This window comes from Lepidochelys olivacea, assembly GCF_965140295.1.
Source record: "Lepidochelys olivacea isolate rLepOli2 genome assembly, chromosome: 8".
Lineage (NCBI taxonomy): Eukaryota > Metazoa > Chordata > Testudines > Cheloniidae > Lepidochelys > Lepidochelys olivacea.
In genome coordinates this window covers 18,396,223-18,972,938 of record NC_140418.1, presented here as the reverse complement: position 1 = coordinate 18,972,938, position 576,716 = coordinate 18,396,223, and the positions used below count along the sequence as shown (strand labels likewise).

The 576,716-nt window shown below is 43.2% G+C and overlaps 5 protein-coding genes across 16 annotated transcripts; 2 read left to right on the top strand and 3 right to left on the bottom strand.

Moving 5' to 3' along the window:
• The first annotated feature begins 27,180 nt into the window (after window positions 1–27,180).
• Window positions 27,181–99,396, top strand: DPYSL3 (dihydropyrimidinase like 3). 2 transcript variants are annotated; one of them, XM_084637533.1, is made up of 14 exons: window positions 27,181–27,569; window positions 74,346–74,434; window positions 76,285–76,469; window positions 78,907–79,071; window positions 80,095–80,156; window positions 80,777–80,857; window positions 85,274–85,342; window positions 89,853–89,973; window positions 92,160–92,316; window positions 94,861–95,002; window positions 96,297–96,467; window positions 96,997–97,176; window positions 97,974–98,136; window positions 98,696–99,396. In XM_084637533.1, the coding sequence occupies exons 1-14, from the start codon at window positions 27,249–27,251 to the stop codon at window positions 98,782–98,784; spliced, it is 1,995 nt and encodes a 664-aa protein (XP_084493659.1). In that variant the 5' UTR covers window positions 27,181–27,248; the 3' UTR covers window positions 98,785–99,396. The 2 variants fall into 2 exon arrangements, with proteins under 2 accessions (XP_084493659.1, XP_084493660.1); XM_084637534.1 differs by lacking the exon at window positions 27,181–27,569 and adding an exon at window positions 56,917–57,079.
• Window positions 99,397–101,978: 2,582 nt separating this feature from the next.
• On the bottom strand, window positions 101,979–194,315 carry STK32A (serine/threonine kinase 32A). 9 transcript variants are annotated; one of them, XM_084637279.1, is made up of 16 exons: window positions 193,813–194,149; window positions 193,556–193,624; window positions 189,426–189,513; window positions 188,279–188,453; window positions 165,313–165,368; window positions 164,171–164,322; window positions 156,489–156,662; window positions 139,943–139,980; window positions 125,000–125,089; window positions 119,115–119,212; window positions 116,790–116,906; window positions 112,947–113,072; window positions 111,912–112,040; window positions 107,446–107,510; window positions 106,113–106,227; window positions 101,979–102,931 (listed from the first exon to the last, which is right to left on the bottom strand). In XM_084637279.1, exons 4-15 carry the CDS (start codon window positions 188,328–188,330, stop codon window positions 106,134–106,136), a joined length of 1,191 nt encoding a protein of 396 aa, XP_084493405.1. In that variant the 5' UTR covers window positions 188,331–188,453; window positions 189,426–189,513; window positions 193,556–193,624; window positions 193,813–194,149; the 3' UTR covers window positions 101,979–102,931; window positions 106,113–106,133. The 9 variants fall into 9 exon arrangements, with proteins under 9 accessions (XP_084493405.1, XP_084493401.1, XP_084493398.1 ...); XM_084637275.1 differs by lacking the exons at window positions 101,979–102,931; window positions 193,813–194,149 and adding an exon at window positions 194,239–194,315 and having other exon boundaries at window positions 104,349–106,227; XM_084637272.1 differs by lacking the exon at window positions 101,979–102,931 and having other exon boundaries at window positions 104,349–106,227; window positions 193,813–194,148.
• A 10,412-nt stretch (window positions 194,316–204,727) lies between these two features.
• On the bottom strand, window positions 204,728–249,799 carry LOC311525659 (uncharacterized protein; the record flags this gene model as incomplete). Its single annotated transcript, XM_084637960.1, has 26 exons — window positions 204,728–205,007; window positions 205,861–205,970; window positions 207,292–207,401; window positions 208,769–208,926; window positions 209,254–209,397; window positions 209,765–209,974; window positions 213,336–213,451; window positions 214,855–214,955; window positions 216,641–216,804; window positions 219,370–219,510; window positions 220,756–220,980; window positions 221,713–221,837; window positions 223,513–223,628; window positions 227,296–227,462; window positions 228,298–228,441; window positions 229,355–229,570; window positions 230,503–230,624; window positions 230,891–231,000; window positions 237,406–237,569; window positions 238,993–239,136; window positions 239,455–239,673; window positions 240,824–240,945; window positions 241,795–241,907; window positions 242,273–242,436; window positions 245,478–245,621; window positions 249,775–249,799. 26 exons carry the CDS (start codon window positions 249,797–249,799, stop codon window positions 204,778–204,780), a joined length of 3,804 nt encoding a protein of 1,267 aa, XP_084494086.1. The 3' UTR covers window positions 204,728–204,777.
• Window positions 247,698–268,602, bottom strand: LOC311525631 (uncharacterized protein). Its single transcript, XM_084637934.1, has 8 exons — window positions 268,492–268,602; window positions 264,255–264,398; window positions 263,561–263,676; window positions 261,040–261,155; window positions 259,264–259,488; window positions 252,496–252,639; window positions 249,775–249,884; window positions 247,698–247,915 (listed from the first exon to the last, which is right to left on the bottom strand). Exons 2-7 carry the CDS (start codon window positions 264,336–264,338, stop codon window positions 249,805–249,807), a joined length of 765 nt encoding a protein of 254 aa, XP_084494060.1. The 5' UTR covers window positions 264,339–264,398; window positions 268,492–268,602; the 3' UTR covers window positions 247,698–247,915; window positions 249,775–249,804.
• Window positions 268,603–294,554: 25,952 nt separating this feature from the next.
• PPP2R2B (protein phosphatase 2 regulatory subunit Bbeta) lies at window positions 294,555–552,614 on the top strand. Of its 3 annotated transcripts, XM_084637730.1 has the most exons (10): window positions 294,555–294,660; window positions 294,783–294,860; window positions 479,910–480,007; window positions 482,623–482,788; window positions 486,449–486,561; window positions 517,235–517,412; window positions 525,747–525,911; window positions 545,405–545,574; window positions 546,554–546,645; window positions 548,029–552,614. In XM_084637730.1, exons 1-10 carry the CDS (start codon window positions 294,651–294,653, stop codon window positions 548,306–548,308), a joined length of 1,350 nt encoding a protein of 449 aa, XP_084493856.1. In that variant the 5' UTR covers window positions 294,555–294,650; the 3' UTR covers window positions 548,309–552,614. The 3 variants fall into 3 exon arrangements, with proteins under 3 accessions (XP_084493856.1, XP_084493857.1, XP_084493858.1); XM_084637731.1 differs by lacking the exons at window positions 294,555–294,660; window positions 294,783–294,860 and adding an exon at window positions 309,109–309,541; XM_084637732.1 differs by lacking the exons at window positions 294,555–294,660; window positions 294,783–294,860 and adding an exon at window positions 383,371–384,256.
• Window positions 552,615–576,716: the final 24,102 nt, after the last annotated feature.

Here is a 576,716-nt window from a genome sequence, read left to right as displayed (position 1 = left end):
AAACAGCTTTCATCCGCTGCTATAATCAGAAGCCAGTGAATGTTACCATAGCTTCCCATAAAACATAGAGGGGCTGATTGTGAGTTCATGTACACCAATTTTACGCTGGTGTAATTCCAGTGGGACAGATTCTGATCTCACTTTCACTGGTATAAATCTGGAGTGACTCCTTGGAAAGGAATGAGCTCAATGAATGGGGATTTCAAGGGGTTATTCCTGATTTACCCCAGTGAAATCAGAATCTTCCCCAAACTCTTACTTCATTCCAGTAGGTAAATAAGATCAGAATTCCCCCTCCTCAGGTCAGCGAACTACAAGACTGTCACTCTCCTACCCAGGCTGCATTCTGATTATGTATTCTTTTGACAGTAAATCATTAAGCTGCAAAATGGAAGTAAAACATTGGCTGGTAAGTCTTACAACTCAGCATGAATTTTAAAAGTCAGCTCCTTCAGAGATAGCAGCATCCTCTTCCAACTTGGTCCTGCCACAAGAGAAACAGGCGGCTGGTTGTTGAGGGACTTCATTAAGAAGCCATTAGGAAATGGTGGCAGTGGGCGTAAAAAACCGCCACTATCCAATCAGAATAAATCCAACACTTCTTCTTTGGTTCTTTGTGTCCTGCTAACGAAATTAGAGCCATTGTTTTTTGTCAGACTACAGAACTGTCACCTCTCTCAGGTAGAGATCACACCTACTAACCAAGACAAATTGTTGTCCTGGTGCCTCAAAAGGAGACTGTCATTTCATTCTGGGAATCACTGTCATTAGCTTCTACAGGAGGGAGGCCCTTATCCTGTGATGTAATCTGCACAGCTGGACTCCTACCCCGGCACACATCCCATTGCAGGATTGGGACCTGAGACTGTAAACTCCCCAGGGCAGAGACCAGTCTTTTGTATGGTTTCCCTGGAGCACCAAGTACATTTGTGAGTTTTCAAAAAACAAAAACAGGATATGATTTGGTTAAAGTGTCAAAGTCCACTTACATTTCCCAGTATTTTCCTTTCTCTTAATCAAAGGCTTTTTAAAATTTCAAAGTGCGGTTTTAAGTGAATTTAGTTTGGGGTGAAAAGTGTCAAAGGGCCAGGATTTGAGAACGAGGTCTTGTATTTAATCAAGAAGCAAGTATAACATGGGCAGAGGCAGTGACAGCTACCTGAGCACTGCACTCCTACAGCGTTGTACCTCTGACTTGATGTGAAGGGACCATCCCTTAGAGCAGAGGTGGGCAAACTATGGTCCACGGGACCTTCCTGCCGGCCCCTGAGCTCCTGGCCCGGGAGGTTAGCCCCCAGCCCCTCCCCTGCTGTTCCCCCTCCCTCGCAGCTTCAGCTCACTGCGCCGCCGGCACCATGCTCTGGGTGGCGGGGCTGCGAGTTCCTGGAGCAGCGCATTGCAGAGCCCGGCCTGACCCGGTGCTCTGTGCGGCGCGGTGGCATGGCTGGCTCCGGCCAGGCGGCACGGCTGTAGTGCCACCAGCCACTGGTGCTCCAGGCAGCGAGGTAAGGGGGCAGGGGAGCAGGGGCAGTTGAATAGAGGGCAGGGGAGTTTGTGGTGGTTGTCAGGGAGTGGGGGTGTGGATAGGGGTCAGGATGGTTAGAGGGCAGGGAACAGGGGGTTGAATGGGGGTAGGGGTTTTGGGGGGGCAGTCAGGAAGGGAGGGTTGGATGGGGCAGTGGGGGGCAGTCAGGAGCAGGGGTTCTGGGAGCAGTCAGGGGACAGGGAGAAGGGAGGGTTGAATGGGGGCAGGAGTCCCGGGGGGGCAGTCAGGAATGAGAGGAGGGGTTGGATGGGGCAGCAGGGGGTAGTCAGGGGTGGGGATTCCAGGGGCGGTCAGGGGACAGTGAGCGGGGGTGTGTGGATGGGGCGGGGTCCTGGGGAGGGGCCCATCAGGGGGCAAGAAGAAGGGGGGGATAAGTGGCGGAGGGCCAGGCCACCGCCCCGCTGTTTGGGGAGGCACAGCATTCCCTAACGGGCCCTCCATACAAGTTCCGAAACCCGATGCGGCCCTCTGGCCAAAACGTTTGCCCGCCCCGCCTTAGAGCAAGTCTAAGGCAGGCAGGGCTGATGTAACACTAGGTGAATTCGGCGGCCACCTAGGAAGTTTCGCTTAGGGCGCAAAATATCTTTGCACCAGCCCTGCCTCCAGGGTTCATTAAATAATTGGCCATTTTGGTCAGATTGACAAGAAAGGTGCCAAATGCAATGGTGGGCTCTCTGATATGAACACTTGCCCCCTAAGAACTGGACTAAGACCTATGAGCTCATTCCACACATTCCACCTACCAGCCATCAGCATCAACAGATGTTGTTTAGGGTTTGTCGACACTGAAAACTCACGTTGGCATAGCAATGTCTCTCAGGGTATGAAAAATCCACACTGCTCAGAGACATAGCTATGTTGACCTAACCCCCAGTGTAGACAGTGCTAGGTTGACGGAAGAATTCTTCCATTCACCCATAGGCGCCGACTTCCCCTCTGCCCAGTGGGTGCTCGACCCCCACCCCACCCTAGCCCCACCCCTGCCCTGCCCTCGCCCCACCTCCATTCCACCCCTTTCCCAAAGTCCCCACCCTGCCTTTTCCCACCCCAGCCTCACCCCCATTCCACCCCCTTCCCCCAAGTCCCTGTCCCTGCCCCTTCTCCGCCTGCTCCCCTGAGCGCACCACGTCCCCACTCCTCCCCCGCCCTCCAGAAAAATCCTAAGTGCCACCAAACAGCTGTTATACAGCGGGGGGGGGGGAGGGCAGGAAGCGCTGGGAGAGAGGGGGAGAAGCGGGGATGCAGCACATTTGGGGGGGAGAAAGGAGGTGTGGAAGGGGAAGCTTGGCTGCCGGTGGGTGCAGAGTGCCCACTAATTTTTTCCCATGGGTGCTCCAGCCCCGGAGTACCCACGGAATCAGCGCCTATGCATTCACCTCGCTACCACCTCTTGGGGAGGTGGATAAACTACAATGACAGGAGAGCCCCTCCCATCGCTGTTGAGTGAGTCTACACTGAAGCCCTACAGAGGTGCAGCTGCAGCACTTTGACTGTGCTATGTAGCGTTTTAGGTGGAGCTATGCCCTCAGTGACCAAAGTTGGAGGCAGCATGTGAGGGCTCCTGGGTCCTTTTCTCAGCTCTGCCAGTGACTCATCATGTGACCTTGGACAAATCACTTAGAGTATATCTACACTGCCATTAAACACCCGCAACTGGCCCAGACTGACTCAGGCTTGCAAGACTTGGGCTCAGGGACTGTTTAATTGCCACATAGACCAGCTGCAAACAGAGCTCTGGGACCTTCCCACCTCGCAGGGTCCTAGAGCCCGACCTCCAGCCTGAGCCTGAACGTCTACAAAGCAATTAAACAGCCCCTTAGCCCGAGCCTTGCAAGCCCCAGTCAGCTGGCATGGGCCAACCGCAAGTTTTTAATTGCAGTGTAGACATAGTTTTAGCCACACTGACCCACTTCCTCAGAGCTATGTAGGCAACTAATTCCCATCTACAACAATGAGAATTAGGTACCTAAATACCTTTGAGGAACTGGGCCAGTGTGTCCACGTTTCCACATCCATAAAAAAGGCAATAATAAGACTTACCTGCCACACATGGGTCTCATGAAGCTTAACAAACAACATATGCAAAAGACTTCAGATCTTCAGATGAGAGATGCTCAGTAAATGAGTGCAAAATATTTTTATAGGGTCTTGTGATCATTACGGAGCTGGTTAGATTTGAACCAGTGATTTAAAGGTGAAAGCATCTGTATGTTATTACTAAGTTCCCTCAGCCAGCTAGCTACATGAAACAAAACACTATGGAAAAATTCTATAGCACTTCCCACTGATCAGAGATTAACATTTCTGAGACTTAAGGTTCGGGAGGATCACTTCTGTTTTTTTCTCTTTTTCTTCTGCTTTCCTTAATACATAAATCTCCCAAAGACTCTGCTTTCCTTTAAAATAACAACACCAAAAGGTTTTCTTTTCATGTGTGATGACTCTGTCCTGCAGTTTTATCTCAGCAAACAGCAATTTCAGCCAGTATTTAGGTTCATTCTCTGGCCAAGCAAGTATAAACATCTCTTGTGTTTGCTTTTCTTTTTGCTTTCATATGGCTAGAAGACAAAACCAGAGTGCTAAGTATATGATTCCCTTGCAGGGTTTGGAAAGAGACTGAAGTACCTTAATTCTTGCCAGTTTGGATCCAGTAGCAAGTTTTAAAGCTGGGACAGGCTTTGCTTTTATTACCTCTGGTTGTATTGAATCCTCTACATCCCAGTCCTAAGGGCCTCATATTGCACGTCACATAGGGTTTTATTTTGGTAATAATGCTTGTTGGCAAAATATTCCTCACATTCCACCTACCACCACCAGATAGGTGGAAGTAAACTCCACAAATCCTAAGAAAATCTTAGGTTTCTTTTAAAAACCAACTACCCCCAAAATCAAAGAGACTTTTGCGTATGCCCCTATGCCAATTCCTGTCATGTCCTTGTTGCAGGGACCATTCCCAAAGGAAAAGTGGTGTAGCGGGGCATTCCTATGCCAAGGCAATTCTTTGCAGCTAGGACACCCCTTGAAATAGTGGGCAACTAGTAAGAGCAGTCTGAATGCTGCTCTATCTTCACCAGGGAGAGGTCCAGCTCCAGGATCAGGAGCCATGACGATCCTTAAAGCCACCTTTGCTCCACTGTCTTCCATTCCTAGTAATACCAAGCATAGCTTGGACACCGCTCAGGACCTAACCTTAAGTCATTAGTAAAAGCACATAACCCATAAAGAATATGTTGACCCTCATATACATAGTCAGAGTGATGCAGGCATTGTTTTACCCCCTTACAGTTGCTGCCTCAAGGAATGCACACATATTATTGGTGCATCAGCTAACGTGATGTGACAGGGCCCATATTTCTCATTTCCTATCAATCTTCTTTCCCCCTGCCCTGTAGTTTGTTCCACTAAGACAGAGAGAGCCTTATGGCCTGAGAACTGGTGACTAGAGACGTAACAGGCAATTGCCATAAGTGGCCTGCCATAGGGAATACTGCAGCTTGCTGTTATCATTTAATTTAAAAAAGCAAATTAAAATAGAGAGCTGGGTATTTTGTTCATTCCTGATACACTGCACAATACTTGTGAGCAGTTGTCATTGGAAATCATGGCCTTAACATTGCTATGTAGTGTTCCAGAGGGGTTGACTGAGCTCCTCAGCTGAGTTATCCCAGAGTTGAGACACAAGCTTAGACAGCAGTATGGCAAATCAATATGTCACAACACAGTACATGATGGGGCAAGATTGGTTGTCCAGAGACAGCATAATATGTGTCATATGGATAAATTCCAGTCTTGGGATTGGACGCTCACTGGCTGGGCCAGCGTGTAGCTGGCCCGTTTAGGAGGGAGTGATTCATACTTGAGCCATCCTTTATGTTGGCTTTTGAAACAGCTGTCACTGACCCTCCTGAGCAGGAAAGGGGTTTGATTATAATATGAAGCCTAAGAGAAAGAATGGAAGAAAGAAAGAGAGAATCCTGGAGGAACCTTCCCTTCAAAAAAGTTAATAATTTTCATAAGTTAGTAATAAATTAATAGTTCAAGTTAATAATAACTCATCTCTACAAATAATTATTTATTGCTTAAACCTCTCTTGCAAGGAAGGTCATTATAATTAATCCCATTTTAGAGATTTGGAAACTGAGGCACAGAGTGATTGAAAGAATTGTACAAATTCAAACAGTGGGTCAGCAGCAGAGCTAAAAATGCAGCCCAGTGATGAATTCCTGGCCCCACTAAAATATGGGAGTTTTTCCATAGACTCAAAAGAGTCAGGATTTCACCTGAGAAATCCTGACTCCAGTCCTGTGCTTTAACCATTAAACAGCACTCCCATACCCCACTCTTTATAAGTGATTGAAATTCACCAGCATGTTTTCTATGGAATGCACTATACAGTCTGTTATGGCTTCGTCCTATATCAAACCCAGATTGTGAGGAACATTGCTTCCTCCTGCTACAAGAGTTTCCCTGATAACATGAACTCCTTTTAAGGCATAGGACATTAACTGAAAGGAAGTGATATTGTATTGACATTCAAGAAGTCTTCTGAGTCACTCTATTCAGTAAAGAACTGGCTCTAATCTGCTGATTGTTCTGAAGAGAGTTGTTACTATGACAAGCCTGCTTGCTGCATGTGCTATGCCAACCGCTAGCCATTCATTTATGTTTTCAATTAAAGTTAATCATAACAAATGCTCAGCACCGGGGAACAGTAGTGTGGACTGTTGCTCCTCTCAAATGGATTGGCTTTTCTCAGCTGTTCTCAGTGACTTCACATGTCGTGAACACTGAGCCAGGCTTGAAGACTCCCGGGCAGGCAGACTGTTCTTATTCCACCTTGAAATTTATACCACTGCAATGCAGACGGACAGTGGATTAATCTCTGTTGGCACAATGGGTACTGTGTTGTTAAGTAAGTGTAGTCTGGCTTTGGATGTTATCAGATAACATCCCTTTATTTATTTCCCATTCCAGTAATTTCTCATTTGAATTACTGGCTAATTAATAAGGAATCTTGTTCCTTGCAGACACAGAGTCTAACCCCATTGTGACATGTATCCTTCTATTTTATAGAAAATGGTTTTCCTCTAAACTATTTGGAAGTGAATTTAATGCAGGATTTACAGCCTGATCCTACATTCCTTACACACCCAATATACCTGTTGAATTTAGTGGTAGTTTTCAGTGCCTGAGGAATGCAAGGCTGGGCCAAAAATGTATACCAAAGGGAGTGGCATTGCAACCATCAACATGCTGCCCTGCATTGGTGAAAGGGTCCATGAGTTCATCCCTTGGCCACTCTGTTGAGACTGCAAAAGGGTGCCATTTGGGATTTTATTATGTAGATTGCCCATTGATTCTACGTAGACCAGCAATTGGTAATGCCTTCTGGATCAAACTTGACATTAAGGCTCCATTTATAAACAATTTATAAAGGGTTAATACATAATTAGCTGATGTGTTAAAAATGGATAATTGCTATAGATTATAGAAGTCAACAGGTTGCCTATAACCATGTAAAGCACCCTATATTGATGTGCATATAGGTACCTATAACATGTGCTGCTTGTATCTGTAGCATGTTTATAATACCTATTAATAATTTTTTATCCTTGATAAACTATTTGCTAGTGAAACCTTAATATAAAGTCAGTCACACTTTTGATTGCTACAGACTTGGGATAAATTCAAACCAAAAATCCAGGGTGAAAGGTTCTGTAATCCATTACTAATCTTGAGTCATCTGGACCTTCTAGTTAGTGTGACATAAAATGTAATTATTATAGGTGGTGAATAACACTAATGAAAAAAGTATCAAAACTAGCAAAATGATAATTTAAAATAATTTTAGCTGGGTTGAATGAAATCGGTGTGACCCTAGGTTTAGTATAAACTGGTTTTAGCAGAGAACAAGGAGCATGAGTTTATCCTGCAAAATTTAAGGCGTATAGTGGATGGAATGTTCCTAGATTAAAACAAGGCCATTTGCACCTTTCCCACAGGAAATAAGACCTTATCAGTATTGAATAACTCAGTGTTTCATGGGGAAGTGGAAAAGAGCAAAGAGCTAGTTCTGAGAGGACTGAAACAGAAGCTCTTCTTCTGTAGCTCAAAAGCTTGTCTCTTTCACCAACAGAAGCTGGTCCAATAAAAAATATTACCTCACCCTCCTTGTCTCTAGTTTCAGAGTAGCAGCCGTGTTAGTCTGTATCCGCAAAAAGAACAGGAGTACTTGTGGCACCTTGGCAAATTTATCTGAGCATCTGAGGGTGTCCAATAGTTCTTACTGAGTCCAGGACTAAATCCAGAGGGGGAAAGCTGTACACTTAGTTCCTGAGACTAGCTGGGGGAGGAAAGTTTAGTCTAGCCAAATTTAAGACACAGAGGATCTAGTCTGACATCTTCAGCCACTTGCCTCACCTTGTACCTGGGACTACACCTGGACACAGACTAAATATTAAAAGCCTACCTGAAGTAACAGCTAAGATCTTCCAGCTAATAATCCTTTAAAACATATAGAGCTGAAATCTGAAAGCCATTGCAGCCTGCATGAGAAATTTAAAAAATAAACAACTTTTAAGTCTCATTTGAGTAATACAGTAAGGAACTTTTACATAAGTGGAACTTGTTATTTCTGTACCTACAATGAATGCTGTAAATGAATGAAATGTGAAATGCTCCCTAAAATGAATTTTGGAGGCCTGGCAGGGCAATGTATGAAGCATAAAAGTGCACTGTGTTGTAATATAATCTGCTTTTTGATTTCTTGCTTTCTTAAAGTAGAATTTAGTTAACTACATGGGCAGAGTCTTGAGTCCTTTATCTTAGGCTATACAGAATGTCAAATAACTTGGGCTTTTTTTATAGGAAAAATCAGCCTTCTGATTAAGCTTTACAAAAGTTTCTTCAATTTGAGTTTCAAGTGACTAATTCCACTACATTATGACCCCTTAGCTTTATAAATTACTATTTAGCATTTAGAGTTAGTCCAGAATTTCCTGTTGCAAAGATTTTCTGACATAAAATGCAGTTTCCACAGATTAAAATTTTCCAAAATTTTGATTTTGCTGAAATTTTTTTATTTTCTATTGGGAAAATTGAAATTAAATATTTCATTTTTGGTAGGTTTGATCTGAAACAGGTTATTTCATTTGTTTTTAACTGACCCAGAGAGTTTTGTTTTGCATGAGCTCCAAAAAACCATTAAACTGCATTTCCTTGCACACATTACCTTATAGGAGTTGTAGTTGAGGTCCATATTATCTCTTATGGGCTGGGCTCCCTGGAGGCCAACAGCTCAAAGTAATGTGCTGATTTCCATCTGACTGAGCTCTGAGGAGTTACATGACTCTCAGTGCATTATGGGAGATTTAGTCTAACCAGGAAGCCTGGCTTATAAGAGAGAATGGGGGCCACAATACAAGTTCCACAAGGCAATGCACCAGAGACTGGATGTTTTTCAAAAACATGCTCTAGGAATTATTTTGAAGAAGTTTTATGGCCTGTATTATACAGGAGGTCAGACTAGATGCTCACAATGTCCATTTTGGCCTCAAATCTATATCTATTAAACGTTTCATAGATTCATAGATTCATAGATATTTAGTCCAGAAGGGACCATTATGATCATCTAGTCTGACCTCCTGCACAATGCAGGCCACAGAATTTCACCCACCACTCCTAAAAAAGACCTCACACCTATATCTGTGCTATTGAAGTCCTCAAATTGTAGTTTGAAGACCTCAAGGAGCAGAGAACATTTCAACATTTCTTCAAATTTCTTCAAATAGAAAATTCTTCAAAATTTCCATTCCACAGAAAATTTCAACATTTCATCCAGTTTGGGAACAAATGTTAAAATGACAGAATTTCCCATTGGAAAGAAGAAGAGTCATTGCTCCATTTCTGAAACACCAATAGAGTTTTCTTGGACCAACCTGTCACAGATCTAACTTACTGCCCATCAAGTCTGTATAATCTATGCAAATGTGTCAGTATTAAATACTCAAAGAGTACAATGTGATAAAATAGAATTGAAGAGAAAAAATGTTTGATGTGGCTAGCCCAGCAACATTTTGCTACATAAGCCAACATGCTAACAACGCACATTCCCCTGTGGTTTTGACACTAGATGCTGAATAAAGCATTTGACACAGTTGAATGGGAGTTCTTACGATTCTCCAGCGTAAATCTGGAATAACTCCAAAAAGCTTCCTCCAATGTAAAAAATTGTGATTTTTTTTTTGAACTGTTGAATGGCTGGCAGTAGAAAACTGAAATTTGGCATGGAAATACTCCTCACTGAGACATGCCTTTGAGCATTCCAATGGTTTTGATTTGAATGAATCATATGTATTTTAAACTCATGTGCTATACACATGCAATAGATTTGAGGTACATTTTCTACACAGATGTTGAATCAAATTCATCACAGTCATGAGATAGCTCAATCCAGCAATCCTCAATTATGCAAATTGTTCTAACTCATGGGAATAATCCCACTGCAGGATTGGGGCCTCTGAACTGGAATCTGGAAAGCCAGGCAGATGCCTCTACTTTTGTCTCAAATCTAGTGTTCTAGCCCCAAGACAAGTCTTTGTAATACCATATGGACTCTTTTAAAGTATTTTCAAGCAAAACTTTAAAATGACATAAAATTGGCATATACCAATGCATGTGTTATCTGACTACAATAACGTACATAATATATTGACTCAATTATTGAACTCTGTTAAGAAAGTAATAAATACTGACTCAGATTGAGGCAACCATCCTGTAGCCTAGAGGTCCTTAATTTTCTTTCCCACCTAGCAATCAGACACTGTTTACACCCCTAACAACTGTGTTAATCCTAGTGAATTTGTTTCAATTATGTGTCCTAATGCTATAAAATAGCCTGAATGGCATCTGCTGTACTATCAAATGACTCTGGCCATAATTTGAAGAAACTGACAGATACAAGAGTGACAGCTAGCAAAAGAGTTGTTCCAAAGGCCCATTTGATTTTCCATTAAAATTTTTGAGGAATTTGATGAAAACACCAAAACCGTTTTTGTTTTTTTCAGTTTTGAAAACGGGAACATTTGCAGGTATTGGAAGTTGAAATTTCAGTTTGACGAAAAATTCCAAAGTTGATTTTTCCCCCCACAAATTTCCATTTAATTTAAAAAAGCCACTTTTTGCTTAAAAAAGGTTAGATGAGACACTTTGACCGCCTTTAGTTGGCAATCTCATCCAGAGGGCAGAAGGTTGTATCGACTATGGAGAATGAACTTCTCTTGTCATCTCAAAAAGAGATTCCTTCAAGTCAGAAGTGAAGTCTGGAGCATGCTGGAGAAAACTTACACCGCTGCTTTTTCATGGATAAAGAGAAGGTTACAGTTTCTGGGGTTATTAGTCCATTGCCTTTTGTGAGCATGACATTTCTTAAGCAAGTTTCAGAGTAACAGCCGTGTTAGTCTGTATTCGCAAAAAGAAAAGGAGTACTTGTGGCACCTTAGAGACTAACCAATTTATTTGAGCATGAGCTTTCGTGAGCTACAGCTCACTTCATCGGATGCAAGTAAACCTAATAATGAAGTTAAGCCAAAGGTCAGCACACACTGGAAATGAAGCCCCCCACATCCTTTAGTATTTGAGTTGAAGAGTTATTATTGGAAGAAAACTGGTATGCATATAGCAAAGATGGTAGAATCTCCTCTTGGAGTCAAACTTCTGTACTCCTCCCCGGCGAGGGGAGTAGCGCGGAAATCAACCTTGCTGGATCAAATTTGGGGTAGTGCAGACACAATTTGATGGTATTGGCCTCCGGGAGCTATCCCAGAGCGCTCCAATGTGACCACTCTGGACAGCACTTTGAACTCCGATGCACTAGCCAGGTACACAGGAAAAGCCCTGGGAAACTTTGAATTTCATTTCCTGTTTGGTCAACGTGGCGAGCTCAGCAGCACAGGTGACCATGTAGTCCCCCCAGAATCGCAAATGAGCTCCAGCATGGACAGAAAGGGAGACACTGGATCCGATTGCTGTATGGGGAGAAGAATCTGTGCAGGCCGATCAAAAAGAAGAAATGCTAATATATATGCCAAAATCGCACAGGGCATGGTGGCGAGAGGCTACAACAGGGACACACAGCAGTGCCGCATAAAAGTCAAGGAGCTCAAGCAAGCCTACAAAAAGACAAAGGAGGCAAATGGTCGCTCTGGTTCAGAGCCCTATACATGCCACTTCTATGATCAGCTGCATGGCATTCTACGGAGGGACCCTACCACTACTCCACCACTGTCCATGGACACCTGCAAGGGGGGAGTCTCACACAACAGGGAGGAGGATTTTGTGGATGAGGAAGAGGAGGAGGAGGAGGAGGAGGAGGAGAATACGCAGCAGGCAAGCGGTGAATCCGCTCTCCCTGGCAGCCAGGACCTTTTCTTCAACCTGGAGCCAATATCCTCCCAAGGCGGGATCCCCGACCCTGAAGCCAGAGAAGGCAGCTCTGGTGAGTGCACATTTGTAACTACAATACAGGGTTTAACAGCAACAGTGTTTAATGTTTGATTTGCCCTGAAGAATTGGGATGCGTTCGCGGCCAGGATAGCTACTGGAAAATTCTGTTAACGTGTCTGGGATGGAGCAGGAATCCTCCAGGGACATCTCCATGACACTCTCCTGGAGGTACTCTGAAAGCCTTTGCAGAAGGTACCTGGGGAGGGCTGCCTTATTTCATCCTCCATGGTAGGACACTTTACCACGCCAAGCCAGTAGCAAGTAGTCTGGAATCATTGCAGCACAAAGCATGGCAGCAAATGGTCCTGGATTTTGGTTGCAGTCAAGCAACATTCAGTCTTTATCTTTCTGTGTTAGCCTCAGGAGAGTGATATCATTCATGGTCACCTGGTTGAAATAGGGGAATTTTTGTAAGGGAACAGTAAAAGGACCCCATTCATGCTTGGCTGTTTGTGCTTGGCTAAAAGGGATCATCCCAGAGAATAGCCACGCGGCGGGGTGGGGGGAGGTGTGTGCTGCACATCCACCTGAAAACCGCAGCCCCTTCTTTTAAATGTGAAACTCAACCGGCATTGCTTGCTATGGGAAAGGATGGCACTGCAGTTTGAAACCATTCCCACATGTTATGAAGGCATAAGAAGCCAACCACATGTACCAAAAGGCTTACCATGGCTGCCTGGAAACCAAATTCTGTTGCCTACCATTTGTGATGTGTCACCATACCGGCAGGCACTCAATATAAAAGGAAAAATGCAACCTTGTACCTAAAGCACATGTGCTGTCTGCTGTGAATTGCTTGATTCACTGTGAAAGAGTCTCCCTTTTGTTCTCAAAAATGTATCATCTTAAATTTTAATCTCCCTTTTTATCTCCCCCCAGGTGCAAATGTTTCTATGCTCCCCCTATCATCTCCGTCCCTGAGGTTATCACAGATTAGAAGGCGAAAAAAAACGCACTCGTGATGACATGATTTCTGAGCTCATGCAGTCCTCCTGCACTGATAGGACACAGCTTAATGCATGGAGGCATTCAGTGGCAGAGGCCAGGAAAGCATTAAGTGAACGTGAAGAGCAGAGGCAGGAGGCAATGCTGAGACTAATGGGGGAGCAAACGGACATGATGAAGCATCTGTTGGAGCTGCAGGAAAGCCAACAAGAGCACAGAACCCCGCTGCATCCATTGTATAACCGCCTGCCCTCCTCCCAAGTTCCATATCCTCCTCAGCCAGATGCCCAAGAACGCGGCGGGCGGGGGAGGAGGATCCGGGCACACAGCCACTCCACTCCAGAGGATGGCCCAAGCAACAGAAGGCTGTCATTCAAACAGTTTTGATTTGTAGTGTGGCTACAATAAGCAATGTGGCCTTGTCCTTCCCTCCTCCCACACCCCACCCCACCCAGGCTACCTTGTCAGTTATCTCACTTTTTTTTTAATTAATAAAGAAAGAGTGCATGGTTTCAAAACAATAGTTACTTTCTTTCCTTTGCCAGCTGTGGTCGAAGGGGGAAGGGTGGTTGGCTTACAGGGAATTAAAATCGACAAAGGGGGCGGGTTTGCAGCAAGGAGAAACACACACAACTGTCACACCGTAGCCTGGCCAGCCATGAAACTGGTTTTCAAAGCCTCTCTGATGCGCAGCATGCCTAGCTGCGCTCTTCTAATCGCCCTGGTGTCTGGCTGCTCAAAATCAGCCACCAGGCGATTTGCCTCAACCTCCCATCCCGCCATAAACGTCTCCCCCTTACTCTCACAGATATTGTTGAGCACACAGCAAGCAACAATAACCATGGGAATATTGGTTGCACTGAGGTCTAACCTAGTCAGCAAACAGCACCAGCGAGCTTTTAAAAGTCCAAAGGCACATTCTACCACCATTCTGCACTTGCTCAGCCTATAGTTGAACTGCTCCTTACTACTGTCCAGGCTGCCTGTGTACGGCTTCATGAGCCATGGGACCAAGAAGTAGGCTGGGTCCCCACAGATAACTATTGGCATTTCAACATCCCGTATGGTAATTTTCTGGTCTGGGAAGTAAGTCCCTTCTTGCAACTGCTCGAACAGTTCCTAAAGATGCGAGTGTCATGCACCTTTCCCAGCCATCCCACGTTGATGTCGGTGAAACATCCCTTGTGATCCAACAGTGCTTGCAGCACCATTGAGAAGTACCCCTTGCGGTTTACATACTGGTTGGCAAGGTGGTCCAGTGCCAAGATAGGGATATGTGTTCTGTATATCGCCCCACCACAGATAGGGAACCCCATTGCAGCAAAGCCATCCACTATGACCTGCACATTTCCCAGAGTCAGTACCCTTGATAGCAGAACATCAGTGATTGCATTGGCTACTTGGATCACAGCAGTCCCCACAGTAGACTTGCCCACTCCAAATTGATTCCCGACTGACCGGTAGCAGTCAGGCATTGCAAGCTTCCACAGGGCTATCGCCACTCGCTTCTCAACTGCCAGGGCAGCTCTCATCTTGGTATTCCTGCACTTCAGGGCGGGGGAAAGCAACTAACAAAGTTCATGGAAAGTGGCCTTACACATGCAAAAGTTTCGCAGCCACTGTGAATCATCCCATACCTGTAACACTATGAGGTCCTACTAGTTTGTGCTTGTTTGCCGGGCCCAGAATTGGAGTTCCACTGTATCAACCAGCCCCACTGCCGCCATGATGTCCCAATTGCCACAGCCCATGCTTTCAGGAATGTCTGTGTCCATGTCCTCATCACAATTGTTCTTGTGCTCTTAGCCCGATTTTGCACATACTCTAGGATAATGTGCGAGGTGTTTAAAATGCTCACAACAGCAGTGGTGAGCTGAGCAGGCTCCATGCTTGCCATGGTATGGCATCCACACAGGTAACCCAGGAAAAAAGGCGTGAAACAATTGTCTGCCGTTGCTTTCATGGAGGGAGGGAGCGGTGACTGATGACATGTACCCAAAACCACCCTCGACAATGTTTTTGCCCAGAATTCCAAATGGCAGTGGAGACTGCGGGAACTGTGTGATAGCTACCCACAGTGCACCTCTCCATAAGTCGATGCTACCTACAGTATTGAGAACACACTCCGCCGACTTAATGCGCTTAGTGAGGACATACACAATCAACTGTATAAAAATCGATTTCTAAAAATCAACTTCTATAAAATAGACCTAATTTCGTAGTGTAGACATACCCTTAGCTACAAAGAGTAGCCCCATTGAAGGCAGTGAAGTGATGCTGATTTACACTTGTTAAGGATCTGGCAAGAGGCCTTTAAGTAAGTGGCATTCCCACCCTGCTCCTAACACAGGACAGATGGACTCACACTTAGCCTGGATAGGGTCAAAATTTACCCCTTTCCAGGGATTTGCTTTACTTTTAACTTAAATAACAGCAAACAGACTTCCTAGCTGCTTGTTGGTTTGTTTGTTTGGGGTTTTTTTTAGAGTTGCTCCCTAGAGGACTCCTGTCTCTCTCCCTAGTTCTGACTTCTAAGACACACAAAACCCAGTGCTGAAGGGCCTTCTGTCTGGCTGCTAGAGTGAATCAGCAGAACAGTTCTGTTTATCTAAGCAGTTTCCTAGAACCTGATACCCAGTTGCACAAAATAATATGGTGAGGGATGCATCACTGCAAAGAAGGTTCCAAATTAGAATTGGATGAAATAACTCTCTTTTTTATTACGGTTAATAGTGACACTGACAGGTAGGGTGCAGTTATTCATAGCATTTTTATAAATAGTCCCATACTAGTTATGGAAGAGGAGATGGTTCTTCCTCCTACCTACCCCAATTTCTTTTTATTGCATTTTCAAATAAACTGCTGCAGCAAATGATCTATGAAGCCAGATGTATAACAACCATGCTAACAAGGTTATGTCATCATTATGTTCCTTCCATGCACAATTACAAAGGTCTGCTGTCTCCAGGCCTACAGGAAAACCAGGGTAAAACCATTTTAAATTGATTTGGCATCAAGGAAAACATCCTCACTCAGGACTTGACTTTCAGGAGCTCAGGCTTGGGGGACTGGGTGAGGGAGGGGTCAAATCTCAACTAATGTCAACAGCCTATTTCCCTTAAATAATACAAGATTCTTTGAGTCAAATGATCATTGTGAAAAAACAGTTATGGTGCCTGTAAAGTGTATTCATGTAACTTTCTAACTCAGTGGTGGGCAACCTGCGGCTACCATTGGCCGGGAACGGTGAACCGCAGCCACTGGGAGCTGCAGGGGGCCATGCCTGCAGACAGGCAACGTCCGCAAAACATCTTGCGGCCCGCAGTCAGCTAACCCTGATGGGCCACGTGCAGCCCGCGGGCCGCAGGTTGCCTACCACTGTCCTAAACCCTCTAAAGAAGGGAGTAACTGCAGAAAGACACTTAAAACTCAAAAATAAAGAGTTACATGTCATAGGCATGACTTGCTACCTGCCAGAACCTTTATTTTTCTCATTTTGATGTAAAGGACAAGCTCAGCCGATATTCTGTGATAACAGGGAGCTAGGAAATGCTAGGGTGGATCCAAATATTGCAAGCCAGCATGAAGCAACTTAGAAATAGCTAAAGCCATGGATATGAAAAGCACGGGATCTCTGTAAAAAAGACTCATATGACAGCTGTGAGAAAAAGTCAGGACTTAGTCACACAGCAGCTACTATTAGTAAGCCAAAGTTATTGCGTGTTGTCCATTGTAGCCACTGAAGTCAAAGGCAAAACTGTCATTGACTTCAGCTGCAGGTAAAAGAGGCTCTTAGAGTATAAGATCTTTGGGGCAGGGAAGGTCTACTAATTTCTGTTTTGTATAGCCTGAGGACATTTTTGCCTCAGCATAAGTGTTCAGTATTAGAAGTAGTAATAGTAAATGCATCCGATGAAGTGAGCTGTAGCTCATGAAAGCTTATGCTCAAATAAATTGGTTCGTCTCTAAGGTGCCACAAGTACTCTTTTTCTTTTTGCGAATACAGACTAACACGGCTGCTACTCTGAAACCAGTAAAAGGAATGACAATTATGAAACCTGTATCAAGTGCCCTGGACTTTGAGGGAGTTTGGCTTGATGTACAGTTCCAACCAGTATAACAAGCCTGAACTGGAAGTCTGAATTCAAACTTCCCCAAACTCTGGTTCAGGGCATCTCAGACCTTTCTGTAATAACAATATAATGAACACAACAACACTAGCAGGGTCTGCTGCTGAAATTCATAGCATTAACTAACCTAATTTACAAATCAAGGGCCAGATCCTGCAGACTCGTAACCTCATGGGTAATACTTTCACAGGAATAATTCATACTCATGCAAGAACTCCCTTTAACATCAAAGTCTTGCAGGATTGAACCTTAATAACTGAGCAAGACATTACCTTATTTGAGAAAAAAAAAAAAGCATACCCAGCACACTGTTCTACAGTAATGAACCAAAGCCCTGTAGTAACATCGTTGGGCAACAGAGTTTGGGTCATTGCTTTCAAATACTATAGCATTATTAACATCAAAGAACATTCATGCAGAAAATAATCTAGAGGATGATTGAGTCAGAACAGATGCTAATATGATTCAGTACAATAGTTACCAGCTGGTGGATTCCTCTACAGTGCTTTGCCCAGGTGTTGAATGAAACAACAAAGATAAGCAGACTTAACTCTACACTAGCAAGCTGCTTCTGGCAGCGCTTCCCTAGCACTGAAGGGAAGAGACCTCTAATGGTGGAACATGTTCTGAGCCCCACTTTGACCAGCTCTGAGAGTATCAGACATAGCAGCAGGGCCGGCTCTACAGTTTTGGCCACCCCAAGCAGTGAAAAAAACTGCCGCCGTGGACGGCAAAAGGAAGAACCTGCCACCAATTTGCCACTGTGGCCGCAAAGGGGAGAAGCTGCCGCCGATTTGCCACCGCAGTGGGCGGCACAGAGAAGCTGCCGCCGAATTGCCACCATGGCCGGAGGAACTGCCACCCCTTTCAAACTGCCACCCCAAGCACCTGCTTGGAACGCTGGTGCCAGGAGCCGGCCCTGCATAGCAGGGATGGTAAAAAGAAATGAGACATTCCTGATATAAACACAGGAACCAGATGAAAGCTCCTTGGGGCAGGGACCATTTTTCCATTCTATGTGTGTACTATATATCTAGCCATATTTGGCACGTCTACAACAATACAACTAAACAATAACGGGCCTGCTCCTTCTCCCACTGAATTCAATACAGATTTTGGAGCCTGCAGTGAACATGACCAGTGCAGCGTCTTTTTAGATGTCAAATCATCATGGGAATCATTACAGTGGGGAAGTATTTCCTCCTCACACATGCCTCTACAGCACAGCTGGAGAAGCAGCCTTTCCCATAGTCTAGTAGCTTCTTCAATGCATATTTTCATGCATTTCCAGAACTGGAACCAAGGTGCTTCAAGTTCCTCTTAGAAAACCATGCCACTTTCTTGTGGGAGAGTTACTTCATGGCCCAGCTGCCTCATTTCCTTCTCCTCCCCAGAACAATTAAAAAATTACCATGAAAATAAATGTAACCTTATAGATGCTTAAATGGTGTCTTTGGGAGATGTGCACCTGCGAAGTGTCATACACATACAATTACGTAGTTTGTGGTATGTAATCGTGATATGCACCTTATGCTCAGCATGGTGAGCCACTGCTTGTACCCACATTCCTTCCCCCATGGGTATACACAGCCCAAGGAAGAGTTTGTTGTGGGGAGAAGCAGGGGACAAAGTCTGCAACTGGCTGAAGCAATGATGCTGTGGAAGGGAGCAATTTAGTAGACATTTTATCAAAAACCACTCTTCTTGTTAGAAGCAGAAATATAGCACTCTGAGCCACAAGATACGTAGTTGATACAGGACTCGATTAATAATGAATTAAGGAGGGTAATATAATTGATGCCAATCGACATGGGGGGAAACTTCATTTTGTCAAACTAACTTTTTTTTTAAATAAGATTACAAGTTTGGTGGCTAAAGATAATAATGTTAATGTAATATACCTAAGACTTCATAAGATATTTGACTTGATACCCACATTTGATTAAGAAACTAGAATGATACAAAATCAACATGACACATACTAAAATGGATTAAAAACTGGCTAATTAATAGGTCTCTAAAGGTAGCTGTAAACAGGGAATTATCATCAAGTAAGTGTATTTTTAATTTATTTGAGCATGAGCTTTCGTGAGCTACAGCTCACTTCATCGGATGCAGTTGATAGATTTCCACTCCATATGGCTAAATGCAGTGCCTTGCATAATGACAGGTTTCAGAGTAACAGCCGTGTTAGTCTGTATTCGCAAAAAGAAAAGGAGTACTTGTGGCACCTTAGAGACTAACCAATTTATTTGAGCATGAGCTTTCGTGAGCCACAGCGCTGTAGCTCACGAAAGCTCATGCTCAAATAAATTGGTTAGTCTCTAAGGTGCCACAAGTACTCCTTTTCTTTTTGCAAAGACAGACTAACACGGCTGTTACTCTGAAACCTGTATTTTTAATGGGAACCCACAAGGTTAGGTTCTTGGTCCTACGTTATTTAATATTTTTATCAATGACCTTTATCAATTATTTAAAAAAAACTACAACATAAAATCATTACTGATGAAGTTTGTAAGTGACACAGATTGGAGAAGTAGTAAATAATGAAGAAGACAGCAACTGTGACTCATCTTTGTCCCCTCCCTCCAGCAGCTGTGACCCCACCAGCTGTGACTCATCTTTAATTGGACTTGGCCCACCCTCCAGGTGCAACAAGGTGCCCTAATTGAGCTCTCCAGATCTAGTTAATTCTTTCAGTGCCAGCATGGCACAGTGATGCTGTGGCTAAAAGGGCTTAATAGGAGTGTATCAAGTAGAAGTAGGAAACTTATATTACCGCTATACTTGTTGGTGCAATTGCCACTGGAATATTGTGTCCAGTTCTGGTATCCACACTTTAAGAAGGATGTTGATAAACTGGAGAGAGTTCAAAACAGAACTGTGAGAATGAGTATAGGACCGAAAAACATGTTTTGTAGTGAGAAACTCCAGGAGCACAATCTATTTAGCTTATTAAAGAGAAATGTAAGGGGTGACTTGATCACGGTATAACAGAGAAAATCATCTCATTAAAGAACTACCGATGTTCTCATAGGTCATAAAATGACCCCTCCCTTTATAAAATCTGGCTATAGTGCTCAGCACTATAGTTTAATGAAGTGCTTTTGTTTCTCAGTACAGAAATGTGCTTGTACCTTAAAACAAGAACAAGGGCTGACATGTATTTCATTTTGTTAATGAGACAATGGAAAAGAAAATCAGATCCTAACCTCCAGGTGCATTTAGCAATTTCCAATAGACAAGAGACCATGGTAATGGAAAGAGGAAGCTAATGATTTGAAAATGTCTTTTGTTAAAGTGCCATTCCACTTTTATTATAGATGATTTCATTTCAATAGAGCATTTGGGAAAAAGGGCTACCAAAAAAAAAAAGTTTGTTGATTGATAGTGCATAGTTTAATGAATCAGCTAATCATCCAACAGCGTGAAACATTGAAAAATGGATTAGACAAAACACTAGAAAATATACAGCAGGGTCAGGGAACGAATCTGTCTTGGCAGGCAGATGGACTAGATGACCTAATAAAACTTCTTAGTTCTTAGTTAACTTCTCAGTTTGTATGATTCACTAAGCAGCTGTATCCCCCCTTCAAATAGTTATTTAAAAGATTGCACTCTACAAACAGGTTAGTGCAAATGAAAAATACACATGAGTTGCACTGTGTTTTGTGGATCACAGTGACCTTTTCAGCATATTGGTTAGTAATCATTATGACTCAGAGATTTCCCTAACTCGGTACTAACTGCTGCTCTGACAGCAGAGGACAAGAACAACAAAGGAAACAAACAAAGGGGCCCAGTATGCAAAATTAGAAAATATTCACACCAGGCAGGGTGATTATGTCCTATCTCATTAACTAATCCTGCATCTGAAAGGGATTTACCTAAAGGGCATTTCTAAGAAGGCTGCACCTCATCCCTCATTCATAATTATCGCGTTAGCCCTGTAACACAACTGGTGACTAGTTTCCTTCTTTGAGTGTCTGGCTTAATGAAAATATTATTCTTACCCAGTTAAAAGGGCTACTTATTATCAATTATAAAATCAGATATATGCATGTCAATACAGGGGATCATTTCCCATAAAATAATGTTGTTCCCTGCATTTATTTGTTTCAATGGATGACCAAAATGGCCCAACTAGCATGCTGAGACCTAGACTCCTGTCCACTAGGACAAAGGCACTATTGTTCTAGGACCAAGGAATTGTTCATTTATTGGACTAAGAAACTATACTCTAGGACTAAGGTGCCTAGACTGTGCGACCTTATGAACTCAAAGACAACTGAGATCACCTGAGTAGTCCTTCCTTGCCATGTCAAGATTCATTTGGCTTCAAGTTGGAAACAAGGCTTTTTCAGAGGAATTCTCTCCCCATAGAAACTGGTAAGTATCCCCCCATGACTGTTGTCAAAACATGTTGGGACTGGTCATTTATATCCATGATCATTTCACTTCCCTTGTTTCCAACTATCCTGTGCAGATGACACAGGGGAGATAGGGTTGGTGATAGGGCTTTGTAGCCTGGCCACTGTGCCTGGCCCATGATTTTAACTATCTGTTTCTGGCAGTAAGCATGCAATACATTATTTAAATAAAATTAAATCCATTTAATTAATTAATATGGTAATTTTACAATTGTGTAATTAAAAGCCTTTAACCAGGTCTGGAGTATACATATACAGCACTTTAGACAGCACTCTCTGCTGGGCTCAATAAAAAGTACCCTGATGTACATATAATACTAAATATTAATCATAATAAACTTTAATTTCCATGGCATCTTCTAATTAAAAGCCTCAGGGCACCTATTATCAATGTTACAAAAATACATCTTAAAAGTGAATGGCAACTTGAACTAATACTAAATAAGGTATAGAAACAAAACCAAGAATTGTCCCCCACACGGTATTGAGCAATATACAAGAGATGTTTTGATGCCCTTTCTCTGACTGAATAGCACCTTATTCCATGGATGTCCCAGTGACTTCAATGAGCCCATTCATGGAGTAAGGAACTACTCAACATATGTAAGAACATTAGAATCTGGACTAGATAGTTTTTAATTAATGTATATACAATACTGAAAATGTGTCTGGTTCTGTTAAGACTCATAACAACATGGCTCTCTTGCTCTGAAGAACTTACATTCTAGGGCTAGGTGATGCTACACACCCAGCCCAAATTTAGAGGCAAATCTTGACTTTACTGTCAACAGCAGAACTGCCTGGAGGTGTGTGGCTGTGGATCAGTTTCTATCCTGAGAAAGGTTCCCCTCCCCAGACGCTGCTATATGATGACTGCATGGCAATGCGTCCAGCCCACTGCCAGGGAGCCAGAGTATGCGCGGTGGAGTGGGGCCAGGGGTGGGGTGGGGGGGTCGGATGGCAGGGGGGTAGTATCCACTGCCATTACCCCCCTGCCATCCGACCCCCCCACCCCACTCCTGGCCTTTGGGGGCTGATGCCAAAGATGCTCTGCATATGCTCAAAGCTGCTCCAATTCCACAGAGGTGGAGGCTGGTCTCCCCAGCTGGCTGGCTGAGATGGCTTACTCTTACCAGTAAGCAGATCCAGAATGGAGCACGGAGTAGATGAGCTTATTGGGGCTGAAGAGCTCCCCAACCCTGAGCAATCAGGAGGTGAAAAGAACAGCACGACTCTGTAATCACCTCCAACCACCCCATCTCTCACGGGGGAACGTTCTGTGCCCACATCCTTGATCCCAACTATTAGGCTGCAGCAGAGCTGCTCTTCAGCCCCTTCTGTGCTAGCCAAGCCAATACAGCATCGCATATGCAAGAGTAAAGGGTTCCTACATCCATCCCTGATTCCTGTGAAAGGCCAGGTCAGATCTCAGCTGACAGAATATAAAACAATCCCAAAGCAAATAAATCTGAAACGGAACCTAAATCCTCTTTAGTCTCTCATGCTTGGCCTGTGTGCTGGGAAGAGCACCCCAAAGTCACAGCCCTTCAACAGAAAAGGCCCTGTCTCCCATCTTCTCATGACCATGCCTGGGACGATCAGTATTTCCAATTATACTGGTCTGAACTATTGCGATGAGATGCACACTGGGACTCAGAAGTCTCTGCACACTGGGACTCAGAGGTCCCTCTGTCAGACTGATCATAAGCACATATTATTTAAGGGTTAGTAAGACCTCAAAGTGCATTGGCTGCATGGTAGCCACAGATGGGCTATGACATTACTGAAAACTTTTTTGAGGAACAGGAGTAAAATAGTAATAACAACACTTTAAGTATCATAGTAATAACAACGGTTTAGTGGCCTTCATAGTGCCTTGCAGATGAGTATCTCAAAGCACATTGTAAATGTTAGTGGGTTAAGTCTCACAACACTGTAAGTATTGTAGTAAGTAAGTAAGTATTGTAGCCCCATTATTACAGATGAGGAAACAGAGACAGGTGAAATGATGCACCCAAGGGCACACAGAAAATCAGTAGCAGAGACAGAAATAAAATCCAGCTCTCCTGGTTCCTAGTCCTGTGGACCAGTAGTTCTCAACCAGGGGTCAGGGCCCATTAGGGTCCTGAAGCAGGGCCAGGATTACACTCGCTGGGGCCCAGGGCAGAAGCCCCACTGCATGGGGCTGAAGCCCAGGGCCCTGAGCCTCACCACCCAGGGCTGAAGCTGAAACCTAAGCAATGTAGCTACATAGGGGCCCTTCTGGCATGGGTCCCCAGGCAATTGCCCTGCTTGCTAACCCCTAACGCTGGCCCTGGCTTTTATATGCAGAAAACCAGCTGTTGTGGCACAGATGGGCCATGGAGTTTTTATAGCATGTTGGGGGGCCTCAGAAAAAGGTTGAGAACCCCTTATGTGGACCACAGTGCCTTCCAAGGTCATGTGCTTGTTATGGATATTAGCTATAAAGCAAAAACCTGAAGTTCTTCATGCTGCTTCCCAGAACCAATCCTTCATTCTCAGTCACTTGCAGACTTTTAGGCACTGTTGCTGTCACCTTATCTATAATGTGATGGATAGCACAATATGTGCAAAAGCACCACAGAATGCTTTTCCCAGGGAGCTGTTCCTGCCATCAAAAGAGCATGTATATGTTTAACCAAGCTGCACAGATGAAAGAGACATGGATAACCTTCCACAGAGTTACAAAGCTAGATGTAGCTTGATTTCAAAGGTAGCTATGATCAGGAAACAAATAAGACCAAATTCAACCTTCTGCAGGGCTGCACTAGTGTAACTGAGGGTAGAATTGTGCCAATAGTGCATACTACTGAGTGAGAAATGTGAACCGGAGAGCATAGCTCACCTAAGCTCACCAAAACCCTTTGGCTTCATATTTGTTTTTAGCATCTCTTTGATCCTGTAGTATTTTGGATTGTCCCTAGCGATTTCACCCTCGGCTCTTGCATTACTGATCACACGGACACTATGGCTTTGCCGAGTTTTCCAGTAGCCTGTTCAACACCAGGAACTAAAAACATTTCCCCATTCTCCCCGCCCCCATTCTCCTAAGCAGCATTTGTTGGAGCTGCAGACATCTCCATAAGGAAATGGCTCTGCATTCAGTGGGCTCCTGTCACCCCTGCTGGCACACAAGCCAGAGGGCGGTGTTATAAATTGCACTTCCATTAATGGGTACTGCTGCACCTTAAGATGTGTTCATCCTCAAGGGAGGACAAGCCCTGTCTGTCCAGGGGAAGGTGTTATCCTGGAGGAAGGTGGATAGCACAGGGAAGGATGCACAGGGGACGTGTTGAATCAACATTCCTCCACTTTTAGGGCTGTGTCATCAGACTTGGGTCCTACAACCAAGTGGGGTTTGCAGGTGCTTTGCATCACAGCACTCCCCCTCGAGGTGGATGTTTTGCTACTAAGGACCCTACATCCTGGTCCTTGAGACCTGGGGCTCAGTCAAGCACTGAATTTAGAGAGATAAAACTACTGGGTTTTGTGGTGAAAAATTGGAGAAATGATAACTGGCAACACATATAGGTGTATTCTCAGTATGTCTGAAGTCAGCTGATCTGATGTAAAGCCCTGGTACTGTGTATAGACATTAACATACCTGATAGAGTGATCACTGATCAGAAAAAGAATGAAAAAAAACAAGTTTGACCACAATTGCTAGAGTCTGACAGACTTGGCAGATTATTGCTTTACTCTGTTAAAATACTCTCCTGAAATATGTAAACCCCAGACCTGGCCATACAACTGTCCTTAAGTTCTATGCTTTTAAACAAAAGCCTCAGTGTGATCATCAAAATGCAATGTAAACAAGCACGTATGTGCCCGTGCACGAGTGAGATGGTATGAATGGGGCTGAAGGTGTGTTTATGAGCTTGTGCCTATGTGCAATTGTAGCGTGAATACAGGTCTATTGTAAGTCTCTATGTAGCTGACGAGTGTGAAAGTGTTTTTATGTGCATGACTACGCCTGTGTGTGTGACTATGCAATAGTGTGACGAAGTGACTTATGAGTGCACAGGTATGATCCTTGTGTGGGTGAGTGCTTGTGAGTGTGTACAAGTGCACAAGACCACTTCCTGAGTGTGCAAACAAGTGCTTATGCACAGCCCACTCAGTATAAAAACAGTGGATTGCCCCAATCAAGGCTAGATTCTGCCACTTTAGCAGATAGAACACTGGATTGGGACTGAGATCTGCCATTGGCCTTGCTGGGTGATCTTTGGCAAGTCGCTTCACCTCATTGTGCCTCAGCTTCTCAATCTGTAAAATGAGGATAAGGATACTGACCTCCTTTGTAAAGTGCTTTGAGATCTATGGATGAAAAGTTCAGTGTAAGAGCTAAGTATTATTCCGCTCAGTGAGTATAGTCTGTGAGTAGTTCCAGTATTCATTCCAGAGTGAGGACTGCACATTAGCATTTCCTAGAGAGTAGGGCTGGGCACTACTAATATTCCTCAGCAGAGGTCTACTGGAACCTAATTTTAAAGCCCAACCTGGATCTGGACCTGACCTGAGACTGCTGAGTCATTTTCATGACTGACCAGACCCAAACCCAATACTTCCCCCGACTTCCTTGGAGCTCGGCCTAGTGGGACCTTCCATTCCCCATGCCTGAAATCCACCTCAAGCTGCCTCCTACCAGTGGGATCAGCATGGCGGTGACCACCACCTGGCAGTGCTGAGTGTGCTTGGAGTGGGAGATGCTGCAACTCATCAGGACACTCACTCTGCTGCACACACAGAGTGCAGCAAGGTGGCAGTGACCAGCATGAGCTGGGCCCACAGCCACCGCCCGGCGGACCCTGGCCCGCGGGCAGGAGGAGGTGAGCAGAAACCATACCGGTAGTCGGGTTCGGATCAGCTCTCTACTCACCCGTGTGAACACTCAGGAAGGGGAAATCTGCTCTAGCAATGTGTCACAGGCTGCAGAGCTGGGCACTCGCATTCCCACTCGCAGTGGTGGGGCAGTCCTCGAGCACTCCCCAGCAGTCACGCTGAGAAAGGGGGCTGTGCACGAGCACAGCCAGGGAACACAGCTGCCCACGAGCCCCCAAACTCAGTGAGGTGGGGCTGTCACCAGTGCAGCCTAGGGGCACGAGCATTCACACCGAGAACCAGAGAACTCTAGTCTCAGTGAAATCGCAGGATCCAGCCCCATTCCCCGCGTGCATCCATGCGTCTTGATACGTGTGCTGTGTGCACAGAGGGCGGGTGCCCGGGGAGATCCGAGGGAGCGTGCAGCCCCTTGCTCCGTGCGAGGGAGTGTGTGCACAGAGCTGCTCTTTGCCAGAGCGAGCGTGGGGGGAGTGCAAGCGCACAGCCCTCCGCCCTGAGGGGCAGCACTTGTGAGCACTAGTGCCCGGCCGGCCTGCCGAGCGGGAGCCCCGGCCAGTGCTAGTGCCCAGAGCGCGCCAGGGGCCCGGCCCCTTTCTCGTGTGAGTGTCCGGCCCCGTGCCCAGCCCGCCGCGAGCGGCTCCGAATCCCCGCGCCCTGCCCAGCCCCCTGCTGAGCCCGCGTGTCCCGCTCCCAGCCGGGGCGGAGGCGCCGCAGCAGCAGAGCCCCCCCCCCGCGCCTCAGACCCCCCCTCCCCCCCAGCTCCGCGCGCGGCGCTCGCTGCTGCCCCTGCCTCAGGACGCGGCGCTCGGCTCCCCGCTCCGGATCCCGGCCATGGCCTCGGGCGGCGGCGGCGGCCGGCGGGGCCGGGAGGAGGACGAGCTGCCCGTGTACCTGGCGCGGCCGGGCACCACGGCCCAGGTCCCCCGGCAGAAGTACGGCGGCATGTTCTGCAGCGTGGAGGGCGCCTTCGAGAGCAAGACGCTGGACTTCGGGGCCCTGAGCGTGGGGCAGCGCGGAGCCCGGGGCAGCCGGCAGCCGCAGCCGGCGGCGCCCGAGCCCCCGCGGGAGCCCCCCGCCGCCGCCCCCGGGGTGGAGATCCGGAGCGGCTCGGACAAGGAGCGGCTGCAGAACCTCGGCCACCAGCCGGACAAGGTAAGGGGGGGGGGTCCGCGCCCCCCCCCGGCTACTCTGCACAGGGGATGGGGTGGGGCCCCCTCAGAGCCAGCCTGGAGGGGCCATCCTGGGCGATGTGAAATGCTGAGTGTGAGGTGAGCTCCCTGGGCTGGGTCCGCCCCTCTCCGCCGTGAAGGTGCCAGCAGCCAGCGGGCATCCGAAAAGCTGGGCACCGGGAGTGCTGCAGGCATCCCGCGGCTGGGGCTGAGCCATCCCTCCTGTCCCACAGCCGTGTCTCTGCCTGGAGCCTCTGAAACTGACATGCTGGGCTGCAGGCATCACGGGGATGCAGGGAAGAGAGGCAGGACTCCACCATCCTCGTTACAGAAACGCTTATATAAACACCCGAATGACCCTTTGCTAATTGCTACCTAGAGGCACTTTAGGGCTTTCATGTGATCTTAAATAAAGAGTGTGTGTTACATAGCTGCAATTATCCTGCCCTAATGAACTGTTGCCTAGAGTTGCTGCAAAGTGTTAAACTTTTTACTTTTACTGAAAGGCGTACTCTCGTACTTGGCCCAAACCTTTACAGCTTACTCTAGAGTTACTGCAGGACTTGGGTTCTTTGCTGGAATTACTGTAGTATTTTAAAAATAATAAATACTGGAAAAAAAACATAGTCTACTTTTTAGCACAAGCTAAGCAGATCAGTTCTGTATTTGCTCTTTTCTGAAATTTCTGGCTTTTAGAAGACTGACAGAAGTTAAACACTGTTTTGTTTTGTGTTTCTGATGGTGCCTTTGTAGTTCTTGGAAGTCGGAGGGTTCAGAGTTCAAAAAAGATGCTCAGACTGGGAGCCAAGAAGAGCAGTAGATAAATACTGTCACTCCTCAGACATTTGTTCCTCTCCAGGTCTTGACTGCAGAGACCAAATGGATACAGTATAATTATTATGCACCAATATGATGGATAATAATTTGCAATGGAAATCTCTTACTCAGAGGAACTGCAGACAGTGCATACTGTAACTTTAATCTTTTTCATGGAATCTGTGGTTAACCAAGAGGAGGATCTACAGCATTCTCCTGTGTTTCTTTAGAAAAAGAGGGAGAGAAAGAAAAGCCTTTTGCTGTCAGTTTGTACAGTACAAAGCCCCTGTCTAAGAAACAGGATGTCAGCATTTCTTGGAGTTATTGACTTAAAAGGTCCACTAAGTTACCAAGGATGGTAAAGTTGCACATCAGAAGAAAAGCTGCCAACTTTTACCAGGGCTGGTCATGAAAGGAAATCTCTTGCTTTTTCAAAAGGGATTAAATTCAAATCTAAGTCTGAGTGTTATCTAAAGCAAAAGAGCTTCATTCTTCTCACTTATACTGGTGTAATGAGGAGTAATTCCACTCAAACTAGTGATGTAACACTGGTGTAAAAGAGCTGTCAATGAGATTGGCATTGGGCCCAAAGTTTCCAGACTAGGTCTAAACTCAAATATTGCCCTATATAGTATTAAATAGAATTTCCTCTAGGCTCAGCAACATAGAGATTTTGTCAGAGGTTGAAAAATGTTCACTTCCTTGGCTTTGATCCTATGTAAATTGGCAGTAAGATCACTGAACACCCGTTCACCTTCATTAACTTCGATGGGCTTACTGCTAATTTACACTTGATGCAAATGTTATCATAATCAGGCTCCTCTTTTGTAAAGTGATTTGATCATGAGACTGACTATTATTATTCCTGTAGGTCAGTGACAACACTTGGGGTTGAATCTTATAATAAATTATTATAATAGTCAGAAGTGTTTACCTTTTTATACTCTGGGCTGGGCCAGTCAGTAACGATTCTTTGCAACATGGGCAGAAAAAGTAAAGTGTGCTTTTAAAGAAAATGGGGAAAATTCATTTTGCTGCACAATAAATCTTTAAGAATTAAGAAGTACAATTGGTATTTGGGAAGTTTACATATGCTCAAGTTGGAACATAGAATGCCAGGCTTGATGTATTCAACATATATTTAAGAACCAGAGAACTTAAAGTGACCGAAGGCTGACTAGGTTGAGAGGCTCCCCAGCAAAATGAAAGGAGGAGCCCTGGTGAGAAGCCCAGCCCTCCCCACAGCCCTAGCTGTTGGGAAGGTGCTGGGCATTCTTTCAGGGGCACTAGCCTTAGTCTCTGCTGATTGACTCCATTGTTCATATCAGTCTCTTCCTAGCAGGTATCCAATACATTTGAACCACCTCTTCCTTTTTGCTGGAAAGGAGCGTTTGCTCTCTTCTTCCTTCCCTGCAGAGAGAATGTTCTGAGATATCTCCACTACTCTATCCCAAGTCCTTTAGCCTTTGTTTCTTGGTTCCTCTGTCTCTTCCCAAGTGTCTGCTGCAGCTGCTGCTCATAGCTTTATCAAGGCAGGAATAAAATTAACATTATTCTTGTCAGTTTCACAGTTGCCCATAAGATTCTGAATAGTGACAGTGAAACTGGCCAGTGTATTGTTAATTTCAAGCTGCCCCTGCTCTGGGAAACTCTGAGCAGCAGTCGAGATGCTGGAGCAGCCTGTCTGCAGACTTTCCTCAATTCTTTTCTTTATTAATATAGAAACAAAGATTCAAAAGAGCCTCACTATCCCTCAGGGTCTTGTCTAGGTCCTTGTCCCAGGGCTTCCCCACCCTCTCCAGCTGGCTCCTGCTCACGGCAGGTTTCTTCTTCTCAGGCATTCCACCTGGCAGGCACACACAGTTGAGTCTGTTCCCTAAGCCTGGGTCTCTCCTATCTGCATCTCTGCCTAAGGAGGCAGGAAGACTTATATACAGTTTCCTGTGGAGCACATGACTAGGAGCCAGCATGCGACCTACAACTACATCTCCCACTATTAGAGGGCACAAGGTCGCAACATGGCCCCAGTCCTGTCTTTGGAGCCACAAGGGGTTGCTTGTGTAGAGCTCATTTCAGGATCAGCACCTAAAATGGTTATTTCTCAGTACAAATTGATTTTTTTCTAATAATGATTTTACATGTAAGAAATCAGACAGACATTAAGTGACTTGCCCAAGGCCATATAGGCAATCACAAACAGAACTGGATTACAGAAGTTCCCAGTTCATAGTCCTGGTCACAAGACCCTAGGCCAAATTGCTTCTCCTAATCAGGGCCAGATAAAGAATTTTGGGGCCCTCTGCATTATGGAAATTGGGGGCCCCTGAACAGAATTGCAACCTGTCAGTTTTGTTTTCTTTTCTTTTTCCTGGTGGTCAGAGGGGGTGGGGGCAAAGATGGAGACTCTGTGCAAGTGCACTGCTTTTAATGCTCTCACTTACATTTAGTTGTTGTGAACAGATTCTTGGACGCACAATGTCAACAAATGGCTGCTTTTTTTAACAACACACCATGAGAGTTGCTGTGCTAAGCGTTAGTGAAATAACTGCATTAGAACTGCATCATGAAATTACATCTTACTGCATATCACCTGGCTGTTACAGTTCTGGCTCCCAGATAAAGGTTTAACAAGAGGAACTCCTCTTCCTTCCCCATCACGTTTTAATAAAGTGTAGTCGAACTACAGGGCCTGAGAAATCTGCCACATTAAATTGCTGCTGTTACACTGTTGTCCTACTGCATGAGCAATCCAAGCCAGAGAGGTGTGTTTAAGGCGTATTATAAATACGGTGACCACACTCCCTGATGCAAGGACATGCCATCATGGTCCAGCATGCAGAGCCCTCGTAGAACATCTATAGAATTTAATGTGATTTGGGGGAGCCCAGATCAGGTCCATGGTTCCCCTCTTGGCTGAGAATTTTCACGTGTACACACAACCCGAAGCCTGCCATTGGCTTTTTGTTTTCGATTGACAATAAATTTGAGCACACATCTTGCTCAACACTGGTCCTTATAAATAATGTCCCTTGAGATCAGAGCCTCCATCAATTGTTCCAAGTTCAGCCCTGCTTTTCAGCTAATGGAATTGTAATAAGCCATTTAATTTACCATAACAAAGTGAAATAGCATCTCTTTCTAACCCCTGACTTTTCTGACAACGTCCTCTGAAATTATGTCCTGGTGATGCTCGCTGAGATTATTACCTTGTAAACTGGACTCTGCTTTAGCCAAAGGAAATAACAGTGGTGCATCGTATCCAGCTCTCACATGGTACACTACTTCACTGTTGACTTTCAGTTTTGCCTCTGCAGAGGCAGAGTTGCATTGGGGAGGGCAGGAAGGAGGGAAGAAGAAATGGAGAGGTGCAATTGGAAGTGATGTTCCATTTGTACGGCAGTGTGCTTCCCCTCTCAGCTCATGGGTTTGTAGGAGAGTCACCTCTTTCATGTATCTCTTCCTTACCCAACACTGCGGCTCCACTAATTTCTGCTCCCTGCTGTTAGAGGAAGAAGAGAAGAAACATTTGGCCCAATTATATTTATTCCAGGATTCTCATCCCATCCTGTTACACGGTTCTGCCGTGAAGTCATGATTTCCTTGGCGACTGGTTGTAATGTCCATAAATGGAGGATAACAACAACTTCACTGAAGGCTCAGGCAGGAAGATCACTGGGGCTGCAAGGGAGAAGGCTACAACTCTTTAGTAGGGGCTGACAAAGACTACCAACAAAGTAAAGTCTTGCTGTAATTATTCCTTTTAGAGAACCCAATTGTGTGCCACCACACATGTTTAATATGTGATAAAATCCCAAACTCAACTATCAGATAGACCCGAAGAAAGGAGGTAGCTTGAAAGAAAATGAGGCTATTTTTTTTGTCACAAGTATTTTATAACTTCAGTTTCAAGTTTTTGTATTTCCATTGTCAATAATTTACAAGAAGACTCACTGAGACCACAGCAGATTTTTACCTGTGGGTTTACCATGATAATCATGACATTTTTGCACTTACACATGGAGCTGGACAAAATTTTTAAACCAAAACTTTTTTCTGCTGAAAAATGCAGATTTGCATACACTGAAACAGTTTGTGAATTCATGTCGGTTTGGATGACTTGTTCATGTAGAAAAAACAAAGAAAATTCTGCAAAAAGTTGAAATATTTTGTTTCAACATTTTCTAGATGAAACTTTTCTGTTCAAAATGACTTTTCATTTTGAGATTGAAACCAAACCAAAACATTGTTTTATTTGACCCAAAACACATTTTTTTCTGACTTTTCAATTCATTGAAAATTTCAAAAAAAATTAATTTTTGGTTTGACCTGAAATTAATTATTGTCCACAATTTTTCATAATTGCCAGTGAACTGGAAAATCTGTTATTTGCACATCTCTACTAATATAGGGCCTTTCATTGGGGGTCTCAAAGCACTTTAATACCATTAATTATTTATTTAATTAAGTAAGTAAGTAAGTAAATCCTGGCAACACCCCATACAGTAGGGAGTATTATTTTCCTCATTTTACAGAGGGGGATTGGGTTGGCCCAGCTTTACCTATTCTACAGTATTCTGAGAAATTGGTAGTGCTTCAGAGAAACCAGTTAGGGTCTTCTCAGCCTGAAGACAATGAGAGCAGAATCAGGCCCTTTCTCCTGCAGGTGTGACAGAAAAATCTGTCTTGTTAAATCATAGATTTTGATTGTAAAACAAAAGTTAATTTTCTGATTTTGCTGCATACAGCCTGTGTTTGCCTCAGAGAATCCTGCAATCACATTCTAAAGAGAGCTAAAACCTGAAGCATAGTTATCAGAAGTCAGTGCCCGAGCTATCCATGCCAGGGTGCAAGTTCTTTCCAACAGTCCTGTGTCCAGGATGAATACGAAGGCTGGTAAATATCACTCACTGGGCATTTGGATACCATAATGATGAGCATGGTATAAATACTAGGGCTGATAGGAAAGTTTTCATCTAAAATGTATTGGTGGAAACTTGGATTTTAACTAAACAAAGTTTTTCTCAAGTGTCTGCTTTGCATAGACAAATTTTCTTTTCTCATCAAAAAATCGAGATGTCCCAAAACTAAAATAGTTCAGCAGAAAACTGAAATATTTTGATTTCAATATGCTGCTGTGACACCTCATGAGAGTTGTAGTTCAGCTTCCTCATGTCGCCATTCTTCTTTATGGACTCAGCTTTATGGGCCAGGAACTCCCATGATGTGACCACCTCTACCCACCCAAGTGGGAGGAGGTTGTTGTGCATCGTAGGAGACATAGTACAATGTGGGAGCCCGGCACCTAAACTATAACTCGCTTGGACGGTTTCTTGTACACAGTCCCTCACATATTCTCACTTTTTCTACCACTCAGATCTTTTCTTTGTCCTGTGAACAGCTCTCATCTCAATCTTATACATATCACATAGCAACTTTGGGGAGAATAATCCCATAGAGAGAGTCTGAGGACAGAGAAAGAAATGGCCTTTTCCAATAACACCAGCTCCAGCGAGGAGTTAAAAGAATAGGAATAGTAAATGAGGTGACATTTATTTTAAAACAACAAGTCCAATTGTAACAACATTTTTGTAGGTTATTATAAAGTGCACTAATGTGCGCACACATTATATGTGTGGCTGCTGCTTGAAGAAAGTTCTCTATGTTCTGCCAACAGTTTACACACCAACCTGTGATTGTTCCTCTCTTGGCCTTGGAGCAGGTGTAATCTGAATCAGTAGTTGGATGAAAGTTATCAGAAACCCAGCTACATCAGGAAGTGGCTTCAGTGAATCAATAGGTCTGAAATAGGTCTGCTGTTTCCTCTGAGTCAGTACTGAATCAATATCCCAGTATGGTGTTAGGGTGTGCTGTGCTGCTGCCAAGATGCTGGGTATTGGGTGAGATGATAAACCAGGACTGGCTCCTAATCATTTGTGGTTATTCAAGATCTCATGGTACATTTCAATGAGAAGAATAATGGACACCTAGCTCTAGAGTGACCAGATAGCAGGTGTGAAAAATCAGGACAGGGAACGGGGGGGTAATAGGCACCTATATAAGTAAAAGTCCTGAGGTCTCTTGAGTCCTAGTCCAGTGCTCTTTCCACTAGGAATTAGTCTTGGTGTCTGATGTCTGGGCTAAGTCCAACTCAGATTAATGCACTCTTCCCACCTAAATTCTCACTTGTTGTCTGAACTGGATAAATCATCATTCAGTTCCTGATCTAAACCATTGTGTTGTGTTGACACTGCAGAGACAGCTGCATCTCCGAAAGAGCCCATCAGCCCTCAATATATTGGTGTACATTACACAGTCTGTAAAGTATCTTGAAGTGCAGTCCTTAGAGCTGAAAGATCAAATCCATGTAATCTAGGAACTTGGTGATTCATGATTCAGAACTTCACAGCAGCAGTAGAGAGAAACTAAAATTCTCCTGCTCCAAAATTGCAGGCCCTAGCCACTTGAGCTAGAGGTGAGTCATTGTTAACAGTGTAGGGTTATGACACATAGTTGAGCAATTCTGATTGCATCCAGTAGAGGACAATGTTGCACATACATTTTGTTACTGAAAAATAACTGAACAAAGTCAAAGTATTTGCAAATGCTTGTTAAAGATAGGCTTTGAACTAAAACCCAGAATACTCTGAATACCCCAGAACTTTGTGGGTATTTGAAATCCAAACCCATTTATACATTCTGCCATCTCCCATACTTGTATCTTCCTTGATAAACAAATTTCTTGCTGTTTGTACTGATTTCCCCAGCTATAAAAAACCTGCAACTGACTATGTCCTTGCCCTGCAGTTACAAAGAAAGAGTGTCTGCAATTGTTGACTTAGAGATTAGAATCAAGTGCAAACTATGGAGCTGGATTTCAAGCATCACAACGTTTTGGCTATATGTACATCAGTGTCTGAATATAAGGCTTTATTTTGGGTCCTGCTGTGATTTTATTGTATTCCCCTAGTTGTACTAGAACAGCACAAGTATGAAGGCTCTTTATTTCTTCCAAAGAAGAGGTAGAAATACATGTTCTTTCAATTACATTTCCCCAGAAAAACAATGGTTTTAATTAAGTAGGAGAAGGCAGCAAGGGAAATATTCTGTGGAACAGTAAAAAGTTCCATGAAAGCCAAAACGTGCCCAAAAAATTCAACACCCAGGGAGGTGATCACTTTACAGAGGGCAGGAAAGGCATGGGTGCAAAGGGATGGTCTACCAATGGATGGATTTCCAGTTGCTAGATGTGTCCCTTGTGTACATTAGGTTAAACATGAAGCAAATGGTTTAGGATGGGCAAATGGTGCTTCTTGACCTATGGCCTGGGAAAGCGAAGAAACCTTACAGAAATCTGCAAAGCTGTTTCAGGAGCCAGCTACCACCCAGTTCAAGATTCCTTGTCTGTGGGATGGGGATGAGATCATCTTTCAGAAAGGCAGATGCATCCAACGTTGGCCTTCGTTTTCGCTAAACATCCACTGAGGCAACCAGTCAATCTCTAAGCAAAACCACTCCAATATTTCAGTTTCATTGTGCCCAGATGGTTGAGGAATGCACAGAAGAGTCCCTTCCTAAGACTGACTCCCTCCACATCTGCATTTGGGACTCCCAATCCTGGATGCTTTTAATTAGAAATTGGAGAAATCCCACACATCTCACAGTTTCTCACTGAGCCCATTAATCGGACCCTCCCAGGGTCCAATGATCTATCACACAACACCAGGGAGCATTAGAAACAGCAAGAGGCAAGTGGGAGGAGAGCTGTCAGCAGGAGAGAGCTGGATGGGTTCTGAAGTACCAGCTGTCTGCGCCCGCTGTCATTTTGCTTTACTAGAGGAAGATGGGATGTGTTAGGAAGCTGCAGTGCAAATCCCACGATGGAACCTTTCCCATGCACAAGGGGCAGTTCCTTAGGCCCATCCCTGGCCTCTCTCTTGCTGGGCTTACTGCTTGCAGTTGAAGTTACTGCAAGTGCCCAGGTGAGATTGGGCAGCATGTGCAGTACCATTCAGACAGACACCAGGATTGTCAAACTGCATGGAGAATCAGGGATAGCACTTACGGCCCAGAGGGGGATACCTACTGAGCTTTCTGAGCAGCTCTCCTGATGCAGCTAGTAGATGGAACTCCCCTGTTTGTGGATAGCTGATACAGTCTGGCAGTGCTGATCAGGGCTTGGGGAGGGCTTAAGTTCCCTCTGCACACTTGGTCTTGCCGGCAGGCAAGCATCTGTCAAGAGCCAGGCCTTGTGACAAGATACAGAGGAGCCCTAGTTAGTTGCTCAGGATCTTCCTTGCCCCACTGACTAACAACACTTCTCTCCTCTTGCAGAGCCAGTCCTATAATGGCTGCCTTCCTACCTGTCCCATGCCAGCTCCACTCAGTCTGTCTCTTCCTGCAAGGCAATGTCTGGAGTGGTGTTCTGGCCTGTTTTCTGGGACAGTAAGAGTATGCTCCCTGCCCCAAAATGTCCATGTTCCTGTACAGCTGCCTGCATTGAGGCAATGCAGCTCCCACAACTGCAGGGCCTCTGATCAACACTATTCCACTCTCCTCTTTGCACTGATTCATGTACTGCAGGCACGGCACAGATTAGATGTGTCACAGGGGCAGACCCAGCCTTGTAGAAGCAGAACTGAGCGGTTCCTGGCCTTGCACTGAGGATTCACAGATTGGGGCATTGATTGGAGGATCACATGCAGCTTAGGTGAGCTGAGAGGAGAGTAGGAAGAGCAAGACAGAAGGGAGGGAACAAGCCCTCCATTAACTGTAAAGTCAGCTCCAGTCTGCCTCCTGTAGAGGTCAGTGTTGCACACAGAGACACCACCAAGTTGATTATCTGGGGTGGGGGTTTGGTTTCCTGGAGAACTGGCCTTGGGGTTTGGCTTCTGTGTTTTTCCCATTAGTGGAGTTTCCCCTTTACTGTTTGGTTTCAGTCCCACACCACCAAGGGAATCATCTTGAATATACCCAAACCTCTTGGGAACCCACAGAGCGTTCTTGTGGCAGTTGCTATCCCCCTGTGCAATCATATCAGATCTAAAATTGGTGATGCTGGGGTTTCTACTCACATACCCTGTTCAGAAATACAACAGAGTTGGAAGGGGTTTAATTTAGGGGAAGAGGAGAACGCAAAAGGGGCATGGAGTGAGAAAACATGTTAGCACCTATAATTTCTAGATCTCAGAACACTGTACAAAGGTGCCATTATTGCCCATTTTACAGAAGGCTAAACTGAGGCATGGCTGGCTAAGCAAATTCCCCAAAATCACAGGAAGTAAGTGGCAGAGTCAGAATGGAACCCAATCTCCTGATGTCTAGTTCCGTGCATTACCCACTGTACAATGCTGCCATGACATTTTCCTTTGACTGGGACAAACCCAAAACATTAAAAGGGAACGACCCCAGCATTGCCTAGACTTGAATGGGGTGTCCTAGCTCCTGGGAGAAACTCCTGGCCCTTTGCTCCAACCCCACTGCCATCCTAAATTTCCATTGTCCATTGTCTTTCACATAATTGTAGTGTGGTTTGATTTACCTCAAGCGAAGGTCAGGAGAGGTGTGTGCAGTGCCTCAGGAAATCTTACTGGAAAAGTTGGATCATATTGGCTTGAATACTAGCACGGTGACATTGGCTTGGATACGTGGCTCAGTGAGAACTGGCTGAAAAGAATAACAACATGACGAAGTAATGAGCTAGGGGAGGTGTCCAGTGGAAAACTGCAGGCATCAGTGCTAGAGGCAGTTTTGTTTTAAACTGTTATTAATGAGCTGGAAGAGAGATAAATAGTACATTAATTACATTTGCAGATGACAGTAAACTGGGATGTGTTATGAACACCAAGGAAGGAGGGTAATGATACAGAGGGATATAGAGAGGTAAGAAATATGGGCAAGAAACAGCAAAATGAGATTCAACTTGGAAAAATGCAAGGACAACAGGGGAAAATAATCCAAAATACAGATGTTGTGTATGTAGAAGACACTAATGCCAAGGAAATCTTATGGATGATGGTGGAGAGCAAACTGCTTACAACCTTCCGCAGTGATATGGTGTGCAAAAAGTCCAGTGAGATTTTGGGCTTCAAGCCAAAGTGGGGATATGGTTTTCCTTTTGGTATGGCATTCAGTTGTGAGTGCCTCAGTACTAGAGAGATCTTGACAAATTGCAGAGAATTCCAAGAAGAGCAGCAAATGTGATTAAAGGGTTAGAGATATTGATCTGAGGAAAGATTAAAAGAATTTAATGGGACAAATTTATCCCTGATGTCACTCCATACGTTTCAGAGGCGTGATAACAGGCATGAATTCAGCTCATTAGGTGGAGTGAAGCTAATTGACCCATAAAAAGGAATAATTATCAGCGTGATGGAAAAGATTTGTTTAGGCGTGGCAGATACAAGAAGATATAACAGAGTAGCAGAGTGAAACAGAGTACATGAAAATGTGGTCTGAGCTGGGAGCCTGTTTTTCTCCTTCTGTTCCTTGTTATAAATCAGGAATGACTCCACTGAAGTCAGTGGAGTTGCAATGTATAAGTGGTTGAAGAATCAAGCCCTGAATATGAGGGTTAATATCTTAAAAATGAAGTTGAGCTGTGGAATCATCTCCTAAAGAAAGAGGAGCAAACCTGATTGCCTGGGACAGACTAGACAAAGCACTTGAGAATACAGTGAAGGGAACAATCCTTCTCTAGCTGGAGAATGGGCTAGTGACCCAATTGGTCTTGCCCACGTCTAATTTCAGAGAGACTACAAAACATAAAAACAATACAAAATAGGTAGCTATAATCCAATTGTACCATTTCAGTGAGGGTATTCAGCACACACTATGGATTTAATCCCACAACAAACAGAAGCTATGAGTGACTCTCCTCAAAGTCTGGTCACATTTGAAGGAAACAAAAGGTGATTTTTCTCCAAGGTCTCCAAGTTCTTGCAGTTCTGTGTGTCGTCTCTTGGCCTTTACATCATCATGGTAACAGAATTCCCTATTTATAGTATCATCCTTTCTGCAGTTGCCATTGCTTTTCAAATACTTTTTTTCTGCACTCCTAAGAGCTTTGGACTTTATCCTCAGATGCACCCACCTCACCCACCATGACCACACTGTAAAAGCTTTCCCATTGGTGTTTCCATCAAATCATGCCTGGGGGGGCGGGGGGTGTCACTATGTATTTTGAATGTCTGAAGATAAAATGGTTTCAGAGTAACAGCCGTGTTAGTCTGTATTCGCAAAAAGAAAAGGAGTACTTTTGACACCTTAGAGACTAACCAATTTATTTGAGCATAAGCTTTGTGAGCTATAGCTCACTTCATCGGATGCATAAAGTGGAAAATACAGTGAGGATGTTTTTATACACACAGACCATGAAAAAAAAAAGTGAGGATGTTTTTATACACACACACCATGAAAAAATGGGTGTTTAACACTACAAAAGTTTTTCTCTCCTGCCCCCCCCCCCCCACTCTCCTGCTGGTAATAGCTTATCTAAAGCGATCACTCTCCTTACAATGTGTATGATAATCAAGGTGGGCCATTTCCAGCACAAATCCAGGGTTTAACAAGAACGTCTGGGGGGTGGGGGGGTGGAATAAACAAGGGGAAATAGGTTACTTTTTATAATGACTCAACCACTCCCAGTCTCTATTCAAGCTTAAGTTAAAATGTTGTCCTGTCTGCCCTCCATTGCAGTTGGTTTATAAGAGAAGAGATTCCCCAACCAGTGACAAGAGACCCCAGTGCACGTATCACAGGGCTAAAGGGAGACCTTACAGGTGTGAAATATTGAAGGAGACTGGCAAATTTCCCTTTAGGGTCTTATCATGTGCCCGTCAGCATGGCAAAGGGCTGCATATCTGAGCAGTCAATGCACTAATGGATAGTATCAGCTGAGAGAATCTGAAATTAAACTGGTTTCAGAGTAGCAGCTGAGTTAATCTGTATCTGCAAAAAGATTTCTTTTTTAAATTAAACTGTGCTTCATCTGCTCTGTAAAGGGTGATGCCGAGTAGCATTGACTGATTCCTTTTTTAATTTTATGGGTGGGTTTGGTGTTTTTGTGGCAAGCTAAAAATGCCGGTTAGAGCCAGAAATGCTGCAAGGAGGTGCACTGCAAGCTTCCCACGTATAGTTCTGCCAATGCATCTCAATCCTGACCAGCAGCATTGCTCCTATTCTTATCCAGGGCCCACAAAAGAACTTTGTCATCGCCACTCAGGCCTGACAACCCAACTGCTCTGCTAATGCACACCTCTGCTGTTTCACCCTGGGCTCTGCTTGAGCAGAAATATCTGATCATTACGAATTGTATCAAAGCACAAAAGGGTTTTGTGATGCACACAAACACACAATAGGAATGGTGTAAGACATGGCAAACTCATTTCACTTATGGCCTAGCCAAGGTTTTGCAGCTAAGTTTCCAGAAGTGAAAAGTCTAAGGCATGAATCTATCTGACAAGGAAGGCTTAGTTCTTAACAGAGTGCCATGTTCCCGTTCTGCAGCCTCAGAAACACACTGACCGTCTGACTTCTCAGCCTGCATCTCCTGAGTGTGCTTTGCTAAGGGTGATGACCTATTGTGGAATCTGGACAGAGTTCCTCCGCTGTTACCCCTGCTTAAGAGATGGGAGATGGAGCTTGTTAAACTTCCTCAGCTAAAGAGCAGTTGCTGTGGATGGATGGAGGAAATGGGAGGAAGAAACAAAAACCAAACATCCAGGCTCCCTTCCTGGAGACGGGACTGAGAGGCTGGAAAATATAACTGGAGCGCTTGGCTCTTAAGGCCAGGCTGCCTTGCTGCTGTGAGTCAGTGTCCAGCAGTGACTTTCCTATCCTTCAGTTGGGAAATAGCCATGATTCTTTTACACAGATAGATTTGCATCCAATAACATGTGTTTCCATTCAGCGGAAGGGGGAAAAGACATGACGCTGAGCAGAAAACTCAGCCTCTCTTTACATTCTCCATTGTGCATGTAATTAAGGGGGAATTGACAGATGCCTTATCAGTTTGGCGTCACCCTTTAGCTCTGTGAGGGAGTTGAGCTATTGTAGTGGAAATCCAGAAGCACCCATATTAGCCGACTGAAGTCCCATGTTTAGTCTGTTTAGTCACAGCAGCTGGCAGGACACCAGTCAGAAGTGAGCTGAGGTCTGACAGGCCCCTTATTGCACCACTTGCCTTACCAGAACATTAAGGTATTTTGCAACCTGTCCATCTAGGTTGATATTGTGCCTCTAATTTTGCCCATGGCTAAAGGCTGCAGAGAGAGGTGTAAAAGCTCCAGAATGCACCTGGATGTGCTGAAAGATATCATAGTGGGGGAATGTGGTGGTCGGCTTATGCCCTGGAACATTGGGAACCCAGTACTGCCAATTCCAAGCATTCAAAGAGCATGTGTCAGGCCCTAAAATCATGAGATTGGAATAAAAATAATGAGATTTTAAAAAATAATAAATATTGGGTTCTTTTTATTTGCCTTCTGGTTTCTGAACTTTTAAGGTTCATGTTTTCCAGTTTTTATTCATAATCGTGAACACTAGAAATGTACTTGTTTGTTACTTTCTTAAATGAATGCTGAGGAGGTCCTCATGCAGTCACATGACTCCAAGAGCTGGGGCTTTAAGAAAAAATATGGTGAGACCCTGATGAAATCACAAAAGTTGACAATACTAGGAACTGCCATCCCAGCTGAGAAAGGCTTTTTCATACTCTGGATTAGCAGAGCTGTGCTTACCAATCTTCTCAGTGCAAGAAATACCTAAGGGGTGCCACTTTCTGGGCAGAATCAATCATTGAAATACCTCCTTCCAGCACCATCCCTGACATACATCCCTCTCCCGCCCCCCGACTATAATGCCAGTTTGTAAATCTCTAGAGTCCACAAGCACACTTGCGTGTGCGCACACATACGCACACACACACGAGTCCCTTAGGACATGTACTATCCTGGTCCTCCCACACCCACCTTCTGCTGTCCCATTGTACCAGCCCTGCTACATCCATCAACCCAACTCCTTCACTTTCAGCTGTGCTCCTGCTCCCCTACTACAACCCACGTCTTGCATCTGTGGAATCTTTCTCCTTACCATCCCCCCAAGATCCTTGTCCCCTACACTCAACTCCTGATCCTCTGTATCACCAGCCCAGCTCCTGCTGCCCTAGCTTCTGATCCCATGTAACCTTCCCACAGCTCTTATTATCACTACTGCCATCCCTCCCACCTCTGGCATCTGTCTCCTCTCCCACCCCCCGAATGGTTGGAGGAAGCAAGCATCCATTGAAACACTGGTCCCCGCACATCTTGTGCTGATGGCTCAGATAAAACAGGATTATCAGGACCGGGGGCTGTTGTACTCTACAGTAGAAAACTACAGTAGAAGTTAGAGGAATAGAAAGCTTCCTCTAACTTGAGAAGGAAGACAGGTAGCATTACTGGCCAAAAATATAATGAAACGGCAAGCAAGTGAAGAATCAGCGCTGACTTCAGGGACGTCCCCGGAGAGCTATCCCAAATTGGAGAGCCTCTGGCAAGGTGCACGTAGTCAGAGTCTGCACCAAACAGAAAGAAGCCATCAGCAGCATTGAGTTGACGCAGAGAACACAGAGAGTGCTTGGAGTGATATTTGTTAGAAACAAGACAAACAAACTCAGTGCTAGTGACATACATGGAAAGCTTGGAATGGGATGGGGGTGAAAGGAGTATGAACAGGCCCAGAAAGAACTAAAAGCAGCACATGCCAATACAGGGGAAGTGTTTGGAGGTCATGTTAATGGATTGGGCTTAGCATATAGGCCAGTGTTGCCATCATTCATGCTCTTTGGTACTTTTCATAAAGCCCCAGCTAATGGAGTCACATGATTACCTGAGAATTTCAGCTTAAAGAGTAATTCTCTAGTCCTTGGGTTTTTAGAGAAAAGCTTGAAAATAGGACATGAGTGTTTCCTAAAGGCTCAGAAACCGGAAGGCAAAGAAGAATCCCAAAGGTTTTTACACCAGTCTTATGGTTTTTGGGGCCTGACTCCTAGCATGCTGCGTGTGTGAGGCATGGGGAGTCCGAGCAGTGCAACAACCCTTCAGAAATGATCCAAAACAGAATGGAGAATTTTTAGTGGATGCGAATGAGAAATCTATGTAAACCATAATCTTCCTCAGAGTGCTGAGCTAGTGAAAAGCCTGGCTCTGAACATAAGCACTAAGGAAGCAATGGATGAACTGAATTTGGCATTGAATTTCCTAGTCGTGTGGCAGAATTTTGGTCTACTGATGATTTAACATGCAAGGAACTCTAGTTTTTAAATGGTGTTTTTGTGAATCGAAGCAGTCCTTTGGCTAGAAGACTTTACAACCAAATGTTCACAAGTGCCTCACTAATTTGGGGTGCCCACTGCGAAGCACCTTCACAGCAAACCTGTGAGATTTGCAAAGGCACAAATAGCAGTTAGGTACCTGATCCCATTGATGGAGACCCGTGGACCAAAAATCTGCCCCCTAAGGACCTAATTTACAGCAGCCTGGAGCACCTACAGCTCCAGCTGAAATAGATGGTAGCTACGGATGTTCAGCACCTTTGAAAATCAGGTCCTTGAATATCTTGGGTCGAGCACCCAAAATTAATGAGGCATTATGAAAACTTTGGCTCAGGACATATTTACTGCCCAAGTTGTTACATACAACTTGTTGCATTCAAAGGAGACGTGCAAGGAAAAGAATACGGGCTTGTGCCCTGCTTTGTGATAGGTGGGGACTTATTTTCCCAGAAGCAATTTTTTATTTTGCCTGGGATTTGTTTTTTTTATTGAAAAGTCTTGTCTTGTCTGCCTTGGGGTAACACTAGTGTTTGGAGAATTGGTAGGGGAGTGGGATCACAGTAGAGTGGGGCCAGGAGGATGAAACTGGAATATATTTTTCTGGGGTAGAAAGCAAGCAGAAGAAAGTTGTCAGGAGGGTTTTGCAACATCCTTTTCAGCTGCCATTGTATGTTGTGGAGAGGCCAGCAAGGTGGCACAAGACCAATTTTTTGGAAATCCTTTGGGATACAAGAAGAAGCACTGGTATCATTTAATCTGTATCTTAGTGTCACTTCTGATTCTGTTCTTATTCCTTACTTTGGGTCTTTTGTAAGCTATTTGCTATGATTGTATATTATCCTGGAGCAGTGAGTTCCATGTGTTAACGATGTGTTGTATCTTTTTTTAAGTGTTTCTTTTGATCTGTTTTAAAGAAATTATCTTTCAGTTTAGCTAAGGCTCCTTGTTTTCTAGTATTATGGGGAAAATCCTTGTTGTGTCCAGTATAAGTCAGTTTGGCAGAATTCATTTTTTTATTTTTTGATAATTGGCAGATACAATGTTTATTTAAGAATTTTTTTTTGTTTTTATTTATTTAAATTTTCACATTTGCATAACATTGGGAGGTTGAGAATTTCTTAATGACAGTAGATGTTGCAATTCAAAAACTTAAAGCTTTATAAAACATTAAAACACAAATTGTCAACATCACCTGTCAAAATATACAAAATAGATCTCCTTAAATCAAAAAATCATGCCTGTTTTTACTATTCATTTGCTAGTCCATTCATAACAAACCTAATTCATAAGTCTAAGTCATGGGACTTAGACTCTAATAAGTTATCAAGGGGCATGTTTCTTACTTTGCCTATTTGTAAATTTCGACTATCATGGTGACAGTCAGTTTGTGAGTCTGGTGACATCATTGATGTTTACCAACATTTACTGATAAAAATCTAATCCTTCCAAGCCTAGGTATAAGTGAGTCCTGTCTCCTCTTTACTATGAAGAGTACTACAGAGGAGAGGGGAACTGAGAGACAGTTGGGGTTTCTGGTGGGACCTGGGGACTGAGCCTGGGGAAACTGCTAGTTATTGACTAAAATAGAACAAGGGGCATGGGGAGGGAGAATTGTGGTGATGTCTTTACTCATTCACGAGCGCAGTGGTTTCATTGAGGGATCATATGATAGCAACTTTATATTTTGATTGGACAAGAGTCATCCTGGGTAGTCTAATTTTAAAGGTATAGGGATAGTGTGCATGCTCAAGCCCAGCTATCTAAAATGTAGGGCCTGATCCTGAGGGCCTGTGATCCCACAACTATTAGTGGGAACTGTGAGTTCAGCTCCTTTCTGATTCAGGTCCAGTCACTGCTGATAGGAATATTCCAGAAATAAGCCTGTAGTAAGAGTGAGCCTGGGCTGTCTAACAGCACCACTGTGTGGGGGTCCTGAGATCAAATCCCATGGCAGTGGGGGACAAGGGTTGGCAGCATTCTCAGCATACTCAACCTCTGGGGGAACGGGTGATAGGAGTTCTCTCACTCTGCTCTCTAGTGACAGCCGCCGGCAGATGCATCAACATCTCCAGCTGAATGCTGGTGGTGCTTTGACATGGGGTGGGGTGGCTATTAAGGGTGTGAGAACTGAGTGATCCTAGAGGACTCTCAGGAAGGGGAGGGAACAGCAGGTCCCCTCAAACTAAAGGAAATGTCAATATACGATCTTAGTTTTTTCCATTTTTTGCCTGACGTGCTGACTGCGTCCTCCAGCTTCCTGCCCTCCCCTGAATCCCTGTGCTGGCTCTGGAGCCACTTCCGCATCACATTCAAACTCCTGTATGCCATGCCACCTCTCCAATCCCTCCTCAACACCCTCCTGCAGGAAGGGTGTCTTTGCAGGAGGAACTCAGTGTTCTTCAATGGAATTCACCCCACAGGGCCAACCTGCTGCAGGGAGGCTGGGATTTGAATGCTGTGACACTACAGAAATAATGACTAGTACTAATTAGTAGGATGCATTAGTGATCGTTGTTCTCTTGTACCAGTCTTGGGTTGTGCTCATGCTCCACCTGCACAGCCAAGCCCTTTCCAACAGGGGTTTAGTGCAGCTCCCCACAACTGCAGGTTAATGTCAGCCTCCCGCTGTGATTAGAAGCTGTGTCAAGTCTGATGAGCTGGCCACCTGCTCTGGGAGAGGAGGGGGAATTCTGCTTCCTCTGAGCATCTGCTGTGTCTCGCCATAAGCTGCTCCCCTGGGAATTTTGATGGATGTCCTCAGCTAGGTTTTAATCTTTAAACTGGATTGCCTTCTCTGAGGCTTGCCAGGCAAACAGCATATAGAAAAAAGAATTGGGGGAGGAGGGAGGGAAAGGAAGCCAGGGAGCTTGACGGGGAGAGGGAAAGGCAGGAATCATTAATATACATAGTCACTAATAAAATCAAGGCATATGTTCAGATCTACTGCACTCTCCTTGTTGCAAACTTGTTTTTAAAGGGAGGGGCTGGAGAGAGAGATGATGATTATTATCCAAAGCCAGCAGGGGTGAAATTTCTCGTCCAGACGCTACTGAAATTCACAGTATCACTGAACAGTGAGAATGGCTTTTCGCAGCCCTAATGCGGACTTGTGTAAGTTGCTGCACCGGCAGGTGCCAGCTACCGCTGCCTGCAAGAGCCCCTGAGGTGACAGAGCCCCAATCCTGAGAGAGATGATGAACATTTCCCAACTGCCGGGGAAGTCAATAGGAGACAAGGGTACTTGGCACCTTGTAGGATTGAGCCCTACGTGAATTAAGCCTTTAAGCAGCATTAGCTCATTCACACACAAGCTTGTTCCATTTGTCACGTTCAGTTTCACTCTCATTTGTTTCTGGTGCAGGGAAAAGATATTCACACTCAGAGCTGACAAGAGGGGGGGAAAGGGTGACAATTGTACTGGGGCCCCACTATCAGGGGCCTCCCCCAAAACATCTGTAGAATCTGCATAAATAAAGTGAATTGGACAGGGGTGGGGCCCCGGCAAACATGATGTACCAGAGCCCCAAATTTCTCTTGATGGGTCTGTTCACGCCCATGTCCCTCTGTCCTCCCTGACAGTTACCCCAAATCAGCTGTGGATAAGCCCTTGCTTTTAGCAATTATCAAGTCTGTTATTTACTCCTGGGGGAATTCTGTGCCACTGCACATACACAGAATTTATATCCCCCTCCCCCCTCCCCGCCCGCAGATTTCTTTGCTTTCCTGCAGAAAAATGACTTTCTGATGGGGAAGCCAAGGGAAACCACAAGAGCGGTCATGCAACCCTCCCCAGCAGTATGTTTTGGGTGCCCAGGGCAGCCGGCAGAGAGGTAAATCACTATGGGACAGGAGGCAGGACTGGGGAAGACCTGGCTGGTGGCTCCTACCCTGCTCTGGGCTCAGCTGCTAGTCTGGGCTGGGGAGGACAGGACTTCCTCTTCCCCTGCATGGCACAGATTTCTCCCCCAGCTGCAGGAAGTTCTGCAAACTCCCCGCCCCTGCTTCCTGCACCCATTACTCCTCAGCTGCAGGGGGAGGAATCCAACCCCCGTTCATCCAGACCCCCTCATACCCAGACCCTCCCCTCCCCAGAGCCTCACCCACCCATACTCAGAACCCCGCCTCATGAACCCCACCCCTCTGCACCTGGACCACCCTGATGAGCCAGTCGCACCCAGATCCCCACCCCACTGAGCCCCAGCCAGTTGCACCTCGGTCCCCAACCCACTGAGCCCCACTCCCCCAGCATCTGAATGCCCCACTGAGTCCCCCACACCCAGAACCCCCTGCTGAACTCTATCCCCCCCACACCCAGATGCCCCCCCTCCTGCTGAGCCCCAACCACCTTCATCTGGAGCCCCCTGCAGAGTCCCATTACCATTGCACCCAACCCCCCCAAACAAACCCCTGTGCATCCAGATCCCCTCCACACCCGAATCCCCCACTGAGTCTCCACACCCAGATTGCCCCACACAGAACCCTCTCAACCCACACCTGGATCCACCCACACTAAGCCCCTCCACACTTGGATCCTGCCTTGCTGAGCCTGCCTGCCCACACCTGATGCACCTGGCATGGAGGGGCAGGCCTGGTCCTTGCACTGTGTCAGGTTTGGGTGCAGCCTCACCGCTGAGTCTGTGTCCTGGTGGGGGGGAAGGCTGCACAGTGATCTCTCACCTCTGTGCAGCTAGTGGCCAGTGTCCCCCAATGCCATGCTGGAGGCTCCACATTTATTTGATAAATAAAATTTGCAGAATTTTAAAATAGTGTGCGCATAATTTTAATTTTTTGGGGCAGAATTTTAATTTTTTTGGCGCAGAATGCCCTCAGGAGTAGTTATTGCAGAGCAATGAATTGGGCAGTCAGGCAAAATCTACATGTATCTCCTGGCCTGAAAAATATATTAACCGAGTTGGAGTTTAGCAGTGGTAAAGCCCTAGTGCTTTTAAATGGGTGATATTTCCTTTAAAACAGTAAGTCCGACATACGAGGAGAGTTTGCTCAAAGTATTACATTGGTTGCTCTTTCTCCTTGTTTTCACTGCCAAAGCAAATACAAGTGTTTTCCAGTCAGGAGAGAACTGTGCAGAGCCTGTCCACCGAGGAAAACATGGGTCATTTCTCCCCCTTCCTGTCCCCCCTTCCTTCTTTTGTCGGAGTTCACGTGCATCGAGCATGAATGGCTGCATCTCAAGTTCCTCCCCATTCGCATTTGCTCTGGAGTCTGATTTGTAAAGGTTGTGATGCCTGTGCATACTCTATGTTGCCTCTGGGAGATGGCCTGTACTATGGAGATGGTGTGGAAGCCAGCCTGATCATTAGGCAGTTGTGTTATGAAGGTGGGACACAATAGCCTCACTCCCCCCTCACACACTTAGTCTGGATCAGGCCCTACATTTCAAAATGGCAGCAGAGAGATCTGAGGTTAGCTGCTGACTTCAATGGGCCCTAAATGATCAAAAACATTGGTGGGAAGTGCTAATCATTTAGGGCTGGCTTGTCCCCTCTGCTTCCACAAGCAATTCCACAGAAATTCCTGACCCTGTGGATTCCTGTTGGAGGCTGCAAAAGAAGGGGCCTCATAGTTCTTTGGCATCAACCCTCTTCTCCAAGGGACCCCGCAGAAGCTCTTCTGTGGGAGCTTTATGGATATTGGGGCTCCTGGAGGTGCTGGGAGCTGGGCACCAGTGGTTCCCCAGGGACCACCTCTAGTGACCCCATGAATATCTCAGCAGAGATCCAATCGGGAACACATGCTTCTTGAAGCAGCATTTACCCTTGCTGTGCTCTCCTTCCAAGGACTGCATGGCATTGAGGGGGCTCTGCCAATGGGAGCATATCTCCTGGAGGAGAGGGGGAAATGATTTTAAAGAATATGCATACAGCAAAAAAGGAATGATGGGGAGTATGCTCCTGTGTTTAGAGCAGTTGGCTGAGAGTTAGGTCTGACTTCTGGGTTCTGTTTGTGGCTGTCCCACTGACTTGCTCTATGACTGCTTAAGTTCCCTGTGCCTTAGCGTTTGTAAGGATTCAAGGATGCGGGTCTATAGCCCGCGACTGTGGAGGTCCTGGATCTCTGATGCTCCCTTGTCACCACCAAGATGTGGGCAAAGCAGCATCTCAAGTCACTAAACCTGGAAGCTCTGGCCCCACAGGAAGTTCTCTTGGAGCACCCAAGACCTGTAACACCCACTCGTTAAGCCAGGAAGTGAGCTGGCTGGGCTCTCTCAGCAACTGTGCAGACTATCTACTGTGGCCTCATTGGACCCTGCTCTTGCCTGCTTCCTGCAATCCTGATTCCACTGAGTTCCTGATTCCTGTTGTGCTCCTGATGTGCTCTTCATTCCTAACTCCTGTCTGGTTCCTGCTCGTGCCTGATCCTGGCCTCTCTCTGGTTCCTGCCCTTTCACTTTGCTTCTGAACCATCAGCTACCAATCCTGACTCTGAAAATGTCTGACTCTGGCTCAATCCTTGGCTCTGGCATTTGAACTGAACCAGACTCTGATCCTCAGCTTCAGTTCCTGTTCCTGACTCTGGCTCAATCCCAGCTGACTCTGGCTCTGTCCCCTGCTTCCGTTCTCTGACCTGGACATTGGCTCTGACCACTAGACCTGACACCTGCTCTGACCATTAGGCAAGACCACCTGTGACCTTGCTTCTAATAGGGCTGGCAAGAAAACAGAAATTCCATTTCACAAAACATTTAGAGGTTTTGCAATGCGCTTTCATTCTGATCTGAAATGACACGGAAAGCTTTACAATATTTTTTGTGAAAAAACACGAGAGAAAGAGATAGACACCCCCAGGGCATTTGCCTAGGACAGCCGCTTGTTCAGGGAAACATTGGCGAACTGCGGCCAGTGGGAGCCGCGATCGGCCGAACCTGCAGACGCAGCAGGTAAACAAACCGGCCCGGCCCGCCAGGGGCTTTCCCTGAACAAGCGGCGTCCCAAGTTTGGGAAACACTGCCCTAGGATGTCGGAGATCCAGGTTCAGATCCCTGCTCTTGGGTCTCCTGCATCTCAGGTGAGAGCCTTCACCAGGCTATTGGCTAATCTGGGGTGGAGGTGGGGGGTTTCTCTCCCCTGTCCCTGCTGCCCAGAAATTGCATGCTGGACTGAAGGAAAGTTTAATTAAAACCAGTATGTTTCAGCAAAGAAAAAAAAATCAGTTTCAGTGAATCGGTATTTTCCAACCAAAAAAAGTTTAATCAAAAAATTCCCATCTCTACTCAGTGTACCTAGCTATCTAATACCTGCAGTCACTGGAATGGGTCGTGACTCGCTTCTGAGCATAAAGAATGCTCGGTCAGAGTTGGGGTTTGTTTAGATTTTCAACTCTTTGGGACAGAGGCTGTCTTTTGCTGTGTACTGAATTAGCCCTTTGGGCATTGCCATGCTATTAACAATAGCAAAGGTTGTCCTCTGAGTGTCTAATGTGAATTAGATTTTTAAAAAGAAATTTTGAACTATAAAGATCTCGTAGTATTTATTGAAATCCCTTTAGAGGGACACAGTTGACTTAAAATTACACTTCTGCCTGAATATTTATTAAATTGTATAAGTAACAGCAAAGATGACAAAAAGAATAAATGGACACAAATCAGATTTCAAGAATTATAACATTCATAAGCCAGTCGGAGAACACTTCAATCTCTCTGGTCACGCAGTTACAGACTTGAAGGTCGCTATCTTACAACAAAAAAACTTCAAATCCAGACTCCAGCGAGAAACTGCTGAATTGGAATTCATTTGCAAATTGGATACTATTAATTTAGGCTTAAACAGAGACTGGGAGTGGCTAAGTCATTATGCAAGGTAGCCTATTTCCCCTTGTTTTTTCCTACCTCCCCCCCCCCGCCCCCAGACGTTCTGGTTAAACTTGGATTTATGCTGGAAATGGCCCACCTTGATTATCAGACACATTGTAAGGAGAGTGGTCAGTTTGGATGAGCTATTGCCAGCAGGAGAGTGAGTTTGTGTGGCGGGGGGAGAGAAAACCTGGATTTGTGCTGGAAATGGCCCACCTTGATTTTCATACACATTGTAAGGAGAGTGGTCACTTTGGATAAGCTATTGCCAGCAGGAGAGTGAGTTTGTGTGTGTGACAGGTTTTAGAGTAACAGCAGTGTTAGTCTGTATTCGCAGAAAGAAAAGGAGTACTTGTGGCACCTTAGAGACTAACCAATTTATTTGAGCATAAGCTTTCGTGAGCTACAGCTGACTTCATCGGATGCATACTGTGGAAACTGCAGAAGACATTATATACACAGAGACCATGAAACAATACCTCCTCCCACCCCACTCTCCTGCTGGTAATAGCTTATCTAAAGTGATCACTCTCCTTACAATGTGCATGATAATCAAGTTGGGTCATTTCCAGCACAAATCCAGGTTTTCTCACCCTCCGCCCCCTCCCCCCCCCCCAAACTCACTCTCCTGCTGGTAATAGCCCATCCAAAGTGACCACTCTCCTTACAATGTGTATGAAAATCAAGGTGGGCCATTTCCAGCACAAATCCAGGTTTTCTCACCCCCCCCAAAACACACACACACACAAACTCACTCACTCAGGAGAGTGAGTTTGGGGGGGGGGGGGCGGAGGGTGAGAAAACCTGGATTTGTGCTGGAAATGGCCCAACCTTGATTATCATACACATTGTAAGGAGAGTGATCACTTTAGATAAGCTATTACCAGCAGGAGAGTGGGGTGGGAGGAGGTATTGTTTCATGGTCTCTGTGTATATAATGTCTTCTGCAGTTTCCACAGTATGCATCCGATGAAGTGAGCTGTAGCTCACGAAAGCTTATGCTCAAATAAATTGGTTAGTCTCTAAGGTGCCACAAGTCCTCCTTTTCTTTTTGCGAATACAGACTAACAGCTGTTACTCTGAAACCAGCAAAGATGACAGTAACTGAAAGAGATGACAGGGAAAAAAACTCTTCATTCTTTTCATATTGTTTACTCTGTGCACCATATTACAGCACTTTGTGCTTGTTGTTTGTGTGGGTGTCACATAGTAACAGGGAGAGAAAAAATATTGAAAATATGAAAACTTGCTTGTACAACCACAATATTTGGCAAGGAGACACAGGGTACCCCATGCTATTTTTGTTTTTGTTTTAACTGTCGACAGCGTTCAGATCATCAGTTTCCATCTAAGCAATTGTTTACATTTTTGAATACTTCTTTATTGACTGATTAACTGCAACTTTCTTGGACTGCAGATCTTGTAATAGTTTTGTCATCTGTTGACCTTTATTCTAAGTCATTGAAGGATGTTTTGACTTGTCATTAATTAATGTGTGTAGTAAAACATTCTGCGAGCATCAGACAAAAGGCCCCATAGAAGAACAAAATATGATTAAAATATTTGGGTTAGACCCTAGCTTCTTGACGCCCACACAGATTACAGTGAGAATGGGGCTAGGAGGCTGATCGGTCTGGTTAAAAACCCAGGTATCTGAGACTCGAGCAAGAAGCTCTAAAAACAGAATTTAAGTAAAAAGAACCCACATTTATTATTTTTTAAAATCTTGGGATTTTTAAGCCAATCTCATGATTTGTAGGGGTCTGACTCATGATTTTTGAATGTTTACAGTTGACAATACCTGTCGTGTGCATGTATGTTTATAGTATACCTAGGAGGAGATGCTCTTAGCAGTGGGTTTTGAAATGCCTAAACTCCTTAGAACACTGAGTTTAAACCCTGGAGGGCTGGTTGATCTCTTTGTACTCATTGGTCATGGTGTATGTAGATCTTTTGGAGGAAGCCTGGTTTGCCTTTAGTGTGCTTGGTTGGAAATTCTCTTTATACCCTATGTCAAGGTTCCTCCCCCACTCTGAACTCTAGGGTACAGATGTGGGGACCTGCATGAAAAACCTCCTAAGCTTATCTTTACCAGCTTAGGTCAAAAACTCCCCAAGGTACAAAATATTACACCCGTTATCCTTGGACTGGCCGCTACCACCACCAAACTAATACTGGTTACTGGGGAAGAGCTGTTTGGACGCGTCTTTCCCCCCAAAATACTTCCCAAACCCTTGCACCCCACTTCCTGGACAAGGTTTGGTAAAAAGCCTCACCAATTTGCCTAGGTGACTACAGACCCAGACCCTTGGATCTTAAGAACAATGAACAATCCTCCCAACACTTGCACCCCCCCTTTCCTGGGAAATGTTGGATAAAAAGCCTCACCAATTTGCATAGGTGACCACAGACCCAAACCCTTGGATCTGAGAACAATGAAAAAGCATTCAGTGTTTTACAAGAAGACTTTTAATAAAAAATAGAAGTAAATAGAAATAAAGAAATCCCCCCTGTAAAATCAGGATGGTAGATATCTTACAGGGTAATTAGATTCAAAAACATAGAGAACCCCTCTAGGCAAAACCTTAAGTTACAAAAAAGATACACAGACAGAAATAGTTATTCTATTCAGCACAATTCTTTTCTCAGCCATTTAAAGAAATCATAATCTAACACATACCTAGCTAGATTACTTACTAAAAGTTCTAAGACTCCATTCCTGTTCTGTCCCTGGCCAAGAGGACTACAGACAGACACAGACCCTTTGTTTCTCTCCCTCCTCCCAGCTTTTGAAAGTATCTTGTCTCCTCATTGGTCATTTTGGTCAGGTGCCAGCGAGGTTACCTTTAGCTTCTTAACCCTTTACAGGTGAGAGGAGCTTTCCCCTGGCCAGGAGGGATTTCAAAGGGGTTTACCCTTTCCTTTATATTTATGACACCCTACAATATGTGTGTCCATTGCCATTCTTCTATCTCAGGATTAGCTGCATTTATGTGGTCTCTGTATTTATACAGGACGCTGACCCCTTGAATACTTCTGTGCATGATTAGTCCTAACTCTCACAAATAGAAATTCTCTTTTGAGTAATGCCTCATCATGTAAATAGGGTTAGGCAAGTTGTTCACTGTCTCTGTTTTCTTAGAAACTGCATATAGAATCTTTATTTGTTTTTACTTGCCCATCCCCTAGGGTTACCACCTGGCTGGTATTTGACGAGCATGGCTGGTTTTTTCATGGATTTGCCAGAAAAATAATTTAATATGCCAGGTTTTTTACGTAGGTCTAAAGATTTGCATTGTTATCAGAAGACACTGGGATATCTAATGTTAAAGTTTCTGTGTCCAGCTAAAGATGCTGCAGTGTTCCCACTTCCACACTTTAAGCAATAACAGATCAAAACTGTTGAAAAACCAATACTCAAGCACACCATGGGTGTGTGTGAGAGAGGGTTTGAGTCACATGAGAGTGAGGACCTGCGATGTTATCAATCTTATCTCTATGTGTTATCTTTCTAGATACTACAAGTGGCTTTTGAAGAGAGCGGGTAGTTGCCTTGTGGTTGGGGTTGCAGTGGGCTTGTCTTGTGCTGGGGGTGGGTGCCCTTTTTTTTTTTTTTTTTGCATTTTAAAGGTGGTAACCCTACCATCCCCATGGTGGCTGGGCACGTGAGGGAAAAATGAAGAGCAACAAAGTTTTTAAAGGTCTGATCCTCGAAGCCTTTGCCATTGCAGTCAGTAGAGTTCATCCCACAGAGAGCTTGCCAATATGGAACTGTCTGCAGTAGCTAACACAAACAGCCCCACAGCCTTTCCCTGTGCTGATCCAACCAATCACAACAAGCATCCCAGTGACTGGCTAGGGCAGGGGTTCTCAAACTTCATTGCACCATGACCCCCTTCTGACAAACAAAAATTACTACATGACCACAGAAGGGGGGACCAAAGCCTGAGCCCACCCAAGCCCCACTGCCCTGGGTGGGTCGGGGGCCAAAGCCCGAGACCCACCGCTCTGGGCAGGGGGGCAAAAGCTGAAGCTCAAGGGCTTCAGGCCCAGGTAGGGGGCCTGCAACCTGAGTACTGCCACCCAGGGCTTAAGCCCTAGAGCTTTGGCTTCAGCCATTGGCAGTGGGGCTTGGGCTTCAGCCTCAGGCCCCAGCAAGTCTAAACCAGCCCTGGTGACCTCAAAGGGGTCAGGACCCAGTTTGAGAACCGCTGGGCTAGGGCATGATAAGCTGTACAGGTGGAACCTAAATTCTACAGGTGGAACCCTCCACAGGAAATGCCCTGCCTTGGGCAGCCCTCAGAGCACAGAGCTAGGGACTGTCAGCAGAGGGGAAAAATTTCAGGCCTGTTCCAAAGCCTATTGAAGTCTACACTACAGCTGGGAGTGAGCATTGCTCCACAGATTTGTGCTAAGGGGGCTTGCACTAAAAATAGATGTGTAGAATTTGCTGCTCAGGCTGGAGATCCGGAGCTGCAATGTCTACACAGCTATTTGTAGCCAGCTAGCATGCGAGCCCCATAGGGTGAGATCACAGAACTAGGCTGTGAGGCTCGCTTTCAGATTCCGTGTAGACATGCCCTAATGTTCAGTTAATAAATATATATTTGGGAAGGCGCCTAAACAACAGGATTAAATGCTCAAGGGACAGAGGTACTGGGAAGGGAGAAAGAAAGCTATCCCCACACAGTGTATAGATGTACAGAATTCTTAACAAATTGGAGCAAAACAATCCCTGCTGCATTAATATCAAGGACATATGACCCCCCTCCCCCCACATACTTTATTTTAGCATTGCAAACGGATTCAAATCCTGTGCATGGAGAGTCAAGGACCAGCAGAGAGGGTGCAGCCAGCCGTCTGCTAATGGGAACACGAGGGATTTTGCTAGGTCTAGGTGAGAGGGAAAGATGCATCTTCCCCTGCAAAGGGAGGGGTGAGCATAACGGATGAGAATCCAGCCGCTACTGCTGCTCTCTGATCTGTCTTTAATACTCCATGCGTTGCTGTTAGGGATCAGAGAGCTAGTTCTCTTTCTTCCGGCGCCTGCGCGCCCTCTGCAGCTACATCCCTGGGGATTTTGTGTGACTGCCCCCGCCCTCCTTTGCAGCTCAGGGCTCATGCCTCTCGCTGCTCCCCCTGGCGGCCGCCGCGCCCCACCGCAGCAGCCGCGCAAAGTGGGTGAGGCAAGTGAAACAAGCAGAGAGGGAAAAAATCAATAGAGGGAGAGACTCAGGGAGGGAGGAGCCGCCTGATCAGCCATTCGTCTCTCACAGGGTCCCAGCTGGCACGGGGGGAAAGGGGTGTGTGTGAGGATTGACTATTGTGTAAAACAGGAGGGAGGGGGGAAAGACAGAAGGAGAAAGGAAAGGGGGAGAGAGGGGAAGGGGGGGGGCACGAAGCATCATTTGTTCCACCTGATCTTGGGTAAAGCACCAGTCTAGACAGACGCCAGCTTGCAAAAGGGGCTCAGGTTGGAGGGTAGGAGCCGGCTCTGTCCCTGCAGCAGATCATCACCATGTCCTACCAAGGCAAGAAGAACATCCCCAGGATAACAGTGAGTGCCTTACCCCTCTCCACCCTACGCCTCCCTTATTCCTCCTCTTGTACGTTTTGTATCAGCTCTCCACTGTCTTCCTCCCTGTCCCCGTATTGCTCGAAAGAACCCAGTGTAAAATGTGATCTTTACTTGTTGGGTTTTCCTGGGGGCAGTAAATCTTGCAGCTTGCAAAGGGTTGGGGAGAGAATTTAAAATCCTGCAGTTTCTTTTCGGGGGCAACCGATTTTCCTTGGAGTGAAACCCATTTGTGGTGCGCGGTGCCCACCACCTCCCGTTGGTTGGACTGAATGCTGTTGTCAGGCATGGCATAAACCGATGGTCGCTTTGCAAACTGTGTTGCAGTCGACTCCCCTGTGATTAGCAAAAGGGATTGTGTGTTTGTGCCTGGTTGTGCATCTGTGTGCGGTGGATTAACTGACGTTCAGTTTAATGGAACATGTGTATGTCCCCCTCCTCACCCACCCACTGCATAACAGCAAGAGGCTTTTGCAGTGTTTTCCTTCCTCTTTGGACAGCCGCTGTCTTTTTGGACGAGGGGAAAAGAAGGGGGGGGAGGGGGAATTGACCTTTCACTTCAGAGATCGGGCTGGATTTTTAAGTGAGGAAACAACTTGATCGCTATTTTGTGATTATGTCACTCCTTATCTTGAGCAGAGACAGGATTTTCTATCTTGCTCTTTTGCAGTTTCTTTTCATTACTGCATATATGGGTGCGTCATGTGCTTTGCTGGTGCAAATGAGGTGAAAATAGGAACTGATTCATCTGCAGAAGCGAAAGTCATGATTTAAAAATAAGGAACATCGCCAAACTGATCAAGAATAAAAGCAGCAATTTCCCCCCTCCTTTGCAACTAAACAGATGCACTACAAATCTTTTGTGTTGGGGGAGATGGGGTAGGTGTCAGATGGGCAGGGTGGGAGGAAAAATGCAATGAAATGTAATCATCAGACCCAGTAGCTGCATCCCTCTTGCTGTGCCCTGCCAGTGCCTTTCCAGTGGTTAAATATCCTACCCTGATTTATTGTCTATGCAATGAAATGCATTGTGGTAAGGGTACTCTCTTGGTCTCTAGTAGGCCTTGGCTGGGGTTTATTGTTGCTGGTTTAAATGCATGCAAGGAGTGCAGCTGTGCTTTGTCTCCAGTGAATTTAATTAAACCTTTGTGGTATGGGGGGTGTATTGGGGAAATGGGAGGTTACTCCATCTTTGTAAGGCAGACAAAGGAAGCATAAGCAGATGAAAAAAAGTCTTTGCAGATGCCTGGCCTTTAAATATACTTGTTTAAATGATAATTAATTCTTAAACTACCTTTTTATTTGTTCATAAATTACACTGTTTCAGAACATTTTATTGATCAGAGCCTTTTGTTTTGTTAGCCTACCTGAGAGATCCTTGGATTTAGAACATCTTCTTTATCTATTTTTGTGTCCGTATATAAATTTTAATGACATCTATGGTGTGTGAGCAAGCACATTTTAGTACCTTTGAGCCTCTCAAAGGAGCAAGCTTGTAAATTTCACTGGGAGAAACCCAACAATTTCACTAAGGTGTTATAGTCTCCAAAGCAGTTTCACTGAAGGGTGCAGTTCTAAACACAGGGACAGACTCTCATCACATTAAGCCTTTCTATAATTTTAAATGTCGTCTATTATGAAATCTGTCTAGGGCTGCAGGAGATAATGATATGGAGACTTAATATAAAGATGGTGTCTGTTTGATACTCGTAGTCTATACTGCTATGATTCCTGAGTGTTACAGAATAATTTAGATTATTTAATGTATTAAAACACTTTTGGTGTGTGTGTGTAAATGTCTTTGTACGTAATCCAATTCTTATTGTCTTCAAATGGTTTTAAAGATCAATGCAGTTAAGGGTTCTGTATATTAGACGGGCAAGGTTTAAACAACAGAGTGTGTTTTACAGTCACAGTGGCTTTTCTTCATCCATAGACTACAAGGTATTATCTAAATGTAAAACATTATCAACTAAATTACTCGCTATACTGCTCCTTTATCTGCTGCATCAGGTGCAGCACTTTCACTGTCTGAAGCGCTGTGCAGTAGCACAGGGTGACCACACCTACTCTCAGAGTGCCTTCATCATGCCACTTCTCAGGAAAGAGAAAGAGGCTTGGACCGACATGTTTTCTCAGAAGCCACAGGAAGCCTGCTGCAGGGGAGTCCTGTCAACACTTCCAGATGCCGGGCTTTCTATGGGATTTTTCATGTTCTGATCTGTCCTGCTACTTCCTTTTTGGGACACAGCCTCTATCTCTGTTGTGGGTTCATTTGTTTCTGGACTACAGGAAAATGAGAGGCTGTGTGGATGTTCTTCCTGTGAAGGTGATCCTGGGCTCCACAGCTGGCTACCTAGTTGATGTTTTGTTTTCCTCCTGAATTGTGTATAACTCTGCTTTCCTCCTGGGAGTGATTCTGGCTGTAAGATGAAAGAGGAGAATTCCATTTGAGAGCTAAAATATTTTCTTCAACATCCAAATGCAAACAAAATCCTGACTGAATGAGATTAAAAAAAGTGGCACAAAGGGAATTTGTCTTTATTTTAAAACAACCCTTTGCTCTTTTCTGCAACCTTTTATATGAGGATCTCAAAGTACTTTACAAATGATGGGCCTGCTCCTCCTGAATTCAATAGGAATTTTTGCTACTGAGAGCAGGGTCTCACTCATTATTAATAAATCTCACAGTGCTACATTTTTCCCTCCACTAAATCCTGACATCAAACTACTGAAGCTTTAAAGGCTATGGTCAATTGTGAGTGCACCATTTGACTTTCTTTTCCTAGTAACCCTCTTGGCCACTTTTAAAGCTCTATAATTACTGCAGTATTTTTGCTCTCCAGGACTCTGCTTTTTTGCCCGCTCTTGAAAGCCAGCCCCAGCTTTAATTGGGGTGGAGGGGAGTGAGGCACTATTTCTGAAGTTCTTGATTTCAGATGGCCCTTGTACCAAGGAAAATTCCTTGAGCTCCAGAGGAAGCAATGAAGGAATGAATGTAGGCATATTTTGTATCTCTGGTTGGTAGTTCCACTTTCAACTGCTTCTGTTCCCAGGGAGAAATGAGCCTGTTCAGTCATTCTGTTAGCTGTTGAGGGCTGTGGCCCTGCATATCATCTTTCAATCACTTTACAAGTTCCTTTTTTTTTTTTTTAAGAGTCCAAATTTGTCTCATCCCAGCATCTGTTTTGTCCCCACCAGGGCGCATAGCAGCATCTATGGGTAAGTGGTCACCAGTGGAGCTATACATCTTATCAGAATAGAATTTGGAGGTGTATAACACCATTTGGAAATGAAGTATCTCAAAGTACCTTCTTGCATCACAGTTAAGATCACATGAATGCTGTGGCTGTGAAGGCAAAGGCAGCTCTTGGTCAGTGCTCCAAGGTAGCTCACTTGAAGTCTTGCGCATGAGAAATGTGGTCTGTTGAGAGAGAGAATAATGGGCATAACACTGTATCTCTCACTCTCAAGAGAGCAGTGGCTTCAGCTGTTCCCTCATGAGCCACTAGCAATTGGCAGGAGGAAATTTGGTTTAGTGGGTTTTTTCCAGAAGGATGTGTTGGGATTTAGAGGATATACAGTGCTTCGGAATTACAAGCATTTGGAAATCAAAGGGATCTAGTTGTGGGACTCCGTGTTCTTCCTCAGCCCTTTGGTTCCTCCCCCATGTCAAACAGCAAAATTGCAGCATAAACTGTCTCTTGGATTGACCATCTTGTTATTGTTAGCGACTGTTTCTAGGAGGCCCAGAGTTTTCCTCGTGAATCTATTTCCAAGGGCTACTGGTGATAGGCAAGGAATCCAGTGCAATGGAGGAGCCAAGCATTTGAGTGGTAGATGGTTAGTGAAGTGTGTGTGTATACAGTACATGTCAGCATGGGCTGGAAGGACAGCATAGTAAAGGATTGTAGAGAGGTTAGAGATGGCTAAAGTGTGATGAACTCTGAAGGGGGACCAGAGGGAGACCTGGGGCAGTTGATTTGGTTGTGCCCAGAGAGTCTGTTTTATAGGATGTGGGGACAAACATTGAGCAGCTGGAGAGGTTCATCAGATAATTCTTGGCTCATCCAGAAATATTACTTCCTTCTTCAGGACTGTAAGTGCTGCTGCTTATACAATGCCATAGAAGTTGAGGGCACTTTAGAAATCAATAAATGACATGATCCCTGCCATGAGGAACTAATAGTTCACGTCAGTAATAATTCTTGGACCCCAGGTCAGGAGAAAGTCATTTCAGCCCCTCAATTTCTATGAGCAGAGATGCTCCTGGTCACCTCCTTCCCCCAAATTTATCTTTAGATATAAGAAAGATAATTCACTCCTCTTCCCATTAGGAGGTAGATAAGCATGATTATCCCCATTTTGCATAATGAGAAACTGAGGCCCAGAGAAGTGAAGTGACTCGCCTGAAATCATGCAGTAAGTATTTGGCAGAGCAATGGATAGAATCCAGATGTTATGATTCTCAGTCTTGTGCTTTGACGGCTAGATCCATCCTCCTCTCCAGATAGCATAGATTGGGGTTCTCAAACTTTTTCATACTATGGACCATGTTGTACTAGATAGCTTGTCTTGTGGCCAGTCCTGTTCCATTCACAACTGCAGGTACCACTCATCCTCCGCCCCCCACTCATGATTGCGTTAACACCTTTTATGGCAACTACAGCAATTGCTTATGTGGAAAACCTGTGTTTAGCCTCTTTACTGTGATTTAGCAGGTGGAAACAAGCAGAAGGGCCACCACCATGTGACCAGCCAGCTCTCTGCAGACCCCCAGCTGCTACGATGAAGTGAGCTGTAGCTCATGAAAGCTTATGCTCAAATAAATTTGTTAGTCTCTAAGGTGCCACAAGTCCTCCTTTTCTTTTTGCGGATACAGACTAACATGGCTGCTACTCTGAAACCTACACCACCCATGACCCATAGAAAATAGGTAGATAGAGGTAGATAGATATTTACCACCCCTACAATTCCAAATCATGGCACCCACTGGGCTCTTGTATAGGTAGGAGGGGACAAAATTGGGACTTACGCCTATGAGAGGGGGACATCAAACCACTGGTGCAAGACCATTTGTTCCTTTAATGAGAGGAGAATTTAAAGCCACACATCTGCTTCCATGGAATGCTTACCTATGCTTTTGTGTCTTGTAAACAGGGTGAGCGCCGCTGCCCCTGCCTAGAGGTTGCGTGCCTTTCTGGAATTGCTGCCTCTGGTCATGCTGTGAAGCATCATGCTGTGAAGCATTACGATCATACCCAATATTTTGGGATGTGAGCTGAGTATGGACATGATAGAATGTAACTATTTAAAAAAAATGTATTCCCTCAATCAAAAATGCTAATGTCAAGAATGCAGGAAAAGGATAAAGGAGTTGAGGAGTGAGATGTCTGCTGTCTCACCAAGGATTTTGGCAAAGTTGCACTAGGAGGAAACTTTGAGCCAAGCTTAGATTCAACTAGGGTTTCGGCACATAGTCTGTGCCTGCAAAAGAAATGCACTTGGAACTGATTGCGCAAAGCTTGTTATAGGATTGGTTTTCAGAGATTCTGTCGCTGACTTTCTTTGGGATGTATGAGTGTGCAGCAACTCCTGAAAATTAGGCCACATACTTGTGCCCGCAATGAGGTAGCGAGATGTGCAACAGCTAAGAGTTGTATCTGTGACGAGAGGGCTGACAACATGACCTGCAGAGCCCGTACCGTCTGAGGATCTAATGGTGCCTTACAAATAGCAAGTCTCTCAACACCTCTCCACAGATCTAGCCATATCCCCATTTCACAGGGTACTAAACTGAGGTTACAGAGCAGAGAAGTGCATTTTTGTCCCAGGTTACGTGGCAAGTCTAGCAGAGCCTGAAAGAGAGCCCAGGAATCCAGACTCTTGGTCTCCTCCATGTAACCCTATGACCATACTCTCTCCACAGTTCTCTGCACGTTGCAGATAAATGTCCCTTGGCCAACAATGGCTAATGTAGCAGCCTGACGCTGGCTGGCAAGGAGACTCGGTGGGTGTGGAAAAGCACAAATGAGCTTTGGCAGGGTGAACAGTGTCTTTATTGTAATCTGAGGCTGCTCTGAGTGAACATGCTTTAGAAGCCCGGCCATTACTCAGGCCCATTTCCTCAAAAGTGTTTCAGTCCGTTCCCCCCAAGTCCCCTTACATCTGGACACCTCCTAAACAGATTCCAGAGCCCATAGACATGAGGTCATTTTTTTCTTGAAACTAATGGATAGGAGCTAATGCAGATCTTCCTCTTTCTCATTCATATGGGGAGCGTGTCTGGCACCAATGCCCAGGATGAACCCCAGATAAAGCTATATCCTTTTAATTGAGGCTTCATTCATCCTCTAGCTTATAATATAATAAGCTATACAAATATAATATACAAATTTCTATAATATACAAATAAAGTCATTAGGGTCATTAGCAGTTATTAGCAATGAGCAGCCCTTCACAGCTGCAACAAAATGGCCATTTAAATAAAAAAATATGTAGAGTTCCCCAGATTATGTCATCATTTTATCCAGTAATTGTAATAAAATCCTCCCTTAATGGTTTAAGTGTTTTCGTCTCCTTATTTGAGTAACAGTCATTTGTCTCTCTTTATATTTTCAAGTCAGTGGAGTAAGGCATGTAGAATCATTTTTCTTCCACCTCAGCTGCCTTGTCTTCAGCTGTCACTGATTGACTGTCCCTCCCCTTTCTAGAAGGAATGAATCCCAGGGGCCTGCTGAGAAAACAAGTCAGATTAAATTTATAAGGATGTGGTTAAGATAAAAATCGCAGATCCAGTCCTGCAATCTGCTCTTGGCAGGTTTATCCTTATGTCCTTGCAATGAAGTCCTCTTGAAGTCAGTGGGGTTCCGCATAGGTCTACCTGTGTGGATGTGATTTCAGGATTGGGACACATGTTTGGGATTTTTTAAAATAATGTCCTTTCCTGTGTCGTTAGCCCAGGTCCTGATTAGTGAACATTTGGTAGGTTTGGTAGCAAGCGTTAACAGGACTGACCCTTAGGTTGCAAATCTGAGTTTTAAAATTCTAATTCCTTTTTTCCACTTAACCTTTGTTTCCTTTCTTTTGCCTTTCTTGGCAAATAATGCCAAATGTTTCCATTAATGTTGTTGTATTTTGTAGGGATTCCTTTTTTTTTTTTTTTACGGTAACAAATGTTCAAAACTGGAGCCCAAATAGCTCAAGAGAATGATGCTGTCAGATAGTTTTTTTAGTTCTTATTTTTTGTTTACTGTCTTCTGTCTGAAGCTAAGAAGTAAACACTCTGCTCCCTTTCCCATAACGGACATACTTCTTCAATTCTGAAAACGCTGATTCTTCCCTCCACCTCCCAGCGTCTTGAATGTTGCTGAGATGAATGTGTCTAAAAAGCACATCAGTTCATGTAGCATATTTGTGCTGCAGTGATAAACTACCTGCTCAGAGTAAGAGAACAAGTGACTCTGCTCCTGAAATCACTGGGAGCATTGTCAATGGGCTCTGAAGCAGTTAATCGTGTGTTGTTAGTGAATTGGTGCTGCAGGAGTAACAGGGTGGGGATGGTATTTTTGTATTTCACACACAAATGGTGGCCACGAAGCTTTTATTCAGATTCTTAGCAGTGGAATTGACATTTATATTTCCCCATCAAATTCTAAATATAGATCAAACTTTGGCCCCAGAGGATCTGGACAGAGTCCCTTTTAGCTGGACAGGATAAACTCTGATAAGTTACTTGCCACAAAACTGAGTCTTGTTACTGACCAGATCTGTTAGTTTTAAATGATAAATTCTCCTCTGGAGGGGGACTCATTAGGATGATGCCCCTAATCAGCATGTGAGGTATTTATTTTTATTTTTTATTGTTGGTTTTAAGGGTATGGATGAGAGAAGAGCAACCATACACTTAAGACTATGAAGTTCATGTAATAGACTTATTATCAGAGCAGGTTAGCAACTGCAAGTTCTCTGGAACAGGGACTGTGTCTGATGCTGACTCTTCTAAATTGTCACCTGCATTTATTACAATGCTGTGTAAATGCTGTCATACATTACAGAGTCACATCTCCTCTGACCTCTTTGGTAGACCCATTGACTTATCCCCTTCTCTGGCCTTGTTCCAATGTTCCTCTTGCCTTTCAGGAGACAGCACTTACAGTCAGATTGTCCCAAGAGCTCAACACTCGCAGTTGGAGACACGCTTTCAAAAGAGAGCTCAGCACCTTGGCCACTGAGCTCTCTGGGAAATCTGGCTCTTAGTGTCACAGTGAGTGCTGCTGGGGGTGGAGCACTTTTGAGAACTTGGCCCTTAGTGTCTGTGACTGATCCGACTGTCTCTGTTGGGGTGTCCCATTTCTGTCTGCCCTAAGACTTCTCCAGTTGTGGTTTCTCTCTTTTCAGTTGTGTCTCACTCGCTTCTTTCTCTTATTTTCTCTCTGATACCCAGCAGTATAGGATGAGTGCACTAGGCAACGTATCACCCGACCAGATCGTCATTGTCCCCATAAAACATTGATGCCTTATTTATTTAAGGTGCCATTGGGCAGGTGGTGTCAAATATATTTTTATTTTTTTTAAAGAATCCATTCTAAAGAGGCTTCAGTCTGCAAGACCTGCTGTACATGAGCTCTGTATGATGAGGTGCTGCCAGGCCTGCTCTGCTTATAATGGAGTGTGTGCTGTTAACCTGTGTTTGCATTCACTATGTGGGGGAGGAAAGGTGATGACCAAAAAGTCCTCAAGATCAGAAGCATTTGATGATTTTTTTTCTCTGGGCTTGGCAACAGCAGTAGCTGCATCCTACAGCCTAATGATATTGTCTAGCATAGCTAGCATCGAGGTGACTAGCTATAAGGAATGTGTGGATAAAGCAGACAGCTAAGGAAATCTGATGAGCTCAAGGAAAAAGGAAGAGGAGGGTGAAAATTAGGCATGTATTCCAGTAAAGTCAAAGTAACCGCAGCTTGGGCTGGTACACTGATACATGTACATGTATATATGGAGCTTAACACTAATGCCTCGTCACAACACTCTGGTTAGACAGGCAAATAAGTAGAGATAAGCATGATTCAAAACCTCTAATCCAAACAGTCTTTGAATGCTGGTAAAGTTTGGATCTGGATTCAAAATGTATTACCCTTGGGCCCTAGTCTGTAATTTCTCAGGGTGCAGATGCGAGGCATAGTGATGTTAAGCAGGTTGCCCAAGGCCACACAGGGAGCCAGTGTCAGAGCCTGGATTCAAACTCCAGGGTCCCTGCCTCGCAGTCTGGGTCTCAGACCACAGCTTGAGCACTACAGGCAATGAGAGAGCGAACACAGCAAAACAAAATGAGCTGAATGTATTTAATGCCATTGAATATCTAGGAAGACCTGGAAATCATTGTTTCAGCCCAAACCATTAGAAGCAGGGAAAGCCCTAGATTCTGCCTGTGCCTGTTGAGCAATTCATCGGCGTTTGGCTTATTTTATGTAAAATGCAAAGTCTTTCCAAGTGCTTAGAACCGAAAGGCAAAGTAGTCTGGCCTTTCACCTGCTAACTCAAAGGGACCATCCCCCTGCATCTTGTACAGATGCCTGTAAACATGGTGTAAACTGAAGAACAGCTCAGGCACACAGCCCCTCAAAACACACCCTGGCTGGGCTGAATTAGAATGTTGCATAATTTGGTGGTTATGTGCCTAAAGCCACAATCCCCAACGCTGGCTGCCAGCTTGAAAGTATAAGGTCAGCTTTGGAACGGGCTGCCTCCACAAATAGATGATGAACAATTGCCTGCAATTTTGAATTTCCCACTGACACATTCCAAAGTCCAGATCCCTTGTCTCTGGGGACTGTAGCTTGGCCACCTTTCGGATTTGGTTGAAGGATTTTTCCTCCTCTTGCTAATGATAGAGAACAGGTGATTCCTCGATGCCCTTGAGCTCTTTCTAAGCAGCTATGTACTTATCTAATCTCCATCTTCTTACCCTGCATTATTACTGGGGCTCTTTATTTTTGGTTTTTATTTTATTTAAAATTTCCTGGAAATGTATTGGTGCTTGTTACAAAAATAATCAAGTGAAAATTTGTGCAAAAAATTAACTTAACCATTTTTCTAATATTGGAGGACAGAAGAAAAAGCAACAAATAGAGAATTTTAAGAGTCTGGAAAGTAAAAGCAGTTTGATGCTGTGCTTTATTTCACGAACTGAGTCTTAACAGTATGTATACATATACACCTGCATGTGTATGCATGTCAGTATCTTCCATGACATTCTCTTCCTTTAGTAGGCAGCTTCGCATTTACACTTAGACTGATTTATCATTGATATAAACTCGTCTGCCTGATATAATGAATTGGATTTTCTTTACATAATCAGGATTTTCATGTACTTGAGTGGTCCAAAATTGGGATGAAAGTTGGTTAAAACCAAATAATAGCTTTTGTAAAACCTGGAATTTTTTTCAGTAAAAACCAGAAATGAAGGGCCTTAATTATAATCCTCTGCTCTTCCATAGCCGCCTGCCTCTCAAGCACCAAAACTGAGCATGGATATGGGGGATAGAAGAGGGAAGAGAGTTCATCAGAGAACTGCCTATAGCGGAGGGGGACCACTTAATATTTTTTCAAATAGTGAAAAAATGCTGGTAAAGTTTGGATCTGGATTCAAAATGTATTATCCTTGGGCCCTGGTGTTTTGCTTCCCTCCTCACTTGCCTGTAATCAGTTCAGCTGGCTGCCACCCACAGCTGAGGTTTCCTTAGGATGACTATGGAAGTTGCATTTGGTTTGCAGGCCTGAGAAGGCTGGTCCATATCATGCTGTAGTTTTTTTTTAACCTATATTAGTGACATTATGCAGCTCCAGTAGGGAGGAGCTATCAGGCATACTGTGCTGAGCACAGAGTAGCTTCTTGCCCACAGCAGCTGTTGAAATGGGGGTTCGGTATCCTTCAGAAAACCCTACCAAATCTGAACAATGGTCAGCATGTGTGTTCAATACACAGGCTTGTGCTCTCCTCACTCAGCACACTCTCCATTCATGGGACTGGTCCAAAACCCATACAAGCCAGTCAAAAAACTCCCATTGACTTCACTGGGGCTCAGGCTTTGTGTGTGCTCACATCCAAGTCACAGCACTTAGGGCGGGATTTGATCCTGTGGATCAGAGTCAGGCAAAACTCCCACTCTCTGCTTTAATGGGAGTTTTGTCCAAGTAAAACTCTGCAGGTTCAGGACCACAGCTGTGATACTCTCAGCTGCAACAAATCTTAGCAGCACCGTGATGTGTATGTATTAAGTGGTGGCATCTGGAAGAGACATGCTGATCAATCAGTATTTTATTTTGTCCTGTCATTTAGCAAGGACAGGAGAAATTCATAGGAAATTCAGCTTCAGACAGGGTATAAACAGTCACTAGCATTCGCTGAAAGAAAAGGAGTACTTGTGGCACCTTAGAGCCTAACAAATTTATTAGAGCATAAGCTTTCGTGAGCTACAGCTCACTGCTGATTGGGTAGGTACATGGGTGTGCTTGGCAAGCAGGTAAAGAAAGAATGTTCCTGCAATCTAGAATAGATTTGGAACATTTAAAAGAAAGGAACAGGCCATAACAGGTAGTGAAGGGAGAGAAACCATAGGGCTTATCTACATAAATGACTAGTTTGTGGCAAGGGTGTGAATCTGCCCTCTACTAGCCTGCCATGGTCTAACCCTCTGTGTGTACCGTGCTGACATGTGTTTACAGTTTGTTAGAGCACTTTGAGCTAGTCCTGTTTTCAGAGGACTAGATCAGAGTGCTTTAACAAACTGTTAGCACGCATCAGGAAGGTGCCCATGGACAGTTAGTCCACGACAGGCTAATACGGGATAGATTCACACCCCAGCTTGCTGAAGGGTTGTCAACCCTCCAGGATTGTCCTGGAATCTCCAGAAATTAAAGATTAATTTTCTTTAATTAAAGACTGTCATGTGATGAAATCTCCAGAAATATGTCCAACCAAAACTGGCAACCCTAGCTTGTTCGTGTAGACAAGCTGCTAGTGTATGCAAGTAGGGGAGAACTGTCCTGGAGGGGTCAGGAGGAAGGAGACCAGATTTTTTTTTTCCAGTTGATTGGTTTATTTTTGCTTGGTTTTTTGGCAATTAAAATAGGTAATTTTTACAACTATTTTATTTCTTTAATAACTTCAGTTATTCCAGATTCTCTGAACTTCTAGCCAAGCAATTCTGAGCAGTATCTGGGGCTTCCCGAACTCCCTGTCTAAAGGTACCAGGGATGTGTGTTGGTGTGTGCTCTTCCACTGCATTGTGTGCATCCCTAGGCACAAGCTGGTGGGGACTGAAGTGTAGGAGGCAGAGCTTTTGGTGGGAATTTCCTTGCCATGTCAGTGTCTGCCAGAGCCTTGCGGCCCCTAGGGACAGACATTCATTTTTTCTACATTTAGTATAAATTCTGAACCCATTAGATCAGGTTGAAGTTCTGCTTTCCCACTAGTTACTACACTCAGTCACTAACTGCTAGGACTGTACAGAATGCAATATAAGCAGAGCAGCAGCACGGAACTCGGGACTCAGCAGAGATGGGAAATAAACATTTGGTTAATGTATGTTTATAATAACAGTAGTAATCTCCATGTTGGGCTTTCCTGACGCTATTCACCAAAATCAGTGTCGGTTACTAAATATTTAGTTGGTGTATCCAGAGATCTCTAAGTGTTTGCAGAGGTGAGGGAAGCTTTAATATCCTTACTATACAGATAAAGATACTGACACACCAAGTCAGGTTGTGACTTTCTCAAGGTTGCAGAGAGAGTCAGTAACAGCCGGTCTCCTGACTCCATCCCAGTGCTGTAACCACTGCCTTAACCTCCTGCTGCTTTTGAAGAGAGGTAACATAGTCGGTCACTTGCCCTCTCAGTACTGCTGCATTTCCATCTTTTGTTTAGCCCCTTTAGACACTCCCCTTGGGCTAACCTGTACAGCTAGATATATAACCGGTGGACACACCCCAGTTCCCAAATACTTTTTCTAGCAGGTGAACCTTTTAAAATGCCTAGTTCTGCTGTCTGAACTTTAAGTCAATCATGAAAGGGAGCAGGGGAAGCTGCAAGGCCTCTCGCTGCAAGGCCATTTTGGTGCGGGGGGCTGGTACACCTTCAGTCTGTGTCTGTTTGACTTTCCATGTGGGATGTGAGTTCAAGGCCTATTTTAATGCCACATATTTAGGGTGCAGAGAGGGGTGAGGCTATTTCAGCTGCTGGTAATCAAGGATTTAGGCAATACAATAATGGAGAGCCTTTGCAAGGTAAAACCTTGACTAATTTCCAAGATTTTTCTCTCCAGGACCCAGAGCCAAGGTGCAGTCAGAGTTCCGAGCGTTGTTCATTAAAACCCCTTCCCCACCCTGTTTCTTTGTCTTGTTTGCATGTGATTGAGAATGTACAAACAAGCAGCTCTCAGGTGATTTGGCTGTTGCATGCAGAAGAGGCCCCCAGGAGGATATTTCTCTCATTTTACGCTAGGTTGCCAGTTGCAAGGTGATCTTTCCAGAGTTCACTAACTGAAGAAGAGGATAGGGGTGGGGAGATATAGGGGGGACACTCTGAACTTGCTGTAGAAGGAAGGGCTGTGAGCGAGAGTTGAGAATGACATTGGCTGATGAGTGCGGATGGAACCTTCAGTCAGTGTTGGCTGGGGGGGGTCTGATACTAAAATGCTACTTTCCTACCAGTGGAAATAGAGGAAGATGCTGCTGTTGGTACTGAGTGGTTGAGAGTACAGTAAAGGAGGGATGGGTTTTGAAAAGTGATGGGGCAGATAAGAACATTGCCAGGGTCGGAGATTAGTTTTTAAAAAAAATCTGATGATTGAAGGGGACTGCTTAGATCCCATGTATCTTCTTTTGAGAAGACTAAATCTTGTATGGCATCCCCAGAAAAGACCGTTAGAAGTTGTCCATGTTGATTGTCCCTGGAGCTGGGCTGGTTAGACTCAACTGTCAGCTAAGCTCTGGGGGCAAGAGTGGGGGGAAGTGATTTCCAGCCTGCTCCTGCCCTGAACCTGCAGGCTCCACAGCAGCCCCCGGGACAGGGGCTTAGCACCCTCTTCACCTCCCCCCTCGGGTCTTACCCCCAGGGAGCGCGGGGTTGCTCCGTCCCCTAGGCACCCTACCATGCTGAGCCACCTCTTTGGCCAGGTTCCACAAAGCCCCTGCAGTCAGATTCCCTGGGCCCTGGTGCACAATCATCCGTAGGGCTTAACCCTTTCCTGCCTGCGCTGTAACCGGAGGCAGCTGGGTTATGGCCAGTAGCAGCCTGGAGGTGTTAGCTGCCTTTCGACACTGTGCGAGCAAGAAGGGATAAGCTGCTTCCAGACACATGGGGGCGGGAGAGAAGAGATGAGCTCTGCAAAGACAAGGGCCAGGTCATCCCTTTCCCCCACCCTTCCCTCCCGCACAGTGCAGAAAGGCTGCTGCTGGCCACATTCTGGTGTGAACCTTGGCAGAAATCTGGGGAGGGGGGCTTGTATAGCTGGTGGCCTACATTTCCACTTCCATCTGCACCTGAAAGGATACTATCCATGCTGGCAACACAAGCTCATGTGACCTGACATTACACAAGGGTCGCTTTTGGCTTGGTAGCGTTAGTTTTTTTCTTCTGGGGAAGTATGTCCACAACAGTAGTAAGGGGAAAACCGTTGAAAAAACAAAATATTAATGGGTCGTACAGGAAGGGCAAGTAGTTCTCAAGACCATGAACCTCAAAAGCTAATACTCTGGGTGACCTCTGACATTTGAGATAAGGATCAACCACAACCTTATCTGGGGGGAGGGAGGGAGAGACAGAAAATACGGAACAATTTGCCCATTTTAAAGAAAAAGCAGGAGGGCTTAAATACGGGACTGTCCCTTTAAAAACGGGACGTCTGGTCACTCTACTTATATGGAATATAAAATGGGTGTGGTGGACCCCACTCCCATTTCCACTGGACACACATATTCACATCACAAAAACCACCAGCACAGCTGGAGCTTCTTGGCAGTCTTGAAGTGTTAATAGAAACCCAGGATTGAATGGGTTATGGAGACTTGAGCGACCCATAGAGGTACTGTAAATAGTGCAGAACTTCTGCATCTAGAGCTTTTACCTTTACCTTATCTTGTACTTTTCACTAGTCCTGAATTTTACTTATATATTAAAAAGAAAAACGAGAGAAAAGTATGACTTTTTGGAAGGGTGATTTTTTCCCCTTGTGCAAAATATCACTCTAAGGACAAAAAAGTGAGCTTGATTATGCTAGAGAGAGAAATCTTTCATCCTTGAGCTTTGGGGTTTATTTCACAATCTTGGTAACTTTCTAATCTTTGTCTAATAATATACAAATATCCAAAGAAATGGGAATGTGTTTCTTATAACTTTATGCCAATTACTGACACAGAGCCTGGTCTAAAGCCCAGTGAATTCAGTGGAAAGACGCCCATTGATTTTTGTTGGGCATTAGATCAGGCCAATACTTCATCACTACTGCTGAATTCACATTAGATATTGGTATGTGGTATGGACAGTATAGGCATATTTATCATTTGCATACTATGTTTAGGAAGCATTGAGTTCTTTCTCAACAATTGAAAAAACACCTGTGCTTTGTGTAACTCATCTGTTATGTCCTATATCAGGGGTCGGCAACCTATGGCACGTGTGCCAAAGACAGCACGCGAGCCCATTTTTAATGGCACGCTGCTGCCTTCTGGGGCAGCAGCAGCGTGCCATTAAAAATCCGGCCCGGCCCACTCTTCTCTGCCCCCAGCCCCCTCCCGTGGGAGCAGGGGGCAAGGGGCAGAAGCTTGGTCCTGCTGGCTCCCCTGCCTCTTCCCGCAGTGTGCTGGGTTGCTGCCCCTCCTCCTCTCTGTCTTCCCTGCTGGCAGATCAGCTGATGGCCCTTGCGAGGGTGGGATCAGTGTGCTTGCTGCTCCTGGTGGAGGCAGAGAAGCAGGAGGCCTGAGCCCTGCAGCCCCGCACACCCCCTAGGCCCCAGCCCTGAGCCCCTCTCACACACACCCGGCCCTCTGCTTGACTTCTTCAGCCCCCCATAAGCCCAGCCCTGACTCTGGCACCCCCACACATACACAGGCCCTCCACACCCCATGCCCTGACACCTGCACCCGCCTCACAGGCCCCCAGCCCTCTGCCCTGACTCTTGCAACCCCCACATCCCCAGCCCCCCCACATCCTGACTCTTGCACCCCCACATTCCCTCCCCCACCCTGAGCACCAAACGGGAGCTCCTGTACCCACCCACCCCCATATTCCCACCTGCACCCCTCCCACCAAATGGGAGCTGCCCAGGTAAGCACTCCTGCCCCAACCCTGAGCCCCCTCCCTCATTCTAGCTCCTGGCCAGACCCTACACCCCAACCCCCAGCCTGCTCCTTCACCCCGAGTCCTGTGCTCAGTGCACTCCCACCCTCAGCTCAGTGCAGAGAGAGAGGACGAGAATGGGCCAGAACCAGGGAGAAGGTAGGTACCCACTCTATATGGGCAGGGCTGGGACCCCAGACCGGCAGCGGGCTGAGCGGGTCCAGCAGCCGGGATCCCAGCTGGCAGGAGCCGGCGGATGGAACCCCTGAGCGGCAGCGGGCTGAGCCGCTAAGCCCACTGCCGGTCTCGGGTCCCGGCCGCAGGCCCCACTCAGCCAACGAAACCCCAGACCAGCAGCGGGCTGAGCAGGCCAGCAGCATAAGATCAACATTTTAATTTAATTTTAAATGAAGCTTCTTAAACATTTTGAAAACCTTGTTTATTTTACAATACAACAATAGTTTAGTTATATAATAGACTTTTTTATAGGGAGAGAGATCTTCTAAAAAACATTAAAATGTATTACTGGCACGTGAAACCTTAAATTAAAGTGAATAAATGAAGACTCGGCACACCACTTCTGAAAGGTTGCTAACCCCTGTCCTATATGTTAGGTGAAGTAATGCCAAAGACTCGAAAATTCAGGTTGCATTAAGCTATTTGCCACTGTTAAACCTGTTTTATACAGAAATAGCTTAATACAACCTGAATTTTCGAGTCTTTGGCATTACTTCACCTCAGCACATCACTAAACAGTCAGAATTTATTATCTAAACTAATTCACACTGCATATGGTGTATAGAAGATAATATATTTGCTAAGCACAGCTGTATTGCAGTAAGAAGGCTCCTTGCAGTAACAAGTATATATTTTCTAACACTCATGACTGCTTTATTTCTCCATCCACAGAGTGATCGTCTTCTTATTAAAGGAGGCAGAATCGTCAATGATGACCAGTCGTTCTATGCTGACATTTACATGGAGGATGGTCTCATAAAGTATGTACAGGATTCCCATATTATCTTATCTACTCTTCGTTAGAGGCAGGAGTCTTTTTACCTCTTGACTGCAGGAGTTGTGGGTCTGTGGGCTATTGTATGCCAGTCCAGGTTGGGTGGAGTCTGTAGTTTGCTTGCCCATCCGGTGGGACACTGAATTCCTTCCCCTTTTTCGGTGGAGCGTGTATATGTGTGTGTGTGTGTGTGTGTGTGTGTGTAATCTCATGACATGTTCACACAATAACTCCAGTGAATAGAATTCAGTTAAACTGATAGGTTATGACACAGTATCCATTGTATGCTGAGATAATTCCTGTTCCCACCGCAGTTAGATATTATCTTTTAGTTTCTGTTTTGTCCAGTATCCAGCAGGATTATATGTCACATGAACGACACTTTCCCTAATTATACAAGATCCCATTTGTTAGAGCTAAAGAGGGTGGATATATGCTTTTGAGAAGCTACGTCTTTAAAATTCTCAGAGATTTCAGGCAAAACTGTGGATCTCAGCTTTTCATCTGGCTTCTGGGTGTGTTATGGAGTGCAATAATGACTCCACTGTTTAAAGGCTGAAATTGTTCTAATGTGTAAAGTATATGAAATGGGACTAAATCCCAGTTTGGTGGATTGCAGGCCCTGGGATAGTTCATAGCAAGGGAACTAAAACACTTTCAAAAAAAGCATTCCTTGCCCTGTGGTACAAAGAAAATATTCAGCCTTCCCTTGATGGAAATGTATTTTTAAAACCTGCAGAAGGAAAATAATTTTTAAGAGTCATTTTTTTATGTCTGTTTTAAGCCTGAAGATAAAGGCAGCCTATTAACCACTGATTTGGTGCCATGAAGGAGTCATAGAAAGAAGTAGTGTTTACCGAATATTCAGTACTGGTGTGCGAGAGGTGTTCTAGGCTGGCTGACGCTGAAATGCAGGGATATAGTTCTATTTTACTTCCTTTCCAGATACACCAAAGAGATTGAAAGTTCCCTGATGAGGCCAGCCCGTCTTTTGTGGCCGTGGGGAGGAGGATTTTATACTTCGGGTGCATTTAGGGAGGGGAATGTTATGTGGATCTAGGATACGGAGTTCCAGGATTGTAGGGATTAGAAGTGAAGGGGCGTTTTAGGTTCTAGGTACATATACAGTGGAGGGTTTTAGGTGCACAGGGTCTTAGAGGGGATTTTTAGTGAACTGGGATTTTAGCTGGCTTGCCCACAATGCAGTACTGCAGTTAGCAAAGGTGTCCTTCCTCTCCAAGAAGGACAGGGCCTAAAGGGAATGTCCCTGAGTGGGAAGGCATCTTCCCTAATTACACTGAAGCATGGTGAACACACTTGGGCTTGAAAACCACACTTGAGTTCACAAAAGCTGCAGCCAGCGGTGTCTGTGAGAGAGGCCTTTGTTTGCTTTAGGGACCTTATGATGTGAGTGGAATGGCAAAACCCTGCAAACCCAGGGCTGGCCCAGCAACTGTATCATTGCTCTTAAGAGTTCTCATTCTTTGTAAGAAGTAAGCCTCAGACTTGAGCCTTAAGGGGTGGGGTGGGGAGGTAAATATTTACTGGGGGCAGGGCTGGCATTTAGGGATTTTGAAACCATTCACCCCTTCTAGCCCTTCCCAGTCACTCATACAGTAAAGTGGTCCTGTTGAATTAACTCCTTGTGTGGTGGTTTCTGCAGAGCTTGTTCACATGATTTAGGTTTTTGCTGTCTTCTGTGTTCAGATTGTCTCAAGTCCACTGCTGTCTTGTACTGATATGGGGTTTTCCCTACTTTGGTAGGTTATTGGTAGAGTACGTTCTAGTCAAGTTTCATATGTGTGTGGCTCACCATCCTGATTACTATCTCATCAGGCAAATTGGAGACAATCTAATCGTCCCTGGCGGAGTTAAAACCATAGAAGCCAATGGGAAGATGGTGATCCCTGGAGGAATCGATGTCCACACTCACTTGCAGATGCCATACAAGGGGATGACTGCTGTGGATGACTTCTTCCAGGGAACGAAAGCAGCCCTGGCTGGGGGAACCACCATGATCAGTAAGTCCATTGGGTAGTTCCTTTCATGTTAACTCCACAGAGGCTTTAAAAAGGGCCTGCCACATTCAGCATCCTATACTTGCCAAAGACTAGCTTGTTTACTGTCTTGGCTCTCTTGGTTCCTGAGAAGAGGTGTGTGTTGTGGTTGGGGTTTGGAGGTTTTGTTTTTTTGGCAGAAGAAGCTTTGGCGAGAGAGAGAATGGAAAGGGGGTATTGTTATGCAGCAAGAAGGGTGAGGGATGAATTAGGAGAAGGCAGCTGTTGGAATGGGATTTGGGGAGAAATGTGTGGGAGCTATGTGGGCATAGGGGAAAGGAGCTGGGCAGCTGGAGGAGACCCTAGGAGGAACTGAGGGAAAAGGACTGGTGTCAAAGAGGGGTAATGGGGAGCATCAGTAGATATGGGGGAGACCTAAGGAAAATAGGAAAGAATGGTTGAATAGAAGGAGAACCATAGCAGGATCTAGGTGGACTAGGAGATCCTAACAGAAAACTTGCCACCTGAGCAGCTAAGATCAACAAATTGTCAGCATCCATGCCCATGCAGCCAGAAGTAGTAACCTGCTATCTAACAGAGGGAGAAACACATCTCTCGCTCTCTCTCCACGACTGAATTGACTCCTGCCATGCAATCCCACCTCTCGGCCTGTCTTGCTGACATCTTCAATTAAAAAGGGGTTTAGAATGGAAAGTGGAACCAAGCCTGAACTCTAGCGTTTGCTACCAGCAGACAGGGTCATCAGACTGTTTGATAGAGTTTAGCAGTAGTAATTTTTTTAATCTATTGATTGGGGAGTGTTGTGAAGATAAATTTCCTTGATCAATGGACAGAATATGCCTTTGGATATTGAAATGTGAGGCTTATTAGTGCATCAACCCTACCTTGCTCAGAAGAGGCTCACTTGAGTGCCACAGAAACACTTCTGCCCTAGATTACCAATAAACCACAGCACCTAACATATTGCACCTCAAACTCTCCTAGAGGATTGATGAAAGTACAATGCTTTGAAGAATGTGGGGTTAAATTCTGCTGTGTTACAGGTATGCAGCGCCAGTGAGCATGCATTTGTGTAGCTGAGAGCAAAATTTGGCCCATAATACACATTCTAAATGCTGAGTATTATTTTTGTTGGCCCTCATCCTGATTGCTCTTAAGTGTCACATATTAGCCATGTTAATATTTAGGTGCCCCACTGCAGGTGAAACCCCAAACCAGGTGAAACTTCCTGCTTTGAAGTTTTGTTACCATCTTGCAACTGAGCCAAGTGATTTTGAAAGATCACCATGGTGCATGAATCTTCTGAGTGATCCCTGGCCCAGCTTGGAGCAGACATAGGTAGGGTTATCATTTCAGTCCAACAGTAGGTGAAATGAGCACTTACTCCTGTTTTCATGCTGTTTTGATTGAGGTTCACTTACATCAGGGAGGTAAATTCATTTGAACCCAGAACTCAGGTGAGGGTCATTTAAACATACTGAAATCCAAATCCACATCATGAAGTTTGCACAGCTCCAGTGCCCACAGCCAGGGCCTCTGGGCAACTTAACAGAACAACTACAAACACAATATTCTTCACAAATAGGGCAGCATGCCCAGATGAACTCAAGCACAGGGACAGAATGATACCCCAGTATCCCATGCAGTCCAAAGAAATAAACAGCGCTAATGAAAAAGGAATCAGAATTGGTGATTTGTGCCCTCGAGGATGCTAGAGATGTGCTCTGGTTTATAACTTGGGCTTTTACTGCAGCGGTCACAGCTGTCTGTGCTTTGGATAGCTTCTTAAGATTTAAGAAAAATTTGGAAAAGTTTGGGTTTTCTTTCTGCTCTCCTTCCCAATGGAATAATGGTCTTCGTCGCAGCATCTGTTGTGTAAAATGGACTGCGGCAGCAGATTACGTCAGTGGCAATAAAAGGTGCATTAGGACTGCATCTTAGCAGGAGACTAAGTTTTAATGGGGTGGAAGTAGGGGTGGGGATAGAGGAGGGTCCTACTGCTTCCAGCTGATTTCTCAGCAGAAGCCTGTAAAAGCCCTTGGTGCAGTGCCAAAGGCTATTAAGCCAAGGCTCAGTGCATTTCCGTTGTGGTAAATGCACTTTGGATGTATCTGAGAAAATGATGGAGGGGGAAGTTCTGAAGAGCTGCTTGCTGTTTTCATTTCCCCTGGTGCTCTGTGGGAGCTGGGGAGAGCAGTTTGGACCCATCAGGGTGTTTTGATTTCATCTGGTTGGGATGTGGGAGGGCAGTAAGGCGCTAAGGTAGCAGAGACCTGAGGCAGATTAAGAGAAGGACCCAGTAAAGGATGCAGCGAGAAGCCAGCAGTCACTGGGTTGCTGAGCACATGAGGAGCCAATGGGATGGTAGGCACATAGCGTGGGGAGGAAGAGCCCTTCTTTCACACCCTCAGTTCTGCTAGCCTCTCTTGTCCACATCCAGTTGACCATGTGATCCCTGAGCCAGAGGCTAGCCTGACAGAAGCGTATGAGAAATGGCGAGAGTGGGCCGATGGGAAGACCTGCTGTGACTACTCCCTGCATGTGGACATCACCCACTGGAACGACAGTGTCAAACAGGAAGTACAGATGCTCATCAAAGAAAAAGGTTTGTGGAGAGATGGGGGGCTTCCTGGTCTTTGCCCTTTATTCCTCAAGTCTCTTTACATTAATCTCCTTTTTCCAGGGAATGTTCCCATCACCCACAGCTCTGGTGACTCAGTTAGCACATAGACCCAGATCTGCAAAATTGTTTAAGCACCTAGTGCTCATTGAAGTCAATGAAAATTAGCTTTGAGGATCTGGGCCATTGTGTGTGTGGCATAGGAAAGAGCATAAAGTGTGATTAAAGAACTGAGATTCGGGACTCCTGGGTTCTGTCCAGGCCTTTGCAACCAATTCACTCTGAGTTTACGCAGGGCTCTGTTTCTCAGTTTTTCACATCTGTAAAATAGGGAGATAATACTTCGTGTGGGGAGGGAAGTTATGAGAGTTATTTCACTTATATTTATAAAGCACCATGAGATTCTCAGATTACAGTCCATTCATCATTACAACACATCAGTCATTGGATTTTTTGAGTAGGTCTCACAAAGGGCCTGAGACACTCACATGCTTTTGAAAATCTTGCCCTTAAATGACTTAGGCACAGAATTTCCTAACATGAAGGTACAATAACAGCATTTATGCTTAAGCTAGTCAGTGGGAAAGTCAGCTGTGCATGCACCCGTCAGTCTGCTGTCTCATGCACATTCTGCACATGTGCTTCCAGACCAGTGGTTCGCTGTGGCTTTGAGCACACTCCCTCCACCATCTTTATTAGACCTTTTTAGACCGTGCTAAAGGGGTTAAAATGAGTGGCAGGTATAGTTTTGGAGAACTGCCTTCTGCTGTCCCCTTGTTTTCTAACATCTCTTGGGATCCGGTGTAGCCGTAGATGGAGAATTAGAATGCCCTGAAAATAAACAAACAAGAAGAAAACCAGAAAACTGTCTGCTTTACCTCTAGCTACTGCCAAAGGCTCCCATTCCATTGGGTCTGTGTAATTATCACATGCCTTGTGAATGTATAAGGGGGAGAGAGCTGGAATAGAATCATTACTCTTTCTTCTTTTTCCCGCTTCTCCACCTAGGAGTTAATGCCTTCATGGTTTACATGGCCTACAAGGATTTGTACCAGATGTCAAACACAGAGGTAAGAGCTACATTACTGCTTTGTTTGTGTGCAATCATTGTTGGGTCCCTTTTATTTTGCTAGAACAGTAGCTGGAAACAAAGCAGTGTACTGAGTGATCAGAGCAGGGCAAGGATGATCATGATTCAAGTTGCTAAATTTTACAGTGCAGCTTGCAGCCACACTTGGTTTTAATCCAGAGGCATGGCCCTTGGAGTCTATTTCTATCAATCCCAAAATGCAGTGTTTCAGTTTGCTGTCAGCAGCTTGCTGGGGTGCATAGTCTTTGCAGACTGCACTTCCATTTTAAAGGTGTGATGATGTGGCTGGGAGGACCTGCAGAGGTGGTAGATACAAGTTCCAAAGGTTTGGCGAAATCTTTGAGTGCTTCAGTGGATGGCAGAGAGGCATTCTGAAAGGGGCGACATGGGATGTTCACACACCAACCCTTGTTCTGACTGTGAATGAGGTCAGTGTAGTGCTGACACCAAATTCTTTCTCTCCAACCTTCTATTGTTCTTACCTGAAGGCCTGTCTAGTTTTCGGTTGAAAGATACAGCGTGGGAACTTTTTAAAGGTCAAGCACAGACCAAGTGAAAATGGTTGAGTAGAATAATGTTTCCTCTTTCACTCTGTTTCAGCTGTATGAGATATTTAGCTGCCTGGGAGATCTAGGTGCAATAGCTCAAGTTCATGCCGAAAATGGGGATATCATTGAACAGGTAAATGCTATTCTACCTATGCTGCCACTGAAAAGTGTGGTATAGACAGAAAGATTTTGATGCTGTACATTAGAGGAAAGATACTGCATTGAAGCTGTGCAGACATCTTCTGGCAGGAATGGTGTCCCTAGCCTCTGTTTGCCAGAAGCTGGGAATGGGTGACAGGGGATGGATCACTTGATGATGACCTGTTCTGTTCATTCCCTCTGGGGCCCTGGCACTGGCCACTGTCAGAAGACAGGGTACTGGGCTAGATGGACCCTTGGTCAGACCCAGTAGGGCCATTCTTATGTTATGTTCTTAATATATTATTATTATTTAATATTTTATACTGTGATGGCACCTAGCGCCAGATTTTCAGAAGTATTTAGGCATCTAAAGATGCAGAGAGATGCCTAGTTGGATTTGCATAAGTGCCTAAACAGGTTAGGTGCCTAACTCCCATTGAAGTCAATCTCACTGGATACCTATTTGAGTGTTTAGGGTTCCTAAATGCCTTCGTAAATCTGGTTCCTAGAGACCAACCAAGTTAGGGCCCCATTGTGCTAGGAACTGTACAAATACATACTAAATGACCCAAAAAGATTACTGTCTAGAATATATATATATTACTTAAGGGAGACTGCCATGTCAGACACAGCTGAACATTTAGGCTTTGTTTAAAAAAAAAAATAAAAAAAATCCATCCATCATTGTACTATAAAACTGAAGAACAATGAGAGTGTTTCCATGAAAATTCCCCTGGTAATAATTTTCTTAACAAATAGCCATTTCTCTGCAGTGTTGGCAGTCCAGCCCTACAAACTAACTAATCAATTTTTGTTCTTCAAACTGAATGAAATTAAACAGTGAAAAGTGAGATTTTGCATTGTTCTTTCACTTAATCTGAAGCAATAACTTCTAGAATAGATGAAGTTTTTGTTTGTTTATTTTTAAATGGGTTTTGTTTTGTTTTTAATTTTGGCCTGTCGATGCCCTTTTATGAAAATTTTTTGCAGCATTTCATGCTCGGAATAAAAATTCTTTTTGGTTAAACATTGGCTGGAATACTTGTTGAAATTAGTGGGCAGTCTTTTTAAAACTAGCTAAAGGAATTGCTTCCTTATGCAATGTAGAGTTGCAGTCAGGGGAATTTACCAAGCTGGGTTTAAAAAGAGGACTGGTTAATTATTTGACTGTTAAAAACTTTTGCAACTATGTAAATTAAGGTACTGATAGGCGGGATAATGAAATCTTGTACTATGGGGAAGGGGGGGGTGTTCCCCCTGTATAGAATTGCCCAATTGGCAGTGTGCATTATGGAGGGTTTTATCTTCTCTTGAAACGGTATGTGTTGGTCACTGTAGGAGGAATGGACTAATGGTTTGATACAGCAATTCCTATCTGATTACAGTGTGATTCCTGATAAGACACCATGGCACCAGCCAATTTTGTACTTTTGTGGGGTTTTTTTACTTTTTATTCTCATGCACTTTGGAAACTGATAAAAGAAAAGGAGTATTTGTGGCACCTTAGAGACTAACTGATGTTATTCCTCCCATGCCTCCAAACGTATCTTCAGATTTAGGCCCAGGAAGCTTAGTAGTATCGTAACATGAAGGTTCTCCAAATAGTGTTACCTCTGAAGTTTTGTTATCAGTGGGTACCAGCCTGTCACCCTGGTGGTGGATGATGCAGAGTCCCTAGCTTCATTTTCAGCAGTACTGGGGCTAATGCTGCAGAGAATTTATTCATTTGCTCTGTGTAATTTGGTACCCTGGACTATAGTCTGCCTCCTCCTCTCATTAGAGGAAGTGAGACAGTTTCTCAGAAATGCATTGGTACCTTTTGCTCCTGAGGAAGAAAGCCGAATGGCACTGAGAAGGGAATTTGCTGGTCATGTTTCCCAGAGTCTGCCACTTTTAGATTGTATGGCTGCTTCATTGGAACCAAACATGTCTGGGAAAGTGGCTTCTACCTGGGCTCTTCCTATATGGAAGCTGCTTTCCTCTCTATAGACTCCTTTGTGCTAGAGTGTTGGGTGGAGGTTGTTTGGTTTTTCCAGACATGCTGTGGCCAGCAATAGAAAAGCTAACCCCTATCGGGAAAAGATTAATATTTTCCAACTGGATGAGCTTCTCGTGTTTTATATTGACTTCTCTTGGGTTGAAGAGCAGAAATAAAGGTACACAGTACCCTGTGCATGTCACTCTTATGTGGAAACAAGACTAATTTATCTTCCTTGCTAAACCCAGGAGTCAGTAGAAGACATTTCCGTTCACTGTTAGAGAAATGGATACGCAGTGAATCAGAAATTATCCTAATGGAACAGAACAGTCCATTGAGTCCAGTATGTTCACTCTAACAGCAGCCAATGCTGAAAAGCTGCAGCAAAAGGAAAAGACCCTCACAATGTGCAAGGCCAGTTATGTTATAATATGGTGCGCAAAATACCAGAGCCATAGGGGAAGGGGGAATTTCTGCCCAATACAAGGAAGCAATCAGCTTATGGAGCTGGATTCATGGGATTTGAGGGGGTATAGAATGGGAAAATACTGTTTTGATTTTAAATGGATGGATTGAACTATTACAGTGCCTTGTAGTTTGTGTCGTGGATACAGAGAATAGTACCTCTGTGATTTTGAAGAACCAGGGACAAATTTGCTCAATTTTACTCAGTAGCACATCCTCAGTTTTTTCTTTCCCCTTTCTTTGGAGGGGGTGGATTAGGAGGAAAGTCTCTAAACTAAGCTCCGAAGTACCCTGCAGACTGCAAGAATCAATTTATCTTCACAGATTTAAAGATCCCCAAAGTTAGTCAATGTCTGTTTTCCTACGATCGAAGAATCAGTGTTGACTAGGAGTTCTTGCTACTTCAGTCCCACCCTAACCACCAAAAGCTCCAGAGCTGTGTGCAAGGTTTACTGGTGCTGTGCAGCCTTGAAAATTACTTCTGCCTTCCAAACTAATTGATACAAAATGTCAGAAACTGGTGACTGATCCAGAATGGGATTAGATTAGGCTGTACAAGTGAGGATGCTGGTCAGTGATCCTGCTTCTGTTCCTAGGAGGAAGATTAGGGGACTTTCCCCAACCCCTCTATTCCGGGTCATGAATTGTTTTCTCTTTACTATCCTAAGGTCACCCGTGTTTCATATGAGTTTGATCCACATAAGAGAGAGGAGAGGGGGTACATAGAGCAGAATAAGGGGGATGCACCAAGCAGTGGAAACTGAAACGGGGATGTGGAGTATGTTCCTTGTTGTTGGTGAAGATTGAGAAATGAAAGGAACATTGTTGAGTCATTATTTTGTCAGCTCTTTGTGTTGTGGCTGAGAAGGTAAGTGTAGGAGGCGAAAATGTGTGGCAATTATATATATGGCAATTTACCTCTTCAAGTGTTGTACAGATATTAACTGTCACTGCTGGAAGCCCACCTTCACTATTCATCTAGATGTGATTTTTTTTTTTGTAGTGCCAACAGCATGCTCAGTGCTCTGAGACACACAAAAATTAGGACAATCCGTGCCCCAAAGAGCTTAAAAGCTGAAAGACACTTACAGGATAATATTTCAAAATGCAACAGATGTGCACATTGCAGTAACAGACTCATTCATGACATGGTCAATTTTTGAGGGTGTCTGACAGATTGGAAGCCAGGTAAAGGGTATGGGGAAGCTTCTCCCAAGCTCGGTGTCCCCCATGTAACGGATTGCAAGCCCCTGGTGGGCTGATGATAGCACACTGATAAGGATGTCAGATAGGATTGATCTTCCACTGAGCTGAACAATTTCTGAATGCCAAGGATCAGGCATACCATTAAGTTCATGTACATACCTGTCTGATTGTACTGTATGTGGTTGTGGTCCCTCATTATAGCAGTAAAATGTGTTGCTGATTGCGTGGGGGGGGGGGGAGAAGCAATCACACATTTTAAAACATTCTCATATAGGGCCAGATTCTGCTCTCATTGATGCCTGTGAACTCTATTGATGTTAATGGAGCTGCATGGGTGTGACTGAGAAGAGAATTTGGCCCAAAATGGATTTCTTTTAATTTTCTTGATCTCTTCCTCAGTAGTGCTTGGATGTTTGTGGGAATAGCAAAGGCAGAGAAAATTAGACACATGTCTTCCCCTGAATTGTATTTGTTGTTTTTCACCTGTTCTACAATTATTTCAGACCTGTTTATTCTGAATTATCACTTCCAAAGGAAGATTATTTTACTCTCAACCTATGTATTTACGTATCTTCCATTGTATTCTCTGTGTGTCTTGGTAGTCTTGTGAACCACTTGCAGCAAATCCACAGAGATCTGCTGTGCTATTTGATAATCGAAATCCTTACGAAATGCTGAGTAAGGTGGCATTTGTTTTTTGACATAACTGGCAGATCAAATTCAGTCTCTGAACTTCCCCATGTCTTTTAATTCTTCTAGGAACAAACCAGGATGCTGGAGATGGGAATAACTGGCCCAGAGGGCCATGTGCTGAGTAGACCAGAGGAGGTAAATGACAAAAGAAAAAAAGATAAACAGTGCACCATTCTTGTTACACTGAGGCTCTTTCCTCGCGAGTTTCAGCCATACTTAGCATACTGGTGTCTAACAGTCCTATTTTATCTATACTGGCAGTTCAACCATACTCCTCATCCGTTCAGGGAAGGGGCCTTTGGTGATAAAGCATGTTCAATAATGATTCAGTTTCCTAGCATAGACAGGAGTCCATGGGTCTTCCTGAAATACAGTAGCCATAGAAAATCAGTGCCGTCAGGCTGCAGTTAGTGCTAGTTCTGATGCATTCACATTTGATAGGTGATTCCAGTGGTGAAAGAAGCCTGAGATCAGAGAATCAGTGCACTGAAAATGAGAGTACCTTTAAAAAAGGGCATCATCCATTGACCTCAAAGTGCATTCATATTGTAAAGGAAAATAGTGCAGACTGTACCTCCAGCTTCTCCCTCATCTAATCTCTACTTAAGGTCTAGAATGTGTTAAAATGAGACACACAAAGCCTCTGGTGGTCGGAATGGGGGATTTCCCAATTGTGAATTACTGTCAAGACATTTAACTGGATTATGTCTACTCTTTTTATTTGCCCATTATTCTGAGCTCAGTCTAATTTTAGATTATTTTATAAATGTCAGATTGCGGTAGCGGTGTGCTCAGAACTGTTTTTAACTTTCTACAACACATGGAAGCAAGCGAGAGAAAATATAAGTGAAATCTGCTGCAGTCACAGGGAGGAGAGGGGAGTAGACAAGAAGATTTGTACTTCAGACTTACGATCAGAAATAAAATAAATCTGCTTAAATTAATGGTATACCGACGAGGTTTATATATTGTATAGTTTATTCACTTTGAGATGTGGGACATTAAAATGTCTCCCCAGAAAAAAGGCCCAATGTTAACTATACTGGAACAGATCCTCAGCTGGTGAAAATTGACATGGTTGCATTGACTTCAGTGGAGCCAGGCTGATGTACACCATCTGGGGATCTGGTTCTTTGTTATCAGAAGGCAAATGTTGTGGTTTTCATTGTCCAAGGCTGGTTAAGGGCTGTGGAATGTTTTGTTCCTGAAGGGTGATTGGCTGGAAATAAGACTAAAAATAGCACTGGAAGGCTCCATATTCCCTCCAGCTGGCTCCAGATCTCATTGGTTCAGCAAATACACACTCATACTTTTTTTCTATTTAATTATTATTTACTATTTGTCCTGTGGTAGGGCCTAAGAGCCCTAGTCCTGAACGATGACCCCATTGTGCTCGACATTATACAAACACAGAACAAATTGCTGGCTCATCAAATTCAACCTGGGACCTGAAAGTCAGTTGGGGTCTTCCTGCCTCCTCCATCCTTGCCAGGCACAAAGATTCCCCAGTCAGAACATAGAGTGAATGGAAATTGGAGGGCTGCATGACGCAGTAATGAATCCCCCGGCTACAAGTAACCCCAGCACAGCTGTATGAGGTGTGCAGCTCTAACGAGTGAAAACTCCCTTTTCACGTGAGATTTGGATCCCTGCAGGGAGCAGAGATGTTGAGTAATGAGCTGCCATTGTACATCATCGCTTTAATTACTATAATTACACCTTAAATGGGAGGGAAAGATTGGCCACAGAATTCTAAATGCTAACATGTCTCCCAGTTGTTTGGAGGAAGTTCTCTTCTATTCCCTGTGACCTAACTGCCACTATCAGCTGAAAATCATATTGTTGTACACTTCCTATGCTTTCTATTTCCACCCCCCAAATCCACAAAGTTTGGAAGCCCAGGCTGCATACTCTCCAATGTCCACGTGATCTGTGTCTCTCAGGTGCCTCCGCTGTTTCAGTGACACAGAGCCACACAGACAATCTCATCCTTTCTGTCACAGAGCTGTCTGCTGGGATTACACACCAACCACCAACGTGGTCTCCTCACCATGAGTCCAGATGGCACGTGTGGCCTGAACTCACTCAGCATAGCCCGTCTGGTCCTTAAAGTTTGCAGCCATATTACAGATGTGCCACTTTGTGGCTTTTAGGAATTGAGTGGGGTGGTTAACGCTATAGAACCCTGCAAAAATCTGGAGAATGAGGGATACAGTTAGAACTAAGTAAGTCATTTAAAAAGCCCCCAATACCAATGAGTATCTGTTGTGCCGGGGTTTAACTGCATGGCTCCCCTTGACCTAAATGGGACTCATGAAGCTAAATATTCCTCTCCTCGCTGCTTTGAAGGTTTAGTTCTCAAGGTCTTTCCCTTGCTGCCTTCATCATGGGAACCAATGCTCAGAAATAGTTCATGCATCCAGACCCACTGGGAAAGGGTTGAGTATTTGGCTGAGGTTAGCATAAGCAAATGGATGTTCAGGACACATCTGATCTTATAGCCAGATGATATAGGAGCAGAAGTAGCACCCTTAGTATCATTTTGCAAGATGGAGGGGAAGAGGGAGTAGGTGATGAAGCTGATTGTGTACCTAGAAAATATATACACAGACCAAGTTATACTTGTTTGCAAGCACAGCTCCTCTGTGACAGGGTTTCAGGTATCTCTGCTCTTAGAGCTCCATTTAGCACGTGCAAACATGTTACATGCAGAAGTACAACCTCATGACAAGCTAGTAAGCATTTGTTAGGCTGGAAATAAAAATAGACACAAGGGTTCTCGGAACAAATATCCCTTGCCGCCTGACCCATAATACACACTTAAAGTGCTCTAGACCCATTGTTTGTGGCTGTGGTTTGTGAAGGCATCCTACTGTTCTGGAACCATTGCTCCTAGGAATAGTTAACCAGGGGACTCCTTGGAGCTTGTTGTTGCTTGTCCTGTATCATTGCAGTTTGAAAGGTCAATCTAGAGTGCGACAAGCTGTGTGTGTGGAATGTTCACCATAATCACCAGTGAGGGGAAGAGGGTTGAAATGTAAGGGTGTCATGTCAGTGATCATTTGATACTGCACAGTGAACTGCTCCAAAATGTCATCCCAGTGGTTTGCAATATCCAGTGGGTAAGAATATTTTTTAATGGCTGAGGTTGACCCATCTCTGCATAAGGACTTACACACACTTAGAAGTTTGTATACTGTATTATATTTTCTTCCTCACATTTTTCATTCTATGCCCCCAAGGACCATTTTACCACCCATATGAAACATTTTTGTTGAATCCAGTAACCATAAGGACAATAGCGTAATGGGTTTGTGTGCATTGCTCAGTTTTCCGGTTGTGGGAGAAATCAGGTTTGCATAAATGGGTGATTCAGCAAGAAGTGCTGTCTGCAGAAGGCAACCTCTAGTTCCCCAGGGGAATTTGTATTATATGCTTATTGGTACCCTTGCCTTTTTAAGGTTTGGGGTTTCTTTTTCTTTTCCATAATTTTTTTTTTTTTAATACTGAAGCCTTAAGCCAAACTGTTGACCAAGATCTTGGAAGGCTTTTTGGAATGAAGTCGGGCTGAAAGGGGGATGATGTAATTCTTTAAAGATATCCCTCATGCTGAAGTACTGAAAATTCACCGTTACAACAGCAAACAAGATATAAAAGTCCAGGGCTGATAATCTTGGAGGCTGAAGTAGCCAATAGCAGAGTAACAGCACAAATAGACTCAGACAGGAGCAGAACTACCTGCAAAATAACCAGCTGCGAATTGCCCACACAGACAACCAAGCTTTAATATTAAAATAAATGCATGATGAAGCCTGTGGTAGCAACTCAGTCCTGTGGAGAGGGAACTGGACTGGAAGCCAGGAATCATGATCCTGCTGCTGATTTGCTCTATGACCTTGAGCAAGTCAGCTAACCTGTCTCTGCTTCTGTTTCCACTTTTGTAAAATGAGGATAATGATGCATACTCCCTATAGGAATCTCTTTCAGTTGTGTGGATAAGAAATACCATAATAAGTGCAAAATATTATTAAAAGCCTGCTTGAAAATATTATTAAAAGCTCAGATGGGCTGAGAAGCTGGTGAATTTGGATGGAGAGCAGCAAAATATCTGGATCTAGATTAAACGCAAGCTGGGGTTTGTGACTCAGGGCTGGGCATCGATTCTGTAGCACTCAGATCTATCAAGCTTTTTTTACAAGACTTCAGCCTCAGATGATCTCATTCTGATCGTCTTGTTGTTTATCATTTGCACTGTGGTAGTAGGAGCACGTTGTGGACCAGGGCCCCATTGTGTTAGGTGCGGTACAAACACAGAACAAAAAGACAATCACTGTCCCAAAGATCTTACATTCTGAGTATGAGATAAGAGACAGAAGGTGGATACAGAGTGACCAGCCAGGGAGCACAAGGAAACAAGAGACAGAATTGGTCATCTTCATAGGCACTTGTCCCCATTATATGGAGACCTTGGAATTTCCTGTTGAAACCTGATGGGAGAGGGTGATCTTATGGTGAGGTTAAGAGAGAGGGCACCCGTGACCAGTGAAATGACACAGCATGGTGGGATTCACCACATCATGGGGTGGTTGGTGACGACTCCTCCCTATGTGTTGTTTGCAACCTTTGTGTCGCTGCTATGTTCCAGCTGGAGGCAGAAGCCGTCTTCCGCGCCATCACCATTGCTAGCCAGACCAACTGCCCTCTGTATGTGACCAAAGTGATGAGCAAGAGTGCTGCTGACCTCATCTCGCAAGCCAGGAAGAAAGGTGAGTGGCTGCTGTCTCAGATCACCCTCCTTGCCCCGAGTGTGTGTAGCTGGAACACCTTCTGCAGAGGGCCTATGTTTGTTGCTAGCAAGGAGACACAACCCTTGAGTTAATTTAAATTAATGCCTCCTGCTTCCCCAAGTGTCACCCAGCCACTGTGAGGTTTTTCATGACTTTTTAAGTGGGGGTATCCTGGAGTCCTCATGCCCCTTGCGTGAAACTGGGTTTAGCAGGAAACAATTGGGGTAGAAAAAAATCGACTGCATCCCTGCTTACTTACATCCAGCCTGCCCGTGGTCTGGAACTGGGCCCCTCACCATGGTCTCTGTGCACTTAGCTGGCCAGCTGCTGCTCTAGAGTGTGCATATGAGTGAGAGACCAAGTTTGACTCAGAACTTGAAATCCATCATGGGATGAATCTCTGGCTTGCATGGTTTTCTGGCTAATATGGGGCTAGTTTGATGGTACCCCTCTGTACCAGGCCCAGCTGGAGCTGACTCTGGTTGCGTGCCAGCTGCTAGCACATCAGGGCTGGAGGGTTTGGTTTAAATACCAGAGTTTATCTCCGACCATAAAATGCTCTCTCTGCCAAGCAGAGGCGTATCGTCCATGTGCAAGTGATTTGCGTTGCTAAAAATATCCCCTGGCTGCCTTTTGATGTGCTGGCGCTTTCAGTGGGTGTCTGTATTCAGGTATCAGGCCTTTTAGATGTGTGGGGAGCCCCGTCTGGCAGGCTGGATGCTCCTGGCAAATAGAGGTGACTCCCCCACCCCACAGAGGGGTGTACACACACGTGCATTAGTAATCTCACCATTCCCTTGTTTTCATAGATTCATAGATACTAAGGTCAGAAGGGACCATTATGATCTTCTAGTCTGACCTCCTGCACAACGCAGGCCACAGAATTTCACCCACCCACTCCTGTGAAAAACCTCTCACCTATGTCTGAGATATTGAAGTCCTCAAATCGTGGTTTAAAGACTTCAAGGAGCAGAAAATCCTCCAGCAAGTGACCCGTGCCCCATGCTACAGAGGAAGGCGAAAAACCTCCAGGGCCTCTTCCAATCTGCCCTGGAGGAAAACTCCTTCCCTAGAGATGCTAAATACAATATCTGTATCCATTGTCCTTTTGTCTGTCCAAGTTTGGCACCCACATCTCACCTTCCTCAGCACTGTCTTTGACAGGGAGTAGAGAGAGAGACACAGACACACACACACTTGAAAAGCTTGGCTCGCTTGAGCCAACCCCTCACACTAGCAGGCAGATCTCCATGTGTCTGAGCTGTCTGGGGCCTTTACACAGGTCTAGAGAGGTTGGGAAGAGAAGAAAAGTTTGGCTGCCCCCACTCCGGCTTGTTATCAGTGTGACGAAACTGGATCTGTGGAGTGCAGAGGTGGCCAGAACTTTGATGGTGTTTGGTAAATATTTACCTGTCTGAAATGTGCAGAGAGGGAGGAGTGGGGGAGAGAGAACATGAGGCAGATGAAACTGAACAGACCCTGAGAGGTCTGACCCTTCACCTGATGTGTCAAGCTGCACTGTGTGTACCTGACTCAGGTTGGAAGCTTGCATTGCAAGATCTGTTCTGGATAGAGCACCCTGCTGCCGTCCACTGGGATTCCTGACTCCTGTCAGGTATTTCTAGGGTGCCAATCACTCTGGTAGCTGTGTGGCTGTTGTTCTTGGGGCTAGATATGAAGGCAACAGGCACAAAGGGTATGCAGCCAGCTAACAGGATTCCTACACTTATGCTGTTGGTCGCTGAGTGGCGCCAGTGTGTTGAGTACAAATGAAGGGAAAATGCGGCCTCTGTACCAAAGAGCTGAAAATACGCAGACGAAGTTGGGACTCAATAAACCTGAGTAGCATGATTTCTGCTGTCTCAGTGGGTGTTCCCGGCATCGCCTGTCCCCAAAGTTCTTTCCTTTCCCGTCACTGACCCCACAGGGGTTTCACCCCAGCAACTTGAGACCCCAGGTCCTTGAGTGGCAGGACCAGGATCATGCCTGGCACCTGTGCCACAGGCAAAGAGTAGATACTGCTTGCTCTCCCTGCCCCCGTACATTCCCACTTGGGGTCACTCCCAGTCTGATCCACACAGGCCAATATCCTAAATCAAAATAGATGAACCAAGTGATCTGTCCATTAAAGGTCCAATTTCATAATCCTCTTCTCTTCTCTACAGGGAATGTGGTGTTTGGTGAGCCTATCACAGCCAGTCTTGGCACAGATGGGACACACTATTGGAGCAAGAATTGGGCCAAGGCTGCTGCATTTGTGACCTCTCCACCTTTGAGTCCAGACCCAACAACCCCCGACTACATCAACTCCTTACTGGCCAGGTGGGTGATTTGCAGTGGGAGAAAACCTCTCCCTTTTCCCCACAAGAATTGCACTGAAGAAATTGCTGGGGCTGTGCCAGTGAAGTTCCATCCCAGGAACCTGAGACTGCTGTGGGTCTGGGGTTGTTTAGGGGGACCTTGACTCTGAATGGGCCAGTGACTGAGGGGGCTGTGGACTCAGCAGCGAGGCACAGCAGGAAGAGTGGAAGCACTGGACTATTTGTTGAGTTGTAAGTTGCAAAACTGGGGTTGATATTCGAAATGCCCCAAAGTTCTGGGGTATCTGGATCCAGGGGATTAACAGTTCTAAAAGTAAAAGGGAGAGGCTTTGTAGGATGCAGAATGAACTGCTGGATTCTCCAACTCCTGTTCTGCCATGTTGAAAATACTGAGCAAATAATAACAATCCGAGTCCCCTTGTTTTCACATGGGCCCAGTTGAAAAGAACGCTTTACATGAAGGATGGTGCCAAAATTATCAACTTGGAGTGACTGCTGCTGCTACAACACACAGTGTACACGGACACTGGGCATTTGCTACCCAGATCTGTCCATCATGTAGGAAGTTAAAGGCTTTACCCCAGTGTTCGTATATTTAACTATATACATGGTGGCTGGTCCTTGTTAGCCAGTGGAGGATATTTACCATTCAAAGCAATGGTATTGATTCCTGTGTTAACTGAAGAAAAACCTTGGACTGGATAAGCAGGGCTGCAGAACAGGAATGAGGTGTGTAGATAGAGTTGTGTATTGGCACAAAACTGGGTTAACAGGAGACTGCAGGCCAGGATTGAGTTCCATTGCTAGCATTGTATGGAGGGGCATGTCTGAAATAATGGGGTGCTGCTGCAGTTCAGGAGTGGAAGTGGCTACTTCGTGATGCCTGGGCAGCTCCAAGACTGGGTTAGCAGCATGTGCCCAAGGTCAGCACTGAGGTGCACTGGCAGAGCTGTGTTGAGGTCCCAGAAATGAAATAGCTGCAGATCAAGATTTAAGGTGCATTTGCTGAGTGGGTTGTGGAAAAGTGTGCAGAGCCCATTGTATAGACTTATCAACCGCTCCCTTCACAAGAGCACTGCATTTACCTGCCTCTGACCAAAAGGAGAACTGTATGAAGAGCCTTGGGACCCACATGTGCCTGTCCCAAACTGCACTGATTTCCTCTGTGTGCAGCCCCTTATATTCTTCTGTAGGATTCTTCAACCAGAGATGAAAGGAATCTCTACTCCCATCCCAGCTGGGCTCTTTGGCTTGTTTTCTTCTCCTGGTACAAAGCTGGTGGCAATTAGGAAGCATGTTTTGTCGTCTGGTTGGGTTTCTGTGTGGGCAGTAGGTCAGACATATGGCAGAAATTGTGAAGGGGAGATAGAGATTATCAGTGGATTAGAACTGAGGTTCCTAGGCCCAGACCAAGGGCACAAGGCTCAGCGTATTTGTGTCTCTGTGCTTTTCAGATTCACGGCCAGTCCATCTGGAAACCCAGCAATCCCTGTACTTTTCCTCCTAATCATTAGACATGGCTTTGAGGATTGTTTCCTTCCACCTTGTCCCCCACCCCACTAGGATGACTTCATTATTATCCTGCATCCTCTCCACTCCCTGAATACCCAGCAGACAGGAAGTTTCCAGAGAACTATATGCAGTTGCTGGTTCGGTCACTAGAGGTGCTTGCTGCTGCCCTCTGGTGTCTTTACACACAAATATACCAGACTAGAGCACGCAGCTCATTCCCTGCAAGCTCTTTGGGGGTGCTTTTTAAACAGGCTTAGGGACCTGGAATCTAATAATAATGAAGCTTCTGTGAACAGCTGAGATGAAATGGGCTTGAAGCAAGCCTCCTGGCTTGGTTACTTTTGCTGGAGATGTCACATGTGCAGCGATACGGCACATTTACAAGAATGGAAATAATCTTGGCATGTCCAAGAGGAGGGCGCTTTTGTGCCTGCTGCCCGAGACGCCAGAGACAAGGGGGTAAGGCCTAGGATGAGGCTGTTTTCAGCAGGCAGTCAGACTTGACTCTTCCAGTGAGGTCTGTGCCCCAGTATAGTGCTGATGATCCACTAAGGGGGTGAGCATCTTTCAGGGTTGGCTCTTTCAGATGTACCATAAAACTAAGCTCCTGGCCACTTGTGGATATTAAAGATCCCATGGCATTTTCCCCATGGGCTGGGCTACTAACCTCAGTGTCCTGGCCACATTTTGGGTTAATTGCAATGTCTGAGCTCAGTTTTCCATCCTGTCTGTTACAAGCCACCCAGTGTGGCTTCCACCCTCTGCAGCGGGTGTGCTCGGGCCACAAGACTCTGCACTGCACCAAAGGTTGGTCCATTGAGTGGCTTTGGCTGTGGCTACATAGGAAAATACAGGGATATCCCCAAAGTAGAAAGGCCATAGATACAGGACTTGGGGAAAGGAAACAGACAAAATCAGGGTCTTCCCATGCATAGAGGTCACCCCTAACCCTCTTCTCCATTTACACTGGAGCACATCGTGCCTGAGGCCAACAAAACGTCTTACATTAACCCTTTTGTCCCCACTCGACCAGTGGCGATCTGCAGCTTTCGGGGAGTGCTCACTGCACATTCAGCACCGCACAGAAAGCAATTGGGAAGGACAACTTCACAGCAATCCCAGAAGGGACCAATGGCATCGAGGAGCGGATGTCCGTCATCTGGGACAAGGCAGTGGTAAGAAATGGATTGGGGTCAGGGGAGGGTAACTCATCCAGGCCCCCCCAGAGGAGGGGGGCATGGTCCTGAGCATGGTGACATCTTTCTCAATGGCAGGTTTACATAAGCCAAGGAGGCAGGAATGAGAGAGCGAATTGTGGGGGGAGTGGAGCACATTCATAGACTTTACGATCAGAAGGGACCATTATGATCGTCTAGTCTGACCTCCTGCACAACGCAGGCCACAGTATCTCTCCCACCCACTACTGTAACAAACCCCTAACCTATGTCTGAGCTATTGAAGTCCTCAAATCATGGCTTAAAGACTTCAAGAGAATCCTCCAGCAAGTGACCTGGGCCCCATGCTGCAGAAGAAGGCAGAAAACTCCCAGGGCCTCTGCCAATCTGCCCTGGAGGAAAATTCCTTCCTGACCCCAAATATAGTGATCCGCTAAACCCTGAGCATGTGGGCAAGACTTACCAGCCAGACACCCAGGAAAGAATTCTCTGTAGTAACTCAGATCCCACCCCATCTAACATCCCATCACAGTCCATTGGGCATATTTACTGCTAGTAGTCAAAGATCAATTAATTGCCAAAATTAGGCTATCCCATCATACCATCTCCTCCATAAACTTATCAAGCTTAGTCTTGAAGCCAGATATGTCTTTTGCCCCCACTGCACCCTATTGAGGGTGAGGAGCCAGGACCTGTGAACCATGCAGTGGTGCTGAGAGGTAGTGTGACCTAATGGATAGAGCACTGGACTGGGATCAAGGAGAGCTGGGTTCTAGTCCTGTCTTGGTCAGTGGACTGCTGGCTGACTTTGGGCAAGGCACTGCACCTCAGTTTCCCCATCTGTAAAATGGAGATAATGCTACTGACCTCCTTTGTAAAGGGCTTTGAGAGTGTCTGATAAAAAGCTCTGTATAAGAGCTGGGTATTACTGTTATCTGTGTAAGGGAAATATACCCAAGGCATGCTAGACTCCAGGTTTCACCTAGCTTGTTTGTTCCCCTTATATCAGTTTTCAAAAGCCAGGTAATTTTTAATGCAGGGATATTCCTTTCTAAACAAATTCCAGTGAGTGGGTTTTCCCCTTCAGCTTCAGTGGCTGACCTTTAGTCGATCCTACCAGCTTTAAAGGGAGGTGGACATTTTAGTCTGGACTCGTTAAATTTCTGTTCTCACAGTTCACACAAGGGGCATACTGTTTCCCTGGATACCATCCTCTCCCTCCCCATGATCCTACTGAACTGTGGAGCTATGAATGCAATTAGATTGAGGACCCGCCCATTTTATATCTGAACAGGCCACAGGGAAGATGGACGAAAACCAGTTTGTGGCAGTGACGAGCACCAATGCTGCCAAGATCTTCAACATGTATCCACGGAAAGGGAGAATAGCGGTGGGGTCGGACAGTGACCTGGTCATATGGGATCCTGATGCAGTGAAGATTGTCTCAGCCAAAAGCCACCAGTCGGTAAGTCAGCTGCTGGCCTGGGGAGTGTTGGGAGGTGGTTGGCGTAACTGGCCAGCATGATAAGGTTATCTGCTCTGTTACTGCCAGGTAGGAGACTTGGATGTAAGACAGTAACTCGGTCCTGGATTGCAGAGTTAGACCACTCAGCCCCTGGCTTTAGGAGATGGGCATGCTTCTCCTGAATGCTGAGTGGCAGCACCTCTTGCTCTTTTAGTTCTGAGCCTGAATACAGCATCGAACACCCCTCTGTCCTGACCTGTAACTCCCCTAGTTAGTATTCCAGGCCTGGGCTCACCGCAGGGCTCTACTGGTGGACCTCTATGCTCACCTGAATAGCAGGGGAAGATGCCAGTTTGGAGCTCTAGTCCTTAGCCACAGTCCTTGTTCACACCCCTGGCTATTCCAGTCTCTGGCCGTACACAGTGTGAGTATTGGTTAGTGACAGAGTCTGGACATCATCTCAATTGGCCAGGCTCTGGTGCAGAATGCCTGGGTTCATGCTCCTGTTGCCCTTCCCCGTGTGCTTCAGGCAGCTGAATACAACATCTTTGAAGGAATGGAGTTGCGTGGGGCTCCGCTGGTTGTCATATGCCAGGGGAAGATCATGCTGGAGGATGGCAACCTTCATGTGACACAGGGAGCTGGGCGCTTCATTCCCTGCAGTCCTTTTGCAGACTATGTCTACAAGCGCATTAAAGCCAGGAGGAAGGTAAGGCGTTGAGGAGACCCGGCTAGGAGAATGAGTCCCGTAGGTGTGGGAAAACACTGCAACTTCCTTAGGGGCATAGTGTGTGCACGTGCTGTACTCCCATCGTTGTAATGGTACCGCCAATGAGGCTGCATGCCTGAGTCGCCCTCTTCCCCAGTAGTGGACTCTCCTGCTTTGGTCACTGTGCCCCTTGAGTGCTGCCCGGTTAGTGTATTTCAAACCAGAAATCAATGGGGGAGGAGCTGGGCCCTGGTGCCTCATCGAAGGGTGTAGACCTGCATGTTTGGTATATGCAACCAGCAGAGGTAGCATGTTGGGCTGTTTGCACAGCAGCTCGTAAGTTGCTGTACATGGTGGGAAGGCCAGTTTGGAGGGAACTGAAGAAAGTGAAGGCTACGAGGCTGGAGAGTGGGCAAACACCTTTCTCCCCATCAAGGGGGGCAGTAATCCACAGTGAAGGATTTGCCTGTTGCACTGGACCTAGGGCTCTTTTACAGGTGGGAAATGAGGCATGGAGAGGCTAAGGGATTTGTCCAAGGTCACACAGGAAGTGTGAGAGAGCAGGAATGTGGGCATCTGTGCTGGGGAGGTCTGGTGCACGGCAAGCCCTGTGAGGTGGGGGAGAGCACTGCAGACCTCAGCAGTAGGCATGGTGGCCTTGAATCAGATGAGGGCTGTGGAAGATCGAGGGGCTTCCTGTGCTGTTCAGGGAATCCCGGTTTCCCAGTGCCAGTGCTCTCAGTAACTAAGAGAAGCAGCGTCATTGCTTCCCCTGCCCTCTCTCTCTCTCACAACAGATGGCCGAGATGCATGCCGTGCCCAGAGGCATGTATGATGGGCCCGTGTTCGATTTGACAGCCACGCCTAAAGGCGGAACCCCTGCAGGCTCCACCAGGGGATCCCCCACCCGGCAGACGCCTCCCGTCAGGAATCTCCATCAGTCTGGATTCAGCCTGTCAGGTGAGTGGGAGCCGCCTCTGCACAGCAAAGTGCTGCGTACTCATGGACTGAAGAACCCAGTGATACCAGGTCCCAGAGTGCTGGGCACAGGGTGGGACTGGGGTTAGATTTCATACAAACAGTTGTGGTGATGACTTGGGGAGAGCTGACCCTGCCAGTCTGTGGGGCTTGCTGCACGGAGGGGCCTCTAGATGGGGGATGGCTGGAGCTTGCCCGAGCCCCTTTTCCCATGCAGACTTAAAAGGGGATTAAATGCCAGAGACCTGCTACTGCCTCCTAGTCCCTCACTCCTGACAGCGCAGCTCCAGTGGGGAGGCTCCACAGGGAGGTCTTTGCAGCTGCTGGCTGCCTGAGGGCACTGAGGTACTATTGGACTGAAAGGAGGAACAGGGAAGTGAAGAAGCAGCAGGGTAGGTCTCTTAAGAACAATCTGCTCCCAGTGAGGCATGTAGGGACCTTCTCAGAGACCACAGACCTCCTGACTGGTTGGCCTGTGAGCCACAACTGTCTAATTTCCCTTTCTCCCCTCCCTTTGTTTGTGGTCATGTCCTAATTTCAGGTACCCAGGTCGACGAAGGTGTTCGTTCAGCCAGCAAGCGCATTGTAGCGCCCCCTGGAGGCCGCTCCAATATAACCTCCCTGAGTTAAGCACCTAAGCAGGGAAGGAAACACCAATATTCAAGGGGGAAAATGGTACATTGGTATTTAAGAAGGAAAAGCAATTAAAAACCGTTAAGAGCTGAAGAATCAATAAGCCTCAAGCCTTATGTTTCACAAACGCTATTTGCTACCTAGCTTTAAAAATATTGCTTTGGTTTCTGTTTATGCATAGCCTTAATTTTTTTCTTTCATTTTTACATGCATGCAAATCTGACAGGTCACTAAGTTAAGAGTCTGTAATATACGTGTTGAGTGCTTGTGTGATGCTGCATTGTAAGGAGGGGGCGGAGAAAGCTGGGATGACAGTGACATGAACGAACTAGCTAGGCAGGTTATTCAGAAGGAATCGGTGTGGGGGCGGGGAGGGTGGGTTGTGGGGAGGGATCGTGGGTAGGGGCAAGGTGGGTCTGTGTGTTGTGTCAATGTTCATCTGTTTCCACTCAATGCTGGTCAGACATGGTTGCCTCCGTCTTGTGTTGTGAGGCCCCTCGGGAAGCTCAGAGTCATCTCTGTAACAGCTCTGTTGTATCGCCTCATGTAAGACTTTATTACTTTGTACATTTTATTAAAAAACAGAAAGCAACTGTTCCTTCCAAACAACTTGCTGCACCAGTTTGTTTTTTCTCCTCTGCCGTAAAAGGGGAAACTCTGTTGGCTGCAGATTCCCATGCGGGGGAGGGGGGTGCATAGGGATTGGGAGGTGAGGGAGTCGTGAAAAAGTCCCTGCTAATACTCTGGCGCCTCCTGAGACAGTCTTATCCTTGTTTGGTCCTCTCCCTGCTCCCTTTACTCTCTTAAGACCCAGCACTGACGCTCCTGTCTCCTTTTGAAGACTTTGCCATGAACCCTGCGTGACATGTTAGACACATTTATATGCACTACTAAAGGTGCTCATTGCAGGTGACCTTAATGCTTCCCCTTTCACAACAGGGAGCCTGAGAGATGGTGGTGCCTCCTTCCGCCCTCTTCAGCAAACAGTCACGATCACATGAAGCTCCTGGATCCTGCTGAATGTTAGGGAGTGGGTTCTGTTTTTTATATTTTTAATACTAACTTGTCCCCACAAGGTGGTGCTGGGATATCAGAAATGAAGAACTGCAGGTTACTTAGCTCCTCAGCGGCTTTCCTGTATTTGGAAGGGAGCGAGAAATCCAATGGAGAGTGACCCTGAAAAGTGATTGTTTCAAGTTTTTTAAATATACCACAATGAGATACATTTCTTGCCAGTCTCAGAGAGGCCAGGAACCAAATGGATTTGAAAACTGAACTATCCCGTCTTGTTTAGATATGGCCTCTCCAGAACAGGTTTGGCAGTGAGATGTGGGAGAAGCCTGTCTTGCTACTGCCCAAGCCAGGGATAAACAGAGGACTTCAATCTCTACCTTCAGGGCTGCCAAGCTGACACCTGTTGCAAACACTCAAAATGGACTAAGTTAAAATGTTGTGGTGTTTACCAGCCTGTCTCCACCATCGCACTGCAGAGCTGGGTCAGTAGCAGCAGGTTAGACCTCTCCCACTACTTGGTAACCCTGCAGTTACCAATGCCGGGAGAAAGAAGAACCAACTCAACTTGGATACATTTCTAGGCCCAAATTTTCAAAAATAACCACTGACTTTGAGTTCTTCGGTTTTGGGTGCTGAACTTTAAACATTGTGGGCTTGATATTTCAAATAAACGAGCCCCTACGGCTCCAGTTGGAATCAATGGGAGTTATATACAACACTTCTAAAAAGAAGGCCCTGGCTACCATCATTCACACTGGGCAACAAGAAGTGAGACATTTCAAAATCAAGGACTCACTTTGAAAACTTAGCTGCTACTGTTTGGGGCAATGAAAGTTCCAGTTTCCATTCCTCTCTCATAATAAATTCTGTCATCTTAATTATAGAGTTGAGGGAGAATTAAGAGCAATGCAGTATTTCTAACCATAAGCATTCCAAAATCATGAGCCAGGCCCCCCAAAATTGAGATTGACTTAATTTTTTTTAAATTGGTTCTTGTTTGTTTTATGGTTTCAAGCTTTCCTCCACAGCTCTAAGGGCTAGAAATTGTATTTAATTTTAAATGAAAACTGACAGTGTTGTGTATTCATATGATTTCAACAGCTGGGTCTTTAAAAAAAGATATTGAGAAAGTTGGCAACATAGTAAAACTTTCAGCTCCCCACTATGTAAGGGACAGTAGTTATTGAAGTGGCTCAGGTGTTGAGTCAAAACGTAAAACCTTCAGGGGTTTGTTTGGAGTTTTTTTTTAATTTAGTGTTTTTTTAGGATGTGTAGAGAAAAATATCATTGAGATTTCCTTAGTACTAATAGAAACTGGGCTCTTCTGGAAGAAAAGGAAAAGGTGGATGGCCCAGAGGGATGGACAAATCACTCAGTGAAATGATCTCTCTCATCCACCTTGAGGCGCTGCAGCTGTTCACACAGTTGTCCTTTTTGGAGACCATGTATAAAAGTTGTCTTAATTCTTCATTTGGCTGATAGTTGTGAATGTGCCAGCATCCACAGGGTTGAAGAAATGGCAACTTACCTTTAACGTGTGCTTGTCTGCCCCTTGCACCTATACTGAATTAGATGCTATATCAAATTACTTGTTGGGTGAGCTTTCAACACTAAATTCAATCTGCAATTAGATTTTTCAGCTCGTGAGAGCTGCCTGGTTTTGTTAACGTCCACACACGGTGTACAGTGCCTCAGGGTCGCCGTCTGCAGATCCTTCTGCTGGTCTTTTCAGTGGTCAACAGAAATCTTGCAGGCCAGTTTGAGGAGTGGGAGTCAGCTAGCTGATTAGGCTGTGTAGATGGGCAAGATGGATCCCAACCCTCTCAGTTCAAAATCCAGGAGCCTCATCTAGAATGAGGGTAGAAGCTGTAGTTCTAAAAGGCTGAAAGACCTCGGCAATCCACCTACTCTATCTACAACATGTATTTCAGACTCCACGCTGACTCCCCTTCACACTCCTTCCTGATCCTGGACAAAGTCCACTGTTGTGGGGCCCGAGGAACTTAGATCCTCCCTTACCTCTGAAAGGATGACCTGCCCTCAGCAGAAACAATGGAACTAATATGAGGGGGACAACGCTTTCTTGGGATCGGGCCACTGACTGTGGAACTTGGAATGGTCACGAGCAAAGTTGCCATGAAATGTTAAACACACCCACAGGTCAAAGGCTTCCTTTATAATCCATTACAATGGGAAAAAAACTCCTTCCACTTCATGTGTTGGAATCCGTGGGTGAGGGAAAGCTCTTGTTGGTATGTGGTATGCTCAAATACTGCTGTGATACAGGTGGTAAAAATACCTAGACAGCTGATACTGTGTGCTGAAGGCAGAAATCATTCATGGCAGACTAATTTACTCAAATAAAACCCCACCAGAGATAGCAGGAACGCTGGGATTATGATTTAATTATTTAGCATCATCCATCTGCGTGGCCCATTGCAAAACAAAGCAGCTCCTTTCTGGTGCCAGAGCAGTGACCAGTAATAGTATTAGCTCTGGTTGGGGCTAACACCTGTAGATGAAAGATGAATGCAACCAAGTGTGTGAGAACCAAAACTCAAGCTGATCCCACTGTCAGGGATGAAAAGTGGGCATCTGGGTTGAAAGAGACATTTATTCCTATCACTCAGGTTACATGGGGCTTTTGGCAGCTGCGGGCTGAATCAATGCATGCTTGTTCTGTCCAAAAGTACTTAGAGTGCTAGTCTATGGGGCATTTAGAACGTTCTCTGTTAGGAGTCTCCCATTGTCAAAAAAACAGATTTGACAAAACACTGGGGGTGGGCGTAAGCACAAACTCTGACCTGTGTTTGCTAATAAAGGCTGTAGCAAGGCGTGAAATACCAGGGTGCTACATAAAACAAGTAGCTAGGTATACTCGTCGTAGCTCTCCAACAGTCTTCCTGTGGCATTTCAACTAGGTACTTATATGGACACCTATTAGCATAGTATCTGAGTACACCGCAAAGAGCACGTTTTAGCCTCACCACACCCCTCTGAGGTAGGTGTATCCCTGTTTTACAGATGACAAACTGATCCACTGAGATATGAAGCAGTTTGGGCTAGGTCACACTGGAAGTTTGGTAGAGCCAGGAATAGAATCTGGAGCTCCTGAAGCCGTGTCCAGTTCCTGTAAGCAAAAGGCCCGCTGTAAGTCATAGTTTGTCTGCTTCAGTTTTTTTATCTGTAAAAGGGTGTCAGGACCTCTGTGATGGGGTGTTGTAAGGATTCATTACTTAATGCTTGTACAGCACTTTAAGGTAAGTACTAATACTGAGATTGGTCAGAGCAAGGGCCTGGGAGCCAGGACTTTTTAAATCGATAGTGTGGTTGAATGTGGTGGGTGGGTGGTCACTTGATCCCCCTGTAATTCCATCAATCAATCCAAACTGGGTCAAAGTAAGGACTTGATTGAAAACCCAATGCTGTGTCTGAGCATGTTATGGGGTAGGATGCCTGTGAGGGACAGGTGTCTGTTGATGCCATCCAGCCATCATGTTCTAGGTTTTCTGGGGGTCTTTTTCATCCTGCTTTCATTGGATCAATGTTGAAGCTGATTCCATGGGGAAGGTGGTAGGGAATCTGGAGAATTACCACTTTTGAGAGAGCATTGGGTGACCATTTGAGAGGGCGGAAGCTGCTTACTAGCTTCATTTGACTTCAATTCATACCATTGCCTGTTTTTAATCATTTGGTGATTATTCTTCTTGAATGGTATCCAACTTCTTGTGAAGGAAAGAGGGCCATGGCTACTGCATAGAAGATTTATGAAATAGGGGAAAATAAAGCAAACTCAAAACACCCCACTGTGAGGATGGGGCCATTCTCACTAGATCTTTCCGCTATGAGACTGTCTGCTAAAAGCAGTGATGTGCTCAAGCCTCAGCATTCAGATCATTCATTCCTCCCCCTAAAGTTCCTCTGTTATGAAGATGGGGACTAATTGTAGGCTACAGCGCTGCATTCGGATTCCAAACACACCCACAGTTCAGGGACATTCAGATCTGGAGTTTGGGTCTGGCGGGGTCCAAGCTTTTCAGAAAGGGATTGTGCACTGGTGCAATAACTGCTGCTACTTCTAATGTTGCATACACTGATCACGCTCCCTGGAGCTCAGCAGCCTCCCACCTGGTTGCTGCTATGGGAGAGCTGTGGGTGAAAGGTATCTGACAAAGTACTCTATTCCTACAGCCATGCTGCAGCCCGAGTGAGCTACTGGCTTCTAGTCCTTTCCTGATCCGCAGAGCTGAATCACTGCCATCTACCTGGGACTATTTTATTTCAAGAGACCTAAAAAATTTTTAAAAAGGAATAGTGGACCAGCCACTCCTGGTGCTGAGACCCGGGGCGCCATGCAAAGGAATGGGAGTGATTCAGTCAGCAGGACTGAGACAAGGGCTTTATTTTCTATTTGCTCACTCTGATGACAGCTACCTCAACTCAGCCTCAAGCATGCTCACAGGGTCTGGAGACAGGCCATTCTGAGCACTCCTTGAGGCAGCTGCTTGCTAATGTGTAAGGATAAACTACATCCTCCAAAACCAAACCACACAGCCACTGTTTAATCAAGAGAATATGGCTTACTCATAATACTAATAAATCATTTGCATCTGTGAGAAGGCATCCATCCTGCCCGAGGTGGTCTAAATATGTAAAGCAAGGATGGCTCTTTTCTTAAGTTTTCTGAATGCATCAGAGAATGGAACCAAAGCCTCCTTCCAGGTTGCAGTGTGCAGATGCTGTTCTCCGAAGGATTTTTAAAACAGCTTCGCGAAGGGGAAAAGCACATTTAAAATAAAAGTCAAGGAGATTTCCAGTTGGCTCAGAACAGTGGAAACTCACACTTTGGCTTGCAATGCAAGTGACCTCAGAAACTACACTGGCTTTTGATTGTCTGGGAAGAAGTCTCATCATATCTTGTTTTTATTCAGACCTCTACTTGACCAGATTCAGACAGGGAGAGAAAGGAAGTCGCAGGGGGATACAAAGAACGGCTTTGGGCAGATGGGAGACAGTTTAACACACAGTGAGAGTAAGACAAGCAAAACAAGAAGGTGAGAACTCAGGGCCCTAATGCTTTAAAAAGATAGTGTCAATCACAGCATGACTATAAACCAGGTGCTTTGGCCAATTTCAGCCTTGGTGTAAAATGGTGCAGTTACCATTGGGTATTGTGGCTGCTTAGACCAGGGTTGAATTTGGTCCATAATGTTCACGTCTAACACCTTAGCGAAAGGGAAATTGAGACTACAAAGTTGATGTTCTATCACACTTAAAGATGCATAACCAAATTTACCTCTGGTGTAAGGGGACCAAAGGGGGCCACAATCCCATTGGATTCAATGGAGTTGCATCTGCTTATGCCAGTGGTGAACTTTATCTGCTAGTGAAGCATCCACCCTAGCCTGTTATCCAGCAATAGAGAACTGCTACCTCTTCCTTTTCTGGCCCAAATTAGTAGGCTCCGTCCCAGTCCCCATTGTTCATATGTTCTTAGCCATTGCTGAGCCAGCCCTGCCCAATAGCATAAAGTCAGGGAAGCTAGGGAATTTCATCAGAGACAGCAAAACAGAAACATAAGAAACCATTATTGCCTTTTCCCCATATTGAGGAACTAGATCATTTCCCTACCACAGACTAAAGAAATATTAGAAAGAGACCCTGCTGGAAGCAAAGGTCCTGTCTTCTGTATGCTGCAGATTAAATACAAGCCCGGCAGTTGAGAGCAGCCCCTTCTGCCTCTAACAATTAGAGATGAGTCTAAGCTATGAGGCTCATGTCAAAATCCAAACTTCCAAAGAGTTTGGGTCTGTGATTCTGCTGCCGGCTCATCTCTAATATTGAGTCTATATGACAGACCTAATTATGCATTAAATACCCTTCTGTTGCTTCCCACTGGCAATCAACTGATCCCTCGCCCAGATTTACACTAGGCACTCAATACCTAAATGTTGTGCCAGCAGGCATCCTGCCCCACAAGGATAAGCTCCTCCTTCCTGCACTCAGGGTCTCTTCTGAAAAAGAGACCACATCTTCTTGTGCTCAGATTCCTGTAACCATCTCCGGCAGAGGAGGAGGATCTGACTCTTGTTTATTTTGGCAGGCTATTTGCAGGGGCAGTACTAAAGACCTCTCCCTGGCCCCCTGTATCCACCTGACTTAAGGTGGAAGGAGGAAAAGGAAGGTGCACACATTTCTGGCTTAGACGCCCTGGGCTGGGGTATGTGCATTGTCCTTTTATCAGTGGGTAATTCTATTCACCAAGCTCCGTGAACATGTGTAGGTGTGCAGTGAACCCTTGGGGAACACACCAGGGCAGAGGCTAAGTGAGCTCAAAGGTTGTTGTTCTGGTTGTCTTCTTCTTCCGGGTCTTTGGTTTGTGCCAGTGTTATATTCTCTTGGATTTCATTGTGGTGTCTCCTCATCCTTAAAAAAAGAAAAGAAATGAAGAGTCAAAACCCCAGGGAGAAAGGCAGCAGCCTATGACTGTTTCACTGCCAGTTCAGTGTGTATTTTACCGGCCAATTCTTAACCCGTACACAAGCTTGATTTCAGCCCATTTCCCCTCTAAGTGAGTGCTACAGCATTTCCGCTAGCTACAGCATTTCCGCTAGCACAGTGCAACAGCCATGCCTCCTGAGCCCTGGTCTTGAGCACACCCTTATCAGCACTCTTCCCCACCCCTTTTCTGAGTACACCTACCATAGTCTCTCCCCTGGTCCTGGGTGGGCCGAGTCTGGCCATTTCAGAGTGAGTGCTCTTTTCATCCCCCCAAAAGGAGGCTCTACTTCAGGGGGATCATTACAAACTTTGGGCCCACTCCAGCAATCCCTGCTCACATGAACAATACTTACTTACAGGAGTAGACTCTGATTTCCATGGGTTCTACTTGTATGAGCAAGTGTTACAGGCATGTACTCTTAAATCCATATGAATTTGCATGAAATATCATAGGATTGGTATGTTAATTTCATCTAATGTTCAGTGCTTTTCAAGGGAATTTATTCCAACTTCACTTCTCATTCATTTAAGATATACTAACTAGGCTCAAGATTCAGCTCTGTAGCAGATGATGAGGGGTTATTTGTAATGGCAGAGATTTGGTTAGATGTGGTAGAACTGGTCCTGCTGTGTTCTATGGCTAATGCATAGAACAGGGAGGCAGTCCCCACTCCGGGGTTTATGAAGCTGAAGCACACTTCCGGGTATTTGGTTTTCTTTTATTGATTTACTGGTTATCGCCTCCTCAGCCTTGTCCCCTATTTGGAAATGTTTATATGATTCAACATACATGGATGCAGAATAAATTCCATTAAAAACATCAGGGAACATCCCATGCAATCTCTGACAATAGTTTATCCAAATTCATTTGGAATTTAAGGCAGTATGGGTTCCAGTTTTCAGTACTGTGGGCTTTACCCTTTATCTCATGAGTAAAAATGCCACTCCGTTCCCCTTCAGATCCTGGATTAAATAACATTCACTAACATCTGCTTCTCTCCATTGCTATTTCAACTGTTTTTTTAAAAATATAATAGAACCCTATAGCGGTTTGAGCAGATGGAGAGTTAGTCCTGTCAAAGATCTTACTAACACACTGAAAAACCTGCCAGAGTGGTCCACTTCTCCTATGTCACTACTTACTTTTCTCTGTTGAAAACAATGAAGTCCCTTTGCAGTGACTCCAGGTGCTTCTGAAGACGGCAGCCCTTCCATGTTGAAATAGGGAAAAGCAGAGGAGAGGACAGTTAGAGTTCACAACTGACACAGGACAGTATCTGAGGTGTTCCCATCCATTAGGCATAAATGGGTTTGCCCCTACAGGTTGAAGAATGGCAATCAGGGTAACGTATTATATTCAATAGCACTTATTCCATCACAGAAGGTCTCCAATTTTGAGAAAGGAGTCATAGAAGAGTTCAGTTTACCGTAGCTGTACAAAGCATGGGATGTGAGCCCAGAAGTCTTAGCACCACACACGAGTGAGAGCAGCACCAATGTGGGTGCAGGGAATTACAACTAGAGAATTATTGTGCAGGCTGGCTCCTCTCACTCGTGCTAGGCAAATATGAAAGAAGCAAGTTAAGTGTAAATTGCTTCAGTTAATGCTGTGGTGAACCCAAAGTGCCTTGCAGAATGTATAGAGGGATCCCTCCATCCATTCCTGAAATACCTCCCACACACTTTTAGGGAAGGGAAATAAGGTGCATGATTGGTTTTGCTTATGCGGTTCACACAACTGCTTTGGGCAGGAAGTTGGGAATAACTATTTCAGCAGCTGATTCTACAGGAGGCATTTGAAGTTGGCAAAAGGTTAAATCCCCAAACTAGAATTTCTCCAAGGCAGACAGGTTGATATTCCTCAATAGTCCCAAATGTGCCATTAGTATCTTTCATAACGATAAGCGACTGAGGCCTCAGTTTTACCTCTTGTCTGAAAGAGAGAATTTGCGGAGTGGGAGCGAGCTGAAAATGTACAGAAAGCTCTACCTTCTTCTCTCTCCTCTTTCATTAGATAAAGAGAGATTGAAGGAGGAGCAGTCTTGTGTCTAAAGCACAGAATTAGGGGGTTCACATTATTGTGATGACCATTTAATCACAGGGCATTACACACCTTACAAAATATACAAAGACACACTTTTCCCTGCCCTGAAGAGCTTACAGCTTAAGGGTAGGTAGGGCACAACATGTGAGAGCTACAAGCAGTAGATTGGGGGAAAGGAGCAATGGAAATAGATTCATGCAGTTAGTTATGTGCATGCCTTGTCTCAAAACTGTTTTGTTCCCAGCTCTGGGTTGTGGTTTCCCCAGCTGTAAAGTGGGGAGAATGATACCCACTCCCCAAGAGTGCTGGTCAGGTGCTTTTAGCACCTAGGATGGATGGCAAAGCATTAGTATGGAAAGCCAGATTTCCTTATGCTGCGGCCAGGTGACAGAGCTCTGTCGAGAGCCTGCCTCATTTGGGCTCAGTGAAGCTTGATGGAAGAGGTGGGCAAGCCTCAGGCCAGGATCAGTGTTACACATACTCCATTCTATCACTGTCTATCAGCAGCCATACACACAGCCTACAAACAACAAAGGGGGGAAAAAACCTGCCTGAAAGCAAATAAAACATGAGCTGTAGCTCACGAAAGCTCATGCTCAAATAAATTGGTTAGTCTCTAAGGTGCCACAAGTCCTCCTGTTCTATTTACAGGCCCTAACTCTGACTGGCAAGATCGGTTCCGACAGCTCTTGAGTTTGGCTGCTTCATTCACCACAGAGACGTTTCACTGGGCTACCAGACACCACCTGCATTCCAGTCACCAGCGCATGGTAAAAGGAAAAAAAGGGACAGATGCCTTCTTTAAACCGTTTGTACAAGTCAGACACTGACAGGATTCCTTAAAGAGACACAGCTCTAGCACAATTCAGCTGTCACCGCATAGTACTCCCCAAAGCCGTGAGCAACAGTGCACCTCTCCTCGCTATGTATGACACAGGCTCCGGTTTAATGGGACCCCAAGAATTCATAACCTTGTATTTCACTTTTAATTTCCTCTGAGCATTATGCTCAGCTGTTGCTTCCTTCGTACAGCTGCTGTCCTCAGAGCCATCGTTCACACACACACACAAAGTGGCAGTGATTTGAACAGTAGAGATATCTCTGGCTTTGTGACTGCCTGCTGAGAACGAACTTTACCCTGAGGGTCTCCCTGAATGAAAACTAGTGAGAGTAAACTCCTGACCTAAATGCACAAAGAAAATCAATACAGCAGACATAAAATGTCCTATAAAACCCTATAGCCATGGTCTACATCAGGGGTGAAAGTAAGGCGGTACAGGCCGGTACCGCGTCCTGGTAAGAAGTGGCTGCCACGGCAGCGTTTTAACGTCACTGCCCCTTTTGCCCCCCTCTCCGCCTGGCTGCCGATGAGGGTGGGGGGGCGCAAAAGGAGCAGTTGCCCTGGGGCTGGCAATTAAAAGGGGCCTGGGGCTCCGGACCCTTTCAATCACCGCGGAAGCCTTGGGAGGCGCAGGCCAAGCAGTGCGGATTGCCTGGCTGGGGGACACTGACCCCCCCCAGTCCCCCCCTTCCATCTGAAGCCATGCCCCTTTGGAGGGGGGGCACAGAGCTGACCCCATACCAGTAAGAGTTCAATTTTACTTTCACCCCTGGTCTACACGGAGAATATTGTAATGTTGACCTCACACACAAGGTTTTGAACTACTATAAACTAAATTTATTTAAAGATGCTTCTGAGAGAACTGCCCAGACAGTACATTCCTCCTCAACCTCTGATCTCAAAGAGTCCTCCCAACAAAAAGGAATGGGAGCCAAAAAGATGATCGCTGCAGACCCTTCCACCTCACACCTCCTACCTTTCAAGGTACTAAAAGAATGAGGCCTACAGCAAGGGAAAGTGTGTGCAGGGGAACCTGAACCTTTAAAAGGAGGAAACAGGTAGTGGGGCTGGAGAGAGGAAAGAAAGGCCTTTTATAGCAGGGAGGTAATATGCAGGCAGAGAGGAGAAGCACACAAAGAGTCCTAACAGCAAAGAAAGAGATGGGTGCCAAAGACGAAAAGAGAGGGGAAGGGTGCAGTTAAGACCAAAGCATGACCCACTATCACATCTAGGAAGACCATTGATGTTTAATGCCATGGGTTGTCAGTCAGACCTCCTTAGAAAACACTGTTTTATTTTGTTTCTTGAGAAATTTTACTTAAAAAACATGTTTTTTGGAATAAACTTTCCAAATTCCTAGTGCTTTCACAAAACCCAACACATTCTACAGGCTTCTGCTGCCTCTTGGCGGCACTAAACCTGCTGGCAACATTCATTCTGCACAGCTGATTGGGAAGGGGTGGGGATCAGGCTGCTTTTGCTTCCACTGATAAAGAGTATTAAAAAGGATCAGTTTTGTAAATGAAAGAACTCTTATCCCAGGCCATGATAAAATATTTAAGATGCTCAGAGATTCAGCTGACCTTCAAAATAACTTAATTTTTAAAGAATCCAATTCTATTTAATTAGAGGATCTTTATCATAGAAGAGGGATGAGGGAGACTTCAGTATTAACAAAGCCCTATGGCATCAATGCAGGGGAGAAATTGTGGCCACACAGAAGTCGATGAAGTTTTGACATTGACTTCAGTGGGGCAGGATTTCACTCTAAGACTTCGTTAGGCTCCCTCCTAATGTTATCATGACCTGCCAACATGTTTTAAACACAACTGATTTTCCTAGTCTAAACATGGCCTTGGAAACACTTCACCTTTTAGATGACTGAACTGAAAGGGAGGACAGGCTCCTACCCCAAATTGGCCTTCAGCATTTTACAAATAAACTGGGTGGTGCATTGTGTGCCTTAAAAACTGGCTTTCCACTTCCTGAGACCTAGATTCAACACCTGGTTTAGTTTGATCACAACTGAAAATGAGGTTGTGGATGGTCTGATTCTAGCCCACATTGCAAATCCTGCTGCAAGCTTAGCATAATGGAGCATGATTAGCCAGGTTGGCTGCAGAGAGGCCAAGGTCTGGAATACTGGGGGAGTCATAAGAGTTTGCTGGTACCTTGGAAGCACTGCTTGGGAGAAGCTTGCAAAACACCTTCGTGACTTGTGCCCAGGTGTGAGAAACTGGAGCGGCACCATTTCCTACCACTCTGACCCAATCTTGCAGTAAATTATCTCCAGCAAAACATTATCAACAGCAAAGTCAGAAACTAGTCCTTCCCGTACTCCATTCCCTGAAATTAAAAGCCATCTGGGACTGTTTAAATCCCAACATTAGCCACCATGGGCAATTCCTTCCCCCCCACCCACCTCTGACTTTTAAAAAAGGAAATTAAATGCAAAATTTATGTTATAAAACATAAAAATTACATAACTAAGATAGCGATTTAGGAAATGCATGAGTTAATGTTCATATTACAATATCATGCTGTCCCTGGTGTACGCTCTGTCACTAGTACAGAGAGGTTTTGTGAACAAAGCCATCCCAACAGCAACAATCAGACTATTTACATGTTTGCATTTTGCTGCATCCATATGAAATATCTAGTGGATTTTTGTGTAAAGAAAGAGATTTCCAGGACTCTAGGAGCCTGCCTCTCTTTCTCTCTCACCTGTGAAGAATAGCTTTTGTTGGTGTCTTTCTCCTTCTTAGCTAAGCGCTTCTTTTTCTTATGAAGCGGTTTGGACTCCAGGATCATTTCTTCAAGTTCGAAGGTTGGGTCACAATTCAGTCTACCTTTCTATAGGGGAGAGAAAGGTCACCTTAGCTGAATCGACCCTGCATTGAAGAGGCTCTCACAAACAGGAAAGAACCTGGGAAATAACTCTCTAATGAATAAACAAATAACAATAACCTAGCCAGAGCTCCTGCTGAACCTTTTACATATTTTATCACTCCCCTCGGTTAGAAGGACACTGTCAAGGTACATTGCATCATTTTAAAAATCACTTTCTCATTTATTCATTGTTGTTTATACTGAAACCTTGAATGCTTCAAGGAGAAATCTAGAGTATTCCTTTCCATAATTATGATCTTCTCCCTTAGATATATATGCATTGGTTTGTTATTAAGGGTCATTTGTGAGGATAAGCAGTTATTCTAAAGTGGCTGGCAAGAACCAAGTTATACACATAGGGTTATCTGAGAGTTCTGAGCTGTGGACTTTTTTTTTAAATTGTAGAATGATCACAAGCACGGTTGCTCATAGCTGTTTGCTACTGCAGGATTGCTCATGAGCGCAGTGGCTAGGCACGCTAGTTTGTTATGATAGGGTTGGTTACGAGCATTGAATTCTCTGCACATAGTTTTGAAAATACAAAGGTTCTTGTAAGTGCATTAGAGCATTTCTTCTGAATACACAGAGAATTAATGACAACATTACAAAACTAACAATAATACAAATCGTGAGCATCTACCATTTGTAATGATCCCTTTAATAGTCTTAATCATAAAATGAAAATTCTCACCTGGATTTTTCCTTGCCTTGCACCTTGTATAGTAATATATACCTGTGCAAAGTGTGTGCAAAAGTACATTACTTTTCTGATCTAGTGCAAAGTAGTGGAGAATCAGGTGTAGTGTATAGGAGGGTACTCTGATCGTGTAGACATTCTAAATGATGGGTTTTTTAAAAAAATTGCCTTACAGTAGGAATGAATCCTGGCATTATCCTCTTCTGTAGGACTGCATCCCAGTTAATATCAGCGAGATACGGAAAGTCCTGGATATCTTTCAACTGAGAAAACCGTGCCTCGGGATTTGGCTCAAGCAACTGGCAATGGGAATTAAACACAATAGTTTAGACGCCAGGCCACGGGAAGACAATCAGGAGAAAAAGGGTGTATATATATATATATATATCACACAGTTGTGAATCTATATCTGTCTATATGTATACCAGTTGCCTTTTTAAAATGTACCAATTTTGCCTTTGATAACTTGATACCAATCCCATGATATTCACCCTATTCTCTTTATACCTAGGGAATGCTTCCAATACTACAGTAGTAATGCTATGTAGTTACAAAGGAAATTGAAAAGTTCTGAAGAGCAACAATCTGTGTTTATATAGGAATATATACACACACGCACACCCTGAAGCCTATAATTATACCAGGAATATCAATGTTATTTGCTATCTATCAGTGCGTAGGAAGAGGACAGAATTTAGGCTACATTGTTATTGACTATAGACCACACAATAAAGTGGGTAGGGAGAGAGGGCAATGGGCAGTCTTTCTTCTCCTGCTCCCCAACACAGCAGCCAGCAGAGGTGAGTTGGTATGGGTGGTGATGTAATTTGTTATGCTGTAGGCCAATGGCAAATTTCCTCCATTCCCAGAGCACAAGGGAAGCAGGGAGGGAGTGGTGCCTCAAAGAGGGTTACTCTTGATTTGGCAGTTTATGTACCACCGTCTCTTAAGAGTGGTGCCTACTGGCACAATGTAGCCCCTTGTCTATATCTGTCCACTTTCTTCCCCCTCTTCTTAGTTAAGATTCCATTCTCCATTAGCTTTCGGGCAGTTGTAACTGACTGCAGTGCCTGGATGGGTGGAGTTAACCTTAATCCTCCCATTGAGAGTATATTGCAGGAGTTAAACAGCCCGACTATGGCTCCAGGCGTCCACCCTCCTGTACAAGCAGGAAGAGTCACCAGCACCACTCCAGAGGGTTGTGTTAGCAACCTGGCATTACAGGTCAGTACACATTAGTGCAGGGTCTTTTTTTAATCTTGGTCAGAAGCCAAGTGGTTTAATCTGTGCCGGCCTGAAGCTCAGAGCACAGAGATCTCTGGTCCCACATATCACTCAGTCCAGGGTGCAACACACAAACTCCGGCATCAGAGCCAAAGTAATCTCATTGCTAATCATTTTTCAACTGGGCTGCTTACTTGGCTACAACTGAAGATTTTCCTTTAGTAACGACTCACTGAGTTCTTTCTTATTAGCAAGTTAAGCAGTGCATCCACTGAGATGTCACCAGATGTCCTTGAGTGTGAACAAGTCATCCAGAATGGTCTGTTTTAACAGGTTCTTTTCTTTCACAGGGAGACTAAGAAAAATGGAACACGTTCTACAGTGTTTCTTCCCCCCTCTCTCCAATTTAAATAAAATCCCAGCGGGGCCAGCTTCATCTTCACTTTCTCAGTATTTGGATCTGATTTCCTCACTCCACTTCCCCACCAAACTCTACTGAAAATGTATATGTATTTGGCATTTTAGTCTCCTGTCTCCAACACAACAGTGAAATTGGAAACTGCAGATTAAAAAGGCATCTTTCCAAAGAAGACATATCTAATCACAGCACAGAAAACTCAGTTAACACGAGGGAGGCAGAGGGACTGGCTAAAGTGTTAATAAGGGGGTATAATTAAGAGAAATGGGATGCAAAAAAAAATGCAAGGTATGGATATTAAGAAGTTTTTAATTGTGAGCTCTATTAGGCTGTATCATAGTCTTCCAAGGACACCAGTGAATGTCACAATGGATAGTGCTCTATATTGTTAGGAAACAACTGGCTGTTTTCATATTTATTTAAACTGAGGAATGCTGATGCTTCCTATTACTATTGTATCTGGGCACCGCACAACTGTCAGTGGCTTTATCCTCACAACACACCCCTGGGAGGTAGGCAAGGGCCATTACCCCCACGTTAGAGATGGGGAACTGAGGCACAGAGAGATTAAATGACTCGCCTAAAGTCATTTGTGATGGAGCAGGAAACTGAATTCAGGTCTCTCAATTTCCAGGTTAATACCCTACCTGCTGGACCATCCTCCCTTTCTAACATCTATGAGTCTAAAACCATGGCAGTGGTCCTGCTTGTCTTCATGTTTTTCAATGAATCCAGTGGGGATTTTTCATATTAGCTATAATACAAATTAGCGATTGAATTAAGTTCTGTGGTTCAAGATTGCAAGAACTTCTAGTAGCACATTCTAAAATAACCCCAGAAAAACACTTCCTCAAATGTAATGAATACGCTGACAACTTGAAACACCATTTTAGTGTTAGTGCTTGCAACCAGAGTGTGAATGATATTAAGTGGAGGCGCAAAATCTATACTGTCAGCGTGTGAATGATATGCAGGCTGAGTGTAAACATCACTCACAGTTCATTTTCCCCATTCCAAGTACTGTGGCTTAAACACAAAATGCAAGTAATGTGGCTCTGTTACCAATGATCAAACGCATTGAACCTTAATATGAAATTCACTTGAGATATTTGAACGGGACAAAACTTAACATCCCAGTTGGCCTCATATATAATAAATATTGCTGCTAAACCAGATGCAAAGGGGCACACAGAAACTTAAATAAATTGTGACATTGCATTATTAATTCAAGCCCGTGGGATTTACAGCATGTTGTGGTTCAGGATAAAACTTCTAGCAAAGGTAAAAATATATAGAAATACAAAGGATGTCTGCATGAAGATCCCTGTGTCGCTATTTGGCCTGGTTAAACTCTAGCTCAAGTATTAACTATTCCTCTTTCTTAAATTCCCCCATTTAATATTAATTAAATGGGTATTTTTCAATCTTCCTCCTAAAAACACTGCTGTGCTGCATTACCAATGAAGAATTGTTCCCATGTCTGTAGCCTAGCCCATGTCTTTTTCAGTGGTGGGGATAACTGTAGTCAGAGTCTTTAGGAAGAAAAATTGTCCTAAATGCTAGGGATTCTTTTACTATTCAGATGTAGGGCTAGTCTGAAAAAAAATACCCCCAAAAATATTTCTCACAAAATTTCAAAATGTTGACGTTCCCATTTAGCAGGGTTCAAAATGGACTAGTTACCCTTTTTCATGATATCTTCCGCTAAGACTGTTATTCAAATTGTTTCTGAAATCCTTATCAAATGTTTTGCTTCCTGAAAACCTGCCTTCAGTAAGAAATCATGGGTTCAGGTTAACAAACAGTATTTATAACAATTTTGAAAACAACGTTGATAAAAACGTCAGTGAAAGTATCGAGGAAAAATGGTTTCAGAAAATGATATGGGAAATGGAACAATGTGAGAATATCAGCATTTTTTGTGAAAAGTTTGCATTTTGGAAAAAATGTTTTTTTCAACAAAATAGAAAGTTTTGTGTGAAAAATTTTGACCATCTCTATTTATCTCTCTCTAATTCCCAACGATGATTTCAGAGGGACAAAGAAGGCTACTGGGCCAGTCTGAAGGACGCTGATCCTGCATATATCCTGAGAACAGGGGCAACACCAATGCAAGCTTCCCTGTTACTGGGCCTGACCTGGACGTGACACTGTCAGTAAGGCTTCCAGCTAGTGATTACATCGGTGTGGATACCTTTAGTCGTTTTAAAGAGCGCACCAAGAGCCATAAGAAGGTCACTAACACTGGACCTGACCTGGACAGGATTTTCACTGGACGCCTAAGGAGCAATCCAAAGGCCAGTGAGCACAATGCACTCTTAGATGCGAATATATCCATTCCCCTGAGTTATCCCATTTCTCCACCTGCCCTCACCTTTTTGAGTAGCGACATCATTTCTTTAGACCAAGCAGCAGGATACATTACAGTAGCTGTCCTGAACACGTGAGCAATTTCGTTTGTCGATGTGTTGGAGCGAATGTGATAGGGCCTCTGTGAAAAACACAAGGAAACCATTTCATTTAAAAAAAAAAAAAGTCTTTTGGAAATCTTCCTAGGGCAAGAAGTCTCCAAACAGAGTCTCTTTGTGCCATTCTCCAAGCCCCCCCATTGCTGCTCTAGATTGAACCACTGAAAGTCAGTCACTGCAGAGGCTAACTCAATTGAAGTAAATAGATTACTACAGGACTGAATAATGACAAGTAATAATAATGAAACATTTAAACGGCAAGATGAATAGGAGGGAAAAGCAAAGGGTAGAGCTGTCACCCAGCTGGTATTCCATTGGCAAAGCCAGTATTTGTACTTAAAAAGGCCATTAAAGTGAAATTAATTTAGTGGTACTGCAAAGGCCAGTACTTTCTCAACATTCTCTGTTAAATGTAAATGATATTTTCTGTTCGTTTCTCAAGTTTGAGATGATATTGACAAAGTAGAGGCTAGTGGTTTTTCTCTCTGCTTCTTCTTTCCTTTGGAAAGATAACAACATCAGCAAAGGGAAAAAAGAACAATATGAAAAATAACACCTCACAGCAGAGGTAGTTGAACAGAGTTTCATAGGTACGGTTCAGGGTGCAGAAGGGCTGTTCATTTATGTATGAAGAATGTCCTAGAGGTAGGAATAAATGAACCCCTCACTTTCATTTTAGATGCCAGTCTGAATTCTGGCCAGAGAACTTTAGGATACAGATGCAAGATGGAGAGGACGTTGCCCCTCTTAACATCCTTGACAGATCACTGCATTTGGAGTGTACCAAGTCTAAATTTTTCCAGAATAAAATGTGCAACCAAGCAGGCAAAAAACAATCACAGTAACGATGCATGTAGATGACCAACTGCACATCTGACTGGTACGTCCAACTGCATGCATCTCAACATTTAACTTGAAATTAATACGAGATGTTTGTGTATACAAGGGAAGGATTGCTGTATAATTTTGTTTTTGAAGTTGTTTTTAATTCCCAGATTTTTATTAAAATATTTTGACAATAAGTGTTCATTTTAAAAATATATGCGAGCAGATACAAATTAATATATGGAAACGGATGCATTACACTGAATATTTGCAAACAATGCAGGGGAACTCAAGTCTTCCTCTAAAAGTTTGTCACATTATACTGTGGTCACCACTAATATCATCAATTTGCTGTGATATGATATTTGAAATACTGCAGTATTTTCTACACTAGATTTGGAAATAACACAAAGTCAAAAGCCTTGAAATAGTAAGTGCAACAGTGTTGCAATCCATTTTATTTTCTAATTATAAAGTAAGTATTTATTATTTACATTTTCAAAAGTGTTTAGAGATTTTGGTTTTGAGTGCTCGGCTGCAGGAAGGGTGCACTTCACATCTGAGAACCATATCCTTTTAACCTGTCCAAGTTGGACCCCGAAACTTGAGCCACCCAAAATTCACTTTAAAATTTAGACCAGTTTATATATAGATATAAATTAAAATACATTCTGCCCACACAGCTCCTTAAAAGATAAAAAGTTCTATATCCTGGAAACGTAAATAGTATTTGAAGAGTATTTTTTTAATTTCACAAATTGTTATGTAATCTTTTTGCTTGGAAAATACCGTTTATTTCATGCTAAGCAACTTTCCATTTTGCTCACCTATTTTTACAAAATTGTTTAAAAGGACTTATCCAAGATGCACCAAATTTTGCAAGTAAGTTACAGCCAAAGACTGAGGCATGACAGGGCATGAATAGTGTTGTATTAATAATTCACACACAGTGGTTCATGTTTTCTCAGACTGCAGAGCCTTAATGCAATAGTAAAACGATTTAATTTTTTTTTCTTGCGTGTTCTGAGCTCAGATTAAATTCTATTACAGTCCCTGCTTTTGGAATTCTTAGCCATCAGTTAGATGGCTCAGTTTTTACTGCCTAACTTATGTTAACTGACAGAGCTTTGGACACTCCAAGAACCTGTCACCCTGAGTTATTCTGCACTGCAGTGGTTTCTTTTTGAATTCTTATGAGACCATCATAAGAATCTTGATGGAGATTTGATTTCTGCTGCCCGTTTTATAATAAATTTTAAAGCCCAGATTCCTATTCATCTTTTTTTCATCGCTGTTAAAAAGCACTTATTTCAATACAGTATTGAAAACAGTAAAGAGTAAAAAAAAAAAAAAAAAAAAAAAAAACTACCCCAAACAAATAATGAATGCAGCTGTATATACAATACCCGGCCTCTAAGTAGCTCATAGGCAGTAATTCCTAAAGACCACCAGTCAACAGCAAAGGAATAGCCAGTAGATTTTGTTGAGTTAAACATCTCAGGTGCTGAAAAATACAGAAAAATTTTGTTTGCTTTATTTCAGAGTCTCAAACAGTAATCATTGACTATTTTCAACAGTATATAATGTTTCAGTCCTAAGGTGTGAAAAGCATTCCAGACTGTTCTAGTTACCATATATTTAATTTGTTCCCCTTTGCCCAGTCTTTCACTTGATTATTTTTGGGTTTTTATCAAGCGATGACAGTAACAGGCTGGTTGGGATTCCCATCACCTACATACTGTTCTTTTCCCAGCTCTGCCATTGCTATGCTTATTAACCTTGGGGAAGTCACTTAACCTCTTGGCCTCAGTTTCATAATCTACAGTAATATTTAGGTTTCAGAGTAGCAGCCGTGTTAGTCTGTATTCGCAAAAAGAAAAGGAGGACTTGTGGCACCTTAGCGACTAACCAATTTATTTGAGCATAAGCTTTCGTGAGCTACAGCTCACTTCATCAGATGAAAGCTCATGCTCAAATAAATTGGTTAGTCGCTAAGGTGCCACAAGTCCTCCTTTTCTTTTTAGTAATATTCAGCTACTTCAGAAATCAAGGTGGGAAGTGAAGTTAAATCTGATGTTTATACAATGCTTTGGGGTCATTACATGACAAGCTCTATATAATGTGCTACTATTTGTAGTTTCAGTGTGATGGTTACTTGAGGCCAATTCCCAGCCATTAGGAAATTACTGCACTTTGGTGTGGAACCAGCATCTGACTCATTTAAAAGTTTGACCCAACTTTTCATATATGTCTGCACTGAGAATTGAACACAGATTGATATTTGGACTTTGCAGTCTTATGATATGGACAGTATAATGAGTGTGAAGTATGCTCGGTCACTGACTTGCTCTGTGATCCGAGACAAGACTTTTAACTCCTCTCTGCCTCAGTTTCCCCCATGTGGGAAATAGGACTATTACTATTTTCTTACCCTAAAGGGGTGTTGTGAGATTTAATCCATTAATGGATGTAAGAGTTTTGAGAGCCTTGGATGGAGAAATTGAAGTATTATTTAAACACTCAATGTATAATAGATAAATAATTTAATTAATTTGGTGTTACAAAGTGTTTGTATGTCTCCTAAGAATTATGCCACTCATTGGGTAAACTAGTTTTCTAATATTACATAACTGACTAGGGGTTGGGAATTCAATCTATCTTAGGTTCTTATATAGCCTCTATCACCATAATATTTGATCACGTCACAATCTTTAATATATTTGTCCTCCCAACACGCCAAGCCCCTGTGAGGCAGGGCAGTGCTATTATCCCCATTTCACATATGCGGAACTGAGGCATAAAGAGGCTCTGGTCTTCCCCAAGCAAGTCTGTGTCAGAGCAGGGAACTGAACCCTGCTCTATCAAGTCCAAAGCTAATATCCTGCAGGAAATGTCCTCACTCTCAAGTTAAAGCTTTTTTATTTGAGAGGTCAGCTAATTTCCTCCTTCATATCCTCCTTCCTTTATCTGAAGCCAAAAACACTTTCTGTCTAGCAGAACTGAAGAGGGTAAATTGTGAACACGGCATTTGGAACTTACAAACATGGACCTTATACTAGCTATATTTCTGGAAAGCAGGGAGTGACTTCTAGGTGGGTGTGGGCCCAACAGCCATTGCTTTTATAGTTGAAAGCTACCAGCCTGACAGGAAATAGGGCAGGGTCAGAAGATGACCTGACCTTCTTAGCTCCATGTGAAAGATGAAGGAAAAGCAGTGATATTTTTAGGGGTGGAGGGTGAGGATCATTGTCAAAGGAATAAAACAAAACAGAGGGGCAAATCTGGCAGGGGTGGGGGGCATTTGTTTGTATGTTTCTTTTTATACTACAGGGTTGAGTCAGGTGATCTGAAGGGTGAAAGGTCAGCTCTGTTATGCCAATAAAAGGAGCCTTCCATGGAGGGAAGGAATAATTATGATGGGATGGCAGCAGTAAGGGGAAAACCTTAGATAATGCTTTAACTTTCCTGTACAGACCATCCCTACTGTGTGAGGTGAGGGTCCTTGTGCTATCTGCAGTGAAATGCTTTCATGACTGTTACGGTTGGTCAGATTTATAGCCTATTTTACAGATGGACACTTCTTAACTTTAAATAAGGAGCCTCTCAGTTCTAACAGCCCTAGTTCTAGCACCTTCTTTTGTCAGCCATTTGCTGTGCACTGTTGGTCAGACTCTCCTCTTACTTACACTAGGGTTACCCTAGTATAACCCCTCTGACTTCACCCATACAAAGAGGATTCCCAACAGTCCCTTATTACAAGGGATGTCCCTTATTTTTCATCTCTGTAAAACAAGATTGGGCGTTGCTGAGCGCTGCAAAAAGCAGCGAGCAATACCTCTGGTGAATGTAGGTGAGTACTGCTTAGTATTATTATTTATTGATGATGATAATATTGGGAGGAGAGTTGGGGCAGGGGTGCTAAGAAAACAGTTCCTTATTTTTGAAATACAATGTTGGCAACCCTACGTAAAAGTGAGGTCAAAACCAGGCTCCTCTTGTCTCTGAATAACCAGGTATTTTGCTCGTTTGGCAACGAAAGGGGCGTAAGTAAGAATTTTCTGCATTAGTGGCAGGGGAAAATCAATAGATGAAACTTCTCTAGCAGCAAGAATAGTAAGCAAGCTCTGTCTGAAAAACAGACTGGGTATTTTTGCTCCAAACACACAAACTTGGGTGGGTGGGTAGATGGAGGAGATTTGGAGGGAGGTTATAGATGCAGCCTTTTTAGTGACAGCTGGAATGTCATTCCACATAGAACATTACACATTTTTCTCCATTTGCTACTGGTGTGATATGGTACATTCCAAAGACCATAAAAGTTTGTTCTGAATAGCATTAGGAGGAAGAACGAAACAGCATCTGTGGCAGTGATTGTTTAGGAATATCCAGACATGAAACTGAATCCCATCAGTGAGGGGGAATACCCACCTCCAGCCCTGCATGCTGCATTTTAAATACTTAGGTTTCAGAGCAGCAGCCGTGTTAGTCTGTCTTCGCAAAAAGAAAAGGAGGACTTGTGGCACCTTAGAGACTAACCATTTTATTTGAGCATGAGCTTTTGTGAGCTACAGCTCACTTCATCGGATGCATACTGTGGAAACTGCAGAAGACATTATATACACACAGACACAATGAAACAATACTTCCTCCCACCCCACTCTCCTGCTGGTAATAGCCCATCCAAAGTGACCACTCTCTTTAAAATGTGTATGATAATCAAGATGGGCCATTTCCAGCACAAATCCAGGTTTTCTCACCCCCCACCCCCACCCCCAGCCAAAAACCATACACACAAACTCACTCTCCTGCTGGTAATAGCTCATCCAAAGCGACCACTCTCCCTAGGGAGAAGGGAGAGTGGTCACTTTGGATGGGCTATTACCAGCAGGAGAGTGAGTTTGTGTGTGGGGGAGCGGAGGGTGAGAACCTGGATTTGTGCTGGAAATGGCCCAACTTGATGATCACTTTAGATAAGCTATTACCAGCAGGAGAGTGGGGTGGGAGGAGGTATTGTTTCATGGTCTCTGTGTATATAATGTCTTCTGCAGTTTCCACAGTATGCATCCGATGAAGTGAGCTGTAGCTCACGAAAGCTCATGCTCAAATAAATTGGTTAGTCTCTAAGGTGCCACAAGTCCTCCTTTTTTTTTTTTAATACTTAGTGACTTAAAAGATAAACAAACTGATTCTAGTGTGTGCCTCCAATGTAGTAAAACCATATGTTGTTGATACCATTATTGTAGCAATGTCACATGTATCCAGGGAACCAGGACTAGAACCCTGCTCCTCCAATTTCAAAAACTGAGGGCACTTCTGCTTGATCTAAAGTAGCTCCTATAGTTGGTGGTAGTAGCAGCAGAAAGTCTGTTATCTACTTCGGGGTTCTCAAAACTTTTTCTTTCTGAGGCCCACCCCCCCCTCCAGCAAGCTATAAAACCTCCATGGCCCACCTGATCTCAACAACTGACTTTCTGCATATAAAAGCCAGGGTTGGCATTGGGGGGGTAGCAAACAGGGCAACTGCTTGGGACCTTATGCCACAGGGAGACCCGTGAAGCTAAGCTGCTCGGGCTTCGGCTTCAGCCCCAGGTGGTGGGGCTCAGGGCTTTGGGCTTCAGCCCCATGCAGTGGGGCTTCAGCCTTCTGCCTTGGGCCTGAATGAGTCTGATGCTAGCCCTGCTTGACGGACCCCCTGAAACCTGCTTGTAGGCCCCAGAGGGCCCTGGAGCCCTGGCTGAGAACCACTGCTCTACTTTGTGGTGCCACCACTCAACAGCAACATTCCTCACTCATACACACACTAGCCCTGCTATTTTACTTAGCTTGGGACCAAATTGGTGCCTTTGCCCTATGGAGAGCACATAATACAATATTTGTGTACGTTTGTTCTTTCTCCTAACCAAGGACAGAAGAAAAAAAATGGTGTCCCTACTCCCTTTGTCACCATGGCAACTGACCCTGCTACCAGCACAATGGGAACCCAAAGATTCGCATCACATTTTCCTAGCAAGAGCGTAACACTTAACACATGGAAGTGCAGAAGGTCAGTGCACAAATGTGCCATGCACTAGGGAACTGACTCATCCTGCCGGCCCTTATTTCCCTCCGGCTTATTTTCAAGCTTTTTTCCCTCGTGCACCTCAGTTTCTAGACTGCAGCTGGGCTGATTGTTTGGTACAGATGGGCACAAATCCATTCATATCAACAGGGTAAATAATTTTAAAAGGCATCTTCAAAATGAGATTGAAAACCGTTCTCATTGCTTTCCTGCCTGTTGTGGCTGTGATGTTTGCATCTATCTAATGCTCCCAGTATATCAGTGTAGTGCATTTTTTATCTTAATGCCTATATACCACTGTGCAGCCACACTGGCTTTCCTCTGTCCTTTTAATTTTATATTTGCAATATTAAACAGAGGATATTGGGCTAGTGCTAAAGCACTGGGTTAGTAACTAGGACTCCTGGAGCCGGATTCATCCTTTCCTTCCATGGGTTGATATCCCAATGTAACTTACAATGTGAGACCCTGTATTCTTTCTCCTGGCACGCTATTTCATCTATGCAGCTCATGCAAGTTCTACACGCCAAATTCTGCTTGCCATTACAGCTGGTCTAAATCCAGAGTAACACTATGGACTTCAGTGTAGTTAGTTCAGACTGAGACCTTAATCATGAGAGGTGCCTCTGAGCAACTTCTGCAAAGTACTCAGTCCATTCTCAACTCACAGATGATGTTCAGCCCTCTGCAGGATTGAGTCATTACACTGATGTAACAGACAGCCTATTACAGCTCTCAGTTTATCCATCTATGAAATGAGGATAATATAGTACCTACCTCATAGAGATGATATGAAGCTTAACTAAAATTTGTAAAATGCTTAGAGCCTCAAAAAAGAAACATTTTATTTAACACTTATCTGACATGAGCACAATAAATTTGAACAACGCTTTGTAGCATGACAATATTGTAACTGAAATTAGTGCCTCCATTAGATCTTTCCTGGCTCCCCACCTTTTTTGTTAGTTAATCACTGCATGGGTCCCAATTCTAAATCCGTATGAGAAAATATTTCACAGATAGGAGACACAAAATTCCTGGCAAAAAGAATCTTCTTTTTTCCATCTGTGGCTTGTCTCACTTAAAACCATAGCATTCCTATCTGGCAGGAGTGGAAAGAGTTAAAACTTCCTGAAAGGATTTCACTTCTATCCTCATATATCCCTTGAATTAAGGGAAGGTATTAAACAAAGAATGGCCATTTAAGTAGCCTAGATCTTTATGAATTCTTACCCATATATGGCTTTGTGCCAGCAATAGTGGTAACCTGCATCCCTTTAGTCAGTATTGTGGCAATGTTGAAATCTGTGATGTGCACATGTCCTGAAAGAAAGAAATTAGAGTTAATAAATAATTCATTTCTATTTTGCGTTCAATTCTGGTGCTGCCAGTAGATTCTTAAACCCAGACCTAATCTGCTTTATACATTCTTAAATGGTATGAAGGTTTGGAGCGGAAAGGGGGTTTCATAGGCAACATAACCTTCTTCATAACATCCCTTTCGGCATTCAGTGCAAAACCGTTTTTGAAAAGGAAACAATACTTTTTCTGCTAGTTAACTATAAGGCTCACCCCTCCAATTTACTATAAATGGCTCATGGAAACAGCTAATTGCTGCTGTCTGGACAACAAAGTATATACTTTCTTTGGAGCAATGGCTGCCTTTTTTTTGTTCTCTGTTTGTACAGTGTTTACCACAATGGGGCCTTGGGCCATGACTGGGGCTTCTATGTGCTACCACAATACAAGTAAACAAACAAATAATAATACTGGGAACCTGCTAAGAATCCAAGCAATTACACCTAAAAGGTCCAAATTACACTTGAGCCCTGCAATTAATTTATATTTCATAGAATAAAATTCATTCATTAAGATCATGGTAGTAGTGTTATAGATGACTGAATTACCACTTATCAAGAAACAAGTCTTTGACAATCAACTAGTGTTTAAATAGTCTAATCATCCCATTCAACTAACCAGGATCCTTCTTGGAGACACGGAAGGTGCCTGTATAGAAGGGGATCCAACTCATTGGGAATGTAACCCATTGGGAACATAACTCTTCCAAGTGAGACCAAGGCCCCCAAAGCTTTGGTAAACAGGAGGCGCACAACGCTCTCTTATTCATAATTGGGGTAAACTGCAAGTACATGACTCCACTCAGTTTAATGTCTGGAACATTAGATTACCATAATGTGCTGTGCATGACGCTCCTCATTAAGACCACTCAAAAACTAAAGCTAGGGCAGAATGCGGCAGCCCACTTCTTAAGAAATTCACATGGGAAGCACCTTCGATTGTGAAATTATTAATGCTCTTACAAATCTCATCTAAATAAATATAGTCCCTTAATGATTAACAGGAATGGATTTTATTCCTTGATGCATATAGGTAACTCCCAAAAATGGGAGAACAAACGGCAATAAGAGCACACATTTCCCTTTACTGTCTCCCCTTTTCATTTTGTCTTGGATCATTATAAATAAAAGACCTGGTTCAAGGTAAATTCATTTCTTGGCATATTTCATATACAGGGGTAACTGGGTGGAGTTTAGTGGCCTGTGATGTGCAGGAGGTCAGACTAGAGAATCTGGTGGTCCCTTCTGGCCTAGATTCTGTTCACCTTGTTAATGTCACAACCATATTGTAACACGTGGGCTCGGAATACTGTTACCCACTCAAAGACACCCAAGATGATGTTTTGCGCTATTGAGAAAGAACCAGTAATCCAGACCTTGTTACAGCAATGCTGATTTCAACTATCTTAGTGACCTTCAACTGGCATGGCCAGAATTGTAGCTCATTTCTAAGGTCTTCAGCCCATTCCAAGTGAACATTCATTTAAAGTTGCACTGCTTTCAGGTTTTTGAGCACAGACCTTCTAGCCTAGCTAAAATCTTGCCCATTTATAACCTCATGCTTTTAATGTCTTGCAATCTTCCTCCAGCAGAACATAGCGAGATCTGCACCAAATGTTTCTATATTCATGAAACCGTAGCAGCAAAACTGGGATGTTTGGCATGGGAAGTTTGTTAAATGTGGTGAAATCCACTCTTGGGGTAAGGGGGTGAGGAACCACACGGGAAAATATTTCCCAAGTTTTTATCCTCTTTGATAATTTGCCAGTTTCATTACTATTTCTCTGGAAATAGCCACAGTCATCCCCTTCAAAATACAAAAGTAAATAAAGAGGGAGGGCAGTAAATTTCTGGAGGGATGGGAAGGCAGGTGGTTGGTTGTAATTGTCTTAATTCCTGAGTGTTCAGGAGGGCTATATACAGGCAAGTGGCAAATATGAGTCCCTTCCCAAAGGTAAAAAAAATTATAGGTGAGTGAACTCAAGAGCTGGTGAGCAGACCACAGGGACCTGTAGGTTAAAGGGAGAGAATCACCAACTTCTATCTTAGGTAAGTAAACCAGACCGCTCCTCTCAAATGGGAGACATTTTTCCATATGGGGTTGATGGGCCACTCAGTGAGGGCAGCTGTACCTGGCCCAAAGAGGCAGGTACACACAGCTCTTCGGTAAGAAACAATTCATATGTTAAAATTATGTTGATTATATTTGATCCATCGTATTAAAACTGGCGTCTGGGTAATTGTTACTGAAAAATTCATTCTGTACCAACCTCAATCTTTTATCTCAACATTCTAACCCTGAAAACATTGGCTTTAAAGACACAGACTTCCCAGCAGAAGGCACGCAAACTGTGTTGTATAAAATTTCAGGCAGCCTGACGCATGGGTTTTGCCACTTGCTAAGAATGTGTTCGCCTGGCTTTTCCCTTCCTTTTGTTTCGTCTACTCTCTTTAATACATGCATTTTCTTGCATACACTTTGTACGTTACTGCTTCCTGGCTAAATTCAGAACCACGATTATGGAGCAGGCAAATCAATCTGGCACCTTTCTGCAGTGCTGCTTCAATCCAAAGGAGGACACTTTTAAGGTAATATTACTCCCCAAAATGGCAACAAAAACATGTATAAAGAAAAGGAGGACTTGTGGCACCTTAGAGACTAACAAATTTATTTGAGCATAAGCTTTCGTGAGCTACGGCTCAAACATGTTTGCAAACCTAAATGCCAACATGGCGTAAGGAAAGCAGGTGCATTAAGGGTGAAATCACTGCAACCACGTGGAACCTGAGTATTTGGGCTCTATGTGCAAGGAGCACAGGGCAGTTAGGGAGGTGAAATCCACAGCGTCTGCTGAGACTTGGATTAGCAGGCACAGTTCCTCTGCACTCACTGAAGGTGGTGTTATGCTGATCCAGTGGCCTTAAATATGGCTTTGTAACTTCTCCCCTGTGCCCCCCTCCCCCAGCCTTCCCCCAATGTGGCCTTTCATGGCACTCCATGTGGAGCCTGAGCCAAGACCCTTCCTGTAGCATACAAGGGACAGTCAGGCAGCCGCTCAGTTGGCAGACCTCCCATACAAAGTGGTGCGAACACCCACCGCAAGACCCTCTGCACTGCAGTGAATTTTACCTTTTGAACCCCTGTGGGCTGCGTGGCCACAACCCTGCAAGGTGCTGAGGGCTGCCAGTGAAGTGCTGGGTGCCCTCAACTCCCACTGAGTTCAAGCATCTCCTGAGCCTCTCAGTCCCCAAAGACTTCACTGGGAATGCAGAGTGCCGAGCTTGACAGGAACAGAGTCTGTATCAGGAATGGCAAGCTTCATAGAGAGGAACTGTGCATGTTGATGTTTCAGACTCCTCAGCCTATTTTCTGAAACACTGGAACATCGCTGAAGTGCTTCTTCTTCCTTTGCCACAGAGATCAAGCCCACACCAGTAAGAACCTCCACCTCCGCTCACTGAGTTATTACGGGCTTATGAAATCAAATCTTATTGCTTATGCATAGCTAGGAATTCACTGCCAACTTTATGTCCGGTGTTAAAGCCATATAAGTAAAATAATATCAGCTTTTCTGAAGAGCAAGAACAAAGACTCTACTTATGAGTTTCTGGCCTGAATGATGCAAGAGGGTTTTATGTGCCTCTCCACAATCCTGGCTAAATATTTCTTGTGAAGCAAGAATAGAGCTACTTGATACAGGTATTCTGTGGCTTACAGGCTAAATTAAAAACCAAAATTAGGGCCTACGAGACTTTCACAAGATCATGTAGTGATCAGGATATAAAGCTCTATACAAATATCTCTCAGAAACACACAGGTAGAGAGGAAACAACATAGAATAAAGTCCAGATCACTAATCAATATAACTTTGAAATTTAAAAAGGTCAAGCTCACAAAGCTGAAAATAATTATGAGCCAAATCAGCTGGGAGGAAGAATTTAGTCAGAAAAATGTGAGTGATAATTGGCAACTGTTTAAGAACACTTTAATAGATGCCCAAAAAGCTACAATCGAGGAAGAAGGCCATATTAGTTTAAAAAAATTTTTTTGGTTTAGAGGGGAAATGAAAGCAGTTATAAAAAAGTAATATATAACAAATGGAAGAAAGGGAAAGTTGATAGTAATTATTATAAATCAGAAGTAGAAACAATAGAAAATTGATAAGGAAAGCAAAGAGACACAAGGAGAACTCTATGGCTAGCAGAGTTAAGGACAATAAGAAGTTTTAAAAAAATATATTGGGAACAAAAAGAATCCCAACAATCATATTGGTCCTTTAATAGATGGGGAAAATAATTTATCAATAGTAATGCAGGGAGAGAAGGACAGAGCCTCTCTCCCTCCCTGCCCCGCCAATCTGGGGAGAGCACTTAACCCGCCATGCCCTCCCCCCATATATTGCCTCCACACTGTGATGATCCTATAGGATTGAATGAGCTCAGTATCAATTGGGGTCAGCGGACCAGGCACAGATGCACTGGCCCTGCTCCCCACAAGTTCCCCATAATCCCTAAACCCAGTCCTGGAGGGAATAAGTCCTTAGTCCATGCCATTTCAGATCCTGTGCAGTGTGGCCCACACTACACTCCATACCCTCACCAAGACACAGTCAATATAGATCCCCTTTAGTCTTTAGGACTGAACCAGGAGGCCATCTTCCTCCATACCCACCCTCCATCACAATCTCCATTTGGGAACCTGTCTCCTTTCCCTATTACAGTGCTGCCTACTAGCAGAGCCTCTCCTAATGGGTGCTGTCTCCAAGACCCTGAATCATCCACCCTTTCATCACAGTGGGAGAGTTCCCCCCAGCAGTTGTGAGGGCATTCCTCTTTGGTAGGCTCTGAGGTTCTTCCCGCAAGACCCCTCTAATCTCATTTTCTAACAGGCACCCCCCTGTTCCTTAGTCTGATTACACCCAGGGGTAGTCTGCCCCATCTCCCCAAGCAGACACCTCCTTCATGGGTGTCTCCTCTCATCCAGCTTCCATAGTCCTCAAGGCTCCATGGTTCTCTACACTGCACAGAAAAATCATGATGGGGAGACCACGTCTGCGTGTTTTGGAGCTCTTGCCAAACTCTGTCCTGTTGTCACTTTATCACTTTGATCACTAGCAGTAGCTCAGTTGAGGTATCCATTTCCCTTACAGATGCCCTCTTCAGTTGCCCTAATGTTGCCACCCCTTGTTGCAGGATCCAGTAAATCACCAGCAGTCCTGCTTGCCTCCCAGACTCAGCTGCTCCACCCCTGCCCATGCTGGGGTTCAGTCCCTGTCCTGCTATTTCTCCTTGGAGAGCTAATCTCTAAATTACTTGCTTCTTCTCCAGGGGGTCTCTGGGTCTCTTAATCTTCCTACTCCATTCCCAGGAGCCAGGCTCTGACTGTAGCTCTCTGGTCTAGAGGCAGTCTCCAGCTCTCCTTCTGGAGCTTTCCTGACAGAAGCTCCCCACTGTCTCCCATCGCCAGGGACCCCGATAGTTCTCTGGGTGCTCTTACTGTCAACTCTACACCCTCATTCAGGGCTTGTCCCCAAAGAGGCCTATTCCACCTCCTGTGTCTTCCTCTAGCCTGCCACAGAGCTTTTCTAGAGAGAGCTTCCCCTCTCTGCTGGGCAACTTTCTCTTTATAGCATTCTAGCAATCTCCCTCTAACTCAGTTGCTCTATTTCTAATTAGCTGGGGGGGAAGGTACCCACCTGTTTGCTCCTAGGTATTCCCGACAGAGTCGTCATGGGCCCATTAGGCCATGATCCTTCCTGAAGGCCCACTGGCACCATGATACTGCCATAAATGTTGCTTTCAATGTTCGCAGCAATATGAGTGCAAAGGATGTATTTAGAAAAGCTGGACGTGCACAAGTCCATGGGGCCGGACGAGTTGCATCCAAGAGTGCTGAAGGAATTGGTGGCTGTGATTGCAGAGCCACTGGCCATTATCTTTGAAAACTCGTGGCGAACCGGGGAAGTCCCGGATGACTGGAAAAAGGCTAATGTAGTGCCAATCTTTAAAAAAGGGAAGAAGGAAGATCCTGGGAACTACAGGCCAGTCAGCCTCACCTCAGTCCCTGGAAAAATCATGGAGCAGGTCCTCAAAGAATCAATCCTGAAGCACTTGCATGAGAGGAAAGTGATCAGGAACAGCCAGCATGGATTCACCAAGGGAAGGTCATGCCTGACTAATCTAATTGCCTTTTATGATGAGATTACTGGTTCTGTGGATGAAGGGAAAGCAGTGGATGTATTGTTTCTTGACTTTAGCAAAGCTTTTGACACGGTCTCCCATAGTATTCTTGTCAGCAAGTTAAGGAAGTATGGGCTGGATGAATGCACTATAAGGTGGGTAGAAAGCTGGCTAGATTGTCGGGCTCAACGGGTAGTGATCAATGGCTCCATGTCTAGTTGGCAGCCGGTATCAAGTGGAGTGCCCCAAGGGTCGGTCCTGGGGCCGGTTTTATTCAATATCTTCATAAATGATCTGGAGGATGGTGTGGATTGCACTCTCAGCAAATTTGCGGATGATACTAAACTGGGAGGAGTGGTAGATACGCTGGAGGGGAGGGATAGGATACAGAAGGACCTAGACCAATTGGAAGATTGGGCCAAAAGGAATCTGATGAGGTTCAATAAGGATAAGTGCAGGGTCCTGCACTTAGGACGGAAGAACCCAATGCACAGCTACAGACTAGGGACCGAATGGCTAGGCAGCAGTTCTGCGGAAAAGGACCTAGGGGTGACAGTGGACGAGAAGCTGGATATGAGTCAGCAGTGTGCCCTTGTTGCCAAGAAGGCCAATGGCATTTTGGGATGTATAAGTAGGGGCATAGCGAGCAGATCGAGGGACGTGATCGTTCCCCTCTATTCGACATTGGTGAGGCCTCATCTGGAGTACTGTGTCCAGTTTTGGGCCCCACACTTCAAGAAGGATGTGGATAAATTGGAGAGAGTCCAGCGAAGGGCAACAAAAATGATTAGGGGACTGGAACACATGAGTTATGAGGAGAGGCTGAGGGAGCTGGGATTGTTTAGCCTGCAGAAGAGAAGAATGAGGGGGGATTTGATAGCTGCTTTCAACTACCTGAAAGGGGGTTCCAAAGAGGATGGCTCTAGACTGTTCTCAATGGTAGCAGATGACAGAACGAGGAGTAATGGTCTCAAGCTGCAGTGGGGGAGGTTTAGATTGGATATTAGGAAAAACTTTTTCACTAAGAGGGTGGTGAAACACTGGAATGCGTTACCTAGGGAGGTGGTAGAATCTCCTTCCTTTATCGGTTTTTAAGGTCAGGCTTGACAAAGCCCTGGCTGGGATGATTTAACTGGGAATTGGTCCTGCTTTGAGCAGGGGGTTGGACTAGATGACCTTCTGGGGTCCCTTCCAACCCTGATATTCTATGATTCTATGATTCTATGTTTGGTGCTACTGTCCCTCTGAGTGTATCTTGCAGGCATATGATATTTGCTTTCAGGCCAGACAACATGTCAGCCTTCTCTGCAGAGAATCCCTCCACACTGGAGATGAGGATTTTAAGTACCATCTTTGGCCGAGACCCTAGGAAGGGCCCATTTATATCAACATCTGTCTATCATCTACTGAAGTCTTATTGTCCATTTTGGTCTCTCCCAGGGTCTGTTGCAATGGGAGATTAACAGGCTCATGAGTCAGAAACAGCAGCTAGTAAAGTGAGACATTTTAAAATCAGCAAATTCAAGTAACTTCCAGCCACGAGTTTTGAAAGAGCTGGCTGCGGAACTGGCTGGACCATTAATGTTGATTTTCAATAAGTCTTGGAACACTGGGGAAATTCTAGAAAACAGGAAAGAAGGTAATGTTGTGCTAATATTTAAAAAGGGTAAACTGGATGACCCAGGTATTATAGGTCTGTCAGTCTGATAACGAACCTGGGCAAGATAATGGAGTGGTTGACATGGGATTCGATTAATAAAGAATTAATGGAGGGTTAGGTAATTAATGCTAATCAACATGGATTTATGAAAAATAGAGCCAGCCAAACTAACTTGAATTTTTTTATGAGATTACAAGTTTGGTTGATAAAGTTAATAGTGTTCATGTACTTAAGACTTCTGTATGGTGTTTTATGGGGCACCACACGATATTTTGATTAAAAAACTAGACCATATAAAATTAACATGGCACAAATTAAATGGATTAAAGCTCATTACTGATAGATCTCAAGATATAATTATAAACGGGGAATCCTCACTGAGTGGGTGGGTTTGTAGTGCTCTCACTGCCCTTGGTTCTTGGCCCTCTGCTATTTAACACATTTATCAATGACTGGAAGAAAACATAAAATCATCACTGATAAAGTGTGCAGATGGCAAAAACATTGTGGGAGTGGTAAATAATAAAGAGGACAGGTAACTAATACAGAGCGATCTAGACTGTTTTGGTAAGCTGGGTGCAAGCAAACAATATGTGTTTTAATACAACTAAATGTAAATGTATGCATCTAGGAACAAAAAATGTAGGCCATACTTACAGGATGGGCTACTCTCCCCTGGGATTCAGTGCCTCTGAAAAAGACTTGAGGGTTGTGGTGGATAATCAGCTGAACAGAAACTACCAGAGTAAAGCTGTCATCAAAAGGGTTAATGCAATCCTTGGATGCATAGACAGGGGAATCTTGGGTAGCGGTAGAGAGGTTAATCTACCTCTGTATTTGGCACTGGTGTCACCACTACTGGAATACTGTGGCCAGTTCTGGTGTCCACAAGTCAAGATGGATGTTTAAAAAAATTATTCAGAAAAGAGCCAGAATTTTTAAAAAATTAGAAAGCCAGCCTTATAGTGATAGACTCAAGGATCTCAGTCTAGTTATATTAACACAGAAAAGGTAAGGGCAACTTGATTACAGTCTACAAGTGCCTACATGTGGAACAAATATTTGATTATAGGTTCTTCTGTCTAGCAGAGAAAGGCATAATATGATCCAATTGCTGGAAATTGAAGCTAGAGTTCAGACTGGAAATGAGGTCTAATTTTTTTTTTTAAAGTTAGAGTAATTAACCACTGCAATTAATTAATCATGATGCGTTCTCCATCACTGACTATTAAAATCAAGTCTGGACATTATTCTAAAAAATCTGCTCTAGGAATTATTTTGGGTAAGTTCTATGGCCTGTGTTTTATACAGGAGGTCAGACTAGATCACAACAGTCCCTTCTGGACTTAGAATCTATGAAAATAGAAACTAATCAGAGCTTCAACAGAGGGAGGTGAAGATGAATATCCAGTATGAAGTCCTAAATAGGTAACACTAAGCAAATGTAACTGTACAGTGCTTAGATTGTAAGCCCCTTGGGATGGGACTGTCTCTTTGTGACGTATGTGAACAGCACCTGGCACTATGCACCCTCAACTAGAATAACTCTAGGTACTACTGTAATACAAATAATAGATTAGGCATGAAAGGTAGGTAAGTCTTATTCCAAACAGTGTCTGAGTATAAAGGCCATGGGGCCGCAGTTCATTGGTTAATATAGCCCCCTTCATCGGGAGAGGACAATGCTGAATAACTCCAAAAAAGTCACTTTCTGGAGTTTCAGCAGTTTCATATTCCTCGGACAGTCTGCCTGGCCTGAAACTGGGAAACGTGATTCTCTGCACTGATTGCTATAACTGCTTGTCTGCTAAGAGCACTATTAAGGCCACACCCCGCTCAGTGCCTGAGTGCTCTGTAGGTAGGGTTAGTGCTGACAGAAACACAGGCTTCCTTCTGGATGTTGTGAGGCTTCAGTCTGGCTTGATTTTGACGGAAGAAAGTAAAGCTTGAGGAGCCACTGTCCCTCTGGCCTCCCATCTGCAATGCTGGAAGAACACGACTGAGATGTCAGAGTGCATTTTTCAGCCACCAACTAATTAGCAGACAGAATATGTGTTGCCTTTACCAATTCAACAGCCTTCCAAGATCAGCCAGACCACCTTTCCCACTCCAAAAAGAAAACCCCAGCACTGAATTCTTGGAGAGCACTTGAAGGAGGAGCTGTGTAGAGACGAGACAAATGCTTGGTTGTGTCAGCTTTCATTCTCTTTGCCACTCTCATCTCCTCTTTGCAGGAAATCACATATATATGAATTATAGATGCTATTATTAATTATTATTCAGACATTGATATTCTGAGCCAAAATCCATGCTCCTCTGGATATATCATTTATTTGAAGGGATTAATTTAAACACATCTAGTTTCCTAAACTTTTAGCCTCTCAAGAGCTCAGATCGATTGGAATACTAAGCTGGAAGCAGGGTTCTAAAAGCCAAAAATGTTGCAGCGTCACATGACATAATAAACCATGTCATTCAATCCTCAATATTTGCAGCTGGAGATGTAGCTACAGCCTAATATTTGGAAGGAAAGCAGTCTGTTCATTCCATCTATGGCTGTTGCTGGAATTTAAGAGTTAAGAAACCCCAGGAGTGTGAACAGGATGTTTTAAGTCTAAAAACTAAAAGTTCAAATTAGTATTCATGGCTTGCTAGCACAGTTCACTGTGGACAGTTACAGGTAAATCCCAGACTGGTGTTACCAGGGAAGGATCTTGGCTACATGCTAGGATCTCCTGATTTTATATATGAGATAGGATGAACTAGTATAATTCAGTGTCAAACCATGTGAGAAGCAGAAATTCCTGGCTGCAACAGAGGAAACAGAAGTGAGCGGAGGCCATTACGAGACACTTCTGTCTTCGTTTTGTTAGTGTAGTAAAACTAAGCAAATCCTTTTAAACCATCATGATTCCTGCAAATTTACATTAGTTGGATTCTTTCATTCTCAGATGAACCTGCTGTTTCTTTGATCCAAGAGCTATGTGCATATTATCAAAAAGAACTATCACCTTAAGCTTGGAATCATTATTTAATGATCACCAGGTGTTGAAAGAGGCTTCTTTCCTAGGGCTCAATCCAACTCTTACTGAAGTCCACTGACCTGAGTGGGAGATGAATTGGCCCTTCTAGGGACTACACAGGTCCCTGTGCAAAAAGCCTATGCCATTTAGCCCCAACATAGGTCCTTGGCTGGAACTTCAGTGCTACATAGAGCTTCACCCAGCCCTCTGCACTGGGCTGAATTTCATCTCCAATGCATAACATCCCCTTACAGACAGTGAACCAAATTACAGTAGTTGCAAAAATATTGCGTATGTATATTCAGTTTATTCAAGTCAAGGCAATACAATTATTTTAATGTGTAATGTGATAATAGGTATGTCCATTGATCAGGAATAAGTAAAATCTACAAAAGAAAGCCCTATCTACAAAGACAAGATGATTACAGAATAGTCAGGGATTCTTGGCCCAGTTAAAGGTCAAAATCAATAAAAATGTCTGTGCCCTTTGTAACCCAAACACGAATCTCTTTTCATGTGGAAGAAGAGCTTAGTAGTTGAAATATATTTCACAGATGTGCAGTTTGGCCAAAGGCCTGCATTGCACTGAATGGATGCCCAAAGCTAGACAGATGGCAAGCAGAATCTAAATTAATACACTTAAGGCCAGATTTTTTAAAGGTATTTAGGTGCCTAAAGAAGCAGCTAGGTGACTAGTGGGACTTTCAGAAGCACCTATTTTCATCTTTAAGCACTTAAATGCCTTTCAAAATCTGACCCTTACGCCTACAGGAAGAACCAAAACAACAAAAAATTGAAAGAACATCTGTGAACTGAAGACAGAGCTTTCTCCGACTGTACCCATGTAGTGCGGGCACAAACCTGGCAAACACGGAACTGAAAGTGTGCAGATGGAACTGAAGTGTGAAGTTCCAAAGATGGAACTGAAGTGTGCAGCTCGGTCCCAAAGGGGAAGAGCCACTGGAAAACAAGCATGATCTACCAGTCTAAATATAGATGCAGATGCTGCAAGAACAATTGCTCAGGGGAAAACAAATGTGAACTGTAGGTAAAAAGCTTTTTGCACGCATGAATAGAATTACACACCTCTACTGCCATGGCGAAGCAAACACAGCGAGAGAAACCACAGAGCAGAAAGTCACAGTCAGGAGGGCACTGGAGTTAAGGGCACAACTCCAGAAAAGAACACGCTGAAACAAACCCATCATCAACCTGAAACCAATTAAAATTTCAGAGTGAATGAGAGATGGGGCCAAAAAAACAGCCCCAAATGCACAGACATTAAGGAAGTTAGCAGTTATGATACCAAGCAGAACACAATCCCAGATCCAAGCACCACTTTGTACTGGGAAATATTTAACCCAGCTTTGGATCTGAATTTAGTGCTCAGGCCTCTCTGTAATTTGACCCTGTAAAACCCAATCCTGCGAGGTGATGAGCACTTTTAATTGCCACCAATTTCATTGGGAGAGGTGGGAACTCAGAAGCTTACCCACGGAAAGAAGTAAAAACCCCAATGCGCTGGGCTGCATATGGACAACAAGAGGAACATGAGAACAAAGGCACCACTTAGAGTCGAACGCCATCTCTGACTGACACCTACTGGGTCAGACTGTCAAAATACTCCATCACTCTTGCAATCGGGGATAACAGCATCAGCTCCTCGGAAGTGAACTTCACCCCCTACCTACAATCATACAAGAAAATGAACAGAAACAGGTGTTCTACTGGGCTGACCGTTTGCAAAGACAAAAGGAAGCTGATAAAATATCCCCCAAAGATATCCCTCAGCAGTCCCAAAGCCAAAGATGAAATGTTGATTGTTCATATATTTTAAGAACAGATGGAACAATTACATCTAGTCTGACCTCCTGTATAACACAGGCCATAGAACTTCACCCAGTTACTCTTGTATTGAGCTAAAACATGTCTTCTGGAAAGGCATCCAAGTCTTGATTTGAAGACATCAAGAAACAAAGAATCCACCCTTCCCTTGCTAGTTTGTTGCACTGGTTAATCACCCTCAATCTTAAAGACCGCACAAATTTTTCTAATCTGAGGTTTGTCTGGTTTTAACTTCCAGACATTAGTTCTTGTTATGCCTTCCTCCGCTTGATTAAAGAGCCCTTAAGTGCACAAAGCTATTGAATCAAATTTCTGTGCACATATCAATGGATTAATTTTAATATTTTATGTAGAGATAATTGAAATTTGTCATTTGAAACATTTGTCAGTGAAAAATGGCTTTTTTGTCAAAACAGTAATTTCCATAGGAAATGTTCAATTTTGACCAACTGGGGGGGGGGGGGGGTGTTAAGGAAAACGGACTTTTGATGGAAAATTTCAACAGAATTTGAAATTCAAGGGAATAAAAATGACATTTCCTGACCAGTTCTAATTTGATGTACCACAAGAATTCAATTAAAGTGCACACATTAGGCAGCACATATCTACCCTTCACAGCTCAAACCGTGGTCTCAATATAGGCCAGAGTAGCACTTTTGACCATTCGCAACAGTCACCAAGGGACAGTCAACTAGATAAGAACTGCCAGAATGGAGCAGTCAACTTGCCTTCCCACCTCCAATACTGTCTCTTCTGGACTTGGCTTCCCCTCTCTAGGACAAGGAGGAGAGGGTGATGTAGGAGCCAGCTCCAATGCTAGCTGGCAGCTCCCCACCACCAGAAGCATTCTTAGATATTGCCAATAGGTGACCACTTGTGCCGTCTGAGGAATCCAAATGGGCTGGATTGGAATGCGGGGCAAAGAGAGAGAGAGAATATGGCCCGTTTATTTATGTCACCTGTGTCTGAGGAGGCAGAAGGAAATCCCTGAGTGAGACAGGGAGAGATGTGTATTTGTAAAGGAAGGCAGGGAAAGCTTTCCTGACAGTTCTTAAATAAATAATTATCCAGCACTTTGAAATTAGAGGTCATATGCAAAACACGTACAGTCTGGGGACAGGTGGTAATGCCAGGCAAAGCTAGTTACAAGCTAAAACAATGGCAGTTCTCTAGGAATTTCAGCATCTGCACCAAAACCCATCAAACCTGCGAAGTGATAATGACGTTCATATATTCTAGGCTCTCTGCAACAACTTTTTACTATACAAGTAGCTTACGCAAGTGCGAATAAAGATTTCTCACAAATGAGCCGGTTACAAGGATTTTCAGCAGATATTTGACATTTTAAAAGCAGAAAAATATCAGACAAATTTTCAATGGGAGTTTTGTCAGAGTAAAAAAAAGTGTAGAGAGTAATACAGGAGTTCATGTGAAGTTTTGCCTGAGAGAGGCTTAAGTAAAGATTCCAGGATTAAAATCTGTATCTACAATATAAACAAAAAACTACATTAAAAGAACATTAAGGTTGCAAAGTTAAGCACTCAAAAGTTAGGAAATGACAGAATTAAGGTTGCCTGTGCAACCCATCATCCCCTCTTTGTGTGTCTGCATTATGATACAGTCTATTATTACATGATCTGGCATGGAAAATTTCAGCCCAAATGGTTGAAGTTTGATAAAGTTATAAGCAGCTGAAAACAGGATCTTCTAAGGAGAAGTGTCAGTCAATCAACTCTAGGCAGCACTAATTGTGTCACCTATAATAATGACTTCTAGAAATGTCACTGAATTACAATAACTGGAAGTATTTAAGAATAGACTAGGTAAATTATGGGACATTAATGTAGAAGAAAGCCATATAGTTCAACAGCATAGAATTGTATAGCACCAGAAGATTACATGATGTTACTTTACAGAAAGCAGGTGAAGACAAACAAAATACAAAAGACAGTCTTGTTAGATTGTAAGCAGTTTGGGACAGGAACAACACAACACATTGCATAATATCAGGCTCCAAATCCAGGCTGGAAGGTACCCATTTCAAGTCACCCGCTCTGTGCTGCTCTGTACGTGCACATGTTCCAGTTACCGCAAAACAACTGGCACTTACCATGCTCATCCAGTAAGATGTTGTCAGGCTTCATGTCCCTAGAAATGACAGAGAAGGGAAAAAGGGATATCAGCATAGAATGGTGATACATAATGTGACTGTACAAGCCTAGGGAAAGGTTTGTGCAAGATATATTATCATCATTTATACAGCACCCAAGTTTACTGGCATTTTACAGGCAGGAGTAAGAGGCCTGGTATCCCAGAAACCTTCTGGGGTGGGATTATTCTGTATTTCTTCCTCTGTGAGCCGGTGATCCTTAATTTAGACATAATTAGATTAATGATGATAAAGAAGGAAAGGGAGGACTAGAGTTCCTATGATATGATCATGTGGCTGCTTTGGTTTGCAGTGTCTGGTTCTTGATAGTCCAGCTAGATGTGAGTGGTTCTTTTTACTATTAGCTTTGTTTTCATCGGAAGTAGTATTTGCTAGATTCTAGTCCAGTCCTGCTCTCAGAACGGACACCAGTCTGTTATGAGGGGAATCCAACTGCTGAATCTCACGTGCTGCTAAGCTTCCTGGGTCTGGACAGCGACTGATCACTATTCCTAGCTCTGGGTCTCTCAGGTGCACTCTCCAGGTGCAGACCCCATGTCTGCCACACATTCAGTGTGACCTTACAGTCCAGCCACCTAGACCCTGAAACCAGTGCCACAGCCTTCTACTTGCTTCAACATTTTTACCATAGACATACGACACTCCTGCTAATACACCCCAAAATATTAGCCTTTTTTTTGCAACTGCATCACATTGTTGACTCATATTCAATTTGGGATCCACTACAACCCTCAGATCTTTTTCAGCAGTTCTATCACCTAGCCAGTTATTCCCCATTTTGTAGCTGTGCATTTGATTTTTCCGTCCTAACTGTTTTACTCGTCTTTATTGAGTTTCATCTTACTGATTTCAGACTGATTCTCCCATTTGTCAAGGTCATTTTGAATTCTAATCCTGCCCTCCAAAGTGCTTGCAACTCCTCCCAGCTTGGTGTCATCCACAAATTTTCCACTCCATTACCCATGCTTTCCAGACATAATTTCCCCACTAAATGTCAAGTCCTTACTACAAAATGGATGGTCTAATTCACAATGATTGTTACAATTACAAATAGTGTTCATGAAACCAAACAGAATTCATAATTAGACACAGACCTATTCCCCAATGTGTCACAGTATTGTACTAAGAAGCATTCAATCACATTATAGAATCATATTTTGGAACAAAAAAAGAAAAGCAGAAGTTTTCCCCTTTCTGTCAGGTGTAATCATAGGAAGGCTCTAAAAGTGCAAAAGCTCTGTTTACTTCAGAACATTCTGATTGGCATAAAGCAGACCCGAACAGGAGACGCTAATCAAGCAGAGTCAGGATGTACAGCTTTCTGCTTCATATTCAGTTTTCACACCGCGGTTTTCATATCTGAAACCAATGCCCTCTTCCTTAAAAATAACCACTCTTCATGGCAGATGCATGTTTTATTTGTGGGATATCTTGGCGAGGTTTTAAAACGAGTAACTAAGCTGCTGCACAACTTTCTCAGTGATCTCTTAAATGACTTTTTTCACTATGAAAATTTCATTATGAATTTGAAAATTGGTGTAAAAATTGCACTGCTTTGCTTAAAAGTGTCCCCCTTTAAAATGAGCCCATTCCAAACAAAAATTAGAGCATTCAAATCAATTGGTGAATTCAAAATCTGACATCCCAAATTCAACATTTTTTCATGTTTTGATGTAAAAATAACCCTTTGATTGAATTTCACAAACTAAAAAGCAGAGTGCAAAATTTCCTGAACTGTAAGAACAAATGTTTCCTTGTAAAATTTTGCCAAGAAATGTTCACCAGTTTTTCAGAGGTTTATGGCTGTTCAACAGGTTTTAGTAGGGTGATACTTTAGACACTATCTGCCCATAAACTCTGAACCAGTTACCCCTCTCTGGCCAGACAGTACCCACCAAGAGTTTGCAATAGAAAACTACACTGCAGTATGACAGTGTAGTTATTCAGGAAGACCTACATTTATTCAAAGTTTTCAAATGATGAAATGAAAAATATGAAACATTTTAAAACATGCCCTGTCACACTTTGGCAGACATTTTAAAAGCTGAGCTGCAGAGGGCAAAACAGGTTAGAAAATGCACTGGAATCGTTTCTGCTTTCATCCATTACGTTTTAGAAGTGAGTGCCTAGTTATGCAAGCCCATTTTGGTTTAACATTAATTATATTGCAATCATAAGGAATATATATCCTAAAAGTAGTTAATTTTTGGAATAAATATTTTACTGATGGGAAAAAAAGAATGGCCCAAACCAAAACCCTGGATAACACAAGTCCAGACTTTCAGTGGATTTGAATCTGAACTTAGTGCTCTAGGCCCAAATCTAAAAAAGGGACAGAAAACAAGAGAAAGATATGTACCACCTGGAACTAGTTCCACACTCCATCCCTGTCCATGGGTAAAAATCACCCGTTGAGAGGCCCAGAAATGGAATTTAATTGATGCATATGCCCTGTTAATCCTCCAAAACAAGGCTTAAATCAGACACAGGATTTATACTGGCCCTTCGCACAGGGGGGAATTTCAACCCATAAGGAGGAGAATACAGCTAATCACTAAGCCTGGAATATTCTTGACAACACTACGCCGTGAATAAAATCAACAGCAGCTATACTTTCAGAGGAGAAAGAGAGGAGAACAGAAGAAGCCCTTGATATCAAGGGAAGAGTTAGAAGGGAACACAGTGGTCCATGCACTTTACAAAGTTTCAAGAACAATAGGACAGTGTTTATCCTCATGAAACTGGGTTAATTACTTCTCTAATCATAAGAGTTTTTGTAATTGTTTCAAAGCCTGAATTTTCTAGCTGTGTTATGGCTTTTTCGATTGCTCAGAAGGTTGACTATTCATAAATATGTTTATCAGGAGGAATGGCCAAAAGGGAATTCCCAGCCAGATGGTGTAAGAGTTTCCCAGAAGTAGGGAAATAGTTGCTAGTAACCGTGTGGTATTCTCTAATATGGCAGCTATGAAAACTGTAAAGCAAAAAATGACAGGGGGCAGGAGCTAAAGACTTTTACCCCACACAAAAGGATGAATCGAATTTCACGACGTACTTAATGGCTCTTGAAGAGCAATGTAAATTTCTTCAAGTGGTGGTTTTTATTTCATTGCTTTTAATTTTATTAAACCAATGCAATTATGGTTGATGAAGGGTGAAATAACAATAAAATAACCTGAACCTACACAGATAAAAGACAGTTACCTTTTCCAGTGTTCTTCGAGATGTGTTTCTTATGTCCACTCCGTATTAGGTGTGTGCGCTCAACACACGCACTGGTGCCGGAAGTTTTTCCCTTAACAGTATCCGTAGGGGACCAGCTCTGGCACCTTCTGGAGTGGTGCCTGTATGGCACAGTATAAGGGGCACCACTGGCTCCTCACACCCTCAGTTCCTTCTTGCTGGAAACTCCAACAGTTGGGAAGGAGGGAGGGTTGTGGAATGGACATGAGCAACACATCTCGAAGAACACCAGTTACGGAAAAGGTAACTGTCTTTTCTCCTTCAAGTGATTGCTCATGTCCATTCCATATTAGGTGACTCCCAAGCAGTACTCCTGGAGGTGAGTAGGAGTTAATGGACATGTAGATTGCAACACAGCTCTGCCGAACCCAGCGTCGTCCCAGGCCTGCTGACTGATGGCATAATGAGCCATGAACATGTGGACAGAGGACCACGTTGCAACTCTACAGATGTCCTGGATTGGGATGTGCGCCAGGAAAGCCGCTATAGACGCCCACGCTCTCATTGAGTGGGCTCTAACCATCAGCGGCAGCAGAACCTCTGCCAGGTCATAACCGGTCCTTATGCACGAGGTGATCCATTGGAAATCTTCTACGTAGACACCGGAAGACCCTTCATCCTATCCGCTGTAGCGATGAAGAGCTGAGTTGATTTACAGAAAGGCTTGGTACGTTCGAAGTAAAAAGACAAGGCCCTCTGGACATCCAGGGCATGAAGACGCCTTTCTTCACTGGCCCGGTGCGGTTTGGGGCAGAGCACCAGGAGCGAGATGTCCTGGTTAACATGGAATATAGAACCATCTTTGGCAGGAAGGCCGGGTGGGGCCGCAACTGAACCTTATCTTTGTAGAAGGCCGTGTATGGTGGTTCTGATGTCAAGGCTTTAATCTCAGAGACTCGTCTCACCAACATTGCCACCACCAGGAACGCAGCCTTCCATGACAGGTGGGAAAGGGAGCAGGAACCCAGCGGCTCAAAGGGCAAGCCGGTGAGCCTAAAGAGGACAAAGTTAAGATCCCACTGCGGGACAGAAGTCTGTACCTGCGGGAAGAGTCTCTCGAACCCTCTCAAGAATCTGACCATCCTGTCATGGGAAAACACCATCTGTCCTTGGATCAGCGGGTGAAAAGCAGAGATGGCCATGAGATGCACTCTAATGGAAGAGAGTGCTAGGCCCTGGTTCCTCAAACGGACCAGGTAGTCTAGACAGGACAGCCTGTATGGAAAAACGCGAGGGAGAGATGCCACGTTCAGAGGAACGGGGGAGGCGGATGGGAAGGGGGGTATAAAGGAACTGGAGGGTATAATCCTGCTCCACTGTGCTGAGGACCCAACATTCCAAGGTTATAACTGTCCGGGCATGGAGGAAAAGGGAAAGGCAGTTGGAGAACACTGGGACAGAGGGATCCAGGGAACAGTCTGGTAGGTTGCCTTTGAGCACACCCTCAAAATGACCATTTGGCCCCTTACTTGGTACGGGTCAAGCCCGACCGGGCAGAGGGTGGAGGCGGGTGGCTCGGACAGCGCTTGTAGCCCATGGCTCATTTGTGGGGCTAGTACTGCCGAGTCTGGCTCTCCTGGCCCTGAGGCTGCTGTGGTTTGAACCACTTACGCACTGGGGCTGGGATGTAGAGACCCAGGGTTTTTGGGGTGGTGCGGGAGTCCTTAAGGCCATGCAACTTGCTGTGCGTTTGCTCCGCAAATAGGGCTCAGACGTCGAAGGGCAAGTCCTGCATTGACGGCTGGGTCTTGGAGGACAACCCAGAGAAGAGCAGCAGGAGGCTTGCCATATGGAGTTAGCGGAAACCATGGTCTGACGCTGCCTGGAGGGCCCCCCGGCCGTGGTCGTGCCCTCATCAAGGATCGCTCATAACTCATTCTTGGAAGCCTCGGGGAGCGACCCTTCGAACTTGACCATGGTTTGCTACATATTGAAGTCATATTGGCCAAGGAGGGTTTGGCCACTCAGAGCTGAAGGCTGGAAGACCAATAAATCTTATATCAAAAAAGATCCAGCCTCCTTGAGTCTTTATTTTTGGAGGTGGCTCTGGGTTGTCCTTGCCTCTCCTTGCGGTTAACTGCCTCGACCACAAGGGAATTGGGGGCAGGGTGGGAGTATATATCATGCCCCTTGGTCGGCACAAGGTAGTTGTGCTCGGCCCTCTTAGAGACAGGGGCCAGGGAAGAGGGGAGTCTGCCACAGGGCATTAGTGATCTTGGAAACCCCTTCATGAAGGGGTAGAGCCACCCTGGCAGGAGTCGAGGAGCAGAGGATATCAAACAGAGAGTCCGAGGGCTCTTCCAATTCCTCTGCCTGAAGCCCCAGGTTGGAAGCAACCCTCTTCAAAAGTTCCTGGTGCGCTGTTGTGACATCCTGAGGCATAGGCGCAGACTCCGTGGGTACTCCGGGGCTAGAGCACCCATGGGGAAAAATTAGTGGGTGCTCTGCATCCACCGGCAGCCAAGCTCCCCGCCCTGCCCCCCCGCCTCACCTCCTCCAATGTCTCCTCCCAGTGCACCGTGTCTCCACTTCTCCCTCCCTCCCTCCCAGCACTTGCCGCCACCATATAGCTGTAGCAAGCTCCGGGAGGGAGGGGGAGGAGCGGGAACATGGTGCGCTCAGGGGAGGAGGCGGGGAAGAGGCGGGGATTTGGGGAAGGAGTCTAATGGGGCAGGGAGGGGGCGGAGTTGGGGCGGGGACTTTGGGGAAGGGGTTGGAATGGGGGTGGGGGTGGGTCAGGGGTGGAGTCAGGGCGGGGCCAAGAGCAGCGGGGGGTCGAGCACCCACCAGCGCCAGAAGAAGTCTGCAGCTATGTCCTGAGGAACTGGGTGAGGGGGCCCCATGATAGCCTCGTCTGGCGATAACTAGGACGATGCCAGTGCCATGGAACCTCCACTTCCACTGGTGGTCCAGCAGCTTGCTCCCCAGGGTATTGCTGGAGCCGGTGTGGGCGGTACCAGGAGCGTCAGGATCTCCTGAGCTACTTGAAGGGCTTTGGGCATCGACAGTACTGGAAGCTGGCTGGGGCCTGCACTGCTATCCAGAGTCGCAGGCAAAGTATGGGATGGGCTGCACGGCTTGACTTGAGCTGAGGCCCAACTTCCCAAAGGGGGCCTTGCCTGGTACGGGTCTTGGCTCACCCCCAGCCCTCTCCTTTCCCTTACGGGAGGTAGGAGATCTTCCCCCACAGTCTTTTTCGGCTTTGTGACCGGAGCCGTGGAGGGTGACCAATGCCAGCTCGTGGACGGCGCGGGGGGAACACTGCGCACAGAGGTCACGGTGCTCAGTGCGGAGTTGGACTGCTGCCCCGGTGTCTGAGTGAGTGCCGACTCCATTAGGAGTGCTTTTAGATGGATATCACGCTCCTTCTTTGTCCTAGGTTTAAAGGACTTGCAGATATGGCACTTGTCGCTTATGTGCCCTTTGCCTAAACACCTTAGGCATCTGGTATGTGGATGGCTGATGGGCATAGGCTGTTTGCAGTGATCACAGGGCTTCAACCCTGGCAAACGTGGTATGCCCCGTCCCCTGGCTGAGTCCGTTCTGGACTAACGAAGAACTGAGAACTACTACTAAGGGTAACTAATAAACTACTAACTATATATAGCTTTTCAAAGTTCGCAAGAACAGAGAATGAAACAATGGTAGCCGAAGCAGCAGGCATTCTAGCACCATCACTAAAGGCAAGGAGGAACTGAGGGTCGGGGGAGCCAGCGGTGCTCCTTATATCACGCCATGCATTATCTCCCATAAATGTAAACAAACTTGTTTCTCTTCGCGATTGGCTGCGCAAGAAGTAGGACTGAGTGGACTTGTAGGCTCTAAAGTTTTACATTGTTTTATTTTTGAATGCAAAATGCAAAAAAAGTTATTTTTTGTACATAACTCTACTTTTGTAAGGTCAACTTTCATGAAAAAGAGATTGCAGTATAGTACTTGTATTAAGTGAATTGAAAAATACTTTTTATTTTTACAGTGCAAATATTTATAATAAAAAATAAATATACAGTGAGCACTATACACTTCGTATTCTGTGTTGTAACTGAAATCAATATATTTGAAAATGTAGAAAAACATCCAAAATCTTTAATAAATTTCAATTGGTATTCTATTGTTTAATGGTGCAATTAAAACTGTAATTAATCGCAATTAATTTTTTGAGTTAATCCTGTGAGTTAACTGTGATTAAATCGACAGACCTAGTTTATGTCATTTGCCAATCCTGGCCATATTACTGAATGCATCTCACCTGAGCTCTAGTGGAGCTGATAAGAGAAATACCAGGAGGGAAGAAAAGGAGATGCACAAAACTCAGTGTAGAGTTAAATTACAAAAGAATCTGAGTAGAAAATATCTGCACCTGGTGGAAGACAGAATTTCAGCAGGAAAATAAAACATTTGAGAAGTCAACACTGCATAGTCGGAGCAAAAATAAGGTCCTTAGTAAAGGTTGGTTTGCCAATGAAAAATACACAGGCTGCTGTAATATGTGGATTTCTTTTTTAATTTGCTTCCATTCAAAACAAAACAAAACACCATTAAAGAAGTGCCCCTACAGATGTGATCTCTCAACAGTTTGTTTAATATCTTTGTTTAAAAAAAATGCATTCCATTTTGTTTTGTCAATGGGAAAAGTTATTTCCATAACCAGTGAAGAAAGGGAATACTCCCTACTGCAAGAGAAAACTCACAACTGATATTCCTGCTGTATGCACTTGATTGACTTTACAAGACATTACCTGGTTTTCATAGGCTAATTACACCACATCCCTCACTTGCTCTGGGACTGAGCCATGCACCTTGAAATTTAATACAGCATATGGAAATCATGAAGAATACCATTCAGCCACAATGAAATTAACCCTTTAACTGCCAGGTGCTTTCAACCAGGCCCGCGGTTTCAATGAGAAGAATCTACAGGGCTAGGATTTAGCCTTTTAAAAATGTAATCTATTAAAAAAAAAAGTATGATTCACAGAGTCGTCTGTATCTGGGAAAAAGAAAATGTATATAATCATAATACTAATCATTTGCACTAGCACAGCATCCTTCATCTGAGCAACTCACATGGATTCACAAACACCAACTGACTACGTGTTGCTACTCCCTGTGAGATGGGTAAGAGATCTATAAAGATCACTTCGCCATCACTGAAATGCCACTTCTGGGGTCAAATGCAGCAGGTGGGTTTTTTCTTTTCTTAAACAATGCAACGGTGCACAGTACCTACTACTCCACAGTTTAAAACATAAACGCCAGATTATCAAAAGTGTAGATTCTTGGTAAATGAAAAATTTTAATAACCACTGCTATCATGTTTTCAATAAGGTTTTTTATAATCTGGGCCCTTTTCTAACCCTTTGAATGAAAACCCCTTCAAAATTTTGAAATATTTAATTAAAATTTGTTTTTCTTTTTTTGGACCAGCTTTACTAATTATTTAGGGTTAAATATGATGTATTACCATTGGGTCCAGTTCTGATCTCACTCACTCTGGTATGCAATCTGTGGGGTCCCACCAGCGTCAGTGAGATCAGAATCAGTCCCTAATGTCTCCACATTAATTAATATTTTCCACTTCCCTTAAAAATATGTGCACCAACATTTCAAGCCATCAGTCTTTGTCTTTGCTGCCTTGGCACAGCTTTGCTCATACAAAGTAAACAATTATCTGCACATCTCCTGAGGTTCCCAATTACAGATGCAGTACTCCTCTGCTCAGTCACTCTATCAATTTAATGTCATCCCCTCAGGGTACAGTGATAATTATATGACCTGCAAAATCTTGCAACTGGCCAACTATGTTTTACATGTACCTCTAACAGCCCCAGCTGCAGCTCTGATTGCATGTCACGCTCCTTAAGGGTAGCTTCCGCTTCTTGTGAAAGTTTCTGGAGCAGAAAGGCTGTTTTTTTCAGGGCTTAGTGCATTTGTTCTAAGGCATTAAAGAGCCCTGGCTCAACTGCACTATTGCTCAGCTGGATGGCCATTCCCAGCCCTTTGGAGATGGTGTGGTCATGCCACTGGAATTCTGACTGTAATGTAACTTTCAACTGCAAGCGCAGAAAGTGGATAGTAAAGGAAGGCAAATGGGAATTTTCTTCTAATTTAGAGCCACATCTTGCCCTAAACCTTGGGAGCTACACAGGACACATATTTGTTCAGAGCCTCATATATATTTGAAAAGTCATCCTGTGCTGGCCCAGGTGGGGAAACATGGGCTGGAATGTACGCTGCTGTTTTCCTTTAAAAAGAGGCAGAGAGTGCCTCTGGGTAGCAGAAAGTTCTTCAGCACATGTGCTGGGATGCTGACCATGCTCCAAGATGGCTGATCATAGACATATAATCTTTTGATCTGTAAATGGCACGTGTTTGCTCTGAAGACACTTGAAAAGAATAAATATGGAACCTGAGATGGTATTTCCTGCAGTCACTTTTCTGACTGCAGGCTAGCTCTTGACCCAGTGTAAGCCAAGGTCAGATGTCGGCACATCACTGCAATTTATACGAAAAACCTGAAGCAAATAAATCAAATACTTGTTGGACTTTAGTCTTCACAAGTTTCAGTTACATTAGATTAAGGCCTGTTTTCTGTGAGTATTTCTTCCTTTTACAATGCACATTTTAGGGATTAGATCTCTGTATTCCTAAACAGTGTCTGTTGGAAAGACAGAATGACACATTGCATTCTGCAGTCTATTTGAAATAAAAGTGTGTGGAAACTGTCACTGGGAAGAGAGACATAGTTTTGCTGCATATGTTTTCTGTCCCAGTGTACATCCTCTCTGCTAAAGGTCTGATGTAGGGTAGTAAGCAAACTCCCCCCCATAGGCAAGGAACTCCTAGTTAGTGGATGTATGTGTGCAGTGTTTAGCCATCCTCCAATGAACTGTGGATTTTCATAGAGATGGAATGATAAAACAAGGCCAGACTGGTTTAGTTTTGTTTTTTTCTATTGTCATTAGAAGGTGGGTTGAGTCCCAATAGCAGCTGTTGATATAAGTTAACCACAAAAAATGGCCATGGAGGCTCCTGTGAAAGTTGGACTGGTGTGGTTCTTTTGTGCTGGGCAGCACACAGGGTGATGCGAACCCTTCATGAGGAGCACAGCACAGCTTTGTCAACTTGTGAGGGCGCTGCAGGAGTGAGCCAAGGATCCTCTACCCCTAACCCTATAGTGGGAACCATGTATGGGAGCAGAGGGTTGCTTCTTGCTTTCTCCCATGCTACCACTTGTGTACGGGAGGAGCTCTCTGAAAAAATCCACAAGGCCACTACATTGTCCTCCTTTAAATTTCTTAAAACGCCCCATACCTGGATGCACGGCCCTCAGCAGTGGTTAAGTCAAGGGGCAGCTGCTGTGACCGCTGCTTATCACACAAATCGTGAACTGTCTCTTTGTTGCCTGTCACCTTTTGTTTTATACTGTAAACTCTTTGGGACAGGCCCATCTTCTTGGTCTAACGTGTTCACTCCCTAGCACTTGACTGGGGCCTCTCGGAATGACCATAAAGAAATAAATTAATAACATCAAAAATTATAGTCACAACGTCAACCTGGGAGTTAGGATTTCTCCCCACTGCTCCCTTATGCACATGCCCAGCCCAGCTACTCAAACCAGGCACTGGCCTGAGGCTTTGGCACTTCGTCCCTAGTACAAATGCAACGCTACCTACCAGCAGATGAGGGAACTTGATGGGGCCAGCGGTGAAAGGGGGCAATCCCAGCAGTGAGGGAGGGAGATAGTGAGAAGGGTTGTTGATTGGCCAGCATTCCCCAGCTCCCAGGATTTAATGTGGAACGGCAGCCATGTGGAGCATCTTTTGGCTCTATGGGCAACAGGCAAGTTGTGCACCTCCCCTGGTTAATGTTTAATAAAAGTTGCCGGCTGCCACTAAAATCCATCCATGTGTCTGTCCTCATCTCGCCGCTGCATCCACACCAAAGAAACCTTATCCCCTACTTCACAATGTGTAATTCATACTCATCCATTATTTGTTGGCTGGTGAGCAGCTGCAGGGTAGAGATGTTAACCCAATACCCTCATTACCACTCTACAGTTTTGTTTCCCAGAGCAAAGTGGTGTCTGTGGGCAAGTAGTTTGAAAGGGGCAGCTAAACTGTGCCTGGTTGCAGAGAGATCCACGCATCACAAAGCAGAAATCCAGGCATGTGTTCAAACAAAAGAAAAAGAAAGAAAAAAAATAAAACTGCTGACAAAATAGGAGCTCTAACATGCCAGAGCCAGTCTCAAGCTGAAAGAGCTGAACTCTTCAACAGGGCTGGGATTCTTCTTAATTGAGGGATGAATTATTCCTATGAGAATATTGAAAGTCAGGCCTTTTTCTGTTTGTCACATTTGTAAAACATCAGACTCAAAGGTATTTTAAGCTTCACTGGCTCCTGTGTAGGATGCTCCTTCCCTTTCTAGTGACGCTGACTCATTTTAACGATCATTAACATATTGGGTTGGGGTTTTTTTGTTACTATATTGTGTTCTTAATCATATCGTATTCAAATTTTGTGCAGTGCCTTGTTTCTACAGCTTCACACCTCAGAGTTTCTTGCTGAGCTGATTTCATGGAATTATTATGATATAAATCTTATTGTAGCAATATTTAAATTCATTCTCTTCTTCCCTTTTTTATATTCCTTAGCTGTGTTGCCTATTAACAGATATTCATTCCAAAGGCCTCTGGTGTGTTATGTTGGTAATGCATACAGTAGCAGAAGCAGGAAGTAACAACACTTTGATGCAACCAATTTATCCCTTTAAAGCCAAAACCTACAGTCCTTACTCAAACAAAATTCCACTGGATTAATTGTTTTTTTTTTTCCTGAGTAAAGACTGCAAGTCTTTAATGGATTTCTATTGAACTGGTCATTGGAATAACACACTGCACCAGAAACTCATGTGCTATCAAGGCCAACCAAAAGAATCAGAAGGCACCTGCTGGTCATTTGAAAACAATACACAGACAGTGAGATTCCACTGAATGGAACATACGATTAGTGTTGCAGGCCTCTTGCCAGAACAGAAGGTCATGTGGAAGAACAAGGGGAACCTATGCCTCTAGCGATTCCAAATGATCATTTACAACTAACTGATTTAAACCTCCCTGCATTCTTTGCCATCACAATGCCTTGGAGAGGCAAATTAATTTATATGGTCAAACAAATTAAGAGGCACCAGTGAAAGTGTTAAACATATTCATAAATGATCTGGAAAAGGGGGTGAACAGTGAGGTAGCAAAATTTGCTGATGATACAAAATTACTCATGATAGGTAAGTCCAAAACTGACTGCAAAGAGTTACAAAGGGATCTCATAAAACTGGGTGACTCGGCATCAAAATGGCAGATGAAATTCAGTGTTGATAAGTGCAAAGTAATGCACATTGGAAAACATAATCCCAGCTGTACATACAAAATGATGGAGTCTAAATTAGCTGTTACCATTCAAGAAAGAGATATTGGCGCCATTGTGGATAGTTCTCTGAAAACATCTCCTCAACATGCAGCAGCAATCAAAAAAAGCTAGCGGAATATTAGGAACCACCAGGAAAGCGATAGATAATAAGACAGAATATACCATAATGCCACTATATAAATCTACGGTACACTCACACCTTGAATTCTGCATGTAGTTCTGGTCACTCCATCCAAAAAAAGATATATTTGAATTGGAAAAGGTACAGTGATGGGCAACAAATGATGAGGGGTATGGAACAGCTTCTCTATGAGAAGAAATTAAAAGACAGGGACTGATCAGCTTAGAAGAGAGATGACTAAGCAGGGATATGATAGAAGTTCATAAAATCACGAATGTCGTGGAGAAAGTGAATAAGGGAGTGTTATTTACCGTATCACATAACACAAGCAGCAGGGGTTACCCAATGAAATTAATAGACAGCAGGGTAAAAACTAACTTAAGGATGTACTTCTGCACACAATGCACAGTCAACCTGTGGAACTCATTGCCAGGGGATGTTGTGAAGGCCAAAAGTATAACTGGGTTCAAAGAGGAATTAGATAACTTCATGGAGGATAGCTCTTTCAATAGCTATTAGCCCAGGTGGCCAGGAATGCAACCACATGCTCTGAGGGTCTTAAATTTCTCACTGATAGAAGCTGGAACTGGATGATGAGATGGATCACTCGATAATTACCCTGTCCTGTGCATTCCCTCTGAAGCATCTGTCACGGTCCACTGTTGGAAGACAGGATACTGGATTAGATGGATGATTGGTCTGACCCAGTATGGCCGTTCTTATGTAAGATATCATTAGGGTGGTCTATCCCTGTATTAAAGTTATTGAAAGCTCCAAGGAACACACAGAGCACCACAGGGGCTGGCGTTAGTGATTCAGTAGATGACACTCGTTCCTCTCAGTCAGTACCAAACCAATGTCCTAACATGATATTAGGCAGCTGTGTGTTGATGGAGGTGGCATCTGTGAGATAAATTGTAAAAACGATGTCTGGATAACGTGTGGCTATTAAAGATTCCATAGCACTGTTCTCAAGAGTAGGGTGCTACCCGAGATCCTAGCTACATTTTACTTTAGGTCATTTTCACTTCTCTCTCTTGGTACTTCTATGCCTTCCCCCCCTCCACCGATCACTGTAGCATCTAGGCACCTACATAAGCTCCCAAAGCAATTGTAATTGCACAGGGTGGATCCTTTACTTCCTGACTTAAATTGTTGCACGTTATTTGCTGTGCACTGAAAAAACAAACAGCAGCTGTGCTTCTCCCCTGTGGTGGCTGCATTTCAATGTAGAATGACTTGAACCCTGTGTACAGTTTGTATATCAGATTATTAGGTTTGTAAAGATATTTGTGATCATTCAGGATGAGAGGTAATAGAAGTATGATGTTGTTATAAACTGAAACAGAGAAAAATTCTCTGCTCATAGAAATGGACATAGCTCTATTGACTTAAACGGAGTTTCATCCATTTATACCAGCAGAGACTATGGCCATGATGTACAAATGCAGCATATTGGCCAATTCCTATTATTTTGCTTAAAGTAGTGAGTTTTATATAGAAAAGAAAGGCATCAGATTCACCCTCTGGCATCACATTTACTGTATTTTTATAACTAGTTATCTAATTAAGCTGTACCATTGTTCCAGAAGTTAAAAAAAAAATCCCACCAGTAATGTCTGCATTTGGAACCTGACATTACTGCCTCTTTGGGCTTAAAGATACCAAATATCAATCATAATGGGATTGTGATGGAAGGTGACCTATCACTTCCCTGTATTGCATAAACTATCTTTTAATCTCACATTAGTAATTCAGTCAAGAATACATTTTTTTTTAAAACCAGACTTTAAAAGACAAATATAAATTCGTCTTTGGTAGTGTTCAGTTGTAATAATTAGTTTCCATGAAATTATTCTTCTGAGGGATGGTTGCAATTAGGTCCTGAGGGCTGATTGTAATTAGTTTTGTTATTCTTATGGGTATTTTTAAAAGCAAGTAATCACTTCCTCCAAATTTTGAACATTCTCTGTCATCCAACATAGCTGAATAAAGCAAGCAAAGGAAAGGAACCAGAACAAGAGATGTGGAAATTCAAGGTCCCCTTCAAAAATCACCTGTTATCAAAGTTCTCTTTTCCCCCCTTGTGATAGATACCTTGCAGAGCAGGTGGTATCCTGTGAACCGCAGGGGCAGTTTCCTTCTGCCATATACTACCACCCCATATCCTACTGGAGCTACCATTCATGCTAATGGACATACCACCTATAAGATATAAGATAGCAGAAGGTCTTTCATTGGTCGGAGGAATACAAATTGTGCTTCATTGGCCATGCACAAACTCCAGTGAGAAATTCCCAACATTGAGAGAGGCATTTAATTCATATATAGGAGAAGGGGCATCTATTTCCATTCCTATTCCTTCTGTTTGTTACACAGAGTTAGCCCTGCTGTCTACAACTTCAAATGCAACAGAGATCCCAATAGAGATGTCTTTTCTCCACTGCATTTCCTTCAATGGATAAGTCTGACATTGAGGAGCTGGAGCTAATTAAATCTAGTAGTCATATCTTCTTGCAGGGTGAGTGGAAAAATATTCTATGGTATCTGCCCAAGGGAGGGAAATAACGTGCTCTCCGCATTAGAAATATGTAAAACCTTAAAAACTTCCCTAAGAAAAGATTTCAGGAAGACACAAATGTGAGTTTTCTGCCCTGTCCCTAAGCTTCTGCTTCTCCTTCCACATCAGTGAGGGACAAGACAGACGAATATTGTTATTATATCCTTTACTAAAACATTTCCTCTCGCTTGGACTCTCTACCTCATCCTGATGCTCCACATCATGGGCACCCTCCTCCCAGCCAAGGCAGCCTGGAAAAGACTTCTTTCACAGTGTCCATGCTCCTACAAGTTTCACTGTTGAATGATGGGAGACGTTTTAGAAGCTATGTATCCCACACTGACCTGGGAGGAATGAAGCAGATGACTTAACATACCTTTTTCACTTCTAATTCCTATAGATATACATTGCCTCCAAAGTGCTTCCCAAACCTGAGCGCTGGGAAAGACCTGAACCAAGAAAAGTTGGCCAAAGAACAGTTCAAAACAATGCAACTTGGACCCATACATGGACAAGTGGTTAGAACTTGAAACCTTTGTCAGGACTCCTGATTCTGCTACTGACTTCTGTAGGATAAAGGGCAAGTTGCTTAACCTCACTAGGCTTCAATTTCCCTTTGTGTAAAAAAGAGATAAAAATACTTCCTTTGTAAGGCACTCGGAGGTTGTCAAGTAAAAGTCACCATACATGTGGGTAGGTATTATTTTCTGACCATGATCCCATTTACTTTCCAACAATGATTTCCCTATCAAATTACCTCAGTTTACAAATTAAAACATTTTTCTTACAACTAACAGAGCAGGCTCCCCTGCTAACAGAAAATCAAGCTGTGTTCTTTCTGCTTCGAATATCGTCAGCCATAAAAATTATTAATCAAAATGTGATTAACTTTGTAGCAATCATGCATGAGGCAGAATGGAATGCACCTTGCTCCACTTAGGGGATGGCATCAAAAATGAGTAAAGTTGGCAGCTGTGACTCAGAGATATTCAGTAACAAGCTGACGTCTTTTTCTCATAGCTACAGTTTAAAACAAATTACCTCCATTGGTTCTGCCTCAGCCATAAGGTAATGCGTAACAAGACACAACAACAGAATGTCAACATCAACCCACCTTTGAAGCCCCTGACTGACCTGTGGATGATGTGTCTACCCTGGAGATAGTCTAGTGCCAATGCCAGTTCACAGATGAAGAGTTTCACAGTGCCTTCTTGAAATCGGACATTTTGCTGTAGATGATAACGCAGGTCCCCTCCAAGAAGAAGATCCACCACCATGAACATGTCCTCCTCGTCTTGGAATGAGTACCTGAGAGAGCAAAAACACCATGCTACAGCCAAGTCTTGACTCAGGAGAGGTAACGTTCAAAGAAAAAGGGATCAAGAGTGCTGCCCTCAACCGCCACATCTGACCAAAATTATTATACTGCTACATACTTATATGGGATTTTGTCACTCCCACTCATATGTGTGGACTAGACTACGTTTTACAGACACACATGGTATGTCTATACTGCAATTAGACACCCGTGGCTGGCCCATGCCAGCGGACTCGGGCTCGCAGGGCTCGGGCTGCGGGGCTGTTTCACTGCAGTGTCAACTTCTGGGCTCAGGCTGGAGCCCAGGCTCTAGTACTCTGTGACCTGGAAGGCTCCCAGAGCCCGGAGGTCTACACTGCAATGGAACAACCCTGCAGCCCAAACCCGAGTCAGCTGGCACAGGCCAGCCGAGGGTGTCTAATTGCAGTGTAGACTTAGCCTATGGGCCCAATCCAGAATGGTGCTGGGAACTCTTGCAATCCTGCTGAGCTGAGGGCATTCAGCATCTCATGAGACTGGGTCCCTAATTTTTCAAATTAGATCAATGTCTGTGTCTGATACTGTATGTAAGTTCATAGTATTAACACTAATCAGATTTGAGATAAATGTACTGATTACTGATGAAGACTTTGTCTCTCTCTAAATATCTCTGTACATCTTTATACATGTATTTTTGAAAAAGGAATTGGTTCACAGCTGTCATTATTTCTAAATAAGAAAGTAATACTCAGGGTCAACAATCCAGTGCTTATGAGCAACCGTAAAATAATAAATCAGCCTTGTGCTGGTTCATTCACAAATGTCGGAAGGGAGGGAAGATCAACAGAGAAGCAGATTTTGTTTTCAAGCTTCCAAAGAGTTATTTTAGGGAAGAAGGGAAAAATATTTTTAACAAATTGAAGAGAGACCTTGACAATACTGTTATTTTTCAAAGTGTGTTCTTTAATTTCAATAAGGCACAATGCATACCGGTATATGTAATTATGGCTGAATTACACACACTTCTATTTACATTTCTGTGGCAATTTCATGACTGGATTGATCTGGGCACATCTGTTTGGTTATCCAATTAACTACACCCAGTGAGAGAGAGACACAGCAGCAGTTCATACTGTGCAGGTGCCCCTGAGTTAATACTGGCAGAAGAATACAGAGTGTGCCACATCATTGTGCTGTGTACATACATCTGAAAAACATAGACTAGCTACTTGTTACCTTGTTACAGATGCCATCAAAGGTGATAGTCTAAAAGGCAACAACGTGCCAGTTTTTTTCTTAAACAGAAAGGTGCCATCTAATTTTAATAGGAGAAGGAGATGTCTGGCCCTGGGAATGAAAGCCATCCCTGTTCTAATACTGACTTCCCCCGTAGCCTTGAACAAGTTACCTAAATTAGCTGCCTGATTCCTCCATCTTTTAAATTACTACCTACTTCATAGTGGTGTTGTGAGGACACTTAATAGTTATAAAGTGCAGCGTAAAGTTGTGACTGAAAAGTATTAAAAAGCCATTTTTCTAGATGAAAAGGTGTTTCAAACATTGAAGTAGAAGGATACTTTTTTTACATAGTAAAAAGTAGGCATTTCATTTGGGTAAAGTTCTGTCTCTTTTAAAAGCAGTGGGAGTGAACAGTAATTATTCTGCTTAGGATCAGGTCATCAGCCCATTGTCCTTACAGACAGAAAAGAAAGCTCAAATGCAAAAATTCTGCATGTTTGACTGGACATAGCTAAATGCTTTGGGTAGTTTCTCCATAGTGCCCTAGGGGCTTAGGAAATTGATATTTTTTCTTAACAATTTGTGCTTTTCCATTTGGCAAACACGGATTCCCTGTTTTGTCAACGTCCCGTCCCATTTGCCTCTAAACTCTCAACCCCACCTCAGCCTCAGTTGTGCTTCCAAACCATGGGATTTGACATCAGCTTGTCCTTATTTGTCTACTCTATTTAGTTTGTGCAACAGCATCAATGCTGAAGTCAGCAGGACTGTTGTACTGACTTTGTTAATGAACTGCAGCTCATCAGCTAACTATGAGGGGATAAATGCACAACACATTGATTTTATATTGCTAGCTCCACCATCAACATCAACCTTTCCCTGAAAATCTCAGCCTCTTAATTCCTAACATGGCTCACATTAGCCAGGAACAGCAATTGCAGAGAAAATCTTGCTCAGTCATTGTCCCTCGGGGCTGAAGCAGTCTTTAGAGAATTTCATTGATAAACTCTAGCCAGCCTTGACTAAACATGCATGCACTGATATTTTTCAAAGTCTTATAACATGGGCAAATTTGGACAAACTGGCACAGGGATGGCAAAAAGCACCTCACTGACACAAAGGCCACACCCTGCCAAATATCAAGACCCTGCTCCAAAGCATGCAGGCATTAGAGTTTCTCAGCTAAAGCAGTTAAAAAAACCAGAATGCACCAAACAATGTATTTGTCCCCCAACCTCATTCTCAGAAAAGTCTGGACCATTTTTCCTGAAGTTTTCCTAAAAAATTCAGCATGAGGCAGACGTCCAGCATGGGGAATTTCAGCCCAAACTGTTGAAGTTGGGCAAAGTTAAAAGTAACTGAAAACAAAGTTTTAGAATGAAAGTGCCAGGCAACCTTAACTACGGGTATTGTTAGCTCTGCCTACAATACGGGGAGTAAAAATGATGGCTCAAGTTACCAATACTTTCCAGATGCTGAGCAGCCAGTGCTCACAGCAGGCTCCTGAATAGAGAGATGAAAAATGCCTGCTCTCGTGCCAAGAGAGTCCCCCCCCAGGAAACAGCATGAGCAAATAGGTTGCTGAATCAGGTTCTGTCTTGCTTAAAAAGCAAAGCAGATTGCACAAACTTCAGCAACCAAACCAGGCAGCAGAGTGGTGTAAATCTTCATCATATTGGAAGGCTTAAATCACTGTAAAACTGTGTGTCACAAAAAGCTCTGTAACACACACATGTGCCTCTAAGAGTGGCTGATCATGGTCACTTTTTTCCTTTTAAAAGAAGGGGTTTTTAAGTGAATGTTATGCTTGCAAGAAGTTGCAGCTGGACAAGGCAGTCCAGTGTTGGGCCACAGAACACGTACAGAACAGGCAGTAGTAGCAGTGCAAACTTTCCTCAGAGCCTGCCCGAAAGCTGTTTTGATGGCACTACCTCTGTGGAGAGGAGGTTTCAGTCTTTGGCTCTACTGAGACTGCCAATGAGGGTTCCAGTTAGGGCAGTTTTGCGGTGTATCTACTTATCCACTAGCAACGCGGCATTATTACCATATCTGGTGTGTGACTCAGATTAGCTTTACGGAGGACAAAAAATATTCTGTTGGGAAAAAGGTCTGTAAGAGAGAAGTCCAGTGAGCAATTCAGCTGGTGCTTGTCAATGCTGCTCCATACAGGGTTCTTCAGTCTGTGCAACAGTACAGGACAACCTGGGTGTCTATGCTAAAAAAGAGAGCCAATGGCTCCTCACTAACCAATCAGCCACAAAAGTCATCTTTCCATCCGCTGATCTTGAAAGCCCTTCAGGCCTTATTTGTCAGCAGGGCTCTCAGCCAAGTTTATTTAGGTTGGGAAGTCGGATATTTCTCTTGTCTGTGTCTACTTTAGGTAATCTCTCTCCAAATCCTCGACAAAGTCCTCAGCGTGTTATGAAATTGGATCAATCCCTTTCTATCTTTCCCGCTCTGACAGCATTAGCTTAAAGAACATGGCCATTAGATCAGAGGTGCTGGAACTAAGGGTGTTGGGGGTGCACCCTCTGGCCTGAAGTGGTTTCTATCATACATAGGGTTTGCAGTTTGGTTCAATGGCTCTCAGCACCCCCACTATACGAATTGTTCCAGCACTCCTGCATGAGATGCAGATGCTTGTGATCCATCTCCTTTTTGCTATTCAGTACATAATAGGAGGTAGGTAAATCCTGTAGAATTTGGGTCATGTGGGCTGCAACACAGTGAGTAATAAAACACAGACACATTGTAATTTTTATGGTATGTGGGGAGTACTGGGCATTCCCTAGGAACTGTGTTAGGATGCCCAGAGCCACTAGCCATCATACTAGGAGTATCTGCCTCTCTCCCATCAGGGAAGAGTTTTTCTTTGTCCCCTTCTGCTGACCGGGCCACTGCTACTGCTGCTAGCTACGGGACACAAGTCCTTTAGCTCATGTGCTAGAGGCTCGTGCTTTTAGACAAGTAGTTCCTTGGTTCAAACCCTGCTTTCAGCACAGGTGGGGTGGGTTATATATGTCCCTATCTCAGTGTAGCTGTCAGTAGTAGTAAGAACAGCAACATTTCAAATGTTTTTACTCCCTTTGGGGAGGGGTGGGAGGAGGTTGAACTAGGTAACAGAGGGAGTGGCCACCCAGTGTCCAGTGAGGGCAAGTGAGGAAGCCACCAGGACGTAGGCATGGCCTCGCTTCCCAACCAGGCAACATAGGCAAGGGGAGAAGGAGCAAACTGATTTGGCAGCTTAGGGAGTGCGTATCGCGCAGGCAGTGGGGCTGGTCTGACTGAACAGCACAGCCTAGATCCGCTGCATATTTGTGGACCTGTGCAGTTGTTTTAGGTTCAGAGTAGAACCCTAAACTCACCCTTATTTTGGGAGGCTTGGCCTACAAACCTTTCCTACAGCCCCATGCAAGATACAACAGGCATTTGTTCCCTCTTTCCAGTAATCAGGAATTGATGCCAGCAAATCTATATCAGCTAATAAAATGTTTCTATTTCTGAAATCCATTCTGGAGAACTTTACTGTTATTATTCTGCACGTACACTCAGGAGGCACTAGGGAATAACACAAAAACCTGTAAACAGGCTACTGCTGATCACTATACCCTGGTGCAGTTGTAACAAGTCACCAATGCAGTTACTTTGATGGTGCTAGGTAAAAAGTGGCAGTAAAAGCCAGGCTGTCTGGACCCCAAATACTCCTATATCTTGGAAGCCTGAGGGGGGGAAAGGGATGCCATTTCCCCAGATAACGGTGTTAAGCCCCAGCTGGTTGGTTTACTGGAAAAGCAGCATGTCATTAGCAATATGGCCTGAGCTCTGAACTGGCAGTGTACCTGCTTTTGGCTTCTCTCTGCTAATTATGACGGGCTACCCTGTCTCCTCCTATGTAGACCCAAAAAATCCTATCAAAATCAGGAAGATGACACAGCATGAAGCCATAAGGTGGTGTACAAGGCTGCACTCAAAATCACAATTAACACAACAAGTAAGGTTTGGATTTGTATAGGAATGATTAATTCACATGCATTTTCTGAGACTGGTTCCCAAGACCTTGTTAATAGTGCAGTACCAGTTGCTCAGATAGTTAGGGGATGCAGATGTTATTTACTGCTCCAGTTTAAGTAGCTCCACTGGATGTCTTCATTTATCGCATAAGGTTTCCCAAGTATCCCACAAGACAACTCTATTGATCAGCTGTGGGCAGCATCCTTCTATTGGCTATTCATGCTGGTATCTCATCAATTTGATAGAATAGCAAGCATCACCAAAACCAAGCAACCAAAATAATCCAGTGAAAAATGTGGTCCATGGTTCACAAGCAAAGCTTAGCAGTCACATTTTGGGGATGTGGCCACATGGGAGCTGGAGGTAACCATAATTACAAGAGAAATGGGAAACTCCGAGGTTTTGCTTTGGAGTGGTCTATGCATAAACATCACCTTTCATGTTGAGCTACTTGGGTTTGCATGGCTGAGTTCTGCTTTGAGTTCTCTGTCCATCAAAATTATTACATTTCACCTGCTTTAGCACTGAAACGACATATCTCAGAGGATTTCAATAAGAAACCATAAATAAACTCAGAATCATTCCAAAAATGTGTGATCTCAGTGGGTTTTGAGTTTTGAACTCAAAACTCCAAGTAACCAGGCAAGATTCCTGTGGGTTTGGGTTTTGTTTTGAATGTTTTACCCCATTCGAAAATTACCTTTACAGCTAATAAGTGTAATTACCCAGTATCCTGCAGGGACCTTCTAGTTGTATGTTATTTACCAGTGGACTCTATTAAGTTGCTATGTAATTAAAGGAAAGTCACATGATATCTAAGCCCCTGACAATTGGAAATGTTACTGATGTCCTAGTAAAATTATTACCTAGCTTTAACAGTAACAGAGCCTTATTTAAACCTTCGTTCCACTGTGCTACTGCAGGAAAACACGCTGAATCAAACGAAGATGGAGGGATTAAGATGTCTTTTATCATTGTGTTGATCAATCCCAGTGCTGATGGCTGGCAAACCACTGAAAACAGACTGTGTAGGCTGCATTGATCAAGTATGCTTAAAGGAAAGAGACTGCTTTATGCGCACATTTTCCAAGGAGAGATCTGAGTTTCTGAAATAAAATCTGAATTGTGGTGGATTTTTTTTTCTGTCACTAAATCCACCAAACAAAGGCTTTTATCTTTGCTGAATAGCATTAGTTCAGCAAATATCAATAAGGTTTTAAGACAGACTTTTGATGGCACAGAATAAACCACAAAATAGCAACTGGGAGGCAGTGGGGAGCAAAGGGAAGGACAGGAGAGATGGAGACCAACATTGATCGAGATTAAGATTGATCTACCGAGGTACTTAGTGGGCGATGCATACTTCTACCCCACTCTTTAATATTAGATTTCTGGTTATCTGCTGCCAAGAGGGAGCCAGTTTGAATAACATCCAATCCTTTCACCAAGGCTATCAATCACATTAGTGCAGGAAGTTAATGCACACTGCATTAAAAGCCAGCAATGTTTCTTTCTTCCAGCCATGGGGCTGGTGCTTGTTTAATAGCTTGAGAGGCCCAATCCTACAGAGTTGAAATCAGTGGTAGTTATCGGTGCTCTGCACCTCGCAGGATCAAGTTTCATTTATTGTAAACTGGTGTATTATAAATGCCACAGAGGAAGCAAATCGTGTCAATTTTCTAAAGACTATATTCAGCCTTTGTATGTCTGGGAAGTCAGTGATTGTCTAACCCATTTGGTATCCACCAAGGCCCTTTGGCACAAAAGGTGACTGTTTCACAGCAAAAAGAAAGCTCAGGGCAAAATCTATTGCATTTGTACTTTGCCAGGCAAGACATGGCAGCCTCCACTGTGAAAGGAATAAAACTGGAAGGAGTGGGCACCTGCTGCCTCAGGCCAGTGGGTATCTATTCAATTAAATAGGAGCTGGAAGGGGGCCCCATTATGGGAGCACCGTTTGAATCTGAGTCCAACTGTATTTCGAGCTAGAAATGGAAGCTGTTGTTTTTATCAAGGAGCTGGGTCAAATAAAACTGGGTTACGGGCAGGCAGAGATACCCCTGGAGAATAGCCACAAAGGAAACAAAAATACATCTTATAGAAACATAGCTTTTTTTATAAGCAGGGATTTAAAAAGAAACAAACCTCCTCGGTTTTCGGAGTTGCTGAGCAGTCCCAGCTGCAACTGACATTGATCAGAGCTCAGCCCCCCTGAGAGGCAGGCTCCTAATAAATGGAAAAAGGTATAAATAAAGTACTAATGACTTACCACAAATTAACCAGGAAGGGGTGTTCCAGGCCCTGCATAATCTGCAGCTCTTTGAACACATTTCTCACTTCATTACGCTCCACACACTTCTGTTTGTTCATGTATTTCATGGCGTACATTTTCTTGGTGTCATTCTTCTGTACAATGCAGACCTAAGTGAGCAAACCAAGATGTTAGCTTGGGCAGGGTAGCTGGGTGACATCTCGAAAGCAAGTTTGTGCAGGTGAAATGTGCCCTGATGAGCACCCTATTGTTAACTTCAATGAGATTCAAGTCACTGGGTCACAGCCTCATGCACTTATGATTTAACCCTGCACATCACCAGTAAGTGCTGCAGTCAATATTCATGCTAAGAAGAATGACAGAGTACAGAGTTTGTCACAGCAAAGTTGGGGTATCGCAGATTTATTAAGTAACTGACAAATCTCTTTTTTCCCATAATTATCCACCATTCATGTGTTGCATGCTGCTTCCTGACCCTCCCTTTCGCCAAGCAGGACTGTAGGATAAGAGCTGAGGGCATTCACCGAGACAGCCTCACTCCCTGCAGGCAGGACTTGTGAGTACTAGTGTGACAGCATCTCCTATCTATAAGGACCAGCACAATCTTTCTAGTGTAGCACAGCTGATCCATCAAACCTCTGGGCTTTTGGCATCTTCCAGACATGGGTTTTGTCACAGAACTCACCATACTGAAAAAACCCACAGCCCTAACAGGATGTTTAATTCCCAAAAGTGGGACTTCAAACACAGATGTTTCTCTGCTCCCTGCAGTGCTGCTCTCGGAGAATCATAATGCTTTGTCAAAGAGACACCAGGATGCTCAAGTGGGCTTTGGTGGGGGAGTCTCCCTTCAGAGGATGTTTACCCATCTAACATAATGAAATTCAGCTGATTGGGTTTATCATTAACTTCAGTTTAATATCTTGTAATAGGATTTGTGGCTTCCAAATGGATGACAAGTCAAACTTAGAGACTCTTCCTGGATTATTAGGAGCTGAAGTTCAGGTCAAATCTCATCGACAAGCAATATTCCATTACTCTGCAATAAGCTCTGAAATTTAAGCTCTCTAATGTGCCCATTACTTGGCTAGCTACAGTCTCTGTTGAGAACACAGTAGTTTTACTCTTGAGGAGCTTACCTTTCCAAAGCTGCCTTTCCCAATGGCTCGCAAAATTTCGAAGTGGTCGAAGGTCACTGCAGGAAACAACATATGTTCATAAGTTCAGTGTTTGAGCTGCAATTTGATTATGTAATTTCCCCCTCCCCGAACTGAGACTGTTAATAAAAATGGAGGATTTCCAAGCGATATGCTGCTCCGGTTGCTGATGGACAGTAGGGGCACCACCCACAGTATGCTATTCATGTTATTCCCCATTTGGCTGTAAAAGCAAGTTCCTGGGGCAGGAAATGTCCATTCTTCAATGGCGTACAGGCAGGAAACCATCAAAAAAATGCTTTCACATCACCTCAACTATTGAGCTATGGGAGCCTGATCTTGCTCCCGCTGAAGTCAACTGCAAAAACATCCACTGAGTCCACTCCATCAAAGATCTACGCACTTTGATGGTTGTGAAATAAGCACCACCTGGCTCAGGAGCCTAGGTACAGAAGGTTCTTCTTGTGCTTTAGATTACTATTCTGTTGAACTACTAATAAAAACCATCAACCCCAAAAGTTGGAAAATCTTCTGTCACCCAGAATCAAGACTGTTTGGTCTCTGCAAAGTAGGGGAAAGCCCAGCCCCATTCATGCAGCTTTATGGAATGTGAACTCTAGTTAAAAGAAGGAAACTATTTCATTCTCCATTGGGACCTCTGAACAGAGATGGGTTCCTGGGATATTCTCTCCCTTCTGTGAATGCTGGGCAGGTGACTCTCATTCACACTAACTGGAACAATCTGTTCACATCAAGCATTTGTGATCAACCAGTGTGCTAGGCTATGTCCCAGCTGAAGCAAGAAAGGGATTTGCACATGAACAGCAGATCAAAGCAAAGAGGCAGATTAACTGTTTTGGGTTCAAACCCTGCCACCCAGGTCCTTCAATTGGAAATTGAGTGTGATCAGCAGTCAAGACAAGGCACCATAACTGTAATTTCTAAGTTGCAGAATTTGAATTCAACTAGTGCCATGTCAAGACCTGTATGAAGCAACACCCCGAGGTCCCACAGCACTATACCATACAGCCATTAGCCAGAAAAGATCATAATTGGGAATCCATTCCTTATACCAGCCACGGCTTTAAAGCAACTTAAACCTCACTATGTGGTTAATTTGAGGCACCAAATCAAAGCTACTGGTAGATTTCTAACAACACATTAGCCTTAATTACTGTGACCCCAGAACCATCAGGCACCACCGAAGTGATGGGCCTGAAATCAGAGTTAATTTGTCTCGTCCATTGCTTTATTTCCAGTCAATTAGTGAGTGGATGTGAGGGGACCACGTGTCTGACCTGCTTTGCTGAAAACCCGTTCTGAGTGGAACAATAAAGGCCAGTGAGAACGTCCTTGATGGACTGAAAGTGACAGAGAGCGAGACACCGTATTACTCCTTTGCGCCAGCTTTTCCCTTACAGTTGCATCACTAGCTAGGCAGCAGGTTACATTCTAAACTGTTCATTGCTTTAATAATAAAACTGCAGCACCGGGGTCAGACAATGACATGTTTGTAAAAAAGAGTCATTTCTGTACATTATACAGAGAGTTAGTTTTGCTGGGTTGACAGCCCTAGATGCCAGCGTCCATTGTTTATCCACAGAACAAGGACAACATAGGCAACAGCAGCAGTGCAAGCTTTCCCCACACAGCTCTATCAACATGAGCCTTTCCTAGAGGCTGAGAGGACAGTTTAGTCTCCATGCCCCATTTAATCAATGGCCTCGCTGCTGAGGTTGACAGCAAGGGAGCCAATTAGTATCAGATGTAGCGGGCCTGCCAGCAAAAGCACCTGTTGTGATGGTGGGTGTTTTATTAATTACTTTTGAAGACAACTGGTCCCATACTGCTCAGCACTGTGCTCTGGGAGCGTACATATGGAGGCTTGACCATGAGCAATAGGAAGAAATTGGAGAGACAGCTGCTCCGTGCAGCCTCTTCTATTCCCAGTCCAGAGCTGATCAACAGAGGGAGGGATAAAGGCATAGGCATGAACCAATGGACACTGAAAAGTCTTCTGGTTTCATGCGCATGGTGCACCAACTCATGCACAGTGAGTACCCACAGGGACCAGCACTCAACAAAGAGTTGCATTCTGCTGCCACCATACAGGGATCAAACCAGTATGGCCCTCATCATTTACCGGGCACACCTAATCGCTCTACGAGAAACAGTCCGCACCTGAAAGGCTTCAGTCTAAATACACATTGCCATTTCATAGTCTGAAGGCTTCTCTCCTCTATAATGGCACTCCACCTGAATTCCACTTTGAATTTTAAGTGAAATCAAAGTGAAAGAGCTTGCCTTAAAAACCAAAATAAATTGCACCTGGCTTACAACTAAAATACGTCTGGTCCAGGAAGGTTAAGCTTCATTAACTGCTTACAATAGGATTTGTCCTAAGGGAGTTGGGAGTCCAGCTCCCTAAGGTCCCTTTGAAAATCACTGCCTAGATGTCTCATCAGAGCTAGAGAGGAGCACAAAACCAAACCCCATATTCCAGAGTTAATTTGGGAAGACAGAGTGGGGGTATTCTCAGGCTCCATCCACAATCAAAGCTCCAACCACCCCAATTTCAGAGGATTTACAGCAGGTTTAAGTGCAACCAAGGAAGCCATCCCAGGCTCCCTAGGTGCCCAGGTTCACCATGCTGACGACACCCTCTAATCCTTTCATTCTCCAGCCCCAGGTTCCAACCACACCTCTCAAGTGAAAACTCCTTCCTAGTAGATTCCATAATGTGCTACTGGCACTGGCTTCTAAGGCCCAAGAAGAGATTCTAAGTTACCCTCCCTTAGTCTGAAGGCTAAATAAGTGTAGTGAGTTTGGAAATCTCGTTTTCACGGCACCATTGGTGTGTGAGCACCTTCTGCTTCAACCCCTACTAAACTCTCTTCTTCTTTGTATCTTAGACCAAAGGCTCCCTTGGAAAGCCCAGCTGCCTCTAATTGCATCTGCTGCCTTATTCATTAGCTGAACTGAATTGCACAGAAACCAAGAGCCATTTGTCCCCAAAGCATTTTATCAGCGGAGATTTTCAGCAAGAATGCTGCTGTAAATCACTCTTCCCCAGCAACAGACACATTCTCTCCCACCAAGGGTTCACACATGATAACAGCCAGAAATAAATTCATTTTCTCCAGGATACACTGTCTCGGAGTTGAAACAAGGGAATCTCACTATGGTAACAGGACAGACACAGACTGACATGAAGCTACAGCTTTGCTGTACACAACAGTACAAAGAACTCAGAACGCCATCAAAATTTAGGTCCCAGCTTAACCTCATACTTTTAAAACATTGTTCATATAGAAATGAACATGTTTTCCAAAGACAGAAACTAACACAGCAGTAACGTAAACTGGGCCTCTTTCACGACAAACAACATGTTACATAGAATTCACCATACATCAGACATCAGGTCAGGTATTGGCTTCCAGCATTGTTCAATATATGATACTCCAGAGAAAGGGTGAAAACACCCATAACACATCTGGCCAGAAGTGTGAAACTAGAAGTGTTGGTGGCGGTAAATTTCTTCTTCTCTCAAGAGACTGAATGTACTTACGCTAAATGAGTATCTACAGAGAACAATCTATAAGGTAGATGAACAAAGAGACCTTTTTCATTGCTACTGCTTCTTCTTCTAGGGTATCTTGATCTAACTGCACACTCTTCTTTTGTTGCTTACTTAACAGAGATGGATCTAAATCAAACACTTTGACCCAAACGCATACAAGCTTTGGAAACGTCTATGGTTTACAGTGGAACTCCACAGCCTATGTTACACAGGAGGATAGATTCAGTAACGAAGTAGCCATGGGCTAATGGAGCCTGTGCACAGGGGCCCCAACCAATTGGGGGCGGGGGGGTCCCAGAAAAATGGGTGCCTCTGCATCCCAAGCACTCTGTCTGCCTGGCGTTCCTAATGGGGAAGCCCCTGTGCCTTCAACCCCTTCCCCGGCAGGAGCTCCAGACGGGTGGAGTGGGGCAAGCCCCCGTGCCCAAACCCCACTCCCCAGCAGGAGCACCATGGGAGGATGACTGAGGGCGGAAGGGGTGAGGATGGGCCCCCACTTGCTCTGGCCCAGGGTCCCACAAAACCATAATCAATCTCTGGATAGACTACCTGATCATAAGGTTCCTTCTGTCTGTAAAAACTAAAAATCTAAACCAGAAGCCAGTTTTCACAAACTTGCATTCTCTAGCTCCATTTTTTGTATTAAGATTTTCAACTAACACTTTTAACACAAACTATACGGCTAACCCAGCTGAGTGAACGCTAGGTAACATGAAAAGGAGTACTTGTGGCACGTTAGAGACTAAAATTTATTTGAGCATAAGCTTTCGTGAGCTACAGCTCACTTCATCGGATGCATTCAGTGGAAAATACAGTGGGGAGATTTATACACAGAGAACATGAAACAATGGGTGTTACCGTACACACTGTAACCAGAGTGATCACTTAAGGTGAGCTATTACCAGCAGGAGGGCGGGGGGGAGGGGGAAGGGGGAACCTTTTTTAGTGATAATCAAGGTGGGTCATTTCCAGCTAAGTGATCACTCTGGTTACAGTGTGTACGGTAACACCCATTGTTTCATGTTCTCTGTGTATATAAATCTCCCCACTGTATTTTCCACTGAATGCATCCGATGAAGTGAGCTGTAGCTCATGAAAGCGTATGCTCAAATAAATTTGTTAGTCTCTAACGTGACAGAAGTCCTCCTTTTCTTTTTGCGAATACAGACTAACACGGTTGCTACTCTGAAACCTGTCGCTAAGTAACATGACACTTCTGATTTCATTAGGGATGCACATTGTTTCTTACCTATCATTCTAGCCTCTCACACTGGGCTAATCCAAAAATCTTAGGTGCAAACACTAGCAACCAAAATCTGGAACTAAATCCAAATCTTTTAGTCTGGACCCTTGTCTGCATAATCAAAAATCTTAATTCATTTTAGATGCCATCAGACAAGGAACTATTTCAATCATTCCCACTTTGGAGACAGAATTCATATTATAATTAGGCTTGGCAGAAGTTGATTTTTTTTTCAATTTCCACAATTAATATCAATTTTTATTTTAAACAGTTTTAAGCAATTTTAATTTTCACACTTGTGGGAAATTAAGGGGGAGGGCGGGGGTAGGTCAGTGCTGACAACGGGGCTGCAGGGGGCTCCTTGCCCAGCTGAGGGCTCTGAGACACCCAGGCACCCAGCAGAGGAGGCTACGGCCTTTGCCCAGCAGAGCAGAGACCCCTGGCCAGACTGCAGAGGCACACGAGGGCCCAGGTACAGGGGAGGCCAGACCACTGCTGAATGACTTCTGCAGGGGGATGGTCCCTATACTCCCAGCCGGTGAGTGTCTGGGACAGTGACAGAAGGGCTCCACATGGCTCTCTGCACAGCTGTGGAGCCGGTAGCACAGGACCCCTGCAGGTGCAAGGTGCAGGGGATGCTGCACTTGCCAAAAATTATTAATGGGTTCTTTTTTCATTATTTCAGTGTGTCGGGTAAACTGGACGTTTAGCGACAACTAACTATTTAAACTGACTCCTGGTTATAACGTCATGTCAGACAAACGGACTAAGTTCGAGACAGGGAACAGTGTGTACACTGCTATAGCTCTAAAGTGTCTGCTGAAGAATGTGCAGGAAATGCCACTTTAATGTCAGAAGTGGTGGTATTTCATATCTGAACCCGAAGTCCAGGACCAATGTTTAGATAAAACATGGGCAAACTAATAAAGCATAAGAAATGTCCTCACGAAGGACACGTCATCCCTCAAAAGCCTCGTTAAAACCCCATCTGTTAAGCAGCAGTCAAGGATTTAAAGATACTTATCACCCATCCCAGTACAGCTAGAGAAGCAGAAACATATGCTATATAATGGCTTCCATTCCTTCCATCAAAATATACTCATAATTTCCATTACCAGGAGTTTTGTGCATGCACCAATGGGAGAATAGATTTAAGCCGTGTATCTAGAGTACAGTATATACACATACACCTCTCACATTCATGTATGTGCATTTTATAATACTAATACAGTACTGCATTTCTTTGGAAAGTTCCTCCAATTCCTGGCTGTTGGCTTGAACCCAGCCCCAAGTGATAGGTGACAGAAGGCTGTTACCATCTGATGGCTGTTTGGTGGCCTTCGTAGAATGACTTGGACCAGATTAACCCCAGTTACTATTGGAAAGAGGTTCACACTGTGATGGTGCCCCCATAAGGCTTTATGGAAATATGCTTATGACGTTACTGGAATATGTTGTATGATACATATGCCATGTAACATATCTCTGTGAAGGTTATGATCTACTGAATCTATTCATCCTATTTGTATGCATGTATCACTTTTGTATTCAAAGTTATGAATACTGGCTGCAGACTTGCTTGATTTCTAAGTAGCCTTAGTAAGCATTTGGTCAGCTTCTTGAGAAAGGAATGTGCAAGTTAAATGCCTAATCAAGAAGCACTTAACGGACAATGGATCTTGAAGATGCCAATCCACATCTGAGCTTTCCCAGGAATGTGGCTTGGCTGGTAAAAAACTCAGTCATACATGGACATGTGACTTGCCCATATGACTCCAAAACTCCATTTTGTAGCTGGATTCTACACAGGGGGAGGATGGGGTGTCCACCCACAGGAGAAAATCTATTTAGACCCCTGGGAGACCCCTCCATTTGGTCTGGCTGAAGAGTGAGCCTCTCCACCCCCAAGGATACCTGAAAGAAACTGGAACAAAGGACACTACCACTATGGATGTAGAAGCCCTCTACACCAACATTCAACACAAAGATGGACTACAAGCCGTTAAGAACACTATCCCTGATAATGTCACGGCTAACTTGGTGGCTGAACTTTGTGACTTTGTCCTTACCCATAACTATTTTACATTTGGGGACAATGAATACCTTCAGATCAGCGGCACTGCTATAGGTACCCGCATGGCCCCACAGCATGCCAACATTTTTATGGCTGACTTAGCAACGCTTCCTCAGCTCTCGTCCCCTAACGCCCCTACTCTACTTGCACTATATTGATGACATCTTCATCATCTGGACCCATGGAAAAGAAGCCCTTGAGGAATTCCACCATGATTTCAACAATTTCCATCCCACCATCAACCTCAGCCTGGTCCAGTCCACACAAGAGATCCACTTCCTGGACACTACAGTGCTAATAAACGATGGTCACATAAACAGCACCCTATACCAGAAACCTACTGACCGCTATTCCTACCTACATGCCTCCAACTTTCACCCTGACCACACCACACGATCCATCGTCTACAGCCAAGCTCTACAATACAGCCGCATTTGCTCCAACCCCTCAGACAGAGGCAAACACCTACAAGATCTCTATCAAGCATTCTTACAACTACAATACCCACCTGCGGAAGTGAAGAAACAGATTGATAAAGCCAGAAGAGTTCCCAGAAGTCACCTACTACAGGACAGGCCTAACAAAGAAAATAACAGAACGCCACAAGCCGTCAACTTCAGCCCCCAGCTAAAACCCCTCCAACGCATTATTAAGGATCTACAACCTATCCTGAAGGATGACCCAACACTCTCACAAATTTTGGGAGACAGGCCAGTCCTTGCCTTCAGACAGCCGCCCAACCTGAAGCAAATACTCACCAGCAACCACATACCACACAACAGAACCACTAACCCAGGAACCTATCCTTGCAACAAAGCCCATTGCCAACGGTGCCCACATATCTATTCAGGGGACACCATCACAGGGCCTAATAACATCAGCCACACTATCAGAGGCTCGTTCACCTGCACATCCACCAATGTGATATATGCCATCATGTGCCAGCAATGCCCCTCTGCCATGTACACTGGTCAAACTGGACAGTCTCTACGTAAAAGAATAAATGGACACAAATCAGATGTCAAGAATTATAACATTCATAAACCAGTCGGAGAACACTTCAATCTCTCTGGTCACGCGATTACAGACATGAAAGTTGCTATATTACAACAAAAAAACTTCAAATACAGACTCCAGCAAGAAACTGTTGAATTGGAATTCATTTGCAAATTGGATACACTTATCTTAGGCTTGAACAGAGACTGGGAGTGGCTAAGTCATTATGCAAGGTAACCTATTTCCCCTTGTTTTTTCCTACCCCCCCTCCCCCCCGTTCTTGTTAAACGTTCTTGTTAAACCCTGGATTTGTGCTGGAAATGGCCCACCTTGATTATCATACACATTGTAAGGAGAGTGGTCACTTTAGATAAGCTATTACCAGCAGGAGAGTGGGGTGAGAGGAGGTATTTTTTCATGCTTTGTGTGTATATAAAAAGATCTTCTACACTTTCCACAGTATGCATCCAATGAAGTGAGCTGTAGCTCACGAAAGCTTATGCTCAAATAAATTGGTTAGTCTCTAAGGTGCCACAAGTACTCCTTTTCTTTTTGCAAATACAGACTAACACGGCTGTTACTCTGAAACCTGTAACTACAGGGTTGTGAGTGATTACTGGACTCAGACTAGAAGGAAACTAGTCTGTAAAAGGAAGCTTACTGGGTGAGGATTTTATCTGTATTGAGTTTTATTACCATACTAGACTTAGACTTGCGTGTTTTATTTTATTTTGCTTGGTAATACACTTTGTTCTGTCTGTTACCACTTGGAACCACTTAAATCCTACTTTCTGTATTTAATAAAATCACTTTTTACTTACTAACTAACCCAGAGTATATATTAATACCTGGAGGTGTTGGGGGGGGGCAGAAACAGCTGTGCACCTCTATCAGTGTTATAGAGGGCGAACAATTTATGAGTTTACCCTTATAAGCTTTATACAGGGTATAACAGATTTATTTGGGGTTTGGACCCCATTGGGAGTTGGGCATCTGAGTGTTAAAGACAGGCACCCTTCTTAAATTGCTTTCAGTTATGTCTGCAGCTTTGGGGCATGTGGTTCAGACCCTGGGTCTGTGCTGGAGCAGACTGGAGTGTCTGGCTCAGCAAGACAGGGTGCTGGTGTCCCAAGCTGGCAGGGAAAGCAGGGGCAGAAGTAGTCTTGGCACATCAGTTGGCAGTTCCCAAGGGAGCTTCTGTGATCCAACCCATGACACACATCACAAAAAACACCCCTACAATTGGAAATAACCAACCTATGTGTTCGAAGTTTTAGCAGAGAGGCCAAGGAATGGGTGGGCTTGGAAACAGGGAGGGATTTTCATTATTTACGTGTAATACGGTAGTGCCTAGAGACCCCCAACTGAGATAAGGGCCCGTTGTGCTAGGTACTATACATACAGATAGTACAATACAGTCCATACAGGTACACAATCTTGTGTTAGTGGGGCTTGCACTAGCATGCTAAAAATAGCTGTGTAGACATTGCGACTTGGGCTGGAGCTCAGGCTCTCAAGCCTGGGGGGTCGGGTGTGAGCCCCGCTACCACAAGCCTGTGGACCTAGGCTGAGAGCTAGAGACTCCCAGCTGCAGTATAGACATGCCCTAAGTGACTTGTTCAAGGTCACATAGGAAGGTTGTAGCAGAGCAGGGAACTACACCCAGCTCTCCAGAGCCCCAGTCTAGTGACTTCACATCTCTGTTCTGCAAAATTCATCATTTTGACTGGGTGGGTATTCTCAAGCCACTCGTATTCTTAGCAAAACTGAAGACCTTTTAGAATAATTAAATACTGAACTATCACAATACAGAAACTCTGCTAAATGACTGCACAAGTAGATACAACTCTATAGATGCATGCATTTGGATGCATGTTATTTATACTCACATCTTTCTTACAAATAGATGTTTATTTCCTGAACAACAGGAGTAACGATGTATTGTTATGTGTCACCGTTTGACAAATGTACATTCCATCATACAGGAAATATTAAAAAGATCCCTTTGTGAATGAAACCCCAGAAGAGAGACGCCATTAAGGAATTCTGGTTACTCGTTAGGAATTATCAGAATGGAAAATCCTCCCCTTTATCAACCAAGTTATTTACAGAATGCCCTTCCCAGCACAATGGATCCCTGGGTGCTGTTAAAAGCAAAATAAAAAACCCATGAGGATATTATGATAACAAAATGGTACGGGTTGCTGGAGTGAGTAAAAGTCATATACAATACTGGTTTGTCACTGTGGCTTGACAGTGGGACTCTTACTGTACAACAGACCCAGGTAAGGAACAATTCACATTATTTTATCATCAGCTGAGCAGTGAGTGTGCTTGGTGCAGCACAGAAAGTGATGAGACTGTAGAGTCAGATTCAGATCTGTTACATATGTATAATATTTATATTACATTAGCCCCAGGAGGCTTGGTCAGGATCAGAATCCTGTTGTGCTAGGTGCAAAAAACAAGAGACAATGCCTTCCCCCAAACAAGTCCCAGAAATATGTACTCCAAGTCCTGCGCTAATTGCTGATCAACAAACATGGAACTTGCCAGGCTACTGAGCACACACAATGAACGTCCTCGTAAAAGTCTTTCAAACCACCATTTTAATGTATTCATGGGGTCACCAGCACCTTTCTTCTTTAAACGTCTTGGCATCTGGCACCGGGTACTAATTGACATTTATCACTGATGTTGTCAGGCTAGCAGTACCAAGGGATACATTATTAATGCTATTTAGGCCAATGTACAGAATGAGCTATTTCTAGAGATAGAAACAAACAGACGGGTTTCTTCTGAATGAGTCCATTAGTTAAACAACACAAAACACAAACAAATCAAACCCCCTTTCCTCCACCTACGAGCTCAATAAAAAATGACCTTGTTTTAAAAGAACTCCATCCAGAAACCTTTCAAATACTTGACTCTTTATCATCTGCCTCTACAGTTAGTTGATGCTTTTGGAATGATGATGATCCAGGAATATAATATTTGTCCAACAATCAGTGCCTGATTTCAGGTCAAAGTCCGTAACGCTCCTCTCTCCAGAAGTATGTAACATTCCTCTCTCCAATAGTGACTGAACAGTAGTTATTGATCTTCACTAAGGGTTCCCTACGCTATGAAACAGTCTCCCAGCCAAATCCTTTCCTCTCTAGCTCTCTGCTGACTTCTTGTCCACTCCCAACAACATGCTTTTCCAAATCTCCCCAGGGACTACAGGAGTGATCAATCTAGGTACCAGTAATTATCCATCCATCTGTGATGGGCTGCCCCCCCTTTCAGGGTGCCACCTGATATATTGGGGTACCACTGAGCCCACCTGTTCCACCAGCCTGGGCTCCTTCACCTGTCCTGCTAAACCAAAGCCCTCAAAACTGTATTGTCTTGCACTGCACAGAAATCTGTACAGAGTATACTCATGAAAATCACCCCCTCCCTCAATGTGGAGGAAGATATGCACAGCTTTTTGCTCCCCAGTTATGAATTGCACTAACAGGTTTACAGAAAACAAAAACAAGTTTATTCACTACAAATTATAGATTTTAAGTGATTATAAGGGTTAGCAAACAGATCAAAGCAGATTACAGAGCAAATAAAACAAACACACACACGAATCTCAATATATTAAAAAAACTGGTTACAAGTAGTAATTTCTCACCTTAAATGCTGTTTTAGGCATTTTTTTCACAAGCAGGACACCTTTTCTAGCCTGGGCTCAGCTCTTCTTCCCCCCCCCCCCCCCAGTCCTTGTTTCTTAGGGTATGTCTTCACTACCAACGTTAAAGCACTGGAAGAAACCCACCCCCACGAGGGGAGAAGCTACCAGCACTGGGAACACGGCTACCAGTGCTGTAGCGCTGTCTACACTGCCACTTTACAGTGCTGAAACTTGCATCGCTCAGGGGGTTGTTTTTTCACACCCCAGAGTGAGAAAGTTGCAGAGCTGTAAAGTGGCAGTGTAGACAAGGCCTTAGATCACGGGTTCTCAAACTGGAGTTGGGACCCCTCAGAGGGTTGCGAGGTTATTACTTGGGGGGTTGCGAGCTGTCAACCTCCACCCTAAACCCCACTTTGCCTCCAGCATTTATAATGCTGTTAAATATATAAAAAAGTGTTTTTAATTTATGGGGGGGGGGTCACACTCAGAGGCTTCCTATGTGAAAGGGGTCACCAGTACAAAAGTGAGATCCACTGCCTTAGATGTTCTCCGCAGTCATCCTGGGCAGGGATTCAGTGAAGAATGGACGACCAAGATTAACTCATTTCCCATATGGCAGGAATACTTTGTTTCCCAGTTTGGTCCCCACCCCCTATTAGTGGAAAAGTACTAGTAGGCCAAGATGGGATCCAGTACCAGGTGACATGATCACATTACCCTGCAGAGTCAAAGCAGTATCCCAGGAAGCTTCTCAGGAAGGTGGGAGATTAGTAAATTCAAAGTCCTATTGTTCTCCCTAACAGCCCATCCAGGCTGATTGCATTTTGTCTGGTGGGCGTTCCCCAGATGCAAACACTTTTGTAATTGATACACAGTCAATATTCCTAACTTTGGATACAAGAATGATACATGCATTGTGATACAGGCAGGCCAGGAAGCAGTGGGAGAGTGCTAGAGGGCAAATACATAAAATCAAGGCTAATTAAGGTGTGGTTCCCTGTAGACTAGGGAAGGTGGCTTGCAGGTTAATTGGAGCACCTGCAGTCAATTAAGGCCCTGTTAGGAACCTAATAAAACCCCCTGCTTCAGGTATACAGAGGAAGAGGAGAGGACTGGAGCTTAGAGGTGTGCTGTGAGACTTGGAAAATCAGAGACCCAAAATAAGGGGGATCCTGCCCAGTAGGGGAGGGAGACAGACTTCCTTCCCCAGCATCTAAGGACTGCAAGTACCCTACCCAAGGGGGAAGAGAGTAAGAACCCACAGGGGTTGAAAGGGGCTGGGGCTCAGAGTGAGGAGCAAACCCAGACCCCTTCCCTCCTTTACCAGCTTCCTGGGCCACTAGTGAGGCCATTTATGCCCCAAGAACAGAGGCAAGGGGGTGGTATTTTAGCTTCCCACCAAGAAAAGCAAGGACCCACCAGCCTAAAATCGGTCATTTGTCAGAGCATAGAAATAGGATAATCATATTCAGTAAATCATAACCTTTCCAATGATATCTCACAAGACCCAACTGGCATAAAACACATCTTAATTAAGCTATATTCATATCATAACACTATCTCTATGAAAAATATGGGGCATAGTGTCATACTATCCATTTTTAATCTTCCTAGGGTGCAGGGCTGGATATCAGGCCATCGTTTGCTAACCACATGAAAAGTCAATGTTGTAAAATGATGAATGATTCACCCTTAAATCCATTAGTTTGAGTTTTTGCCCTGAATTCAGCGTTTCTCCTTATTCCTCATCTCTAACCTGATTTGCTTGGGATTATCCTACATCTCCACGATCTCCTACTCTGTGAAACTGCATTCAGTGTACCTATTTTTTGGTTCAGCCATGCCTTGGACTGAACATTTACAAAGTGATTTTCAAAATTAGGTGCATGGGAAAAATGCATGCATAATTGTGCACCTTATTTGTGCTAGCAATGAATATGTCGGGTACCTGCTTGAACATACAGCCAGCAGCATACCTAAGGGTCCATCTGCATACACTCTTTCTCAATCTATGTATGCAATCAGAACCACTGCATATCCCAGTTAGCCATGCAATTCAACATGCATTCTAATGGGGTGTATATTATTGCAAAAAATGACATTGACATTTTGTGGCCCATCACATTTTCCATGCCTCAGCTTCAATTTTATGGCAGGTGAGTCCTTAATGGAAGGTGGGATCTGAGGACCAGTTTATGGCAAGGACTGTCAACCCCTGGTCCATAAAACATTTACTGTTTGTCCACAGAGTTTGGCAGGTATGTGATGCTGGCTTTCATTGTTTGCAGCTGCTACTTCGCATTAAGAGTCCCAAAGCATATATTAAATGCTTTCCTAATATCACTTGTCCATGTCAGTAAAGGCCATAGCTAACACAGGGATTGGAAATAGGGAAGAGACAGTCCATAAGATCAGAAATGAGAGGGTAAGTGTCCATGAGATGTCTGTATTAAGGCATGGGCCACACAATGAAAGTTTGAGAACCTCTGTGTTATAAGGATCACTTTCCTACAGTTGTGATAGGTGCCAGACAAATCGCTGAGAGCTAGATTCTGCCACTCTTACTCATGCTGAGTAGTACATTACTCCAGAAACAGACCTACTGAAATCAAGGTAACTACTCACAGAGTAATGTATTACTCTGGTGTGTGAGTAAGGGTGACAGAATCTGTCCTTAAATAAATACAATTTATAGGCAAGTCATTGGATTTAAGTACTTGCCAAGAGTAATTTATCACGCAATTGACATTCAGGGTCTTTCAACAGCTCTCCTGTTAACTGAGCCCAAAAACATTTGCAGGAGAATATATCTGAGCAAGCAATTACCTGATGTGCAGATGCAATTAGGACCCAATACTGTGAGATGCTGAGTTCCTCCGCACCTTGAGCTCCTAATGACTTCAAGGAATATTTTTTTTATAGTGCCCCAAAGTTGCTGGGCCCTTTACAGCACAAACACACAGTGCCTGCCAGAAAGGACTTACAACACAGAAGTGGTGATGCTACATCTCCATGATGTTAAGGTTAACAAACATCACAGAGAGGATGGGAGGAGGTAGAACAAAGGTTACAGCAATGAGGCAATCCAAAGCCATACTGTCTTTCTATTGGCTTCAGTAGGCTGAAGATCAGATCCTCAATGAGACTTAGTGAAAACAAGAACCAACTAATAAACTCCTTTTAAATAACATTATCAAGCATGAGTTAACCTGACAACTAGTAGCTCTGATAGTCTGTTCATTTAAAGATAGTTTTGAATGCTTATTTTATATGAACATTAGACTTATGGGATTCATGCAGATTGTCAAACAACTATCTGCACTTGGCATTAAGTATTACCATTATCATCTATTTGTATTGTGATAATGCCCATAGATCACAATCAGGATCAGGACACCATTGTCCTTGGCACTGCACAAATGGAATGGAAGAGATTGTTGCTCCCCCCAAAGAGCTTATGATTGTAAAAAAATAGATTTAACTAGAAAATGTAATAAAAGACACTGCCCAGCACAAAACATCCAACCAGTTTTACTTGGGGGGAAATAAAAGCACACGTTTTTACAATCTGCTGTTTAGGACAGACCATCCCATATAGGGATAATGATTTTAAAAGTGTCCATGCCACAGTCCCTATTAGAGTCCACATCTGGAGGAGGAATTTTCAGTTCACTTTAAGAGAGGCAGTGAGATGCCCTGGACATGACAGCTGGCTAGGAGACAGGAAGGGCACTTTGGCTCTATTTCTGAATCTGCCATTGGCTCATTATGGACTTGCACTTGCTGAAGTCAATGGAATCATTGTCACTGACTCCAGTGGGCACAGGATCAGATATTATGTCAATTTGGGCAAATCATTTATCTTCTTTGTGCTTCATTTTTACTGACTGTATAATGGAAATAATATCACATGTAAAGTGCTTTGAGAGCTTTGGATGAATGGTTATGCACGTGCACATTTATGATGACGATGCTGTGCAGGTTGTAGCATGATCAGAATCTGCCTGCAAAGAGTATAATGTTATTTTTTAAGTTACGCTCCTCAACTCACACCATAGCAGTAGTACTTTTGATTTGCCATTCCAGTGTGAATTAAAGCTGTGAAAGCTTCCCTGATCAGGAAAGCATTTACTCACATACTTAACTTTGGTTTCAGAGTAACAGCTGTGTTAGTCTGTATTCGCAAAAAGAAAAGGAGTACTTGTGGCACCTTAGAGACTAACCAATTTATTAGAGCATAAGCTTTCGTGAGCTACAGCTCACTTCATCAGATGCATATCGTGGAAACTGCAGCAGACTTTATATATACACAGAGAATATGAAACAATACCTCCTCCCACCCCACTGTCCTGCTGGTAATAGCTTATCTAAAGTGATCATCAGGTGGGCCATTTCCAGCACAAATCCAGGTTTTCTCACCCTCCACCCCCCCACACAAATTCACTCTCCTGCTGGTGATAGCCCATCCAAAGTGACAACTCTTTACACAATGTGCACGTGCACATGCCAGCTCCTAGATGTGCTTGCTGCACGTGCACATTGTGTAAAGAGTTGTCACTTTGGATGGGCTATCACCAGCAGGAGAGTGAATTTGTGTGGGGGGGTGGAGGGTGAGAAAACCTGGATTTGTGCTGGAAATGGCCCACCTGATGATCACTTTAGATAAGCTATTACCAGCAGGACAGTGGGGTGGGAGGAGGTATTGTTTCATATTCCCTGTGTATATATAAAGTCTGCTGCAGTTTCCACGATATGCATCTGATGAAGTGAGCTGTAGCTCACGAAAGCTTATGCTCTAATAAATTGGTTAGTCTCTAAGGTGCCACAAGTACTCCTTTTCTTTATACTTAACTTTCAGCAACTGCTTCAATCCCATTGAGTTCAATGGGACTTAAGCACATACTTTAAATGTTTTTCCTGAAGAGGGAAAGATTTTAGCACATACTTAAGTGTTTTCCTGAATTGGGGCCTATGCCTGGAGAATCCTCCCCTAAACAGGGAAATCCTTTAGCTTTCTGCCATGTCTCCCACCCCTCACAGTGTTTATGAATAGTTCTAGTATATTTAACCTAGGGGTTCTCACACTGGGGGTCAGGACCCCTCAGGGGGTATCAAGGATATTACATTGGGGGTCGCGAGCTGTCAGCCTCCACCACAAACCCCGCTTTGCCTCCAGCATTTATAATGGAATTAAATACATAAAAAAGTGTTTTTACTTTATAAGGGGGGGGGGGTCACACTCAGAGGCTTGCTATGTGAAAGGGGTTACCAGTATAAAAGTTTGAGAACACTGATTTAACCCTTTGAGATGTGACATTAACAACTGAAAATGCTTTTCTCTTGTCCACAGATGAAAAGAAAGTAATTACTAACATACAAATCAAATTCACTGAACTTTTTGACCCTTGCATGGCATGTGGCAACAGTGCTTCACATCTGGAAAAACCCAACTCCATTTGCCATATAATGGATCTGCACATCTAAGCTGAATGCCCTGTCAGCTTTCATCCATTACAACCAGCCACATTCCAGACAAACACTGATGCTCCTCTCATAGGAAAGCACCTGTCCTGAAAGATTAATGGCAGCTAGGACAGTTGCTTTACAGAGGGTACTGCGTCTCTTACTAATGTATTTAATTTTCAGTTAATAAAAGTGTCCATCAGCAAAGCCAAATGGCTCTGATGTTGTGCAAGGCGTCTCAAATCCATGGGAAATGAATGAGACCCAGCTAATGCAATAGGTCTCTTTGTCACCAACAATCTCCCAGCCATGCCACTCCAAGGAAGGCCAGGGGAAAAGTGAAAATCAGCCACCTATATATACTGCAGAGTCAGTGCTGGCAGTTATTTATGACTGAAGCCAATACTGAGCGTTCGAATGTACAGCAATAAGAGGTGCAACCTCCAGGAGAATCTCAAAATGGAGTTTGTCTTCCATTTTTTCCAATTACTTTAATGCAAAATAACCAACAGCAGTTTAATAATAATCAGGGAGTGAGGCCAGCAGCCAGTTTAGCCCAAGTACAGGTTACTGTTGTCCGTGTACTTACTCAGCATTTATTATGACACCAGCAATCCGGTAAGCAATAATGGAAGTCATGTATCAGACTTCATAACATTTGGAGGACATCATCATAAATCCATTCCCTGAGCGAGCTCAGAGAGTGAAATCCTGTCTTAGACACAGCAAACAGAGGGTAGGGGAATGGCATGGTAGCAGCCATAAACTGGGGCTGCAGAATCAGGGAAGGATGGCTCAGGTTAGTGGAGGGGAATACACTGCTGGGTGTAGTTGCTCTTGCTTTAAAAAGGAACAGCGTGTCAGCACTTGGGGTGCATTGTACACTGCAGCAAGCACACCTAGGAGCTGGCAGGCCCCAGGCAGCTCCATGTCCTCGAGTCCAGGGCGTGTTAACTGGTGTACAACCAACGTTCCTCTCCTAGTGCTCTCCGGAGAGCCAGGCAGGCATTCTGCCCTATTGCTGTGCAGCAAGGCAGGCCAGTATTCCCCAGCTCCCCATTTCCACACTGTGCCAGGGTGAAACAGCTGGAAACGGCTAAGGACTGCTTGCCTGACAGGTTCAGCAGGGGACTAAAGGAAGGGCTGTATCCTTTTCAAGGAGGTGAAGAGAGACTCTCGGAGCCCTGCAGTGCCCAGGGCCCAGACCTGTTTTCTGTTACTTCGTGAATTTGGTGTTTGAATGGTAGATTGTGCTCTGAGGCACAGGCCTGAAATAGACTTGGGGGTGGCACTGGTTTCTGCTTGGGCTCCAGCACACACCCCTGCTCCCTATTTCTCTAGCTAGCTAAGGAATGCCCATCTGAGCATACAGTACAGCCCATCAACACCATTCCTGATAACCAGAAAAGGGAGTTCTGGCTGCAGGAGCTCCCTTCACCCGAGACCAGGGCATGCGACCCCCATAACACTTCCATCCTTTGCCAGCCTCCACAGAGCTCCGACCCAGGCCCACAGGGTTACAGAGCGAGAGCTGCCACCACACTGTGAAAGCAGATAAGGGAATTGCAACTACGGCTGCAACCAGATGCTGTACCTCCTGACTCAGTGGGATCAGAGGACTAGCAGCAGGCTGCTGATTGGACACCAGTTTGTATGTAGTTTCCTGTTCCTTCTCTACCCCTTGTCTGAGCAACTAGTAAACAAAATTGTTCCAACCATTCCAGTATTTTTAATATTTTGCTGTCTTTCATCATGCATAAAGAATATGAAAGGTTATTGTGAGTGTTATCGAAAAGGCACTTCAAAGATTTCATTTTGCAACTGATAAATATCAAATATATTTCATAAGATGCTGAACCAAACTGAAAACTTCCTGTGGAAGTCAAAGTTTGCTAGGATAAACTGAGCATTTTAATGATTAAGTACTGTAATCTTTCAGGTTTCAGAGTAGCAGCCGTGTTAGTCTGTATTCGCAAAAAGAAAAGGAGCACTTGTGGCACCATGCATCCAATGAAGCGAGCTGTAGCTCACAAAAGCTTATGCTCAAATAAATTGGTCCGTCTCTAAGGTGCCACAAGTACTCCTTTTCTTTTTGTGATCTTTCAGTATTTGACCAGTATTTATCGGTCTAGGCCAGTAGCTTATATGACGCATCACCAGTATTTTATGAATTGTATTTATTTATGTATTGCATTTAATGCAGCCATGTGAAAGCATATAGGGCAGTTAATAAACTGACTCTCGCTGTGCATCAGGAAGTTTATGGGACAATATTTGAAAGGCTGCATCTATAATCATAGCAGCACCAAGGCAACTGTCTCTCAGCGCTAATATTGGGATAATGCGTGCTCATGTTCTGTAACATCAGCCCTGAGCTCTAGTTTCATGGTGACAACTAGTACAGTGGCCTGGAAGTGCAAAGTTATCAAGAACCTCCAACGAGGATGCTGACACCCCTGAAGCAGCTTTCCCACCAAGTCCAAAGCAGGCAGGCAGGGAAACGCCCCGTCCTCAAGTTGTTTTGTTGGATCATATTAAAGAAGTTCTGTATTAAAATCACAAATGAGTTTGATTCCCCAGAGTTTAAATTCCAGGGTATTACTAATTAAGAGGTCTCTTGGTTTTTGGTACTGTTTCTCTCCCTCTGTGTGTGAAACTTGCAAGCTGCTAATTGTGTTAGTACATTCTAAGACAGAGTCTGTTCTCAAAGCAATTCACAGAGAGAGAGACTCAAAGCAATACTCTAACAACAGAAACAGCCCCCAGAGACTCCCCGCCCTTTTGTTGTATTAACAATTGTGATTAAAATAGACATAGAGGATGTCTGTGGATGGATGCTTGGTGTGGATAATAACTGAATGATCAGGGAGGTGCCAGCCTAAGAATCCAGTGTCCATCGGCTGAAGAAGGCGTCAAGTGGAAATAACCAGAGGACCCCCCCCCCCCCCGGAGGGCAGACTGGAATCCACCCAACAGCCTCAAGAATGGGAGAACCAAAGAACAAGAGAACATCTTGGAGCCGTCAGGAATGTGCTATCTCCTGATTGATTCAGCAACAGCATGATGAAGCAATTCCCATAGACTGGCATAGGAAGAAATTCCTATAAAAATAGACTCTAAAAAGTGAGAACTTTGGGGTCTGATTCTGCAAACCAACTTCCAGGAGCATCAGATGAGCATCTGACAAGGCCCTGCTCCCTCCTCATGTCCAGGCCACCTGGCCAGTGGCTTGGCATGAGCAACTCTAAGGCTGGTAACTATGATAACAACCTTGCAGAACCTGTGTGTGTGTGTTTGTATGAATGAATGTGTGAATAAATATGAGATTGAATGGAATGTTATAGCTATAACTAACTGCTTACTATGATTCTTTCTGTATTCACAATAAATGTGGTATTTTGCCTTTTTTCCCTTTAATAAGATCCTGCTGGTTTTTATTTTATTGGTATAACAGTTTTCCCACCACCCTTCAAACCAGCACTGCTCACGATTGGCGACTCCAGCACTCCTCGTGATTGCCAACCCCACAAGAAGCTCTCTTACCATTTCCAAAACCCTGCAGTTCTCACCCTCAAATCACCAGGGGATTCTCCTGGCACTTCTCAAAACCACTGGCTCCCAAGGGGAGGATCACTCTTCAAATGCCACCCTCAGGTGGACATTATAAGCCATTTGGTAGTTGGGAAAGGCAAGTGAAGTCATAGCTGGTGTGTGCAGTCAGAAGGCATGAATGGCCTTTGCTTATCCAATAAGTTTGGGTGATCAGCGATTACAGAACAGGGGCTGTTCTGTAGATCTCAGAGTCACATTTCATTCTAGGTATCTTGTTCATGTTGAACTTTTCTATCCCATTGAAAATTGAGGTTACTGACAGCCTGATAATTAAAGAGCCTGAACTGGAGGAAGGTGGAAGAGAAGACCTTTCTTCCTAGAAGGTTGAGTCTCTTGTATCCCTTATCAGAGGAAGTAGCCTTTGAGTGCTCTTGCTTGGGCCGCTTTGTAGCCCCCTGTACCACCAGGGAGTTTGACGGAGGGTGAGAAAACAAAAACTGTTCCCCCTGGGATGGGACAAAGTAGCACTTCTTAGCCCTCTGAGGAGTGGGAGCACAAGAAGCAGGGCTGTGCCAGACCGCCTTTGCTAGATCCATGATGACCTTGTTGATGGGGAAGGACACTGTGGGATGGGAGGGCTGCAGAATGTCTAGTAAACTGTGCTGAGGATCCTGAGTTTCCTCCAGCTGGATTTGTAGCTCTGCCATTACCCTTTGCATGAGCTCTTGGTATTGTTTAAAGTCATCCAGCAGAGATGGAGAAGATGGAGAAGCTGCCTCATCCAGTGATAATGATGGGATTGATCCTGGAACCATCGGAACTGTCAGATCCTTCTTCCTCCTCCAAACACTCCATGGTTGCATATGGCCAGGCAATTGCAAGCAGGATTTGTGCATTGAGCCTGGGTGTCTGGGGTAGGGTTCCCATGATCCCCAATACTGGCAATAAGATGGATCCACTAATGGAGAGGAGACCCCACAGTATAGGGTACCACCTGTCCCTTGGCCAGTTGTGTCTGGTTGGGGGTTGGAACCCTCATCTTCTAGCGCTTCTGTCTGGGGCCACCTCTCCTCAGTGCTGCAAAGAATCCTGTGGAGCCGCTGACTGATTGGAAGCAAAGGCCAGATCATCACCAGCAGGATCAAGAGTACTGAGGACTGTGTTTCAAGGCTGGTGGGCGGAATGGGAGAATGACTGTCTCCTTGTGGCAGACTCCTCCTCTGGTGTAACAACATCCCAGAATACACATGGACCCAACAGGATCTGTGAATGCGAATGAGGAGGGTAAATATGTCTTCCGGGGAGATGTATGTCTCCGACTGTCCTGGAGTATGAGGAGAGTCCACTGGTGGAGCTGGCTGAGCCGGAGACTCTCTGGTCACCATGGCAGTCAGCTCCCACCAGGGCCATGTTGTTATTAGTACAGCCTAGGTACCCAAAGTGGATGGAAGCACCAGGAGCTGTCTATCCTGAATCTTCACCACCAGAGCCGGTTTTGGAACTGTTCGATACATACCCTTGGGCGCCTCCTTCTCTTGTTGTAAAGATTTAGGTGGGCCTAAGACCTTAGCACCCAGGTGTGCTGGCTTTCCTGAGTCTGACAGGGTCAGGGAAGGATCCCTTCTTTTCCGGGCAATCTTAGACATAGATAACTTGTCCTTATGTCTATGAGAGTGCCCCTTTCTCTCCTCTGAAGCCATCTTTTCAGGCTTAACAGGATTAGCCTCCATTCCTGAGCTCATGCACAGAGGGCACTGCCTGCTTGTTGAGGCTAATCTATAGGGGAGGGTCCCCAGCCCAGATCTGACTGGGCTTCATTGCCTTCTCTATGAGGTGTTTTCTGAGTCTCAGTTCCTGACCTTCAAGAGTTCTGGGGGGAGAAGAGAGACAGATGCTGCATTTGGCAGAAATGTGAGCATCACCCAGGCATGTTAGTCACTCACAGATAAGGTTTGAGGGCAGGAGACAGAGTTTTTGAACCCGAGGACTCTGGGCATAATGCCAGACTTCTTGGGGGGGGAAGTCCCTGGGAAGGGGAAAAAACGCTATATAACTTGTAGTATAGCATACCGTAGATAAACTACTAAAAAAATGAACTCTATGCAATTCTTACAGGAATGACACAAAACGGAGCAGAGGACACTGAAGATTCCAACCCAGACCATGCGGTGGTAAGAAGGAACTCGAGGGATGTCGGCCCACACTGCCCTTTATGCCCAGGGGTGGAAGCCAAAGGAGAGCTGCAATGCAAGTGCAGGACAGTGGACACGGCTCACAAGGAAGTGCGGTGCTTGGTGCACATGCGTATTCCATGTGTGGAATACACATAGGGACCATCTGTGCTGTTTAAACAGAACAGTAAAAAAGTGCTCTTACCCTCTTCATTTTCATCGAAGACCGGTGGCTTGCTGGAGGTGTTTGCGCCCATGGTGAAGTTTGCCCGAAGTTCTCTCGTGCAGTTACATCACCAGCCTGGGACGCATAGCGCTGAAGTTAGCATTACCATCTAGTACTCCCTCAGAAGATCTGTGGAACTTTCTATGTGTAAAACCTGGGGAAAGAGAAAAGAAGCAACTCGCCATCATTGTCACAGACAAAGGAACATTGCAAATTCATCGCCACACGTTTGCCAGGCTGTTAACGTATGATGTCGAAACCAAGTGAGTCTCAGAAAAGAGAAGAACATCATTATTATTCTTGATCAGCAGCCCCTCACAACTAATCAATATCAGGGCCCCATTGTGCTAAGTGCTGTACAAACCCAGAGGAGTACACGTCAAGGATCCAACTGTGCGTCCTTCTACTGCTGAGCCCTCACTCCAAGGAGTAGTTCCATTGACTTCAGTTAGTCTCCTCACAAGGGTAGATGCTCATCACCATGAGTAAGGGTTGACAACTGGGCCCCAAACGAAAGTTAAGTTTGCATATAAACCTTAATAAACATGTTACACAGGCTTCATGCCATACGCCCAATGAACCTCAAATTTCCATTGGCTACAGTAGGATTTGACAGTGCACTGGGAGCGTAGGATCAGGCCCACAGTCTCTTTAACATTATTCTAAGTCTGCTGGCTGCATATGTTACTATGCCAGGGAGGTAAGTTGTAACACTGGGTTCTTACATACAAAAAAATGTAAGATCCTTGCCTCTATATAGTGTTTACTGAAAATGCAATCTAATAGCATGTGTGAAAGAGAATGAAATAAAGAACTTTATGGCACAGGAAAGACTGGGTGGGGCTGAGTGAACACTAAAAACAATTCCACAAATAATCACTGTGCATTTTTAGGGCTGTGAGTAATGTGAGTAGGGAATCAGAATCTGGCCCTCAATGAATTTGCTTCAGCCATGCCTCAAGTATTTGCTTCCCACACACCTTCATGCAATCAAGTTTTACTGCGTGAAAGTTCATGGGAACTGAATTTCAAAGTCACGCGTTTTAAGTTACCAGGAGTGAGAAGACAAACTGGAAGTAATGACATTCTCAATTCAACCACGGGAACAGAAATAATACCATCTCACCTGTCTGACCAGTCCCAACTAGCCAACACAGCTCAGATAGCAAATACTCACAGCTGTCTGTGTCAAGTCAGAGAGTTAAAAGAACCTCCTAAAAAATAATAAAATTCCTTCAATTAATGAATAAATTAGAGGAAATTGCAAATTAGCTCATGGCAAATGATATACTCAGTTTAGGAATTACATAAGGTTACAGATTTCTTTACCCTTAATAAATCCACTGTAAAATTTGATTTTCAATTACAGTGGGCATGGTTATCCATTACTGACTAATTATGAATGTCAAATAAATTTACTGTGGGCATGGTCATCCATTACTGACTATTTACGAATGCCAAAGAAATTATTCTTTCAACTTCCTTCACAGAAATATTTTAACTTATTCATATTTATCTTCTGTAGCTCCAATTCCATTATGTCTGTTACTTAAGGGTATGAGTGTGTGTATGTGGGAGGGGCGGGGGTAACTAGAAAACACTATCTTAATGAATAATCCCACTTTAAATCTTCATAGAACTTCACACCCTGACCTCAACATTCTTTGCAAATATTAATTGTTCATCATAAACCTCTCTATATATTTTACAGATGAGAAACTGAGGCACAGAACATTTAGGCCATTTGCTTAAAAATCACACAGCAAGCTAGATGCAGGGCCAGGAACAAAACCCCCAAGTCCTGAGTCTCAGACCCTCTACTGTAATCATTAGGAACTCAATTCATTATTCTTTTGGTAGCCAGAGTTCCCACTGCAGATAATGAGAGTTCTAGGGTGACAGGATGAGCCACAGATGATGTTATAATTCACCTACTGGACAGCTCATCCTTTACGTGTTTACATATAGACCATTAATATAGGCTTATTTTTATATAAGCACCTCAAGCCACACACACACACAGAGAGCGCTTATTCCCTGTCATAGGTAGATATTGTACAGAGATTAAAATGAGGGAATAACAGTGTACAGGTCCATCCATGGGTGGGAGGGTTTCAACCCTGCAAGGGAGGCTTTGCAGGCGATTCAGATTTTTCTGTGACCATTTAAGGGTAGAACACAAGCTAATTAAAAAAATGGGAACTACCCTTTATAAGCAGAACTAACAGGTTGATTCAGCAAGCAACATGCTTTAATTAAAAGTGGCAAAACTCTCAGTATTGCAACATAAAAAAGGAAGGATCATTAAAACACAATACACGGAGGTCAAAGGAAAGATTATGGATATGAACCTGAAGTCCTTACTCAGTCAAAACTGCCATGGTAGGTCAATGGGACTTGTATCCGAGTAAGGACTGCTGGATCAGATGCTAAAATGGTTAACATTTTATTCAGATGCTAAAATGGTTAACATTTTATTCATGTGGTCTTCTTTGGACAGATGTAAATCACTGAAAACGGAGCACAGCCAGGCAGCGCTGTGGTGCAGGAGCAGACCCAACAAGGTGGGAAGAGGGTGCTGATCATACGCAGCTTGGAAAGGAGACTACAGAACAGAGTGAGATGAACGCTACAGCAAACAGAGAAAGACAAACACAGAGGAGGTTTCTTTCCAAGACTGGCTTCATGAGTGGGGCTTGATTGTGGGAGTGGGGCTTGTTTTATTCATCTTCAATCAATAAAGATATTTGAAACAGAGAAAGAAGGGCAACCAGCTCCTATGACCTTGACCCATGTGGTTTGTCTCCTCTGACTAAGCTTTTGACTCCCTCCTGGCTGTGAGTTCTCTCTCACATAAACAAACACACTAGCTCACCTCTCACCAACCCATCCTCTTTCCTGCCCGATTCCATTTTCCCTGCAGCTTCACACTCCAGCTTCTTCTCGCTAACTTTTGTTTTTCTTTCCAAAGCTTAGCGATGCAATAGCACAAACTTTCAGCCAGCCTCAGACCCTGAGTCAGGAAAGGTTAACGCTAAGAATGTGCGGAAGTCCCCTTGAAGTCAAAAGTTAAGCAAGTGTTTAAGTCTCTCCCGACTTGAGAGCTGACTTAAATGGGCCCAAGCCACTCATTTTAGTTTGGGATTTTTAACATTCTGAATTTTGGAGTTGGAAGTATCAGTTCTAGGGGATGGATTCAACCCATTCTAAAGAAACTGGCGATTTGTGCAATTCAGATCTGGATCTGCAATTGGATTCCAACCCACTCCTCCCCTTTGTAGCAGGAGATTTTATTTGGGTTCATCTTTGACCTTAAAGCCAGATTCCAATAACCTTACTCATGTCAAAGAGTGCTTTACTCCATGAGTAATCTCACTGGCCTCCACAGGATGACTTGTCGAGAAAGGTACCATTTAATGTCAGTAATGGTAACAAAATCTGGCAGTTAATAGTACTTTTTCTAAAATATATTTTATTTCCCTTTCTGAAGTAAAATTATTACAGCATAGGACATGCATTCATCACTGATCCTGTACTACTACAAACTAATCACCATCAGCAATTTAGGAGAGGCTGATCCTGTGAGGTGCTGAGTACCAGTACGAGAGGTTCAGCATCCTCACTTCCCTATGATGTTAACAGGAGTTGAAAGCATTCAGTACCTCACAGGGGATGCCCACACCATGCAGAATCAGGCCCACAATGCATCCCATCTCCATAGCATTTTATAAATTCAAGCTAATGGCAATTCATTTGAACTGCTGCAATTGAACTCTCGCTCAGAGCTCACTTTCACTAGCAAAGAGTGAGAAAGTTTGCTTTTCACAAAAGGCTAAAAATGATGCAAACTATTTAAAAAAACTCTGAACCCCAAGCGCTCATTTCACAGGGCTGAAAACATCTCCAATAATAAAACAAATCAGAGCATGATTTCTGCTGCTGTCTTTAAACTGAACAGGCTGAGGAATCACTCCAGACCTTTAACATATCCCCAAGGGCAACTCTTTTCCCCCTACAGAACTTACTCTCTGAGCAAACAAGAACACATCAGAAGGATGCTTTGCTCTTACTACAGTAAAAGGCTGCAGTGAGGATAGGTACTTCACATCTACTAATAAACTCAAAACACAGCCTATATGACATTATGTTGTGATAATGGCCATAAAACAGGTTCCCATAGTGATGCCCTCACATTATAGCAAAGCCACCACCAGCAACTGTTAGAGGTCTGTTGCCATATCCTTTATGAGTCCTTGTTGTACTGGAGTTCATAGCTTTTTCATTTACATCTTGGCAGTACCTCCGCAGGACCTATCCAGAGGGACACAGGTCTTGCTTTCAGTTAAGCTGGCTTCAGAGAGGATGTTTGGGGTAAAATGGGAGACTTGGCTGTAATTTATTTAAAATAAAGCCATCCTATGAGAGGATAATCCTTCTACACTTTTTGCTGTTTCCCTTTTTAAATTCACCAAGCATTGCTTAACTGTGAAAATCAGCCACTGATCTTTCCCTAGACCTAGAGCTATGCTAATAGCTTTAGGTTAGCATTAGCCTTCATGATCGAATCATTCACTGTTCCATTACCAGAATGGCAAAGGCTCGAATGACCAGTGCGCCCTATGCCTTGTTAAAAGTAGCACTGGTCATCAGCATGTTTATACGGATGGGAAGGCATCACTTGGATTGCGGGAGGGGGGTCAGGGGACGGTTGACACCAAAGCACCTGCAGACTCATTGTCCTGTCTCCTTTGTTTTCTTTAAGACCAGCTATTTTATCCACAGCCATTAAAAGAAAAAGAAAAGGCACAGCTATTTAACAATTGCTTCAAGGGGTTTAATCTCACAGTGCAAGTAGCACTTCCTCTACAATGGAGCAAGAGCCCCGCAGGATTAAGAACAGGTTTACAGATGTATATGAATAATGAGAATTGCCACAGTTACACTACCTAGAACAGCCATTCAAAAAAGGTTATAAACACACATCCACCAGAACATAAGCCAACCACTGTGTATGGGGGTAGAAGAAAACTTCCCCAGGGGTACATTATCATCTAATTACTAATTAGGGGTTTTTTACATGTTCCTCTGAAGCATCCAGTACTGGACACTACCACAGCTGTGATACAGGACTACATGGACCACTGACTACCCTAAGTTGCTTCCCCCAAAGAAATTACACAGTATTCTGAGCCCCCTTGCAAACACTTAGTCACAGAGAAGAAAGTTCAGAAGGGAGCAGACTTTACTTTGAAGCACCTTTGCTTCTGATCCTGAGCTGTTGCTCCTTCAGCATTCTTCCTTTGCAGCTTCCACGCTTTGAGACATCTGCAATATTCCAGAAAGTGACTAAGATACTGCTGCAAAATGTAAACATTCAAAGCACTAGCCAACTATTACACTGTCGTTCCCCCCCCCCCCGAGGATTTAAAATCATGCTGAAAGCAGATCAGTAAGGGGATGATGCAGTTACTGATGAGAGATCTTACGGAGTCAAAAAAAAAGAAACCACCTACCTTGAGAGAGGGGAGAAAGCAGCAAAGAGACTGAAACAGTAGCCAGGAGTAGGGCAGCAACAACCTGAAGCTGCAGCTCAGGAAAAATAGCAGCTGTGGGCACTGCACTGCTATGCAGTTTGGACAGACGGGGGGAAGGGAGGGAGACAAGTTTCCTTTCTGGGGAGTCTTAGTTTGAGGCAAGTGGACTTGGGATCAGAGCGGAAGAGCCAAGGCTATTGCAGGGAAGTTTCCCTTTGCAGACTGCAGGAGGAGCCTGCAGCTGTCACAAGAGGTAAAATACACCAGAGAGCGGATAGAAAGACATGCAAATGCATGCACACACTGACACAAGGGAGGAAGTAAGGTGGGAGGGGGGAGAGTGGAATAAATGGGGAGTGTTATTAGTGAGGTAAGGCAAAGTGATAGCTCTAGGATGTGGCAAACCTCTGCAACTGTAGTTAATGCTGATCAGATTGGCACCGGTTCTCCAACTGCAGAAGCATCGAAGGCACATTGTGTCGCTTAAACACTTAACAGATCAGCACTTTTCAGAGATCCCATAATGAGACATTTCACAGGTCAAGGGCAAAGACAATCTTTTCTGATCACTCTGCTACTTCTAGGCAGGATTCCCCCACCCCCAACTTGTAATGGAAACAGGACTGTCTTTGTTTGGAACAGTGCTTTAGAAAATTATTATTTAAGAGACGTGAGGTTATACATTCTGCTACTGATTTAAAATCACATGGAGGGAGGGGTAGTCAGGATCACTGACTTAGGCTGAATTTTCCTGACCCATGCACTCTTTCTCTTTGCAAAACAGGTAATTTCCCCCTGCCTTCCTCTCTGCAGAAAGGGCTTGATCCTGCAAGATGCTGAGCACCATGGCTTCAACCCAGCAAAGCTCTTAAATACATGCTTAACTTCAAGGATGTGGGTAATCCCCATTGCCGTCAAAGGGATGATTTATAAATTTAGAGTTAAGCAGATGCTTAAGTGCTTTGCTGGATCAGGGCCAAAGTGTTCAGCACCTTGCAGGATCAAGCCCAGTATACTCATCTTCTTCCTAACTATCCAGCTAAATCCCTGTGTTCAAGACTCCTGTCAAGAAGCAGACACACCATGGGGCTTCCAACACTCATGAATACAAATAATAAATAATAAATTGTTCCACTAATAATATAGTGCCTTTCGCCTTGCAGAAGAAGGGCTGGGTTGCCCTCCTATCTTTGAAGCGAAATGAGAATGCCTGTCTCCACTATGGCTGTTGTAATCTCTCCTAGGTACTTATATGGCCCCCATCATCCTAGTCTCTGAGCACCTCACAACCTTTAACATACTTTCCCCACAAAACCCCCATGAGGTAGGGCAGTGCTATTATCCCCATCTTACAGATGGAAACAGAGGCACAGAAAGGCAAAGTGGCTTGCCCAAGGTCACACAGACGTCTCTGGCAGAGCAGAGAATTGAACCCAGGTTTCTGGCTAATGCCCTAGCCAGTGGCTTATCCTTCCTCTCAGGGGTCAGATGGCATGTGCTGGTACAGTCTCAAATCCAACCCAATCCAAGCAAGCTCCGCCCACTACTGAAGCCAAAATGAGATCCCACTGACAGCATATGGTGCAGATTTTTTCACAACAGGAATCATCATGCCCCCCACACACACACTTTACACAACTGTGCAATGGGGGGAAAGGGAGTAAGAGACTGCACACGGGCAAGCCAAAACTGCAGCCCCCTGCACTCCTGCTACCACTTTGTCCCTCCTCCACCCACCGGGGCAGCTCACCACCAACAGGGCAGGGAGAAAGGAACAGAAGGTGGAACTGTGGCTCTGCTCCCCCACAAATTCTCACCCTAATTGTTGGTTTAGACAGTTTGCAGAGATTCTTGAGGCCAAGCTGCAAAAAGCCCAGCTAAACCTTTCCCAGGCTAGAAATTCCTCTAGCTGGGGTTCAACCCTTCTCCCCCCAGTTCAGTCCTTGTTTCTCAGGTTTCAGAGTAACAGCCGTGTTAGTCTGTATTCGCAAAAAGAAAAGGAGTACTTGTGGCACCTTAGAGACTAACCAATTTATTTGAGCATGAGCTTTCGTGAGCTATAGCTCCGATGAAGTGAGCTCATGCTCAAATAAATTGGTTAGTCTCTAAGGTGCCACAAGTACTCCTTTTCTTTTTGTTTCTCAGGTGTTTCCAAGCGTCTCCTTTGGCCGGGGAGTCAGTGAAGAACCTCAATGATGTCACTCCCGCCTTAAATAGCTTTTGCATATGGCAGGAACCTTTTGTCTCCAGCTTTTTAGTTCCCACACCTTTCAGTGGAAAAACACTGATATTCTATGATGGAGTCTAGTACCATGTGACTGGGTCACATGTCTCTGTAGGGCCATAGCAACCATGAGACAGAGGCTGTTTGTAATGTCCTCAGGAAGGCTCCCTGGTTGGATATTAGCATCTTCTAAGACCTATTGTTTTCCCTAACAGCCCTTCCCAGCCAGCCATCTAGACTGATCGCATTCTGCCTCGTGGGAGTTCCCCAGGTATTTGTAATAGATGCATAGACAACATTCCTAACTTCAGATATCAAAACGATACATGCATACAAATAGGATAATTATATTCAGTGAATCATAACCTATTCAATGATATCTCACATGGCCTATCTTACATAAAATACATCATCGTTTTGCCATAATTATATCATAATAATATTACTATGAAGAATATGGGGCATAAGGCCACACCAGGATGGAGTTTTGTTTGTTCTCGTAAATCAAAAATAAATAAATATTGATCCAGGTTTGTTCACTGCAGCTCTCGTGGTCCAGTAAAACAACATCAATCAACTATATTAAAACAAGGCCACTGGCCAGGCCTGCAGCCAGAAGTCAGGACACCAGAGAAGGCAGCTCTCCTGATATATTTCCGCAACCCCATGCAACTTCTCCCAGCCCAGCCTATGTGGGCAGCGGGCACATTTACCAGACACAGCTCTGTTCAACTAGGGAACGGGACTGTCATGGACTGGACTGTCATGGCCCTTTGAGGCAAGCTGGGCTCGGCCTTGCCCATGACCTAGCAACTAACCCTCAGCCTCTCTCATGAGCTGATAACTAAGAGCTAATTAGTGACCCCAGCTGCATGTAATGGGGCTTAATTAGAAACTGACCCCAATCAGTCATGCTCCCCACCCCGAGTGTGATTGATTAACTGCCTCCTGGCAAGAAGAGGTGGAGTTAGACTTTAAATAGAGCTGAGAAGCAAGCAGAGAGGAGGAGCCCCTGCAGGGAGGAAAAAGGGGAGGGCCCCTCCGGGAAGAGACAGACTGAGACCCATAGAGAGCAGAGTAGGTTCCTGTGTGAGTAACCAGGACCTATGAGGAGAAGAAAAGCCCAGATGGGCTAGAAGAACTGGCAGTTACGAGAAGAACTCCAGCAGGGTATCCATCAGCTGTCAGAATCCCTGGGGAAGGGAGGCTGCAGAGGAATCCAGCCGGAGAAGAAACAGAAGATATGATGGAGTCTGAGGGGCAGAAGAACCACTAGTTTGTTAGTTTGGAGTATTTGATTTTGGACTTGGAGCTGGACCTTTAATTAACCCTGGAAGGGGACTGAACTGTACATGACTTGATCAGAGGGCTAAGCCACAGCACGGGAAGGGAGTCCAGAGAAGGGACCGGCAGAGCAGATGGCTGTCAGAGAGAATATTGGAGGCCAAGTCCCCTGCAATGCTGTGTCTGGGCACACAGGGCACCCCAGAGACAAGGATGCCTGTCTACAGGGATACACCAGACTCATCCCACTGTGTTCAAAGGCTCCAAAGTAGAGGTAGAGTGACATTTTGAAAACTGCCTAAGGGTTTGTCTACACTGCAGCTGGGATGAGCCGCCCAGACAGACACATGCTAACGGGGCTTGAGCTAGCATGCTAAAAGTACCTGTGTAGATGCTGCAGGCCAGGCTCTCTAGGAGGCCAGATGGGCTTGAGAGCCAGAGCGGCAGCCTGAGCAGCCATGTCTCCACCGCTATTTTCAGCATGTTAGCATGAGCCCTGACAGCCCAAGTCTGTCTACCTGGGCTGGGAGGCGTGTTCCTGCTGCAGTGTAGACATACCGTAAGGGACTTCGGCACCTGAGTCATTAGGTGCTTTTGGAAATCTTTCCCCTTGACTGAAAACAGAGTCTCCTATTGCACAAAAACATTCATGAATACTGTATTTTTATTGCTTATTGAAAAAGATCAAAATTCAAATTTCTTTGATTGATTCTACACCAAAGTAGTTAATTCGATGTACTAGACAGATGATGAGATGGAGGAACTCATCAGTGGGAATAGAACCCAGGACTTTCTGCAGGAAAAGACTAGCCCCAACACTAGAGCTCAGTTACTTAACTCACTGTTACCATCAAGCACTCTCTGCTGACAGTGTGTTAGGGGTGTGATGAGTTGGGTTTAGGGCACGGACAGGCCAGGGTCATGATCTGTATCCTCCATTATCCTCAGTGATCCTCCTATCCTACCCCACTCCCCCTGCCACACATTTGCCCAACTTGGCTATTTGGCCAGGCAGTGGAAACAGGCTCTGGTCTTTCACATGTAGCGGATAACACTCAGAACTGGCCCCTAATCCTGTCACAGCCTGGGCTCTGGTAAATAAGCTGCTGATGGAAGAGGCCTCTCAGTAGGTGTTTTATAATGGCACTGCTACCCATGGTGCCTGAGCCACAGTCCGGGCCCTGCCCAAACTCCCATTGACCTCAAAATACAAATCCAACGGTACTTGTAAAACGTGCCCCAAAAGTGGTAAGAAAATGCAGGCAGAAACAGTAACATCTGACCTATAGTAGCACCTACAGACCCATCGTGCTTGGCACTGTGTCAATGATAGTCCCTGCCTCAAAGAGCTTACTGCCTCTATAGACAAAGCAAAGACACCAAGAGGTGAAGTGACTTGCTCAAGGCCCCACAGCAGGTCAGTGGCAGAGCTGGGAATGGAACCCAAGTCCCCTGAGCAGCAATGCCCCATAGCCATTGGACCACATTGGCTCTATTTAAAACTCCCTACAAAGAGAAAGCAATACTGTAAGGAAGGGAACAGTACTAACGAGAGCACAGACCACTAAACAGAAAATAGAAATTTGCTTTTAAGTTCTTACCTTATTTCAAATAATTTAAAGGAAGAAGGAGCGACATTGAAGCCATTCTGGAGATCTCTGGGGCCCCCTAGTGGAGACAAGGCAGTGATGCAAATGAAATAAATTTCAGAAAACTTTATCTTTAAAATAGTCTCGGTCTTACTCCTATATTTTGATCAGTTATTTAAAAACAGATCAACATTGTATGCCACATGATCTCTTTCCTTCTCCACGGAGGAAACGCTGGACACAAGGAATAGAGTCCAGAGGGAAAAGAGAGCAAAAATAAGGTCTTGACCCCAGTGCCTGTCATTAAAGATCCCATGACTCTTTTGCAATGGGAAGGGGTATTAACTTCAGTATCTTGCTCAAATCGGGCAACTATCCCATGTCAAACCATCTCTGCAGATTCAGTGGGATACAGTACTCCTGCCCTAACTGCTTGCGTAACAGTTGCTCCGTGCTGTTAAACGGTGGCACATTTCATCTGAAAAGTGGCTGTTAGAATGATTAGTGAAATGAATCCTGCAGGCCCTGTGTAGGGGCTGAACATTCAGGATCACGCTGCTGCTGTAGAGGATTATTTTAAAACTATTGGTAATGTCGTGCTAGTACTCTGATTTTAACAGAGCTGCAACTACATTTTGGGTTTCAAATGATCGGAAAGTTTAAGGCCTGGCCTAGCCTTAAAATTTAGATCAACCCGGCTAAATCACTGAAGCGCCATAATTAATCTGAAAAACCCCCAGCATAGACACAGCTAGATCAATGGAAAAAGTATTCCATCAACCTAGCTACCACCTCTCAGGGAGGTGGAAAAAGGAACATAAATCCACACCGTGTAGAAGTCAAGCACAGGAGTTTATTATGCACAGCGCCGGTGGAATGTCACCTTGCTTATCAGGCTCAGAGACACTGTCAATGAATTCATTACAATGGATTATATGGATTCTCCGTGGGTGGGGGAAAAGTGACTGGGTAAGTAGTCCCAAACCCTGGATAGGTCTAGCGGCAAGACAAGATAAGCACAGTAGCCAATGGTCAAAGGTTACATAATGTCTCCGCCCATGGTTTTCAGGTTAACAAGTAACATTTAATTAGTACTTCAATAAAATGTATTAGTATAAAATATATGTATGTTGAATTCAATTTGGGGTCCATAGGAATGAAGCAACTTCTCTGCTTGTCCAACAGGTACATATCTAGGGGTAAAAGCAAAGAAACATTGAAAAGTATATGGCAATAAAGATTGTCTTTCAAGTTGCTTATTTGTGTTTTTAAGGCAGGCATTGGTCTCTGGGAAAGGGAGAAGGCCATATCCTGCTTGAACCCTTTCAAACACGCAAGGTTGGTGTGTGAGAAGAACATCTCCCTACAGAAGAAACAAACACAACAAAAACAGGGCCTCTTTGTTCTGTTTGCAACTTTAAATAAGTCAATTATTGCTCTCAGCATCTGGCGTTTTGCTGACCAGGCTTATCTTCGCAAAAGCAAGGTTATCTTTTGTTTATTCTGCTTCTCTTAGCTGATCACTATTTGCTAGACCTCTGACCTCTTGACCAAACTCTGGACTTTGGGCCTTGTAAAAAGAGCTGACAATCCCTATATCAGGTTATTACATAAGCAGCAATGGATTTTGACCCTTCAGTGGATTACCTACATCGATGGAAAAACCCCTTCTGTTGCCATGGAAGCATCTATGCTGTGGAACTACAGTGGCATAGCTGCAGCTGTGCTGTCATACTGCCTGCAGTGTAGACATGACCCTAAAGATTTGCAGGACTGGGTCCAAAATTAAGTTGCTGTCCTATTAAAATCTTGATGTTTAAAAAATTCCAGATGCTGTAAAACAAGACAATCCTGGAATTCCAGGTCCTGCAAGACTGAACCCATTTAGCACAATTGTTGGGTCATGGATGTTTAGTGTGATATTTCTTCCAAATATCTGGGGGGGGGTTAAATGTATTGCTGAAAACCTGCCAACCCTTCCTACTGCCCCAAAGGCCTGATTTTTCAGACATGCTTAGCATTTTCAACTTCCAGTGAAGCTGGAGTTTTGAATGCTCCCCATCTCTGACATGAAGAGCATAGAGATAGATTTACCTAACCAATTTTAAGAATGTTAACCTGTGTCTAGGAAAGTCCTTCATTTAGCCCCTCTTAATGCTCCTCCCTGAGTAACAAAGGCAGAGGTGCCAACTTATTGAGTTCCTGAGGGGTGCTCAACACCCACTACTCCACCCCAAGCCCCACCCCCACTTCACCACTTCCCCCAAGATCCCACCTCTACCCCTTCCTGATCTCCACCTCCCTTCCTGCCCCTGCTCCTCTCCCTTCCCCCCAGCGCCTCTGGCACACCACTGAACAGCTGATTGTGGTGGGCAGGACTGTGGTGGAGGGGGAGGAGCTGATCCTTGGGGCTGCCAGTGGGTGCACCCATTTTTTTCTCAGGGGTGCACCTATGAACAAAAATCCCACCCTATGTTGCTTTTGTTATTCTTCCACTCCTGGAGATCTCATCCAGCCTCCTTTCAGAAACTGACAATGCTATTCTCTCTCACTGGCCACAAGGGGTCAATGTTGTCCAAAGCTATACTTGTCACCCTGTGCTGCCTGAAGAACAAGACAAGATCCAGGAGTCGACTCCAGTGCTCCCAGGCTCCCAGCCACACCCTTCCCTCGACACACACCTGGTATCTCAATCAAGTAGTAGCATTGCCACCTCGTGTGGTGACTGATCACTCCAGTGTCTGCTCCTTGTGGTTTAAGCCTCTGAAATCTCTTCCCTTTGCTGGTCCCACAGAGCTCGACTTTGGTGAGCTTCAGACAGCAGCAGATCTGCTTGCAAATGCCTCTGATTGATCCTCATGGGTATGTTATTCCACAGCAGGGACCGGGGTCCCTCAGTGGGCCAACTCCTCAGCTGGTGTAACTCTGCTGACTCCAATGGAGATATGTCCATTTACTCCAGCCCAGTATTTCAAAAAAATAAAAATAAAAATGTTTATCCGCTGCTGAGTGATCTGGGCCATTATAGATGCTCATCTGTTACTGAACAATGCAGAAAAAACAAAGGGATAATCTATTCTCTCTCTGAAGAGCCCTCAAAGTCACAAGACATGAGATTTGTTTAAAACCTGAATCATGAAAGAAGTTTCCTTCTCCGAGGCTACAGGGCTGAGTTTGAAAAGATATAAGGGAGTCATTGTCTTCAGCAGATCATGTGAAATGCTGCCAATGTCAAAAACAAACACTCCGATCTTTGGTCTGAATAAAGGCCTTTCAAAGCTTTTGGCAGTGAGTTTCAGTGAACATGGTTGTTTTGAATATAAACAATTTAAAACTATGGTTGGTTGGTTTTTTGCTGCAATTATTACAATACATTTATACCAAATTGTTAAAAGGACCCAATTCTGTGACTGATTCCTACTGAAGCCAATAGGGCTTGGGAGCTGAGGCCATCTTGTGGGATTGAGCTTTGTCAGAAACATAACAAAAACATAGGAGCAACCATACTGGGTCAGACAAAGGTCCAGCTAGCCCACTATCCTGTCTTCTGACAGTGGCCTATGCCAGCTGCCCCAGAGGGAATGAACAGAACAGGTAATCATAAAGTGATCCATCCCCTGTCACCCATTCCCAGTTTCTGGCACACAGAAGCAAGGGACACCATCCCTGCCCATCCTGACTGATAGCCATTGATGGACCTATCTATCTAGTTCTTATCTAGTTCTTTTTTGAACCCTGTTATAGTCTTGGCCTTCACAATATCCTCTAGCAAGGAGTTCCACAGACTGACGTGCGTTGTGTGAAAAAATACTTCCTTTTGTTTGTTTTAAACCTGCTGTCTATTAATTTCAGGGAAAAAAACATTGAGCTTTGAAATCCTGGCTCCAGTGAACTCACCGCAAATTTTGCTTGCCTCTGACAAAAAAAAAAAAAAAAGGGCAAAGATTTCACCAAAAAGTCTCATTTTCCAGGTTGCCAGTCTGCTGTGTTCACAGACTTGATCCAGGGCCCAGTCTTGCAGACCCAACTCACAAAAATAAAGCTCTGCACAAATGAAATCCCGTATTAACATTTACAAGGAAACCAGAGGCTCAGGGGACAAGGTAACTTTTATATTTCTAGCCTCTAGGAAATCTACCATTTTCCTACTTTCCTTTCACCATTTATACAGCTCAATCTGTACTCTTTTTAAAACTATGCAGATTTCTTTTCTGGGTCTTTAAATAGAGAATGGAAGACTAGAAAAGAGGCACTTAAGTATTCCCACTGACATGAAAAAGACAATGCTTTAGTGCTGAACCATCTCCTGCTGATTGTAGTATGGATCAAGGGCCTCTAGTTAGACAGTACTCCGCACAATTCTAAATTTGCACATAAATGTCCCCTTTAAGATGAGAAAGCTGCACTTTCAAAGTGAATAATCATCCGAATGCTCTTCCTCGGAACAGCATGGAGCAGACTCCCATGCTGGCCCGTATTTCTGATTGGACGTTTTTTGTTTTTTTTTAAGATCCATTTTCCATAAAGTTTTATGCATCTTCCTTTACAGTTTAGGAATTTTCCTTTTGATTTCACTTAGGAAAGTCCATTGTTCAGTGTCCTCATTGCAAGCAAATGTAACATCTCTACTGTCCAGGCACTTTACCAGAAAACTCTTCACTTGTTTTTGGAAGCCATGGCAGAAAGAGGCAACAGTAGTTGCTTCCCTACTCTTCTTCTTCCAAACTTGACTCTTTATGCATTATACGTGCAAGGTGTTCTCAGAAGTATATTTATAGATGCTATCAAAGTTGTGCTAATGGGCTGAGTGACATTTTGTCAGTGCTATGGATACCAATGAGCTGATAATATGGATTTAGGCTTGTTTGGACTTTTCAGTTAATTAATGTTTGAGAAGTGGAAACTGCAGATGTCCAGTAGCTTTATTTTAAACTATGCACATTCATATTAACTTGGTCATGCTCTGTGGTTCAGATCAGCAAAATATTAAATAGGTAATTATATAACAGAACACAGAGATCCCTTAGGTAAATATCCTTACGTAAGCATGAGCTTTTGTCCTCAGTATCACCTCGTTTCTATGATAATGGTCAGCATATCCTTAAATTTGACAGTTTGTGCTCACTTTCCTACTGTTGTTACTATTAACCAGTTTCAGCCTCTCTGCTGCTTTGGCTCTTGATGATTTTGTCAGTCTTTCTGTTACTTACGCAGAGTGGGACTGATTCTCCCCTCATGCTGCTGGTAGTCAGAAGTAACAGCACCAGAGTTACAGCTGCATAAACCTGGAGCGGGAGGGGAACTGGCCCCAGTGTATTTAAAACAGTCTTGAAGCCCTTAGTCAGGGAAAACGTCTGCTCGTATCAATTAGCTCTTCCTGATTAAGGGACTTCAGCTTTCAATCCATACTGCATAAATAATACAAGGGCTCAAATTCTGCTCACAACCGTGTTCATAACTGAGTTAAATGCCTGTAACTGACAGCAGAATTTGGTTCACAAATATTGTACCATTGACCAAGTGTGTTTAATGCTGAGGACCAAGTCCTTAGCTGTGTAAACTGGAGAAGTGAAGCACCAAGACACACAGAGAAGAATTCAGTGGAGCTACATCACCTGCTCTGAATCTGGCCTTATAGTATTTGATAAAATGATGCAAAAGGCTGAATGTATTAGAGTCCATTAACCCCTTCCTACAGCTTAAAAAAACCCTGAACAGCTGTAAAATCATCTAGCAAGCAAAGCCATATTTTCTATTTGAGAGTTTATTGAACTGCTTAAAAAAGAAATAACACTGATGAAAACGTCTCTGAGTGAAATGCAAGATGATTTAAGGAAATGTGTTTAACTAGTCATGTTCTAGGGATGTTCTGCTTTGCTGAAAGGGGTGCTGTGTCATCTCCATCCCCACTTTACTTCTCTGCTCTTTCCCATCAGTCTTTTCTACCAGCACTTGTCTTCTCCACTGGGCAGCTTTAAATGTAACAAACGCACTCACAACAACTACGAAAACTGAAACGAAAAGGGATGAGGTCAACGTTGTCCACCACTTATACGTGGAATCCAGCGCTCCAGGAACTGGCAAAACAAACAGGGAAAAAGAGCAAAGATGCTAAACCTAGGACGTGGTTCTGGACCAACTCTGCACTGGTTTCCCCTACTCCTCTCCAGCCCCACTGGCTATAATGGCACTACTCAGGATCTAAGTCGGCACAGAATTTAGCCCCACTGATTGGGCCTGAATTTGTAAATTAGTGGCCCAGACTGTAGGATGATGTGAGGCTGCTTTTGGCATAAGAGCAGCGTAGCTGGTCCTACACAGCTCACCTCCATTGTACAAAGTGCGGCCAAGGGTTCCCTACACCTCACCGATCCCAGCTTCTTGGGAATGTTGGCAGTCGTGTAATTTATGCTAGGCTGCTGAGCTAGCACAGAAAAGGTACGTCTACAGTGCTCTCAGAGGGGCGAATGCGGCTTATACCTTCACTAGCTTTAAGGTAGCTAGCAAAGCTCAAAATAGCAGGGAAGGTGTGGTAGCACGGACGAGCAACACTAGAACATATCCACAGTTCTCAGTGGGCTTGTCTAGCCTGTGCTACTGCTTCTTTTCAGCCACGCGAGCTAGGTGTAGCTGTACCAGCACTAACAAGTGTGATCCCACCTCCACCTGCACTGTAGAGATGCCCACAGACCAGGATCAAGGGTGCGTAGAGGCTGGTGTGTCTTGTAAAACACATCGGGACTCCTCTCTATACCAACCCAAGACTCTGGCTGGGTGCAGGCAGTTCCTGCAGAGGGAGAGGAATCCTGCTCAGGGCGTGGAGCGGCAGACGAGCTTTGGAAAGCTGCACCTCAGGCACCCCTCTGACATGTCACTGCACGGGGAGAGCTGTTAAAAACACTGTGAATCGTATGCAGGGCGCACTCTCACCTGGGGCTCCCTTGCAGATCCACGAAGCCCGTTCAGAGCAGGCAAAGGAAATTAAGGTTCCAGATACAGGTTCAATCTGCACACACAAATCTTGAACTGCTCTGAAACCCCTGCAAAGCAAAACAAAGCAATGGAACTCACTTTTACATGAGTCTGCATTTCCAACTCATGAGCAAAAGTCACTGCAAACACACATCTCATCTGTATTCCCCATGGCGCTCCTCGGGGAGGGTGGAGGAAAAGGGTAAGAGATAAAGGAGGTAGAGTTGGTTGGGTGTTGGGAAGAGGTTCGGGGGGGAAAATGGGTGGAGTGTGTTTCCACTGTCACTTTTTAACTCATGGACTAGGCCTAGAGCACTTTTAATAGGCACAATTAGAAAGAAATCTAAATCAATGACCACCCTTAGTTAGTTAATTAAAAACATTAGCTGTCATGGCCTTGATCATGCCCGCAGGTTCACACTTGTATCAGCTTCATATATCTTTCAAAATTTTACTTTCTGTGCTTGCACAGGAAGGTGCAGAAAATGATTTTTCCAAATCCTTCTGAGAATCAGAGTCCCCCAAGATTTCAGGGTACAAAGGTCATGTGTGAAAAACAAGACAGCTGTATTAAATCCCCATCATTCTCCACTGACTGCTCTTAGAATAGCTACCACCATCACCTTATATAAAAAGACAGGTCAGCTCCTCAGTTGGAATAAGTTGACATAGCTCCATATGGCCCTATAACTGTCTGAAATGCTTGAACAGAGACTCTAAGATCAGTTTCACTCATGTGTTACCATACTGTCCTTTCCCAGCCGAATACTGTCACCATCTCAAGACAAATGCATCCAGAGTGGTGTCAATATGAAGGATTTCCTTTTCCAAAAGCAGCCGGCACCTTAGACCATAGCTGCGACTTCCACAGAACTTTCAGTCCACTCTGATCAAAATATTCGACAATGCCTTTTGGAAAAGACACAATAAATCCAGGTGCGCTTAGTCAGGTCAAAAGGCAATTCGTAATCTCACCTCCTCATGGGAGATCATTCTGCAGCCATGTGTTCCTGATGGGATCCTTTCTAAGGTATTTGCTCAACCCACAGCAATAAAACCAAACAATGCAGTTGCAGTTTGACACATTGCTTAGTATCTCGCAGACCCAGCAGCCACGAAACCAATACCCTGGACCACAAAATTACTGATTTAGAGAGGTATCTATTCATGCCAGCAGCACTGAAGGGCAGAGTACACAGCCTGAGTTTTGGGACAATCTGCATTAGGACTGCAGGACTGAGCCCTCAAAGAGCAGACATCTATTTCTCTGTATAGGGTGAATATATTTAAATAACTGAAATATGGCCAAGACAAGCTCCCCCATGATCTTATCACCCTTAAATAAAGGAAAGGTGAACAGAATGAGAAAGGGGAACTGCTTATTTTTACCAACGAGGGGCTGCTCTATCTCCATCAGGCATGATCCAGGAGTTTGACTGGAGTTTATAGCTCAGGCTGCCAAGCCAGCTTTTTCTAGCGATGACTTTAGCTATCCATCTCTGCAAAGAATTAGCAGAAGCAGTGTTGGGACATACACTGTGGCTAAAATACATTAATAAATGCAATCGGTAACCATCAAGCACAGCCTCATTTCTTTGGATGATCGGTATATATGTGGACATATTTCCAGCTGAGGATTTGGCTCATTACTTTTGGATTCTTTTTTTAACTGGTATTGAGAACTAGCTTAACATATTAAGGGCCCAATTCTGTTCCTATTGAAATCAAGTAGTTTTGCTATTGGTTTTAAATGGGAGTAGGTTTAACTTTGTGTAACAGTTCACCAGTGACCAAAGCAAACATTAGTTACAAGTACATAATGAAGTATTAAACCTGGTATCTATTGTTAAAAGGGTGCTGTCAAGCAGTTGAGGGCCAATTTTGATTTACTTTATAATGGCTCTAGTTGGGTATGAATGTTCTCCAGATCCCAGCACAATCTAACTTCTCTGTCTATACTGCCCATCCCCATAGTATCATCTAACCACTACCAGATGACTGGTGAGGTTTCTAGAGAACTTCATGGTGTCTTCTGCTCTCCCTGACTTAGTTCTATCTCTAGGGACGAACTTTTGCAAAAATCCACCATTCAGTTGTTGAGAAATTGAAGACAAATTAAAAAATAACCACTTCTGATGTAGGACCTACATAGCTAAATCTTGAGATCCTTGTTTAGTTTTTATTCAGTCCCTACTCAGGCAAAACTCCCACTGACATCAAGTGGGACTTTACCTGAATAAGGACCTCTAGCTTTAGCTCAGTATTATTATTATTTATATTATGTTAGCATGTAGGAGACCGTCATGAAGTAAAACTCCATTGTGCTTAGGCACTGTCCAAACAGAACAAGAAGATGGTCTCTGCCCCAGAAAGCTTACAATTTAAGTACAGTTTGTGTTCTGTTACTTCATATCCAGCCAGTTGGCTGATGGATTACAAGATAACTACAAACCCCATCTCCAGAAATCCTGGCATCACCGAACTATGGATGGGGGTGCTCCCTTAAGTGAAAAAGAAATGGAAGCTGATGTTGGCACACAAATAAATGAGTGAAAGAACGAGGATCATGTCAGCATGTGATCCATAAAATACATAAAAACAATGATTAGTTTTTCCTTTAAGAAGATAAAAGGGATCCAATAAGCTGAGAATATTATTTCAACATTTCAGACACAATGGAATGCAAAACAATACAAATTTAAAGACTAGCAAAAACCTCAACAGCACTGTAGCTCACGAAAGCTCATGCTCAAATAAATTGGTTAGTCTCTAAGGTGCCACAAGTACTCCTTTTCTTTTTGCGAATACAGGCTAACACGGCTGTTACTCTGAAACCTATTAACAATCTGACATTCATATGACTGACCTGTTCTTCAGTGCTGTTTAATTTGATCAGTTGTGCCCCTTGGAACCGACTGCACATGAACTCTGCTTCGCTCTTATTCAGCACCCCATAGGGAGGAACGTAGTAACAATTTCCATTCCAGTACTTCCAAGAGGCAAAACAGAACTTGCTTGTAAGGCCTTTTTGAAACATACAGACACACAAATTAAAGGTGCAACACACACTATGCCCTATTAGGCAGGCAAAGATATTATATAGTTGTTTGCAACTTAAAGACATATTGCCCATGATTTCCTATATAACTGTAGGATGTTATGTGCATGTACTATACCATAATACAGGGCAAAGTCTATTTTGGTAGCCCATTAGTTGTGGTTTGCTTCAGTCATTCTGGTGTTTTATTAGCAGGCCACTAAAAGGTGCCCTTTTGTATCTTGTTAGATAGTAGTTGACTCTTTAAAAATACTTAAAACAATTGCTGATTTTTCCTCAGCTGCAGTACTTACGGTATTCACAGAGTTCTAATTTTTTCCTTTCTTGACATGTCACTGTACCATCACACAGCCCTGTGAGTCTATTACACACGGTATGATTGAGACAGGTGGGGCATTTCTTTTGACAATAGGCACCATAATGTCCTTTGCTGCAAGCTGAAAGTAATTTAAAAAAAAAAAAACCCACACCTCTAAATTTAGCTTCCATTTTTGGCATCTCTTGAAAATTTGAATTGTTTTTTTAAAAAGAAAAACAAAGACAAAATGCCAGGTTACCTTGAAATATAATATAGTAAACTTGCTTGATATATTAAACTTTAAACTTATACTGTCAACATGCTTTATAGGAATTATTTTATTTTTTTCCATTTCAGTTTCAAACTTCCAAGGAACACAGAAAAATAAACAAACAACTAAAAAGTAATCAATCAGCAATGCCTTCGTTTCCTTTTCTATGCACAAATTTACAAAGCTACAGCATTATCCTTTTCTTAATATATAGCACAAACAAGACGACAATTACCACTCCTCAGGTACACAGCATCCTGTCTGTTTTTGCTGAAGATCAGTTCTTTACCAGTGACTGGTATGTAACGCTTTCCCCAGTAGGTGACTCCAGTGCAATCTGCTTTTAAAATACAGGCTGACAGAGCGAACTCCAAGGATGAATATGTATCTCTCCCTGAAGGCTTAGTGAGCAGCCTTCTGGAGTATTTCCAAAACATGCTGTCACCTGAAAGATTTTTAGAAAAGCATCCATAACTTTCTCTTTGCATTTTACAGAGCCAATCCCTGTACTACACTTTCCTTCACTGTGCAAGATGGGGGCGCTGAGGAACAGCAAGCAATGGCTCTCACATTTTCTGCACACGGGAAGTGCAGTCCTTCATGTCAATGCACATCAGACAGGACCTTTGCTTTAAATACTTCATCTAAAAAACTGACACTCAGTAAACCAAGGGTAGTCAATAGCAGGACAGTGAGCCAAATCTGGACTACCATACGCTTTTGAACAGACCCCAAAATCTTTTGATTTACTTCTCATTCTTGTTTATTTTTTTTCTCTGGAGTCTGGACCTTGACTATACCTTGACCAAGAAATTTGGACCTTGACAAGAAATAATTGACTACCCCTGCAGTAAACCCATGGATCTCCCTTTACCTACCTGAGAAGGATGAAGGGCTGAGCCAAGCTTGCTGGGATTCAAACTTGTGGTTCCTAGGAGTCTAGGGGTTTCAAACCTGAGACTTAGAGTACTATTTGACACCAATTCCTGCTCTCATTTCTCTGTTCTTTTGTAACAAATATCTTAATGGCAATATAAATATATGGAAAAGAATGAGAGTGACACACTGGGTGACCTGACGGGTCAGCTGAAAATCCGGGAACCAAGAACACACACACTGCTGGTCTGTGTTATTTCCATATATGTATCCAGCTTTCACACCAATGAACAGTCAATTCATAAAAAATCTCAGCCCCTCAGAGCTTATGTCCACATAGGAACCAGGATAATATTCCACCAATAATAACCTGAGAAACAGTCACACTTGCAATAAAATAAATGATTACCCCAAGATGGCATCACAATTTCACATGCACACAGTGCTGTAGGTTGTGTGACAGTGTTTAACAATGTGATCAACACAAACTCAAGCAGGTCTACCATTCTATCTAGCAGTGTTAACATATGCACCTCGAAGAAAGGAAGACGGGGCACATGTAACAATACAATTCAAATAAGTGCAATTCATTTTCTAGGACTATACAAAAATCCCCTGAACAATTTTTTTTAATAAGCTATTCTGCAATTTCATTTTGCCATTTCCATACCCCCATTCCCACCCTCACATTTCTTGTGTTCACAAAACCAAAAATTTAGCTGCAAAAACCAAACTGGTTTGCATGTTTTTGAAATAGAAACAATGTTGCTCAAAAATGGGCACAAATTTTGAACATTTCAAATTACATGATCAATGTCACATGCTCCTCCATCAGCTCAGAGACCTGCTGAACTACAGCAGCTGACAATGGTCTTCCTGAGCAGTGCAAAGCACAACACTCTGAAATGTGTTTTATAATTAGATGCAGCTTGTTTGCTGGATCACAGGCAATCACTGCAAACCGTTTTTCAAAGCCAGCCACACCTGTTGACTTTTTACACTTCTACCTTGGGGGAAAAAAAAAAACAAACAAACACAGGTTCTTTGGCATCATTCCCTTTAACAATCGAAAATCCAGACTGAAGTGACCTTGTCTGTCTAGTTCATGTTCATAAGATTGGATGCATTAAATTCTCCTAGACTGCTGTCATGTTTCTCCTTTTGGTAAATAAATCAAATGTGAGACTATTAAATTTAATACAAACGGATACTATTAGCCTCGTTTGCTCCAGGCTCAGCATTCTCATTTAAATGCGGCAAGATCTGTAAAATAAAGTCAGTCGGGGACTGACTTAAACAAGTCTGACATTTCCTTGAATTCAACACTTCGAGTTCAGAAGCTTTTCTGTAAGAAATGGCCCTAAAATATAATTACCAGAGCATGATCTTTGCTTTTCTGTTTTGTGTGTGCGGATAATAAGAGCTGCAAATCAGACGCTGCTTGACAATTCTGAATAGTCACTTAGTACTAGGCTTCGTACTAGGCTTTGGTACCAACTTAGTGCTAGATTGTGACTAGAACTTGTCGACATTTTTTTGGCGAATCAGAAATTCAGCAAAGAAAGTGCATTTTTCAAGACCCTGAAACAAGTTGCACATTTAAGTTGAATTTTATGAATAGTTTCGACAAAAAAAAAAATGGCAGAAAAAAAAGTCACATCTCTTAAACCCAGGTGAGCCCGGCATTGTGTCCAATGATTTTTCCCACAACTGGGATGGGAAATGTGAAGAAAAATGCAGAAATTGGTTAGAAGAAAACTTTATTTCTACTGCTAATCTAAGAAACTAAAACTGAAGGGAAATTAAAAAAAAAACTTTTTGTAAAAAATAACTGGCTAAGTAGAGTCTAATCAAACTGTCTCCGCTAAAACTAAGACGTAAACGATTTTCTTTTCGAGAGCTGTTCGAAGAGGCAGCACGGCCACCGAGCTGTGGCTGCAGCCGAGGACGTAGAGATGGAATGGAGGGGTCAGGTCGCGCACGCTACAAGAGGCACCAACGACACCGCAAGACAGCTGCTGCGCACGCCCCGACCAAGTACTGCTACCTAAAATCTCCGATCTCCGGCACAGGGACGCACCGACACCTAACATGGAGCACTCACAGGGACACTACTCGAAGAAGAAACGACACTTAATATCAGTCCAAAATTACCTGAATTTGATTTCAGTTCAGCCACCAAACCAATGTTATCAATTATTTTCTCAACTCTAATTGTGACTAGACCCACACAGTCACGTGGAAGAGTAAGGATATCCACCACTACTGTTTAGTGATTCGAGTTAAGGCTACCCAGGTCTTAGCTTTCAGTGCTCTGGGGAGCTGTCTGATTGCACGGGGGAGGAGGGAGTTAGGTGCACCCTGAAAAGGACTGTAGTACATTTCTCCTCCTCCACTGGCACAGACAGGGAGCCCTGGAAAGAACTCCTTCTCTGCAGAACGCTGCTTCCCAGGGAGCTTCTGGTGGCAGTGCAGCTATGCATCAGTACTGAGCATAAAACGTGCAATCTGGCCCTTCTCGAGAAGGCTGTTCATACTGAGTCACCAACTCCATGTCCTCGACTTTTGGTTTTGTTGCTGTAAAGAGATTTCCCATTTTCAGAACTGACCCAGGATGACACCGCTTAGCTTTTAAGGGCTGTGCAGTTCACAGCACTAGCTATCTATGGCCGCAGGCACGTTTTATACACGGTAGCTAAACTCATCAATTTCACTTTTGACCCAATTCTGTCACCCTTACTGACAGTGCCAAGTACCCACTCTGTGAGCAGATCAACCTTTGTAAATGGCAGAATCAGGCCCTATATATTTGCCATACACAGATGTGAACCTACAGTATATATGGTATAGTCGGTTCAGCCAGAGCTTTTTGTCCTGGAAGAGTAAGATGAACACCTCCCAAATGGTTATCCCACCGAATTCTCTCTTACCTTCCCTTCTTTCACAAACCCAGAAAGCCAGAGAAGAACAGTTAATTTGGTTCAAGCTCCCATTTGCATTCAGCTGATCACAACTGTCTGGAGCAGTACTCTTGGTGGGGCTTAGCCTGAACAATCAAAAGCACACAGTACTGGATGTTAAACATCACATCAGATGAGAGAGCCAGGGTTTTGGCTCTAAGAAAAATAAATGATTTCAGAAACACTGTAGTTATACTAAACCTCATGAAAAGACTCATAACAAATCCATGCAAGACAAATTTTCAGTCTGTCATTTGAGCACTCAAAGCAGCAAGTAGGGCCCAAATGTCCGTTTTAGGCACTCATATAGGATTTAGGGTCCTGCCTTAGCAATGTGTATCCTCTATAGGCCTTTTTAGCCTTCCATTTCTCTCTCCTGAGTGATACTCACGCAATGTTTTTTCTTATTATTTCAGTTTCCAAGATATCTTACTTACTTCCCAATGACTCCAAGTACATTTCCCCCAGGATGTTCCTATACCCCTTATTCTTTTCACTCCGTCATACTAGACCCACTTTTGCAGCTCCCTCTAGCTTAGCCCTTAGCCGCCAAACCACTCTCTAGATACCAAACTCCATATACATTTTGGGATCCAGAAAGCAGAGCCTTAACCAAGACACAAAGCCAATATGAAAGCTGTGATGGCTATGGACTCCTCATACAAATAAGCAGGCCCAAGATCAAGGCAAATAAGCAGACCCAAGATCAAGGCTAGAGGCAGTTCCCATGTTGTGAAGCTGATTTCCAGTGGAGGTGGCTATCAGTGGTAGACAATGATCCATGTCACAAAAATACATCCTTGCAACCAGCCATTCCTGGTAGCCTCAGTGGAGAGAAAGAAGAGACACTGTGGGCCAAGTTGTCTGGAGCTGTCCTGCCCCAGAGGGAGCTCCCCATATTTCAGGTGGAGAGATGGAGCAGCATGCTCCAGGAGGCGGTGCAGGAAGGAGAAAGGGGGCAAGAATATGGTCCCCAATGAAGCCATGGTCCCTAAGCACAGGGATGGCAATTGTAATTGGCCCCCATGTGGAAGGAAGGCTCCTGGCCCTGAATTATCATGGAAACTACATTATCTCTTACATCTAAAGGTGGTCTCTCCATGGTCCCTGCTGCTGCCGCTGCTGGTCCTATTCTGTGGATGAAGGGAGGAACTGTGCTCATAAGGGACATGTGCAGAAAACCACTTCACAAAGAAGCCAGTAGAAATTTCTGGACAGAGGCCGATTTCCAAAGGCACAAATGGCTTTTAGGCAGCCAACTCCCACTGAAAGTCATTGGTGGTCAGGAGCCTAAATGGCATATGTGTGTTTGCAAACCTCCCTGCAATCCCCAGCTGGTGTAAACTGGCACAGTTTCATTTAAGTCAATGGAGTTACAATTTACATCAGCTGAGGATCTGACCCTTGGGGTGAAAAGTGTTTTAAAAACCCCATTAGATGCGTAGTCTGTTTAAACCCCATTTTTATGAAATCAGCAAGGTCGCCTTACGTAACATGTTGATTCTTCCTGCTTGATTTCTCTGCATCGCTTTGTGAGGCACCCAACGAGAAAATCCAAACAGGTTTCTGTAACACAGAGGTTACCCAGGCCTGCAAGTTAGAAGCACACTTATGTTAGAGAACTAAGGTATATAAAGAAGGACATGCCCATTAACAGGTAAATGGCAGAGGTTTATTTGATGAATCTTAGGGCAGGATTTCCAGTCGTAAACATTTGTCCTGGTACTAGTATTGGTATCCAATTATGCAAACCATCCGAACAGCTTCTGACTTTTGAGAGGGGTTCAAAATCAAAAGTCAAATCGAGATCTGAATTTGGCAAACAGCTCTTATCTCTGCAATACACAGAACACTCCTGTAGCAAAAGACTTTGCAGAAAAGATGTGGGTACCACAAAGAGATGATAAGACAGCAATGACATCACCACTTTAGTACAATTTATGACAGCAGCTGGTTAAAAGATTTTTTTAGGCAAACTGAGAAGGGTGTACACAAGTCATTCACTAATCTTTTTGTACGGAAGCCGTTTCACACCACGCTTGGTTTATGATGTGCTTTTTGCATGTGCTGCACAATAATGTGTTTTATAGCTGAGAAGCATGACCCTGGCAATTAGACCAAGGATGTAGAATGTTGGGAACGGACGATTCAGGAGTTTGCTGTCTGAAACACAAAGAGCCTGGATAAAAGAGTTACGAGAGTCCAAGGGTGGGAGAGTGAGTGATACTTGTGAGGAGATTTTACTCTTACAACATACAACAGAAACGTTTTCTAGGTGTATTCCAGTACTGTGCTGCAGCAGCACCATAAAAAGAGCCACTGTCAGCATAGTCCAGCACCCTCTTTTATACAGTGATTAGCTGATGTGCTCATGCTGTGACGGTCAGAGACAGGGGAGTGCAGGACACTGGGATGGTAAGAGTCAGATTTTTTATTAGCTTGCCCCATAAGGCTATGCAACTGGGCTGGATATACACACCTGACCCGACGCTTGAACTTGTAGCATTGGGTCTCAAACAGAGTGTGTGTATTGACTGGTTTCTGTGTGTTACACTGTTGTAAGTCAGGAGTAACTGTAATGATGTGCATGGTGTAAAACTATTTAAGTGAGACCTGACTCAGTGTCTTTTCACCAGTAGACGCAGTGTTAAAAAGCCATTTGCTGCTGTATGGCCCCACCATAACAGACTGGTATGTGCAGTCAAGCCAAACTCTAAAGCCCAGTCACTACTTATATTCCAGCCAGGCACCGGGCAGCACACAAGGTGTAACAGGGAGGAATCATCCTTTCAGGCATGCTAAGTGTTGTCGCTGTGTTTTGTAGAACTGTTTTGGAGTTAAAACGGAGAAACCTCACTTTTCACAGATATGTTCAAAAGAACATCAATGTTTGGATCGCCCTTAGCGAAGTTGGAATTTGTCTTATGTTTCAATGCACAAAGCCCTTTTCTGACAAACAGTAATATTTCGCTCCAGCAGAGAACCCAACACGAAACTGTGACAATATTTTCACAAGTTCACACACCCCGATCATCAATAAAGACTGATTCACTGAAGCTCGACTTGCAGAATACAGCTCAGTTGGCAGCTCTGGCTCTAATGGAGCTAGAGTAAATTACATCAGCTGTGCTAACAGCTATGGAAGCCTGGCTATCCCTGTAAACCAGGCATCGATAACTTTGAAGACAGATAGGGAGCAGCTCTCTGAAGGTGCAAGGTGACATTTGTCCATCAATAACCACCTTTTCAACAATGCATAAACTGAAACACTTTACCTTTTCTTCTGCGCTATCCAGCAATAGTAGGTCAGTGCCATTATAGGCAGTGCAGTAATTCTTAGCTTCCAGCCAGGTCAAACTATTAGTCTCTTCCATATAATAACAGCTGCCATTCCAGTACCACCATCCAGGATCCTCTGGGCATTTCATATTGATCACTCCTGAGGAACAAACAGAGATATTTTAAACAACCGGAACACTCATAAAATCTCACCTTTGGAAACAGTAGCCCAGAGCTTTGTTAAAGAAGTGCCATTATTCAACACAGTGAAACCTGGCTTTAGTGACCATTACTGAATCCAATGAAATTAACTGCTTCTTCGTATAAAAGCTTAAATGTTCTCACTACATGCCTATTCCCAAACTCACAAAGTTTAATGCAAGTCTTTCCATTGGCTTCAAATGGACTTTGGTTTAGGCAGTGTATTTGGGAATGCTGTGGGGTGATCTCTCAAGACTGGAAGTTGCCTATAATGTGACTATCCCTTTGACAAACATCAATTCACTGAAACCAGTACAGCTTTCAGTGAACCAATATTTTCACATTACAGTAAAAGCTTTGTTGGGACAATGGGAGGTGCTAGTTAGTCAAAAATTCTGGTTAGCTAAGAGTTATACTTACCAATGGATTACCAATTTTCAAAAGAATTAGAATACAATAAAATGAATAAACATTCCTATTCTCGCCCTTTTCAAAACATGTACAAATATCTATTTTCTGTTTTAATGTCAACACAACTCTCTTATGCTTCTCTCCTTTGCTTTTCACCGTATTTTGGATGCCATAACGGTAGGATGGCATTGATATTTTACGATAAACACAGGACAATACACTGAGTAATAAACCAATGGATCACAGTGGCGGATACAAACAGAAAGAACAGCATTCGGCTCTTCTAGGCTAACTTGAGCGTAGTCTGACTACTCTCGGAAATACTTGGGTTCCGAATAGCTCCAGCATCAATTCCAGGTAGCTTCGGCATCGGTCCCAGTTACTAGATTGAAGATTTGTATTGGTTTCTAGAGCTTTCCGGTTGGTAAAGTGCCGAGTAACATAGCTTTTACTGTTGTCAAGGTTCCTCCCCCACTCTGAACTCTAGGGTACAGATGTGGGGACCTGCATGAAAAAACCTCCTAAGCTTATCTTTACCAGCTTAGGTCAAAACTTCCCCAAGGTACAAAATATTCCCCCCGTTGTTCTTGGACTGGCCGCTACCACCACCAAACTAATACTGGTTACTGGGGAAGAGCTGTTTGGACGCGTCTTTCCCCCCAAAATACTTCCCAAAACCCTGCACCCCACTTCCTGGACAAGGTTTGGTAAAACGCCTCACCAATTTGCCTAGGTGACTACAGACCCAGACCCTTGGATCTTAAGAACAATGAACAATCCTCCCAACACTTGCACCCCCCCCTTTCCTGGGAAATGTTGGATAAAAAGCCTCACCAATTTGCATAGGTGACCACAGACCCAAACCCTTGGATCTGAGAACAATGAAAAAGCATTCAGTTTTTACAAGAAGACTTTTAATAAAAAAATAGAAGTAAATAGAAATAAAGAAATCCCCCCTGTAAAATCAGGATGGTAGATATCTTACAGGGTAATTAGATTCAAAAACAGAGAACCCCTCTAGGCAAAACCTTAAGTTACAAAAAAGATACACAGACAGAAATAGTTATTCTATTCAGCACAATTCTTTTCTCAGCCATTTAAAGAAATCATCATCTAACACATACCTAGCTAGATTACTTACTAAAAGTTCTAAGACTCCATTCCTGTTCTGTCCCTGGCAAGAGCAGCATACAGACAGACCCAGACCCTTTGTTTCTCTCCCTCCTCCCAGCTTTTGAAAGTATCTTGTCTCCTCATTGGTCATTTTGGTCAGGTGCCAGCGAGGTTACCTTTAGCTTCTTAACCCTTTACAGGTGAGAGGAGCTTTCCCCTGGCCAGGAGGGATTTCAAAGGGGTTTACCCTTCCCTTTATATTTATGACAACTGTATATTGCTATGTATTACAAAAGTACAGTACAAAAAGAGAAGGAATTGGTACCATCTAGTGGTTAGAGCTATGGTCTGGATGCTATTCCTGGCTTTACCTCTGCTCCTTTTGAGACACCAACCTTGTCTCTCTCTTAACCTCTGCATGCTTCTGTTCCCGTTGTGCAACACGAGGATATTAATACTCATCTCATAGACATGGTTAGAGTTAATTGATGAACATAAAGTGTTTTCAGACCCTCTGATGAGAGGCTGCACAGAAGTACAAAGGATTACTATTCAGAACACACTGAAGCCAAGGACACAAGTTGAAATGTCACATGACATTCAATTGCTGTGTTGTTTATATACCATTCACATGGGTTGGAAGCTGCCAGCCAGAGCAAGTCTTGGTGCACAGTGAGGCATGAAACCCAGGAATGAAAGAAGGTTTTAGACACATTTTCTCCTCGGTTTGTCTGCTTCTTTCTCTAACAGAAACTGCAAAATTACTCAAAGGCCGGCACAATGATTAATAGTCTTAGGGAATCACAAATATTATGGGGATAGCTGAGCAGACTACATTTAATAGCATACACGGCCAACATGCTGATAACCAAAACAATAGTGAAGCCAAGGAATTTTCTGCTATGTCTTCTGATGGGAGTGTGAGTAAAATCAATAAGCTCTGTGCCAGCTTTGCCAGCTGCTTTCCTTTCTCCACTGTGATGGGTTGTGTATCACGTACCTTTTTGGCATTGCTGTGCCACATATTCCTGAGAACACTGTAAATTCTCTGCACATTCTCCAGTGAAGGGGCTGCAGTTTTCAATTCTACTGCAAGTGCAACTGCCCAGGCATTCAGGACCATAGTGCCCTGGGGCACAAGCTGCAAAAATAGACAGTGAAAAGAGACTTAGAAATTACTATGGAGACAAGAATCTAAATCAAACCAATTAGTGCCTCAACGATGAAAATGTGCACAGACTTTATTTACTTGGAAAGGATACAAATTATCATTGAAACCATGGCATAGTACACAAGGGAATCCAGTGTAAAAGTCCTACAGCTCACTGTAATAATAAGCAGAAGAGACAGGATACGGAGGCCAGGGGTACCTCACTCAATATGTACCTAGAATAGTTCTTTCCAGGCTATTTATTTCATATCTCAGGGTATGCAATTCCCTATCTAATGAGGTAACACTAAACCCGATTTCTGGCTAGTAAAACATAGGTACAGCAGTAGATTAAAGGACACTGTCAAGGCTAGAAAATCTTGCTATTATAGACGTATGTGATCATGTATATGCATGTGTACGCCACCCCAATGAGCCCTCTCCACTCCATGCACCTGTTTCATTTTGGCGGGCAGAGAAAGGTCCAGGAATCCTGCCCTCTGCCAGCACAAGCAATGCTGCTGTGCTCATAAGAGCTGCAAAACTCACTTCATTTACTTGGCTTTCCAAACGGCTATAAACGATCACCAAGTACCACAGAATTATTTAGGCGTAATGAGAACTTTACATTCCAGGGCATTCTTAATTATGTTTGATTTTACAGCAGTGACATGTATTAATGCTGTTGTAATTGTCTAGTGTAGCGGTTCTCAAACTGTGGGTCGGGACCCCAAAGTCGATTGCAACCCCATTTTAATGGGGTGACAAAGGCTGGCATTAGACTTGCTGGGGCCCGGGGCCAAAGCCCAAGCCCAAGCGCCCAGAGCCAAAGCTGAAGCCCGAGCCCCACCACCCAGGGCTGAAGCTGAAGCCCATGGGCTTCAGTCCTGGATGGCAGGGCTCAGGCTTCGCTTCCCCCCTGACACACACCCAGGATAACAGAGCTCAGGCAGGCTCAGGCTTCAGTCCCTCCTCCCCAGCACTCCCAGGGTCAAGCAGTAATTTTTGTTGTCAGAAGGGGGTCACAGTGCAATGAAGTTTGAGAACCCCTGGTCTAGTGACACAGGCTGAGTAACTCTTCTCAGGGCAAGCTAAACATTTGCAGCCAAATTATTCGCTTCCAATATTGTGGTCCCAAGAGGGCTCCTGCAAAAAGAAGCTCTCCTGAGATCCGAGAAGGAGCACACAGTTAATGTACATCACCCACAAGGGACATGCTTCAGTACTCTGGCATACGTGATTTCAAATATGCAGTGCTTTCATCTCCAAGGGCTCCAATGATGAGTAGAATTCGGGTAGCAAATATAGTTCTGTACTCTCCTTTGATCATCCCAACCCCATTGCAAATGCTTCGTTGAAATCTACAGAGCTGTAGGGCTTCCCATAATGACTGCTGTGTGGAATCTGACGTGTACGTGCCAGCCAGGTAATAGCCTTGGAACTCCCGGAAATCCACAATTCCTAGAAGATAAACATTGTGTGTTTGGAAGAGGGACTTTTTTTTTAAAGCCATCTTTCTTATTTAATTTTTTAAAAGAAGATAGAAAGTCCACATATGTCAGCTGGAAGCCTAAAAACGAAATCACAACAGGGTTAATATGCTGACATGCCACTCGAAGCAAAGATCATTTTGACTCTAAACCAGGGAATGACTCCTATCTTCAATGGCATTAAACACAATCTCTGCTCTTAGTTACAATGGTATAAATCCAGAGTAACTCCACTGACTTCAGCTGATTTATAACAGTGTAACTGAGAACAAAATTTGACTCTAGCCGAAAACAATGTAAGTGAACGGATTCCCCCATGTGTTCTGTATGATCTTCTTTGAAACTGTAGCTATCAGGAATAGTGAGATCTTTGATAGTGACAACAGTTCAGGGCAGATTGCTCTTGGCCTCCATGTTTATGCACAAGCGGAAGGAAGATGCCTTCTTTCCCACTTACATGCCCAATGCAAGGGCCAGCATTAACTGCAGTCCCTGTTTTCATAGAATCATAGAATATCAGGGTTGGAAGGGACCAACATGCAATGGCTGTCCCATCCTAGCATCATGTAATTCGACAACTCACAATCATGTTCAAACACGATTAAATCTTGTAATGCAGACAAGTACTGAGAAGCCTTGTTCATTCCTAATGTAAGCCAGCTGACAATACATACACATACACATACACACACACACACACTACCTTCTTCTTTTCTCTTGCAAATCCACAGGGCTTTCCGAAAGCAGCTGACAGCTGTCAAAGAGCCTTTGGGAGCATTAAGCTGCACACAGCACTTAGCACCTATGGCCCACTTGCTTACAGACAACCTCAAGGAAACAAAAGTATACAAGGTTACAAGGTTTTCCCACCAGTCTACACTTTATCCTTAAAAGCACTATAGCCAGGTTTAGTCTTACCGTTTCCTCCGTGCTGCTATTGCTAAAGTCATGACTGCATTCCCACCCCGGTTACATGGGGAGTTTGTTTCTACAGAATACATTGCAGTCTCTTCAGTTTAACCAAGTGTTTTCAGTAATAAATGTGCCCTTAAAACATTACCATGCTCCATCTTTTCTCTTGCCCTATTATGCTAGCATATTGCAGAGTTCTCAGATGAACACTCTGAAACACTAGTGTCAGAAGAAACCTGCAGTGTTAGATACCTTGATTCACCTTTGATTTGTTTCACAAAGGGCTGGTTTGTAACCATATTGCTCACACTGATGAGTAGTTACTCAGATGAGTAATCCAGATGAGGTCAATCAGCTGGCTGGGTTTTCAAAAACTCCTATGGGAGTTAGGCACCAAACTCCCATGTTAAGGGTAGCACCTATCTCCCATCAATGCTTTTAAAAAACCCACTCAAATGGGCTACTCCTGTGAGTAGCTCCTCATCAGTGTCAGTAAGGAGGGGAGAGTCACATTTTGGCCTCTAATGTTGTTTAACACATTTCTCTATATGATATATGTACAACCCAATCCTACTATCAGGTCTGTGCATATGTCTGAGGGCAGAGTTGGGCTCAAAAGATTTTAACATTTCCAGATACGAATCTGCTTTTCTAGGCTGATTTTTTGTTTCCTCCTTTGCTATATGTTTTTATTGTATCAGCAAAGAAGCAGTGCGCTCTACAAAATTAACGCTATGAATCACAGAGTTGCCAGAAGCAGGAATGGCTATACCAGAAAGATACAACTGGAATCACTTTAGGATGCCAAAAACCAGGGCAGGAATAAGTTCAGTAACTCTTTGTCTGCAAGGCTGCAAGTTGGTAGGAGATGGACATTTGTTAGTTTGCTTAAGACAGCAGAACTCCTAGAGCCACCACTTATCAGGAAGTCTATCCAAGTACATTTTGCATTTGAAATATAATTAAATGTAACATGCACATACACAAACTTTGACTGAAATACATATGAAACATTTCTGTGTCCCAAGGAATATCTTTCCTGACAGATCATGTGCATCTGAGTTTTACCCAACTGAGGGTTGTCTTGTTGACTTGCCAGAAGTCCACCATCCATCACCCACAATTACAGAAGTTTGTCTAAAACAGCAGATCACAGATCTCTCATATTCAACACAGGATGTGACTTGCTGAGAATAAAGGTCCTTAGTGGAAATTCTATTAAGACTTTGGTGTTCTAATTCTGGTCCCTCTTGTTTTCTACAGGTCTCTGCTGGTTTCTATTTTAAATGAAGGAGAAGTATGACCAGTAGTGCTGTTCCCAAACTTAGTTAGCTAACTACAGCCAGTTGGCCATTTTCAATTAGAATTTTCATTAGGAAACTAATTTCATTAGGAAACTACTGCAGCTGGATTGAACAGACCATGATGAAGCACTGCATGCTCCTGTAGCCTCCCCTTGGACCACAACTCTATGTCAAAAGATGAGGATGGCTGTACTGAAGAGAGCAATAGGAGGGACTGGCCTGATGATTGCACTTCGGATGCCAGTGTAACACACAAATTCTAGTTCACACTTGCTTATTCAACTCACCATCTTGAAGCTGCAAATGGGAATTGACTGTTCGACCACTGCAAAACTGTACAGAATCTAAACCCATAAAGGCCAGTCCAGAATGATGCTTTGGGAAGTTTAGATACCAGCCATTCCTATAAATAACCAAACTGTGATTCAATACAGTAAAAGAGGGAACTTTTCTTTTAGAAAATCCTGAACAGTGAAGACAATGTACTGCAAGATGACGTTCTCCCCCTCCCACCCCCTCATCCTCCCCTCAACAGTCATTTTGATGTTCAAAACAATATAGTTTAGACAGTAGTTTACTGTTTTGGATAGCTGAGAAGCAAAGACTCGCTTAATACACAACAATTTTACTCTGTTTAGTTCATGTTTAATATCAAGACGGTATGGACAATAACATTAACATTTCACCTGATGATTTTATTTTGAAAATGGAGATTTTTTATGTTTGACTTAAGTTGTAAAAACAGAGATGTTACAGCCTTACAGTTAAACAGGAATCCTTTGGGATGAAAGGTGCTAAGTGTTTTACAACCTGTACGAATTTTAATTCGGCCCCCTCTAAGGACAGAACTACAGTATTCATTCTGCATCAGCAAAAACGACAGCAGCATTTTAGAAAGGGTAGTGAAAAATATCTTCTCTATTTGAAAAGGCAGATGAATTTCGGTAGGTAGGTAAAATGGTGATAATGGACCCAATTTCCCTTTTCTAGTAAAATGCCATGGGATTTGGCCCAAAATATTGATCTGGAACAAACGGTTTTGTTTTTGTTTTTTTTACAAAATCTAAGATTGTTCTTAAAAATTGTGAAGAAAAGAATTTGAAAGAAAAATAAAACATTCTCCTGCAAGGCTTGCAATGGAAAATAGTACACTATTGCGCTAGTGCAGAGGTCAGCTACCTACGGCACGCGGGCCAAACACGGCACGGGAGCCGATGTTTAATGGCACGCTGCTGCCTGCCGGGTCCCAGCCTCTGGCCCCGCTCAGCCCGCTGCCGAACCCAGGCCAGCAGGACCCCAGCAGGCAGCAGTGTGCCATTAAAAATCCTGCCCGCCCCGGCCTGCTCTTCTCCGCGCCCCACCCCCCGGAGGCAGGGTGAAGAAGCTTGGTCCTGGCAGCTGCTGCTGCTGCAGGGCAAGCAAGCTCTCCCCTCCCCCCGCCATGCTGGGTTCCTGCCCCTCCTCCTCTCCTTCCCTGCCACCGATCAGCTGATGGCCCTTGCAGGGGAGGGAGAGAAGCTGAGCTGCAGTGCACTCACTTGCTGCTTGCTGCTCCGGGGAGGAGGTGGAGAAGAGGCGGGAACGGGGTCTTGGGGAAGGGGGGTGGAATCAGGGCATATCCCCTCCAGCCCCCTGCCGTGAGCTGCTCTGGGCAGAGGGCTGGGAGCAACCCCACGACCCTAGCCCACACCCCAGCCCTCTTCCCTGACCCCTACACCGCCCCACACACACCACAGCCCTGTGCCCTGACCCCTGCACCCCCTCACACACACCCAGCCCTGTGTCCTGACCCCTGCACCCACCACAATTCCAGCCTCCTGCCCCCTGCACCCCCCTACGACCTCAGTCCTGACTCCAGTACCCCCCACACATGCCCCCAGCTCTCTGCCCTGACTCCTGCATCCTCCTCACACACCCCCAGCCCCCGCACACCCCATGGCCTGACTCTTGCACCCCCTACATTCCCACGCCCACCCTGAGCACCAAACGGGAGCTCCTGCACCCGTCGCACCAAATGGGAGCTGCCCAGGTAAGCACTCCACACCCGAACCTCCTGCCCCAACCCTGAGCCCCCTCCCTCATTCTAGCTCCTGGCCAGATCCTATACCCCAACCTGCTCCTTCACCCCCAGCCCTGTGCTCAGTGCACTCCCACCCTCAGCTCAGTGCAGAAAAGAGGAAGAGAATGGGCTAGAACTAGGGAGAAGGCAGGTACCCGCTCTATGTGGGCAGGGCCAGGATCCCAGACCAGCAGTGGGCTGAGCTCGGCCGGCAGCCAGGACCCTGGCTGGCAGGAGCCGGCGGACGGAACCCCAAACCGGCAGTGGGCTGAGTGGCAGCAGGCTGAGCTGGCCCCGTTCAGCCCGCTGCTGGTCTGGGGTTCTGGCTGTCGGCCCCTTGCCAGCCAAGGTCCCGGCCGCAGGCCCTGCTCAGCCTGCTGCCGGCCTAGGTGAATGGAACCCCAGGCTGGCAGCGGGCTGAGCGGGCCAACGGCATAAGATCAGCAGTTTAATTTAATTTTAAATGAAGCTTCTTAAACATTCTGAAAATCTTGTTTACTTTACATACGACAATAGTTTAGTTATATAATATATAGACTTGTAGAGAGAGACCTTCTCAAAATGTTACAATGCATTACTGGCACACAAAACCTTAAATTAAAGTGAATAAATGAACACTCGGCACACCACTTCTGAAAGGCTGTCGACCCCTGTGCTAGTGTATGAGAACCAGAATGTGCAACTGATTAGAAAATTGCTTTGAATAAAGGTGAAACTGGCTAGCGTATTTTCATTGAGAGAACTGCAAAGGCAAACTTTTAAAGTAAACTGGATGCTTAAAATTCTCTCACATTTGCAATATTAGCAGTGGCCAGGGCTGCTCTGCCTCATTGGAAAGATGAACTGATCCTAATACCAGGATTCAGCACTGACCCTACTCAGAGACTCCCTAGTCTTCAGCTTTCAGACTCTGAACACAGTACCATCTGTAGCCCGGTGGCTGTTAAGCTGTGCTGCCATAATGTCACTGTGTGATCTTGCAGGATAAGGCATGAAAAAATTTATTTTCTAAATGGATTTATTCTGGAACACAGCAGAATTTGAAGAGAAGAGGACAGATTCACCCCAGATGGCAGCCCCCAATCCTGGAGGGTGAGATTTACCTCAGGAAAGACCAGGTAGTCCATACACCACTGCCTTCTGCAAGGTTTCTAACAACAAAAGCTTTAAGTTACAACCATGGTTCCACAGGAGCTGAGCAGAATGGTTACATCTGTTGGGTACCCTTAGCTGGGTCTCTCCAACCAGCCTCACTCACTCTCTAGACTGATTATAGACCCCATGGTGAAGCAGGAGTTGTGGGCAGTTTATACCACTGTATATCTCTGGTGGGTGCACTTTTCACCACCAGCGATCTGTAGGCTAGGTTACAACAACAAAATCTAGGAGTGAGTAGAGCTCATGGTGCTTTTAGGTGGCTTTTATTTAACCCAGAGTGTTGCTGTAATGACTGAGAGGAAGGACAGTCTGCTGGTTAGGGGACATGCATGTGACTTAGAGAACTTGGTTCAAGTCCTTGCTCCTCCAGAGACTTCCTGTGTGACCTTGGGCAAGTTACTTAGCAACTCTGCCTCAGTTCCCCATCTGTAAAATGGGGATAAACAGAACTGCCCTGTCACACAGCAATGTTGTGTGGATAAATACATTACAGACTGTAAGGTGCTCAGATACAATGACAATGTGGGCCATACAAGTAACTAGGTTAGCTAACATATAGTAAGATTTAATTACATTTAACCTCCACTCTCCCTGAATTTTAAGTTATACTTGCTTTTAAAAAAGTATCCCAGACTCTGAAACCAGAGATTCTGCAGAATATCAACCTAGAATTATAAAAGATTCAGGCATAGAATCACACAAGAAAATGCAAAACCTCTCCAAATCTGCAGCTGTAGGCACACACTTCCCTTCCTCACACTGTAGATATAGTCCCAAAGCCTCTGGGGAACTGAGATTTGCAAAGATAAGTACATACATCGTACACATACCCTTCACTGACATTCTAGTATACCTTTTCCCCAGGACTTGTCAGCCACAGAAGATCTGTGTCCCTGTAACGCCTGCACAGGTCTCTTGCACGTAGCCAGGTTTGTCTCTTTGCTGTGTGGATATAGTAACAGCTGCCTTGCCAGTACTGCCACCCATTTTCAACTGGGCACGTGCCACCAAATATGGACCCTAAAAATCACAGCATACACGTGTGGGGCTGGTTTCATCCCTGGCATAGCTCCACTGGCCTAATGGAAGGATCACTATGGCGAAGGATGTTTAAGACTGTTCTTATACAATCCGTTCAGTATAAGGATCTTTTAGAGCTTTTAATACTTACAAAATACGAGGAAGATCACATCAGACAAGGCCTCAAGCCACAAAATCTGGTTTCAAACATCCCATAGGTTCTGGGTATCCGATCTCTGGTTTTGTAACTATAACTGGGACCATTTCCAAAATTTGGATTTGGTCAGGAGTTCAGATATCTAAACACCTCTGAAGTTATGGGGTTTTGGTTTGAGTCCCAGCTCTAGGCTATGTTTATGGACTTACTCATTGGCCAACAGAAATATTTTAAATTATAATCAGATGACTTAAACAAGTTTCTCAAAAGTGGCAAATTTCACTTTTCTTTCCAGCGCACAGTGAATAAAAATCAAAAACATGGGGATTTTCCTATTTGTTTAAAACTATAAAGTTTCTTTTAAAATGGATTAGAGCTGAGACCTAGTTTGCAGAGCTCCTGCACACAGCAAGGTCAGAAGGTCTAATCTGAAGGTCTGATCTAAACCTCCTGAAGGTTAGGATGGCATGAGTTATATATTGTGTCAGTCTAATAACTTTAATGGAGTTCCTCACCCCACTTACACTGGTGTGAATCTAGAGCACCACCATTGCGTTTAGAGGTGCTGCGGATGGTGATGACATAATACATGAATAAAGAGACAAGAATGTGCACAAATAGGTCCTGTGTATAGTCACAGTTTTCCTCTTCTCTCCTATGGATGTTAAAGAGGCTCACCTTTTCCACAGGGGATAGGACTATTCTCCTTACTGCAAAACACAGTGTCACCACACAGCCCTGTGTATGGATTGCAGGCCATACCCTGCTCGCATGGTGGACACTTAAATTCACACAGAAGCCCAAATCTTCCAGAGATGCAATCTGTGAAAAGGGAACAAGCGAAGGACAATAGAGATGAACAGCTGCCAAAGTAAAAATTTAATTACAATTGTGGAAAAAATACCATGTTCCTAAAGTAAAGGTAAAACTTTTGGGGTCTGCACATACAAGCAGGCACACACCCACACTCATTAACCATTAGCAGAAATTAAGAGTGTGCCTTCTGGGACCTTGGCTGGTGATTACAGCTTCTAATGCAAACCAACACAAGCAAGATGTCCGGTAAGGTTGGAAAAGAAAGCCATCCCCATGACAAATTACCATGAAAGTATTAGTTCCCACTCAGAGCTTTCCAAAATATCTGCCTTTAAGTGAAAAGGTAGCCCAGTGTACAAAAGTCTTGACCCAGGGCTTTGTCACAGCAACGACAAGGCTGCTTCTTGTTAGTGCTTGAAAAAAAAAAACAACAGATATAACTAGAGAGAGAGACAAATGCTCATAGAAAAAAAAAGGTTTAAGAGCATGGCACAGGGCTAGCAGTTTCAAATGCACAGCAGAAGGGGAAAGAAGTGATTAACACTTCTCAGTATTAGTTTATTCTGTACTAAAGCAGCGAAGGCATTCAAAACCTTGCTTTCTGGATCTTCCTCTGGTGTTTTGTACTAGCTCATTTTATTTTATGCTTTTGGGAGTAGGCAGCCTGATTGCTCATCTAGACAAGCAGCATCCTTCTACGTCTTTCACTTTTGTTAACAAAGATGAAGTAAGCCTTCAATTTTTCTGCTAGGCCTGACTCATCCTCTCTCTAAAATTCTGCAGCTATTTTACATTTGTCTTCTGTTTTCACATCAATTTCTTTTAAAAGAACAACAAACAAAAAAACCACTCCAACCTCCTCCCCACCTAGGATGGGGGGGGGGGAAGGGGGAGTTAAGCTCTAAAACACTTGACATACCTGACTTGATAAAGGATTTCACGCTACTGTTCCTGCTGTTATACAGTTCCATCCCACTTTGTAGAATGTAGTGCTCCCCCATTGCCACGATCCCAGTGCAGGTCTGGAGCATTGAGCAGGTATCTGTAGCTTTCTTTAAGGTGTTATATATACTTGCCGTTGATACGTAAGGGGAGTACAAAGCTCTCCCCTTGTGCATTGTAAAGAGGTTGACATCTGCAAAAATTAAAAAAAAAAAAAAAAGAAATAAAATGGATGATGGCATAAAATGAAATTCAGAAAATATGAATATGCAGGATAGGATGGGCCATGGCAGGAAAGATAAATTGCAAACCTAACCAAAAGTTTCCAGTTAGACTTGGCCCAAGTCATATTGTTAAAATCTACACCAGGGGCCACAACGGAGTAGATGAATCTTAGCAAGTGAGTTCCTTAGCTCTGGATTTTCAGAGGTATTGTTTTAATTCAAGTCAATAGGAGATGCAAGTGTTCCATATTTCTGAAAAATCAGGTTCTTAAAGGGCTAAGTTGCTAGAGAAAGACTAAGTAAAATGATGACCCTAATTCACCATTTCACTTCTCCAGTTTAACACCAGATCACTCCACTGTGAATCAAATTGGCCTCCTCACTATGTGCACAATCTAGCCCTTAATATGAAATAAACTTGCAGGGCCCAGTATGTTTGTCCAATTTTACCACAGTGTAACTCCCCTGAGGTTTACTCCTACAGGTTTACTTCATACAGTCTTACAAATCCGGGTCAGCTTGTGCATGGAGTGAGGATGCCAGTCTGAATGATTTCCAATGAGATATTCTGGCGCTCAACTGCAGTACAGTGAAATGGTGAATCAGGTTGATCTTTTTAGTTACAATGAACTCAGTGAAATTACACTGGCATAGAATCAGATCAACACACTGAGGAATCACGTCCTATAGGTTTACTTCGTACAATCTTAAATTTAAAGGCCAGACTGTGCAGAGAAAAGAGAGATAAGCAAGCACTCCACCTCCATGTCCTCCTCAAGGTCCGGACACAATTTCAATTTTTCCTGGAACTCCCCCTTGGGCAGAAGAGCTCTTCTCCCATTCTTACACAGACAACTGAACCCTAAATTAGGGCTCTAACCCACAGATACGATAAATTTACCTCCCTCTCTTTTGCATATCCACTTTCTCAGAGAGGAACAATCTGCCGGGGAAAGGTATTGCTTGAAGGCAACCACACAGTCTTCTTTAGTGAGCGTATGCCTCCTGTTACGTTTCATGACCCTGCCAGGAGACGGAGAAAAAACAAGTTGCAAAACCAAATGAGGTCAACTACAACATCTCCAGATTTGAAGGTGTGCGTGGCATTTTTATTTAAGGAAATTGTAGCTAATAGCCATGGCACTGGTTTAGTACCCAAGGTGCTCTCTATTGAAGATCTGTATTTAGCCTCAGCCCTGACTAGGATGGGCTCCATGGCTTTCTCTTGCAGGTTCTCTCTAACTGCCATTGTCCTATTTAAAACAGAATCTGTCAAAATTTAGTCTCACCATGCTCTTTCAGACCGAGCAGATGTGCCATCGACCCACACATATCTGAAGTCTTCTTTTTTATAGGTCAAACCTATCCAGCTGTTGTCCCCTTTAAACTGTATCCAAACCTAGAATGAAAAAAACAATCCATTCAAACGTGTTATTAGGCCTCTTATCCATTTTGCTCTTCATTCAGCAACATGTAGGATCTTTTGTCCAGTTACCACATGAGACAGAGTGACTCAAACCATTTGGTTCTTGCTCATTTTTATTAAGTGTCTAGCTTTTTCCTTTTGTGTGGGTGAGCCCACTGAGCTCTCCCAGCACTACAGGTCCCATACTCCCCAGCCACCTTAGCTACAAAGCACTGGGGACATGACACCCTCCTAAGCTTGTCAATACAGTTGCTTGTGAGATCATTGCAGCTGGCATAACTCAGAGCCACCCATTAGAGCCACGTAGGGCCGTTTTTTCCTCAGATGCACTGAGTGTGGCTCAGACTATTGAGTCAGAAAGCACAATCATTCAGCAGGCAGCAGCTTATGATGGAAATACAGCACACAGTGCGTTCCCTGTTGTATCTTCTGTCTAAAGCAAAAGAAAAAATCCTCCCACAGTTACAAAATCCCCCAATTTGAAATCCGTCAAATGAGAAACTAGATAGGGTACCTTTTCGGCACTGTTTGTAATTTTAGCAAGATCTGTCTCCTTAAAGCCCTGACATGCACTTCTGGCCTCAGTCCAAGTTTTAGTTTTAGTATCTTCCACATAGTAACATGCCTTTAGAAAATAATGCCATCGAGGCCTCTGGGGGCACAACTGCCTGGAAACTGAACACCACAAATTGTTATGGTACCCGACTTTGCAAATAAAAGAGCAATGGGACTCAATAAATACAAGGATATGAATTTCCAAACTGTTGCTTTCTGTACCTTTGCTAGGACAGCACCGTGGATCCTGAGAGTGTAAACTGCAAGTAACGCTGGCAGTGCCTACACAATGTCCAGTAACACCACTGCAAGGAAAACCATTGGTGCATGGATGGCAAGTGGCTTGACAATCTGAGCCATAGTAACCTGGCTGGCAGCCTCAAAGGAAGTTTCAGAGTTAAATGACAGAGTGCAGGGAATATTCAATCCCTCATTCATTTTAAAATTTATTTCATTTTAAAAATACAATACAGGCTCATATCCAGTGACCTGGGCACCTACCCTATAAAGTCACACATACATCAATAAAGGACTGCCCCAAAATACACCCACCTCAGCCCATTCTCACAATAACCTTAACAAAGGGAAAAGATAAGCTTTGCAAAGAGTAATTTTAGCTTTTGTGTTAAATGTGGCACTAATGTCTATTTACACCACATCTGTGTTTCTTTATTCACTGGGTCAGATTTATTTTTACCGTTCAGTCTATGTTTCTATAGACATATAATATGAGGCCTGGTTCCCATTTATACAGGTGGAAGCCAGGAGTAACTCCTGTGAAGTCATGGAATTACTCCATGTTTACACCAGTGTATCAAAGAAAAACTAATCCTTCTTTCTCCATTTCCTGTGTTTCTAAGACCATGCTTCCGTCTTAGTTCTGAGGTCAGATTCTCAGCTGTTGATCTACCTCCTATGTATCACTGGAGCAGCACACCAGGGATGGAGGACTGCTCTGACAGCAGTGGGCTGGGGAATACTGAGGTGGAACACAGCCAGCATGACTTTATGCACCCACTCTTGACCCTCGGCACAGTGAGTGACCCAGAAATGTGGCAGAGTATGCTGCACTGAGGGTCATGGGCCTGGCCTTCTGGCACAATTTAAAAAGCTCTGAAATTGATCTAACTTGTGCAGGAAGTCAAAAAGGACCCCGGATGCCCCAGCACTGCAGGGCAAAAATATTGCAAGAGCCACGTGTAACCTCCTCCCTTCAGATGGCTGGCAAAGTTCAAGAGTACCTGAAGATCTGACTCATGAAGTAAGAATGTGTCTTTAAAAAGTAAATCAGCTCTCCCGTTCTGGAGGAGAGTAGCTGTCACTCTGAAGGGCATTTTATATACAGGGCATTTTTGATGGACAACAACAGTAATGGGAGACCAAACACAAGAGATATCCTTTTAAAGAGAACACACAGAGTTTAATTTGTATTTTAATTTATTGTTGTAAGGTAGTCTGATATAATAAAGTAAGAGGTACTAACGAAGTCTGGGTTATAACTAGAAATATATACACTAAATACTTACCAGTTTTAAGATATAATGCGTCAGCTTTATTAGAGCTTCTAAATACCTCTGTTCCACTAACTAAATGATACTGTTTCTGTGAACGGACTACTCCAGTACAGTGTGTTTTCTCATACAGGCATGCATTTTCAGCAGATTCGAGAGAAGAGTATACTTTTGGCAACAAATTTTGTCTTTGTGTTATGATGTGGCCTGCATAAAACTGAAACATGTCTTCAGCTAAAAGAGAAGGAAAAATATCCCAGAATGAAACGGCAGACACTTATCCTCATCCAAACAACAGGAAGGACTTTTAAATATAGACACCCTACAGCTGTTTCTCAACACTCCCAGTTGTCTCCAGAAAATTATAAAGGATAGCTACCTATTACTGCCTTCATTTTCATAGACAATATCTGACTGCCTTCCCAAGGTGTTGTGAGGATAAATCCATAAGGATTACTTATGGATTTATTCTCACAACACCCTTGAAAGACAGTAATACCTCCCTATCTCAACTCTGTAGAAGGGGAACTGAGGCACAGAGCAAGTGACCTGACCAAGGGCATACAGGAAATCTGTTGCAGAGCCAAGAATTGAATTCATATCTCCCAAGATCCAGCCCAGTACTTCATAGAATACTTCATCCTCTAGCATAGAGCCTAGAAATCCATGCAATAATCCACTTGATATAGCAATCCTAGTAATCCACTCAAGGAAAAAGCAAAAGGTACTGTAGCGGGGTGGTCACCCATTCCTGCCCTGAAGGGCTTGATATCAGCCCTGGGAGAGGGCTGAAGCTGAGAGAGGGCTGCTGCTAGGAAAAGCAGCAAGCCTTGGTTGACTGGGGAAACAGCCACAGCTGCGGCCATGCCCCAATCAGGGCCCAGCTGGACTTTATAAGAGGGCAATGGGCCAGGAGGCCACAGTCTCACTCTAGATGTTGAGAGGGATGGGCCTGACTGTTAGGAGCTGAGCAGGGTACCTGAAGTGGAGCAGGGCTGGGGGAAGGCCAGAGGAGCTGGGGAGCTCCGGCCTGGGAAACACCCAGGCTGCAGGCCTTGTAGAAGGCCTAGGAAAAGGGTACTTGGGTTGCAGAGGACAGCCCAAGGGTAGGCAGAAGCAGCAGGTCCAGACCCTCCTTGTCGATGATGAGTGGCAATTATACTGCAGTCCTCCCCATGGAGTGGGGGCTAGATGGTGACTTGCAGTAGCCAAAGACTGAGGTGGGGATAGAGGGTGGGGGTTCTCCGGGTGTGGGGAGACCCAGATCTGTGAGGGTACTGCCAGGGGGCAGTACCCTGTCGTGAAAGGGGCACCGGGGTCCTGGAGGGACTCTGGGCCCAGCGGCAAGCGGGACACTGGCCTGCAGGGGATGCTCCAGAGGCTGAAAACGCTAATTCCCTGGACAACCAGCAGGAGGTGCCGCAGGGGTGAGTCCCACCCTGCTATAGATACATGCACAGAAATGCAATGTCCAATTGCATGACTAAATTAGCATGGTTTGGGCAACTGCATGCACAAATCTGGTGACTGTGTATACACATGGGTGTTTAGACTCCTCACTGTGCACACAACTGGACTAATTATATATGAAAAATGGAAGTGTGCAATTGTGAATGTGTTGGGCCTGATTTTGATCTTACTTAGACCAGGGCAAATGGACAGTGACTGTGCTAAATTTAATGGAATTACACTAGAATGTGAAGACAATCAGGCCTGTTGTTGTTCATGGACTCAGCATCACCCTTTTCAAATAAATAGTCTATTACGCATTCAAGTGTTCCACACTGCTAATTAAGATTCTCTAAGTGAAGTATCCTTCACAGAATCACAGCTGTATGAGAGAAAGGATAAGAACATTTTCCAAAAATCTATGCAAACAAATGAAAAAAAAATAAAATCTGTGTTTACATGTGGAATAAGTTCATTAAAAATACTGAATCATTTGTAATAAAAACTACGAGTAGAAGAAGCAAAAGAAGAAATGAAAGAACAGAGAAATGCAAGGACTGAACAGAGAAGTTATCCTGTAACTTACCTTCATTTCTTTTACACACAAAATGATATTTTAAAAGGCAACTAGCTGCTTCTAAAGCTACTTTATTATGCTGAAGAAATACACAGTTTGCAGTTGCATTCCTATGTACGTTTAACCTGAAGTAAAAGCAAAATTCTAATTACACTTAATATATGTAAAATCCTCCAACATTACTGCAGTAACTTGGCTGCATAGCTGGATCAGAACAAACCCCACAAAGGTTAAGACTTCAAGAGCAAAGAGTAAGGCTTCCCATGTAGTAGATAAACAAAATTTGTACAACTGATGCTGTAGGGTACAGCATCACAATGCAAAAAAGTTTATATATAGACACATAGTACTACACTGTTTGCCAGAAAAAGAGAAACAGAAAATACCACACATGCAATGTGACAAAGTTAAGTTTCAGAGTTTGGGAAGGGGATGGGAAGAACATATCACCCCCCTGCACCCAACAGAAACAGAAGAGGAAAGTTAATGGGGCAAAGGGCACTGGCAATATTAACTTTCCTGGGAAGCCCCTATCTCTTAGGAAATCCATTTTGTCTTTTTCTAGATCTAGTACTAAAAGATATGGTATTAGAAGGTCTTACCTAACAAGTTCTCAATGCCCAGTGTGCTCAAGACAGTGTAGACTTTAATGCACACTAAGCTGGGTGAGATGAAGTCCAGCATGTATTAAAGTCCACACCAGGCTTCTAGAACATGTTAGAATATGTTGGTTTATACCTTCTGACACCACACCTTTAAATCCTATTCTAGACAAAGGGGAATACTGCTAAAGGTATTTGGGCACTTAACTCCCATGGAAATCAAAAGTTAGACACCTAAATACCTTTACAATCTTTCCCAAAGTTTTAAAGCAGTGTCCCAGGTGCAGGGGACAGGTACCAAATGGACAGCCCTGCTCTCATGGGAACCAGTGCAGACCCAGAGGCACGAGGCCTCTGAACAGCTGATTCTGTCTCCTCCTTGGATTTTCGAGAGTTATGCTCCAAACCCTGGATTCTTCCACAAGCCAAATGTCATGGCTCCTAACTCTCACACTCAGCTAAAATTTGGGCCCATGATCACCTGCACCACTATCTTCATGCAGAGTACATCGAAGGAAGATGAAAGCACATAGCTATAGTTTATAAAAGCCATTACACTACACTGCAGACAAAATAGCATCAGGAACTTATTTAAATGCATTTAACGTGTCCACACTATAATACTTTTAATTGTACGTACACAGGATGTGATCACTGAAGTATTTAAATTCCTAAAATAAGTGTTTATTAATCCAAATGTTCAAAAGAAAAACAACAAATACATTAACGTTTGGAGGGAATTGTCTATTTTTTTAAGGCCATGACATAAAAACTATTTAATTTAGCATGATATAAACAACTGAATGAGTCAATCATTCAAACCTGTTAATGACTACAAGTAACAGAGCAAGAAAGCGAATAACCTATGAACTCTACTCATTTTCATTCATAAAAAAAATCAATTTAGGAAAGGCTACCAGTTCAGAGCTGTGTTTACTCTTGATCCATCTGCCCATTGCCACTCAGATGTTGATGTTTCCCATTTCATTCCTATCCATGCTGGCTGTTTTATCATCTTTTGTAGCCAGCCCTGTAAAGTAACAATACATACTGCACTAGAAACTGACAAATAAAATGTTGTGTATTTTACCAGCAGTTTATATCCTTCCCATAATTTAATATTGTCCGAATCACAGATAGTAAGTTGTTAACCCTGTCACTATATCACTTTCTGTTATGTACAGTTTTGGGTGCCACACCAAGAAGGATGTTTAAGAAACTGGGCATGTTTAGTCTTGCAAAAAGAAGACTGAGGCACAATCTGTTAAGGATTGTTAAGGATTCAAGTATGTTAAGGATTGTTATAAAGAGGATGGTGATCAGTCATTCTCCATTTTCACTGAGGTAGGACAAGAAATAATGGGCTTAATCTGCAACAACACAGATTTAGGTTAGATATTAGGAAAAATCTTTAACTATAAATGTAGTTAAACTCTGGAATAGGCTTCCCAGGGAAGTTGTGGAAACCTATCACTGGAGATTTTTAAGAACGAATTAAGACAAACATCTGTCAGGGATGGTGTATGTATACTTGGCCCTGTCTCAGCGGAACTGGACCAAATGACCTCTCAAGGATTAAATTTTATGATTAAATTCCAGTTAGACCCCATTGTATTAACCACAAACACGTAAACAAAGTCAGGGAGAAGGAGACAAACCATTCATAGTCTTTATAACATCAAACCTTTTCAGCCAACAATTCCAGCTGCAACAGACTTGTTCTTTTAAAATGGCTGCAAAACAGCCTGGCTTCCATCCAACTCAGAGTTCTATTCCTTTCTATAAAGTAACAATGTCCATTCCAGTACCACCAGCCAAGCCCAAGAGGACATTTCAAGCTGTACTTGCCTGACATCATTGGAAAAAAAAGAGAAAAATACGATATAACAGCTTTCCTTTTCCAATTAAAAAGTTGTTTCCTGTGAAATTTAGCTTCTCATGCCCCCCTCACCACATAATTGTTTCTGTTCTACCAGCTTTTTTATATTTTGCGGCAGGAGCACTTTTAGAATGAAGAGGGGGACTGACAAATGTTGTACTTCTTCGGGGAACACTTTCAGTTAGTTTCCTCCATATGGCAGCTATTTCCATATTTATGCACAAAAATATCCATTTGCTTGTGCAAATTGTGTAGGTGCACATGCAAATGCCACTTTAGTGAGTATGCAAATAGATTTGGCAACACACTTGGCCTTATTGGAGGCCTGCTGAAAATGTGGTATTCTCTGCTGCCCAAAGGCAAAATTCACTCCTGTGCAGAGCCAGCTCTAAGTCACTGCACCAGATAAGTCTCACTTATGCCTGAGTTTGAGAATAGGGGTGGGACTTTCATGGTGCAATCGCCTTGGGCTAGCCCTCTGCTCAGGGGGTGAATTTCACCCCAGAAGATGGCAACAATATTGTACACTTTATAAAGCAAAACAAAAAATCAACAAGGCCCCAGAACTTCACATCACACTACCGCTCCACTCTATACTCAGAGGTGCAGGCAAGGTACCTGGGAGATATATAGATATTTATATATATGAATTGAAATGAGCAACATTCTTATGAGCAGACAAGGTATGTGAATGTGAATCTCAGCACCTTAACTGTCCAACAAAAAAATATAGTGTCGCAGACACAGGGAAGAGCAAAGGAGGGAGCCTAGGAATTCACATATCCATGTCAGGTTTACCAGTCTTAAGAGCATCCCTTTGGTTTTGCATATTCAATTTTTAATGTTTTCCCCCAAGACATTAATGACACATTCTTGCAGTACATATGTAGCGCAGTATAAACATTTTATTCTGCAGACAGCACAAGTGGGAAGTGCCATCTCCCTTCTGTGTTTTGCAAATCTCTCTGCAGGAGAAAATGATATTCAGCACTGCGTAATCTCAGTAAAGTGAACAGGCTTGTAGAGGGAGTAAATCATACAAATTTAATTCTCTGTTATACTAATGTCAATCTGGACTAATTACAGTGACTTTAAAGTAGTTACTAGACATTTAGACTGGAGAAGGCAAGAACAGAATTTGGCCTTTTGTGTACTGATGGACCTTTGCTGTAGAATTAGAAAAAGCTACAGAACAGGGTAACATTATTTAGCTGCATGTGAGAATCATATGCCATAAAAATGAAAAATCAGTGCACATTTGTTGGATTCCACCAGAGTGTTCTGGGGGGAGGGTGTTTTTGTTATTTTTAAATACTTTTTCCTTGGCTGAAGGAATTCTCAACTTTTAATTCCCAATTTCAGACAGATCTGACTTTTTTAAAAAGGCTTTACCTAAATTACAGACACCTACATCCTCTGGCTCAGCACAAACTGTAGTGTCCTCACACTTTCCGGATATGCTAGTGCATGGCTTGTCCCAGTAGCAGTCTGGGCATTTCTTTTCACAAGATGGTCCGTAGTATCCAAAATCACAAGCTTAGAAAGAAATTAAAATCCTGAAAAACCTCCATAATGGTTACATGGACAGTAATTGCTGGAAACCATGCTGAATAATTGTTTCTCAGGTCTAACCTATGTGAAATGCTTAGAATTTCTAGCTAGGGGTCACGAATTTAAGACAAAATAGGATTTCAGAAATCTAAATTCACTTATTACAGAGCAGAATATCCACATAAGCTTTATAGTGAAAACCTCTATTGGAAGCTGTAATATTTTATTAGGGACAAAGTTTATTGATACTCTGTATCCATTCTAACATCTCCCGAAAAGGTACCTCTAAATAATGGACACTACCTGATTTTAAGTATGTTGCGCTTTGTGCAAATCCACTGATAACTAATTTAGAGTCATGTATTAGGAAATAACTGTCTTGCCATAACACGTAGCCAATGCATCTGGACCTCTGCATTACACAGATTTGTCTGGCCAATGTGTGGTTAGTGTATTTAGCTGATGCTGCTGGAGTTGGCAAGATCATCACTGCATCCCAGATGCTTATGAACAAATCAAGATCTGGAAGGGGGGAAAAAAGGTTTTCATTGATTTAGCAAAACAATGCTATAGTACAAGACATTAACTCCTCATTAGTGATTAACATACGTTATATATACACATTAATCATCTTGCGGTACTCCACTAGTAATGACATTAGCCGTTTCATTAATAACTTAGAAGGTGACTGGAGTAAATGTAGAAATATACAAAGTAATACATTCGCATATATACACACACACACATATATTCAGCATAGTTTCCAGCAGTAAGTGTCCATGTAACCACTATGAAAGTTTTTCAGGGTTGGTGTTAAATTTCTTTTTTAGCTTGTGATTTTGAACACCAACCCTGAAAAACTTTCATAGTGGTTACATGGACACTTACTGCTGGAAACTATGCTGAATATATGCGTGTGTTTGTGTATACGCAAATGTATTACTTTGTATATTTCTACATTTACTCCAGTCACCTTCTAAGTTATTAATGAAACAGCTAATGTCATTACTAGTGGAGTACCGCAAGATGATTAATTCAACAGAAATGATGCAAAATTGATCTGAACAGTAATGAAAAAAATCTTTTACTACAAATAGTCTGCTGACAATAAAACAAGGTACTTCTCTGCACTTCTTCATAGCCAGCATATATAAGTCAATGGCAGTTACTTGTCTGAAGCTCCACACAGTATTTTGAACATTTTTTCCATGTAACGTCAGGTGTCTCAAAATATCAGAGGACAATCTGTATGTATTCACCCATATTCGCGCATATTCACATGTAACACGTCATCTCTCCCTCTGAGCCTATACTTTTAAAACTGTGTCCGGAAACTTTTGATGGCCTTTGACACCAAAACGAAAGTTCACTACTGGACAGTCTTGAATGAGTTTGAGTGAGAATTCTTTGAAATACTTTGTTGTAATGGGTGCTTTTTTCATTGCCCAATGCTGCTACAAAAGCCCTTTGGGAAATAAAATGCCTTCAATCTCATAGGGAAAACTAATCTTGATTATTCAAAATTTTACACCAGTAAGGGTGAAATTCACCCGGGTGCAGATAGCCAGCCCAAGACGTAGGCACCATTTAACACCTACTGAAATCCTCCATGCTGGCCACCTGCAATGAGGTGAATATCCCACAGTAAGTGAATATAAATCAGCTTCCAAACCTGGTTCTGCTGGCTTCTTGCACACCCATTCCTTGGCTCTCCTACAGCCTGCTGCAATGATATGTTCGCCAACTGACATTTCAACACATCTCAGCCAACTGCTTCTCTTTCTGAAACGTAGCCTGTTGTGGAAAATAAAAACAACTCAGGGGGACTGTTACTTTTGCGGCTAACGCGCATCTAACTTAAAAATGTCAGTAAATGGAACCATCCCGGGTGGGACAATGCCAGTGATAGAAGGTATAGAAAAGGTGGAAACATGACTAAAAGCTAATGTGGTGATTTGTCTGCAAGTGCCTGCCAGGGATTAACGAAAAGCATGGCAATAAGAGGGGAATTCTTATTCGCAGCCAATGGAGTCACTACAATTTAAACCAGAACTGGATTTCAGAAAATTAAGTCTACTTTACTACAGAGCATGACATCCATGTAAGCGTCAATATGCTGAAAATCCAGTAAACTGAGAGGGTTGTGTTTTTTTAATTAAAAACTATAAAGAGGAAGAAACATTTTATAACGTAAGACAATGGAATAGCAACAAAGAAAGGTTAAAGAACTAACATCAATGGGTGTAATCAGAGAAATACTAGATAAAGACCTGAGTCAGCGTCTGCCCTTCATCAGTGTAAATCTGGAATTACTTCATTCAAGTTAGTTTATGCTGAAGTGAGAGAGAACTGAATTTGGTTTCCTAAGGGGACTGTAAAATATTCTACAAATACTATATTCTATACATAGTGTACAGGTATATTCTCTCTATATTTTATATATAAAGAGTCTATAAAATAGCCCATGAATATTTTCCCACACAGAGTAGAATGACTAGATGGATCTTACCTGAATATCTGGACATTAACAACATGTCTAAGCTAATAAAATTGATTTTTTTTTGGATCTCATTATTGTTTTGATGTGGTTTCAGATCACAACCACACTATGATAGATGCACATAGATTGCTTGATATACAGACCATTCCAATACACTAGATGCATTATCTCCATGTGCCCAGGCCCAGGTGCCATCTTTGTCTATATCCTGCAACCCTGTCCATGTGGGTCCATTCAGAGATGATTTAATCCAACTCTGTATACAAAAGTTTTCAGAAACAAAAAGGAAAAAGTGTCTGTGGTTTTACTGTTTTTATCAAAATGAAACAGGACAATTATTAAAAGAGAAGAAAAACATATTATCTGAGTCCAAATCTGCTGATGTCTCATGCCAGAAAAAGTCCACTGAGATCAAGCCAATTCCTTGGATGCTTGATACAGCAAACACTTCTGATCCAAAAACCTTCCTGTGGTGCCTAGGGCTCCACATAAACGTCAATGGAACTTCCAGATGTTCAGCACGTGCCATAACACCTGAGCGGTGTCACCCTTCCCAAAGTTCTGCCAGCCTAGGCCAAAAACCCATTAAGAGAAGAAAAGCGGTGACATTAATAACTGTACCAGTTCTTCCTGGCTTTCAAACCAAACCAGTTCAGCACCTCTGTATCGACTGCAGGTGGAATTGGCATCCTTCCACGGTTTCGTTTTAGCATGTGAGATATAGTAACAGTACCTGTTCCAGTAGCGCCACCCAGCCTCATCTGGACATTGCAGACTGACTGTGGCTTTAAAAAAAAAAAAAAAAAAAAGCCACAGCATTGATCTCTGTTATGTCAAAAACAACATGACGGTCTTTTACCCTTAAAATAGTCACATTCTTTGTGTTCATAAAACTGCTAACAATTCATTCTGACGGTAAATTCCTCTCTGCAAAGAAGGCTGGCATAAGGCCTATGCACAATTCTCCTACTTATCCCATATTACAGTGATGTGAGTTAGGTGATGTATAGGCCTTGCACTGGCGTTTTGCATGGTGAGGAGGATGTGTGTGTGTGTGTGTGTGTGTGTGTGTGTGTGTGTGTGTGTGTGTGTGTGTGTGTGTGTGTGTGTGTGTGTGTGTGTGTGTGTGTGTGTGTGTGTGTGTGTGTGTGTGAATAATTCATCCTCCGCATGACTCCCTTTGAATTTAACAGAGGCTGCACAATGAGATCCCTGGGAACCACTTTGAAAATTTAGAAGTTAAGGCATGAGGGAAAATACATATGTTCCTCAGCCTCCTGAGATTGCATGATTTTTTTAAAAAAATTGGATGTGATACAGTAAATTTTCCTGGATCCTCATCAATAGGTCTATCAAGATACTTCTCTTTCAGCTCCCTGAAGAGGCTTTAATTAAGCTGTTTGCAGTGCATGGACAGAAAGTAGACCAGAGAGCCACATGAACAATTGGCAAAGAGTTTTGTGGCACCTTGTAGACTAACAGATGTATTGGAGCATAAGTTTTTGTAGGTGAATACCCACTTCGTCAGATGTATGTAGTGGAACATGAACAATTGGTTTACCTACATTTCTGTGCACAATTGTATTTATGTGCACAAACTGGATGAACAGACACATCTGTACAATTTAGCACCTACAATAAGGCCCTGATCCTGGAAAGTTTCTCATGTTCTTGTGTTTGCAGGATGAGTGCTCGAGTGTGCGATTTGTTACTGCATCGGCAAATTAGTCACCTTGTGTCCAGTGATGCAATCTGTAATCTCTATAATACACAGGAGAGACCCCATAGCAATTTCAAATTGAAGTTTGCCCTGATGTAGTTAGCCAAAATTTCCTTTCTTATTACTCTTAAACAGTGTGCCCTGTGCCAAATGTCAGCTCAGCTGCTTCCCGTCACTCCAAAAGTGGCAGCATCGCCATGAAGTTATACATATTCTGCAGCATTTATGAAACGCTAAGACTCCATGGTACTCCTCTCGGGTCAGTTTTACACTGATGTAATCCCAGTGGCTTCAATGCAGTTACCTGTATTTGAGAGGCGAATCAGGTCCTATCTTTCTGCCTGCAGCACCAAATACCATTGTATTTGGACTCCACCATATTGGTTAGTACTTTTCTCTTTGGAATGAAGAGGTGTTAAAGGGATGCAAATTATGATTGACTTGCTTCCTAAAGGAAAATCAGGCAGTTCCTCCCACAGCTCTGACCTACAAGTTTAAATAACCCTTATTATGTAGCCTATGCAGGTGCATTAATCTATAGTTATTTCTGTTTTTAATGTCCACACAGACATTTTGCTATAAGCAGTGCATTTTTAAGAAGTGCTGACCCGAAGTGAAAGCATTCTTCCATATGGTTCCTCTATATGATTTTCTTAGGCCTACAGCAATTACATATACACCAGTCAGCACAACATTAATCTTAGTCGTCACTCTGAACACTGTCTTTTTATGTTATATCCCTTTTTCTGTTCCTTTGTTTTTAAGAACATAAGCTTTTCAAGGCTGGGACTGTCTTTCTCTGCACACACACACTACTGCAAGCTAAATAATAATAAATCTTCAGCCTTGTGAGTTTTTGGGTGAAGGCAGGAGCATGTATCACACACATATGCATTTATATGATCATTAAAAAAAAAGGCCCAGGAAATAAAGGAAAATCTTTCTAATTGTAAGAGTAGTTACACTCTGGAATAGACTTCCAAGGGAGGCTGTAGAAGCTCAATCACTGGAGATTGTTAGCATCGGTTGGACAAACACCTGTCAGAGATAATCTAGGTTTATTTGGTCCGGCCTCAGTGCAGGGGGGTGGACTTCGAGGTCCCTTCCAGCCCTACATTTCTATGAGTCTCTGATTAGCCACAATCAGAGTCGCGTAAGGGCTACTCAAACTTCCGCTAGGTAGCGAGAGTCCTTAAGGGACTGTCTGCCAGTTGGAGTTCCAGGCACACATCCTCCTCCTCCCTTGCACTGGGGACTGTAAGGGAGGGTGGCACAGAAGTTGGTTGTGTCAGCTGTACACCCGTTGAGGACTCCCCTCCCTGCCATGATGGGGGAAACGGGGCCATATTCTATACCCATAGCACCATTCTAGAAGGACAAAAGAAATGATGTAGGGAGAGAATCTGGGCCAACAAGTAAAACCACCCACTGGTACACTTGGCCTCATGTTGAACCCTTCTTGGTAGGTTTCAGAGTAACAGCCGTGTTAGTCTGTATTCGCAAAAAGAAAAGTACTTGTGGCACCTTAGAGACTAACCAATTTATTTGAGCATAAGCTTTCGTGAGCTGTAGCTCACGAAAGCTTATGCTCAAATAAACTGGTTAGTCTCTACGGTGCCACAAGTACTCCTTCTTGGTAGTTTCAGAGAAGCCACGAACTGAACTGGCATGAAGACTAGTGCTCTGCCTTACTGTTGCACAACAGAGAGGGAGGTTTGCACTGCTGCTCCACCTTTTCTGTGGCTTATCAGAAGATTTAAGGATCCAATATAATCAGTCCAGCATCTTTCCTAAACCAGACAGATTTCAAACTAGTATTGGTCTGCAGGAGCTCAAGAGCACGGAGAGGACACAAGCACCAAAGAGAAAGACAGTTTGCACTCTAGGGCTTTCATGGGCCACAGTCCTAGGCACCAGTCCACAAAAGAGGGACCGAGCACCCCATCTATCTAGTTTCAATGACTGACATGTGTAAAATGAAAGAGATGGGGCATCATTTCTTGTCAACATCCCTCCTAACCCTAGCCAGCTCATTTTTATGTGGATTAAAACCCAGGCAAAGTATAGAAAACTGGGTGTTCTGAGGTGTCCCCTTTTAGTACTTACTTGCCACACAGCTTGCTACAGTGAATGGCAACAGACACGTGGTTTTCTCATCACAGAATCCAGTCAAACTGTTACAAGGCAGGATGCTAGTGCAGCGGGGGCAGGCTTTCCTGCAGCCAGATCCATACTGCCCAGAAACACAGCCTAGATAAGGGAAACACATAGCAAATTTCCAAGACTAACAGACAGATTACATCCAACTGTTTCCTTTCTTGTTCATTTTTTTTCCAATCTCCACTACCAAAATTGAGAACCAGATGAGAGAGTAGAATTGGGCTGGAGAAACAGCTATCAGCATTTGGGTTCAAATCAGATGTTATCTTGGAATAAATGCTTTAAAACGTAACAGATATGTGACTCAGCACAAGCTCATGTCATCCCTACAGTCTCCATCATCTGAGGCAAGAAAAGTAGTCAGCTATACAACATCTAAGAAAAAAACACTCTAACAAGAGACTTATACAAAGGCCAAAAGTATAGTTGTAACTTTTATAAATTAAAATTTCCGAATATGGTGTAGGCTCCTGTTACAAGTGGAATCTAGATTTCCAAGCTAATAAGCTATGTTGAAACCAAGAGTGCACAGAACCTATGAATCATAGGACTGGAGAAGATAAGGCAAATTATTAGTTCAAATATGGATTTAGGAGCCTAATCCAAGTTTGAGAACCACAATTCTTAAACAGTGCCTAATAAATAAACCAAAGAACCATAAATAGCAGGACCAAGAACAGATCATTTGAGTCATCAGGTAGGATTTTCTGCATTTCCAGATACTGCCACCTATACCACTTCCATGAAATGTATTAACTAACCCATTCTTGAATAACTGCAGCGATGCTGCCTGGACTCTCTCCATTATCTAATAGCTTGTACTACCAAGAACCCCTGCCCTATGACAATCTCCTACTTAACAAGAGTCTGAATCTTTACTTTTGCTGACTCTTTATTCATACGATAAAAACAAAGGTAAAAACAAAAAAAGTTTATTTTTTAAATCTTATCTATATATATTTTTTAAGTAATTACTAAAGAGAAAAGATGGATCCTTACTTGTTTTCAAGTAAACTATACATCTCTGGGGAGCTGACACCATTTCACTTCCTGAGACAAGAAAAAATTTGGATCCCCAACTACTTATTCCTGTACAATGAGCTTTCATCATGCAATAGATTTTTGCTTCAGTTAGGGTACTGTACTGAGCCATTGTCACCAAAGAAAGCAGTATTCTTCCAGGATACTCAAGGAAAATATCAAGGTCTGCAAGCGAAAAGAAGGTTGTAAGGTTGACAGGAACACACAGCATGAATCACAGAGATGCTAAAGTCAGACTAGCTTGGCCCGCAGCTCCCTTATCCATGGCAATTACACTAGCTGAAGGACTAAAGTTTCTAGAGCAACTACGCCATGCTTCACAAAAGCATCCCTATTCAGGACAGCACTTATTCACTTGCAGGACTAAAGTACACAAGTGTTGTCCTGCACAGTGATGGAGTTAGGTACATGCTTAAGTGCTTTCCTGAATTGGGGCCTTAATGACTACTCATTAAGTATTTTAATAAGTACAAGCAGAAAGAGTGCAGGCTGCAATGAAGGATCCATTCAGCCCTGCTTTTTCCTGGTTAATGCACCAATTTCTGATGCACACCATGTTGTACAGAATTATTTTAGACCCTTACTTTTTATGAACTGTTTTGTTGTCTGAACCCAGAAAGCTTCATCTGCAGGGAAAATCTGTTTCATTTAGACTAAAATATTTTTTTGGGGGGGTTGAACTTCTCTAGCAGCACAAATTTAAGTAGTAGTATTTTATACAGTCCATCTGGAGACACAGAAGGAATTTCACACAATAGCTTCATTTTATTCAATAGTTACCACGTATAAAGTCAAACAAACCACCACATGATTTATCAAAAGATACCATGGCATGTAATACAGTAATTCAATTTTGCTATTTGAGGTTTGTCAATAAGACACATCTCATGATCGTCTTTTTGTATATCATGAATTAGTTTTGAAAGTATCTTGTTGATACATTTTTTCTAAATTGTTCTTCCACAGCAATTCCTAATTTAAATTACATTGTGGAGATTAGGGGCAGATTCTCAGCTGCTGTGAAATCAGCACAGTTCCATTTAAATCAATGAGATAAACCCATTTATACCACCTGAATACTTGGCACACAGAGTTAGCTAGCTCTGGAATCTGCATTCCCCGGGCACAGTACATATGCAGCAACATGCAATCAGATACATTGTGAAAAGCATCTTATAAGATCCTACATAATTAGCTGTAGACGCGACTACTGGTTCTTTAGATCACCACCTGCTTGTTTTTCACACCCCCAGAGCAGGTGTGTGGAGCAACTAGTAGCCATAAGTTCTCCTCCTTTCTTCATCTGAGCGCACCCACTTTGACCCCTTTTAATGTCTGAAAGCCTGTTTACAAAAATAAGGAAGCATAGGTGATTACTAAAGCAATCATTAGCCCTGCTGCACAATCAGAAACACACAATATGCTCCCCAGTAAATTGTTCTTTTATTATGAAACAAGAAGTTATCAGAATATAAATACCCTCTCTCCTCTTTGTTATATTGGCTCTTTTCAAAACTACTGAAAAATGTAACTACTCCCAAAAAAAAATCCCAATAAACCCATTAATACCCATTTGCTACATACAACAGAAATAATGGCAACAATATGATCTTAAGTAGGTCAAGCATTCAACTGAGTCAATCTATCCAAAAGGAAAAGAAACACTCATGCTGAAATCACATCTCTCCACATTCAAATACAAAATGTTATTCTATCATTTCAATAATTCCTATGTTGATTTCAGGTGCTTTCAAGAGTGTGATTAAAATTTTTTGTATCTATGGAGTGCAAATGCATTTTCTGCTATTTTTGTATTTAATTCCAGAAGGTTTCTTATTGAAACTGCCAAATGCACACATGCAAATTCAGTGATTCGAAGGCCAGAGGAACCATTATGATCATCTTGTCTGACCTCCTGTAACACACAGGACATAGAACATCCACAAAATAATTCCTACAATATATCTTTTAGAAAACTTGATTTAAAAAATGCCGGTACCTAATACTTTGCATTAGTAGATTTAAAGTTCATTAATCTTTGACAAATAGAACAGAAATGTGAGAATAAGATGAGAGTTTCTTCACAATAATTAAAGAATTAAAGGAATTTAAGAAGAGTTAATCCTCAGAACACCTACAGAATCTAAAATGCATGGTTTGGGAAGCAAATCAAAGACCTGAGGATGTACACATGATATTTAAAACTTTGTCCACCTAAAGTGACTTGAAGACTTATCTCTAATGGATCTGGAAGACAGAAAATGCAGATAGGAAAGCTACACAACAAAGCCATCAAGAATACATTTGCAGCTTTAATATTTCTGCTAGTTTTGGGACTAATCTTAATTTCTGTCCCTTTTTCATGCTCCCACAGTAAAGGAACTGTTGGATGGTGGGGCCAACATCCTTCGAGATAAAGAGGCCTGAATTTCATGGGCAGTCTATCAGTGATCACTCGGAAGCCTGACTGTTTAGCAATATAAGACCGTGTCTCCAAAGTGGATCTGCCCCAATGGCCAGCAATCAGTGTAACTGAGCACACACCTCCCCCTGGCATAGATCCGCAAAGCTGCTGTTTGCACTTGTGGAGGATATCCCTGCTTGAAATCAAGGTAAGCTGCAATAGTGTAAATCATGACTTCATAGCTCTTTACCAATGTTATGCTAGGAATCTGCAGTGAAGCAGCTACGCTACAGGCTGGGCACCGATGGCAACAGTTAGGACAAATCTCCAGCATAGAGAAGGATTAAGGGCGAGATTCACAAAGGGACTCAAGAGTCCATCCACCACTTTATTTGTACTGCTTCATAAAGTGGTTCCAACCAGGTGTTATATACCCCTTTGTTCGTGAAGATTATTTTTACACTAATCATTATAAAAGCAAATCTCGATGTCTTCCATTTTCCTGCTTAACAGAAATTTTTATGCCTGCCAAATCTACTAGACAACTGTCAGCTCTAGCATCTGCAGCTAATGCTAATGTACAGAGAACATGACAGCTACTATGGTTAAAATTAAAACAAGTCTCAAATACTTTGCTCCAGCAGGCTATAGCCGTGATTCCCGGGGGGAGTTAGCTGGGGAAGCACCTCAGACTATGGAAGATCAGTTGAGTACATGAAACAGCCAAGCATATAAAGTCAACCCATTCCCCAGCTCCTTGACTGCTAGGTTTTCATAATTAAGGTGGTAACTCCTTACCAGTTGACTGCAAGATTAGCACCATGTCCGCTAGTCCATTGCCAGGCACCAGACTGCTGCTTTGACAAACCAATCCAGGTGCCACCCTCCAGCATGGAAGCCACCCACATCTGAAACAGTAACAATTTTCTGCTGTTGCTAAAACTCCCACAAGGCTCTTCTCATCCAACTGTCCCTCAAATCCTGCCAGGAAGTCAGTGAAAAACCCCATTTGATAAACAAAGGGGAAGAAGAGTTGGCTCTGCTGCCTTAGAACTACATTGAAATAAAGCATTCCCCAAAGAGAGGAGACCAACAGAGTAACCAGAGAGAAATTTAACTTTCAAGATTGAAAAGACAATACAAAATTAATTTAAGACCTTCAAACTACAGATTTTCTTTGGAATGAAAATAACTCCTTCCCTTTTCAAAAATACCTTTTCTTCTGCACTATCTATTTGGAGAAGACTAGCATGCTTATACAATGCACACTGGGCCAGAGCCTGCTCCCACCGCATAGTCTCTTTCTTTTCTAGGTAATAACAGTTTCCATTCCAGTACCACCACGTGGGGTCTTGAGGGCACTTTAAACTGGTGAGTCCTGCAAACAAAGAAGTTTAAGGGCAAAGGGAATGTAGAAAGATGTATCAACCCGGGTAACATATCATCCAGGATGAACAGACAACAGACCACGAGCAGTGACACAGCTAAATGGGCCATTAGCTGAAAAAATGTGCGGTGAGGTTCCACAGGGGTATGTGCAGGTTTCTGAAGACAGGCGTACACACTTTTAAACGGGTGAATAGCAAAGCTTTGTCCATACAGTGCCTGAGGCCCTGATCCTTGACTGGAAATCCTAGGCACTACTATAAAATAAGCACCACCACAGAGTCTGCAAAAGATATTAAAAATACTTTACACCTCCATAAAGAAATTTGCTAACTATTTGAAACTGTATGGGTCACATTTTCAGTGAGTCTCTTTCCCTGTGTCTGCAAACTGCTTAAGTGCATTCATTCTGCACATGGAAATTAGCAGGCGGGCATGCAAGTTTTTCAGGTGCCCTTAAGGAGGTCCACCGAAAATATGGTTCCAAAAATTGAGACCATGTTTATTTTTAGAAACAAAATATCTCCTCTGCCTACCTGCAGGGTTCTGCTTCCACTATAAAAGCAGAAGACATCAAAGCCATGACATGAAAAACAGTCTCCTGAACAGTTTGCCATAGACTTCAACAGAAGCAAGACAAGACCCACATTTGTTCTGAGTTTCAATGCTGTGGAAACGTTTGTTAGGTTTCTTTTTATAAAGAAAAAAAGTTCAAATTAAATAAACCTCTGTACTTCAGCTTTTAATTTGCACAAGTTATAGCCTCAGAGAAGGGCTCTACCTTTCCAGAGACAAAATTTGTTATATAATGTAACTGCTGGTACACAAAGGGGAGGAGATGAGAATCAGCACAAGTAATACTGAATAATAAAGAGAAAACAAATACACACATGTACACCTATACACACACGTATGTGCATACACACAATCATTCAAAACAGCCAAATATCCCAAGTCTCCATCAAGGGCAAGCAACAGAAAAGGAACAAACTGTTGGGGTAAAGAAAATCCTGCAACAGGTATTGGCAATCTTTGGCCCGCAGCCCGCCAGGGTAAGACCCCTGGCGGGCTGGGCCGGTTTGTTTACCTACCGCGTCTGCAGGTTCCGCCGATCGCAGGTCCCACTGGCAGTGGCTCCAGACCAACAGGGGCTGCAGGAAGCAGCAGCCAGCACATCCCTCTGTTTAAGCATAACACCTCGGCTCGTGCTGCTTCCTGCTGCCCCCACTGGCCTGGAGCAGCGAACCGCAGCCAGTGGGATCTGCAATCGGCTGAACCTGCGGACGCAGCAGGTAAACAAACCGGCCCAGCCCACCAGGGGGCCTACACTGGCGGGCCATGGGCCAAAGGTTGCCAATCCCTGTCCTACAACCTAATGACTGAGAATTACTGTAAAGAAAAACAAGTTACCTTAGTTAAGACTTGATCCAACTCCCACTGGAGTCAATGGGAATTTTCCATTTGACTTGATAAGAGTTGGATCAGGCCCTTATTAAGGGACTGATTCTGTAGCTGATGTATGCCCTGAAGTTACAATGAGCCAAATCTGGGCTACAGAGAAAAGATGGTACAGTGGTTGGAGTGCCAGCCTGGGAGCTGGGAAACAGGTATGATTCTTTGCTCTACCTGTAACTTCAGTTCCCTAGGTATAAAACAGAGGATATAGCACATCTGCTAGGTGAGCTCTGAGCACGCTCACTGGATGAGGCCCTGCAGGCAAGTTAGGCAGAGGAATGTCTATCTTCCTCCAGTTCGTGCACTGTTCTGATGGAAAGGCATCTGGATGCCTAGTGGGGCTGCCATGCATAGTGGCAGAAACATAGGCACCTAGGAAACTTTTACTGCAAAAATGTAGACGTGGAGCTGAGCAGAGGTTTTGTGAACGCCCAATTGGGCCTGATTCTGGGATTTAGGTGCCTAAAGTGACTGTTAGGTGCTTAAATCCTTTTGTGAAGCTAGCCCAACTCAGTATATTCAAAGAATAATTCATTTTGGTTACATCTGCAGGTCACACTAAAACATTTAAGATCCAGGATGTCCTGGGACAGGTAATATAATTTTATGTATGCACTATACATATTAGACAGAAAAGGTGAATTAAAAAAAAACCCCAATTAATTAACGTTACTGTACCTGATTCACAAATTTCACCTTTAAATTTGTCCACACACATTAACTTTTCTGGGCATTTGCCAGTTACTGAATTGCATCTGAAGTTTCCAGGACACTGCAGACAAACTCCTGCACAGTTTTCTCCATAGTATCCCAAAGAACATTCTGTATGAAGAACAACCAACATACCAGACTTAAATGTAGAGGAGAAGTGATATAGCTAAGAAGCTATCTAAAATATTACTAATGAAAGACCTGATCCTGATTTCAACGAGACTGTTACTTCCTAAGGAATTCCAGGACCAGGCCCTTAAGCAGAAGTGTTATTTACTGAGATGCAATCAGGGTGGATAAAAATCAATGATTTAAAAACAAAAAAATCTGATTTTTTTTATAAACTGCTTTTTGAGGAAAAAACCTATCTAAAGATAGTTTTAATTAAGATCCATGATGAGATCTCTTTGACCTATAATGTAATAGGGATTATAAAGTCTATAGTAGGGGACAATATATTCATGTAATGTTTAAGAAAAGTTTTGTAAATGAGTTTCAATAGTTCATGGATTAGGGACCCAGGGGCTTCTATATAAGTTATTTAGGTTAATCTTTCTATCTATCCAATGGGACTCAGTGCTCTATCTAGAAGATACCATCAGAGATGGTTAGTCTGCAGTTCTCAAACTGTAGATTTGTGTCTTCAGAGATAACGGGCTTGTTAACAGCAAAAATGTTTTAAAATAAATAAATATATAGAGGTGAGAAATAACAGACTTCAACCCTATTGTCCCTCTGCAAATTTGTGTACACAGAGTCAGTCAATCCCTTACCTCTCTCTAAAAATGCAAAGTTTCAAAAAGTTCAATGAATAGAAGATTGTTGCGGGTGGAATACATCTGGACAAGGAGAACAAGTCTGGAGATAAATGTGAGAAGGGAGGGACAGGCAGTAGAACAAAAGTGTAACTGTTTGAGCTGTATATTCCAGAAGTCTTGAGGTCTTTCTGAGTGTAGCCTTTATTGATATGAGATCTACCATACCATTCTCTCAATAGAAGGGAAAACCTGTAATTGCAGCAGGCCATAAAATAGACCCAGTCTGGAAATATTCTAATGAAGTTCTTCTACGTGTGGGTAAGACAGGCATGCGTGCAAAATTCAAACAGTGTAACAAAGAAATGCAAGGCCTGGTTATCCGAATGAAACAATATCATGAGAAGCGTTCCTTCTCAGAAGGAAGCTGCGTTGAAGTTGATGAAAGGAACGTGTCTGAACATGCAGGATCCTCAGGTTGGTAAACTTTATTTCATACTTCTTTCTTAAGGAATGCCTGTCTTCCTTCTGGACTATTCTTGAATTCTCATGTTTGAGCAAAAAATATAGTTGTTACTCTATGATACTATCATTTTAGATGCAGTTGTGATAAAAAATAAATAGCTGAAATAGGCAGATCTTCCTTTTACAATTTCACCTTTAAAGTAGTACTGAGTGTCAATGAATGCAATGAGTAATACTAAATGAGCAGTATGGTAATAATAATTAAATAACTGCATTGACTTATTTTGTTTAGGAGAATCCACCCTTAACATACAGGATTCTGAAGACTAGACAATGATGGTGATCTTGAAGGTAGATATAGTTTCAGAGTTATCTGCCAATGATAGTGTTTCAGTCACTCATGTATGTCACATAGCCACATTATATCACCTGTAGCAAAAAAAAAAAAAATCTCCATCATCCAGAAACAATTATAGATAAGTTTGTGATAAGAACCAGCAGATTACAAAAAGAGGTAATGATGAAAAATTGTCCTGTTTATGCAACAAACTCTCCTTTCCGTATGATTGAGAACCCACACTTCATTAACATGGTTCAGTCATTAAGACCAGGATACAGTCTACACAAAAGAGATGTCGCAGGCAAATTGCTGGATAAAGTGTATGAAAGAGAAACTGAGCAGTGTGCAAAAAGTTTAGAGCAGAGGTGGGCAAACTACGGCACGCGGGCCACAACCGGCCTGTCCTGGGTCCTTGAGCTCCCGGCCAGGGAGGCTAGCTCCCGGCCCCTCCCCTGCTGTCCCCCCTCGCCCACAGCCTCAGCTCGCCACCCGCGCTCTGGCCCGCCGCTCCTGCCGGGCAGCGCAGCAGCATGGCTGGCTCCAGCCGGGTGGCAGGGCTGCGAGCTCCTGCTGCTCTGAGAAGCATGGTAAGAGGGCGGGGAGCAGGGGGGTTGGATAAGGAGCAGGGACTCCCTGCTTCCTGTCTCCTGACCCCCTCCCGCCCCCCGGGGGTGTTGGATAGAAGCGGGGGGTCCTGGGAGGGGGAGGTCAGGGGACAAGGAGCGGGGGGAAGGGGGTTGGATGGGTCAGGGGTTCTGAAGGGGGGCAGTCAGAGGGTGGGAAGTGGGAAGGGGTGGATGGGGGTGGGGCCAGGCTGTTTGGGGAGGCACAGCCCTCCCTACAGTTTTGCAACCCTGATGTGGCCCTTGGGCCAAAAAGTTTGCCCACCCCTGGTCTAGAGGGTAAAATTGTTAACCTGAGTCTTGATGGGTGGAGCAATGTCCACAATGATCCTGTTATATGTGCCTGTGTGACAACAGAAGAAGGGAATGTCTTCCTTACAGAAACAATTGATACATCAGGAAAGCCACACACAGCAGAATACTGACAAGAAGTAGTAGTAAAAGCTATAACAAATTGTGAAAAAAATGCAAATGTCTAGTCCGCAGCTTGGTTACAGACAATGCTGTAAATGTATCCAAGATGAGAAGACATTATTTAGAAGAAAGAAAAGGAGGACTTGTGGCACCTTAGAGACTAACCAATTTATTAGAGCATAAGCTTTCGTGAGCTACAGCTCACTTCCTCAGATGCATATCGTGGAAACTGCAGCAGGCTTTATATATACACAGAGAATATGAAACAATACCTATTCCCACCCCACTGTCCTGCTGGTAATAGCTTATCTAAAGTGATTTCCAGCACAAATCCAGGTTTTCTCACCCTCCACCCCCCCACACAAATTCACTATTTGTGTGGGGGGGTGGAGGGTGAGAAAACCTGGATTTGTGCTGGAAATCACTTTAGATAAGCTATTACCAGCAGGACAGTGGGGTGGGAATAGGTATTGTTTCATATTCTCTGTGTATATATAAAGCCTGCTGCAGTTTCCACGATATGCATCTGAGGAAGTGAGCTGTAGCTCACGAAAGCTTATGCTCTAATAAATTGGTTAGTCTCTAAGGTGCCACAAGTCCTCCTTTTCTTTTTGCGAATACAGACTAACACGGCTGCTACTCTGAAACCTGTCATTATTTAGAAGAGAGTCCCAAACTAATAACATACAGTTCCAGTGCTCATTTGATGCACCTTCTAGCCAAAGACTTCAGTGTTCCAGAAATAAAGGCTAATGTTGAAATTGCAAAATACTTCTGTAACCACCACCTTGCAACAGCTGCTCTGAAAAAAGTGGGAGGAACCAAGCTAAATCTCCCACAAGATGTGCGATGGAACTCAATAGTGGACTGTTTTGAGCACTGTCTGAAGAACTGGCCTAATCTGATGATAGTTTGTGAACAAAATCGTGAAAAAATAGATGGCCCTGTCACAGCCAAAGTTCTCACCACTGGGCTTAAGAGAAATGTCGAACACATGCTGAGACCCTGAAGCCTATTTCTGTAGCCTTGAACAAAATGCAGGAAATACCTGTTTTATTGCTGATGCTGTTGAAATTTGGAAGGAACTGAGTGAGATCTTAAAAAGAGAAATTATGCAATGACAGAGTTAAGTTACAAGCATTAAAAAAAAACAAACAAAAAAAAACAAATAGGACAAGCACTATCTCCAGCTAATTTTCTTGCAAATATTCTCAATAACTTGGTATCAGTGTCAAACCTTAACTGCTGAAGAAGAGGAGTTGGCTATGACATGGACATCCAGCAACCATACCTCCATAATGCCAGCTATAATAAACTCCAGAGCTAAGGGTGAGCCACTCAAGAAGTATATGTTTGATGTTTTAAAGAGAGTCACACCAGTGAACTTGTGGAAGTCACTTAAGCACTTGGATTCAGAGATTGCTGAAGTGATAATCTCACTTTTAACAGCAGTAGCTTCTTCTGCCAGTGTAGAAACAATATTTTCTTCCTTTGGACTAATTCATTCCAAAATTGAGATCATTTGGGACCTGAAAAAGCAGGAAAGCTTGTTTTTCTTTTCCAGATTATGAACAAACAGGAAGATGAAGGTGAAGATGACTGAGTTAGCTGCAGAAGCCAATATTTTAAGTTTCTCATGTTGACCTGGATGACATAGTAGATTTAATTTTTTTTAAAATTTCATTTAACTATTTTAGTTAAACAATTTTAACAAAAACCTGATTTTTAAAAACTTGAACGTTTAAATAAATTCAAAAATTCATATGCTTGTTTTGTTAAAATATTCTATGTTTGCTGTTGAAGAAAAAAATCCAGAATACATAATGTTGTTGTTTTAGTTAAATAAAACAATTTAAATGTCTGTCTGGTGATGCTTTCCTCCTAATACAGCATGGCAAGAAAATCTTCCAAATATTAATGATTAACCCCTGTTGAATTCGAGATATTTATGAAGTCACTGGGAGGTGAACTATGCTTTAATTACCTTTGTTAAATGAAATAATCAATCATTCATTTTCTGATATAGCTGTAAAACTAATCTGAAAAGTTTTCAAAATAGACCACTTTAAAAATGTATAGTGTGCACCTTCTAAAAATGAAACCTACATCTATCGCTGAGTTGTGAATATATATTAAGGTTAAAACAACCAACATGAATGCACTTTTATGTAGAAATCCGTCATTAAATAGAGTCTTCCTGACCAGTGATTTAAATCATGATTTAAATCAATCTGATTTAAATCAAATCCACCCTGGATAATACTGCCCTCTGCTCATTTACAATATCACCTGAAAGTGAGAACAAGCATTCGCATGACACTGTTGTAGCCGGCGTTGCAAGATATTTAGGTGCCAGATGCACTAAAGATTCATATGTCCCTTAATGGTTCAAACCACTGTTCCAGAAGACATGTATCCATGCTGATTACAGGTTCTGCTCAATAACCATCCAAGGCACTATGAACTGACGCATGTTCATTTTCATCATCTGAGTCAGATCCCACCAGCAGACAGGTTGATTTTCACTTTTGGTGGTTTGGGTTCTGTAGTTTCCACAATGGAGTGTTGCTCTTTTAAGACTTCAGAAAGCATGCTCCACACCTCGACCCTCTCAGATTTAGGAAGGCCCTTCAGATTCTAAAACCTTGGGTCAAGTGATGTAGCTATCTTTAGAAATATCGCATTGGTACCTTCTTTGTGTTTTGTCAATTCTGCAGTGAAAGTGTTCTTCAAACAAGCAACATATGCGGGGTCATCATCCGAGACTGCTATAACATGAAATATATGGCAGAATGCAGGCAAAACAGAGTAGGAGACATACAATTCTTCACCAAGGAGTTCAGTCACAAGTTTAATTAATGCATTATTTTTTTAACGAGCATCAGCAGCATGGAAGTATGTCCTCTAGAATGGTAGCCAAAGCATGAAGGGGCACATGAATGTTTAGCATAACTGGCACGTAAATACCTTGCAATGCCGGTTACAAAAGTGCCACGTGAACACCTGTTCTCACTTTCAGGTGACACTGTAAATAAGAAGCGAGCAGCATGATCTCCCATAAATATAAACAAATGTATCTGTCTTAGTGATTGTCTGAACAAGAAGTAAGACTGAGTGGACTTGAAGGCTCTAAAGTTTTACATTGTTTTGGTTTTGAGTGAAGTTATGTAACAAAAAAAATATACATTTGTAAGTTGCACTTACATGCTAAAGAGATTGTACTTCAGTACTTGTATGAGGTGAACTGAAAAATACTATTTCTTTTGTTTGCTATATTTACAGTGCAAATATTTGTAATAAAAATAATATAAAGTGAGCACTGTACACTTTGTATACTGTTGTAATTTAAAATATATATATTTCAAATGTAGAAAAGCATCCAAAATATTTAATATATTTCAATTGATATTCTATTATTTAACAGTGCAGTTAATAGGGCGATTAATCACGATTAATTTTTTTTAGTTAATCGCATGAGTTAACTGCGATTAAATTGACAGCCCTAGTTAAAACACATTTCAGGTTGCTCTAACATTAGCCAAGAGACCAGTCAAGCACAGAGCAGCCCCAGAATTCAGGGAGCTTACCGTTACCTTTGCACCCCTTTCAGCACCATAATCTGCAGTCAACACTTCTACCAGAGGAAGAAATCAGTACCAAAGACTTTGAAGTAAGTTTTCAGTTTCTGCAAATAATTTCTGCAAATTTGAATGTTTTTTCATCTCCTTGGGTTTTCAGAATTTTCCATAAAATTTTTTTAAGTACAAAAAGTCATTTTCGAAATTGGAAAACTTTCAAAAATTATTTCTGTTTTGAAAAAAGCCTGCTACATGAGTAATTGATCATGCTAAACTGGCAATGCAAAAAAAATAAATCAAAAGAACAAGAAACAGTCTAATTTTTAATGTTAAAAAGCTTTTGTTAAAAATGACTAGTTTAAAAAAAGGCACAAGTATTTTTGCCACAAAAAAAAAAATTCAGTTTTCCAAAACTGGGCAAATTTTGATGAAACATTTCAACTTGCTTTAACCACCATAGACTGGTGAGGCAATTATAGGTGAAAAGTTAATGCAATTTACCACATGGCAATCATTCTTCTGTACCTGCAGCAAATTTGTACTTGGAGTGTGACACATACCACGTTTTACATATGAAATAGCACTCGAGGGAGCACTAAAAGGAGCAAAGTGGATTTCATCAATTCCTGCCACTCTTCTGAAGTACTGAGAGACTTTTACTACTCCTGTGCAGTTCCTGTCATGTAAGCAGTCTATCTTAGCACTATGGAGGGAGTTGTACATCTTCTGTGATGAAAATGGTCTTGACAGGTACCGACTAAGAAACACATCAAAAATGTGTGGAGCTATAAAATACAAAAGAAAAAACAAATCCATGCAATGAAATGAACTATGTTTTTGGAAGCCATACAAGGTAAATTTTCAAAACTCCATTTAGTTTTGGATGTGTAGAATTACTGAAACCTGTAGTTTGTGTGTATACACATGTGTTACTAAAATTTGCATAGAAAAGCATGCACAGGACTATATGGACAAACTATACAGCAAAATTAGATGCCAGACTGAGGTGAACGTGCATGTTTTATTGTGCAAACTGATCTTCACCTCAACTAAATTATGAATTTGGAAATTCAATATATCAAAAATGTAGAGAGTTTTGCTTCTCAGGAGAACCATTTTCAAGAGGACATGAGATTTCAAAGAATTTTTGAAAAATTAAATCCATTTTATATAAGTGGAATGAAATGAGAAAACTACAGATGGAGGTTTTCAAAATTTACCACAAGCATTTTATACAACCTTGTCAGTTTGTTTCAAGTTATGTCATTCTTCTCCTTCCATCAGCTGAGATAGGACTGCCATCACTAATACACAACATCATCACGGATTGCCTGCAACCAGCAGGTCTCCCCCTACACATCATCTCAAGACTACGTTCTTGGCATAAAGATAGCTGCACTTAACAGGATGTCAACGAAACAATGCACAGAAATAAAGATCTTAGACTGCTCTTGATATGTACATTCAGCTGCCACTGAAACCAGTGGGAGTTTCATTCACTGATCCAGAGCAATATATTGCTCTAAGGTAACATGTCACAAAAGGTATGTGATCTGGAGTGTGAACCCTAGTGCAAGGAGAAGAATAAGGATTCTATTCCACCTAAAGAGGGAGCTCCATAAGGATACCTTAGATCATCACAGAATTATGCTTAGGGAAGAAAACTGGGGAGGGGAAGAACTGAGTTTTAATGATGAAAATATCCTTAAAAATCCCTGTGGAAAACCATAGCTGTGCTGCTGCTATCATAGTAGCAGTCCAGATTGCCAAACATCTGGGTGCAGCCTCAACTACTTCAAGGAGCTATGCCCATTCACACCAGATGAGGATCCAGACAAGGACTGTTGTTCTCCATGGACTTAGGCTACCCTGTTTCACAAGCCTTTTGCTCTCATTTCCCTACCCCACTCCATTGGTTTGTCTCTACTACTTCTCCCTGTCTGGCTAGCGTTGATACAAGAACCTTCTCCTCAGAAGTTCCTGCCATCTAGAACCTTGATGTATCTCTCCACCATATTGACTTTCAAATATTTCCTCCATTGTCTGTTTCCTTGATAACTTAGTATTACTCTTGTAGCTAAATGCTTTTATTTTTTCCCAGCCTGCAGTCTTTAAACCCCATTTTCCATAATTTATACTATCTACTAATAATCTCTATGGTCACTTTAAACACTGAATAACTCCAGGCAGGTTTGCAGGACAGAGGCTTTATATAATTAATTTGTATTATATTCTATTCTCATACTTCAAAGCCCCCCCCTCCACCCCCAAAAGTTGAGGGAAAAAAATTAGAAAGTTTGGAAAAAGTTTCCTTAAACTCCCTCATTGCAACTTACATTCAGCTTTCTTACAAAGCCATCTGTACTTATTTTCACAGTTAAACTTTAAAATACTTCTGGGTGCTGGCTGGATACCTGCACATCTTCCAGATGGATGTCCATTCATGGATAACCTGAAATACAAAATACATGACCACTGAATGTTAAACTGGAAGTACTTGTATCCCTTTGTTCAAAATCTTCATAAATGATCTGGAGGATGGTGTGGATTGCACTCTCAGCAAATTTGCGGATGATACTAAACTAGGAGGAGTGATAGATACGGTGGCAGGTAGGGATAGGAAACAGAGGGACCTAGACAAATTGGAGGACTGGGCCAAAAGAAATCTGATGAGGTTCAACAAGGATAAGTGCAGGGTCCTGCAGTTAGGACGGAAGAATCCAATGCACCGCTACAGACTAGGGACCGAATGGCTAGGCAGCAGTTCTGAGGAAAAGGACCTAAGGGTGACAGTAGACGAGAAGCTGGATATGAGTCAACAGTGTGCCCTTGTTGCCAAGAAGGCCAATGGCATTTTGGGATGTATAAGTAGGGGCATAGCCAGCAGATCGAGGGACGTGATCGTTCCCCTCTATTCAACATTGGTGAGGCCTCATCTGGAGTACTGTGTCCAGTTTTGGGCCCCACACTACAAGAAGGATGTGGAAAAATTGGAGAGAGTCCAGCGAAGGGTAACAAAAATGATTAGGGGTCTGGAACACATGACTTATGAGAAGAGGCTGAGGGAAGTGGGATTGTTTAGTCTGCAGAAGAATGAGGGGGGATTTGACAGCTGCTTTCAACTACCTGAGAGGTGGTTCCAAAGAGGATGGTTCTAGACTATTCTCAGTGGTAGAAGATGACAGAACAAGGAGTAATGGTCTCAAGTTGCAGTGGGGGAGGTTTAGGTTGGATATTAGGAAAAACTTTTTCATTAGGAGGGTGGTGAAACACTGGAATGCGTTACCTAGGGAGGTGGTAGAATCTCCTTCCTTAGAAGTTTTTAAGGTCAGGCTTGACAAAGCCCCGGCTGGGATGATTTAATTGGGGATTGGACTAGATGACCTCCTGAGGTCCCTTCCAACCCTGATATTCTATGATTCAAGGTTTATCTTTTTTAAAGCTTTAGCTGTGATACGACAGCCATTTAAACACATAGCATATATAACAATATTGCTCAACTTCCAAGTATTTTATAAATGTTAATTAATCCTCAAAACATCCTTGTGAGTCTTTCCATTGACTCAGGATCAGGTTCTAGGAGTGAAATTAACCCCTGTGCAGAGGGTGAACACAAGACATATATTACATAAGTACGACATGACATAAGTGGGACCTACATGATCCATGAGCAGGGCTTAAATTCAGCTGGAGCCATCGGGAGCAGAGCTCTGGTAAATATTTTCAAACCTACAGGAGCCCTGGCACCTCTCATGAGGCAGAAGCCCCGAGCTCCTCCCATCCCACCGTGGGGCTGAAGCCCCGATCCTTGGCACTCCACCCCCTACTCGTGGCGCTAAAGCCCCATGCCCCAGTGCCACTCTCCCAGGAGCTAAAGAACACTTTGCACTTATCTCAGATTCCTCTACAGAGGTAGGTAAGTATTATATTATCCAGTTTACATGGGGAAATTGAGGCAAAGAGAGATTCAGTAACTCGTGCCAATTCATAGTCAGTAAAGGCACCACAAATAGAGTCCAAATCATCTGATTCCCAGCCCCAAGTTTAATCCAATAGATCATACTGGCTGTTCAGGATGCAAAAAGAACATTTGAAAGAAATAAACCAGTTTCTACAACTCTGGGAAGAAGATCTGTGTTCCTTCCAAAACCCATCAGATTCCTACTCAAGCAAAAAGCCAGATGAGATCAGTCTGGTCTCTAAAGCATTAGGGTCAACAGGGCACTACATATTTATATTAACAGAATGAGCCACACATCTTTTTAAGCTTCCTCTATTTCTGCTTTCAGTGACATCCCCCATTCTTGCTCGTTGACAGACGTTTCAAGGGACCAAGTTGACAAATTTGGACTTAAGTAAATTGCATGCTCTGGCTATCACAGCATGCTTTGGTTCCATCCATGGCATATATTCTATTTCTGAGTCACAGAGAGTTCACAAACTCAGCGGTGTCTCATGCTAGTTTCTAGATCTGTTACAGCTTTTCAATACATTGATAACATGATTCCAGATTGATGCATTTTAGCACTGGTCGAAAATGAGGAAAAATTTGTTAAAAAAAATCAGACTCTTTCATATTCATTTGAAAAATTTTCCCTAGCTCTTGTACATTTTTTCCAGGATGTACGACTGTTGCAACTTCAGCATCACTTGATACTGTACCTTCCTCAGTACAGCAATTGTGCTGAAATGTCTCAAAGTGACAAATTCTGTTTTGCTTTGAACTGATGTTATGGGCCAGATTCTCAGCTGGTGTAAGTCAGCATAGCTCTACTAACTTCAGTGGAGCTACATCAATTTACACCAGCTAAGATTCTGGTGCTTACAATGCCTGTTAGGGTCACACACTAACTTTACCAATCGAGTTCTTTAGCAGCTGACTTTTCATTTGACCAAATCCATATAGACTCTTGCTGCCTGCTATTCAATCCAGTCCAAAAGGTTTCTGATGGAATCACCGAGAACAACCAATTCTGTTAGTGACACAAGAAAATATGAACGAGTTATTTACAGGTGCTTTCCAACCCAATGACTGAATTACTAGATTTGATATTTTTAAGACCACATTTCATAAATACTATAGCATGTCAAACAATGGAAAATACTTGTGTGTAACATTTTTCTTTTTCATTGACATTTCCCCACCAATTCTAAGAAATACCATTTCTTCTGGGCTCTCAATCCATAGCAGATCTGCACTTCTGTATCTTCTACACTTCTCCCTTGCTTGAAGCCAGCTGGCAGGGGCCTCTGTGCTGAAGTAGTAACATTTGCCACTCCAATACGACCAACCAGAAAAACGAGGGCACCACAAACTTTTCATAGCTAATCAAATACAAAGGAGTAACAGTACCCAAGGGTCCAGATTACTGACATAACAAAAAAGGAGAATTAGTTAAGCATTGACAAAATGCAGGGGAAAGGGAAATAACTGCTAGGAGTGAACACATGCAATATTGCTTATGCCAAGAACAAGGGCAATCGCTCACTTTTAAATTTTTGTACTGCATTAGGTAAACCCGCCACACATAAAGCACTTATGTTTAGGTACCTCTCTCACAGGCTGTAGGTGCACTCTGAACACTGCACAAATGGAAATCATCACAAGTTCCCGTGTAGGGATTGCACAGATCATCGTTGTGACACAAACCGCACACAGACGAACAATCCCTTCCAAAGTAACCCGTGGAGCAATCTAAGAACAAGATAGAAAACAGCACTGTCATTCATTTCAGGGACACATAGGCTGCCATGATACAAATTTATAGCGAGACTGTGGCTAGCTCTTACAGTCAGATAAGGAGTAAGGGGCATGGGTAGCCTATGTAAGGGCTCCCCAAACTGACTGACCCAGAGAACACAAGGGCTACTACCTGCTTGCTCCCTTTAGGAAGCTAGTTGTGGAAAGGAGGCAGGGGTGAGGAGCCTAAAGGGCTGGAGCTCTGCCTCCCTAGGGCCAGCCAGGAGCGCAGGTATGCTTCACCCCTCAAAGAATGCCTTATGGTGCTCACCGCAAGGCAGTGTAGCCATTGGGGCTTCAGCCAAATGCCACAATTTTGCCTTATACCAACAACCACCAACAATAAGACACAAAACAATATTGTTATGAGCTGGGCGAAACCTTTTTATGCATTTAGCCCTGGTCTACACTAGGACTTTAGGTCGAATTCAGCAGCGTTAAATCGATGTAAACCTGCACCCGTCCACACGATGAAGCCCTTTATTTTGACTCAAAGGGCTCTTAAAATCAATTTCTGTACTCCACCCCTGACAAGTGGATTAGCGTTTAAATCGGCCTTGCCAGGTCAAATTTGGGGTACTGTGGACACAATTCGATGGTATTGGCCTCCGGGAGCTATCCCAGAGTGCTCCATTGTGACCGCTCTGGACAGCACTCTCAACTCAGATGCACTGGCCAGATAGACAGGAAAAGAACTGCGAACCTTTGAATCTCATTTCCTGTTTGGGCAGCGTGGCAAACTGCGGTTGACCATGCAGAGCTCATCAGCAGAGGTGACCATGATGGAATCCCAGAATCGCAAAAAAGCTCCAGCATGGACTGAACGGGAGGTACGGGATCTGATCGCTGTATGGGGAGAGGAATCCGTGCTATCAGAACTCCATTCCAGTTTTCGAAATGCCAAAACCTTTGTCAAAATCTCCCGCATGAAGGACAGAGGCCATAACAGGGATCTGAAGCAGTGCCACGTGAAACTTAAGGAGCTGAGGCAAGCCTACCAGAAAACCAGAGGGGCGAATGGCCGCTCCGGGTCAGAGCCCCAAACATGCCGCTTATATGATGAGCTGCATGCCATCTTAGGGGGTTCAGCCACCACTACCCCAGCCGTGTTGTTTGACTCCTTCAATGGAGATGGAGGCAACACAGAAGCAGGTTTTGGGGACGAAGAAGAAGAAGATGAGGTTGTAGATAGCTCACAGCAAGCAAGCGGAGAAACCGGTTTTCCCGACAGCCAGGAACTGTTTCTCACCCTGGACCTGGAGCCAGTACCCCCTGAACCCACCCAAGGATGCCTCGTGGACCCGGCAGGCGGAGAAGGGACCTCCGGTGAGTGTACCTTTTAAAATACTATACATAGTTTAAAAGCAAGCATGTGAAAGGATTAATTTGCCCTGGCATTCGTGGCTTTCCTGGATGTACTCCCAAAGCCTTTGCAAAAGGTTTCTGGGGAGGGCAGCCTTATTGCGTCCTTCATGGTAGGACACTTTACCACTCCAGGCCAGTAACACGTACTGTGCTTGTTTCCCGAGCCCAGAATCGGCGTTCCACCACATGAACCTGCCCCATTAGCACCATGATGCATGCACTGGCAGGGCCCATACTTTCAGAGAAATCTGTGTCCATGTCCTGATCACTCACGTGACCGCGCTGACGTCGCCTCCTCGCCCGGTATCGCTCTGCCAGGTTCTGGTGCTGCATATACTGCTGGATAATGCGTGTGGTGTTTAATGTGCTCCTAATTGCCAAAGTGAGCTAAGCGGCCTCCATGCTTGCCTTGGTATGGCGTCCGCACAGAAAAAAGGCACGGAATGATTGTCTGCCGTTGCTCTGACGGAGGGAGGGGCGACTGACGACATGGCTTACAGGGTTGGCTTCAGGGAGCTAAAATCAACAAAGGGGGTGGCTTTACATCAAGGAGTATTTCAGGCAAGACTTCACGGAGGGTTCCAATAAGAAATGGTGCACCTACGTTATTGTTCCTATTGGAACAAGGAGGTTAGTCTGGCCTCTGATTGATACATGGCTAGATTTACCTCGCTGCACCTTCTCTGTGAGTGACTGCAGTGTGACCTAGAGGGATGAGTCCCCTAGACAGGGGAGGGGGGGAAGCAAATGAGTACAAAACAAATCTGGTCTATTTCTTGTTTTGATCCACTCCATCTATCTTTTACATCTTTGGCTGGCAGCAGACGGTGCAGAAGGACTGCTAGCCATCCTCATCTCTTGCCTGCCCGGCAGAGGATGGTGCAATACGACTGCTAGCCATCCTCATCTCTTGCCTGCCCGGCAGAGGATGGTGCAATACGACTGCTATCCATCCTCATCTCTTGCCTGCCCGGCAGAAGATGATACAGTACGACTGCTAGCAATCCGTATCGTCTGCCTGCTCACCATAAGACGGTTCAATAGGACTGACTGCAGGACTAAAGAGAATGACCTGGTCAAGTCACTCTAAATTTAGTCTCTGTGCCCATGTCTGCCCAGGCACTCCTGGCCAGGAGCACCTCGGACATGACGACGACGGCTACCAGTCGTATTGCACCGTCTGCTGCCAGAAGGTAATGGGTTGCTGTTACTGTGTAGCAATGCAGTACCGCGTCTGCCAGCACCCAGGAGACATACGGTGACGGTTACCTGAGCGGGCTCCATGCTTGCCGTGGTATGGCGTCTGCACAGGTAACTCAGGAAAAAAAGGCGCGAAACAATTGTCTGCCCTTGCTTTCATGGAGGGAGGGAGGGTACAGGGGCCTGACGATATGTACCCAGAACCACCCGTGACAATGTTTTAGCCCCATCAGGCATTGGGATCTCAACCCAGAATTCCACTGGGCAGCGGAGACTGCGGGAACTGTGGGATAGCTACCCACAGTGCAACGCTCCGGAAGTCGACTCTAACCTCGGTACTGTGGAAGCACTCCGCCGAGTTAATGCACTTAATGTACTTAGAGCATTTTCTGTGGGGACACACACACTCGAATATATAAAACCGATTTCTAAAAAAACGACTTCTATAAATTCGACCTAATTCCGTAGTGTAGACATACCCTTAGTTAAAACCTCACTCAAACAGATGTGTGAACACTCCCTTCGCTTAAGATAGCTGTATAAACAATTAAGGAGCCATACCTAAAACAAGGCCTAATAGAATCTGCCCAGAAACAAGCACCAAGTGGGTAGGTTCCACTGCGTATTGTGACCAGGTTTGTTGGATTTCAGGGGGGGGAAAAAGTTAGAGAGCACACAGAAAGTGACAAGGGAGAGAGAGAGCCAGAGGCAAAAGCAAGAGAAAGCCAAGCGCTAGCCCCTGAGCACAGTCAGACCCTGGAAAAAGCTTGAAAGCGAACTTTTGGGACTGGAGCTGTAAGCTAGAAACTGCTACTCTTGTTCTTGGTTGCCCCTTCATTCAGAGCAGCAGCACTTTGTAAGTTCTTGGTAAATAAACAAGATTGCATCAAAGAAAATACCAGACTCCACCAACTTCTACTTCCAAATGGAACATCCCCAGGGCCATGAAATGTGACTAGCTGCTCAGGTCGAAAAGGGGCAACAATTTATTCAAATTATTTTAAAAATATGACTTTAAATTCCACAGTGCATAATCAATTCTGAGCAGATCATACTTGCCCCTGACAGAAACTTTGGTAACACGTGTGCAGCTTGTCAGGCCAATGGTCTCACTGAACTGGCCCAAAGGAAACTCACAAAAGTTTGGATGGTCATTCCCACAAAGTCTTCAGCTATATCATCATACAACACTGGAGAATGTGACATACTTTCAGGGGGAAAATACAAGATATTGGGAAGCAGCTATAACCACGGCACTGCTGTTATCCTAACTATCAATACGGAGATCACAGTGGCACCAGAAGCAGCTTCTCTCTGCCCTTCTACATGATGCAGGAGGAACAGAGAGTGAAAGCCTGACTCTAGTAAAGTCAATGGGAGTTGTTCAATTAACACCAATGAATCAGAATTTCACTCAGAGCATGTAAGTGGTCATGTGATGCAGTGGATTTGATCTATGGATTGTTCTAATAAGTCAACTTACCTGATTTTACATAGGCATAGGAATTGCTCTCCTCACTCTTCAACAATACGGTCCCCCTGGCAAGGGCATATGCATTATTCCATGTAGAAATTCCTGTGCATTTCTTCCTAAGCTCCAGGCAAGCTTCTTTAGCAGAATTCAAATCTGCATGTACTTGTGATGGAAGACTTGGTGGCGAGAGAAGTACCTTTCCTTTGTGTTCTTGATACCGCTCAGTATCTTGCAAAGGGGGAAAGAAGATGGGAAGAACAATAAAATGCAGGTTGCCAGCTGAAGTGGAATGTATGCAGATACCCACACCTGCCCTGGAGCCAATGGTCCAAAATGCTCAGAGATGTGCTCCGGCGAAAAACCCCTGCTTCATTTTTCCCCCCTAGCAGCAGCTGGCATGTGTACTACTCCTGAGTTAACATAAAAAGTGTCTTGCCGTTCCATCTAAACAAGGAAACATGATGAAGAGGGACAGACAGCAATGAACCCAGGTTCTGATCAGATCGATACTGCTGTGCTCTCTATAGGTTTACCATGCATACTGCCTTTGTTGAGCTCCCCAGCTCAAACCTATGCAACAGTGTGATTGGGCATCTGCCCCGCATTGGCCCTGACAGGGTTAAAACACAGTCTGGAAGGCTGCAAGGAAACACCAATTAGAGCTGTGGCTGCAGCCAATTAGGGTGGTGGCAGGACCAACCAATCAGGGCCCAGCTGGCCCATAGAAAAGGAAGCTGTAGGCCAGAGCAAGGAGTCTGCTGCAGGAAGCCTAAGGGAGGGGACTGGTGTCCTAGAGGCCTGTAGGATTAACACTCTGAACAGGGCTACTAGGGCTTGCAGGCCCAAGGCCCTGAGAAGCGGGTGAAGGAGCCGAAGGGGCTGGGGCTGTGGGGAAGTAGCTGAGGGAATTGAGACAGACTGGTGGAGAAAGAAAGGAGGGGCAGCAGAAAGCTGTTGTTTACAGGGTCTCTGGGCTGGGACACATAGTAGTGGGCAGGTCTGGGTCCGCCACCCCCTGCCCAACACAGACACGCTGCTGAAGCAGCAGCCAGGTTGTGGACTGCCAAGCCGCTGCGAGGAGCTGCTAGACTGATGCAGAAGGAGTCCCCTGGAAAGGGGGAACCCGGACTGTGAGATGGCCAGAGGGCTGTGCCACGAAGGAGAGGCAGTGGGTCTTCAGGTGGAGACTAGGACAGGAGAGCCACCACCACCGGAGAGCACACCTGCTGACCAGAACTAATGCCCGAAACAGCCAGCAGGCAGGGGCAGTGAGTTGTATTGGCCCGTGGTGCCAAGGCTCCAGGAATATTCAGGGCCCGGCTCCACCAATGTTTGGAGCCAGGTGTCTCCCCTGTGCGCCTCCCCGGAGTGTCCCCCAGCCCCCGCGCGCCTCCCCTGAGCCCTGGAGCATCCCTGCCTCAAGCGGGCGGCTGCCCTGCTACTCCATGCTGCACTCCCTCGCCACTGCCAGTAGCCGCTGCTGCCTACATCACAAGCAGCGCAGGTGGCAGGCTGAGGCAGCTGCTGCACCTGCTGGGGGAGGAGGTGCACACATGATTTGCAGCCATCCCCTTCCCTGGCACCCACCAGGAGGCGACACCGAGGGGGCTTCCAGGAAACTGAGTCTGGACCTCACCTGAGCAGCTGCTAGGACTCGGGTGGGTGAGTGTCCGAGTGTGTGATCCACGCAGCCACCACTCCTGCCCCATGCTGGGCAAGGGACAGCCCCATGAGGCTATGGAGAGAGGTAGCAGGGGAGGAGGCCACATGTGATGGCAGCCCCATCCCCTGGCACCCACCACAGGGGAGGTAAGGGGGCTTCCTGGACCTGAGAGGGGCCTGGCCCCTAGGAGCACGTGCAGTGACGGTGCCGGGTGAGTGTGCTGCCAGGGAGGAGAGGGGCTCCCCTCCCCCGGAGCTTCCTGTTGCCAGTGGAGATAGGGCTAGGGGGACTGAGGCGTTATCTTCTCTGGCTCCAGCCGCAGGGCAGCCTGCCTGCACCCCAAACTCGTCAACCCCACCCCTGCCCCACCCTAGAGCCTGCACCCTGAGCCAGAGCTCACCCCCCCTGCACCCCAACCCTCTGCTCCACCCTGAGCCCCCTCCTGCACTGTGAACCCTTCACCCGCAGCCCTCACCCCCCTGCCATAGCTGAGTCCCTCATCCGCCCCAACCAGAGCCCTCATCCGCCCCAACCCTCTGCCCTAGCCCTGAGCCTCCACCCCTAGCCAGAGCCCTCATTCCCCCCCCACCAAACACACACACACACCCCATTGTGCAATATAGGGAAACTGTTAAACACTTACTGTTTCCAGTCCATTTTTACATTATTTTAAAAAACATATATAGGCTTATGGGGGTGGGGGGCTGAGCGGAACTTGGACCCGTTCTGGGCACCACCAAAAATTATACAAAACTGCTGCCCCTGCTAGCAGGAGGTGCCAGTGTGATGAGACCCTGACAAACAGCATTACTTGAGGTTTCCCCCACTTGTTGAAATTCACCCCTGTGCTAATGCAAGACCCATGCACCACTTAAGTCCTCAAAATAGGGACTTAAGTAGCACATTAGGCCAGGTACTGGTCCTCTAGGAGTGAATTTTTTTCAATCTGAGCATTACCAGGGCCTGGTTTTACATGATACAATGTACAGTAATGCGCATTGTAGTGCAGGAATGAACAGTGAGGTGGCACGTAACAAAGCTTGTCTATTTGACTGGCAGGATTAAAAGAAGGCAATTGTGAAGTTGTCCAATTTAATTTTCCAGATAATTTAAGACAAAGCAAACTTCTCTTAACCTCCAAATATGGAAATAATTCTCCATTTTTGAGACCCTGTAGAAACAGGGAATGCTGTTGGATCATTTGAGTTGGACTATATTGTAAGTGGCTGTGTGAAAATGTCAGGTTTGCTCTAAAATGTGGGTCACACTGGCCTCCTTTATAAAATGCTCTGAGATCTACTGATGAAAAGGTACTATGTAAAAGCTAGATATTATTGTTGTATGCTCTGTCATGTCAGCAGTTTATAAAGCGATGACACAACAGAATTGTGAATCCTGCTGGCGTGCACTGAAGATTCCCTAGTGTGCTAATATAGTACAGTTTGAAACGGGACTTACATTAACGTATACTAGAGAACTTTGGTCCAGTAAGTGCATGACATGCTAGTGCATACTAAAATTTACACTTCTCTGGTGCAGACAAGTCCTAGACTCAACAGCAATGTGTATTTCCTGTTTAATACATTAAGAATATCAAATTAATTCCATTTGAAAAACTTGTCTGTTTTTAAAATCTTGATCACAGGAGGACTAGGGCACAGGTGCCGACTTTCAAAGGTGCCGGGAGGTGGGGGGGGTGCTTAACCCCCAGCTCTGCTCCAGGCCCTGCCCCCTCTCCACTCCTTCCCCCAAGGCCTCGGACCCACCTCTTCTCCTACCCACCTCTTCCCACCCAGTTCCGCCCTGAGCACACCATGTCCTTGCTCCTCCTCTCTCCCTCCAACCTCTTTCATGCCGCAAAACAGCTGTTCGCAGGAGGCCTTGGGGAGAGGGGGAGGTTCTGATGGGGGGAAAGGGCTGCTGGTGGGTGTTCGACACCCACCCTTTTTTCCCCATGGATGCTCCAGCCCCAGAGCACCCATGGAGTCGGTGCCTATGGACTAGGGCTAAGGACCAGTCTACACTTAAAAGCTAAAAGCCCAAGTGCAGATGCAGTTATACTGATATGAAAGGTGCCTTTTACTGAGGGCTTATCTTCACATACAGTGCTACAGTTGGATTGGTGCAGCTCCGCCGCCGTAGCGCTTTAGTGAAGACGCTATTACGCCAGCGAGAGAGCTTCTCCCATCGGCATAGTTAATCCACCTCCCCAAAAGGTGGTATCAGCTCTCATCTCAACATAGTGCTGTCTACATGGGGGGTGGGGGGGTTAGGTCAGTATAACTACCTTGCTCAGGAGTGCAGATTTTTTTCCACAGTAGAACAATGTAGTTTACTGATATAGGTCGATAGTTGTAGACCTGGCCTGACAGTGCCTACTTCAGATCCTGAGCTTGACTATGCTACACGAGTACAACTGCATCCTCACTAATGTGGGTATAGGGCGCTATACTGATTTAGGGCTTGTCTACACTTCAAATACTACAGCAGAACAGCAGCTGTGCCGTTCTAGCGCTTCAGTGTAGACGCTACCTATGCAAACAGGCGGGATCCTCCCACCAGCATAGGTAATTCCCCTCCCCAAGAGGGGGGAGCTAGGTTGATGTTCTGTCAACCCAGTGCTGTCTACACAGAAATTTAGATCAGTTTAACAATGTGGATTTTTCACACTCCTGACTGACCGTTAAAGCAACCAGTTTCCACGATATGCATCTGAGGAAGTGAGCTGTAGCTCACGAAAGCTTATGCTCTAATAAATTGGTTAGTCTCTAAGGTGCCACAAGTCCTCCTTTTCTTTTTGCGAATACAGACTAACACGGCTGCTACTCTGAAACCTAATTTTCTAGTGTAGATCAGGCCTTAGTTAAAGCAGCAAAACCTCCTAGCATATGCAAACCCTGAGCACTAAGTACCTACTCTTACAAACCTTTGCTCATGAGAGCAGTTCCACTGACTTCAAAGGGACTACCTGTAAAAGCAAGGACTTCTCCCATGAGTAAGAGTTTGCAGGACTGAGGCCTCAAAGGGTACATCTGCAAAGGGAATCCTGATTTAGACACCAATGGATTAAACAAGCAGTGTAAATTCTCACCTGCACTTTGTTTGCAGATCCAATGGGCCTTGGCACTACAGTCCAGAGCAATCAAGATGCCATTGGAAATCTTCACACAATATGCAGTGTTTGGCTGGGCTGGGCGTGACATCCAAAGCCTTTCCATTCAATTTTAACAGAATACAAAAAGGTCATTGTTAAAGAAAACATCTAGAGAAATTTACATTACAATGACTGTCTTTGTTTTTTTTTAAATAAATCTGCACTACAGTTGGTGGGTAAAGGCGGGGTGGAGGTTGAGGGACTATAAAAAAATTTCAGCAAAATTTCCCTTTTAAACTTTGATATTTGGCAAGTTTTGACCAGCTCTATTTGATGTAGGTTTTGGTTCCATTCTTTACATCTGGGCACTCTATTTTGTGTTCTGCTGTATAGCATTTGAGTCTTAAAATCAGCTTCTCCCCCTTAAACAGTAGATCTCATTGTATCCTGCTTCGTATCTGGAGAGAGATGGGGACCAATTTTGCAGAAATGTGCCTTAGAAATAAAATATGATCCACTGCAATATTGCTGTAAGGTAGAATCTTATTACTTAAATCTGTGCTGTGCTTCTGAAGAGTGCCAGACCAGGCAGATAGGGTCTACAGTGTTCTTAACTCACCTTTGCACCCTCCCAACCCTGGGCTGGTCCAGAGGATGAAGCACACACACCCCCTCCCCCCAGCATAATCTGACAGCCATAGGATCCTACTTAAGAAACAGCAGCCTCCTGCTTGTCTCACCCCTCTCGCCTCCACCACATCCCCTACACTAGGGCTTGTGAAGGGGTCCTTCAAAAGCAGTCTAATGGCTATTTTGTCAATTCCTGTACTAGATGAATCACCCCCTGGCCAGATCCAGGGATGATAGACTTTTTTTTACACTACTTTAGCCTGTTCACCTGGTATAAAGAAACTGGAATGGGATTGATGATCTGAACCCATTTCTTTATATTCCTCTTTTTCTATTAAATTAGACTCCTTGCATTCCTATTCCCAGAAACTATGCAAAACAACTTTAGTCTATGCATTTGGACTAACGGATGCAAGTCCATATTTTCCATCGTGAACAGAATAATAAGACATATCCAAATGAATTTTTTTTTTTGCACTTTACCTCACTGGAGTTATCTAATATATAATCTGATTTTAATTTTCTGCTCGTGATTTTTAAATCTTCTAAATTTGAATATTATGAAAAACAATTTTAAAAAATGAGTGCACTCAACATGTTACAAAAACCATCTAGCAAACATAGTGGTGTTTCCAATTTATAAGATGAGCTGTAATGGCACTTTGGTAATAAATACTAATATCACTGTCTCGACAGTCATTTCTATGATGTTATACACTCAAATGAGCTTATACGATAATATGAATACTGCTCAAATCAGCTTCTTACCAGGGTGCTGTTATGTCTGCCAGTGTCCCTTCTGACCAGGCAAAATTATTCTGATTTTCCAAATTATTTAATCCAATCCAGAAATCGTTCAGAGGCAACCCTAAAATCCATTTCTGCGGAAATGATCAATTCTTTATAAACACATTTGTGTATAGTAATAATTAGCACTTGTATAACAGCTTTTCATTCAGGCATTTCAAACGCTAATTCTCATATCCACCCTGAGAAAAAGGTATTATCCCTATTTTACGGATGTGGAAACTGAGGCACAGAGAATTTAAGTGACTTGCTTGAGGTCACACAATGCATCAGTGGTTGAGTTGTAAAGAAAAACACGAAGTTCTGACTCTAAATACCTTTAGCCACTAGATAGCACAGACTTGCACACAGATTTGGCCAAATTCCACTCCTAGTTATACACCGGACAACCCAATTAACGTCAACAGGGTTGCTCAGTAGCACAGAGCAGACTCTGGCCCACCGACATACAATATGCATTAGACTCACTTAACACCAGAACTGAAAACAGTGCAGCTGGTAGTAAACATCATAAACCAGCAAACTATTCAATAGCTGTGTGCAATCTATACCTAGCCATATCAGATTTTTAAAGAGTTCTTGAACATCCAAATAAAAAAGGCATTTAATTTGCATGAAGAGGCAGAGATACGTACCTGGACAACAAAAGAGCGCGCAAGAGAGACTGCATAAACAGGCTTCCTTTTGTATCAAGTTCACAAGACAACATACTCCTTGTTTTATTAATTTCTTGTCCTTGTAAGGATCCGTGTTTTAAAAGAAGCATGTCCAAGAGTTACTGGAGAGCTTACAAACTCTACATCATTCCCTAGAAAGGTACTTGCAATTGAATCTATACTAGGGCATGAAGAACTTGTCAGTGTCTTTTAAATCACTAATTAACACGCCTGCATGAGGGAAAACAATGGCTCATTTATTTTGCCTTTTTTTTTTTAAATCACGTAGTGTGACATTCTTTTCTCACTCATATTGCTTATGTCTAGGAATCAGGTTATACAGTATGCAAAGGAACCTGATTCTTCTCTGTCACTTTCACCTGTGAGAATCTGCACTTAACTCAATTAGGTCAATGGAGTTGCACTATTTTTGAAGCAGTGTAAGTGAAAGAGAATCGTTGTCAGATTTGGTCATGACAAGATTTGATAAACAATGCAATCTGAAAGTATGAAGATCATGGGAGATACTGCAAGATTATACAGTATACTTGTGGGACTCATTTCATTGAAGCAACCACAGTGCTTGCTTTAGAGACTCTGTGGTGTTATCAGAAACTTCCCTTATCTGATTTTAGAGGAAATATTCCCTCAGCTCATTGGCGATATTTAATTTTTTCTCTCTTCTGCAGCAAACATGGCATTCCTTTGAATTTAATTCTCCTCCCCTGTGTATTCTAGCTCTGTGACTCAAAGTCAGACACAAATTTAGAGTGAGTCAGCAGGCCTGACAAAGGACTTCTGAGAGCAACGCGCCTGGCGTCACAAATTCCTAGGCAGGTTCAATCATTATGGAGGTGGGTGGAGGGAGACAGTGATAAGTGTCATGCCCTCACCAACTTGTGCTAGCCAAGCATGACTAGGTTTCAGTGGTAATGTTTCACATGATGAACTATGGTTGTGCTGAAGATGGTGCAGTAGATTGAGAGGGGCTGTTGGTAGCAATGATTTTCTAGTGCTTCTTTAAACAGCATTTGTATTATTCGCTGGCCCTCAGCAAAATGCCCATCAACCTTACACACAACCGTAGTGTTAACTGACCTGTTGTCTGAATGCAATTAATAAGCACACGTTGATTCAATTTTTTATAAGGGCCTATGTGCCCTTCTGAAGACCATTCTCCTGCGTACAACTTTGAAGGGAAGGAGCATTGCCTAGAAGTTAGAGATCATATATGGAAGCCAGGAGTTCTGTATTCTATTCCTGAAGATCTCAGACTCTCTGCCATGCGACAGTCTGCCAAAAGTTTCAACACCACCACCCACAGTTAGGTACTTAACTCCATATTTAGGCACCTAGATCAGTGACTTATCTTCCTGTGTACAGTGGGTGTTCAGCACTTTTGAAAATCAGGCCGTTTATTCAGATGCCTAACTTTAGGTTCATGCAATTACACTCTTTGGCATGGATCTCTCTGTACCTCATTTGGGAGTCTTCATTAATGGTTGTAAAATGCTTTGAGATCTTTACAGAGAAGGTGTCAAAGCAGCTAAGGGATCATGATTATTTTGAAAATGCAGTAAGTAATATGAAAATTTGCATCAAGTTTGTCTTGTATAGTGTTTATAGGCATAAAAACCTTGTGAAATATGGAATATTGTTTATTGTTATAATATTTAAAAAACTAAACAAATTATGGTGGCCAAGTCCAAGCACTCAAAAGTTAGGAAATGTCAGAAGTTCAGGCTGCCTGTGGCTGCTCTACGACTTTTGGCACGCTAGCTTGAGCAGAGCTAGCACGTCTGTCTCCCAGCTGTCGTGCAGACACACCCCAAAGGTCTGAACTCAGCTCCCAACAGAGTTTACATGGGAAAACAACAGCTGACCAAAGCTACAGTAGTTCTCTCATGCCACAGTTCAGAACGTGTCACAGTATAGTTAGGAAAAGCACAAAACTGGAACAGCAGGGGCTGTAACTGGCAGAAATGTGTAAAGAAAAGCTTGTATATAGCTTATAAGAGCACCTGGCAACACATGCAAATGTAACTCTGAGGTTGGGGGGAAAAAGATAAAATTAATCAACAGTGTAGAAGACTAGAAATAAAAGTAGCATGAGTGGTCTTTGCAGTCACGCTTTTAAATGATACACATGGCACAAGCTTTACCTTTTCTGACGCATTAGTGATTTTTAATAGTTCTGTATCTCGATATCGTTTGCAGTATCTCAGTGCTTCAATCCAAGTCCCTGTGCGACTCCTCTCCATGCAATAACAATTCCCCTGCCAATAGTGCCAGCAGGGTGCTTGAGGACAATTCAATCTCAGCTTGACTTTAGGGAATTAAAAAACAAACCGTTATCTTGCTATATGCAAAACTTATCTAGACAGAAATGTGTTTATTTCAGACACAATGTTCAGCTGAACAAAGATTTTTCTGCTATACTTCCTATCAGAAGCTTTTTGAAAAAAAAAAGCTATATTTAGGGAAAACACAAAGATGCAGTTTAGTTCTTGGTAAATTATTAATATCCAAACTGCTCATGGGTTTTTCCTAATTAGTTGTAAAGTGCCTCTTCTCTACTATATATCTGGGACCACTGCAGATTTAAGGCCTGTTAATGAGGCTTTGTAACCTACACCTTCCTAAAAGTCTGACAGTTTAATGATTTATAAATGTACGAACACTGTGACTTGCAATACCACTGTTAAAACCAAATGCCACCAAACCATGTACAAACACCCCTAAATGATCTAGACTTCCTCCATCCCACTCGTTTTTATATTTATAGCTCAACTACTAATTTTGGCTGCAGTTTTATTTTCCACTATTTAAAATGCTCATTCCAAACCCACAGCAGGCACCATACCTCTCTGATGTGCCACCAATGGCAGGAACGCATGAACATTTCTATGTCCTCATTTTAAAGGGAAATTCTGAAGGTTTTTTCCCTTAAAATTAATAGCCTGTCACTGGCATTTTTCCTGTCTGAAAGCTCATAGCGTTCTTGTTGAAACCAATAATTGCTGAGGGGCTCAATTTAAACACAAAACTTAATGACGCAGCAGACTTACTGAGCACTTGACAAATCAAAGAGCATGTGTGAATACACACACTCATACATGTTGTACATTCCACTTACATAGCACACAGCAAGTTAGAATGTAGAAAATAAATTAAAGAATAAATAAAGCACTGTGGGCTGAATCCTTAGAGCAAATGTTATCAAATATGACAATTATCAAGCTGTGTTTAAAACCTAACTCTGACAGTGTCCCTATAATTACTACAAGATTTTCTTATTCTTTTGTTGAACAAGGGAAAAACACTCACTAAAAGAAACCTCTGTCGTGATCATGCAACCATGGCATTTGTTCATTGGTTTGATAAGGCTGGAGAACTAAACATACTCTTTACATTTTTAAATTTTGTCTTAGTTGCAAATATGGAACAACTTGTACACACAGAAATAACTTCTCAAATCTACCTTTCCAAATTTTATAATTTATACTTCACAATGTCCCTGAAAAACCATACAAAATTAATTTAACAGATGCTGATTTAGACTACCTTGTAATAAACAGAAAAAATATAGTTCTTCCTATCCTTCAGGCAGATGTCTCAGTAAAACATGAGTCTTTTCCCTCCTGCAAACAGCTTCTAGGCAATCTGAATGATCAATTTTGTCTCTTTGACTGTTCACCCTGTACTGTAAATCTGAGAACTGATAGTATTAAACTAGCAATCTTATTTGCAAATATGAGTCATTTTACTGTTGCCATTTTTTTTCCTGATTAGTGAATTCAGCTGTGGTGAAATATGGACAAACATCCTTGAAGAAGACTCCTTCTCCATCCTCTCTCTTCCTCACGTCACATCTCCACTATGCCTATACTCTGACTTTCAGGACTACTCCAAGGGGTAAGAGTCTAGTTCAGTGATACTCGGACCTCTGTGGGCACATGGAGGAGTAGTATGCAGGTGAGTTTGCACTCCCATTGCCCAGTGTGTGCCCCTTCTGTAGACAAACGTAAGATTTCAGGGTGCCATTTGTGAACAGGATGCCTTTCATGAGTATTGGTTGGGTATCAGCATTTTGCTGAACTCCAAATACATACACAATGAGAAACTTGAGCCTTTGTTTCCTAAAAGATATCCAGCCTCAGTGATTAAAAAAAAAAAACCCAAACTTATTATTTAACATAAAATTCAAATGATTAAATTGAAGTAATTTGTTTTCAAAAGATTGTAAGTGCATTTTTGCTTTGACCTGAAATTTCTTAAAAAGCCTGATCGTTAGGATTCAGCAAATCATAGGGGATAATGACAATTTGAGATGTACCCACTTTTTGATTGTTTAGAAAGTCCCTCTTTGGAAAACAAGCCTATTAAAATGTAATTATGGTCAGATCAGATTGCTCCTAAAGTGCTAAGTTCAGAATGTGGTTGTGGCTCTAAGAGCCACTAGAGCTGATCAGAACATTTTTTGTCAAACTGTTTCATAGAGGTCAAAACAAATGTTGAAAGGTATCAATTTCAACTAAGTTTTCAATGGGAAGGTTTCTTTCTGAGGTTCAGGGTGTTCTCCACACACACACACACACACACACACACACACACACGAAAAAAAACAACCTGATCTTTTTCAATTCCAAGATAGGCGTTTTAACACAAGTCCATTTTGTGAAAACATTGTAAAGATTTTGTTTTCAGTCTAATGCAGAATGAAAATACATGTTGAAATGTTGAAAGCTGTTAAGAAACATTCTCCAGCCATCTTTAGTCATAACTAAAAGTCATTATCAGAGATGTCCAACAGGGACTTGATTGAAACCACCAGTTCTTTTTCCATAGGCACTGTACCAATCATCAAATGGAAAACAGGTAGCCCCTACCAAGCTGGGATGGCTACTAACTGTGAAGAGCTCTAGATCAGTGGTTCTCAAACTTTTTTACTAGTGACCCCTTTCACATAGCAAGCCTCTGAATGCGATCCCCCCTTATAACTTAAAAACACATTTTTATATATTTAACACCATTATAAATGCTAGAGGCAAAGCAGGGTTTGGGATGGAGGCTGACACCTCGTGACTCCCCCCCACCCGTTAAATAGCCTTGTGATCCCTTGAGGGGTCCTGACCCCCAGTTTGAGAACCCCTGCTTTATATCCTATTACAAATCTCCAAGCCAAGCAGACCTAAATAAGGGCCTGGGCCATGAACAAGTGGGGACGGGAGTGCACGGGGCCTTCATCACCCTCATGGCAACTGCAAAAATCGGGGCATAATCCCCCTCATGCTAAATGCTAGGTCTGGAGACTTATGGATTTAGACACTCTAATCCCCTACCTTGCTCTCCTAGTTCGTTTGAAAATCCTAGTTTCATCAAAGGGGACAGAAAGGAAGGCTGGCCTCATGGAGGAGAAAACATGTGCTGTATTCTTTCAGAGGCAGTTGTCCTAGAGGCACTCCCCAGAGACATTTGCCCACAACAGACTCCACCTAGGATCTCTTTGTAGGTGCACCTACATACATGGGCAGTAAAGCTACTAGTTTTACTGCCAGTCTGATCTCATAACGTTAGTTCAACTGAATGGTTAGCAGACAAAATCACTGCTCTTTTTCTGCTAGTAAATATGTCATTGGAATAGATTAGGAGAAACAGCTCGGGTTTGGTTTTGTTCTCAACTGACATATGGTATTTTTCTAGTTTTAATTGTAAAATCACACTTAAAACATCATTCCTGTGGCTAACTCAGTGCTGCATAAGGAAAGAAATGGACCGGATCTGATTGTATATTGCTCCAACATAAAAGCTGTCTGCACTTAGCTTGATGGAAGTCCTACACTACAGTCGATAAAGCAAGATTTTTAAAGCACCTGTCCCTTAAAGTCAAGGGGAAGGATGGTCCTGTGGTTAAGGCACCAGCCTAGGACTCAACAGAGCCATTCTCTATTCCTCCATAAATGTTGTTTGTAACCTTGTATAAACTCATTTAGTCTCTGTTTCAATTCCCCATCTGTAAAATGGGTTTAATACTTCCTTTGTCTATTTAGACTGTAAACTGTTAGAGGCCAGGACTGTGTCTTACAATATGTTTGTACAGTACTTAGAATAATGGACCCCTAATATCAGCTAGGAGACTGTAGGAGCTACTGAAATACAAATAGTATCTTGGATGTTATGTCTGGTCTGTGATGCTTTAATTGATGCTTGGGGATGATAATACTTCCCTACCTCAAAGAAGGTTTAATTCATTAATAAAACTTGATAATGCGATTGTTCAATGCTCATCTCTCCCTGAAGTCAAAGGTAATTGAGGACACTCAGCACCTTCATAGGATTGGGCCCCTAGTAAATGTCATAGGAAGGGTATAACAGAAGAGCTTAGTTACTATTAGTGGAAATTAGGGAGCTATTGTCCCTCAAATACACATGCATAACATTTTCATTAATGACTCCTTTGGAGAAAACAGTCCCCTAAGTCTTCATCAAAATCCCTACTTGCAAAATAGTGTTGGTTTAAATCTGTTTTATAACAGACCTTGATCCATTTCTCCAAATTTCATGGCAACAAATTAGTTTAAAGCCAAATTACTGCTATATGAACTACAAAAATATTATGTGCAAATGTCTGAATTCATCTTAAATATTTTGAATGCTCCTTGTAAGCAGAACTATTAATGTAAAACAGGAAAATCAATAGGAAAATTCTTTTCTCAGAAAACATGTACAGGGTTTCATGCTGCAACCCTTTTTCAATGTGATTTAAATGGAACTGGTTCCATTTTGGCATCGAGTTCTGTTATGATGGTATCAGAGGAGAAATCTACCTGCATGGTGTAGATGATGGTGTTTGTTTTATTTATAATTTTGAAATACGCATATATCTGGGAGAACATACAATGTACACACTAGCCAGACTATCACGGTATGCAGACTGGGAGTACAGTTTTGTTTTAAGAGAACAGAGACTCAGAATTACAATCCGCAGGAGTAACAGTACCTATAACCAACACTCTTCAGTTGCGTTCAGTTAAGTTAGGCAATACAGTCAACAGTCTCCATCCCAAAATCAGAGCCACTAATAGTTTAAAGTTCTCATTACCACAATGACATAAGAACTAAACTAGAAACTTGGTCCTCAATTCAAGAACTTACCATACATACTATTCTTAAATACTTATACTGCAGTAGTCCTCAGAGGTCCAAATAAGGATCAAGGCCCCTTTACAGTAGGTATAGTTCAGACACATAGAAAGGTAGTCCATTTTTCAATAATGAAGAAAGCCAAATTTTGTTTACTTTTTAAGTTCCTTGTGCAAAAATACAGCTGGCAACTCACCCCAATATTTTATTTGTACAATTCCTAGGTGGAGAGGAAGTCAAATAAAGGTTCTGAAGGTGCACATAAAAGTAAATGGGGTGTGGTATTATAAAAATAAGGCAAATAAATACATAAGAGGTGGTGGGTTGGGTACATTCCTTGTGTGAGGAATGAATGTTCATAACTAGAGAGGCTATGGCTTAGTGATGGGAAGATGATTCCTCTGTCACCCCTGAAAAAATCATTTAGGTCCTGGAGCAGCTTATAGGTTCACAATCTTAGTATCTTTGAACATAATTTGCAAAATAGATACAGATTCTCTGAGAAAGATACAGACTCTGTCTTCACAACTGTTACGAATTAATTTTTTTGTTGGCTAAAATCATCACAGTTTTTTCGTGCATTTTATAAAGTGAGTTTTTAAACACTTCCTCTTCTCCCCCTTCAAATCTTCTATCATATCAAATGTTTCTCTTCCTCTCCCCTAGACAAATATAAACTCTCTTGGATATTTATAGCTTGCTTAACATTATAGCTGTTTACTATGGGGTGGGTATTCTTGGCTTGATGATGTTTGTTCCATTATTTTAGTAGTACTATTTATTATATTATGATACCGATTGTATTAAAATATGCTTATTTATTGTATACACTCTTAATGAAGCATTGTTACTTGGAAGATTTATTACTACTTTGCTTATTTATGGCAGTGATTCCTGACTGCCATTTATTAGTTTTATTGGTGCATGTATTGTGATTTATCACGACTCCCATCTACTGCCAGCATCAGTTATTTTAAAATTTTAAGTACTTATAGTGCGCTCGCTGCCCTTCACTCTTTACCTGCAGCCCATGGCACACTCAGCTGGACCTGGAGCTGTGAGAGCAGCAGCATTCGCACCAGCCCTCCAGCCATGCCGCACGCGCCCACGCGCGAGCCCCGGCGTCCAACGTCGCACCTCCAGACAACTCGGAGACTGAGTCTGCGTGAATGCTCGGGGCGGCTCCTAAGACCGGAGAAGAGATAGCTGCGCATGCGCGCTATTCACGCCTTTAGTTTTTTTCCGTTCCGTCAGGGCGCCTATTCTCCCCAGGCAGCCATCTTGAGTTAGGAGCGCACCTTTCCCCCCCACCCCGTACGGTTTCCTCAGAGTGCATGGCCGGGGTAGCCTTGGGGCCACGTGGCAAAGTGGCGTATGCACGTGCCACATTGTAAGGTGCGCGCGCACGCGCCGTATTGGCGCCTGCAGCAAAATTTGCACAGAGCCCTATAAATCTATTAACCTGAATACTGGTCTGTGTGGTACAGTGTAAGCAAACTGCTAAGAGGCAGCCCCTCTCCGACCATACATAGCTAGATAGATTTCTTTATATAGCTCTGGACCTGTACAGTCAAAGAAAGGATTAATAAATAGCAAAGTCCCTTGCCCTGTAGTTCTTTACTTTCTAAAGGAATTCAGGCACTGTTTGTAATGGAAGGCATAGTGTTAATCTGTTTAGATGTTCCCTTCCCTCCGGTGCGTTATTTAGATAGACAAAGCACTCAAAGTGTGCTAGGCATTCTCCAAGTCCAGAGAAAGACATCTGCACAATGGGCATTGTAAATAGAGCTGTTGGAAAAATTTTCCATTGAAACTGGTTTGTGACAGAAAATTGAGTTTGTGACAAAAAGATTTTGCAAAAACTGTTTTCCACAGGAAATGTTGACAATTAATGGGAAAAAAACACATACATTAAAATGGAAAATATTCCATTTGGCCATGTCGCCACTGCCTTTTGGGAGCTGTAGTTTCGCTGCCTCAGGTCACCATTCTCCTTGATGGACCGGGATCCCTGGTCATACTACATCTGTAAATGTAGTCCAGCCTGGGAATCCAGCCTGTTGAGGAGAATGGGGACATGCGACACACAAACTACAACTTGCTTGAGCAACGTGCTGTCATTTCCAAATCAAAATTTTTCAGTTTTCAGTGGAAGGTTTCCAGTTGAACATTTTCAGGTTTTAATTTTTCACCCAAAAGTTGAAATTGTCCTTGGAAAAAAATTCTGACCAGCTCTAGTTATGAGAGTTAAGAAATGTTTGTAAAGTGATTTGAGGGCTCCAGATAATTAGTCAGTTTCATACTCAGTTTCATACCATGATTCATCACTGATCATGAGAGTTACACTACCACTTTCAACACCCTTAAGAGAAAGAAGGATAAGACAACTCTAAGATATGCAGAGAGCAACTGCCAGCGGAGATAAATTTAACTGCTTCTTTTTTGGCAAGAAAAGGGCATCCTCTTTGCTCATCTAGTAAAACCTCTTCCCCTGTTTTGAATCCGAGAAGCAATAATGTGCAGCACACCAAGGATGAAATTGGCTAATATTTTTGGTGAACATTTACCCTCACAAAATACATGTGTAATTGTGTGCCTCTGCATGCTCAGTTACTGCAAATGCACATGCAAATAGGTTAACTATGCAATACACAGGTCTAGTTCATGTGATCATGTCTACATTTAGTCATTGGCCCCAGTGGGAATAAGAGTCTCCAGCTTACCAAAAATTGATAGTTACTCCTTTAATTCAAGTGGAAGAGGCTTTCCTATGGAAACTCATACTAGTAACCATGGTATCTGTACCTATGCAGTCAGAGATTAATTACCATTGTATATACAAATGTCCAGAACTGGCTATTTCCATTATCACTTACCTAGTTTGCACTTGCAATCATGACAATTGAACATTCAGATTAGGCACACAATTATGCACACATAGTAGCACAACTAAAAAAGTTCAAACTCCAGAAGTGGGGCTCCACTAGTTGGTTAAATCTGCGTTAGTGCCTGCGTCCTAGTTGGCAAAGAGATGCGCAAGCATTAAGATTGTTCAAGACTAAAACCCTGGCACATGTACGGTATAGAACAATCAACTGAAAATCCTCCAAGCCAGTGCTGAAATCTGCCTAATGCTGTAAGAAATGCATACATGCACAAAAGTCCTTATCGTACCACAAAAACTTGTCATCCTTGTACTATCCTCTATTGGATAAACTGAGACACCCAGCAGGGAGGAATTTGTGAGATTCTGAAGAGAAAGCAGAAATTCCTTTTTGGTTCTTACAAGAAAAGTTGCTCCCTAATAAGATGTTGATCTAATCTCACAACTGTGTTGTGAAATTTATTACAGATTTCAGAGTAATTAACTAGCATTTTATTAGCGCTGCATCTAGTTTGCCTGATAAACATTCACAAACATAAAGAACTCTGTAAAACCTGAATATTTGTGAATGAACATGAGCTCAATATTTTGCAAAAAGAAAAGGAGTACTTGTGGCACCTTAGAGACTAACCAATTTATTTGAGCATGAGCTTTCGTGAGCTACAGCTCACTTCATCGGATGCATGCCGTGGAAACTGTAGCAGACTTTATATATACACAGAGAATATGAAAAAATACCTCCTCCCACCCCACTGTCCAGTTGGTAATAGCTTATCTAAAGTGATCATCAGGTGGGTCATTTCCAGCACAAATCCAGGTTTTCTCACCCTCCACCCCCCCACACAAATTCACTCTCCTGCTGGTGATAGCCCATCCAAAGTGACAACTCTTTACACAATGTGCATGATAATAAAGTTGGGCCATTTCCTGCACAAATCCAGGTTCTCTCACCCCCTCACCCCCCTCCCAAAAACCACACACACAAACTCACTATCCTGCTGGTAATAGCTCATCCAAAGTGACCATTCTCCCTACAATGCGCATAATTAAGGTGGGCCATTTCCAGCACAAATCCAGGTTTTCTCACATCCCCCCCACCCCCATACACACACAAACTCACTCTCCTGCTGGTAATAGCTCATCCAAACTGACCACTCTCCAAGTTTAATTTATTCTTTTACGTAGAGACTGGCCAGTTTGACCAATGTATATGGCAGAGGGGCATAGGCCCACCATCACAGGGCCTAATAACATCAGCCACACTATCAGAGGCTCGTATACCTGCACATCCACCAATGTGATATATGCCATCATGTGCCAGCAATGCCCCTCTGCCATATACATTGGTCAAACTGGACAGTCTCTACGTAAAAGAATAAATGGACACAAATCAGATGTCAAGAATTATAACATTCATAAACCAGTCGGAGAACACTTCAATCTCTCTGGTCACGCAATCACAGACATGAAGGTCGCTATCTTAAAACAAAAAAACTTCAAATCCAGACTCCAGCGAGAAACTGCTGAATTGGAATTCATTTGCAAATTGGATACTATTAATTTAGGCTTAAATAGAGACTGGGAGTGGCTAAGTCATTATGCAAGGTAGCCTGTTTCCTCTTGTTTTTTCCTACCCCCCCCCCAGATGTTCTGGTTTAACTTGGATTTAAACTTGGAGAGTGGTCAGTTTGGATGAGCTATTACCAGCAGGAGAGTGAGTTTGTGTGTGTATGGGGGTGGGGGGGATGTGAGAAAACCTGGATTTGTGCTGGAAATGGCCCACCTTAATTATGCACATTGTAGGGAGAATGGTCACTTTGGATGAGCTATTACCAGCAGGATAGTGAGTTTGTGTGTGTGGTTTTTGGGAGGGGGTGAGGGGGTGAGAGAACCTGGATTTGTGCAGGAAATGGCCCAACTTTATTATCATGCACATTGTGTAAAGAGTTGTCACTTTGGATGGGCTATCACCAGCAGGAGAGTGAATTTGTGTCGGGGGGTGGAGGGTGAGAAAACCTGGATTTGTGCTGGAAATGGCCCACCTGATGATCACTTTAGATAAGCTATTACCAACTGGACAGTGGGGTGGGAGGAGGTATTTTTTCATATTCTCTGTGTATATATAAAGTCTGCTACAGTTTCCACGGCATGCATCCGATGAAGTGAGCTGTAGCTCACGAAAGCTCATGCTCAAATAAATTGGTTAGTCTCTAAGGTGCCACAAGTACTCCTTTTCTTTTTGCGAATACAGACTAACACGGCTGTTACTCTGAAACCTCTCAATATTTTGATAACACTTTAACTCATTAGACTACTGTTTCAAACTTTCTCTATATATTTGCCTATGTTAGATTTTCTCTTCAGCTATTGTACAACTAGAAGGAGCAATACTGAACATTAAGTGTGATCCAAGTTGAAAAGCAACCTGTGCTACTATGCTATTCTACATCCAGGCTGCTATGAGCTCCTTATGGCCTTTTTCCCGTGATGAACCCTGTTTACATTTATGTTGAGCAGTCAGCATTAAGGTAGATAGGTAAACACCATAATTTTGAGTGAAGACAGTTCTACAGGGTCGGGGAATCAGTACTATAAAGGTGGCACAAACCCTTCTGTAAGTCACTTCACATTTCTATGTGGACAGTATTTCAGAGAAATAATAAGGCTTACTTTTTATATAAAAATCCATTTGTCAACATCTCTCTGTTTTTCATGCCTAGAATCACTGGATTTTCATCCCCTTTGTCCATGCAGGTAAAGAGGGTGTTTTGGCTCATTGTATTCTATTCTAGCTTTCACCTCACCCTGATGCCTCCTTCGTCTGGAACTGTATCCCACTTTTCTTGCACAAAACAGCCTCTGTTTCATTCTTTAAAACGGCTTGGGCTAGATACCCAAGTTGCTTCTTTACTACCTTATAGGACATGTGACTTTTTGTATCTGCATATATATTGAGGGAAGAACAACTGTAATGAGATAACATTTAATTAGGGAAAAACGATGGAGATGAAAGTTAAGGAAAAATCAAATCTAAGATCATGTAAGAAACAAAAACTAATCCAAATTTTGTTTTTCTACAGTGGCATGAACATTTTTATGGCACTATTCAGTTTTAATTGGGGTATTGCAGTCTGTCACTATTTTTAATCCAATTGCCAAGATTTTCTACCAGTGCATCCCCCAATATACAAGATTTAATTAAACTGGAAATGTTAAAATTCTGAAGATGTGTACAGCTTTCCTCTTAGAAGTTGTGATCTGCATACATTCATCTTGAAGATATTTTGAGGATTGAGGTTGCAAAACATGTTGAATCTATTTGAGCCATGTGATGGAACTGTTACCTTGGCAATAATTTTTTCCCAACAAAATAGATCATTGTTTAAAAGAGAAAAATATTGGCTTTTGACATTGCGGTTCATCATCCTGTGTCTTCCACTTTTGGCTTATTTTGAAGGTCACCATAAATTGGTTCTCATTCAAATTTCGTCAAATTAAAGTGTTAGTTGGATGTTTTCTATAATATTTGTTACAACAATCTAGACTTAAGATGAAGAGCTTTATCTCTTAAAAACTACAACCTGGAAAAATTATACATTTCAGTTGTTTAAAAAGAGGATTTTCATTTACAACCTTTTCATACTGGAATGTTTCAAGGAGATAAAGACTTTTTTGTGACATTTGTAGGCAACTTGAATCTTCAGTATAAGTCAAGAGAAAAACTGAGTCCCTGTTTAAACTAAAACAGATGCCTTCAAATAAATAACACCTTATATGTCTAGACAATTATTTTCACTGGCCTGAATGACCTTCTTCCAGTAATTACAACAGAGAAGTAATGAGGCAAGTACCTCATCTACTTTCTGTTCCATCTCACCCCCTCTTCCAGTATACACAACCATAATCTTCTTTGCTAAGATATTTAATTAGGGTCAAATCCTGAAGTTGTTACTAATTTTTATTCAATCTTTACTAAGGCAAAAAATTCTGTTGTGAATTAATCCATTTAGGGATGAATTTTGCCCACTGGGAGTAATGGCTGATGAAGGAGTGACTAAAGAAGACAGGGTTTGGCCAAGTAATATTAAATGTATTAATTTTGGAGGATATAAAGTGCTGTACCAGGGTAAGAAGCTCTTCCAAACACAAGAATGACCTATTCCCTCACAGAAATGCAGCCAACTCCGGTATGAAATGTGGTAGCTTAACTACGACACCGGAGCACGACATAACACAGATCAAATTCTGCCCTCAGCATAAATGCATACCTCTCGCTGAAGCCAATGTGCATAGCACCTAAGTAATGCAGGGCAGAATTGGGCATGACATCCCTTTGAAACTGAAGAGGGTGCACAGGATTTAGGACATCAAAATGTAATTACCTGAGCTAAAATTTGGCCAAGAAATTACAGTTAACTTCTGCAAAAAAGCACCATGGGATCTCTCTCACAAATAGTCAGAGGCTGAATTTCGAATGGAAACCTACTGAAAAGGAAAAGGATAATCAAAATATTTTCATGTTAGTTACTTGCATTTGTTTGTTAACATATAAATTGGAAATATATTCCTAAGGAGTGTATAAAAGCAGCTGTGCTTGCAGGAGGTCTGTGAGCTGCATGCCAGTCCAGCCTGTTTTCATTTTTACCATAACAATTAGAATGTCATATGGCATCACTTTTCAGGGATGTTGATAAGGTTTGACAGGTCCACATTTTAACTAAAAACTCACTTTCTTTTTTTTAAAAAACTGACTTGATACTGGAAAAAAAATCACCAGTGTTTCCTAAACAAGGGCTGCAGATGGTGAAGGAATCCCAGCTCCCCAGCTGGGCAAGTTGTGAACAAGAAAATCTGTTTTTTTGTACATTCATAACATGTCACACTATCAATCTCCTCTCCTAAGTCCATTCCTGTGAGCAAGCAGGGGATTGAATAGACAAAAATGCTACTTTCAGAAGCCCTTTAGAAGTGGTTCGTCACCCATCGAAGGAGCAGGAATTTTGAGTCTTTTAGAAGGAACTGGTCAATTTCTTCAGTATGAATGGAAAATATTAAATAAAAAACACATAATTTTCTAGAGAAGGGCATAAATGTTGAGCCATGACATTGTCCATGACATTGTCCCTTTGTCTGTGTGATACATTAACATCATCCCATGAAACATTCAAATGTATGCAGTGATATTAGGACAGACCCTCTGTAGGCTTCAAACTACTTTTTAAAAAGTGGGCAAATTTAGAACTAATATAGCTCAGAATGTTGGCCAGCTATGAGTTATATCAAAATTAAGATTCTTTCTGACTAGGATAATCTCAAATATGATATCATCTCAGAATCTGGCCATTTAACTTTACATGTTCATAATTTTAGAACTACTCCACCATTTTTGTTCAAACTTGGCTTGTTCTGTAGATCTCATTGATACTTAAAATCAAGAAAGTTCTGAAAACTATATATGCTATATTATACCATACTGTATATAAGTATTTTAGGTGTTTAAAAATCCAGTTTATTTTATATTAATTTATAAATTATTGATCATGATATAAAGAAAAAACATGCTTAAGGCTTAAACACAGTGGGGCAGATTTAAGGGTAGACTTTACTTCTTCATTCTGCATTTCCTAATATTTGGATGCTCTATTTTTCAGTCTTAATGATGCATTAATGTTAATGCTTTGCATAGAATTGTAATAAATGGGATCTTGTTAGATAATTGATTACTGAGACATTAGGTGGGCAAGTCCAGTTTGCAAAAAGAAAAGGAATACTTGTGGCACCGTAGAGACTAACCAATTTATTTGAGCATAAGCTTTCGTGAGCTACAGCTCACTTCACTGAATGCATCCGATGAAGTGAGCTGTAGCTCACAAAAGCTTATGTTCAAATAAATTGGTTAGTCTCTAAGGTGCCACAAGTACTCCTTTTCTTTTTGCAAATACAGACTAACATGGCTGCTACTCTGAAACAAGTCCAGTTTGGTTTATTTAAGTCAGGCTGCCCAGACTAAAGACATGACAGTATGTTACATGTGGGCTGAGGTCTTTTATAGATCTTCTGCTTCCCCCCCCCACCCCTGTTTATTTTATATTTACAGGACAGCTACGGCATAACTTATTCTTGTTTAACTAGTATTAAATGTCTACTTTGTGGTTAATTGTTTGGACAGTTACATTTAATACACTTCAAATTTTCAGTGTACAAAAGGTTACAAAAAATTTGTCTAAAGGAGACAATAACACTTCTTAATGAATTACTTACTTTTCCCTCTGCAGTTGGAACATTTTATACTTTTGTGAGATGGACTTAAAAACATAAAGAATGGCCATGATGGGTCACATCAATTGTCCATCTAGCCCAGTAATCTGTCTCTAACAGTGGCCAGTGCCAGAGGCTTCAGAGGGAATGAACAGAACAGCGCAATTTTGAGTGATCCACGTCCTGTGATCCAGTCCCAGCTTCTGGCATTTGGAGGTTTAGGGACACCCAGAGCATGGGGTTACGTCCCTGACCTTCTTGGCTAATACCCATTGATGGACCTATCCTCCATGAACACATCTAATTCTTTTTTTGAAACCAGTTATACTTTTGGCCTGTGCGTTGTGTGAAGAAGTACTTTCTTATATTTGTTTTAAACCTGCTGCCTATTAATTTCATTGGGTGACTCCTAGTTCTTGTGTCCTATGAAGGGGTAAATAACACTTCCTTATTCACTTTCTCCACACCATTCATGATTTTAGAGTCCTCTTTCATATTCCCCCGGACCTTAGTCATCTCTGTTCTAAGATGAACAGGCCCAGTTATTTTAATTTCTCCTCATATGGAATCTGTCTCATGTGTCTTATAATTTTAGTTGCCCTTCTCTGCACATTTTCCAATTTTTTGTAGTTTTGATTACAACCTTGTAACTTGCCATTTGAGTAGTCAGAGCAGATTACAAGTATATATGTTTAAGCATCTGCAAAAATAAGTGTGCAAAATAGATTCTGACTTTCCGATATATTTTTACTTCACAAGAAATATAAAATTTGCTTGCTAATATTTTAATTTTTCTAAGCCTAACTTTGCTAAGCTTTATGGAAGTTTTAATTAACAGTTTATGCTAAAAGCTCTAGGCCTATTTGTTAACAGAATAAACACAAACCACAGTGTGATACAGAAAGACAGAGAGAAAAATAGGCATATGGATGTATAGCATGTGGATGAATGAAAGAAAACTAGTAGATCACATCTGAACTCCTTATTTCTCTGTGGAGGGATCTGAAACACAAGTTCTAAACTAAATTCTACGATTTGATTCTTTCTAGTTTGGATACAAAAGTAAAAAAGGTTATTTTCTGGGTTTGATTCAGATACAGCAGAAATCTCACAAAGACAGCTCTCTTCATAGGTGTCATAAATATAAAGGGAAGGGTAAACCCCTTTGAAATCCCTCCTGGCCAGGGGAAAGCTCCTCTCACCTGTAAAGGGTTAAGAAGCTAAAGGTAACCTCGCTGGCACCTGACCAAAATGACCAATGAGGAGACAAGATACTTTCAAAAGCTGGGAGGAAGGAGAGAAACAAAGGGTCTGTGTGTCTGTCTATATTCTGTCTTGGCCGGGGATAGACCAGGAATGGAGTCTTAGAATTTTTAGTAAGTAATCTAGCTAGGTACGTGTTAGGTTATGATTTCTTTAAATGGCTGAGAAAAGAACTGTGCTGAATAGAATAACTATTTCTGTCTGCGTATCTTTTTTGTAACTTAAGGTTTTGCCTAGAGGGGTTCTCTATGTTTTGAATCTAATTACCCTGTAAGGTATCCACCATCCTGATTACAGGGGGGATTTCTTTATTTCTATTTACTTCTATTTTTATTAAAAGTCTTCTTGTAAGAAAACTGAATGCTTTTTTATTGTTCTCAGATCCAAGGGTTTGGGTCGGTGGTCACCTATGCAAATTGGTGAGGCTTTTTATCCAACGTTTCCCAGGAAAGGGGGGTGCAAGTGTTGGGAGGATTGTTCATTGTTCTTAAGATCCAAGGATCTGGGTCTGTAGTCACCTAGGCAAATTGGTGAGGCTTTTTACCAAACCTTGTCCAGGAAGTGGGGTGCAAAGTTTTGGGAAGTATTTTTGGGGGAAAGACGTGTCCAAACAGCTCTTCCCCAGTAACCAGTATGAGTTTGGTGGTGGTAGCGGCCAATCCAAGGACAAAGGGTGGAATATTTTGTACCTTGGGGAAGTTTTGACCTAAGCTGGTAAAGATAAGCTTAGGAGGTTTTTCATGCAGGTCCCCACATCTGTACCCTAGAGTTCAGAGTGGGGGAGGAACCTTGACAATAGGATTTCAGCTTAAGAGTCAGCTAGTCTATATCATTAACCTATATTTATATCTTAATATATGTATATCGTTATCCTTTTCTAAAAAGGGAAGGAAGGGAGTGTGATTCTCATGGTTAAAGAAAGAGCTTTGGGAGTCAGGACCTCTGAGTTCTGAACTTTTTCTCTGATTTGCTGAGGGCAAAACACTTAACCTCTCTCTGTGTCACAGTGTACCCATATGTAAAATTGATATAATAATATTTCCCTTCCTCACAGGCTTGTTGTGAAGCCTCCTTAATTTGATATTTTAAAATGCTTTGATAGCCTCAGATAAAAAGTGGTATATTAGTATAAAATAAATCAAGTTGACTTTGGAGCCAAGGATTTTGTGTGCCAGAGTGAATGATATATTGCAATGGGGAACTTTTTGCTGTGCCCTCAAGGAGATGAGGAGCAGCAGCAGATGAAACATATTACCATGCTGGGATCAGTGTAGATTGCTACTGTTTACATGGAGACGCTTACAATATGAATGCCTGCTGTACCCTTTTATAACAACTATAATGTACTTCAGGCTTCCAGGCTAACATTAATCTAACAATTTTGTAATGATCTGAAACTAAAATGGTTTCATTCTGCAGAGATAACTGCAAATAAAGCAACTGACAACTATGCAGGCCACAAACTAGAAAAAATGGTGTTGTTTTGTTGTTTCTCTCTCTCTCTCTCTTTTTCAGTCTCTCTTTCACAAAGATGGAAATGATTGGGAGCATTAGTATTCTGACGAAGAGAGGCTGTGACAAAGAGCGTGACTGCAGGGCCTCCTGACTCCTCTATGATGCTGCCAATGATGTAGAGGGGACTGGCTCCAATTGCACCGTTTTCGAAATAGCCCTAAGATGGTACAGAGAGAACAGACAGAGAGGCAATTCACAAACACAGACATAATGTTTTTAGTTTCCCGGCATTAGGTTATCATTTTGCACGGAAGAATGATACCAGGTGAACACATATTTGTCCTCATGCAGTGGTTGTAGATATTGGTGAATGTTTGTTCATTTAAAGAAAGACCATATATGGACATGTGTGGTTACATCTTCTTTCTGCATGTGTTTCACTGTCAGGATTTGGAAACCTCATGCAGGATGTGCTGTGGTGCTTTAGTCAAGTAAAAGGAACTATTGACATAGGAGTCACAGAAGGTAGGTTTATTTTTCCTTTTGTTGCTTTGATCAAAGAGAACTTGTTTTTCATGTACAGCTTGCTTGATCAATGTTGGGTTTATTTGATCACATGTTGTTGAGTAAAATTGCAAGAGAGGAACTGAGCTGTGCTTCCTTTCTCTTCTGTTTTCTTCAGATAGTTATTCATTTTAAAAGGTAAGTCACCAAAATTAGTTAGCAATCAAACATTCATATTATGTAATTATTGCTTAAATGGATTGATAATTTAACAACCATTTGTAAAATTCATTTATAATAACTCTTCGTTCTTATTCACAATAGCATCTCAGGGAATTATGATGCAACCTCCCCCCAAAAAATGTAATATTGGAATCAGTTTGCTTTGATTTCTGGATGATATCATACTAATGTACTATTTACCCCCATATCTGGGGATAACATAAATTAGAGTGCCTACATTTTTACAGATATGCATTAGTGCAGGAGGGATTTCAAAAGCACCTCGGGGATTTAGGAGCACAAGTCACATTGACTTTCACACCCAATAGTGTTCAGTGGGAATTGTTCTGCTTAGGCACTTTTGAAATTCTCCCCCGACAAGCACAACCAGTGTCTCATTTCATATTTGGTCAAATACTGGACACATGGAAATGATATTCTGCCATAGCTGAATAGAACACAGGAACAAATAAATACAATTTTACTGATCTTAAAGTTGTGTGTGTTAAATTTATCCTGTTCTCTCCTTTGTTTATTCCATTCTTTTCTTTTAACTCTCATTTTCTCTCCATTGCCCACTTTCATTTTCTGTTTTATCTCCCATTTTGTTTTTATTGCCTCTTTTCTATCCATAATTTTGTTTCCTTCTTGACTTCACACATTTCCTTTTACATTCAATTTGTCCTTTGTGGAGGACTGAGATCGCCATCCCATCCCATTTCCTCATATTGCTCCCAAGTCACTAACACCCTTTCCCGCATTTTTATTACCTGATTCTCAAAAACATTTTTGTTTGCCTAGAAATTCTAGTGCACTTTTTTCTGGCATAGGCAGGCTAGGTATCAGACGATGAGACCCCCATCACTCTATCTTCAGAGGGCTTTTATGGAAGGAGATTCAAGTTTCTGATCTGGGTTACTGCATTGATCTTTAATGTTTAGAGACCTGGGTTTCCTTTATGTTTAAATTATCAGCGAACATGAGTTCACCCTTGTGATCATATCACAAAACCACTACATGACTGATGATTTAGACTGGAGTTTAGAATAACACATGTGGATGTTGCAGATCAGGACTTAGTTACACTGGCAGAAATGTGTGGTCTGTCTGAAACCAGTATTACTGCATACAGCTTTAGACAGTGAGGCTGGCATGAGTGGATTTCCTCCAGTGGAATCACTTTAGGCACTAAAATGATGCATGGAAAAGAATTTTCTGAAAGGGGTGCCACTGCTTTTCTATGGGCACCAAGGTACCAAATGCAGGAAATGAATTATTCTGTTGTCGTGTTTTTATTCATTTATTTATTTATTTCTGGAAAGTGAGCGTTTCTTTAAAAGCAGAGAAACCTGGTTCTAGGTGTAAAGACAACTGATTCAGCCCGTGTCTTGGGTAGCCTCTGCTAACAGAGTTCCTACTTCCTACCCTGGTCCCCAGGAAAAGTGTCTTTACCTATGGTACCATTGCATATTCTTCCTTGAGTGATTGCCCCCATTGTTGAGCTGGCTTGGGAACACAGGGGTATAATCTGAGAGCAGAGTGGTGCATGAAACACAACAAATATTTAAAAACCTATGAAATGACTGCAAAAAAATTAAAATCAATTACAGTCAAGGTCACTGAATTCACGTGCTGCAATGTGGTTGCAAACCTCTTTGCATATGGTTTAAGCCTTTCTCATACAACCTAGATATGGAAAAATTATTTTACTTTGTCATATCTATCTGCCTGCCAGTTCAAGATAAATAAGAATGCTGGCTTTTTTTTCAGCTTGTGAGCCAATGAATGCTTTAAGACATTGGTTTTCAACCTTTGGGTGTTGACACCTCCCTCACACACACACAGCAAATAGGTCCAGGGTGTAGGAGAGGGCTCCTGAAACTTGTTTTCTATTGTAATATGGGGCCACAGCATGGAAAAGGTTGAGAGCCACTAGTTTAGAATATGTATGCAGTGTAATCAACAATGAAACAAGTGATCATACAAATCTCCAAAAATTGGTCAAGAAGTAAAGGTGGCCTTAAACAAAAGATCAAGCATGACTGGGTAGGAAGCCGTGCGAGGTAATTAAGAGGTAGAGTTAATTATTATTGGTGGTGGTTGGTGCTGTTTCATTTTGGATATATATTTACAATGATTCCACAGCATCCAGTACTTCAGTGAGGTAATACAAATTTATATCACAAAAGTGTTTAAATGCTTCCGTTTCAGCAGAGCTCCATCCTTTTAGTTTTAAAAACTTTATTCTATCATGTGCTGCAGTCTTTGGGGTATATTCTAATCTCTCACCCTCCTAGCTCTTGTTAATGTCAATCTTTTGTGTCTTATTTTCATGAAATATAATCTCATTGACTCTTGTGATGTATGCAGTTATGTGCCATTAACTGAAAGGACATCTTGCCATTCTGTTTACTGAGTACCACACCTTTAAATGTAGAGGATTCTAACTACTGCAGGGCACGTGGGTTTCAGATCATACACAGAATGTTGTGGAGAGACCGTCTATGTGCGTGCTCTCTCTCTCACTCATTTAATAATTGTTCTTTCTTTTGTCTGTTGTTTTCCTTAACCTGAAATAAAAGTAACCTAGCGTGTAATACATGTTTTGATGGACTCAATAATATAATGGATCCTTTTCATCTCTAGCTAACATAACCTTCCAAGTAAATGAGATATTTTATACTTTAGAGGGGTCTGAAGTTATTTTTTTTCTAGTTGTAGAGACAAGCACATCAACAAGGGTAATATAAAGGTACCAGACAATTACATTTGATGTACCACATTGTATCAAACCAAATTTCATTCCGGAAAATATAAAACAAATTTTCAGGACTCCTGCTTCAAATTGGTTTAATGGGGATTAGCAACTTGGTGGAGAATCCAGATATATGCAAAATAAAGAGGCAGGATTTCCCCCATTTCTCTTGAGGCATCAGGATCCACAGCATAGAGTCATCATGACTTAAAAGTATCAGCAAGATTAGAGGAACTTCTCCAGATTTGACTGTGGGTGATGCCACTGGGAAGAGCTATATGTGGTAGATGCTGTTGTCTTTAAAAGGCAGCATAATGAGATTTGGGGCTGCAGTGCAACTCCTATGATCTATGTATAACAGAATAGTGGGTCATAGGCTCTTAGTATGTAAATAATGTCTTATTTAATTATTCAAGTTTAAAACATACAGATAATAAGGAGTTTTCCAATGGAAAATTATATATAAATAGCAATATTTAAATTAAAATGACCACAGTACATTCAATTTATCTTTCTAGTGCCTGTAAGGAATACTTTATCATTGGGATGCTATTGGATTCAAGAAATCTGCCATTCCCATTGAGTTTGGGACTTTTATTACATGTGCTTGCATAGTCTGTGTTTGCCAGGTCATCCAAATGTGTAACTGATAGCTCAGAATCAAACATTTAAAATGGTGAGTAACTGTCTGCAGGTTCATTGCTTGGCTCTGAGCCTGGCCTGTTGTCTTATCATGTTGATTTCCTTTTTGTGTTACTTGCTGGTTAAGCACAATGCACCTCCAGATTTTTGCATGTGAACTGACATGTTATTTGTTAATGGAACATAAAAAACTGAGCACAAACAATTAAATAGATTCAAACCACCATAGGGTTACTGATATTTTTGTGTCCGAGGTTTAAAAGGTAGGATTGATCTCTTTCTTGGGAAACTTTTGAATCTATTTTATATTTTTAGTGAAAAGGACTTTTTTTTTCCAGTCATATACAGTGGAGACTATTTTAATCCATAAATTTGTTGTAAAAGGAGAAAGATTTTTGTAAATGTCAGTGCCATAGACAGAACTGCTGGGTTCCTTCTGCTTCAGCTCTGACTCTGATTTCCTGTGTGACCTTAGGCAGGCCACTTCACATTCCTTTGTAGACAATATTTCAGAGAAATAGTGAGGCTACCTTCTGCCCTCTTTTGAAGCTGTGATGGGAATCTTGGCCACAGAACTGATACATTTTCAGTGCACAAAAGTGGGGAGAGTAGGGGCTGGATGTGGAAGCTTATTTCTGTGCAAACTCTAGTGTACAGAGGCAAGTGGAAGCAAATTTGTCGTTTGTTACATGAGCATAGGGTCTGCTGTTGCATTACCCTTTCCATCTTCCCTCCCTATTGCATGTCAGCATCCACACAAGTTACTTCATCTACTCAACTGCCAATGTGGAACAATTGCTCTGCAGTGGCAGTGAGATGGGAGGTAAAAAGGGAAGATTCTGGGCATCTGTCCAGAACTTAGCCTGGCTACTTTGGTTTGAAATTGGGTTCTGGACTCTTATTTAATCCTTATAAATCCACTGTTATCAACCAGACTGATATACTGGTTTTGTTGGGGTTGTCTTGCCCAGAGGACGAACAGTAATTTTCATAATTTTGCAGCCCTTTCACTGGAGTAGCTAAGAGTTTTTGACACCACGAGGAAGTTAAAACCAAAACCTGATCATTGTTCTAACTAGTTAAGTGTTGAGCACCATTGACTTAATCAGCCCCCCTTTCAATTTACAGTTTGAGCAAGTTTGATTTAATATTATTAATTTTTAATACAAATGTCCTTGGTTTTATTTATTTTTTATTTCATTACCACTCCTCTTCCTACAAACCTTTTTCAAGATACAGTTTAAACTAATTTTCCCCCAGATAATGGCATAAATAATTTCTTAGACAGGACTTCCTTAACCCATTCCATTGATCAAGTAGAGTAGGTAATTTCAAAGCTGGCAAAGCTAAACAAAGTATTGATACTCTACTTCAATTTTGTCAGGAAAACTGAAGGTAATTTTCTGAGTTTAACTGTGAGGGGAGTGAATGTGCGAATGAATACCATCATCAGTACCATCCTTCTTTTCTGGATTTCCAACACCCTGTGTGAAATAGAATGCAGAACCCATTTCTTTGCATAGTTATGGTCTGCTTACTGCAAATTTGTTCTTTTATCAAAATTTACTCTGAGTGTGCACAGGAAGTCCAATATGTGGACATGACCATAGGACCCTTACTTCTTGGCTGAATCCAGAGATAATACTCAGCAAAATTCAGAACTCTAATATTCCTCCTTGCCTACAAGTCTGTATGTCCCACATGAGTGGGAGTTCTGCATACATAGGGATAAGAGAATATTACAGCTGAGATTTAAAATATAGCTCAGAATGCAGACAACTTTGACTTAATCTTCTGAGTAGGCGGTAAAGAGCATGAAACACAACATGTTTGGCACATTTATACCACCTGGTAGCTTTTATATTACCAGTAGTTCTAGTATTGACTTATAGCTTCAGAGGAGGACGTTTAATTTCCCACTTGCAGAGTACCACTTGCATAGTTACTAGAATTTGTGGCTGGAGGGGTTAAACAGCAAAATGAAACACATAAATTAAGTAGTGGGTAGATGCCTACTCCAGCCAGTTAACCATGCTTTAACATGTGCTTCCGGAAACCAATAACCACCCCTTTCCCCCCGCCCCTTGATATAAGCCATTGCTAAGGTTAATAGTGAGAAGAAAGACCATGTTTGGAAAAAGTGCCATTTATAGCTGTATGTGATTCTTCTTACACTTACACCAGTGTAACTCCACGGGCTTCAGTAGATGTACACCAGTGTAAGGGCATGGCTACACTTGCAGATGTAGAGCGCTTTGAGTTAAACCCGCCTTCGGAGAGCGCAGTAGGGAAAGCGCTACAGTCTGTCCACCCTGACAGGAACAACTGCACTGGCATGGCCACATTTGCGGCACTTGCAGCGGCATTGGGAGCGGTGCATTATGGGCAGCTATCCCACAAAGCACCTCTTCCCATTCTGGTGCTGTGGCTTGTGGGAAGAGGGTGACGGGGTGCGGGGCATTCTGGGTCTTGTCCTAACGCCCCGTGATGCATCAGTTCGCATCCCAGCAATCCCTGTGCTTCCATCCACATTTGACACCATCTGTCAACGTTTTTTGTACTGCGTGCTCTGTCTTCCCTTTCGGTCTGCAGGAATGGAGCCCGAACTGCTGAGGAGTATGCTGATGAGTCTCGCCAGCACATCAAGTTTGGCAGTCGAGTTATTCCTTATGATCCAAAGTGACAGTGAGGGCTCCAACGATGATATCGACTCTAGTAACACATATGACATGAGTTTGCTTGTGGCATTCACGGACATGCTCACCACTGTGGAACGCTGCTTTTGGGCTCGGGAAACAAGTATTGAGTGGTGGGATCACATTGTCATGCAAGTCTGGGATGACGAGCAATGACTTCAGAACTTTTGGATGAGAAAAGCCACTTTCATGGGACTGTGTGAGGAGCTCGCCCCCACCCTGCGGCGCAAGGACACAAGATTGAGAGCTGCCCTGATGGTGGAGAAGCGGGTTGCTATTGCAATCTGGAAGCTGGCAACTCCAGACAGCTACCGATCAGTTGCTAACCAATTTGGAGTGGGGAAGTCAACCGTTGGAATCGTGTTGATGTAAGTTTTCAGGGCCATTAATAGCATCCTGCTCAGAAGAACCGTGACTCCGGGTAACGTGCATGACATTGTGGATGGCTTTGCACAAATGGGTTTCCCTAACTGCGAAGGGGCGATAGATGGCACACATATTCCAATTCTGGCACCAACCCACCTATCCTCTGAGTACGTTAATCAGAAGGGGTATTTCTGTATGGTTCTCCAGGCGCTTGTGGATCACTGTGGGCATTTCATTGACATTAACGCAGGCTGGCCTGGAAAGGTGCATGATGCACGCATCTTTCAGAACACTGGCCTGTTCAGGAAGCTGCAAGCCGGGACTTTTTTCCCAGACCAGAAGATCACCGTAGGGAAAGTCGAAATGCCCATTGTGATCCTTGCAGACCCTGCTTACCCTTTAATGCCCTGGCTCATGAAACCCTACATAGGGAGCCTTGACAGCAGCAAGGAGCGGTTCAACAGGCTGAGCTGGTGCAGAATGACTGTGGAGCGTGCTTTTGGCCATTTAAAGGGCCGCAGGTACTCTCTGCATGGGAAGCTGGACCTGGCCGATGACAGCATCCCCGCGGTTATATCCATATGCTGTACCCTGCATAGCATTTGTGAAGGGAAGGGTGAACGATTCACTCAGGCATGGAACTCAGAGGTTCAACACCTGGAGGCTGAATTTGAACAGCCAGAGAGCAGGGCTATTAAAGGGGCCCAGCGCGGAGCTGCAAGGATTAGGGAATGCCTTGAGGGAGCAATCTGAGGCTGAAAGCCACCAGTAATGTCTGGTGCCCTGCACAGGAGTGAAGTACAGTGGTTCTAATGTTAGTAGGAATCTGTGTTTGCTACACTGACTTGCAGTGCCTGTTTCTTTCCTGAGCTAAGGTGTCTTTTACTTTATGCAATAATAAAGAATGTTTTCAAAGCCAGAAAATTCATTTATTGAAAAGAAACACAACTGCTTGGGAAACAGAAAGGGCAAGGGGGTGGGGTGGGGAACGGTACAATCACAGATTCGTGTATGTCCTGTTATCATACTCAGCCTTCCTGTCTGGAGTGCTGTGCAATGAGTGCTGCACTTCAGGATGGCTATACTGCATGGTGATGGGGGTTGAGTGTGGTGGGTAAGGGTCGTAGTTTTCAGGGCTGGGTGGTGAAGCTACAGGTGTTGGAGGCAGCTGGTGGCAGTAAGAACCCCGATGTTGGGGAACGTGGGTTGGAGGTGACATGGGAACACAAGGGAAAGAGTTTTGGGACAAGGGCTGCAGGGGGGGTCGGGCACGGTAGTGCTCCGCCTGCATGGCTACAAGCGCCTGGATCGAGTCTGCTTGGCGCTCCATTATGCTTATCAGCCGATCCGTGCTTTGCTGCCAGACCACCATGCTTTTGTGCCGGTGCTCCTCATTCTGCTGGCAGATCCTCCTTTCACTGTCCCATCACTCCTGCATTTTCGATTTTCATTACTTGAATGCTGCATTACTTCATGCAACATGTCTTCCTTGCTTCTATGTGGCCTCTTTCTGATTCTTTGGAGTCTTTCGGCTGGTGATAACACGGATGGCTGAGATCTCAAGGTTGCAGCTGTAAAGGCAAAATGCAATACTTAACAGAGGCAGCATTGTTCACACCAGACAGAGCATGATTCCCCTGTACTTATGGGTAAGCACAGTCTACACAATAGCATAATTTGCCCATCCCAAAGCGAGCACACATAACCCACGGGAGCCCCAAAATGGTGAGCAAGCACAGGGTCAAGCATGATTGATTGTTTCAGGGCTGTACTGTCCTCTGGGTTTCTGTACCTTGGGGAGAGCCAACAGCAGCAGGCGGCCCCTGTACTGAACACTGTCCCCACATTTTCCACAGGAGTTCGTCCTGGAAGATATCTCGCTACTGAGGGTGACCCGGGAAGCAAGGGAGGGTCTTCTACTGCAATGCGGATTCCGCCCTGGCCCATATGCAGCTTGCCTGTGTGCAGCAATGGTCCCCCCGTCCCTCACGGCACAGTGGTACGGACAAGTTAGCCTTACTGGGACAAGGAACACAGTGACTTTCCTGAGAAACCTGTGCAAGCACATTGCCCAAGTTCCACCTTTGAAGAGATCACTGAGGCCGATTACCACAATGTGAGAGAGCACATCATCGCCCTATTCTGCATCTAGGCATGCATGCAGCCCTAACCCTCCTCACCCCAAGAGCCTCCTTCTCAAAATAAAAGCCGCTTACTGGGAACCTTCTCTGGTGTTTGTCCTTCCCCAAGCACTGGCCACTGTGACTGGCTACCTTCCTCCTGGCTTGAGAACAGCTCCTGGCTGCATGCATCTAGGGATTCCAGGGTGTCTTCCTCCATCTCAGCACCCTCACTCCCGCTTTGCTGCTCCTCCTCCTCCTCCTGCGTTGTTGAACTGGGCTCTGAAGTGTTCATGGTGGTTCTTGGTGTGGAGGTGGGGTCAGCCCCAAGTATTGTGTCCAGCTCTTTGTAGAAACAGCAGGTCGCAGAGGCAGCACCGAAGCAGCCGTTTGCCTTGCGGGCTTTGCGGTCGGCATTCTGCTGCTCCTTCACTTTAATCCTGCACTGCAGTGCGTCCCAGTCATGGCCCCTTTCCATCATGTCCCTTGATATCTGCCCGAAGGTATCGTAATTCCTATGGCTGGAGTGCAGCTGGGACTGGACAGCTTCCTCCCCGCAAACACTGACGAGGTCCAGCACCTCGCCATTGCTCCATACTGGGGATCGCCTGACGCATGGAGGTATGGTCACCTGGAAAGATTCGCTGAGAGCATTCCAGGCATGGCTGAGCAAACAGGAAGGGGATTTTCAAAATTCCCAGAGAATTTAAAGGGCGGGTCTGACGGTTGGTCACCTGAGGCATGGAACAGTAAGGCAGGGCAGTAGAGGCAGTAGAGTTCAAAGTGATGACCAGAGTGGCTAGAACAGGCATTGTGGGACACTTCTGGAGGCCGATCAGAGCACACTAACAGACCAGGGCGTCCACACTGGCACCGCGGCGCTCCAGTGGGGGCGCACAAAACATTATTCCACTTGACGAGGTGGAGTACCAGGACAGACCAACCGCGGAGTCAGTGTGGTCTACATGACTTGCCAGTGTGGATGGGTAGTGAGCTAGTGTGCCCGGGGCTCCTTTAGTGCGCTGTAACTCGCAGGTGTAGCCAAGCCCTAAGTGAGAGCAGAATCAACCCTCCTGCATGTAAGTTAAGGCTTCTTGGAGAACTGGATCTAAGACTTCTAACCACAACCATTTATTCTAGCATTGATTCTGCAATATTTCTTAGACTAAGGTTCATTGGGGTGTGTGTGGGTGTGTGTGTGTACGACAGAGAGAGAGAGAGAAAGAGAAAGAATCTCCCTACTTACAGCTGTAAACACTATGTTCAGTACTATTTTTAGGCCTAGGCCCTAAAGCTGTACACAGACTGATAAGTCAAAGGGACTTCTTAGCTGTGGGAGATGGAGAGAAACAGTTCTAAAGCACCACAGTTTCACAGACGGCCCTAATAGGTGCACCTGCACAACTGCCCACACCCACTGGCATTTGGCAAAACCCACATTGGCATCTGCAAACAGGGAGTTAAATGTACAATTGCTTGTTTTACATGGAGAGATTTTTTTTGCAGGCTTAATTAGGTCCAGACTCTGCAAACACTTTGTAATGGAAAGTATACTGTTAGAGTCAATGGGACTATTTGTAAAAGGACTACACACCTGTAGTTCAAGTTCAGGCTTTTTGTACTTACTTTCCAGGCCCTTCATAGCTTTACTTCTCTGACTCAGTCAACCTTATCTCCTGTTGTGCTGTATGTACCGCCTTTTGCTCTGCCAGTTATGCCAGCCTTGCTTGCCTGTTTATCTGCTTCTCTCCAAAATATTTCTGCCCTTTCTTTCAGATTGCTCCCATGCAGGGAACACACTTCCTGCGATAAGCTGCTAAACCATCACCCTCAGTCCAATCTCTTTTTAATTTTCACTTCTTCCATGAAAGAAATTAGCGAACTAAGAAATAAATATTCCTCAGATATAATTAATTAAAAAAATAAAAAGCCTTCCTTACTCCATCGTGCCATGATTAGTACTCCCCGAATAACCTGTAATCCTTCTGATGTGACCTCTACACTTCAACCCCATCCCCACCCGACTGTCTTGTTATTCCTTCACTATGTCATATCTAATATTCATTTGTAAACTAGTCAGGGCAGGGATCATGGTTTTTATCTGTTTTAGGAGGAGCCCAGTTTACACAGTTGGACATAGGTAATAAGTATATTTGCTAGTACAGCCATTGGGCCCCTTGTTAAAAAAAAAAGAGAATTTTTAAAACAGGATGCATTAAAATGATGCCCGCTGTGTTTAGGTTTTGAAGATTATATGGAATGTTTCACTTACCTATCGCTTTTAAGCAAGGTCTCTGTTAACTTGCTATCCAAAAAATAATATATAGTTTCCTAGGAGGTTGGATGGACACAGGGATTAATAATTGGATATAAAACCTTTCACCTTAAGGTTGTTCAAATCTTGACCTCCAGCACCTATTGAAATTAATGGAAAAACTCCCATTGACTTGACTGGTCCATTGTACGTAGTGAGCAAAGCTGGTGGCCGGTTGAAATAATTAGTGCAGGTATCAGTGGACAAAGTTCCATATCTTATTAATCATGGGCATAATCACCAACCTAGATGTCAGTGGGTGCGCCTATTCTGCAGTAAAAAACATGCAGCACTGAATCTCAGATTCTCTGTCAATTGATTCAGGCTTTTGGGGTTCGGGCTGCGGGACTAAAAATTGTAGTGTACACATATACGGACTCTGGCTGGAGCCTGGGCTCTGAGACACATCTACCTTGTGGGGTTTCAGAACATGGGCTCCAGCCTAAACCTGAAAGTCTACTCTGCAATTTTTAGCCCTGTATACTGAGCCCCATGAGCCTGAGTCAGTTGACCCAAGCCAGCTATGGCCTTGCCAAGACAAACTCAGGCAGGTTTGTGAGTGAATGTGAGGCAGCCTGCATTGGTCCTGTCCATACAATGCATTATGTGCAAGATCTCATCTGTGGGTTGACTTCAATTTCCAGTATTGCCTATCTGGCATTTTACATGAGAATTTAGATTCGTTTACAGAAATAACAGATGACTTATTATATGTGCATAAAGTTCATTATACAAGATTTCTTAGAGATGTTTGCATATTAGAGCCACGGAAACCTACACTGTTATAGTATCATACTGTATCAGACAAAGAGTATACTAATATACTGTATATTATATGTAGCATGCAGCCACTTATTTTAGTATTGTGATCTTGATCTTGTGAACTAAGTAAGATGATAGCTGCTTTGGGATGCAGTGCTGGTGAATCAATAAGTGGCACTCTTCCTTCTGAGTCAGTACTGAAACCAATGTCCATTGGTGTTAGATGGTGCTATGTTGCTGGAAGTGCCATCTTTCAGGTGACACATAAAACAAAGCCCTTCAGGCTACTTGGGCCAGATTCTCTTGCCTTCACCATCCCTTTTGCAACATCATGCGGACTCACACATATACACAGTGTGGGAGTATGCCACAAGTCGGTGGGGTTACAGTCAAAATAGGACACAATAGTGCTCTGACTCTTCACAGCTGTTGGACAGGTTTTTAAGGACCATTGCCAACTGACATAGTTTAGCTGAGGCCCTAGGCTGCTCTAATTTACACAGAGGACTGGGCTGGCATAAAAGTGGCCCCAAATCCAGGGAGCACAAATGACTCATTGGCAATTCACAACTACCTCCATACTTTGCTGTGCTCCATTAGGGAGGGTGGGCTCAAGAGAGAGCCTAGGCTTTAGTGATCACATGGAATTATTTATAAGAATGTAGCTAACTTTTCCCTGTCATTTCAATTGGATATGGCATTCATCACTTCCTGAAATAAACTGTTGTGTGGTGTTGTTGTTTGCTGTTAAAACAGCTGTTTTGTTTCACCCCAGCAGTGCTGCATTTTCAGAGTGGTGAGTGAAATGATCTTATTTTGCAGTTCATATAGGAATGTATAAAGTGCTCTGGGATGAAAAGTGCTCTATAAATGCAATATATTATTTGTATTCTTGAATCTTGTTTCTTGTGACATATTTGCTATAGAAAAATGGTTCTAAAATTGTGGCCTACGATGCACTTTCACATGATTCTGTCACAATGAAGTAGCATTTGTTAGTCTTCGCATTACTTGTAGACCAGTCCTGGAATTTTTTTGAGTTCTCAGAGATATTTTTTAACAAACTAAAATGGAAAGAAAAACATGTTTCTCCATGCACCTGCACAACTTCTTCATGTCTCTTGGTTGTCTTTGTATAAACACAACCATGATTAAATTTGCTGATGACAAGAAAACTGGAGATCCCTCCACACAGGTGGACAGGACCAAACTGCAAAGTGACCTGGAATGATCAGAGACAAGGAGGTCTGCAGGCAACAGAGGCAGATTTGGTCCTAATAAATGCATAGTCCTATACCCTGGGAGACGAAATAAATAGCAACAGTACAAAATAGGCAGGGTGGCAGGACATAAGAAGCTAACAGCATATGAACACAAATCTTTTTTCAGCTTGTCCCCTCAACACAGTTCTTACATTACTTTTTCATGTAACCAAGCAAGCTACTACAGTGAAGATGTGGACAGGGAATGCACATATCTGTGTGAATATCTCTGTCTTAAGAAGTGGTACACAAAGTGAACAAGTGTGAGAAGTACTGATCTAGGTACATTGGCTTGAATGCTGGAGGCCTCCAGGATCAGCAGGATGCTTAAGCATTTGAATTATAGCACTGATTGAAGAGCGTCAAGGGCACAGTAAAAGGTACTTTCATAATGTGGTTTAATTTTCATAATGTGGTTTCTAATAGCCCTTTTAATATCCCTTGGTTACTCCCATGTCCTAAATTGCTGTAAAATATTAACCAAATGCCTGACTGCTCTGAAAGCACCTAACAGTACTCTCATGTGTGGGGAAGACAGTGTGCTTAGTTTTAGATTGCTCTCACTCTTACTGAAGCATTTGTGACATTACATTCGCACTGAAAATTGCTTGGTACTGAAATCACTGTTTTGTGTTTGTGTTTTGCAGAATGATAAAATAGAAGCTAAAATTAGTTAGTGTGATCCTCAAGTCACCAGTTATCACCAAACCTAGTTACATTCCCTTTCCCACCTCCCCCTCATATCCTTTTGGGCTGGTTGTCTGCTGTATGTACAGTTTGCAAAGCACTTTGGAATCCTTTGGAATGAAAGGCTACATATAAATGTAGGATGTTTTTATGCTGCAGCTACTCTTAAAAACTAAATGCCTTTTTTTATTCTATTATGGTTTAACCCCCACTCCCAGTTCTTTAATTAAACAAGGGCAAATACCATTTCAGTACATCCTCTTTTATTATTCTTGAAATCCACGTCTTCCCTGGGTGATTTCTTTTAACAGCAGCCTATCTCTCGGGTGACAAAGTTGTAAAGCCTTGGTTACATTAAGATCTTTACCCCGAATGAGATATGGTCACAGAGTCTCCCTGCTCCGAGACGCTGCTGGTTTTCTTTCTAAGACAAACAGACCCAAAGGAGAGTAGGATGTTGCAGGCAGTGTCGTTCAGGGTGTGTGTTTACAGGCAGGACTGACTTAGTCAGCAAATCCTGCTCTGATGAGCTTCAGCCAATGAAGAGCCTATCCCCGTTTGCTTGGGGGCTTCAGAGTTCGAACAGCATGCATGCAGAAATGTGAGGCGGCTCTCTTCCTGCTGCTGATGGCAAAATGGGGTCCGGTGACAGCGATTACTTGGGTTTCCCAGCTCTGCAGACCCAGGAGGGGTCCTATAACGCACCTCCCACGCGGTCTGCCTTGAAAGCAGAAGGACTCCTCATGGATTGAGGAGGCTTGGTTTATTTTAATTTTTTTTATTTATTTTTTTGGAAGATGAAATGCTTTTCTCGTTACCTGCCTTACATCTTCAGACCTCCGAACACCATCCTCTCCTGCAGCTGCCACACAGAAGGTACAGCCCAGTGGACGGCTGGTGGGAGGAGGAGGGAAATGTGGGTAGGTGGAAAGAAAGTGGGCTGGGAACATGACTGCCCCCAAAGCTCTGCTGACATTGCCTTTTGCAGCTAATACATGACAGAGATTGCTGTCGAAAGCCTGTGTGTGCCAGACTTAGAGATCAGTTCAGCCTTCTGGAAAGCAAGGAAAAACTGTTATTAGCTAGCCATTTATCGAGATGAAGACTGAAAAGCAGTAAAATGCTTGGGAGGTGTTTTGAACACTTAGCAGGTTATTTCTGTAAATATGCATGATTTTGCTATTAAGTTTACACTAATCATGCAAACTAGTAGTCAGAACCGATTTTAAGAAAGACTCTCTCACTAGATACTGGTCTGGAAATTTTACAGGCTTCTCATTGTCTGTTTAACTCAGCTGTGCATTCCCAAGAAGGCAATTAAGAAAATAGATTTTAGGATTTTATTCGTTTGTGTATTTTTCACTGTTTCGTTCCTTCACTTGAGCCTGTTTTCAGGTCTCAGCAGAAAAGCTCTGCAGCACTTGCTATTAAATCTTTAATGTTTGAACAAGGTTTGAACTTAATGCCCTGGATTTTAGTGGGACTGCTGCAAACTTTCCCCTTCCATAGGGAGTCGTCTCTCCTGGTGATTTATAATCTTATGTGTGTGTGTGTGCCATGTGTGAACTACCAGGGCAATTTTGTGAATTACCTACAATAATTCCTAACACATGTGCAGGATTCAGAATTAACACTGATATTAATTCGCTGTTTGGAACTGAAATATTTTTCACACGTCCTATAAAAATTAAAGATTTGGAGGAAAAAATCTAAAGATGTTTGTCAGTGAATGTCTAATCAGCTAGAGTATTGCCCTGTAACTAGTGGCAAGTAGGTGAGAGAGAGAGAAGAGACTAAGGGCCAAATCATGCTCTTAGGCCATGTCTACACTACGAAAGTACTCCCGATTTTACAGAAGTCGATTTTTGGGAACAGATTGTATAAAGTTGAGTGCATGCGTCCACACTAAGCCCATTAGTTTGGCGGTGTGCGTCCACAGTACCATGGCAAGCATCGACATTCTGAGCGGTGCACTGTGGGTAGCTATCCCGCAGTCCCCACTGCCCATTGGAATTCTGGGCTGAGCTCCAAATGCCTGATGGGGCCAAAAATTTGTCACGGGTGGTTATGGGTAAATGTCGTCAGTCAACCCACCCTCCCTCCCTCTGTGAAAGCAATGGCAGACAATCATTTTGCGCCCTTTTCTCTGGATTGCCCGAGCAGACACCATAGCACGGCAAGCATGGAGCCCGTTCAGCTCACCGCAGCAGTTATTACCATTGTAAACACCTCGTGCATTATCGTGCAGTTTATGCAGAACCAGCATCTGAAAAACCAGGCGAGGAGGTGATGGCAGCGCGGTGATGAGGACATGAACACAGATTTCTCTCAAACCGCGGTCTGGCAATTTGGAGATCATGGTGTTACTGGGGCAGGCTCATGCTGTGGAATGCCGATTCTTGGCCCGGGAAACAAGCACAGACTGGTGGGACCGCATAGTGTTGCAGGTTTGGGACGATTCCCCATGGCTCCAAAACTTTTGCATGCGTAAGGGCACTTTCATGGAACTTTGTGACTTGCTTTCCCCTGCCCTGAAGCGCAAGAATACCAAGATGAGAGCAGCCCTCACAGTTCACAAGTGAGTGGCAATAGCCCTGTGGAAGCTTGCAACCCCAGACAGCTACCAGTCACTTGGTAATCAGTTTGGTGTGAGCAAATCTACTGTGGGGGTTGCTGTGATGCAAGTAGCCAATGCAATCATTGAGCTGCTGCTATCAAGGTTAGTGACTCTGGGAAATGTGCAGGTCATCCTAGATGGCTTTGCTGCAATGGGATTCCCTAACTGTGGTGGGGCTATGGACGGAACGCATATCCCTATCTTGGGACCAGACCACCAGGACAGCCAGTACATAAACCGCAAAGGGTACTTTTCAATGGTGCTGCAAGCACTGGTGAATCATAAGGGACGTTTCACGAACATCAACGTGGGATGGCCGGGACAGGTTCATGACACTCACGTCTTCAGGAACTCTGGTCTGTTTAAATGGCTGCAGGAAGGATTTACTTCCCAGACCAGAAAATAACTGGTGGGGATGTTGAAATGCCTATAGTTATCCTTGGGGACCCAGCCTACCCCTTAATGCCCTGGCTCATGAAGCCGTACACAGGCACCCTGGACAGTAGTAAGTAGCTGTTCAACTATAGGCTGAGCAAGTGCAGAATGGTGGTAGAGTGTGCATTTGGATGTTTAAAGGGTCGCTGGCATAGTTTACTGACTCGCTCAGACCTCACCGAAACCAGTATTCCCATTGTTATTGCTCTTGCTGCGTGCTCCACAATCTCTGTGAGAGTAAGGGGGAGACATTTATGGTGGGGTGAGAGGTTGAGGCAAATCGCCTGGCTGCTGAATACATGCAGCCAGACACCAGGGTGGTTAGAAGAGCACAGCAGGAAGCACTGCGCATCATAGAAACTTTGAAAACCAGTTTCGTGACTGGCCAGGGTACTGTGTGACACTTCTGTTTTGTTTCTCCTTGATGAAAACCTGCCCATTTGGGTGCCTCTAAATTTCCTGTAACCCCTCGCCCTCCCCCTTCGATCACAGCTTGCTTGCAAAGGAAATAAAGTAGTATCATTTAAAAAACATGTATTCTTTATTAATTGATTATAAAAATAGGGAGATAACTCACAAGGTAGCCCGAGTGGGGTGTGGAAGGAGGGTAGGAGGGAAGGAAAAGGCCACTTCAAAACTTGTTGAATGACAGCCTTCTGTTGCTTGGGCTGTCTACTGGATTGGAGTGGTTGGGTGCCCGGAGCCTCCCCTCCAGCCCCCGCGTTCTTGGGCGTCTGGGTGAGGAGGCTATGGAACTTGGGGAGGAGGGAGGGTGGTTAAACAGGGGCTGCAGTGGCAGTCCGTTATCCTGCTGCCATTCATGAACCTCCACCAGACGCCGGAGCATGTCTGTTTGATCCCACAGTCGCCCCAGCGTTTCCTCATGCCTCCTCTGATCTTCCTGCCACCACCTCTCCTCACGTTCATCGGCCGCTTTCCTGTACTCTGCTATTGTGTCCCTCCACACATTCTGCTGAGCTCTGTCAGTGCCGGACGACTGCATGAGCTCAGAGAACATTTCATCGCGGGTGCATTTTTTTCACCGCCTTATGTGAGATCGCCTTTGGGACGGAGGAAGGAGGCTTGAAACATTTCCAGCTGCTGTAGGAAAAAAAAGGGAGTGAAGTCTTTTAAAAGGTACATTTTACAGAACAATGGCTATACGCTTTCACGGTGAACAACACTATTCACATTACATAGCACATGTGATTTTGGTACAAGGTCACATTTTGCATCTTATATTGAGTGCCTGCGGCTTTGGTGTTAAAGATCACACACGAAGTGCCGGGGTTGACTGCCAGCAAAATGCTGGCATACGCTGCCAGGCTTTGTCATGCAATGATACCGGGTTACTTGCTACTAGCAAGGCATGGTAAAGTGGAAATCTATCAACTTCATGAAAAAATTCATACAGATACAGACAGACATCATCTTCCTTTCCAAATGCAAACAGATGGACATCATACCAAAAGGACTGAAGGTAAAAAATCCATTACAATCTACATACCACACAGACTATGCTGACAGCTTGTGCCACACACTCTCAAAGAAACTGCGGAACCCCCTGATCAACATCCTCTACAGCAAACCAGGAACGATTAAGAATGAGCTCTCAAAACTGGATACTCTCATAAAAAACCAACCTTCCACACAAACTTCCTCGTGGCTGGACTTTACAAAAACTAGACAAGCCATTTCCAAACACACTTTGCTTCTCTACAAAAGAAAAAGGACACTAAACTATCTAAACTACTACATGCCACAAGGGACCACAACAGTGATTGCCTTAACCCACCCAGCAATATTGTTAATCTATCCAGCTGTACTCTTAGCCCAGCAGAAGAATCTGTCCTATCTTGGGGCCTCTCCTTCTGCCCCTCCACCCCCACGAACATGATACAGTTCTGTGGTGACCTAGAATCCTATTTTCAACGTCTCCGACTCAAGGAATATTTCCAACACACTTCTGAAGAACATACTAACCCACAGAGACCTTCCTACCAACACTACAAAAAGAAGGATTCTAGGTGGACTCCTCCTGAAGGTCGAAACAACAGACTGGACTTCTACATAGAGTGCTTCCGCTGACGTGCATGGGCTGAAATTGTGGAAAAGCAGCATCACTTGCCCCATAACCTCAGCCGTGCAGAACACAATGCCATCCACAGCCTCAGAAACAACTCTGACATCATAATCCAAAAGGCTGACAAAGGAGGTGCTGTCATCATCATGAATAGGTCAGAATATGAACAAGAGGCTGCTAGCCAACTCTCCAACACCACTTTCTACAAGCCATTACCGTCTGATTCCACTGAGGGTTACCAAAAGAAACTACACCATTTGCTCAAGAAACTCCCTGAAAAAGCACAAGAACAAATCCGCACAGACACACCCCTGGAACCCCGACCAGGGGTATTCTATCTGCTACCCAAGATCCATAAACCTGGAAATCCTGGGTGCCCCAACATCTCAGGCATTGGCACCCTAACAGCAGGATTGTCTGGCTATGTAGACTCCCTCCTCAGGCCCAACGCTACCAGCACTCCTAGCTATCTTCGAGACACCACTGACTTCCTGAAGAAACTACAATCCATCGGTGATCTTCCTGAAAACACCATCCTAGCCACTATGGATGTAGAAGCCCTCTACACCAACATTCCACACAAAGATGGACTACAAGCCGTCAGGAACAGTATCCCCGATAATGTCACAGCAAACCTGGTGGCTGAACTTTGTGACTTTGTCCTCACCCATAACTATTTCACATTTTGGGACAATGTATACCTTCAAATCAGCAGCACTGCTATGAGTACCCGCATGGCCCCACAGTATGCCAACATTTTTATGGCTGACTTAGAACAACGCTTCCTCAGCTCTCATCCCCTAATGCCCCTACTCTATTTGCGCTACATTGATGACATCTTCATCATCTGGACCAATGGAAAAGAAGCCCTTGAGGAATTCCACCATGATTTCAACAATTTCCATCCCACCATCAACCTCAGCCTGGACCAGTCCACACAAGAGATCCAATTCCTGGACACTACAGTGCTAATAAGCGATGGTCACATAAACACCACCCTATACCGGAAACCTACTGACTGCTATACTTACCTACATTCCTCCAGCTTCCATCCAGACCACACCACACGATCCATTGTCTACAGCCAAGCTCTACAATACAACCGCATTTGCTCCAACCCCTGAGACAGAGACAAACACCTAAAAGATCTCTATCAAGCATTCTTACAACTACAACACCCACGTGCTGAAGTGAAGAAACAGATTGACAGAGCCAGAAGAGCACCCAGAAGTTACCTACTACAGGACAGGCCCAACAAAGAAAATAACAGAACGCCACGAGCCATCACCTTCAGCCCCCAACTAAAACCTCTCCAATGCATCATCAAGGATCTACAACTTATCCTGAAGGATGACCCATCACTCTCACAGATCGTGGGAGACAGGCCAGTCCTTGTTTACAGACCGCCCCCCAATCTGAAGCAAATACTCACCAGCAACCACACACCACACAACAGAACCACCAACCCAGGAACCTATCCTCGCAACAAAGCCCGTTGCCAACTGTGTCCACATATCTATTCAGGGGACACCATCATAGGGCCTAATCACATCAGCCACACTATCAGAGGCTCGTTTACCTGCACATCTACCAATGTGATATATGCCATCAGGTGCCAGCAATGCCCCTCTGCCATGTACATTGGTCAAACTGGACAGTCTCTACGTAAAAGAATAAATGGACACAAATCAGACGTCAAGAATTATAACATTCAAAAACCAGTTGGAGAACACTTCAATCTCTTTGGTCACTCGATTACAGACCTAAAAGTGGCAATTCTTCAACAAAAAAACTTCAGAAACAGACTCCAACGAGAAACTGCTGAATTGGAATTAATTTGCAAACTGGATACAATTAACTTAGACTTGAATAAAGACTGGGAGTGGATGGGACATTACACAAAGTAAAACTATTTTCCCCCCCTCCCCCCCCCCTGCTGTTCCTCAGACATTCTTGTCAACTGCTGGAAATGGCCCACCTTGATCATCACTACAAAAAGTCCACCTCCCCCCCTTCTGCTGGTAATAGCTCACCTTACCTGATCACTCTCGTTACAGTCTGTATAGTAACACCCATTGTTTCATGTTCTCTGTGTATATAAATCTCCCCACTGTATTTTCCACTGAATGCATCCAATGAAGTGAGCTGTAGCTCACGAAAGCTTATGCTCAAATAAATTTGTTAGTCTCTAAGGTGCCACAAGTACTCCTTTTTATTTTTGTCCTACCATGGAGGATGGAATAAGGCTGCTCTCCCCAGAAACCTTCTGCAAAGGCTTTTAGAGTACCTCCAGGAGAGCTTCATGGAGACGTCTCTGGAGGATTTCCGCTCCATCCCCAGACACATTAACAGACTTTTCCAATAGCTGTACTGGCCATGAATGCATCCCAAGTCCTCAGGGCTACTTAATCATTAAAAAACGCTTGCTTTTATAACATGTATTATATTTTAAAAGGTACACTCACCAGAGGTCCCTTCTCTGGCTTGGTTGGGTTGGGAGGGTATTTCAGTCAGGGTGATAAAAAGATCCTAGATATCGGGGAGAACGGTGTGCTGTGTGCTCTCCTCAAGCTCCTCCTCCTGCTCCTTCTCCTCATCTTCCCCATCTGCAAAATCCTCAGGCATGGTGGAGAGTACCCCATCATTGGAGTCCATGGACAGGGGTGGGGTAGTGGTGGCCGCCCCCCCTAGAATTGCATGCAGCTCAGTGTAGAAGCGGCATGTCTGGAGCTCTGCCCTGGAGCATCCGTTTGATTCTTTGGTTTTCTGGTATGCTTGTCTGAGCTCCGTAAGTTTCATGTGGCACTGTGTTGCGTCCCTGTTGTAGCAACTGTCCCTCATGGCTTTGGAGATTTTCTGTTTTGGCATTTCGTCTTTTGGAACATAGTTCTGATAGCATGGATTCCTCTCCCCATACAGCAATCAGATCCAGTACCTCCCGTTTGGTCCATGCTGGAGCTCTTTTTCAATTCTGGGACTGCATGGTCACCTTGGCTGATGAGCTCACCTGGCCAAACAGGAAATGAGATTCAAAAGTTCCTGGGGCTTTTCCTGTATACCTGGCCAGTGCATCTGAGTTCAGAGTGCTGTCCAGAGCAGGTGACCATGGATGGAGAAGGGTTATGAGTGGCATCCAAATAAACATCTGAGTTAGTTCTTCAGTGAAGACATAGCTTGAGGGTGTACAAATTATTCATGTGTGTGCCATACTATTGGAAAATGTCTGCTTGAGTCTCCTGGTGTTATTCTTTCACTGAAGAAAACCATTGAGGGAAAATGACATCAAACTAGATCTGAGAATTCAGGAGCTTTGGTCAATCTTGTTTTGGAAGGATTCCCCTTGAGCACCAAGGTCAAGTTACAGCAGGGAAGTTTAATTTTTTGGATCTTACTTAATTACTGTGGGCAAAGGGGAAACCAGAGTGTGCACACCACAGGTAAACGCAAAAATGGAGTTTTAACTTGATATATTAAGCAATGTGGGCAAGAACTCCTGGGAAATTATGGAATGAAAGCAGAGCCATTGGAAGATTTCTTAATAAGACAAAACAACCTTCTTGGTGCCCATTCATCTATACCTATTCAGCTAATTTAAGCCAGTGTCCAAGGAATCAAGTTACCAAGCTCTTCCTTTAGTAACATGAAAATCCAAACAAAGAAATAAGTGATGTATGCTTATGGCTTTGATGGAGACAATGCACTTCACTCTTCCCACTCTGTGGACCTAATTAAAGGAACATCACAGTGACACCTTCCCTCTTACCCCTCCCGTATTCCATTTGTAGCATGATTCATCCAGTGAAAGTAGGGCTAGAGATGAAAATACCAGCCTGCCAGTCCACAGAATGGAAGGGCCAGAATTGAAGGGGACATGCACACATTAATACAGGCATGAGAAGTATAATAATCCACTGCTACTTATTTCACTGGACTTTAGTGTAAGGAGAAGGCCATGGAGAATTTTTCTTTGCTTGAGACAGCAGCAGGAATATTTTTTAGCCCTATTATTTTGTCTGTTTAAAGGAACTCAGAACAACTTCTATGGAAGAAGTACCCTCCAAAGATTTCTTCCGTTGGGATTCTCTAAAGGTAACATTTAGTCCCTGGCTTCCTGAAGACCAGTCTGCTCCTGCATTGTTCTACCACTGTGAGATTTTCAACAGACAACCAGATCTAGCTCTTTCACCATAGGTCGTGTGAGGTTACTGGGAATAACTAAATTCACCACAGGGTGACCATGCTGGTGCATTCTCTTTTAGTATTCAATCAAAATAAAAATAATAAGTACACATACAGTGCTGTTTCTTAAACTGCTTACAAAGATGTATCTCATTAACTAAATTTTTACAGAAGGGGAAACTGAGTAACAGAGTTTAAATGACTTGACTTACCCTAGGCCAAAAAATAAGCTGATAGCAGAGCTGGAACTTGAACACAGAGGTGAGATCCTCACCCCCATTCTGGCTTCTTTACAGCAGGTAAAAGAGCTGGGATGGCATACGGGGGCTCTGAAAACTCTGGTTCTAGCTCCGGGGGAAGATTCCCGTGGTGCAGGCACTGTGGGAGACAGCCATAATGCTGCCTACCAAGAACTCCCTTGCAAGCCCTGGCATAGTGGGTATGCCAGGGGTGGGGCTGCGGGTGGAAGGGTGTATCAGGCCTGGATGTGCTGTAGAATTTCTGGGCAGCCCTGGGAGGCTGCTGTAATTCAGATACCTTAATTTAGACTGCCCTGGGGTTTAAGGGCCTCTCCAATCCCTGAAGCAGCTCAGGAGCAGGAGGGCATGAAAGTTGCTTAAAGCCCCTCAACCCTTCCCCCATGAGCTGCAAGTTCTGTGCGGAGTCATTTAGGAAATACCGCTTCTTAAAGTAACACTGACAAATGGGTTGGTCAAATTGTGGGCATTTAGATACCAATCCTGCTCACAGCTCAACCCATAACCAAGGGTAGCTTCGTCTTTGCAGGCATACTTGCAATATTCCCATATAAAAATATAATGGGCTCCAAACTAGCCACTTTCTGTGATGTTCAGGAAAGTGGTATCAGCTCTATAGTAATCTGTGCTCAAATGTCTCTCTGTTGTTCAACAGTACAGAGCAGTAGATAGCAATAGAAGCAGGGGACTTGGGTTCTATTCCTGACTCTGCCAATGGCTCACTGTGTGACCTTGGCTAAGTCACGTTAACTGCTCTCTATCTCAGTTTCCCTATCCATAAAATAGGAATAATGATCCGTTACCTTCCTTTGTAAAGTGCTGTGAGATATGCAAATGAAAAGAGCTAATTAGCATTATTAGTAGTTAGAGAATAACAGGGATCTAAATTGTAATATAAAATAATACTATAGACAAGGTGGGACCATGGCATCAGCCTTTCAGTCAGACCTGGGAGGAGCTGGCATAGATACTGAAACACACAAGCTTCCTTCTCAGATATTCAGCTGCCAAATGCTGCACAGAGGTCTTTCTCAGTGATCTGCTGGAGTACTCAATGCTAACGCCAATGTTACAGAATGCTTTATAGGCAGGATTTGGACACTCATCTAACCATAATAGCAAAACATCCAATGATGTAAATGTATCTGGTTCTCCAGCTCTTCCATGCTATGGACCACTTCATAAGAGAGAGATTCCCCACCACTGATCACTTAGTTCCTCATCCAATCTCCCATTCACTCATTGTCTGGTGTTCTAAACACTTTGTTCTGCACAGCACAGGGAAGGGATTTGTGGACCACTGGTGGTTCACAGGCAACAGTTAGTATAATTCCTTTGTATTTTAGTTTGCATGGCTGAGAGCAAATGGGGAAGTATGAGCAATTCTCCCACCAAAATATCTTTCAAGACTGACTAAAACACCTGCACATATGAACAGACTATTAAACTCTGCTCTCATCAAGGCTTTATCTTCTATTCTTACAAGAATCCCCACTGAAGCCAATGTATATACAGTTCCAAATAATTTAAAAGTTTGCTTTCTTTCATTATAATAGTTAGATAGAAGTATATGATACCAAAATAGGATGGGGGCCTATCAGTGTGGCCTAGTGGACAGAGCACTGCACTGTATCGGGGCTCAGTAGAGGTAGGTTCTGTTCTTGGCTCCACCACTGGCCTGCTGGGTGACCACAGACAAAACATTTCCCCTCGCTATGCCTCAGTTTCCCCATCTGTAAAATGGAAATAAGGAAACTGACTTCCTTTGGAAAGGACTTTGAGATCTACAAGGTATTATTATTTTATTTATTTGCATATTTTGTTTTTGCAAAGGGTTTACAACATGTTGAGAGAACTAAACTACTAGAGAACTTTCCATTAAAATGTGCCATTCCCAGTGCATGACAAGCCTTCATCCTCCCCTGCTAACCGGAGCTCAACATATTTCCGCTATAGCCTAGCATCAGATAGCTATTCTTTATTCCACTTCCTTCAATGATTCTGTGTTCCTTGTGTACCCAAATGTCACATGGGCATGATGATGAGATTTAGATGAGCAAAGAATGCAGAAAAGCGCAGAAAGAGGAACTTTTACACTGGGGAAAACTTGAAACTCAAGAATGGTGGTAACGAAAGAGATGAGTTAGCTAGTCGTTTCCTGTATTGCTTTTGAATGGTTTTCAGATAGTTGTTTGAGTAAGAGTTTATTTCCTCATGGCACAGTTTCTCCTTCTGTTTCATCCTGCTGTAAAGTCACAATCCTGCATTTGGGACATCTCTGTCATTGGCCATGGACAGTAATGGAATGTCATCAGTGCAGCATTTCGGTGGAGAGGTGAGATTATCGTATATGAATATTCACTGATTGATCAAATTGGAAGAGAAGATGGGTCCGAAGAAAAAGAACAAATGGAATATCTTAGATGGTAAATGTTGCAAGAAAAAAATGACACATCAGTGACCAATGGATGGAAGTGTTTGAAAGTTCCTCTTTAAGTGTTTCTTTTATAAGATTCTTTGAGGCGCTGAGTGCCTCTTTGACAACTCACTCAGTATCAGGCCAACAATTGGAATATTCAATATAGTGTCTCCTTTATAGATTAGTACTGTGTATAAAGTTTTGATCAGCAGATTCAGAGTCAGGACTCTTGGTTTCTATTCCTTATCTGCCAGCCAAGTGCTGTGATATTTACTCATCCACAAAAATTAGTTATAATTATAAATCCAACCTAACCTGCATGATATGAGAACTGTAATTAGAAAAGTGTGCAATAAATAACAATAAATGTTAAATTGAGTGAGGTTTGTAAAACACTTTGAGAGCCTCCAAAGGTCTTCCAGAACTGCAAGATGTTATTTCAGTGAGCAAATCTCCATCTCTAAAGCGATTTTACATCAAACACATTTGCTTTAATTTTTGTCACAAGAGTAAAGATTTGTACAAACATGAAAATTTATTTTTTATATTCTGGCAAGAGGAAGTGAATTCACCACTTAAACATGATAGGAAGACTAAAAACACCTTTAAAACATATATGTAGCACTGCCATTAAATGTAAGAAGAGATGTTCATTGCTGTCCAGACATATCAGTCCCCCTTCACGTTCAGGCATGCTGTCCAAAACTTTGCACTTTTCAGTTTTTAAGAAGGCAGTTAACTAGTTAATCCTTAAGACCGTAGCTCAGTAAAGCACTTATGTGTGTGCTTAACTTCATATGCGTAAGTCCATCCCTATTCAACAAAGCACATACTTAAGTCCCACTTATTTTAATGTTAAGCACATATTTACCGCAAGTGCTTGCTAAAATACTAGTGTTAGCTTTTCTTATCCCTGTTTTGATCCTCGGTTAGACCTGTATAAAAAAACTGTTTGCAAATATTCATTCCAATGCAAAACAGCTGGTAGAGTCAACTACATTCATGTCCTGTTTTAGTCATTGAATTGTCCTAGAGTATTCACTATTAGTTATTTGCCATTCATTCTTTGTTGCGGGAGGGTTAGATGATACTGCGGGGATGGTACGTTGTTATAATAAATGTATTTTAAAATAGCATCAAGCTTGTCCAGAGCTCCTTTATTATTTTTATTAATTTTTGCACATATGTACAAATTGAATTAAATACAATTTTACCATAAACGAAACATATCTTTTGGTGTTCTAAAACAACTGGGTATGATTTTAACATTAGTAGTAACAGTGCTTGGCACTTCTATAGCGCTTTCTACACAAGGGTGCCAAAGGCATTACAAACCTAATAAATTAAGCTCAGTCACAAACCTTTGAATTGGAAAAATTTTTTATCCTTTTCTCCAGATGGGGAAACAAACACAGGGCCTGTCTAGCTGGACAGTGATGAGTGGCAAGCCAGGTGTAAAGCTGCAGTGCATTGGTGTGCTGTACACTAACTAAGAGAGAACATCAAAGTATGCTAGGGAAGTTGACACTGTGGCAGGAGATGGTTAGTTTGTAGCACGCTAGTACACTATAGCTTTGCACCCTGCATTGCTGAGCGCTAACTGTTCATCTAGACAAGGCCACAAAGAGGCAAAGTGACTTCAAAGTCACATTGCAGGTATAGGCAGACTCAGGAACAGAACCCAGATTTCCAAACTCCCAGTTATATTCTACAACCACTAGACGTGCTTCTCCTCCATAATTTAGCTGAACAAAAAAAGTTTTGCTCAGTTTTTTTTCTGTGCCCAACTTTCTGATCCCAGTTTTAAAATGGAGGTACCTCAACAGGATATTTAAAGCCAGCAGTTGGAAAGTGGAATCGGCACATCGTAGTTATGTTATATGCCTGAGATAATTTCAGCATCCAAATGTGGATTTTGATATGCTTGTATGGTACTCATATTTGAAAAATGGGCCCATGGCCTGAATAATATACTTAAGTAATGCTGGGGTACTCTCAAAAAGTTTGAAAATTGGTTTGAGTTCAGTTTGAATTTTGGTTGAATTTCTGTTTGTTTTGTTTTATCCCAACAAGTTTGGCCATTCTTATATATAATGCTGGGATCTTTGGCGTGTCTGTATGCCACATTGGGGGTGGATGTGAATATGCAAGCTATATAAGTACATTCAGTTTCATTTTATTCACAGGCATTTCCAGCTTATTTGTTCAATCTAGCCTGGAATATACTTGAACTGAGATGCTAAAAGTGAAAGATCATATACACTATCTGAATTGCTGCCCGGGCTTAGATATAATATTCTATTCTCTGCTGTACTGGAGCATCATGTAACATTATTTACAGAGGATATAGCAAAACCAATACATTGTAGTAGCCTCTTTGATTGTTAAAAGAACACGCTTAAGACTGATCATTTTAAAAGTTTAATTTAAAGAATCATTGCTACACTCAAGCAAAGTTTTAAAAGATGTATGTTTTTTCATTAAGCTGTCATCTATTTTTCTGTATTTTCTTTCTTATCACTGCTGATTACGATTAGAACTGATTGAATTTTTAGTTACAAGTAAGTTGTCTGATGAATGTACGCTTTTTTACTCTTTTGTAAACTGATTTTGAACAGTCTTGATATCTGTAGATGTGTTTGTTACTCACTCAATAGTTTGGACAAATAATTCTTAGCTATGGTTAAGGCTGTGAGTTTGTCATGGATGTCACAGAAGTCACGGACTAAAGTGCAGCGTGAGCTATAATCACCAAGAGGGCAATCCCAGACTGAATCTGGAAATTAACTGGGAGTTGTCAGCTTTGAGGGTGATGTCTTTGTGCTTTTGTGTACATGTGAGAAGGCTCTTAGCATGTGCTTGATTCATGGTTGCTTGGACTTATAAGGCTACAGAAACAGCATCAACATTTAGCAATGGCAGATATTACAGATGGGCCTGACCCAAAAATCCTGAGCTCTAGGAATGGCTGGATCCAGATCTGAACTTTGCAGGCGATCCCTCTCTCTAATGAGTCAAATGAAAATCATGGATCCAAATACTTCAGAATGCTTGGAACATTTAGGGGCTATGCTGAACTCTGCACCTCAGGCCATCTCTAGTGGATATGTAGTTCAGGTAAAACACACAAAGCCAATGGAGACAGCAGAACTCCCACTAGAATAGGATGTATCTATAATTTTCCAGAGACCCCACCAGACTCCTGACCAGGAATTCATCAAAACAAAGGAAACATTGCCTGCCTTGGAGAATCCGTCCAGATTTCACATGAAGCTCAGTTCACGCTAGAACATGACCTTGGGATTTTAGTTAGTGCTATGAATATGCTCATGCAGAGTGGACATGATCCATAAAGTTCATTGCTTTTGTGCCTCACCAACAAATCTGAGTGTCTCTTGCTTTAAAGAACACCCCAGTAACCTGGCTTGATCTTGCAAACTCTTACTCACCTGAATGGATGGCCTTAACTCACACAAAGCATTTAAACAGAGTGACTGCATAGGGTAGCCTCCTAGTAAGCTACCTAGGTAGCACATAAGTAAGAATTTGCAGGAACAGGCCTATAATCTGTAGCCATTTGAACAAAATTATGAAGATGGGGGAGAAACAACCCAGTGTATTGTGGGTAAATTGCTGAATGCCCAGAAAAGCTGGCTGACAGCTCATCTGGCAGCAACAAACATGTCCACTCACAGAAAGGCTTCCACATCTGGTGTACCCAAAGTCAAGACAATCATCTAGAAATATAATAAGCATATAATAGGCTTTTCTCTCTGCGACACAAACAGCAAGAAGAAGTGGCCAGTGGTAATGCAGCCTGTGGAACCTTGCCATACTTAATGTTAGCTGCTCTCACATGCAGATGTTAAGGGAGAAACAAATGTTTCAAACGTGACTCATGTATGAGAGAACAATAAGTGCCGTTGGGGTGCAAAGGAAAGTCCTGAATCACAGCTGCAGAAAGGAAAATAAAGCATTTACTATACAATTACCATAGTGTATTATCTGAGGCTAAATCTCATCAGATGACATCTCTGGCTTCTATATTATGCCATTATCATGGCTGCATCTGCTAGCTTCAGTGCTGTATGTTTGTCAACACTTTTATCAGAAATCCCTGCTCTTCTGGGGGCTGGGGTTTGTAAATATTGTAACTGGAGAGAAACTTGATGTGCAAAGGTCTGGATTCATTCAAGTTGCTCAGATACCATGCTGATGGGCACAACATTAGAACACAAATAGAACAGGGGGAAATGTGGATATATATTTTTCTATTCTGTAACAGTGAAATGAAAGGCAGCATTGGGGTAGTTCTTTTTCCATACTAGGACCATTCAGGAACCCTGCTCCCATCTAGCTGGGATCTAGCCAGGATCTCTGTCCCACTGAGCAATATAGCAAAGGAACCAACTAAGAACCCCTGGTCTACTGGTTGCAGAATGTAATTGTCATCAGAATTCATAGATTCTAATCCCAACTCTGGCACTAACTTGTTGTATGACTTTGGGAATGTCACTGAAACTCTCTAGGATAAATTCATCCCTGGAGTAACTCTATTGAATTCAATGGAGTTACTTCAGGGATGAATTTCTGTGTGCCTCAGGTAGTGAACAAGTGTGTTATGAGGTTTAATTTAATCCTTGAACAAATCATTGAGATGCCCATATGAAAGGAGCTATACAGCTGCAAATTATTAGTATTCTTTGTTGTTCATCTCCTGTCAAAATTTAAAGGAGAGTGTTCGGGATAATTATTGCATTTCAGTATTAAAAGGAAACCAGCAACCTGTAAAAGTGGAATTGTGAGTTGATAAAGATTATAATGAAAGATTATTGGAGCTACATAATCATATGATAATTATGTAGTATGGGCCAATATTGTGCTTGGCAGTGGACATGACACATAACAAGATCCTGGTGTTATTCCACTGATTCCAGCAGAGTTACAACATCATAGAAATGGAGTAACACAGTGGTGAATCAGGGCCATGATCTTTGCCTCAGATCTTAATGTGTAAACAGACAACACTAACCAGCTGTATTGGTAGAATCAGAGAAAGGTTTTATCTCAGCTCGGCCAAGTAATGACTCAAGTAGGGATGGGTACATGAAGAACATGCTACAAATATTTAAGGGTCTAATCACCAAGAAGGGAGATAAATTATTTAAATTAGTGGAAGAATCTCCCAAGGGAGGTGTGGAACCTTATCACTTGACACATTTACAGCTAGACTGTAAAAAGCACTAGAAAATGTGTAATAAAGGGCAGTCCAGAATTGGCAGAATGGACCAGCTGACATAATAGTAGAGCTGATAGAAAAATTTCCATTGGAACAGTTTTGTGACAGAAAATGGCTTTTTGAATAAATTGAAATGTTTTCATTTATATCAGTTTTTTCCCAGGGAAAATAATAATTTCCCAATCAACTCTACTCAGCAGGGCTTTGTCATTTTAATCTGTATGTTAATGTTCATTTGAAAGGATACTAAAGTAAAAGAAACACTCCCTTTGGAGGTACATGCTGGGCTACACCAATGTAAATCTGCTGTAATGTCACTAAAATCAATGGAGTTACTCCAGTCTTACAGTGTGGTTACTGAGATTGTACTCTGACCCCGGGACTCCTTTAAATATATGCACAGAATTCCTCATTAACACTATTGGTAAATATGCATGCACATCAAGAACATGTACATTGGCCAAACTGGACAGTCTCTACACAAAAGAATAAATGGACACAAATCTAACATCAGGAATTATCACATTCAAAAACCAGTAGGAGAACACGTACAATCTCCCTGGACACTCAATAATAGACTTAAAAGTGGCAATTCTTCAACAAAAAAAACCTTCAAAAACAGACTCCGAGAAACTTCAGAACTGGAATTAATTTGCAAACTGGACACCATCAAATTAGGCCTGAATAAATACTGGGAGTGGATGGGTCACTACAGAAACCAATTTCCCCATGCTGATACTCACACGTTCTTGTCAACTGTTTGAAATGGGCCACCTTGTATACATTGGCCTCATTAGCACTACAAAAGTGATTTTTCACCCCTTCTTGTCAACGGTTGAGAATAGCCCACTTCCACCTTAATTGAATTGGCTCTTTAGCACTGACCCCACACTTGGTAAGGCAACTCCCATCTTTTCATATACTGTGTATTTATACCTCCCTTCTGTATGTTCCACTCCATGCATCTGATGAAGTGGGTTTTTTACCCACAAAAGCTTATGCCCAAATACATTTGTTAGTCTCTAAGGTGCCACAAGGACTCCCCATTGTTTTTATCAAGAACATAGTAGCTTACCTCCCTTTTCTTTATCCTAACTCTTTATTTACTTTGTTTATTATGATGAATCTGGTATTTTTGGTATATTTGTTGTAGCTGGAAAAATAATAACATATTTATATAAAAAACCCATAATAGTTGGCAGACAATCCTGTTAACTCATTTTGAGAAACTTTACTGAGAAACCCTAGCGTGGCTTCTTTGTTTGTTTTTCCACTGCTGCTGGTATCAAGCATTAGTTGCTCTAGTAATACTTACAACTTGAACGTCTTCCATCTTAACTTGCCAGCCGGACCTCAGCTGATAGTCATTTGTCTTTCTAAACAATCACTCCGGTGAATTGCTTTGATTGTGGAGCAGCCATTATTTAAATATTTATGGCCATATCACTGCAGAACTGAACAGAAAAAACTAAAAGACAGATTAATAAATTGATAAAAATCAATTCGGTAAATGTATCTGTTAGAAAATAAACATTTATTTTAAGCCACTTGAACAATCACAGGCATTGGTATGCTAGGACTTCTCCACATGAATGAAAGCCTTGAATACAAACAGGGAGGAGATTTTGTGTGCCCCATTTGAGGACCAGAGTGTACAAAACAGTAGCTTAGTGCCACAGCCTTTCATTCCTCTGATGCCTCATCAGTGGCAACAGGGAGAGAGAACACTTGTACCCACATCATCATCTTCTCTTCTAAGCGTAGGCAGGCTTGGAGTTATGCCATGGCTGCACGTGATGGAGTTTAAGAGAGAGCTTTGGTATTGCTCACAAAGGGAGGTCAGAATAAATAAAATAGATACAACCCGTAGTGTTGGCAGCTGAGTCCAATCAATGTGTGTGCCTGCTGCTCGTAGTTACCAATACTGGATCCGTTAGGAGCTCTGTGTTAGATGTAGCAAACCTTTATTTCTGCCTGCAGTTTAGATTTATACTGCAATGAATTAAAACAGAACTGTGTCTGTGTTCACACTTGAGAATTAAATGTCTGTGTCCAGATTATACACAGTACAATTAGATAGGGGGACAGGTTCTGATCTCTACTGCATTGGGGTAAATTGGGAGTAGCTCCACTTTGATTTACCCTGAGCCGGGTAATGGAGATCAGAATCAGGCCCATTAACTTTACTTGCAGTGGGAGTTGACCAAAAGCATAATACTGTTCATACACCAGGTGCCTTGCAGATCTTTTAGGCTCAAAATTCTGAAATACTTATACCTTACACACTTGTATTCATGCACTGGGGGTTGTGTGTATAATTCAAGCTTGTGCAAAAGTGTGTGCACACCTCTTGCAAATGTGGGACTTACCATAGGACAGTCCCCACCTACCCTGAGTATCCATCCATTTCAGTGCTTTGATAATAGTTGATCTGAAGGAGGTCATACAAATCATATGTTTCAGTACATAGAAAGCATGGATTAATTTCACACTATTGCTCTCTTAATGAAGTTAATTACTTTAGCCCTTAGTTCACTTTTGTTTTATTGATGATGAATGTTCCTGTTGTCTTTTGCTCAGTTTATAAAATGCCCTATGATAAGTTAAGTAAAGGTACTGTGAAGTAAATAGTGCACCCAATGGGATGGATTTTTTAGTACAGAACTAAATATAATTTTAAATATAAAGATATACTAACTAATAAACCCCTTCCTGAGGTAGAGTAATTATGTCTTAATAACCCAGGTGGTAGATACACTCAGAAACTAAAAATTCACTCAAAGACCAAAAATTAACATACCTTACAAAGTAAGGGCCAGATTTGTTATTGGACTTGTTATTCCCATAAATGAACAGTTATTTGCACTGAGAGTCTATTGGCTCAGTAGGACTTCTCTTGTGAGTACAAGTCACCAGTTGTTTTTACCCGCAAAAGCTTATGCCCAAATAAATCTGTTAGTCTTTAAGGTGGCATTGGACTCCTCATTTTTGTGGATACAGACTAATACATCTACCCCCCTGATAACTCACCAGTTGGATTGCAGGAGTTCAAAATATTTGTGGCTTCCCTGTCCCTCTTGTACCTTTACTATTCCTGTGTCTTGCTGAACTTCTAAAATCACGTGTAACCCTTGCACTGGCATTTTTAGAAGCACCAGCTAAAAAGCTAGAGTGTGTACAACGCTGGGGATGCTTAAGCACTTCCTTTTTGAGGTGATTTAAAGCTTAGCTCAAAGGTGCCTTTAAGCTAGAAGTTTTAGCTTTTAGGGGTCTTTAAGATGAAAGCTTAGTGAGAGGCACCTTAAAACTAAGTTTTTCACCTTAAGGGCACCTCTAGGCTAAGCTTTTAGCTTTTGAAATGTTTTGAAGTGATGCATGTAAAAAATAAAAAAAGGACACTTCCCCCTATGTTCCATTCAGAACATTTCTGTACGGCTAAATCAAGCTCAGGCATGGCTTGTATTGTAGATCTCACTGGGATTTTAGGACTAAATAAGCCAGATATGAAGAAAACCAGCTGAGTAATTTTTAATGTTTAATTTATAATTTTTTGGCAGAATTTGTCACTTTATCAGGTAAATGCAAAGCACCCGAGTGACAGGGTACTTGAGCCTTGAGAAATGAAGGTTTACTTCAGTTCAGCTTCCCCAACACATTGCACAGCTACTTGGAGGGCAGACTATGAGAATGGCTGCACGGAATGCTTTGGGGAACACAGGGATCCACAGCCAAGATCACTGGACTGGATTCAACCCTAAGCTTCAGGAGTTTTCTGTTCATGCTTTTTTAGTTAAGTTAACTTTAGTTCATTGTTATAAACCATAAGCCCGGTTCTTGTTTACACCACTCTGCCAGTGTAAAAGGGTCTTAAATTTGGCATAAATATAACAACCTCCTACCCTAACACTTTGCTGACTGTAACTGTGTTCATTTTTCTGCTCAGTCATTCTAAAGGTTTACAGCCTGAATCTGATCTTGCAGACAGCAGTAGGAATCATGAGAAACTCCACTGTGTAGTCAGTGAAGTTACACTGGTGTAAAACCCATGTAAATGAAATCAGTATGTTATGCACAATATGTGTATGGTATGTAAGGTTGTATAAATAGGCAAGTATTATATATTGTTTGATTTGAAAAATAATGTATAATTCTATAAAGAGGGACCATTATTTCAAGGGACATGGAGTAAAGCACAGAGTTTAGGTTGAGCTCTCAATATTAATTATATTTCCTAACTTCCCTGCTTTATATCTCACACTCAATGTCACATTAATTCCATTTTTCCCTGGAACATATAAGAAACCTTCTGATCTAAATTCTCCCATTTATCAGAATTCGCACCAAATACAGGTACCTAACTTGGGGATCTGTTCTTCCCATAACATTAATGGAAGTTAATTGTGTGAAGAAACAGCCCTTTAGGTTGTTGCTAGGTGAAAAGTAGTGAATTTCTCATTCAAAATATTAGGGATGAGGTGAGATTGAAACAACGTATATAAAACCCCTAGCCCCCTCACATTGAATTTAGAGCCCATTTCTTTAAAAATTATTTTTATTATTATTCAGAGGTTGAACCATTTAACAAGCTTCAGCTCATCCAGTGGTGTTACCAGATATTCTTTGTGAATGACAGAGAAACAACACAAAACATAAAATGGAACACGCTAATATAAAGCAACAGGCACATGTCTAGACTGTTTTAATATAAAAAAGTATAAAGATCATCCAAACTGATGTTGATGTAGAGAAGGTATGATGAGCAGGTATACTGTGCATGAACTGGCAACATGCCCTGTTCTTTGACTGCCAGATTCAATTATTGGTATTTAGGCATATCGGTAGTGCAGATGGTTCAGTTTTCCCCATTAAGGATGATTGGTGCACCTGCATTTTTGTTGCGATAACTCAGATGCTAGAAATGTCTCTCCTTGGCTACACTCTCCCACTTTTGCTTTGTATTTATTTTTATTCCATTTATCTGTGTAAACCAGCATTTCTCATCTTCATATCCTCTTAGAGGGATTAATTTTGTTCTCTGTGGTTCCCACACAAGAAAGAAAGAAAAAAATAGAAAAAGTTCTCAATGTAATTAAACTTCCTTCACTATAATTGATGAAGTTTTACAATACCAAAGAATAGAATTTAAAACCCCTAGTAATGTAGGATACACAGTAAAAGAAAATAAATCAATTTCAGATATTGGTCTGGGGGAATACTTTCATCCCAGTGCATAGGTATTGGATATGAATGGGATATAGTCTGCTGTGGATCTAAAATCCTGTGTGTCAGGAAGAAAAAAATATTACATCACACTCAGATAGTACTTGCTATGTAAGGATCTCAAAGAGCTTCTCAGACAAATAATTAATCTTCACAATATCCATCTCTGGTAGGTAAGGAATAAATATAATTTACTTCATCCACCATTTGGTGTAATCCAGGCCTGGTCTACAGTAAAAAGTTAGGTCAACCCTACTACACCACTCAGGAGTGTGAAAAATCCACACCTTTTAGCAATGTAGTTAAGCTGACCTAAGCCCTGGTGTAGACAGAGCTAGGTTGATGTAAGAATTCTTCTGTTGACCTAGCTACCACCTCTCGAGGAGGTGAATTACCTATACCAATGGGAGAATCCTTTCCATTAGCATAGGTCGTGTCTACAGTGAAGCACTACAGTGGCACAGCTGTAGCGTTTCAAGTGTAGACAAGCTCTAATAAAGCGGGAAGTGAAGTGAAAAATATTGTCTCTAGTGGAAACTGCATGGCAAATTTAGATTGGTAGTAAGTAAGTATCCAAATTGGAATTTGGCCAGGAACATGCGAAAACATGCCTTTTTTCAGAAGTGCCACAGAATCAATCTTATGTGGCCACAGGTGGTGTTAACCTCAGTTTTACATCTGATCCAGAAAACACAACCCCCCAAGAGTGCAGTTGCTGGGATTTTGGTTTATTACAGGCTCTAATGGATGAGTAGCTCCTGTTGAATCATCAGTACCGTTTTTTAGCAGCCATTGGGTATAAATCATGTCACTTGCTTTTGACCCAGAGAATATGATCAGTAAAGCACCATGTATCAGAGCGTAGCATATTATACCAGCAGAAGAGGAGCAATTTCAGGTGTCTTGCTTCTCAAACTGGTCTGGGAAGTGGTGTCACAAGGGTTTCAAATGACTCATCCTGTCTGGAGGTGTTTGTCTGAGTAGTCAGCCAGCCAAATATGTGATGAATTTGTTCTTTAAGAATTGGTGAACACTCTCTACTTCCAGTGACTTTAACAGGAGTTGGGGACACTCAGCATGTTGAGGGAAGTGCTCAGCATCTCACAAGACTGGACTCTCAGTGCATAGGGGGCAAGTTTTCAAAAGCCACCTGTATGATATGGGAGCTGTGTGATGTGCAACATTCATTGGGACTTGGGTGCCTATGTCAATTAGGTGCTTTTGACTGTATCGTTAAGAAGACAGCATGGAGTCTATCTCCTTATTAGTATGCTAGATTTTTCCCTTTAAGGAACAGAGAGTAAGAGATGAGAGAAAGAACTCACTGTGTGGTTCTCCTGCTTTATTATTTTAACATGTTACTTGTTCAAGCTATTGGTGTTTTTCACCAGGGTAGAGGCTGTACATTTGAAATCCAAGTTTTCTCCTCCGAGAGTGCAAAACTTTCCCATATAGCATGGTGTAATGCAGACTGTTATTCCGGAGCTGAACTGGGTAATAAAGAGCCCCCTCACCCAATCAGTACACACCATTTTCTTCCTGTATCACAGCGAGCAGTGGAGATTCCTCACACGTTACAGGGCACAGCCAGCCCAGACAACTGCAAGTTTACTGCCAAATTAATATGCCATAGAGGATGAAATATAGTAAATTATAGCAGGAGGAGGGGATCAGGGAATAGGCAGAGGGAAAAATAGTAGCCCATAATGAAGAGCAGGGTGAAAGCCCAAGAACCACCCTCAGGCTTTTTAATATTCAAAGTCAATGTATTTGGCAAGCTGGAGTCTCGTTGGCACATACCCTCAACTGCACCCACGCATTCTAAGAACTTTGTCCACAGCAGTCCTATCTGAAGCCTATATAAACAAAGGCAGTACTGTAGTAGTACTATTTTAGGGTAATTTAACAAGGCCTGGTCTGTACAGTTTTTCTGTGGGTATAACTATTTTAGGTGTGGGATTTTTACCAAGCTAGTTACTCTGGTACAGCGTCTAGTGTGCATGAAGTTATACCTGTAGAAAGGTGCCTTGTGCCAGTGTAACTTATCCCTCTTCCTTCTGGGAATGAGCTATGCTGATATAAGTACTTTTATACTGATACATGTGGGGTTATACTGCTTTAACTATACAGGCATAATTACTAATTACTGCACTGATCTTCTGAGCGAAATCTGCCCTCATTTATACCCTGCAGCCCCTTGTGAGCGAGGGCACATTTTGGTCCTATATTCTCATAGCTATAGCAGATGCCATTTAAAAATAATCAGCATTTACCAACAGTTGTGTCTGAGCAATCAGAGTTATTTCATTTCTTCAGATCCTGCTTTCAGCTCCTCTTGGGCAAATGAATAGCAACTCTACTGACATTCATGGAGCTACAGTGGATTTAAATCAGTGTAGATCAGAATTTGCACAGGGCATAAGTAACTGTGTTCCATGGGTTACCATCCTGGTGAACTGTTTACAACTTTTGGGCCCAATTCTATGCTGTTGTAAACTGGCACAACTCTATTTGGCTTCAGTTTGGCTCATTGTGACCCACTGTCTAGGAAACAAGAGCAGCAGCTGAGCTGATGGCTAGTTATGGAGTTCACTAAGCCGTTACTTCTGGGGAAATGTTCCTGACTATGGGGTTGATTTGCTGAAGTGCAAGGGGAGAGTTGTTGGTTCTTTACTAACTTTTAATTAAAATATAATTGAAGGGGTTGCTCTAGATTATAACTGTTTGGCTAAGCAGTTCTGAGTGTTATATGCTACTTACATAAACTGCTCATTAAGGGTATTGTATGCACTTTTTCTAAGTCTTCATTTCCAGGCCTCACATTTGCACATTTCTTTCCTTTTTACTTTTGTTAAATAGATACCATTTGTTTGCCAGAGACAAGCTCATTTTTGTCTGGGCTGAATTTCTCTCTTACTCTCTCATATCTAGTGCCTTCAGCCCTGAGAATCATTGGTCACAATTATAACATGACAGGATCAGGGATGAGTGAGCTGGGAAGAAACAATCTACACAGGATGCTGTTCTTGGATGACACACTCATTTTCCCCACTTAGAGTCTATGTGGCCTGATTAAGGATTCCAGAAGAGAGCATGACTCTTCTGTGAAATCATTAAAGCGCTGATGTTTTATGAAGTCCTCTCATTCTATTGCAGTACAGGGAAACACACATGGGGATATTATTGGCTGTGTAAATTAAGAACCAGTGGCATATCATGCTACAAAAATAAAGCGGAAGAAGAGCCAGTCTTGAAGTTCAGATCAGCCTAGTTTTTCAGCTGTTGCTAAGAGAAGGGCTATGAATGTTCACAGAATGGGAAAACCGTCCTTTTAAAAATAAAGATTTGGATTGAGAATCAGCTCCAGAAAGCATCCTGATTTGAATGCCCGAAACTGCTGCAATTTTAGTTGCCGTATTATCAGAGACAGTTTCCATCTTGATTTACTTACATGCTTGATAGCTGGAAGAAGAATATGACGTCAATGGAGCTGGTCCAATTCAAACTAGCTGAAATCTGGGGCCAGATTTTCATAGGTATTTAGGTACAGTCCATAATGTTCCAGACATAGGAAATGCTTAAAATATGAAACATCTGCACTGTCATTCAAATCTTATTATATTTTTTAAGACAAGGTCGTTGATTTGGTGTATAAATTTTAGTGCTAGAGAAAAGGGGCTGGAGATGTCATCTGATTACACACACAGCAAATTCAGCAGGGACAATGGGATGGTAAATTTTCCTCACACTGCCCTGCCAATGTGTCTCATTCCCATCTCTAACAACAAGAGGTTCATGTTCCACGTCCATCAATCCTTAATCTTTCTGCTGAGACTGTCAATACCATGCAGATTGGGGTGATGTGGACATCTGATCACTAGGAAATGAATGGAGACCACCAGCTCTTTTCACATAGGCAATTGAACAACCTTCAGATAGTAATGAAGGTCTTTGGTTCTATGCTCACCTGGGGAAGCTTGGAGCCAGGTAACTAAAGGTGAAAATGACCATGTCCAATTACCAATCCTTGAGCCATCTAGTCCCCTCCATCATCATCATCATCAATCATTTTATTCTTTTGGTTTTATACAACCATGTATTTGTGTTTCAAAGGGATAGTTCAGGAAGGTACGCAACAGAGTAAGCGTTGAAACATTCATATACACACAACAAACCTAAGATTATACAGATGAATAAAGTAAATAGGTAGACAGGATATACGTCAAGTTATATCCTTAACCATTGCTAGTTATCAGAGCTCTATGTGTTTGATCAATAAATACAGGAGGTGAAATCTTGACTCCATTAGACCCAGTGGGAGTTTTGCCACTGACTTCAATAAGGCTGGGATTTCACCTTTGGCATGAAGTCCTTGTGGATTTTACTTCACACTGCCATGTAAGACACCTAGGTTCAGTTCCAAGGCCTAGTCACCTATTCCTAGGTCACTTGCTTAGGCCCTGAGAACCTTGCCTTGAAATGTAAGTGATATCTGTAAAGGAACAAAGCAGTAGCCATACTGGGCTCAGAGGGGAGCTCTCCTTTGCTAAGAAAGTTTGCAGTGATGCAAAATCTTGAACAGGAAAAGAGAAGCTCTGGGGTCAGAAGGAAGTTATCCCTCTTCTAAGGACCGACAAAAGATGGCTGTATTGTCTCTTCTGACTCTCTAAAAATGATCAGTCCTTTATTATAGCTCCAGTCTGACCACTAATGCAGCACACGCCTTGGCATTTCTAAACTAGGAGAGTCTCTTTCAAAATTCTGTCTATGGTAGAATTATGTACTGACCTCGTTTACTTGTTCCTGCAGAAAACCAATATGGAGGCTGGTAAACAGAAGGAAATGGTTCATACTTTTTACTTTCAAGGTTGTTTGCCGTATTGTTGGAGCTGTGTTAGTCCAGGAAATTAGAGAGACAAGGGGTGTGTGTGTGTGTAAGGTAATATCTTTATTGGTCGCTGAATACCTTGCCCGAACCTGTAGAAGAGATTTGTGAAGCTCGAAAGCTTGTCTCTTTCACCAACAGAAACTGGTCAGGTCCAATAAAGGATATTTACTCATCCACCTTGTCTCTCTATTTCAAGGAACATTTATCTTGGCATTTCCTTGGCTGCATTTTCTAGGTCACCCACAAGGTGGTGGTGTCCAATTATGTTCAGTGACCATGCTAATTAAATAGTCTCTAAGGTATACCTGCACTACTACAAGTGGTCTAATTGTTCTTTGCTAATGGTAATAATTACAATGAGCCTTTCTCAAAATCATGATACATTTAAGGATTTTTGTGTTCTATGCGGGATGGGTCAATTTCTGCCTTGCTGTGTTTCTACTGATGCATTTGGAAATCTAGAGCAGTAGATTTCTAGCAATCTGGAGTGTTTTAGGAATAATTTGCTGTGTTTCAAATCAGTTAACCACACTTGCATGCATTTTCATCTTTAAAACATTAGCCTTTGGAGCAAATGATGAGCATTTCTTCCTCACTTGACATTGGCATCAATAACTTGGCTGGCCTGGCTGTGGTGATAAATGTCTCAACTGTCGCAAGAACTTGTGCAGTGTTGAATTCTGTTTAATGGCTGCATACTGTTAAAATGCCTGGTGCCTCTGAGGGAGCTGAAAGTGTAGAGAGAGGATTATCAAGCATACAATATGTGGCAGCTCATTTAATAATGCAAACAAATTAGGCTACCTTAAGCATGTGAGCTGGCCTGGAAAGGCTGCTGTAGTAAGCAACCCATCCTGCTGTGAAAATGTTTTCAGAAAATGCTCAGAACAGAAACATTACGATGACTTGTCAATATTGCTCTTTCAGGGAAAATAACAGCATTCATACATTTTGTATAAGGGAGACAGATCAAACAGATGATCAAAGTCATTTTATTGTGTATAAGCTCTCCTCCTGTGTTGTTCTAGCATCAGAAGCTCAGACACTCAAGAACAGGCTTGTTTGCCCACAGTTGTGACTGGGGCATATGCCGTACCAAGAAGACCTCTCTACAGGCCCTCTCCAGCTCTCATTAAAATAAGTGGGAATCTTTCCAACTACTTTAATGGAAGTTGGATTGAGTCCTTAATAAGGTTCCCAGGTGAAATGTCTGGCCTGATGATTAAGTTCCCAGGATTTCAAACAACTTTTATTGTGATTCTCCATTCTTTCCCCTTCTTCTCACTTCTGACTACAATCACCTTTTAGTAACAGACTGGTGGCCACCTACCTGCTCACCTCTCCACACTGCACACCGTGTCTGAGAAGACAGAGATCAGAGCCTCTTGTCCATAAGCCTGTGTCTTTATCACTTGAACGGAATGTTAATCTACTTCAGCAGCTGGCAGTATAGCGCTTAGGAGACACAGGGGAGCAGTTCTGATTCTAGCCAGCAGATGGCAGTGCTACACATACACACTAGCCACGCCATTAAAATACTTTACATATGCACAGCACCTGAGGATCTTAGGGCCTATTTGCAAACACTAATTACTTCATTTAGCTTCACAACATCCTTGTGATATATTATCACCTCCATTTTACAGACTGAGATATTGGGGCACAGAGAAGTATAATTGCTTGCCAAAAATCAAGCAATGCATTAGTGACTGTGAGGAAAAGATGCCTTATCTTCTAGTGCCACTAGAGGGCATTCCCTAACTGTAGTGGGACAATTGGAAGGTACATTTGATACTTGGATTTGCCTGGGTTGAAAATGAGCCAAAGAACTCCATCTGCACCCGTCTCTCCCAGTGGGGAATAGGTGAGCTAGAAAAGTTTCAGAGTGTGAATTTGGAGTGTGGATTTGGTTTGAAATTCTGAGTGCCCATCAAACTGCTTAACTCTGGGTATTTCTGTCTAAGCTCCCAGCTGAAAAAAGGATGAAAGCAACTTTGCTGATGCTATTTATTGGTCACTGTCAGAAGACAGGAAACTGGGCTATATGGACCATTGGTCTGACCCAGTATGCCATTTCTTATGTTCTTATTCATAAGCAGACAGGAAATTAATGGAGTGAAAGCCAGATCTCTTGCTGAACTTTCTGCATGACTGTGCAACTATAACAAATAAGCCATTGTTGTGAACCTGAAAATCTCTGAGTGTCTCTTTGAGCTCAAGTGACCTCTCCTACCCCCACAGGGATAGCTCACAACAGCCACTGGCTGGAGTAACACCAGTGCAGGTATAGATAGCTTACAATACGCAGAGCTTTACCATGATGAAGTGGGAGTACTATCTAGAAAGGCATCCATCTGTAATGGCAAGGGTAAACGATCAGGGATAGTGAAAGACATGGGATTGAGTCTCCCTGAAAGAATGAAATGTCTGAGATGAGCTAAGAGAAGCTCATCTCTGGAGTATGGGAAAATTTTACCAAGGCAATTTATTTCACCTAAAGAAGACTTCACCAGCTGGTGCACATAATGGGAAAATTAGAACACTGAAGCAGATAGGGTGCTGAGGCAGAACTTGTTCACTCAAAGGTAGTGAACATGTGGAAGAATAAGTTGCCAGAAAAGGCATTGACGCTAACAGTAGAAACATGTTAATAGGCAGCTCGCTGGATTTCTGATGCTGGGGTATCCAAGTAATCAAAGTGTAACAGACGTGGGAGATGAAATGGCTTTTTTTCTGCTTCCTAAACTACATTATGTTCTTCTGATGCAGTCAGTTGTATCAAGGCAGCTTCTGTTCCCTAACATTTCATGGATTATTTCTTTTTTTAAAAATCATGGAGTCTGGTTCACCACTGTTTTATTTCTGGTTTATGCCAGTGTAGTTCCACTGAAATCTAAGAAGTTAACTTGGAAGTAAAAACTGGAGTCATGCAGTAGTAAAACAGACCCATTGTATGAATTTTGTGCTCATGAAAATGATGGACTAGTGACCAGATAGTGCATGTAGGCATGGTCCAGACTTAGGCCCTGAAGTTCACTTACACATGTGAGTAACTGTTACTCACTTATGTAGATGTTTGCCTAACTCCCCACATCTCTGACATGGCTGAGTCCTGACTAATAATACCCCAGTTGAGGCATAATAAGGAGTTGGATGGAAGGGGCCCAGGGCCCTCCTTGGCCCTTGATTGGAGCTGGGTGTCCTAATGGCAGAGCTCCTTCCCTGCTGGCATGACAGAGGGGTGATTGGGCTAAATTTGAGTGGCGTTGCGACCTTGTGCGACAGGTCACAATGCCACTCAAAGTTGAGGTGGCCAGGCAGGTAACCTGAGCCTCCTCCAGCAAAATTCTGGTTGCACTCCTTACCCCGTTCGTGGACCTCCACACACCTCTGCCCATTCACTTCAGTCCTGACCTGTAGCATGCTCTGCTGAACCAGTCATGGGTTCCCCTGCAGCTCTTGTCCATGCCCCTGAATCCTGATTGGCAGCACCCTCTCCTCTTTCAATCCTGAGCACAGACTGCCACCCACAAAGTGATTTATTATGTAAACAGTTACCCACCAGGGTCAAGAAGCAGCCTCTCAAATTCCTGTAACTTATGACTAGAGGTGGTGGTGGTGGTGGTGGTGAAACCAGAAATTTTAGTCCACATTTTCCCCCCTATTTTTTGTCAAAAATATTTTGTCCTAACCATTACTAGAACTGGCTGCAAAACAGAGTGCACCACCCCTTGTTTTTTGTTGAAAAATGTTCACAGTAAAGTTTTGTTTCCCATCCACCTGTAGTTAGGACCATAAATTCAGAGTTGCTCCACGGTCTCCAGATGCTACCCAGTGCTGAGATTTCCTGTGATTTTGTATGTGGATCCGGTGCTGATGACAAGAACGAGCTACCTGAACGCAGTGTTTCTAAGGCACAAGAGCTATTTCTTTTGATTTTAAATGAGTTCAGATGTAGAAGCCCAGTGTTCTTGCCTTACCTATATTTAGTTGCTACTTAAACCAGGTAAAAGTTACCCTCCTTTTCCACCCTCACCACCATAAAAAAGGCCCAAGTTAGATTACAAGGCTGCACAATAAATGTGGCACTGGAACAAGAGAGAGTAGCAACTGGCTGGGACTCGTGGTGGCCCACAGAACAGCCTGGTTTCCTCTTTCTTTGGCTTAAATGAAATTGAGGTATTTTAAGTAGATTTTGGGGATACCAGTAGGGGAGCATCCTGACTTACATCTCCCAGGACTTTGGTCACTCTTACCTACTTGATTTATTTGTAAGTGTGGAGCAAGGAAAATTATTCCCAATTGTTCAATGCCTCCCTTCCCCTTCCCCCCACCCCCTGACCAATTCTACCCAGCAGGATTTAAGGGAGGTACTTGTATCCTGTGATGGGCAGAATTGGGCCTCTGAATCTAAAATTCTAGAGCCAGGGAATGCATTTCGTGCCGTTTCTCTCTCAGACCAAATGAGCAAGTACCTGAGTCTTTTGACTTAAGCAAGTTCTTAAATTTAAGCACATGCTTAGCTGCTGTGCTGAATTGGAATGGTTTGCTGGATCTAGGCCTATATTTTCCTGTGGTTGGCTATACCAACTGGTAAATGTACAACAATGCACTCTACAGCAGCCTGTGGCTTCAGGCCTTTATGCGCGTTCCCTACTGAACCCATGTAGATTTTCACAAATAAATCACTGTGGCAATAAAGATTGAAGTAGTAGCCATAAGTGTAAATGCATTTGCTTTAGAAGACACTCACACAAAAGCTTGATAAGGCTTCATCTTTCACTTCCCCTCCTTATCTGATCTGTCCTTAAGTCTCCCCAGTTCAAGTAAGTACTACAAAATAAAAGCACTAAATTTTATTTAAAAGTTTTAATTTTGAGGATGACACAGGCCAGGTGTCATTACCATGCTGAAAAGTGTGTGCTTACTATGAAACTCTAATTCATACCACTTACTATTTGATAACCATCTAACAAATTGCTTTCCATGCTGCACTTTGAATGATTTTCTAATTTGAATTAAAAAAAAACTGCCATAGGCTAATCTTGCTATGTTTGGGGAGTAAATGCTTCATCAGCGTTGTAAAAGCCATATGGCAGGTTTATTCACAATGCGCAGTTCCATTCAAATGCAAGTTCATGGCATTTGGGAATACATTTTCTGGTATACAGCTTAACATTCTTTTTTTCCCCCTTCTTTTTTCTAGCATGTGATTTGACAGTGGTCAGCTGGTTGTATTTGTACATCGCCTATTGTTTGTATAGTGCATATTCAGAAATATTATTTATCACTTACATTAGTGATTCCCTACTGACTCCTGCATGCTGTTTCTTTCATCTTTGACGCCATGGAGATTTATCTTCAGTGGCGTTTGCTTTTTTGGTTACCCAGTGTATATCGCAATGTGGTATTAGAGCTGGGCCTGAGCTGCAGAGTTTGGATCCAGATTTGGATCTAAGCTTCTTCGGAGTGAGCGGGGTGATCCACATCTGGGTTCCGGTTTGATACAAAATTTGCCTGTACGTATGTACGTCATTAATAGATAAGATGCCATATAGTTCATATCCCGTACAAAGATGGGCCTGAGCCACGACATCTGGATCTGAATCGAGACACCGTCCTAGTGTAAACAACTTAATTACAATTAAAACAATTAACCACCATAGCTGACTTTTGGGTACAGGCTATTCTCTAATGTTTATGGGCTTGATCCTGTGGAGTGCTGAGTGCTCGTGAGGGGTGCTGAATAGCTTCAACTACTATTGACTTTAAAGGGAGTTGAGGATACCCAGCTCCTCTTGGAAGTGCTCAACGCCATGCAGGCTCGAGCCCTCTAGGCCGTATCATATCATGCTTTCACAATAGGATCTGTGCATGCATACATGAGGGCAGTAGAACTCAGCCCTCTTTTTACCCTTGATTAGCTGCATTGTAGCTGAAATCAATGACAATCTGTTTCTCCTGTGTACACTCCAGATGCTTCATGCACTAGTATAATACCACTTAGCACTGAACAGCTTCAGAAGGCTTTATAAACATTAATTAATTAATTAATCAATCCTCACAGCAGCCCTGTGGAGTAGCTATACATCATTTGTTTAAGAGATGGAGAAACTGAGGCACAGAGAAATTAAGTAACTTGCCTAAGGCTATTTTATGAGCTGGAGTTGGAAATCAGGACTTCTTGGCTCAGTGCAGAGTACAGTGCACATCTATAAATCTAATGTATTCCCTTATTTATTTAACTGAGATTGTATTGTGGGATATTTTTAGTGATAAAAAGGGAGGGGTGGTTGTTCTTGTTAAACAAGCTAAAGCAATAAATAGTAACAATATAGAAAAGAGTTTGAGAGGCTGAGCACCTCCTTCCTCTCTATTTATTTATTTATTTTTCTATTTATGCTGCCTGGAGTTTGTAACTGAAGGATCTTAATTGAATCAGATTAACCTATTAGAACCAAATTCTGCCCTGGTTTATTTATTGAGATCAATAGTCTTATGCCACGGAAAGTAATGGGCTCACATGGGGGTTGCAAAGACTTTACACCACTGAAACGAATAATACTCCTGGGGGAATTCTGCACGTGCACAGAATTAATGTCTCCCGCAGATTTCTTTGCTTCCCCGCAGAAAAATGACTTTCTGACAGGGAAGCAAAGGGAAGCTGCAAGAGCAGTCACACACCACTCCCTAGCTGCACAGATACATTGTTTCAGGCACCCGGAGCAGCCAGCAGAGAGGTAAATCACTGCAGGGCTGGGGACACCCGAGCCAGTGGGTCCTACCCTGAGCCGGGATCAGCTGCTAATCCCTGTGCTGGAGGCAGGAGGGGACGGGACTTCCTCTTCCCCTACAAGGAGTGGCTGGGGCTGTGTCAGACCACCCCCAGAAACCTCCCCCAGCTGCAGGAAGCTCAGCATCTCTGCTTCCTGTCCCCATCTCTCCTCAGCTGCTGTGGGAGAGGTCACTGTATGGGGAGCTGCTCCCCCATATACTCAACCCCCATGCATCCAGACCTCTCATACCCGGACACCACCACCAAACCTCACCCCGTACACCCAGGACCCCCATAGCCCTCCATACCCAAACCCCACCCCATTGAACCTCAATCCCTGCATCTGGAGCCCCCCGCACCCCAGACTCCCTGCCTCAGGACTGCCACCACTGCACCCAGACCACCCCCCATGAGCTCCCTGCACTCAACCCCCCAATCCTGATAAGCCCAACCCCCATACCCCTGAGCCCCCAACTAGCTGCACCCAGATCCACTCCACCAAGCCCCACACCCCCAGCACCCAGACCTCCCTGCTGAGACTCCCACACCCAGACCCCTCCGCTGAGCCCCAACCACTTTCACCTGGAAGCCCCTGCAGAGTCTCTTTGCCCCCCCCCCACGAGCCTCTGTGCATCCAGATCCCCTCACACCTAGCCCCCCCAACTGAGCTGCCTGCACCCAGATTGTCTCTCACCCCACACCTGGATCCCCCATATTCTGAGCCCCTCCACACTTGGATCCTGCCTGGATGAGCCTGCCCACCCACACCTGGTGCACCTGGCACAGAGGGGCAGGGTCCCAGAGTGTTTCTGGGACAGGCCCAGGCCTTGTGCTGTGTCAGGGTTGGGTGCAGCCTCACCACTGACTCCGTGTCTGGTGGCTGGGGAGGCTGCAGGGTGATCTCCCACCTTTGTGCAGCCAGTGACCTGTGCTCCCCACTGCCATGCTGGAGCCTCTGCATTTATTTATTGACAAAACTTGCAGAATTTTAAAATATTGTGTGCACAGTTTTTAAGTTTTTGGCACAGAATGCCCTCAGGAATAATTGAATGGGCTTACAATGATCTGACATCACTGAAACCAGTGGACCTGCATGGGATGTAAATCAGAACAGCATTTGCTCATTAGTTATTTAGCATATTTCACCCCAAAATGCTTTGTAAAATCCGTACAGTACATGGGAGTTCTACTGGAGCGTAACTCTCCTGGCTGTGAAAGTCAGCAATCAAAAAAGTGGCACAGAAGTTTTGGGTTGTATTGGAGAAAATTTTAGCCTGGGATTCTGGAGTAAACTCCTTACCATACCCACAGTGCCATGGGACGTCTGACATCCATGCCGAGCAGACAGGATCTCCGTTTTTAAGGTCTCTGCTAAAAGACATTCATAGAAACCCCACAGAGCTCAGTAAGCCCCTGCTGGCACTCAAACATGAAGTCAGTGTTTCAGACCTAATTCTCAGGCCACTAACACACCTGCTTGGCAGAATTTTCTTTCATGTCCTGTTATAGTAGAGAGTTCAGCAATAGGCCAGCTTTCTTAATATCACTATGCAAGGTATAGGTAGTTCCAGGGAAAGGTTCTCATGGGACCCAGCCTTGTAGTCAAGGTTGCTGAGAGCTGAGTCTGAGAATGACTGGATGGTTCTCACTCCTCGCTTACTAATAGAGACAAAATGCACCCATAGGGGTGAGACATGCTGCTGTCTTGAGGCCAGTACGAGTACTCTTCCTTGAAGTCAGTGGGCACTTGGGACTCTCGAGGTCTATCTGGAAAGATGCTGAGCACGTCCTGAACAGTACTGAATGTCCTCAACTCCTATTGACTTGGCTGGGAAATGAGGGTGCTCAGGCACTTACCTTGGATTTTCAGGGTGGGTGGCAGCTGCCTCTGTCTGACTGTACCCCCCTCCCACCACTGATCACTTCCTGAGACTGCATCAATATCAGCTTCAACAAGGAGTCCATGAAATGGGGTGCCATAAGGGAAACTGCTGTACAAAGAGGAGTCAGGTCTTGTGGGTGAGGGGCTCTTGTGGGCTGACAATAATGTAATCGAAACCACCTTGCCTGATAAATCACAGCAATGGTTTGCTTTAGGACTAGAACACTCATGGAAATAGAAATGGGATTTTTTTTTTCATGTTTCTTTTTCTGTACCTTGCACACCTGGTTATTTGTAGTATTTTGGCATTGCAAATAAGCTACCAAGAAAAACCTAGACTTTTGCTTGTTTCTGTATGCCAGAGCAGTGATCAATAATTACATTTCAGCAGTCCAGAGACATTCAGGTACATTGCAAGCTGTGGAAAGAGTACAAACAGTACTAGAGGCCAGATGTTCAAAGGTATTTGGGAACCTCAAAATGGAGCTAGATGCCTACTGGGACATTCACAAGTTCTGACGCAGGCTAGAGAATTAGGTGCCTAACCTGCTTTGGTGCTTTTGAAAATTCCACGAGGTGCCTATTTGCACCTAAATACCTTTGAACATCTGGCTGTAGGTGCCAGCTGGGGCACTCACCTGACTATGCCTCTATAAAACATAAACAGTTTACAAAAATCCTGCGCCCTCTATTACAGAAAATTGCTTCCTATTGGAAATGTGCAGGGGTGCCCTACAAACAGGAACAATCAATGTGTTTGATGTGGAACTAAACCAAGGAGTTGTGGTAATCTTAGTTGCTGTTTCTAGCCTGAAATATGAATGAGATTTGTTCCAAGATAAAAACTGTTTGGTAAAAATAACTTTAACTTCAAAATGACTATTTATTTGATGAATCAATTACCATTGTCTGCATTTGATAAAATGAACCAACATGCACGCATACCTTCCTTCTCAGAGCTTTTTCTGTAGCAGATCCTCCCTTTCAGTCATTATTTCTCAGCATGTCTCCAAAAAGTTACCGTTCCTAAAATATTCCAAAAAAATCTTCCCGACATGCAATTTCCTTCACATTAACTCTGTGTAAAGGCCATCTGGTAAGGTGTGCTGAGTACCTGCAACTTCCATCAAAGTCAATGAGAATTATGAGTGCTTGTCACCTCTTAGGATTTGGCCGTACATACCCCAACTCCTAAAAGCACTTATGGCCTCAGGCATTCTGCAGGTATTCCTCAGGCTCGTCTGTCTGATAAGATGTCTAATGTAGAATATATAATGTATTCTGTGTCCATCATGAAAACATATAAATTAAGGATTAAAGGATCAGATTTTAAAATAATTTGGAGGAGCAAATATGTGTGGTGATTGCTTGCCTTATTTGCCTGTGTAGTTATTGCGACTGAGTGGGAATCTGATAACCTGCACATAAAAGTCACCATGATTATCCATTTGCCTGTGCAATTACCGGCTCTGCAAATTATGCATGTAATTGGGTGCCCCCTCTGCACCAAGCTGTTGGAGACTTGGGCCCTACATTTTCAGAAAATTGCATGTCTGTGTGCACAGTGGTGTACCTGAATTGCACACATATTTTAAGATCATAATAATGACCAGCCAATGGTCCATCTGTTCCAGTATCCTGTCTTCTCACAGTGACCAGTACCAGATGCTTCAAGGGAATGAACAGAACAGGGCAATTTTCAAGTAACCAGTCTCCTGTAGTCCACTCCTGGCTTCTGGCAGTCAGAGGTTTACGGACACCGAGAGCATGGGGTTGTGTCCCTGACCGTCTTGGTTAACAGCCATTGGTGGACCTATCCTCCATGAACATATCTAATTCTTTTTTGAACCCACTTATATCTTTTGGCCTTCACAATATCCCCTGACAATGAGTTCCACAAGTTGACTGTGCGTTGTGTGAAGAAGAATTTCCTTGTGTTTGTTTTAAACCTGCTGCCTGTTAATTTCACTGGGTGACCCCTAATTATTGTGTTAAATGAAGGAGTAAATAACACTTACTTTCTCCACACCATTCATGATTTATAGGCCTCTATCATATTCCCCCCTTCTTCTTCTGTTCTCTAAGCTTTCTCATGATTGCACATGCAAGCATAATTAAGCAACTGACCAGTTATATATCGAACTGATGGTGTGCTTCCCAGTTCTGTAGTTGCTCATGCATTCATGGCAATTGTGCATATAAGGTAAGCCTAAAAGCTTATCAACCAAATCTTGCCACAGCACTGACTAGTTAGCTCAGAAAAGGTAGGCAGAGATGGTAGAAGGTGCATCCCCTGCAACAGGAATCCTGCCAAGCAAGAACAGGATTCCAAAGAGCGGCCTGGGACAACCTGCTGAGTAGTGTGCTTTACTGCTCCTCTGAGCTAGAGTGATGTGCATGGCCCACCATCTGCTGTCTAATGTTTGCTGCTGTGAAGGCAACATATGTGCTAGCAGGAGGAGGTTGGGGGCAGGGGGCTAAATATGCCCCTTGTTGTGAAGACCCTGCCCCCTTGGGGGACATCATGTGTGAGTCAGAGTTTTAGCCAGACATCTCTCCTAGCGCTCTCCTGGGTATTATGAGAGATTCTGTCTGGCAGCTGAAATCCAAGGCAGGACTGCATGCCAGTATCTAGTCTAAGAGAGAAAGTACTATACTTGGCTGTTTGGGTAACCCAATTTAAAAAAAAATCTATAGTGGGCACAAGCCATCTTTTTTTTTTTTTTTTTTTTGCCTTTTGAGATTGTCTCCCATGTGTTGGAAGCTGAGGGTCACACAGGGGACCAGTCAGTGAAATCACAGGGGTGGAGTTCACTCTCACTTTGGTGCATTCATTTGGCAGCAGTAGCACAAGACCAAATTCTGCTTTCTGTTAGTTTGGAGTAATTCCAGAATTAATCCAGATTTACACTAGTGTGACTGAGGTCAAAATTTGTCCCTGTAGTGACTCAGTTCAAAACTACCACGTCATACACATTTCAGCTACTCTAATGAATTTCCCTTAAGATAACTTCTCCCCCTTTAAACAAAAATATTGCACAACTTTAGTCATAGAATCATAGAATATCAGGGTTGGAAGGGACCTCAGGAGGTCATCTAGTCCAACCCCCTGCTCAAAGCAGGACCAATCCCCAACTAAATCATCCCAGCCAGGGCTTTATCAAGCCTGACCTTAAAAACTTCTATGGAAGGAGATTCCACCACCTCCCTACATAACGCATTCCAGTGTTTCACCACCCTCCTAGTGAAAAAGTTTTTCCTAATATCCAACCTAAACCTCCCCCACTGCAACTTGAGACCATTACTCCTCGTTCTGTCATCTGCTACCACTGAGAACAGTCTAGATCCATCCTCTTTGGAACCCCCTTTCAGGTAGTTGAAAGCAGCGATCAAATCCCCCCTCATTCTTCTCTTCTGCAGACTAAATAATCCCAGTTCCCTCAGCGTCTCCTCATAAGTCATGTGTTCCAGTCCCCTAATAATTTTTGTTGCCCTCCGCTGGATGCTTTCCAATTTTTCCACATCCTTCTTGTAGTGTGGGGCCCAAAACTGGACACAGTACTCCAGATGAGGCCTCACCAATGTTGAATAGAGGGGAACGATCACATCCCTCGATCTGCTGGCAATGCCCCTACTTATACATCCCAAAATGCTGTTGGCCTTCTTGGCAACGAGGGCACACTGCTGACTCATATCCAGCTTCTCGTCCACTGTCACCCCTAGGTCCTTTTCCGCAGAACTGCTGCCTAGCCATTCGGTCCCTAGTCTGTAGCGGTGCGTGGGATTCTTCCGTCCTAAGGGCAGGACTCTGCACTTTTCTGTGTTGAACCTCATCAGATTTCTTTTGTCCCAATCCTCTAATTTGTCTAGATCCCTCTGTATCCTATACCTACCCTCCAGTGTATCTGCCTATCCTCCCAGTTTAGTGTCATCTGCAAACTTGCTGAGGGTGCAATCCACACCATCCTCCAGATCATTAGTGAAGATATTGAACAAAACCGGCCCGAGGACTGACTCCTGGGGCACTCCACTTGATACCAGCTGCCAACTAGACATGGAGCTATTGATCACTACCCGTTGAGCCTGACAATCTAGCCAGCTTTCTACCCACCTTATAGTCCATTCATCCAGCCCATACTTCTTTAACTTGCTGGCAAGAATACTGTGGGAGACCGTGTCAAAAACTTTGCTAAAGTCAAGGAACAACATGTCGACTGCTTTCCCCTCATCCACAGAGCCAGTTAGCTCATCATAGAAGGCAATTAGATTAGTCAGGCATGATTTGCCCTTGGTGAATCCATGCTGACTGTTCCTGATCACTTTCCTCTCCTCTCAGTGCTTCAGAATTGATTCCTTGAGGACCTGCTCCATGATTTTTCCAGGGACTGAGGTGAGGCTGACTGGCCTGTAGTTCCCAGGATCCTCCTTCTTCCCTTGTTTAAAGATGGGCACTACATTAGCCTTTTTCCAGTTGTCCGGGACCTCCCCTGATCGCCATGAGTTTTCAAAGATAATGGCCAATGGCTCTGCAATCACATCCGCCAACTCCTTTAGCACTCTTGGATGCAGCACATCCGGCCCCATGGATTTGTGCTCGTCCAGCTTTTCTAAATAGTCCCAAACCACTTCTTTCTCCACAGAGGGCTGGTCACCTCCTCCCCATGCTGTGCTGCCCAGTGCAGTAGTCTGGGCGCTGACCTTGTTCGTGAAGACAGAAGCAAAAAAAGCATTGAGTACATTAGCTTTTTCCACATCCTCTGTCGCTAGGTTGCCTCCCTCATTCAGTAAGGGGCCCACACTTTCCTTGACTTTCTTCTTGTTGCTAACATACCTGAAGAAACCCTTCTTGTTACTCTTAACAACTCTTGGAGCTGCAACTCCAGGTGCGATTTGGCCTTCCCGATTTCACTCCTGCATGCCCGAGCAATATTTTTATACTCTTCCCTGGTCATTTGTCCAATCTTTCACTTCTTGTGAGCTTCTTTTTGTGTTTAAGATCAGCAAGGATTTCACTGTTAAGCCAAGCTGGTCGCCTGCCATATTTACTATTCTTTCTACACATCGGGATGGTTTGTCCCTGTAACCTCAATAAGGATTCTTTAAAATACAGCCAGCTCTCCTGGACTCCTTTCCCACTCATGTTATTCTCCCAGGGGATCCTGCCCATCAGTTCCCTGAGGTTGTCAAAGTCTGCTTTTCTGAAGTCCAGGGTCCGTATTCTGCTGCTCTCCTTTCTTCCTTGTGTCAGGATCCTGAACTCGACCATCTCATGGTCACTGCCTCCCAGGTTCCCATCCACTTTTGCTTCCCCTACTAATTCTTCCCGGTTTGTGAGCAGCAGGTCAAGAAGAGCTCTGCCCCTAGTTGGTTCTTCCAGCACTTGCACCAGGAAATTGTCCCCTACATTTTCCAAAGAGTTCCTGGATTGTCTGTGCACCGCTGTATTGCTCTCCCAGCAGATATCAGTGTGATTGAAGTCTCCCATGAGAACCAGGGCCTGCGATCTAGTAACTTCCATTAGTTGCCAGAAGAAAGCCTCGTCCACCTCATCCCCCTGGTCTGGTGGTCTATAGCAGACTCCCACCACGACATCACCCTTGTTGTTCACACTTCTAAACCTAATCCAGAGACTCTCAGGTTTTTCTGCAGTTTCATACCGGAGCTCTGAGCAGTCATACTGCTCTCTTACATACAGTGCAACTCCCCCACCTTTCCTGCCCTGCCTGTCCTTCCTGAACAGATTATATCCATCCATGACAGTACTCCAGTCATGTGAGTTATCCCACCAAGTCTCTGTTATTCCAATCACATCATAATTCCTTGACTGTGCCAGGACTTCCAGTTCTCCCTGCTTGTTTCCCAGGCTTCTTGCATTTGTGTATAGGCACTTGAGATAACTTGCTGTTTGTCCTGCTTTCTTAGTATGAGGCAGGAGTCCTCCCCTCTTGTGCTCTCCTGCTCGTACTTCCTCCCGGTATCCCACTTCCCCACTTACCTCAGGGCTTTGGTCTCCTTCCCCCGGTGAACTTAGTTTAAAGCCCTCCTCACTAGGTTAGCCAGCCTGCTTGCGAAGATGCTCTTCTCTCTGTTTGTTAAGTGGAGCCCATCTCTGCCTAGCACTCCTCCTTCTTGGAACACCATCCCATGGTCAAAGAATCCAAAGCCTTCTCTCCGACACCACCTGCGTAGCCATTCGTTGACTTCCACAATTCGATGATCCCTACCCCGGCCTTTTTCTTCTACGGGGAGATGGACGAGAACACCACTTGCGCCTCAAACTCCTTTATCCTTCTTCCCAGAGCCATGTATTCTGAAGTGATCTGCTCAAGGTCATTCTTGGCAGTATCATTGGTGCCCATTGGTGGAGAAGCAGGAAGGGGTAGCGATCCGAGTGCTTGATGAGTCTCGGCAGTCTCTCCGTCACATCGTGAATCCTAGCTCCTGGCAAGCAGCGGACTTCTCGGTTTTCCTGGTCAGGGTGACAGATAGATGACTCATTCCCCCTGAGGAGAGAGTCCCCGACCACCACCACCCGCCTCCTTCTCTTAGCAGCGGTGGTCATGGAACCCCCATCCCTAGGACAGTGCATCTCATGCCTTTCAATCGGTGGAGTCTCCTTCTGTTCCCTTCCTTCAGATATATCATCTAGTCCACTCTCCGCATTAGTACCTGTGGAGAGAACATAAAAACGGTTGCTTACCTGTATCTGCATTGCTGGTACATGGACGCTCCCCTTTCTTCTTCTGGAGGTCACATGCTGCCAAATTTGTTCACTGTTCTCCTGTTCCCGCTGCGCAGCCTGCTCTGAATCTTCAGAACATTGTGTCTGTAGAAGCATATCCTGACATCTGTCCAGAAAATCTTCAGTTTCTCTTATGCAACGCAGGGTTGATACTTGTTTCTCCAGACCTTGAACCTTCTCTCCAATATGGAGACCAGCTTGCACTTTGCACAGACAAAGTCGCTTCTGTCCTGTGGAAGAAAGACAAACATGGCACATCCTGTGTAGGTAACAACAGCTGAACACTCCCCATCCATATTACCTTCGTTCTAAGAGCTTCCTCAGGAGTTGTAGTGACTACTCAGAGAAGCCGGCAAGATGTAAGCTTCTTTAGTGTACAACGAAGGCAGGAAATTATATATATGCTGACCAATGTTACAGTATATTGGCTGATAGCTCTGGAAATCAAAATCCTCTCTTTATGCACAGAGCAGGAAGTCGCAGTGCAATCTGACTTCACATTGCCTTAGTATTATGCCTCATATCATGAGCTCTAGGAACAACCTGTAGGGTATAAATAGAAGTTCAGTACATATGACCTATTCTGAATAGGCTCACAACATTGTGGATGAGTGCAAATCATTATGGTGGGGCTTTTTTGTGCTGTGAATACCTCTCCACTGGGAACTAAATTGGGATCCACAAAACTCAATTCACATGGGCTACTAAACAGCTATTAGATGCTAATAACTTTGTCTCTACCTGTGCTGGATTTTGAGTTAGTCACCTAGAGGTGAAATCCTTTATAGTCCATTACCAATACTCTGAGCATTCCCACTGCTTGTGGTCTTTATTGTTTGCTCTTCAATGCACAGATTAGTCTCTGTTTCTTTTGAAGATGAGGATGAAATTTCAGCTTTCTAAGAATGTTTTCAGTAACCAGTTAGAATTAAACTGAAATGAAGCAGCAACAAAGCAAATTCTGAGCTTTGAGGCCTTCAGATAAAAGGCACAATAGAAAGGTTATGTTGTTGTTGTTGTTCATCTTAATCAATGTGACTTTGATTAATTCAGTTGTTCAGAGACAATCCTGTATTTCCAGAGAGTTTCTTGATTTTTAAATAATTCCTTGTCCTGTACTCTTGACGAGCAGCAAATTCTCTCCTGAATTCTTTTTCCAACCAGTTAATGAAATGGGTCTATTTTCTTCTTCCCCCCATTCTGCCTGGGGACAGCATCACCATGGTTACCTGGATACCTGTTTTGTGGACTATGCGCTGTACCAATTTAGCTATTGAAACGTCTCGTTTTGTTGTCTATAAGTAGAAATCAGTCAATACCACAATGTCCTTAAACTACTGGCTGTCCAAGTACTGTTTACACCATAAGATCAAAACAGCAATTTATTCTTATCAAGAGCTATGAAAACTGAAATGAGTTTGGGCTATTACTGGCCATTGATTAACTACTGTACACAGTGGCATTGTGATCAGAAATATAGCTTCCAGAAAGGAGGTACCAATGTGCTAAATTTTATGGATAATGCCAGTGGCAATATGTACCATATTAAAGACCTGCATGGGCAGCTGGTAATCTTCCCCATTCACTACTCCTCACTGTGCTTTGTGCTCCACAATGTAAACTTGATGTGCTATGCAATATGACTTTTACAGCAAAGCTCAATGTAAGAATTTGGCATAACATTTATAGGGATCAAACATTTTCCAAGTTGTTAAATCAAATCAAGGATGAGAGGAAACAAGAAAACTCTGAATTTCATTAAACCTATAGTACTTCTCTTTTGTAAAGCATTTTTTGTTCTCTTCTCATAATGATTCAAAAACTATATAAAATAACACATTTCAGCCCAAAATTTCTTAGTGTAATGAATACTGACACTTTGCATTTACTTTCCAACTCACATCTGAGAATCTCAAAACATTTTACAAAGGTGGGTAAGTACCCAATTATTATTTATCCTGATTTTAAAGATGAGGTCTTTGAGGCACAGAGAGATCAGACGACTTGACCAAAGTCAGACAGTCAAGTCAGTGGCAGAGTCAGGAACACAATCTGTGTTGCTTGACTCTCATTTTTTATCAAGCTTTACATCTCCCCTGTAAAGCAGGTAAGATTTTTGTCCCCATTTTATGGATGGGCAAAATGAATCATGGGGAAGTTAAAGTCACACCACAAAACAGAGGTAAAGTGAGGCTAGAACCCAGGAGTTCTGACTCTCAATCCCCAGCTCTATCCACTAGTCACACTTCAGATAGCTTTCCTTAGAAAGTTGTGCTGTTCTCCCAGGCGTCTATATGAAGTATTTAGAAGTTCCTTCACCACTAGTTCCAGTGCTGACACATACATTGAAAATATTATACACATGAAAACCAAATGGTATTTTTAGCAAAATAAAGATCTACCTTCTCATCTTTCCAATCAAAGGCCTGTCTTCTTGCCAGCTTTTGAATATCAAAAGTACTACATAGAGTTCAGAGGTTCTGCATTGTTTGAGGAGCACTTTGAAGAATTTCTAAGCTGGTTATTATAGTTTGCTTTTTTTCCTCAGGCCTCTTATTAAATATAATTCTAACAACTGCTGAAGGGAAAATTAGGTCCCAAGTGTTCTGGCATCTTCTTAACACAGAAGGTCAACTACATTCCAGTGAGCCAGAAAGCGGCATGATCAAACATATGCCTTTCCATTTTCCTCATTCATTTCTGAGGGGGGCGTGTATGGAGGGAAGGGTTGTATGTCTCCATTTCCCATTCTTAGTGGATATGGTAGCATTCACATTCCTCTCTCCATGAAGCCAACAAATTCTTCCTACAAGTGTTGCTGCATCTTAATTGTTAAAGTTAAAATCGTAATTATTGCAACTATGGAAAAAAACATAATTCCTCTTAGTGTTTTTTACAGAAATCCTGTGCCTTTCAGCTGTGTGAGAAATTCTAAAAGGCTGCGGAAGAAACAATAAAGTTGTGCATTATGGGCCTGGGTTTACTTTAACAACTGTGCAGTTAAAATAAATCTGTGTTTCTTTAATTTGGATACATTTCTCATTTCTTTAGACTTCTGGTTTCTGGCAAGCAGACTTTGGCATCAAAGGGGTTTCTCCCATTTACCGTGTTTTTCTCTTTGCCCCATCAGAGCCAAGGGAGTCAAACTAGGACTTCCTTTGGAATCTGTTAGTGTCACTTAACTGACCATTGCACAGGAAGAGAAACTGGCTCTCTACTGGTCTGGGGGTATGTCTACGCTGCATTCGACGATGGGATTGCAGCTCGGGTAGACATATCCACCTAACTGTAATTTAGCTAGCGTGGTGGCACGGGCTGCTGTAAAAGTCTACCCTGGACTGTGTATTCGTATTCCCAGCCCACACTGGGGTCTGTGCTGCCACATCTTTACTGCTATTTTTATCCATGCTAACTAGATTAAAGCTATCGTGGGAATGGCTACACGAGCTGCAAACACACCAACTGCAGGGTAGACATACCCAGAGTCTCAGCTGCTAGACAGTAGGTTTATGTATTCCCATTCATATGGATGTATTGGTAGAATATAATAATCTTTATAAATAAAATATCTGATAATATTTAGCTGTTCCTCTTCAAAGCCCTGTGTAAACATTAACTTATCCTCGTGATAGCCCTGTGAGGTGGTAAGTATTACCACCTCCCTTTTACAGGTAGGAAGTTGAGGCACAGAAAGGTGAAAAGACTTCTCAGAGGTCACACTAGGGTGAGTGGGCAACAAAATGGCAGATGAAGTTCAAAGCTGATAAATACACAGTAATGCACATTGGAAAATATAATCCCAACTCTACATATTAAATGATGGGATCTAAATTAGCTGTTACCACTTCAGAAAGACATTTTGGCATCATCGTGGATAGTTCTCTGAAAACATCCACTCAATGTGCAGCAGCAGTCAAAGGCTAACAAAGTGTTAGGAACCATTTTGAAAGGGATAAATAACCAGAGAAAATATCATAATGACACTATAAGGTATGTCCACCCCTGGAATACTGTATGAAGTTCTGATCATGCCATCTTAGAAAAGATACATTAGAATTGGAAAGGGTGCAGAAAAGGGCAACAAAAATTATTTAGGGTATGAAACAGTGGAGACAGAAAAAGACTGGAACTTTTCAGCTTGGAAAAGAGACGATTAAAAGGGGATATGATAGAAGTCTATAAAATCATACATGGGGTGGAGAAAGTAAATAAGGAAGTGTTATTTACCCCTCACATAACACAAGAACCAGGGGGTCACCCAATGAAATTAATAGGCAGCAGGTTTAAAATAAACAAAAGGAAGTACTAGTTCACACAATGCACAGTCAACCCATAGAACTAATTTCCAGGGGATGCTGTGAAGGCCAAAACTATTACTGGGTACAAAAAAGAACTAGGTAAGTTTATGGAGGATAGATCCATCAATGGCTACTAGCCAAGATGATCAGGGATGGAATTTAATATTCTGGGTGTCCTAAACTTCTAATTGCCAGAAGCTGGGAGAGTACAACGGGATGGCTACTGTTGGAAGACAGAATATGGGTCTAGATGGACCATTGGTCTTACCCAGTGTGGCCGTTCTTATGGGGTTAAAATGTAAAAGTTTCCTGCTCCCAATCCTGTTCTGAGGCCTCCAGACTTCACATCTCTGTTTTTACAGTAAAAAAGAAAAGGAGTACTTGTGGCACCTTAGAGACTAACAAATTTATTTGAGCATAAGCTTTCGTGAGCATCCGATGAAGTAAGCTGTAGCTCACAAAAGCTTATGCTCAAATAAATTTGTTAGTCTCTAAAGTGCCACAAGTACTCCTTTTCTTTTTACGAATACAGACTAACGCGGCTGCTACTCTGAAACCTGTTTTTACAGTGTTATGTTACAGAAGTGACACTTCCCTTGCTTTCCTGGAATTTAAATCTTTATGGAGTTATGTTCTTCTTCCTTTATTATTTGCTAAGATTTATACATTTATGAAGTTATCTATTTTCAGAGAAACAGGTGCTTTTAGTCAGGTCTTGGATAGCTTAAAATAGATTTTTTTAAAAAATACTTCGTTTTATAGCATTTTTTGGAGATGGAACCAAAGCAAAACTCTGAATCCCAACACCCCTGAATCTTAGAGAAATGTGGTTCATAATTCAAACTGTGTTTGAGGCCAACTCTGATATTTATTTAGCACTTGTAAGTCTGTGCATGTGATCTGATATTGACTACAGGCCTCAGATAACTTGTCTTATAGCATTTGTTTTTAAATATCTAAGAAGACTATTACTGTTCTCCATGCAAGGTGGCACTCTGATCCAGAAAGTTTTCAGAAAAGTTTGATTCCTAACTCCCATCTCCCTCCCATCTGCACAGAAATTGAAGCTTGTTCTCACTTTTTTTAAAAAATACAGTCTAGTTGCAGCGTTTACACTGACACATCTGAGGCCTGATTCTGCATTTCTGTCAGACCCCTTACTCAGGTTATATGCTTAATGAAGTGAAGGAGTGAATAAGGAGTGCAGGATAAGGAACATATTCTATTCCTGCTATCTGGTAAAAAAAAAAATGTCTTAACTACTCTAATTCTCATGATTAATTTATTAGTTGTTGAGCACTGCTACTGAGCTTGGCATTGCACAATACATAAAGGAAAACAAGATCATGCCCTGAGATGTGTACAGTCTCGGGTCCCAAACCAGCCTGGTGCTGAGTGCCTTCAGCAAGGTATTGAGTACCCTCTACTTCCATTGAAGAGATTCCTACAAGTATTCATCACCTTACAGGGCAGGTGCATCTCCTAGACAGACAGCAAAGTTCAGACACAAAACACACCTGGGATAAAAGTTTCAAAAGTGCCTAACTAGCATAGGATCCAAAATCCCATTTTCAAAAGGGATTTAGGCACCTGTCTGCATCTTTGCGCACCTTTTAAAAACTGGCCCTTTGGCACTTAGCAGCCTAAGTTGCTGAAATTCAGTGGGAGCCAGGCTCCTAAGTGCCTATGCCATTTTTGCCACTTTTGAAAATAGGACTGATGCTTCTAAGTCACATAGGCCCTCTTGAAAATGTTCCCCTGGTGAGTAGAGGAAGGTACACTCTGAAAATAGTGCAGCTTTTGCCTTTTTCTGGCAGATGATCACTGAGAGCCTTCACGGAAGGATTGTGTATAAATAGCGCTGGTCAGAAAATGTCAACAAAAGCAACATTTCAATGAAAAGCAGAAGCTAATTTATTCTAAAATGTCCACAAATTCTTCTTCTCCCCCTATTTTCCAACCAGCCTTAGTTTTCAGAAAGGAATTGAATAAAGAGCAGGTGGGCACCCTGTGCATGTGGGTCAGTCCTGCTGTAATGATCTCCACCTGAGGGGAAGCCTGGCAGAAGGCATGAAGTCAGGCATGGTAGAAGACTTGACAAGAGTCTTGAGCAGAGCAAAAGGAGAGAGAGGCAGAGAGTGGAAAGGAATGAAGGCAGGTGTGGAGCAGCACCCTGTAGTAGAGGGGCAGGAGTTCGAATCTAACATGGGAAGTGTTAGCCAGTGAAGGGATTTAGATAAGGGGATGTGACATGGTCTGACAGGTGCGAAGAGATGTTTTTTTATAGGTGGACTGGAGAAGAGTGAGACGATACATGGATGCCACCGATACATATTTTTCTTAGTGATCGCTTTAGTAGCTTTGCAGTTTCCCTTTGTCAGTGCTTTCTTTTCCTTACTGTGGCATGCGCGTGCGCACACTGACCCACCCACATAGGGTGGCTTTATTTCTCTTTAATCTGGTTTCTTAGTAACACGCCTGAAGTGGAAATTTCAGAACAAAACAAAATGACCATTAATAGCTTCAAAAGCAGATTTGATAAGAAGGTTTTCCTTTTATGTTCATCCAAATTCAGACTCTGAATTCTACGTTTCTCAACTGAAAAGAAAGAATGAGAAAAATTCAGAAGCAGATGGCCACAATAATAATGCACTAAGTCCTGATTAAAAAACATCAAGGTGTGCTTTTGACCTGCTGCCTCATATTAAAAGATTTTTATTCCATTGAAACAGACTAATTGACTTGACTGTTTAACTTAATAGCAGCTTAGGCTTCCATCCAGGGTCCAACATGTTAATCAGTGGAATAATTGGAAGAGAAAACAATTAATCCAATTGATAAAAAAGAGGATCATTCATATTCAGCATTCATTAGTGAATCTCATTCTTTGAAATACAGAAATGCTTCTAGTCAGAGAGAGCTAAGAGCAAGAGGCACATAAGGTTTTGGTGCTTGATGGAATGTTACTTCGTGTAAAAATAACAACAGACAGTCTCATCCCTGTGTAATGTTTCTTGTTTATATCATCACTGGCCTAGAAGCACTGAATGATAATCAGCCTTAACCATCATTCCGTTCAACTAAACAAGAGTGACTTCTGAAACCTGCCCATCAAGGTCACATAGACTTCAGAGAGATTTGCTGTAACAGGTGTGTTTTCCCAGAATGCTTTGTGCAGATCAGGCTATGGGAAAGGGTAGTAAAGGAATTTGTGGGGAAGAGGAATAGTTTTTTTTTAAATATATTTTTATAGGAGAGATACACAGAAACAAAGCAAAAAACCTAGATGTGAACAACCCCCAAACTCTGCGGGCTCTGGATGCAGATCTGAACTTGGCAGCTATTTTGCAACCCGAGACCTGGGAGCCAGCCATTGGTGTTTAATTGCTGTGTAGACATACCCTAATGGGCTATAGTGGGGTGAATCAAACTTGCTGTCTGAACACCCCCCAAACTCTGTAGAATTTGGATGAGAATCCAAACTTCTCTAACTCCCATCTCCTATTTGTATATATTTACAGAAAGCAAATACACACACTTTTTTGATCTCTCTCTCTTTCTCTCTCTCTCTCTCTCACACACACACACACACACACACACACACACACACGTCTAACGAATCGCCCATAGATGTGGCAGGTTACAGTCCTTTATGGGTTAGTCTGCAAATCAAATCTATACCTTTGCCCTTTAATGCTGACTCTGCAATTTTGCAAGGGCAGTTGTCCTTGAGAGAGAAGACATTGCAGGGTGTCAGTGCACAACTTCAGTCTCCAAGTTGCCTGAACACAGGAGCCATAAACCTCACACAACATCACATTTTATGTGTATGAAATGAAGAAAGAATGTTTCTGATAGACTGCCATGGCTGTAATATTCCAGGGTTGGAGCAAAACATTCCTTTTTTCCCCTTTTAATTTTGATCTCTTAAGCTTGGGAGGGCGGGAATAAAGCATTGCGACCGCCTTACCATATTCTACCAGGAATCATTACCTGTTATGGTGCACAGATAGATCTAGAGTAAGCCTTTATTTAGCTGACTTATGATTGAGTCCCTTTTTCTTATCAGGAATGGTAAGGTTAACTAGAAAGGCCAAGAGGGAGGAAGTGTGGCTAGTGGTTGGATCAAGGTGATCAAGATTCATAGGTGCCTATGTTCTGAGTCTGTGTGTTCTTGGGTAAGTTACTTAACCCCTCTCCCTCTATCCATCTGTAATAACATTGATGTGCCTTACAGAGGTGTTGGATAGCTTCATTTATTAATATTTGTACATTATTTTAAGACTTTTAAACCCTCAGATTAAAGGTGCTATGAAAATGCAATTTTTTTATTTGTATGCACAGTTGCTCACTTGTACTGAGTGATCATAGTAATTGTACATACCAGTTAGACATGCAGTTGTACAGACATTCTGCATGCCCAATAGTGTTCTACAATTATTTGAAAAACAGCTCAAATGCTGCTTATCCAGAAACATACTCATTGATTAATTACTCTAAAGGTAAGCGTGTCTCCTCTTTTTAAATGTTCAGTAATCATTCAAAACATGACAAGAATAAAATCAATTTTGTTTATCAAATTGGATTAAACTAACTGGATTCCCATATGGACACAAGGAGTTGGATTTACTGTTGTTTTACATAATATCTGCTACACTGGTGTCTTTTGGTTGTAGTGGTGACATTTTAGAAATACAATATTATGCTTTGGCCATAAAGGATAAAAAAGAAAGATAAAATGTTAATGATCACATCACTATATTTAAATCTAGCCTCCTGAAGCTTGAGAGTCGCACTTTCCCCCACTGTTCTTCTTGCAATGCATACAGTACAGAAGAAGGGATTGAGAATGATAGATATAGGCGTGTGTGGCATAAGCATGTGCAGCCCATGTGGTAAAATGGGTTGTTGTTTGATTCATGATTTAGTTGGGGCTATTAGATTTTCTTCCCTAAGGCAATTTATAATTTGTTTAACAGAACGCAGCCATTTGTCTTGTTTGCTGACTGCTTAACAGATGGATTTGTGATTTTGGTAATTACTATATGAACGTTAATAAGACGTGATATCTTTTATTAATTAATACTTTTCAAGGTTTGTTTTTTCCAAATGGCATGAGCTAGATTTATATCTAAATATTAGTGACATACAAATATTGGTTTTATAGAATTCGTGTTTTGAAAAGTCATGTAAACTTTTGGCCTTCTCGGAGTAGCTTCTTTGTCCTCAGACTCTCTCTAGAAATTATAGCCCAGAACTGTAATGATACCATTTGTTTTTATATTTTGTACTTTAAACAAAGTTTGCTCTCTGTTCAGTTCAATAACCTCTAAAGGTGGGTCAATGCCATAAGAACCTTATTTTGCAAATTTCTCTTCTGTAAGAAATGTGCTTTAACCATCCTTGTAGCTCTTCGGCATTCACTTTCTGGGTGAAATTCACCCACGTGCAAAGATCCAGCTCAAGGCCTGTGCACCACTTACATCCCACTTAAGCCCTCATAAGATATTTATATTGCATCTTTCAGTCTGGAGGATTCCAACAAGACTTTACAAGCTTAAATGGATAAGAAAGCTGTATACTATACATAGGAATCACTTCATCGGCTCTTGAAATAAAGCCACTAGTGGGAATTAGTGCAGTTAAGGATGAGAATTTACAGTAGCGTTTCCAGTTCAATCTGTAAAGGCAAGAGTTCTGCCACGATAGCATGCTGGGAAAATGGTGTGGAGTTTCTGAGGCTTGGAACGCCACTGCAGAGGAAATACTATGGGCCTCATTCTCCCCCCAACGTAGAAGTGGGAATTAGTTCATAGACCTTCCACTGGCCCTCTGTATGGTGGTGAATTTCACTCCTTGTGAACATTTGAAAAGCAAGCCTGCCTGGTACCAGACTTCACAGACAGTAAACTACAAAGTATATGCAGGGGTGTGGATGGAAACCACTTGTCTCATTTGCCCAGAGGAGTATTCCACTGGAAGTGATTGCAAGGTCATCCAATCAGGGAACAGAAACAAATACCATACTTGCTTTGTCACAGTTGTGCAGTACAAGCCAAAAATTGAATTTTGAGTTTCAGGTGCTCACAAAGACCTCTTCATGATCAAGCCATAGAAAGAAAATAATATGAAAGTGAATTCAACAAATAAATCTGATGAGGTAACCATCAGCTCACTGCCATTTTATGAAGACAAGAGGCTACATTTGCTGACTATATTATGTATTGTGAACTATTTACTTGGCTCAAACCACACTATTTTTTTAATTTAAAAAAGTGAGACAGTTTAAGCAGATTATGCTCTCATAGGTTTATTAAAGCCAAGAGTAATGGAAATACAAATCCAGATTCTGCACTCCATTAAACTAGATTTACATGACTAGAGTACCAGTGTCATTACATCAGTGTAAAACTTGGATATTGGAGGGAGGAAAAATCACATAAATGTTTAGCACCAACATCTGTTCATTTGAAAATCTGCACTGGAAAGTACATTGTTCATGATTCACTATGTGCCATTCTCCTGTTTTAAGAGTTCCAGTTGTGGAGCAGAAACAATACCACATGACTCTGGGACCTCCCAGCCAACATGCATAATAAATGATGAATAGCTGAAGCAAAACACTACTTGACCTTCCTGAGTACTGAAAACCATTCACGTAAACTATTCAGCTAATACTTACAAGCAGTGGACATTTTTGAAGATAATCAGAATCTCTTCATGAACAATTTGCTAACCAAGAAAGGATCTTAACCTATAATGAATATTCCTTTTTATGAAATAGTTCACCCAGTGCCCAAACTTAACATACACTTTCTTTAGTGACTGAAAGCTTAGAAAACCAAACACAAAAATAGCCTGAAAAATTCTTTATGATAAAACTTAACTTTAAATTTTGGTGACAATATGTAGATGTTGGTGTGATGTGAATTTCACCCATAATTACATATATAGTAGAACCTCAGAGTTACGAACACCAGAGTTATGAATTGACCGGTCAACCACAAAGCTAATTTGGAACAGGAAGTACGCAATCAGGCAGCAGCAGAGACCAAAAAAATAAAAAAGCAAATATAGTATAGTACTGTGTTAAACATAAACTACTAAAAAAAAAAGAGAGAGAGTTTAAAAAAATATGACAAGGTAAGGAAACTGTTTCTGGACTTGTTTAATTTAAATTAAGATGGTTAAAAGCAGCATTTTTCTTCTGCATAGTAAAGTTTCAAAGCTGTATTAAGTCAATATTCAGTTGTAAACTTTTGCATGTTTTGTTTAGAGTTACAAATGCCCTTTCCTGAGATGTTCATAACTCTGGGGTTTTACTGTAGTACTCGAAACAGAAGCCTAAGGCTACTTTCCTTTCAAGTACATTCCTTTTCTTGTTTCTTTACTCATCCACCTTGTTTGGCAGTGAATTCACTCACATGTTAAACAATATGGTCATAATTCTTCGTGACAGTTCAGTCATTCTCATAATACTTAGAACACTGTAGCCTTTCTGTACCAAAGAGGCAGGCAGAACTATGATTAGTTGTGATTTTCAGTACAAAAATAGCTTAATGAATAACACATGCATTAAGATAAGCAAATGAAAGGTACGTGAGGCTATGCTGACTTTCCAATGTTTGACTGTCAATGTCTGTCTTTAAATTATTGCAGTGCCAGACCACTTTGTATCTCTCTAGCAAAACAGCTATGGAAAACCCTTGCTAGCAGCAAGCAGAACTGTAGTGAACATTTACGGTTTAGTAATGCATCATTGAAAATGTACAAGGTCCTTTGAGTTTTGAAATAATTAGATAGCTAATAACTGCTTTAAAAAATGCAAGAGGCTCTCAAGGTTATCATGCTTTCAATAGTGTCCAACAGTTCGATGGTGTCTGATAATGCAACAGATCTTGTCTTATCCTAGAACTATATTACTCTGAAAATGTATGCCACTCTAAACAGCCTAACTTGTGGGTTTGTATGTGCTACTGAAACTTCCCCATTCCTAAATAATCAAAATAAACATCTTACATTTGGCTGAGATGACAATAGCATGTGTTTGATAACAGCTGACAGAAAAATATGTTTAAAACTAATCAAGCTTTGGTGATCTCATACCAGATCTATGCCAATATAATCTCATTTATGTTCATGGATTTACTCTGGTTAACATTGTAAGTACAGGATCAGGACCTTTATCTCTATTATAAAATTTCACAGAGGATTGTGCTCCATCTTAACTTTGATGGACAGCAAGTGAAACTTTTGCCTAATACTGTGTGACTCTTCTGCCAGTTGGTTAACAGCAGCAAAAGGGCTGGGTTTAATATATCTAGGGTCTCTCCTGACAAATAACAGGGAGTACTCCTTTCAATGGTTGTTCTATCATTGCTACTGTATTTTTACCTTCTTTTAAGTGAGTACCCATGACAAGCCATTTTTGCTCCGTCTTTGCAAGTACCACCAGTGATTTGCTGTCATACATTGATATTTTAGGTGGTTGGTTTTTTTTGTTCTCTATTTTCTTATAGGCTGCTGCACACAGTGAATGGATCCTCAAAGTGTTCCAGTATTGCTCCCCTGCTCATTGTTTGTAGTAGTTAGAGAGAACTGGACTTGGTCCCTATCAACACAGACACATCAGGAACAGCTGCATTACTCACTAAACAGAGCCTTAGATTCCCCAATTTTCTGAAAAAAGAAAAGGAGGACTTGTGGCACCTTAGAGACTAACAAATTTATTTGAGCATAAGCTTTCATGAGCTACAACTCACTTCATCTCATGAAAGCTTATGCTCAAATAAATTTGCTAGTCTCTAAGGTGCCACGCGTACTCCTTTTCTTTTTGCGGATACAGACTAACGCGGCTGTTACTCTGAAACCAATTTTCTGAATCACTCTTATTTCAATGAGTGGATCCAGTGTAAATGTTGGGACATTCGCTACAAGATGAGTTTTCCCCCTGTGTGGTTAGGAAGGTTCATGACTTAAAATCATATAAACTGAATGAAGAAATGGAAAAAAAAACACTAAGAAAAAAGTTCCAATGGTTTATAATAATTCATATTTATTGTATATACTAATGGAGTATGTTACTCAGTAACTTATGTTACTCAGTAACTCTGCTGCTTTCATAGTATATTGTAAATCATATTTTATATATAGGTCCATTTCACAGGATGAGTGTCAGGACCACTGCACTTCAGTCATTCGTAAGAGCTACCTCCCACTGGTTGTAATCATTTAAAGGCACACCACCCCAAATCATATTTGCCTGAAAATGTTGTACTAGTTGTTATTACAAGGAATGCTTAAGATTATCATCACTGAATAAAGTTGGAGACTATTCCCTCTATTTTTTCAGGGTTTTGTTGTTGTTGACTTATTTTTACTTGGTGCAGTTGACAGCACTCTGTCACACACTGGAAATTTTAGTCAATCATTTAAAAAATCAAGTGACCTATCCCCAATTGTCCTTATCCTGAAAGCTATTTTTGAGATCCCGTCCTTCCAATGGTTGGGAAACCTTCTTAAACTAATCCTAATGTAGGTCAAGATTGCTCCCCAACCCGTTATGCAGAATCATTTTCTTAAGGGAATTAATCCTAGTCTTGTGTGGTTTCAATTTCCTAAAGATGGCAAAACTGTATCAGAGTATTATCCTCACTCCTCCTTCCAGATGAGACTTGGACAAACAGAATAATTTAAATATAATAATCCTAGAGCAATGTTTGCAATGTAGTAAAATCTGCCATGCTCATATTGTGAAATGTGGGTAGTTTCGCTTTAATTTATAGCAGGATTTCATTACTTTTTGATGGAGTTATGCCTGTAGTCAGATTAAATGAAGAAAATGGAGTAGTTAAGGACCAAAATGGTTTAGCTGCACTTGTGTCTCACCTTAGCATAAATTCCCTTGCACAAAATCCATCTCAGGGCTTATAACAAAACCCAATGTATACAGCAGTGGGCTTAGCTAAAGTAAATGCTAGATGGGCATTTTAACTGATGATGTCACAGTACTAAATGTATCAGAGAGGAACAGATTATTCAGTACAAATAAACTATATGACAAATGTAGCTTTTTTCTATTCATGAAGCAATCTTGATTTCCATATTTGTTACTTGTTATTCATATTGCCGAAGAGCTAATGGATAAACACATATTAGCCTGTGGTTGTTTACAAAGTATTCACTTTATTTTTGGTGTGTGATTGGTCACCTGTGTTAGATGGTATTGCTTCTGCTTCCCCACTGGATGACCTGAAATATTTGAAATGGAAGAATAATGAATAACAAATAGCACATACTCTTATGCATGCACAAATACTCCTTTGTATGCATTCGCATGTGAACTGAACAGCTGTTCCCCATGCATGCATATGAACAAACACTATGCACAAATGTTTGTGAATAGATGCAGATAAAAGGGCACAAATATGGCTGAAACAAGCAATTATTTGGAATATAAATGGATGTTCATGAAGATACTTTTTACAGTACTTGACCAACTCTAATGTGTGTCTAAATACAAACTTTCTGTCTCTACATTAGGGCCTAATCCAATTTACACAGAAGTCAATGGGAGTTGGCTCAGACATTAGATTCCAGAAGCGCCATGGTTATTTTCTTCAACAGCTAAAAATAAATCAACTGGGAAATCCAAGAAACAAAAATGTTGCCTCTTTTCATCCTGTGCCCAGTTGATTTAGCTGTTCAGTCTTAATTTTCCTATATTGGTTGTCTCATGGATGTTGTCCCTGTATCATCTTTCACCCTGTTTGTCCCACATATCATGTTTCTCTGCAATAGACTGTAAGTGCTTTGGGGCAAGGAGCCAGTATTTATGTGTTACAAAGTGCTATGTACATTTGCTATGCTATATAATTAGTACTACTAGTCTCTAGAAGACCCTATGCATTTGTGTTTCTTAACTGTACACTAATAGAAAGAGCATTCCAGACCTGGAGTCACAAACAGCAGTAATCAATTTTTGACATTCTACCATTTTGTACTGAGGGAGCTGAGCAAAAAAATTTAAAAAGCCAAAATGCGTCATTAGAGGTAGTATTTACAATGACAGTGTTCAAGGAAAAAAACGTGTTCCTTAGTATAAGCTATGCTCAACTAGTTCAAATGCATTGACGTGGTAGCATCTGGTCTTGCTGTTTAGAAATGGGAAATCCTATTTACCGTATAAGTATTTAAGCTAATTACTGCTCTGATGTAAGGGGACGTGTGACAAGGAGTTCACATTATACCCTTTAAAGGGCATTAAAGTGTTTTATCCACAAGAAACATTCTGTGCTTCATTCTGTTGATTTGTGGGCACTCTGTTTTCTGCAACACACTGAGTAGATATAATATACACAAAACTAGAACCTTGTGGTTATATCTTCTATGCAATAATTTCTCTAACGTAAAAAATAACTCCTCATATGCTTTTGCTGGAGATGTTTTGTTTTATTTGCACTGACATCCCATATTTGTGAGATCTGTTATATTACAATAAATGGTTTACTGTAAAAAAAAAACTAATTTGGACTTTAAAAGTTGAATCTATAATCAAACTACTGCATCTCCTAGTTACACAAGAACTTTATCTTTCTAGATATAAAAGGGTTGTATAAAGGATTATACTTCTGTTGCAACACCTACCAAAGAAATTAAAGAGGCAGGTGTGACGTTGCACTCTATATGTTTTATGGATATATGCTTATGAGTGTGAATATGATTGTAACTGGAATATGCTTTATGCAAAAGGTCTCTTGTAAGGTATCATAACAAAGGTTATAACCCACTGAATATATTCCTCCTATCTGTATGCATGTATCATTCTTGTATCTGAAGCCAGAAATATGAAGTGTAACTCTGAGGTCCTGTTGTAATTATGCAAAGTGTGGTGGTTTAGAATCTTGATGGCATTAATGGTGGTTTAGAATCTTGATGGCTCCCATTGACTAGGACAATTGGTTGTAAATGGTTTATTTACCTGCAAATCTTCCCTTATATGTGTGGGCCAACCCAGGAAGAATGGAGACTAGGGGTCTTACAGTGACATGTGACCATGTCACCTGATAATGAAATCCATCTTAAATCTGGTACTTTTCCATTTAGAAGGAGGGGTAGGGACCCAGAGAGATAAAAGATCCCTGCCTTGTTCCAAAGCTATAAAAGGGGGTGGAGCAGGACAAATGGGGCTCCCAGTCATGGGAGAACCCCTGCTTACCACCTGAGATGTCTGCTGGAATTAACAAGGACTGTACCAGGGGAAAGGATTGGGCCCAGACTAGGAAGGAGTCTAGTCTGTGAAAGAAGCTTATTGGAACATCTCTGAGGGTGAGATATTACCTCTAATCAGTTTCTTAATGTATTAGGCTTAGACTTGCCTGTTTTTGCTTTATTTTACTTGGTGACTAACTTTGTTCTGTCTGTTATTACTTGAAACCACTTAAATCCTACTTTTTATACTTAATAAAATCAGTTTTGTTTATTAATAAACCCAGACTAAGTGATTAATACCTGGGGGAGCAAACAGCTGTGCATATCTCTCTATCAGTGTTATAGAGGGTGGACAATTTATGAATTTACCCTGTATAAGCTTTATTTATTTGAGATTTATTTGAGGTTTGGATCACATTGGGAACTGGGTGTCTGGGTGCTGAAGATAGGTAACCCGCTGAGCTGTGTTCAGTTAAGTCTGCAGCTTTGGGGGCATAGATCAGACCGTGGTTCTGTGTTGCAGCAGGCTAGTGTGTCTGACTCAACAAGACAGGGTTCTGGAAGTCCCAAGTTGGCAGGGAAAACGGGCTCAGAGGTAATTTCAGCACATCAGGTTACCATCCCAAGGGTGTGACCGAACCTGTCAGAGCAGGACTCAGATTTTTTAGGGGATTTGTTCTCCTGCAGTCACAACACTAACCATAACATCATAATAATGGAACCTATTGGTATGTAGGATAGTGAGAATTTCAGGAGAGCAGCAAAAGAGCTTGTGAGCCAAATACTCCTCTCAATGGAGAATTGCTCTTGAGTTGCACAAATATAAGCAAGAATAAAATTAGGCTCGAGACTCTTCAGCTAATACAGTAAATTAGTTGGATCTGTGGTAGCTGCTGTCTAAGCTATGAGAGGATACTGAGTCTGATTTTGTTGTCACATAAAGTTTCTGTTGACTTCAGATGAGTTACTTCTGATTTATGCCACTGTAAGTGAGATCAGAATCAGGCTTGTTATTCACCGTCATTGTTTTGGTCACAGCTAAAATGCCAAAGGGGGTGAGGGAATGTAATGATGGGAAACAGCATGAACGTAAGTGGTCCAAGCATATTTGTTTATTGAGTGGCATCTTATCAAGTCAAATCAGAGGAAACACTAAATGGGCTTTATTGCCCTTCCTTTTAAACCCAGACCATGATGGAGAAGAGGATGGAATTCTGCTACACACCCACACAGCTTTCTTGCATTGACATGTGTGTACCCAGTATTAGAGTCATCTATACAGTCAAGTGACAGAACTTAAATGAGCAAAATCCATTCACCTTGGTGCTAGAAGAGTGTATTCATGTGTTACATGTACAAAGTTGCATGCACACAAATGGAGGCTGGTCAGGGGCTTTCGTGAAGATCAAGCTGTTTTTTATTATAGTTACTAGGTGCTATGGAAATATTAAGAATAATAATAAATAGTAGTAGCACTTAGCTCATATATTAATGGGTTTCATCTCTAGTACTCAAAGTTCCACATAAGAGAAATGAACACTCATTTCCATGTAGCGGTAAGAACATAATAAATGTACTACATGAGGTTAGGGATAAACATAATCTTGAAAAATAGATAAAGAAATATGAAAGTGAAAAATAATAAAAAGAGTTTATACATGTGATTCTAACAGACCAACAAAGCAGCTTTTAAGGTGGTGGCTACTGCATAAAACAATGCATCATGTAACAAAGCAAAGTTCCAGCTAAGAAGAAAAAATGTGGGCAAAATTAACACAGGAGGGGACAGCTAGCCTGAATAATAAATTATATGAAAGAAGCTATTTGTTCTCAGACTGTATTGGAGAATGTACGGTAGTGAATAAGCAGAAACTAAGAGAGGCATGCAGAAATGTCACAGAACGCTGGTCAGTCTAATTGAAAATAAACTCTCCAAGAATAAGGACCCACTGAGCCAGAATAGTGGTGAGTCCGTAGTGATGCTCATTATTGGTGTGCTGTTAATCATACGCAACTTGAACTGGTAACAGTAATAATATGCAGCAAGTGTGAACATGAAGTAGATCTATTTATCTTGTGACCTGTGGGAGGTAGAAGCCTGTACCTACTTTGCATTCAATGAACTGATTCTTTCCCTTTCTGTCTCAGGGTCCTGACCCTTATTCTCTTTCTGTGAAGAGGGAGTGCTGTTACTTACCGTTTTTATATGACTTGACTTCCTAAGTTTTCCTCACCTTGGGCTTAATCCTGTGGTTTACATGATTAGGGTTCACATGATTGGGGCCCTTATACTTTAGGGTTTTGGCTTCCCACTTTTCCTCATTAGGTTCCCCATGGTCCAAACTGCTAAAGACAAGTCGTAGTTTCAAACAACGACATTAACAAAGTCATGGCCAGGGTTTCCAGTGTACTGTGTGAGAATCAGACACACAAGGGCACAGCTTCAAAGCAGCATAAAGGGAAGTCATGGTAGGCTCAGAAATCCTGTTAATAAATAATAGGATTTGTGTGCACACAAACCATTCCACCCGAACACATTTTACCTACTTTGCACCATCCACTGCTGAATCAGGAGGGAATGCTTATTATTGGCTAAGGCAAGAGATTGAGAGTGGGTTCTGTTTCCAACCTTTTACTCACTCCACGAATCTGAGCGCAAGTCACTTATTCTCTATTTTCCTTGGTTTATCCGTCTGCACAGTGAGGATAATAATTATCTGATTCACTGGGGATCTGTAACCTTCCATAAAGAGCTTTGAGATCTTCTGATCCTATGGAAAATGAAAGGTATTAATGTAACTATTTGTCTTGGATCTGGATGCCAGGTCTTTGGCTTTCCCAGACTAGAAGAGAAACCAGGAGCTACCGCCACTGCAGAAAGCAGCTGTTTGCTTGGTAGTGACTACTGCACTGACCCCATATATGTTTTTAGGTGCCATTTGAAGGTACTGACTTGGATTTATAAAATCCCAGTGGTTTGGTTCCAGTGATCCGAAAGGCTGCATCTCGCTTCATGTTCCCCTGTTGCCTCTGAAGTCTGCTGGTGTGCTCAGGCGAACAGTCACACCCTATAACCACTGGTTACTGATGGCCAAGCATTTTCCATGTAGGACCTTCAACTCCCGATTTATCCTCCCATCAGAGACTGTGTTTGTTAACCTTTATGGCAGGGCCTATCTCTGCTGTCTGTTTACTTTCAGGAATATCTTTTATCCTTTATTCTGGTGCAAGTAATGTATGTTTTCTTACATAATGCACATGCACCCTGAGATGCAACGTTGGCTGCATTTTAGAAATTAAAGGGCCAACAGATCTTTAATGACCACAAGTGTTCAGGAGCTCATCTGAAAGACAGGACCTTCAGCAACACATTCCCCCTAACATCATATTGGATACATCTGCACAGCACCGCAGAGGCGTAACGTCTAGCTCAGGAAGACTTATGCGCACTAGCTCTGCTGGAGTAAACAACTAAAAATAGCAGTGTGGCCCTAATGGCACAGAAAGCAGCTTGGGTTGTCTACCCAAGTACTTAATCAGGGGATTATTGGGCAGGATTGTACTCAGGCAGCTAGTCCGAGCCGCTACCTGTGCCACTAAGGCCATACTACCATTTTTAGGCACTAGTTTGAGCAGAGCTAGCGCATGTCTGTCTACCCAAGCTGGGAATCGCACCTCCCAGCTACTGTGTAGATGAACCCACTGGGGCATTAACATACCCAATCCTTCTCTGTTGGAAGTCAGTGGCAAATCTATTGACTTTGACAGATGGAAGACTGGATTCTAGATTAATTCTGGTTCAGAGAGAAGAGTCACCTAGTGCCTCACAGATACCATCTTCTACAGCACCTACAGAGGTTTCCCAGAAAAAACACGGGCCTGGTCCAGAGATGCTTAGATTATGAGATTTGATGGCTATTACTGTCGAAATAAGCATTTTATTTTTTGTTCTCTAGTTAGCATATGTCTTTCAGCAGTTATTTAGCATAGGGGTCTTTATCCCTTAAATAATGGCCAGCCATCCAGCACCTGGATTGGCTGACAACAATTACATGTAGGATAATAGGAGTATAATTAGCCTATTTTTTGCTGCTTAATTAGGTTCTCAGATTTGAAGTACTCTGTCTCTTGGAATCTGCAAGCAGGGAGATTCTGAGCACAGTTATAAATGCATTGTGGAAGTTGACACAATACTAGAAATGGGATGAGAGCTTCAAGTGCTTTTCCTCCCAGTATGACATGACCTTCACCCAGACTGAAAATTAGGTCCCAACATTCATTCCAGTGGGACAGCTGAGTAAACTCCATGCCATGTTAGTACTTGTCTTCCCCAGCTGCGTGGCAATGGCCTCTCACTCAAGGCATGCTCTCGTGAGCCTAAGTTATGCAAACCTGGTTAAAATAAACTAGGGTGGTTAGCACTGGCATTGTGCCTTTCATTTGTGAAGTTTGCAGGCTCTCCCAGGGAGAAAGTCATCCCTGTTATAAAAACATGCATACATTCAGCTAAATCTTCAGAACTACAGTAGCATTGGAAAAGTCAATATTGGTTTGAAATGATTGATCTACTTTATGAAATAATGATTGCTGCAATGTCATTAATTCTAATTAATTTACATATGCATTAAAGTCCACTATCACAAAAAACCTTATTTCTCTTTCAAGCATATGAAATTAAATATGTTTTCCTGTTGTGATTTCATACATACATAGTTAATACCTCTCCCCAATACAACCTGATCACCACTGTATGTCAAGTTCATTACAGATCATGTGTAACACCATAGTGGCACCAAGTCCATTGGTTCAAAGAAATAGGTGAACTTGCTGGGATATCTAATATCTATTTGTTTCTGTGAACTGCAGCTCACAGTAGTGCCAGGAAAGCACCCAGCAGTTCAGTCTTCAAAGAGCTATCTATCACTCTTTCCTTCTGATGGAGCAGCACTGGAAAAGTACTAAGGACCAAGGGCCTGCTCCTGCTCTCATGGGAATTTTGCCATGACTTGAACTGGAGCAGAATAGGCCCCTAGAGAGTCTAAATTGATTTAACCTAAATCTTCCTGCCCACTTCCCATGCATGTTATATCAATTTACCACCCTGTAGATTTTCTCACTTGGATGCCTAGCCACTTATCAACACAACATACACCTCTTGCCCTTACACATCACCTCCAAATTTGGGCTTCAGACTCTGATTTCAATGAAAGGATTTCCATATATTTTCCACATGTGCGGATCTCCTACTTGGTAACATAATCGACTGGTATTTAATAGAAGTGGCTATATTGTAACTTAAACCAATATTTGCAAATACAATTCTGAAGATTCTCCAGTAAGTACAAGTATTAAAAAAATCTTGCTCTCTTTCAAATACCTCCCTTAAAACTCACTTCTGCTGGGATGCCTACACAAAACAGCAGTTAACTCGGGTGGTCAGAATGCTGTGACAATTGCTTAGCACATTGTTCATTATCATCTAATGCAGAAGTCCCCAAACTGTGGGGCATGCCCTCTTAGGAGGGCGCGGAGGAACCTTTGGGGGACCCTGGGCCAACTCCCACAGGGAGCAGGGAGGGAGTGCCACCCAGCTCCGCTCCTGGCCCTGTGCCTGGGGACCTGGCTGCCGGCCCCATGCCCAGGGCTCTGCACTTGGTGCCCTGGCTGCCGGCCTTGACCTGCAGCCTCAGCTCAGTCCCCGCCCCAGTCTTGGTCCCTTTATGCCTGTCTGCATTCCCCCCCCCCCCGAACCTGTGGACCCTCTCCCAGCCCCAGCTTTGGGGGGCAAGGGAAGGGCAGAGTGTGCAGGAGGGGGAAGGGGGGCAAGAGGTGAAAAGTTTGAGGACCACTCATCTGATGACTGCCTTGTGCGTCTCTGGTCTGTTTATTGTACCCACCTGTTGTCTAGCATCTGCTACTTAGATTGTAAGCTCTTCTAGCAGGAACCAACTTTTGTGTTTCATACAGGACCTAGTACAGATGGGCTCTGATCCTTGGCTGTGACTCTGAGGCATTTCTGCAGTACTCCTACTAATGCAGTACTAATAATAATTAATAAAACTTCATACCTTTCCCCCTGTTACCTATTAGACCAAATCATCAACATATCTTAACAAGTTGATTTTCCCACCAAAGGTTAGAAGATGAGGCTGTGTAAATGATAGCCCTTCTCAGAATACCTAGTGTAGGGTGGGAACAAAGAGATTTGCTTAAAAGAAATGAAATAATCTAATAATAGATATTGAACTTCCAACTGCAAATGACTTAACCAGACTGCAAGGAGCTATCACATTTTCAGAGATTGCTTTAGTCAAATGGAGGAAATTAACATAAAGAATAGAATATTAGTATAGTGTTAAATGAAAAGTGTATATAGGCAGCAAGAGGAAAATTAATAAAAACCAAGTTTAGAATATTTTTTCTCACCTACTGATACATTTAGAAGTTTAAAAAATGAGGCTAGCAATCTAACCTATACCAGTAATTATGAAAATGGATCTAGTGCTCACGGATGTGAAGGTAAAAATGAATTAGCTGGAAGAAGTTCTTCATCTGAGTTTTTATGATAAGAATAAAATTGGAGGTTTGATTGAATTATTATTAATATACTCTTTAGGTCCCCTAGAAACCAGTGCATAGGGCTCTTAGAGCTATTCTAATTGAAACAAAAAGTCAGTGAAGTGGAAAGTGCCCTGACTCTTCAAGATATGTCAAAGTATGTAACATGGTAGACATGTGGGGGCTTGGAGAACAGTGACAACTACAAGATGACCTTCAGTGAATTTAATCTGCAAATGGGTTCCTGTGTAGGACAGCTAATGCTTTTAGTTATTGTAAAGGCTTGTTCCTAGCTTTTAGAGAGCTGAGAATAAATGAATTCACCAGAGCAGCACTATGAACGTTGCATAACAAACAGGTGGATTGTGGAAGTATTTAAATTATGTGCTGAGAAAATTTGCAGGATTTATGATTGTACAAATATAAGTAATGCACAATGGGGAGAACAATACGTCCATTCAATAAAGGAAAAAAGGTGTGGACACTCATTGAAATTAGAATAATTGGGAGACAGAGAGAAGGCTGCTGAAGAGAAAATGAGGGTTTGTTGTTGATTTGTGTTTATTTAGCAATATTCTCAACAATTCCAGGGGTTTGTTAAACATTTGGCTAAACATTTGCTTTCAATTGCAACTTGTGATTTTAGGTCTGAGTGTGAGAGAAAAAATTGTAAATCATAAAATTTGAAGGGGAAAACAGCTGGATTTTTTTTAAGAACATGGGGTGCACAGTCTAGTCTCCCCATTTTACAGATGGGAAAGCTGAGGTACAGAAAGGTGCATTGTCTTGCCCAAAGTCAACAGAAGACCAGATCCAGGATTTGAACTAAGGTCTCCTAACTCCTAATCCAGTACTGTATCCTCTAGGCCACACTACCTTCTCATATAGTGTGAGTTATAAGTGACACAAGTAAAAAGATTTTGCTTTTAATATGTGATTTATGTGTTATACCCTTTAGAGTTTTGCAGGCCAGCATTTTACAGCAGTATTCCAGTCATATATTTGTGTACTTTGGTACTAAAAATGGGGCCAGGTTCTACTCTCAGTAGCACTGAGGTAAATCTGGAGTAACTATGGATTTAGCCTAGTGTAACTATGAGCAGAATCTAGCCTGAAATATGCTGAAGTCGCCTAATTTAAAACTAACTGTCTGAGCATACGCAGCAACTTGTTTTCAGCAACAATTTGACAAGGATTTTTGGTAGGTGAACTTTCTGCATATGGCTCTGTGAGGCATTACACCTCCAATGGAATGTTTATGGCTTGTCAGGTCACTAATCCCTATGTCAATGAATGCCCTATGACATGACAAGCTGATCAATCTCTGAAATTATATGTGCATAACTGAGCTCCTGAGTTGGCCTAGGCACAATTTTACACTGTTTTGCATCAACCATTCCACTACATTGTGACAAAAATCCACCGAGAGAACCATGGAATGAAGAATCTAAGAATTCACCTTTCCCTGACGAGGTCATGACATTACACAGAGGGAGCTATTGCGCTAGCTTGCCAATCATGTTCATCTTAAAGGGATCCACACACCCGTTCAAAAGGCATGATACAATGGCTTTGAATAGACTGTCCTGTCAATGAGCCCTGTATGCAGGAGTCCTTTAGCCCTCATTAACAGATACTATCTTTTGCACTTCCACTGAAACAAGCATCTTCAAAGAAACCAGTGCAATCTCAGCTGAATAATGAAGAATATAGAATCTTGCACACTTCCAATGAGATTTTAATTATGATACTATAATCAGGAAAGGCAATCAAACTGCAGCAAACCCGTGTGTTACAATGATATCCAATGTCTTTCTCCATTCACTGCACATTCATGGTGCCTCTTTGATCACAGTAATAATAATGCTCACCATTCACATAGCACTTTATTAGCCAGATAGATTCTCTCCTGCATCAAAGCCATGCTTGGAGTTGGCAAGAGGGGTGAGCATCACGCCTCTCTGATCCTCAGGGGTGGCCCCGACCATTTAGCATTGCTGTTGGCACCTGTAAATTGCACCACTGGTGTAAAGTGCACATCAGTGGAGGATTGGAATAATGGAGCAGAGCTCTGCTGTGTCCCCTCTCAACTCCTGACACACCTGAATGTCCGGAGGAGGGATGGGATCAGAGGGACAGACCCAGAGCCGACGCATGTGCCCAGCAAAGAGTGCCCCCCTGAATTTGTGGTACTGGGAACTTGTGGCCAGATTATATCCCCTTTATGCTACTTGAGTGGCACAAAGGGGCAGTATCTCAATGGAGAATCTGGCTTTATATGTTCAGAATCCGTTATAACAATTAATTAATCCTCACTACATCTGGGGGTGGTGAGTGGGAAAGTGTTATTGTCTCAATTTTACAGACAAAGATTAAGTGTCCTGTCTAAGAGACGGGATTAGAATTTGGGGCCTCCTGACTTCCATCTTGATGCTCATTCCTTCAAACTGATTCCCAAGACACAGATCCCTTGCATGATGAAAATGTCTTGTACATCGAAGTAATAATAATAATTTGCACTTCTCCTGTTTTCAATTATTTAAGTGGGGATTGGAGGAATTGGGAGAATTTTCCTGCTTCTGATGGGTTTCTTCCCTGTCTGTAGTTACTACTAAATCAGTGCTAGGGTTTACTTTTTCCCTGGATCATAAAGAATATTCTGAAGAATTGTTTTGCCTTTGGACTGCACCAGATGGCATGTACAGTACATGACATGTACTTCCAAACATATGTTCAGAAGAGAATAATCCAAAATTCCCTGATAAGAACACCGTAAATAACTCATTTTCAACTCTGGTGGCATTCCATGGAAGATCTCAGAGCATTTTACACACATTAATGCTCACAGCAAGAAACCAGTGAGGGTTGGAACTATTAATATCCTCATTTTACTTGAAAGGAAACTGAGGCACCAAGAAGTTAAGTGACTTGCTTATTTGAGTACATACTCAATGGCAGAACTGGGAAAAGAATCCAGTAGTCGTCAGTCTCCTACTCTAGCCACTAGATCACTTATAATTCATCTCCTGTCTATATTACTTATTTATTTAGTTGTGTTGTGGTAGTGACTAGGAGCCCTAATCATGGACCAGGACCCTATTGTGCTAGGTGTTGGACTAATAATAATATAATACATTAAATAATAATGTATCACATCCAATCCATTGTGCTGGACACTGTATGAAAAATATAAATATGAATAAAAAGTCCCTGTCCCAAAGGGTTTACAATCTAACCACAAGAATCTAACCACTTTAACACTAATATAGCATTGTGTTGGAAGAGATAATGGGTCTGATTCTGCACTTTCACCATTTTTACACTGGCCAAACTCCATTTGCTTCAGTGCAGGTTACATGTAATTTACAGTCCTGTAAGTGAGAGGAGACTCCAGTCCCCTTGGGGCTCAGCATTAAAGACAAATACCAGACTCTAATTTACTATTGATACTGGCACCAAAATGATTACAGTCAGGTCTCCTTAGGCATGTAAATGGTGGCCTGAAAAACTATAACACAACTGTTGATCCATTACATGCATCCTTTGTGCCCACTTCAATAATAGGGCACAGTACTTGCAATGATGAAAATGTCCTGTCCTCCATAGCAGGACATTAAAACTATTAAAACTTCAGGTCATTGTCTTCTTCGCCACTTTCCCTCATGACTGTATGCCTGGCCGTTGTGCAAATTGGTCTTTCCTAAGGTCTGCTGATATCTGGTCCATGGATTGAGTCTTTGGCCTGCTCTTGGGTCATCTTCCATCCATGATAACTGCAAGGGCCATCCTACCGATATAGCTGCCCGATCTCTGCTGGACATATCCATACCAACGTAGTCTAACCTCCCTCAACTTTTCTTCTGTTGGGGCAACTCATATTAGGTCCCTCATAACCTCATTTTGCTGCCTAACCATATGACCATCTCAACATCTTCATTTCCATAGTGGAGAGCACATGGATGTCTTTTCTTGGGGCTGGCCAAGTCTCTGTTCCATACATTAGAATGGTGTCAAATTACATTTTATACACTCTATTCAAACTTCAGGTATATGAAAATATATATCAATATTCTTCTCCTCTTTTGATGGCAGTAACAAGGTCCAGATGCCCAGCTATGGAAGTTATTTTTCCGGCACTGGGACTGTCATTTGACTTGCACAGAAGCAGGGTGAACTTAACTGACCAGTTGTCCATTTAGTAACCACTAAAGTAAGTTCATGTTGCATTTTATTGCCATTATATCTGCTATTTATTCTGGGATATATTATGATTTTTAAGCAATAGCCTTCAATAGGAGTCAGGGTATTTGTGTGTGTGTGGGGGGGAGAGGTCAGGCAGCAAAAGGGAACCCTCAGGATCATTTTGGCTCATTCAGCAAAATTGTCTGGGTGGGGAGCAGATGCTGGGATAAGAGCAGCACCCCCTTTAAAAGGTTGCAGTATGTGCTAACCCTACCCGTACTGCTCCACTTGTCTCTTCAGAAGGCAGGAGCGGTCATGTCCCTTCCTCATATCCTCTTTGTGGTGTCTAGCATTGGTGTCAGTGCAAAATATCTCATGGCAGGAATACAAGGACACAGCCTGTGGATGCACAAATGGAAGGGAAACTTCTGCATTCTCTCTTCCTTCCCCAAAAATGCCCTCACAGGCCTAGTCAAAATCTAGGTAAAATTCTGGCTGGTGCTTGCCATGGGCACCTCCCAGAAAACCCATACCAAGGGGAGCTAGGCGATTGTCTGTCCTGATCTTGGCTCCCCAGCAATTTCTGTCAAAGGGAGGCTTAAGGCTTTGGATAAAGCCTCAAACCTTCAGAGGCTCTGCTCTTTGTGATCTCTTGTGAACTGTACTCATAAGCAACCCTGCAATAGCACACCTCTGTGCATAGTCCATCTTTCATGAGAAACGCTGTGACAACAAGCCACATTATACATATGGGACAGAGAAAAAAACATTCTGATCATTACTATTCATTATTTGTACTGTGGAAGTGTCTAGGCACTGTGCAAATTCAGAACAAAATAGACAGTATCTGCCACAAGGACCTTACAATAAGGGGAGAGGTTCCATTTTCAAGTTTCCAAGGGATTATGGCTACCATAGTGATTTTAACAAGAATGTCCTTGTAAAGTCCCATCTAATTAGAAGATAGTGGCTGGACATGAACTTTAATATAAAACCGCACGTGTAGGTATTAAACGTATCAAAATTCTGTGCCTATTTGATTGTCAAACTGAATTCGGTGCTGGCAACCTCAAGTATCCAAAAATCATGAGTCAGCCCCCCCCCCCCAAATCTTGAGACTGGCTTAAAAATCATGAGCTTTAAATATAATAATAATAATAGACTAGAGATTGTTTTTATTTACCTTCTGGATTGTGAAGCTTTAGGATGCAATTGAGTCAAATTCTCAGGCTCTTCTCTGCAACCAGGAGGGTTAGAAGCTTTCATTTTCTAAATGAAAGCTGAGATTTGCATATATTTACATGACTCTGGAAACTAAGGCATTAAGAAATACACCAACGATCATGGGACTCATGATAAAATCTTGAGAATAGGTAGCTGGATCTATGCAGAGAACAGAAAAGCCACTTTGTGAAGTATTTGGAGGGGTTTGAAATCTGGTTTTGTTTTTAATTGGAATGAAACTCAAAATTTTTCAAATTCTCTGTAAAGGAAAAGTCTGAATTTTTTTTTTTATTTCCGATTCATTGAAGTGTTCTGTTTTGACAAAATCCTATTGAGATGTTGTGTTTCAATTTGACTCTTAGTTTATAGTACAAAATAAAAAAATTGAATCAAAAAGTAATTTCAAATTGAAAAATCAAAATGTTTCATTCCAAAAATGTTGAAATGGGATGTTTTGACACTCTTGGAATATTTTCTCCCTGTCCCACTCCTCACTCCATATTTTCTTCAAAATAAAATGTTGGTTAAATCATGATTTTGCAAAGAATTTAGATTTTGATAGAACTGCATTTTTAGACAGTAAATGGTTCGGTCAAAGTTTTTCTGACCAGCTCCATTGGCAACTGTGAACTCTGGGTACAAAAATCTTTTACTACACTGCCTTTTATAACCCAGTGTACCTACAACTCTTACAGAACAACACTCCCATCCCCTTTAATTGAAATCACTGGAGCTTTGAACAGGCACATGGGTCTTCCCACATGGATGTGATTGCAGGATGGGAGGTTTCCTGTGTATGTAAGCTGACTTATGTTAACACTGGCCCTTATTGCTCTTTTCCTCATTTGCCCTCTCTCACTGCTGTTGTCCTACTGTTTGTTTTACCCACAGTTGAATTTTGTCTTAAACTAGCTCTTTCAGGCCGAGTCTGTCATTCTACGTTGTCTTTGTATGGCACTATGAGGGGGTGGACTAGGCCCAGAGTCCCCCTGCTGGAGGCTTCAGGGTCCTGGCACACTAGTCCCAGGAAAGGAGCAATGGAGAGGTCCTCCAAACAGGCTAGAGTGGCTGCAGGGGAAGCAGCCAATCAGAGAGGCTGCAGGGAGCGGCTAATCAGGGCCCAGGAGGGCCCTATTAAAAGGAGCTGCAGCACCAGGGACAGGCAGTTTCTTGCTGGAGTGAGAGGAGTACAAGTGGTGCTCCTGGTTGGCCAAAGGGAACGGTAGCACAATGGACAGCTCAGTGCTAATAGGGACTGGGGGAACGAGGAAGAGTTCCTGGCTGGGTCTGAACTTAGAAGGGCCCTGAGCAAAGGTGGTGGTGAAGGCTGGGGCTGTGAGGAAGTGGCCCTAGAACTGAAGGAAGTTGTCCTAGAGGGACACAGCAGCATGTGGCTGCTATTCTTAGGGTCCCTGGGCTGGGATCTGGAGTAGTGGGTGGGCCTGGGTCCCTCCATAGGCTACTGGGAAAGTGGGCCTACAATTGGACAGCAATAACCCCCTAGAAGGGGATCTGAACTGTCAAGAGGCCCAGCTGGAGAGGGGAAAAAACATAGGCTCCATGGAAGAAGCCCTGGGGGTTTGGCCTGAAATCAAGGCCAGAACTGTTTAAAGACCACAGACACACTCTGACCAGAAGAGGGTGCCCATGAGAGGTGGGTGCCATGCTGTTACTGGATCTAGCAAAATGTTCCCCTTTATGTGAATTATCATTTCTGGAATGGCAATGAATAGCTTTAAGTAGCGTACAGTGTCTTAAGTAGGCCCTCTGCAATGGGTGAAATTCACCCAAATATCATAAATGGTGAAAGGTAGGTTTGAATTCTCATGTTATCCCAAAGTGTCATTAGTAACAGAGAAGGAATTATCTTTTTCTAAAAAGATTTTATTAACTTGATTTACGCATTTGGGGACAAATCATGTTAAGAAGTGTGCATTTGATCCTATACTCATTGACAAAATGACAAAGTTCCCAATGAATTAAATAGTGCAGGTTTAGACCCCCTATGTTTTCAAACAAAAATTGCTTGTCTTTATTATTGACAGCTTAGATTATTCAAACTTTAATTAGATGTATTTATATTATTAGCACCTAGGAGTCCCATAGATGAAGGCTGCATTGTGCTAGGTGCTGTACAAACAGAGCAAAAAAGACTAAGATTTTGGGGCAAGGATTGTCTAAGTAAAATTTTAAATCTCTAGAATGTAAAATACTCTTCACATCTTATGATGTTCTTGTATTTCACTCATCTTGGACAGGGATTGTTGACCAATCATTTTTGCTTTCTGGTTCTCATGCACTGACTAGTACCATACTGAAATATTTAAGGGGTAATCTGGTACTCCTATCACAGGCAAAACTTCAGGTGGAGTCATTAACAGTTTTACCTACGTAAGTACTGCAGGATCAGACCCTTAGGCTGCAAAAATGCAGAGGAATCTTTATGTTCAAACACAAAAAAGGCTTCTATTGGACTAGAAATATAGATATAACTTCATGGTATTTCTATTAATTATTAGCATTATGTCAGAGCCTGGAGGCCTCAACCAAGATTGGGCCCCATTGTGCTAAGTAATTTACAAATGCATCGTAACAGGTAGTCCCTGCCCTCAAGAACTTCCAATCTCAATACATTAAAAAAAGGGAAGGCTGGGAAGGAAAGCAGAGGCCCAGAGAGAAGTGACTTGCTCAAGGTCACACAGCAGCAGAGCTGGAAACACACTTTTATAACCCAATTCTTAGGTTTTTTAAAACCCTTTGCTAATGAAATGCAACATTTGGGCCTAAATTGCAGCATCCTTTTAATTCTGCCTTATGCTTGCGCTCTTGCGATACCCACAAGGTTCCCCTGGTCCAGGCGAGCCTTAGGCTACCATGGTGATAAGCATTATCGCACCCATTTTACATATGAGTAAAGCTGCAGGCATTGAGAGGTATTTAGGCACCTAGCTGCCATTGAAATCAGTGGGAGTTAGGCCCCTAATCACTTTTGAAGAGCTGGTCCTAGGAGTCTGATCCTGCATAACCCTTACTGCCATTGAAGTCAGTGAAAGATAGGGTTGGTGTTTTCTCCTACCCCAGCCCTACCTGAGGTGCCCAAGGTCACACATCTCTGAGGCAATGCCTGGGATAGATCTCCTAGCCCTCTGCTCCATCAGCCCTGGCCTAAAACAGTAAACGCCCATGCACCGAAAGCTGGCGCCTTTACACCGCATTGGAGCCCAGGCCGGTGCAAACGTGCCTGCGACCCCAACCCAACCCCGCTGCTTCACCGGCTGAGCACTGTGAGGGCAACAGGATCCGTTTCGCAGCCTTCCTCCTCGGCCCTTCCTAGCGGGCTGATCAAAGGGTGCCCCGGCTGCTGCAGCGCGTCCTGCCTGGGGTAGAGGGCGGAGAGCAGCGACCCCCTGGGAGGCGCCAGGTCAGCCACTCCCCGGGCGCCTCGGTGCCTCTGCTCCACTGCAGCAGAAAGGTGCGCGGCGGCGGCGGCTGCCGGCGGGGGAGAGTCCCCAGGCTGCCGACGCGGTTGGACGGAGCCGAGCTGTATGGGAGGAGCTTGGGCTTTAATGCACCATAAGGCTCCAGCACCCAACAGCCGCCACCGCACGAGCTTCCCTTCAGCCGCCTCCTGCAGCGGCCCCTCGCCTTGAGCCCGCGGCTGCGAGCGGGGCGAACCCCGCAAGGCTTGCCGACCCAGCCGTCAGCCTTGCCCCCGCTAGGGAAACACCCAGCAGGGCCGCAGCTCTGCAAGGTCCGTTCCCCCCCCCCCCAAAAAAAAAAAACCCAACCCCGGAGCCGCGAGCTTTGCAGAAGCGGACACCATTTTGTGGCTAGCGGCTTCCTGACTGGGCGAGCCGGGGACTGCTGCATGCGGAAGGGAGCTCGCCCGGCGCCAGGGGAACCTGTTGGGCACCGCCAGAGCCCAGCTGCGGCACTTCGCACGGGAACGGGGGCTTGCGGCGGCTCCCCTGCAATTCGCCCGGCTGCTCCTGCAGCCGCAGTCCCTGAGAGAAGGAGGGAATTTGGACCTGGTGCTGCAACGGCATCCGCCCCCCCTGGGTGGTGTAGGAGCCCGGGGTTTGCACCGTCCCTGGGCGGAGAAGGAGGTCTGGACCTTTGCTGCTGCAGCAGCAGGAGGAGGTGAAAGCTCGCTGGGGTGGTTTTCCTGCCCCTCCTCCCCCCTCAAAGGGTAGGACCATGCTGTGCTCAATGCAACTCCCCTCCTCTCCTCTCCGCTGAGCCTGGCCGTGGTGGGGCGATGATGGATACTTGCCCGCTTGTTCTCACTTCTCACGAAAGTAAGCCTGCTGTAAATGGAGGAGGACATTGATACCCGCAAGATAAACAGCAGTTTCCTGCGCGATCACAGCTATGCCACAGAAGGTAAGTGCACGCTGGGGAGCCCACCGCGCGGAGAGCCGCGTTCCGCTGGGGACGGGCAGGGGAGATGCCTTGGTGGGGCTCAACTTAGACCCAGGGCAGATCCGGCCGCGGATCGGCCTCCGCATCTGAAAAGCGCGGCCCCGGGGGAAAGGCAAGGGTGTAGCAGAGCTGGTCGCCATGGCACGAAGAGGGCGAGAGGGTGTCGCTGGAATGGCAGCGGGTTGCCACCGGGGAAGTGAGGAGGGGCTTGGGCATGGAGCAGCAGGTGGATCCGGACAGCACCTCCCTTAGGAAAAGGCCAGAGGGGCTCTGTGGGGGTGCGGGCAGGGCCGATGCTGTGCTCTCCCCTCTGAGTCACACCCAGGGTGAGCTTCGCTGGGATTCGGCTCTGCTCACATCTTTCTGTGTCAGCCTCGCCTACCCACTCCCAGATGTCACCAGCCTTCCTTTTTTGCGTTCATGATGCCATGTTGCAAAACGAAATTTAACTCCTGCTTGCCACAGGGCAGGGCCTGCCCGTTCATTCCTCTTCAGCATTTTGTTACGCAGCCAGAGGAAGGTAAAAAGCCCCACGCAACCGAAGGCCCCCAAAAACTGCTGATGCGTGATGAATAAATCGTGTCAAACGGAAGGGCTGAGAGCAGCCAGCCAGGTTCCGACACACGCGTTCAGAATGCAATGGGTGTCCATTTAGTTATTTATTCTGCAGCAGTGGTTTCTGCTGAATCAACAGTGAGCGGAAGTGGAGGGGGTTTAAAGTGTTCAACATCTGGGATTTGCCTTGAAGGGAAACAGAAGGAAGAGGTGCCTTCTTTATTCGGTGTCCTTCAGTTAACCCATTAAAGAGGCTAGGCAGGGCTGTGTCTCGTAGATTTTCACTATTAAGGATGCAGTTCTGCCTCCCACTGAAACCAATGGGAGGTTTGGGTGTGGAAGGAATGCAGGACTGGACCCCAGCTTTGCAGATGAATAATGATAGAAACATCTCTGCAATACTGGGATGAATCTAGTTCAAATCTGTGGTATTTCTCCAGGTTGATGCTGGTATCGCTGAGATTAAAATCCTGCCCACTGCTCCTGCAGTTGTGTGAGAATGAACTAATTACATATTTGTAGCAAACTGCCTTACTGGTATCATTGCTGTCTTATTAATAGTTTTTTACCCCTTTTCACCTTCAGAGTATTCAGAAAACAGTAGTAGTCTCAACACATGCATGCAAGGCAAATAAGGACTAGCATCCTTATTTTTACAGATGGGGAAACTGAGGCAAAGAGAAAATGATTTGCACACTGCTGTAAAAGAAGTCACTGCCACAGCTGGGTTAGATCTCAGAACTTCCTGTCTCCTGACATGTTATACAGATCCCTAGACCAACCCTCTCATTGAGGAAACAATATCTGTTTAGTTTTAAATTTGTATTAATTTGCCCTTTCACTTATTTCCTGTCTGTCTTTTGGGAGGTAACATGGCCTGAAGGAGTGAGTGTGGAATTGCAGGTCAGATGATTCTGAGCTCTAATCCTTACTGCCATTGGATGACTTTGGCAAGTCACTGCAGCCTTGTGCCTCAGTTTTCCCATCTGTCAAATGGGGATAATGCATAACTCTATTTTGCAGGGGTGTTGTGGAAGTTAATTAACACCTTGCTTGTTTAAAAGTGGTATTTAAATACAAAGTATTTTTAATTACGGCTGTGATAAATGGAAAGATTTGTGGAATATCAAATAGATGTTGAATTACAATTTGAGAACATGGTACGTTATATTCTGACAATATCACTGGCATCTTCAGAGTGAGTGTGTGGATTTTTTTTTTTAATTTTAAATTCTGGGAAATACAGTATATAATGTGAATGAAAATATTTTATTGGGGCTATAATTGTTTCCACAAAAATTAGATGTTCCTCTTGAGACTTATTTCCTGTAAGATTTCCACATGAAGAAGTATAATCTGAGTAGCGTGTTACAAAAAGGTGAATTGGCTTTTGGAATTCTGCCAAAACACTACATACAGTACCTTATCTCCTGCTAAGCATTTCAGGTTTGGCCACTGGTACATTTGAATGTGGCTTTCCTATTCTGGTATGGTGGGGGTGGGAGATCACATGGCCTTGTAAAGTTAGAGTAACAGAATGCAGGATGAAAAGGAGTACTTGTGGCACCTTAGAGACTAACCAATTTATTTGAGCATAAGCTTTTGTGAGCTACAGCTCACTTCATCGGATGCATACTGTGGAAAATACAGAATATGTCACATTTCACACTGCATTCTGCCACAAAGAGGCAGCCTCCACCAATGGGTAATGCCTAGGAAGGATGGATAGGAGAAGGACCTGCTTGCCTCTTAGTATTTCTGATTCCTGAAAACCTGCAATCTCAAAACTCTCTTGCTTGTCCAGACAAAATGCAGCTATTGTTCAAAAAGAAAAATGAATCCAGTGAAACCTTACAGGGAACCCCTTAAATAAAAAATCCCTTCAACCAGGAGTCCAGATTAGGCTCTTTACTGCTTCATTCTCCTGAAATGTGACACTGAGAGGACGTACACAGAGAAAATCAAATGTATGAAAGGAGAAGGAGATTTTTTTTTAAATTTGGATGTGCCATTAGATGGGAAAATAAATTGTTCAAAAGCCTGGGACACCTAGTGATCCACCGATTAAAACACTGATCCTATATGTACAAGGTAGCACTGCTTGTGGGCAGTTGAAATGTACAGGTCAGTTTCCTGCCTTGTGGGCAGCTGAAATGTACCTGGTCAGTCAAAGGGGTGCAGCACCCAGTGCAGCCTGGACAGGGATGGCAGAGGCCAAAACATCCAGAAAGGTAATTTGGTGAGGATTTGTGGGAGGCATGCTGACAGCCCTTTCTTGATGCGAGGGGCGGTGCAAACATCACCCTCTAGGGGCAGCTGCTACAGCTGACCCATTAAGTGCCATTTGACTTCCACATTGTTACCTGCTTGGAAATCAGGATGAGTGGAAAGATGACTGGCTGAGTTGAACCTGCAGTGATTTAAACTAATGCTAAGAAGTCTGAGTATTTCAAACCTGATGCTTAAACTTTAAAGCTATTCCTTCCATCTGTTGCATGGCAAATTCCCCCAAGTTGTGCCACAGAATTCCAGGAAGAAGAACAGCTTAATGCAACAAACTAGAGAACCATTGTGCCTCCTCTCCCTAAAAATGAAATAGAAAAACCTTAATTATACCCCTGTTCATCTAATAGGGTAACATACCAGGTCAGAATAAAATGTCTGTTGCTGGACTTTAAGAAGTAGATGAACATATTTCATAGCTGAATATCAGCTGGTAGTTTCTTTTGCACCTATCATGCTTTGATGGACTTCTGATTCCTCTTGAAATATTTCTATTAGAAAGAGGCTCAGTGTGCTGTGAAATGCTATAGCTGGTTCGTGCGTGGTGTAAGTAGAAAAAAATCACTGGAAGTTGTGTTGTCCTCTCTTCTCCCCCCCCCCCGCCCCGGCGAGAAAAGTTGCATATGTCTAAAAAGATTTGATTGATAACATTTCTTCTAATAAAAATGCTTACAATGCCTCTGCAGTATGTGAAGACTTGCTTTTGAAATGAGGTTGCCCACAGGGTGCTTAACTGAAGAGGTAAACGTGGTTATGTAATTTGGGTTAGTGAAGTGTTGTTGCTACTTAATCGCTTTTGATATTTTTATGCAAATGCAGGATAAGTGTGGTATTTCAAATGCATTCACTTGAATGCCTTATCTTTGAGCAATGCTCAGACCTACCAGTAATGGAGGGGAAAAATCAGTGCTATTAAAACTCAGCTTTACAGTTGCCAAGAATTATCAAGCTATTGAATATAATAAACAGAATCTGTGTAAAATTACTGGCAAGTGTTATCATGAAATTCACCAGAGTTATAAGACAATGATGAAAAAAGACTAATCCAACCTTTACAAAAAACATTACAAAAAATTTCATGGTGGAGGAATTACCATTCCATTCTAGGTCACTTTATGGCCCAGAAATGATATAAAATTTTCAGAATGGGAAATATTCCATAAAATGCCTCAGACATACTTTTTTGCTTTTTCAGTGCATAAATCAACCTTTATGTGAACAGCAATTTTAAAATTTAAAAATGCAGAGTCTTTGTTTGAAAATAGATAAAAGGTCTTAATTTGTCCTGAGTGAAAAGGAACCTGTTTTTGGAGGTTCCACAGAGGTTCCATTTTTTGAGCAAAATGTTTGATTTAAAAGCCCCTCCCCTCCCCCCCCCATTGGACCACTTTCCTTAGCTTGAACCAAAAGGTGAATCCGTTATATGTTTTAGTCTTCAGATTTCAATGTGATTATTTTGCATAGCCCTGCTATTTACCCAACACTTCTCTGAAACCCTCTAGGTGGCTTTCAGGACAGAAAAGTACTGATTTAAAAAAATGTGAATAATATCAATATGGTTCTTTTGTGCTTCTAACATTGAATAAAAAGTGCTGGGTTCATGATGAGTTGCTTGTACTCTGCAATTTCCAGTGCAAAGGGAACTGCAGCTATTACCACTTGTATCTAGTAAAATAACACTTTAGTAAAAGGGACATCATTTTTTAAGCTGAGTCTTGCAAGCTGTCTGTGTCTGATGATTCCCATTGATGTCAGCATGCATTCTAAGAGCGGAGAAATTTCAGGATTGGGCTTTTTAGCGGCAGCTGCTACATTTGCCTGACTTTGCCACTAAAGCTTACAGAAATCTCCATTCCTTCTAGTTTTGTAGGATACATCAAACTTAATTCTATGAGACTCGACAGGTGCCCTTGCCATTCCAGACATCTGTTAACCACCTCCAATGAAGAGGGCTAAGCAGGTGTTTCCTTCAAATTGCAAATGTCAGATATAGTGCAGTAGAATCTGTTTTGTATTATAATGTTTAAAATTGTAAATACTCCGCAGTCAGGACATGCAAAAGCTAAAATCCCCGTAATATTCTTAACTTGCCTGCATTGCACGTATGGGATCCAAGTTTGCCATGTTTGTGACTTGTCTGAGAATTGTAGCAATGTGAGATGTGGAATAATCACTCAGCAGTGCTCCACCCACATTTCCAATGATCTTTCACTTGTGATAATGCAGAGCTGTGCAGAGAGCTACTGGGGAGTTGTCCAAGAGTCCCGGACTGGCACTTTTACTATCAAGAAGCTTATGGATGTGGGTTAAGGCTAATTGAAACCTGGATCCACAAAGAGTTTACCCATTCAAATCATTTAGGTTCCACCTGAAAAGCTTTCTCTCACCACTCTCAGCAGCCTTCTTCAGACTTCCCATCCCAAGTTCCTCTTCTTCCAGAACCTTCTTAGTCATTCACAGCCCCCTTCTTCCTCTGCAGCCTTACTTCTTTGAGCCCCACCTTTTCCTCCTCAGCCCCATGTACTACTCCCACACTTACTGAATGAGGTTCCTTCCTCTTTTGCCCAGAGGCCAGCGAAGAGATCTCAGTAGTAAAAACCTAGCTGCAAAATTGGGTCACCCATGTCAGTCATGTGCAGGCTGACTGTTATGCTTCCTTGCCCACAAACTCCCATTTCCTCAGCCCACCTGGACTATGAGACTTGTGCTGCAATGGCCTTGACATGGGCAGGGGAAAGAGTCCCCTCGGGTGTCTTGTTTTGGAAGTACTAGCAGCCCTTGCAGTGACTGGATTCTCCCCTGAGGCTGCTGGGAATGGGCATGTAATGTAGCTATTGTGATTTTGGGGTCAGGAGGGAGCCAGGTTGTCTGAGAAGCCTGCAATGAGGAGAGAATCATTGGAGGGAAAACTGTTGGGGTGGGTGGGGATACCTGAAGAAGGAAATGAGAACAGAGCAGCAGAGGGCTTAATTACATATGCTCAATCAATTTAGTGGAATGGTTTCTTGTAAGAGCAAGTTCTAAGGTTTCGGATCTGTGACTGAAGGGTTAAATGACATGACTGCCAATAGGATGGGATTAATCTTGCTTGGATTAGTGCTGTTCATTACTTGTATGAAAGACTTGGTAAGGACGGCTAGTGGGCCAGAGACATCGGACACAAGACTAACTTTTGCAGTTTGGGGGCCAAATTCTAAAATCCTCCTCCCCCTGACTTCAGTGAGAGATCTGTCCGAAGTTAAGATAAAAAGGGCCTGAGGCTATGACCCTTTTGGTTTTGAAACCGACGTGGACTGAATATTGGAAATTATGCTAGCAATCAGGAAGACAGCTGCACATCTGCGTGTGTGAGAACTCACGATCCTATCCGCATCTGAATGCCAGGAAATCCCATCTCTGTTTTTTTTTTTTTTTTTTTTAATTAGTATTATTTTATTATTTTTAACATCTGGAAATCGTTCCCCCCCCCCCTTTGCTTGCTCCCCAGGTTTTGCATCTCAAATCAAACTCTTTCAGTTCCTGCCAACATGATAGCACCTGCAGTGGTCACCTGGTCATGAGGTGGGTCAAAGGGTACTCCAGTGGCATCTCGACTCCTCACAGAAGTAATTTAGGCTCAGATCCTCAAAGATACTTAGGCTTCCATACTTCATTGCAATCAGTGGAAGTCCCTTTGAGGATCTGGGCCTTAGAGACTAGCTCTTTTCCAGGGAAGGGAACCACACAGTGAGTCTATCAATGAGTAAATAAGGACTTTACTGAAACAATCACTAGGTGGCTCCCTAACAGGAAGCTAGTCTTCATATCTTAAATAGTGTGTACTGAGCCTTTTCAAAGTGTAGGATTCTCCCAGGCATTAATTCTATATGCCCTAGAAATCAAGCAAAAATGCAAGTGTGCTTCATTTGTAGTCTTCACACACACAAACTGATTGGAATAGAAAAAGCCAGATGAAATCTTTCCCCTCGTTTTCTCTCCCTCCTTCCACAATTCTCGCACTACTTGGCATATTGACTGATGTATGGAACATTTTTTGGTGGATGGAACTGGAATCATGTCCTGGTTCCCCTTGCATTTACACTGGTGCAAATCAGGAGTAACTCCATTTGACTTCAGTGGAGGTACAGTGATGTGAGAGGAGACTCAGGCCTCTGGGTATCGAAGATTCCAGGGGAAAATTCCAAAGGGGAAAATACTCTTGGGCTAACTAACCCATCCCCATGGCTAGTGAATGGTTGTTCCTGACATCCACTTTTCCATTGCTTTTCTGAATGCCCCAGTGCTTGGGCTCCCTTTGCAAGATTGTTCCATGATTGAATAGATTTTACGGTTAAGAAATCCGCCTACATTTTCCTTTTCTTAATTGTTTCATGTAGTTGTAGCCCTCTTTTCCAACTCTAAATTATCTTTGCCCTCTTTTCTGTCTACATTATTACCATGGACCAGTCATATCTGCACTGTGTTCTGGTTTTGAAGAAGTAGCTTTTAGAACATGTAATCCCCCCACTCCACCCCGCAAAATGAAGACTAACCCAACCTTTACAAAAAACATGTACTTAAAAGCCATTTCACCAGTATCTTGACAAGGCCGTAAGATATCTTGGAGTTGTCAGATGCATAAATCACCTGTCATGTATTGCAAAGGGCAGGTTTAGTTTCTTCTGCGGGGGGGGAGGGGAATCCACAAGCTTTCATTGCAATTAAAGAAAAAAATTTCTGTTGCTAATTTCCTCATATAGCTGGATCCCAGATCATTGCCCATATGCTTGCCCCCGCCTTCCTCCAATTGCCCAGCAACCACATTGGTCTTTGATTCATTTGTGTTGTGTTGTATCTAATGCTGCTGGCAGGCATTCCAGGACATTCTGCAGAGTGCAAATTAATGCATTTTCCCTACACTGACAGAATTTTTAAAAAGATTAGTCTGCTTACTGGGCTGGCTTTTGCTATGCTGGGAACCTAAAAGCTTTTTACTTTCAGTGTCAACTTGATAAGAGCTCTCTCTGGCCATGACAGCAACTTAAAAAAAATCTACAGTCACCTTCTTGAAATAGCAGCTTCCCCACCCCCACTTTTTCTCCTGCACTGCATTAAAGGTGAGCATTGTCCAATATCTGTTCACATGGAATGATCCATATTATTGTTTGATGGGGCAAGTAATTAACCTAGGAACCTCATTAAAGTTGTTATAACCTATAGATATTTTTGAATATGAAACTTAACTCTTTCCTCTACCTGCATTGAGGGTTTGTTTGTTTGTTTATTTATTTATTTATTTTAAAGCTACTCTTTTTCTCCCCTGACCTTCTCCACTCCTACTGGGTCTGAGGGAGTCCCGATTTGGACTCTTTGTCTAATCCACACTGAAAATGAAACCCTTAGAATTCAGCCATTTGTGGTGTATTGCGTCAAAGCTGACTGGGAGTTACTTTAATCTGTGGATTAATAACAGAATAGACCTACTTGGGGACACCATAAGACATGGATTACTGGCATGGTTGGGGGCAGTTAATCATGCGAATCAGAACACATTGTGACCTATCCCAGGGAGCCACTCTGGTCACAGTGATAGAGCATCTGCTGCACTCATCTTCCCCTTGTGCAGAGGAAGGGGGTAGGTTAGATTCTTTTCCCACACACACCCTGTGCAGACTAGGACAGCTACAGTCCATGGGACTGAGCGATAGCCCAGGGACTTTCCCTCTGTGCCTCCAAGGAGCTTTGCACCACTCTTAGCAAGAGCCAGTAGCTAAATATCACAGTCTAGCCCTATAGATCCAATCCAGCCCCCCATTACAATCAATGAAAAGACTCTGTATCCCGGACCATTTTGTCACTGAATTTTTGTATCGCGGTAGGGTAATATAAGTAAGAATAATATAAAATCAAGGGAAACGGTATTTTGCCCTTCTGTCAGAGGATCTCAAAGCACTTTACAAATGCTCATGAATTAGGTCTTAGACTACGTTTGTTGGAGAGGGCATTGATACTGTTTTACAGATAATGATCCAAGACACAAGTGAAATGTCTGTGAAAGTGCTGGGAGTATGATATCAGATCATCTGACTCCCATCCATTTGCTTTGGACACAAGACCATCCTTTTCTACTGAACCAGCATCTTGACACTTTTCTTTCGTGTATTCACTCCTGTCATTCTAAATCCATTGGAGTGTAAAAAGAAAGCCAGATCCCCAGATAATGCCTTTTGTATAGCAATCTTTATATGGGAAAAAGTTTTTTATGACCATATCCTTGAGATCCAATCAGGTTTATACTGGGAACACCAGCTGGCATCTTCATTACAGGGGTACCCTGTTATGTGGCCTGTTGGTAGTTAGGAGACTGAAAGATAATGCAAGGAGTTAGACCATTTGGGATAATCACTTGGTCCTACTTCCCTCCATGAGTGGTGGGTGTGATTACACATGGAAGGTTAAATTCTTTTTGAGTTTTATACCAGTGTAGACCCTGGTAGAGAGCTCTGATAGAAGAATTTCTGAGCATCCAGGTTGCAGTGATGGAAAGCAGCAATCACAGTCTCACTTAAAGGGAGAAGCGGGTCTGTAAGGGGCCAGCACAACCCCAAAAATGCCTGAAAAGGGGACTCTGCCAACACTGCCAGTGGATGGTGGATGAAACTTAATTGAATGTGTTTATGCAGGAGGTTAGACGAAATGATCACAAACTGTCTCTTGGGCTTGAAAATCTGGGAATTAAAGTGGCTCTGCATCTCTCCCAACGGGACCCTGATAGAGCTCTGCAGAGTGACATGGAAGATGTCTTTAGAAACTAAAAAGTCTAGCCTGTTGGCAGCACTGCCAGTGGGCCAGAATGTGCCAGTCACGCCATTCGCCTGAATGAATCCTGTGTGTTCTGAGTGCTAGCGGAGGTGAGACAGGGCCGGGCACACAGAGAAGAGGTGAGGTTTCGGTTGGTGTGACAGGATGCTGATTAGGTTGTTTAAAAATAAAAACTCTTTCTTTTTTTTTTTCTTTTAATTTTTTCCTCCTGGTCTTGGTTGCGTGACTGAAGTGAAAGCGCTTATACCAGCATGCTGAGCAGGTCCAAAACTCCCAGCTATGTTCAGGGCTTAGGCACTGCATGAGCACCACCACCACTACGTATGTGGGCCAGTGCAGAACCACAGAGCTGGTCTGAGGCTTACAGCTACGTGTATGGCTGCTGCAAGAGTTTGAGATGTAGAAGGTAGCCGAGTCTGTCTGTAACTGATGACGTGAGGGATTTAAGTGCCTTGCGACTTCTTCTGGGTTTTAATGATATCTGTGGCTACATCTACAATACATATCGTACACCCCACCATGAAAAGCAAGCCACATCCATGCCGCAATGTGTAGCCACATGTCAGGGAGAGGCAGCTGGGAAAGGCTCCAGCGCATCCCTGCTGCATCTACTAGTGGGGTTCCTGTATATCCTCTGGTATATCCTGTGAGAGAGTGCCCCACTGGAACTGTCATAATCACTCCTGCAAGGAGTGAATCCTTCTTGCAGCGCAACAAGGGTAAATTTAGCCCTTTAGGAGCCAAATCCATTCTGCCTCTGAATTCAAGGATTTTATTCCAGCGATAGATTTGGTGGGCCAAATCTATTTGGGTCAACATTAAAGCTGTGTGGAGTGAAGTAATTTTGCTCCCCATGGGTTCATATGAACATTGTCTTTGAGTTTGGGATGTCTGGGCTCATGTTGACTTTAGTGGGAGACGTTTGTGATCAGTACATCCTGACAAAGCCCTTGCTGGGATGGTGTAGTTGGTGTTGGTCCTGCTTTGAGCAGGGGGTTGGACTAGATGACCTCCTGAGGTCTCTTCCAACCCTCATCTTCTATGATTCTAAGTTCAAGTGACTTTCAGGATCTCAAAGCAAAACACAGTAGTAAATGCTGATTGTTGATTGAAATATATATATTTTTTGTCTTAGAACCATAGATTTTTATTTGTATCTAAAACCAATGATCAGCTGAAATCTACTGGAAAATGGGCACCAGCTCACTCAAGTTTCATCACGAATATTAGAAAATCGTTCTGTGAATCTGGGCTGAATTCCAAGTCACTAACAGAAGCCCAAAAGCCAGAGAAATTCATGAGATTTGTGGTGTTTCCTTATGATTGTTTCACACATTCAGAATCAATGTCATCGTCTCTAAAAGATATTATAGGCCCATTAGGGTCAATATCTCCATTTGAAATAGTTGTTCATGTGGGTTTTTGCTCATCGTATTGTGAGCTTGAGTTCTGGAGAGGAAACATTTTGAAGAAGCTGTAATTCTTGTGATTGAAAGGGTTTGTTTTCTTGGAGCAGCTGTAGTCATGCAACCCTGCAAGGAATGGGAAGGCCAGCGCAGATGCGCAGTGAAAAGTATCCTGTTGACTTGATTTTAAATAGTTCTTGAAATCTAGAAACAAATTACTAGAGATCTTGCACAGTACAAGTGCAGAAATAACAAATGGAAGTGTGCAGTGGGGGGAGATGGCAGGTCAGAAGGGAGGGAAGCTGTTGTCATCCAAGGATCTTCAAACACATTATTATTCTTGTTTGTTACAAGGACCAACCAAGATTGGTGCCTGGTTGTGCTAGGTGCTGTACAAACACAGCGTAGTAGACAGTCCTTGTTCTGAAGAGCTTACAATCTAAATAGAACAAGGCTGTTTACTCTGCTTGTGTCGATGTGATGATGGCAAATGTTATGTTAGTTCTATAACTTTTATACAGGCTTTATCTATATTATAAATTTTATAAAATATATCTATCTCTTATACATTATTAGTATTTATATATGTATACAGGCATTATATACTTCCCCCTTTTCCCTGTTGAGGAGGTGTCTGCCTGCTAACTGAAGTGTAAGTGCTAAAGGGCAGCTCATGTTTTTTTAAAATGTGTTTTAATGTTCGTTTGGTGCTGCTGGAAAGATCTTGGCCTGATCATTCTGGAGATGGAGTCTTCTCTTTATCCCCAGAGCAACTCTTTGACTCCCCTGCATAACATGCAATTAGCACTGTCATTGGAATGAAAGCATTACTAGCTGCGAGCATTCAAAACTGATGTCCGGCCCCCAAAATAATAAGACTGACTGACTAAAATCTCATTGATTTTTTTTTTTAAGTGTTTTGGGTTTTCTTTATATGCCCTTGAGTTTTCGAGCCTTTAGGGTTCCCAGGCTTTTCACTGCTACTGCAAAGACTAGAAATTGACTTTGTTTTGGGGGGCAGATTTACAAAGGTATTTAGGTAACTAACGATCTAGATAGGCACCTAATGGATTTTACAAATGTACCTAAGCAGGTAAAGCACCTAACTCCCATTGGAAGTTGTGGGATTAGGGGCATGTCTGTTTCTTTAGCCACGTAACTACCTTTTGTAAATCAAACCTGTTTCTATAATGAAACCTGAGATTTTCATGGAATCATGAGTCAGGAAGGTGGGGCTTTAAGAAAAGCAGCAGTTATTGCAAGACATGCAATAAAATCATGAGCTCAACACCTGAAACAGACCCATGACCTTCCTGGCTATTGTCCTATTGTATTAAGCTATGTTGCAAAGAATTCATATTCAGCCTTTTAATTTGTTTTGAACCTGTTTCTCCACTTACTGATCTGCAGTAAGTGTGCTGTTTGATATGCTGCGGACACTACTTTACTAATGCTGTGCTAAAGCAGATGTTTTGGGTAGAAAACTAACCAAGAATGAAACACCAATATCAACATCTCCCAGGTTTTACAGTATTTGACTTGATTTCCCCCTCACCCTGCTGCACAGTCATAAAACACAAGTATTACCTACGTCCTCTAAATAGGCGAACAAATTACTGTGACTTTCCTATGTTTGAATTAGTCCCAATCTGTATTCTGTGAATAACAATAACGTTAATGGAGAGATAAAGACTTATCTCCCTTGAGTCTATTTTGTCATCAGAATAACAACTTGAAATGTTAAAAGCGCATAGATTTATATATGCCCAGCCTGTTCAGCAAAAAAAATAAAAATAAAAAAAATCAAGTACCATAGGGAACATTATATTTTATCGCTGCTGTATTATCTCTAAGATGGGTGGGTGTTAACCCCATGATGGTATCTTCAAATGGAATTTTAAATAATCTTGTGGACTTGTGTGAATGTTCCCAGTGTGCTGTGATCTTGCAACTCATTTTAATGGAGGGATATGGAAGTGAGACCTGTTTGTCCAGTAGACCAACAGTAACAAAAAAAACCAGAAGATAGAGGTATGATGCCTGGCGTTTTGTGCAAACTAAAAAACATGGTCAGGAAAAGTGTGGGAATCTTAAAAAGGTAATTGTTTTATCTGTGTCCTCGGAGAATCCAGTCGTGTATGTGGCTTATAATTATGGATTTTTGCTGTCGGTGCTGAGGTTTTTGAAGGACATTTTAGAGGTGGAGGAAGATATGTTACTAGTTTCTTTCAAACGTCGTCTTGATGTTTTCATAGTTAATATAAAGAACTCCTGCACTTTGTTTATATATAAGCAATGTGTCAGTGGACCCTATCGGAGTCCAGCTAGCTGCATAAATATATTACAACTAATATTTAATGAATGACACAAGCAAGAGTGGTTTCAGTCTCGTCACTTTGAACAAAATTCTGCGATCAGATCACAGTGGATCTTGATTGTGATATTCTGACCTTTCTACACAACTTATTTCTTAAAAATAAAGTAATGAAACACAACGGTAGCATAGCTCTTGACCTGCATTTACTATCAGAAGACCCAATTCTGCAAGGCTGTGAATGACCTCAACCTCAGCTGTATTATATGTTTAGTACTACGTGAACCATTAGAGTTAATGGGAACTTGTGACACTTTGCACCTTGCATAATTGGACTCTAGTATTGTATCATGCCTTTGATTTTTTTTAAAGTAGAACTATGCATTGAAATCAGATAAAACCTGCCTCAGAAGTGATGGCATGATGTAACTCTTGGTAACAGTGCACTAAACTTTAGACAATCTCTGTATAACTTCCTCTCAATTTGGATGTGTCATTCCACAGTTTGAGGTGAGTAACAGGAAATTAAATGTCAAAGCTGCCACCCTGAAGTGAATAGCGCAGTTTTCATAGCTCTACTTATGAGGCATGACTTAGTTTTCACCTTGTCTTTGTTTTGCAAGAGCTTTGTTAATGATGTATTCTGGTTCATTCTCTCTTTCCCACCCCTTGTATCTAACAAATATCTACTATTTGGTCAAATTTATCTACTGGGTACTAACAATGTTTCAGTAGCAAACAACTGAAGAGTAGCATATCAATAGACCTGATAAATTGTTCTGACTGGAGGTCTAGATAAATACTACTGAGAAAAAGGGAGAAAGGTCAGAGCACAAAAGAGATGGTCCTCATACCTTGCTTTGTTTATGCAGAATAATGATGAATCTGGCTGAACACAGTGCTCAGAATAATAGGCTCCAGATGCAGTTCCAATGTCTTGAGGAAGCAATAACTTGTTAACACCTGGCACCTAACCATTAAACTCACTCAAACACAGTGCAGAACACTAACTGCTTGTACTTGGGTTTTTGATGACATAGCTGGTGAATAAACCTGTTTTCAAGAAGAGAGAGTGCACATCGCTAAGCCTGCCATTTCAGTACCTGAGCATAGAGAAGTCTACACCCAGCCGCCATGCTGTGACACTGAATACCCTGCAGATGGATGACTTCAGGTTTTTGGGCTGTCTGTCCAGTATCTTTCCCAAGCATTAAGCTGATTTAAAATGAACAGGGAAAACCTTTTGAACTCTGCTATTTATGTACTTTGGGACCCTAACTCAGCAGCTGTGTTGTAGGACTCTACAATCATACACCTTGACCTTAAAATCAGATGCATGTTGGGGTCTATAGTTGCTATCTGAATATAAGTAACAATTCTCTCATTTGAGATTTAGTCGCTAGCTCAGGTGTTAATGTTGCATTTGCATTAGAAGTGTCTGAGATGCTTATTTTGATGGTGCTCTGAGAGCCCCAACTCCTCCTTTACCGCATTTCCACATCTTTGCTGGTTCTCCACCTGCTTTCCAGGATCATAGGGAATGCACTGAGACACAGTTCTGTGCCAAAGCTCTAGTTTGGCAATTTTAAGAACTGTCCATTACTGTTGAGAAACAACCAGGCATTCAGATGCTACTTGAATCTTCCTCATGTGCCCCTGACTCCCTGGTGCCTGGGCTGGAGGATTTCTCTCTCCCATTTAATCATTTCCTCTTAAAATAAGTGCTCAAATATATCCTTTAAATGCAGTTCGTTGTGCTGCAGCCTTCATGAGCTATTTGAATATTGTGATGCAAGCTTTGTGCTGAGAACCACTTTGAAGTAAAAGACACTTAGAACAGCTGGGCATTTTGTATAAGGCAAACGAGCTTTAAGGTGGGTAACCCTAGAGAATCCATGTGATGTTGCTTCAAAGGATGTGGGTAGTGCTGTAGGGAAGTATTACTGTGCTTTAAGGTCAATTCTGAGTTCAGTGGGGTTGTCAGGGAAGGCCTAGATCAGTGCAGAATTTTGGCCTACAGATTTTCTGTAGCCATTTTGGCAGAAATGAAAGAAAACAAACTAAAAAATAGTATGAATAGTAACAGTAAAAAGGGGGGGAAATCTGACATGAAGTTTCATATCAGATTTCTGAGCTACCAGGCAAGAGAGCTTCTGTTTGATTCTCAGCCTTGGCCTCTCTCAAGTTATCGCGTTGGCAGGTACTGGGTGTGTTAGAACACAGCGTGCTTGATGCTAGCAGTGGTGAGTATATCGTAGGAATGGGGAGACTGCCTCTCATGATGTCGTGCTGGATTATCAAGAATTTACGTTTATTCAATGAAATAAAAAGGACCATCTGTGGATCTGGAAGGCTACTAATCTAAATCTGATAACAAGAAATACTCTTATATACAATGTAATATTACCCTGTGGAACTCATTGCCACATGGTGTCAGTGAGGTTTAGAGGAGTTCAAAAAGGTTTGGATGTTAGGATTAGAATAAAAGGAAAAATGGATCAGATTTTGCCTCTCCATATATCAGGGCAAATCCCTAACTGTCTGGAGGTAGGAAGAAACTTCTCCGGTGGGCAGGTTATTCCATAATTGCCAATTTCAGGATTCTTGCGCCTTCCTTTGAGAACCATCTAGTGGAACTAGCCACTGTCGGAGACACAAGATACTGGACTAGGTGGACCATTGGTCTGATCTAGTCTGCCAAGACCGATGTCAGTAGATAATTGGGATCCTATCTTATCCTCTGAGTGGAAGGCTGAAGCTGAGATGTGTCTGCAGTGGGTAGTGGAAATGACAAGGGGATAGAATAAGAGGGGGGATTCTAAAAGACCTCCCTGTAAATACCTAAATAAATTTGGCCTATCATGCAGCTGGCTGACCCTTAATTATAACAGCAGGAGTGGCATGGCTTTATAACCTGTTCCCTACTGTAAACTTCTGGCTAGCAGGAATGGTGTGCCAGATGTCTGCTTCTGATTGCTTCTGGTCCTGAAGAACAGTTCAGGGGTAGCTCTCGCAGCTGGAGAATGCAAATAATTGCAGTTATCTACGGTTCTTTTTTTTATTTTTTTGGCAGCAGCTAGAGGCCCACTGAATGGACCCACTTAAATCTTTGTGACCATCTCCAAAGCAATTATCTGTCCAAAAGTCCATTGTGAGACTCTTCTGATAAGATTCCACTGAGCGGGAATATGTTCTCCTCTGACGAATGAATTTGCCGCTGCTTTGGGGAAGGTATCTTTGCTTTCGGCATCGGGTGTAATCCACCCAGCCGTGGGCATTTCTCAATTCATGCAGCCGAGAAAAGATTATTTTAGCCTGTTATGCAGAAATCAGGCTCGGCATCCAACTGCTAGAAGAGGGTGACTGTGTGATGTGGTTTGAGGCTATGGAAGTGGGGCAAATCTCTTTGGATCGGTGTTTGTCAGCCTGTTGTTGTTGTGTACCTAGTACACATGTCCAGATGGGCGTAGTTCCGTTAAATTTGTTAAATACTGCACCCACCACAGTGTTGTTGTGGTGAGTTATATAACACACACAACAAATACGTTTACCATTCTATGTAGCTGCCAATGGTTGCAGTTTGGCTGGGACTGTTGTGTGCTTTGGGAATAGGCCCTGGTCAGCATCATGGAGGCATGGGGTTGGAGGAGGAAAGTGAGAATTTGTTTGTAGGAAATGTGGTGGGGGTTGCAATGCTGTTATACAGCATCTTTCCAGCTGCTCAGGCAGCTGTGATCACCTGTCTCTTCTCTCCCCACCCCCCAAGGCAGTTTCTGCTCCTACTGAAGTTCATGCAGTGCAGGCCCTGGTACTGGGCTAGGGAATGCATGCTCTGTGTGGATGAGGAAGGGATTAGGCCTGGAGGTTACTATGCAGGACAGTATGAACCAAGCCAACAGACCTAGAATCCTCCTCCTCCAGTTGCATCAGATGAGATGCTTTTAGAGTGGTAGCCATGATAGTCTGTATCAGCAAAAACAAAAACAACGAGGAGTCCTTGTGGCACCTTAGAGACCAAAAAATTTATTTGGCCATAAGCTTTCATGGGTTAAAACCTACTTCATCAGACGCATGGAGTGGAAAATACAGTAGGAAGACCTCTATAACAATACATGAGAAGATGGGAGTTGCTTTACCAAGTGGGGGGCGGGTCAAGACAATTCAATTAAAGTGGGCTATTATCAACAGGACAAAAAATCACTTTTTTTGTAGTGGTAATCAGGGTGGCTCATTTCAAACAGTTGACAAGAAGGTGTGAGTAACAGTAGGGGGAAATTTTTTAGTTCTTGTAGTGACTCATCCACTCCCAGTCTTTATTCAGGCCTTATTTGATGGTGTCCAGTTTGCAAATTAATTCCAGTTCTGCAGTTTCTCGCTGGAGTCTGTTTTTGAAGGTGGTGGTTGTTGTTGTTTAAGAATTGCTACTTTTTAAGTCAGTTGTTGAGTGTCCAGGGAGGTTGAAGTGTTCTCGGACTGGTTTTTGAATGTTGTTATTCTTGACGTTTGATTTGTGTCCATTTATTCTTTTGCGAAGAGTGGTCAGTTTGGCCAATGTATGTGGCAGAGGGGCATTGCTGGCACATGAGATGAGATGTGCGACACTTGGCAGAGCCATATGATGAGGTGGGGAGAGAGCTAGGAGGAAGTATGGGTAGGGTGGCTGGGACTCTGCAAATGATTGTGCCTTGGGCCCTTTTCACCAACTTTCTTTGCACACCTTCTGGCCTCAGAGGCAGGGCCCACAATTTTTTGGCTCTGAATTCCATTCAGAGTGAGGTGCAACTGTGCATTAGTCTCCAATTAATTGATAGGCTGTCTAGTTGTCATACGATTTCCCTCAGGGCCTGGCATAGCCTTTAACGCCATACAGGTGTGTATAGAACCGGGTTGCAGAACATGAGGGTTGGCAAACATCTCCAAAACAGAAGGCTTTCGAAGCTCGGACCATAAGAGAGAATGCAGGAGATGCAAAAGCTGAAAATTGTGCCCCTGCCTTATAAATACATAGACTTTATTTTGCTCATGCATAGCATACATTGGTGACAATAAGGAGTAACTCAATGGAAACTTGTGTAAAAATTGGTATCCCTAATGCCACCAGATACTGTCCCCTTGGGCATCCACTGCCTTCTGCTACCCCAAACCCCTCTGTCCCTGCAGACCCATGTTTTTTGAGCTTGGCAGCTCTGTCAAAGATACCACCACCACTTCAGGAACTGGGCACCTTGACAGTGCAGAGTCACCACCTACAGCTTAAATAGCTGTCTGCTCCATGTGCAGAACTCCCAGGGGAAGCTCAGTGTGAAGCGCTGCTGCAGAAGCAGGTCATTAGGTCTAAAAGAGAGAATGCTGAATACATTGCAGGAAAATGTAGCAAATTGCCTTCCCCAGTATATGCCTTTCCCAACTGACTGTCCCAGAGCAGCTAGCCACTGAAATGGGTCATGCATTTTTAACGAATTGCGCTTCTATTGTCTCGATTTTTTTTTGTGGCCATCCTGTGTGGGAAATAAAAGGCCTGATTCTTCTCTCACTTGCACCAGATTTACACTAGAATAACTCCACTGAATGCAGTGGACTTGGCTCTGAGTTATATCATTGTAACTAAGAGCAAAAATGGGCCTATTGAGTACGTAGCAGAGGGGGGAAAAATTGTATTCTGCATCAATTGTATTCAGTTCAATTAAGTAAGACTTTGTTTTCCATGCTCACTTTTGAACAGGAGTCATATGAAAAGCACATGTACATTTGTACAATTACTGCAGTTTCATTTAGATCATCTTTTGTATACATAAATACGCAGTTTGCACAAGCAGCTGCCATAATTCTGCATGCAAATGTAGTGCTTACTGGCTCAAAGGAAAGTTGCTAACAGCAGGAGAGACTGTGTGAGCAAATCTTCATTCCCCTTGTTCCAGCTGCTGAATGGCATGCATGCTATTGCCAGTCACAAGCATTCCAAAATCATGAGATTTACAAAATAATAAATGCGGGCTTCCTTTTATTTGCTTTCTGGAATTGGAGCATTTAGGCCTCATGTTTGGTGCACCATGAGTTCCTTTCCTTATGAAAGCTGAGATTCTCAGGTAATTTTAATTCCAACAGCTGAGTCTTTATGGAAAAATAGCAAACATTGCAAGCCTTCCAGTGAAGTGGAGAGAGTTGGCAACACTACATCCAGGCAACATCCTACCTGCTGTGGTTTTATGACCTTTCTTGAGCTACACCTAGTGGTGTTGCATTTCTCTGGTAGATTTTACATGAGACATTTTGTCTCCATTGTGTCTTACCTGCATTGTTAGAAAGGTCCTGTGCTGGCAGGAGAGGTGGAAAGCAAAGTACCCCTCACCTTTATACCACCCACACCCCTCTGCTGGGGTGGCAGGGTCTGAGACGCCCCTTCTACTGAGCCAGATCCAACCTGTGTGAAGACCAGATGCAGCAGGCTGAAGAGGGATTCCTCAGCCAGTCTGAAGACCAGTGGTGACCGGCCCCCTGCTTATCACCCTGATAGAAAGCTTTTATATGTGAACTCCTCACCCACTCCAGCAGAAGGCCTTGTGTGGGTACTTGGGCAAACCAGAAGAGGGCTCTGTATGTGGGGAAACCTCCACTGTTACCTACATCCCAGTAGATCCCTCTAGAATGGGGACAGCAGAGTCCCCGCCTCACAAGAGACTCTACTCTGTGGGTGTGGGTTGTCAGGCCTCTGCCTGAGAAGAAGCAGCAATAACTGCTGGGATTCTCTCTCCTCTTACTTAATATCCCCCACCCCCTGAGCCACCCAAAGAGAAGTAACATGTGTACCCCCAGTGGCTTACCTGAGCCCCTGGAAAGGATCTGTGGGGGTGTCATATAGCAGGCAATCTGCTCCCCATGCTTTCCTGTGGTCACTTGCTATGATCCCAGAACCAGGGGTCTAGGCCTGGACCTGCTGTGTTTAGAGATCAACCCAGCCCGCACTGTAGATGGTCTCATTATTTTTCATTCACCAGATCAGATACTCTTTAGGCTGCTTGGGTGTGTGCATTCCTGGTGTGGTGGCAGGGGGGAGAAGAAACCATCTCAGCATGTCATTCCAGCAGTCGGTGAGATGTCAAAACTTCATGACACATGCACACTCTGAAGTTAGATGCTGGTTTGTCACAACCCATGCAAAGTACAGCTGGAAAATGAACCCTCATTAATGTCAGCTGAGCTTGAGTTTCCTTGCAAACTGGCCATTTTGGTTATGGATTCTGTTTCATAGTGCTGCTTGACATCTTGATGTAATGCTTTCATTAAAAGCACTACCAGATACAGCAACTTAATAACGTGTTTCTGGCTACTAGCTGGTCATTAAGACATTCTTAAAAGTGAAAGTAATGTAGAAACATCCCTTTAGTAGTCATTGGGCATAAAAATAAAATCTAAAATCTGCAATTAGAACTGAGAACTATTTATATTTGCTTAAGATTCTATTCATTAAGCCGTGCAGAGAGAACCCAGCAGTTGCAGCTTCTTATGTCAGTTGAAGACAGTGGTTTCACTTGAAGGTTTCAAAGAGGGTCAGAATGTAGCATTTCATGTTTGTGATGGAGTTTCTAGCAAGCAGGAGATGCTTTTCGGCTCAGATTCCACACAGGTGTTCAAGGTGAAGTAATGAGGCAGTGATGAGACCGAAGGCCGAATCAGACACTGCAGAAGGAACCACTGTGTGGAAAATAGCTACCTGCTATTCAGAAGGGAGAGAGACCTTTGGACAAGACACTGACTGAGTCTAATGGTGTTGTGTTTTTGTTTTTGTTTTTGTTTTTTCTTTGTGTGTGGCTTTTTAAATTTTTTAAGTAACTTTTATTGTTGTAATTTGGATACATTAAGGCTCTGATAGTTAGTTTTTTTTCAGCAGTGCCACTGTTTCTCTTTTGCATTTCATTTAGCTTGGCTTCTCTGCTTGTGCCAGCCAGTTTCATTGGCTGATTCTTAAACATGAGCACAGTGCAACAAGGCTGGATTCTGATCTGAGCCCTGGTCTCCACTACGAGTTTAGGTCGAATTTGCAGCGTAAGGTCGATTTAACCCTGCACCCATCCACATGACCAAGCCTGTTTTGTCGACTTAAAGGGCTCTTAAAATCTATTTCTGTACTACTCCCCGGCAAGGGCAGTAGCGCTAAAATCGATCTCGCTGGGTCAAATTTGGGGTAGTGTAGACGTAATTCGATGGTATTGCCCTCCGGGAGCTATCCTAGAGTGCTCCATTATGACCGCTCTGGACAGCACTCTCAACTCAGATGCACTGGCCAGGTAGACATGAAAAGCCCCGGGAACTTTTGAATTTCATTTTCTGTTTGGCCAGCATGGCGAGCTGATCAGCACACGTGACCATACGGAGCTCATCAGCACAGGTGACCATGGAGTCCCAGAATTGCAAAAGAGCTTCAGCATGGACCGAACGGGAGGTACTGGATCTGATTGCTGTATGGGGAGAAGAATCCGTGCAGGCAGAATTCTGTTCCAAAAGATGAAAATGCTAATATATTTGCCAAAATCTCCAAGGGTATCATGGATAGAGGCTACAACAGGGACACACAGCAGTGCCGCATGACAGTTGAAGGAGCTGAGGCAAGCCTACCAAAAAACAAAGGATGCAAACGGTCACTCCGGGTCAGACCCCCCATACATGCCATTTCTATGATGAGCTGCATGCAATTCTAGGGAGCGTCTCTACCACTATCCCACCACTGTCCATGGACACCTGCAAGGGGGGAGTCTCACGCAACAGGGATGAGGATTTTGTGGAGGAGGAGGTTGAGGATAGCACACAGCAGGCAAGCAGAGAATCCCTTCTCCCTGGCAGCCAGGAACTGTTCATCACCCTAGAGCCAATACCCTCCCAACCCTCCCAAGACGGGCTCCCGGACCATGAAGCCGGAGAAGGCACCTCTGGTGAGTGTACTTTTGTAAATATAATACAGAGTTTAAAAGCAAGCGTGTTTAATGATTGAGTTGCCCTGAAGACTTGGGATGCATTCACAGCCAGTATAGCTACTGGAAAAGTCTGTTTATGTGTCTGGGGATGGAGCAGAAATCCTCCAGGGACATCTCCATGAAGCTTTCCTGGAGGTACTCTAAAAGCCTTTGCAGAAGGTTTCTGGGGAGGTCTGCCTTATTCCGTCCCCCATGGTAGGACACTTTTACCACGCCAAGCCAGTAGCAAGTAGTCTGGAATCCTTGCAGAACCAAGTATTGCAGCGAATGGGCCTGGGCTTTGGTGGCATTCAAGCAACATCTGTTCTTTATTTCTTTGTGTTAGCCTCAGGAGAGTGATAATTCATGGTCACCTGGTTCAAATACATGAAATTTGTTTAAGGGGACATTCAGAGGTGTCCGTTCCTGTTGGACTGTTTGCCTTTGGCTGAAAAGAAATCATCCCCGCAGTTAGCCATGTGGTGAGGGGAGGCCGGTTCATGCTGAGCTCTTTGCGTTTGGCTGGCAGGGATCTTCTCTGATACTAGCCATGTGAGGGGGAGGGTGGTGAAGCGATCATCCCAGAGAATTGGGGGGTGGGTGGGTTGTGCTGCACATTCACCCTAAAACCGCAGACTCTCCTTTTAAATGGCCAACCCAACGGGCTTTGCTTGGTATGGGAAAGGAGGGCGCTGCTGTTATGAAGGTTGAAGAAGCTGAAACCCTTTGCCTTACCATGGCTGCCTGCAAGCCGAATTCTGTTTCCCGGTTGAGCGTGTGTGATGTCTCACACCAAACCGGCAGGCACTCAATATAAGAGGCAAACTGCAACCTTGTACCAAAAGCACATGTGCTATGTAATGTGAATTGCTTGATTCAGTGTGAAATAGTCTTCCCTTTGTTCTCTAAAATCTCTCTTTTTAAATACTACTCTCCCTTTTTTATCTCCTGCAGCTGCAAATGTTTCTACGCTCCCCCTATCATCTCTGTCCCAGAGGCTAGCGCAGATTAGAAGGCGAAAAAAATGCACTCATGATGAAATGTTCTCAGAGCTCATGCAGTCCTGCCGCACTGAAAGAGCTCAGCAGAATGCGTGGAGGCAAACAATGGCAGAGTCCAGGAAAGCGTTAAATGAATGCAATGAGCAGAGGCAGGAGCACGCTGAGAGGAGGCAGGATGCAATGCTGAGTGTAATGGGGGAGCAAACTGACATGCTCAAATGTTTAGTGGAGCTGCAGGAAAGGCAGTAGGAGCACAGACCACTGCTGCAGCCCCTGTATAACCACCTGCCCTCCTCCCCAAGTTCCATATCCTCCTCACCCAGATGCTCAAGAACGCGGGGTGGGGGGAAGGGAGGCTACAGGAACTCAGCCACTCCACTCCAGAGGATTGCCCAAGCAACAGAACGCTGGCATTCAATAAGTTTTTTGAACTGTAGTGTAGTCTTGTCCTTCCCTCCTCCCCCTCATCCACCACCCCCGCCTGGTGCTGCCCTCCTCACCCACCCCTCCCAGGCTACCTTGCGAGTTTTTCCCCTATTTGTGTGATGAATTAATAAAGAATGCATGATTTTGAAACAATGACTTCATCGCTTCTGAAAGCGGTGATCGAAGGGGTAGATCAGCTGGCTTACAGGGAAGTAGAGTCAACCAAGGGGGCGGGTTTTCATCAAGGAGAAACAAACAGAACTGTCATACCTTAGCCTGGCCAGTCATGAAACTGGTTTTCAAAGCTTATTGGATGCGCAGGGCGCCCAGCTGTCCTCTTCTAATAGCCCTGGTATCTGGCTGCATGTAATTGGCTGCCAGGCGATTTGCCTCAACCTTCCACCCTGCCATAAACGTCCAAATGCACATTCTACCACCATTCTGCACTTGCTCAGCCTATAGTTGAACTGCTTCTTACTACTGTCCAGGGTGCCTGTGTATGGCTTCAAGAGCCATGGCATTAAGGGGTAGGCTGGGTACTCAAGGATAACTATAGGCATTTCAACATCCCCAACGGTAATTTTCTGGTCTGGGAAGTAAGTTCCTTCCTGCAGCTGTTCAAACAGACCAGAGCTCCTGAAGATGCGAGCGTCATGCACCTTTCCTGGCCATCCCACGTTGACTTTGGTGAAACTTCCCTTCTGATCCACCAGTGCTTGCAACACCATTGAAAAGTACCCCTTGCTGTTTTACATATTGGCTGACAAGGTAGTCTGGTCCCAAGATAGGGATATGGGTTCTATCACCCCACCACAGTTAGGGAATCCCATTGCAGCAAAGCCATCCACTATGACCTGCACATTTCCCAGAGTCACTACCCTTGATATCAGCAGATCTTTGATTGTGTTGGCTACTTGCAGCACAGCAGCCCGCACAGTAGATTTGCCCACTCCAAATTGATTTCTGTCTGATCGGTAGCTCTCTGGCGTTGCAAGCTTCCACAGGGCTATCGCCACTCGCTTGTGAACTGTGAGGGCTGCTCTCATCTTGGTATTCTTGCGCTTCAGGGCAGGGGAGAGCAAGTCACAAAGTTCCATGGAAGTGCCCTTATGCATGTGAAAGTTTTGCAGCCACGGGGAATCGTCCCAAACCTGCAACACTGTGTGGTCCCACCGGTCTGTGCTTGTTTCCCGGGCCCAGAATCGGTGTTCTACAGCATGAACCTGCCCCATTACCACCATGGTGTCCAAATTGCCAGGGCCTGTGCTTTGAGAGACGTCTGTGTCCATGTCCTCATCACTATCGTGATCGGGCTGTCGTTGCCTCCTCGCCTGCTTTTTCAGCTTCTGCACATACTGCAGGATAATGGGTGAGGTGTTTGCAATGCTCACAACAGCAGTGGTGAGTTGAGAGGGCTCCATGCTTGCCGTGGTGTGGGGTGAGCAGGAGAGCAGAGTTGCAGCGGAAGCGGTGGATGACGACGGTTAGTGCCATGCACATTTCCTGAGGAAGAACACAAGTACCCGGAAGCACAGACAACGTGGAGAAATTCGCTATGAAGACAAAAGCAGCAGAGTTGCAGCGGAAGTGGTGGATGACGACGGTTAGCAGTCCTACTGCACCGTCTACTGACAGCAGTATGGCGTCTGCACGGGAAAAAAGGCACAATTGTCTGCCATTGCTTTCACAGAGGGAGGGGTGACTGACTATGTGTACCCAAAACCACACGCAACAATGTTTTTGCCCCATCAGGCATTGGGAGCTTACCCCAGAATTCCAATGGGCAGTGGAGGCTGTGGGAACTGTGGGATAGCTACCTGCAGTGCAACGCTCCAAAAGTCAACGCTAGCCACAGTATTGTGGACGCACTCCGCCGACTTAATGCGCTTAGTGTGGACATACACAATCGACTGTATAAAATCAATTTCTAAAAATTGCTTTCTTTAAGATCGACCTAATTTCGTAGTGTAGACATACCTTCAGTTAATTGATGTAAATCCAGAGCAAGTCCAATGAAATCAGTGCAGTTACTTTGAGTGAACATTGGTGTTAGGAGAGAAGAATTTGGTCCATCATGTTAGGACTTCTGACTGCATGTAAGAACTTCTGATTAGTATGTTTGGTGAGTAAATAAATGTGATTGTTTAAATTTTGTTGTTGTCTGTTCATAGACTTTATTGTCAAAAGGGACCATCATGATTATGTGATCCAGTGGTTTTCAACCTTTTTCATTTGTGAACTTCTAAAAATTTTGAGGGAGGTGCAGACCCCTTTGGAAATCTTAGAAATAGTCTGCAGACCCCCAGGGGTCTGTGGACCACCGGTTGAAAACTGCTGATCTAGTCTGACCACCTGCATGTTGCAGGCCACAGAACCTCACTCATCAACTCCTGTAAAAGACCCCTAATATCTGGCTGTGTGATTGGGAGGGGTCGTTGAATGAAACCTCATTTTTGGCTGTAAGTTGCCCTAATACATTATCTCAGTCTGGTTGGCTCCTCCTCCCTTGTGCCCCTCACATGGAAGTAAGTGTGTACCAGCAGCTATTAATAGCTGAATCCTGCAACAGTCTGCTGTCACAGATGGGATTCTGAGCTTCTGAAGCCTAAAACTCATTACAAATAAAGCAATACGTGCTATGGTACTTAATGCAATTAGGCTTCCTATAAATAAGAGAGATTCTCAGGGCTATGTACTGCCCTTGTTGTCTACGTGAGGAATGGCTATTGGTGTCATTAAGCCTTGTGCTTGCAGATCCAGATCAGTCTTAATTTGTATCCATTTAGATGATGATGCATGTAACAATTTCCCAGTATATCTGTCTGCGTAAAAATAGGATGTGATAAATAAAGCACCATGGTGCTTTGTTCCCAGCACTGTTTTCCCTTTAAATATGGAGTCCAATTCAAGGTTTTTGTCCTGATATTCAAACCTTTCATTAGTCTCAGCTGAGTCACCTGAGGAAATGCCTCTCTGTGATAATAATTTCCTGCAACAGCTGCATTCCACTGGACCAAAGAAACTGTCAGTCTAGGTCTTGTCTGCATTGGATAACATGTGAGCTGGTCAAGGGTTAGATTTCACCTTGACTGACTACTACCTGTTAAAATACAACTTGCTTTGTCTACAGATGGATTTTAGAGAATGGTAGTTAAGCATGTTAGCTAACTGGAAGACAGAAAGTTCACACCTGTTGTGTGGAACTCACTCCCACAAGTGATAAGAATGACCATAGATCTTGGAGCTTAAAACCGAATGCAAACCCCATAACTTTGACTCAGTAGCATGTGCGCGCTCTCTCTCTCTCTCACTCAGCTACACCCACTTAAATTTACTTGTTAAAATAAGCAAAGCATTCTCCTCCTATCTACTTACAATTTTGCTTTTACCAGTGGGAAAGTGAGTGGGAATTTAGTGCTGGTCTACACAGGGACATTCGGGAAAGTAAATCACTCTTTTAGTTAATTCAGATTAAAAGTGGATTAATTAAACTGCATTAAAACCCTGTGTGGATGTTCTTATTCAGTATTAAAGTGTCCTTAATTTAATTTAGCTTAAATTATTTCCAGAGTGAATTGGTTTATTTTTTGCATTTGACAGCACTCTGTGTATCATCTGTTTTACTATTCCCAAATAGTTTGTCCGGGTCTCTCTCTCAATATCAGAGGGGAGAAGATATATTTAAAAAACTATTGTAAAATCAGATATATTGACAGGCTTCCTTGCAGGTGGGGGCCAGACATAGGACCTGAAACTACTTTCGATGTGTGTGGGGGTGTCTCTGTGTGTAAATAGACTCATTTTTAAGAGTACTGTCCATTTAAGTTGAATCTTACAAAGATGAGAGGTTGTGTTTCAGCACCATGGACAGCTCAGTGTGATCACTGGCCCACATACAGAACATGGCAGGCATCCATTTGATAGTGTCAGGACTGAAAATCCCCCCCCCCCCCCCACCCCAACCCCTTCCCCAGGTGGTGACTTGACCTTGTAATGTTTGCTCAGTGAGGAACATAGTGAGTTAAAAATAGCAGTGAAATTGCTTTAAATGCTTATTTAGAGGTTTCATCATTGCTGTTAATGTGGCATTCAAAACTCTGGATGTCTGTATTTTCCATCCAACTGTAGCTTTGGTAGCTTTTGTTAATTATCTTACTCAAATTGCATTGTTGCCTTTAGCTTTCAGAATTGTGTAAATCTATTACTGGTGTTATAAAACCATGACATTACTCTCTAGATTGTTCAGACATCAGTTGCTTGAATTTCACATCTCCCTGGGCCACCCTGGAGGATATGTATATTCCTTCCCTCTCTGCAGATTCTCTGCCACCCTCACTGTTTCTATATTCTGTTGATCCTAGCTCTGGAGAAAAGGGCTGAGTCAGTTAATGCTGCTGCTTATTTGGTTAGCCAAAGGGATTTGCTAACGAGGAACACAAAGGAAACTCTCTCCTACGAGACTAAATATATTTTATGAACTCCTGTCTCCATTGAAGTCAATGGCAAAACTCCTGTTGATTTTTTCAATGAGGCTAGGATTTTGCCTATTGTCTCCACAGCATTTTCAGACCATACCCACTTGGAAGCAAAGGATTTATCTAAGGTAATGAACCACATAACTCTACAGCGAGGTTTTGGATCCAAATGCTTTCTGGTTTTTATTGCCAGTCTCCATCAATTGTAAGGGCAAACTTGGATTCTTGAGGACTTAATTTTGAGACCCTCTGAGATAAAAATAGGGTACAAACTATTGATGTCCTGGGTTTTAGATAAAGATTTTGTGTGGTGGGTGGAGAGTGCTTTGATATAGCAAATCCAAAACCCGCTTTGCATTGCATTCACTGTGGCAGCACATGAAAAGGATTGGCAGTCCAGATGCTTGCAAAATAAAAACTTGTTTACAGTTTCATGTCATCACAGCTGGATTTTGCGCAAGCTAAAGTCAGCTCCATTCCTACTCCAGGTAAAATCCAAAAGGGAAGTGACCTGTCTGCTCTCCTTCAGGTTTGTGCAACAGGATGCCCTTTCCCTTGGCAGGCAAATGAATATCGCCTGTTTTTCATGTGAGCACATCTCAAAACACAGTTTCACAGGTAGGAAGTCACTGAGCAGAAGAGGCCCAGAGCAGGAATAACAGGTGCTGTAGTTCAGGCTTAAGGTGCATTAGAGGTGTTTTGTGATTGTCCAGGACATAGTCAAAATGCAGTGCAGAGTAGCATGAGAATCCATTACTCCTAGTTGCATGCTATGTTGGAGTTCAGTATTAAGTGCCCTTGGGCAATTCACTTAACCTTTTTGTGCCTCGGTATCCTGATCTGTAAATTGGAGGTAACCCTTCACAGGAGCATTGCAAGGCTTAATTAATCAATGTTTCTGAAATGTTTGAATCGGGGAAGGATCTTGGAGATGTAAGTTCCTATATACACTAAGAAGAGCTTTGATATCCATTTCTGGATAACTACACAGTTTTGTATTTCAGTCATTGTGTGCTGGAGTAAGAAGACAACCTAGATTCTGAACAAGGCTCTGCCACTATCCAACTGAGCGACCGTGGGAAAGTTACTTTATCTCTCTGTGCCCATTTGTAAAACCATATTTCCCTACTTCACGTGGGTGTTCTGGTGCTGAGGTTCCTGAATGGAAAGGTCTTGAGATGTCTGATTATAATGGATGCTGTTTCATTTTGAAAAGGAGCTTTGTCAAGGTTCCTCCCCCACTCTGAACTCTAGGGTACAGATGTGGGGACCTGCATGAAAAATCTCCTAAGCTTATCTTTACCAGTTTAGGTCAAAACTTCCCCAAGGTACAAAATATTCCACCTGTCGTCCTTGGATTGGCCGCTACCACCACCAAACTAATACTGGTTACTGGGGAAGAGCTGTTTGGACGCGTCTTTCCCCCCAAAATACTTCCCAAAACCTTGCACCCCACTTCCTGGACAAGGTTTGGTAAAAAGCCTCACCAATTTGCCTAGGTGACTACAGACCCAGACCCTTGGATCTTAAGAACAATGAACAATCCTCCCAACACTTGCACCTCCCCTTTCCTGGGAAATGTTGGATAAAAAGCCTCACCAATTTGCCTAGGTGACCACAGACCCAAACCCTTGGATCTGAGAACAATGAAAAAGCATTCAGTTTCTTACAAGAAGACTTTTAATAAAAATAGAAGTAAATAGAAATAAAGAAATCCCCCCTGTAAAATCAGGATGGTAGATATCTTACAGGGTAATTAGATTCAAAAACATAGAGAACCCCTCTAGGCAAAACCTTAAGTTACAAAAAAGATACACAGACAGAAATAGTTATTCTATTCAGCACAATTCTTTTCTCAGCCATTTAAAGAAATCATCATCTAACACATACCTAGCTAGATTACTTACTAAAAGTTCTAAGACTCCATTCCTGGTCTATCCCCGGCAGAAATCAGCATATAGACAGACCCACAGACCCTTTGTTTCTCTCCCTCCTCCCAGCTTTTGAAAGTATCTTGTCTCCTCATTGGTCATTTTGGTCAGGTGCCAGCGAGGTTACCTTTAGCTTCTTAACCCTTTACAGGTGAGAGGAGCTTTCCCCTGGCCAGGAGGGATTTCAAAGGGGTTTACCCTTCCCTTTATATTTATGACAAGCTTTCACCTACTAGACCCAAGAGCCTTAATTTCAAAAGTGTGTAATTCATTGCAAATGTGCTTAAAACACAACTGACGTTTCAAAGCCAATTAAAAGAACTAAGATTGATTTACAATTACAGCAGCTATCCATTGAAACAAATACGCAATACATTTGGGGTTAACTGTGCTAATCCAAACTCAAGAATTGAAAGGTATGCTGAAATTTACACTCGGGCTTGCCTACACATGGAATTACACAGGAGTAGCTATTCAAGGTGAGTTAGGATGCACAGGAAGTCTTATTACATAATTATTACAATAGCTATTGAACTTTAAATTCACGCCCTACTTTAATCCAAAACCACTTCAAGTATAGAAACTTGTTTTCTCAGATGCCAAAAACCCCAGCTGTCCCCTTCTTAACTGCCAAAATATCCAGCTTCTCCCCTGATGATGCCATTATATGCTGTCAGTACAAAAATCTGCTGGATATTGGAAATATGGGCAGAATGTAGAATCATAGAATATCAGGGTTGGAAAAGACCTCAGGAGGTCATCTAGTCCCAACCCCCTGCTCAAAGCAGGACCAATCCCCAACTAAATCATCCCAGCCAGGGCTTAAAAACCTTCAAAGGAAGGAGATTCCACCACCTCCCTAGGTAATGCATTCCAGTGTTTCACCACCCTCCTAGTGAAAAAGTTTTTCCTAATATCCAACCTAAACCTTCCACACTGCAACTTGAGACCATTACTCCTCGTTCTGTCATCTGCTACCACGGAGAACAGTCTAGATCCATCCTCTTTGGAACCCCCTTTCAGGTAGTTGAAAGCAGCGATCAAATCCCCCCCCATTCTTCTCTTCTGCAGACTAAACAGTCCCAGTTCCCTCAGCCTCTCCTCATAAGTCATGTGTTCCAGTCCCCTAATCATTTTTGTTGCCCTTTGCTGGACTCTTTCCAATTTATCCACATCCTTCTTGTAGTGTGGGGCCCAAAACTGGACACAGTACTCCAGATGAGGCCTCACCAATGTCAAATAGAGGGGAATGATCACATCCCTCGATCTGCTGGCATTGCCCCTACTTACACAGCCCAAAGTGCCGTTAGCCTTTTTGGCAACAAGGGCACACTGTTGATTCATATCCAGCTTCTCGTCCACTGTAACCCCTAGGTCCTTCTCTGCAGAACTGCTGTTTAGCCGTTCGCTCCCTTGTCTATAGCGGTGTATGGGATTCTTCCATCCTAAGTGCAGGACTGTGCACTTTTCTGTGTTGAACCTCATCAGATTTCTTTTGGCCCAATCTTCTAATTTATCTAGGTCCCTCTGTATCCTATCTCTACCCTCAAGCATATCTACCTCTCCTCCCAGTTTAGTGTCATCTGCACACTTGCTGAGGGTGCAGTCCATGCCATCCTCCAGGTCATTAATGAAGATATTGAACGAAACCAGCCCCAGGACCGACCCTTGGGGCACTCTGCTTGATACCAGCTGCAAACTAGACATGGAGCTATTGATCACTACCCTGTTCCTAATCGCTTTCCTCTCCTCTCAGTGCTTCAGAATTGATTCCTTGAGGACTTGCTCCATGATTTTTCCAGGGACTGAGGTGAGGTCAACTGGCCTGTAGTTCCTTGAATCCTCCTCCTTCCCTTTTTTGAAGATGGGCAATACATTAGCCTTTTTTCAGTCATCTAGGACCTCCCCTGATCACCCTGAGTTTTCAAAGATAATGGCCAATGGCTCTGCAATCACATCCACCAACTCCTTTAGCACTCTCTGATGCAGCGCATCCTGCCCCATGGACTTGTGCTTGTCCAGCTTTTCTAAATAGTCCCAAACCACTTCTTTCTCCACAGAGGGCTGGTCACCTCCTCCCCATGCTGTGCTGCCCAGTGCAGTAGTCTGGGAGTTGACCTTGTTCGTGAAGACAGAAGCAAAAAAAAGCATTGAGTACATTAGCTTTTTCCACATCCTGTCGCTAGGTTGCTTCCCTCACTCAGTAAGGGGCCCACACTTTCCTTGACTTTCTTCTTGTTGCTAACATACCTGAAGAAACCCTTCTTGTTACTCTTAACAACTCTTGGAGCTGCAACTCCAGGTGTGATTTTTGCCTTCCTGATTTCACTCCTGCATGCCCGAGCAATATTTTTATACTCCTCCCTTGTCATTTGTCCAATCTTTCACTTCTTGTGAGCTTCCTTTTGTGTTTAAGATCAGCAAGGATTTCACTGTTAAGCCAAGCTGGTCGCCTGCCATATTTACTATTCTTTCTACACATCGGGATGGTTTGTCCCTGTAACCTCAATAAGGAGTCTTTAAAATACAGCCCACTCTCCTGGACTCCTCTTCCCCTCATGTTGTTCTCCCGGGGGATCCTGCCCATCAGTTCCCTGAGGTTGTCAAAGTCTGCTTTTCTGAAGTCCAGGGTCCGTATTTTGCTGCTCTCCTTTCTTCCTTGTGTCAGGATCCTGAACTTGACCATCTCATGGTCACTGCCTCCCAGGTTCCCATCCACTTTTGCTTCCCCTACTAATTCTTCCCGGTTTGTGAGCAGCAGGTCAAGAGCTCTGCTCCTGTTTGGTTTCTCCAGCACTTGCACCAGGAAATTGTCCCCTACCCTTTCCAAAAACTTCTTGGATTGTCTGTGCACCGCTGTACTGCTCTCCCAGCAGATATCAGGGTGATTGAAGTCTCCCATGGAACCAGGGCCTGCGATCTAGTAACTTCCATTACTTGCCAGAAGACTGTTGTCTCTGGTGTCAAGTGGAGTGCCCCAGGGGTCGGTCCTGGGGCCGGTTTTGTTCAATATCTTCATAAATGATCTGGAGGATGGTGTGGATGGCATTCTCAGCAAATTTGCGGATGATACTAAACTGGGAGGAGTGGTAGATACGCTAGAGGGCAGGGATAGGATACAGAGGGACCTAGACAAATTGGAGGATTGGGCCAAAAGAAATCTGATGAGGTTCAATAAGGATAAGTGCAGGGTCCTGCACTTAGGACGGAAGAACCCAATGCACAGCTACAGACTAGGGACCGAATGGCTAGGCAGCAGTTCTGTGGAAAAGGACCTAGGGGTGACAGTGGATGAGAAGCTGGATATGAGTCAGCAGTGTGCCCTTGTTGCCAAGAAGGCCAATGGCATTTTGGGATGTATAAGTAGGGGCATAGCGAGCAGATCGAGGGACATGATCGTCCCCCTCTATTCGACACTGGTGAGGCCTCATCTGGAGTACTGTGTCCAGTTTTGGGCCCCACACTACAAGAAGGATGTGGATAAATTGGAGAGAGTCCAGCGAAGGGCAACAAAAATGATTAGGGGACTGGAACACATGAGTTATGTGGAGCGGCTGAGGGAACTGGGATTGTTTAGTCTGCAGAAGAGAAGAATGAGGGGGGATTTGATAGCTGCTTTCAACTACCTGAGAGGTAGTTCCAGAGAGGATGGTTCTAGACTATTCTCAGTGGTGGAAGAGGACAGGACAAGGAGTAATGGTCTCAAATTGCAGTGGGGGAGGTTTAGGTTGGATATTAGGAAAAACTTTTTCACTAGGAGGGTGGTGAAACACTGGAATGCGTTACCTAGGGAGGTGGTGGAATCTCCTTCCTTAGAAGTTTTTAAGGTCAGGCTTGACAAAGCCCTGGCTGGGATGATTTAATTGGGGATGGGTCCTGCTTTTGAGCAGGGGCTTGGACTAGATGACCTCCTGAGGTCCCTTCCAACCCTGATATTCTATGATTCTATGACGAAAGCCTCGCCAAGTCCACCTCATCCCCCTGGTCTGGTGGTCTATAGCAGACTCCCACCACGACATCACCCTTGTTGTTCACAATTCTAAACTTAATCCAGAGACTCTCAGGTTTTTCTGTAGTTTCATATTGGAGCTCTGAGCAGTCATACTGCTCTTTTACATACAATGCAACTCCCCCACCTTTTCTGCCCTTCCTGTCCTTCCTGAACAGTTTATATCCATCCATAACAGTACTCCAGTCATGTGAATTATCCCACCAAATCTCTGTTGTTCCAATCACATCATAATTCCTTGACTGCCAGGACTTCCAGTTCTCCCTGCTTGTTTCCCAGGCTTCTTGCATTTGTGTATAGGCACTTGAGATAACTTGCTGTTTGTCCTGCTTTCTTAGTATGAGGCAGGAGCCCTCCCCTCTTGCACTCTCCTGCTCGTGCTTCCTCCCGGTATCCCGCTTCCCCACTTACCTCAGGGCTTTGGTCTCCTTCCCCCGGTGAACCTAGTTTAAAGCCCTCTTCACTAGGTTAGCCAGCCTGCTTGCGAAGATGCTCTTCTCTCTGTTTGTTAGGTGGAGCCCGTCTCTGCCTAGCACTCCTCCTTCTTGGAACACCATCCCATGGTCAAAGAATCCAAAGCCTTCTCTCCGACACCACCTGCGTAGCCATTCATTGACTTTTACAATTCGACGATCCCTACCCCGGCCTTTTCCTTTTACGGGGAGATAGACGAGAACACCACTTGCACCTCAAACTCCTTTATCCTTCTTCCCAGAGCCACGTATTCTGAAGTGTTCTGCTCAAGGTCATTCTTGGCAGTATCACTGGTGCCCATGTGGAGAAGTAGGAAGGGGTAGCAATCCAAGGGCTTGATGAGTCTCGGCAGTTTCTCCGTCACATCGTGAATCCTAACTCCTGGCAAGCAGCAGACTTCTCGGTTTTCCCGGTCAGGGCAGCAGACAGATGACTCAGTCCCCTTGAGGAGGGAGTCCCTGACCACCATCAACCGCCTCCTTCTTTTGGGAGCAGTGGTTGTGGAACCCCCATTCCTAGGACAATGCATCTCATGCCTTCCAATCAGCGGAATCTCCTTCTGCTCCCTTCCCTCAGATGTATCATCTAGTCCACTCTCCGCATTAGTACCTGTGGAGAAAACATGAAAACAGTTGCTTACCTGTATCTGCATTGCTGGTACATGGATGCTCCCCTTTCTTCTTCTGGAGGTCACATGCTGCCAAATTTCTTCACCATTCTTCTGTCCCCGCTGCGCAGCCTGCTCTGAATCTTCAGAATGTTGTGTCCGTAGATTCATATCCTGACGTCTGTCCAGAAAATCTTCAGTTTCTCTTATGCAACGCAGGGTCGATACTTGTTTCTCCAGACCTTGAACCTTCTCTCCAATATGGAGACCAGCTTGCACTTTGTACAGACAAAGTCGCTTCTGTCCTGTGGAAGAAAGACAAACATGGCACAACCTGTGCAGGTAACAACTGAATGCTCCCCATCCATATTACCTTCCTTCTACGAGCTTCCTCAGGTGCTGTGGTAACTACTCAGAGAAGCCTGCAAGATGAAAGCCTCAGTGGCAAACTAGGCAAACTCCCAGGCAACATCCTCTGTTCACCCCTCCGCTATTCACTGCTCAGCTGACTGGCTTTTTATAACAGTCAGGCCTACTCAAATGAAAAGGCTCTGTGACCAGAATGAACACTGATTGAATTATTCCTATTCATTCACCTTTAATTTAATAAAAGCCTCCATTCAAGTGGAGCTGCTGCAGAACTTCCAGTCTCCTGTACCAGAGTGTTGCTGAATTCAGGGATCTTGCTGGAGACTCTTGGACCAGTTTGTGATGGAGTACATGTGACCTGGGGCATGGTGGTCCTTAGACTGCATCTTATGTCTTCTGTTTTTTCTTTTGCAATTCCAACCATTGTTCTTGGCTTTTAGGGGCAAACCGTGTCCCTCCTTCATAGCATAAGATGGCCTCATACACTGTGGAACTGATTTGGTTCCACTGCACTGGGGAAGAGACAGTGAAAGGGTCCCGCCACACAGCTTAACCTCACACATAGGAATTTTGGAGGCCGTGAGCACCTAAGTGTAGGGCCTGTGCCTGTGGATCTGCCAGTTGTGGCTGCAGAACAGCCAGGGAAAGATTCCTTCAACATCCTGCCCCCATCTGCCAACCAAAGTGACTAACCTGGGCTTCCTCCCAGGCTCTAAAGTCCTAAATCCTAAGAGAGATCCAGGAAAACTTTTCTAAAAAATTCTGCTGTCAACAGCTGAGTCTCTTTGGACCTTAGATAGTGCTGAATGTGTTTACACTCTGCTCCATTGTGTCTCCTTTCTGGTGCAGATTCTAATGTGTGTGTGTGTGTGTGTGTGTGTGTGTGTGTGTGTGTGTAAGGGATTACAATCCAGAAATGAAAATGAGCAGTTTGACTGGCAAGCAGGGTTTGGATTAGGAGAAGGAGGTGCACGTGGCATCGGCTCGTCGAGTATAAATTTCCAGACCTAGCTAACCAGCTTCAGAGTTAACTTTAACTTTACAGCACTTAGGGAGATGAAAGCATTGTCAGTCTGCAAATATATCAGTATCATGCCAAGAGGAAGAGAGTCAGGAGTGCAGAGCACAGAAGAGAAGTAGCAGATGGGAGCTAGGATTGTGTGGGCAGATGAGCTGCGAGAAAGTGTGATCACACTTAGGTAGCAGAGCAAACCACACAGTGAAATCATCAGAGCCTTGATTTTTTTTGTTCTGTTCTGGCTCCTACAATGAAGGAGAACAAAGACCTGCAGTACCAGGCATGCTCCTTCATGGAATAAAGAAAAGAGAAATGGACACACGGAGTCCAGTGGTGCTGGTGGAGAAACAAGATGGTGGGCAGCCAGGTCTCTGGGATGGAGATACATTGTGCTGTTGCAACCAAGCCAAGTCATGTCCTTCTCCTTGCAGGACCTGGGAAAGATCCCAGAGTGCTTGCTCCATGTTGGAAGCCTTGATACAGGTCCCTGTGAGTGGAGCTTTATCTAAAACAACCCAGGTTAATTCCTCATTTCCCACCCACAGGCCCTTTCTCCTACCCTCCCTGAAATCCTTTCCAGTGATTTATCATGTGGGCTCCTCTATCAACCAGCAGCGAAAGGGAATATGTTTCCCACACTGGGGCTGTTACAGCCTCCCCCTGCATCTCCTAGTGTCTTATCTTTTGCAGCCCCAGGTTCTTCATTCCATCCTCTCTAGGGGTTTTATATCCTGTTCTGTACCCTTCAAATATGTATTAGTCCACCCAGTTTCCTTTCCTCCCCTCATCTCCAATTCCTTTCCTCTTGTGTGCCCCCCAGGCCTTTTTCTGCAAACATTTCAAAGTCCCATCTTTCTTTTGCTTGCATTTTCCTGTCCCCTTTCTCACTTTTGTCCTTCAAATCTCTCTTCTCCTTTAATCGTGATTCCTGTTCCCCTCATCTTATCTTCTATATTCAGCCCTTCTTCTCCAACTAACTCTGTCTCCTTCTGGCTTCCCATTTCCTCATGGGTTGGGCGCATTCAGCAGTGGAATTTCTAATAACCAGAGAAGCAACAGAACAGAAATGAGGGGAAATGGCAGAGGGGTGGGGTGGGGTGGCTCGTTTGTTTTTGTTTTGTTTTGAAGTGGAAAAAGAGAGTTAGCCAAGAACTGTATTATTGCTGTTAGAGAGAGAAACTGCCAGTTACTGCCCTCACATCTGGTGCATTCCTACTCACCAAGGACCCACGTAGCCTAGAAACCTGTTATACTTTTGAAACATAAGAGCTTTATTCCAAAAAGGCACTGCTTGATTCTTTGGTTACAGAGAGCACTGATTTCGTGGGGAGAGTCTATTGTTAAAGCAGCAAGATTGGTGCTTACAAATCCTTGCCACAAAAGAGTACAAGGAGAGACAGAAATGTGCTCGGGTACCATTTGAATCCTAGTGGTTTAAAAACCATGAAAGAGGAACCAAAAGGCTCCATTGTTTCTCTGGAGCTCAATTCTGTGTGCCCAATACCAGTGGGAGCTCCAGGAGACATTATACATGAGGTACTCAGAGGATCTTTGGGACCATGGTCTCTGAGCCACTCTTGAAGGGGTACCCTGTTCATTCTTTTCTGTGTCTGGCCAGCTCTGTTGGTTTGTGTGACTGGCACAGGCCTGCCCCTTCAAATTCATTTTGGAGTGGGTAATGGCGGCAGCAGCAGCAGCATTATGCCCAGCACAATTCAAGTGTAAGGACTAGGCTGGGTCCAGCCCCTATATGGACAGACTTTTGGACTGCATAGAATTTCCCCAGATGCAGCATTTGCAACTTTAGCACTGACAGCTGAATTGCAGGCACCAATCACATAAGAGATTCAAATATTCAGATTTGCATTCCCAATTCACTGTGGGGGTATATTTGCACCAGCGAATGAGATACTGAGCCTCCGTTCCCAATCTGATGAGGTTCAATAAAGATAAGTGCAGGGTCCTGCACTTAGGACGGAAGAACCCAATGCACAGCTACAGACTAGGGACCGAATGGCTAGGCAGCAGTTCTGTGGAAAAGGACCTAGGGGTGACAGTGGACGAGAAGCTGGATATGAGTCAGCAGTGTGCCCTTGTTGCCAAGAAGGCCAATGGCATTTTGGGATGTATAAGTAGGGGCATAGCGAGCAGACCGAGGGACGTGATCGTCCCCCTCTATTCGACACTGGTGAGGCCTCATCTGGAGTACTGTGTCCAGTTTTGGGCCCCACATACAAGAAGGATGTGGATAAATTGGAGAGAGTCCAGCGAAGGGCAACAAAAATGATTAGGGGACTGGAACACATGAGTTATGTGGAGCGGCTGAGGGAACTGGGATTGTTTAGTCTGCAGAAGAGAAGAATGAGGGGGGATTTGATAGCTGCTTTCAACTACCTAAGAGGTAGTTCCAGAGAGGATGGTTCTAGACTATTCTCAGTGGTGGAAGAGGACAGGACAAGGAGTAATGGTCTCAAGTTGCAGTGGGGGAGGTTTAGGTTGGATATTAGGAAAAACTTTTTCACTAGGAGGGTGGTGAAACACTGGAATGCGTTACCTAGGGAGGTGGTGGAATCTCCTTCCTTAGATGTTTTTAAGGTCAGGCTTGACAAAGCCCTGGCTGGGATGATTTAATTGGGGATGGGTCCTGCTTTTGAGCAGGGGGTTGGACTAGATGACCTCCTGAGGTCCCTTCCAACCCTGATATTCTATGAAAATTTACCCTAAAAAGTGCAAATTTTCTTAGTTCTTACATATCTCTTCACTTCTTAGTATATGCATGCCTAATATATTCATGGTAGTAAAGGGTGTTCACTGAGGGTGGAACAGATCTGTATAAGCTCCTTATGATGTAGCTATTAACCTTCCACCCCGTTACTTTAAATACTGAAATATGTGATGAGCTACCACCACTTGAATCCTGTGCCACACCTGGAAGATTAGGTCAGGTAAGAGATTCTTGCTAATTTAACTTCAGAATTAACTCCACCATCTGCAACATGTCCCTCACCTGTAATCCATCACGCCCGGTCATGGGAATTAATCTCCCCCCCCCCCGCCCCTACTTTTGTATAGTTAATCGCTATGGATCAAATTCATCCCTGGTTTGGCTTCATCAACCTTCAATGGAATTATATCAGGGATAAACTGGGCCTGGAGTTTTGTTTGTATGGTATTCAGATGTGGTCTTGAGTTTCTTTTTCAGGGCTTAACACAAAAAAAGAGACACAGCGAGAGGCAAATTACTGATCACTTCTCTTCTAATGAAACAAGGAAAAAGTTCTAATAGGGAGTGCAGTTTTGATGTGCATCAAGTTCCTTTCAGTTTGCTTCCCGTGGCACGCTATTATTCTTTTATTTTTAATCTAGTTTAGCTATAATCTAACTCCTAACATCAGAAATTGCTCCAGGTACAAAGATTCCTGTGGTTGCATTACTATTCCTAGCCCTACTTGGTCCCTGGAATACAAAACGCATAGTTGTGGGCCAGATTTTCTCCTCTGATATGCTGGTGCAAATCTGAAGTAACTCCACTGAAGTCATTTACTCTGGATTTACTACAGTGTAACAAGAGTAGAATCTAGCACACTCTCCCTTCATGGAGAATTATGTTGCCTCATCCCAAGCAGCTTAACTCAGGGGATTGGTAATGGGCTACAGAGGCTTTCATCTCTAGGATTTTCATTTCAGATCTATTCCAGGACAGCAGTAACTGAATGTCATTGCATTCAGGTGGCTCTCTGGCATCTGATGTGAAAGAGCTGGTAATCTTGGTACAATTCTGATGGATGGGTGTCTATGTCCCAGAACCATCACTGAATGGCATCGTATTGTCAACAGAAGGTCAAAGGTTTGCAAATGAGCCATGAAGGCTGAACTACCTACTCCTCCTAGATGTGCTCCCTCATGGTCAGATCCTTAGTACTTTGTGAGGCCAAGTGGTGGAGCCTTGAACTATTGTCTGTTCTATAGGTAGAACATGCAAGGCTGTCCATATGGAACATTCGAGAGGCATCAGACTCTATTTTTAAATAAAATGTATATTAGGATTTTTTTAAAAAGAAAGGTTACTAAGCTTTAAGGGCACTTACTAAACACCTTGGACTCAAGATCAGTGTTTCTGCTATGTGTGTGGTATCCTGAGAACCACTAATTTGCTCCTCTGATCACGTCATATTTCTCCAGTTACTGATTGAACTAGCATCCCAGCCAGCAGCAGCAAGGATATTCGGCGACTGTCTCAACAACTAGTCTTCATTAATAATTTACTATTTAGTCCTCACATCAGACTTATTTTAAGCAGTATTTGTCAATGTATCTGTGTCTGAGTGACTGAGGTATGACCTCAGTCCACCAAATCTCTTCGTTCAATAAAGGCATAAACAAAACCTGGCCAAGGTTAACATGTCACTTGTAGAATTTTATCCCAGCTCTGTGATTAAAACAAAAGGGAGTGTGTGGAGTAAAGCTTTGCCATTTGTTTACCTGTTTCATGTTGCCTACTTTTAAGGTAGAAGGGGTTTAAACTATCTGTTTCTCTAGGCTTAGAGCCAAACCTGAAAGTTCTTAGCACTTAATATTCTTAGCTTTATATTTTTCAAAAAGTTACATGGACATTAACAAATAATTCTCACAACTCTCCCTGAGGTGGGGTGAAAAAACGTGAAGGGGCACTGGAAGTGTTATGTAGTGGTTGGTTAGAGCAAGGAACTGGGAGTCAGGACTCCTGGGTCCTATTCCCAACTCTGACACCAACAGGATGTGTCAAATTAGTCAGGTTCCTTGAGCAAATATTTTCCAAAAGGGTACCTAAAGTTAGGCACTTTAAACCCCTACATAAGAACCAAAGTAACGGCTGGCCAATTTGGAGCAATTGGCAACTCAGCAATTCCCACTGAAGTGAGAGTTTTACACCAGAGTAAAGATTTACCCCAGTAACAGATCAGAAACTGACCCAGTTTCATAGAAATCTGTCCCAGGCTATATCTGCAGCTGATGACTTTTGGGTATATCTAGACTAGGATAAAAGGTAGAGATTTTTTTTTAAAACATGTTTTAAATCCCCACCTTGTATTATCATAGACTAAACATTGCCTTATTTTTTATTTTATTTGTGTGATAGTGTTGGATCTGATTCTGACTCATTTCAGTGACCCTAAATAGGAAGGAAGTTCATTGGCTTACTTGTGTAAGTGGACTTACTTGTGACTTGCATTGGTATAGCTGGGAGAAGAATCTGGCCCTTGAAAAAATTCACTGTCCAGTAGGAGAGATTAGGACTAAAGGAGCAGAACACTGAAGTAAGTATCTCTCTCTCTCTCTCTCTGCATTCAGTGAACAGATCTTTGTAAGGGTTACTGCCACCAGCCCCATACAATTTGTAATCTTGCTGTAAATCTGTAGAGTGCTTATGTGCTGTAGTTTGGAGACTGAGTATTCATCACCATAAATATAGACAGCACCTGTGTTCCTCTCTTAAGAGAGAGTACAGCAGCTGTCTTTTCTGCTTCATGGTTTTTACATTTGCTAGGTAATGATAAAACTAGTCTGAGAAACCTGCAGATGTTCACTTAAATGGATATAAATGTTCAATGCGAACCCGTATATGGAAGCTGGCTTGGTTCAAAGTCCTACTGTATAATTTAAAACTGAATTGCTGTGTCCTCATGGCACCCTGTGCTTTTAATTCCAGCTGTATCTTTTTACTTTATTTTAAAATCTCTGTGTAACTGAACCTTCCCATTCATTTTCATCTGCTACTGATAGTGTGGCAAATCATTGAAATCCAGGCAGTGAAATCCAGTGGACTAGATCTTGCAAAAAATAAATGCTGTTTTCTGCATATGCAACCTTCAGTCCTTCAAATGAAGGTCCCCACCCCCAATTACCAGCATGGTGATGAACAATATTTATTGATTCAAATTAATATTTAAAAGGGCCCTTCCATAACTCTAAGATATGCAAAATTGAAAATATTACTCAAGCCCTGGGAGTGTGTGTCTCTCTTCGGTCTGTGAGCTGGTCTCCAGATGAGGTGCAAGTGATACCTGGGACCATGGAAAAATGGCTTAGGTTTAGGATATGATCCTTGCTAGTTCCAGTCCTTCATCAAGTACTGGCTATTGCTCACTGCTTATTGGCTAACTTATAACTTATTGGCTAAAAACAAACCTGAAACAGTTTTACTGCCTCAAAAAGGCAAAAATAAATATGATTCTCAGTAATGTTTTAAAAGCTCAACCCCAAGGTAAGTTTGTTTTAAAACTTTACATGATTTTTTTGTGTCCAGCTATTTGGGTGAGAATCATGACCGTTTTAAGTGATAAGAAATATACCCAGCAAAGATTAGCCAGAACCTTTTTGGGGGGAGAGCAGGGAGGTGTTTGGGGACTAAAGAGTGTTATGTACCGTTGTGCACACTACAAATATAACTCCATTAACTTGAGTTTCTAATGCAAGTTAAGGTAATCGAATATGATCAGATCCATTAGACAGTGGAATACTCTCTCAAGGGAAGTGGCAGAAGTCTTGTCACTTGATATTTATAGTTAATCTGGACGCAACTCTTGAGAAGGTACTATAACGAAAAATCCTGTATTGACACAGGGCTTGATAGGCCTTTTACTCCTGTGAGGTTAACATTACTTCATGGGGTTAAATATATAGTGTTCACATTAGCACTTGCTGGTCTTAGATGCCAGTCCTCCTTGGCTTTAGGACAATTTTTTGGCTCTTCTTTCAGCAGTATCTTTCTGGCTACCAGCGCTAAGACTGTGTGGACTGTTGCCTAAACCATACAACAAAGAAATTTGTCATTTAATGCTGGTACCTTTTTAAAAACAGACTTGCCTTAAAAACTGGGCTTGGTTACCTTCACTATAAGCACCTTAGAAACAACTCAGTGGATTGGTAGAGTTTTAACATTACTGTATATCAGTCCTATTTCTCTTTAGGAAGCTGCAAGATTTACTTTACAATTGTTTGGTTTTTCCTCTTCTGCTTTACTGAATTTCAGCTGGTATGAAAATGAAGTTCTACTCAAAGATGTGGCAAACTAGACTGGAAATCTGTTTGGGAATCGAATGTCTTCTGGCAAGAGTATCGCAATTAGAAAACAAGAAGCCTACAAAATGTTGTTTTTTAATCCTGTATTTTAAAACAGAGATTCAGGTTCCAGCTGTCTTTTTAATCAGCTTTTTCCTCCCTCCACATCACCTGCTGAATGTTGCTTGAGTCAGCATGTTGTAATTGCTCTGTGGAGAAAATAGCCTCTCTGGCTTAGATCTAGATTCTTCCTGGTATCACTTAAAACCCCAATGGCTTCTGATACAAAAGCAATTTTTCCACTCTTTGGATTTCCATGTATTAGAAAACTCAAACACTTCTGAGCACTGTTTGTGCCCGGTTGTATTGGATGAGAAAATTTGGCTAATCACATCCTGTAATTAAATTCTTCATTAGCAATAAAGTTAATCTTCTCAATGCACTTAAAACCTGACCCACAGCTTGAACTGGCAGAATTGCAGTTGTTCATAGACCTCTTTTTCTAGGCCTAAAGGTTTCATTCCAAAACCAGAAGCAATTAGTAGAACCAAAAATTCTCTTTCCTGAGTGAAGGATCCATTAATAATAATACATTGTACTGATACAGCAACTTTCTTCTGAAGATTTCATAGATTTTAAGCCTAGATGGGACCATTATGATCTTGTTGTCTGCCCCCGTGCATATCACAGGGCAAATGATGTCCGCCATTAATCTCTGCATCAAGTCCATAACTTCTGTTTGAACGATAGATATTTTTTAGTAAGACATCCACTCTTGATTTGATTTAAAAACTGTGAGTGATGGAGAATTCATGACCCCCTAGGCAAGTTGTTGCAATGGTTAATTACCTTCACTGTCAGAAGTTTGTGCCTTTTTGGGTGTGAATTTGTCTAGCTTCTGTTTCCTACCACTGGAACTTGTTATCCCTTTTTCTGCAAAAGGAAAGAACCATCTACTACCAGATATCTCTTCCCCAAGTAGGTACTTGTAGACCGTGATCAAATCCCCTCTTAGCCTTCTCTTGGATAAATTTAAATAGGTTGAGCTTCTTAAGTGTCTCAGTGTAAAGCATGTGTTCCAGACCTCAAATCATTCTTGTAGCTTTTTTTCTCAACCCTTTCCAATTTTGACATGCAAACACAAGAGGTACTAGACACAGGATTCCAGTAACTGTCTCACTAATGCCAGATAGAGAGGTAATACCACCTCACTAATCCTACTTGATACTTTCCTGCTAATACATCTCAGGATTGAGTTTGCCCTCTTAGCTAAATGGTTGCACTAGGAGCTCCTGTTCAGTTGGTTATCTACTAGTCGACCCTCAAATTCTTTTCAGTGTCCCTGCATTCCAGGACCCAGCCTCCCATCTTATAAATGTGACCTCCATTCTTTGTTCCTGGGTGTATGACCTTATGTGTGGTGGTGTTAAAACACATGCTGTTCAAACGAGCCTGCCTTACCAATCAACCCAGGTTGGCCTGTGTAACTGATCTGTCCCCATAGTTTTTTAAATAACTGGGTCTCTAAACACCTGAGTGGGGCACGTAAATACTCCAAATCTTCATCCCCATTCTAATCACTAGACTATATTTCCTTTTCTTGAAGATTTGAAAATCAGGCAGTTCTTATTTGGTGACTCTTGTTCCTGAAGAGAAAGAGACACTTCACATGTGAACTGCTGTGTGCGATCATTTCCCACCCGTCATATGAAGGTTCAAATCCCTACGTGCCCCATCTGCATTTTTATTTCGTTAGCCAGTTCTTGTGACAACTTTGTCATTATCAGCTTCTAATTCTGCTTAGAGAAATAATTATTTCAACTAATAGGCTAGTGTTCATTATGCCCTAGAATGTGCTTCAAAGAATCTCTCTCGTTGGTTTTTAGATTCCAGATTTTTACTACAGTTCATTTTTAAGCTGTTGGAGTCTGAGAGGGAAAGCCCAGCTCATCCTAAAGATCTGTTATTTCTTAAATCTGTCACCCCTTCAGTGAAAAACTAAACACAAACAATAGCTACTGTTGGTGGCACCCACGAAAATCAGTGTGCATACTCCCCTGGTGACTGCACTACAACAGAGGGGCATCCGTCCAGGATGCTGAGACTCAAAGCAAAGAAGTGCAATTTAGTATGATTTTTATTAATGAAATGTTCAATCAGGAATCTTCCTGATTTTGAGCCTGGTCCTGCATGATACTGATGAAATTAAGACCTTAGCACCTCCAGCATTGTTCCCTCTCAGAGCTGTGCAAAATCCAGATGCTATAAACAGGGGTTCTCAACATTTTTTTTTGGAGGCCCCCCCTAACATGCTATAAAAATTCCAGGGCCCAGCGGGGGTGTCTCTGAGCTTTGGTTGTGGGGGTGTTGGAGCTTCAACCCTGAGGGTGGGGGGCTCCAGCTTCTGGGGGGGTTCAGGGCTTCTGTCCTGCAGGGCAACAGGGCTTGGGGCTTCTGCCCCATGGGACGGGGGGGGCCTCGGGGCTCACAGACCCCCTAAAATGGCTCATGGACCCCTGGTTGAGAACCACTGCTGTAGAACACTGAGGGTGTTTAGGATGGTGACTGCTTGAAGAGAAAGTAATTTACAGGTCCACTGTACTGTGTCCTTGCCCTTGGAATTGCCCCTTCATCTGTCTGGTGGATAATCCTGTTTGTTGGACCATTCTGTGTTGGCTCTGAAGTAGGCCTGAGCTGTATCCCAAAATATAATATTGACTAGCCACTAAGTCTGTGACCTTCAGTCTGGCAAACCTGAAAAATGGATCATAATGCTAAATTTTAATTAAATGCCTAATTAAAATTTGTCACTCTCCCTTATAATAGTAAATTTAATGATCTGTTTAAATATTAATAACTCTTTATCTAACCCCCCCACACACTCATTTGTATGGGGGGTAACTCATGCTAGATAGTATTAGCTGGAGCCATTGCAATTTGTCCCTCCCTTCCCTCCGGAAGTGATACTCGTTTTGGAACGATCTTGTTGCAAGTCTAGATAACTTTGCAGTGGAATGAATCTTTTAGGTTTGTCAGTGAGCAAGACTATCAAGTTCCTGCTATAGAAGCAGGAGTCAGATTAGGCAAATAGCCGGTGGTACTAGACAAAGCAGCACTGCTCAGAAGGCCTCCTCAATTTTGAAGATTGAAGCTACTCAAATCCTCGGTCAGCTGATCCTCTGGCACAGATTAGAACAGATTTCCTCAGGCTGAAATTGCTTTGGAGCAGGGATAGTCCTTCACGAGTGTTTGGAGTAGACTTGATCAAACATTTTTGCAAAATACTTTTTGTTTTGGCTGAAATTTGTTTTTTGACAAAAAAAATTTTGTTTTGTTGTTGGGGGGGAACCCCATTTTTTTTTTCATTCCTACTAGAAAAGATGACGGGGGGGGGGGAGTGTTTCTCCACCTCCAAAATGGAACAGCGGGGAGTGGCCTCATGCATCTTGAAAGGGGGCTGACTCATTCATTCATTTGTATCACTTGAACATTAACTTTTTCACTATTTGTGGGACTGACATTGCAAGCTGCTGAGAGCTTCCCAGGAGTTGCTGAGCATGGACAACTCTCTAGCAGTTCAGAGACTTGGACCTCATTTTAGAAAATGCTCTAGGATTGTGGGTGGAGCTTGGGACCATGGACAGTGTGTGAGACATGTACTTCCACATCTTTCCACCTGTGGCCCTTGTTTAAGTGATCCCTGTTTGAAAGTTGAGAGTGGTAATCCATATGCATAACCCTTGGCCTTCTCCTGATGCTGGTGCAGATGTGTTTTGTGGCTTTGCTTTTAGCTGCACAAACATCTTGTTAATATTATCAATGATGACTAAAGTGGAATTTATCTGCAGCAAGAAGCCAAGTTTGACACATGCCAGTTCCCAGAATGCTCTTTGGCCTCAGTTATTTCATTGTGATGCTGATATCTGAGCTTTGGGAGCAGAGTCAAAAGTTTGGGAGCTGGCCCCAAGTTTTGTGGAGCCCTGTGCCAACTAGGGCATGTAAGGATTCTTATAAAGTGCATGTTGGGATGGGGGAGGGAGGACCGTGTGGGATGTAAGGCTTGGCAGATAAATGTAGTGCTGATTAGCAAGATTGAGACAGGTTTATCTTCTGGGTTCTGGGCTCTTGTTATCCCTTCTTCCTCTGGGATAGGAGAAAAGTCCAAGTAAAATTAAGGGCATGATTCTGATGCTCTGATGTTATACTGGGTTGGCTCCACTGGCTTTAATAGAGTTAATCCCAGTTCACACTCATAAACACTGAATAGGAATGAGACCCTACGATATCTAAACAATTCCTCAGTCGGTGCTATTCTATTCCAATATAATAAAATTGCTGTAGGTTTTCAGCACAATAAAAAATCCCAGATAGTCTCGCAGTTCCTCTGCTATGTTAAATATATGAATGGCGCCTAGGAGTAGGATGAAGGTCCATGTATTTAGCTTTTGATTTAATTTCTCAGAAGGGCACTGCTCAAATGGCCCAGTGGCAAAACTACTTGCTTAGAATTCCTTTCTACAGTCTGCTTTGCAAGTGAAAATTTGGGGAGATTTCCCTCAACTCTTGCTTGTCATGGTTTCATAAACATATTAATAAATGAATTGACCAAACCCTAGCATTCAGCTTCCTCTTGGTAACTAACTTGAACCATATGTTTAGGTCCCAAGGCTTCTTTGGATTTTAAGAGGAGGTTCAAAAAATGCCTATTTGCATCACCTTGGGATATGAAAATTCCAAGCACAAATAGTTTTGCATAATTTATAGTTCTTGCTGTAGTTTTGCTCATACAATAAGTTCAACTTCAAAGTACCTTATCTCCACTTCTAATTATTTATGTGCAGCAAAAAAATTAAGTACCCTCTAAGCATTGCCTTGTTCCAGTCTGATCAGTAGTTGTTTCCAATTCTTGCCTGTTCATGAAATTTCTCACACACTTGTAAAGGGGCACTGTTGGGATAAAGATCTTCTCTTAAATACTCCTCCACCATTTTCCTCCCCTGGACTTTAGATTGGTAAAACTGAAACCCCGTAAAGTGCCTTTTTTTTTTTTTTTTTTTGCTTTTTCTCAAACCTGGCTATGCTGGATGTTTACCTTCAGCGATTCAGCTTGGACAATGAAGATTGACTTGTCAATTTCACTTGTATTTATAGTGAGTTTCACTTGCCAGTTCTTTTTCACTGGCACAACGCAGCGATGCTGGGGCTGCGAACAGTGCCAGGGAATGTTTGGACAGCAGGATAGCAGTAATATGTGGTATTAATTATTTATATGGAAAACAACATTGGAAGGACACTCTCTACCCCTGTAGACTCTGGGGCAGCACGGTCAGCCCTTGGCCTGATTTTAAACAGGAGACCATCTGGCACTCTGCACTCCGGGACCCCTTTGGTATCCACAGCTCATTAGCAATGGGACCTAAAGGGGAGACCACACAGTGTTCAATCTCTTCTGGGTGCCGGTCATCTATCATTGTTGTCTAGCAATTTAGGAGTGGCAGGCTCAGAAGTGCACTATATCAAACTGTTGTTAGGACAAGTCAGACCAAGACAGGAATGCAAAGTGGAGGTGGGTAATGCAATGAAAGGAAATACCAGGGGAGGGGTGAGGGTTCCCCTGAACATGGAAAAGGAATCTTCCTGTTGTCTTAAAACACACAAATATATGTGCATTTCATGGGCAAAGTGCAAAGGGCCCCACATCCTGAGACAATGAGAGGTATCACAGGCATGAGCAACCATGGCTTCCATTGACATTTTAACCTTCAGGAGCCTGGCCAGTCCTAAAGATGTGTTAGACCCTCAAGACTAGCCAGTTTCTTGGAGTAAGAAAGAACCACTGTGCACAGTGTGGTAGGAAGAAGGAGACCGCTAGGAGAATGAACCTAGTCAAAATACTTTGGTGAAATCAGGCCTAATACACCCTCCTCCCTTGGTCTGGAATTCCCCTACTGCCTTTGGCTTAAATAGAAGCCTCCTCTACCTGGCCACACCTCTACCTGGCCCGGCCTACTCCTGCCTCATGTGGGGCACGCAGCCCAGGAGTAATTGCCTGGGGTGAGTATTAAGACAGGATGGAACATTTTTGAAATTTTGCAATTTTAGTGATTTCTCCTTCTCCCCTTCCCCAATATAAAAATCATGAATTTCACTGGGGAGTTGGCGGTAAGAATAGGATGACATTTTTGTGAAAATATTGATCAATTTTCCGATCAGTGTCACTTACTAGCCTAGAGCCTGGAAATGATTCTGTTGTAAAGGGGTATCTGGTTGTGGAGTGGGAGCAGGCAGGGAGCATGAGATTCCTTGCCATCCACAGGGCAGCATGGTATGTGTTCTCTTTCAGCATTTGCAGGAGGAGGCTGTGGGAAGGTGTGAGAATGATATGGGGTTAGGAGAGGGAAGCAGGACAGCGAGAGGAGGGGAAAGAGAGGAGCTGAGGTTACCCCTTTCCTGTCCCTTCACTTTTGTATTCTAAAGCTGTATTTATGCCAGCACACTTTGTAGCTGTAACTTGCCACTAGTGGTAGCAAGGGTGGAAGATACACTGCACACAGGGCTCGGGCATTTTTACCACTGTGTATTTGCCTAAGCTAGTAAGGTTATGTCTAAGCCACTAAGGTTATGTTTACGCCAGAGCTGGAGGTATAATTCCCAGCTTGGGTAGATACACCTTCCAGCTCGATCAGCGCTAGTGAGGGTAACTTCCAACTTGGGCAGACATACCTGTGCTAGTTCTGATCAAGCTAGTGTGCTAAAAATAGCCACAGCTGCATGGGCGGCAGTGCGGGGTAGCTGCCCTGAGTATGTACCTAGGATTTCAGATGGAATGGGATTCAGGGTGGCTAGCCTGTGTCTCTGCCTGTGGAGCTGAAGCTACACTGCTGTTTTTAATGCATTAGCTCGATCAGAGCTAGCCTGGGTATGTCTGCCTTAACTGGATAATACATATGCTAAGGGTTAGATGCTGCTGATTTATACTAGCACATCCACCAGAGGAGCTGCACTGGGGAAGCATTGCCACTTTGCTCTACTCTAGAAAATTTCAGTGTAATGTAAGTGTTAACCAGCAAATGGCATGTTGAGAACTATTGTTTATCTTTACAGATAGAAAACTCCCCACCTTGCATGACCCACAACTACAGTGCTACTCATGCCCTAAAGCTGAAACCTTATTTACTTCTGAAATCTGACTTAATAACTGAGATTTCCTCTTATCATGATCCTAGTTCTTCTGCTGGTCAATTCCACCCCAGCTAATGAACTATCTTGTAGAGCATCGGGAAACTGCTCTCATAATCTCCATTCCTCCAATTGTTTTTTGGATGCTAATGATGAGAACCAGGGAGACATCAACCATTACTATGTACAGGGTCTGAATAAATCAGCATGTATGGATCATTGAGCATCTTTGTTGTAAAACAAATGGCCTGTGGTCAGTTAATCATACAAAAAAAATCTCTTGGGCCCCACAGCAATATTCATAAGTCCCAAATCCTATTGCAGTTTCATAAATAGAACATCTGTTAAAATATGGAGAAATTACAGCTGCAAATGATCGTTTACAAATGTAGCTGTTGCAGATTGTTAGGGATGCAGAGAGTTATTGCTCTGGTTTTGCAAAAGCCTCCTCTCTCTGGTTCACATCTTCTTTTTGTTTTACCTTCCAAATCTCCTTTTGTTCCTTTCTCTCTCGTTGTTCTTGACAAGTTGCTCTGATCCTGTGCTGGCTGTAATGCAGCTAAGAGAAGCGCAAGACTAGTGGTGGTAAGTTGGCATCCTCTACTCTTCCCCGCACCCCCCAATGCCCTAGAAGACATCTACTATTCAGCACATTCGGTCTTAAGCAGCCTGAGGCATAGGACCCTAATTGGTTTCACGCTTTCCTTATTGCCCTTGGATGCTAATACACCGTGAATGCATTTGGCTACTTGTCCAAGTTGAAATTTTGTTTGTTGATGTTGGCATCACCTTCAGGTACAATTAACCTCCCCAAGTAAAGTCTTAGCTGATAAACAGGCCTGTGTGTCATTGCTATGTAACCAAGAGCCAGCAGGAACCCATGGCCTGGACTGATGGTATGCTTTGGTGTTTTCCTTTTTCATTTAAATGCAATGATCTTTGGGGCAGGTGAACTTTTCTTTGTTTCTCCTGCATTGAAATGAGAACTGCAGGCACTTTGATAAATGCGCTGGAAGATTATCTACTCTCTCGGTAACTCTGGGAAAGTGTGCCCTTTATCATCTGCTTAAGTGCTGGCTCTGCAACTTCCTAATGCAAATACTTCTGAGTGAACAGTAGCAGACATGCCTATGCTACTGTTAGGAAAAACAGGGCTGGAAGGGGAAACTATTTCTTTGTCCCCTTTTTAACCACGGAAGCTAAGCGGCCTCCCAAAGACTCTACTAGGTTGTACTAGCTACCTCTGTAATTATACAGAAAAGCTTAATGTAAAACACTGCATGGGAGGTATAGTTGACACATCTTCATATTGATCTATAGCCTAGAGGGGACTGATTAATAGCAGCCAGTGCTGGGTTCCATGAGCCCTCTATCTGCTGAATGAAATAAGCCCTGCCCTTTAGGGAGATCCCCTATCCCGGTGCACAGCCCAAGTAGACAGGTTGGATGAGGAGGTGCTGGGAGGTGAAGGCAGGAGAGGAAGAAGCCCTCATCGGGCCACAGAGCAGCAGCAGCCCAGTGGCTGATGCTCCCACTCTGTGCCATGGAGTCAGTACAGGACTCTACCAACCAGTCCCTAACAGATCCCTTGCTCCCTCTGTGCTGGGTTACAAGGGAGCCAGTGTGTGCTGTAGTCTGCAGAAAGTGCAGCTCCCCTGAACAAGCCTCCACAAACCTTTTACACCCCTTTCCTGCTCCCCCCAGAGTTCTACTACTCTTTCCACATACACAGGACCCTCTAAGGACTTGAAGATGAGAAGCAGGATTTGCTCTTTGGGGCAAAAATATCTTGGCAGATGCATGGTGCAGGGACAAAATTCTGGCAGATGCCTGGAAAAAGGCACAACGCCCCCACTGAAAACAAAGCAAGGACAGACTAATCAGTGATACCCTGATCTTTCTTTCACTTGTGTGACAAATTGGGAGGTGAGGGATGAGCTACAGGTGAAGGGATGGAATGAGAGAGAGCCAGCAGAGTGTAAAAAAAATTGGGGTGAATTAGGCAGTGAAAGGGCCAGTTTGCATATCGAGGTGGCATAAAGGGATCAGACGGTGAAAGCCAATTAACAGCTCAAAGGCAGAGAAACTGAGCCCTTAAGAAAGAGGGTTGATTAAGTGGAGAAGACTAAAAATGCATGTTAATAAAATGGCTAGGGGGCTGCAATGAATTTGGCCCTGGGCCAGTGTGTGGGCAAGGAGAATAGCGAGAAGGGGGCTCCGGACATGGAGGCTGTTCAATCACCTTCCACTGTTCTCTTTCCTTGTATGTTTTATGCTCTTCCGCATTCGTGGTAGAGTCCCTGGCACCACTAACCATGGGATTAGTGCTCTCTGCAGACCTAAGGGTCACCGATGGAGTTGGACTCCTCAGACAGTACCTTTTTAGAACTAGAATTGCTTCTGTTTTGTGGTTGCCAGCTAAACTGTCAAGACTGAAACTCGCAGTAACCCCCTGGGCTGCTTTAAAATGAAGAGCTTGATCCTGTTGTCACTGCTTTTACATCAGTGGAGTTCCACTGACTTCGGGGGAGTTACTGTTGAGTTACACCAGTATGAAGAGAGAATCCAGCCCAACAATGCACTCAGGTCCAATTCCTTTCTTCTTGTGCCAGCCTGAGTAATCCAGCGGGGCATCTTCATTGATAGAGAGCTCCTCTCCACAGGAGAAGAAATGCAGGTGAAGCGCTCTGCAGCCACTGCTCTCGTTTGGGGAAGAAGGATGGAAGATCCACACAACACATCTATCTGGGGCAGTGCAGCCACTGTGTCACCTTTGACTTAGTCACTGCACATGCTCCCTTCTGCAGAAGATCTTCCAGGGTTTTATCTCCTCCGTGCCCACACAGCAGAGGCTAATGCTGACACTGGGCCTGATGTCAAGAGGTGCTGAGCACTTGCCCTTCCATTGACTTCAGCTGGAGTTATGGCTACTCAATGCTTCTGAAAACTGGGCCCAGTGTGCTGCTGCTTGCACCCTCTCACTTCCTTGCTCACCATTGCGTGGGCCAAGCCCTGGCTGTTTACCCATCCTAGTGAACCACTCTGTGTCTTGACTAAAGCATTTGGGGTACACTTAGGGCCTGATTCCAGTTGAGGCTGAGCAGTGAATGCCTCCAAAAATGAGTCCCTTAAATAAATACCAAGAGCATAGCGTGATTATACGGTGAGAATGAATCTCTCTGTAACAGATACTTCCTTGTAATACATTGTTTAGTACTCACTACCTATTGAGCATGCAGTAACCATTCAAATACCATTAAATGGGTTTTGGAGAATCTTAACAATTTGGTGACTGCAGAATGTTCTGTGTATGTCCCCTGCTCTGCTGCTCGTTGTGCCAGACCTTGACGTTCCCTTGACTAGCACAACAAGTGTGGAAGAGGCCAACAGCAAAAGTGTTAACTTGCATCTTTGCCAAGATGATGCAAACTGAGTTCCAGGTATGGGGCCTACGGTGTCAAACAGATTTCCTCTCTGCCAGTAATTACGGCAGAAATGCTCTCTGTGACTGGCAGGCCAAAGAACAACACATTAATTAATAGCTGTAATTATGCCATGGGAGTAATCTGGGGTATTTGGGGCATTCAGAAGTTAGCTCAGATGTTCATTGCTGAGTGCTGCATTTTGAAGCACAGCTATACAGTGTTATAGTTCAGTATATCCCATCATCTTAGCTCCTGGGATACAGGAGGAATGTTCTGGTTTTCCTTGTCTCCTTGTGTGGGTGTGGTGAGCTGCTCAGAGTTAAGATGGTCTATAGTTTGCCATCTGTAATGATTTTATTCATTGAATTTAAAAAGAAACCATGGTTATCAAAAAGCTGGGAGAAACCATCTGACAAGCCGAGATGGTATGAGTCACAAAATGTGGATCCAGATCTGAAGGTCCTCAAAGTTCAGATATGTTTGATTTCCTTATTTGAATTTGGGACATGATGCAGACCTCCCTAAGTTGGAAAGTTCAGTTGCAGATCTGGACTCAAATTCAGTGACAATTTTTGTTGTTGTCAAACCCCTGTTTTATGACCAAAAAAATCCAAACAACCCAGCAAAAAAATGTCAACCAGCTCTATCCCCAATTACGGTCTTGGAAATAATTGCAAGTGCTAAGAAGGCAATATGCACTGGGCTGGAACACAGGAGTCTTGGGGTCTATTACCAGCTCTGCCCTGTTGATCCCTGTTGCTTTTCCACCATGATTAAAATGTCTAAATGGGGCCACCCCAATTTACAGTTCATGTTTCAAGAAAGTGGCTCTTATGTCATGCCAACCCTCAGCACGTTCACTTGTTAAATTATGCATATACTAATGAAGTGTGAAAATCCGCCAAATAACAACTCTCTGTAATCGCTTAATGTCCCCAGAGCATTGTGGCTTTATTATTATTATTATTTTATGATTTGAAGCCCATTCTGAGTCACATTTCTTCAGAGTATTCTTCCAACAACTGGAGCTAATTAGCATTTTCATTTTTACCCCTTCTGAGGACGTCTGGGCGAGTGCTCAAACCCCACAGCGTCATTTGCATTTTCTGTCTTGAACTAAGCAATCCCTAGTTTTCCATTATAGTGTGGAATGGTTTCCCATTGCAATTGCTAGAATCCACTTCATTGCCCTCTGCTTGAGCCTGGGGGTGTTGGGAGGGAAAGCCTCAAATGTTAGGCATTCCAAGGTCACTTTTGCTGTGCTAGAAATCTCTTTGGAATTTCAGCCTCTATACTGGTACTTCTCTCTCCTACCTCCTGGTTGGGTTGGCCTCCTGGACAAAGGTACTATTCTTGAATCCAGCTATCTGACTCCAGTCGAGGAATTTTTGACTAGGAGAGAAAGACATTTTGTTAATTCAACAGCTCTTCCATCATTGCCTCACTGGGAGTCTGCATATAATTATGATGTGTTTTGAGTTGGCCCAGCAGATCAAGATCATCACTTCAACACGTAATGCTGTATTGATGCCTCTACATGTTCGACATTTATTTTCACCTCACTGCCAGAAACTGAGTGCGCTCGTCTTCCTGTCTGACCTAAATTGCTGGGAAGGGCTCCATACTGTTAAACAGCTGCATCATTCTACCCTGAGGTGGCTGCATTTGAGTGTACTGTGATTCTGATCTACAATACATATGTATACACATAGGGCCAAGTTCACCAGTGATATAGGCAGGCACAGCTCCAGTGACATCAGTGGAATTGTGTCGACTCCTGTACGTGTTGAATATAGTCCTAGGGAATCTAACGTTGCAGAGGTGTTTGGTGACTCCATTGTTAAGGTTGTCTTGAGGTTTCCACTTAAAATCCCTCTTTTACACCTTTCTATATGATTTTTTTTTAGTCCCCCAAACTTAACACACTGGCCCAGATCCTTTCTTGAATCCAGTCTGTGTTGGATGTGGGAAGAACCTTCAGGAACTAATTATGGCTCCTCAGTGCTGGGATTAGATTTATAATGGCTCCAGTCCCTGCTGAGTTCAGCACAGACTAGTATGCTGCAGCCATACTTCCTATGCTGGAGGCTGAAGATGGGTTAGGAGTAAGTGGAAGAGAGAGAGAGGAACACGAGCATTTCCCTGCCTTCTCCACCTGATGGGCCTGTTCGGGTTTGCTGAGTAGGGAGTTCTTGTGCTCTTAGCCATATGAGGAAGGCTGGATCAGGTCCCCAGCAGCTCCCAGATGTGCCACGCCATTGTACCAGGCTGCAGCTCCAGGCTACTGCCTGTTTGCGGGGCTGGATAGCGTGTGAGGACAGAGCCAGGGACCTATTAGGCTGTATGTGTTTTGTGTAATTATACTCTCATGCACACCTCCTGCTGATGTAATTGAGTTGACTTCACTGTAGTTACCAATGTGAGGGGAGAATGAGGCCCTGTGTCCATTACATAAAGCATGAAGCACACCTAGGACAATGTATAAATAACCACGTGTCCTAACCTTTTGCTTTCATCTTTGTCTAGGGGGGAATGGTGGGTTTTTGCGTTTCTGAAAGCAACACGGTCCGTTGAGCCCAGGCATTCTGTCTCTTATTTAAAAAAAAACAAAAAAAAAACCCCAAAACCATCGTGCCTGGAAGCCTGACTGCAGATTAACCACATGACAGCACCTGAGGCAACTGCAGAGTTCCAGCACAACAGCCTGAGGCTTCTGTTGTGGTTGGAGGGGTTGGGTAGCCAGCTGGAAACCAGGCTTTCCATCTAGGTCTTCACTTGCCAGCCAAAGCTGAGCAGAGAGTGATACTTTGCCACCATAACGCATCTGGTGTATGGTCATTTACTGGGAGTAGGATTTGAGGTTTGGGCGGGGAATGGCGCACCCTGTTGGATCAGGGGCCTTTGTATAGGTTTGGTTTTCTGAAAGGAAAACAACATGGAAATGATCTTGAATACAACTTGCTGAGTCCCTTCAACTCTAGTTTCTGGCACAGTCAGTGGAAGGTGCTCAGCACAGTGCTGGGTCAGACCCTTACTGAATAATGTGGGGTGGCTGGATAAATGAGGGCCAGATTTTGAACAGAGGCTACCTGTGTGCACTCTGTGATGATGGACAATATAAGAACATGAATGTGCACAGCATATTCAACGCTGACTTCTGAGCCATGACTAGATCAGTGTACCTCCAGCTGGGCGAAGCAAGTTACTAGCATTTTGGGGACATGTCACGGTATGCAAATAATATATCCTGTGGCACTTATAATTAATATGAGATTTACAGGGGGATATCTGTTAACTCAGCAGAAAAGACTAAGGGGTAGTGGACACAATTAAGGCATTGGGCCAACAAAAGTGCACAATCAAAGGCCCAAATGTTCAATAGTGACATCTAAAATTGCACCTGTAATTTCATGCATGCAAATTTTGATGCACACACTTTTGCATGTGCAGAAACTTTAGTATGAGCTAGAAATTGTGACCCCACAAATCAGGTAATTGGATTTGAACACACTGTATCCATAGGTGCTGGAATTAGGGGCACTGGGGATGCTGCCCCATCCCTTGGCTTGAAGTGGTTTCCATCATATCACACGGTTTACAGTTTTTTGGTTCAATATCTCTCAGCACCCCCACTATACAGCCCCCCTGACTGTATCTGATTCTGTTCTCTCTTTCATTGAGTTTATGCTTGTGTAACTGCAATGACTTGAGTGGAGTTACTTCTGATTTATGCTAGTCTGAGATCAGAATCAGGCCCATATTGTGCAAATACAATGATTAATACACAAGACCTTACAGAATGGCTTGCATGGGGAAAATATTTTGGATGCAATTTTAAAGGCTAAGTTGCTGTCACTTGGAAAAAATACTTTTCAGTTGCTCTAGACATTCCCAGTTCTCTTCTGACAATAATTCAACATTTTCCCTCATGCCTTTTGAGTGCCTGCCTGCTTAGTTGCCTTGTGTTAAATAGCAGTGCATGGAGCACATCTCTTTGCCCCTGGAAGGTCTTCTCATTCTTGGAGGTTTACCCAGTATCCTTCATCATTTGACTTCACAGCAGCCTCTGGTGGTTTCATTCCTCCAGCTGGGGTCAGATAGTGACAGGAGATCACATGCTCGGTCACACGCAGTCCAGATGTGTCTCATCCCTTTATCTCTTCTCTTACTCATATGAAAGGTAGAACAGAACAAATCACCACTCTGCTCTTTGAAGAAAACCTGTTACTTTGTTAGGAAATTGATAGCAAAAAAGAAAAGGAGGTGAGGAGAAATAGTTGGTGCTCAAAGAATAATAAAGTAGAAATGGGAGTTAAAAATCCCAGGGTAAAACAGATTCTGGGGTTTTAGGTGCTCCGCCTCTCAGGCACAAGGGGCACTGACAAAATTTGAACTTTCATTGTTGTGCCCACAACTGAATTGTGGGTGCAAACCTGATCACTTGTACCTCTTTGTGGCTGTAGACCCAAGAGTCAGAAGTGATCAAACTTGCACCCACAAATTTTGTGTGCGTAAATTGTACCTGCAAACAGGAGACCAGGACTGAGCCTGCTGAAAATATGTCCAATAGTGAGTGTTCCAAAAGTATTGTAACAAAACCCCTGCAGTTCCGCTCTGGCAGTGGACCAATAAAAACTGTCTGTGAGATACAGGAAATGGTTTGTGCAGTCCATGATGTGGCATTTACTTCTGGCAAGAAGACTTTGTACTGAATAGTAGAGTAACAAGGTGGATATTAACCGTGCCACTGGCACCTGTGTTCTTGACTCAGGCCTTGAAACCAGTTACCTTGAACCCTACATTTTTCAGTAGGATTTAATTAAATAGACATATTAGACCAAATGCGTAAACCTCTAGGACTCAGTCCTGAGCCCTGCTATGGCTGGCTAGCTTAAGCAGCCGGTTAATGATTCTCCTACTGTCGAAACTCCCCAATGTGATGATACTGATGTAGCCAGGTCTAAACCTCTTTCCTGCACCTGATGTAGGAGATGTGCCAGGCGTGGAATGAGTGGCCAGATCATTCAATGGTCAGGCAGGCAGGCAGTCTCTTGATTTCCTCCAGGAACAGAGAGCTGGAAGTGGTTCCTTGGCCGCTCCTCCACCTCTGCTGCACCCAGCAGAGAGAATTAAGCTCCAGTGTTCACAACTTGTTTGAAGTCACTCACACCAAGTCTGACTCCGGCTCACTCTGTCATTTAAACATAGACTTTGGCTTTGTTTCGGAGAGCTGGGCTGACCTGAAGTGAAATTTGAAAAGAGGCTGTTGTGAGCTGCAAAAAGAACTGTATGGTACATTTTAAAAGTCTCAAACACTGGGTGAAATCCTGGCTCCGTTGAAGTGAATGAGAGGTTTGCCATTGATTTTGGTGAAGGGCCACTGATTTGATGGAGCCAGGATTTCATCCTTTGTCGTTATCGTTCATTTTACTCTTGTTTACTGGCTAAAGTAGGAGTCTGGGCTTCAAGATACCTAGGCTACATGCCCATCCCACCACACACCTCATGAGTGATATTCGGCGAGACATTTTAGGCCAAAGGTTTCCACCTAAGGTGTCTATAGCTAAGTTCCTTCATGAAATCATGCTCTCTGTGCCACCGTATTACTAATTGATCATATAGGAAAAATGTAGTACTTACCTAACACAGGTGTTGTGATGCGTAAATAATAATTTCAAAGCATAGAAATCCTTTCCGGAAAGGTGCTATAGAAAGGCAGTGTATTATCGTGGCTTTGAGGTGGAACTCTTATTGGAGGGTGAATAATTACATGTCTCTTCAGTGTTGACCATGTGAGCTTAAGTTGGCAACATTTCAAGTCAATAACGTTTGCTTGGTATATTAGAGCTAATTTTCACACTCCTCCCACCCCCAACATGTCCTGTTGCTATTCTACGTTAAAGATCTTTATGCACTTGGTAACCAACTTTATGATAGATTGATGTTGTTCATTGCTAACAATAGCACTGACAAATGCTTTATTGAAACAAAACACAGAGAATAGAAAAATCTTTATCTACCTTCTTCTGTAGCATGACCTTAACCCAGGGGGAATCACATTTTATATTCTGTGCACAGTGCATGGCAAAAAACAAAATGAAACAAAAACCCCTTCTTTATGCAAAGTACATACTGTTTCCAATGGAAGCACCGGGAATGACTCCATTTAAATCCAGCTAATTATGACTTGCAACCACTGCCATAAATTAAAGCTTGGTATGAGCCTATGACTAGTCACGGTCTGTAATGTTTATGAGCCATAAGGTCACTGTGGAAAACAGCAAGGAACATACTTATAATAGGCTGTTGGCCTCCATGGAAATTATTAATTAAATTTTATCTTCTTTTCTGCACGCTTCAATGCTACCACTATGAATCTTTAGACCTGAGGAAACCATCTTGCAGTAATAATTGTGTGCTTATCACAGGCTGAGCAGTCATTTAATGTGCTCCTTTGTGTGTCAGATATCATAGTGCAATGATGCAACATGTCAAGTTTTCTGAAAATGCCAATAGCATGCCTCACTGTGCATCAGGCCCAGGTTTCAGATCTTACGATAAGAAGACAACCAAGAATCAATAGAATGTGCAGTAATACATTTTCTCATAATTAGCTTTAGAATAAGCTCCTACTGAGAGTATCGGAGGTGCAGTCTACTGTATGTATTATTCAGGAAGGAGCAGAAACCTCTCTCGTAGAATCAACAGAGGAGAAGGAATTGGTGTCTCACTGCTCTAGTCCGAAAGAGAACTAGATGGATTTTTCTCACCTTCTAAATTCTTCTCCAGTTTAGCTGAGTTAAAGTGAGGTTACAGCCACTTATTTTTAAAAATAAGTCTTTATTTTTAAAGATCTGAGATCGTCTCACTTTTTACTGGGTTCTTAATCAAACAAAACTCCCCATTAGTGTCAGGAGAAGTGCTGGATTGAGTGAGGACTTGGCTCACTGTGAGGTTCAACATTTATTTACATGTAGTGACTTCCATATCACGTGACTGCTTGCTTGATTTCCAAGTCAGGAGAAGGTTTTTCCTTCCTGCCAGTGATGCAAGCACCAGTTCTCAGTTCTTTCTGCCTCTGCACAATCGCAGGGAATCCTTATTCAAATCTATATCATCACATTTGTTGATGATGCATGAGGCAGAATGTGGTGCATAAGGTTTTACTCTAGTTGATTTCGTACCTTGAAGTGTTCATAGTACTATAAGGTTTTCTTTGGTCTTTTAAGTCAGCAGATATAACTCAGACAATATAACAATCCCGCCCTTCTCCCACTTGTACTGGAAATTCCATTCAGAGGAAGTACCGTAACATTCTTGCTAAACACAAAGGATTAAATCCCGGCCCTGTTTAAGTCAACAAACCAGGATTTCACCCAAAAGATTGAGCCACTCCTCAATTTAGCACACTGTAAGTAATGAGGTAAAAGCTGGGACACAGATGCAGAATGCCTCTAAAGGGTCAGGCTTATGTGTAACTGCTTTTAATAATTCATGGCCAGACTGTGTCTTTCCCTAAAGTGGGTTCAGCTCCTAAGTGGCACGATTGAGCCCTCAATAAAAATACTTATTTTTGGTCTAGCCAAGAACTCTATAGATCGCTGAGCTTTGCCTTGGATTGCGTAGCCAGAAAACATTTCTCTGCTCTACTCTAAAATCCTTGGTGACCAGTTATGTCTGATGTTTGAGATTCTTATGGTCTACTGTATAGTTTTGCCCAGTTCTCAAGCAGTCATATTGGGGCCTTGCTCTTCTGCAAGGCATTTGCCACTTCTGACTCACTGATTATGGGGAGCAAAAGGAGGCGCCTTTTGCTGTCGGTAGAATTAAACACATTTGTCTGTACGTCAATCATTATGTCAGTGACAAATCCTCATCAGCTTTGATGCACACCCACGACTGGAGGTGCAATGGTGTTGTATCAATATAGATGGAATATATGGGCCCAAAGAGTCAAAGATGTTAACAAGGCCCTGTAACTATTCAACATTAAACAGTTTTGAAGAAGGTTCAGGGTTTGGCATACAGAGACCTCAGCCTGTTTAGTGCCATGGCAAACAAACCATTACACATCTTTTTAACCTCTTATTAAAGATCCAGAAAAAGAAGGAAAAACAGTTACATTTGAAATGTCAGAGTAACAGCCGTGTTAGTCTGTATTTGCAAAAAGAAAAGGAGTACTTGTGGCACCTTAGAGACTAACCAATTTATTTGAGCATAAGCTTTTGTGAGCTACAGCTCACTTCACTGGATGCATACTGCGGAAAGTATAGAAGATCTTTTTATACATACACAGCATGAAAAAATGGGTGTTTAAAAACACAAAGCATGAAAAAACACCCATTTTCATGCTTTGTGTGTATAAAAAGATCTTCTATACTTTCCACAGTATGCATCCGATGAAGTGAGCTGTAGCTCACGAAAGCTTATGCTCAAATAAATTGGTTAGTCTCTAAGGTGCCACAAATACTCCTTTTCTTTTTATTTGAAATGTGAAATATTAAGTAAGGCTTTCACTTTAACAACATCCCTTGTCCCCTTTTCCTTTGGCTGTAAAGAATTTTTAGAGGGAAAACCCCCTGTCTGAGCCTTTTGGGGGCATAAAGGTGTCTGTCAATAACTGGCCTTTTTGGAGAACAAAGGAATTTAACTGAGATGGGCTGGACCTGTGATAGCTGTTGGTGAAGTCCGATCCCATTTCCTAGAAGACAAAACGAGACCAACACACATGAGGGAAGAACATCAAAAACAGACAATGCAGCTTCTGTCTCTGGTGTTGACTTTTCCCTTAGTGAGATAGTGAGTGAAAACACAGGCACAGCCTACAGTATTTTCAGTTGTTCTGGGACCCGGCAAACTTGTACGAGCATAGGGCTGTTGTGTGCATTACATTCAGCTACCTTTTTGGTCACAGGTTTACAGCAGTGTTGCAAAATATACAGTCTTGGCCTGCTAAGCCAGACTTTTATTAAAACAGAAGGCAAAAGAGGGAGATAAGGTGAGGAAGGAAAAAAACATAAGGCGGGTGGCAGTGGCAAAGTCTCACATCCTTAGCGGTGGCTGGGCTGGTGGAGGTGGGGATGTCATCACGGTCTCTCTCTAGCTCAGTCTGGTCAGGACCTATGTCCGGATTAGACAAAGAAGGTCCAGTGTTCCAGGAGACTGTGGGGTCGGCAGGCATGATGATATAGCTCGCTCCTTCCCCATTTCTTGTCTTTCAGTCAGCCAGAGTCATGGTACCCAGCTTTTCCCCTCCAAGTCCCTTTCTGAGGATCCCAAAAGGGAGTGATGGGCAGAATAGCCTATTCCTTCATTATTTTGTCAGTCAGCTAGGTCTAATTCATGACAGACCAATTTTGGTTCGTTAATTTCCTGTTGCACACTTTTCTTGCCTACCAGCATGACTTTAACACAGGCCTTGAGTTGTATTAGTAGGCCTTTTCGTTTGGACTGAGTAAGTCTTTGTGTCAACCTTTCGTATCTTCTCCCATCAACATTCATTGTTATAGGTTATTGTGACATTTTATGAACTTTCCACATGCTTTGTATAGTTGAGCTCACAATAAGGGTAAATGTGTAGGCCCCCTAATTGCAACAATGGCAACAGCACTGACTTGGTAAGTTGCACCCAGATGTATTGTAACTTATCAGATAGTAACTCTGGTCTTGTCCGTGGAGTTGCTGGACTGCTGCATGATATGGCAATTTATAGAGCAACCCAGTGGAACACGGAAATTATCTGATGACACCTAATATAACTGGTTCAGCAAGGGTTTGTCAGAATAGTTTATTATGTTAACCAGACTGACAATCCAGAAATATGCACTGACTCGTGCTGGTTTATGCATATGAGTAGAGCTGTTGGAAAATATTGTCATCTGGAACTACACAATTGACACTGTATTATTGCACAGGGTGGTCATGTGGAATACCACAGCAACAGAAAAGCTAGGACTCTGCTCCTCCTGCTCCAAAAGCACAGTCCCATGTGACTTAAGCTACAGGAGAATCTCTTGTTAGCTTTTACAGTACAGGGCATGTGACACACAACCAAGCAGTTCCCATTCCATTCTGTAAAAGGGAGTAGTGGCATTAGCTAGTTCATTCCAAAGTCTTCTGTTAGAAGTCATGTTGCTATTCCACACCAAAGACAATTGGTACAATAAATGCACACACTGACTGGCAACACATCTGCCCCTCTCATCTCCCATAATGTGTTGGTAGTCTCAAGCCTGAGCAGTCTCTCTTGATGTAAGTGACATTGCAAGCTCTTCATGGCTTCATTAGCCTCTGTTGCTGTATTGCCAGCGGAGCTGTCACAATGACTTCGTCGTCAATCATTGTGCGTTTTCTGTGATTACTATTGGCTCCAGCAGGCCTCTGCCCCAGCACTTCAGAATTGTTTCCTAGGGGGGGTGGTTCAATATTTTCATAGCAAAACTTCACTGGGCTGATGGTAGGGCCATGCTCTTTAATATGGAGACCTCTCTGACAGAGCTGGAAGGGACCTTGAAGGGTCATGGAGTCCAGTCCCCTGCCTTCACAGCAGGACTAAGTACCGTCCCTTATTTTTGCCCCAGATCCCCAGATGGCCTCCTCAAGGATTGAACTCACAACCCTGGGTTTAGCAGGCCAATGCTCAAACCAATGAGCTATCCATTAAATTGATGCCATTGTCTTGCACCTGTTCCCTGACCCAGTTCCACTTACCAACTTTGTCTCATTAAGAGAACAACATCCTCTGTATCTCACCGAAGAGTTGCTCAGTGAGCAGAATAATAAGGGGAAGATAAAGGAATTTTCCAGTGTTGCAAATACTCCTCTTGCAACTCAGTAAAACTCTGGGTTCAGACTGATGGCCTAGATGCCTGGCTTTCCTTTTGAAAACTATAACCATCAAAACTAAATATGCATTTAACTGTATTCAGCATCTGCGACAAATTAAGGGGTGGATCCTGCAAACCCTTAATCACACAAGCAGGTCTTACTCATCTATGCCATTCCATTGGAGCCACCTACTGTCATGAACAAGGGCTACTTACATGAGTAAGGGCTTGCAGGATTGGGTCCTAATCTGCTGAGAGCTAAACACAAATAGTGGTGTACACAGTCGTTACCCATAATCCCTTCTGTTTTTCCAAGTCACTATCATCAGCTTGATAATACTGTTTAATCCCTTACACTGATTTAAAATTCCATCAGAGGACAGTAATGTGTTTCTGTTCTGGGTTTTTTTACTATGGTAAAAGCATTACTGGATTAACTTTATCTTTGCTATTACAGAGGTCTTTAGGAGTTTGCACAGTCTATTAAAAAAATAAATATAAAACAAACCCAGCTATATCAGTAAGCTCCTTTCAGAGGAGAGTGTTCCCTGACCCTGGCTGACTTTAGATACTTGCATAAGACCAATGGGTACCCCAGTGAAGAGCTAAAATCTTTCTCTTGTCTCTAAACAATAGCTCTGGGCCAGAAGCTTTTGGACAATGGGCTGCTGCAAATGAAACCGCTAACTGAGTCTGGATTAGCCCAGCATAATGCCTGTGTTAGGTCTGGATAAGCATTTGTCCGCTATACCTGAGGTTTTATATTAATGCTGTCCTGATTCACATCAATCTCTCAGAAATGGGAGATAACATGTTTGTTAGTCGACTAAGGTAAAAAGTAGATACAGCCTTGACTGGATTTTATCTGGTGGGATTGCCCTCTGCAAAGTTCTGTTGACTTCAGTAGGACTTGAGGTGTTCGGTACATCATGATGATGATGATACCTAGTTCTTATTTAATGCTTTTTACTCAGCAGATCTCTTTAGAAGTTGCTCAGCTCATTGGTAGATTAATCCCAACTCTACCACTGATCAAAAGTATTTATTTGGTCCTGGCTCTGCAGTATTCAGTTCTCGGTCACTTACTTTTGCTTGCAGATAGCAGGTTACTCTAACTATTCCTATCCTTGGTGAGCCATACGTATCTGCATCACAAATCCTAGCACAAGTCAAAGTGATTAACAGACCTTACTCAGCGGTTTCAGCAATGGAATAGTAGGGGTGCTGCATATTGGGTGCTTTGACACAGATACACACGCAAGTGCCTGCCTGCATTTAGCCTTTAGTTTCTGCAGCTAAGGGTATGTCTGCACTGCAGTTATAAAAACCTTCCCTGGCCTGTGCCAGCTGACTCAGGGTTGTGGGGCTCAGGTTTAGGGGCTGTTTAATTGCAGTGCAGATGTTCAGACTCCGGTTGGAGCCCGGGATCGAGGACCTTGCCAGATAGAGGGTCCCAGAGCTCTGGCTGCAGCCCGAGCCTGAACATCTACACCACAGTTGAACAGCCCCTTAGCCTGACAGTCAAATTGCAGAGTAGATGTACCCTAGGTACTTATGTGGCCCCCATTACCATCGTATCTGAGCACCTCACATTGTGGAGTGCACTCGTAAGTCACCTGTGATACAGGAAAGTACAGCAATCCCTTTTACAAATGGGGAACAGAGGCACACAAGAAGCCTGTGTTAGAGCAGGGACTTGAACCCAGGTCCCAGGCTAGTGCCAGAGCCACTGGGGCAGCCTCCTAACCACTGGACCATTCTATATATATAGGTTCTGCTTTTGGGATGGATTGAAGTCCAGCATAGCGGGGACTCCCCACCTGTGTTGCAGGGGAGGGTTTTCTACACAGCAGTTCTTACTAATGCTGTGTTGCTATTTTGCCACTTTTCCCCTTCTCTCAGGAGCCTTCCTTTTCACCTGTTAGCACCATTGCATATGGCAGCATCTGTTGATAGCTGCCAGCTTTGCTATCTTTTCTAGAGCAATCACTTGGAGTTAGACCAAGTAAGTAATTGATAATGTACGTGGTGTTGCACATAATATGGTGTGGATTTTTTTCTTTTGTTCACTTTGAAAATGCCTGTTTTTTGGCAGCCTTGAACATAAGAAAATCAGAACTAGTCTATTCAAGTCAGAATTCATTTCCAGGGACAAAAGTTCTTTGTTGGGAGCTGACTCTGTTTGTAAAGTGCAAAAAAGATGACTCAGAAGATAACTGATTTTTTTTTTTGTTGTTCTGCAAAAATCTCTGATCAGATGGAGCCTTCCAGTTCATTTACAATTGCTTTAAATCTCTGTGGTGTTTAAAAGTTGAAAGGAGCTGGCACTTCAGGTCAGACCTGGTACTTAGAAGATAAACTTGGAAGGAAGTTCCTATCTGATGCAGAGCATCTATCTCTGGACCAAATTGAAAGAGAAGGCCTACAATTGTATCCTGTGGATTTTTAATTTAGGGAAAAATATCTGCTAAGCAAGATCTAAGTCCTGCACCTCTGTGGGTCAAGAAACCAAAATGAAACTGGCATTAAAATGAAGCCTGGAATAAGTTGCATTCTCTAAGAAACTTAAACTGTCACCTGTTCAAGAGGATGCATTGTGTTTTACTAGTAGAGGAGAATACCTTATCAGCTTCCAGGTTTTCAGGTCACTTAATCATAGCCTTTGAGATGTACCCAATCTCTATGCTGGTGCAAAGAGCGATGAATACGTATCAAATAAGTGTTTAACTCGCTCTTTCAATCTTCTTCTTAATTGATGGAGCCTAGTCTATTGGATTAAGTCTTCTCCCAGAAATATGAGTAGTGGGAGCTTGAGATTTGAGATGTAAGAATAGCTGTTCAACTTCCTCTTCCTCCCCCTTCTTCATTTGATGTTATCTGCCAACTAATCCGGCTTGAGTGAAACCTTGATGCACTACTATCTTATTCACACTGTCTCCTTTACAACACAATACATAGGGAAAAGACTGCCAAGGTCTGAAGGTATACGTGCACAAGAAATAAATCAGATAGTAACCTTGGTTAGTCCATAATATCAAACAAGACGAGAGAAAAGGAGATTAGTTTTAAAAAGGAATGAAGTCTTCCTATGTGAATCATTTTTCTGGATCATCTTCAGAAAGAGAGAGACTGATCCACTTCCTGCCTGCCTAAAAAAAAATCTGGGGGGAGGGGAAAGAAGGAGAATATCAAAGAGTAAAATTTTACAGGAAGTGCCTGATGATGTCATTCGTGATTTATCTCTAGTGCTCGAACTGAACTCTGATGAGCTAAAAGTGAAATTAGTCATGGGCAGGTTTCAAGTTTCCCTCTTTTGAGAGGGAAGCAACTATTTGGCACACAGATATAGCCAACAGAAGATACAAGTCCTTTGAAAATCATCCCCCAACACCATGAAGAAAATAATCCATCCTAGCAGACTAAAGGCAGCCAGATATTCCCTAAAGGGCTTGATCCAACTCTCAGTGAAGTCAATGGGAAATTGACTTTAGTAGGAGCTGGATTGGGCTCTAAAGGCCTAATGTATAAGAAAAAGCTGTGAGGAACAAACTCCAAACCATTTCTTAGAGTGGAAACACCTGGGTAGAGGAAAAGCCAGAGCACTGATTCAGATCAAGCCAGTTGGCAAAGCTCTTTCCACCCCCCTTTCTTATGTGGGGGCGGGGGATTAGATGCTAAAATCAAATCCTAATCGCCACATCTCATTCCTTAAGAGGACCAGTAATCTGTTAAACAGAATTGTTCGTACTTTGACAGAAAATCTTTGGACTGAGTGGGAAAGATAATATTTTACTAAAAAAAATACAGCCAGCATTTCTGTTTCATTCCATATAGCTATTCTGAAATAGCAGCAGGGAGCTGAGGAAAAAGCCTGTGTTCTTATACAAATGACTGCTCTTTAGCCATTTAATATAATAGCATCACCCTCTGTATTTTTTCCTTGATGTTAGAAGTTTAGAATACATAAGACATTTTTCAGTGCACTCAAATTAACTTTTGATGTGGTTCGTGTGCTAATAAGACTTCACCAGAGACGACAAGGTTAAACTGATACTTTGATTCGTGTATTGTGGCAAACAAACAAGGACAGGATTATCTCTGCCTAATGGTTTTGTCCAGATTCTTTTGTGCTAATACTGCCTGAGGAAGCTCTGCGTGTGTGTACACTGCAATAAAACACCACAGTTGCCTTGGGCCAGCTGACACGTGCTTGGGCTGCAGGGCCATAAAATTGCAGTGTAGATGTCTGGGCTCACACTGGAGCCCAGGCTCTGGAACCCTACAAGGGGGAAGGGTCCCAGAGCCTGGGCTCCAGCGTGAGCCCAGATGTCTACGCTGCAGTTTTATAGCCCTGCAGCCCAAGCCCTGGAAGCCAGAGCCAGCTGACTTGGGCAGTCGCGGGTGTTTTATTGCAATGTAGACATATCCTCTGTGCTTAGCTTCAAAGATGGAGCCCCCAACACCAGAAATAGAGCTTCCAGCAAAGCTTTTTTAATTCTTTGTCAGAATCAACTTAATTAAATCCCCTTTGATCGAGAGTTGTTTTGTTTTGTTTTTCAATTTGATTTAATGAACATCTGCATCTAAATTTGGAAGCTTGTTATATCCCAAGGTCTATTCCAAGGTTTCCCACAAAAACATGAGACTTCATCCACCCGCTTCTGCTAAATCCTGTCTGACCTCTTCAGTGTATGTGAAGCTCTGAAAAAGGAAAGGGGTAAGAAACAGTCTGCTCCAGATGTAATCTATGGTATTGCAATATGCTAAACAGAAAGCAAATGAGCTCTGTTTGGATTTGCAGGCTTGACAGACTTAGGCTCAAGGGGTCCTAAAGCAGATACTGGGTACCTTGAGCAGAACACCTTACTCAGGTCACATGACATGTAGGTCACAATGAAGCCTATTTACTAAGGAAATATAGAGAAATCTGTTTGAAGTGACTTTTAAGCAAATATTTCTTAATAGGCAGCCTTCTAATAAAGGTGGAGCAGATCTGTAGTCCTTATATTTGGGGAAACTTTGGGATGGTCTCATGAGATAGCAGAGTGCCTAATAAGGGTGAACTCTGAAGACCGAATCCAAAACCCACTGGGAGTATTTCCATTCTTTTCAATGGGTTTAGGTTCAAGCCCTTATGCAGGTTCCACTGTACTGGCTCATGTTGCTGAGTGTATCTATCAGCACAGAGTCTTGAGGTAAATTGGCATGTGGTATGTCAGCAGGAAAACATGGGGAGCTGCTGAGCTCTGTGAACTGTTCCATAGGCATTTGCTCTGTTAACCCTATAAAGCTCCAATTCCTTGCTTAGTTACCTGATGGTAGAGCAAAATGGACGTCACCAGAGGCAACAAGGTACCACTTGCCTGTGTATTTATTTATACCTTTCTAGTTCTGTGCTTCAGCAGTATATTTTTCTTTATAATGATGCTGGTGAACAGCATAGCTGGGATACTAGCTGTAGATATCTTTAAGCATGGAGATATTAGGTCTATCATGTTGTTAAAGATGGATTCCTGTTATCATACCCTAGCAGATCCTAACAGTAATGTGACCCATGACTTCTCCCTTTGAGATAGAGACTGAATGGAGATTTATCGCTCAGTGAAGTAAACTTGATCATTTCCTCTCTGGGCAACTGCGGAGGAGGGATATAAACTGTGCATTAGGTTTTTATCTATATCAGGACACCAGCAGTGCAGGGAGGTTTGTGCTTGAAATTCCTGATCAGTTTTGGAAGAAATGCGTGTCGGGGTGCTCTCAAGATTTGTAAAATAAATATTATTGTACCCACTGCTATTTACTACTTTCTAGTAAGAGGCACAAAGCTTTCTTCAGGTATAGGAGAAGAAACTCTCAAGGTTAAAGCTGAGGATTTAGTGGTCTGAAAGCTGTATGGTTTTTACTGAACAGTTAACAGTATCTAGGCATGTTCTTAACTCTTTTTGCTGTGTATTTAAGTTATTCTGCAACATATTTGATTACAATGAGACTTCCACTGTTAACTTTTTTGGTATCATTGCAAAAAAAAAAAATCCTGAATATTACACATGTGCCTAAAAGGAAAAACAATTTTGGATTCAAGTGATGTATTCCTTTTTATAGTTGTAATCCCCTAGCTAATATTCTGGGTGCTGTACAAAGTAATTAAAAACAAGTCAAGATAGTAGGTCAAAAGATCATATAATGAGTCTGTTAAATTAAGAAAAATAATCGGGGGGAAATTTCCTGGAAAATCAGACCTCTCGGGGCCTGATCCAGCATGGTGCTGAGTGCTATCAACTTCCATTGAAATAAATGGTAGACATGCTAGAAATCCTGTAGTTCTATTATGACTGTTAAAATGGAATGGGTAAAATGTACTGTCTGGGTAGGGGACAGTCCTGTACTGGGGCCTGATTCAGCTCTCACTGAAGCGAGTGAGAATTTTTCCATTGACTTTGATGGGAGCTTGATTGGGCCTTGAGTGCAGAAAGAATGGAGTTGACAGTCCAATGCAGGTCTCTTATGTAACCCCTTAAAGAAGCAGGATGCACCTTCTCTGCAGCTGATGGCTCTAGGTAAGGTCTGTCTGACCTGAGACACTGTCACTGTCCATGGAATATTGGCAGCCAGGCACGTGCCATGGAAAGAAAGGGTTAATCCACATTCACTGAAATTGCTGCTATGGAAGATGCAGGGTGTAAGTACATAACTAAGTATGGATTATGTGTTAACTGTAAAGCATCATCAATGATCATGGCACTTTACTAAGGAAATAAGGTCCCTGCCTCAAAGAGGTTACAGTCTGCCATGTGCTCCGTTCTGCAAGGTGTTGATCACCCTCAATTCCTGTTGAAGCTGATGGCAGCTGAGGGTTCTCAGTACCTTGTCATCAGACGGATGATAACAATTGGTGGGAGAAAGTGTGGGAAATAGGAGAGTAATGATGCAACAAGAGGACAGGGAGAAATGTCCTGGGGAGAGCATTCATGTATGGTGTGTTGCTCTCTTTTACATGGTCTTGTTTTGTAGGGCTTTTAGTTGTTCAAAGCACTACATAAAAATCTGTACCTGTTAACAGGTGCCACTGTGCTACAGCTGTTTGATCCCAAAATAAAATAAAATCCCTTTTTGGTGTCTTCCTCCTTAATATGGCTCCAGATGTTGGATAAACCATCCTTGGCTGATTAGATTCAAATCTACACAACAGACTGCAAGGACTGTCTGTACGTAGCTTTAGAACATGTTTACTTACCCCTAAACATAGATTTGTGTTATTAAGCATATCCTCTCAAATATTAGCATTATTTTGAGGTTGTGGTTTCTGTGTATTGGTTTTTTAAAAGTAGATTGTCATATTGGCTCAGCTGGTGTCGGTGTAAAAAAGTGTTTATTTGACAAAAGATAAATTCCATACTTCCCTTTCCATTTATCTGCATGTGTAATGACACCGCCCACACTTTATCACTAATTCATTGGATTCTGTTCTCCTGTGCTGCCCTTCCGCTCATCCCTTGCACATACTTGGCGCTGTGGAACACAAATGCTCTCTTTTTATATGCCTTCACAAACTGTTACCATTGGGACATGTCTCTTGGACCATGCTATTTAAACTGAGTGCCCCAATTAGAGTGTGTTTTTATTTTTTCCACCTTTTTCATTCATTCCCGAGCTATATAAATAGTGCCTCATCCAGTTACACTCTCAGTTGCATAGCTTTGTTCGTTATGGTCCACCAAGGTGTGTTACCAAGATAGAGCTTCTTGGTGACATTTTTCATGTATGTCAGAAGGCTGGAATCTCCCGCTTGTTACCCATGGCTGCAACCTCATGCATTGTGCAAAAAAGCAGGCTTGTAAAGTATGCCAGCACTGGTAGCTCAAGGATGAGACCTTACATTACATGTCATCCCCGGAGGACAGAGTAAATAGAAGTCGCCCAGCCACTGTGAATTCCAAAGCTGATGAGAAGGTGAAAGATAACTGATATCAAAGTGATGTAGAATCTCAGCCTGGAGGCATTAAGATCTGTAATAGTTCCTGTTACATTCATTCAAATATTTAAGTATTTTTGAAACTCAACAGTTAGCAGCTATCTTGAGCATTTATTAATCATTGCACATGTTACAGAAATAGTTCATAGTAGTTTAAAAACTTGAAAATATTCAGCTAACCTGTTCTGGGACTTCATGACAGGAGGAGCCCTGTTATTTCAAAGACCTGGAAAAGTTGCATGAAACACAGATAGGCAGTGTTTGTGTAAAAACTTCACCTTCTTAGCAAGTCAGCATTCTGGAAGAAAATGTTAAGTGGGTTTTGCTGACTCTGTGTTGCATGTGGCTCATTAATCCACTCAAATATAAGAGAGTGTCAAGGTTCCTTCCCCACTTTGAACTCTAGGGTACAGATGTGGGGACTTGCATGAAAGACCCGCTAAGCTTATTTTTACCAGCTTAGGTTAAAACTTCCCCAAGGTACAAACTTTTACCGTTTGTCCTTGGACCTTCTGCTGCCACCACCAAAGTGTTGCACAAAGAACAGGGAAAGAGCCCACTTGGAAACGTCTTTCCCCCCAAGCCCTACACCCCCTTGATAAAAATCATCTCCAGTTTGTATAGGTGAACACAGACCCAAACCCTTGGATCTTAAGAACAATGAAAAAGCAATTAGGTTCTTAACAGAAGAATTTTAATATAAGAAAAGGTCAAAGAATTACCTCTGTAATCAGGATGGTAAATACCTTACAGGGTAATTAGATTCAGAACCTAGAGATTTCCTCTAGGCAAAACCTTAAGTTACAAAAAGACACAAAAACAGGAATCTACATCTCATTCAGCACAACTTATTTACCAGTCATTTAAACAAAACAGACATCTAATGCATATCTAGTTAGATTACTTACTAAGTTCTAAGACTCCATTCCTTTTCTGTTCCCGGCAAAAGCATCACACACACAGATTCTTTGTCTCGTTTCCCCCACCCCCCGCTCCAGATTTTAAAGTATCTTGTCTCCTCATTGGTCATTTTGGTCAGGTGCCAGCAAGGTTATCTTAGCTTCTTAACCCTTTACAGGTAAAAGGACTTTGCCTCTGGCCAGGAGGGACTTTATAGCACTGTATGCAGAAAGGTGGTTACCCTTCCCTTTATATTTATGACAGGGTGGGTGGAAGGAGCTTTCAGAGAGAGGAGCCCTAGGTTCTAAACAGAACAGCCCTCGAGGAGGAAACTGAGAAAAGATAGAAAATGGGCCATGACTTAGGCAAGTAACTAACTGTGCCTTAGTTTACCCAGGTGTAAAATGGGGATAATGACATCGGTCTGCACAACTGGCATATTGTGAGGGTCAGCGTTTTTGTTAAGTATTTTGAGATCATTAATGGAGGGGTCTCTAACTGACAAGTGCTGTTATTGAATGTTTGTTATCAATGTCTTAGAACACTCTACTCAGAGGAAAATCTCTGTAAAAGTTTATTTCTGTAATGTCTGCATTTATCCTAGAAGCTTATGCCATATGCATTGAATTGGCAGAATGAAATATCGTGGAAAAAGAAAATGACATCAGTGCAAGATGATAAATTTCAATCATAAGCTGAAAACAGCTGCTGTGTATGAGAGGCAAGCTTGCTCCTTCCAAATTTAACTCACTGAGCTGACATTTAGTTACTTCTAATTTAAAATTTTTAGAAAATCAGTAGGTTTTGCCTGATAAGCTAACAGATGGCTTCGGCAAGATGACCAAAAAGCAGCATCCGTGGCAAACTGTAAGCTCTGGTTCAGTATAGATTCCGATGGCTATAGACTGACCCTTTTTGCTGCAGTGCTGATTTAACAGCAGTTATACATAGTTTTTAGCAAGGCAGTATGTAAGGACACCTATGTAAAATATTACGGTCAGAGTCAGCTGGGTGTCATGGTCGGCACAGTTTTACTATAAGCTATAAGAGCCTTCTCTTCAGAGATGACCTCCGGTTTTTGAAGACACTGTTTGTTGCACCAGCAAATAATTTTACCAGCTGTTCATCATCACAGGTGCAAGTAATAGAAGCTAAACATCTAACTACTTTTGTGTACCTGCCAGTCAAATAGACCTCTAATTCCCAGGATTTGCACTTGCAGTTAACTGGAGGCACAATTATTGGCTGGTGCAAAATGGTGACCATTGTGATGGCGGCTGGGATGGGGTCCAGCATGGGTGGGGAAAAATGAGGTAACTGAACTATAGTTTTAAATAGAATAATGCAGTAGTATTCTATCCAGTGATCTCAAAATAAACAGTAATGAGTTGTCTCACAAAGTACCTGCTTGATTTGGTACCTCTGTCATCCCCTTAAGGTCTATGGATGAAAAGCACTAAGTGTTTTTATGATGTTACACATAGGTAAATTTACCTGAGACCCAGAAGTCACATGACTTTCCCTCTGACGCTCCGTGAATCACTGGTATAGCCAGGAATATACTCAGTCCTGATTCTCAGTCCCCTTCTTTAAACACCAGACCACACCAAGTCACTACAGAAATCAGAGGCAAATTTTCTCTTCCTGTTGCATGGTGACAGGAGATTAATGTCTTAACATTGTCAGTAGGAGTTACATATATAAATCCTGTGCATCCAAATGGGACTTTGTCAAGCATTGCTTCCACTCCCTTGGGGAGAACACAAACTTCACGGTACACCCTTCAGTCCTTGTGAGGATTCCAGATCATTAATGTTCCTTTTATTAGTTGGTAAGATTTAAGCAGCCAGCTCACCAGCTTCAGTGGGAACGGAAGGCTCTCAGAATCTCTTTGAAAATCAGATAACTTCTCTAAGAACCTAACACTATTTACCTACATTTGAAAATATAGATCTTGTGAGTTGCTCACATTAGCAGAGATGGGCATAGAATCCAGGTGCTCTAAATCCTGGTCCTCTGTTTTAGTGGATAGACTATACTTCCTCCTGTTCTCTCTAAATATGATACGTTTTTGAAACACATTTGTGGGGCAGTGGTTAAGCCGAGTACTGAATAAATGTTGTGGCACCTTCCAGAAGTTCTAATTCACTACAAACACTTTTTTAAAAAGAGAAAATCTTATTTTTCTATGAATATTCAAAGAATCCATATTAAACCATATTTAATAAATGTTCTTTCCTGTGCTCTTCAAAATCCTGTGGCAAATGGCTGCTAATTTAAATATGCAACCCATGTTTTAATGACACATGAAAAGGATTTTTGAAATGATTGCAGTATGATTGAATTTCTGGTCAGTCATCCACAAGGCATATTGCAGCTAAATCCTGGATATGTTCCATACAGAAAACATGCAAGTCTTTTTTTTTTACCAGCTGCTTCAGCTGCAGCCTTTCTGTCTGTCTCCAGCACCCACTTCACACTCTGCTTTTACAGGTGAAAATTTAAAACCTATAGATCCAGGAATTTAAATAAAAATCAGACCTGCTGGGTAATACAATATCTTGTTGATATTCTATAGCAGCCTTGCACTTATATTGGAGCATGGATTAGATGAGGCCTCTGATCATGCCAATGGGTTTGTGACCCTCCTAAGTGCAGAACCAAAAGGAATCAATACACTGCCTGTCCAGGTTACCAGAGGCAGAGAAGACACAGTGTATCAATGGATACAGAGGAACTACTATCACTTTTCATCACTTGCCAAGCACATTTCCTCTAATTTCCCTAATCAATAGAAACCTATGAAGTGTAATGAAGGACTGTGTGCATAAGTGCAAGAGAGATGTAACAACAGAAAGAGAAATGTACAGAAGGAAAATGATACAGAAAATGATGGCTCTCAGTAATTGTACGATTCATGACAGGTTTCATTTGCTCAAATTGACTGCGTTATGCAGACATATTTCATAATTACACTAAGAATACTTACAGTGAGTCTGTCTCAGCACAATTAGGATTATTAAAGAAGCATCTTCTAATCCTTTCTGTTATGCATACAGCTGGGCCCATGTTTGTCTTTTGTAAATTGGCTATGGAGCTTCCCGCACTACTTGCTTTTATTTTAAAACTTTGTTCAGGGGATTTCAGTGATGATGCAAAGGGACCGATTAATAGGCCTGGGAAATGACATCTGCTGTTTACCTACAGATTGGGTAGGACACAGGGACTAGCAGCACTGGCTTTTTCATCCTTCCTACTGTACCAGTGTACCTAATTCTTGCACAGAAAGAGACCACCTCTTAGGGTTTTATTCAGTCCTTGCTCTCTTCGCTGTGGCTACCAACAGGGGAGCCAGTTGGGCTGTTATCAGATAGATGCTTCTCCACTAGGAACTGGATTAAGACTCATAGATTTGTATCACATAGACTACCAAGCAGCCATCAGTTAGTACTGACCTTCTCTCATCAGTTAGTACTGACCTGGGGCAGGATTCAAACAGATCACTGTACTTTTTCATGGTAGAGAGGAGGTGTGACTTATTTGCAATGGATATAAAGGGGATTCTTTAATGAGGCTGCTGGACACAAGCAGACTCTGTGGTTCTCTCTGGCTTCCACAGTGGTTGACACACCCTGAGCTTCTTAAAGTCACCACACAGGGTCTCTCTTAAGAGTGAAGGGCATGGCCAAGGAGTTCAAGGAATTGAATGCTCACTCCACTACGGTGGCCTAATGGGGGGGAGACCTCTGTAATCTTCCCCATTATAACATCTCTACATCTTAGCACCAACTTGAGACCAGTCTGTCACTGGCTGCATAGCAGTAGGACAGGAACATTCAGAGGATGAAAATTATGAGTGCATTTTCAACTTTGCACAAGGAGTAAAATTATCCTCACCTTGCGAGGACTTGAAGGTGGTGCGGGGAAAAACTAAATACGGTAGATTGGGTTGTCTGTGGAGCCACTGAGAAGCCTGTTCAAATTACTTTAACCTAGAAGGAAAACCCTCATTGGCTGTCCTTTCCTCTGAGGGTAATATAATGCTCTTAAGCTGAGCTGTTCTATTTCTCCCTTCTTACTTCTTCTCTTGGAAATCTCTCTTTAGAGATATCAAACTTCCAGTGTTTGCTACTGCCATTTTATCCCATGAAAAATGTGTGCTGCCTTCCACCACCCCAACATCAGAGATGCTTCAAAGTCAGCGTTAATACTAGGGTTTAATGTCACAACAGATGTTTTGTTGTCCTGGCATGAATGATATATGCCACTCACTTGATGTGGCTCTGATTGCAGATCTTATACAAAGTGAGATAATTTGAGACACCATAAAGCAGCTGTTAATTTTCCTTTCAAAGTGAGAAGGATTATTCACAGTGGCAGAGGGATTCTCTAGGTCCCATACTAATTGTCTTGATTAACATGCTGTTCAGTTATTACAGGTGTAACGTATAATAGCTCTATAAGGTTTTCATAGCTTGGCCAATTAAAAATTGTCATTAATCCAAGAGCTAACGAGTTGTGCATCTTAATGCTGAAAGACAAGATGAGTTTTCCATTGCAAGTTTAAATCCAAGATCCATGTGGGGTGATAACAGTTCTGAATTCATATTGTACAGAGAATTTCCACCCATCGCTGTGCAGCTTGCCTCTTAGTAATTATAGGGTTCAGTGATTCATTTACAAGGGAGAGCAGGGAAGGGGAGTCTAATTGAAAATGAATTCTGTAGCTTCGACCCGTGCCCTGTTAACCTCCTTGATCTGTTTAGCACAGACCAGGTACATTTAATGAAGGGACATGTGTATGGCCTGGAGAGACACACCCCATGAATCAGTTGGTTTAAAAGGCTCGAATGCTGGTGTGCAGGGGCAAGTGGCTCAGCAGGATAATGGACGAGCGGTGGTGATGTACAAATATTATCCTAGCTAAAGGGCATTGGGGAGGAAAGAGACCAGACCAGGGGCTTTTTCCCCCTACAGTTCAGTTCAGTGTGGCTGGTTATTTTCCAGGGAAAACTCCTTTTTCTCCCTCAGCCTGAAATGCCCTTCCTCTTCCTGTGGCCAAGAGAAAGCACTCTCCTCCTGCAGATTCCTTTGCAAACCCCCCTCTTTCCATCTCCCTTTCCATTGCTGATTTCCACTCCAGGCTGTTTTCTCATCCCTTCTTGCCCTCAGTTTGTGATGTTAAAAACACTAAAATATCTCTTGGCCAGATCTTGAACTCCTTATTCCCAGGGGTGAGTAATGACATGGACAAGCAATGCCACTGACTTCAGTGGGAAGGCATGTGAGTTACTGCTCCCCACTAAGCAGTTTGCAAGAACAGCATGGAGCACACTGTTGTTTGTTCTACCCCATCTCCCCTTTCTCCGGTTCCTTCCTTTGCCAAGGTTTAGGTTTTAGTTTGGTCTGATCTAATGAGGTAGAGTAGAACTATGTGTAAGTGGTGCAGCCGCACCCAGTATGAGCCCAAGGAAGAAGTAGCGACTCTGAGAGTCACAATTCCTCCCCTTCTCTCCCTTAACTCCTCAGGGCATGAGCCCTGAAAAAAGTGCAACTTCCTTCTCCCTTCGTGCTGGCTCGCTTTGGCCTGCAGGCACGCTGGAGGTGGAGCTTGATATACCCGGCCCACCCTAGTCATTTGCTGAGAGGGGAGGGGGAATACCAGCTGCTCCTACCTTCCCCCGCCAACCTGCGATGAAGGGTGGCAGGGATCCCAAACATGGCCATGGAGATGGGGGGGCGGATCTTCTTCCCCTGCACCGCCATGTGGTAAAGAGGCACAATCTGATCTTTTGAATGCAAGTTCTCCAGGGCAGGGAAGATGTGGATTTTAAAAAGAAAATCTCTCTAAAGCACTATACAACGTAAATTGTGCCGTGCTTAAGGGTGACTACTTCCCTGAAATGATTCTCTTCTGAATTCTCAATTCAAACAGTTACAGCAAACTAAATCTTTCCCGGACAGTAGGCAGACCTATATTCCTATGCTTTGATTAAGGTGTTTTGAAATGCACAGCAACATGGGGCAAAGCTGCAGAGCTGGGCTACAGGAGCCAGAAGATGGAAACTCTTTAACCAAGATCTGTAGCATTAAAGCATTCTTTGCTGTACCATGGGCAGAGAGTTTTGTATCTGCCAATATTGGTAGCAGTTAGATCGAGGAGGTTTGTTTTGTTTTGGGATATCAGCCTTTGCATGTCGTGTGATGTGGCAACATCGTGACAAGAAATGGACGCAAACCATGAAATTTGGCTTCAGATAGGAACTTTCACAAAGCACAACGGAGTAAAGAAATTCAGATCCCGGATTTTTGTTCAGCCCATTATTGACATCATAGCCATGAAACAGGGATGTGTGCCCAGATTTTCTGACTAATTTGTAGGTGTTCACTTTTGGGGTTTTGTGGGAGATAGCACGTTGAGGCTGTGATGCTATGTGACATGTGGCATCACTGATGCAATTAAAACACTTCCAAGCTTGCTATTTTGAATCGGGAGACCAGGCAGGCCTGGGGTGTCTGCACAAGGAAATCCTCCAATAGAACAGCAATATGGTTCTCTGTGTGGTTGCGCAATAATGTTTCAAGGCATTTTGCTGATGAAATCAGATTCTTACTGAGCTTAATGCAGTGGAATTGATTTCTGTTTGCTAACCTATCATTCCCCTCAGTGGGGAAAAATCAATGTAGATCAATCACGTATGATTTTGCATGCCATTAGATCCCAGTTTAACCTCTGTAGTCTGCCCTCACCCCCCACTGTGGACCACACAGTTTGGAAGAAGATTGATTGCGTCAGATCATCTGTGCATGACCCTCTGAGCCACTCTGTGCTCTGTCTGATGAAATGTAGGGAATTAGTTTCTCACCCACCCCTTTTTTGTGGGTGGGGGGAGGCAATTTTATCCATCCCGGTTCTGGTTAACATTTCATCATGGGTCTAAATCAAACTGTGGGGAAATAATCTGTGATTCAGATCTTTTAGAAGACCTCTTATTTCTGTGTACACAGGACCTGTTGTGTTACTCACGGTGCATAGAGCTATATAATCCTGCTGAAATCACTATTGAAATGAATGGGTGGACTAAGGTGCTGTTCACAATGAGTAATGGAGCCTCAATATGGTACACAGATCTGAGAGACGAGTTTTATGTCCGGAGGATTAGCTCCCCCAAAGTCAGCGTTAACATCCCAATAGCTCCGGGGGCTGAAGAATTGTGTTTTATTTCATTGCAAGCATTTCAAAGATGACCTTCACCATAGTGTCTGGGCACCTTTTGTGTAATTTAGGAGTTCCCTGATCGTTCACATCGTGACCATAGCTCCTCCACTATTGCCTTTCTTTCTCAGTACTGCATTCTTAAATGAGATCCACTCCAAGAGCCACTGGGTTGGCTCCGCTGCTCATTTAGAAAAGAACCCACACAGAGAAATGAGTTGTGCCTGCCAGGTGGCACCCTGATTGGCTGAAGTATAAGGAGCGTGCCTTTGCACTTGTGAGTGATTGTGGAGGCAAAACTGCACCTGCAAAATTGAGACCAGCTTGAGAGTTCTTTTAAAGATTAAGCCTGAGAGTATTTTAACCTTGGCATTGGTATTTCCATGGTCTTGCTACAAAAGTGTGACCATCCCTACTTACGCCTTTTACTTACGGCCTGTATTCCATATTGCTGATGATGCATGCATTTCAGATGTCATTTAAAAAGACAGAAATGAAAAGAACTCCTTTTGAGCAATAAAGTTCAAAATCTAACAATTTCCTGAACTAGCTAAGACCTTTAGGCTATTGCTGAGCTTTTGAGCCAGTAAGCCTCCAAAACTGTTTTATATTGACATTTATACTATGTTAGTCAAAGTACGAACTTGAAGGTTTGATTGTTTAAATCCTTTCGCACTCAAAGCTTCGACAGACTCAGTGGGCCCTGAGATGGTGATTATCAAAAAGAGAGATGCCGAGGATCTGTTAATTGGCTAGATCTATGTCAAGTGTCCAGCAGCCCCGTTAGTAGATGCAACCAGACCGTAAGTCGTTCCCCTCCCCCTTATCCCTTTAATTTTTCTATTACCTTCCCGTGTTCATTTCATCCACTTTAACAGCATAAAATCTCTTTGATTCAGACCATTTTCTCCAGTTAATGGAATCCTGCAGCATCCCTTCTTCTTTCTTTATTACAGCCCCACAGCAGGCTGAGGGCATTGGGAACTATTGTACAATAACTCAGTCCCATTCCTGGTCAATGTGTAGCATCCCCATTCCATTGAACAAATCCATCCATGTCCTCTCTCTGTTTGAGGGACTTATGGAGGGAGGAGGCATGTTTGCAGTGAATTATTATCCCACACTTATCAGCATTAAACTGGATTTGACAACTCCTAGCTTGGGATTTGAATTATCTAAATCCTTCATTTGGCAGCCTGGTTTGCTATTATTTATGGTGCTTCCCAATTTATTATCATCTGCAGACTTGTAGTGCCATCAGCTGAGTGATTTATACAAATAACAGAAAGATGGGGGGCTCCCAGTGCTGAACTCCAGTCCTGAGTTCCTTTCATGGTTCTGCTGTTCTGCATGAGTCTATCTCGTAGGCATTAACCCCATTGTCCCCCTCCCTCTGTGAAATACTTTCTCAAATGCTTCCCACATCAGAACCATACCCAGTAAGATCGAAGGAGGAAAAAGTGCATTAAAGGGCCAGACACACATCCATCCACAGAGTCTTTGCTTGGTTAAAAGGTCCGGGCTGGTTAAATAACAAACAACAACAACCCAACAGGCCTTACGGAATGAGGGGGAGAACTGGCCAAATTAAATTCCATGTATATATCATAGGCCTTGGTCTGAGGATGCTGGCTCATGGGACCAGATGGAATTTGTTGGCCCCAAAGCTCTGGTTGTACTGCCAGAACAAGTATTATCCCCCAGATTCTCACTCCTTCCAGGAAACAGTCGACAAATGGGTACACCTAGTAGCGCTTACATTTCATGGGCCAAATCCACGGCTAGTGTAAATCAATGCAGTCAAAAGGGCTACATCAATTTACACCAAAGTGTGAATTTGGCCCATGAAATTTACGTGCCAGTAAGAGTATTCATTTGTTGCCTGTTTCTTAGAAGGAGTGAGAGTCTGAGGGGGATTATACCTAAAGAAATGCTGTGATTTTGTGCCTTAAATGTAGTCTGGGCAAGGTCTATAAGGATGGTGGTTGGAAACCAGAAGTTAACACAGCCCAGTATATAGGGTGATGCCATCCAAAGTTTCAACACAGAGTAAAGCAGCATAAGGGACAAGTGATGCCAGTGGCTTCCTTCCCCCATCACCTGAGTAATGGGTGACTCAGCATCAGGGTTGCAGAGAGTAAGTATGACTCAGAGATGAACAGTCTGCACTGGGTGTTCATTGAAATGGTAACTGGTTAAAGGCTTTTGGGGTGATACTGTGCATACCAGCTCAGAGGATGTTGTCTTTGGGCCATGTTTGATGGGAAATGGCTAATTTTGCAGTCGTAACACTGACTCAGCTGCGGGTCTCGGAGATGAAAGTTGCTGTTACCTGTCCCCTACTGCAACAATTCCAGTTTGATTATAATATGGGTGCACAGTAGAGTATCTGTCATCTGCAGATCTCAAAGAACTTTGGAAATATTAATTAATTCAGCTTCACAAAACATAACAGATATTATAATTCTCTGTTTTACAGATGGAGGAAACTGATGCACCTAGGGGGCTGAGTGACGTTCCCAAAGTCATGCAATAAGTCAGTGCCAGAGTAAACCAGAAAATGTTTCACAGTCCTAATCATTAGATCAATATTAATAAATGCAAAGTAATGCATGTTGGAAAACATAATCCCAACTATGCATATAAAATGATTGGGTCTGAATTATCTGTTACCATTCAAGAAAGATCTTGGAGTCACTGTGGATAGTTCCTCTGAAAACATCCACTCAATGTGCAGCAGCAGTCAAAAAAGTGAACAGAATGTTGGGAATGATTAAAAAAGGGTTAGATAATAAGACAGAAAATATCATATTGCCTCTATATAAATCCATGGTAGCCCACATCTTGAACACCGTGTGTGGATGTGGTCTCCCTATCTCAAGAAAGATCTATTGGAATTGGAAAAGGTTCAGAAAAGGGCAACAAAAATTATTAGGGGTATGGAACGGCTTCTATATGAAGAAAGATTAATAAGACTGGGACTTTTCAGCTTGCAAAAAAGATGACTAAGGGGTGATATTTTAGCGGTCTATAAAATCATGACTGGTGTGGAAAAAGCAAATAAGGAAGTGTTATTTACTCCTCATAACACAAGAACTAGTGGTCACCAAATGAAATTAATAGGCAGCAGGTTTAAAACAAACAAAAGGAAGTATTTTTTCACACAATAACAGTCAACCTGTGGAACTCCTTGCCAGAGGGTGTTGTGAAGGCCAAGACTACAACAAAGGGTTAAAAAAAGAACGAGATAAGTTCATGAAGGATAGGTCCTTCAATGGCTATTAGCCAGGATGGGCAGGGGTTGTGCCCCAACCTCTGTTTTCCAGAAGCTGGGAATGAGTGACAGGGGATGGATCACTTGATGATTACCTGTTCTGTTCATTCCTTCTGGGGCACCTGGCATTTGTCACTGTCAGAAGACTGGATACTAGGCTGGATGGGCCTTTGGTCTGACCCAGTATGGCTGTTCTTATGTTCTTATCATGCTCCCTCTCTTTTAACATGACAGTGTTGTATTGATCAGACCTATCAGGTAGTTACAATGGGACTGCCCTTGAAAAACTACAAGGCCCAACCACCATCTCTCTTAATATCAGTCGAAGGTTAGGGCATTGTGAAACAGGCATTATTGCTGATTTGAGTATGCAGTGCAATACTATTAACAAGCAGTAATTCCAGTTTCTGTACTTGTCAATCCTCCTTCCTTCCTGGCAGTTCATCCTAATTTTGCCTCCTAACCCAGTTTGCCACCAGCATGTCTTTGCAATAGTGTGTAATTTTTTTTCAATGAGCTGATTAACAAAATCTGATCATTGCATTATCCAATAAAGATGAAGGCTGGTGAATGAACCAGCTACTATAATACATGTAAGCTCAATTGGAAAGGATGCTCTCATCAGCGATCTTTTCCCCCCCAATGTAAACTGTGAATCCATTTTTATTTGAGCTCTCGGCATAATGAACTTTACTGTTAGTTGTGCAGAATGTTCCTTTATTTTTCTTTTTATGTGGGCAAATCCACATATAGATGTGCAACTCTTACCAACCTCAGTGGAATTTGCGCACACCTATCTGTGGACATACATTAGTCTGTACTATATCTCCCTAAGGCTCCTAGTGAAATCCAGTGGGAGTTTTGACATTAGCTTAAATGAAAACAGGATCAGGTCCTTAAATTGTGGCTTCACAATACCTGGCATATAGATAAAGTGACCAGTTCTATTCCATTGTATTCTGCATAGGCTTTTATATCACACTCCTCACCATAGTATCTGTGTGCCCTCCAGTAGTGCATTAAGAGACGTGGCTACACATCAGTCACTTGTTGTTTGTTCTCTCATCTTCTCCCCAGAGGAGAAGCGAGTGGAATGGAGTGTCTTGTTTTGGGGGGATTTTTTAAGTACATTAAATATACCTGTTGCTGGGTGTTTATATTAATCAAGGCAAGGACAAAGAAATGTGCCTTGCCCTTGGTGCAAAAAGTGGTCAGGCTTCTGAGAGCCCTTAGTTCCTGGGGGAGCTCAGTCCACCATGTCAGACCAAGCTCAGAGAAGGTTCTGTCTCCCCCAGAGCTGAGCTTCACTCTTATTGTGAAGGGTTGTGTTATGCAGAAGAGTTAAGTTGTTGACCACGGCCTTCATCCTGGAGCTATAGACAGTCTTTTAGGTATCCTGGGTCCAGGCCACAGAGTGCTTTGAAGATAAGGATGAGACCTTGATCTTGATTTGAAATTCGACGGGAAGGTAACGTAGAGGGTGCAGGAAAGGTAGCCTCTTCGTAGCCTCTGTTGCTCAGGAGACATGCTGCAGCAGTCACATCTTCTGTTGGGTGATTAATCCATATTGTCCTTAATATCTGCTGTGAACTAATATGATGCAGGGATTTGCAGTGATCAGCACAGAGTTTAGAAGCAGCTCTACATTGCAGACAAAAGGGTATATGGGCAGTCTCAGAGGCCCTGATCATGGCTGGGGGCAAGGTCTGCCTGAACCGCAAACATGAGTGTCTCACCCTTCCAGTAGCCTCAGAAATGCTTAGCTTGATTGTCCTCTCTGGCGACTAGGATCAGAGAGGAAGGAGACTCTCCTCCCAATTCTTTCTTCCAGCAGTGAGACTGGAGGAGGAGACACACAGAAGGCCCGTGCAGAGCCCATCTGGAAAAGAACTAGCACGTGAGAATACATTCCTCTGGGTTTTGGTACCAGATCCTGAGTTATTCCAGGGTCAGAACCATAATTACCCTAGCAATCAAATGAAACCAATTCAGTGCTGCCATCTTGGAGTTCATGGGCCTGATTTAATGTGCTGATAAGCACTCTCTGGTTCCATTGAGTTCAATGGGAACTGGAGATGCTTGTCCTCTTATTGGATCAGGCCTTCTGAGAGGTGTTGAGCACGCTCAGCTCCCACTGATGGGAGTTAATTCACCAGCTCCTAGTTACAGCAATTGGATGCAGGACCGGGCTCCACGTTGGGACAGTAACAGCACACAAGCCAGCCTGCATCTCAAGAACAGCCTCGTCTTGCTCCCATTTCAAACCACTGGAAGTTTTGCCATTCGTTTCATGGAGAGCAGCATCTGGCCCTAAGCAAGGATTCTGGGTATGCTATGCAGAAGAGAATTAATGCTATGGCATTTGTGGTCCACACTTTCCTCCAGCGAAACAGAGGTTCCTTCCTAGTCTCCATTACGCTATGGAAGACATGGCCAAACTGCTCCATTTCAAACTGGGCTGCTCTGAGAATTCAAATCTTCCCATTAGCCTCCATCTTCCTGGGGGTTTTCTTTAATAACTGGTTTTATATATATATATATATATATATATATATATATATATATATATATATATATATATATATAAGCAGCAATACAATTTTATCAGAAAAATGGTAGATATATGTATGTCTGTATATATAAAAATTTCCCATTTTTCTGATAAAATTGTATTGCTGCTGAGGAAATCAAATCCAATCTTCAATATATTTAGCATGAAAGCAATAACGAACATTAATGCACTTCAGAAAGGAGAGAACTGCAGGCTGGTATAGCCTGCTGCTTGGAGAAGGAAGGATCACCATGGAAACTGTTTTCTTCAAATTCCATGCACTCCAGGCTCCGAACATGTAGGAAGCAAGGAAAAGAAGAGGAAGGAAAAAAACCCCTTATATGCCTTCTGTTGTCACAAAACTGCTGTAAGAATCTTAGGAGGAACAGCTATGAATTATTGATCACATGAATATGAATATATATGAATTCAAATTAACAATTACACTGTGCTGGCTTTTCAATGAAGTTTGGGGTGTAATAGCAGGCAGGCAGTTGAATCGGAGAGGATTGCTTAAGAGCATCACAAGTTCACCAGGAAACATCTTTAAAAAACAGCTAACATGCTATACTGTGCTTGTTAAAGGAATGGAAGATATTTTCATACCGAACACTATAATGATTTTTCACTTGGAAATACCTAGGACAGAGCCTGATCTAAACCCTGCTGAAGTCCATGGATAAACTCCTGTTGATTTCAGTGGGTTCTGTATCAGGCCATGATAGATTTGACTATCTAAGGTGTGCCTGTCATCTTTACATCGAAGTGAAAGCAACTAGTCACACAGAATGGAAGCTGCTGCCACCTTCTTCCCAGTTTACTATGAAGAATGCCACAGATGTTTAATTATATAGAATGAAATGCATATTGAGCCAAAAACCTTGGCTGATATAACTCTATTGAAATCAGTGGAGTTACACCAAGTATGAATTTGGACAGTTATAAAAGAGGGATTATGATTTTTTTATTCATTATTGGGGTTTTTAGGTGATAAAGCTGTGTTGTGAGCCGTGGACCATTATTTAAATATGCGTGAAATCCAAGCAGCAGGTGTGTAAGTAAACGGATAAACCAAGAAAAGTCCAGCAGATTCTATGGCCAAGAACTCCCTCTGCTACGCTCCCACAGAATAAAGCAACAAAGTGGCCAGGGTGATTTCTTATGCCCCAGGAGCTGAGTATGGATTTTTCATAGATTCTGGCCCCAGATGTTTTAAATAGTTCTGCTGACAGGGTAATCCATTAGGTAGCTGGATGCTGTCTGAAAAATTTCTTGCTGCAGCATTGGAAGTTTTTAATTCATTAAAAACTAAATGGCTTAAATGTAATCAGCAGCAGTTGATGGAGAAAATTTAAATGGTGAAAAACAAATACAGTTCCAAGTGGGTCATTTTAGAAGGGAAAAACATCTAGATGCAAGGGCCTGGTTAACTTGTTCCTGTGGTCACCTCTAAAATTTCTCCAGTTGCCTTCATATAGCTAATGTTCCCATGCTATTCACAGCATTTTCCTCAGCTAACCCCTATACTAAGGGTAGGGAATGCCATGAATACCATAGTTGTCAGTTGATGATCAGTGGAAAAACTAGGAAGTATTGAGGAACATCCGCTGTATGTGTTAGTTATTGCCCTAGAGACCTGGGTTCGGACATCTTATCTTTATTACTGTGGACATATTTGATCACTCACTGTATGATTAGGGCACTATTATGTATGTTACTGTGTTCCAGACTAATACTTAGCTAGAACTTTCCCAGGCAAAAAGTTCATGACTTTTTTTATGGTGCTTGCTTTGAGTATGGATCTAATTTACACTTTATTCAGTTTTTTTTTCATCTGGAACACTCCTAGGGAAATGCAAGGCTTGACTTTCTGCCCATATTTTAATGCATTAGAGTTGCTAACTTCCGTGAGAAGCACATAAATTAGGAAAAGAGTAAAAACACTGGACAGGATGGTTCGCAGTAAAATATGTTTAGAAATTGACATGTTTATAACTATGACATTTTATTTAAACTGAAGACTTTAAATATGTTCCAAAGATGAAATCACCATAAAGGAAAAGGGCTATTCTAATCTGAGATGGGCCCACACCACAGATCCAAGTGTGGTTCAAGCACAAGCTTCCCCAAAGTTTGTGTGTTCATGTTTCAGTTGTGAAGTCTAGAACTGGCTCTGGATGTCATCAGATACGAGAGATTAGGGAAATATAGCTGTTTCACTTTGCAGGGGCTCATACAGACATTTTCCCCATGTTCTGTCCGCACAGCTTGGCATGTATCCGAAACCAAATTTTACTTCAATATGCAGGTTTCAATAAACCCCAAATTTTGAAGTGCAACTTGGTCAAAATCACTGAGTTTATCCTATTTTCTTGTTAAAGGGGGGAAATTACAAACTCCTACCAGCTCTTGACACAAAAGCATAGCGGTGTCGTTAGCAGTTTGAGCTGAGATTTGTAATTCAAGTAGGAATTAAGGGCTTGATCCATGGAACATTGAGATCAATGGATATTGGACCAGACTCCCAATCCCTTTGTTTGGTATTGCAAAAGAGGGCCCAGGTTCTATAATAAGGTCCTCAGACTTCTTAGCAAACCTGGACTGGGTTGTGAATTTGTAAAAAATCTGAAACCAGGTGAGATTTTCATGGCCTAAGGCTTTCATTGCAAACATTTAGCAGATCACTAGTAATCATCTGCATCATACGTTGGGATCCCAATTTAATTTCCTTGGTCTTTTTGATCAGTAATTAGAACCTTTCTGTAAATAACTTAACCGCTCTGGAAATGAACCAGATCAGCTGGATGTTTTGTGAACTTTGGGCTTTTGCTTGTTTTGTTTCCATGCAGCTGCCTCTGGGAGAGCCTAGCCATTGTCCCCCTTATGTAAGCAACTTTTATGGCACTGTCCAGTCCTAGCCAATCAATTAAACAAATGCAAGGCTAAACAATGGAGTTATTTGGCGGGTCATAGAGAGCTACATTTTGCTCAGTGTTATTTCTCTAATAGCAGTTTTCTTTGAATGACAAAAACTTTCAGTGTGTCTCTACTGTGGGGGCAGCTTCTCAGCAGCTTGAGCCAGTGCTGGAAATACACATGAAAGAGTGAGCCATGTACACAGTACTTCGTCTATGGCTGAAGTCTGTGGATAAAGTAGAATAGTCTACAGCTCAACCCCTGCCCTGCATGATTAAGGTCTCTAGCCCTGCATGCATAAGGGTGAGAGACTGCAAGGAGATTATGGAGCAGGGTCCTTGTCCTCATCTGAATGCAAAGCCTGCATAAGGCCAACCAAAAGAGGGTAGAAAAGAGGAAAAGATTTAGCCCTTTTATATCATTATTGATTATTTTATTAATCCATCACCATTTATTCTGATGCATTCCTGCCCTCTGATTCCACTCCCACAGCTCTTTCAGATCCCCTATCAGTGCCAAGGGGCAGGGTTGAGTGACAGGGAATTTCCTGTACATTGTTACATATCCTGAAAACTACCAGTATCCATAAAAGTCATTATACAAGAATGTAAACCCAAGGCCAGAAAAAAAAATTCCCTCTAAATCAGCTCCACAGTGCATAACGTGTTCAAGTAACCTGGACATTCCTGGCACTGTTGCATCTATCTCACCACTCCCAGGTTCCTTATAAATCTTTGACAGGTCTAGGCAAGGCATTTTTTTTTTAACCTTGACTCGCCTGTTTCTATCCATCAAAACTAAGTAATGATGAGAGAATCACTCAGGAGGTTCAGGGAGGTCATGCTGCTCGTGTGTAAGTAATTTTGTTGGGTATTTTATTGTTAGTCAAGATGCTGTGCTGGAAAGGGGAGCTATACACTGTGTAGGGAAGTGTTAGGGCACCGTACAGAAGGAATTTGGTCACTTCCAATCTGGGTTGAATATGAGCTGGTGATCTAAAGTCAAAGGCTGTGTACTTTATTATCCGTTCCCTGGGCCATCCAGTCCCCCTGTAGCATCAACATTAAATACAGTAATAGATTATAAACCTGTGTTTTAGGGACTTTTGCTGGAACTGTACAAGGTTAGAAAGGAGGATGGTCTTGCAGTTAGGCTACAGGACTCAGCTGGGGAGATATATATTCAAATCCTGATTTTTTCCCCCTGCCCCCCCGGCTTCCTGTGTGACCAGGAGCAAGTCACTTGGGGTTTGTCTATACACACAATTTGTATCACTTTATTCTGGTATAGTTAAAGTGATATAATCCCTATAGTGTGGACAGTTATACTGGGATAAGATGCCATACAGTTTATTCTCATAGGGGATGGGAATAAGCTATTACCAGTATAACTGCATCCACACTAGGTGTTCTACTGGTATAACTATTTTGGTTTTAAAAAAAAAAAAACCTTACCTCTAATTGTGGTAGTTAAGGACCAAATCTCTGTGTCTTGCTTCCATATCTGTAAAATGCGGATAAGAATTGGCCTGTAGCTCATTTATCTAAGATACTTAAGGTATGAATAATACATATTTGAAGCGAATCAAGATCCATTCACAAACGTCTCCCTTACTAAAAAAGGATGAAACTTGTAGTAAATGTTGATTGGACCAAATAGTCCAGCCAGGTCCAATCATGTTATTTTGGCTTTCCACTGGTGTAAATGAGAGTAGAGTTTGGCCCTTCTGTATTGAGGTTCATCCCTTTTGTGAAAGTTGGTAGCAGATGGTTAAAATCTTAATGACAGATTTTACTACCCACAACTCCAGGCTGAAGCAGAAGGGCTCCATATAATGGAATAGAAATGCTTCACCTTACTGCTTTCCAATTCAGTGCTGGCCAGGCCACTGATAGATTTCTGTGTGTTCGGAGGGATGCGGTGTTGTCTACCATAATCCTCTTGGGTTTATTTGCTGCAGTGCTGGCTCTGTGTGCAATGAAATATTATCCCTAAATCTATTCATGGCAACCCAATGTTATAAATGAATTAAGACAAACTTTAGAAAGCACTCACATGTCATTGCAATTATGCTTAATGCTGGAAAGACGGGGCAATATGGGGAAGATGTGTGAATATTAATAGAAGCAGCATGGAGTTCATTACTCACCTGCCTGCTGCCATCTGGATTGTCACAGCTCAGCAGACATGGTGGGCTCTTCGCACATTATCAGGGAGTGATTGGATCCTAAAGTGAATGGAGGGATCCCTATGACAACATAAAACAGTGGACACAATGAATAAATTGTAGATGGCCGTGTGTCCCCAGCACTGTGAAGGGGCAACGAACTCCCATCAGGCACATTCCTGGGTGATGGATAGGAAACCGTAGGACAGCTGTGAATATCCAGTAAGTAGTCATGGCATCTCTCAGCAGGGCATGGTGGGGTAACTGGTGGCACAGCTATCTCTGTAAAATGCCACATAGGCCCGATTATGAGGACATTAAGGTGAATAAAGACCACCTTAAAATAAGACTTGCTGGGGCTGGTAGGATTTGGTAGCCTTGATAAGCAGATCACCTAGAAGGGAAACTCCAATTACAAACCAGTGGTGTCAAGCCTGGACAGCCAACCTGTAAAGCTTGTCCAATAAGATATGCCCTTTTGAAGTTATGTCCATGTGAAGTGTACCTCAGAGAGCAGGGTCATTCCTCACAAGCTACGTGCAACAGCCTTACCCGACTGTTGTAACTGGGCAAGGGCTCCGAAAGTTAAAGATATTGGTAGTTTGGTCTTTGCAATGATCGTGGACTGAAGATGACCAAGGGGAAGGCCAAAGACTCGATATATGGACCGGATATCAGTGGACCTTAGAGAGACCAGTATGCACGACAGCTAGGTGTACATTCATGTGTTTTGGAAGAAGTCTATAAAAGCCGCTGACCCTGAATAGGGAAGTGTCAAGAAAGAAGGTCTTGTGTCCCCAGCCTTCTTCCACACTGGAAGGCTTTTTTCCTGTTTGTTACTCATGGACCATAATCTGCCCTACATTAATAGTCAAAAGCAAAGGAGAGATGAACAGAAAGGTGGGCAGAAGACTATAACACAGTCTGAGCAGTAAGGACTATAAATGGTGGTTAGTCCACCAGGATGAGCGAGTGCACATCGCATGGAATACATGAGTGAGATACCAAATTTGGCCTTTGTACAGAGGCCGGTGGTAGTGGGTCAGTGTAGTGAAGCTAGAGCCTGAGACTAACCCTACCTGTGGCTGTTCTCTTACATCAGCTGCTGGAATCCCTTCCTCATTCTAGCCAGATTGTGGAGATCTAAGTTATACTTATGTTTTGTAATGACAGGTTTGTGGTTAAAGCACTGGAGTCGCTAGAGCTACAGGTGAATCTTCAGGCCCCAGAGTTAATCTGAATGTTGTTGCTTTTTTAAGAACATGTTGGTTGGGGTGGGGGAACATCCTGGAGTCACCATTTCAATTTAGTCTGGTAGAAACTTAATGCATGACTGAGGTGGACTTTGATGCTCTTCGGGGAGGAGAAGAATCATCTTGTCAGCCATCTAAGAGTCCCATTGGAAATGGTTTCCCAGTTTGAGTTAAGCCACCAGGCACCAGCCAGATCCTGGTAGAGGAATAAGGGGGAAATATCCAAACAAACTGGATTCTAGTGAAATGGGGTAAATAGCACTAAACTTGTTTAAAATGGGCCAGATTTCACCTGGTGTACATTGAAGCCATTGTGGTGTGTCAGGCCATAAATCGGAAGCAGTTTGGTCCAGAGACTGGCAAAGAACAGAGGCAGTTTATGTGGGTGCAGTGGCACCAGTCTGGGGACAAGATTAGGAAAAGAACTGATGCAACTAACATCTCTGACTTGAGATCAGGGGTGCAATATTTAAGCTGATTGAGCAATTTAGGACAATTAGAACCTGGAAGGGGGAAAACTTGCCTGTCTGAGATACCACTTAGAAAGCTACCTTTCTGGGTTTGCCAGAACTCTTAAGGATTTTTTTTTTTTTTTTGCTGGATGGCATCTTGATTCACATTGTAGAAGACATAGACAATAATCAGCATTCACGGTGGCTTCTGAAGTTCGCAGTTGTGTGTGTGAGAGAAAGAGATCCATGTATATTAGTACTTTCCTAGTACATATTTTGATTGTGTTTTATATGTTTGGGTCCAATTCAGTGCTGACCTATTTATTTAGATGTTTTTCACCTGGCTCAGCCTCTCGGTGCACTACAGTAAAACACAGATTTTGATCCAGTAAAGTATATGCTAAAAAACAATCCAGTGAGAGAAGCTTGTGTGGTATCTACAACCCATCTAGCATCCCTATTCAGGGCAGCACCTAATCACCTGCTTATCTTTAAACATTCATACAATGTATGTGTGTATGTACCCAATGTGTGTGCACATACATACATACATATAAGGGGTGTAGGTATACATTCTTATGAAAAGTGTATTGTTTAGACACACACACACATGCGCGCACAGAGAGAGAGAGAGATTAGATAAATACGGTATGAAAAGAGAAATTAAAGTTCAATAAAACTGACTTGCACACAAAGGATCTGGATACCAAAAGCTGAAACAAAGTACCTTTCATTTTACAAGATGTCCTTTAGTCAACTGCTAGGTTTGAGACCGTATTCCTTCTCCCCCCTGCACTGTTTTGCCTTTGCTGAATGCTGCACTCAAAGACAATCCATGAAGACCAGTAGGGGAATAATCACAGTAGAATTAACCTCTGACATTCTTCTAAAAATAGTCCTAATAAATCCAATCATTGGTGGTTCTCCTGCCTGCTTTGCCTCAGGGGTAAACACATTGAGTAAAGCCTTTAAAGCATGGCTTTACCAGATTGTGACCCCCTATATAAGTTACTGGTTCCCATCTGTTTCCTTGTTTCTCACACATTAGGACAGTTTGCCTCAGTGTAATTTTGACCATGTCCCTGTTCATACACAACTTTTCTTCCGATTATTGCATCGGACTGCACCACTTTGGGGAGACTAGATAGCAATGGAGTGGAGGGAGTGTTTCCTTTACTTAATCTGAAGTACAAAACGGCTTCTGCAGTGGGCAGGGCAAACAGCACATATCTAAGGCTATTTTGCCCCGTGGCTTTGAATGGGGGAGAATGCAGTGGTGCCTGCAAGGTCCCCCATCCTCTGACTCTGCAGAGATGGAAACTAGCAGAGCTCCCCTAAGGTAAGAGGGAAGTGGAGGGAACACAGAAAAGAAAATATGGATCTGAATGAGGACACATTCACTTTAACCTCCACAGGATGTTTTGGGGGCTTTTTATTGAACACAAATAGTAGAAATGGGTCGTAATTTCAAAATCTGGATATAAATCTAGACCCAAATGTCTCCCAGAGTTTGGGTATGGTATTGCTTTGGTATAACACCACTATGAAGACCTAAAACAGTCACAAAATTTACTTCCAGACATGAATCCAATTCTTAGTGTCCCAAAACTCCATGTATTTGTGCCCATTCCTAGTAAACTGTGTTACAACATTCCACAAGCATATTTATATGCAAGAAGAAATATAAGGACTCTGGAAACTTCTCTGGGGAGACAAAGCACTGATGATACATTTTTCCTTAACTGCACAGAGAATGGTGTCTTATAGATGCCCATGAAAAGCCAGTCTGCGGTTACTTAAATTGCCTTTGTCTTCTTTTTTTCAGCTGACATTATCTCTACAGTAGAATTCAACCACACAGGAGAATTACTAGCGACAGGGGACAAGGGGGGTCGGGTTGTAATATTTCAACGTGAGCAGGAGGTAAGTGCTAGTGAATGCAAAATGCCTATTTTATCCTTTTAAAAGAAGCTTCCTGCTGCTTCCTAATCCTCACGTGTCACTCTTCCCCCCAGTTCTCTTCTGGCAACTAAAAACTGCAAATAGGCCATTAACCAAAATGGGACCATATGCGTATCAGAAAGCACCTTCAAAATGTTGCATTTTCTGCATCGTTTTACTTTCATTGCTCTTGTTGGGTACCTAATGCAAATTGGATCAAGCTGCCACGTTAGAAACTCCAGTGGTCCTAATTGTGTCATTTTGCCAAACCAAATAATGCTCTTTGAACTTTGCTCCTTTCATCCAAACTTGGCACCTTCTCATGTTCGCAGCCTTGTTTTGATTTGTACCAATTTGCATTAGCATGTTAGAATTCTGTAAACCTAATTAGCCGCCTTCTGATCTCAGTTTCACCCTTTTTTTACACTGATAAAAGGCCCCAGACGTCAGTGGAATTACACCTGATTTACACTGGTATCAGTGAGATCACAGCACAGCCTAGCAGTTGGTATAAGAGCCCCTACAATTTTAAGCCAGAATTGCCATTTCCCTTGTTGTTCTCTGCTCACACCACCACGAACATGCACAGGGCCTTGTACTCCCCTTCAATGCAAGATGTGGAGGGAGCAGAGAAGAGTCAAAGAGGGCAGAAAAGTCTTTGTGGACCAAGCACGAACTTCGTGACACCGCCCTCTTCCTGAGAGTTCTCTGTCAACCCTGCTTGGTTGAAGCTGTGTGGCTCAGAGAAAGGAGTGATGTCAGGTTGGTTAGGGAAGAGGATCATCTGCTTTTTGTGGTGTGATCCTCTGTCTCGCAATATTCCCCCTAGAAATGAATGCTCTTGAAGCACTATTTGCTTCTGCTCTGGGCTTCTCACAATGGGTGGGTGCAGGCAGGGCAAGCTAGTAGCAGTGCAGAAAAGCCCAAAGAATAGTGCAGTGGGGCAGCCCACGCAAGCTGTGAGTTTTTAGCTCAATTTGCCATCACTGCTCACAAGAGTCCCTTCGCTATAGAACAAGATTTGGGGTATGTGCCAAGAGCTGTGGGGGGAAGCTTGCACAGTATCTGGCTGTACTGTAGTGGGCTCTCGGCCTTGCTGGTGTGGGTCTGTCACTTCCAGGAGCACCAAAAATTCTCAGAGAACAGAATATTTCAAATTAAAAAAAAAAAAAAATTCTGCTGTAGCATAGATGGATAAGAATCATCCAGGTGACCCTGGACATACACTTTACCTCAGAAAAGGCTTCCTGAAGAGCTTCTTGGTAGCTATGTATCATTTGTGGTTCATTTCTGCAGGACCCATATTTGCACAAGGCATTGAGTATGCAATTAAAGATCTCTGCATATGCTGTGGGTCCAAGAAGCACAGAATGTGTTTGGCAAATGAAAACTGTCACAGGCCCTTACAATCTGGAATATTTTTTTCCCCTCCATTTCCAAAGCTGTCTGATGCTAATTGGTCTGGCACATCTTGTGCATACTTCACAGTCAGATCTGGATGGTAGCAAAGCCCCCTTTTGTCAATGTGTTCTGTTAAGGTGGAGTGGGATCTCAGAGGTCTGGCCATGATAAACTTTATAATCCAAAGACATTTTAAAGCCTATTTTAAGGTCTTACTCTCAAAGCTGTTTCTATGTATACAGTATACGCTGGGAGGGGCTGTTTAGTTTAGATAATATATACACACACCATCATCATCATTCCCAACAGTATTTTATTTCCTATTCTCTTTGTATTATTCTACTCCATTTCTTGAACTTTAAACTTCATTATGTGCCGCAGGGTAAATTCCATTGAATTCCTGCTTTACAGAGATATGCCATTCCTGGAAGGATGTTAAAGGGCCTGGGTACATCATTTGAACGCAGAAAGTCAATCCATACAATAAAGTGTGTGCATTTCTATTCTATTCAGGTTCTTATATAGTGCTCATCACTGTAGTATCTGAGAGTGTTTGGGAGCATTTAACTCCCTCGGCCTCACTCAGGGCTCCAAGGTGCTGAGCACCCCATGGATGTTCATGGGACTTGAAGGTAAACAACTCCTGCCAGGCTTGCCCAGAACCTTGCAGGACTGAGCCCTTTGCCATTTTATGCAGCGTTCATTCTTGCACAGATTGTTTCCTTTCCTTGGTTATTTTGTTTCTGCTGGATAGTCATAGATCTTTGGGGCAAATCCTGCTCACCTTATGCCAGTACAGAGCCCCACTGGCTTCTATGGGGTTGCTCTTGTGAGTGAGTCAAACTTGACTTGGCCCTGTATCTGAGCCATTATCTCTCCTCACCAATTTGCCTTGGAGAGAAATGATAGGGAGGATTTCATTCATTCTAGAAACAAAGCAAAACAAAGGCATCATTTCCTGCTCATATCATCAGCATGCAGAGAAACTGACACAAGAGGAGAATACATTGTGCCGGGAAGATCTCTTGTGTCGGCTTTGATATCTAAACTGTAATGTGTCACTGTAATCAGACATTTCCCATCTCTTAACAATCCGCAGAGAACAAAAGAATCAATAGAAATTTTGTGCGCGCGCGCGCTCTCTCTCTCTCTCTCTCAAAATTCTTTTTATCCTTTTTTTTTCCTCACTCCTGCAGAGTAGAAATCAGCCCCATCGTAGGGGAGAATACAATGTTTACAGCACGTTCCAGAGCCATGAACCCGAGTTCGATTACCTGAAGAGTTTAGAGATCGAGGAGAAGATCAATAAAATACGATGGCTCCCACAGCAAAATGCAGCCTACTTCCTTCTCTCCACCAATGGTATGTGACAATAATAATATATAATGCTTTGCCTTTCATCCATGGATTCCATGGAGCTTTGCCAGCATGGAAAAAATAAATCTTCACAATCCCCCCGCAGGACAGGTAAATATTATTTTCCCCATTTTAGAGCCGGGGGGAACTGAAGCATGGAGAGTTTGACTTGCCTGAAGTCACACAGTGAAGCAATGGCGGAGATGGAAATAGAACCCAGTTTTCCTGGCTTCCAGCCCTCTTCTTTGACCAACAGACCACTAAGGTCTTAGGTTTATTTAGGTCTTGATCTTGGGAAGTGTACCCTTTGAAAGTAATGGAGAATTAAGGGTGCTGAGCTCCTCAGAGGAGCAGGCCCATGCTGCCCCTCATCCCAAAGAATCTCTCCCAGGAGAGAGAAATACACGTGAGGAGATAACAGAGAAGGCTGAGGTAAGTAACCCGGGTTCACCTCATAGTTCTTTGTTGTATTCTTGTCAAACACTGAACTAACATTTAATGGGGCATACCCTAGTACACCTCAGCCTTCCCTTTGTATCTGTGGTTTTGGTCCAGGGGCCTATCCTATTAGAACTCCTTTCTGCCTTCCATTGAGGCATGTAACTCCCATTACCTTTGGAACAGACTCTTTCATCCATAACTTCAGTATTAGGGAAACCTTGCCCTGAGGAAAACCATCTTCACATTTTTTGTAGTAGTTTCAAAAAAAAAAACCAAGGAGGAATGATTTTGCAGCCTTTACTCATGCTGAGTAGGACTTACACGGAGGAGACGTCCTATTGAAATACCATTCTTCTGGGATCCTGGAGAGAACAACAGAGAAGTGGAGTTATTTAAAACAGTTATTGGGGTCTGTACTTGTACCATATCCTCCTGATTTCAGCTGGAGTTGCTGGGTCTCAGCGCCTCTCAAGATCAGGCCTGTGATGTCCACATAATCCACACATGTAAAGAAAAAGGAGGAGGAGGAGAAGCAAGAATTAGGAAGGACAGGAATATTCAGGTTGGGAATTCAATACATTCAGTGGGCTGCACTCTGGTCTAACATACACTAATGTCTGACCAGTGAGGTGACTCTGGATTTTAACTAGCATGACTGAGATTAGCATTTAAAGCCCAACCTCGGTGAGAAAATTCTTCAGCCTACTGGGCAGAAGAGCTTAAAAATCCTTGAAGTCATTTTTCTGCCTCTGGTCCCTTTTTCTCTTGGTTTGCTCACCCTTGGGAGTTTGACTGTGAGGGAGCACAAGCACAGGGAATTGGTATCTGTGACTGGTGGCACCGCAGACAATAGTCAGAAAATGTGTCCATTGTTGTTGTTTTGCCAGAAGAAACCTTATTTAAAAAAATCAAGAATGATTCTGTTATAAAACATGACTTTAAATAGGGATAACAGGAGCCCAGCTAGAATTTGCTGTCAATGCATGTTTCATGTGTATTTCCCTCACACAGGGTTCTGCAGTCAGTTCACACTTGTTCATTTGACGCTAAACAGGGAGTTTTCTTCCCTCTATTTATTATGTTCATTAAGTTTTTGGATCCTGGAATCTTTTTCTAAGAAAAACTGCAGCTGATTTGTTTCAATTTGCAGCTGTGTTCAGCTGAGCAGCTTCGTGTTATGCTCAGATAAATATCAGGAGGATCCAGTGATACTACTTGGGATGAATGGGACCTTAAGATGGATGTGACTTAATTACTTCAGGGGAAAAGGAGGGGTCTAATTATCTCCCATAGCCAACTTACTTTGTATTGTGGAATTTACTCTATTGATCATTGTAATAAAATTCAAAGACTTATTAAACTCATTTGGGCGGGGGGGGGGGAGAGAATCATTGAAATGCAATGAAGATTAATTATAGAGCATAATGTTCTGTTAATTGAGTTTTTAAATAGTTTTTTGATTAACAGGGATATTATCTTTCCATTTGGGATGGTGTTTCAGAGGCTTGCAAGATATCAAAATGAGTCTTTAAAAAAAACTCCCATGTTATTCTGTATCTTTTTGTTCTTGTTGCTAAACTAACATTATAGAGGGGAAACCCCCTGAAGTTAAATGGGTTAATAAAAACAAAATTAATGGCAGTCTAATGGAATTGCTGTGTAAAGGAGAAAATTAAGATGAATGATAAGATTGTGTTTTAAAGCTGATGGAAGTGATGATAAACTGCTGATAGAATCTCTGCCAGGCAAGGGAAAAGAAAACACCATTATTCAGAATAAAGACCACATGTTCCTGGGGCTCTTTCACCTAAAAGCCTTCATGGCACAGGATAAACGGGATGTCAATAGTTGAAAAAGCCAAGGAAAGATGGCAGTATGGGCATGCAAATTGGATGTGCAGTCAATAATAAAATGCCAGTTTCTGTTCAAGGTGGTGGAAGGAGGAGTTGAAACTGACTTTTGAGTAAATTACAGACATGATTTTACTTTATTCCGGGGACGTTCTTTTTACTATGTTCACAGTGTGAACTTTAAATCACGGTATATTTCACTGTTTTACATCCTAGATTTCTTTGCCTGAGCTAGTCTCCACCCAGGGACAAAAACAAAACTCATGGAATTTGAAATCCGTTGTATGCAGGGTATTTTAAAGTTCATGCACAAATGACCACTGTTCTCTAAACACTGGTGTATAGCTGCACAAGCACTGCTTATGGTTAATGATTCCACTGGCTGTTGGAAATATTCAAAGACATGATGGATAGAGCACTCATGAATATTATTCTCTTTATTTGTAAGAGGACAATTGGACTTGATGCAGGAATTGAATGAAATATAGTGAAAGAGGTCAGAGTAGATGATTGTAATTGTCCCTTCTGACCTTAAAATCTGGGAATTGCCATGTATCATGGCAGTTTGCAGTAATAAGATTGAATAAAAGGAGTAATAAAATGGGCAGTAGGGACACAATATGGAGATATGGTGTATCATCAGCATTTAATGTGTTTTCAGTGATTTGTTTAAGCATTTGGACCAAGTTAATTTGGAAATCATACTTGAAAGGAGTCAGTTTCCCCTGGATAACTGCCATGCAACCTGGCAAATTGTAGGAGGAAAAATCATACAGTAGCATGTTCTCTTGATTAACTTTGGTGGTAGGTATACAGATACGCAGCAATGGGAGAAAGACGCTATATGGATTTGGTCTGTAGGTGGGGAGTTCTAAATTAAACTTCTCACAGACTTCTGCCTTTTCAGAGCAATGTAAAAAGCTCTCTCCTCTTGTAGCCAATGCCCATGTTAGAGTTTCTAGTGACACACTGTGGCATGTACTAGATAAATCCTAAACTCTGTATACTGAATCATGTGACCTATGGTCATAATCTCTGCAGCTGAGCCCTGGGAAATCACTTCTCAAATAATTCGTCCACTAATATGCTTGTTTTAATCAAACCATCTTCTTAAGTTTGTCGACAGTTGCCTTTCAGCAATAGGAAGGCCAAATATTCCTGGAAAAAAGTGTTGATGGTAAACAGTTTCTTTCTTTAGAGCTGATTCTTTCCATGTCCCTAGATCTCAGTCAAATAAGACAAGGAACAGGAAACGGTAACCTTTTTTACATTTTAAACCGATTTTTGTGACATTAGCATTTTCATCAGGTATTCGTTTTAGGATGCCTGTTTACTCAGGCATAACTATATCTTCTTCTCTCTTTTGCTCTTCCAGATAAAACTGTGAAGCTATGGAAAGTTAGTGAACGAGATAAAAGACCAGAGGGCTATAATCTTAAAGATGAAGATGGCCGCTTCCGAGACCCCTCCATGATTACAATGCTACGGGTGAGTTAATTGAGATATCTAAGGGTCAAGGAATCTTTCTGTGTGTGAACTTGAGTAGAAAATTGTCAGTGTGGTTATTTATGGTGGCATGCATAATGCCCTCATGTCTTCAGTGGGGTCCCTGCCTCCAGGAGCTTGTGGTTTAAAGACAGAGAGGGGGGAAGAGGTACAACACAATAGGAAAAGTAGCCAAGGTGTTGGTGGGCCATGTCTTGGTGAAGATGCATTTGTTATTACAATAACCTTGATGATGCTTTTGTTGATACTTGAGCCAGGAATGCTTGCGATGCCGAGTTGGCCGCTTTTGCATGCGTGACAAGAAGGGCCAATAGAGCTCTGGGACTGCAAGGCAGAGTAAGGGCCATGGAGCTGGAGCAGGCTGTGAAACCTTGACTAGAGCTCTGGCAGCGGCTTCAGGGTGAAATGCAGAATGCAGGCTCCCTTTTCTTCCCCCTCCTGTGGGTTCTGGGTTCAGAGCAGCCCAGCCCTCTCTCATTGCAGAGGTTCCCTAAGAGTCTGCTGCAGTAATGAGCTGAATAGTTCAGAGCCCCCCCCCCCCCAGCCCAGAATATAGCCCGCACTTGCCCTGACACCTCACAGAAATCCTTTGTCACCATCTGGTATTCATGGTGGCTGCTGTGAATCTAAAAACCTGCAGTTTCTCAGGAGAGTTATTAATTCTGAATGAACAAATGAAGATAAATAGGAAATGCTTTTGCTTCCTTTAAATGTGAAGACGAACACAGAGACATCTCTGATATGCCTTTAATGAATTCAGCTTAGTGTCAGATGATAGGACACGATGTCACATGGGTCATTAAGGGGTAAATCCTGCAGTTTACATACAGGCTGAATAACAGAACTCTACTGGAGAGAGCTATAGGTCTGAATGGAAAGAATCCTGTCCCTTCTGGCCATGCTGGAGTACCACACCTCATCCTGCCCCTGCCTCATGTATGCAAACTCTTCACCTCTTGTGCTGCTGAACATATCTGGCACACGCTTGTATTCCTGCCTGGCGATGAAGGAGTTAAAGCATTTCTTTCTTTTCCTTAGTGTTTGACTTGGGTTGTTGGAATGTAAGTACATTCTGTAATTGAGTTTTTCCTCCCAATGTAAGAAGATTAAAACCAGCCTCCCAAATCAAATGTAAACACCTAAGGCTACATTTTTCATTTACTACAAGGGAGATGCACATACAAAATCCATTAAGCCAGTTTTCTTCATAGTCACTGGAACGCCACTCGCCTTTCTGAGTGCTGCACCAAGCTGTGGTTTTCTGGAGCTGACACCTAACGTCCAGGAGCCTTGCATCAGAGAGTGCTATGGGGGAGCCCCCTATAAGACCAGGCAGGAGTGATGCTGTGAGGGTCGTAACACTGACTGGTGTTTGGAAGCTGTAGCCCTTAGTAGTAAATTTCACCTGGTCCATCTTTGTGTTGGTAAATGTTGCCTTCCTCATGGGGGAAGCAGTATTGTCAGGAGATATCAGTCTCTGATCTTTAATGTGCATACTAAGAGCTAGATTGTGTCTTCTAGGTACAGCGCTATGGGAGGTGCTGAGGGAGCCTCTCGGCTAATTCAGTCAGGATTCTTCTCAGGACTCCTGTGGCGTGCACTCTGAAGCTGCAGCTCAGGTGTTTGTTACATGGGTACAAGTCGCATTCTCCCCTGTGCCTGGCCATGTCTGCTGGCTGAAGCAATGGGGTCACAAGGCCAGGGGCCCAGTCCTTACTTCACCCTGCCAGGTCATTTCTGTGGAGGCTAGCACTGCAGGCAGCATAAGTATGGAGCGGTGGTTCTGCAACCTCCCCAGACTGTGACTGATCCCTGACCCAGAGTGTTGGAAGAAGAAGGGGAGAAGCTCCTTGTATCTGCTCCCCACAGGGCCAGTTAGACTGAAGCAGGCTTTCTGTTTAAACATGGAGCGAGACCACATTTGCCTCAGCTTGTCATTGGCGATTGAAAAGAAAAATACCAGATCTAACCTGCAGGCCTAAAAACTCCACCTGAACAGTCCATCTGATGTGCTGTTAATCACACCAGACCAGTCTGTAATTTATTCACGCTGTCAGAATTTGCATTGCAAGTAGTTTTGGTTATTTGTTTGTTTTTTAATATTATTTGTTGCTGTGATTACCTCTGGCTCACTTTTATAGCTCCCGGTTTCCTCAAAGATCAGGCCAATGAAAACGTTTAATAACCCCAGACAGCTAATTAATCCTTGGTGACAAATGAATGGCTTCTATTTTGAGTTGCTCCTACTTGCTGGTAGGCACGTTTTGCTTGTTTTTTCCTAGAGCAAGGAAACATTTTATTTCCTATCTATACTGTTGTTGTGTTTAAGGTAGCATGTCCAACCGCTATGCTGTTACTTAGGAAGCCCACTAGAATAATTTCTCCAAGATTTGAATGTCCGACTCTATAGCTTCCCGACCCATCTAGATGCAGAGCTGGGGAGACTGCTTTTGTTTTAAAGCAATATTATGGGGTATTATTCTAGTTATTGCTTTCTTCTGTGTGTTAATGCCTCAGAAAAGCCATGGACTTAGTGTGGGAAAGGCAGGGTCACAGCGCAAAGGCATGGAGCTAGTGTCTTTATTTCATCTAGATCTGCAAAAGAGAGATCTTTGTGGAGCTTTTCCATATGGCAGATTTGTCTGCTTGTGCCTCAGCTGCACTCATTCAGCTCCTCTTCCCCAATCTCTCAATGCCCAGAGGTGACAGTCCACCCTGAGTGCTTTCTAAGCCACTGCAACTAATTGAGAGGCTTAATAAGCTACGAAGGGAGCAAACACACGCTGTACTTTTCTGCAACAGATAGCTTGTTCACTGCATTCCATTTGCCTGTAATTTGTATTTTACTGCAACTGGGATTATTATTATTTAAAAATAGGCTAACTCATTTTGCCTAATGTCACACCAGCTGGATGCTGTGGGGCTGAAAGCTGGACTCACACCTTCCTGGCTTTGCCTTCTGTTTGGGAGAGGCTGTGAAAAGAGGAGCAGAGAGAAAAATCCAATGGGAAAAATGGAGAGAGGAGAGAGAGAATGAAAACTGAAGAAAGGAGAGAGGAATTCTATTAGCCCCATGGACCCAGTTTAGTTTTTTTAGAGGTACATAGCCCCATTTCCTGTTTGCTAGAAAAAAACATTTGTTTTTTAAAATAACACAACAGCGATTTAATTTACAGAGGCAAAGAAAGTTTTGTGAATTTATTTGAACTGGTTTTGCAAACCAAAAATACTTCGCAAGATTACCATTCTCATGAGCTCCGCATACGTTCATGTACATTCACATATGAACTTAGTGCCAATATGTGGCTCAGATTCATTGTTCAGTTCCCACTGTTCTTAGCAGAAGCTTGCTTCTTGGAAAAATCAACGTACAGTTTATGAAACTGCTGTTAAGTTGCATTTGATTCAGAGGTTAGGTCAAGGTGAATTTAGTGTTTGATCTTGAGGTACAGCACCCCCTTTTCTATTACAGGGGAAGCAAAAATCTGTCTCTTTTCTGACCCCAGGTTCATAGAGACACAATTCAAAGGACTCTCCCAGGACAGTGGAATCTCTGCCTGCTGCTTTCAGACCAATTTCTCACATCCACTGACACAGTGCAATGTCCTCCTGTTGAGCTGCCATCAGCCATTGTGTTATGTACTTCAGGACTGCTGACCTCTCCTAGGAAGAACAAACACCCAATGCTCCCTTAGCCAACTCATAGTTGAGAGTCTTATTTGCAATTTGTTGATGCTGCTGAGGATTAGAGGCAATTATTTTACCCATCACCGCACTCTTAGTATGTTTGTTACAGATGCTGGGGTATTGAAAACACCGTCAACCCTCTTCTATAATACATGGTCACAGTGGTGCACAAACAGCCCACGTTATTAGGGTTAACTTTGTTGAGCTGTTTTCATAGTAATTCCTCAAGCTTCTCTCCCCACCCCCCCGGGCTCTCTGAGGTGCAGATCCTGACATGTGATTGACTATGGCCAAGTGAATACTGGCATGGGATCGGTATAATGGTGCCTCAGTGGGATATTTATATGGTATGGATATGAAAATTAAAAATGCTTACCTTCACTATTGATTATTTTCTTTATCTGATTGTATTTGACTGAATCCTGGGGTTCTCATGTGTGATCATGTGGCCTTGAGTAGCTCCAAAGTTCAACTTAAATTCTGTTTTTAAAAGCATTTAACCTTTTATGTCTGCCTGTCTTTCGCTCAGTCTTTGCCTCTGGCTTCAGTGGGAGCTGAAGCGACAAAGTTACATAGACTCCCATTGACATCAGTGGGCTTTGGGTAAGGCCCGATGTCAGCACACTACATGAGATTTAGCCATGAGACTCGTATTAATGTGTCACATTAATTTGTATTTGACCCTTAGAGTGAACTAAATCGCATCTTATTCTGTGCAGAACAGACAAGCCAGTCTTTTCCCTGCCTTTAGACTGGAGAGCCATTACAGGCTCCCTCCTTGCAGTATGTGCTGGTCATAGTCCTCATCAGCATTAGAATTGCTCATGAAAACATTTTTTGAAATGAGCAATGTCCTACCTTTTCCAATGAATAGGAAACACAGCAGCAGTTGCTGGAGTTATGGGCATTCCCCAGATACCGTGGCAAGCCCCAGTTTCCTCTGTTTTGACCTTTCTATTTTCATAACCTTCCTTTAACTGCCATTAAATTATCTGGAGGTTTGAGATCTGTAAAGGTCAGAGACTAGGGGTAGGAAGGGAGGAATACGGTGCTGGGATTTTTCATGGTTTTGAAGTCACTATTTTATCGCTGTCAAAAATGAAACCCTCCCTGACCCAAGTGAATTTTCTCTGGATAGTAAATTTTATGTCATATGGTTTTCTTTTAGTTATTGTGAACCATTCACACCACGTGTCAGACAGAAGAAAGCAGGAGCTGTCAATGATTTCTCTTAATGCTCTCTGATGGTCCTCCTAGAGCAGTGGTTCTCAAAGTCGGTCCGCCGCTTGTTCAGGGAAAGCCCCTGGCACCCTGGACCGGCTGTTTACCTGCCGCGTCCGCAGGTTCAGCCAATCGCAGCTCCCACTGGCCGCGGTTTTCCATTCCAGGCCAATGGGGGCTGCAGGAAGTGGTGCAGGCCAAGGAACGTGCTGGCCGCCCTTCCTGCAGCCCCCATTGGCCTGGAACAGCGAACCGCGGCCAGTGGGAGCCACAATCGGCCGAACCTGCTGATGCAGCAGGTAAACAAACTGGTCCAGCATGCCAGGGGCTTTCCCTGAACAAGCGGCGGACCGGCTTTGAGAACCACTGTCCTAGAGCGCTTGGAATTTCATTTGGCATGAACTAAGCTGTAGCATGCAAAGTTTCCTTGTGTTTCCATTTCCTACTGTGTGCCACATTTGGATGTATTTAGGCACAGACCAGCTACCGTAGAGTCTAATAACATCCTATCATTAAAGCCAGGTACTTCCAATGCAACAGTGAAACCCTGTCCTGAGGAATGGAGGTGTTGCCATATGTGAAGAGGCCAGTGGTCCATTCACTCTACTATATGCCTTGGTCGTTTTCTTGTGAGAACGTTAAAACCCAAACCAATAATGCATCTGGCCAAGAACTATACAACTGGGGGAAAACCACTTCTGACTCCAGGTGGTGGTCATTTTATGCCATCACATGGGATTATTCATAACCCTTATTTTGATCCTGGTTACTATAACTGCAAATGCTAGTCTTATTTATATATTGGCCTCCATTTCCTGATTCCTGCTAAGCTATTTGGCTCAAAAATATCCTGCATCAATGAGTTCCATAAGTTAATTCTAGTAGTTCTAAAGTTGTATTTCAGCTTTTTGATATGTATTGCTTTTTAGCTCCATTGGCTCACCCAGCACTGCCTTCCATCACATGTGGCTGTCATAGGAGCCGAGTATGTACAAAAGTACCATCATGCAGTGCTGATTTCTGAGACTCTTGCTGTTGAAAATAAACACCCCCACATGCGCACAGACACTCAAGATTTTCAAGCGGCCTGTTTATGCCATGCCTCACTGAGGAGTGGAGATTGGCCAATAGTGAGTGAATGTTGCCAGGGCAACATGAAATTGTATTGTTTTTCCTGTAGTCAAGTCATGATGAAATTAATTTTATTTTGTCTTGTACCTGACCCCTCCCACCTTTTCCCAAATCTCAGTCTTCATTTTTTTTCCCCATGAGTTTTCTACTTGGTACCTTTTTTTTTCTGTAGCAAGCTGGAGGTTTTGGCTGCTTTAGAAGCAGGCTTTTCAGTAAGTTGCTATGATTTCTTGATCTCTGTATCCGGAAACCCCATGAGAACATATAGTTAGTACTTTACAGCACTTTGAAGAAGTAAAGCAAAATGTAAGTGCTAAGTATTATGGTTATTATAATGTCATCATTCCCTAAGGGTAGAAGATTGGGGAGTCGTCAACCAAACTCCACTTTGAGTCTGATATGCTGATAATTACATAGACAGATATTTACATTGATTTAACTGTTTCCTTGCGGTCTAATAATAATCAGTTATGTGAGTCAACAATGTGGAATGCTGGCACTTCATAGTATACTGCTGGATCCCACTGCAGCAGAGACCAGCAACAAAAAGGTTTTAAAAAGATCTTGCTTCAACTATATCTTACCCATTCCTCCTAAAGATTTCAGTTTATTTGGGGGTGTTGCTCTCTGAGGAATTATTGTTGTTTATATGGGCTTTCCAACCCATATAATGCACCAGAAAGAATGAAACTCCACTCAGACTGTAAAGGGCCTTTTTTGTTTTTATAAGGAGCCCTGCTTATTTAGCTATACACCCTGGTTTAATAGGTGTAGAGCTCTTTGGCCACTGAGGCTTTGTCTACACTACACAGCTTTTAGTAATACGTCCGTGTCGCTAAAAGTCGGGCAGCGTAAATGCTGTTTGTCAGCACTTTTGCCGACAAAATACTTCCATCCCCCATGACCAGGGTTTGCGTTATCCACAGGAGAGGGCTCCTGCTGACAATGAGCCATTTACACTGCCACTTGCTGCAGCAAAACTTGTGGGGTGTGGTGGCTTTTTTAAGCACCTGTGAACAACAAAAGTTTTGTTGTTCAATTGGCAGTGTAGACAAAGCCGAGTGGGGATCTGATTTTGCATCATCGAAGAACTCTCCAAAGTGGCCCTATATATACATTTGTACCAATGCTATGAGATGTTTGCAAAAAAAAATTAACACAAATAATATCCAGGCCTTAAATCTCTCTTTAAATTGGGCATGTGTGCGCTTTGATCTTCTCACACTGCAAATCAACTGAAACTTCTGTATAAGAATTTTCACACTTTTAACTGTCCTTTGTGCTAGAAAGGAGAAGGTTGCAAATATCTCCCGGGATGCTGTGCTCAGTGAGACACTTTCTGTCTCCTTTGATGAACAAAACTGGGGGGAAAATTATCTGGGGCAGAAACAGCTCCTAGGCTTCATTTTGTGGTACAGATGATCTGATGTTCAGGAAAAACTGAAAAGGCAGCAGGCTGCGTTTTTTATGCTGCCTTAATATTTCATTTTTTGGTTTAAAATGCTGCAGTTAGTGTCTTGCTAGTTAACCCTTAGATTGCTGGCATTTTTCAGTGTGCCAGTCAGATACGTGTTTAGGAGGATCGTGTGTTTGTATACAAAATGTGTGTGCATTCCACAAAAAGGCTAGTTAATTGTTGTTTTGAAGTTAGGGAATCACAGCAGCCCCCACAGCAGCCCACTCCAAATTGATTCCCGACTGACTGGTAGCTGTCTGGCATTGCAAGCTTCCACAGGGCTATTGCCACTCACTTTTTCAACTGCAAGGGCTGCTCTCATCTTGGTATTCTTGTGCCTCAGGGCTGGGGAAAGCAAGTCACAAAGTTCCAATGAAAGTGCCCTTATGCATGCGAAAGTTTTGCAGCCACGGGGAATCGTCCCAGACCTGCAACACTGTGCCATCCCATCAGTCTGTGCTCGTTTCCCGAGCCCAGAATCGGCATTTCACCGCATGAGCCTGCCCCATTAGCGCCATGATGCCCACATTGCCAGGGCCTGTGCTTTGAGAGAAATCTGTGTCCATGTCCTCATCACTCTTGTCCCCTTGCTGACGTCGCCTACTCGCCCGATTTCGTTTTCCCAGGTTCTGGTGCTTAAGTTTCACGTGGCACTGCTTCGGGTCCCTGTTATGGCGTCTGTCCTTCATGCCCTGGGAGATTTTGACAAAGGTTTTGGTATTTTGAAAACTGGAACGTAGCTATGATAGCACGGATTCCTCTCTCCATACAGCGATCAGATCCCGTTCCTCCCGTTCGGTCCATGCTGGAGCTCTTTTGTGATTCTGGGACTCCATCATGGTCACCTCTGCTGATGAGCTCTCCATGGTCACCTGCAGCTTGCCACGCTGGCCAAACAGGAAATTGAAATTGAAAAGGTCGCGGGCCTTTTCCTGTCTACCTGGCCAGTGCATCTGAGTTGAGAGCGCTGTCCAGAGCGGTCACAATGGAACACTCTGGGATAACTCCCGGAGGCCAATACAGTCTAATTGTGTCCACAGTACCCCAAATTCGACTCAGCAAGGCCGATTTCAGCGCTAATCCCCTTTGTCGGGGGTGGAGTAAGGAAATCTATTTTAAGAGCCCTTTAAGTTGAAAAAAAAAAAAAGGGCTTCGTCGTGTGGACGGGTGCAGGGTTAAATCAATTTAACGCTGCTAAATTCGACCTCAACTCCTAGTGTAGATCAGGGCTAAGCGTACAACATGAGAAATCTGAAAGCAAGAGGACACTTGGTACACAAAAAGAGGGAGGCTGGTTTAAGCATAGTGAACCATACAAAAAAGGGCATACATCTGCGAATGGAAGAGGCAGACAAAAGAAGAGAGTATTGAGCAGAGTGCATGACCCACGAGGTAGCATATGGTGTATATGAGGAAATGAAACATGAAACTGTACTGCATCAGCAGGAACTAGGTATCTTTTAGTTTTGACAACAGCAGGGTCTACGCGGGGCAGTTAGAGCATTCTGCAATTCACACCACAAAGACCAGTCTACGGCGCTGTGTAGACAAACCCTAGCGCTAACATAGAGGCTCTGGTACCATCTTCCTTGGCCTGCTCCGCGCAAGAGGATTTGTAATGATTATGCGAAGTTTTGTGCTGATAGTTTAACTGCAGACAGCTGGGTGAAAAAGGGATATTTTTCATAAACATTTTCATAAAAACTTCAATTTCCATTTGTTCTCAAAAAATTTTCTAATTTCAATACGTTCTGTAGCTGGTGGAAAAATAGGATGAATTTATTATTAATATTCTTCTGAAAAAATCAATTCTATTTCCCATTGAAAAATCAAAGTTAGAAAAATTTTGACCAGCTCTAAGTTGGTGTGGGCTTTGATGGGGCTGAAAGCTCTACAATTGTGATCTATCCACCTCTTTAAATTTGCAGGATACAGTTCAGTTTCCCTTCACTTTGGGGTTGTAGGACATTCCCTTGCTGTCCACTTGCACAGAGATAATGCTGAGTGTTCCATGATGGCTTCATTCAGCAAACTCTTCCATTCTTCCATTGACCAAACCATTAAAAGCCTTTCCCCCATAATAGCGAAGCTATGTTTATCTTTGTTCAACTGTAGCCCAGAACTCCAATCTTATTACCTTACTTATAGTATTGTGACCTGTGCTCTGATTTGACAGAAATTCCAATCAAGTCTTGCGAGTGGATGTCTAATAATCTAAGTGAGTGCTGGACCCCAATTAGAAGTTCAGAAGAAGTGCAAGTGACTCTTGCATCTCTAAAGAAGGAATCCAGTCATTTCAAGGAAAGATGAATGCCATAGATAACACAAGGTCACTTCCCCTTCAGTGGGACAGCCGTGCAAAGAAAGCTGCTCTACCACAAGTTATTGAGCTTAGTGCAGGAGTTTCTGCGTGACTTCCAGGGCCAGTGTTTTGCAGGAGGCCAGACTAGTGGAGCACAATGCTCTCTTCTGGTCTAACCGTCTGAATCTCGGCATGGATTTTAAATGAAATGAGGGGTGGCAATAGGAGCAGATGAACAATCGTCTGTTTGGCAGAATATCTGCTGGCCTGCCAGATGAATGGCTTTGTAACCAGTGAAACGTGATCTCAGGTCGCTTTTATCCAAGATTTTACTTTTTGGATATGGAGACAGAAAATTGTTTGTATTGGTTTGTACCACCTCATCCAATCCTGGATGAGAACTGTCTTCTAAATCATAGCACATCAATAAAGGCCTAAGGGAGGAAAAAAGCATAAAGTAACCCTGAAGATGTGAGAGAGGTGTGTATTAGGAAATAGATCCTGAAGGAAGGAAGCAATGGAGTCATGGTATGATATTGCTGTTACACTCTCTGGAGTGGCTCACAAGTGATGATAATCTCAGGGCAGACTGTTAAGAAGCCAGGGCACAGACTCCACACTGGGTGTGAATTCTATACTTAGAATTCACCAACCAACAAGTGTAAACTCCTCAGGCACTATACAGCCTTAACAAGGAGTCACAGATAGTCCTCTGGATAGTCCAACCTGGCAAGCTTGACTCTGTGATACATGGTCACTTTACACCAATGATCACAAAATATTCAAATTACTCCCAGTACCAAAGGAACAATCACTTACCACAGGTCAATTTGAAACTTGTACCTCACACCAAAGACAATGCTGGTAGCCAATCCTGTAACATACTGTTTATTATCTAATAAATAACTCTCATTTCTTTTTCCAAGGTTAAAATAAGGTAAACCTGCACAGAAATGAGATAGAATCTTAAATTCAAAAGGTGATAGAAATTTCTATAATCAGCAAGCTTTTATGTCCTTTGGAGCTAACCCAAGCCAAGCCACTTCGGGGTCTCTTACTTGTGTTTAGAAATCTTTGCCCCTCAGACTCTAGAAAGCATAAAGAGACCCTAATTCCTTCTGGTCAGAAATTTTCATCCTCACATCCCTAGAGTCCAAGATGATGGGATGAGCACTGTTGCACGTAGATTCTTCACGGGTTGGTGTGGGGAGCAATCAACAAAGTCTGTATTCCATAATGGCCCATTTGGATTCAGTAGCCCATCCTGATGGGCAGGAGATAACACCTTCTGCAGGAATCCAGCATTTTGCAGTAGGTGAAGCTTTTTTCCTGTTAGGTGAGTTACATGGCTTCAGAACAAACATTAATACAGTTATAGAGCCAACTCATAAGTACTACCTTGTAGAATGGGGTACAAATATAATACATTCAGCTTTGTACAAGCATTCCATAAAGTCTAAACGCAAAATACATTCTTATAACACTAATATCCTTTTTAACTATACTAACCCACTGGTAAGCCAGACTGGTTTCCAGCTGTGCATTTATCAGTGTTCAGTGTGGCCTGGGGCCTTGGCATGAGCTGGCACCTGGTCTGCCGGCTCACAATTGCCTATTTGAAACTTGGCTGTGGAGTGGAGCCTGCTAGTAACAAGAAGATGGGGTGGGTTGTCTTCGTAATTCACTAAGCTTTCGCTAGCCAGAAGGAAGATACTCCTGAACATTTACATCTTAGCTGCCACAATGGTGCCCTGTGGAAATAAGGGATCATCCTGATGGATACTAGATATTTTTAATTTAATGACATAAAAGGAGTCCTATCAGCTCAACAAGCGTAGCCATCAGTCTCACTTCAGCGTGTGCTGCATGTAGGGGCTGGCCCTGACTGAACACCTGGAATATCAAGACATTCTGTCTCTTAGTGTCATTTATTAAATTGTTTGGAGGGTCATGGAAGCTGACAGCTTGCCATTACACAAAGGGAAAGATAAGCTTCTGATTAGTTTCTGAGCCTTGAAGAAACCTACAGCACATGTCAAAAAGACTTGAAACGTATAAATCACTATCTCAGTTTTCTATATGATACCAAAAAAATAAGACATCTCTGAGGTTGGCTATCAGTTTGGAACCTTATTAAAAAGTCTTCAGTTCCCCTTTTAAACAGGATTTTGTCCAAGATTGAGGCAGGGGGGACTAGAGCCGGCTTTCCTGAGGGAAGACCGAGATGAGTGTCCATTGGTATAATTTTTGCGTCATTTGTTTCCCTGCCATTTACTAACCATCCAAGCTGTATGTGAACAGCTAATCTAAGAGTAGTAACAGCAAAGGCATCAGTGCATCAAACAAAAGGACGTGCTGGTTGCAGCATTCCTTCTGAGGGGTATTCTTTTATTACACCTATTAAATGTCCTTACAAATGATGGGCCATGGTTGGTTCTTATTTTCTCTGGACCAGATCTCTCATTCCAAGGTTCTGCCTTAAAAAAAGCAGGCAGCATGGTGCTACTGAAAGAATTATTAGGATGATTCTTATTTTATGATATCCCTACTCACAATGTTATTCTCCAGAGCAGGACGGCTCTCTAGCAAACCAGCTGTCCACGTGGCTGTACAAAGAGTGTATGGAACCTTTTGGTTTCATTCTGCTTGATGCTGGAGTTTGGTTTTCCTATTCTAGAAGGAATGTGATCTCCTTTCCTACATTTAAAATATGCCAGAAAGCATCCCTTTTGCCAGTGAAATCCTCTGGGGCCCGTGGAAGAAATGAAAAGTATGTTCGATTTAAAACAATTAAAATATAGGTCTAGCTAATCTAGAGAGACGTGTGAGATGGGTGAACAAGAAATAGATTTAAAATAAAACGGGACTATTGGCTTTTCTGTCACAGTGAGATGGATATACCCCTGCCAGCAGGGAAGTGACTTGCACATTTCTGTTCCACTTGCATCTTCACTTGAAGAAAAGCCTCTTTTCAGTTTATTGTATCTTTTTTGTTAGAGCATTCCTGCACAGCCAGAGCCATGTTTTCTCATTCTCTCCCTACCAGAGCACATCAGCCTCTCATCCTCTGTCTATGGATGTATACTGCCTTCTTCACTCAGATCCCCTCATCCAGGCCACCATGATTCTGTCTGAGGATTAGATGGGATTCCCTTAGGAGAATCTTGGGTGTTGCACTCACCTGAGCCTAGGGATCACTATTGCTCATGATACTGCCTCCAGTGCTTCTGCAAGCGCTCTCCACCCATGGTGGCCTAGGGAGGTCCAAAGATGCAATTCCATTTATTTAGTGGAGTTACACCAGGAGTGAATTTATCCCTGAGAATCCCACCTGGGCATTCCATACGGCATTGCAACCTCCATTGTGTGAGCAACTGTTCAAACTTTTTTCCTCACGTGTCTGTCACATGTGGTTGTAACTGCTCCCTGCCCTACACAAATTCTTTCCTCTTCCCTCAGTCTCACTGTGCCCAAGGCTTAAACCGGCTCATTTTGCATGTTCTACACCTTGGATCCCGTTGGACTTACATCCTTGTAAGCAGCCTACACAGATTTTTGTACCTCTGCTTTTGAACTTGGCTCAATATGTTTTAACAGCTGGCTGGTTGGGGATATTAATTTGATAAGGAGCCTGTTGCTGGAGGTCTCTGTAGTCTACTCCAGGATAATAATGAGTGAATATCATTTCTATCTGAAGGCGGTTAGTGATGTGTGGCATGTGATCTGAGTTGGGTGGTCTTGGTGCAGTCCCTAATGGCCAAGTTTCTGCAACTCAAAACTCCATCACAGCCTGCATGCTTGCTAGCAATCTCAGAAGAGAGAACAGGGTCTGAATGTGGGTGGAACTACCCCTGCATTCTTTGAGAGGGGATCCCTCCACTTTGAGTTATGGTTTGGAGAACACAAGAACTGCATTTATCTGTTCTTTGAACTCAGTTTTCCACAGAAGAGGTAATCTCCAGGGCTCTCAACCCAGCATTTTTTCAGGAGCACTAAAATAAACCCCACTAAAAAAAAATGTATGAAAGTTGCGCTCCCATATCCATCCACAATGATGGGAAAATAGACCCTTTACGATTAGTTAATCTCAAAGTTGCTACATGGCTGTAGTCAGCACATGCATTTACTCTCCTGGCATTTTGTTGTTATGAAGCCATCTCTATCATTTCATTCTTTTAACCTCAGCAAAATCTATTGTAAAATCTTCTATATAATAACACTTCCTTCTTGCAAAAGCATGCAAATTTCTTAGCTTCTGGGGACAGTTTCATGGAGAATTTGTACTTTATTCCTCACACCATGCACAGCTCTGTATGCAACTTCAAGCATCTGCAGTTTAATGTGGAGAGAGGAAAAAATGATGCTGTGGATAAAAATTGTTATGCTGCTAGCACGTCTCTGGTGTCAGAGTATTTATTCCACAGCACAGAGATTTGTATTTCTTTTTACATTCTCAAAAACATTATCATTTAAATGACAAACAGGGTAATTTGAACCGTTTGGCTTTTTAAAAGTAATGAAGTGCTATAAAATGCATGTGGCAGAACTAATCAATTTCAAATGATCAGATCATTGTCAAACCACTGCAACAAAAATAATTGGAAAAAAAAGATTTCTCCATTTGCGCTACTTACCTACATTGCTCTAAAACAGTTCAGTGTGCAGTATTTGCATGCTCAGCTGAGCTCAAAGTGCAATCTTTGGTGGTCTCATTTCTTTAGGCCTAGTGGGACGGTATCAGACTCGCACTGACACATACAGTCTCAAGGAGGACAGTCCATTACTCTGCTTTTAATCCACTGCCAACCATTTGGATTGTGCTTTTGTCCTATGGAGTATACTCTTTAGGGTTTACTTACTTTTTGTTGCTCATTAAATACTGTTAGTTTATAAAGACAAAAAGCCAGGGCCAGATCTTCTGGCGTGGCACAGCCACTTTGCAAAGAGATGTGGCTGGAGGAACGGAGGCATGGCGGCATTCCCCAATGTCACTGATTCTCAGCTGCTTGTTTGTTTAGCTGTTACCTCAGGAATAAAGAGGAGTGTTATTTACAATTGAAGCCACAAGGGTGGGATTCAGGTATCAGCAGGTAGAAGATGTAATTACCCAGTTTGAGAATTTGACCAGGACACCAAAATCCATACTTGTAGTTTGAGAGTTGAGTGGTTCTGGTTGTTTGTGTGTTTTTAGCAGCTGAATTAATTTTGTAAAATAAAGATTGTAATAGCTTCCTTCCAGTCTTAATCTGTTTATTGAACCAAGAGTAGACCATGGAAGCAGCATGTAGGGGTTAGTTAGAACTCTGGCCGTTTGATTCCTCAGGTTGCTGAAAAGAAAAAAGGAGGTTATTTTGCCTCTTTGCTTGCCCCCTTTTCCCCCTCCCCCCTCGTTTGCCCAGGTCATGAGCTGGATTCTTTCTTCTCCAGTGCAGACTCATCCATCCATCCATCTTAATATTTGTAAATTCGGCTTGAAGCACTGATGACCAGAATTGACCTTCCAGAATTTTTTCCTATTCATCTCTTTTTTCCACAGCACTTATACTGTCGGTATCTACGTCTTGGCATACTGTAAAAACAGTGTGCCAGGGAGAATTATCAATGAAATTAGATTGCTGTGAATTCATGTTTGATAACACAACTGTGCCTTTGCATAATTCTCCCTGATTATCAGAAGGGAGAAACGCTATAAATCTGGTGGATGGGTTTAAAATGACATTGGCTTTTCTGAGATGGGAAAATATATGAACGAGATCATTTGAAAGAATCATGCCCTTAGGGGAATGAAATTCTAAGCAGTCCATAAAGCTGAGATTGAGAATTCCTGATCTTTATTCTCAAATAATAAAAATGCTCTGTTTTCTAGCCCAGGTAGCTGTAAACTTCTCACATTTCATAACTTAAAGAAACATACAGTAAAAATAATCTATAATAATTAAAGAAGAACTCTGAACTAAAAAAAAATTATACTACTGTGCACAGTAAATGAGAAATTCTGAATGGTTTGAAATCTTTTGTTTTGTTTTAATAATACTTGCTATGAATGTAACCTCTATTAGGTAGTGTATAGTTTGCAAACTAATCCTGATCGCCATGAGTGTGATTTTTATTCATAAGTATTTCCTGAGTAGTTGTGACAAATTTCGGCCTGTGAGTTGTTTGTCTTTATTGTGTGATTGGTCCCTTAAGTCACATGGTACTGCTGCTGTTCTCTGATTGGATGACTGACTTTTTTTTAAACCAGGGAAAAACTAATATGGCACTTTTTGGTAGGAATTTTGGAATGAATGAATGTTCCCACACTAAGATTCATGAAGTTTTTGGCATTTGCAGACAGTTTCACAAATACCTGGCAGTTGCCAAAAATCACATGACCCCATGAAGAAAAGGAGTACTTGTGGCACCTTAGAATGCATTAAGCAGAAAAAGTGTATGTCGGGTGATATTGATTAAGAGCAGTGTTTATGGGCCAAATCCTGCTAACTGTCTTCAGGGAGGCTGCTTGTGTAAATAACATGAGGGGGTTTTTACCCCATACGTGGGATGAAGGCAGATACTGAGCAGTAGACATATCCAGTGGATGTAAATAAGACTTTGATAGTGCATAAAGTCAAAGCAGCAGCAGCAGCAACAACAAAGGGAAAGGAAACATGAGGGTCAAAGAACAGCGAACCAAAGGGGAAGAAACCTTTGAAAACACGTGAGGGGGAACAGCTCTTAGTGAAAGCTTCTCTTCAAGGCATGTCAGGGGCTCTGCTGGCATTTGAGAGGCACTGGAACACTGTAGGGGGTGAGGGAAGGGAAGTGTAGTGCCCAAGCAGTAATTGCTTAAGGCATTCTGCTTGGGGAAGTCAGATGGTAACTATGACACAGTTTAATGTGGAGTAGCTTGAGCTCCCGCAGTGCTGGAGAGAGGAAGGGAGGCACAAGGGAGCGGTGCCAGGAGTGTGCCCTAACTGCCCATTCCCCTTCTCCGTTTGGCATATTGGGCACCTTTAACTGCACTAGCCTGCCTGCTCCCTTATGCTCAGAGGCCCTGATCCTTCCTTCATGGAAATCAATGGCAATGCTCCCATTGGCTTCCATAACGCAGGATTACTCCTAGGGAACACAAACACCAGCATGATGCTGGCTGCCTCCCGCGGGTGTGTGCCGTGTGGAAAGGGCTCTCTCTCCCAACCATTGTGCACCTGCTCGAGAGCACCAGCGGGCTGGCGTGGAAGTTTAGAGCTAAAGAAAATAACCTTAGGGTATGAAGGATGCTCAGTGGTAAAGGTCCTGTCCAGAGCATGGCTGGCACTCTAACTGCATTAAACCTCACTCATTAGAAACATTCGCTCAGCTGGAGCCATCAGGATAGTGGTGCTGGTGATACCTTGCCCAAAGGGCATGGGGATAGTAGCTTCATTCTGTGTGAGACACATTTTTCCAAGCACGGTTCCAGTGCAGTTCCCTGTTGGGGTTTATATTTCTGTGAAGGTGTAACACCGCAATGGCATAAAGAAAATAATCCTTTCCACTCTGTTCAGAGAGCACTCCAGAGAACACAGACTAAAAGCAAGAGTGGGAGGTTTTGGAGCCTGCATAGGGCATGCGAGCAGTGTGCCAATCTGCCTACCTAGCCTTTCTACCGCACACCCGTCCTCCTCCCCCCCACCTATGGCATATTATACTGTTGCTGCGATGGAGCATTAGGCTGTATTGCAGGAGGCTGGAACTTAGCAAACAATGAAATATTGCTTTATTTTTTCTTCCCAGCCGGATCTGATTCCATTAACTGTGGGTGTGCTCTGAATACCTGCCTGCATGTTGGTGCTGGAGCAATTCGGTGTGCCAGGAGTCTTCTCTATAGTGAAATGGTAATTGAAAGGCTCAGCAGGACTCCTGCTGGCAGGTGTGTCAAGAAGCGCTAAGCACATTCATTAAAGCAAACATATTCCCTCTTCTGCTCGGCAGCATCGGCTTTACCATCTTTATTGTGTGTACTGCTACTGTGGCTACCGTCTGATAGCGAGTAAAGAGCATATCAAAAGATTCACATTTATCATCCAGGCTCAGGTGGCCACTTTGAAATGAGAACAAGTTCTATTAAAATTTTATCTAAATCTGAATTTCTTCCAGCCCCGATCCTTAAGCGGAAGAATAATGTATCTTCAGAGCATGAATTAAAGTTAATCCACCTAGCACCCAGGTGAGGCAGGTAGGAATCATCATCCCCATTTTATAGATGGGGGAACTGAGGCAGAGAGCTGCAGTGACTTACCCAACAGTACAGAGTGAGTCAGTGGCAGAGCCAGGAATGGACATTTAGATTTCCTGGCTCCTTTATTTTAAACATAATATGAAAGATTAAATGTTAGGAAATTGTTACCTTATGTCTGAGTATTTGATAGCATGTTGTAAATTGAGAGGCAGGCGCTGATATCCTGGTTTCACCCTCTTTCTCCTATTTCTTTTTGTTTGTTTGTTTGACCCATTTTGTATGATGGCAGAGGGATTTTCCTCTTCTATTTAATGATGAGATCCCACCTGTGCACCATTGGAAGACAATGTGACATCAAAAATGTTCTTTGCTCACTGCCTTGTTCTGGTCTGCTCGCTGCATGGCACCCATTCTGGCCTTTGGTTTGCCAGCTCTTCAGAGAAGAGATTTTTGTCCTTTTGTGCATTCTCAGGTTGCTGTGTACAGTTTTGCTCTCCATACTCCGCTCCTGATCCTGCCAGGGGCTGAGCAGCCTCCACTCCAGCATCTAGCTCCTAAGAGCACTGGGCCCTCGGTCCTCACTCTCATCAATTTCTTGCTAAAGCACCACACCTCAAAGGAATGGGCCCAGTAAGGCCACCTTCAGTTGATGGAGTTTGCAGTGGCCTGTATGAATGAGTTTCACAGTAGCTGTCCCCTTAGCAGAATTCCTAAGCCTGCTGAACATCTCACTCCTCCCTAAGCATGACCCATATCCTCCTGGGGCAGCCTAGTATAGTTTAATTCAGTGCAGGATCTCTGCTCCCTGACAAACCTAAGAATATTTGATGTGTTAGGACGTCTCTGTCCTTGCATTTGATTACATGAAAAAATCCCAAGTAATAAATGACACAAGAAATAGCATTAGTGTAAATGTAATGTTTAGAGGGGATGGAAATGTCTCGGGAAAACAGATGAAACCCGCAGAATTATAAGCAACATGGACTGGTAATTAGATAGCAAGTTTATCTTCACACGGAAAGGTATCTTTTCTCACTTCATGAGAAAGGCTCAATAAGACAAAGTCAGAGAGAGCGTGAAATTGTAAGTCTGCCATGAAAATAGTCTTTTGATGTGTATTCTGTCTGCAAAATATGAATCCCCAGGCTGCGTTGGCCCACTATTTCTGCTGCTGACCACACAGAACATGCCTTTTGGAATTACAAAATAAAAATCAAGGACCAAATGCACACAGGTGCGCTGTTGATAGAGTATGGTCAGCACCTCTCAGGGTTTGGCCCCAAAGAACTAGTGCTGCTATCTGACTCCCATTTGACTGGATGATATTTTCTTTGCTGTAAATAACAGGTTAGGTTTAGCGTGCATTACAAAAGGGACTGTAGTTTTGCTAATTTCACGGGGCCAGATTCTGCCCTAATTTGCAGGCTAGGTTCCTGTTGTAGTAATGGGCTAAATTCTGCTTGTGGTAACACAGGTGTAAACCCACTAAAGTTTTTCCTTTGGAAAAGGGCCCATTTTTCTTTCAGAATGGCTGCAAAGAAACCAAGAATGCTCTAACACTTTTCCTTTTTAACATTTTCGGTTAAAAGTTGTTTGGGTGAAATACAAAGTTTAACTGCTTAATTCCCTCCAGCCTCCGCAGAGTTAACTTTTTTTTTTTACTCTCTTTTCTCTTTGTAATTATGCCTGGGGGTGCCGTATCCAATTGCATATCCAAGTTAATCCAATGTAATTAAACAAAATAATGGTTTGATATCTAAGACTTATTTTCAGTATCATAGGTTACTTCACAGGTGAGTGCGATTATACAAACAAAGTCGACTGCAGTAGGTGTCGCTAAGAAGTGAACATTACAGTTATTACTCAGTGGTGTCTGAGATGCTGCATTATTTCCTTACACTTAAAACAGGTAATAATTGCATTACTTCAGCTCAGATAAGGAGGTTTGGTAGCCATTGGCCAAATAGCTACCTAAATGAAGTCGCTACATTGTGTATTGATTTTTTTTTAAATGGCTACCATGGTGTACCAGATACTGCTCACAGTTATTGGTGTAAACCCAGAGTTACCCCCATTGCATTACAAGGATTTCCAGGAAGTTACTCTAGATTGACGCTTGTGTCACTAAGAACGGAACCTCACCTTCTGCCAACGTAAATAAATAACCCGAATATTTAGAAGTCTGTCACTTTTAAAATCAGAGAGACAAAATAGTTGAGTAAATAGCTTCTATGAGACCAACTTTGGTTGGTGAGAGAGAGAAGTTTTCGAGCCACACAGAGCTTGTTTTCATGTCTGGGAAAGGTTTTAAAATCACCCATCTACCAATGTGATCAGCATACCCCATAATTTATACCAGTTCAGCAAACTTCACCAAGGAGCAGTGACATTTTTCATGAAGATTTGTGAATTTAGTAAAAAGCAGAAGTCACATGTTCCAGTGCATGAGTGTTATATTACCGCCGCACTTAGAAATCCCAAACAAAATTGGGACCCCATTTTGCTATGCATCATACAAACGCATAGTAAGCTTATATTGTAAACGTACAATCAATGGATAGGAAGGGAAACAGAGGCACAGAGAGGTGAAGTGACTTGCTCAAGGTCACACAGCAGGACAATGACAGAGCTGGGACTAGAATGCAGGTCTCCTGACTCCCAGTTTGTTATACCAATAAAATAAAAACCAGCAGGATCTTATTAAAGGGAAAAAGGCAAAATGGCAAAATACCACATTTATTGTGAATACAGAAAGAATCATAGTAAGCAGTTAGTTATAGCTATAACATTCCATTCAATCTCATATTTATTCTCACATTCATTCATACAAACACACACACACACCCACACACACAGGCTCTGCAAGGTTGTTATCATAGTTACCAGCCGTAGAGTTGCTCATGCCAAGTCACTGGCTAGGTGGCCTGGACATGAGGAGGGAGCAGGGCCTTGTCAGATGCTCATCTGATGCTCCTGGAAGTTGGTTTGCAGAATCAGACCCCAAAGTTCTCACTTTTTAGAGTCTATTTTTATAGGAATTTCTTCCTATGCCAGTCTATGGGAATTGCTTCATCATGCTGTTGCTGAATCAATCAGCAGATAGCACATTCCTGACGGCTCCAAGATGTTATCTTGTTCTTTGGTTCTCCCATCCTTGAGGCTGATGGGTGGATTCCAGTCTGCCCTCCGGGGGGGTCGTCTGGTTATTTCCACTAGACGCCTTCTTCAGCCGATGGACACTGGATTCTTAGGCTGGCACCTCCCTGATCATTCAGTTATTATCCACACCAAGCATCCATCCACATACATCCTCTATCTCTATTTTAATCACAATTGTTTAACAACAGAAACAGCACCCAGAGACTCCCCACCCTTTTGTTGTATTGAGTATTGCTTTGAGTCTCTCTCTCTTGTGAATTGCTTTGAGAATAGACTCTGTCTTAGAATGTACTAACACAATTAGCAGCTTGCAAGTTTCACACATAGAGGGAGAGAAACAGTACCAAAAACCAAGAGACCTCTTAATTAGTAATACCCTGGAATTTAAACTCTGGGGAATCAAACTCATTTGTGATTTTAATACAGAACTTCTTTAATATGATCCAACAAGTTCAGTGTCGTAAGTACTAGACCACCCTGTCTTCTCTTGAAACTACAGCCTAAAGCAAATTAGAAACTGTCTCACATTCATGACTGTTTCCAGGGAGGCACTGGCTTCTTTGTCAGTAAGGGCTGTCTTTCATTCCATAGAAAATAGCAAAAGAATGGAAGTGAAACATCAAACCATTTCACTTCTCACAAATGTGGCGGATATGCTCCTTTATATCAAATATATATATTATGTGTAATGATGGTGCAATTTCCTTTGTGATTTCTCTAGTAGTGTGATTTATTCCTTTGTACACATATTTTTCTACAATAAGGCCCAAGTTTTTGTTTACTTAAAATACATGGGATGGGCCATGCAATTCATTGTTTGTGACTTAGGCCACCAGATTGCTTGCACATGAGCCAGCCAGTTTTTTGGTCTCCTGCAGTTTTGTAAATTTGCCACAATGACTGGAAGGCCTTTTGCAAACCACTGAATTTTTCAAACACCCACTATAGCGTTAAAATGGATTGGCCAGAGGCAAGCCACCAGCCCACCATTGCCATTTTGGATTTGCTCCCATAAGGGAACTAGTGCTCCTCCCCATTGTTTTAAAGTTTCTAAATAATTGATTTCCATTTCAGAGGCAGATCTGAGCCCATGAGCATCACTGTGTTCACAGAGGACTTTCCAATTTAAGAAAAGCGTTGGCCAGTACCAAATGCATTTAAGGAACAAGGCAAACTACCTGTCTAATGGGTATTGAAATTACTTTATGGGGAATCATAGAACTGGAAGGCACCTCAAGAGGTCATCTAGTCCACTCCCCTGCACTCATGGCAGAACTGAGTATTATCTAGACCAGGGTCCCCAACATGGCGCCCACGGGCGCAATGGTGCCCGCCAAGACAGTTGTGTGCGCCCGCAGGACACTGCGCCACCGAGCGTGGCCACCGGAGAACCGCCCGCTGAAATGCCGCGAGAAGGGTTGCAGTTTCTCAGTGGCATTTCGGCAGCGACACTTCTTTTCGCTGCCGCATTTCGGCGGCAGGGTCTCTGACGCCCGCCGGTCTTCTGGGAATAGAAATGTGCTATTCCCACAGAAAGGTTGGGGACCACTGATCTAGACCATCCCTGACAGGTGTTTGTCTAACCTGCTCTTAAAAATCTCCAGTGACAGAGATTCCACAAACTCCCTAGGCAATTTATTTCAGCGCTTAACCACTCGGACAGTTCAGAATTTTTTCCTAATGTCCAACCTGAATCACCCTTGCTGCAATTTAAGCCCATGGCTTCTTGTCCTAACCTCAGAGATTAACGAGAACAGTTTTCCTCCCTCCTCTTTGTAGCAACCTTTTATGTACTTGAAAACTGTTATCATGTCCCCTCTCAGTCTTCTCTTTTCCAGACTAAACAAATCCAGTTTTTTCAATCTTCCCTCTTAGGTCATGTTTTCTAGATCTTTAGTCATTTTTGTTGCTCTTCTCTGGACTTTCTCCAATTTGTCCACATCTTTCCTGAAATGTGGCACCCAGAACTGGACACAATACTCCAGTTGAGGCCTAATCAGGGCAGAGCAGAAGAATTACTTTTCGTGTCTTGCTTACAACACTCCTGCTAAAACAACTCAGCATGATGTTTGCTTTTTTTGCAACAGTGTTACACTGTTGACTCATATTTAGCTTGTGATCCACAATAACCCCCAGATCCCTTTCCACAATACTCCTTCCTAGGTAGTCATTTCCCATTTTGTATGTGTGCAATTGATTGTTCCTTTCCAAGTGGAGTACTTTGCATTTGTCCTTATTGAATTTCATCCTATTTATTTCAGACCATTTCTCCAGTTTATCTAGATCATTTTGAATCTTAATCCTATCCTCCAAAGCACTTGCAACCCCTCCCAGCTTGGTATCATCCACAAATTTTATAAGTGTACTCTCTATGCCATTATCTAAATAATTGATGAAGATATTGAACAGAACCGGACCCAAAACTGATCCCTGTGCGACCCCAGTTGATATGCCCTTCTAGCATGACTGTGAACCACTGATAACTATTCTCTGGGAACAGTTTTCCAACCAGTTTTGCACCCACCTTAGAGAAGCTCCATGTAGGTTGCATTTCCTTAGCTTGTTTATGAGAAGGTCATGCGAGACCGTACCAAAAGCTTTACTAAAGTCAAGATATATACCATGTCTATCGCTTCCCCCCCCATCCAAAAGGATTGTTACCTTTTCAAAGAAAGTGATCAGGTTGGCTAGACACGATTCTACTCCTGGTTCTGACACTGACTCAGTGGGCTCTTCTCTTGGCTATGATACTGACTTTCTGTTTGACTTGGCACAAGTCACTTAAATGCTCTTTGCCTCAGTTTCCCCAGCTGTAAAATGGGAACAATACAGTACCTCCCTGAGAGGTATTGTGCCTTCTGGTATCATCCACAAATTTTATATCTGAAGGTTTGAGCTACTGTTTTGGTCTCTTTAGAAGAGAGGATTCACCACAAGAGTACCTCCTCATAGCTTGAGTGCTGTATTAGCTCAGTCTTCTCTAGTTTCCCCTGCTGACCCTCGCTCCAGCCCTGTGGTCCTCTACCTCTTTTCACAACTCAGCCCTCCAGCCATGTCACGTTTAAGTCCATTTCTTCTAGGGTCACAGAGTTGTTTTAACCAGGCCAACAAAAATACAAGAACAGCTGAAACTTCAGCCCCAGTCAGGCTAACCTGGCCAATCTCTCTCCCTCACAGGTCAGCCTCCACTATAGTGAGTTGGCCTCACACCTGTCCTCAAGCTCCTGTGCCTCACTCCACCCCACAGTCTAGGTCTGGCACAGTTCTTTACCTTCCCAGGGTTTCAGGCAGGCTGTCATCCCTCAGCAGCTCTGGATCATCCCTCAGGCTTCAGGTTCACCTCAGGAGCAGACCTGCCCTTCCAGTGTTCTTAGCCTTCCATCGGGCCCCCCTCACAGAGAGAGAGGGCACTCACTACATCCTCCCCAGTGGAGAGGTCTCCCCCTCTCCACTGAGCTGCTCTCTCTCCTCTTTTTGAGTCCATCCCCTTCACTTGGCCCACACCCTTCCCAGGTGCAGTCAGTGAGGTTATTAACTCTTTCAGGGTCCCAGAGCTCTTTTTGTGCCGGTGCAGAGTTCACACCCTTATTCATTTTAACCCCAAAATTCCCTGTGTTCCACATAATTTGGATATCTGCTCAGTTGTATGGTTAAGATAAAGAATTCTGAGAGAGATGTTTACCCCGGAAAAAGAAATCCTGCAGCATTTTAAGTTTCTTCCGTGGATAAATGTTTGGTCTCTCCCCTTCTGGGCCTTTGTCACAGTATTGCCAACCACACCTGTTGTCTGATCATGTGTTTGACTTAAGAATTCTGAGCTATTTCATGCCAACATGTAGGCATTTTGGTTTTTGGGCTTTCATGTATTCATGTGACTCCTAAAACTGGAGATTTTAAGATGATGATTACCAATTATTGACTCAAACTTTGGCAACACTGCAGAGGAGGGAGGGTGAGAGATACAATGTTACTCATGGAAGCAATTCCAGTCGAGCTATGTCCATCCTCACAAAATATAGGAAAAACTATGCCTTTCTCCAAGAGTGGAGTAGAATGTTGTGCACGTCATTATACCACCCACACAAAACAGCAGAAACCTGATGAGAGCGAAGGAAGGAACTAACAAAACAATGACAATTACACTGATTGGATTAACTCCGCTGTGATCTTTTTGATAGTAGACTGAATCTGGAAGAAAGAAATGCAATTCTGATGTGTGAGGAGCCACGGCAGGCTGGCTCCCATGCTTTTTGAACCACATCTGCCACTGAACCATGGCGAAAATGAATTTTACAGCTCAAGAGAGGATTAGTGCTTCATTAACTCAGGAAAGGAGAAGCCTTCTCTAGACAAGGAGAAAAAGACTGAATGTGGTGCGGGTATCAAACGAGTCTGATCAGCTCTGTGTGCTGCGGGGGAGGGGGGGTCCTTTCTTTAAAATCTAAAAGAAAAATTAAGATATATATATTTTTAAATGAAAAAGGACTGGCATTCTCCCTCCCAAAAACAGAGAGTAATTTAATTTGTTACTGGTTTATTTTATGTGACAGCCTTTGTATGTACTTGATTTGGTTTGTTACACTGAATTACCCTTTAATAATGGTTGTATATATAATACCAGATATTGCCCTCCAGGTTAGTTCAGTAATTGAATAAGAAGTGCATTTAGGAGTTTTCTATATTGTTCAAGATTGTTAAGACAATACTAGTAGGAGTTAGGCTCTGCTTAAACCACCCAACAGAAAGGCTGTATGCTTAAAAAAACCAAAAGTTTTAATTGCTACCAAGTGACCAGTCATTTTATTAGCCAGTTTCATTTAACACTTGCTAAGTGCTGCAATTCTGAGCAAATTCATTGCCTCATGCATTAGTTTCTGGTAACTCTGATGCTCTTTTTCAATGTCTGATTCAGCATAGCAGACCTTTGTAGAATGTAGAGTAGTTTGCAATGCTGTTAAGTTAGACCATCATTTCTCTCCATTTGTTGTATGTTAAGCAGAATTGTAATGAGGAGCTCTGTTAGACTGTAGAGTAGTCTCCCAAGGGGACTGTTGGAAGCTGTATTGCTTGAGACCTTTAAAACCTTGACTAGACAGTGTATTAGAAAATATATAGCCGAGAACAAACCTGTATCAGCCCTGGGGTGGATGAGACAGAAGATCTTTTCCATCTGTGATTCTTTGATTAGTGGTTTACTATTATTTTTTCTAGGACTTCCCCAAATCAAATGACTTCAATTCTGCACCTGCTTCCTCGCTAAAGCGAACAGCCCACTTTTACTTTTGAAAAATCCAGGAATCCTTTTTCTTTGCTTTACCTCCATTGATAACAAAGGGCATAAAGAAATATTTGAACACAAATGATGATGGAAAGAGAAAATTTACCATTTAATTGTGCAAAATGTCTTCAGCTGCAAATTCCAAGTAGCTAGGGGTTGGAGTGCTTAAGGACAGTGTATTAAGAAGAAAATGTGGATTTGATTCTAAATTGAAAGTACACTCCCACAGCCATGCCCTGTGATATTCTTAGCTGAAGTGCTTGAATCAGCTCTGTTGCTATGAAGAAGTAGTATGGCCATCACCTCCCTCTGCTGCTTCTGGCACCCAAGGAACACCACTTCCTTTGTTTGCGTGCTGCATTGCAGAGGAGAGTGTAGGGAGGAGAGGTAGCTCCATTCTCAGGTTGTGAGAACCCCAAGGAGAGCAGAATAGCACTTCAGCTGTGTCTGCGCCTAAAGAAGTGGTATGCAAAGGATGACTCCCTTCCCCAATATTTACCTAGAGTAGCCCAGGAGAGGTTAAAAGGAGAGGTTGAGAACCAACAACCAGTTACAATTCCCTGATTCTCTGCCCCATCCCAGAGTATAATACCCTGGGGGCCACTGTAACTTGTACCATCTGGCAACAGTCCCATATGGCCCATATTCCATTTGCGGATAGCAGGAGTGCAATAAACTCCAGCCACTTCCCTCCCACAGCTGACATACTACCTGTGCCAGTAGCTGTTGGGAGGGAAGCTATGCAGCCTCATTGTCCACTGGGAACTCCCCTATGCCAGCGAAAGCCCTGGCTCAGTGAGTCCAAAAACTATGGGTGAGATTTTCAATGGCAGAAGCAACTAAGCATCCTGAAATATGCACGTGAACCATCTTTGTCTCCAGAAACTAGACATGGCCAGGGAGACAGTGTTTGGATCCAGCTCCAGATTAGGACTAGGCTGGGAAGTAGATCTGAGACTGAATCAGGGTTAGGTTCAGTTTCAGATCGTTCAGCTCACTAATCTTGCCAGCTGTTCTCCATCAACATCCTGAATGGGGTTTAGCTCTTTCTGCAAAACCTTATGGGTGGGCTCGAGTTCAGAGAGCCAAATCTGAACTGATCCTGCACCAGTTTTGGAAGGGGTTCAGATTCAAGGTTCCAGTGCTGGCTCACCTCAAGCAGAAGCCTACAGTTGCACCTACAAACCAAGTAACTGTGCGTTTGAATGGCATGTGCATGGGCAGTTAGACCTTTGCATGTTCAGATGCAGATCCTTGTAGTTGTAACAGCTGAAAAAACTGCCTTCATCCTGTCTGTCAGATCTTGTATCCCTTACACAAAATGTAATAGTTACCATGGTCCACCAAGACCTTGACAACAGCCTGTTGAAGGTCTTACACTACACAGTTAGGTCGACGTGAGGCAATTTACGTCAACCTAATTATGTCAGTGTCTACACTACAGCCTTGCTCCTGCAGATGTAAATGCCCTACCACACTGACATAATAGCTTCACCTCCACAAGTGTCTGTGTAGATACTCTGTTACTTGCATCAGTTGTTAGAGCCCTTGTCAATTTCATGGCTCCAGCAAAGACATGAAATTGACAAGAAAGCCTGGCAGCTAGAGCCCAGCTGCGCCCCTGGAGAGCTGTGCAGTTGCACTCCTGGCTGGGAGCCAGGGCAAGGAGCCCAGGCGGCTGGACCCTGCTCCTGGCTGAGAGCTGGGGTGAGGAGCCTAGGCAACAGGATTCCACTCCTGGCTGGGAACCAGGGCAGCTGGACCCCACTCACGGCTGGGAGCCGGGGCAAGGAGCCCAGATAGCTGGAACCTGCTCCCCGGTGTTGAGACGCCCCAGGCCCTTTCCCCCCACTCCCAGCAGGAAACAGGGAGGCGAGAAGCCCTGGGCTGTTCTTCCTCCTCCCCCGCACTCTCACTGGGGAATTGGGAGCTGAGGGGTGGGGGGGCAGCCAGGCTCCCAGTAGAGAGCTACCATCAGAGCTGAGAGAACAGGCTCTCAGCTCCCCACGCTGCCCCTCTTAGGCCGGTGGAAGCGTTCCTGGTGAGGACCTGCATCCCGACCCAAGGAGGGTAGTGTGGACATGCACCACCACAGTAAGTACTGCGATGGCTGTAAGTCGACCTCATATAGGTAGACTTAAGTTTTTAGTGTAGACATACCCTGAGTAAAAACTGAGTAGAGTCCCAAGAATTTGGCTCTGTACTAGAAAACTGAGACGTTTATTGGCTGAGGATACTGTTAACTTCACTCTCAGGGTGCAAGAAAACTGATTTATTTGAAAAAAGCTGCCATATAAAACAGACCTATACCTACCAGCGCTGGTATCGCAGTGATTACTGCAGGCTTTGAGGATAGGAACCCATGCGTGGCTTGAGAGGGTTGGCATGACAGTCAAGATGTGGCTGTACTGCATATCAGTGTTGTGTTGAGTGAAATTCTTATGCCAAACCCTTTTATTTATTTATTTACTTCTTTGTTTCCAGAGAGGCCTGGTGTAACAGCTGAACTCTGTACCTTTGCAAACATCATGTTTCTGACAGTCTGAATGACAGCCTGCTTCCTGCAGTCTCTGGGCAAAATGCTAGACTATGTCCCCAGATGGCTGAGCAAAGTCCTTCAACAGCAAATGATGCATCATTGAATATGTCAGGCTGAATTAGAAAGCAGGCTCATCACATTAAGCTCAGGCTCTGAGCTGGCAGTTCCTATGTTCTAGTGTCACTTGATCCTGGCTGTCATACCCCTATCCCCACCTCAGCAGCCATGGGAAATCTCTTTGGGCAGCATACAGATAATACACACAGTAATGAAGTAGCTTGAGGGAATGGGTTATTGGCAAAAGGAAGCATAGACTGACACCTTTCTATTGTATTAAGTTGCCTTAAGAGTGTTATGTCTAAATATATTACTTATGTCCTCCTTTGCGTACACAGTTTTTGACTGTATCTATTCATCCACTGATGGCTTACGAGGGTTATGGTTAATAAATATACAAGTAAAAGTAGATCAGTTAGTTTTTTCCCCATCTGCTCCAATGTTCTTTTCTATTTTTCTCTCTCCTCCCATCTCCCAATTCCATTGTTTTACCATAAAGTGGGGAAAGGGGCAGGAATCTGTGCTGACATGGGTTTCCTTTAAAAAAAAGTATTATTTTAATAACAAAGAATAAAGGAATTGCTGATTGGGGGAAGGGAAGGTTTAGTCAACCAATAGAAAAGAATCACTGTAGATATTTTCATTTTTTGCTTTTCTGTGTATTTGCATTTTGCAATAAGAATAAGCGCCTGGCTTTAGCAGCAATCTAGCTGTAGTTTGGAAGGAAGTATTAATATTGGGAGGTCTGAGCCTGTAAATACATCTGTACAGATGGGCCCCTGTGCCAGCACAGAAATGCAGTGCAGGAGTCCATCCATGTGGATTCAGCCTTAATTATGTTGTTCAGAGTGCTACATTTAGATACAATTTTCTTAAAAAAAAAACAAAAAACCACCCCAACAATTTAGCAGTTATGCTAGACTTTAGGTGTTCAAAACATTCATTAATCATCACAACAACCCTGTGAATTAGTAAGTATTAATATCTCCATTTTTCAAATGGGGAAACTGAGGCAGAAGGTTAAATGACAAAGGCCAAAGAGGGAATCATTGCCAGAGTGGGGATTAGAAGTTGAGTACCTGCCTTTCAGTGCTGTGCTCAAACCTAACCAGAACAATACCTTATATAAGGTATTTCTACATCTGTTTTTCCTACTGTTCAGTCTTTCTAGTGCATATATTAATGTATAAAATTGTGAGGGATGAGGGGCTTAAATGAATTTGTGTTAGTGAAAAGGGCAGGATTAAATCCCTGGGGACTAAAGATAACACAAGAGTGCCAGTTAGTGCCAGCTGAAATGGTGGTTTATGTGATGCACACAATTGTCCACTAAGAACTGGGCTGAGACCACCAACGTGTTTCATACAAAACACCAACCAACCACCAGATGGGAATTATCAGACAGCCCTGATCTAGATCAGATTAAATTCTAGAGGCAAAAACTAATTCATGTCACTGAACAATCCGGTCTCCCCATAAATGTATGGTGCCCTGGATTAACTCAGCTGTAGGTGAGATTGTTTGAATATTAGCCGAATGTACTGATCTGGAAGTTGCAATGAGATCGCTTTTAATGATGAAACTATCTTCTAATGCCTTGCTTTTGTTCCTTCTCTTGCCAGGTCCCTGTACTAAGGCCCATGGATCTAATGGTGGAGGCCACTCCCCGAAGAGTATTTGCCAATGCGCACACATATCACATCAACTCCATATCTGTAAACAGTGACTATGAAACCTACATGTCAGCTGATGACCTGAGGATAAACTTATGGAACTTTGAAATAACCAATCAAAGTTTTAGTATCCTTTGATTCATAAATCCGGCTGGAGTTATTGTCCAATCAGGAGATGGTCTTATAGAACCCAGACTTGAGAAGAATGAGCTCATCTGAACCTTGAGTTTACATCTTTTGGAGGGTTTCTTTTTCATTGTCTATAAATCCTTCTTATATTTGAATTAGGTTTTCTCTTCTTTAACCATTAGACAAATGGTTATTCTTGTTATTTGTGCATGATTGTGTATACACAGTCAGTCAGATGCTGAGGTCCTTATGCAGGTTTTGTTCATTCCTTATTCAGGCAAAATTCCCAATGAAGCCCATGGAAGTTTTGCCTAAGGAAGGTCTGAATAAGAACTGAGCGAGGTCTTCAGAATTTAGCCCATTCTGATTTGCTTTACAACAGGATGTTAATAATAATTATTATTATTTTAATTCTGTTTTTATTATTGCAGATTATCCCATTCAGTTACCCTATGTCAGTAGGTTTTTTCATACAGAGATTAAAGTGTAAAGCAGGAACACAACAAACTATTAATGAACACCTAAATGGAATACACCGTATCCTGCAATGTGTACCACGAATATTGCTAGACTTGTATTCTGAGACTCCTCCACGGAGAGAGAATTCCAAAGGCAGCCTTGCTTCTGTGGGAGTGCTATCCATGTATAAACTGAGTGACGATCTCAGGGCTTGGCCCTATAGAATATGTACATCTAAGGTTTGTCTGTATTGCACACTAGCATAGGGTCAGTCTGGTTCTCTGGCTTAGACGTGACATGAAAGCAGCAGCTGTCTTTTTTCTGAAGTGAATTTGGTACTGGTGAAAAGGGTGAACCTACTTGACCTCTGTAGGGGACCCTGAAAGTACAATGGCATTTCCCTTATGGGGAGAGGGAAGGGGCCACAGAGATACAGAGGACAATTACAGGGGAGAAAGTAAACAAAGGGGTAAGGCTAGGAGTGGGGGGACAAAAATACTGAACACTGAGCAGAGAGCCCCAGAGTAAAAAGGGGTGGCCTATCTAATAACTAGGATGATGGTGTGGAGCTCTTCAAAGCAATGAAAGGCCCTCCCATCAGGTGAGGTAGGAGCCACAACCCAGGCATCATCAGACCAAAAGGGAAAACAAATGAAAAGCAAGGAGCGGGGTCCAGGTCACAGGGTCAAAGCAAGGGATCCACAGGAGGACACCTGAACCACGCCCACTGCTCAGAGAGTGTTGACAACTTTTTCTACCGGCAGGAAAGCAGTCGTGCTGGCTTCTCTCACTCAGTGCCCTGTGCTAGTATGCATCAGTTCTAGTGGTAAGAGAAGGTAATGCAGCTTCTTTATTGTTCCATCCATCTGGTCCCACATGTGTGGTGGGTGCAGAGTTTACTCAGGTCAGGTCTACACTACAAACTTATGTTAGTATAACTGTCGCTCCGAGGTGTGAAAAATGCACACCCCTGAGTGAAACAGTTATACTGACCTAACATCTGGTGTAGATAGTGCTGTGGGGATGGGAGGGCTTCTCCTGTCAACTTAGCCACTGCCTCTTGCAGAAGTGGATTAACTACGCTGATGAGAGAAGCTCACCCGGGGGTGCAGTACCATCTTCAGTGAAGCACTACAGCTGTGCCGCTGCAGCTTTTAAGTGTAGCCCTGCCCTAAGTGTCTGGAGGCCATTGTTGGTCTTCAGTGTCTGTAAAGTGCTCTGAGATCTTCAGATAAAAGGTGTTACCTAAATACCAACTATTATTGGTGCTGTGTTAGTTACAGTTTGTGTGTGTCAGTCTGGACAGTATGTAAATGTAAGTGCCAAGACCTCCTTTTTCTTTTTATTTCTGTTGTTCTTGCTGGGGATGCAAAATGTTTCCATAGCAGCTAGAATGCTGGCACTGAGAAGGTCTCAATCTCTCCTCTCCAATTTTAAACGACCACACTTTTTTGTCTGATTCCAAGAGCCATAAGTTTGAACACAGCTCAGCTGGGCATCATTACAAGCTGCTGCTTTCCAGTTTGGGTGACATGTTGAATTTTGCCTGCAGGGTGTAAGTGGGGGAGGGGAGTTTCCTGAGGTGATTTAGAAGACCGATGCCTTGGGGAAAATAAGGAGAGGAAATATTAATAGTGTAGTTTTCATTATAAACTGTAGTGTGTGACAGGTTGCCAGTTGCAGATACACAAATGAGACCGTGCCAGTCACCCCTATAGCAGTCACATCAGAAATAATAACAACAGGGATGGTGATAATCACTGATACTTATGTAGTGCTTTCCACTGAGAAATCCCCAAAGCACACAGCAAACTTTACCAGCTGGGGATCATTTTGGCAATCACTGAAATTCAGCCACTCTAGGGTGGAAAGTGCTTGTGTTTGACCTGTGTGCAGCAACTGTATATTATGGTTTAGAACAGAAAGTGCCATATTCAGTTGAAACTACAGAGAATTCAGATGGACAGAATGTAGTTGTCCCAGCCAAATTTAGCCAAGATACCAATGCTGATACTCTACTGTTCCTAAAGTGCCATGAGAATTTTAATTGATACAACTCACCAGGACCTCAGTGGTACATCTTATTCAGACAAGGTATCTCCAGCAGCAAATTGCTCCTTAGTACCATGCTTGGGCATTGGTACAGTCCTGACCAAGAGAAAAGAGTGCCCCTTGATGTATCCCCACTAATAATCCTTGTAGCCATCTGAGTTCTCCTTGGCATTCTGCTCAGCTTAGTAAGTCTGACCGGATCACAGTCTATAGGGTTATGGCTCCATCATAGAAGCAGCAGTTCAGACCAGCAAGGGGAAGGTTAGTCCTTTGGATAATGGACTGTTGTCATATCCAGAGATCATTGCTTCTGTTTACAGCTGGAGATCCAAATAAATTTGGATAATGCAGGTGATTGATTGGCAGTCTGGATGCCTTGCTCTCTTCTCTACCATTATCCCATCTTTCTTGTTGCAGTTGATGTGTTTATTCTCTTAACTATCCACAGGTCTCTGATCCATCCAGAAAAAGTTCCCTGGGAAATTTACTGGCAGGACTGTAGCAGGAGACTTGTTGTTCTGTGCTGAATTCCAGTGCATTCTGCCAGGGGGATTGCATTCACTGATCTGTGCTGAACTGGTATTTCATAAATGAAGCAGTCCTTCTGAGATGTCAGTGAGTCATTAGTACCACATGGCAGCATATGACACATCCCCTGAAAGCAGCTTCCTAGAATTCTTCCTGATCAGTGCTTTGGATGCCACACATCCTTATTTCTGAAGTCAGCTCCAGGGGTAGTGCTTAGTCATGGAGCGGACACATCTAGAAGGGCAGAGAAAAGCAGTTACAATGATTCTTTGTTTAGGAAAAAAGTAGAAATTTCTGCAGGTGGGTTTTTTCATTTTATTGTTTGGTTTTGGTGATGCTCAGATATCTGAGCATGCCTGTCGTTTTCCCTTCCCATTCTTAAACCCTAATTGAAAGCTGGTAAGATAGTCTTAAGGATCCCACATTTATTAATTCCACAATGGTTTTTTTCCCTGGTGAATGTTCCATCCTCTAGTTTCATATGGTCTTTAGCGCACAGATCTGTGTTATCTTTTGAAACATATCTTTGAAGGGCACTGGTAGTCAAGAAAGTGGCTCCGTAAAAATGACGCTCTATATATCCTGGGCATGCCTGATACTTGAGCTCTGGAAATGAATAGAATTTTCCTTGAATATCCTTCCTCCCTCTTGGGCCTTTAGGGCAGGCAGGTGGGTTCTTTCATGGCTTCACAAGCCATTGAGCACATCTCCATTGGACCTAGTAAGTGATACTCATGGCCACCTCTCCAAGCCCAAAGCACATCATCTACAAGGCCTCCTTGAGAGGCACTGGCCAAAGCAAAAGACTCCCCAGAAACTTAGGTCTTCCACACTGAGGATAGCCTGCTTAGCTGTGGTCATCCACACTGAGGAAGAAATGGAGATAAAGCCGTTGCCTTTGGAACGAGACTTCTATTACCATCTGGGAAAATTATGCAGAGGTTTTAAGAGAGACGAGAATACTGCATCAAAACATTGCATAAAAATTCCCACTGTGCAGAGGAACTAGTGTGGTGGGAATAATCTTACAGGTTATAGTAAGAGTCACGTGGTGAGATGAGACAAACCAGCAGCACTTTAGGATTGGGTGAATAAAGATTTTTTTGGGGTTTTACTTCTCAGGAAAGAAAAAGATGATAATTTAGTAAATTGTAAGGTTGGTGGGTAAATTATTATTTTCCCCTGGGTAAAAACCTCAATAAAATCAAAATTTTAGTTTTCATTAAAAAATATTTCAGGTTTTCACTGGAAAACAAAAAAATTTCCAGATTTCAGTTTTTCTACCTCCCTCTCCCCCCAAATTTAGATGAAAACAGATTTTTCACTACAATTTCCATTTAATCAAACAGCCATTATTGTGAGAAAAGAATGTCAATGGGTGACTAGTAGATTATGGAGTGCTATTGATGTCTCCTTGTTACCTCAGTTCGAAATCATGCGTTACTGTCATGGAATCTGCTCAATCTTGGAACTGGCTTTTTAACTGCTTTTCTTTTTATCTTGTATATAACACATGGGGTTGGCTTTTTACTTATCTAAAGTTAGCCCCCTAGAGCGGCAGTTCTCAACCTTCCTGGGATCAGGACCCATTTGTAAACTTTAATGGCCTGTTACAACCTAGAGACACCCCCAGATGCAATGCCTCTCCTGCAGGAGACTGTCATGTACACCAGGTTGGAATGCCCTGAGGAAGGAGCTCAACCCAACCAGACCCTCCACCCCAAACCCTGTGATGCATTCTGGCAACCCAATATTGGGTTTTCCATTTGATCTGGAGCAATCTGAGATCTTTGGGTGTGCTAGTCCTCTTATTCCATTACAGTACTCTGCAAAGTTTAATTTGCCAGCGGATTTCCAGGGCCAAACTCTTGTCTCCGTTACTAACACAACCCCATTGACTTCAGTTGGGCCCTCCTCATTTTAAATTGGTTTTTAGCATTGTTGGCCTCTTAATAACAATTGTTTTTGGAGCTGCTCCAACAACTGCCAGTCTCAAAACTCAGTTGCTGTATATTCTTAAAAAAACAGAGAAATTGTTTAGTTAGTTTAAAAAAGCAGACTTAGTGATGCACCATGTACTGTTCCACGAAGTACAGTGCAGTTTAATAAGGCCTAAAAATCCCTGGAGATAACAGCATGCACAGGATTAACATGCTAGCTTTTCACCACTAGAGACCTAAGCTCAAATCCTACTTAAATCATAAGTGAAAATGAGGTTTTTGGGGTTTTTTTTTGGGGGGGGGGGGCGTCTCATTCCAGTTCTGATTTTGTGCACATCACAAAGCCATTGTGCAATTTGACATGATTCGAAGGCACTGCTTAGCAGGGACCAGGGCTGTAATAGCAAGGGTTGTTGGAGATCAGAACTGAAGGATGTTGGCAAAGCTGCAAAAGGGTTCAGAAATATGATACCATGTATTTCTAGATCAGTTTTCATCTTGGACTATCGTGGTGCTTCACAAACGTTAAGAAATCTAACCTCACTGAAGCCAATGAGGACACTAAGTATTACAGTCCCCTTGTGCAATCCAGGGTATAGGGCACTGGCTGGTGTTATAGTTCCGGTTCTGTCACTGAACTGCAGCATGACCATATGCAAATCAGTTTGCCGGTCTCTGCCTCAGCTGCCCCATCTGTACAGTGGAAATACTAATATTTGCCTTCATATAAAGCACTTTGTACATGAAAAGTAGTTGACAAAGAGCAAAATATTCTGATTTCACAGGGGAGGAGACTGAGACACAGAGAGAGAAGGTGACATCCCTATTCTACTGAAACGCAAATAATAGTAACATAGAAAATCTGTAGCTGAGCTGAGATCCCTCTTGGTTCCTAGTTTGTACTTTAACCTCAAGACCATTCTTTATTCCAAAAGTGTCTAACAGCAGAACATTTACAGATTAGTACTGAAGTGCATTGGCAGAGCTGAGGTTGGATGGCAGAGTACCTGACTGATATATACCTGGTTATAGCCAGTGCTATTGGCCCTTCCTGTCTCGGAGCACTACATTCACCCATTTTTTTCCCCAAAGGGAAAAATGTCCTCTCTTTAAACCCTCCCACCCACCATGCTGCACTGAGGAAAGGGCTTTTCTTGCAGTCAGGTTTTGAAGCTATCCCCACAGGCCTGTGCAGTTCACATCTGATTTTTCCCCCTCTCTCTGGAAATTACTGTTAACAGCAGGACCTTAATTTGCTTTCCATGGGGTGATGAAAGTAATGGTGCAATTCCCCTCTTCCCCCCCCCCCCACCCCGCACAGTCAGTAAATTGTCCCATGCTGGGTATTTTGATTGGACTGTGAAATCTAAAGCCGCTTGCCACCAGTGACCACTAAGTCAGTGTCAGGCCCGGATTGATAGAGACAATCATCAAAGGCTCATCTGTACCACTAGGAGGCTCTTTGTGATTGACGTGGTTCCTTTCTGACTCCCTCCATCTGGTGTGTCTGACTACAGATATTTCAAGCTCAACTTGAATGTCAGGATGATTTAATTTTAGTCCAGGATTTTACTGAGTCTAAACTTGCAGAACCTTCTTAAAATGAAAAATCTTCCTGTAAGAGCAATCGTTTTCTGTTCATCATGTTTTGTTTTTCTTGCATTGTTACATCACATGGAATTATTTTCTTTTTCCAGCAACTGTAATAAGAGCTGTTTATTCTGCCCCTTGACAAATTTGCCAGAGTCGAGTCTTGCAGTTTTTTTGAACAAAGAGGGCACTACAGCGTGTGTTACAAGCAGCTACAGTCTCTAGATAAATAGATAAAGTAACAAAAGACAAATTTCTCTTTAGTTCATTAGTTTCTTTCAGTCTGCATGTTCACATTGACCTCATTCAAATAGTGAGAAGTGAAAAGCAATGTCCGTCAAAGCCAGATTCACACTAAAGATAGCAAATATAGGCTGAGCTTTTTAAAGGAGTATAAGGGAGTGAGATGCCTAACTTGCATTGAATGCAAAGGGATTTGTGCATCTAACTCCTTAAGGCTGTTTGAAAATCCAGCCTTAGTTCTTGATCTGTTTTATTCCCAGTAGCAGCATGTATGTCTTGAGAGCAGTGCTTTTGGGAAGCAGTATCTCACTGCATTCTGAATATGTGTAAGAGGAGTGGGAATGTATGGACTGGTATTCTTGATCCCTTATTATTATGTAATTTATACTCAACATCAAGGGTACGTAGTGCTAAAATGTTCTGGGCAAATATTGTCCTGGCCCTAAACAGCTTAAATTCTAAGGCCATGAGCAGGTACAATATGTGGTATAATACAGCACAGAACAAACACGTGCTAAAAGAAAATATTTGCCAAGTGGTAAAGAAATAAGGAAGTTATTGTAGTGATCAAAGCAGCCAAGATACTACTTGCCTGGCTGAATCTGCTTAGAGAGAGGGAGTATATTTTACTGGTTAGATCAATGCTGCGAACTAGTGGCTCTCAACCTTTCTAGATTACTGTACCCCTTTCAGGACTCTGATTTTTCTTGAGTTCCCCCCAAGTTTCACCTTGTCTAAAAACTACTTGCTTACAAAATTAGACATAAAAATACAAAAGTGTCACAGCACACTATTACTGAAAAATTGCTTATTTTCTCATTTTTACCATATAATTATAAAATAAATCAATTGGAATGCAAATATTGTACTTACATTTCAATGTATAGTATATAGTGCAGTATAAACAAGTCATTGTCTATATGGAATTTTTTCTTGTTACTGACTTCACTAGTGCTTTTTATGTAGCCTGTTGTAAAAAGGCAAATATCTAGATGAGTTGATGTACCCCCTGGAAAACCTCTGTGAACCCCCGGGGTATGCATACTCCTGGTTGAGAACCACTGCTGTAGACAGATTACTGTAGACCTGTCACTCACTGTGAGGCCTTATGCAAGTCACTTCACTTCTCTGAACCTCAGTTTTCCCATCTGTAAAATGGATAATGATGCCATTGTGATCCTCAGATGATGAAGTGTATATTAGCATAGCGCCCAAGAGCTGCTTATTTACATATAATCTAACATGGAACCACAGCCATTCAGAAATATAGAAAAAGAGAACAGAAAATCCCTTCTAGAGCTAGCATACAAGGCTTTGCTGAGAGTTCCTGGTGCAGAACTTTATCACTCAGGATTAAAACAGCAGAGATTTGAACCCTGTCTTCATACTCGCTGTCAAAAACAAAGTGCCCCAGTTAAACGATGCATAATAAAGAAAGCCAGAATTATTAATAACCACAGGGCTGCATGTTAACAGCACTGGCTCCTGCTGTTTGTTTTTCCTTGACTTGCCTGTTTCAGATATCGTAGATATAAAGCCAGCCAACATGGAGGAGCTAACGGAGGTGATCACTGCGGCAGAATTCCATCCACACCACTGCAACACCTTTGTGTACAGTAGCAGCAAAGGGACAATAAGGCTATGTGACATGCGGGCATCTGCCCTTTGTGACCGACACTCCAAATGTGAGTACTTCCAGCACTTCACCAGAATTGTGACATAAGGGTGTTTTGTGATGGAGGGGGGGAGAGAGTAAATAAAGGAAGGAGAACTCTGATTGTAGGATCTCATTTCTACCAGACCTAGGGCTCAGTGGCACCAGGTCACTAAATGCTAGCTAAAAAAGCCCCCAAAAACCCAATTAAAGAAATAAAAAATGCGGTTAAATTCGAATGGGATGGTTTTGCTTAAAATTAGGCTCAAAATTCAGTCTGACGTCCAACCTTCAAACTCCCCAAAGTTCTGGAGTGTTTGCATCTGAGGGGTCTGTTTCAGCTTGCTATAAAACTAGGTGCCATTTGAAAATTCAGATTCCAGTCTGCGTGTTCACACACGGGCTTCAGGTCATATCGCTTCCCACTGTGGTATTTCTCAAAACTGCTTTTCATAGGATAAAGTCAAGAATGATCATTTCATTGGGTCTTTCTGGCCTTCGTAGAGATGTGGTGAGGTCATTTACTCGTCCCTTCCCTTCCCTCAGTACTGATGTCTTGGTTTTTGCTGTGGTTGATATGAAATGAATGTCTAAACCAGAGGGAACAAAATCCACATCTTTCTCCAGGCCTGCACTATCTTGCTCCAGCATCATGCATATCTTTAGCAGCTCTGCAAGCAAGAAGGCCCCCTCGCTGGAACCCAGTGCTGCAGACTTTGGGAGTAGTGAGGGAACAGATGGTAGGATGTAAAAAATTATTTGTGCTGCTTTGACAGTACAGCATCAGATTTATTGCATTGAGACCCCCTAGGGTGCAATGTTTATCAATCCCATATATCTGGGAACATAGAAATTGCTATACTGGTTCAGGTGAGAGCTGGACAAAAAAAATTTGACCAAATCTTTTTCCAGCACAAAATGCAGATTTGGCAACATTGAAACATTTTGTTAATTCATATCAGTTTCACTGAATTTTTCTTTTTGGGAAAAGTACCAAAAAAAATCAAAATGTTTCCATTTTTTTTTTCAGTTTGAAATTACTTTTGTTTCTAAAATATTTTGTTTCTAAAAATTCAGTGGCATTTAAAAATGGTCAGAATCCAAACAAAACATTTTGATTTTATCAAAACAAAATGTTCGTCCAACCCAAAATGAATTTTTTTAGACTTTTTGAAATTGCCAATTAACCAAAAATCTGTTACTCATCCTCCTCTAGTTCAGACCTCTTGTCCAATGAGGCCAGTGTGCTGTCACAGAAGAAGGTGCAAAACAACAACAAGAAAAACAAACCCTGGAGTGGACAATTTGGAATAAGCAGATCACATGGGAAATTTTGTTCCTAACCCCCCACAAGTTAATGGTTGGTTATGCCCTGGAACGTGAGAGTTTATACAAACAAACAAACGGAAGTATTTCTTCACACAACACACAGTGAACCTGTTGAACTCTTTGTCAGAGGATGTTTTGAAGGCCAAGACTATAACAGGGTTCAAAAAAGAACTAGATACATTCATGGAGGATAGGTGCATCAATGACTTAGCCAGGATGGGCAGGGATGGTGTCCCTAGCCTCTGTTTGCTGGGAATGAGTGACAGGGAATGGATGACTTGATGATTTCCTGTTCCATTCATTCCTCTGAAGCACCTGGCACTGGCCACTGTCAGAAGACTGGATACTGGTCTAGATGGACCTTTGGTCTGACCCAGTATGGCCATTCTTATGTTCTTATATCACATCTTTTTCTCTAATTTCAGATTTAACCTCAGCAGAGCTCGTGGAATTATTAATTGCTGATAATGTATCCAGCTAATTGATGCTGGTTCTCTGTTCATTGTTTATTTACAAATAAGTTGTGACTGTGATGTGCAAGAGGTCCGACTAGGTGGTCATGATGGTCCCTTCTGGCCTTAAAGTCTATGAAACGGTTAGGAGTTTGTTCGTAATTCAGTATTGTTCAATGAATAGTTTGTGTGAGTGAATCATTTTTTTACAAATGAATCAGTATACACATTGTTATTATTTGTATTGTGGTAGTGTCTTAGGGGACAGGGCCCTACTGTACAAACATATAACAAATACAGTCCCTGCCTAAAGGAGTTTACAAGCTACATTTAAGAGAAGAGTTAGCACAATAAATTCAGGGCCGGTTATTCGTGCTTTATGATTGGTCACCTGACTCCCATGATGTTGTTTTTCTTCCTGGATTAGATGCCCTATATTTTATTCTCTGCAAACATTTATAATCTATCGATATTGCTATTGTGCAAACAATAGGAGCTTTTCAAAATGGCCAGGGGAGTATTTCTGGTGGAAGGACACTCAAAATATATATCTGGCTAGTATTCACTTCCCACCAATAATTCCACAATTAAAAACTTGATGACTGGGATGTTTGTGGATATGGAAATATAAGGGGTCATGAACGCTAGCGAAGCAGATGAGTGTGTTTTATCCACAAGAATTTTTGAAAATACAGTTTTGCAGTTTTCACACCGCTCCAAACATATATTATAGACCCATATGATATGCTATAGGCCCATAACGCTGATACATTGTGGCATCTCTTTTATTAATGAGTTTAGAGATATTTCAAAGGATGAGCATCTTCTCCTAGCAATCCCAAAAGGACAAGCCTGGAAGTTGTAAGTGCATGTATCTTCTTTCAGTAGATTTAATATGCAAGGATATTTGTGCCTTCTATTGCTCAAGTCATAATATCTGCCAATATCCTACCCAGTTGCTGGTGATTAGAATTCATCACCTTTTAGAGCACCGTGGATTTACATATTTTTGAATTCACAGATCCCAAAAGCTATTCTAACACCTGTGGGTGCAACACTTTTAAAGGGTTATTTGAATCTAAAAACAAGTGTGTTGTTGTTGGAAGACAATGTAAAGCAGGTTAATATTGTACTGTAATTCTTAGTGACCTGAGAAGCTCACATGTCCTTTCATAGACTAATAAGCAACAATAAAACTGTTATTGGAGACAGGCCATAAGTTTGGAATTCAAACCTCTTTGAAAATCTAGATCTGAATCAGCTGACTCTGTAGTTTTGGTTCTGAGGGGACCTATTTTCCAGTTCCATATCTTACAAGCATCTCAGGAGATTTCTAGCATTCAAGATGTGAGAATATTGCAAGAACAAATCGCACAAACATGGTGCCATTGAGTCCTAACCCTAATAAACTAGATCCAGACAGTACTTTCTCCGCATATTTCAGGATCTAACCTCACTGAGGTGATGAGAAATGAAGTGCAAACTAATGCTTTTGATCTTCATAGAGCATGATTATAGCTGCATATCTACAACATATTGTTAGGTTATAAAAAAAGTAGATTGGGAGGAAAACTGTATATTTCTATATGGAGGGCTTAAGTTTTTGAACAGCAGTTTCCCTAAATTCCACTGTTTCTTTGCACTGTCCCACTATCCTGTGGCATCAGCTCCCACCTGAGATTCCTAATACAATTAAGAAGCAAACAAAATTCAGTTTCTTGACTTTTCAGCAGTAGAAACCCTCATTTGGTATCTCCCTTTGTTCAGTTGCTGAAATGTCCTTTTAGTCCTCAGCGCGTATACAAGCCAACTGCGAAAACCAGTTCAATTTGACCTCTCCCTTTACATTTCATATTGATTTTCCTCTCTCCTTCAGAAGCATTGGCCTTCAATCAATTGCAGCTCAGCAGATGTGAGAGTCAGAATTGAGACAGTTCATCAAAGTTCAAAATGAAAAAGCAACATTGGCTTTTGGAGATGAATTCTCTAAAGGAGATATTTAATAACTGCCCGTGTGTAATCAAAATTCAGACCATATCCGTCTACATCCAGTCATATCTATTAACCTTTTTATAAGTATTTGGGTGCAACACACTGCCTAGGGTCAGCTTTAACATATGTGTTTCTATTTTTACAGCATATTTGCTCTTTGTAGTCAAAGCTCTGTTAAGCTACTACCTCTTTCCATGCAAGGTAGCTTGTAGTTGCCTTTGTGCATGAAGGAGAGAATACTACCTTACATTTATATAAAGCCTACTATCTGGATATTTCAGTATTAATTAAGACTCACAATACCACTGTGAGGTAGGTAAGTATGTGGATAAACTAATGCATAGAGAGGTCAAATAACTTGCCCAAGGTTACCCAGGAAGCTAGTAGAAATAGAATCCAAGATCCTTGTTGTCCTGATCTAAGACAAGAAGTGTAATTTGTGCTTCTGGTTACATTTTCTTCCCAGTTGAAAGAAAGCACCTGCCCTACATTAATCAATAATTGATCTTAAGATTTCACAGACCTGCACCAGGAGGATCTTTTGTTTGACTTTTATAAGTATCCAAGTTAATAAAGATCTGGTAAAAGCCTTCACCAAGAGTCCCTGATCATTTACTACATTTCTCATGGGGTCCAAACTAAAACCAGACCTCCAAACATCTATAAAGATTTGGAATTGGAAGCTGGAAATGATCTTTGCAGCTGACCCCATCTCTGTCCACTAATGTCCCAGTTCCAAACTCTGCTGAACCTTGGGAAGTTTGGAAGTGTATCTCTATCCTGTTCTGGACTCTGCGTCTCAGTCCATTTAATGCCATAAGGTTCCATCAACTGGCATTACATTTGCAATAGTTCCTACTACCTCTGAGATTTTTGCTTTAACCACACAGAATTGATGGAGGAGATGCCAGTGAGGATTCATTTGTATTAAAAGCAGAGAAATGCTCAGCATTTAAATAGATTTTTTTCCCCCTGTGTTTTGAGAGGAAATATGGATGGAGAGGGAATACCACTCAGTGAAAGAGAAAATAGATTTGTTCTGTAACATGGAATTAGCTGAAGCGCTCCCAAGAAATCCTCTCTGTGAGCTCAGCAGTCCGTATCTGCTTCTGCAGCACATAGAAAAAACCCTTGCCAAGCTTCCATCTAAGAAGCAAAAGTAACTGTGCCCACCCCCAGCTAACTCCATCACTCATTTACCTTTTTTATTAATTATACCTGTTTTCACACTGGAGTAGTGTGACTGGGTTTTCAGGAAGACTGAGGCTTATCATTTCTGAGCCGATACTCCATCAGAATTTGATGCCACTCTGTGGGTCCACCTTTTATACAGAGCTGTACCCTGGCTGAGCAGGTGCAGAGCTGTGGCAAGGATCACAAATAGCAGCTGGAAGGAGTTTCCGTCTCAGTCCTTGGAGGTAATTGAAGTGCTGTTATTGCTGCTTAAAGCCAAAAAATGGCTGCTTAAAGCCATTCCATGAACTTGCCCTTCCTTTCCCTTTCCACGGAGCTGTCTAAGCCCAACCCAGGTAATGTTGAATAGATAGCAAACACCATTTCTTTTAACCGTGAATGTAAATCTCACTGAAGAAATCCGTATTGCCTGTACTGGGAACAGTTACTGCATATGGTGGAACAGAACTATTTCACTCTGAGCAGCACATCACTGCGGGTGGCAATGTGATTTGCAATTTGTGATGTATTGCACCTCTAGCCATGTTTGTACAGGATAGGTCAAGGGCCACATCTCTGTGCAGGTGGGTAAGAGGACTAGGGTGCACTGACCATTTCTTATTCCTGCACAAGGGTCAGGCAACTTCATAATCTTGCTGGTCTCCTGAGCTCCCTTGTAGAGCCTCTAAAGATGCAAACCACTCCAAAAAGAGTGGGTAGAAGGTAGGCCATAATCTTCCTGCTCCTCCACGGTGGCAAGCAGAGCTGGCTGGGCACCCAGTGGGGAGGGGCTGCACCAGTGCCGGGTTTAAAATGGCTCCAGTGGCTCCATGGAACCTGGCCTGTGCTCAGAAGGGGCCCCGGCCTGCTCCCCTTGCACTGTGCCCCGAACCCCCCGGGCTCCCCTCGCCCACTACTTGCTCCTCTTGGCCGTGCGCTGCCACACACCCCGAACACCCCTGGGCTGCACACTGCCGCCCCCTGCACCAACTGTGTCCCTAGGCCACCCCAGAACGCCCCTGGGCTGCCCCCTGCCCCAGTGCCCCCACAGTGCCACCAGAGCCCCCCCCTTCACAGCGCCCAAGATTTAGTCAGGGGTATATAGTACAAGTCATGGACTGATCATGGGCAGTGAATTTTTGTTTACTACCTGTGACCTGTCCATGACTTTTACTAAAAATACCCATGACTAAATATTAGCCTTAATTATAATGGGTTCTGTACGTTGTAGCAAGAACATTAAGGGAAGACCTTGCAAGGATGACACCTTGCATGCTATCCTGTGGTTACCTTTAGCCATCCCCTTGGATAACCTTGCTGTTTCTAACCCAGCTGAATATAGACCTGTGTTTAAACATAACTACCAATTAAACCCCACTGTGCTCTTTAGCAAGGGACACTCTCAATACTGTCCTTCGGAAAGCTCAATGGGTAATAACTATATTATATGATTTGCCCACTCAAGTAGGATTCAGATTGATTGCCTCAAAGTCCTTTCCACGGTCAGATTGCTTAATGCTGCTGGTCATCCTCTCTGCTGTATGACTTTAAATTGTTGACAGATGAGAAAGAGAGAGAAGTGAAGCGGGGGTGGGCAAAAGCAGGAGAGACTGAACCAGTTTATCAGACTGTGGATACTTCGAAACTAAGGGTAGTGTGTAAGTCACTGAGTCATTTGAGTGAAGAACTCCTTGCCACATCCAGTACAGTTGGTGACTGGAATGCCTACTGCACTGGCAGTGGAAGAAGAGGGAAGTTTATTTCCATAGAGAGAGAGAGAGAAAGAGAGTGCGCGCGTGCATGCACATGCCTGTATCCATCCATTTCCACCCCTCCTGAAATGTTCATAGCTGCAAACGGTGGAGAAATCCGCCTTGCCTCCCTTCTTAACTTTTCCACTTTTAATGGCCTCAGACTCTATATCGGGGTGTCAAACTCAAATGACCACAAGGGCCACATAGATTCATAGATATTATGGTCAGAAGGGACCGTTATGATCATCTAGTCCGACCTCCTGCACAACGCAGGCCACAGAATCTCACCCACCCACTCCTGCAAAAAACCTCTCACCTATGTCTGAGCTATTGAAGTCCTCAAATCATGGTTTAAAGACTTCAAGGAGCAGAGAATCCTCCAGCAAGTGACCTGTGCCCCATGCTACAGAGGAAGGTGAGAAACCTCCAGGACCTCTTCCAATCTGCCCTGGAGGAAAATGCCTTCCCGACCCCAAATATGGCGATCAGCTAAACCCGGAGCATATGGGCAAGATTCACCAGCCAGATACCCAGGAAAGAATTTTCTGTAGTAACTCAGATCCTATCCCATCACAGGCCATTGGGCCTATTTACCATGAATATTTAAAGATCAATTAATTGCCAAAACCATGTTATCCCATCATACCATCTCCTCCATAAATTTATCGAGTCTAATCTTAAAGCCAGATAGGTCTTTTGCCCCGACTGCTTCCCTTGGAAGGCTATTCCAAAACTTCACTCCTCTGATGGTTAGAAACCTTCGTCTAATTTCAAGTCTAAACTTCCTAATGACCAGTTTATATCCATTTGTTCTTGTGTCCACATTGGTATTGAGCTTAAATAATTCCTCTCCCTCTCCGGTATTTCTTTCTCCCTCTGATATATTTATAGAGAGCAATCATATCTCCCCTCAGCCTTCTTTTAGTTAGGTTAAACAAGCCCAGCTCCTTGAGTCTCCTTTAATAAGACAGGTTTTCCATTCCTCGGATCATCCTAGTAGCCTTTCTCTGTACCTGTTCCAGTTTGAATTCATCCTTCTTAAACATGGGAGACCAGAACTGCACACAGTATTCCAGGTGAGGTCTCACCAGTGCCTTGTATAACGGTACTAAAACCTCCTTATCTCTACTGGAAATACCTCCCCTGATGCATCCCAAGACTGCATTAGCTTTTTTCACGGCCATATCACATTGGCGCTTCATAGTCATCCTATGATCAACCAATACTCCAAGGTCCTTCTCCTCCTTCATTATTTCTAATTGATGCTTCCCCAGCTTATAACTAAAATTCTTGTTACACTTCCTTACACTTTTCACTGTTAAATTTCATCCTATTACTATTAGTCCAGTTTACAAGGACATCCAAATTGGGAATACCTCCCAGCTTTGTATCACCCGCAAACTTTATTAGCACACTCCCACTTTTTGTGCCGAGGTCAGTAATAAAAAGATTAAATAAGATTGGTCCCAAAACTGATCCCTGAGGAACTCCACTGGTAACCTCCCTCCACTCTGACAGTTCACCTTTCAGTTGGACCTGCTGTAGTCTCCCTGTTAACCAATTCCTTATCCACCTTTCAATTTTCATATTGATCCCCATCTTTTCCAATTTAACTAATTCTTCCCCATGTGGCACGGTATCAAACGCTTTACTGAAATCTAGGTAAATTAGATTGACTGCGTTTCCTTTGTCTAAAAAATCTGTTACTTTCTCAAAGAAGGAGATCAGGTTGGTTTGGCACGATCTACCTTTTGTAACACCATTTTGTATTTTGTCCCATTTACCAGTGAATGTCCTTAACTACTTTCTCCTTCAAAATTTTTTCCAAGACCTTGCATACTACAGATGTCAAACTAACAGGCCTGTAGTTACCCAGATCACTTTTTTTTCCTTTCTTAAAAATAGGAAACATGTTAGCAATTCTCCAATCATACAGTACAACCCCTGAGTTTACAGATTCATTAAAAATTCTTGCTAATGGGCTTGCAATTTCATGTGCCAATTCCTTGGATGAAGATTATCTTGGCCCCCCGATTTAGTCCCATTAAGCCATTCGAGTTTCGCTTCTACCTCAGATACGGTAATATCTACCTCCATATCCTCATTCCCATTTGTCATGCCACCATTATCCCTAAGAGCCTCTTTAGCCTTATTAAAGACTGAGGCAAAGTATTTGTTTAGATATTGGGCCTGTCAAGGTTCCTCCCCCACTCTGAACTCTAGGGTACAGATGTGGGGACCTGCATGAAAAACCTCCTAAGCTTATCTTTACCAGCTTAGGTCAAAACTTCCCCAAGGTACAAAATATTCCACCCGTTGTCCTTGGACTGGCCGCTACCACCACCAAACTAATACTGGTTACTGGGGAAGAGCTGTTTGGACGCGTCCTTCCCCCAAAAATACTTCCCAAAACCTTGCACCCCACTTCCTGGACAAGGTTTGGTAAAAAGCCTCACCAATTTGCCTAGGTGACTACAGACCCAGACCCTCGGATCTTAAGAACAATGAACAATCCTCCCAACACTTGCACCCCCCCCTTTCCTGGGAAATGTTAGATAAAAAGCCTCACCAATTTGCCTAGGTGACCACAGACCCAAACCCTTGGATCTGAGAACAATGAAAAAGCATTCAGTTTCTTACAAGAAGACTTTTTTAATAAAAAATAGAAGTAAATAGAAATAAAGAAATCCCCCCTGTAAAATCAGGATGGTAGATATCTTACAGGGTAATTAGATTAAAAAAAACATAGAGAACCCCTCTAGGCAAAACCTTAAGTTACAAAAAAGATACACAGACAGAAATAGTTATTCTATTCAGCACAATTCTTTTCTCAGCCATTTAAAGAAATCATCATCTAACACATACCTAGCTAGATTACTTACTAAAAGTTCTAAGACTCCATTCCTGGTCTATCCCCGGCAAAGACCCAGCATACAGACAGACCCAGACCCTTTGTTTCTCTCCCTCCTCCCAGCTTTTGAAAGTATCTTGTCTCCTCATTGGTCATTTTGGTCAGGTGCCAGCGAGGTTACCTTTAGCTTCTTAACCCTTTACAGGTGAGAGGAGCTTTCCCCTGGCCAGGAGGGATTTCAAAGGGGTTTACCCTTCCCTTTATATTTATGACAGGGCCATGCCTAGATTATCCTTGACCTCCACTCCATCCTCAGTGTTTCGCGATCCCACTTCTTCTCTTTTGTTTTCGTCTTATTTATATGGCTATAGAACCTTTTACTATTGGTTTTAATTCCCTTTGCAAGGTCCAACTCTTCCTGACTTTTAGCCTGTCTCACTTTATCCCTACATGTTCTGACCTCAATAAGGTAGCTTTCCTTGCTGATCCCTCCCATCTTCCACTCCCTGTATACTTTCTGCTTTTTCTTAATCACCTCTCTGAGATGCTTGCTCATCCAGCTTGGTCTACAACTCCTGCCTATGAATTTTTTTCCCCTTTCTTGGGATGCAGGCTTTCGATAGCTTCTGCAGCTTTGATTTAAAGTAATCCCAGGCCTCCTCTGCCTTTAGATCCATAAATTCTTCAGTCCAATCCACTTCCCTAAGTAATTTCCTTAATTTTTGAAAGTCAGCCCTTTTGAAATCAAAAACCCTAGTTGCAGATTTATTTTTGTTAATCCTTCCATTCAGTTTGAACTGAATTAGCTCATGGTCACTTGAACCAAGATTGTCCCCTGCAACCATTTCTTCTGAGGTCCTCACTACTCACCAAAACCAAATCTAAAATGGCATCCCCTCTAGTCGGTTCAGCAACTACTTGATGAAGGAATCCATCAGCTATCGCATATAGGAAAATCTGAGCCCTATTATTATTACTAGCTCTCGTCCTCCAGTCTATATCTGGGAAGTTAAAGTCTCCCATGGTCACGCGATTTACTTCATTAAAAACATTAAACAGGGCTCCATATGCAAATTAGATCCCGGCGGTCTATAGCACACCCCAAGCACTATCCCAGGGGAGACTCAAGTAGTTTTCTTCCCCAATGTAATTTTTGCCCAGACGGACTCTGTCTTATCCATTCCATCGCTTCTTATTTCTTTACATTCTACCTCATCATTGATATACAATGCTACTCTACCACTTTACCTTTATTTCTGTCTTTCCTAAACAGCACATACCCTTCAATACCTGTAGTCCAGTCATGACTACTATTCCACCATGTTTCTGTTATCCCTATAATATCTGGTTTCACTTCCTGCACCAGTAGCTCTAGTTCCTCCATTTTGTTACCTAAGCTCCTCGCATTGGTGTACAAACATCTTAATTTTTGCTGTTTGGCCTCGCTCACATTCTGTACCCTATTAGGCACGGTCATTCTGCAGCCAGTGTAACTTATTAGACTGGTATCCACACTTCCCTTCCTCCTTGTATACATTTTCCTACCCACGGCTGTACCTTTCTTACTTCGTTTTTTTTCCCTCTCAATGCTAAAATCCGACATGGAGATTACCTGGACATCTCCCCCAAATTCCTAGTTTAAAGCTCTCTTAATCAGTTATGCCAACCTCCATCCTAGAAGTCTATTTCCTTCCCTACTCAGATGAAGTCCATCCCGAGAGAACTGTCCTCTGTCCATGAATGCCTCCCAGTGGCCATACATCCAAAGCCCTCCTTATAGCACCACTGCCTAAGCCATCTGTTGATAGTCATAATCTTGTCACACCTTTGTTGCCCTTCTCTAGGAACAGGCAGAATCCCTCTAAAGATCACCTGAGCCTCGATTTCCTTAAGCGTCTTCCCCAGCCTAGCATAGTTTCCCTTCATACGTTCCAGTGAAAATCTATCAGTATCATTTGTTCCCACATGAAGGATAATTAGGGGATTCTTTCCCGCTCCCTTTTCAACCTCAGGATCCTTTTTCAACCTCAGGTCTACATCCCATATCTTAGCAGGTGGAAGACAGCACACCCTTCTATTCTCTCAATCGGCTCTGGTTACAGGCCTGTCTATTTTTCTCAGTAAAGAGTCCCCGATCACATAGACCTGCCTTTTCCTGGTGCTATTCTCCAGTCTATCCACTGTTCCCTCTGGCTGCAAGTTCTTTCCATTCCTATTCTCCCTTGTAATCCTCTTCAACCCATCCTGTATCCTCCTGGGGCTCATATTTGGTGTAGTCTCCATTGACTCTTCCCCTTTTCTTATAGGACTAGCTGCTCTTCTCTTCTTCCTTGCCCTTTCACCTTCAGTGACTACCTGCTGAGCCCCTTCTTCATTTTCCAACTCTGCAAACCTGTTCTTGAGCTCTATTTGTCCTTCACTAGCCCGTCTTTTCTGCTGCCTGGTTCTTTTAGTCACATTCTTCCACTGACCACTTTCCTCACCCAGTCTCCCCTCAGAATTCCCCAGTCCTGCTTCCATCTGCAAGTCTGAGCTTTTCCCTTCAGATACCTCATGTCTTTGCTCCATAATCTGCTCAAACCCCTTTCTAAACTCAACCAGACTTTCCACCTACATCACCAAACCTTGGATCTTTTCCTCTATCAGCTCTATCAGACAGCACTTCATGCAGACAAAACTCTTACCAGGCACCCCCTCCAGGATCATGTACATACAGCAGCTTCCACATCCAGTCATCCTCATTGTGTTTTCACATCCTCATTGTGTGCTCCCACCCCCTTCCCTGCCCCCATTCCCAGGAGGGGTTTGGGGTGCGGCAGGGGGCTCAGCACAGGGGGTTGGGGTGCAGGAGGCATGTGGCAGGTGGCTTAGGACAGGGGGTTCGGCTGCAGGAGGGGTTTGGGGGGGGGGTCCAGCCCGGCACGAACTGGGGCCAGGGCAGGCTGCTTGCCTGCCTGCTGTGTCCCCGCACCACTCCGGGAAGCGGCCAGAATCTGGGGAAGGAGGGCACAGGGGTCTGTGTGTTGCCCTGGCCGCTCCTCCAGGTACCTCCCCCCTCAGCTCCCATTGGCCGGAAATGGGGAACCACGGCCAATGGGAGCTTCGGGGTAGGTACCTGGAGGAGCGGCCAGGGCAACGCACAGAACCCTGTGCCCACCGTCCCCCAGGGCCCGGCCGCTTCCTGGAGCGGCGTGGGAGGCAGGCAGGCAGGCAGGGAGCCTGCCCTGCCTCGGGTGCGAGCTGGGCCAGAGCCGCTCTAGGTAAACGCTGGGGGATGCGGGGGGACTGCGGGGAGCTGGCGGGCCGCAGGAAATAGCCCCGCAGACCGCGTGTTTGAGACCCCTGCTCTATATGAATGTTTAGCTGTTGAAATACCTCTGATGGTGGAGTTAAAATATCCTCGGCATAGCAAGTGCACCATGGAATGAATGCGTTAACTCTGATCGGACCTCTCATATCACCTGGTGGGACGCATGGTGACTTGTAAGCACTTGCCCTACAGTACCAGGAACTCAAAGGAATCAAAGTCTGCTTTGTATTCTTTGTATGAGGCTCTCTGTTGGGGGTTTGTCCCACGTTTTTCACGGTGTGTGTCAGCTCTTATGTTTCCAGCATTAGTGCTCTTAAAGCCTTCACAGACTGAACCTGTCCTCTCTTCATGACTCCTTTTCTCCCAGGAGAGGTCCTACCCATTCTTCATGCTTTATTTGCTACAATCAGCAGCATCTCATCCATGCACTCCCACAGGGGCTAATACAGAGGTAGACTAATTAAACTTATCAGCAACCCAGACTGATAAAATGAACTGTTCCTTTACTCTAAGGGCTTGGCTACATTTGCGAGTTAGAGCGCATTAAAGCAGCTGCAGGCGCCCTAGCTCACTACCCGCCCACACTGGCAAGGCACATAGAGCACTCTGACTCCATGGGTAGAGCGCTCCTGGCACTCCACTTTGGCGAGAAGATTAACGCTTGTTGCACCTTGGCTGAAACGCCCGGGCGTCAGTGTGAACAAGGTGTTGCTTTACTGTTCTCTGATCAGCCTCTGGAAATGTCCCATAATCCCCTTAAGTAAAGTGACCACTCTTCTCATTGTTTTGGACTCACTGTAGAAATACGGATATGCCCTTTGAAAGCTCCGTTTCTGACAGCCGGCATGCTTATCTGCACCGAGACAGAGCAACTGTTACTGTGGAATGTTGGGTGTGAGAGAGAGAGGCGGGGGGAGAGAGGAGGTCTGCTGCTGTCTGAACTTACAAGACAGCATGCTGACATGCTCTCAGCCCCCGAAAAAACCCACTCTCTCTCCCCCCACGTACACACAACACACTCCCCTGTCACACTCCACTCCACCTCACCCCATTTGAAAAGTATGTTGCAGCCACTTGAATGCTGGGATAGCTACCACAATGCACTGCTCTCTGTGGCCGTTGCAAGAGCTGCTAATGTGGCTATGCCAGTGCGCTTGTAGCTGTCAGTGTGAACAGATTGCAGTGCTTTCCCTACTGCGCGCTATGAAAGCTGGTTTAACTCATAGCGCTCTACATCTGCATGTGTAGCCATGCCCTAAGAACTCCTTACCTAGGGAAGTTTTACCATTAGCAAGATGAAAGATCCTTGGGCTTGGGAGAGAAGCTCTGCAGAGTCTGTACTGCCAAGGAGTCAGAGGGAGGTTAGAGCACAGGCCCACCAGTACCATATGGATCACCAGAGAGCTACTGGGGGCACTAGGACAGAATTTCTATGTGAATGAGTGGTAGGGCACCCATGAGCCCCTCAAGGGAAAAATGCAAAGGAAACTCTGAGTAGCCCATGTAGGAGACTGTATGGCCATATAAGACAAAGTCCTGGCTGGGATGATTTAGTTGGTGTTAGACTATATGACCTCCTGAGGTCTCTTCCAACCCTAATCTTCTTTGATTAACCAGACTTCATTGAGCCATTATGTGCTTTGTCTGCATTTTCTTTCCAGTCAGACTCTCCTTGACTGGTCTGTGCATGGTGGATAACTCATACACCTTATGCAGTGCTGATGGTGTTACAAAAGCTGGACTGTGGCATCCTAATGAATCTGAAACACTCTGAAAGCTGGATGCCAAGTAGAAAAGGCGCAGTGAGCACAATGGGGAAGAGGCTTGTATAGCCTAAGCCTTCTAGGAGGTGTATTAAGGGATTGGGAATTGTATGGAGATTTGTTAATCTCTCTCCTAGGTCCCTATAGAGAGACAACTGATATTTTTCCCCATATAGAGACATGATTGACAATTTCCACCATAATGGGACAAAACTGACAATTTTCCTGCAGAGCAAAGCAGGTGACAATTTTCCTTTGGAGAGACACAAGGCAACAGGTTTCCCGTGGAGAGGCAGCAACTCCCATAGAGAGCTGCATCTAACAATTTTTCCATAGAGAGAGACTCACCCAATCATTTTCCCCAAGGAGGGAATCATCCTACAGTATTTCCCATTTAGACCAGGCTTCACCTGGGCAGTGTCATAGATGCAGATCAAACAAGAGTTGAGCTGATCACTGACCAGGCCTTAAAAAGCCCTCTCCAGCTGGCAGTTATGAAGTGCAATATTGAACCACTGTCATTCTAGTGTATTTCTAAAAATGTGTTAAGGCATTTGCATTTGAAAATCCCACTAGGCACCTACCTGAATTTTTAGGTGCCTAAATACCTTTAAAATCTGGCCCTGAGAGCCGTCCTTTTCCTTGAATTTTAAATGAATTGAAGTCCCTTTGCTGTTTCATAATTATACTATGGAGAAGAAACAGTTTTGACTGGACTTTCTGTGCCATCATGATTGGCTGTTTGGGTCAACTGTCCCCCTCCTCTTCCACCTCAGTCTTTTCACCTCAGATTCACTCCACACCTATACCTCTTGCCTTCTTCTCCTTGCCCTGTGGCCTTCACATGCCCTACTAACTAACTCCCCCCCCCCCTTCCCCAAACAATCATGGAAGAAACATGCAGTTTGCTGCCATCACAGTGTTCACTGTGTCTGTGTGTTCCAGTCCCTCCCCCCTCCCCGCGTCTGCCCAGTCTATTTAAAAGAAACAGCCTCTTGCACCATCTTGGCTTCTTTTCACAGCATAGGAAATGGTTAGCATTTCCTGATGTTGCCTCTCCTTTGTCTTTACTTGCTGTGATGAAATCTTTTACCTGAATGGAAATCAGTTGTCTCCAATGGGACTCCTTGTTACAGCTGCACTGAGGGTTGACATTGCGCCAAATATGCTGGGACAGGCTTGAATCAGTAGTTGCCGATGAAATCGCCAAGGAAGCCAATTGTTGTGGCAACATGGAATCTGAAACTGTGAGCCCGTGCTGAGTGGTGAGGCCTCCTGTGGTCTCTGGTAACAATGCGATTCATAGACTTCTACGTTTCCAGTTTTCCAGTCAGCATTGGTAATTTATTGTGATGAAAGTTTAAATGGAGTAAAGAGCATAACCAAGTCCTCTGTTGGTGTTGATCTTATTTACTGATGAGTAAACCTCAGTCCAAGTAGTGGGTTTGAAGGTGCCTTGCAAAAGGATCTTACTGGAGATGGGCTGAATTTCAGCAAAGATCCAGAGTTCAGGGGTGTTTTGGCTCCAGAATTTTCATTCGGGTCCATCTCTAAATCTTTTCCTGCTTCTTGCAGTTCTGGTTTTCCAGCCTATCTGAGAAGTGACAGGGTCCCAACGTTGCAGACATAAGGACCTGTTTTACATAAAAGAATTTGACCCGTACTTGAATCAAGACATTCGGGAATTATGGCCTTCTTTTTTAGCCATGACTGGACACTTCCTTTGCCCTACATGCACATTTCCTCGTTCTTCAGCATGGATGTGCCCCCATGGTGGAAAGCAATGGAGACATCTGTGAAAGTAATGTTCCCCCTTGCTTTTGAAGCCCCCATTTCCTGGGACCCTCATCAGGGCATTCAGGAGAAATAGACGCCTGGTCACTTCCTTGGGCTGCTCTGAAGAGCACTTTTCCCCCTGGTAGTGGCTTTTCTTATGACTTCAGACCTCTGGAATGAGGACCCCGCCCCCCACAAAGGCAAGGTTGGCACAGCATATACAATGGTTGTTGAAGACTGAGGTTAAAAAGATGAGCAGTAAAAAAGGCAAATATAGAAACAACAATAACAACCTGTACAAAAAGAGCATGGGGAAAAGCAATGGAGTAGATTTTGATGTTCAGCCAAGGGGGGATCTGACTCCCAAGAACATTAGCCTGTGGAATATTCAGTTCCTGGTGAAATGTATCAAAAATTTGCCTTGTTATTTTTTAACACCACCATTGTCTTGTTCTTGCTGGTATTTTCCATTCATTCACAGTATTCTTCAGATACTCCAGGGCTTTTTTGTTGTTTGTAGTTTTTGACATTTCCCAGTTCTACAGCATCAGCAATAATTCCTCCTGCTCGTGTGATATAGACTTAACACTTCCAGCCTTGACACAAGCTCATACACGTACATACACACTGAATGGAAATGATGCAGCCATTAAAGAAAGCCTCATGAAGTCAGCCCACTGGGTGTGAGCAAACCCGTAATTATTACACTGAAGACATGACATGGAATTTAGATGCTCTCTGCAGACCAGCTCAGATCTTTTATTTTCTGTTGTTGTTGGGGTGTTGGTTTTTCATTTATTTATTTTTTAAAACCTGCAGGTCAGCAGAATTCCTGCTGGCAATTAAAGGAGCCCAACCTGGATCCTGCTGTGAGCTACGTCATTTCTGATTTGTAGAGAGATCATTTATTCTGGCACTTGAGGCGATTTTTTTCCCCCATCCTACTCCAGAATTCAGGAGTTCACAGCCCAGCACTTAGATAGGGGATAATAACATTGAACAAATGTTTGCACTCAGTATGGTCTTCTGAAAGTCAGTCTCTGGCAGCACTTCTTGTGGTACATGAAACAGCCAGGCTGACAGCCAGGTTAAGCCACTTATTTTCTAGACAGAAGGTGGGTCTGAATATTAGCCCAACTTTCAATGGAACAGCAGTGGAGGGGTTTTTATAAAAAGAATTTCAGTTCTAGTGAAAGGGACTGGATGGAGACTGGAGTCCTCTCTCCAACCACAGCACAAGGGTAGCCTGTGCAGCAGCAATACAAACTTCCACGATGCCACCCTGCCTCAACTCTAACTCGTAGTGACCATCTACAGAGATGGATCAGACCTGATAGATGGCCCACTCAGTCCTCAGCCTCTGTTGATGCCACCAACAAGGGTCCATATGTGACGAGGACCACCAGTTCAGGTGGTTTTGAGAGAGACACGTCCTGCTGATGGCATTCAGAAATATGATTTTATAAATGGGCCCCAAATTGCTGAACTTCATTGGTCTCCTTTGTAAGCTGCTCAAATTGTGATGTATTCAGGGAGTTACAAGATTGTATGCTTGCAGTAGCTATGAAATTGTACATTGACTTCAAGTTGCTCATCACTTTGATTTTCAGGGTGCAGGAATGATCTGTAAGGCTTTATGGTTTTGGGCTAGTGTTACATTGTTGATATATTGATTTCCTATGGTCCTCCTTGCTCATTGCTCTTATTAAAGGTGAGGTAGCTTCAACGATGCAGGGTAAAATCCTTCAAATATGGGCATTTTGTCTACTTTATGTCAAATCCAGACCCAGTATAAATGGGGATGCAAGTCCACTGACTCCAATCGAGTTGCATCTGCTTATAGCAGAGTCAATTTTGGCCCTACAACTCGTGTTCTCCACCTTTTGGATTCATTCCAGCTGTGCAGTCAAAGTGACGCCTCATTTTGTAGTGCTGCATTTTAATTTAGGAAATTAATATTTTATAGTGCATGATTTATAATGACTCTCTGAATAGCACTGTAGGGTGCCTTGCACATGAATGATGAAATGCAACTAAAGATTGTACTGTATAGTTTAAAACTGTCAGACAAAATTAAATGGTGAGAAAGCATGACAGTCTCACTGGTCATTGCATTTTGGTGCTAGACCTTTGTGCTGAAAATGTCTCACTCTAAGATCTCAGAACACCAATGCCAGGTTTTCCTTATCATGATGTAAAGAGGTGGAACTCAAGGGAAAAAAATGAAGTTTCACCCCAAAAAAGAGCTTAATATGCAAGATTTTTGTGTCGCACTGACACTTGCATCAATGTGAGTTTAGGGCCCCCGGCACCATGAAGGATCAGGCTCAAATGCTGAAGGGTTCTTAGGAAAAAGTAGGAACAAAACTGAGTTTGGCTCAAATTTCCCTTCTTTCTCTTGATTATTTTAATGTTGCACATTCAGATACAGATATCAGAAGAAACTTACCCTGTGGGCTGGTTCATGAAATAAATGTCTGTTATGGGATTTCTTGCACCTTTCTGTGAAGCACCAGGTGCTGGCCACTGTCAGATTGCTGGGTTAGATGAACCTCGGGTCTGATGTAGAATGGCAATTCCTACGTTCCTATCCTTTTGTTACGGTCCTTTCTATACAGGTACAGTCACTGATTTGCCACTAAATACTGTCCAAGCAGACACATTAGAACATTCCAACTGACCATGCTAGCCCAGGCCCTGATTCAGGAAAGCACTTAATTTGCATAATTCATAGATATTTAGGTCAGAAGGGACCATTATGATCATCTAGTCTGACCTCCTGCACAACACAGGCCACAGAATTTCACCCACCACTCCTGCAAAAAACCTCTCACCTCTGTCTGAGCTATTGAAGTCCTCAAATCGTGGTTTAAAGACTTCAAGGAGCAGAGAATCCTCCAGCAAGTGACCCGTGCCCCATGCTACAGAGGAAGGCGAAAAACCTCCAGGGCCTCTTCCAATCTGCCCTGGAGGAAAATTCCTTCCCGACCTCAAATAAGTTAATCACATGCTTTCCTGATTTGGGGCCCCAGTGTGCCATTGTTGCATGACCAGTCTTCCTCTAAGATCATATGGATTCAACTTACAGCATGTTTTATGTTGCTGTTTTTCTTTTGTTCTGCAGTTTTTGAAGAGCCTGAAGACCCAAGTAACAGATCATTTTTTTCTGAGATCATCTCCTCAATTTCTGATGTTAAATTCAGTCACAGTGGAAGGTATATCATGACCAGGGACTATCTCACCGTCAAAGTATGGGACCTGAACATGGAGAACAGGCCTATTGAGACATACCAGGTATTTCATCTTCAAGGCTGATGGGACAAGAGACATTTAAAACTAAATAGGAACAGTTGTAGGGATTCGGAATAAATGGGAAAGCACCAGATTTCACCTTTCATTGATGGGTGCACAAGTTCGTGATAGAAAGGGTTAGGGTAAACATACAAAGTATAAGAACTTGCCCCTGCTCCCACAGAAGTTTTGCCTGTGATTTCAATGGGAGCATATCTATAAAATATGAGCTTGAGTGACTTGATAAATTATAACCTTCTGATTTTTTTCCTTTTATGATTTGGATAGATTGGTGAAACTAGTTTGGTGAAGGTGAGGAATTGATTTTCAGGTATATTTTGGACAGGTGTTGGGCAAAGTGCCCCACGAGACCTTCCTTAATCCAGACCCGCAGCACCCGATACCATTCCAATGCTGGGTCCCTTAACACAGATCTGTCACTGTACTTCAGCCCACTGGGGACTTGAGCCATCTTTGAAATGGTAACATTCATTTTTCATAGGCTAGACTGTAAAATGATTGAAAGTGCATATACAACTGAACACACTTAAACACTCTGTCCAACTCCATTTAGAGAACACAGGTTTCAGAGTAGCAGCCATGTTAGTCTGTATCTGCAAAAAGAAAAGGAGTACTTGTGGCACCTTAGAGACTAACAAATTTATTTGAGCATAAGCTTTTGTGAGTTACAGCTCACTTCATTGGCTGCATTCAGAGAACACAGTGAACCAGTCAATATATCCATCAATGCCTTTGTTTGAGGATGTATTAGTAAGTACTACAGCGGGAACAAACCTCACATTTGTAAGGCGCTGGGCTATATAGGTGAAATGCAGAAGTAACAAGCAGTGAGTAGATGTTGAAGGTACAATGCTGACAAACTGGCTATGCTTTTTGATGAGTTTTGGACTTCATGCTTTGTGGAAGTTCTGATAGAGCCTGGTCTTGTTTTCATTCCGCTGCCTTGTGTCTTTGCTGTTAGGTACACGATTACCTCCGAAGCAAGCTGTGCTCGCTCTATGAGAATGACTGCATCTTCGATAAATTTGAATGTGTGTGGAATGGGTCTGACAGGTGAGACGCATCATCATGAATTATAAGAAGGGATTTTTCTCTGACGGTTCCCCAAACCACCCATTGTATTATTCATTCTGCGCTCAAAATGTGCTGTCAGTTTGGGAGGATATGCTTTATTTTTCTTACACAGCAGAGAAGTTGAATTCCTATGTTAAGTGCAAAATGTAATGCAACCTTAACCACAACCAGCATGTACATCATACTATTGGCTCTTCTCTCCCTTCTGCTCTATAGTTCTTTCACTGACCTCTTTGTGGGTGACATGAATGTTTGGTGCACAGTTTGGAGTTCTTTTCATAAATATATGGATAGAAACAGAGATTGGCCTAACCCAGAACCGCATGTTAAACTCCTCAAAATTTCAGGCATTATTGGAAGTGGGGAGGTGCTGTCAGATGCAAATCCTTGTAATCTGAATCTATGCCTGAAGTTTTGGTACCACATCATCCAAACCTTCTGGTTCTGGTTTCGATGTGGCTGAAATCTCAGGAGACCAGTTGTTCATGTGGAGATTTTGGCTGAAGAAGATGACGATACAGTTTGGTCCAAAATTGCAGAAATTCTCACATTAGTCACACCATTCAAGGTGGCAGAAATCACGTACGATTACCTGAAATCTTGTACGATTTCTGCATTTGTGCACCAAATTCTTGTGCAAATTCAGCACCCTCAAAACATAAACCCAGCCTTAATTGAGCCTTGAACCCAAATCCCATATCTAAGTTGGTTCCAAATAATGCCTCCTTGCCCCATCAGTAGTTTAAAAGGTTGGGGGTTTTTGCCTTTAATGATGGGTGAAATTCAGAGTACAGGTCAGAAAAAACTCATGTCGAATTATGAGATTCTTATTCAGTCTGTACTTCGGAAAAACTCATGGATTTCCATGGGAATTTTCTTTGAATAAGTACAGAGAAAAGACTTGATGAGATGTGTGGGCTTATTCAAATATATCCAAAGATCTCTGGTCTGATAAAGGGAATGGAGTTCTCCAGAACTTGCTGATTCTGGCTGGTTGGAAGTCCTGCGAGAATAGCCTTTATCAATAGAGTTCTCAGTCATCCAAGCCCAATAAATATAGAGGCATGGGGAAAAAACCAAGAACTCAAAGGAAAGTTACCAAAGTCATTCCTAGCCCTTGGGGAAGGAGGAAGGTTGCCATCTTGAGGTCAGTCTATCACAAACCACTATGGCTAATTCAGGAGTGACATTGTCTCTCACCATGCCCTTATTGTCCAGAAGGATAGTGAATCTGATCTGATGCCTCAAGATTGGGGAAGGGAGAGTAAGACATAGAAGCTTGAGAGGCCCTAAACTCTAGCTGCTGTGCCATCCTTGTATGGCATAATTAACTCTCATCTGTTCTTTCCACTTGCTTCACAGTGTCATAATGACCGGTTCCTACAACAATTTTTTCAGAATGTTTGACCGCAACACCAAGCGTGACGTAACCCTGGAGGCCTCTAGGGAAAACAGCAAACCCCGGGCCATACTCAAGCCCCGCAAAGTGTGCGTTGGGGGCAAACGGAGGAAAGACGAAATTAGCGTGGACAGTCTGGACTTCAGCAAAAAGATCTTGCATACAGCTTGGCATCCTTCAGAAAATATCATTGCAGTGGCCGCAACAAATAATCTGTATATATTCCAGGACAAGGTTAACTAGGAGGACAAGTTATTCTTTAGGAATCTCATGTACAGAATATTAGTAAACACAAGTTTTAAAATGTTTCTTTTCTTTTCCCTCCTCCCTGTTCATTTGTTTAATTATTCCTCTGCAGATAATGTGTAGAGGCATGCAAACAGATTCCAATATCCCCTGCCTCCCACTCACCTTAAAGCAACGGGTTGGCAAACCCAGTAGATACTGGTATCATGGTTTTGTTTATTTTTTTTTTTTAAGAGTTGAGAGCTAACAGATGTAATGATCCCTTCAATAGCTGGCTTGGATTTCTGATACTTTTATTACATCCAGTACTCTTTGGTGGTTCCTAGTGTTGTTTGGTTCTAGACATCTGCTGGTTTAAATTGAGGTTAATACTGTAGTATGGTATTTAAAAATTCAACTAAGGTCAGAAAAGAAGGGGGGGGGGTGTATGTGTTGTTTCTAATTAAGTAATCCCAGGGTTCTTTTAGTATCATTTGAGATATTCCACTTGCAGAATGATGTTGCCCTTGCCAATGTTTTCTTAAATTTATCTTTTTTTTTCTCCCTCATTTCTTCCCTCCCCCTTCTCCCCTCCCTGCCCCGCCACGGAGACAGCGAAACCAAACATAAAATGGAAAGATCAAATTTGCAATGGACAGGTTTAAAGTTGGGGGGGAGGAGGAGGTAGGAGGGAAAGATCAACTGTACACTCTAATCAAGGATGCTACCTTCCTTCTTTGCATCCCACAGAAACTCTTAAGGATTTGGCTCTGTAGATACTGTGGTGCCTTTTTTTGGTATATGACATACCTTTATAATTAATGCTTCCAAAATGCAACTATTGCAAACCAAAATGAATCTGGGCTTTTTGTCTGCATTTCCTGTGTTTTGCTTTGGTCATTTTTAATAGTTCTGTTTTAATCTCTTGCATGTCATGACTGAATCTCGCTCTTAATTTTTTTTATTATTATTTATTTATTTATATTTGAATGACAAATTCTAAGTTGCTAATTTACGACATTGTGGGGAAAAAAATACAACCACCACCACATACTGCTGTCTGCACCTAACTGCTTTGAAGAGAGGGTGTCCATGGTTCTGTGGTATAATGGTAAAAATAAGAGCTCTTCCTCTTTGCATGGCAAGGCTGCCCCTAAGAATTACTTAGGTCCCTTCTTTATCTGAGCAATTGTACAATATAAAACTGAAATTTTATTCAGTGTGCTGTGCATTCTTGTGGCTTGTGAACAATGTGCAAAAGAGACAACAGCTGTGTTTGTTGCAATGAAATTTACTAGAATTTTTAAAGGCAAAGCATACCCTTTAAAAGACTCTCTTGTAAGGCATGAGTTGGATTTCCAGCATGTCCTTCAAGACTTACCAAGTCCTATACCTTACAAGAAAGACTGCCACTTACTCAATGGACATAAATACCATAAGGAAATTTCACAAACTGCACAGCTACTGGGGACCTTCACTTAATATCTCTGGGGCAGGAGGAAGTCACTGTTGAAGTACTTGGAACCAAGCTTCTAATTATTATTTCACTACTTAATAGCCTGTCAGCTGTTCATGAGACTTCTCAGGACAGGAACAGATAAGTTTGCCTTGGTTAAAGGAATGATTACAAGGGAAAAAAATTATGCTGGCTTACAAATTTATTACAAAAAATGGCTTTCTGGAGTAACCTGTTTTTTAAAATGAAATGATTAAAACAATAGCAAAAGTAAACATCTTTTTAAAAAAAAAATCCTGTAAAGAGAGCCTGCACTCTGGCATCAGAAGTAAAATTGTCTCAAATGTGTTTTGGTGTGGTTTCACTGATTGGTGTGGTTTCTAAATGCTGCATGAGCTTAAACTTTTAATGCCAGGATTGTTCCTGGGGAGACTCAAAATCAGCTGTCTGCCAGTCTCTGATCATGCTGTTGGAAGTGCTGCTAGGCATGACAGAAGGACCTAATAAATCCTCCTGTCTTAGTGACTGTGTGGGTAATTCGGGTGGCAGGGTGGCTCGGAGAGTGGTAGTGGGAAATAGAGCCTTTCACCTCCAGTTTGCTGGTTGGACTCTATCCCAGGTCGATATTACAGGCTTAATCCTGCCAGTGACACAAGGGGTTGAGCTACTGCGTGGATGTGATCCACAACAGTACTGAGCAGTGTGGTGACCCAGTTGGTGTGGATCTCCAGTTGCATCCAGTGCAAATAGCTAAGCTAATGTGGCAGCCATATAGCAGAGGTGGCCCATATACACTGAGCTCAGAGAGAGCAGAAGGGATGTGATGATGGATGGAGTCAAGGCATGGCACCACAACCTCAATGGAAGTGCATTTATGGAAACAGTGCCTCTCCCCCCACTACCACCAAATTCCCTTACGCCTACTGGCTGCAAGAAGAGGGGTAGGCAGGGCAGCTGCACCACAAGTACAGTGGTGCTAAATACAGCAGCCCTGCTTAGATTGCTCCCTCTAGGATCCAGGGAATCCTAAACCAAGATGGCATATCAGTGGGGAAAGCCATCCCTTACAGCCTAATCACACCTGTAGACTTCAGGACCAGCTAGGGAACGAGGTGAACACGGAAAAACAAGCTATCCTCAAGAAGATTTGACCGAACAACTTGATCATATCAAGCTCCCTATGAGTCTGCTTCTGCCTTGGCATTCTTGTTAACTGTTAGTAAGCACCCAAGAGAGGCGTATTGCTGAAAGACAGAGAGTTTATTGACTGCCAGCATGTGGCTCCAACTGAGGCTCCTAAAACTCCTCGAAACATGTACAACCACACTTTCAAAAGGGTCTGGTAATTACTGGGGCCTGATTCACCGATGTGCTGTAGTACCCATTGAAATCAATGGTAGTTGCTCATATGGAGTGAGAGAAGAATTGGACCCAAGTATTTTATATTGTCCCTATTCTCTCTCTCTCTCTCTCTCTCTCTCTCTCTCACACACACACACACACACACACACACACACACACACACACACACACACACACACACACACACACACACACACACACACACACACACACACACACACCCCTACCCACCCCCTCTGTGATGAAATTCCACAGCCACAACGGTCATGCCATAGGACTTATCAACGTTTCTGCCTATGAAGGAAAAGTAACTATGCTCATGGCTCTCTGTGAGGATCAGTACAGCCCCAACCTAACTGGTGAATGGCAATTTTTGGAGAAGCCCTAAAGTACAAGTCAGTGGAGACTGGCAACTTCAGAAAAGGCACAGGTGAAAGTGACGAGTGAGCACATGCTCTGAACCTATTTACAGTAGCATGCAACCAGGCAATGTCTGTCATGCCCACCATGAGCAGCCCGTACCACTACAATTATAAATACAATGGGTGCACGGTGAAACGTACAGCTTTCTGGCTTGTTTTCCTGCACTACCTGTTAACAGCTGAATTTGCCTCTCCTGTTCTCTCATACAGCAAACATTTCCCGAGTTATATGGGCATTTCTCTGGGCATAGTTTTTGTTTATGGCCGTTTACAGAAACCAGGATCAATGCACAAAACTATTGGCCTGACCCTGAGATGTGCTGAGTACCAGCAACTCTACAATGGGAGATACTGATACTTGGCCTGCAGAAAGTCCTAAAACAACCAGTGAAGGATTTGCACCCTGCATTATTTTATTTAGCCCTTGATGCTCCAGTGTGAAGAGCCACATGTGCTTGCTGTAACCAGAGAAGAGGTGGCAGGATGTTCTAGAGATGTATTAAAGGATGGTAACCAAGCTTTTATAGCAGTGTTGGTTAACACAGCGTGTGAGACACTCGCCTGATGCACTGTGGTCTGTTTGAAACTATTGGAATACCACAAAGCATGCACAAGGGATGACAGCTTACAATCAATATTGTGCTCGCTGATGCAGGAAGCAACATCATCGCATCCTACCGGTTACCCCTACAGCTCAGCCTCACCACTAAATATCTCTAATAACAAGGCTATGTGAAGTGACAAGGTCTATTATTCTTAACCTTGCAGCCTACCCTCTCTGAACAACAGAGATGCCAAAATTTTATATTGGATTTTATTAGTGGGAGATGATTCAGACCCCATCATAATCCCATCTCTGGAGTTAGACAAGTACTTAATACAGCGAGATAAGAAGGAAAACAATTGGCATTCCCCTTTATTCAGGGCTTAGTATAGCATGAGCCATTGCAGCTTGGTTGACGGGAGGTGAAATGCATTTTTATGGTATTTATAATAGTGTTTTAAGGGATGAAACTTGGATTTTATTGTATTGAAGACACTCATTCTAATAAATAAACCTAGTTCTCCCAGTGGGGGTTTATTATTTTGTTCTCAACTTCTTCAGTGTAATCAATGTAATATTTCATGGAGGCTGTCTCTAATATTAGAGGCTCAGCACAGGCTTTGATTGTAAAAAATATATTGATTCTACAATACAAATTTGCCACAGCCTGTGACTATAGGGATCTGTGACCTCTAATGTGATTCAATGATGATCATGTGTTTTACTTCAGAGTCAGGCCTGTTTCTAGGGACAAATGCACAATAATGTTTAGAAGATTTTAAGAAAACAACAGACCACTATGTTTGTGTCATAAGGAGACAACATTTTTTAGTGGTTAGAGCAATAGAACTGGGAGTCCTGAGACCTGGGTTCTACTCCTAAGAACATAAGAATGGCCACACTGGGTCAGACCAAAGGTCCATCTAGCCCAGTATCCTGTCTACCGACAGTGGCCAATGCCTGGTGCCCTAGAGGGAGTGAACCTAATAGGTAAGGATCAAGTGGTCTTTCCCTGCCATCCATCTCCACCCTCTGACAAACAGAGGCTAGGGACACCATTCCTTACCCATCCTGGCTAATAACCATTAATGGACTTAACCTCCATGAATTTATCCAGTTCTCTTTTAAACCCTGTTATAGTCCTAGCCTTCACAACCTCCTCAGGCAAAGAGTTCCACAGGTTGACTGTGTGCTGAGTGAAGAAGAACTTTCTTTTATTTGTTTTAAACCTCTACCTATTAATTTCATTTTGTGGCCCCTAGTTTTTATGGGAACAAGTAAATAACATTTCCTTATTCACTTCCTCCACACCACTCATGATTTTATATACCTCTATCATATCCCCCCTTGTCTCCTCTTTTCCAAGGTGAAAAGTCCTAGCCTCTTTAATCTCTCCTCATATGGGACCTGTTCCAAACCCCTAATCATTTTAGTTGCCCTTTTCTGAACCTTTTCTAATGCCAGTGTATCTTTTTTTAGATGAGGGGACCACATCTATATGCAGTATTCAAGATGTGGGCGTACCAGGGATTTATATAAGGGCAATAAGAGATTCTCTGTCTTATTCTCTATCCTTTTTTTAATGATTCCTAACATCCCATTTGCTTTTTTTGACTGCTGCTGCACACTGCATGGATGTCTGCAGAGAACTATCCACGATGACTCCCAAGATCTTTCTCCTGATTAGCTGTAGCTAAATTAGCCCCCATCATATTGTATGTATAGTTGGGGTTATTTTTTCCAATGTGCATTACTGTACATTTATGCACATTAAATTTCATTTGTCCTTTTGTTGCCCAACCACTTAGTTTTGTGAGATCATTTTGAAGTTCTTCACAGTCTGCTTTGGTCTTAACTATCTTGAGCAGTTTAGTATCATCTGCAAACTTTGCCACCACACTGTTAATTTATGAATAAGTTGAATAGGATTGGTCCTAGGACTGACCCTTGGGGAAAACCACTAGTTACCCCTCTCCATTCTGAAAATTTACCATTTATTCCTACCCTTTGTTCCCTGTCTTTTAACCAGTTCTCAATCCATGAAAGAATCTTCCGTCTTATCCCATGACAACTTAATTTACATAAGAGCCTTTGGTGAGGGACCTTGTCAAAGGCTTTCTGGAAATCTAAGTACACTATGTTCACTGGATCCCCCTTGTCCACATGTTTGTTGACCTCCTCAAAGAACTCTAATAGATTAGTAAGATACAATCTCCCTTTACAGAAACCACGTTGACTTTTGTGCAACAATTTGTTTTTCTATGTGTCTAACAATTTTATTCTTTACTATTGTCTCAACTAATTTGTCCGACACTGATGTTAGACTTACCGGTCTGTAATTCCCAGGATCATCTCTAGATCCCTTCTTAAATATTGGCTATATTAAACATTAGCTATCTTCCAGTCATTGGGTACTACTGACCAAGCCCATGAGTTACTGTGTGAACCTGCACATTACACTTCTATGTGCTTCAGTTCCCCTTCTGTAAAATAGGGGATTAAAAAGAGTTGCCCACGTTTTTAAAAATCATTTTAGATCCTCACAATGAAAGTCTGTGAATAAGTTCAAAGTATTACTATTGCTATAAATATATTCCTGTTTTATTTATAAGGGATTTTATATGCAATACAAACACAGTGTGTCTCCTCCTGCATGTTACTCTGATGGAACACTACAACAAAAGTTAAAGAAATACAAACCAATAATATTGTAAAGGGAGTCTGAAGCTTTAGTGATGAAATACTCCACCTAAATGATTGTTTTGATGTCAGCTTTGGCAGCACTTGTGGACCTCATCCTGCCAATAAAACTATTGAAATCAACATTCAGATGATCATAATGGTGATAAGGGGAAGGCTTGTAGTGTATTACCCTGCCCTGTAAAGACTGCTGATGATTGAAGGAGGTTCAGGTTTCCCGTCTCTCTGTTGCTAATGCACTACAACTTGATTGACTCTACATGATTAATGTGACAAGACATGCTAAGTATCTGGGTGCCTCACTAATGGAGTCAGATACAGTCACCAAGAACAATTCCAGAATTCGTGATCCTTCACATGGCATTGGATTCTTCAGTTCTCAAGAAATGGGCAATTTTAAGTTCTCTGTGGTATTTTAATACATTCAGAAATCAAAATGAAATTTGATTGGGTGATTTTAACACTATACAAGTGCAAGTCAAATATTACAGAAATGGACATGGTTTTACCATGAAGGTTCTACAGTATTGTTTTATATACTTCATGACCTGCAGTGCCATCTTCTTGAGGCTCATCTTAAAAATCAAATGAAAACTTCACCTACTGCAGAATGTATTGTTAGCCACGTTGAGCACATTACACCTGGGCTCTATAGTCTGTGTGATTCAGGATGTGGGTGTTGATTAAAAGTGAGCCCAAACTAAGGTGGGCTCACTGCATTGGAATAATCAGTCCAGCTGGAACAGTAGAGCACACACACCAGAGGTCATACTGTCACCCGGGGTATAATTCGCAACTCATGCGGACATACCCACCGTTGCTTTAATCGAGCTAGCTCACTGACAATAGCAGTGAGGAATTGGCAGCACAGGCTACCAATGTGAGTATGGGAGCAAGTAGGCTTGTACATCTGGCGCCCATGCTGCTATGTCCTCACTGCTATTTTTAGTCACGCTACCTAGATTAACAGGGTGCATCAACATGAGCTACAATCGCACCCACATTTGCAGTGTAGGCATAGCCTTGGACAACAGGAGCTGGAGCTAGATCTAGGCTATGGAACTAGATCCTGTGAATAGTAAGTATGACCACTTGCCTACTTATTTTGAGAACTAAATATAAAAATCATTTCTTCTATGAAGATTTTTCCCTTAATAAATTCCCCCCCACCCACGTAACCTCATTATGTAATCAAGTTATTTCTGCACAGTCAGGGTAGGAAGAGAGATTATTGTTATTTCCAATGTTCAATACTTGGAGACAGTCGGATATAAAAATTTTATTAAAGCTAATGTTAAAAATATATATATAATACATAGGTTGAGAAAAGAGTGTCTGTAAACTACAGTGATGAAGACCTTAGATTAGATTGGAGCAGGACACATGCATGATCAGGAAATAGTACAGGCTTAATTGAAGAAGTGTGCCAAAGCAATCACAAGACAGAGCCCTAGCCTAGGACTGAGGATACCTGGGATGAAATCCTGGCTCTGCTACTGGCTGAGCATGGGCAAATCACTGCACCACTCTGAGTCTCAGTTTCCCTATCTGTAAAATGGAGCTAATGATACTGACCTCCTTTGTGAAGTGCTTTGGAATCTACAGATGGAAAAAGCACTATGCAAAAGCTATGTGCTGTTATTGCAGAAACTGTGCCCATTTAATTCTGAAAAGCTGATCTGATCTGTAAACGGATAATCAATTATTCCCTATTTTCCGGCCCTGAAAGCAAAAAGTCATCTGTTCTGAATTCACTGATGTGAAGGCTCTATACACTTGTACACTAGAAATGGATACAACAGAACAAGCATGGGAAAGGAAGACAGCTGTATTGCATATGCCTGTGTCTTTCAACAGTTTTTTTCCCTCTAGTTGTCAGAGAAATAAACTTGGTACTGCAAAAAAGTGGAAGGAGGAAAGGAGGTGTGACATCACTAGACTGCTGTTCACAGTGAATCACATGCATGAAAAGTTCACCCTCATAGAATCATAGAATATCAGGGTTGGAAGGGACCCTAGAAGGTCATCTAGTCCAACCCCCTGCTCGAAGCAGGACCAATTCCCAGTTAAATCATCCCAGCCAGGGCTTTGTCAAGCCTGACCTTAAAAACCTCTAAGGAAGGAGATTCTACCACCTCCCTAGGTAACGCATTCCAGTGTTTCACCACCCTCTTAGTGAAAAAGTTTTTCCTAATATCCAATCTAAACCTCCCCCACTGTTCATGAGGACAATTTTCATTATGTGATAAAGCATTACAACAAACTCCTGAGTCCTGGATAGTCCATCTGCTAATACTCTGCTGGTCTAGATGAAGGATTTAAACAGGGTCATGTAATTAGAGAATACACAGGGCATGACTTATACAGTCAATTAAATGTTATTCAAAACAGGCACATCTACCTTCCTCTTGACTGAATGATCTTAATATACTAAAATGTACATGAACTCCAGAATCCAGACACCAGATTTCCACAAGTCAAAGGCTTCAGATGGCTCTTCAGTATATAAACCATTTCCAAGAAGGGCAATTTGCTTGTGGAACATGTGATGTAGTGAATGGTGTCCTCCAACAAGAGGCCCTTTTTGTAGCTTCAGCTAGACAGAGGACTGAGCAAGGCCCTGAACAGTCTCATTTTTCCTTTGTCTCTGTAAGACTCAAACCATGCAGACAATGCATTAGACTCATTCGTTGGAAGCAGAATTTAGGCTTAACTTGCCTTTCCTTTGTTGTTCTTTACATCTTTATTTCTCATAAACCATACCCAGGCAACCTTAACTCTGTCCCTCTTTGGGATGCCACCATATGGCTACATGACATCTATGTGTGCAACAATACTTGGGGAATTCGGTGTTGCATTACCTCTGGCAGGAGCTCTGTTGGACACACACAAAATAACAGTATTTCTTATGGAAAGATACGGTGCTCTAGCTTTGCAGGTTCTTTGTGCCATCCCTCCAAGGGAAGAGAAGGTTGTCTGGATTGTTGCACAGAAAGCATTACCTTGGCTGTGCATGTCCTGATTTTCTAATTTGGGTGTTGGGGGACTTGCTGTAAGTTATTTTAAGGGACATACGGGGGAACTCTTAACTGCATAGCTCCTGTTTTACTAACATTTGAGGTTAGAGGTTTGAAGTCTCAAGTTCCAGAAGGGTACTGTGGGAAGGCACTGTTGTACATCAGCAACCTTCACATCATCTTAACAAAAATTCTTTTTTTTTTTGTTTTTACAAGCCAATCTGCTCTTAAATACACCAGGCTAAACCTGCAGGTGCTGACTCAGTTTTCACTTAGTCCTTATTGTGACAAAATTCTCATTGATGTTAATGGGGCAAATTCTGCCCTGACTTTCATGTTGTTTGAAGTCAAGGGGGTTGCTTAGATCATAAATTAGGACAGGCTTTGGCCTATTGAGATTTCTAACTGAGTTAGGACAGAGTAAATGGTTCAAAAGGTGGTCCAGCATTAATTTCTTTTGGATCACAATTCTAGTATTTATAGGCCTGATTCTCCACTGCTTTGCACTTCATGTTACAATTTACACGTGTGCAAAGTGAATGCAAAACACCCCACTTCTGCTCATTGCACGGAGCCTGATCCAACACCCTGAAATCAGTGGGAAGACTTCCAGGGTACATCTGCACTCCAATAAAAAAATCCTTAGTACTGAGTCTCAGAGCCCACAACAGGCTGATGGGGCTCAGGCTGCAGGGTAAAAATTGCAGTGTAGACATCTGGGCTTAGGCTGGAGCTTGAGATCTGAGCCGCCACATCCTTTGCAGCCCAAATGCAAATGTCTACACTGCAATTTTTAGCCCAAGCCCTGCAAGCCCAAGTCAGCTGACCCAGGCCAGCCACATCTATGCCGCAGGTCTTTTATTGAAGTATAGATGTTCGTTTTGCCAACTTTCTAATTACAGAAAACCGAACATCATGGCCCCGCCACCCTGCCTCCACCCCTGTCTCTCCCCTGCCCTTGCTCACTCCATCCCTCCTCCCTCTGTCACTTGCTTTACCCCACCCTCACTCATTTTCGCTGGGGTAGGGGTGCGGGAGGGGGTGAGGGTGAGGGCTCTGGCTGGGGTTGCAGGCTCTGGGGTGGGGCCGGGGATGAGGAGTTTGGGGTGCCAGGCTGGGGGATGGGGCCAAGGGGTTCGGAGTGTAGGAGTGGGCTCCAGGCTGGGGCAGGGTGTTGCGTGTTGGAGGGGGTACAGGCTGTGGGCTGGCGGGGGGGGGTGGGCTCCAGGGTAGGGCCAGAAAGGAGGGGTTCAGTGTGTGGGAGGGGGTTTGGGTGCGGGAGCGACTCAGGGCTGGGGCAGGCAGTTGGGGCACAGAAGGGGGTTTGGGGTAGCACTGATGTCAGGCAGCTTCCAGGAAGCAGCGACATGTTCCTCCAGCTCCTAGGCAGAGGCATGGCCAGAGAGCTCCACACGCTGCCCCCACCCACAGGTGCCGCCTCCTCAGCTCCCATTGGCTGTAGCTGAACAGGCAGCACTCAGGGCAGTGCCTGCAGGTGGGGCCAGCATGCGGAGCCTCCCTGGCTGCCCCTTGTCTAGGAGCCAGACATGCCAACCGGACTTTTAACAGCCTGGTCAGCTGTGCTGACCAGAACCACCAGGGTCCTTTTTTGACTAGGTGTTCTGGTCGAAAACCGAACACCTGGCAACCCTATTAGATGAACCCCTATTGACTTCATGGGGGGGGGGTTGCACTAGGCCTTTAATGTCAACATGAAATACAATGCAGTGGAGAAGCAGGCCTTATATTGGCATGTATGATGCAGTGCATATTTCTGGGCTGGGCCTCTGAGGGCCTGAACTCTCATAAGGCCAAATTCATAAATATATCAAGCACCTTTTTCAGGATTTAGCTTCTGCATCCAGGTGCCAGTTAAGGTTGCCAGGTTCCCAGTTTTCAACTGGAAAGGCTGTTTGAAAAGGGGACCTGGCAACCCTAAATGGCACCTGAACCAAAAGTCCGCTTTCTGTGGGGCTGGAGGAAGGTGCCAGCCCCTGCTCATCCAGGGCTGCCGCCTTTCTGCAGGCAGACTCCTTGACACAATCCATCAAGCGACGAGGAGAGGGATGGGGGAGAGGAGCGAGCGATGGGGGTACCTTGAGGGGAAGAAGCGGAGAAGTAGGCGGGGCCTTGGGGGTCTGGTTATCAGCATTTTAAAAGTGGCAACCCTAGCAAACATCTCCTGGTCTACTCTTTAATGTGGGGAGTATAGATGTAGCTTCATTATGCTTTAGATCAAAAAACAGTATTCACGTAAAACACAACTGTAAAATAAGATTAAAACCTTAGCCCCATCCTCGGCCAGTCCAGGTAGGAGAACAACCAGAAGAACCAGCTTTTTCATTAAACAATGAATGAATCAAAAAGAATCTCTCCTTCATGTTCACTCCCTCTGTTTGTGCAAGGACAATATTTGCTATGGCATATTGAACAGGGTTTGTAGACGGAAGCCAAACCAAAGCACATGCCTGAAAGGAGAAATTTCCTGATTTGATACAACAGAAAATGCTAGGAGGCTGATATTCAGGGCCCAGTCATACACGGCACTGAGCTAGCTCAGCAGTGCCTAAAGCTGCCAGTGGTAGCTCATATGATTTGTATCTGATATAGACATATCGCAAAGGGTATGCTGGGCATATACTACTCAAGGGCTTTATAGTATACATTCAAAGAAAGTGTCTTTTCCTCCTCAACGGAACGCTGGTTCATTATTGCTGGAAAAATCATCAGGCTACAAGAATAGGACCTAGCTAGTGCAGGCTATTAATGAAGTGCCAGCCCACAAAGATGACTGAAGAGAACAGAGCGAAATTGTCCATCTGACTTGTCTCTTTTGCTTGCTACTTGCAGTCCCCCCCACTCTAGTTTCCAGGAGCCTGATTTGATCTGATTTCAATAGATGAAAGTATTGGTAGTGCCAAAAAACTCTTATGAGGCTTTGATAGTGCCTGGAGAGAGGCTTATACCATAACCAACCTGTGGCCCTCTAGAATTTGCTGCTTGACACCATGACTATCTGGAACTTCACAATGACCATTGGAACGTGACCTGGAGGGGGATCTCTAGAGACCCAGGAAATTCTTTATAATTTTATTTGTCATGAATTTCATGTTATTTCATTCTATCCATCTGGGGAGCAGGGGAAGGGGTCAGGTCCTGCTTCTGTGGAGTGGGAGGGCCTGAGAGGGGTGGATTGCAGAGTGAGTCTGCCTTCCACTCACCTCCTAGTGGCAGCTCCTGTCCTGATGAGCTGGGCCTGGCTCCCTACTCTGCAAATTGTGACCTGGCGCATGGGCTGTCATGATGGAGAGGCTGCTGGGCCAAATTTGAGTGAGTAGTATTGCAACCATGTGCACCTAGGGTTTCCAGTTATCCAGAATGTCCCTGCGGACCCTAGGCAGAGGGCTGTTCAGGGAAGCTCTGTGTGCTGCCCCCGCCCCCAGCACCAGCTCTGCAGCTCCCATTGGCCAGGAACCACAGCCAATAGGAGCTGGGGGGCGGGGGCAGTGCTTGCAGGAGCGGGCAGTGCACAGAGCCCTCTGACCTCTCCACCTAGGGTCCGCAGGGACATGCTGGCCTCTTCTGGGAGCTGTGTGGAGTTGGGGCAGGCAGGGAGCTTGCCTTAGCTCCACTGCACCGCCAACCGGGAGCTGCCTGAGGTAAGCGCTGCCCGGCTGGAGCCTGTGCCCTGATCCCCCTGTGCCTGCATCCCAACACCCTGACCCAGCTCTGAGCCTGCTCCCACACTTCAAACCCCTCATTTATGGCCCCATCCTACAGTCTGCACCCCCAGCCAGAGCTCTCACCTCCCTCCCGCACCCCAAACCCCTGCCCCAGCCCACTGAAAGTGAGCAATGGGGGGGAGGGGAGATAGAATGAGTGGGGGTCAAGGCCTCTGAGAAGGGTCAAAGGGTGTTTGGTTTTGTGCAATTAGAAAGTTGACAACCCTATGTGAACCAGGTCACAATTCTTGCAGCAGGAGCCCTGCTGTGGGATGAGATTTTTTTTTATTTCATTTTATGTTTTTTTATATTTCATACTTGGAAAAAATGGAGCTCTAGATCTCCATTAGCTGCTAACAGTTTAAAACTCATAAACCTAGCTGGGCAGATCTGATTCCATCCAAAAAAAGGTGCGTTCACTTCATATTATGCAAGCAAGTATCACTGCAATGACTTTTCAAAGAAAGCAAATTTGTCGCAGCATGCGTGCATATTAGTGGGAAATTAATTTTAAAGTAGCACATGATTATTTGTGCTGGAAGTTCTTATGCATTCCTCCAATCAAGGAAGAGAAAGAATAGCACGTGGATTATGTGAGAAATCACAACTGACCAACAAAGCAATAGTCAAACAGTCACAGGTCATTGATTGCAATCAAGCAATGAATTAAAATAAATGTACAAATATAATAAAATTCTTGAATACTTTTGGATATTGAATACATTCCAGGAAATCGCGAAAAGGAGACGATGATCCCTTGTTTTATTGTCAATTATCTACTCAGAGCTACACACTAGCCAGTTCACTATAATATATACAGATAGCCTCCCTTCTTAAATAGTCATGCTGTGTAAGAGATTAGCACACTGTCAAGAAAATACATTGAGTTAATGCCAGTACAGCGCAACTACAGTAACGTCCATCACCGGAAAGCAGTCCAATAAAGGTCACTAACCTAATACATCAATGGAAAAAAGTCATTTCTAAGGCATTGTTCAGATGAACATGAGGAAAAGCCGCATGAAATGGTACTGCCAATGCCAAATTAATGTCCATTTTCTGTTACAAAATAATAATAGAGGCTGAGTGCTCTACCATAAGAATATTTGCTTTGCGGATAGATGAAAGCTATTTACGCACAAGGCACAGTCACAAAACTAATGGTTCAACTGTTATTAGGGTCATCTGAAACGTTGTTTGCCCACGGCAGTGGCAGGTAATGGTTGAGAAATGTCTCATGAAAACCATGAAATGTACAAATTGCATTGATTTAAACAAGTTGGACAGCAATCAAGCTAGTCAGCTAACATCTGGTGTAGGTTGGTGATAGTGAGGAAGCCTTAGGGCAAAGATCTTTTTCATTCAGGTACTAACCAATCAATCAAGACTACTTATTTTAAGTAATTTCTTCCCATTCTTTCTGAACCACCGCCCCGCCACCAACATGACAGGCTGTTTTCTTAATATTGTCAAAAGACAGACGTCATCATTCTTCTTTGGGGTTTGCATTTGAGCAGATCCTGGAGTTTCTACACCTGCATTAGAATGGAGAGCCATTCAATTAGACTGGAAAGCCACTCACTTTGCACATGCAGCACAACAAAACTTATTTGCTGAACTCCTACATTATCTATATGGCAACACTTCTGATGCTTCAAGCGTCATGTGCACATAAAGTATCTGTCTAGAGAGTCTGATGGCTAGTTTCCTGATCTTAATTCACTTGTCGTATTTTTGAACCTGCAAATAAACAATTACATTTTCCTCAGCCTGACTGCTTCTGTCCAGACATTTATTTGTTTCTTTGCATTTGTTTCCATGAAATGCATTCCCAGTCTTGACTGCAGTTGTTATTCTGGTAGCTACAGACATCACAGCTGGATAACACTGAGGGCAGGTCTACACTACAGCCGGGATCGACACTGAGATCGATCCACTAGTGGTCAATTTAGCGGGTCTAGTAAAGCCCCACCAAATTGACAGCACATCACTCTTCAGTTGACCCCTGTACTTGATCCCTGACCAAACGGGAGAATTTCTCCTGTCGATCCCCCCACGGTGTAGACCCCGTGATAACTTGACCTAAGGTATGTCAACTCCAGCTACGTTATTCATGTAGCTGGAGTTGGGTAGTGTAGGTCGCCTTACTGCAGTAGTGTAGACGTAGCCTGACTCTTAGCATTGAGCAGCTGATCTGAAAGCACTAACATGAGCAAGGGAACTAGAAGAAGCGTAAATACATTCTAAACCACAGCCATCAGAATGACTGAATCCTACACTACAATAAATGAAGAATCTTTGCCTGCCTAGCTTATGGAGATCTAGAGATACTTGGTTGGAAGTCACTCATCTGCTAAACTGAATCAATTGAAGACTCAATCTGTATCCATCTTATCATCAGACTAACAAATCAATAGGACATGCTTCACATGACACAGGTTACCCCTTGCAACTTTCTCCAAATTTACAATAAAATTATTTCGTTCCAAATTCCAAGGGCCATAGTTTTTGAAAAATGCACGCTCTGGAGCAGGCACAAAAATGTGTATTCAACTGTGCACCATTTGCACAGGCAAATGGCCAATTATTCCTCTTAAGCCATGCCAGGCGGTCATTTGCATTTACAATTACTGCTATTTTGAGTAAAGCGTTCTAAACATCTGCCCTAAACTATATGCCTTCCTGAAAAAATCCAGGCTGCATCATTTCTCCAGAGCTGGAGCATATACATGATATCAGGGGTTCACAGACTTTTGTGCTGGTGACCCCTTTCATATAGCAAGCCTCTAAATGCGACTCCCCCTTATACATTGTGGAAGTATAACATTGTATAAGTATAGCATTGTATAAGGGGACATGCTGGATATATTGTATATGAGCGAGCATGCCAAAACATGTTACAAAGTATCTGAGGGAGCACATGTAGGGACAGTTAGCTTTTGAATGGAGAAGCAATTAAGATAGAGCCAGCACGTCTAAGAAGCAGGCATCAGAATGGAAGGTGTGAACTTTAACTGGAAGCTGTTAAAGGAGATTGTTAAAGGAGGCAGGTAATTGAAGATATGTGACTGGTCTCAGGGATCTCGAAGGGTGGTGACTAAAATCTTTTTTCTTCTTTTGTCTGTAACTTCTCTGTAACTTGTTCTCCAAAAACTGTATAAATTAAGAGACACAAGCCCCACTCGGGGGGCTCACTTCTAAATGTATTAGCAGAGCAGCTTTGCTAATAAAACAGAGTGGTCTGATAAATTGTGAGTCTGAGTCAAACTTTGACAATTTGGAGGTTCCACCGAGATGGCAAGCGGCTTCACTGAGGCTGTGTGATCCCTGACTACCTTGCAGGACGATCGTGGCAGCCGGCGCCTGGACGCTTAGTCCAAGCGATCCTCCACAAGACAGAAAGGTACACAGCAGCAGCGCAGTCTACGCCATTGAACTTGTTGGTTCCCACTCTGTTCGGGTAGGGGTCCTTGGATCCAGCTTCTGGAATCAGACGTCTCAGGTAATTATTATTTTTGTGCTTTAACCGGTTTGAGGACTGTCTTGTCTTTGTGTCTATCCGTCTTCCCCGTGGTGTGTGTGTGAATCTGGGAGCCATCTCTGTCCGGAGACTGGCTGACCAAGGGATCCCCATCCCCACGGTCTGAATAAGTGGAATCTGCACAGCTGCAGCCACACCACGCCTTGGGTATAACCCCTGGTGTGAAAGCAAGGGCAGTTGAGGCAGTAGCCTGTGGGCTCCTTTCTGTGTGTTGCACTGGGTACCGCTCTGCTGAGCCCGAATTTCCTTCTTGTGTGACTGCTGTGTGAAGTCCTCCTGGATGGGTAATCAGAAGTCTAAGGTAGAACAGTTCCCTAAGGGAACTCCAGCTTATTTTATGTATTTTAGGAGGGGTCCGGACTCTTGTAGGTTTCTTGAAAAATGGTCCAAATTAGCTCTAGAGAACCCCAAATTACAGTGGCCACTGTTAGGTTCTTGGGACAAGGATCGAGTGGACGCTTTAAAAAGCAAACTCGTCCTCCCAAAAACCAAATTGGAGAGAGGAGAAGTAGACTGCTTCATGCAGTGGTGGGAAGAGGCAAATCATAGATGGACTGAGTCAAAACTCACCTCTCTTAAAAATTCTATCAAAAAACTAACAGTTCAATTGGATGCAGTCTCTCCCACCACTAGTCTGAGCGCTCCCCTTTGCCCAGTCCTGTGCAATGATCCGGATCAAACCCAACCCCCACCATACTCCTGCGCAAATAAGAAATCAGAAAAGAAAAACTCTTCAGTGACTACAGATAATGAAAGTGAAGAAGATACCCTCATTGGCCTCGCAGCTCTGCAAAATGTTATGAAGAAGAAATCCAAAGCAGATTGCAAAGATTCTCTTGACATCTCTTCTTGGAAAAGAGAACCTGATGGGAGGTTAATGAGAGACTCTGATCAAACTGTTGTGGCACCCTTACGAGTCCTTAAAATGGGAGAAAGTGAGTCCATATGGGATTATAAGCCCTGGACTTGTACGGAACTTTTATCTATAGTTAAAAGTTTTCCCAAACCACAGGAAAACTCTGTCAAATTTGCTGAGGAGTTTCTGTTAATCTGTGAAACCTATGAACCCTCTGAGACAGATCTCCTCCAACTGTGTAAACTGTTAGCTCCTGCCAGTTATTATGAAAAATGGTTGGCTGCCGCAGACTGGCCAGCTGAGGCACGCCACTCAACCATAAAAAGTACTGGCCCAGATTTGGCATACAGAGACCGGTGTATGGCTCTTTGGAAGCGCATGCATCAAGCCATTCCCAAAGTGTGGTCTCCTAAAACAAACTGGACAGCAATACATTGCTGTAAGCAAGGGCAAGGAGAAAGCCCAGGTGACTATAGGTCCCGGCTAACTGATATTTTCCTACAACATTCAGGAATACAAGAGCCCGATGTAAATGGGCAGGGGGCCTTGGCACATGCATTTGTTGATGGTCTTCTCCCTGCCACAGGCAGCATGTTAAAACGAATAACATGTGGGATGGGAGACTGAAACCATGGACAAATTGCTGGCAGTAGCAGATCATTGCCACCGCACTTTAAAAGGAAAGGAGGAACAGTCCTCCCAAAAGTTAATGGCTCTGCAGATACAGCATTATTCAGGACTAAGCAGACCACACCGGGGACGGGGTTGCGGAAGGGGGCGGGGGGCTGGATTAACTGGGGTTTGTAACTACTGTAAACAGCCTGGACACTGCAAAAAAAGAGTGTCCAAGATGACCTAATAATTGTATGGGAAATCAAGCGAACCCCCCGCTGGTTCCTCCAGCTGATCCCCAACCCTATTTTTCACCCCAACAATGACGGGATGCTGGGGAACCTCACAAAGTTTTAGCTCCCTTATTACCTCTGTCCCCTACTGGAGAATGTGTCCTGACTGTAAATGATCTCTCTCTCCCTTTCCTTGTTGATACTGGAGCTTCTCTTTCTACAATCTGCACCACTGACTTGCCTGAGGTTCCCTGATCTGGAAAATCTGTGTCTGCTGTTGGCATTACAGGGATCCCTACCTCTTTTCCCCTCTCAAAATCTTTGTCTGTTCAGGTCGGTCCCCTCTCTGAGGAGCATGCATTCCTCCTCTCTGATTCCACCCCTGCAAACCTTCTGGGACGGGGCTTGCTATGCAAACTTGGCTGTTCTATTTACTGCTCCCCAGATGGTGTCTATCTGCAAATCCCTCAGTCTTCCTTATAAAGAAAAGGAGTACTTGTGGCACCTTAGAGACTAACCAATTTATTTGAGCATGAGCTTTCATGAGCTACAGCTCACTTCATCAGAAGTGAAGTGAGCTGTAGCTCACGAAAGCTCATGCTCAAATAAATTGGTTAGTCTCTAAGGTGCCACAAGTACTCCTTTTCTTTTTGCGAATACAGACTAACACGGCTTTTACTCTGAAACCAGTCTTCCTTATGTGATTCTGTAGCCTCCCTGCTGTCTGAAACTTCCCTCTCCACTCCTGTCCCTTGCTGTCCCTTAACTCCATCCCTAGAGCACCTAATCTCTCAGGTTCCTTCCTCCCTATGGCCATGTCACCCATCTGAAGTGGGCCGATTAAATACTGACCCAGTTCAGATTACTGTAGACAATTCCAAACCTCTGCCTCACCTGTCTCAGTATCCTTTGAATCCTGAGGCAGAGGCTGGGATTGCTCCAGTTATATCTGCATTAAAAGAACAAGAAATTATTGTCCCTTGTTCCAGCCCCTGTAACACCCCTATCCTCCCAGTTCAAAAGGCTGATGGCAAATCGTGGCGATTTGTTCAAGACCTTCGAGCTATTAACCATATTGTCATACCTTCTTTTCCAGTGGTTCCTAACCCTGCTACAATACTAGCATCTATTCCTCCAAATGCAACCCACTTTACTGTTGTAGATTTGTGCTCCGCTTTCTTCTCTGTCCCAGGTCACTCTGAATCCCAGTATCTCTTTGCCTTCTCCTACAAGGGTCAGCAATATACATGGACTACCCTTCCCTAGGGGTATACAGAGAGTCCATCCTATTTTTCTCAAGCCCTAGCCAGGGATCTCGCTGATCTGGTTTTCCCATCAGGATCCACACTGATCCAATATGTGGACGACTTACTCCTGTGCTCCCCCGCTCTGTCTGCCTCAGAAACTGATTCACTAACACTTCTCACAGCTTTAGCAAACAAGGGTCATAAGGCTTCTCGCACAAAATTGCAGCTCTGCCAAACCTCTGTCACATACCTAGGCTTCCTTCTCTCCCAGAGCTCCCGTACACTCTATCCAGCCCGGGTACAAGCCATCCTTAGCTTTCCCCAGCCTTGCTCTCCAAGCCAGGTCAGAAAATTCTTAGGCATGACAGGGTTCTGTAGGCAATGGATTCCCCAATATGCTTCTCTGGCTAAACCACTCCAAGAACTCACTCGATCCTCTGTACCTAACCCCATGCCATGGTCACTTGAAGCAAATGCTGCTTTCATCTCCCTTAAGCAGAATTTAGCCTCTGCCCCTGCCTTAGGGTTACCTAACTATGACAAGCCTTTTACCCTTTTCTGTCACGAACAATCTGCTTGTGCCCTCGGGGTTCTTACTCAGGAGCACGGTGACAGAAATCGCCCGGTGGCTTATTTTTCTACAACCTTGGACCCTGTAGCCCAGGGTTTACCCCCTTGCCTACGCGCTGTAGCTGCTGCAGCGCGCCTGGTCGAGATGTCTGAGTCCCTTGTCCTCCGCTCTCCTCTCACTCTCATGATTCCCCATTCTGTGGAAACTCTCCTTCTGCAATGCAACACTGCTCCACCTCTCCTCTGCTCGCCTCACTAGGTATGAACTTTTGCTACTTTCAGCCTCACATACCACTATTAAGTGCTGCTCCCGGTTAAACCCTGCTACCCTCTTTCCTTTACCTAGTGATGGTGAACCCCATGACTGCCTTGCAACTGTCTCTGCTATCACTGTCCCGCGCCCCGACCTTTCAGATGTACCTCTCCCTAACTCTGACCTGGTATTATTCACTGATGGGTCCTGTTATAGAAATGACCAAGGCCACCTTCTTGCAGGGTACGCTGTGGTCTCTCTCTCTGAGACCACAGAAGCTGCGCCCTTACCCTCTGTGACCTCTGCCCAGGTGACTGAACTGATTGCTCTAACCCGTGCCTGCTTTCTAGCCGAGGGGCTCTCTGCCACTATTTTTACTGATGCTCGGTATGCCTTTGGGGTTGTGCATGACTTTGGCACCCTCTGGCAGGCTCGAGGTTTTCTTACCTCTACTGGTACCCCTATCAAGAATGGCCCCTACATTGCCACCCTCCTGTATGCAGTTTTACTACCGTCTGCCTTGGCAATTGTTAAGTGTACTGGCCACTCAGCGGCAGACACCGAGGTGGCAAAAGGTAATGCACTTGCTGATGCTACTGCAAAACATGCCGCCACTATAAAACCTTCACCAGAAGCGTTTCTTGGTCCCCTCTCTGTCTCTGTAATGCCACCATCCCTGTCTCATCTCGCTCAGCTCCAGGATTCTGCCCCAGAAACAGAGAAAGACTCCTGGAGTGCTTTGGGTTGCTCTTTGCATTCTGAGTCCCTTTGGCGATCGCCCACCGGTACCTTTGTAGCCCCCCTCTCACTCTACCCATCTCTAGCCGCCCTGCTACATGGTGTTTCACATGTCGGCAAGGAGGGGATGGTCTCTGCTATGAGTAAGGCGGGGTGGTGGGCTCCCCATTTCAGCTCCTTTGCAACCCGCCACTGTGCCGCTTGTGTTACTTGTCAAAGCCACAATGTAGGCAAATCTGTAAAAGTAACACAAGAGTTCCGGGGTTTGCCTCAAGCACCTTTCCTACACTGGCAACTTGATTTTGTACAAATGCCAAAGTGTCAGAAATATGAATTCATTTTAGTTATAATATGTCTGTTTTCGGGTTGGATTGAAGCCTTTCCCTGTCGCAAAGCTGATTCATTGTCCGTTGCAAAATGTCTGTTAAACCACATTATCCCAACCAAGGGAATTCCTGCCACTTTGTCTAGTAACCGGGGAACACATTTTACTGGAAAAATTGTTCAACATCTAAACCAGGTATTACATGTCACCCACCTGTTGCACTGCCCTTACCATCCACAGAGTGCAGGGGCAGTTGAAAGGCGAAATGGTGTGCTTAAAAATAAGCTGGCAAAAATCTGTAGTTCCACAGGGTTAAACTGGCCAGCTACTTTACCACTGGCCCTTATGGAAATTCGGTCACCCCCATCCCAGAGACACAAATTGAGTCCATTTGAAATCATCATGGGACGCCCTATGCGAACAATGGCTACTATTACCCCAGCCCCAGACCTAAACCTAACTCACAGCACGCTCCTCCAGTACTGCAAAGGGTTAATGCAAGCTGTGAGCTCCTTCCATTCACAGGTGCGAGCAGCTTGGCCAACGGAACCCACCTCTGCTGCCTGTCACACTCTTGAGCCTGGTGATTCAAAATCTTTTGAAACTGGCCCATAGGTTCTTAGGTTAGCCCCTAAATTTGCACCGTCAGATTTGCATACATACTTTAGTGCAAAATCCCATTATTCAAGAGCAAACACTACCTGATCAGAGAGCTGGGGCAGGGAGGCTGTGCAAGGCTCCCATTGTGTGTAAATCTATAGTCCGCCTCCTACAGCGTGTGCTACACAAAAGCAGGTAACAATCCCTAACATGAGATTGGAGTAAGGGCTTCATGTTCAAGTTCTGGCATATTCTGTCACACACAATACATTCAACTAACAGAACACACATAACTGCCAATGGGCTGGCAGGGACACACCATAGGGCCACTGCCTGACTGCAAAGTATAAGGTCCTCAGAGTTGGTGCTGATGGTACCACCTCTTGGAGAAATAAACTGTGATGCTAACAACTGTTACCTTGCTCACTACAGACCCCTCGAAAGATGAGGTGGCATTACCACACATATTCAAGGGGTCCCTGTGCTTGCTTTTAAGCCTCAGTCACGGTGGAGTCTCCATAAAATACAACACAGGGGTGGGGGAGCCTTAAAGCGTGTCTAATGACAGAGAATACATTGCACAGTGCATGGAGGAACGTGTATTTATTTAACAAGGGCAGGATCTTCTGGGAGCTCTTACTGGGTGACTGGCCAGGCTCAGAATTAATGATAATGAATGAACTCCAGAAAATTGAATGTGCGCTAATTGTAAATAGTCCCCAGGAGCACACATCATTTCAAACAGCCAGTCAGTAGTAGCCTAAGGACGTGTCTGAATCGGAGACATCTTCAAAGCACCTCACCCAGCCTGCTGTGGCATCCCCTGGCCCTCATTAGATGCTTCCCCTCTTTGATCCATATAAAGCTACAAAATTTTATTTTTGCTTATTACACTAATTAATGTTCTAATTTCAGACAGCCACTATTTGTGGGGCAGAAATATGGTGTTTTAATAAATCTTGGGGGGGGGGGGTTGTAAAAAAAAAATTTACCTTGCTGTCCCCATAACAAATATAATAAGCTATGAACATGTGTGTGCACACGTTTTTGGAAGGGCTGGGTAGGAACTGGTTTTCCTGTCCCAGGAACATTTTCAAGGGTTCAAAAATTTTCCCATCTTGGCTCAGGCTTAAAAGTCAAAAAGTGTGAAAATTTTGTGAACCAAAAGACAATTCAGGAAACTTGAAACATTTTTGTTTTGACAATTTCAAAATGTTTATGTCACCTTCAGCCATTTATTTTTAATGCTAATTAGCTTAAGTTTTTAAACAAAAAATTGTTTTCAAAATGGAAAAATGGAATTTTTCATTTTGAACATGTCAAACACTCAGATTCTGACAATTTTTAAACTTTTTAAAAAAACTATTTCAAGTCAAGAAATTGATATCAACCCTTTACCACAAAAAGTTTTGGTTTCAGCAAAGTTGGCATTTTTCAGCCAAAAGACAATGTTGAAAAATTCTCAAGCAGCTCTAGTTTTCTGTACAACACATTGTTACAGCTAATGTTTAAAGGATAATGTGGCTAGGTAATAACTGGTATTTTAAAACCTGTAGGCATGTGTACCACACAAACATACATGCATACCTCTAAACTGATATACTTAAAGGTTAAATTATGGCATTAATTTATTCTGGGATGTTGTGCCAGGTGAAAGTAACAGAAACAAGAAAAATGCAAAAGCTGTCCTCAAGTCAACGAAAGTGCACAGAGGTCGTTTGGATTGGATTTTTTTTAAAAAGCTATTTTAGCACGTCTAATCTATCCATCGCTCCAATCTACACTATTGGAATCTCACTGCTATGGCTGAGCGCTGTATGCCCGTCACAAAAAGATTAATATGTTCATAGCTTTTCTAAGGCCTGAACATTCCTCCACACCCCACTAGACGGGGCTTGCCCCACAGTTTGGGGACCACTAAAAAGGCTAAAAAGAATGCAAAAAATGAATACTGTAGGATTCAAGAGCGTAGTTCCTTCTCCATCCTCCACCATGCAGTACAGCATTTTACAAGTACATTATCGTTGAGGATGTTACCTTCCTTTTAAGTGCCATGTATACCACTGATGGAGACAGACTACTGGACTAACTGGACCAATGCTGATTGAGCCAGGATGGCAAACCCCATATTGTGATATTTTTAATTCACAATTGTTGTGGTCTAGTTAAGTTTTTGTGTAGTGCAGTAAGTTATTTAAACTCTAAGGGATGCTTTTCTGAAGATGGAGGTAAATCATTTTTCATGTAGATGCAAACAGGCAGCACATGCCAGCTAACTTCTACATCTAAAGATGCAGACTTGGACATTGTTTTTCTTTTTTCTCCTTGAAAACTTTTTGGCTCTCATAGTACAACTGCCAGGTCAACCAATGAACATCAGTGGGCCCTAAAATGCTGTGCCCTGCCCTGTTCACACAAATACTAGCCTCTAGTCAACCATTTAAGGTGGAATTTTCAGAAGCACTCAGTATTAGTCTACCTCTCCTCCTAACTCCTTCAGAGGGAGGAGAAAAATACAATGGAAGTGTGGATTCTTAAAGGAGAATGGAGGACTGGCTGAAGGTGGAGAAAATAAGGTTCAGAGAGGATGCACAAAAGGCAGCATCCCTTCAATCAAAGCTCAGTGGTACAACTGTGTAAAAGTAGACTGATATTGTAAATTCAATTCTGATGCTCTCTGCAGTTGCTTCTGGGGATGCCGTTTGCTTTGCATGAATGCTGTCTTCAGTTCCAGAGCTCCAGTCTGCCAATGATTCCAAGATTAGAACATAATCCAGTGTGAAAGCCCACAGCCTCTGCTGCACTTGACACACTCCCCAGAAGCCAAAGTGGTCTATCACTCAGCACAGCAGCCACAAGCACTGTTGGTTTGGTTTTTTTTCATTAATGGGCTTTGGCTTTCTCACCCCTCTTTAATACATGTCACTGCAGTAATATTCCTTGCAGAGTGATAAGTAACGTAACATATGATTGTTATTAAGCTCTATATCGTTATCAGGCTAGCAGTCTATCAATTTTAATGACCCTCCCAACTCTCCCCAAACCCCATTCTCAGAAAGGATTAAGAAAATGGGTTGAGGAATATGAGGATCTTCCAGACCCTAGGGGAACAAACGAGCCTCATCAGAATGCAATGTTATCTGACTCATTTCCCATGGAGTTTAGACTTGTTAGGACTCCTGAGGGAATCAGATGTCAGGCTGCAGTGCTACACACAATAATCTACGCATTTTCCCCCTACACCTTTATTTCTTGGTCTTCTTCTTGTCCTACCAGAAAAATGACAGTTTGGTGGGCCTTAGTTTGCCACTGTTTAGCTTGGGCAGGGATAGTTCGGTTTTATTGACAGACCTCTTTGATGTTCTTTTTTAAAGTCCTCTGAAACTGTTCACTATTGGAAAGATGGTTTAAAATATTATTTGACTTTGGGAAAGGAGGATTCAGGCTCCTTTATCTTTGGTTTACATTCAAGTGCTTGGGGTAGGTGCCATTTTGACACTCCCAGACACTGAACAGGAACAACACTGGCAGCTGCTTTGCAAACTGCCCACATTCTGACCAGCAGAAATCCTATCTAGGAGTGAAAAGTAGTTCAGCCTTGTACTCTCTGCAGCTGTCAATTAGTGCAGTCATTTCTGCAAGGAGCACAAAACTGAAAACTGGACTGAGACCTGTACAAAACTGGATTAGGCCCTTTCTGTTGATCAAGCCATTATTTCATGTAGGTCACCAAGGAACCATCAGATAGCACCAGATCTCACTAAGCCAGCCCTAAATTGCGCATTTCTCTTTATATAGATAAAAATGACAAAGAATCCTAGTAATAGTTATAATATTATCTAGTTACAATTCAGTTCTCCCTAAAAAGAAAGTTGAAAGCCATCTTCCCCCATCTAACCAAGCTGATATTTTACCTATCCCAAATTCCATGCAGGTGAGTTTGGAAAACAAAAAAAATGTTATCCACCTTTTTTGTAACTGTTGTTCTTCAAGATGTGTGGCTCATGTCCATTCCATTGTAGGTGTGTGCGAGCCCGTGTTTGCAGTCATCAGAGATTTTTGCCTTAGCGGTAACTGTAGGGCCAGTTATGGCACCCCCTTGAGTGCCATGCTGATGCGTCGGTATATCAGGCGCCACTGGCCCTATGCCTTCTCAGTTCCTTCTTGCCAGCAACTCCGACAGAGGGGCAAAAGGGCGGCTAATTGAATGGTCATGAGCAACACATCTCGAAGAACAACAGTTACAAAAAAGGTGGGTAATGTTTTTTTCTTCTTCGAGTGCTTGCTCATATCAATTCCTTTCTCGGTGACTCACAAGCAGTATCAGTGGAGGAGGGCTTGGAGTTCATGGTCTTACAGCTTGCAGCATTGCTATGCCAAAGCCAGCGTCGTCCTGAGCTTCCTGGTTAGCACCTAATGAGATGTGTGGACAGATGACTAGGTAGCAGCCCTACAGATCTCTTGGATTGGTACCTGGGCCAGAAAGGCCACTGGTGACACTTGTGCCCTAGTTGAGTGTGCCGTCACGATCGCCGGTGGAGGCACTTTCATTCACCAGGTCATAGCAGTAGCGGATTCAGGCCACGATCCAGGATGAAATCCTGTGCAGACATTGGATGACCTTTCATTCTGTCTGCCATCACAACGAACAATTGCACTGACTTACGGAATGACTTTGTTCTATCTATGTAGTAGGCCAGCACCCTCCTGACATCCAGGGTATGTAGCCTGCACTCCACAGCTGATCCATGAGGCTTTGGAAAGAAGACAGGTAAGTGTAGGTCCTGGCCAGTATGAAACTGAGAAATGACCTTGGACAGAAACACTGGGTGAAGTCGCAGCTGGACCTTATCCTTGTAGAAGTCTGTATAGGGTGGATCTGAAGTAAGCACCCTAATCTCTAAGACCCCGAGGGCCAACGTTATCGCAACCAGGAGTGAGAACTTCCAGGAGAAAAGCAGGAGAGAGCAGGAAGCCAGAGGCTTAAAGGGAGACCCCATGAGCCTTGACAGCATGAGATTCAGGTCTCAGGGAGGGATTGGATCCCGGATGTGTGGGTAGAGACACTCCAGATTTTTCAAAAATTGTGCCATCGTGGCCCTTCTTGCCCAGTGCCAGGGACCCGTGCTTCTTTGTTTTCCTTTTGGACACCGGCAACAACGAACAGTGCCAGGTGGAGCCCAGTGCCAGAGGTGTGCTGTGCTCCGAGGCTGAGGTATTAGGTGAGTCTTGGCAGGGCAGCTTGGAAGCCAGAGGAAGGGCAGCCTCCATAAGGAGAGCCCGCAAACGAATATCCTGCTCTTTCTGAGTCCTGGGCTGAACATTTTTACAAATATGACACTTGTCCTTCACATGTGATTCCCCCAAGCACTTGAGGCAGCTGCTGTGGGGGTCACTTACAGGCATAGGCCTGTTAAAGTCCACGCAGAGCTTAAACTCCAGAGGCCGGGGTATGCCCCCCGGGGCAACGTCCCTGCTGGGACTCTAACTTCTAACTACACTTAACAACTACTTAACACTAATGACTATAAACAGACTATTTACAAGGCCATAAGGCTTGAAGTCAGAAGAGGTGAAACCACTAGCTCTTGCTATGCAAAGAAAAGAGCTCCAACTAACCACCACTGGCGGTAAGAAGGAACTGACAGGGCATTGGGCTGGTGGTGCTGGACTTACTGACGCATGAGTGCAGCACTCAAGGGGGTGGCACAGCTGGCCCCACAGACACCGCTAAGGCAAAAATCTCCAACAACCGCGCACATGGGTGCGCACACACCAGAGGTGAAAGTAAGCCAGTACACCCTGGTACAGCGTACCGGTAAGAGATGGTGCGCCGTACTGGGACCTGTTTTCCCAGACGGCAATTTAAAGCCCTGGGGTAGCGGCGCCGGGGCTCTGGCTTGGGGCTCCAGCTGCTGCTACCCCCCTGCCGGGGCCCTTTAAATCCGCGCCTGAGCCCTGCTGCCGAACCCCTGGGATAGTGGCGGCAGAGCTCCGGAGAGGATTTAAAGGGCCGAGGTGGTAGCGGCTGCTGGAGCCCCAAGCCAGAGGCAGCGAGGCTCTGGCGGGGATTTAAAGAGCCCCAGAGCTCCAGCCACCACTACCACCCCAGGCCTTTAAATCCCCGCTGGAGCCCTGCTGCTGAAGCCCTGGGGTAGCGGCAGCGGGGCTCTGGAGGGGTTTAAAGGGCTGGGGTGGTAGTGGCAGCTGGAGCCCCAAGCCCTTTAA

Excerpts from the sequence above, each read along its gene's own strand:
- DPYSL3 (XM_084637533.1), top strand. The coding sequence starts at position 27,249 with ATGGCCTCGGGCGGCGGCGGCGGCCGGCGGGGCCGGGAGGAGGACGAG. Across the intron at positions 92,317-94,860 it reads ATCAACTCCTTACTGGCCAG|TGGCGATCTGCAGCTTTCGG; the intron begins GTGGGTGATTTG and ends CCACTCGACCAG. Across the intron at positions 98,137-98,695 it reads GTCTGGATTCAGCCTGTCAG|GTACCCAGGTCGACGAAGGT; the intron begins GTGAGTGGGAGC and ends TCCTAATTTCAG.
- STK32A (XM_084637275.1), bottom strand. The coding sequence starts at position 188,330 with ATGGGCGCAAACACCTCCAGCAAGCCACCGGTCTTCGATGAAAATGAA. Across the intron at positions 165,369-188,278 it reads CTTCGATGAAAATGAAGAGG|TGACCTTCGACCACTTCGAA; the intron begins GTAAGAGCACTT and ends TGTTTCCTGCAG. Across the intron at positions 164,323-165,312 it reads GGAAAGGCAGCTTTGGAAAG|GTCTGCATTGTACAGAAGAA; the intron begins GTAAGCTCCTCA and ends TTGCTCACTTAG.
- LOC311525631 (XM_084637934.1), bottom strand. The coding sequence starts at position 264,338 with ATGATCTGTGCAATCCCTACACGGGAACTTGTGATGATTTCCATTTGT. Across the intron at positions 261,156-263,560 it reads GCTGCTAAAGAACTCGATTG|GTTATCCATGAATGGACATC; the intron begins GTAAAGTTAGTG and ends TTTGTATTTCAG. Across the intron at positions 252,640-259,263 it reads TATTTCATATGTAAAACGTG|AATGTTCTTTGGGATACTAT; the intron begins GTATGTGTCACA and ends TTCTTCATACAG.
- PPP2R2B (XM_084637730.1), top strand. Across the intron at positions 517,413-525,746 it reads AATAACCAATCAAAGTTTTA|ATATCGTAGATATAAAGCCA; the intron begins GTATCCTTTGAT and ends TGCCTGTTTCAG. Across the intron at positions 545,575-546,553 it reads GGCCTATTGAGACATACCAG|GTACACGATTACCTCCGAAG; the intron begins GTATTTCATCTT and ends CTTTGCTGTTAG.